Here is a 576,716-nt window from a genome sequence, read left to right as displayed (position 1 = left end):
GTGTTTAATTTTTGACAGTTTGATTAATATGTGTCTTGGTGTATTTCTCCTTGGATTTATTCTGTATGGGACTCTCTGTGCCTCCTGGACTTGATTAACTATTTCCTTTCCCATATTGGGGAAGTTTTCAACTATAATCTCTTCAAATATTTTCTCAGTCCCTTTCTTTTTCTCTTCTTCTTCTGGAACCCCTATAATTCGAATGTTGGTGCGTTTAATGTTGTCCCAGAGGTCTCTGAGACTGTCCTCAGTTCTTTTCATTCTTTTTTCTTTATTTTGCTCTGTATCAGTTATTTCCACTATTTTATCTTCCACCTCACTTATCCGTTCTTCTGCCTCAGTTATTCTGCTATTGATCCCATCTAGAGTATTTTTCATTTCATTTATTGTGTTTTTAATCAATGCTTGATTCATCTTTAGTTCTTCTATGTCCTTGTTAACTGTTTCTTGCATTTTGTCTATTCTATTTCCAAGATTTTGGATCATCTTTACCATCATTATTCTGAATTCTTTTTCAGGTAGACTGCCTATTACCTCTTCATTTGTTAGGTCTGGTAGGTTTTTATCTTGCTCCTTCACCTGCTGTGTGTTTTTCTGTCTTCTCATTTTGCTTATGTTACTGTGTTTGGGGTCTCCTTTTTGCAGGCTGCCGATTCGTAGTTCCCGTTGTTTTTCGTGTCTGACCCCAGTGGCTAAGGTTGTTTCAGTAGGTTGTGTAGGCTTCCTGGTGGGGGGGACTAATGCCTGTGTTCTGGTGGTTGAGGCTCGATCTTGTCTTTCTGGTGGACAGGTCCACATCTGGTGGTGTGTTTTGGGGTGCCTATGGCCTTATTATGTTTTTAGGTAGCTTCTCTGCTAATGGGTGGGGTTGTGTTCCTGCCTTGCTAGTTGCTTGGCATAGGGTGACCAGCACTGTAGCTTGCTGGTCGTTGACTGAAGCTGGGTGCTGGTGTTGGGATGGAGATCTCTGGGAGATTTTCGCTGCTTGCTATTATGTGGAGCTGGGAGGTCTCTTGTGGACCCGTGTCCTGAAGTTGGCTCTCCCACTTCAGAGGCACAGCACTGATTTCTTGCTGCAGCACCAAGAGCCTTTCATCCACCCGGCTCAGAATAACAGGGAGAAAAAGCAGAAAGAAAGAATTAGTAGAAGAAAGAAAGAGAGAGGGAAAGAAAGGAAGAAGGGAAGAAAGGAAGGAAGGAAGGAAGAAAGAAAGAAAGGAGGGAGGGAGTGAGGAAGGATGGAAAAAAAGAAGGAAAGAAAGGAGGGAGGGAGGGAGCAATGAAAGCAAAAGGAAGAGTGAATGGAAGAAGGGAGGGAGGGAGGGAGGAAGGAAAGAAAGAAAGAAAGACAGGAGGGAGGGAGGGAGGAAGGAAAGAAAAAGAAAGTGGAAAGAAGAAGGGTGGGAGGGAGGGAGGAAAGAAAAGAAAGAAGGAAAGGAAGAGCGGAGGGAGGGAGGGAGGGAGGGAAGGTAGGAAAAAAAAGAAAGAGCAGGTAAAGTAAAATAGAATAAAGTATGAAATATAGTAGCGTTATTAAAATTAGAAAGTATTATTGAAAAAAAAAAATGGACCGATAGAACCCTGGGACATATGGTGGAAGCAAAGCTATACAGAGAGAATCTTACACAGAAGATTACACATACACATTCACAAAAAGAGAGCAGGGGGAAAAATCAAAAATCTTGCTCTCCAAGTCCACCTCCTCAGTTGGGGATAATTCGTTGTAAAAAGAGGAAAAGGGCAAGAAGTCTGAAATCTTGCTCTCTAAGTCCACCTCCTTACTTTGGAATAATTCGTTGTAAAAAGAGGAAAAGGGGGGAAAGTCTTAAATCTTGTCCTCAAAGTCCACTTCCTCAATTTGGGATGATTCGCTGTCCATTCATGCACTCCACAGACGCAGGGCACATCAAATGGACCGTGGAGCTTTAATCCGCTGCCTCCGAGGCTGCACAGAGAGATTTCCCTGACTCTGCTCTCACAGCTCCCGGGTCTCAGCCTTGGACCTGTCCCCGTCTCTGTGCGTAGGTCGCCGGAGGGCGTCCGTTCTTCGCTCAGACAGGACGGGTTTAAAGGAGCCGCTGATTCGGGGGCTCTGGCTCACTCAGGCAGAGGGGAGGGAGGGGCGCGCAGTGTGGGGCGGGCCTGCGGTGGCAGAGGCTGGCGTGACGTTGCAGCAGCCCGTGGCGCTCCGTGCACTTTCCCGGGAAAGCCGTCCCCGGGTCTCGGGACCCCGGCAGTGGCGGGGTGCACAGGTCCCCCGGAAGGCGGGGCGGACAGTGACCCGCGCTCGCACACAGGTCCCGTGGCTGCGGCGGCGGCGGCGGCGCGCCGCGCCCGTCTCCGAGGTCCTCGCCTTACCCGCGGCTCGCGCCTGTCTCCGGCGCTTCCCTAAGCAGCCCTCTTAATGCCCTCTCCTCGCACACCAGGAAACAAAAGTGAAACAAGTCTCTTGCCTCTTCAGCAGCTCCAGACCCTTTCCCAGGACTCCCTCCGGGCTAGCCGTGGTGCACTAACCCCTTCAGGCTCTCTTCCTGCCGCCAGCCCCAGTCCTCTCCCTGCGCTCTGACTGAAAGCCGATACCCAAGCCTCAGCTCCCAGCCCCGCCCGCCACGGCGGCCGAGCAGACAAGCCTCTCGGGCTGGTGTGTGCCTGAGGGCACCGATCCTCTGTGCCGGAATCTCTCCGCTTTGCCCTCCACACCCCTGTTGCTGTGCTCTCCTCCGCTACTCCGAAGCTTTCCCCCTCCGCCACCTGCAGTCTCCGCCCGCGAAGGGGCTTGTAGTGTGTAGAAACCTTCCTTCCTTCACGGCTCCCTCCCACTGGTGCAGGTCCCGTCCCTATCCTATTGTCTCTGTTTATTCTTTTTTTCTTTTGCCCTACCCAGGTATGTGGGGATTTTCTTGCCTTTTGGGGGGTCTGAGGTCTTCTGTCAGCGTTCAGTAGGTGTTCTGTAGGAGTTGTTCCACGTGTAGATGAATTTCTGATGTATCTGTGGGGAGGAAGATGATCTCCGCGTCTTACTCTTCCGTCATCTTCCTCCGGGCCCCAAGTTGGTAGTCTTTCAAGTTCAAACACATTCTAAGACATCTACATTTTTTACTCCTCTCCCCTACATTTTGTGTTTTTGGTGTCATAGTTTACATCTTTTGCTTTAATCCCTTAATTTTTTATTGTAGTTATAGCTGATTTTTCAATTTTTTTATCCTTTAATCTTTGGACTTGGCTTACTTAAATGGTTGATATTCAACCCTTACCATATTTGCATTTCCTATGGGATTTTCCCTTTCTTATAGACTCTTACTTCTTTTCCACCTAGAGAAGATGCTTCAGCATTTCTTTTAGGGTACATTTTGTATTGATGAACTTTTAAAATTTTGCTTGTCTGAGAAGCTCTTTCTCTCTGCTTCAATTCTAAATGATAACCTTGCTGTGTAGAGTATCCTAGGTTGCATGTTTTTCCCCTTTCATCACTTTCAATATATCATGCCAATGGACACTTAGGTTGCTTCCATGTCCTGGCTATTGTAAATAGTGCTGCAATAAACATTGTGGTACATGACTCTTTTTGAAATATGGTTTTCTCAGGGTATATGCCCAGTAGTGAGATTGCTGGGCCTTATGGTAGTTCTATTTTTGTTTTCTTAAATAACCTCCATACTGTTCTCTATAGTGGCTGTATCAATTCACATTCCCACCAACAGTTAAAGAGGGTTCCTTTCTCTCCACACCCTCTCCAGCATTTATTGTTTGTAGATTTTTTGATGATGGCCATTCTGACCAATGTGAGGTGACACCTCACTGTAGTTTTTTTTGTTTTTGTTTTTGTTTCCCAATACATGGGCCTCTCACTGTTGTGACCTCTCCCATTGCAGGGCACAGGCTCCAGACGTGCAGGCTCAGCGGCCATGGCTCACGGGCCCAGCCGCTCTGTGACATGTGGGATCTTCCCGGACCTGGGCATGAACCCGTGTCCCCTGCATCGGCAGGCGGACTCTCAACCACTGTGCCACCAGGGAAGCCCTCAATGTAGTTTTGATTTGCATTTCTCTAATGGTTAGTGATGTTGAGCAATGGATAAAGATGTGGCACATATATACAATGGAATATTGATCAGCCATAAAAAGAAATGAAGTTGAGTTATTTGTAGTGATTTGGATGGACCTAGAGCCTGTCATACAGAGTGAAGTAAGTCAGAAAGATAAAAACATACTGTATGCTAACACATATATATGGAATCTAAAAAAAAAAAAAAAAAAGGTTATGATGAACCTAAGGGCAGGACAGGAATAAAAACGCAGACATAGAGTGTGGACTCGAGGACACGGGAAGTGGGAAGGGTAAGCTGGGTCAAAGTTAGAGAATAGCATTGACATATGTACACTACCAACTGTAAAACAGATAGCTAGTGGGAAGCAGCTGCATCACATGGGGAGATCAGCTCAGTGCTTTGTGACCACCTAGAGGGGTGGGATAAGGAGAGTGGGAGGGAGACGCAAGAGGGAGGGGATATGGAGATATATGTATACATATAGCTGATTCACTTTGTTATAAAGCAGACACTAACACACCACTCTAAAGCAATTATATTCCAGTAAGGATGTTAAATATATATATATCATCATGCCACTCCCTTTTGACCTCCAAGTTTTCTCCAGATAAATCAGGTAATAGCCTTATGGAGATTTCTCTTGTATATGACTGTTTTCTCTTGCTGCCTTTAGAATTCTCTATCTTTAAATTTTGCCATTTTAATTATGATATATATTAGTGTGGGTGTGTTTGAGTTCAATTTACTTGGGACTCTCTGTTTTTCTGTTCCTGGATATCTGTTTCCTTCTTCAGGCTTTGTAAGTTTTCAGCCATAATTTCATCAAGTACATTTCCTGCTCCTTTGTCTCCCTCTCCTCCTTCTGGGACTACTATAATATGAATATTAGTATGTTTAATGTTGTCCTAGAGGTCGCTTAAACTCTTATCTTTTTAATTCTTTTTTCTTTTTTTTGCCATTTTGATTGGATGACTTCCATTATTCTATCTTCCAGATTGCTTATGCATTCTTCTGTATCTCCTAGTCTGCTATTAATTCCTTCTAGTGTATTTTTCATCTCAGTTATTGTATTCTTCTGTTCTGTTTTTAATATTTTCTACTTTCTTCTTAAAATTATCAGTGTGTTCATCTAGTCTTTCTCCTAATTCAGTTAGCATTATTATTACTAATACTTTGAATTATTTATCTGGTAAATTATGTATCTGTTTATTAGTTGTTTTTTCAGGGTTTTCATTTGAAACAAATTTCTCTTTCTTCTTATTTTTCTTAACTTTCCCTGACTCTATGAGATTAAGGTGAAAGAGTTACCTCTCCAAGTCTTGAAAGGGTGTCTTGTGTGGGTGCATTCATATGCAATCTTCATGATTTCAGTGGCTTTTGTGGGGGTACTGGATTTGAAGTGGTTATGGGTCACATTTTCCCCCAAGTTATGCTGGCAGCTACTACCTTAGTGGGATATATGGCTGTACTGGATTTGCTAGAGCCAGAATCAGAGCCAAATGTGATCTGGGGCCTCTACTGTGCTCAATGGTCAACACCACCCTATAGTGGCAGGGGCAGGGCCCAAGGTTCTGGAGTAGAAGTCCTGATTTTCAGGCCTGAGCTGGTTCTATTCCCTCTAAGTGTGTGCTCTCTCCCCAGCAATAGTACTTCCACTCTAGTGGCGAGCAATGTGAAGCACGATGGGCTGGAACATGCACCCTGTGTGGGCTGAGGTTCATACTGGAATAGTCCTATCAAGTCTGTCAAAGGCCCAGCCTGTTTTCAATCCACTTCCTCTGCCTTGTTCCCAGGAGTAAGCAAGTGTGTGTGCACACTCTTCAGGATCAGAGTCTCAGTTTCTTACAGCTCTCCATTAAGTCCCATTGGTTTCCAAATCAGTTAATGGGACTCATCTTTGCAGTGTTGGACCCCAGGTTGGGGTGCCCAATATGTGGCTCGAGCCCCTCACTCCCCAGGAAGGATTCCTGAGCCCATGGTATTCTCTTCTTCTGTCTCCCCTGCTAGGAGCATGGATCCCAAACTAACTGCTTTTCTATTTCTACCCAATTCCATGTGGATCTTTCTTTATAGCTTTGTTTATAGGAGAGGCTTAGTGCTAGTCTCCAGTTTGTTTTCAGTGAGAGTTATTCCACATGTAGATGTATTTTTTATGTATTCACATAGGAAGCTGAGCTCAGCGTCTTCCTAATCTGCCATCTTGATCTCCCCTCCTCTCAAGTTTTTCTCTTTTGATCTTCTTTAAGCCACCATTTCTTCTTTCTCTCCCTTGTGCCTGATGTCACCGCCTGACAATTACAGTAGCATATTGAAGGTCCATAATATACTTAAACACTTCTCATCCAAACAAAGTCAGGGGGAGGACTCAATCTAAGTCTTACTGAGTGTCAGGCATCCATGCTAAACACTTCACATACATTATGTTACTTATCTGACCACAAAACACAGGATATAAACTGGAAAGGGAAGAGAGGTTATTTCTTCACACCCATTCAAAGTTCAAAGGTCATAGGGACTGGTTAGAGCTTCTAACAGGGGGAAAGGCACCCCAAAGAGATGGTGTTTCAGACCTGGGGCTTGGTTTATTACCTTTTGAGGAAGAGACAATCTAGGGCTGGTCATTAATTATTAACTAAAAGAGCAGGTCCAGCTGCCTCCTCAGCTTTACCCAAGGAATCACACTCCAGTCCTTAACTGTAGGAACATCCATACTTCTGAATTTTCCTATTGACAGCTGTTTAAGAGCTGAGCCCTGGTCTCAATAAGCTTCTTCACAAGGTCTGACCCCAGCCACCGTTTTATGAAGCAGTTACCATAAATATAAAAATCATAGTACTGATACTATGATAAGAGCTTGAGGAACTGCCCAAGAAGTATCTTGTGGCTGGGTTTTACATCCTAGTGAGTAATTGGAAGCCTCAGTTTTCTTATTTGCATGACGAACTCTGTGTCTTTGGAGCCTCTCAAGGAAGACTAAAGATAGGGCATAAAGATCTTTCTGCACTGAGAAGTTAATGCTTTGTTTCTATATGTTAATGTGCACTTTTGGAAAGTGCACTTTTAGTGAAAACTCCATCTCTGATTCTTTCCTATCTTAGTTTCCCAAAACGCTATGGATGAGACTTCTTCAGATCCCCAGGTTCAGGAAGATACTTATTGGGTTTTTTTTTTTTTTTTGGTGATAGGTAGATTGTTAGAGATGATGCTGAGACCCAGTAAATTTCCTTATCAGTGACTTCTACACCATTAAGGTGTTTGGGAGAGGAGGGATTGTAGAGCACACTTGAGAATTTTAGACAAACTTATTAAGGAGAGAAAGGAAGTTATAGTGAAGTCATCCAAAAGACACAGACATTTCACTGAAGGTAATATAAAGATGGCAAATAAATACTTGAAAAGATGATCAACATTATTAGTCATAGAGAAATGCAAATTAAAACCACCGTGAGATATCATTATACACCTATCAGAATGTGCATCAAAAATCAAGTATAGAAATTGAAAATAATGATAACACCAAATGCTGGGGAGGATATAAAGAAACTGGATCACTTGTCCATTGCTGGTAGGAATGTAAAATGGTCAGCTATTCTGGAAAACAATTTGACAGTTTCTTAGACAAGAAACCATGCAATTACGATGACTCAGCAATCGAACTCCTGGGCATTTATCCTCGAGAAAACAAAACAAAACAAAACAAAAACAAAAACAACTTATGGTCACACACACACTTGTATATGAATATTCTTAGAAGCTTTACTGTAACAGCAAAAACCCAGAAACAGCTCAGATGTCCTTTAGCAGCTGAATGGTTAAATCAACTTTGGTACATCCATGCCATAGAATACAACTCAGCAATAAGAAGAAGTGAACTATTGATACACACAACAGCTTTGATGAACCTAAAGGAAATTATACTGAGTGAAAAAATGGCAATCCCCAAAGTTACAAAGTGTATGATTCCAATTTTATAACGTTCCTGAAATGACAGAATTATAGATATTAGTGATTTCCAGCAGTTAGGAAGCATAATAGGATGGTGGTGACTGTGGCTATAAAAAGGTTGCATGAAGGATACTTTCTATGAAACAGTTCTATAGCTTATTTCTGGTGGTGATTACATATGTTATAAAATTGTATAGAACTTAATCACCACACACACACACACACACACCTGAGTGCATGTAAAACTGGTGAAATCTGAAAATTGGATTGTATCAGTATCAGTATCCTGGTTATGATATTGTACTACAGTTATGCAAGATGTTACGAATGGGGAAACTGGATAAAGAGTACACAGGATCTCTCTGCATTATTTCTTACAACTGCATGTGAATCTACAATTATCACAAAATGAAGTTTTTGTTTTGTTTTGTTTTCTATAAAGAGGATAAGTCAGGCCAAGTGTTATATATATCTTTTGTCAAGATCTTAACTAGAGGGAATCAAATCAGTTATCAAAGAATTAAAATTTTAATGAATAATTTTTAAAAGAACATTTACCCTGTAATACCACTGGTTAAAAAAGGGGGAGATACATTTGATAAAGATAGTCAACCAACATATAATTTGTACAAAATCTTATAGAGGTAAATAAATTAGAAACTCTGTTTAAAAAATATATATATGAAGCTATGGTTTTATTCTGTTTTGACCACAGAGAATGTAGATGTGGTCACCACTTACTGTCCAAAGTGTTTTACCCTTTATTATAAGTACCCCTTTAAAAGCATATTTTGTTCTGAGGGCTGTAAGCTCTACCCTTCCACCCAAGACTGATTAGAAGCCAACCAATTTGAGTCAATCCCCAAGCTAGTCTCTAGAAAAGAACTAAACATCTCTGATTGTACATACCCAGTCAAGCCAGCAAGACACTGAACGATGATTTGGGTGCTTGCCATTCCCTAGCTAAGCCAGGTTCCCCATGTCTAGGATCATGTGCTGAATTGCACCAGTGTGCACTTCAGGTATTTGTGTGTGTTGGAGGTGAGGGGTAGACTGGGAAGGGCTGCTATATTTTGTTGCATCCTGGCTTTCTTGCCTACAGAACTTTTAACTAGCATATTGACAAGTTCACCTATTGCAATTAAACCCAGGACTAAAAAGGAGCAGACTGCCCTGCCCAGTACTCCAGCTAGGGGAACTACTGAATATAAAATAGGGGAAAAGATAAACAAAATATTGCTTTCTGAATCACCCAGTAGGTAGATAGAGGAAGGTATAAAAAGAAGGGGGAGTAGTTTCCTGGTTCCTGGGCAGAGAAAAATGACCTCATATGTCTTTCCTGTCTTGGATTCTTCTGATGCACCTAATAGTAATTGAGCACTATGTTTTGGCATGAGGCCCAGACTGTGACTCTGGGTTGTGCCCACACCATTGCTGAGGCAGCCCCTTTTCTCACAACTCTGGTGGTGAGTCACACAAGAAAACAAACATTTCCTCACATGAAGTACACCTGTAGTCCGGTGCTGAGACCCCAGTGAGCAGGCTCTTGCCAGCAGGATTTGATGCAAGGTGGCCACTCCATTTCTGAAGCAAGCATAGATGTTAGCTTCAATAAGTCTGACATTAGCTAATCAGTAGTTAGATATTTGATTACCATCCCGGGGGAGTTATTCACGGCTTCCCTTTCCCCTCCATTCAAAAATCCTGATGGTTTAAGAAGAACCCAGATGGTTCCTCTGATAGCAGGACCTCCTCTGATTAGCTAAAGTTTCCAACTTCGTTTCACAATCCCATCCTTCAAATCTGGAAGAATTATATTCTAAATCAGCAGAATTGTCCATTTTGGGGGCAAGCCTCTTAGAGGTGTGGAATGTAAAGACTGTTATTAACCATGGGATGGTAAAAGGTAGACCTTGAAGAAATTAAAATATTCGTGGATAGATCTAGGATGTTACATTATTAAACACTTCTGTTTTATCCACAACCAAAAAGTCAGCCAAGAAAATGTTATCTCTGTTGTTTCTGGAAAAGCCATGTCTTGTGCCGAGAAATTCTAAAGATGCGTGTTAGGGACATTACCTTGAATAAGAAATGAAAATATATAAGCTCAACAGAGCCAAAGAAGAAGATAAAAAAAGTATTCCCTCTGTTGAACACTCTTTAGTCTTGTGTGGGGACTGCTAGTGAAGGCTGAAGCTGCAAGAGGAAAGGGAAGTTGAGGTATATCCATTATTACTGTTGTTCCTGAACAAAGGGGATGTGGGGGTTGTCTCACTTCCTCCGTATCTGCTTTCAACATAGTAGAAGTGCGTTAGAAGAATACAGAGGCTTTACTTGTTATAGAAACCAGTTAGCTCCTTTGGGCCTTTCTGATCACAAAGATCTCAGAGGGCCAATAAGTTGCTCAATTCCAAGGGGTACCATTTACATTGAAGTCTAGGTGAATGGTACTCCCTGGACTTGCACAGAGCACAGGCTGTGCAACCCTATATACATCAACTGTAACTCTGTTAAGAGAAATGAGGAGCTCTTTTTTATTTTTTTGAGTAATATTCTTACCATTAGATATAACAGTATTTATCCATTCACCTGGTTATGGCTATTTGGGTTAATTCCATGTTTTGACTGTTGATAATAAACTTGTGCAAGCATTTGTGTACAAAAAAAAAAAAACAGAAGGGAAGGGGGGAGATAGGGGTGATCATGGGCTGTTGATTACTGTTTTCACAACAGCCAGACAAGACAGAAATGATGCCAAGAGCAACAGTTCAGCTTCTAGGTAGGTATTATTAAACACTTCCTGACTGTGAGACACAAGGAGATGTGATCCAGAAATGTTTCAGAGTAGTTTCTGTAGGAGAGCTAAGGAAAGGATCCATTGCAGGAAACAAAAAACAAAACAAAACAAAAAATAGCAATTCATACATTACTATTTGAAAACTACTGTCACTGTTGTGCACACACAAAAAAATGTCTCCTGCCATATCAATAAACAAAGGATGTTGCAGCCATCAAGCCATCAGCTGTCCCTGACTGTGCACCTTGAGGGGATTCAGAATGGAGAAAAAAAGGATACTGGCCCTAGATAGTTAAGGTGCATATCAAAGGAATGATTTAAATGAGCCAGACTCTTGCACCTTCCCATACATAAAAAATTGCTAAACTCATTAACTTGAGATTTCTTGTTTTTCTTAAATTAACAGTAATATTTTAATGTTCCGACTACTTGGTTTTTGTTGCAAATACTCTTATATATTCTGGCTCCTCCCTTAACTCTTTGAAGTAGTCCCTCAGAGCTATCTGAAAGGTGCCTCCCAGGCTTAAGTTATTAGCAAGTCTGCCGAAGAAAACACAATTCTCAACTTTTAGGATGTGCATTTTTTTTTTAGTTGACTGTTTTGATGACCAAAAAAGGGATCCAGAGCAGACTTTTCTCCTTTGCCTAAACTCTACAAGGATATGGAGCCTAGTATCAGCAGAGGCCTCTTGGGCCTGTCCGCCTCTTTGCAGAGTCTGGATGAATTTCAGTGAGTCTCTACTGGTTCTTGGATCTCCCATTATTGGCTGATGATCGTAAGTTTTATTTGGTGGTGTTAAACCCTCTGGAGGAGAAAGTTATCCTTGAAATTTGGTTTCAAGAATTGGTACGTGGATTATATTCAGCTGAAAGACACTGGGAATATTTTGTTCAGTTTAGACACTGAGTTGGTTATCCTCAATTGAAAGACTGAGAAGACTTTGCTCAATTGAAAGACACTGAGTGAGGTTGAACTGGGTAATTAGGTAGAAGACTGGCTTGTTGTTTTACCTTGAATTGGCTACTTTAAAAGAATGTCAAAAATAAAAGTGAAGATATCTCATGAAAGAGTTCAACTCCAAAAAAGGGACATCTCCTCTCAGCCAGCAATGACTTTCTCAGGCAACTGAGAAACTTATGGAAGTAGTGGAGGCTAGTTCTCATACCATGCAGCCATCCCTATAGGGAAACACATTCATTTTAATTATGCTGACACAGTGTCCTTAGAATGGGGAACAAAACTTTCAAAATGAAAGAAAAAGGAATGACACATTTCCAGCCTCCAACTAATACCCCAGACAGGTTTATATATGTACAAAACTTATACTTAAAATACGTATTTAACTGTAAATTAAAGGCAATCTCACCTTGAAAATAACTAAGACAGGGCTCTTTTATTACATGCACAGTTAAGTTAGATAAAGCCAACCTGACAAAACATTTTTTAAGGATTCTGACCTTAAAGAAACAAAAGCCCTTTTAGGGGGAACTTGTATTTCTCTTTCTGTGTCTTTGAGATGTAAATGTTTTACATGATCTTCTTCTGTGTTTGTGTGTGTGTGTGTGTGTGTGTGTGTGTCTGTGTGTCTGTGTGTGTTGAGAATGTGGTCTCTGCCATCTGGAAGGTACACATATGGTGTACATTTGGCAGCCAATCAAATAGACAGGGATACTGAGCAGTCTTTTTTCTGACTGTGCCATCTCTCAGGGTCTTTTTGCCATCTTAACCTTTGCTGCGTCAGCTTGTACAATGAAGGCCTTTACATTTTTAGACCATTTTTAGGAATAAACTTTCTGGGTCTTGTTTAGGTAGCATCTTTGCACTCTCTTTCTTGTAGGGATGTCTCTTGCATCTTACTGGTTTGAGTCACTATTACAATATATCTCCTTAATGGGCAGGTGATAAATCCTTTAAATTGGAAAAACTTCTAAATTGATAAAATTTTAAAGAGCACTCATTATAAACAGCTGTTTTATTGGTACCTATATAAACAAAAAGGTAATATATATATATATATATGTATATAATAGTTAACCTAAGAACTCCTTTAATTTAAAGCAAACAAAAACAAGCAAACCAACGCAATACAGTTTGGGAAGCCTTATTTCTGGTCTCTGCTTCCACTCAATGGGTCCTAGAGATGGTAATAAAAACATTAGAATAATTAGTGTTAATTAGGTTGATTAATAGGGAAATAAGAAAAAAAACTGAAGATGAGAGAGAACAAGATGGCAGAGGTGTTGAAGGACATGAAGTTCATCTCTCCCAACAAATACATCAAGAATATATCTACAAATGGGACTCTTCTCATAGAGCAGAAGACCTCAGACACCTAAAAGGACATGAAAGATCCCTGCATAAGTGGGTATGATGAAAGAAAGAAGAAGGGAAAAAAGAAGAGGAGAGGAAGCAGGACAGGACTGGTGCCCAGGGGTAGGGGGAGCCAAAGGAGAAAAGAGGTTCCCACATCTAGGGAAGCCCCCTCACCAATGGGGAGATCAGTTGGGACAGAAGGGGAGCTTCAGGGGCGATTGAAGGAGATTGCAGCAACTGGTCTGTGGCAGGCAGGATAAAGTGTGACTTACATAGATGGTCCATACCACAGCCAGGTGCACCCAAGCCTGTGACTTGTGTCTGCAGGTGAGGATGGGGGCTGGGGGCTGGAACGTGGAATTTGGAGAGAAAACCCTGGGAGAGGACTACTGTTGGCTGCAAGGAGAAGGCCTGAGGGGACAGGAGTGAGGACGTCCTCAACTGGGAATGGTTATGGAGGAAACGTGGAATGCAGGAGAAGAAAAAGCCATTGTTAAGTGATGTGCAAGGGGTGGAGCCACCGTTGCAGCTTCTTTCCACATGTACCAGCTCCGACCCCCCCAGGCACTGGGAGGGTTCCCCACCAGGGCCGGCTCTCTCATGCCCACAGCTGCTGGTCTCCCTGCACACCTCATCACTGCTGGGTCTGGCTCTCATGTCCACAGCCCAGCACTGAGAAGGGCTGTGCCAGGGCTGAAGCTCCTGGGCCCACAGCTGCTGGCTCACCCATTCACCCATCGCCACCAGGGCTCCCACAATCCCAGCCACCATGCTGCCTCTGCATGCCCTCCTTGCTGGGGAAGATTCATGTGCTCCAAGGCAGCCTAAGGAGTAGGCAACTGTGGGTGGCCTACATACAGAGGTGGGGCTGAAACTACAGCTGAGCCTCAGGGGGCCGTGAAACTAAGGAAGAAGAGCTGAAATCTCTCCTCGCAGCTGCACAAACTGCATACTGACATCCCCACAACCAGCTTTGTAAACTCAGTGCCTAAAGAACATCAGAATGGACAATGACTGCTCCTGCAGCCAAGACGGGCATAGCTTTAGCAGTGGTAGACTTTTGTGGGCATATGAACATGGGGCTTGGGCCAGGCTAATCTGACCTGCCCCAGTAGCACCCACAGCAGGTCCAGATCCATGATTACTGCAATCCTGGGACCTGACTTCAGTGGATCTACACTTGTGGCCTGGTGAAAAAAATGACTCAGAGACACCAGGGCTAAATGCCAGCATACCCAAAGTTAAGGTGGGGCTGAAAGCAGTGCCAACAACAGTGTAATCTGAGAGCTCACACAAAGGGTGAAAGGTGACACAACAGAGCACACACACAGGTGAACAGCTCCAGAGGAGGAATACTCAGTCACTTCCTTCCCAGTGGGAATGCTGCAATTCTGACTACCTTGCTCCATGGATCAGAAACACAGTGAAGAAACAAATCTGGGAGCCTCTACTCCAACAACTAGGGAAAAGACCACACCCCTGACCAGTCAGTGACAACCACAGAGCAAAGAGGCAGACCCAGTCAATATCCAGGGCCAGCTCTTGTCACCACACACAGTCAAACACCCTATCAAAGGGATAATGGCACAAGCCTCTGGACCAACCTCACCCAACAGGGGGCAGACAACAGAAGCAAGAGGAACTATGATCTTGCAGGCTATGGAAAGGAGGTGACAAACACAGAAAGTTAGACAAAATGAGACAACAAAGAAATATTTTGCAGATGAAGGAACAAGATAAAAACCTACAAGAACAGCTAAATAAAGAGGAGATAAGCAATCCACCTGAAAAGTATTTTAGAATAATGATAGTAAAGATGATTCAAGATCTTGGAAAAAGAATGGAGGCACAGATTGAGAAGATACAAGAAATGTTTAACAAAGACCTAGAAGAACTAAAGAACAAACAAACAGAGATTAACAATACAATAACTGAAATTTAAAAATACACTAAAATGAATCAATAACAGAATAACTGAGGCAGAAGAATGAATAAGCAAGCTGGAAGATAGAATGGTGGAAATCACTACTGTGGAGCAGAAGAAAGAAAAAAGCATGAAGAGAAATGAGGACAGTCTCAGAGATGTCTGAGACAACATTAAACACAACAACATTCGAATTATAAGGGTCCAAGAAAAAGTAGAAAAATGGAAAGGGCCTGAGAAAACATTTGAAGACCTTACAGTCAAAAACTTCCCCAACATGGGAAAGGAAATAGTTACCCAAGTCCAGGAAGCACAGAGAGTCCCATACAGGATAAACCCAAGGAGGAACATGTTGAACACCTATTAATCAAACAAACAAACAAACAAAAATACAAAGAAAAAATATTAAAAGCAACAAGAGAAAAGCAACAAATAACATACAAGGGAATTCCCATAAAGTTATTGGCTGATTTTTTCAGCAGAAACTCTGTGGGCCAGAAGGGAGGGCCATGATATGTTTAAAGTGATGAAAGGGAAAAACCTACACCAAAGAATACTCTACCAAGCAAGGCTCTCATTCAGATTTGATGGAGAAATCAAAAGCATTACAGACAAACAAAAGCTAAGAGAAATCAGCACCACCAAACCAGCTCTACAAATGGCAAAGAAACTTCTCTAGGCTGGAAAGAGACCAGCAACTAAAAATAACCTTGTACATATATAGACTGCTAAATCACAACCTCATAGGAACAGCAAACCCCCAAACTACAATACATACACACACACAAAAGAAAAAGCATCCCAAACACAACACTGAAGTTGGTCATCAAACCAAAAGAGAAGAGAACAAAAGAGGAAGGGAAGAAAAAAAGACTTACAAAAACAAACCCAAATCAACTAAGAAAATGGCAATAGGAACTTACATATTGATAATTACCTTAAATGTAAATGGATTAAATGCTCCAACCAAAAGACATAGACTGGATGAATAGACACAAAAGCAATATCCATATATATGTTGTCTACAAGACACCAACTTCAGACCTAGGGACATATACAGAATGAAAGTGAGGGGATGGAAAAAGATATTTCATGCAAATGGAAATCTAAAGAAAGCTGGAGTAGCAATACTCACATCAGACAAAAGAGACTTTAACAAAAAAAGACTGTTAAAAAGACAAGGAAGGACATGACATAATGATCAAGGGATCAATCCAAGAAGAAGACATAACAGTTGGAAATATTTATGCACCCAACATAGGAGCACATCAATACACAAGGCAAATACTAACAGCCAGAAAAGGGGAGATCAACAGTAACACAAAAATAGTGGGGGACATTAAAACCCTATTTATCCCAATGGACAGATCATCCAGACAGAAAATTCCTAAGGAAGCACAAGTCTTAAATAACACATTAGACTAGAAAGACTTAAGTGAGATTTATAGGACATTCCATCTGAAAGCAGCAGAATACACTTTCTTCTCAAGTGCACATGGAACATTCTCCAGGATAGATCATATCTTGGGTAACAAACCAAGCCTTGGTAAATTTAAGAAAATTGAAATCATATCAAGCATCTTTTTCAACCACAATGCTGAGATTAGAAATGGATTACTGGGGAAAAAACTGTAAAAAACACAAACAGATTGAGGAAAACAATATGTTACTAAATAACCAAGGGATCACTGAAGAAATCAAAGACACAATCAAAAAATACCCAAGACAAAAGAAAATGAAAACATGATGATCCAAAACCTATGCGGCACAGAAAAACAGTTCTATGAGGGAAGTTTATAGCAATACAATCTTACCTCAAGAAAAATGAAAAATTTCAAATAAAAACCCTAACATTGGGCCTCCCTGGTGGCGCAGTGGTTAAGAGTCCGCCTGCCGATGCAGGGGATACAGGTTCGTGCCCTGGTCTGGGAGGATCCCATATGCCGCGGAGCGGCTGGGCCCGTGAGCCATGGCCGCTGGGCCTGCGCATCCGGAGCCTGTGCTCCGCAACGGGAGAGGCCACAACAGTGAGAGGCCCGCATACAGCAAAAAGAAAAAAAAAAAAAAAAAAAAACCCTAACATTTTACCTAAAGCAACTAGAGAAAGGAGAACAAACAAAATCTAAAGTTAGTAGAAGAAAAGAAGTCATAAACATCAGAGCAGAAATGAATGAATAACAGACAAAGAAAACAATAGCAAAGATCAGTGAAACTAAAAGTTGTTTCTTTGAGAAGATAAACAAACTTTTAATCAGTCTAATCAAGAAAAAAATGGGAGAGGACTCAAATTAATAAAATTAGAAATAAAAAAAGGAGAAATTACAATGGACAGCACAGAAATACAAAGGATCATAAGAGAAAACTACAAGCAACTATATGCCAATAAAGAGGACAACCTAGAGAAAATTGACAAATTCTTAGAAAGGTATAACGTTCCAAGACTGAACCAGGAAGAAATATAAAATATGAACAGAGCAATCACAAGTAATGGAGTTGAGCTGTGATTAAAAATCTTCCAACTAACAAAACCCCAGGATCAGATGGCTTCACAGGCGAATTCTATGAAATATTTAGAGAAGAGCTAACACCTATCCTCAAACTCATCCAAAATATAGCAGAGGGAGGAACACTCCCAAGCTCATTTTATGAAGCCACCATCACCCTGATACCAAAATTAGACAAAGATATCAAAACAAAAGAAAATTACAATCCAATACAACTGATGAACATAGAAACAAAAATCGTCAACAAAACACTTGCAAACTAAATCCAACAACACATTAAAAGGATCATACACCATGAGCAAGTGAGATTTATCCCAGGGATGAAAGGATTTTTCAGCATATGTAGATCAATCAATGTGATACACCATATTAAACAACTGAAGAATAAAAAACATATGATTGGAGAGAGGGGGAATATGGTAGAAGAGTAAGAAGCAGAGATCACCTTCCTCCACACAGATATAACAGAAATACATCTACACGTGGAACAACACTTACAGAACACCTACTGAACGCTGGCAGAAGACCTCAGACCTCCCCAAAGGCAAGACACTCCCCATGTACCTGGGTAGGGCAAAAGAAAAAAGAATAAACACAGACAAAAGAATAGTGATGGGGCCTGCACCAGTGGGAGGGAGCCATGAAGGAGGAAAGATTTCCACACACTAGAAGCGCCTTCACAGGCAGAGATTGCAGATGGCAGAGGGGGAAATCTTCAGGGTCACAGAGGAGAGTGCAACAACAGGGGTGCAGAGGGCAAAGTGGAGAGATTTCCGCACAGAGGATTGGTGCCGACCAGCACTCACCAGTCCGAGAGGCTTATCTGCTCACACACCAGGGCAGGCGGGGCTGGGAGCTGAGGCTCGGGCTTCAGTCAGAGCGCAGGGAGATGACTGGAGCTGGCGGCGTGAACACAGCCTGAAGGGATTAGTGCACCATGGCTAGCCAGGAGGGAGGCCGGGGAAATGTCTGAACCTGCCGAAGAGGCAAGAGACTTTCTCTTCCCTCTTTGAATCCTGGTGCACAAGGAGAGGGGATTAAGAGTGCTGCTTAAATGAGCTGCAGAGACGGGCATGAGATGCAGCTAACAGCACGGACCACAGAGACGGGCATGAGACGTTAAGGCTGCTGCTGCCACCACCAAGAAGCCTGTGTGCGAGCACAGGTCACTCTCCACACAGCTGCATAGCACAGCATGATCAGCTTGGTGCTTTGTGACCACCTCAAGGGGTGGGATAGGGAGGGTGGGAGGGAGGGAGACGCAAGAGGGAAGAGATATGGGAACATATGTATATGTATAACTGATTCACTTTGTTATATAGAAGAAACTAACACACCATTGTAAAACAATTATACTCCAATAAATTTGTAAAAAAAATACATATGATCATCTCAATAGATTCAGAAAAAGCTTTTGAGAAAATTCAACAGCAAATTATGTTAAAAGCTCTCCAAAAGTGGGCATAGAGGGAGCCTACCTCAATTTAATAAAGGTGATATATTACAAACCTACAACTAACATCATTCTAAACAGTGAAAATCTGAAAGCATTTCCTCTAAGATCAGGAAAAAGAGAAGGGTGTCCACTCTTGCCACTATTACTTAACATAGTTTTGGAAGTCATAGCCACAGCAATCAGAGAAGAAAAAGAAATAAAAAGAATCAAAATTGGAAAAGAAGTAAAACTATCACTGTTTGCAGATGACATGATACTATACATAGAAAATCCTAAAGATGCTATCAGAAAACTACTAGAGCTCATCAACAAATCTGGTAAACTTGCAGGATACCAAATTAATACACATAAATTTCTGGCACTCCTGTACAGTAACAATGAAATTTCAGAAAGAGAAATTAAGGAAACAATCCCATTTACCATCACATAAAAAAAATAAAATACCTGGGAATAAACCTACCTACAAGGCAAAAGACATGTATGCAGAAAACTATAAGACACTGATGAAAGAAATTAACGATGACACAAACAAATGTAAAGATATATCATGTTCCTGGATTGGAAGAATCAATAATGTCAGAATGGCTATACTGCCCAATGTAATCTACAGATTCATTTCAATCCCTATCAAATTACCAATAGTATTTTACACAGAATTACAAAAACAAAATTCCAATTTGTATGTATACACAAAAGACCCCGAATAGCCAAGGCAATCTTGAGAAAGAAAAATGGAGCTGGAGGATCAGGCTCCCTGAGTTCAGATGATACTGCAAAGCTAAAAGTCATCTGAACAGTATGGTACTGGCACAAAAACAGAAATATAGATCAGTGGAACAGGATAGAAGGTCCAGAGATAACCGCATGCACATATGGTCACCTCATCTATGACAAAGAAGGAAATAATATATACAATGGAGAAAAGACAGTCTCTTCAATAAGTGTTAGTAGAAAACTGGATAGCTACATGTAAAATAATGAAATTAGAACATTCTCTAACACCATACCCGAAAAAAAAGTCAAAATGAATTACGGACCTAAATGTAAGACTGGACACTATAAAACTCTTGGAGGAAAACAGAACCCTCTCTGACATAAATTGCAGCAAGATCTTTTTTGATCCACCTCTAAGAGTAATAAAAATAAAAACAAAAATAAACAAATGAGACTTAATTAAACTTAAAACTTTTGCACAGCAAAGGAAAGCACCAACAAAATGAAAATAAAGCCCACAGAATGGGAGAAAATATTTTCCAATGAGGTGACTGACAAGGGATTAATCTTCAAAATATACAAACAGCACATGAAGCTCAATATCAAAAAAACAAACAGCCCAGTCAAAAAATGGCCAGAATATCTAAAAAGACATTTCTCCAAAGAAGTCATACAGATGGCCAAGAGGCACATGAAAACATGTTCAACATCACTAATTATTAGAAAAATCAAATCAAAACTACCATGTGGTATTACCTCACACCAGTTAGAATGGCCATCATCATGAAATCTACAAACAATAAATGCTGGAGAGGGTGTGGAGAAAAGGGAACCCTCCTACATTGTTGGATGGAATGTAAGTTGGTACAGCCACTATGGGGGACAGTATGGAGATTACTTAAAAAACTAAAAATCAACCTAACATATGATCCAGTAGTCTCACTTCTGGGCATATTTCCAGAGAAAACTGTAATTCGAAAGGATAAATTCACCCCAATATTCATTTCAGTACTATTTACAGCAGCCAGCACATGGAAGCAACCTAAATGTCCTTCAATGGAGGAATGAATAAATAAGATCTGGTACATATATACCATGGAATATTACTCGGCCATAAAAAAAGAAAGAATGCCATTTGCAGCCACATGGATTGACCTAGAGATTCTCATACTGAGTGAAGTAAGTCAGACAGAGAAAGACAAATATCATATGATATTGCTTATATGTGGAATCTAAAAAAAATGATACAAATGAACTTATTTACAAAACAGAAAGCAACCTTATGGTTACCAAGGGGGAAAGGTGGGGAGGGGGTAAATAAATTGAGAGATTGGGATTAACATATACACACTATTGTATATAAAATATAACCAATAAGAACCTATTGTATAGCACAGTGAACCTATTCAGTGCTCTGTAATGACCTCTGTGGGAATGGATTCTAGAAGAGAGTGGATATATATATATGTATGGCCGATTCACCTTGCTGTACAGCAGAAAATAACACAACATTGTAAATCAAGTATACTCCACTAAAAAAAATAATTAAAAAAATGAATGGGAAACCATCCCAATAAACACATTTTGGATTAAAAAGATACTAGATGGGAATCCTTTCACAATGTATGCATATATCAAATCATCATGATGTACAATTTTAATATGTTACAGTTTTGTCAATTATACCTCAATAAAGCTGAATGAATGAATACAGAAAGAAAGAAGAAAGAAAGAAAGAAAGAAAGAAGGAAGAAAGAAGAAAAGAAAAAACTGAACAGAAAATCTAGTGTTTTTTTTTTCCCCTGCAAGGTAGAAATTTTAAAGAGACTCATCCCAAATGAATAATGAAATCTTTAGATGATTGTTTAAAAATGGGATAAATTAAACAGACATTAATGAGATTAAATCAAAGGTTTGATACAACACTACCTAAGTTTGGATGGGCCAAAGGGACCTTGTATTGATCTCCAATATTAAAGGGCCCCAAACAAGTCTGTTCTATTTACCCCAGTTTAAAAAACATATATTAAAAAGGCTGGAAGAAAACTACACTGAGATACCTGACCAACTTGGGGCAACAGTTATGTCAATTCATCAAGTTAAAAGATTGACAAAAAGGCCTGAGTCCCTTGGCCCAAGCCCTCACTGGGGACTCCAGAGCCTTTTTAAATTTTATTTAATTTATTAATTTATTTATTTACTTTTGGCTGTGTTGGGTCTTCATTTCTGTGCAAGGGCTTTCTCTAGTTGTGGCAAGCGGGGGCCACTCTTCATCACGGTGCGTGGGTCTCTCACTATCGCGGCCTCTCTTGTTGCAGAACACAGGCTCCGGACGCGCAGGCTCAGTAGTTGTGGTTCACGGGCCTAGTTGCTCCGTGGCATGTGGGATCTCCCCAGACCAGGGCTCGAACCCGTGTCCCCTGTATTAGCAGGCAGATTCTCAACCACTGTGCCACCAGGGAAGCCCTCCAGAGCCTTTTATACAAAATAGATAAAAAATGGTTGGGAGATAAAAAGTAAGAAATCTTCTAGGACCCCTTGTAAGATTAAGAATTGTTGATTGGGTTTTAATGGAAACTGAAGTTAAAGGTATAAAGGATGACAGAATTGAGATGAAAGTTTATAAAAATTGTTATATTTAGGGCTTCCCTGGTGGCGCAGTGGTTGAGAGTCTGCCTGCTGATGCAGGAGACACGGGTTCATGCCCCGGTCCGGGAGGATCCCACATGCCATGGAGCAGCTCAGCCCGTGACCCATGGCCACTGGGCCTGAGTGTCTGGATCCTGTGCTCCACAATGGGAGAGGCCATGGCAATGAGAGGCCCGCATACTGCAAAAAAAAAAAAAAAAAATGTTATATTTAAATGGGCTTTATATATTTAAGATAGTTATATCTCTTTCACTTAATTATACTGTGTGAGAGACATGTTTCACAGGGGAATGCTTCCCCTGCTTGGTATGATAAGATAGGGCATATAGACCTTCCCCTCAGGAAATATTAATAAAACATTCTAAAGGAAATCAACAGGATTACCTGAGCCCATACAATATAAAGTAAAAAGTGGGAACAATATTCAGGTACTAATAAAAACAACAGAGATTTTGTTCTGGGTCTAACCTTGCTCTCAGAAAGAGGGCCTTGGTTTAATGCCTTATGCAGCCTTTGTAGATATGATAAATTAAACACTAAAGTTTTAGAACATAGAGCTGTTCACTTTCAGTTCAGTTAGAAATCTTCTCACTGACATAAAAAAACAAATTAAAGAAAATATAGTTGGGCAAATCAACCTTTTAATATCATTTAGGTGACAGACTTGTTCTTTGGAGAATTAAAGGCCACTGCCTTTGTCTTGCAAATCTCAACAAATCAGAAATGTAAATACAGCCCACAGTGATCTGAGCCTGAGCCTAATTAGTTCAATCAGGTAAAACTTGAATTAAGAAAGAAAAAGGTGGGAGGGGAAGACCTTCTAAACTCAAACTGCTGGAAGGCTCCCTCACCCCAAATCTAATTTACAACCTCCTTAAATGTTTATCAACGACAAATTCAAATCTTAAAGTCTTTTCCACAAGTAGTAAAGTCTTAGTCATCTGAGCAAAATTTTAACTTCTTCCATTTGTTATTTATAAACTAGTAAGTTTGTATTGTAATACCTGATTCAAAACTAAGTTTTTAAAGTGAAGCTATGAGATCTCTAGATTTGTCTATTCATATGTCTCTGTACATATTATACACATGAAATGTCTCTACCTCCAGGAAACATTATCAAAATTAAACTTATGAAAGAGCTCTGTTTAACTGACTCAAAAGTAAGCGTTTATGTTACAAGGAAGAACAACATCTGACTACATGTTGGATCTGTTTCTTTTACTTTGACCTTTGCTTCCTGTTGCTTTTGTTAACTAAAAGGATACTGTCTATACATAATGGCCTGCCTTGGGGAACCCTGCCCCTCTGCCTGAATGTTAAACCAAAGAGCCTTTGTTCAGGGAAACATCCTGACTCTGTCCACCTGTGAATGGCTGCAAGAAATAAGAAATTAACACATTCCCCTCCCCGAGGCTGACCATTCCAGGAGATACTTGCAAGACTTATGGCCTTTTTACTTTATTTCCTCACCTTCTCCCCCTCTCTGTTCCATAAAAGAATCTGGCATTCCAGACCCCAAGAAAATGATCTTTTTGAGACACTAGATTGCCATCTTCTCAGTCTGCCAGCTTTCTGAATACTGCCACTATTCCTTGTCTCAACACCTCGTCTCCCAATTTATTGGCCTGTTGTGCAGCAAGCAGAGTGAGTTTGGAGGCAGTAACACTTATGATTGCATATTTCAAAATGTGAAAGAAACTGGTCAGAATAAATTTCAGATTTATGTGATCTAGGAACTATTCAATATTAAATTAATATCTTATATTAAAGCTAGCTTAAGCTTGTTGGTTTAGTCAATATAGACATGTCTTATTTTCTTGTAGGTTTATTGAAGGTCAATAAGTTCATGTTATTTTTGTTACAGAGTTTGTCAGCAAGAAGAAAAATTAACTTGGTATGTTAATATGTTCATAAATTATAAAATAAAGGTAAATGACATAAGAGTTTTCAGGTGAACTCTTTAGGAATAATTATTTTCGGCGTATTGTCAACTTAAGAAATATTCAGGGCCTCCCTGGTGGCGCAAGTGGTTGAGAGTCCGCCTGCCGATGCAGGGGATACGGGTTCGTGCCCCGGTCTGGGAGGATCCCATATGCCGCGGAGCGGCTGGGCCCGTGAGCCATGGCCGCTGAGCCTGCGCGTCCGGAGCCTGCGCGTCCGGAGCCTGTGCTCCGCAACGGGGGAGGCCACAACAGTGAGAGGCCCGCATACCGCAAAAAAAAAAAAAAAAAAAAAAAAAAAAGAAATATTCACAACCTAAAAGTTGAGTTATGTTTTATTCGGTGAGAACTTTTAGGACTTCAGGCCTGGGAGACAGCATCTCAAGTAACCCTGAGAGAACTATTCTGAGGTGAGGGGGAGCTAGGATATATAGGAGTTTGCGACAAAGGTAATTGGGAACATCAAAAGATTATTGTTAATTAAGGAAAACCAGGGACTTCCCTGGTGTTGCAGTGGTTAAGAATCCACCTGCCAATGCAGGGGACATGAGTTTGAACCCTGGTCCAGGAAGATCCCACATGCCACAGAGCAACTAAGCCCATGTGCCACAACTACTGAACCTGCGCTATAGAGCCCACAACTGCAACTACTGAGCCCACATGCCACAACTCCTGAAGCCCACACACCACAGTGAAGAGTGGCCCTCGCTCGCCACAACTAGAGAAAGCCTGTGCACAGCACCAAAAACCAAATGTAGCCATAAATAAATAAATAAATAAATAAATAAATAAATAAAGTTATATATTACAAAAAAGAAAACCAGATATCCCAATTAAGGAATTTAGCACTTTTCTATTGTATGGGAAGATGCAAGAGTTTGGGGTCACTGAAATCATTCTTTTAATATGTATCAATACTCAGCTATCCAGGCCAGTATCCTGTACTTTCACATCCCGAGTTTCCTTGAAGCTCACCATAGGGAGTGGTTGCAGTCTGATGGCTGCTAAATGGCAGGTATTCTTTCCTTCCCAAGTTTCCTTAGGGCTCACCAGCTGACTGTCTGGCGGTGGCTGCAATCGCTTATGACTGTGACATATTTTGTTTATTGATATGGCAGGCAATATTCCATTTTTCAGTATGTTTATCTAAAATAGTTTCTCCAGATTTTTGGTAGCTTGAATTTTGCTAAATTAAGTTAAATGATGAGAATCCACTGAACACCCAATTCATTTCAAATAAGATAAAATATTGAAACTTTAATTGCTAAACAGGTCTAAGTTTAACTACTTTTGTCTTCTTACAAGAGGAAAACTAAAGATATTTGGGGTTTATTAGACACATCTTGTCACACATTAAAGAAAGAAATTATACTGTGAAACGATGTATGTTTCTAAAGTTTATGTAATATTCCTAAATTTGACAACAAGGACATGCTGGTATGACAAACAGTTCACAATTACTTGCTTCTTGGTTTTCAATAGAGATTAAGCTTCTTAAGTGTTAAAATTGTAATATATGTAATTAATTAGGTAATTGAATTTTGTTATTAAAAGTAAGCTAGTGCAGGACTGCAGTTTAGTTCTTTCTCTGTAAGGAGAAGAAAGTTTCCTTGGAATATTACTTTTGTTGACAGATTGTGTGAGTTTCTTTGCCTTTAAGTGATCTGTATTTGTTTTCCAATATTTTTTGTCACTTTGGTTAAGTGAGTAAGTATTGTTTCACAGTGACCTATGATCCTATTTGACCAAGTGTTTTAAAACCTTTTTTGATATTTTTGACAAACTCCCCAAGTATCAAATTCTAACTGAAGTTATTTTGATTTCCAGCTAACTCTGGGATGCTTCAAAGGAAACCTGAGTCATATCAGAAAGAAATGTTAAACTAATTAGGCTTACTTGATATGTTAAATTATTTGAGAAGCATTGTCAAGTGATTGGAGGTAAACCTTCTTAGGTTATATTGTATGGGTAAACATCATTAATATAGATGTTCCAAAAGTTATATGCAATTCCTAAAAATCTGATATGTCCTGGTATAATGCTATTAGGCATAATCCTAGTTATTAGCTTAAAATGTTATATGTCACAGAAATATCCAAGTTTCTTGTCAATTGCATTGTAATCAGATCTTTAACCACACCATTTTGTCTTGTTGTTTATAGACAATCATTGCTTACTCTGACACTTTTATAAAATGAGTCACTTCGAGAGGATTCATAAAAAGGACTTTTTGATAAATATAAGTTTCTGATAACATTTAGATCATTCCACTGAACTGGGTAAGAAATTACAAAACTCTAATGGAAAACCTGATGACTTCATCAAGATCAACAGGAATTATTTTTATGGTAGTGAATGAGCTGATAAATTTAATTTATAATTTTATGAATTTTTCTGAAATATACTGGCTTTTAATCTTTGTTTTCCAGAAAAACCTTTCCTCTTGCACTATGACCTACAACAAGTTGATGAAGTAGACCATTGTAAAAAGGATGAAACATTTGCCTTTTTCTCTCTACCTGATCCCTCCAGAATTTGGCTTCTCCAGTGGCTCCCCTGTGAACTTGATGGTTTATTGTGACCAGATTACACTACTTATACTAATCATTGTTTTAATTTGTTCTATTTATTTTCAAATTATTTATGCCTTGTGCCTACCTCTGCTGCACTATGACTTTATTAATGTTACTAGCTCTATTACTTATATCCTGCCTGTTTTATAAGATTGTTGTCTCTTGCATTACCCAATGTGTACCCAGGCCTCTGACAAAATGATGGCTAAAAGTTTTGAGGCAGATGATCATATATATAACTCTACATAGAATAATTGTAATAGTGTCACTCTAGATATGGGAAGAAGCAACATGGGAAAACATTTCCTAGATCATAATGAACTAGTAAGACAGAGTATTTTAGATTATCAACAGTGGCTGATACAAAAAAAAATCAGCACATTGAGTGGCCTATCATCAGAATCTTTGCCTTATCTAAGAATGAGCCTTCCCAGCACCATGGGACAAAATTGGTCATGAAATTCCACCCAACAGTGGTGGAGTTTATGACCAAGAGGAGGTACTGTGAATGAGGAATGCCGCCTGCCATATCAGTAAGCAAAGGATGTTGCAACCATCAAGTTATCAGTCACTGCAGCTGCCTCTGGCTGTGCACCCTGAGGAGATTCAGGATGGAAAAAAGCAGGATACTGGCCTAGATACAGTTAAGGTACATATCAATGAATGATTTAAATGACCCCAGACTCTTTAATCTTCCCTGACACAGAAAAATGTTAGTTCATAACTTGAGATGTCTAAAGTTTCTTTAATTAACAGTAAAAAATTTAATGTCTCTCTACCTGGGTTTTGTTGCAAAAAACTCCTATATATCTGATAGGGATAAAGTAGAATAATTACATATTTAGTTTAAAATCCCACTAGGGGATTAAAAACAGAAAGGGAATTTTAAGGGAGTTTGGGAGACTGTTGTAAGCTACTGACCACTCAAGAAAAGAATCCAGTAACCTAGCAACAATCTACTCTACCTTGAAGTAAGACCAGATGCATTCAAGTGCCAGGCACACTCGCCACAAGTCCTGATAGTTAAAACACAAGACAATTGATATGGGGTCTGAATCTTTTTTATATAAAGTCGGGGAGTTAATGGTTCTTGAAGAATAGTATATCTGCATGTAACCAAGACAGAAAAGGGGTGAAACTAGGTGAAAAGGGACAGAAACTAAGTGAAAGGGGACATTATACTAAAACTTGAGATGAATTACCATATATTAGTATATGTTACCACCCTTTTACTAATATATATATATATATGATTAAAATAGTGCCTTGACAGTTCCAGTTAGACCATATAGGGGCTAAAGAGGGACAAATGATGTAAGCCTTGATGTCTACCCCACGTTTTCTTTGATTATAAAAACGTAGCTCCCTTTGTTCTCTGGGCTGTGCTCCCTTGCCTGCCCGCTTGTATCTCTCACAAATGTCCTATGCTAATAAAGTCATTCTTTCCATATCACTTTGCCTCACACTGAATTCTTTCTGTAACGAGACAAAAGAATCTGAGTTTCAGTAAGTACTGGCACCAGGTGTGCAGTTTTAATTAAAAGACAGTGGATTAACATCCTAGGGCCAGTGTTGAGCTGCCTGTGATAATCCGAAGTGCTACTTAAAAATTACATTTCACAGGCAAAACAATAGAAACATTAATATCAGTGACTGGGACCTTCAAGATGGTGGAGGAGTAAGACGTGGAGATCACCTTCCTCCCCACAAATATATCAAAAATATATCTACATGTTGAACAACTCTTATAGAACACCTACTGAACACTGGCAGAAGACCTCAGACTTCCTAAAAGGCAAGAAAATCCCCACATACCTGGGTAGGGCAAAAGGAAAAACAGAGACAAAAGAATAAGGATGGTACCTGCACTTCTGGGAGGGAGCTGTGAAGGAGGAAAAGTTTCCACACACTTGGAAGTCCCTTCACTGGCAGAAACAGGGGTGGGCAGGGGGACAGCTATGGAGCCATGGAGGAGAATGAAGCAACAGGGGTGCAGAGAGCAAGGAAGAGAGATTCCCGCACAGAGGATCGCTGCCAATCCTCTCTCTTCGCTGCCAAGACAGTGAGGACTCACTGGCCTGAAAGGCTTGTCTGCTTACACACTGGGGTGGGTAGGGTCTGGGAGCTGAGGCTCAGACTTTGGAGTTCAGATCCCAGGGAGAGGACTGGGGTTGGTTGCGTGAACACAACCTGAAGTGGGCTAGTGTGCCACAGCTAGCTGGGAGGGAGTCCAGGAAAACCTCGGAACCTGCCTAAGATGCAAGAGACTATTGTTAAGGGGTGTGTGAGGAGAGGGGATTCCTTCCCTGTCTGCTCACAGAAGGAATAGCACCGCCTAAATGAGCTCTGGAGGAGGGCACGAGACCTGGCTATCAGCTCAGACACCACAGATGGGCATAAAACACTAATGCTACTGCTGCAGCCACCAAGAATCTTGTGTGCAAGCACAGGTCACTTTCCACACACCTCTCCTCAGGACCCTGTGCAGCCCGCAACTGCCAGAGTTCTGTGATGTAGGGACAACTTCCCTGGGAGAAACCAGGGCATGCCTCAGGCTGTTGCAATTTCATGCTGGCCTCTGCCATGGCAGGCTTGCCCCACATTCCAATTATAACTACCGTACCCCTCCCTCCCCCTGACATGAGTGAGTCAGAGCCCTCTAATCAGCTGCTGCTTTAACCCCATCCTGTCTGGGCAGGAACAGATGCCTGAGGGTGACCTACAGTCAGAGGTGGGGCGAGAACCAAAGCTGAACCCCAGGAGCTGTGCGAACAAAGAAGAGAAAGGGAAATTTCTCCATATAGCCTCAGGAGCAGGGGATTAAATACCCATCGTCATCTTGATGTACCATGCATTTGTGGAATACCTGAATAGACAATGAATCAACCCAGAATGGAGGTGGTGGACTTTGGGAGGAACTGTAGACTTGGGGTTTACTGTATGTGACTGACTTGTTTCTGATTTTTATGTTTATCTTAGTATAGTTTTTAGTGCTTGTTATCACTGGTGGATTTATTTATTGGTTTGGTTGCTCTCTTCTTTATATCATTATTATTATTACTTTTTAATTTTTTTTATTTTAATAAATTTATCTTATTTATTTATTTATATTCTTTCTTTTTCTCTCCCTTTTCTTCTGAGCCATGTGGCTGACATTGTCCTGGTGCTCCAGCCTGGTGACAGGCGTGAGCCTCTGAGGTGGGAGAGCCGAGTCCAGGACATTAGACCACCAGAGACCTTCTGGCCCCACATAATATCAATTGGTGAGAGATCTCCTAGAAATCTGCGGCTCAACGTTAAGGCCCAGCTCCACCCAATGGCCAGTAAGCTCCAGTGCTGGACGCCTCATGCCAAACAATTAACAAGACAGGAACACAACCCCACTCATTAGCAGACAGGCTGCCTAAAACCATACTAAGTTCACAGACCACCCAAAAAACAGCATCATAAGCAGACCTGCCCACCAGAAAGACAAGAACCAGCCCCACCCAAAGGAACACAGGCACCAGTCCCCTCCATCAAAAAGCCTAAGCAAGCCACTGAACCAACTGTACCCACTGGGGGCAGGCACAAAAACAACGGGAATTATGAACCTGCAGCTTGCAAAAAGGAGACACCAAACACAGTAAGTTAAGCAAAACGAGAAGACAAAGAAATATACAGCAGATGAAGAACCAAAGGAAAAAGGCACTAGACCAAACAAATGAAGAGAAAATACACAGTCTACCTGAAAAAGAATTCAAAATAATGATAGTAAAGATGATACAAAATCTTGGAAAAAGAATGGAGAAAATACAAGAAAGTTTTAACAAGGGCCTGGAAGAAATGAAGAACAAAAAAACAATGATGCAAAACACAATAAATGAAATTAAAAATTCTCTAGAAGGAATCAATAGCAGAATAACTGAGGCAGAAAAACAGATAAGTAACCTGGAAGATAAAATACTGGAAATAACTATTGCAGAGCAGAATAAATGAAAAAGAATTGAGGACAGTCTCAGAGACCTCTGGGACATTAAATGCACCAACATTCAAATTTTAGCAGTCTCAGAAGAAGAAGAGAAAAAGAAAGGGACTGAAAAAATATTGAAGATATTATAGTGGAAAACTTCCCTAACATGGGAAAGGAAATAGTCAATCAAGTCCAGGAAGTGCAGAGAGTCCCACAGAGGATAAATCCAAGGAGAAACATGCCAAGACACATAATAATCAAACTATCAAAAATTAAATACAAAGGAAAAATATTAAAAGCAGCAAGGGAAAAGCAACAAATAACATGCAAGGGAATCCCCATAAGGTTAACAGCTAATCTTTCAGAAGAAACTCTGCAAGCCAGAAGGGAGTGGCATGATAAGTTTAAAGTGATGAAAGGGGAAAACCTACAACCAAGATTACTCTACCCAGCAAGGATCTCTTTCAGATTAGATGGAGAAAATAATACCTTTACAGACAAGCAAAAGTTAAGAGAATTCAGCACCACCAAACCACCTTTACAACAAATGATAAAGGAACTTCTCTAGGCAGGAAAAACAAGAAAAGGAAAAGGCCTTTGTGTCCACCTAGAGGGGTGGGACAAGGAGGGTGGGATGGAGATGCAAGACAGAGGGGATATGGGGATATACATATGTATATAGCTGATTCACTTTGTTATACAGCAGAAACTAACACAACACTGTAAAGCAGTTATAGTACAATAAAGATGTTAAAAAAAAAGAAACCCAAAACAATTAAGAAAATGGTAATTGGCAAAACATATTCATAGTTACCTTAAATGTAAATGGATTAAATGCTCCAACCAAAAGACATGGATTTGCTGAATGCATACAAAAACAAGACCCATAAATATGCTGTCAACAAGAGACCCACTTCAGACATAGGGACACATAAAGAATGAAAATGAGGGGAAAGGAAAAAGATATTACATGCAAATGGAAATCAAAAAGAAGCTGGAGTAACAATTCTTATATCAGAAAAATATAGAATTTAAAATAAAGACTACTACAAGAGACAAAGAAGGACACTACATACATACTCTTAGTCTGCCATCTTGCTGACATCATTCTCTACAGGTGATATTGTTCTCAAAGTACTTTCAAAATACTTAATGTTTTCAATGTACTGATCTCCTTGCCCCCTCAAAACAACCTTGTGAGGGAGGCAGGGCAAAATTACTATCCCCAGGTTACAGTTGAAGAAACTGATCCCAGAGCAGAAATGAAGGCCCCTCATGTTCAAGGCAAGCTTGTAGTAGGATCCCTTAACTATACCTCAGTGTCCTTTCCTGTCAAATGCACTGCTGCCCTGAATGCCAAGGGCTTTAGAGAATTTCTACTACATATGCCAGTCTGCAGACATATTTTTAGGAGGTTAATTTATTTTTAAAGAATTAAATTAGCATCCAATAGTTATAAATTAGAAGATTTTATATTAAAAGTTCCAGATCTTTACCATTTCATACATTTTTACATGACCATAATCAGCTAAGGATCAGTTACACTTTTTAGTTAGAATATACACTCTTCAGTTCACTAAAATTTCCACTACTCCCTGCTGCATTGCATTAAGCAACTTCCATTTATTTCTCAGTGTTCATGTTTTAGAGGTCGTTTGAGTTTTCATCCCTAGACTAGTCTGTTCCCCATATTTTTCCAAGTGAAGAAATGAAAGGATAGGGAAGGAATGTAACTTGCCCAGAGTCATGGAAATAATTTATGGCACTGAAATGTTGAGGGCCTAGGCCTCTGTTCCCAAGGCTAGTGCTCTTTTCTGCCCTGGGTGGCCTCACCTATAAACAGCTGCCATCTTGTAGGTGTGCTTTGTCAAGCTAGGCATCAACTTTAGTCCTCCAAGCAGTGAAGGTTACAGTGCCTAGAGGCTTATCAGGTCACACCTGTGTGAAGGTAAGTATATGCGGCCCAGGTTGTGGCATGTTTCCTCATTCCACAGTCTGGTTGGGGGGGGGGAGAGAGAAAGAGAGAGGAAAGAAAGAATGGTGCTGCTCCAGAGATATCAAAGAGAAGGAGGTTCTGGCTGTTGGTGGTTAGGGAAACTGGATTCAATAGAGAGTCAACACCTTGAAGGGTTTGCCATGGGAATATGGACCTGGCCTCAGTTTTGTGGGGTCAGAAATGAAATTTTACTGTCCCTAGCAGGGATGTTCAGGCTCAGGATCAAAATTCCTCATTAATCAAATTCTTTAGAGCTTGATGGAAGAAAGAGCAGCTGTCAACTCATTAATTTTCCCTGAGGGAAAGAGCCAATCACCCATAAACACCATTCATTTAAGGGCCTTCTTTCCGGGTATGCCAGTCTACTTTGGAGGCTGAATGCTTACTTGGGAAGTTTCTTGGTCATGAGAAAATTAAGACAAAGGAGATTCAACATTCTAGAAAGATATCTCCCTTGATTATTTTGACTGTTTGTGATCTCCACAGCTCAAGTTTTCCTGTGAATATCAGAGTCATACTCACACCTTCTTAAAAATTGTAAGACTACACTTCTTCCTTTTTCCCAGCCTATATGTCCCCCCCTACACATTCTGCTATGACAACACAACAATTACCTCAAACAAGTTATAACAAATTTTAGTGGAATCATCAAAAGGAGGTACATAGAGATCCCCTGCTCCTGTCCCTTCATTTTAGAGAAATGAAATTTCCACAGAAGGAGAACTTGTTTAAGGTCACGTGGCAAATTAAGAGCAGAAGTGACACCCAAACTCTAGGGCTCTCTAGGGCACTTCCCTCTTCAGCAGTGGGTGAGTGATGCCTTTTTAGGATCAGCTTATTTACCTGACTGAGTTGAGAATTATAGGGGCCCTATCTGCAGCCATTTGCACATACCCTCTTTGATTTTGGGCTGGGTCACTTCTGTAGGCAGCTTGCTTTATCTAGTATAGCTTGATTTTTACTAGCTTTTGTCTCATATATTTTTCCCCGCTTTCATCCCCATATCTTGAGATAGTACCATCTTTGGGTGTTGTGGGTCCCAACACACTGCCCATGGTGAGTCATGGTCCTTGTTCCTGCTGGAGGAACTTCCTTCATAGCTGGAAAAGGCTATGGAGTGGGGCTGCAATCCTCCTGAGAACATCTCACATCTCAGTTTCCTCTCCTAAAAATGAGGACAAGATTCATAATCCACTTCCGAAGACAGAAGCCTTCAGCACCCATGAATGCACATACATTGAAGAAGTTTCCTCTCTCCACTGAGACCTGACCTGCCAGTGAAAGATTCCTAAGTACCCATACATCTTCTCTCATTGGCATTTCCTGGGCCACCATTCCTGCTTGGAATTAGGAATCCAGCCTGCATATTGGCTTTGACCCTAGCAACTCTTTTGGCTTCATTTTCTTGCCCTTGTTTATATCCAGAGTACAAACGCCAGGTAAAGTCCATCACCATCCATTATTAGCATCATTGATAGGGGAGGCCGTGTGCATATTCACACACATACATAAATATACAAATACACTCATACATGCATGTATTCATGGGGCCTGGTGCCAGTTGTGTTTCACATCAGGGAAGTTTGGAAGAATGAGACAAACAGTGAACTTCAGCCCTGCCAGAAATGGAATAAAAAGGGTACTGGAGTGAGCTAACTGTATAAAATAATCTCAGATATAGCTTGTTTTGTGGCCTAATCTCTGGTCTATCCAGGAGAATATACTGTGTGCACTTGAGAAGATTGTGTATTCTGTTATTGGATGGAGTGTCCTGCATATATCTGTTAAGTCTACTTGATTCATTGTGTTGCTCAAGTCCACCATTTCTTTACTTAGCTTCTGTCTGGTTGTTCTATCCATTATTGAAAGTTGGGTATTGAAGTTTACAAATATTATTGTAGAACTATTTATCTCTCTCTTCAATTAAATCAAGGTTTGCTTCCTATATTTGAAGGTTGGTTATTAGGTTTGTAAATGTTTATAATTGTTGTAGCTTTTGCTGTGCTAAGCCATTTATTAACATATAATGTCCTTCTTTGTCTTGTAATATTTTTGCATTTACACTCTATTTTGTCTCATGTTAGGATAGACCTCCAGCTTGCTGTTGATTATTGTTTGTACAGAATACCTTTTTTATCCTTTCATTTTAAACTTGTGACTTTGGATCTAAAATGAGTCTCTTGTAGGCAGCATACAGTAGTATCATTTTTTAAATCTATTCTGCCAATCTCTGCCTTTTAATTAATTTATTTACTTTGGCCTCACTGTGTGGCATGTGGGATCTTAGTTGCTTAAGCCCAGTCCCTTTGGAGTGGAAGCATGGAGTCTTAACAACTGTACCACCAGAGAAGTCCCCCAGTTTCTACCTTTTGAACAAAATGTTTAATCCATTTATATTTAAAATAATGATAAGAAGGCTTATTTCTGCCACTTTTCTATTTGTTCTCTATATATCTTGTACAATTTTTCTCCCTCATTTCCTCCATTAATGCCTTCTTTTGCATTTAATTTTCATATTGAACCATTTTGATACTCTTCTCATTTTATTTTGTGCATGTTCTGTAGATATATTTTGTGGCTACCATGAGGATGATATTAACATTCTAAAGTAATAAAAATCTAATTTAAATATATACCTACTTAACTTCAGTGGTATACAGAAACTCTGCTTTTCTACAGCTCCAACCACATTTTTCTGTTATTGCTCTCAAGATTACATCTTAATACATTTCATACCCAATAACATAGGTAAATAATTACTTTATGCATCTGCCTTTCAAATAATGTAGAAAATTAAAAAGTGTAGTTTACAACAAAATTACAGTAACATTAGATTTTATAAGTGTCCATGTGCTTACCTTTTCCAGGGATCTTTATTTATTCATATACCTTCAAGCCATTCTCTTGTGTTTTTTTCATTTCAGTCTGATAAACTCCGTTTGCATTCCTTTCAGGACAGATCTTGTGGTAATGAACCTTCTTAGCTTTTGTTTATTTGAGAGTGTATTAATTTCTCCCTGATTTTTTGATGGGTGATTTTGCTGGATATGGTATTCTCAGTTGATAGTTTTTTTTGCTTTCAGCACTTTGAACATATCAACCCATTGCATTCAGGCCTCCAAGATTCTTGATGAGAAATCAGTTGATAAAGTTACTTAGGATCCCTTAAATGTGATGCGTTGCTTCTCCCTTTCTGCTTCCAAGATTCTCGTTTTGTCTTGGCTTTTGACAGTTTGATTATAATGTATCTCAGTGTGGGTATCAGTTCATTCTACTTGGAGGTTGTTAAGACTCTTGAGTTTATAGAGTCATGTATTTCATCAAATTTGGGAAGTTTTTGGGCTTCCCTGGTGGCGCAGTGTTTGAGAGTCTGCCTGCCAATGCAGGGGACGTGGGTTCGGGCCCTGGTCTGGGAGGATCCCACATGCTGTGGAGCGGCTAGGCCCATGAGCCATGGCCACTGAGCCTGCGTGTCTGGGGTCTGTGCTTCACAGTGGGAGAGGCCACAGCAGTGAGAGACCCACATACTGCAAAAAAAAAAAAATTGGGAAGTTTTTAGCCATTATTTCTTTAAATATTCTTTTTAACCACTTCCTTTTCTCTTTCTGGAGCTACCACAATGCATATGTTGGTCTGCTTGATGGTATCTCATCTTAGTCTTAGTCTCTGTCCACTTTTCTTCCATCTTTTTTCTCTCTTTTCAAACTTGATAATTTCAATTGTCCTGTCTTCAGGTTTGATTCTTCTGCCTGATTAAACCTGCTTTGAAACCTATAATTGATTTTTCATCTTAGCTATTGTATTGTTCAGGTCCAGCATTTCTTTTCAGTTTCTCTCTGTATTTTCTCTTTATTGATATTCTCACTTTGTTAATGCACGGTTTTCCTGTTTTTGTCCATGTCTTCCTTTAGCTCTCTGAGCATCTTTAACACAATTGTTTTAAAGTCTTTATTTAGAAATTTCATAATCTGAGCTTCCTTACAGGACATTTCTATTGATTTATTTTATTCATTTAAATCAGCCATACTTTCATGTTTCTTTATATGCCTTTGTGGGTTTTTGTTGTTGTTGTTGAAAACAAAATCTGAACCTTGGTGTGCTAAATCTGAAAATCAGATTTCACCACTTGGTTAAAGTTTGTTATTTTGGTAATTGTTGTAGGGTGTCTTTGTGCCAGGTATCAGCCTGAGGTGAAAGTGTAAGGTCTCCTCGGGTCTTTTCTGAGCCTGTGTCTTTCTCTGGTCATATGTGGTAGCTTTCTAAATTATCTGATATATGCAGTTACTTTTGAATGAATTAATCCTTAAATTCTTGTCTCCCAAAATTAGAAAAAGGGAAAAAGAAGAAAAAAATTACAGGAGCTGTTCCTATAAATCTCCTGAAAGCCATTTCAACTTGAAGGAGAAGAAACAATGGATGTTGGGGATGAAACAGTGACAGCCTGACTCTTTACCTGAACCTCTGTGATCAGAAGCAATAATCAGTGGTCAAAACATAGATTCCCAATATTTGGAGGATAATGTCCTTATTGCCAACTCTGGCTCTCACAAGCCTTTTCCAGAATGCAGGCATTGCTGTTCATTATGGGGGAGTCTCCCTAATGGTTGAAATTGACCTAAATTAATCATAATTTACCAGTCTGATTTCCCCTGGAAACTTCAGTTGTTTGAACAGAATCCATAGTTCCAAAATAGATACTCTAGCAGTTTCTGAAAATACAATTCTTGTCTAGTGTACAGAGACAGATCCCTATTGCTTTCTACTCTGCCATCTTCTCTCTCACCTTCACTTTATTGCTTTCTATGAATGAATTATATTTCATTGTGTGGATATAACACATTTTGTTTTCCTGTTCGTGAGTTGATAGACATTTGTGCTATCTTGACTTTTTTGTCTACCTATGAATAATGCTGCTATGAACATGTGTGTACAAGTTTTGGTATGGACATAAGTTTTCATTTCTCTTGGGTATATACCTAGGAGTGAAACTGTAGAGTCAAACGGTAACTTTATTTTTAACTTTTTGTGAAACTGCCAGGCTGTTTTCCATATTGGGTGTACCATTTTATATCTCCATCAGTGATATATAAATGTTCCTCCACATCCTCAACAGTTGTTGCTAATTTTTATTATAGACATTATAAAAGGTGTGAAGTGGCATCTCATTGTGGTTTTAATTTGCATTTTCCTAATTCAAATTGACTAACGATGTTGAGCATATTTTCATGTGACTATTAGACATTTGTATATCTTTGGATAAGTGTCTATTGGCATCTTTGTACATTTAAAAATTGTGTTATTTGTCTTTTACTTTGAGTTGTAATATATTCAGTTCTTTATACATTTTTGGATACTAGACACTTAACAGGTATATGATGTGTAAAAAATTTATGTTTATTGTCTTTTTCACTTTACTGTTAGTATCTTTTGAAGTGCAAAGTTTTTAATTTTGATGAACTCCATTTTTCTTTTATTGCTTATGTTTTTGGCATCATATCTAAAAAGCCACTACCAAACTCAAGGTCATAAAAATGTGTATCTATATTTTCTTCTAAGTGTTTTATTGTTTAAGCTCTTACATTTAGGACTTTGATCCATTTTGAGTTAATTTATGTATAATGTCTGAGATAGGAGTCCAAATTAATTATTTCTCATGTGGCTATCTAATTGTTCTAAAGAAATTTGTTGAAGAGACTATTATTTCCCTCATAGCATGGTCTTGGCATCATTGTTAAAAGTAAGTTGGCCACAAATATATGTCTTATTAATTTATAGAAACCAAAATATTTCATCTGTCAGTTCATCTATATCCTTTATAATAAATAGTAAGCATTTAAAAATTTTATTTAATTCTATGGGCCTTTATGCTATTAATGTTAATAATATAACAGCAGTAGCCACAATGATAGCAGTAATCATAGCAGTAACCATATATTGGGTATAATCATTTAGCTTATTACAAATTCACCAAACTGCCCTGTCAGTCAATCTTTATTTATCTATGTAGACCAAGAAGCAATCAGAAAAGCCATATCTAACCTCTCAGCTATTTCCATTGCTTGGCCAGATAATCATTTATCTCCTTTTCCCCAATTCATAAGGCTAGTTTCATTGCATAAAAGCAATGTAGTTGATTCACCTGAAATGTTTGCATTCCAGGCAAGCCTATTATATTTGTCCTGATTACCACTTCCTTTTCTAAGTTTCCACACATCATTATTTGCATAGTCTGTCCCAGAATCTTGCCTAATGTAAAAATTAAACTGTTTGGTCCCTGGTTTTCAGTATCTGCTCATTTCATTTTGGAAAAATGAAGCATTTTTCTTTCTTATCCTTCATAATTTCTCCGACTCTCCAGGATCATTGGTTAATGCTTGTACTTGAAATGGAACCCAACATGGCAACAAGAATTTTGAAAACATCAGTGAGGTACTCATGACATGCTCGATATACTTTGCCTGGGAACAGAAAAATCTTCTTATTTTAGGATGCCCCTTTTTCTCTGGGTTACCCTGAGTAAAATTTTTAGTTCATGACACATTTAGAGGCCCCAGAGAATGGAACTGCTACTCATCTGAGCCACCTGATTCTCTAAGGAAAGTCTAAAGACTCACAAAAGAGATAACTCACTGGGCAACCTTGGGTAAATTATTTCCACTTCTCTAGACTTTGATTTCCCTGTCTTAAAAATGACGGGATAGTCTAAGGAAATTGTGAAGGTCTTTTTCAGCTCTGAGACTAGATTTGCCTATATAATTACCTACAGGACTCCAGAATAGCTTGAGGTTAGAGAGATACTTATAAAAGAGGTAAAGAAAAGGTACCAATTCCTTTCCCCAGAAAAAAAATATCTTGGCTTTTCCCTCACACCTTCTCCACTACCAATGTATTCTTGACCCCAAAATTAACATACACAAACAAGGCTTAGAGGAAGGCAGGCTGACAGGAACGTGCAAGGCTCTAACCTCTCGGCTATTTCCATTGCTTGGCTCCCAGGGGCCTAGAATAGGAAGTCTCAGGAGAAAAGGCAGACAGGGCTGTACCGTGAAGCAACATAGTCTCCACCTCTTCAAGGAGAAGAGATGACATTCCCCACTGGCAAGATGGAGGTTGGGGGCAGCGGTGCATTAGAGAGCACAATTGCTCTATGTAATATTAAAACAAATCTAGGAAAAGCAATTATAAAGCAACAGCCATTGGTTCCAGAGTGGTCAAGTACTAACAAGAAAGTGGCCTGGAGTCAGTCTGATGACCCACAATAACAGCACTTCCGAAGGGAGTGGAACAGAAATCCCGAGTCAGAAGTCTGTCCTGTGGAGAAGATTCAGTCTCCCAGCAGCTAGGTGGTTGGGGACTAAGGCCTCTTGGGAAATAACAGAGGACAGGATAAATAGGGAGTTTGTGGAGGTTAGTAAAGAAGAAAGTATTTGGGAACAAACAGTGTGACAAGTAGACAATAGTAGGAAGGGAAAGAAAACTCATTTTGATTATATGCCATGTATCTGTTTCTATACTAGGCATTTTGTGGGTGTTGTTTCCTCTGTTACTCACAACATATCCAGAAGTAATTATTAGACCCGTGTTACTAATATAGAAGCTAAGGCACAAGCTGTGCAATTATTTGACCAAGGTCACACAAATATTAATAGTGAAGCTAGGATTCTAAGCCAAGTATACCTTCCTCCAAAAAAGCTCCTTTCACTACATCAACCTGCTCCTTATCTTTTTAAAACCATAGTCACTTGCTTCCACTCTGATTCTCATCTCTCCTTAGCTGATTGATTCATTTTTTTTATTTCATCCATCTATTTAGCAAGCATTTCTTGAGCTCTTATTACATAGTGGGTATGTTTCAGGCACTGGGAACATGAATAGGACTTTCATCTAGTCCTGACCCATGAGGAGCTCCTAGCTACTGGAGGATTCCAAAGGTAAGTAACTTTAATATGATATAGTCTGTGCTACAATAAGAGTATTTAAGAGAAAGTGTGTAGGTATGGGCTCCTCCAGAAAAGTTGATGAGTGTGCAGAGCCTTCTGGGATCGAAGGAAGTCTACCAGTTGAGAAAGGGGCAAGAGCACACAAAACATTACGGCAATATGAAAGAATGTGGTGCATTCAAGGGCAATGCCATTGTTTGATAGGCTTAGAGCCTAGAGTGCAAGAGGATGGGGAAGTAGGGGATGAGACTGGAGAAATAAACCATGGTCTGATTATGGGAGGTTCAAATACAATTCTTTTATTTAGTCAATAAATATTCATTGAATACTTACCATGTGCTAGGTGAAACTGAGCGAGACCCTGTGGGGCCTTCCCAGATGCAAGTCTCCCTTAGTCCCCTGCTTAACTTTAGCATCCTAGGTCTTCTCTGAATTCCAAATAGCAAATTTGATTAGTTAATAATTACAGAAGTGAAAAAATGCAGAAACTAAGGAAAGCAGTTAAGCTATCCTGATGCATATCCTTGAGTAATTTTGTAGAAACTATGACCCCCCACTTGGTGGAAGAAATTGACTGCATACTGATCACAAACACATAGACCACAGACTGGTTGGAGCCAGAAAATTGATGATTGAGATTCCCCAAATTCCCAAAATATCACCCTGTTACCTCACCACCAACCAATCAGAAGGATGTCCACAAACATCATGCACCTGTGACCCTCACCCCTAATGTTGCCTTTAAAAACCTCTACATGTAAGCCAGTGCAGAGTTCAGATCTTTTGAGCATTATCTGCTCATTCTGCTTGCTTGGTACCTTGCAAATAAATGCTGTACTTTCCTTCACCTCAACCCAGATTGGCTTTGTTGTATGTCAGTCGAGTGAACCCGAGTTCAGTTTGTTAAAAATTTTGGTGACCATGAAAGGCATCACTCTCCTGGGTAAGCATCTTGCCCATGGCACATCAGCATCTGGCTGGTGGAGGCTTGGAGACTCTTAGATTCTGTACTGAGCACCTTTGTCTCAGGGGAAGCCCTGAGCACCTGCTTCAAATCAGGTGTCATAGGCTTACAATCCTTTAGAGTTTCTGTTAAAGGAAACAAGGCACTGGCTGTTTGAGACATCTCTGGTAAATAGCAGAACTCACATATGACAACACCAGGCTATTATTCTCTGTCATTTGACTCCACTTGTTGGGACTTTCCCTTTTGGACTATGGAACTGAGACCCAGAGAGACCACTTAGTATTTATTTACTTGTTTGCTAGATAATTGACAATACCATCGGTGAAAAACAAAAATGAGATGCACAGCTCTGTCCCATCTTGTAGCCCCTTAAGATGTTTTTTTTTTTTTATTGAATTGGAAAATATTTTGTTTTGCAACTACAGGAAAGAAAAGATATTTTATTTGTAACACCACATGGACACAATATTCTTTAGACTCTGGAAAAAAATGCTCAAGATGGGACTCATTTGACATTCCAAAACTGGATTTGCCAGCTTAATAATGCATCTTTTCAGAATTCTAAGGAAACAAGTCCTTCTAGGACCTTGCTTTTTCCTTCGTGTGCCTTTAAGATGTAAATGTTCTACATGGGTTTTCAGGAACTTTTATCATGTCCATGAAATGCAAACACAATAAACATTGCCTGAGACTACAGCCTTGGTTCTATTAGTAGAACCTAAAATTGAAAAAAAAAAAAAAAGGAAAAGAGGGGCTTTTTAAAACTTGAGTAACCTTAACTTATTACAACTTCTATTTACAAAATAATGAGTTTATATTTTAATATCTGATTCATGATTATGTTTTAAAATAAAACTATGAGGTATCTGGTTCTGTCTTTATATCTGTGTGTACATTATAAATATGATATATCTTTACCTCCAGAGGATTATACCAAAATCAATTTATCAATGCTCTATTTAACTGGCTTAAAGAAAATTAAGAGCTTATATAAATCCTCAAAAATACAAAAGAAATGAATGTGGGAAATATTTAAGATTAAATTAATATTTTATATTAAAGTGAAAGTTTGTTGATTTAATTAATACAGACATGTTTTGGAGTCATTAATTTTGAATATAATATTTTTATTGTACCTAAGTTTACTATAAATCAAATAAGATATTATTTATGTTGCAATATTTGTCAACAATAAAAAATTAAATTTGTATGGTAATATTTTCATAATTAATGAAATAGAGGTACATAAGAGTTTTTAGAGTAACTCTTTAGGAATAATTATGTTTTATGTATGTCTATCTAAAATAGTTTTTCAAGATTTCTGGTAACTTGAAACATTAGGGTTTTCCTAATTAAGTTAAATAATGAAAATTTGTAAAAGGTCTAGATGATTTTTAAATAAGATAAAATACTGGAACATTGATTGCTAGACAAGTCTAAGTTTACTTAATTTTGTCTTCTTATGAGAAGGAACTAAAGATATTTGGGTTTATTGGACACATGTCCCACATTGAGAAAATAAATCCTGCTATGAGAAAATATATATTTATAGAGGTTATACAATATGTTTATAAGTTTTCCAATCAAAACATGCTGGTATGACAAATAGTTCACAATTTCTTGCTTCTTGGTTTTTGCTAGAGATTAGGGTTTTATGGGTCAAAATTTTAATATATATGTAATTAACGCTGCTAGAACTTACAAGGGAAACTTTTCAGTATGTAAAGAAAGTAGTATGCCATATCTCTTGAATTCTGAAAGCATGTGGATTTAAAATTTTATTTCCTTTTTTCTTGAAATTTAAAGCAGAACTGAAATGATGCTTTACATTATTTACTTTAACAATTAAAATTACTTCTTTGGTAATTCAATAACTTTGAAATTTTTTGCAGACTGATAATAAGAAAAAAGAAGTCAAATTATTTTTTGATTAAAAAACAGTAGGATAGGGCTTCCCTGGTGGCACAGTGGTTGAGAGTCCGCCTGACGATGCAGGGGACACGGGTTCGTGCCCCGGTCCGGGAGGATCCCACATGCCGTGGAGCGGCTGGGCCCGTGAGCCATGGTCGCTGAGCCTGTGCGTCCGGAGCCTGTGCTCCGCAACAGGAGAGGCCACAACAGTGAGAGGCCCGCGTACCACACAAAAACAAACAAACAAACAAAAAAAAAAAACAGTAGGATATATGTTGTGGTAAGAGAAGGTATGAAGAATGGATAGATTTTTGTTAAGGGAAAATAAAATAATTTCGTCCTAAAGCTGGTAGTTTCTGGATGGGAAAGAAAATAAGGGACAGACTAATATGGATAGAGAATTTATAGAAGGAAAAGGAACCCTGAGAAAATAGTTTTGTACATGGTCAAGACTGGCTAAGATTAGATTGAATTTAACAAAGTAAGTGATTTTTTTTATTTAAAGTAAGTTGGTACAAGACTGGAGTTTGGTTTCATCTCTCTGTTAAGAGAATAAAGTTTTCCTGGACTACTGAGCTGCTTTAGATAACAGACTCTAAGTTTCTTTACATTTTAAGTAATCTGTTGTAACTTTCCATATTGCCTTTGAAATCATTTATTGTCACTTTGGTTAACTGAATAAGTATATTTTCACGGTCACCTATGATCTTATTTGACCAAGCATTTTAAAACATTTTTGATAAAATTCCTGAAATCAAATTATAAATGAAATTGTTTTGAACTCTAGCTAACTTTAGGACATTTCAGAGGGCCCCTGATGTATCTCAAAGAGAGAAATTAAAATAAAGCTTATTTAGTATATTAAATTACATGGGAAACCTTGCAAAATGAATGGTGATAACCCTTCTTAGGTTACTTTGTATGGGTAAATGTTATTAATATAAAAATTAGGGAAATTATATGGAGTTGCTAAATTTTAAAAATGTCCTGGTATACTATCAGTCACAATTCTAGTTATTATCTTAAATTATTATATGTCACAAAAATAACCAAGTTTCTTTGTCAAGTACATTGTAATCAGATCTTTAACCATGGCTTTTTAAGTATTTTGTCATTTGTGGACAGTTATTGTTTTACTCTGTTGTTTTTGCAAAAAAAGTTGCATCTTCAAGAAAATTCACAGAAAAGACTTTTTGACAAGTACAGGTTTCTGAAAACTTTCAGATCACACCACTGAACTGGGTAAGAAATTAAAGAATTATAATTTAAAAAATGATGGCTTCATAAACACTTAACAGAAGATCAAGAATTAGTTGTTACACAGGACTGAGTGAACTGATAAATATGGTTATAACTTTTATGGGCTTTGTCTAAAACAATATTGGCTTTTAATCTGTGTTTTCCAGATATAAGGAAATATTTTTCCTTAAGCAAAATATGACATATAGCAATTTGGTAAGTTATACATTTTACATAAAATACATATTTATCCTTCCTCTCTACCCAATCTTTCCAGAATTTGGAAACCCTCAGAGAGCATTCTTATTTTTATGGCAATATAGTTATTTGCATGGATTCAGTAAGAATCTGTTCTCAACAGGGCACAGTTGGGAATATTTGTTATATTACCATGGTTTTGACTGAAATGTCATATTTGGAATATACATAAAATCAAATATGACCAGAAAGCTTCAAAGAACTAAGTTGGACTTTATGGAGTCATAAAGCCCCTTGGAAAAACAACCTGGTACCTTGCTTACAGGGTTTCCAGAAGTATTTCCAGGTGAATAAGAAAGGCAACTTTCTGGCAAGTGTGGGAATCTCAAGATATTTGGGGGACCTAAAGAAGAGAGGAGTTTGCCCAAATCTGTAGATGTTGCAGGCAAAATCTGATGGCAAATCCTTGATGTAACTTTCCTGGCCTTGAGAGGATTTTTAAAAGTTTAATTTGAGATTCCTTATGAAAAATTCCAACACAGCCAATTTAAAAGAGCTTATATGATCAATTGCACTTATGTAAATAATCAGGACAAGTTAATTGAAACCAGACTTATTTTGCAAACAAATCAGTCTTATTTGGCTAGATTTAGTAGAAATGAGGATAATCTAGAGAGAAAAAATGTTTCAGTAATATACCTTTATGGATATTGAGGTTTTGTATATACCTTTGTGAATATTGAGGCAATGTATTTATTCCCTGTATCCAACATGACTTCTTGTTGCTATGTTACATTTTTGTAAAGTTTAATCTTTTTTGTGTGTGTGTGGTATGCGGGTCTCTCACTGTTGTGGCCTCTCCCGTTGCATAGCACAGGCTCCAGACATGCAGGCTCAGTGGCCATGGCTGATGGGCCAAGCCACTCCACAACATGTGAGATCTTCCTGCACCGGGGCACGAACCCGTGTTCCCTGCATCGGCAGATGGACTCTCAACCACTGTGCCACAAGGGAAGCCCTGTAAAGTTTAATTATTAAAAAGATATTCTAAACTTGTTTCTGAAGCTGATCACGATAATCTTTGTGTGAAGATCAGATACCCCATGACCTGCAACTAGGGGATTATGCACAGTGTAAAATACATAAATATAAAGGTCTCTCATTCTAACCTAGATGAAAGGACCCTTATCAGATATTCTTAAGTATCTCACACACTGTAACACTGCAGGGAATTGGCTCCTGAATTCATATTTCTGACTTTAAGAAAGCCTATACACTGGACTGGTCTATAGAAAGGACTTCTGATCTCAAATGACACCCATACCAAGATGAGAAGAAGACAACAGCAATAGTAGGTGGCTGACCCAAGAATTTGGACCAGGCCTATAAGACTCATCCTACTAATTCAATTTAACTACCCTATCAAAATTGAAAATTATTCTTTTATTTCTAGCTATACGTTTGTCCCAGTGCTCAGGAGGGAAAACAAATTCTTTAGTAAAGTTTTCAAAGTGCATAACTACTCATGACATATATCACTGCTTGTTTCAAGTCTACTGCTAAAAGCACACATATAATGTTTGTGTGACAGTTTTGTATAACTGATAAATATATAGCCTATAAAATGTTTCCTAATTAGCATACCTCTGTGCTTGTTCATTATGACTTAGTTTTCCCCTAACATTGATAACTAGACAAAAGTATGTAAACAAAAAGAGGTCTTTCTACCTTCTCTATTGATTAGATCTTTTGTCCCATGGAACTGGGATGGATTTTTCCCAGGAAGTCTGTATCAATTAGATTTTTTTGTCCCACGGACCTGTCCCAGGAAGTTTGCATTTGGGGCAAAATGAGTGAGAGGAGAGAGTTTTAGTGTTTCAGGCTTGGGCCGCATTTGAGTAACAAGGGGCTTTAAGGATATGATCTCAGGCAAGTCAAATCTCAATTAAGTTCATAGTTAGTTGATCTCTCAGGTGATGCAAAGCAGGTTATGAGGTGAAGGCTTGATGAATAGTCCCCAGTCTCTGGTTCACCATTATCCTTATAGATCTGGTGTTTAAACATTTTTGAAACAAAACACAATTAGTTTGAATAACAACCAAATAGATAGGGCTAAGATTACAATTAGTAACACAAATTTCAGTCTTGATTTTAAAAGGGACCTTACTCAAGAAGACAACCAACTATAGGTCTGTCCAGTTCCAGGGGATTTCTCAGAATTTTTTTTAAAAAATAGCAATATTAGCCTTTAATATTTCTAATTGTTGGACCACCTTTTATGATTTATATATATATAAACAGCACTTTCCTCCAAGGAGAGCAAAAGTTCCTCCTTGTTGGGTGGTTATAGACAAAGAAAAAATAAATTTGTTAGAAATTGACAAGACCAAGATACTTAGGTTTTGGGTACACAACTAGTGAAAAATCTCAACAGAGTTTGGATTTAGGGTAGTAAATTAAAGAAGTAACAAAGTTTGTTTATATAAGCTTATTGACCTGAATTTCCTAATCTCTAGCAATAAGGAAGTCCTTCTACTTTCAGATGCAGGGAATGCACCTTTCACATAGATTTATTTCCTGCTTTTGGGGAGACAGAAAGTAGGGTCAGAGTGTTACCTTGTGTTGGTTGCTTCTTAATTAACTTTAATTTAAAATAATCAATATGCCATTGAGTAATATTTTGGGGCAGGCTACCCTGGCTCCCAACAGTTCCTGCCTCCAAAACGTCTCTGGAAATTTCACATATTAAAAGCTGAGCTGGTGACTGTAATTGTGAGAAAACAGGTTAGTACAGTTTTCCTTTCCTTTGAACCAGTTTTTTATTTCTGAGAACAGGTCAGGTTAGTTAAACAGTTATATTTTATTTAAGGAGGTGGTAATGCAGGTGGGCTCCCAAAGCTAGGCCTATAGTTCAAGCAATCAGGTATTTAACAAGAGACACTTCTATGGAAACAAAAGAAAAACAAAGGTTAATGATTGGAGCAAATTATAAACTATTCCTACCAAGAGTGTAGGAGGGTTCCTTTTTCTCCACACTCTCCAGCATTTATTATTTATAGAATTTTGATGATGGCCATTCTGACCAGTGTGAGGTGATACCTCATTGTAGTTTACAAATAGAAGTCCAGAGCCAGATGGCTTCACAGGCGAATTCTATCAAACATTTAGAGAAGAGTTAACACATATCCTTCTGAAATTATTCCCAAAAATTGCAGAGGAAAGAGTACTTCCAAACTCATTCTATAAAGTCACCAACACCCTGATACCAAAACCAGACAAAGATACCACAAAAAAAAAAAAGAAAATGACAGGCTAATATCACTGATGAACAGAGACGCAAAAACCCTCAAAAAAATACTGGCAAACCAACTTCAACAATACATTAAAGGATCGCAGGGACTTCCCTCGTGGTCCAGTGGTAAAGAATCTGCCTTAAAATGCATGGGACGTGGGTTTGATCCCTGGTCAGGGAACTAAGATCCCACATGCTTCGGGGAAACTAAGCCTGTGTGTCACAACTACTGACCTTGCACGCCTCAACTGGAGCCTATGTGCCAAAAACTACAGAGCTCACACGCTATGGAACCCATGCACCACAACTAGAGAGAGAAAAACCCACATGACACAACTAGAAAGAAGCCAGCACACCACAACTAGAGCCTACAATGAAGAGCCCACATGTCACAAGGAAAGATCCTGCATGTCTCAATGAAGATCCTTCATGCTACAACTAAGACCCAAAGTAGCCAAAAATAAATAAATAAAAATTAATTAATTAATTAAAAATAGATCATACACCATAATCGAGTGTGATTTATCCTAGGGTGGCAAGGATTTTTCAATATCTGCAAGTCAATCAGTGTGATACACCACACTAACAAAGTGAAGAATAAAAACCATTATGATCATCTCAATAGATGCAGAAAAAGCTTCTGATAAAATTCAACATCCATTTATGATAAAAACTCTCCAGAATGTGGGCATAGAGGGAACCTACTTCAACATGATAAAGGCCATATATGAAAAACCCACAATTAACATCATACTCAATGGTGAAAGCTGAAAGCATTTCCTCTAAGATCAGGAACAAGACAAGTATTCCCACTCTCACCACTTTTATTTAACATAGTTTTGGAAGTCCTAGTTACAGCAATCAGAGAAAAAAAAAAAGAAATAAAATGAATCCCAACTGGAAAAGAAGAAAGAAAACTGTCACTGTTTGCAGATGACATGATACTATACAGAGAAAATCCTAAAGATGCTACCAGAAAACTACTAGATCTCATCAATGAATCTGGTAAATTTGCAAGATACAAAATTAATACACAGAAATCTGTTGCATTTCTATACACTAACAACAAAAGGTCAAAAAGAAAAATTAAGGAAGAAATGCCAGTTACCACTGCATCAAAAAGAATAAAATACCTAGGAATAAACCTACCTCAGGAGGCAAAATATCTTTACTGTGAAAACTATAAGACACTGATGAAAGAAACTGAAGATGAAACAAACAGATGGAAAGATATACCATGTTATTGGGTTGGAAGAATCAATATTGTCAAAATGACTATATTACTCAAGACAATCTACGAATTCAATGCAATTCTTATCAAATTACCAATGGCATTTTTCACAGAACTAGAACAATTTTTTAAAAAATTTGTATGGAAACACAAAAGACCCTGAATAGCCAAAACAATCTTGAGAAAGAAAAATGGAGCTGGAGGAATCAGGCTCCCTGATTTCAGACTACTGAGTAATCAAAACAGTAGCTACTGGCACAAAAACAGAAATATATATCAATACCACAGGATAGAAGGCCCAGAAATAAACCCACACACCTATAGTCAATTAATCTATAACAAAGGAGACAAAAATATACAATGGAGAAAAGACAGCCTCTTCAATAAGTGGTGCTGGGAAAACTAGACAACTACATGTAAAAGAATGAAATTAGAACACTCCTTAATACCATATACAAAAACAAATTCAAAATGGATTAAAGACCTAAATGTAAGACCAGATACTATAAAACTCCTAGAGGAAAGCATAGGCAGAACACTCTCTGACATAAAACCATCAATATCTTTTTGGATCCATCTCCTAAAGTACTGGAAACAAAAACAAAAATAAACAAATGGGACCTAATTAAACTTAAAAGCTCTTGCACAGTAAAGGAAACCATAAACAAAACAAAAAGACAACCTACAGAATGGGAGGCAATATTTGCCAACGTTGCAACTGACAAGGGATTAATATCCAAAATATAAAATTAGCTCATACAGCTCAATATAAAGAAAACAATCCAATAAGAAATGAGCAGAAGATTTATAATTAGACATTTCTCCAAAGAAGACATAAGGATGGCCAAAAGGCACATGAAAAGATGCTCAACAATGCTAATTATTAGGAGAGCAGATTCGTATTGAATTTATGAAAACAACTATATTATAAGAAAATAAGAATACTCACTGAGAGTTTATGAATTCTGGAGGTATCAAGCAGGGAGGAAAATATAAACTTAAATTTTCTTGCAAAGGTATAATTTACCAAATTGTTGTAAGTGTTTTAAAAATTTCCTTGTATCTGGAGAACAAAGGATTAAAAACTGGTAATATTTTAGACAAAATGACATAAAAATTATAATATTTTTCAGTTCATTTGATCCTATGTAATTAATTCTTGTACTTGAGTCCAGTTTTTCCATTAGTTCTGTAGATCTTGCCAGATGATTGAGGGTGATAGTGACAGGGATAATTTCAAGAAGTTTGCAAAGTTTTTGTTAAAACTCATATGATTTGGGGCTTCCATGGTGGCACAGTGGTTGAGAGTCCTCCTGCCAATGCAGGGGACACGGGTTCATGCTCCGGTCCATGAAGATCCCACATGCCACGGAGCGGCTAGGCCCATGAGCCATGGCCGCTGAGCCTGCGTGCCCGGAGCCTGTGCTCCACAGCAGGAGAGGCCACAACAGTGAGAGGCCCACGTACCACAAAAGAAAAAAAAAAAAAAGAACTCATATGGTTTGCCCAGTTAAGTGGGTGCCTTGGTCATTGGAGATTGTAGAAGGTATACCCCAAGTGGAAAACACATTTTCTAACAGTTTCTTTGCCATTGTGAGGGCATCAGTCTCACAGTAAGGGAAGGCTATAACCCACCTAGAAAACTTCCATTCAATAACAAAAACATTTTTATAAACCATACAAAGTTTCAGTTGACTGTAATCAAGTTGCAGATGTTCAAAAGGTCTAGAGGGAAGAAATCTGAGGCCTTTGGGGACAAAAATATTTTACCCCAATCTCATGGGCCTGACAGGTCAGACATTGCTTGTAGAATATTTTCACAATTTTATAGAAATCTCCCTGCCAATGACTATTTACAACTTGAATCATCTTAGCTGCACTATGGTGGGTGAAGGAATGCAAAATAAAAGTTTAAAATGGGATTGTCAGGAAGCCTGGAGGAGCAAAGTGGCTGTCTTCAGTTTCCCATAGCCCCAACTATTTGTTCAATTTACAGCTATTGTTTACCCATCTTAATTTTTTCTGATTTAGAAGCAGAATTTTGCTATGTTACAAGGATATCAGGATGGCAAAACCAGGCAATGAGGGTTTATTTATTTATTTATTTTGCAGAAGCAGAATGGACTTCATCCCCATGTGCCATACATAATCTTTTATTTATTTATTTATTTGTTTTTGGCTGTGTTGGGTCTTCACTGCTGCACAGGAGCTTTCTCTAGTTGCGAAAGGTGGGAGATACTCTTTGTTGTGGTCGTAGGCTTCTCACTGCAGTGGCTTCTCTTGTTGCAGAGCACGGGCTTTAGGCACACAGGCTTCACTAGTTGTGGCACATGGTCTCAGTAGTTGTGGCTCACGAGCTCTAGAGTGCAGGCTCAGTAGTTGTAACTCACAGGCTTAGTTGCTCTACAGCATGTGTGATCTTCCTGGAACAGGGATCAAACCCATGTCCCCTGCATTGGCAAGTGGATTCTTAACCACTGCGTCACCAGAGAAGTCCCTACCATATATAATCTTTACAGATTCTTTCCTTGTTGCTGCCTTTGCATGAAAGTCAGGACATTTCTCTGTTACTTGGGTTCAGTTCCTTTAGTGTGAGGCTGAATTTTGATGACAGACATCATTTTATGTCAGAACGTATAAGATTTCTGGAATTTCATACAATTTCTGGAACACATAAAACACATAACTATACAGAAATAGTGTAAAGAAGGCTTAATCTTACTTCTTATCTGATAATGGTTTCCATGTAGTTTAACATATCAAGTGTGCATAGTTAGTTTAATATCCCTTTTTATAAGAAGAAAGAACAAATCTCAAAGTAAGTTCTAAGTCAATAATCTTCATTTAGAATTTGATTTTAGGGAAATTTGTCAAAAATATCAAAAAGTTTTAAAAACACTAAGTCAAAGCGGTCACTGTGAAACAATGCTTAATTACTCATTTAACCAAAATAACAATTAAAACCTTCAAATATAGATGGTTAGATAGTTTTAAACAAAACTTAGCTGCTTTAATATTGAAAGGACTAGGTCCCTAAGTCATCAAAGACCTGATAAAGACAATATAGAACATAAGTGATTCTTTTGACGAGACATAAAATCTCTTTTTTTTTTGCAGGTTATGTAAAGGTAGAGAAAAACTTTTCATAATCTCTTATTACTGACAGCAGACCAATAGAAAAATATTTTGTCCTTTTAAAAGAGACCAAACCAAACTGTAATTTTTCAACAGTTTATTTTTTATATTAAAACACAATTAATTAAATTAATGTCAATGTTATCTAGTCCTGACCACACATAAAATTCCTTTCTGAAGATTCCTTTTTCACAAACTTTTTAAAACTTTCTGTGCCCATTTTAGTTTGTCCCTTGTTTTTGTCCCATTTAAAAATGAACAGCTTGAAAGCATTACTGATAAAATCTGGAACAAGACAAGGATGCCCACTCTCACTACTTCTACTCCACATAGTATTAGAAGTCTCAGCCACAGCAATCAGACAAGAAAAAGAAATAAATGATATCCAAATTGGAAGGAAAGTGGTAAAATTGTCATTATATACAGATGACATGATACTATATATATAGAAAACCATAAAGACTTCAGACAAAAACTACTAGAATTGGTAAACAAATTCAGCAAGGTAGCAAGATACAAGATTAGCATACAGAAATCTGCTTCATTTCTTTACACTAACAATGAAATATAAGAAAGGGAAAGTAAAAAAAAATCCATTTTAAAATTTCATCAAAAAATACCAGAAATAAGCCAAGGCAGTGAGATAATTGTATGTTAAGAACAATAAAACATTGATAAACTAAACTGAAGAAGATTCTAAGAAATAGAAAGATATCACAGTCTCTTAGATTGGAAGAATTAATCTTGCTAAAATGGCCATACTCCACAAAGCAATCTACAGATTTAATGCAATCCTTATCAAAATACCCATGACATTTTTCACAGAACTAAAACAAATTATCCTAAAATTCACAAGGAACCACAAAAGACTCAGAATTGTGAAAGCAAACCTGAGGGGAAAAACAACAACAACAACAACAACAACAAAAAAGCGGGAAGCATAACCCTCTCAGACTTCAGACAATACTACAAAGCTACAGTGATCAAAACAAAGTGGTATTGGCACAAAAACAGATATATGAACAAATAGAACAGAATAGAGGGCCCAGAAATAAACCCACACACCTATGGTCAATTAATCTTCAACAAATGAAGAAAGAATATACAATGGAGAATAAACAATCTCTTCAACAAGTGGTCCTGAGAAAATTGGACAGCCACATGTAAAACAATGAGATTAGAACATTCCCTCACACCATATAAAAAGTAAATGCAAAATGAATTAAAGACTTAAATGTAAGACCAGAAACCATAAAAGTCCTAGAAGAGAACATAGGCAAAACATTCTCTAACATAAATTGTAATAATATTTTCTTAGGTCAGTCTCCCAAGGCAAAAGAAATAAAAGCAAAAATAAACAAATGGGACCTAATCAAACTTAAAAGCTTTTGCACAGAAAAGGAAAAGCATCAACAAAATGAAAACACAACCCTCAGAAGTGGAGAAAATATTTGCAAATCATGTGACTGACAAAGGATTAATTTCCAAAATATACAAACAGATCATATAGCTCAATATCAAAGAACAAACAACCCAATTGAAAAAATGGACAGAAGACCTAAATAGACCTTTCATCAAAGAAGACATACAGATGGCCAACAGGCACATGAAAATATGCTCAACATCACTAATTATTAGAGAAATGCAAATCAAAAGTAAAATGAGGTACCCCCTCAAAACAGTCAGAATGGCCACTGTCAAAGTGTCTACAAATAATAAATGCTGGAGAGAGTGTGGAGAAAAAGGAACCTCCCTGTACTGTTGGCGGGTATGTAAATTAGTACAGCCATTGTGGATAACAGTATCGTGGTTCCTTAAAAAACTAAGTTGCCAAGATAGCCTCATCCACCAGAGGGCAGAGAGCAGAAGCAAGAAGAATTACAATCCTGCAGCCTGTGGAACAAACACCACACTCACAGAAAGATAGACAATATGAAAAGGCAGAGGGTTATGTACCAGATGAAGGAACAAGATAAAACCCTAAGAAAACAACTAAATGAAGTGGAGATAGGCAACCTTTCAGAAAAAGAATTCAGAATAATGATGGTGAAGATGATCAAGGACCATGGAAAAAGAATGGAGGCAAAGATTGAGAAGATGAAAGAAATGTTTAACAAAGAACTAGAAGAATTAAAGAACAAACAAACAGAGATGAACAATACAATAACTGAAATGAAAACTACACCAGAAGAATCAATCACAGAATAACTGAGGCAGAACGGATAAGTGACCTCGAAGGCAGAATGGTGGAATTCACTGCTGCAGAACAGAATAAAGAAAAAAGGATGAAAAGAAATGAAGACAACCCAAGAGACCTCTGGGACAACATTAAACAAAACAACATCCACATTATATGGGTCCCAGAAGGAGAAGAGAGAGAGAAAAGACCCAAGAAAACATTTGAAGAGATTATAGTCGAAAAGTTCCCTAAAATGGGAAAGAAAATAGCCACCCAAGTCCAGGAAGCACAGAGTGTCCCATACAGGATAAACCCAAGGAGAAACACACCGAGAAACATAGCAATCAAATGGGCCAAAATTAAAGAAAAAGACATATTATTGAAAGCAGCAAGGGAAAAATGAAAAATAATACACAAGGGAACTCCCATAAGTTAACAGCTGATTTCTCAGTAGAAAATCTTCAAGCCAGAAGGGAGTGGCATGATATACTTAAAGTGATGAAACGGAAGACCCTACAACCAAAATTACTGTACCCGGCAATGATCTCATTCAGATTCAATGGAGAAATCAAAAGCTTTACAGACAAGCAAAAGCTAAGATAATTCAGCACCACCAAAACAGCTATATCACAAATGCTAAAGGAACTTCTCTAACTGGGAAACACAGGAGAAGAAAGGGACTGAATAAAACAAAACCCCAAAATTAAGAAAATGGTAATAGGAATATACATATCGATAATTACCTTAAACATTAATGGATTAAAGGCTCCAACCAAAAGACAAAGTCTTGCTGAATGGATACAAAAACAAGACCCATATATATGCTATCTACAAGAGACCCACTTCAGACCTAGGGACACATTCAGACTGAAAGTGAGGGGAAGGAAAAACATATTCCATGCAAATGGAAATCAAAAGAAAGCTGGAGTAGCAATACTCATAATAGATAAAATACACTTTAAAATAAAGAATGTTGGGCTTCCCTGGTGGCTCAGTGGTTGAGAGTCCGCCTGCTGATGCAGGGGACACGGGTTCGTGCCCCGGTCTGGGAAGATCCCACATGCCACGGAGCAGCTAGGCCCGTGAGCCGTGGCCGCTGAGCCTGCACATCCGGAGCCTGTGCTCCATAACGGGAGAGGCCACAGCAGTGAGAGGCCCGCGTACCACAAAAAAATGAATGAATGAATGAATAAATGAATAAATAAATAAATAAATAAATAAATAAATAATGTTACAAGAGACAAGGAAAGACAATACATAATGATCAGGGGATCAATCCAAGAAGAAGATATAACAATAATAAATATATATGCACCCAACATAGGAGCACCTCAATACATAAAGAAACTGCTAACAGCTATAAAAGAGGAAACTGACAGTAACACAATAATAGTGGTGTACTATAACAACTCACTTACACCAATGGACAGATCATCCAAAATGAAAATAAACAAGGAAACAGAAGCTTTAAAAGACACAATAGACTAGATAGATTTCATTGATATTTATAGGATATTACATCCAAAAATAGCAGATTACACTTTCTTCTCAAGTGCACACAGAACATTCTCCATAATAGATCACATCTTGGGTCACAAATCAAGCCTCAGTAAATATAAGAAAATTGAAATCATATCAAGTATCTTTTCTAACCACAACACTCTGAGATGAGAAATGAATTACAGGGGAAAATATGTGAAAAACACAAACACATGGAGGCTAAGCAATACGTAACTGAACAACCAAGAGATAACTGAAGAAATCAAAGAGGAAGTCAAAAAATACCTAAAGACAAGTGACAAGGAAAACACGACATCCCAAAACCTATGGGATGCAGCAAAGCTGTTCTAAGAGGGAAGTTTATAGCTATACAAGCCTACCTCAAGAAACAAACAAACAAACAAAAACTCAAACAATATAACCTTACACCTAAAGGAATTAGAGAAAGAAGAGCAAACAAAACCCAAAGTTAACAGAAGGAAAGAAATTATGAAGATCAGAGCAGAAATAAATGAAACAGAAACAAAGAAAACAATAGCAAAGATCAACAAAACTAAAAACTGGTTCTTTGAGAAGATAAACAAAATAGATAAGCCATTAGCCAGACTCATCAAGAAAAAGAGGGAGAGGACTCAAATCAATAAAATTAGAAATGAAAAACGAGAAGTTACAACAGGCACCAGAGACATACAAAGTATCCTGAGAGACTACTACAAGCAACTCTATGCCAATAAAATGAATAACCTGGAAGAAATGGACAAATTCTTAGACAGGTATAACCTTCCAAGACTGAACCAGAAGAAACAGAAAATATGAACAGACCAATCACAAATAATGAAATTGAAACTGTGATTAAAAATCTTGCAACAAACAAAATCCAGGACCAAATGGCTTCACAGGTGAATTCTATCAAACATTTCGAGAAGAGCTAACATCCATCCTTCTCAAACTCTTCCAAAAATTTCAGAAGAAGGAACACTTCCAAACTCATTCTATGAGGCCACCATCACCTGCTACCAAAACCAGACAATGATACTACAAAAAAAGAAAATTACAGACCAATATCACTGATGAATATAGATGCTAAAATCCTCAATAAAATACTACCAAACAGAAACCAACAACACATTAAAAGGATCATACACCATGATCAAGTGGGATTTATCCCAGAGATGCAAGGATTCTTCAATATACACAAATCAATCAATGTGATACACCATATTAACAAATTGAAGAATAAAAAACATATGATCATCTCAATAGATGCAGAAAAAGCTTTTGACAAAATTCAACACCAATTTATGAAAAAAAACTCTCCAGAAAGTGGGCATAGAGGGAAACTACCTCAACATAATAGAGGCCATACAGGACAAGCCTACAGCAAACATCATTCTCAATGGTGAAAAACTGAAAGCCTTTCCTCTAAGATCAGGAACAAGACAAGGTTGTCCACTCTCGCCACTATTATTCAACATAGTTTTGGAAGTCCTAGCCACAGCAATCAGAAAAGAAAAAGAAATAAAATGAATACAAATTGGAAAAAAAGAACTAAAACTGTCACTGTTTGCAGTTGACATGATACTACACATAGAGAATCCTAAAGATGTCACCAGAAAACTACTAGATCTAATCAATGAATTTGGTAAATTAGCAGGATATAAAATTAATGCACAGAAATCTCTTGCATTCCTATACACTAATGATGAAAAAAACTGAAAATTAAATTAAGGAAACACTCACATTTACCATTGCAACTAAAAGAATAAAATACCTAGGAATAAACCTACCTAGGGAGACAAAAGACCTGTATGCAGAAAACTATAAGACACTTATGAAAGAAATTAAAAATGATACCAACAGATGGAGAGGTATACCATGTTCTTGGATTGGAAGAATCAATATTGTGAAAATGACTCTACTATCCAAAGCAATCTACAGATTCAATGCAATCCCTATGAAATTACTAATGGTATTTTTTACAGAACTAGAAAAAATAATCTTAAAATTTGTATGGAGACACAAAAGATCCCGAATAACCAAAGCATTCTTTAGGGAAAAAATATGGAGCTGGAGGAATCAGGCTTCCTGACTTCAGACAATACTATAAAGCTACAATAATCAAGACAATATGGTACTGGCACAAAAACAGAAACATAGATCAATGGAACAAGATAGAAAGCCCAGAGATAAACCCACGCACCTATGGTCAACTAATCTATGACAAAGGAGGCAAGCATTTACAATGGAGAAAAGACAGTCTCTTCAGTAAGTGCTGCTGTGAAAACTGCACAGCTACATGTAAAATAATGAAATTAGAACATTTCCTAAAACCATACACAAAAATAAACTCAAAATCGATTAGAGACCTAAATGTAAGACCGGACACTGTAAAACTCTTAGAGGAAAACAGAGGAGGAACACTCTTTGACATAAATCACAGCAAGATCTTTTTTAATCCACCTCCAAGAGTAATGGAAATAAAAACAAAAATAAACAAATATGACCTAATGAACCTTGAAAGCTTTTGCACAGCAAAGGAAACCATAAACAAGACGAAAAGACAACCCTCAGAATGGGAGAAAATATTTACAAATGAATCAACATACAAAGGATTAATCTCCAAAATACATAAACAGCTCATGCAGCTCAATATTAAAAAAACAAACAACCCAATTCAAAAATTGGCAGAAGCCCTAAATAGACATTTCTCCAAAGAAGACAGACAGATGGCCAAAAGCACATAAAAAGCTGCTCAATATCACTAATTATTAGAGAAATGCAAATCAAAACTACAATGAGGTACCACCTCACACCAGTTAGAATGGGCATCATCAGAAAATCTACAAACAACAAATACTGGAGAGGGTGTGGAGAAAAGGGAACCCTCTTGCACTGTTGGTGGGAATGTAAATTGATACAGCCACTATGGAGAACAGTATGGAGGTTCCTTAAAAAAACGAAAAATAGAATTATCATATGATCCAGCAATCCCACTACTGGGCATATACCCTGAGAAAACCATAATTCAAAAACACACATGCACCCCAATGTTCATTGCAGCACTATTTACAATAGTCAGGTCATGGAAGCAACCTAAATGCCCATTGACAGACGAATGGATAAAGAAGTTGTGGTACATATATACAATGGAATATTAGTCAGCAGTAAAAAGGAACAAAATTGGGTCATTTGTTGAGATGTGGATGAATCTAGAGACTGTCATACAGAGTGAAGTAAGTTAGAAAGAGAAAAGGAAATATCATATATTAATGCATATATGTGGAATGTAGAAAAATGGTACAGATGTACTGGTTTACAGGGCAGAAATTGAGACACAGATGTAGAGGACAAACGTATGGACACCAAGGGGGGAAAGCAGTGGGGTGGTGGGTGTAGTGGTGTGCTGAATTGGGCGATTGGGATTGACATGTATGCACTGATGTGTATAAAATGGATGACTAATAAGAACCTGCTGTATAAAAAATCAATAAAATAAAATTAAAAAAGAACTATGCTGCCATATGATCCAGCAATCCCACTCCTGGGCATATATGTGGAGAAAACTCTAATTCCCAATGACACATGCACCCCAATGTTCATAGCAGCTCTATTAATAGTAGCTATGACATAGAAGCAAACTAAATGTCCATAAACAGATGAGTGGATAAAGAAGATGTGGTATATATGTATAGGATGGAATGTGAGCCATCCAAAGAATGAAATGATGCCATTTGCAGTAACATGGATGGATCTAGAGATTATCATACAAAATGAAGTAAGTTAAAGACAAATATCATATGATATCACACACATGTGAAATCTAAAAAAGAAAGATACAAAAAACTTACTTACAAAACAGAAGTAGACTTACATACATAGAAAACAAACGTATGGTTACCAAAGGGGCAAGTGGAAGGGGAGGGATATATTAGGAGTTTGGGATTAGGAGATACAAACTATTATATATAAGATAAACAGTGTCCTACTGTATAGCACAGGGAACTATATTCAATATCATGTAATAAACCATAATGGAAAAGACTACAAAAGTATCTGAGAAAGAATATATTGAATACATGTGAATGTATATATGAATATATAACTACATATAAAAATATAATTATATATATATAACTGAATCACTTTGCTGTACATTAGGAAGTAACACAACATTGTAAATCAACTATACTTCAATTTTAAAAAATAACCATCTTTAGGATAAAATCACTTTCTTTTTTCTTAACAAAAATCATCTGTGTAGCTTATACCTTTTCTTACCCTAATATATATCATATTTCTATTATTATACCTGGTACCTTTGACCAAATATATTAATTAGAAGTCTTAATCCTTTGAAATTTTAATTTTAAATGAAAATACAGAAATATTAATATTTTCTGTCTTAGCCAACATAAATATATTTTAGAAACATGTCCACTTCATAGTACAATCTTTCAATAAAGCACAAAACATATTTACTAGTATACCCAAACATACTTAGTCTCTGTAATAAGAGGTCAAAAGTAGGTAAACTTAGACAAGTTTAGCAATTAATGTTTCAGTATTTTACATTGTTTGGAAATGATCTAGGCATTCAATTAATTCTCATCATAATTTAACTTAGCACAACTCTAAGCGTGCAAATTACCAAAGAGATTTAGGGAACTATTTAAGTAGACATATAATAAAACAGTTATTGTTACAATGTTTACCTAAAATCCTTATCTCATTTACATCTTTTTAATTCACTTGTTCTTAACAATCATACTTACTCATGAAATTTTGATAAGACAGTAAAGTAGTTAATAATTATTTTAAGTTTTTTTTAAAAAAGTAAATTTAGCAACAGAGGCAACATTAGCCCATTTGTCTAGTAAACCCAGGTAGAACAAGAGTTGTTTATCTCCATTATTTTTAATGCTAACTCTGAAGACATACCTGTATTAATTAAACCAACAAGCTTAAAATTAGCTTTTAAACTAACCTAGACCGTATGAACTTGAAAAATATTTGGGTTAGTTTTTGCTATATTTTTGAAAGTTTTTACATAAGTGTTTGTTTGCTTAAGTCAATTAAATAGAACTCTTTTACAATTTAATTTTGTCAGCATTATCTGGAGGTAGGAAGATACTATATTTATAACATACACATATAGGCATATAGACAGACAACCAGAGATCTCAGTTTTCATTTAAAAAAATTAGTCATGAATCAGATACAATACAAAACTCGCTAGTTTATAAATGATGGTTGGAATAAATTAGATTATTCTCTCAGGAGACTAAAGTATTTATTATTTGTAGAGAAGACTTTAAAAATCTTTCTTTGGCTTCCCTGGTGGTGCAGTGGTTGAGAGTCTGCCTGCCGATGCAGGGGACACGGGTTTGTGCCCCGGTCTGGGAAGATCCCACATGCCGCGGAGCGGCTGGGCCCATGAGCCATGGCCGCTGAGCCTGCGCGTCTGGGGCCTGTGCTCCACAACAGGAGAGGCCACAGCAATGAGAGGCCCGCATACCGCAAAAAAAAAAAAAAAAAAAAAATCTTTCTTTGCCCTTGACAAGCCATCTAAGGAGGCAAAAGGGTCCTTTTAGCAGTTTGTGTTCAAAAGGCTGTTTTTATTGTTTGTTTGTTTGTTTTTAAGTTTCAGGTGTTACTGATTCAGCCAAGGCTGCAGTGTCAGACAATGGGGACTGTGTTTACTTTTCAAAGACATGAAAAGATTTATAACTTTAAGGAACAGAGAAAGAAAATATAAGTTTTCTCCTAGGAGTTTTTGAGTACATTTGTCTATTATCATGTCATGGGGTAATTTTTATTAACTTTTTCTTCAGTACAGAACAATTTTGCTCTAATATCCTGGTCTTTTATAATACCTACAATCACTTTGAGAGGAATAGATGAGACCTTGGGACTGGTAAAATAGATAGTCCTAGATTTGTTTTTAAAGTTGTACTTCTGGTTTCGTAGAGATTTGCAAGAGAAAGACAGTTGTTTCTATTACCCCTTGAATATTGGTTTCCAGGTGATTTATTTTCTGATTATTTGTAGGAAGGCACAGGGAATTGATGAAATGGAACAGTTTTTTCCCCTTGTCAAGTGGACTTAGTTTTTAAAGGGGCTGCTAGAACAGGGTGGTCAAGAGGGACTTCAGGCTCAGGGATGTCAATTGGTGGAGGAGGAGTATGGAAGGAGTCATTTGGACAAAAAAAAGGGGGTTTGGGAAAGAAGCAGGTAGAGGGCTGGAGGAAAAGATGCAGAATTGGGGTAGGAGGCAGGAGAAGGGTGACAATGTTCAGCTGATTTTTCAAGTTTAGAGACAGTGTAAGTGAACTTTTCATTTACAGCTTGGAGGGAGACAATTTTCTCAGTGTTATGTTTAGAAGGCTCTAGGTACCAATTACACTATACTTCCCATTATTTGTCTAGTTCTGATACGTTTCTCTAGTCATGCACGATGATAAACTCATTTGGGAAGTTTACAATTTCCCCATTTTGCCCAATATAACTTTAAATCATCCCAAGCTACATGAACCCATTTATATAGGTAGCTATAGAATGAAGGTACATAGGTGTTAAACATAAAACCAGCAGGGGTTCCTGGGGGGATACACCTTTCTTTGAATCTCTGCTATAAGAACGTGCCATTATTCTGAGTATTCACCAAAAGTAAAAAGAAAACCTGAAACCCAAATTTCTCACCAAGTGGCAGAGACAGAAAAACCTGAAACCTGAATCTCAAGTTGTAAAAAAACTTTGAACCTGAATCTTTAGATAGAAAAGACCTTGAACCTGAGTATCGAGGTGGAAAAAATATGAAAGAAATCCCCAAATAAAGATCTGAACCTTGACCAAATGGGAGGTTCACATCCAGAAGCACTCAACTTCCAGTCCCCATGTGACCGAATTGAACAAAATGGATCCGTGTAGGTACTGTACACTAAGTCAGAAGAAGTATGGGACTTCTGAAAGGGTCACTCTGGATTCTGCACACTATGCCAGTTATGTCAACCAAAATTTCAGAAACAGAGACATCATTGAAATAAAGAGGCATTTATTGGAGGCTTATTAGGACTACAGCCCAGGAGACACAGTTTCAAGGAGCACTTGGCTTGTGTTCCACCAGACGACAAAATGGAGGAAGCTAACAAAGGCAAAAACTGCAAGGCCACAGTTAGTTACATAAATTATTTGTCAAGAATTATAATTGGAGCTGGCAAGAAGTAAGGGTGCAATAATTTGTTGGAGTCTGAAATGGTTGCATATTTAAAAGAGGGACCTTGAGATTATAAGTTTGGAGCTGGTGGGTGTTCTAAATAAGACTGGTGGTGTCCTTGGGTTTAATACGATTCAGAGAAAAATTGTAGGTCTCAGTGGTGCAGAGACATATCTGAGACCAGATCCTTAATGACCACCTGACTCAATTGTTGTATTCCTGAACTATGATTACTCCATTATAATTTCAATTTGTCATCAGTATCTAATATAAATTTTTGCTTTGTGGTTACCATGAGGTTTATATATAGCTATATATATATATAATATAATATATATATAGTTTAATATTTTATATGTGTATGTACGTGTATACACACACACACACACAATGAAGGGGGGAGTTCACTCTAGCATTTTGTGGTTTTCCAGCTATCATTATGTCATTTATTTCTAACTTAATTTCATTGTAGTCTGAGAGCATATTTTGCATGAATGTTATTCTTTTAAAATTGTTATGGGATGCTTTATCACCCAAAATGTGGTCTGTCTTGCTCAATGTTCTGTGTGACATGAGAAGAATGTGTATTCTGAATGTGTATTTGTGTAAAATATTCAATAGATGTGTATTCAATAGATGTGTAAATATTCAATAGATGTGACATATCCAGTTGATTGATGGTGCTTTTCTTTTCAACAATGCCCTTACCAATTTTCTGCCAGTTGAATTTGTCAGTTAGTAATAGAGGGGTGTGGAAGTCTTCAACTATAATAGTGGATTAAGCTATTTTCCCCTGCATTTCTATTATTATTTGCATCACCTATTTTGTCACTTTGTTGTTAGGCACATACACATTAAGGATTGTTATGTCTTCTTGGAGAATTGACCCCCTATCAATGTGTAATGCCCCTCTTTACCTTATAATTTTCCTTGCTCTGAACTTGACTTTGTCTGAAATTAATACAGCTACTCTAGCTTTATTTTGATTAGTGTTAGCATATTACGTTTCTCCATCTCTTTACTTTTAATCTCTATCTTTATTGTAAAATGCATTTCTTGTGGACCACATGTAGTGTAGTCTCATTTTTTTTTCATGTTTAAAAAGATAATTTCTGCACTTTAATTGGTATATTTAGAATAATGATGTTTTAAGTGATTGTTTATATATCTGGATTAATATTTACCATATTTGTTAATGGTTTCTATTTGTTCATCATGTTCTTTTTTTTCTTTTTTGTCTTCTACTCTTTTGTTCTTCTCTGGTTTTAATTGAGCATTTTGTAAGGTTCTATTTTTTTTCCTCTCTTAGTATACCTTTCATACTTCTTTTTAAACTTTTTTAAAGTGGTTGTCATTGAGTTTTGCAGTATACATTTACAACTAATCCAAATCGCCTGTCAGATAATACTATACTACTTCTCATGTAGTACATGCAAATAACTTATAACAGAGTATTCTGAATTCCACCCTCCAATGTCTTATAATATTGTTGTTCATTTCACTTGTCCATAAGCTATAATTAGTGAACAAGTTGCTGCTGTTATTATTTTCAACAAACTGTTAACTATTAAGTCAATTAATAATAAGAAAAATAAAAGATCCTAATTTGCTTTCATTTATTCATTTTATAATGCTTTTCCTTTTTTCATATAGATCTGAGTTTCTGATCTATATTCTTCTTTCTAAAAAAAAGTTTTTAAAACATTACTTACAAGGCAGCTGTATTGGTGACAAAATGTCTCAATTTTTGTCTGTCTGAGAAAGTATTTCTCCTTCACTTTTGAAGGATAATTTCACTAGATACAAAATTCTGGGTTGGTGTGTTTTTTCCTTTCCACACCTTAAATATTTCACTCTACTATGTTCTTGCATGCATGGTTTTTGAAAAGAAATCTAAGCTAATTCTTATCTTTACTCTTTGATAAATAGATCCTGCCCCTCCTCCATGCTGGATCCATTCAAATTTTTCTCTTTGTCCTTGATTTTCTGAAGTTTGAATATATCTCAGTGTAGATTTTTAAACATTTACCTTGTTTGGTATTCTCTGAGATTCCTTGATTTGTGATTTGGAGTCTATCATTAATTTTGTGAAATTCTCAGTCCTTATTGCTTTAAATATTTCTTTGTTTCTTTCTATGTTTTCCTTTTCCTTTTGGTATTCTCAGTATGTGTATGTTACACCTTTTGCAAATGTCTCACAAATTTTAGTAATTCTGCTCTGTTTTTTCTTTCTTTTTTCTCTTTCCATTTCAGTTTTGGAAGTTTCAGTTGATGTTTCTTCAAGCTCACTGACATTTTCTTGACCATTTACAAACTATCAGCGAGTCCATCCAAAGCTTTCTTTATTTCTGTTGTATAATGTTTGATTTCTAGCATTTCCTTTTCAATCTTTTTGATAGTCTTTATCTCACTCTCATTCACACATCTATTTTTTGCCTGTTTTCTACTTTTCCAGTAAAGCCCTTAGTTTTTAAATCATGGATGTTATAATAATGGTCTGATAATTCCAATATCCTTGTTGTACCTGAGTCTGACTCTATCTCTTAATTTTTTTTTTTTTTTTTTTTTTTTTGTGGTACGCAGGCCTCTCACTGTTGTGGCCTCTCCCGTTGCAGAGCACAGGCTCCGGACGCACAGGCTCAGCAGCCATGGCTCATGGGCCCAGCCACTCTGTGGCATGTGGGATCTTCCCAGACTGGGGCACGAACCTGTGTCCCCTACATCGGCAGGCAGACTCTCAACCACTGCGCCACCAGGGAAGCCCCTTAAAATGTGTTTTTTCACTTTTGGATGCCTTGTAATATTTTTGTTGAAAGCCAAACATGATGTATTGACTAAGAGGAATTAAGGTAAATAGGGCTTCAGTATGAGATTCCGTGTTTACCTGAATAAGAGTTAGTCTGTTGTTTACTGTTTGCTATAGTTGTAAATGTCAGAGGTTAAACTGCCTCTGGTGCCCCTGTTATTGTCCCCCTGATGTCTTGGGATTTCCTGGAGGTTCTTTTCTTAAACACGTTCTGAAACATGCAGTACATTTATTACATTACCCTGTTGCTAAACAGAAACCCTGTTGATATGCTGGGAAGATGGGAGAGGAGGAGCATTCTCTGATTAGGTCTCAGACTTTTAGTGAGCCTCTGCCCCTGGGATGTAACCTCTACAAGTGCTTCTGTTTTTGTTCCCCTGTCAGGTGAGATAGGGAGGCTAGGCAGGGCTGGAGCTGGTTATTTCTCCTTAACTGACCCCAGTCAGTTAAGATATGGTGAAATAGTTTATCTTGAGGGCAGGCCTTATTAAGAAGAATAGAATGCTCTGACTTTATTTTAAAATGTCTATTTTCCCTTTCCCTTGCTAGAAGTGGGAGGGGGATTCTCACAGATCTTCCCTGTGGCAACACAGCATGGCTTCTAGAGGTAAAATTCACAAAAGTATGTGTGCCCCACCCCATGTCCAAACTGAGCCTCCAGAATTCAACTCTTTGAGGGAAATGTTTTCTATTCCTGTACTGGTTTCATTGAAGGATTTTGCTCCTGGTCTTCTACTCCAGTTCTGTGATTCTCTGCATCTGCCCTTCTTTCTGTCCAAATTGGGGGGCAGTGGTTTGCCCTATGACTGCAATTCCATTTTTTTTAACATTATGCCAAATATATACTTTTTTCTTTTTTAAAAAAATGAAGTATGTTTGATTTACAATATTATGTGACTTTCAGGCATACAGCATAGTGACTCAGTATTTTTGCAGATTATACTTCATTATAGGTTATTACAAGATAAAGAGTATAATTCACTGTGCTATATAATATATCCTTGTTGCTAATCTATTGTATGTATAGTAGCTTGTATCTGTTAATCCCATACACCTAATTTGTCCCTTCCTCCTTCCCTCCCCCCTTTGGTATACACAAATTTGTTTTCCATATCTGTGAGTCTGTTTCTGTTTTGCATATACATTCATTTGTATTATTTTTTTGATTCCATAAGTGATACCATACAATAGTTGTCTTTCTCTGTCTGACTTATTTGACAAAGAATAGTATTCTCTAGGTCGATCCACATTGCTGCAAATGGCAGTATTTCATTATTTCTTAGGACTGAGCTAATAGTCCATTGTGTATATATACAGCACATCTTATTTATCCAATCTTCTGTTGATGAGAATGTGCCTGGCTTCCATTTCTTTCCTTCCTTTTTTTAACGTATTTATTGGAGTATTAACTGCTTTAAAATGGTGTGTTAGTTTCTGCTTTATAACAAAGTCAATCAGCTATACATATACATATATCCTCACATCTCATCCCTCTTGTGTCACCCTCTCGCCCGCCCTATCCCACCCTTCTAGGTGGTTACAAAGCACTGAGCTGATCTCCCTGTGCTATGCGGCTGCTGCCCACTAGCTATCTATTTTACATTTGGTAGTGTATATATGTCCATAGTACTCTCTCACTTCATCCCAGCCTACACTTCCCCCTCCCCATGTCCTCAAGATCATTCTCTATGTCTGTGTATTTATTGTTGTCCTGCACCTAGGTTCTTCAGAAAATAATTTTTTTTTTTAGATTCCGTACATAAGTGTTAGCATACGGTATTTGTTTTTCTCTTTCTGACTTATTTCACTCTGTATGACAGACTCTAGATCCATCGACCTCATCACAAACAACTCAGTTTCATTTCCTCTCATGGTTGAGTAATGTTCCATTGCATATATGTGCCACATCTTCCTTATCCATTCACCTGATGATGGACACTTAGGTTGCTTCCATGTCCCAGCCATTGTAAATAGAGCTGCAATGAACATTGTGGTACATGATTCTTATTGAATTATGGTTTTCTCAGGGTATATGCCCAGTAGTGGGATTACTGGGTCGTATGATAGTTCTATTTGTAGTTTTCTAAGGAATCTCCATAGTGTTCTCCACAGTGGCTGTATCAATTTACATTCTCAACAACAGTGAAAGAGGGTACTGCTTTCTCCACCCTCTCTCCAGCATTTATTGTTTGTAGATTTTTTAATGATGGCCATTCTGAATAGTGTGAGGTGATACCTCATTGTGGTTTTGATTTGCATTTCGCTAATGATTAGTGATGTTGATCATCTTTTCATGTGATTGTTGGCAATCTGTATATCTTCATTAGAGAAATGTCTACTTAGGTATTCTGCCCATTTTTGGATTGGGTTGTTTGTTTTTGTGATATTGAGCTGCATGAGCTGCTTGTAAATTTTAGAGATTAATTTTGTCAGTTGCTTCATTTGCAAATATTTTCTCCCATTCTGAGGGTTGTCTTTTCATCTTGTTTATGTTTTCCTTCACTGTGCAAAAACTATTAAGTTTCATTAGGTCCCATTGTTTATTTTTGTTTTTATTTCCATTTCTCTAACAGGTGGGTCAAAAAGGATTTTACTGTGATTTATGTCAAAGAGTGTTCTACCTATGTTTTCCTCTAAGACTTTTATAATGTCTGGCCTTATGTTTAGGTCTTTAAACCATTCTGAGTGTATTATTGTTTATGGTGTTAGGGAGTGTTCTAATTTCATTCTTTTAAATGTAGCTGTCCAGTTTTCCCAGCACCACTTATTGAAGAGGCTGTCTTTTCTCCACTGTATATTCTTGCTTCCTTTATCAAAAATAAGGGGACCATAAGCGTGTGGGTTTATCTCTTAGTTTCTATCCTGTTCCATTGATCTATATTTCTGTTTTTGTACAAGTACCTTACAGTCTTGATTATTGTAGCTTTGTACTATAGTCTGAAGTCTGGGAGCCTGATTCCCCCAGCTCCATTTTCCTTTCTCAAGATTGCTTTGGCTATTTGGGGTCTTGTGCATTTCAATACAAATTGTGAAATTTTTTGTTCTAGTTCTGTGAAAAATGCCAGTGGTAGTTTGATAGGGATTGCATTGAATCTGTAGATTGCTTTGGGTAGTATAGTCATTTTCACAATGTTGATTCTTCCAGTCCAAGAACATGGTATAACTCTGCATCTGTTGGTATCATCTTTAATTTCTTTCATCAGTGTCTTCTAGTTTTCTGCATCCAGGTCTTTTGACTTTTTAGGTAGGTTTATTCCTAGCTATTGTATTCTTTATGTTGCAGTGGTAAATGGGAGTGTTTCCTTAATTTCTCTTTCAGATTTTTCATCATTAGTGTGTAGGATTGCAAGAGTTTTCTGTGCATTAATTTTGTATTCTGCTACTTTACCAAATTCATTGATTAGCTCTACTAGTTTTCTGGTAGCATCTTTAGGATTCTCTATGTATACTATCATATCACCTGAAAACAGTGACAGCTTTACTTCTTCCTTTCCGATTTGGATCCCTTCAATTTCTTTTTCTTCTCTGATTGTTGTGGCTAAAACTTCCAAAATGCTGTTGAATAATAGTGGTAAGACTGGACAACCGTGTCTTTTTCCTGATCTTAGAGGAAATAGTTTTGGTTTTTCACCATTGAGAATGATGTTTTCTATGGGTTTCTCATATATGGCCTTTCTTATGTTGAGAAAACTTCCCTCTATCCCTACTTTCTGGAGGGTTTTTATCATAATGGGTATTGAATTTTGTCAAAAGTTTTTTCTGACGACCAGCAAGCTACAGAGCAGGACACCCTATGCCAAACAACGAGCAAGACAGGAACACAACGCCACCCATTAGCAGAGAGGTGGCCTAAAATCATAAACAGTCTGCAGACACCCCAAAACACACCACCAGACGTGGACCTGCCCACCAGAAAGACAAGATCCAGCCTCATCCACCAGAACACAGGCACAAGTCCCCTCCACCAGGAAGCCTACACAACCCACTAAACCAACCTTAGCCACTGGGGACAGACACCAAAAACAACGGGAACTACGAACCTGCAGCCTGCAAAAAGGAGACCCCAAACACAGTAACATAAGCAAAATGAGAAGACAGAAAAACACACAGCAGGAGAAGGAGCAAGATAAAAACCCACCAGACCTAACAAATGAAGAGGTAATAGGCAGTCTACCTGAAAAAGAATTCAGAATAATGATGGTAAAGCTGATCCAAGATTCTATTTCCAAGATCCATAATCTTGGAAATAGAATAGACAAAATGGAAGAAACAGTCAACAAGGACCTAGAAGAACTAAAGATGAATCAAGCATCGATTAAAAACACAATAAATGAAATAAAAAATACTCTAGATGGGATCAATAGCAGAATAACTGAGGCAGAAGAATGGATAAGTGAGGTGGAAGATAAAAGAGTGGAAATAACTGATGAAGAGCAAAATAAAGAAAAAAGAATGAGAAGAACAGAGGACAGTCTCAGAGACTTCTGGGACAACATTAAACGCACCAACATTCGAATTATAGGGGTTGCAGAAGAAGAAGAGAAAAAGAAAAGGACTGAGAAAATATTTGAAGAGATTATAGTTGAAAACTTCCCTAATATGGGAAAGGAAAGAGTTAATCAAGTCCAGGAGGCACAGAGAGTCCCATACAGAATAAATCCAAGGAGAAATACGCCAAGACACATATTAATCAAACTGTCAAAAATTAAACACAAAGAAATCCTATTAAAAGCAGCAAGGGAAAAACAACAAATAACACACAAGGGAATCCCCATCAGGATAACAGCTGATCTCTCAGCAGAAACTCTACAAGCCAGAAGGGAGTGGCAGGACATAATTAGAGTGATGAAGGAGAAAAACCTGCAACCAAGATTACTCTACCCAGCAAGGATCTCATTCAGATTTGATGGAGAAATTAAAAGGTTTACAGACAAGCAAAAGCTGAGAGAGTTCAGCACCACCAAACCAGCCTTACAACAAATGCTAAAGGAACTTCTCTAGGCAAGAAACACAACAAAAGGAAAAGACCGACAATAACGAACCCAAAACAATTAAGAAAATGGGAATAGGAACATACATATCGATAATTACCTTAAATGTAAATGGACTAAATGCTCCCACCAAAAGACACAGATTGGCTGAATGGATACAAAAACAAGACCCATATATGTGCTGTCTACAAGAGACCCACTTCAGACCTAGAGACACATACAGACTGAAAGTAAGGGGATGGAAAAAGATATTCCATGCAAATGGAAATGAAAAGAAAGCTGGAGTAGCTATTCTCATATCAGACAAAGTAGACTTTAAAATAAAGACTACTAGAAGAGACAAAGAAGGACAGTACATAATGATCAAGGGATCGATCCAAGAAGAAGATATAACAATTGTAAATATTTATGCACCCAACATAGGAGCACCTCAATACATAAGGCAAATACTAAAAGCCATAAAAGGAGAAATCGACAGTAACACAATCATAGTAGGGGATTTTAAAACCCCACTTTCACCAATGGACAGATCATCCAAAATGAAAATAAATAAGGAAACACAAGCTTTAAATGATACATTAAACAAGATGGACTTAATTGATATTTATAGGACATTGCATCCAAAAACAACAGAATACACATTTTTCTCAAGTGCTCATGGAACATTCTCCAGGATAGACCATATCTTCGGTCACAAATCAAGCCTTGGTAAATTTAAGAAAATTGAAATTGTATCAAGTATCTTTTCTGACCACAATGCTATGAGACTAGATATCAATTACAGGAAAAGATCTGTAAAAAATACAAACACATGGAGGCTAAACAATACACTACTTAATAACGAAGTGATCACTGAAGAAATCAAAGAGCAAATTAATAAATACCTAGAAACAAATGACAATGGAGACACGACGACCCAAAACCTATGGCACGCAGAAAAAGCAGTTCTAAGAGGGAAGTTTATAGCAATACAATCCCACCTTAAGAAACAGGAAACATCTCGAATAAACAACCTGACCTTGCACCTAAAGCAATTAGAGAAAGAAGAACAAAAGCATCCCAGGGCTTCCCTGGTGGCGCAGTGGTTAAGAGTCCGCCTGCCGATGCAGGGGACACGGGTTCGTGCCCCGATCCCGGAAGATCCCACATGCCGCGGAGCGGCTGGGCCCGCGAGCCATGGCCGCGGAGCCTGTGTGTCCGGAGCCTGTGCTCCGCAACGGGAGAGGCCACAGCAGTGAGAGGCCCGCGTACAGAAAAAAAAAAAAAAAAAAAAAAAAAAAAAAAAAAAAAGCATCCCAAAGCTAGCAGAAGGAAAGAAATCATAAAAATCAGATCAGAAATAAATGAAAAAGAAATGAAGGAAACGATAGCAAAGATCAATAAAACTAAAAGCTGGTTCTTTGAGAAGATAAACAAAATTGATAAGCCATTAGCCATACTCATCAAGAGAAAAAGGGAGAAGACTCAAATCAATAGAATTAGAAATGAAAAAGGAGAAGTAACAACTGACACTGCAGAAATACAAAAGATCATGAGAGATTACTATAAGCAACTCTATGCCAATAAAATGGACAACCTGGAAGAAATGGACAAATTCTTAGAAATGCACAACCTGCCAAGACTGAATCAGGAAGAAATAGAAAATATGAACAGACCAATCACAAGCACTGAAATTGAAACTGTGATAAAAAATCTTCCAACAAACAAAAGCCCGGGACCAGATGGCTTCACAGGCGAATTCTATCAAGCATTTAGAGAAGAGCTAACACCTATCCTTCTCAAACTCTTCCAAAATATAGCAGAGGGAGGAACACTCCCAAACTCATTTTACGAGGCCACCATCACCTTGATACCAAAACCAGACAAGGATGTCACAAAGAAAGAAAACTACAGGCCAATATCACTGATGAACATAGATTCAAAAATCCTCAACAAAATGTTAGCAAACAGAATCCAACAGCACATTAAAAGGATCATACAACATGATCAAGTGGGGTTTATTCCAGGAATGCAAGGATTCTTCAATATATGCAAATCAATCAACGTGATACACCATATTAACAAATTGAAGGAGAAAAACCATATGATCATCTCAATAGATGCAGAGAAAGCTTTTGACAAAATTCAACACCCATTTATGATAAAAACCCTGCAGAAAGTAGGCATAGAGGGAACTTTCCTCAACATAATAAAGGCCATATATGACAAACCCACAGCCAGCATCGTCCTCAATGGTGAAAAACTGAAACCATTTCCACTAAGATCAGGAACAAGACAAGGTTGCCCTCTCTCACCACTCTTATTCAACATAGTTTTGGAAGTTTTAGCCACAGCAATCAGAGAAGAATAGGAAATAAAAGGAATCCAAATCGGAAAAGAAGAAGTAAAGCTGTCACTGTTTGCAGATGACATGACACTATACATAGAGAATCCTAAAGATGCTACCAGAAAACTACTAGAGCTAATCAATGAATTGGGGAAAGTAGCAGGGTACAAAATTAATGCACAGACACTTCCTGCATACCTATACAGTAATGATGAAAAATCTGAAAGTGAAATCAAGGAAACACTCCCATTTACCATTGCAACAAAAAGAATAAAATATCTAGGAATAAACCTACCTAAGGAGACAAAAGACCTGTATGCAGAAAATTATAAGACACTGATGAAAGAAATTAAAGATGATACAAATAGATGGAGAGATGTACCATGTTCTTGGATTGGAAGAATGAACACTGTGAAAATGACTCTACTACCCAAAGCAATCTACAGATTCAATGCAATCTCTATCAAACTACCACTGGCATTTTTCACAGAACTAGAACAAAAAATTTCACAATTTGTATGGAAACACAAAAGACCCCAAATAGCCAAAGCAATCTTGAGAACGAAAAATGGAGCTGGGGGAATCAGGCTCCCTGACTTCAGACTCTACTACAAAGCTACAGTAATCATGACAGTATGGTACTGGCACAAAAACAGAAAGATAGATCAATGGAACAGGATAGAAAGCCCAGAGATAAACCCACGGACATATGGTCACCTTATCTGTGATAAAGGAGGCAGCAATGTACAGTGGAGAAAAGACAGTCTCTGCAATAAGTGGTGCTGGGAAAACTGGATAGGGACATGTAAATATATGAGATTAGATCACACTAACACCATACACAAAAATAAGCTCAAAATGTATTAAAGACCTAAATGTAAGGCCAGACACTATCAAACTCTTAGAGGAAAACATAGGCAGAACACTCTATGACATAAATCACAGCAAGATCCTTTTGGACCCACCTCCTAGAGAAATGGAAATAAGGACAAAAATAAACACATGGGACCTAATGAAACTTAAAAGCTTTTGCACAGCAAAGGAAACCATAAACAAGACCAAAAGACAACCCTCAGAATGGGAGAAAATATTTGCAAATGAAGCAACTGACAAAGGATTAATCTCCAAAATTTATAAGCAGCTCATGCAGCTCAATAACAAAAAAACAAACAACCCAATCCAAAAATGGGCAGAAGACCTAAATAGACATTTCTCCCCAGAAGATATACGGAGTGCCAACAAACACATGAAAGGATGCTCAACATCTTTACTCATTAGAGAAATGCAAATCAAAACTACAGTGAGATATCATCTCACACCAGTCAGAATGGCCATCATCAAGATATCTAGAAACAATAAATGCTGGAGAGGGTGTGGAAAAAAGGGAACACTCTTGCACTGCTGGTGGGAATGTGAATTGGTACAGCCACTATGGAGAACAGTATGGAGGTTCATTAAGAAACTACAAATAGAACTACCATATGACCCAGCAATCCCACTACTGGGCATATACCCTGAGAAAACCATAATTCAAAAAGAGACATGTACCAAAATATTCATAGCAGCCTTATTTACAATAGGCCGGAGATGGAAACAACCTAAGTGTCCATCATCGGATGAATGGATAAAGAAGATGTGGCACATATATACAATGGAATATTACTCAGCCATAAAAAGAAATGAAATTGAGCTATTTGTAATGAGGTGGATGGACCTAGAGTCTGTCATACAGAGTGAAGTAAGTCAGAAAGAGAAAGACAAATACTGTATGCTGACACATATATATGGAATTTAAGAAAAAAATGTCATGAAGAACATAGGGGTAAGACAGGAATAAAGACACAGACCTACTAGAAAATGGACTTGAGGATATGGGGAGGGGGAAGGGTAAGCTGTGACAAAGTGAAAGAGTGGCATGGACATATATACACTACCAAACGTAAGGTAGATAGCTAGTGGGAAGCAGCCGCATAGTACAGGGAGATCAGCTTGGTGCTTTGTGACCGCCTGGAGGGGTGGGATAGGGAGGGTGGGAGGGAGACGCAAAAGGGAGGGGATATGGGAACATATGTAAAAAAATAATAATAATAAAATAAAATAAAATAAAATAAAAAGTTTTTTCTGCATCTATTGATATGATAAAGTTTTTATCCTTCAATTTTTTATTATGGTTTATCACACTGATTGACTTGTGTATATTGAAGAATCCTTGCATTTCTGAAAAAAAACCCGCTTGATCATGGTGTATGATCTTTTTTTTTTTTTTTCGGTGTATGATCCTTTTAATGTGCTATTGGATTCTGTTTGCTAGTATTTTGTTGATGATTTTTGCATCTATGTTCATCAGTGATATTGGCCTGTAGTTTTCTTTGTTTTTGACATCTTTGTCTGGTGTTGGTATCAGGGTGATGGTAGACTCATAGAATGAGTTAGGGAGTGTTCCTCCCCCTGCTATATTTTGGAAGAGTTTGAGAAGGATAGGTAATAGCTCTTCTCTAAATGTTTAATAGAATTCATATGTGTAGCCATCTGGTTTTGGGCTTTTGTTGGTTGGAAGATTTTTAATCACAGTCTCAATTTCAGTGCTTGTGATTGGTCTGTTTATATTTTCTATTTCTTCCTCCTTCTGTCTCAGAAGGTTGTGCTTTTCTAAGAATTTGTCCATTTCTTCCAGGTTGTCTATTTCATTGACTTATAGTTGTTTGTCGTAACCTCTGATTATCCTTTGTATTTCTGCAGTGTCAGGTGTTACTTCTCCTTCTATATTTCTAATTCTATTGATTTGTGCCTTCTCCCTTTTTTTTTCTTTTCAGTCTGGCTAATGGTTTATCAATTGTGTTTATCTTCTCAAAGTAACAGCTTTTAATTTTATTGATCTTTGATATTGTTTGCTTCCTTTCTTTTTCAGTTATTTCTGATCTGAATTTTATGATTTATTTCCTTCTGATAACTTTGGAGGTTTTTTGTTCTCCTTTCTCTAACTGCTTTAGTTGTAAGGTTAGGTGGTTTATTTGAGATGTGTCTTGTTTCTTGAGGTATGATTTTATTACTATAAACTTCCCTCTTAGAACAGCTTTTGCTGCATCCCATAGGATTTGGGTCATCTTGTATTCATTGGCATTTTTTTCTAGGTAATTTTTGATATCCTCTTTGATTTCTTCAGTGACCTCTTGGTTTTATAGTAGTGTATTTGTGTTTTTTACACATTTTTCAGATAACTGATATCTAGTCTCATAGTGTTGTGGTTGGAAAATATACTTGATACGATTTCAATTTTCTTAAATTTACCAAGACTTGATTTGTGACCCAATATGATCTATCTTGGAGAATGTTCCATGTGCACTTGAGAAGCGAGTGTATGCTGTTGTTTTTGGATGGAATGTCCTATAAATATCAAGTAAGTCCATCTTGTTTAATGTATCATTTAAAGCTTGTGTTTCCTTACTTGTTTTCATTTTGGATGATCTGTCCATTGGTAACAGCTAAGTGATAATGTCCCCAGTATTACTGTGTTACTGTCGATTTCCCCTTTTATGGCTGTTAGCATTTGCCTTATGTATTGAGGTGCTCCATGTTCGGTGCATAAATATTTACAATTGTTATAACTTCTTTTTTAATTGATCCCTTGATCATTATTAGGGTCCTTCTTTGTCCCTTGTAATAGTCTTTATTTTAAAACATATTTTGTCTGATATGAGAATTGCTACTCCAGCTTTCTTTTGATTTCCATTTGCATGGAATATCTTTTTCATCCCTTCACTTTCAGTCTGTGTGGGTCCCTAGGTTTTGACATGAGGCTCTTGCAGACAGCATATATATTGGTCTTGTTTTGTATCCATTCAGCCAGTCTATGTCATTTGGTTGGAGCATTTAATGTATTTACATTTATGGTAGTTATCAATATGTCAATTTCTATTACCATTTTCTTAATTGTTTTGGGTTTGTTATTGAAGGTATTTTCCTTCTCTTGTGTGTCCTGCCTAGAGAAGTTCCTTTAGCATTTGTTGTAAACTGGTTTGGTGGTGCTGAATTCTCTTAGGTTTTGCTCATCTGTAAAGGCTTTAATTTCTCTGTCAAATCTGAATGAGATTCTTTCTGGATAGAGTAATCTTGGTTTTAGATTTTTCCCTTTCTTCACTTTAAATATGTCCTGCCGCTGCCTTCTGGCTTGCACAGTTTCTGCTGAAAGATCAGCTGTTAACCTTACGGGGATTCCCTTGTATGTCATTTGTTCTTTTGTTATTCCTGCTTTTAATATTTCTTCTTTGTATTTTATTTTTGATAGTTTGATTAATATGTTTCTTGGTGTGTTTCTTCTGGATTTATTCTGTATGGGAATCTCTGTGCTTTCTGGACTTGATTGACTATTTCCTTTCCATTATTACAGAAGTTTTCAACTATAATCTCTTCAAATATTTTCTCAGTCCCTTTCTTTTTCTCTTCTTCTTCTGGAACCCATATAATTTGAATGTTGATGGGTTTAATATTGTCCCAGAAATCTCGGAGACTGTCCTCAATTATTTTCATTATTTTTTCTTTATTTTGCTCTGTGGTAGTTATTTGCACTATTTTATCTCCAGGTCCCTTATCTGTTCTTCTTCTTTTCTTAATTTTATTTTTAATTTTTTATTAGTTTCTGCTTTATAACAAAGTGAATCAGTCATACATATACATCTGTTCCCACATCCCTTCCCTCATGCATCTCCCTCCCTCACACCCTCCCCCTCCCACTCCTCCAGGCGGTCACAAAGCACCGAGCTGAGCTCGCTGTGCTCTGCGGCTGCTTCCCACTATCTATCTACCTTACGTTTGGTAGTGTATATATGTCCATGCCTCTCTTTCGCTTTGTCACAGCTTACCCTTCCTCCTCCCCATATCCTGAAGTCCATTCTCAAGTAGGTCTGTGTATTTATTCCTGTTTTACCCCTAAGTTCTTCATGACATTTTTTTTAATTCCATATATATGTGTTAGCATATGGTATTTGTCTTTCTCTTTCTGACTTACTTCACTCTGTATGACAGACTCTAGGTCTATCCACCTCATTACAAATAGCTCAGTTTTGTTTCTTTTTATGGCGGAGTAATATTCCATTGTATATATGTGCCACATCTTCTTTATCCATTCATCTGATGATGGACACTTAGGTTGTTTCCATCTCTGGGCTGTTGTGAATAGAGCTGCAATGAACATTTTGGTACATGTCTCTTTTTGAATTGTGGTTTTCTCAGGGTATATGCCTAGTAGTGGGATTGCTGGGTCATATGGTAGTTCTATTTGTAGTTTTTTAAGGAACCTCCATACTGTTCTCCATAGTGGCTGTACCAATTCACATTCCCACCAGCAGTGCAAGAGAGTTCCCTTTTCTCTACACCCTCTCCAGCATTTATTGTTTCTAGATTTCTTGATGATGGCCATTCTGACTGGTGTGAGATGATATCTCATTGTAGTTTTGATTTGCATTTCTCTAATGATTAATGACGTTGAGCATTCTTTCATGTGTTTGTTGGCAGTCTGTATATCTTCTTTGGAGAAATGCCTATTTAAGTCTTCTGCCCATTTTTGGATCGGGTTTTCTGTTTTTTTGCTATTGAGCTGCATGAGCTGTTTATAAATTTTGGAGATTAATCCTTTGTCAGTTGCTTCATTTGCAAATATTTTCTCCCATTCTGAGGGTTGTCTTTTGGTCTTGTTTATGGTTTCCTTTGCTGTTCAAGAGCTTTGAAGTTTCATTAAGTCCCATTTGTTTATCTTTGTTTTTATTTCCATTTCTCTAAGAGGTGGGTCCAAAAGGATCTTGCTGTGATTTATGTCATAGAGTGTTCTGCCTATGTTTTCCTCTAAGAGTTTGATAGTGTCTGGCCTTACATTTAGGTCTTTAATCCATTTTGAGTTTATTTTTGTGTATGGTGTTAGGGAATGACCTAATCTCATACTTTTATATGTCCCTGTCCAGTTTTCCCAGCACCACTTATTGAAGAGGATGTCCTATCTCCACTGTACATTCCTGCCTCCCTAATGAAAGATAAGGTGACCTAATGTGCGTGGGTTTATCTCTGGGCTTTCTATCCGGTTCCATTGATCTATCTTTCTGTTTTTGTGTGAGTACCACACTGTCTTGATTACTGTAGCTTTGTAGTATAGTCTGAAGTCAGGGAGCCTGATTCCTCCAGTTCTGTTTTTCATTCTCAAGATTGCTTTGGCTATTGGGGGTCTTTTGTTTTTCCAAACAAATTTTGAAATTTTTTGTTCAAGTTCTGTTAAAAATGCCAGTGGTAGTTTGATAGGGATTGCATTGAATCTGTAGATTGCTTTGGGTAGTAGAGTCATTTTCACAATATTGATTCTTGGAATCCAGGAGCGTGGTATATCTCTCCATCTATTTGTATCATCTTTAATTTCTTTCATTAGTGTCTTATAATTTTCTGCATACAGGTCTTTTGTCTCCTTAGATAGATTTATTCCTAGATATTTCATTATTTTTGTTGCAATGGTAAATGGGAGTGTTTTCTTGATTTCATTTTCAGATTTTTCATCATTAGTGTACAGGAATGCCAGAGACTTCTGTGCATTAATTTTGTATCCTGCTACTTTACCAAATTCATTGATTAGCTCTAGTAGTTTTCTGGTAGCATCTTTAGGATTCTCTATGTATAGTATCATTTCATCTGCAAACAGTGACAGCTTTACTTCTTCCTTTCCAATTTGGATTCCTTTTATTTCCTTTTCTTCTCTCTTTGCTGCGGCTAAAACTTCCAAAACTAAGTTGAATAAGAGTGGTGAGATTGGGCAGCCTTGTCTTGTTCCTGATCTTAGTGGAAATGGTTTCAGTTTTTCACCATTGAGGACAATGCTGGCTGTGGGTTTGTCATATATGGCCTTTATTATGTTGAGGAAAGTTCCCTCTATGCCTACTTTCTGCAGGGTTTTTATCATAAATGGGTGTTGAATTTTGTCGAAAGCTTTCTCTGCATCTATTGAGATGATCATATGGTTTTTCTCCTTCAATTGGTTAATATAGTGTATCACATTGATTGATTTGTGTATGTTGAATAATCCTTGCATTCCTGGGATAAACCCCACTTGATCATGTTGTATGATCCTTTTAATGTGCTGTTGGATTCTGTTTGCTAACATTTTGTTGAGGATTTTTGCATCTATGTTCATCAGTGATATTGGCCTGTAGTTTTCTTTCTTTGTGACATCCTTGTCTGGTTTTGGTATCAAGGTGATGGTGGCCTCGTAGAATGAGTTTGGGAGTGTTCCTCCCTCTGCTATATTTTAGAAGAGTTTGGGAAGGATAGGTGTTAGCCCTTCTCTAAAAGTTTGATAGAATTTGCCTGTGAAGCCATCTGGTCCTGGGTTTTTGTTGGTTGGAAGATTTTTTATCACAGTTTCAATTTCTGTGCTTGTGATTGGTCTATTATTATTTTCTATTTCTTCCTGATTCAGTCTTGGCAGGTTGTGCATTTCTAAGAATTTGTCCATTTCTTCCAGGTTGTCCATTTTTTTGGAATAGAGTTTCTTGTAGTAATCTCTCATGATCTTTTGTATTTCTGCAGTGTCAGTGGTTACTTCTCCTTTTTCATTTCTAATTCTATTGATTTGAGTCTTCTCCCTTTTTTTCTTGATGAGTCTGGCTAATGGTTTGTCAATTTTGTTTATCTTCTCAAAAAACCAGCTTTTAGTTTTATTGATCTTTGCTATTGTTTCCTTCATTTCTTTTTCATTTATGTCTGATCTGATCTTTATGATTTCTTTCCTTATGCTAACTTTGGGGGTTCCTTTTTCTTCTTTCTCTTATTGCTTTAGGTGCAGGGTCAGGTTGTTTATTCGAGATGATTCCTGTTTCTTAAGGTGGGACTGTATTGCTATAAACTTCCCCCTTAGTACTGCTTTTGCTGCGTCCCATAGGTTTTGGGTCGTCGTGTCTCCATTGTCATTTGTTTCTAGTTATTTTTTAATTTCCTCTTTGATTTCTTCAGTGATCACTTCGTTATTGAGTAGCGTATTGTTTAGCATCCATGTGTTTGTATTTCTTATGTATCTTTTCCTGTAATTGATGTCTAGTCTCATAGCATTGTGGTCCGAAAAGATACTTGATACAATTTCACTTTTCTTAAATTTACGAAGGCTTGATTTGTGACCCAAGATATGATCTATCCTGGAGAATGTTCCATGAGCACTTGAGAAAAATGTGTATTCTGTTGTTTTTGGATGGAATGTCCTATAAATATCAATTAAGTCCATCTTGTTTAATGTATCATTTAAAGCTTGTGTTTCCTTATTTATTTTCATTTTGGATGATCTGTCCATTGGTGAAATTGGGGTGTTAACGTCCCCTACTATAAGTGTGTTACTGTTGATTTCCCCTTTTATGGCTGTTAGTATTTGCCTTATGTATTGAGGTGCTCCTATGTTGGGTGCATAAATATTTACAATTGTTGTATCTTCTTCTTGGATCGATCCCTTGATCATTATGTACTGTCCTTCTTTGTCTCTTCTAGTAGTCTTTATTTTAAAGTCTACTTTGTCTGATATGAGAATAGCTACTCCAGCTTTCTTTTCATTTCCATTTGCATGGAATATCTTTTTCCATCCCCTTACTTTCAGTCTGTATGTGTCTCTAGGTTTGAAGTGGGTCTCTTGTAGACAGCACATATATATGGGTCTTGTTGTTGTATCCATTCAGCCAATCTGTGTCTTTTGGTGGGAGCATTTAGTCCATTTACATTTAAGGTAATTATCGATATGTATGTTCCTTTTCCCATTTCCTTAATTGCTTTGGGTTCGTTATTGTAGGTATATTCCTTCTGTTGTGTTTCTTGCCTAGAGAAGTTCCTTTAGCATTTGTTGTAAAGCTGGTTTGGTGGTGCTGAACTCTCTCAGCTTTTGCTTGTCTGTAAAGCTTTTAATTTCTCCATCAAATCTGAATGAGATCCTTGCTGGGTAGAGTAATCTTGTTTGCAGGTTTTTCTCCTTCATCATTTTAATTATGTCCTGCCACTCCCTTCTGGCTTGTAGAGGTTCTGCTGAGAGATCAGCTGTTAACCTGATGGGGATTCCCTTGTGTGTTATTTGTTGTTTTTCCCTTGCTGCTTTTAATAGGATTTCTTTGTGTTTAATTTTTGACAGTTTGATTAATATGTGTCTTGGCGTATTTCTCCTTGGATTTATTCTGTATGGGACTCTCTGTGCCTCCTGGACTTGATTAACTATTTCCTTTCCCATATTAGGGAAGTTTTCAACTATAATCTCTTCAAATATTTTCTCAGTCCCTTTCTTTTTTTCTTCTTCTTCTGGAACCCCTATAATTCGAATGTTGGTGCGTTTAATGTTGTCCCAGAGGTCTCTGAGCCTGTCCTCTGTTCTTCTCATTCTTTTTTCTTTATTTTGCTCTTCATCAGTTATTTCCACTATTTTATCTTCCACCTCACTTATCCGGTCTTCTGCCTCAGTTATTCTGCTTTTGATCCCATTTAGAGTATTTTTAATTTCATTTATTGTGTTTTGAATTGATGCTTGATTCATCTTTAGTTCTTCTAGGTCCTTGTTGACTGTTTCTTCCATTTTGTCTATTCTATTTCCAAGATTTTGGATCTTGGAAATAGAATCTTGGATCATCTTTACTATCATTATTCTGAATTCTTTTTCAGGTAGACTGCCTATTACCTCTTCATTTGTTAGATCTGGTAGGTTTTTATCTTGCTCCTTCACCTTCTGTATGTTTTTCTGTCTTCACATTTTGCTTATGTTACTGTGTTTGGGGTCTCCTTTTTGCAGGCTGCAGATTCATAGTTCCCATTGTTTTTGGTGTCTGTCCCCAGTGGGTAAGGGTGTTTCAGTAGGTTGTGTAGGCTTCCTAGTGGGGGGGACTTGTGCCTGTGTTCTGGTGGTTGAGGCTCATACTTGTCTTTCTGGTGGACAGGTCCACGTCTGCTGGTGTGTTTTGGGGTGCCTGTTCCCTTAATATGTGTTTAGGCAACCTCTCTGCTAATGGGTGGCATTGTGTTCCTGTCTTGCTAGTTGCTTGGCATAGGGTGACCAGCACTGTAGCTTGCTAGTCGTTGACTGAAGCTGGGTGCTGGTGTTGAGATGGAGATCTCTGGGAGGTTTTTGCTGCTTGATATTATGTGGAGCTGGGAGGTCTCTTGTGGACCCATGTCCTGAGGTTGGCTCTCCCACTTCAGAGGCACAGCACTGACTCCTGGCTGCAGCACCAAGAGCCTTTCATCTACCCAGCTCAGAATAAAAGTGAGAAAAAGTAGAAAGAAAGTTTTAGTAGAAGAAAGAAAGAGAGAAAGAAAGGAAGAAGGAAAGAAATGAAGGAAGGAAGGAAGGAAGAAAGGAGGGAGGGAGGGAGGAAGGACGGAAAGAAAAGAAAGAAAGGAGAGAGGGAGGGAGGGAGGAAGGAAAGAAAAAAAAGAGTGAAAGGAAGAAGGGAGGGAGGGAGGGAGGGAGGAAGGAAAGAGAGAAATAAAGAAAGGAGGGGCAGAGGGAGGGAGGGAGGAAGGGAAGGTAGGAAAAAAGAAAGAGCAGGTAAAGTAGAATAGAATAAAGTATAAAATATAGTAGCATTATTAAAATTAAAAAGTAATTATTGAAAAAAAACGGACAGATAGAGCCCTGGGACATATGGTGGAAGCAAAGCTATACACAGAACATCTCACACAGAAGCATACACATACACATTCACAAAGAGAGAGCAGGGGGGAAAATAGAAACTATTGCTCTCAAAGTCCACCTCCTCAATTTGGGATAATTCGTTGTAAAAAGAGGAAAAGGGGGAAAAGTCTGAAATCTTGCTCTCAAAGTCCACCTCCTTAATTTGGGATAATTCATTGTAAAAAGAGGAAAAGGGGAAAAAGTGTTAAATCTTGTCCTCAAAGTCCACCTCCTCAGTTTGGGATGATTCGCTGTCCATTCATGCACTCCACAGATGCATGGCACATCGAGTGGACCGTGGAGCTTTAATCCTCTGCCTCCGAGGCTGCACAGAGAGATTTCCCTGTCTCTTCTCTGCTCTCACAGCTCCCGGGTCTCAGCCTTGGACCTGGCCCCGCCTCTGCACGTAGGTCGCCGGAGGGCGTCCGTTCTTCGCTCAGCCAGGACGGGTTTAAAGGAGCCGCTGATTCGGGGGCTCTGGCTCACTCAGGCCGAGGGGAGGAAGGGGCGCGCAGTGCGGGGCGGGCCTGTGGCAGCAGAAGCCGGTGTGATGTTGCACCAGCCCAAGGCTCTCTGTGCGCTTTCCCGGGGAAGCCGTCCCTGGGTCCCGGGACCCTGGCAGTGGCGGGCTTGTTTACTTTTGATATTAACCCCTTTTGTCAGTTGCATCATTTGCAAATATTTTCTCCCATTCTGTAGGTTGTCTTTTCATTTTGTCAGTGGTTTCCTTTGCCATGGAAAAGCTTTTAAATTTAATTAGATCCCTTTTGCTTAATTTTGTTTTTATTTCTTTTGCCTTAGGAGACTGATCAAAAAAAATATTGCTCCATTTCATTTCAAAGAATATTCATTCAATGTTCTCTTCTAGGAGTTTGATAGTTTCAGGTCTTACATTTAAGGCTTTAATACATTTTGAGTTTATTTTTGTATATGGAATGTTCTAATCTCATTGTTTTACGTGTGGCAGCCCAGTTTCCCCAGGACCACTTATTGAGAGACTGTCTTTTCTCTGTTGTATATTATTTCTTTCTTTGCTGTAGGTTAATTGACCATAGGTGCATGGGTTTATTTCCGGACTCTCTATTTTGTTCCATTGAGCTAGGTGTCTGTTTTATGCCAATACCAATCTCTTTTCATTACTGTAGCTGTGTAGTATAGTCTTAAGTCTGGGGTGGGGTTACCTCCAGCTTTGTTCTTTTATCTCAAGATTGCTTTGGCAATTTGGTGTCTTTTGTGGTTCCATGTGAACTTGTTCTAGTTCTGTGAAGAATGTCATGGGTATTTTGATAGGGACTGCTTTAAATCTGTAGATTGCTTTGGGGATTATGACCATTTTAACAATATTAATTCTTCCAATCCAGGAGCACTAAGTATTTTTCCATTTCTTTGTGTCATCTTCAGCTTTCTTCCTCAATATTTTACAATTTTCATAGTATAAATCTTTCACCTCCTTGTTTAGGTTTATTCCTAGTTATCCTATTGTGCTTTATCTGATTTTTAACTGGATTTTTTAACTTTCTCTTTATGATATTTCATTATTATTGTATAGAAATGAAACAGATTTCTGTATGTTAATCCTGTATCCTGCAACCTTGCTGAATTCATTTATTATTTCTAATATTTTGAGGGTGGAAGCTTTTGAGTTCTCTCTATAAAATATCATGTCATCTGCAAATAGTGACAGTTTTGTCTCTTCTATTCCAGTTTGGATAATTTTTATTTGGTGTTCTTGTCTGATTACTCTGTCTAGGACTTCCAAATGATGTTAAATAGGGTTGGTGAGAGTGGGAATGCTTAACTTTTCCTGAATTATCAGAAAGGCTTTCAGCTGTTCACCATTGCTTGTGATGTTGGCTATGGTTTTGTCATAAATTGTCTTTATTATGTTGAGATATGTTCCTTCTAGATCCACTTTGATGAGAGTTTTCATCATGGCGTATGTTAAATTTTGTCAAATGTTTTTTCTGTGTCTATTCTGATGATCATGTGATTTTTATCTTTTCTTTTTTTTTAATGTGGTGTATCACATTGCTCCATTTGAGAATGTTGAACCATTGTAGTGACCCTGTGGTAAATTGAACTTGATCATGGTATATGATCCTTTTTATGTATTGTTGGGTTAAGTTTCCTAATGTTTTGTTGAGAATTCTACATGTATATTCATCAAAGATATTGGTCTGTAATTTTTTAAGTGTCTTTGTTTGGTTTTTGTATCAGGGTAATGGTGGCATTGTAGAATGAATTTGGGAGTGTTCTCTCCTATTCAATTTTACTCAGTGGTTTGAGAAGGGTAGATATTTATACTTCTTTATTGGACTTTTGTGTGCTGGGAGGATTTTTTTATTACAAATTCAATTTTACTTCAGTCTGTTCAAATTCTCTGTTTCTTCTTGACTCAGTCTTGGCAGGCTGTATGGTTCTAGAAATTTGTCCACTTCTTCTAGGTTGTCCAATTTGTTGGCATATAAAAGTTAACTGTATTCTCATGATTTTTTTTAATCTCTGTGGTATCAGTTTTTATTTCTCCTCTTTCATTTTTTATTTCCTTTATATGGGTCCTCTCTCTGTTCATCTTGGTCAACCTGGCTAAATGTTTATCAATTTTGTTTATCTTTTCATAAAAAAGAGCTCTTCGTTTCATTGATCTATTGTTTTTCTATCTTTGTCTTATTTATTTCCTCTCTGATCTTTATTATTTCTTTCCTTCTGCTTACTTTTGGGCTTTCTTCTTCTTTCTCTGCTCTTTTAGGTGGTAGGTAAAGTTGTTTATTTTAGATTTTTTCTTGTTTTATGAGGAAGGCCTATATGACTACGAACTTTCCTTATAACTTTTTGCTGCATCCCATAAATTTTGTAAAGTTATGTTTTTATTTTCATTTGTCTCAAGGTATTTTCTGATTTCCTCTTTGATTTCTTCATTGACCCATTGGTTTTTTAGGAGCATGTTGTTTAGTCTCCATGCGTTTGTTATTTTCCCATATTTCTTTGTGTAGTTGATTTCTAGTTTCATTATATTGTGGTCAGAGTAAATACATGATATAATTTCTATCCTCTTAAATTTGCTGAGGCTTGTTTTTTAGTGTAGTATGTGGCATCTTGGGGAGAATGTTCCATGTTCACATGAAAAGAGTTTATATGCTGCAGTTTTTGAATGTAATAACCTATAAATACCAACTTATTCCAACTGGTCTATTGTGTCATTTAAGGCCACTCTTGCCTTATGGACTTTTTGTCTGGGTGATCTGTTCATTGATGTCAGTAGGGTGTTAAAGTCTTCTACTATTATCATATTATTTTCAATTTCTCCCTGTATGTCTGTTAGTGTTTGCTTTATACATTTAGGTGCTCCTGTATTGGGTGCATATATTTTAATGAGTGGAATATCCTCTTCTTGTATTGATCTCTTCATCATTATATAATGCCCTCCTTTGTCTTTTGTTATGGCCTTTGTTTTAAAATCTAGTTTGTCTGATAGAGTATTATTACCCTCTCTTTCTTGTTTCCATTTGTATGAAATATCTTTTTCCATTCCCTCATTTTCAGTCTGTGTGTTTTTATCCCTGAAGTCTGTCTCTTGCAGACAGCATATTGAAGGGTCTTGGGTTTTTTTATTGTTTGTTTTTCATTTTTGTTTGTGTGTGTGTGCGTGTGTTTATCCAGTCAGGCACCCTTTGTCTTTTGATCAAAGCATTTAGTCCACTCACATTTTAAGTACTTATTGATAGTTTTGTACTTATTGCCATTTTATTACTTGTTTTCCAGGTTTTGTTTGTTTGTCTTATTTGTAGTTCTCTGTTCATTTCTTCTACTTTCTGTTATGGTTCAATGATTTTCTTCTTCAGTATGTTTCAGTTCCTTTCTTTGTGTTTGTGTGTGTGTAGTTATTGTAGGTTTTTGATTTGTGGTTACAATGTGGTTCATATATGTTGACCCATAATTATGTCTACTTGATTTATACTGATAGTCATTTAAATTCAAACACATTCAAAACATCTATATTGTTTATTACCTTCCCCCACATTTTGTGTGTTTGATGTCTTATTTTACATCTTCATGCTTATCCCTTTACTATTTACTGTAATTATATTTGCTTAAAAATGTTTTTGACTCTTAATCCATGTACTGGCTTATTTAAGTAATCTTCAATACTTATTATGTATTTGCCTTTCCTATTGGGATTTTCCCTTTCCTATATATCTTACTACTTTTCCATTTAGAGAAGACACATCAACATTTCTCTTAGGGTATGTTTAGTACTGCTGAATTCATTCAGTTTTTGCTTGTCTGAGAAGTTCTTTGTCTCTCCTTCTGTTCTAAATGATAATCTTGCTGGGTAGAGTATCCTAGGTTTCAGGTTTTCTTCCTTTCAGTACTTTGAATATATCATGCCACTCCCTTCTGGCTTACAAAGCTCTGTAGAGAAATCAGCTCATAGCCCTCAGGGTTTCCCTTGTAACTGATTATTTGTTTTCTCTTGTTGCCTTTAGAATTCTCTTTTATCTTTAACTTTTGCCATTTTAATTATATGTCTTTTTTGTGGATCTGCTTGAGTTCATCTTGTTTAAGAAACTCTGTGCTTCCTGTACCAGGATATCAGTTTCCTTATTTAGGTTTGAGAAGCTGTGAGCAGTACTTTCTTCAAATACATTTATTGATACTCTTCTCTCGCTTCTTCTGGAAACCCTATAATGCAAATTTTGATATGTTTGATGTTATTCCAGTGATATTATATGGTGTGCTCATTTTTTAAAAAAAAATGTCTTTCTGTCTGCTGTTCTGATGGGGTCATTTCCATTTATCTATCTTCCAGATCACTTATTCATTCTGTGTCATTTAGTCTGCTGTTCATTGCTTTTAGAAGGCTTTTAATCTCAGATATTGAGTTAACTATTTTTGATTGGGTCTTCTTTGTATTTTCTAGTTTCTTGTTAAAGTGATCTCTGTTTAGTTCAACGCTCTTCCCTAATTCAGTTAGCATTTTTATTACCAGTGTTTTTTTTTTTTTTTTTTTTGCGGTATGCGGGCCTCTCACTGTTGTGGCCTCTCCCGTTGCAGAGCACAGGCTCCGGACGCGCAGGCTCAGCAGCCATGGCTCACGGGCCCAGCCGCTCCGTGGCATATGGGATCCTCCCAGACCGGGGCACGAACCCGTATCCCCTGCATCGGCAGGCGGACTCTCAACCACTTGCGCCACCAGGGAGGCCCTATTACCAGTGTTTTTAATTCTTTTTCTCATAGATTGCTTATTTCTCTTTCATTATTTATTTTTTTCAGGCATTTTTCTCTTGCTTTTTCAATTGAGAGTAGTTCCTCTGCTTTTTCATTTTACCTAACTTTCTCTGTCTCTATGAATTTGGGTGAAACAATTACCTATTATGGTCTTGAAAGGGTGTTCTTATGTGAGAGCATCCCTATGTAGACTGTGTGTGCCCAATGCCTTTAGTGGGAGGGCTAGGTTTGATGTGGACACCAGTCACATTTTTCCTCAGGATTTGCTGGCCACTGTCACCTTGGTAGGGATTGTGGCTGGTGATGGAGGAGATAGAGCCTATGCAAGCTGTGAGATGGGGACCTCCTTTCTCCTCAGTGGCCATAACAGGTGTGAGGTCTTCCTAGTTGCTGGAGTGGAAGCCCAGAGGGTTGAGCTCAAGCTGGCTCTGTTCCCTTTGTGTGTGTTTGCTCTTCTCCACACACTGGGGCCTTTGCCTTAGAGGAAGGGAGTGCTAAAGTGGGGCTCATGTACTTAGAGAGGTCCAATGCACTGCCTGTGTAGGTGTCTACAGCTCCACTCAGACAGAGTCCATGTTCACATCTTTTCCCATTCATGGTTGCCCCAGATCTAGTGCTATTCTGTGGCATGGAGTGAGTGGGGCTGGAGCATTCATCCAGCTTGGGCTCAGGCATGTAATGAGGCAGTCCAAGAATTCCATCTGCTTCACTTCTGTCAGAAGTCTGGGCTGCTTCTGGGGTGCTGTTTGAGTGAGTGCCAACAATGTCTGCCACTGCCCACTTGGGCAATGCTTTGGGCCCTTGGGTCACTTCTATGTCCCTAGATTGAGTCTTTTCCCAGGTCCTGGTTGCCCTAGATCTAGTGCCAAGCTGTGGCATGGAGAAAGTGAGGCCAACATGTTTGCTCAGCTCAGACTGGCGAGCTCAGCAAGGCAGCAGCCATTAGGGAAGACCTCTCTCAACCCTGCCTGGGGGCAAACGAACACCTGTGCAGTCCTCATGAGTCTATGCTTCTCTTGTCTTTCTATCTGTCCCAGAATTTCTCCAAGCAGCCAGTGGGCCTTGTCTCCTATGTGTAGAACCCCAGGACTGGGATGCCAGTCTGTGGCTCAACCCACTCACTCCCCAGGGCAAGTGTTTATCCATGGGATCTCCCTTTTCTTCTTAGTACCCTCCTAGAAGCACAGGTCCTAACTTGATGCTTTTCTTCCCATCCTACCTGATTACATGTCTATATCTTTCTTATAGGCTTCGTTGTATAAGAGTCCTTCTGCCAGTTTCTAGTTAGTTTTCTGTAAGAATATTTTCACGTGTGTATGTATTTTTGATATGTTCATGAAGGGAGAATCCACATCCTCTTACTTCACCTTCTTTATTGTGACCTAAATTCTTTTTTTAAACTAATTTTTATTAGAATATAGTTGTTTTACAATGTTGTCCTAGTTTCTACTGTACAGCAAAGTGAATCAGCTATACGTATACATATATCCACTCTTTTTTGGATTTCCATCGCATTTAGGTCACCACAGACCACTGAATAGAGTTCCCTGTGTTATACAGTAGGTTCTCATTAGTTATCTATTTTATACATAGTAGTGTATATATGTCAATCCCAATCTCCAAGTTCATCCCACCCCCTTCCCCCCACACTGTATCCATATGTCCATTCTCTACATCTATGTCTCTATGCTTTCTTTGCAAATAAGTTAATCTGTATCATTTTTCTAGATTCCACATATAAGCAATATTATATGATATTTTCTCTTTCTGATTTACTTCACTCTGTATGGCAGTCTTTGGGTCCATCCATGTCTCTGCAAATGGCACAATTTCATTCCTTTTTATGGCTGAGTAATATTCCATTGTATATATGTACCACATCTTTATCCATTCTCCTGTTGATAGACATTTACATTGCTTCCATGACCTGGCTATTATAAATAGTGCTGCAATGAACATTGGGGTGCATGTATCTTTTTGAATTATGTTTTTCTCTGGGCATATGCCCAGGAGTGGGATTGCTGAGTTGTATGGTAGTTCTATTTTTAGTTTTTTAAGGATCTTTCATACTGTTCTCCATAGTGGCTATATCAATTTACATTCTCACCAACAGTGTAAGAAGGTTCCCTTTTCTCCACATCCTGTCCAGCATTTATTGTTTGTAGATTTTTTGAAGATGGCCACTCTGACCAGTGTGAAGTGATACTTTATGGTAGTTTTGATTTGTGACCTAAATTCTTAATGAATCTAAAAAGAATTGTTGGTTTTCCATTTGTTCAGCTTTGTTCTTATTGTGAGAATGAGAGCAACAATTTCCAAGCTCCTTACATGCCAGACTGGAACACAGAATTCCATTCATTCTTTTTAAATTAATTCAGTGGCATTCATTGAGTACTTACTACATGCCAAACATTGCTCTAGGATCTGGGAATACAACAGTGAGTAAGATAGACAAATGTTCTTCTCCTGTGGAGTGTACATTCTCATTGAAAAAGACAGGCAGTAAAGAAATAGACATTCAAAGTCTACCTATGTGATTACATTTAATTTTTTGTTTAAATCTACTTTTTACTTACAGACATTTATTTTTAAAGGAAATTATAACACTATTATAAGTGCAGAACCAGTAATATGTCACTATTAGAAGGTAAGTATAAAATGAATTTGTTACTTTTAAAGAAATTGTCATGGGAATTACCTTCTATAAGCATGCCTGATGTCATCTCTGGAATCCATGCTACACTTTTTTAGGGCATTGATTTAGTTGAATCCATCACTTTTCTCTATAGGAAAATTGATTCAGAAGTCAAAAATAGTTTGAGCACATCCCCATAGTCAGATCTCATATTTCCAAGGGCCAAATATATTCTCCAAAATTCCTTTATCAAAGGGAAGGAACTCACTGGAAAACTGCATATGATCACACAGTTTGTGCATGAAACAACTCTGCTACTCCCTAGAGTTGTACCATGCACAAACTGGACTACAATGTGAGTGGCACTCCTTGAATAGTGAATAAACTGTGTAACCATACACAAGGCCCTCAGCACTCAATACCAAGGAAATAGAGCACAATGTTTAGAACTGCAGGATCTAGAGATAGCTGTTATCAGCTGACTTCAGAAAAGTGACTTTTCTCTCTAAATATCATAATTATAATATCTTCTTCATGATGTTGGGGTAGAAATTAAATGAGATTACTGATGTCACTCAGCAGTGTGCCTGGCAACTGACAAGCACTCAATACACATGAACCATCATTATTATTACAGCTCCAACACCAAAGAATTTCAGATAGGTACTTGATTTTCCATTGCCTCCAATATCTCTACATGCTTTTCAAATTACTGCTCTGTCCTTCATCAGTCTCTACAAATGCTTGGTCATAAGTCTCAACAGTTATTTATATACCTAAATACAAAATGCAATTTTTTTTTTTTTTTTTTTTTTTTGCAGTGCGCAGGCCTCTCACTGTTGTGGTCTCTCCCGTTGCAGAGCACAGGCTTCGGACGTGCAGGCTCAGCAGCCATGGCTCACGGGCCCAGCCACTCCACAGCATGCGGGATCCTCACGGACCGTGGCACGAACCCATGTCCCCTGCATTGGCAGGTGGACTCTCAACCACTGCGCCACCAGGGAAGCCCCCAAAATGCAATTTTAAAGAAAGCAAAACTAAAAACCATTTGCAACAAATAAGACAAAAAGTTCAAAAACCTTAAAATATGAATAATTCACAGGAATGAATGAGACTCCCAGTGCATAAAGAGTAAAAGATGTGAACAGACAAATCACTAAAGAAATACAAATGGATAATACACACATTGAAAAATACTCAAAGTCATATGTAATCAAAGAAATGCAAATTAAACAAGTCAGTATTTTTCTCCTATCAAATTAGCAAAGACCTTTTAGAATATGCATACTAATTGTCAGAGAGAGTGTAGAGTAACTGAGACTGCTGGTGGAAATAAAAATTGTTGTACCCAATCTGGAAAGAATTCCAGCTACATATATCATGAGCCTTCAAACAACAAGTTCCTGAGCCCAGGAATCCCACTTCTGGGAATTGAGCCTAAAGACATTACTTGAAATACAGAAACATTTTATGCACATAGATTTTCGCCACAGCTTTATTTAAAATAATAAAAATTCAGTAGCAACCTCAACTTACATTAATTTTAGAAAACATTCATAAGTTAAAATGCTTATTCTAAAATATATAGCATATTGACAAATAATTCTCAAGTGACTTGAGAGGGGAAATGGTTATGTGGTTGTGTTCAATGAATAAAGCAAGAACCAAAATTATGTACACAGCATGATATAAACTCTGTAAATATATACAATGCAAAAAACTCTGGAGGAAAATAAAATATTCATTAACAATGTCTCTAGGGGTGGAATGGAATCATGAAAGATTTAAAACTTTCCTTGCTAACTTTCTATATTTTCCAGAATTTCTACAATGAACATTTATTTGGTAAGTTTATTTTTTTAAATTTTTATTGGAATATATTTGATTTACAATGTTGTGCTAGTTTCAGATGTACAACAAAGTGAGTCAGTTATACATGTATATATATATATATATATATATATATATATATATATATATAGCCACTCTTTTTCAGATTCTTTTCCCATATAGCTTATTATAGAATATTGAGTAGAGTTCCCTGTGTTATACAGTAGGTCCTTGCTAGTTATGTATTTTATATATAATAGTGTGTATATGTTAATCTCGATCTCCTAATTTATCACTTCCCCCCACATTTCCCCTTTGGTATATTTGGTAAGTTTATAATCAGAAAAGATTTCATTTTTTAAAAAACCTTCTGAGCATACGTCCTTGTCCTCTAGTGGTTATATCTGAGTATTACAGACCTGTGTGCCAGGGCTATTCCAATCCCATTTCTAGTCAGGTGTCCAGCATCATGTCTTCTTCTGCAAGTCACTTCCTGTGCAATGCCATGTCCTAAACAACAGAAACACTTAAATGCCCCACCTGCCTGCTGATGTCTGAAAAGTAACTTCTCAAGACTGTGGACCACATTTAGTGTACCAGTTATGCTCAAATACAGTATTTCAACTCTCATAATACTCCTGAAGAACATGAATTACTAAATTTTTATTATACAAATAAGGCTTTTGTTAAAATCCAGAGAGGTAAAGGAACTTGCTTAAAGCACACAGTTTATAAGCGGCAGGGTCAGAATTTGAGACAGGCTTGACAGGTTCTAAAGTCTGACATTTTTTCTTTCCACATTAAAAATTGAGCTGAGAAAGCAAATCTTCTAGGACAGTGAACTTAGACATGAGTGTGTCCCTATCAAAAGAAGGGTCATGGTGCTGGGCTCTCCTGAGAGGGGTGTGGCTATGACAACATTTCCCCAAATGTGACATACTCCTCTAAAAGGAGGGCTCCCTGTTCAAGTAAGTTTAAGAAATGCTGTAACTTTATCTTTCTTTTCGGAGATTCACAATGTACATTAGCAGAGTAGAGGCTCCTAAAAATGTTTAATTTTCTTTATCATGAAATATGATCATAGGACACCTCACCCTCCCCTCAGGAAAAAAAATCTATTAATATTCAGCAGGATATCCATTTGAAGGGAACATACAGATCAAGGGTTAATTTGTAGGCATCTTTTGAAGAGATAAGACAGAGAATAGAACAAATTATCCAGAAAAGGGAAAAAGAGGCCAGAGTGCAGTTTCTTGAAACATCAGTAGCTTGCCAAGGCCTTTCCCTAGCATACACTCTTGCATGGTCTGTAACAAACCCTATCAAAGTCAGCCCATCCTGGACCCTCAAGATACGCTGACTGCCAAGATAAGTGTAGTCTCCCTTCCTGCCTGAGGCAACTTCTCCTCTACCTAATTGCATACAGCTTACCCACAGAGCCTGAGTTGGCCACATGAGCCTCCTCTGTTTATCTCCTGGATCCCAATAGAAGGAAGACTAAGTCAGAAGCAGGAAGAGGACAAAATAATAAACATAAAGTGAGATCCAGAGCACAGAGTTAGAGGGACGAAGTTTACAAAATTGCAAGTGAATCCACTAGAAGGGAGAATTGTAACAAATAACAGAGGATTTACTCTATGACAGGCATTGTTCCAAGTGCTTTAACCATTAATTTATGTAATCCTTACAACAACCCTGTTATGTAGGTACTATTATTATCACTACTATTATCCCCTTTGTGCAGATGGGGAAACTGTGGCCCACAGATTTAAAAATTTGCCAAAGGCCACAGGCTATAGCACTGAGATTTGAAGCTAAGCAGCTTGGCTCCGAAGTCCATATTTTAACTACTTGGATTACACAATTCCCTTACCTAAACTTTCTCATCTCAGAAAATAATACAAACATCAGTCTTGTTGCAGAAAAATCCTAAACTTAGGAGTCATTCTTGATTTATCTCTTTTCTCTCAGCTCTCCTCCCACTGCTAAGCCAACAACAAATCCTGGTAATACTATCTCCAGAACACATCCCAATTACAACACTGTGTCTCCTTTCCACTGACCACACCCTAGTCTGAGACACCAATCATATGTCACATGGATTACTACAATAGCCTCATCACTGGGCTCCCATTCTGCTACAAGCAGTCATGCTACAACCAGAAGGATCACGTTTAAAAATCTGCATCAGATTATGTCATGCCTTTACTTAAAACTTCCTATCACATTTAGAATAAGTCCAAACTCCTTTTTGTGTTTTACAAAGCTACATGTGGTCTAGCCCCTGTTTCCTATTTTACTTCATTTTATACTCGCTTCCTACACACTTAACTATATACCAGCCTCATCAAGCTTTCTTTTGTCTCTCAAACACTTGAAGATAGTTCTTACCTCTGGGCCTTTGTTTTTCTGTTTTCACTACCTGGAATATTCTTCCCCTACTCTGCTTGACTGGCTTTTCTCATCCTTCAGATCTCAGCTGAAATGTTACCTCTTCATAGAAGCCCTCCCTGATCACTCTACTGACGGTACATTCCGTGCCCAGTCACTCCGTAGCACATTATCATATTTTGCTTTCTTCATGGTTCTCATTGTCATTTAAAATAATCATTTCTTCGTTTACTGGTTCTCACCACTAGAATGTTAGCCGCATGAATTCAGGGATTTAGCTATGTTAATTCATCACTATACCTCCAGCACCCAGAATAGTTCATGGCACATACCTTTCCTTTAGGTCACAAGTGAGGAGCTGGAGCTCCAGAAAGTGAAGGATATGTGACCAGGTGAGTGGCAAAGGTGAGACTGCAGAGGTGGGGACCCTCAGGGGAGTCTTCCATGACAGCCAAGTTCCAGCAGTCAGGCCTGGGGCAAGCATGGAGGCCTCAACTGGATCAGGCAGGGATCCTTCTATACACTATCCCAGCAAGATCTTGATCCTCTCAGACTCTTTCTCATTTGATGTTCAGGGAGAAAAACCAAAAGAAGATGAACTGAGGTCCTATAAGTTTGCCAGCACTGGCCTCAGGCCACTCCTAAGGACAGTGATTATACAGGAGGCTCCAAAATTGAACACAGTTTGGCTTACATATTTCCCTATCTGCTCTGTGCTTCAACTTCTCATCTGCAAAATGGAGCTGGTATCTCATCCTATTCATCTCATAAGGTAGTTGTGAGGATTAAACAGGATAGTACAGGATATACATAAAGCACTTAGCACAAGTCCTGGCATGTAGTAACCTCTCAATAAGTGCTTATTATTATTACTGTTATTGTTACTATTATCCACCCGTTCTCCTGCTTAAAACTTCCCTCAGCTTCAAGTTTCTCAAAAGTAAATTTTAAAAATATTTTGATATTAAAAAAATACTCATCCAAGGATCTTTGTAATCTGGCTGTTTTATACCTCTGCAGCCCCATCTCTTTTCATTCTCCTGCCTATACTTTGATCACATATTCTAGCCACTCTGCCTAACTCTAGCCTCCAAACACAGTGTATGCCTTCCCACCTCTAGGGCTTGGCACATGTTGTCTTTCCACTAATACCCTTCCTGTCTGCCTCCATATTCATTTTTCTTCCTGTCAAAATACTAGTAATTTTTAAGGATTTCTCTCAAAACAGACTAAACAGACCTTATCCATAGGGGTGAACACAGATATTCTTTGCATTAGCCTCAATAGACCCAGCTCCTAGAAGTCCTCCAGCCTGGGACAGAGAGTGACAGAGGGATTGCCATCCTCAGACCTTGCAGCTTGCTTAAGCTGCTACTTGGGGCACTACTCTTCCCTAAGCTCTTTCTTTCTCTGCTGGGTTTGATGCCACCCTGGAGAGTAAAGATGAGTAAAGGTAGCAAAACTGAAGCTCAGATCAGTATATAAGAAATGGTCCCTGGTGGGAAGTAGCAATATGCCCTTCATGAATGTCCGGTTATACTACAAGCCATTATGGAGTTAAGGGGAAAAAAATGCCAGAGCTCCAGCATCCATCTGCATGTCCCTCTTTCCCAGGCTTTGTGTTCCCGTACTACCATGATTCCTAGATCCTCTGCTCTAATGGAAGATTATCAGGTACTGTGACAGATGCGAGGAACTACCTCCTGTCACACAATCCCCTTCTCTTTAAGTCCTTTGTGGTTTACTAGACTCATAAGGGTAGAGAAGAGAGTTGACTGTTCTGTTCTTGGGCTGTCAGGGTCTGAGGTAGACCAAAGCATAGTGACAAAACGAGAGAGAGAGAGAGAGAGAGAGAGAGAGAGAATAAGAGAGACAGACTAAACAAGGTAGATGATGAATGGAGGCAGAGCATCTTCCTGAACCTTCCCTTTCTGGACCTTCAATACAATTATTATGCTAGGATAGCCTCCTCTCACTAGCTGGATCACCTTGACTAATTTCTCTGTGCCTTAATTTTCATATATGTAAAATGGCAATAATCATATCTACCTCAAAGAATAGAATCCTTACTAATATTAAGCGAGTAGTCACTGAATTAATATATATATGAAGAATTTACAATGCCCAGCACATAGCAAATGCTCAATTAATGTTAGTTATTCTTATTGTTGCTGTTATTTTTCTCAGTAACTTACTTCTCCCAGGGAATGCAAGGCACAGAATGTGAGAGCAGCGTGATCTCTTAGATACCATCTAGACTTACCCTCTCAGGTTTCAGATGGGGAAACTGAGTCCCAGAGTTTCCCCATCTGAAACTCTGAGAAGGGATGCACCCAAATTCATTCAGCTAGTAGTGGGCAAACCAGGAATGAAACCCAGGCCTTGTGACTCCCACTGTTGTTTTCATCCCACAGAGACCATGGTTACTAGTTCCTTGGTGGGAATAGAAGAAAATGGCCGTCTTCATGTTTTCTCAACTGGCATACTCAGCATTCTAGGCCTGATTCTTTTCTATGGAAAGAAGGCCTAACTTCCAGCTGAAAAATTTGCAGGCCTCAGTGAACAAGGAAATGAACAAAACGACTTGGGTGGAGTGACATGAATCCAGTCTGGTGTGGAGTGGGGGGTGGATGAGGGAGATTGACCTTTAAGAGCTGAGGCAGACAAGACGTCAAGAGTTCTGCCAGGTCTGGGGAGGAAGGAGGCTCTAAGCACTCAAGTCTGGGAAGCACTGGGTAGAAGGAACCTCCAGGGTATCTCAGGGTGTCCCAAGATGAAAGGCCTGCTGAGAGGCTCAGGGGAGTGCCTCTGGGCTTTAGTTCCCACCACAGAATGTCAGTTCACCTTCCTGAGAAGGCTAGGAAAGCATTGCCTGGCAGGGCTCTGACTCACTTCCCCCAAACAACAATGTGTCTTCATAGAGGGCCAGATGGCACTTCACTCCCTCCACAACCCCATACCCTCCCAGGAGTTCCAAGAGACACAGGGACCTAGAAAAACTGAAAAGACTTCACAGTCTGCCACTGACCCCTTCCACTGCTCTTTTCCAGACTACTCACCCAATCCTTGTATACAGGGCTGGGGCCCTAAATCCTCAGACCCTTCCCTCTCTCTCTTAGAAAGCACTGGCCTAAGTAACCTGGCACATCCAACTGAGAGTATTGGCTGTTTCTTTTTCCATGACAGGGATCACTTTGAATAAGGAACCTTAAGTGACTGAAAAGCCTCAAATTTCTGGCAGTTTGAGAAGTGGGTAAAGGAGAGGTTATAGAACAAATTGGATTCCTGTAGCAACTTTTGCTGTGTGATCTTCAGAGAATCACTTAAGCTTTCTGTGCCTTATTTATAAAATGGGAACCGTACTACCTACCTCATAGTGATTAAGGGAGACTATGTAGAAAGTGCCTAATACAGTACCAGGCAAATGGTAGTTGATTAAACAAGAGATAGTATGACGATGCAGTTAAGAGAAAGGACTCTGGTGCCAGACCACCTAGGTTAGAATCCTGACTCTGCCATTCACTAGATGCATGCCCTTGAGCAAGCCATTGCCTATTCCCCCACAAAAAAAGGCTTCACCTTTTCTGTGTCTCAATTTACTCCTGTACAAAATGGGAGTGATAACAATAGACATACCTCACAGGCTTGTTCTCAGAACTGAATGAATTAGTGTTTGTAACATGTTTAGAAAAGTCCCTGACATGTAGTAAACTATTAAATATTAACTGCTATTGAAATAGAGACACAGACATAGAGAACAAACATATGGATACCAAGGGGGAAAGGGAGGGGGTTGGGATGAATTGGGAGATTGGGATCGACATATATACACTACTATGTATAAAATCGATAACTAATGAGAACCTACTGTATAGCACAGGGAACTCTGCTCAATGTTCTGTGCTGACCTAAATGGGAAGGAAATCCAAAAAAGAGGGGATGTATGTATACATATAGCTGATTCACTTTGCTGTACAGTAGAAACTAACACAACATTGTAAAGCAATTACATTCCAATAAAAATTAATTTAAAAATATTGGCTTGTATTATTACTATTGTTACTGTTGTTTTTGTTATTCTCTGCTGAAAAGTGGTCAGAGCTGCAGAAAGTCAGAGCAGGTTCTAACCTCTTACGATTCAAAGTGTGATCCATGGACCAGCAGATGAGCATCACTTAGGAGCCTAGGAGAAATGCAAAATCTCAGGCCCTTCCACAGATCTGCTGAAAACAAATTTGCATTTTCATAAGATTCCCCAGGGATTCCCATACAAATAACAGTTTGAGAAGCACTGAACTCTAGATAACAGACAAAAAGCTTCACAGGGGAAAGGTAAACAATGAGAATGTTAGGAAAGAAAACAAACAGAAGGGCTAGTCAGTCTGAGGTAAGAGCTGGGGAATGAGGATGGAATGAGGTCAAAGCAAGCCCTCTGATAGAATGAGCCAGGCAAATCTGAGTGATTTTTGGCCCAAATATCTCAGGTGATGCCCTAATGAAAAATTTTAAAAGGCACGTATTGTTTGGGAGGATGCAGCCCTACAAGGGCAAGACTTGGTAAGTGGAGCTCAGGCTCTGTTTCAGCACCTTTTTTCCCACTTGGCCTGGAGCCCTAGTTCAGTGTCCCAATTTGCACAACTATGCATTATGGACCTGGATAAAAAAGCAGAAGGACAGATACCAGGAAGTCACAAATGTTCATGAACCCAAGTGGCTATGTGGCTACAATATATATGTGGTAGCCACCATCCAAGACAGCCCCTGATAACTCTTGACAAATGGTATTTACACCCTTATGTAGTCCCCATCCTACATAGGGCAGATGTATTTGACAAATAGAATATTGTGGAGAGTGTGACTTCTGAGACTAGTTCATAAAGAAAACATTGCAGTTTCCACCATGGCTATCTCCTGGATCACTTGCTGTGAAAATCCATGTGCCATGCCATGAGGGCACTCAAGAGGCCTTCATGGTGAAGAACTGAGACCTCTAACCAAAAACTAACATTAATATGCTATTCATGTGAGAGAACCATTTTGGAAGCAGATCCTCCAGCTCTACTCAAGCTTCAGATGACTCCAGCCCTGGCCAATATCTTGTCTGTAACCTTATGACAGCATCTGAAACAGAAGCACCCAGATAAATCACTCCTGACCCACCGAAATTGTGTGAGATAACAAATGTTTACCTCACTTTTGAGATATTTTGTAACACAGGAAAATATAAACAATACAGCAGGTTTTCAAAAAGCCAAAGTCACCAGGGAAAACATAAAGGGGCAAGGTATAAAACAACCACAACAGTGATAGATACTTCCATTCAAAGGCCAAATCCTCAGCCTGGGTGAGTCCTCAGAGGACATGAACTCCAAGCACCTTGAGCTACAGATGGGGAAACTGAGGCCAAGAGGCACACAGCCAGCTCGTGGCCAAGTATACCTATGACCCCATTACAATGGGGATACATCTTAGCCTACAAAGGTGGCAAGAGGAGGTATTCAAAATAAAAGTCCCTTGAATCATTCTGCTACAGTGTCTGGTGAAAAGGCAAACACTAGAGGAGGAATGCATGTCCTTTCTTTTCTCTCTTCTCTTTCTCTCTCCTCTCTCTCTCTCTCTCTTTCTCTCTCTCTGCCTTTAATACCTCAACATTAATGAGATTATGATTCTCCCACAAGGCCCTCATCTGATTGTCTAAGGGATTATTCCCTTTTCTGTCAAAGTTCCTTTCCATTGCCTAGAAAAAATGTCAGGTCCAGAGACAAAAGTAAAACTCTGGGTTATGTTCCATAAGCTCAAAGCTGAAGTACACATATAAAAGATTTCTATTCTTTAAGATGAAAACTGGAAATTTTATGAATACATGGAAATTAAACAACACTTTCCTGAAAAACTGATGGATCAAACAAGAAATTAATGGGGAAGATTAGCTCAAGGTGATGGAGTAGAAAGATGAGCTCGGAGAGAGGGGGAAGGTCGTGGAAGAGTAAGACGTGGAGATCACCTTCCTCACCACAGATACACTAGAAATGCATCTACATGTGGAACAACTCCTACAGAACATCTACTGAATGCTGACAGAAGACTTCAGACCTCCCAAAAGGCAAGAAACTCCCCACGTACCTGGGTAGGGCAAAAGAAAAAAGAATAAAAAGAGACAAAAGAATAGGGATGGGACCTGCACCAGTGGGAGGGAGCTGTGAAGGAGGAAAGGTTTCCACACACTAGGAAGCCAATTCGGGAGCGGAGACTGGGGGGGGGGGGGCGGAGGGGGAAAGCTTCAGGGTAGCGGAGAAGAGCACAGCAACAAGGGTGTGGAGGGCAAAGCGGAGAGATTCCGGCCCAGAGGATCGGTGCCGACGCACTCACCAGCCCGAGAGGCTTGTCTGTTCACCCGCCGGGGCGGGTGGGGTTGGGAGCTGAGGCTTGGGCTTTGGTCGGAGCGCAGGGAGAGGACTGGGGTTGGCGGCATGAACACAGCCTGCAGGGGGTTAGTGAACCACGGCTAGCCGGGAGGGAGTCCGGGAAAAAGTCTGGAGCTGCTGAAGAGGGAAGAAACTTTTTCTTCCCTCTTTGTATCCCAGTGAGCGAAGAGAGGGGATTAAGAGCGCTGCTTAAAGGAGCTCCAGAGATGGGTGCGAGCCACGGCTAACAACATGGACCCCAGAGATGGGCATGAGATGCTAAGGCTGCTGCTGCCACCACCAAGAAGCCTGTGTGCAAGCACAGGTCACTCTCCACACCTCCCCTTCTGGGGAGCCTGTGCAGCCCGCCACTGCCAGGGTCCCAGGATTCAGGGACAACTTCCCAGGGAGAACACACGGCATGTCTCAGGCTGGTGCAACATCACGCTGGCCTCTGCCGCTGCAGGCTCGCCCCACACTCTGTACCCCTCCTTCCCCCCAGCCTGAGTGAGCCGGAGCCCCCGAATCAGTGGCTCCTTTAACTCCGTCCTGTCTGAGTGAAGAACAGACGCCCTCCGGCGACCTACATGCAGAGTCGGGGCCAAATCCAAAGCTCAACCCCGGGAGCTGTGCAAACAAAGAAGAAAAAGGGAAATCTCTCCCAGCAGCCTCAGGAGCAGTGAATTAAATCTCCACAATCAACTTGATGTACCCTGCATCTGTGGAATACCTGAATAGGCAACGAATCATCCCAAATTGAGGAGGTGGACTTTGAGAACGAGATTTACTATTTTTCTCCCTTTCCTCTTTTTGGGAGTGTGTATGTGTATGCTTCAGTGTGAGATTTTGTCTGTATAGCTTTCCTTTCGCCATTTGTCCTAGGGTTCTATCTGTCCTTTTTTTGTCTTTTTTTTTTTTTTACTTTATAAAAAATTTTTTTTCTTAATAATTATTATTTTTATTTTAATAACTTTATTTTACTTTATTTTATTTTATTTTATCCTCTTTCTTTCTTTCTACTTTATCTCCCTTTTATTCTGAGCCATGTGGATGAAAGGCTCTTGGTGCTGCAGCCAGGAGTCAGTGCTGGGCCTCTGAGGGTGAGAGCCATCTTCAGGACACTGGTCCACAAGAGACTTCCCATCTCAACATGCTATCAAACGGCGAAAATCTCCCAGAAATCTCCATCTCAACACCAACACTCAGCTTCACCCAACGACCAGCAAGCTACAGTGCTGGACACCCTATGCCAAACAACTAGCAAGACAGGAATACAACTCCACCCATTAGCAGAGAGGCTGCCTAAAATCATATTAAGGCCAAAGAAACCCCAAAACACACCACCAGACATGGACCTGCCCTCCAGAAAGACAAGATCCAGCCTCATGCACCAGAACACAGGCAGTAGTCCCCTCCACCAGGAAGCCTACATGACCAACTGAAACAACTTTAGCCACTGGGGACAGACACCAAAAACAATGGGAACTATGAAACTGCAGCCTGCAAAAAGGAGACCCCAGACACAGTAAGATAAGCAAAATGAGAAGACAGAAAAACACACAGCAGATGAAGGAGTGAGATAAAAACCCACGAGACCTAACAAATGAAGTGGAAATAGGCAGTCTACCTGAAAAAGAATTCAGAGTAATGATAGTAAAGATGATCCAAAACCTTGAAAATAGGATAGAGAAAATGCAAGAAACATTTAACAAGGACCTAGAAGAACTAAAGATGAAACAGACAATGATGAAAAATGAGATAAATGAAATTAAAAGTACTCTAGAAGGGATCAATAGCAGAATAACTGAGCAGAAGAATGAATAAGTGACCTGGAAGATAAAATAGTGGAAATAACTACTTCAGAGCAGAATAAAGAAAAATGAATGAAAAGAACTGAGGACATTCTCAGGGAACTCTGGGACAACATTAAATGCACCAACAGTCGAATTATAGGGGTTCCAGAAGAAGAAGAGAAAAAGAAAAGGACTGGGAAAATATTAGAGGAGATTATAGTTGAAAACTTTCCTAATATGGAAAAGGAAATAGTTAATCAAGTCCAGGAAGCACAGAGTCCCATACAGGATAAATCCAAGGAGAAACACGCCAAGACACATATTAATCAAACTGTCAAAAATTAAATATAAAGAAAATATATTAAAAGCAGCAAGGGACAAACAACAAATAACACACAAGGGCATCCCCATAAGGTTAGCAGCTGATCTTTCAGCAGAAGTATTGCAAACCAGAAGGGACGGCAGGACATATTTTAAGTGATGAAGGAGAAAAACCTATAAACAAGATTACTCTGCCCAGCAAGGATCTCTTTCAGATTTGATGGAGAAATTAAAACTTTACAGACAAACTAAAGCTGAGAGAGTTCAGCACCATCAAACCAGCTTTACAACAAAGGCTAAAGGATCTTCTCTAGGAAAGAAACACAAGAGAAGGAAAAGACTTATAATAACAAACCCAAAACAATTAAGAAAATGGGAATAGGAATATACATATTGATAATTACCTTAAATATAAATGGATTAAATGCTCCCAACAAAAGACAAACTGGCTGAATGGATACAAAAACAAGACCCATATATATGCTGTCTACAAGAGACCATTTCAGACCTGAGAACACATACAGACTGAAAGTGAGGAGATGGAAAATGATATTTCATGCAAATGGAAATCAAAAAAAAAAAAGCTGGAGTAGCAATTCTCATATCAGACAAAATAGACTTTAAAATAAAGACTGTTACAAGAGACAAAGAAGGACACTACATAATGATCAAGGGATCAATCCAAGAAGAAGACATAACAATTGGAAATATATATGCACCTGCTATAGGAGAACTTCAATATTTAAGGGAAATGTTAACAGTTATAAAAGGGGAAATCGATAGTAGTACAATCATAGTAGGCGACTTTAACACCCCACTTTCACCAATGGATAGATCATCCAAAATGAAAATAAATAAGGAAACACAAGCTTTAAATGTTACCTTAAACAAGATGGACTTAATTGATATTTATAGGACATTCCATCCAAAACCAACAGAATACACTATCTTCTCAAGTGCTCATGGAACATTCTCTAGGATAGATCATATCTTGGGTCACAAATCAAGCCTTGGTAAATTTAAGAAAATTGAAATCATATCAAGTATCTTTTAAAAACACAACACTATGAGCTTAGAAATCAAAAACAAGAAAAAAAATTGTAAAAAACACAAACACATGGAGGATAAAAAATATGCTACTAAGCAACCAAAGGATCACTGAAGAAATCAAAAAGGAAATAAAAAATCCTAAGGACAAATGAAAACAGAAGTACAATATTCCAAAATCTATGGAATGCAGCAAAAGAAGTTCTAAGAGGGAAGTTTAGAGCAATAAAATTTTACCTCAGGAAACAAGAAAAATCACAAACAACCTAACCATACAACAAAAGCAACTAGAGAAAGAAGAAGAAATAAAACCCAAAGTTAGCAGAAGGAAATAAATCATAAACATCAGAGTAAAAATAAATGAAATAGAAATGAAGAAAACAGTAGCAAAGATCAATGAAACTACAAGCTGGTTCTTTGAGAATAAACAAAATAGATAAACCTTCAGCCACACTCATCAAAAAAAAAAAAAGAGAGAGGACTCAAATCAATAAAGTTAAAAATGAAAAAGAAGTAACTATTGACACTGCAGAAATACAAAGGATCATAAGAGATGACAGCCAGCAACTATATGTCAATAAAATGGACAACCTGGAAGAAATGAACAATTCTTAGAAAGGTACAACCTTTCAATACTGAACCAGGAAGAAATAGAAAAGATGAACAGACCAGTCACAAGTAATGAAATTGAAACTGTGATTGAAAATCTTCCAAAAATTAAAAGCCAGGACCAGATGACTTCACAGAAAAATTCTATCAATCATTTAGAGAAGAGTTAGCACCTATCCTTCTCAAATTCTTCCAAAAAATTGAAAAGGGAGGGGCACTCCCAAGATCATTCTACGAGTCCACCATCACCCTGATACCAAAAGCAGACAAAGATATCACACAAAGAAAGAAAATTACAGGCCAATATGAATGATGAACATAGACGCAAAAATCCTCAGCAAAATATTGGCAAATCCAACAATACATTAAAATGATCATATACCATTTTCAAGTGGGATTTATCCCAGGGATGCAAGGATTCTTCAATAGCTGCAAATCAATCATTGTGGTACATCAAATCAACAAATTGAAGTATTAAAACCATATGATCATCTCAATAGATGCAGAGAAATCTTTTGAGAAAACTCAACATCCATTTATGATAAAAGCTCTCCAGAAAGTGGGCACAGAAGAAACCTACCTCAACAGAATAAAGGTCACGTATGACAAACCTCCAGCTGACATCATACTGAATGGTGAAAAGCTGAAAGCATTTTCTCTAAGTTCAGGAACAAGATAAGGATGTTCACTCTCATCACTGTTATTCAACATGTTTTTGGAAGTCCTAGCCATGGCAATCAGAGAAGAAAAAGAAATAAAGGGAATCCAATTTGAAAAAGAAGTAAAACTGTCACTCTTTGCAGATGACATAATACTCTGCATAGAAAACTCTAAACATGTTATCAGAAAAATACTAGAGCTCAGCAATGAATTCAGTAGTGTTGCAGGATACAAAATTAATACACAGAAACCTGTTGCATATCTATACACTGAAAATGAAAGATGAGAAACAGAAATTAGAGAAACAATCCCACCATCATATCAAAAAGAATGAAATACCTAGGAATATACCTACCTAAGGAGACAAAAGACCTGTACTCTGAAAAGTATAAGATGTCGATGAAAGAAATCAAAGACAGCACAAACAGATGGAAAGATATACCGTGTTCTTGGACTGGAAGAATCAATATTGTCAAAATGACTATTCTACCCAAGGCAATCTATAGATTCAATGCAATCCCTATCAAATTACCAGAGACATTTTTCACATAACTAGAAAAAAAATCCTAAAATTTGTATGGAGACACAAAAGGCCCTGAATAGCCAAAGCAATCTTGAGAAAGAAAAAGGGAGCTGGGGTTATCAGGCTCCCTGACTTCAGCTATACTATAAAGCAAAAGTATGTTACTGGCAAAAACCAGAATTATAGATCAATGGAACCAGATAGAAAGCCCCAAAATAAACCAACACACTTATGGCTAATTAATCTACAACAGTGGAGACAAGACTACAAAATGGAGGAAAGACAGTCTCTTCAATAAATGGTGCTGGGAAACCTGGACAGCTACCTGTAAAAGATGAAATTAGAACATTCTTTAATAGCATACACAAAACTCAAAATAGATTAAAGACCTAAATGTAAGACCGCATACTATAAAACTCTTAGAGGAAAACAGGCAGAACACATGCATCAAAGTCGTAAATTAAGCAGGATCTTTTTTGATCTATGTCCCAGAGTAATGGAAATAGAAACAAAAATAAACAAATGGGACCTAATTAAATTCAAAGACTTTCGCACAACAAAGGAAACCATAAACAAAATGAAAAGACAACCCACAGAATGGGAGAAAATATTTACAAATGATGTGACCGAAAAGGGATTAGTCTCCAAAATTTACAAATAGCTCATACAGCTCAATATCAATAAACAAGCAATGCAGTCAAAAAATGGGCAGAAGACCTGAACAGACATTTCTCCAAAGAAGACATACAGATAGCCAACAGGCACATGAAAAGATGCTCAATATTGCTAATTATTAGAGAAATGCAAATCAAAACTACAATGAGATATCAACTCACACCAGTCAGAATGGCCATCATCAAAAAATCTGCAAATAATAAATGCTGGAGAGGGTGTGAGGAAAAGGGAACCCTCCTCCACTGTTGGTGGGAATGTAAATTGGTATAGCCACTATAGAAAACATTATGGAAGTTTCTTTAAAAACTAAAAATAGAGCTACCAGGTGATCCAGTATTCCCATTCCTGGGCTTATGCCAGGAGAAGACCATAATTTGAAAAGGTACATGCACCCAAATGTTCATTGCAGCACTATTTACAATAGCCAAGGCATGGAATCAACCTAAATGTCCATAGATGGATGAACTGATAAAGATGTGGTACATATATACAGTGGAATATAACTCAACCCTTAAAAAGCATGTGATAGGGACTTTCCTGGCAGTACAGTGGTTGGGACTCCATGCTTCCAATGCAAGGGGCATGGGTTCAATCCCTGGTCAGGGTACTATGATCCCACATGTCAAGTGGAATGGTGAAAAAAAATGAAAAATAAAATTAAAAGCCCTGCAATACTTGAGGGTATATTTTTTAAAATGCATGAGATAATGCCATTTGCAGTGACATGGATGGACCTGGAAGTTGTCATACTAAGTGAAGGAAGTCAGACAAAGACAAATATATAATATCACTTATATGTGGAATCTAAAAAAATGATACAAAAAATTTATTTACAAAACAGAAAGAGACTCACTGAATTAGAGAACGAACTTATGGTTACCAGGAGGGAAAGGTGGCGGGGGAGGGATAGATTGGGAGTTTGGAATTGACATATACTCACTGCTGTATTTAAAATAAAATGCCTTCCCTTTAAAAAAAGAAATTAAATGGGAAATTAATGAGCATCTTGAGACAAATGAACATGGAAACATAATGTACCAAAACTTATGGGATACAGTTAAAGCAATTCTAAGAAGGAACTTCACAGCAATAAATGCCTACATTAAGAAGCAAGAAATACCCCCAAATAACAATCCAACTCTATGCATTAAGAAATTAGAAAAATAAAAAACTGAGCCCAAAATTTGCATAAGAAATGAAATAATAAAGACTAGAGCATAAATAAATGAAATACAGAAGAGGAAAACAATAGAAAATATTAACCAAATTAAAAGTTGGTTCTTTGAATAGATTTAAAAAAAACTGACAAACCTTTAGCAATCAACTAACGAAGGAAAAGAGAAAGAGGCCAAAAATCAACAAAAATATAGGTGAAAAAGGAGACATTACTACAGATACCATAGGAATACAAAGAATCATAAGAGGCTGCTATGAACAACTATACATCAACAAACTGGACAACCTAGAAGAAATGGCAAAATACTTAGCAACATACAATCTACCAAGACTGAATCAAGAAGAAATAAAAAGTTCGAATAGACCAAATACTAGTAAGAAGTTTGAATAATTAATCAAAAATCTCCCAATGAAGAAAATCCCAAGATGAGATGTGTTTTCTGGTGAATTTTACAAAACATTTAAAGAATAATTAATGCCAATTCTTCTCAATCACTTGTATAAAATAGAAGGAAACAGTCTCATTTTACAGATTAGGTATAAAAGAAACATACCTCAATATAATAAAGGCCACACATAATAAGCCCAAAGCTAATATACTCAATGGTGAAAGGTTGAAAGCTTTTCCTCCAAGATCAGACCAAGATAAGGTTGCCACTCTCAACTGAAAATCCTTGTCAGAGTAATTGGGCAAGAAAAAGAAAGTAGGCATCAGAATTGGAAAGAAAGATGTAAAATTGTCTCTATTTGCAGATGACATGATTTTATATATAGAAAAGTCTAAAGACTAACAAATTCAGAAAAGTTACAGGATACAAAATCAATGTACAAAAATCAGTAGTGACTAAAACCAAATTATCTTAAAAAGAAATAAAGAAAATGATCCCATTTAAATAGCATCAAGGGACTTCTCTGGTGGTCCAGTGGTTAAGAGTCCACCTTCCAATGCAGGGGACGTGGGTTCTATCCCTGTTCGGTGAACTAAGATCCCACATGCTGCAGGACAACTAAGCTTGCATGCTCTAGAGCCCATGCACCACAACAAAGATCCCATGTGTCTCAACTAAGACCTGACACGGCCAAAGAAATTAAGGGGAAATTGGGACTTCCCTGGTGGTCCAGTGGTAAAGAATCCACCTTACAATGCAGGGGATGCACGTTCAACCCCTGGTCAGGGAACTAAGATCCCACACACCGCAAGTCAACTAAGCCTGCATGCCACAACTACTGAGCTCATGCGCCTCAACTAGAGAGCCTGTGTACTGCAAACTACAGAGCCCACACACCCTGAAGCCTGAGCACCAAAACTAGAGAAGAGAAAACCCACACGCCACAACTAGAGAGAAGCCCATGTGCCACAACAAAGAGCCTGTGTGCACAATGAAAGATCCCGCATGCTTCAATGAAGATCCTGTGTGCTGCAACTAAGACCCAACACAGCCAAAAATAAATAAAATAAGTAAATGATAAATAAATTTAAAAAATAAAATAAATAACATCAAAATGATAAAATATTTAGGAATAAACTTAACCAAGAACATGAAAGATCTTCACTCTGAAAACTACAAGACATTGATGAAAAAAATCAAAGAAAACACAAATAAATGAAAGGTATCCTGTGTTCATGGATTAGAAGAATTAACATTACTAAAATTTCCACACCATCCAAATATCTGTCAATCTCAAAAATAAAATAGCCAGTTATTTTATCAGTAAAATAGGTTTATTTGGGAATAGCAGAGAATAGCAATTCAGGTCAGGCAAGCTATGGTGAATTACAGGTAAGTCTGAAGAGATAAAGGATCAGCTTTTTTTTAGGTTTTAGGAGGAAATTGGGGGCGGTTATTTTGTACAAAATTTATTGGAGAAGAACAAGAGCTCAAGGTTGTGGCAGTTTCTTATTGTCAGCAAGCAGTGTTTAGTGCACTGTTGCTGGGGCAGGGAGGGATCATCCATCCTTCTCTTAAAAGCAGGAGATGAAATTCCCATGTGAAATATGTTCTCCCTTGTACCAGAAGAAAAGTAACAATCTTGCCATCATGGATAAGAAGTTGAGATAGAGAATTTTATACAAAGAATTCTATACAAACAGACCTTGTTAAAATAATTCTTATCTTCCTTCTTCCTGCTGGTTATGCAGGCCGTAACAAGTGGTAAGCGCAAAAGATCTCTCCCTTCAGGGCTTCTTGCCTTTATTTTAAGTGAGGTTTTCATTTATTTATTTCACATTTTACCCCTTTTGATTAATATCTTTCCTTGAAAACACTGTGGATCGAGTCAGGTTGTCCATATGTAGTGCTTTTGTACCTCAGTGCCAGTGAGGATCTTTCCTAGTTGTCATGTCCCATGTCAGAGGGAAAGTGCATGGTTATTAGAAATGAATTAGACCACATTTGAGTAATAAAGAATGACAGGAGAGAGAATTTTCAGACATTTTTCATCCAAAGTCTATATTCTATCAAAGTCACATAAGTGTTGAAGATCATCTCAAAGTGCGTCACCCTATTGGACACATCATTTCTACAAAGGTTTGACAGGCCACAGGGACAGGGCTTAAAAATAATTATGCAGGTACTTCCCTGGTGGCACAGTGGTTAAGAATCTGCCTGCCAATGCAGAGGACACAGGTTTGAGCCCTGGTCCAGAAGATCCCACATGCCGTGGAGAAACTAAGCCCCTGTGCCACAACTACTGAGCCTGTGCTCTAGAGCCCAAATGCCACAACTACTGAGCCTGCATGCTGCAATTACTGAAGCCCACGTGCCTAGAGCCCATGATCTGCAACAAGAGAAGCTACGGCAATGAGAAGCCCTTGCACTGCAACAAAGAGTAGCCCCCACTTGTCACAACTAGAGAAAGCCCATGTGCAGCAATGAAGACCACATGCAGCCAAAAATAAATATAATTAATTAATTTAAAAAATAATAATAATTACACAAAGCAGAGTTAAAAGTGATATGAGAAGTCCAGGTTTTATGATGGTTCTAAACTAGGAGCCCAAACCTGAAGGGAGCTAGCTAAATAGATCAACAGACCTTAGATTTTCAGAGAAAATTTGTTGTAAACAGCGTGCTTGGGCCCTGGTCTTGTGTAATTGAATTTCTACCTCTCCAGAGGTATTTATCCATATGCAACAGGTGGTATTTTCTATCACACAAACACCTCCTTGCTCAGCAAGTAGATAATCAAGGGCTACGTGATTGTCTAAAACTACTTTAGCCAATGAGCCAAGTGATGGCTTTGGGCTGTGACTGCTTTGGCTGTGTCACTGGCTATCTCTCCTAATGCTAGGGAGAGATTTCTGATCATGTGTTCATTTGCACTTATTCTGTCCCAAAGGAGAAAGGCTCTTTCTGTGGAGGCAAACTCAGAGTAATATATGCCCCTGAATAGTTCCCATTTAAGGTGGCCATGGGGACTTAATGGGGTGGACTATGAGAGTCTTCAAAACTCTTAGCTGATGTCAAGGGAACACTGGGTGAAATTAATAGTAGCACTTGGGACAAGTGAAAAAATTAATTACAGAATGGACTAAAGGGTCACCATTATTGTGAACAAATCAAAGTTTCTGGTAAACCCAATAGTTAGAAGACATTACCCCTTTTGTAATATCAATAGAGTGAGAAATATAGACAAGAAAGAGAGGGAAGAGATAAGGTAAGAAGTAACAGTGAGGAAAAGGTATACAGGCTTAGTAATGTTATCTTGGGAAGGCTATCTCCTTTAGCTGTCATCTGCTCCAATTCCTGATCAATTGGTTTGGAGGTCTCCAGAGCTTGTATAGGACCAGATGTCAGCTGGAGCCATCTTTAGCTACAAGATGTGTACCTAGGGTCAAGTCTCTGAAGTTTGGCTGCCATCAGTGTAGTGAGAAGGACCTAGTATAATCCCTTCCAAGGAGATTTAATGGAAGTCTTTGTTCTTATTGATTCCAAATCAGAAATGTGGAGAAAATTGGAAACATTTAGTTTGGAGATTTGTAGCCAGATATTTGAAGAAACTAAAAGACTTTAGGATTCAGTCAAGTATATGTGTATAATAAAACTTCGTAATGCTGTGAAAACCCTGAAAGCAAGGTACGAGGCTGTTGTTCCAAGGGGCTATATTGGCTCCATAAAGTCAATGTTAGTTCCTTAAAGCTGTCTGGGCATATCCCAATCTATCCATATCTTTCTCAAATATAACATTCCAGTCAAAGTCTTGGTAACATAACCAATGTTTCCAATAGTGTCCTGTTACAAGAAGAACCAATTTTATTGAACTCATGCAAACAACGATATTGCCATGAAAATAAGAATACTCACTGAGAGTTTCCAAATTCTGAAGGTATTAGGCAGAGAAAAAAAGTAAATGCTTCATCTTTACAAAGTGACAAAGTGTCCAAAGCTTACATTTTATCAAATTGCTGTAAGTCATGGATAGCTTAAGGAAAAATGTTCTCTTAAATCTGGAAAATTTAGATATTTTTAAAAATCAGCAATGTTTTACATAAAAATTCATTAAAATCTGAATCAATAATTCTAGTCAGATAATTTAGTCCCATGCAATTAATTCTTATTGATATTGATCTTTTGTTAGAAAAAATAAAGCCACCAATTTCTCTATTAGTGTTCTGTAAATTCTTACCTAGGTCAGTGGTATGATCTGAAAAATGATCTGAAACCTGTATTCTACACAAGCTCTGGGTCCTGCTCTGGCTCCAGCTGCAGCTGCAGCTTAGCCCAAAGAAGCTCCACACAGCCTCTGTTTCAGGAAATTCAGCCCCTCTTCACACTGGGCAATATCAGCCTGTAGGGAGCAGACCACTTAGGATAGGAAGCCCATTTCTCATATCTGCATCCAGTGCCTCAAACACAGTGCATCACAAGACTGTGGAGGGATAAATGGCAGAGTAAGAGGACCTTGAGTTCACTCCCTTTCATGAGCACACAAAAATCCAAACTAAATTCTGAACAACCATCAATAAAAAGACTGGAACCTATCAAAAAAGATATTATACATCCAAAGACATAAAGAAGAGAACCAGCAAGACAGAAGGAGAGGTGCACTTGCAATATAATCAAAACCCACACATACCAGGTGGGCAACTCACAAATTGGTGAACAATTATATTGCAGAAGTTCTCCCACAGGAGTGAGAGTTCTGAGCCCCACATCAGGCTCCCCATCCTGGGGGTCTGGAATTGGGAGGAGGATCCCCCAGAGCATGTGACTTTGAAGGCCAGAGGAGGTTGAGAGCAGGAGCTCTACAGAACTGAAGGAAACAGAGAATCCACTCTTGGAGGGTGCACACAAAATCTTTTGCACACCAGGACCCAGGGCAAAAGCAGCGACTTCATAAGAGCCTGGGCCAGACCTACCTGCGGGTCTTGCAGGGTCTACTGGGGAGGCAGGGGAGAGCTGTGGATCACTGTGGGGACAAGGAAACTGAAGGCAGAGGTACTAGGGAATATTCATCAGCAGTTCCCCTGGAGATCACCATTTTGGCACTAAGACCTGGCCCCACCCAAAAGCCTATAGGTTCCAGCACTGGGATTCCAGAGGCCAAAGAACCAATCAGGCAGGAACACAGCCCACCCATCAGCAGACAGGCTGCCTAAAGACTTCATAAGCCCACAGATGATTCTAGACATGTCTCTTGACACAACCCTGCCCACTAGAGGGCCAAAGCCTAACTCCACACACCAGTGAGCAGGCACCAGCCCCTCCTGCCAGGAAGCCTGCACAAACCTCTAGACCAGCCTCACCCACCAGAAGAAGACAGAAGAAACAAGAAAGCTATTATCCAGAAGCCTGTGGAAGCAAGTCCACAAATGCAGATTAGAACCTATTCTGTGACCAGCTGGTCCCTGGCCTGTGGGTGATGAGAGGGGAGTGTACTACTGGGATACATAGGACATCCCTTACAGAGGGCCACTCCTCTAGGGTCAAGAAACATAACAAACCTTCCACACATAAAAATACAAAAAGAAATTGAGACAAAATGAGATGGCAGAGGAATATGTTCCATATAAAGGAACAAGATAAAACCACAGAAGAATAACTAAGTAACATGGAGATAGGCAATATACCCAAGAAAGAGTTCAGAGTAATGATCGTAAAGATGATCCAAGAACTCAGGAAAAGAATGGATGCACAGAGTGATAAGTTACAATAAGTATTTCACAAAGAGTTAGAAAACATAAAGAACAACCAAAGTTGAATAATACAATAACTGAAATGAAAAACAAACTAGAAGAAATCAATAGCAGAATAAATGAGGCAGAAGAATGGATAAGTGAGCTGGAAGACAGAGAGGTGGAAATCACTGCTATGGAACAGAAGAAAGAATGAAAAGAAATGAGGACAGTTTAAGAGACCTCTGGGACAACATCAAACTTATCAACATTCACATTATATAGGTCCCAGAAGGATAAGAGAGAGAGAAAGGGCCTGGGAAGATAATTTGAAGAGATAATAGCTGAAAACTTCCCTAACATGGGAAAGAAAACAGTCACCCAAGTCCAGAAAGAGCAGAGAGTCCCACACAGGATAAACTAAAGGAGGAACCCACCAAGACACATAGTAATCAAATTGATAAAAATTGAAGATAAAGAGAAAATATTAAAAGCAGCAATAGAAAAGCCACAAATCACATACAAGGGAATCCCCAAAAGGCTATCAGCTGATTTATCAGCAGAAACTCTGGCAGAAAATCTGCAGAGCAGAAGAGAGTGGCATGATATATTTAAAGTGATGAAAGGCAAAAAATTTACAACCAAGAATACTCTACCCAGTAAGGCTCTCATTCAGATTTGATGGAGAAATCAAATGTTTTACAGGTAAGCAAAAGCTAAGAGAATTCAACACCACCAAACCAGCTTGACAACAAATGCTAAAGGAACATCTCTAGGTGGAAAAAAAATAGGACTCAACTAGAAACAAGAAAATTATAAACTGAGTAAGCTCACTGATAAAGGCAAATATACAGTAAAAGTAGGAAATCATTCAAGCAAAAATATGATATCAAAAACAGTGATCATGAGAGGAGGAGAGTACAAATGCAGGATATTTCAAATGCATTTGAAATTAAGAGATCAGCAACTTAAAACAATCATATATATATATATATATATATATATATATATATATATATATATAGAGAGAGAGAGAGAGAGAGAGAGAGAGACTGCTATATCAAAACCTCATAATAACCACCAGTTAAAAATCTATAATAGATACACACCCAAAAAAAGAAAAAGGAATCCAAACACAACACTAAAGATCATCATCAGATCACAAGATAAGAAGACAAAAAGGAAAGGTAGAAAAAAAGACTTACAAAAACAAATCCAAGACAACACAATGGAAATAAGAACATAAATATCAGGTAAAAGCTCAAAAGACATAGACTGGCTGAATGGATACAAAAATAAGACCCATATATATTCTGTCTAAAAGAGACACACTTCAGGTCTACAGGCATATACAGACTGAAAATGAGGTGATGGAAAAAGGTATTCCATGCAAATGGAAATCAAAAGAAGCTGGAGTAGCAATACTCATATCAGACAAAATGGATTTTAAAATTAAAACTGTTACAAGAGACAAAGAAGGACACAACATAATGGTCAAGGGATCAATCCAAGAAGATATAACAGGTGGAAATATATACACACCCTACATAGGAGCACCTCAATGTATAAGGCAAATGTCAACACATATAAAAGGAGAAACTGACAGTAACACAAGAATAGTAGGGGACTTTAACACCCCACTTAAATCAACAGATAGATCATCCAGACAGAAAATCAACAAGATAGCACAGGCCTTAAATGACACATTAGACTTGATGGACTTAATTGATATTTAAGAACATTCCATCCAAAAGCAGCAGAATACACACTCTTCTAAAATGCACTTGGAACATTCTCGAGGATAGATCACATGCTAGACCACAAAGCAAGCCTTGGTAAATTTAAGAAAATTGAAATCATATCAAGCATCATTTCTGAACACAATAAAATGAGATTAGAAACCAACTACAAGAAAAAAAACTGAAAAACACACAAACACATGTAAGCTAAAAAATATGTTACTAAAAAAACAAAGGGTCATTGAAGAAATCAGAGAGGAAATCAAAAAACAACTAGAGACAAATGAAAATGAAACAAAACAATCAAAAACCTATGGAACACAGCAAAAGTAGTTCTAAGAGGAAAGTTATTAGCGATACAAGCTTACATCAGGACATGAGAAAAATCATATATAAACAACCTAACCATACCTAAAGAAACTAGGGAAAGAAACAAAACCCAAAGTTAGTAGAAGAAAAGAAATCATTAAGATCAGAGCAGAAATAAATGAATATGAGATGAAGAAAACAATAGAGAAGATTAATGAAACTAAAAGCTAGTTCTTGGGAAAAATAAACAAAACTGATAAACCGTTAGCCAGACTCTGAAAAAAGGGAGAGGCACAAAATCAATAAAATTAGAAATGAAAAAGGAGAAGTTACAACCAACACAACATAAGTACAAAGGATCATAAGAGACTACTACAAGCAACTATATGCCAATAAAATGGACAACCTGGAAGACCTGGACACATTCTAAGAAAGGTACAATCTCAGGGGGGAGGAGGAAGATGGTGGAAGAGTAAGATGCGAAGATCACCTTCCTCACCACAGATACATCAGAAATACAGCTACACATGGAACTGCTCCTATAGAACACCCACTGAATGCTGGCAGAAGACCTCACCTCCCAAAAGGCAAGAAACTCCCCACGTACATGGGTAGGGCAAAAGAAAAAACAGAGACAAAAGAATAGAGATGGGACCTGCACCAGTGGGAGGGAGCCATGAAGGAGGAAAGGTTACCACACACTAGGAAGCCCCTTCACGGGTGGAGACTGTGGGTGGTGGAGGGGGGAAGCTTCACAGCCACGGAGGAGAGCACAGCAACAGTGGTGAGGAGGGCAAAGTAGAGAGATTCCCACACAGAGGATTGGTGTCGACCAGAACTCACCATCCCGAGTGGATTGTCAGCTCACCTGCCAGGGTGGGCGGGTCTGGGAGCTGAGGATCGGGCTTTGGTCGGAGTGCAGGGAGAGGACTAGTGGTGTGAACACAGCCTGAAAGGGTTAGTGCACCATGGCTAGCCGGGAGGGAGGCTGGGAAAAAGTCTGGACCTGCTGAAGATGGAAGTGAAATTTTTTCCTCTCTGTTTCCTGGTGCTCGAGGAGAGGGGATTAAAAGTGCCGCTTAAAGGAGCTCTAGAGACGGGCCCAAGCCACAGCTAACAGCGTGGACCCCAGAGACGGGCATGAGACAGTAAGGCTGCTTCTGCACCACCAAGAAGCCTGTGTGTGAGCTCAAGTCACTATCCACACTTCCCCTCCCAGAAGCCTGTGCAGCCCGCCACTGCCAGGGTCCCATGGCCAGGGACAACTTCCCCGGGAGAATGCACTGTGCGCCTCAGGCTGGTGCAACGTCACAATGGCCTCTGCTGCCGCAGGCTTGCCCTGCACACTGTACCCCAACCTAACCCCGGCCTGAGTGAGCCAGAGCCCCCGAATCAACGGCTCCTTTAACCCCGTCTTGTCTGAGTGAAGAAGAGACGCCCTCTGGTGAGCTACACGCAGAGGCGGGGTCAAATCCAAAGCTGAACCCCAGGAGCTGTGTGAACAAAGAAGAGAAAGGGAAATGTCTCCCAGCAGACTCAGCAGCAGTGGATTAAATCTCCACAATCAAATTAATGTACCCTGCATCTGTGGAACAATTGAACATACAATGAATCATCCCAAATTGAGGAGGAGGACTTTGAGAGCAAGATATATTATTTTTCCCCTTTTCCTCTTTTTGTGAGTGTGTATGTGTATGCTTCTGTGTGAGATTTTGTCTGTATAGCTTTGCACCATTTGTCCTAGGGTTCTGTCTGTCCTTTTTTTTTTTTTACTTAAAAATTTTTTTCTTAATTATTATATTTATTTTTTATTTTAATAACTATTTTTATCTTACTTTATTTTATTTTATCCTCTTTCCTTCTTTCTACATTTTCTACCTTTTATTCTGAACCGTGTGGATGAAAGACTCTTGGTGCTGCAGCTAGGAATCAGTGCTGTGCCTCTGAGGTGGGAGAGCCAAATTCAGGACACTAGTCCACAAGAGACCTCCCAGCTCCAGGTAATATAAATGGAGAAAATCTCCCAGAGACCTCCATCTCAATGCCGAGACCCAGCTTCACTCAAGGAACAGAAAGCTACAGTGCTGGACACACTATGCCAAACAACTAGCAAAACAGGAACACAACCTCATCCATTAGCAGAAAGGCTGCCTAAAATAACAATAAGGCCACAGACACCCCAAAACACACCACCAGACGTGGACCTGCCCACCAGAAAGACAAGATCCAGCCGCATCCACAAGAGCACAGGTACTAGTCCCCTCCACCAGGAAGCTTACACAACCCACTGAACCAACGTTAGCCACTGAGGACAGACACCAAAAACAATGAGAACTATGAACCTGCAGGCTGCGAAAAGGAGACCCCAAACACAGTAAGATAAGCAAAATGAGAAGACAGAAAAATACACAGCAGATGAAGGAGCAATGTAAAAACCTACCAGACATAACAAATGAAGAGGAAATAGCCAGTTTACCTGAAACAGAATTCAGAATAATGATAGCAAACATGATCCAAAATCTTGGAAACAGAATAGAGAAAATGCAAGAAACATTTAACAAGGACGTAGAAGAACTAAAGAGGAAACAAACAATGATGAACAACACAACAAATGAAATTAAAAATACTGTAAAAGGGATCAATAGCAGAATAACTGAGGCAGAAGAATGGATAAGTGACCTGGAAGATAAAATAATGGAAATAATGACTGCAGAGCAGAATAAAGAAAAAAGAATGCAAAGAACTGAGAACAGTCTCAGAGACCTCTTGGACAACATTAAACACACCAACATTCGAATTATAGGGGTCCCATTAAAAGGAAGAGAAAAAGAAAGGGACTAAGAACATATTTGAAGAGATTATAGTTGAAAATTTCCCAAATATGGGAAAGGAAATAGTTAATCAAGTCCAGGAAGCAGAGAGTCCCATACAGGATAAATCCAAGGAGAAACACGTCAAGATGCATATTAATCAAACTATTAAAATTAAATACAAAGAAAATATATTAAAAGCAGCAAGGGAAAAACAAAAATAACACACAAGGGAATAACCATGAGGTTAACAGCTGATCTTTTAGCAGAAACTCTGGAAGCCAGAAGGGACTGGCAGGACATATTTAAAGTTATAAAGGAGAAAAGCATACAACCAAGATTACACTAACCAGCAAGGATCTCATTCAGATTTGATGGAGAAACAAAAACTTTTACACACAAGCAAAAGCAGAGAGAGTTCAGCACCACCAAACCAGCTTTAAAACAGATGCTAAAGGAATTTCTCTAGGCAAGAAACACAAGAGAAGGAAAAGACCTTCAAAAACAAACCCAAAACAATTAAGGAAATGGGAATAGCAACATACATACTGATAAATACGTTAAAAGTAAATGGATTAAAAGCTCCCACCAAAAGACACAGACTGGCTGAATGGATACAAAAACAAGACCCATATATATGCTGTCTACAAGAGACCCACTTCAGACCTAGGGACACATACAGACTAATTGAGGGAATGGAAAAAGATATTCCATGCAAATGGAAATCAAAAGAAAGCTGGAATAGCAATTTTCATATCAGAAAAAATAGACTTTAAAATAAAGACTACGACGTGAGACAAAGAAGGACACTACATAATGATCAAGTGATCAATCCACGAAGAAGATATAACAATTGTACATATTTATGCACCCAAAATAGGAGCACCTCAATACATAAGGCAAATAGTTAGAGCCACAAAACGGGAAATTGACAGTAACACATTCATAGTAGGTGTCTAATTCTTAATGCCCCACTTTCACCAATGGACAGATCATCCAAAATGAAAATAAATAAGGAAACACAAGCTTTAAATGATACATTAAACACGATGCACTTAATTGATATTTATTGGACATTCCATCCAAAAACAACAGAATACACATTTTTCTCAAGTGCTTATGGAACATTCTCCAGGATAGATCATATCTTGGGTCAAAAATCAAGCCTTGGTAAATGTAAGAAAATTGAAATTCTATCAAGTATCTTTTCTGACCACAATGATATGAGACTAGATATCAATTACAGGAAAAGATCTGTAAAATACACAAACACATGGAGGCTAAACAATACACTACTTAGCAACGAAGTGATAACTGAAGAAATCAAAGAAGAAATTTAAAAAAATACCTAGAAACAAATGACAATGGAGACACGACAACCCAAAACCTATGGGATTCAGCAAATGCTGTTCTAAGAGGGAAGTTTATAGCAATACAATCCTACCTTAAGAAACAGGAAACATCTCGAATAAACAACCTAAACTTTCAGCTAAAGCAATTAGAGAAAGAAGAACAAAAATCCCCAAAGTTAAGAGAAGGAAAGAAATAATAAAGATCAGATCAGAAATAAATGAAAAAGAAATGAAGGAAACAATAGCAAAGATCAATAAAACTAAAGCTGGTTCTTTGAGAAGATAAAAAAATTGATACACCATTAGCCAGACTCATCAAAAAAATGAGAGAAGACCCAAATCAATAGAATTAGAAATGAAAAAGGAGAAGTAACAATGGACAGTGCAGAAATGCAAAAGATCATGAGAGATTACTACAAGCAATTCTATGCCAATAAAATGGACAAACTGGAAAAATAGCCAAATTCTTAGAAATGCACAACCTGCCAAGACTGAATCAGGAAGAAATACAAAATATGAACAGACAAATCACAAGCACTGAAATTGAAACTGTGATTAAAGATCTTACAACAAACAAAGGCCCAGGACCAGATGGCTTCACAGGCGAATTCTATCAAACAGTTACAGAAGAGCTAACACCTATCATTCTCAAACTCTTCCAAAATATAGCAGAGGGAGGAACACCTCCAAACTCATTCTACGAGGCCACCATCACCCTGATACCAAAACCAGACAAAGATGTCAAAAAGAAAGAAAACTACAGGCCAATATCACTGATGAACATAGATGCAAAAATCCTCAAAAAAATCCTAGCAAAGAGAATCCAAGAGCACATTAAAAGGATCATACACCATGATCAGGTGGGATTTATTCCAGGAATGCAAGGATTCTTCAATGAACACCAATCAATCAATGTGATACACCATATTAACAAATTGAAAGAGAAAAACAATATGATCATCTCAATAGATGCAGAGAAAGCTTTTGACAAAATTCAACACCGATTTATGATAAAAACCCTGCAGAAAGTAGGCATAGAGGGAACTTTCCTCAACATAATAAAGGCCATAAAGGACAAACCCACAGCCAACATCATCCTCAATGGTGAAAAACTGAAACCATTTCCACTAAGATCTGGAACAAAACAAGGCTACCCACTCTCACCACTCTTATTCAACAAAGTTTTGGAAGTTTTAGCCACAGCTATCAGAGAAGAAAAGGAAATAAAGGAATCCAAATCAGAAAAGAAGTAAAGCTGTCACTGTTTGCAGATGACATGATACTATATATAGAGAATCCTAAAGATGCTACCAGAAAACTACTAGAGCTAATCAATGAATTTGGTAAAGTTGCAGGATACAAAATTAATACACAGAAATCTCTGGCATACCTATACAGTAATGATGAAAAATCTGGAAGTGAAATTAAGAAAACACTCTAATTTACCATTGCAACAAAAATAATGAAATATCTAGGAATAAACCTACTCAATGGGACAAAAGACCTGTATGCAGAAAATTAATAAGACACTGATGAAAAAATTAAAGATGATGCAAATGGATGGAGAGATATACCATATTCTTGGATTGGAAGAATCAACACTGTGAAAATGACTCTACTACCCAAAACAATCTACAGATTCAATGCAATCCCTATCAATTTACCACTGACATTTTTCACAGAACTAGAACAAAAAAATTCACAATTTGTATGCTAATACAAAAGACCCCAAATAGTCAAAGCAATCTTGAGAACAAAAAATAGAGCTGGAAGAATCAGGCTCCATGACTTCAGACTATACTACAAAGCTACAGTAGTCAAGACAGTAAGGTACTGGCCCCAAAACAGAAATATAGTTCAATGGAACAGGATAGAAAGCCCAGAGATTAACCCACACACATATGGTCACCTTATATTTCATAAAGGATGCAGGAATGTATATTGGAGAAAGGACAGCCTCTTCAATAATTGGTGCTGGGAAAACTGGACAGGTACATGTAAAAATATGACATTAGCACACTCCCTAACACCATACACAAAAATAAGCTCAAAATGGATTGAAGATCTAAATGTAAGGCCAGAAAGTATCAAACTCTTAAAGGAAAACATAGGCAGAACACTCTATGACATAAATCACAGCAAGATCCTTTTTGACACACCTCCTAGAGAAATGGAAATAAAAACAAAAATTAAAAAATGGAACCTAATGAAACTTAAAAGCTTTTGCACAGCAAAGGAAACCATAAACAAGACCAAAAGACAACCCTCAGAATGGGAGAAAATATTTTCAAATGAAGCAACTGACAAAGGATTAATCTCCAAAATTTATAAGCAGCTCATGCAGCTCAATAACAAAAAAACAAAAATCCTAATACAAAAATGGGCAGAAGACCTAAATAGACATTTCTCCAAAGAATATATACACAGATTGCCAACAAACACATGAAAGAATGCTCAATCATTAGAGAAATGCAAATCAAAACTACAATGAGATATCATCTCACACCAGTCAGAATGGTCATCATCAAGAAATCTAGAAACAATAAATGCTGGAGAGGGTGTGGAGAAAAGGGAACACTCTTGCACTGCTGGTGGGAATGTGAATTGGTACAGCCACTATGGAGAACAGTATGGAGGTTCCTTAAAAAACTAAAAATAGAACTACCATATGACCCAGCAATCCCACTACTAGGCATATACTCTGAGAAAACGATAATTCAAAAAGAGACATGTACCAAAATGTTCATTGCAGCTCTATTCACAATAGCCCGGAGATGGAAACAACCTAAGTGTCCATCATCGGATGAATGGATAAAGAAGATGTGGCACATACATACAATGGAATATTACTCAGCCATAAAAAGAAATGAAATTGAGCTATTTGTAATGAGGTGGATAGACCTAGAGTCTGTCATACAGAGTGAAGTAAGTCAGAAAGAGAAAGACAAATACCGTATGCTAACACATATATATGGAATTTTTTAAAAAAATGTCATGAAGAACCTAGGGGTAAAACGGGAATAAAGACACAGACCTACTTGAGAATGGACTTGAGGATATGGGGAGGGGGAAGGATAAGCTGTGACAAAGCGAAAGAGAGGCATGGACATATATACACTACCAAACGTAGGGTAGATAGATAGTGGGAAGCAGCCGCAGAGCACAGGGAGATCAGCTCGGTGCTTTGTGACCGCCTGGAGGGGTGGGATGGGGAGGGTGGGAGGGAGGGAGATGCATGAGGGAGGGGATGTGGGAACAGATGTATATGTATGACTGATTCACTTTGTTATAAAGCAGAAACTAATAAAAATATTTATTAGAAAAAAACACATGAAACAATGCTCAACATTATTAATCATTAGAGAAATGCAAATCAAAACTACAATGAGATATCATCTCTTACCCGTCAGAATGGCCATCATCAAAAAATCTAGAAACAATAAATGCTGGAGAGGGTGTGGAGAAAAGGGAACACTCTTGCATTGCTGGTGGGAATGTATGTTGATACAGCCACTATGGAGAACAGTATGTTGTTTCCTTAAAAAACTACAAATAGAACTACCATATGACCCAACAATCCCACTACTGAGCATATACCCTGAGAAAACCATAATTCAGAAGTAGTCATGTACCAAAATGCTCATTGCAGCTCTATTTACAGTAGCCAGGAGATGGAAGCAACCTAAGTGCCCATCATCGGATGAATGGATAAAAAGATGTGGCACATATATACAATGGAATATTACTCGCTGTAAAAAGAAATGAAATTGAGTTATTTGTAGTGAGGTGCATGGACCTAGAGTGTGTCATACAGAGTGAAGTAAGTCATAAAGAGAAAGACAAATACCATATGGTAATACATATATATGGAATCTAAGAAAAAATATGTCATAAAGAACCTAGGGGTAAGACGGGAATAAAGACACAGACCTACTAGAGAATGGACTTGAGGATATGGGGAGGGGGAAGAGTAAGCTGTGACAAAGTGAGAGAGTGGCATGGACATACATACACTAGTAAATGTAAAATAGATGGCTAGTGGGAAGCAGCCGCATAGCACAGGGAGATCAGCTCGGTGCTCTGTGACCACCTAGAGGGGTGGGATATGGAGGGTGGGAGGGAGGGAGACAGAATAGGGAAGATATATGGGAACATATGTTTATGTATAACTGATTCACTTTCTTATAAAGCAGAAACTAACACACCATTGGAAAGCAATTATACTCCAATAAAGGTGTTAAAAGGGCTTCCCTGGTGGCGCAGTGGTTGAGAGTACGCCTGCCGATGCAGGGAATGAGGGTTCGTGCCCCAGTCCGGGAAGATCCCACATGCGGTGGAGCGGCTGGACCCGTGAGCCATGGCCGCTGAGCCTGCGTGTCCGGAGCCTGTGCTCCACAGTGGGAGAGGCCACAACATTGAGAGGCCCGTGTACCGGAAAAAAAAAAAAAAAAAAAAAAAAGGTACAATCTCCCAAGGCTGAACCTGGAAGAAACATAAAACATAAACTGACCAATTACAAGTACTGAAATTGAATCTGTGATTTTAAAACTCGCAATGAATAAAAAGTCCTGGACCAGGTGGCTTCACAGTTGAATTCTATCAAACATTTAGAGAATTGTTAACACCTCTCATTCTGAAACTATTCCAAAATATTGCAGAGGAAGGAACACTTCTGAACTCATTTTATAAGGCCAACATCACCGTGATACCAAAACCAAAGATACCACACAAAAAAATAAAATTGCAGGCAACTATTACTGATTAACATAGACTGAAAAATCTTCAACTAAATTCTAGCAAACTGAATGCAACAATACATCAAAAAGAATAAATTACCTAGGAATAAACTTAGTTAATGAGACAAAATAACTGCACTACAAAAACTATAAGACGCTGATGAAAGAGAAATTGAAGATGACACAAACAAATGTAAAGATATATGATGTTCTTGAATTAGAAGTGTTAATATTGTCAAAATGCCTATACTACCCTAGGTAATCTACAGATTTAATGCAATCTCCATCAGATACCAATGGCATTCTTCACAGATCTAGATGAATGGATAAAGAAGATGTGCTATATTTATACAATGGAATATTGCTCAGCTATAAAAAAAAATGAAATAATGCTATTTGCAGCAACATGGATGGACCTAGAGGTTATCATACTAAGTGATGTAAGCGAGACAAAGACAAATATCATTTCATATCTCATATATGTGGAATCTTAAAAAATATGATGTCAATGAACTTATATATAAAACAGAAATAGATCCACAGAGAGCAAAGTAACTTATGGTTTCCAAAGTGGAAGGTTGGGGATAAATTAGGAGGTTGGGATTAACATATACACTTTACTATATATAAAATCAATAACCATCAAGGACCTACTGTATAGCACAAGGAACTATACTCAATATTTTTAAATAACCTATAAGGGAAAAGAATCTGAAAAAAAAGAAATATATATGTATGTATAAATGAATCCCTTTGCTGTATACCTAAAACTAACAAAACATTGTAAATCAACTATACTTCAATTAAAAAAAAAAACTGTATTCTAGAATACTTGTCACAGTCTTTCCCATGTATCTTTCTGAAGATGTTGCATTTTTGCCAGACACTTTTTAAAAATTAATTTTTTATTGAAGTATAATTGACTTACAGTAGTATATGTTTCAGGTGTATATATAGTGATTTGAATTGCTATAAATTATAATCCATGCAAACTTAAAATATAATATTGTCTCTATTCCCTGTGCTCTACATTACATCCCTGTGACTTATTTATTTTGTAACTGCTATACCTCTTAATTGAGTTTGTACCTCTTAATCATTTTTACCTATTTCCCCCCTCCCGCACCCCATCCTCTCCTAACCTCTTGTTTGTTCTCTGTATCTGTAACTCTGTTTCTGTTTTGTTGTTTGTTCATTTGTTTTGTTTTTTTAGATTCCACATATAAGTGAAAGCATACAGTATTTGTCTATCTCTGTCTGACTTATTTATCTAAGTATAATAACCTCCAGATCCATACATGTTGTCAAATATGGCAAGATTATATTATTTTATTATAGCTGAGTAATATACCATTGTGTCAAAGGGCATACTTCTTTATTCATTAATCTGTCAATGGGCACTTAGGTTGTTTCCATATCTTAGTTGGCTATATTTTAAAAAGCTAGTATAAACATTGAGATGCATATATCTTTTCAAATTAGTGTTTTCAATTTCTTTGGATAAATACCTAGAAGTGGAATAGCTTGGTCATATGGTAGTTCTATTTTTGATTTTGTGAGGAATCTCCACACAGTTTCCCATAGTGACTGTACCAATTTATATTCCCACCAACAGTGCACAAGGGTTCCCTTTGCTCCACGTCCTCACAAAACTTATTTGTTGTCTTTTTGATGTTAGCCATTATGGTAGGTGTGAGGTGATATCTCATTGTGGCTCTGATTTTCATTACCCTGTTGACTAGAGGTGTTGAGCATATTTTCTTGTGTCTGTTGGCCATCTGTATGTCATCTTTGGGAAAAATACCTATTCAGGTCCTCTGCCCATTTTTTAATTGGATTGTTTGGTTTTTTTGATATTAAGTTGTATGAGTTATTTATGTATTTGGATATTACCCTTATCAGGCAAATTGTTTGCAAATATCTTCTCCCATTTAGTAAGTTGCCTTTTCACTTTATTCATCATTTTCTTCACTGTGAAAAAGCATTTTAGTTTAAGTCCCATTTGTTTATTTTTGCTTTCATTTCCCTTGTTTGAGGAGGCAGAGTCAAAAAAATATTGCTAAGATTGATGTCAAAGGGCATACTGCCTGTGTTTTCTTTAGGGGGTTTCATGGTTTGGGGTCTTACATTTAAGTCTTTAACCCAATTTGAGTTTATTTTTGTATATGGAGTGTTAAAATATTCTAGTTTTATTTTTTTACATGTATCTGCCTAGCTTTCCCAATACTACATACTGAAGAAATTCTCTTTTCCCCAATGTATTTCCTTAACTCCTTTGTAGGAGACTGACCATATAAGGCTGGTTTTATTTCTGAGCTCTCTATTATTCTCCATTAATCTTTAGGTCTGTTTTTGTGGAAATACCATATTTTTTATTACTATAGCTTTATGGCATTGTTTGAAGTCAGAGAGTATAAGACCATTTTGACTATTCATGGTCTTTTCTGGTTCTATACAAATTTTAGGATTATTTGTTCTAGTTCTATGGAAAATGCCTGAGCATTATGATAGGGATTACATTAAATCTGTAGATTGCTTTGAATGATATGTACATTTTAGTAATACTAATTCTTCCAATTCATGAACACAAAATATCTTTCCACTTATTTGTATCATTTTCAGTTTTTTTCAACAACGTCTCATAGTTTTCAGAGTATAGGTCTTTCACTTCCTTGGTTAAATTTATTCCTAGGTATTTTATGGTTTTGAGTAATTGTAAATGGAATTGTTTTCTTGCTTTCTCTTTCTGATAGTTCATTAGTAGTGTTAATATATAGAATATGTTCTATATTAATATATATAGATGCAACACATTTCTCTATATTAATCTATCCTGTAATAATTCTAAATTCATTTATTAGTTCTAATAGTTATTTGGTGGAGTCTTTAGGGTTTTCAACATATAATATCCTGTCATCTGTAAATTGTGACAGTTTTACTTCTTCCCTTCCAATTTGGATGATTTTTATTTCTTTTTCTTGTCTGAATGCTGTGGCAAGGGCTTCCTGTACTATATTAAATAGAAGCGGTGAGAGTGAGAATACTTGTATTGTTCCTGATCTTAGAGGAAAAGCTTTCAGCATTTCACATTGATTATTATGTTAGCTGTGCATTTCTCATAGATGACCTTTATTATGAGGTATGATGTTTCCTCTATACCAACTTTGTTGAGAGTTTTTATCATGAATGGATGTTGAATTTTGCAAATGCTTTCTCTGCATCTATTTAGATGATCATGTGATTTTTATTCTTTGTTTTGTTTATGTGGTGTATCACACTGATTTATTTGTGGATATTGAGTCATCCTTGCATCCTGGAATAAATCACACTTGATCATGATGTATGATCCTTTTAATGTACTGTTGAATTCACTTAGGTAATATTTTGTTGAGGATTTTTGCATCTTTTTTCATCAGGGATATTGGCTTGTAATTTTCTTTTTTGTAGTTTCTTTGGTATCAGGGTAATGCTGGTCTCATAGAATGAGTTTGGAAGTATTCCATCCTCCTCAATTTTTTGGAATAGTTTGAGAAGGATAGGCATTAACTCTTCTTTAATTCATATGGCAGAATTCCCCTGTGAAGCCATCTTGTCCCTGATTTTTATTTGTTGGTAGTATTTTGACTATTGATTTAATTGCATTACTAGTAATAGGTCTGTTCAGATTTACTATTTCTTCCTGATTCAGGGTTGGAAGATTGTATGTTTCTAGGAATTTATTCATTTCTTCTAGGTTGTCCAATCTGTTGGCATATAACCTTTATAGTATTCCCTTATGATTCTTTGTATTGCTGTGATATCAGTTGTAACTTCTCTTTCATTTCTAATTTTATTTACTTAGGCCAACACTCTTTGTTTCTTGATGAGTCTAGCTAAAGGATTATTAGCTTTGTTTAACTATTCAGTGAACCAGCTCTTTGTTTCATTGATCTTTTCTATTTTTTGTCTCTATTTTATTGATTTCAGCTCTCACCTTTATTATTCCCTTCCTTCTGCTGATTTTGTGCTTTGCTTTTCTTCTTTTTTCTACTTATTTTAGGTTAAAAAAATAGGTTGTTTATTAGAGATTTTTCTTCTTTCTTGTGGTAGACCTATATCACTAAAACTTTATCTCTTAGAAATGCTTTTGCTGTGTTCCATAGATTTTTGAAAGTTTTATTTCTATTTTCATTTGTCTCAGGGTACTTTTTGATTTCTGTATTGATTTCTTCATTGACCCCTTGGATTTTTGGTAGTCATTGTTGTTTAGTCTCAATATATCTGTGATTTTTCCAGTTTTTTTCCTATAATTGATTTCTAGTTTCATACTCTTTTTGCCAGAAAAGATGCTTGATATGATTTCAATCTTCTTAAATTTATTGAGACTTGCTTTGTAGCCTAGTATGTTATCTATCCTGGAGAACAGTACATGTGCACTTTAAAAGAATGTGTATTCTGTTGTTTTTGGAAGGAATGTTCTGTAGATATCTATTAAGTCTATTTGGTCTAAAGTATCACTTGAGATGACTGTTTTCTTTTTTAATTTATTTTTATTGGAGTATAGTTGCTTTACAATGTTGTGTTAGTTTCCACTGTATAGAAATGTGAAGCAGCTATACATATACATATATCTCCTATTTTTTGGATTTCCTTCTCATTTAGGTCACCACAGAGAACTGAATAGTGTTCCCTGTGCTATACAGTAGGTTCTCATTAGTTATCTATTTTATACATAGTAGTGTATATATGTCAACCCCAATTTCCCAGCTCATCCCACCCACCCTTCCCCCCTTGGTATCCATATCTGTGTTGAGACCACTGTTTTCTTATTAATTTTCTGTCTGATCTATCCACTGATGTACATGGGGTATTCAAGTCCCCTACTGTTATTATACTACTTTCAAATTCTCCTTTTATGTGTGTTAGTATTTATTTTATATGTTTAGATGTTCCTACATTAGATGCATATATGTTTATGTATGTTATATCCTCTTTTTATATTGACCCCTTTATCATTACATAATGCCCTTCTTTGCCATTTGTTATAGCCTTTGTTTTAAAGTTTATTTTGTCTGATGAGTATTGCTACCTCAGTTTTCTTTTCATTTCTGCTTGCATGGAATATATTTTTTTATCCTTTCTACTTTCATTCTCTGTGTGTCTTTAATGTTGAAGTGAGTTTCTTGTAGGCAGCATATAAATGAGTCTTGTTTTTTATCCATTCAGCCCCTCTTTTGAACAGAGTACTTACTCCACTTATTTTAAAGTGATTATTGATAGGTATGATTTTATTGCCATTCTGTTACTTGTTTTCTGGTTGTTTTTGTTGCTTGTTCTTTTCTTCTTTTAGTTTCTTCCTTTTTGGTTTGATACTTTTCTTTAGTGTTCTGTTTGGGTTCCTTTCTGTTTGTTTTCTGTGTCTCTTTTGTAGGTTTTTGGTTCATGATTACCATGAGATAGATAGATGATAGATAGATAGATAGATAGATAGATGTTTTAAACTGATAGTCATGTAAGTTCCAAAACATTCTGAAAGCTCTACATTTTATTCCCTCCCAACATTTCATGTTTTTGATGTCATATTTTACATCTTTACATGAGTTCCTTAACTGTAATAACTGTTAGTAGTTATAGCTGATTTTACAATTTTTGTTTTTCATCCTTTGTAATAAATTTTTAAGTGTTTGTTCCACTTCCTTTACTATATTTTCCTTTAGGAATGAGATTTTTTCCTTTATATATTTTCTTATTTCTTGTTATGGCCTTTTATTTTTTGCTTAAAGAAGATCCTTTGACATTTCTTGTAAGACTGGTTCAGTGGTGATGAACTCTTGGTTTCTGCTTGTCTGAGATACTCTTTATCTCTCCTTCCATTCTGAATGATTGCCTTGTTGGGCATAGGATCCTTGGTTGTAGGTTTTTCTTTCCTTCAGAACTTTAAATATATCACACAACTCCCTTCTGGTCTGCAAAGTTTCTGCTGAACAATCAGCTGATTTTGTGATGGAAGTTTCCTTGTTTGTGATTCTTTTTCTCTTGCTGCTTTTAAAATTCCCACTTTTGCTTTTTGCCATTTTAATTATGCTATGTTTTTGTGTGGATCTCTTTGAGTTCATTTTCTTTGAGACTCTCTATGCTTCCTGTACCTGGATATTTGTTTCCTTCCTTAGGTTAGGGAAGTTTGGGACCATTATTTTATCAAATACATTTGCTACTCCCCTTTTCCTCTTCTTCTAGGACCACTATAATGCTAATGTTAGTACTCTATGTTTTCCCAGAGTTCCCTTAAACTATCCTCATTAAAAAATATATTTTTGTTTTTCTTATTTGGTGATTTCTACTATTCTGTCTCCAGGTCACTTATTCATTCTTCTATATCATCCAATCTGTTTTGATTCCTTCTAGTGTATTTTTCAGTACAGTTGTTATATTCTTTAACTTTGATTTTATATTTTCTGATATTATATTTTCTAATTATTTGTTGAAGTTCTCACTGTGTTCTTCTATTTTATTCCCTGAGTTCAGTGAGCATATTTATGACAATTACTTTGAACTCTTTATCAGGTAAAATAGTTATATCTTTTTCATTAGAGTTTTTCCCTGAGATTTTATATTCTTTATTTTGGGGAACATATACCTCTATTTTCTCATTTTGTTTGACTTTCTGTTAGTGTCTATGAAATTAGGTGAAACAGTGATTTATCCTGTTCTTGAAGGCATGTTCTTGTGTGGGAGCATCACTTTGCAGTCTGCTTGTGCCCAGTGGCTTTGGTGAGAGAGGTTGATCTGAAGCGAGTGTGGGCCAAGGCTTCTTCTGGGGTGCGCTGGTAGTTGCTGCCTTCATGGAGGGGTGGTGCTGGAGCTGGATGGGATAAAGCTGGAGTCTCATGTGAGGTGGGGCTTTGCCAAGGGCACCCTGGAATCTTCTGCCTCAGCAGGGGTTGTGAGTGGATTTTAAAAGGTTAAAGCCAGAGTCTGATTCAAGGTACAGTTTCTCCTGGGGTTAGCTGGTGGCCACCTGGTTTGCTGGTGGCCATCCAGAGCCCAGTACAGGCTGGTGGGCATGATGAGGTAGTTTTGGCAGACCACTTTAAGCACCAGGAACTTTTCAATCTGAGCTTCTGTGCTGGGACTGGGAATAAGTAAGTTTGTTCATGCACCCTTTAACTGCAGAGTCTTTGTTTCCTAGAGTACTCCAGTTCTCCCAGTCATCAGCCCTACTGGTTTTCAAAACCAGTTATGAGGTTTTATCTTCCTGGTGCAGGACCTCAGGGCTGAGGTGCCCAATGTCAGGCTCAAATTCCTCACTCCATAGGGGGGATCCCTGAATTTGTGATATCCCCTTCCTCTTCTTGTTTGACCACAAGGGATATGGGTTGTGACTGGATCACTTATCTTCCCCTCCTACCTGTCTTGATACGTTTTCTTCTTTATATCCTTAATTGTAGAAGAGCCATCTGCTAGTCTTCAGGTCATTATCAGAGAGAGTTTTTCTATATGTTTTTCCCAGAGCTGTAATTTTGGTGTGTTTGTGGGAGAAGGTGAGCTCAGCATCTTCCTACTGCACCATCTGATCCCACCTCCAAGCTTTTCATAGGAACACTTTTATAAATGCATCAGAGTAAAACAATAGCTATAAATGACAAAAGACTTAAAAATTTCCACACTTAAAGATCTGCTTAAAGTTACAATTGCCAAAAAAAATTGTTTATTTCTGTGACACATAACATTTCAAGATAATAACTAGAATTACAAGTGATAACATGCCAAGACATATCAGATCTCTAGGAATTTTATATAATTTCTGGAATACTCATGTTAATAACATATTTCTACATAAACATAATCCCATCAACAACTAGCATCACTTATTTGACAATGATTTCCCCATAATTTAACATATCAAATAAGCCTAATTAGTATAATATATTTTTTTATAAGTAGAGAGAACAAATCTTTTGAGATGTTCCCTGGGACCTCTCAAAAATCCCAACGTTTGTTTGAGGTCAAAAAGACTACATTTAGAGTTTGATTTGGGGAGGGGAGTTTGTAAAAAATATCTAAAGATTTCAAAACCCTTGGTTAAATAAGATCATAGGTCACTGTGAAAAAATACATAGTTATCTAGTGAACCAAGGTAACAAGCACTTCACAGGCAAATACAGGTTACATAGTTCTGAGTAAAACTTACCTCTTTTAAAAATGAGAGGATTAGGTTTTCTTAACTAATCAAAGACACTGTGTAGATAGTGTGAAACAAAAGCTTTGCTTTCAAGCAGATTACCTAAAAGGGTTAGGAAAAAAACTTTCATAATCGCTTATCAGGAGCTGACCAATAGTCCAACCAAACTTTGTCCTTTTAGCAGAGGAAAAAATAAGTTCCAGTTTTACATAAGTAGACTACTGATATTGAAGCTTAATTTTAAAACCCTTATAATATACTCATTCAAACTTGATCACACATAAAATTACTTTTCTGATATATCTTTTCCACAAACCTTCTACAACTTCCTATATCCATTTAGACATTGTACAATCTTTTCCCTTTCTTACCCTGGAAGAATCATTTTACTTTAGGACCAAAAAAAATGCATCTTAGCAAAAATGCATCTTTATTTCATACCTTCTTTTACCAAAAACATATTCCACTTTTTATAGTGTAATTTTTTTTATTTTTGAATTTTATTTTATTTATTTTTTATATAGCAGGTTCTTATAAGTTATCTATTTTATACATATTAGTGTATATATGTCAATCCCAATCTCCCAATTCATCCCACCACCATCACCACCCCTGCCACTATCCCCCCTTGGTGTCCATACGTTTGTTCTCTACATCTGTGTCTCTAGTTCTGCCCTGCAAACCAGTTCATCTGTACCATTTTTCTAGGTTCCACATATATGTGCCAATATATGATATTTGTTTTACTCTTTCTGACTTACTTCACTCTGTATGACAGTCTCTAGATCCATCCATGTCTAGTGTCATTTTCTTTCCATCATTATTTTATTAGTTTTATAAAAAACAAACAACAAAAAGCAAAACAACAACTTTGTTCTTTTACAAATCTGTTTTCTATTTTTTATATATTTATGTACTTATTTTGGCTGTGCTGGGTTTTAGTTGTGGCATAGGCTTCTTAGTTGTGGCATGTGAACTCTTAGTTGTGGCATGTAGGCTCTAGTCCCTGACCAGGGATTGAACCCAGGTCCCCTGCATGGGGAGCACAGAGTCCTACCCACAGGACTACCAGGGAAGTCCCTGTTTTCTACTTTTTAAGACTCCTTTTTTGCTGACAATTTCAACTTTATTAATTAAAATGTTATTTTTTTTCAATTTCAAAAACATACAAAGCTTGTCTAGAAAAGAAATTATGCAAGGTATTTGTTACAGAATAATTACAGATTTACTCTTAGAGGATAGCATAAGTGCCTATGCACCACACTACCCACATTATTGCTGGAGAGGGTTGCTGTAAATTGAGTAGGCAGAATAAAAATGTAAAATATGAGAAAACAACTTCTAAACTGATGTCAGAGCTATCAATATCTGGGAAGCCACCTTCAGGGTTCCCAGCCTTGCAAGTAGTTATAAGAAATGGGGGAGGGGGCTCTTTTAAGCAGAAATTGCTGCTTGGTTACAAATCTGAAAAGACAATGGCAAAGATGTTTGAGCTTATCAAATAGTGATTACAGCCTGCCCTTAAGGAATTATCTCTGTGTATGTACCGGACAAAAAAGGGTCTATTTTTTTTGTCTTTTCAGCTGGCTGCACAACCCTTTTGTAGGTTAACTCATTGTGGCATAAGAGCAGTGGCTTTCAAACATGTTTGCTCATTCCACAGCAGGAGAAAGCTCTCATGGTAGCCTCATCATCCCCCACACCCCAAACGGGCACCTGCTGCCCTGATTGTATCCTCTCAACACCAATACAGAGCTCATGCAGAGTTAATTCATGATTATCACTCCAAATGTTCTAACACTATTCCCTGGCTTACCCTGCACTTCAGCTCTTCCAAACCTTCTTTCAACCATCTGTAATCTTTGCCTTCCAGTGAATATTAGGAAGCAAGCAATTGTGAACTATCATATTCTGCAGTAGACTAGCACACTTATAAACACATTTAAAATTTTTAGAAGTATACTTTTCCCCACAATAAGTTTTAATAGACCCAAATATTTTTGTCTCTGTAAAAATTAAAAAGCTATAAGTAGATAAACCTATGTTTAGTATTTAATGTTCATCTTATCTGGAAAGGATTTAGATATTTAATGAATATCCATTATTTAGTTTAACTTAGCATAAACTTTTATCTTATTTTCATTTATTTAAAACTTTTTTAACAGTTATGTTTTGATTAGACATTAAACAGCTAGCCATCACCTTAAGTTGTTTTTTTTGTTGTTGTTGGCAAATTCTGTAACAGAAATTACATGAGCTCATTTGATCAGAAAACCCTGGTAGAAAAAGTTGTACCTTTGCATTTCATTCAATATTGATAATGCTGAAAACACACTTGTTTTCATTAAACCAACAAATTTAAACTAGCTCTTATTTATTAAAACTTATCTCAGATCATGTGAACTCAAAGAACATTTGGGTTAGTTTTTATATATCTAAGTGTATACTTTATATATATATATATATATATATATATATATATATATATATATATATATATATATATATACTTAATTTTTCTTTAAGTTAGTTAAATAGAGCTCTTTACAAATTAATTTTGGCAATACCACCAGAAGGTATAAAAAATATCGTATACTTATAACACACACCTATAGACAGACATAATATACAGACACAGAGATCTTACAAGGTTTGCTTTTTAAAAATTTAGCCATGTCTCAGGCAGAAAATGCAAAGGAGTAGTTAGATCCAAGCTGTGTTTCTGACAGACAGAGTAAATTAAGGTTACTTGCTCAGATGGCCAAAGATTTTACTAATTTTTTTATTTGCATGCTGTAAGTAATTTTGTTTTTAGAAGTTTCTGCATACTAATCAAAGAATGCATTCCATTGTCTGAGAGATTTGAGATTTTCTCTTTTAAGGGCACTCTTTAAGATGGACTTATTTAAAACAAAGTTTCCCCAGAATGGCCATTATAATTCCAAATTATTCAAAAGTTCACCCATTTTTCCAGAAAGGCACAAGACCATGGTCCAAGGACCAGGTGGAACTTATCTTGCCTTTGAATTCCCTAAAACATCTTAATTATGAGGGGGCCCTGTTTTCCAACAGCTGTTCTAAAACACCAGGAATCACGTTTTCCTCTTTTGAACAGAATAGTTGACTTACCAGGAATCTTCATAAAAACAGATGCCGAATAAAGCCAGAGAGCTCAAAACAGGAAAAGAGCACAGCTATGATCCAGGAGAGACTTATCTTCAAACTCCAGGGTTGATGAGAAAGCAGTGGGCTCAGTGGACTCTGTGAGTACCAGTACCTATTTGCTCACCAGCCACAGAGTCGTCTGGGTTCTTCTTTGGACCCCACTTCTGGTCACCAGTTAATGCCAAACTCAAAAATTAAACAGCCTGTTATTTTACCAGAAAAAAATGGTTTATTCAGGAATAGCAGACAATTGCAATTCGAGACAGGCAAGCTATGGTGAATCATAGCCAAGTCTGAAGAGACAAAGGGAACATCAGCTTTTATTAGGCTTTAGGAGGAAACAGGGGAGGGTGGTTCTGAATAAAAATTAATTGAAAAAGAACAAGAGTTCAAGGTTGTGGCAGTTTCTTATTGGTTGCAAGTGGTGGTTAGCTCATTGTTGCTGGGGCAGGGAGGGATCTTCGTTCCTTTTTTAAAAGAGCGGGAGATGAAATCCCCATGTGAAATATGTCCTCACTTTTATCAGAAGAAAAGTAACATTCTTATCATCAGGAATAAGAAATCGAGACTGAGAGAATTGTATACAAAGAATTCTATACAAACAGACCTTTTAAAAATAATTCTTATCTTCCTTCTTCCTGCTGGTTTTGCAGGCTGCAACAAGTGATATGTGCATGAGAACTTTCCCTTCAGGGCTTCCAATTCCTTTTTATCTTTTTAAATATTTATTTATTTATTTGGCTGTCTCAGGTCTTATTTGCGGCAAGCAGGATCTTCACTGAGGCATGCAGGGTCTTTCGTTGCAGTGCACAGACTCTTTGTTGTGGCTCATAGGCTTCTCTCTAGTTGTGATACGCGGACGCCAAGGCATGTGGACTCTGTGGTTTGTGGCACACAGACTCTCTATTTGAGGCATGCAAGCTAAGTAGTTGTGGCGCACAGGCTTAGTTGCCCTGTAGCATGTGGGATCCTATTTCCCCAACCAGAGATCAAACCCACGTTCCCTGCATTGGAAGGTGGATTCTTTACCACCGGACCACCATGGGAGTCCCTTCTAATTCCATTTTAAAAGACGTTTTTTGTTATTTATTTTTACAGACTCAATACAGTCCCTATCAAGATTCCAATCGCATTTTTTACAGAATTTTTTTTTAATTCTAAAAATTGTATGGAACCACAAAAGACCCCAAATATCCAAAACAATCCTGAGAAATAAAAACAAAATCAGAGGCATCACTCTTGCTGATTTCAAACTATACTATAAAGCTGTAGTATGCTACTGACATAAAAACAGACAAATAGATCAATGAAACAAAACCAAGAGCCTAGAAGTAAACCCAAGCATATATGGCCAATGAATAGTTGACAAGGGAGCCAAGAATACACAATGGAGAGAAGACAGTCTCTTCCACAAATGGTGTGGGAAGAATCAGATGTAAAAGAATGAAACTCAGCCCCTATTTTTTTAAGAGTGAAATTTATTATTATTATTATTATTGGCTACACCATACGGCTTGTGGGATCCCTGACCACAGATTGAACCCGAGCCCTCTGCAGTGAAAGTGCAGAATCTTAACCATTGAACCACCAGGGAATTCCCTCAGCTCCTATTTTACACCACTCAAAAAATTAACTCGAAATATATTAAAGCCTTAGATGTAAGACCTGAAACCATGGAACTCCTGGAAGAAAACAGGAAAAAAATGTCCTTGACATAGGTCTTGGATATGACACCTAAAGCACAAGCTACAAAATAAAAAAATAAACAAGTGGGACTACATCAAACTAAAAAGCTTCTGCACGGAAAAAGAAACAATCAACAAAGTGAAAAGACAACCTACAGAGTGGGAAATATATTTGCAAACCCTATATCTGATAAGGGGTTAATATCCCAAATATATATAGACATCTCTCCAAAAAAAGATATACAAAAGGCCAAGAGGTACATGAAAAGATGTTCAAGATAATCACTAGTCATTAAGGAAATGCAAATCAAAATCCCAATGAGGGCTTCCCTGGTGGCGCAGTGGTTGAGTCCGCCTGCCGATGCAGGGGACACGGGTTTGTGCCCTGGTCCGGGAAGATCCCACGTGCCGTGGAGCGGCTAGCCCTGTGAGCCATGGCCACTGAGCCTGCGCGTCCGGAGCCTGTGCTCCGCAACAGGAGAGGCCACAACAGTGAGAGGCCCGCGTACCACACACACACACACAAAATGTACACTGTGAATTTTCAAGGTCAAAGAACCCCCTGTTTTTCTTTAACTATTAACACCTAGTAATATTACCCCAGCCCAGATGTCCAAAACAAGTTGCCCTTTGAGGAATATTTATGCTATTACTTTTTCCCTTGGAAGCTGTATTTTAATGAGGAGAACCTTAAGCTAGAAGGATGTTGCTTTAATGGAGGAATTTCAGGCATTGGTCAGTTGGAATGTATAGATTGGACATCTGAAATCACACCATGAGTGGTGCCAACACAGGTGCTATACCCCACCCTAACTTAGCACTCTCTCTTCCATCCTTACATTAGATGCTCAAGTGAATCAGGGTCAGTCTGTGGATGTGAATGTTGATGTGCTCAGCTTCATGAGTAAATTGCCTTGGAATCAGAGCCTCTCTGCTATTACATAAATATGTTATATGTGATTGCCAAATAAAGAGATGAGTTTTCTTTTTCTTCAACTTACATATCCCAGCAAGGTTGTTTTGCAAAGTTCTCTCTCTGAGAAGCTGTCCACCTTTTCCTATGAATCTGCTGTGGTTCAGAAGGTGGGAAGCAGACAAACCTTCATTCAAATCTCACTCTGTCACTTACTATCTGAATGATATTGGATAAGCTACTAAGTTTCTCTGAAATTTAGCTTCCTCATCAGTGGAATAGAACTAATAAAGCCCAGCTAGCAGGTTGTTTGGAGTTATCTTCTCTGTTGCCTCAATACTCTTGCCTATAAAATAGTATTTACCTCATAGCAATGTTATGAAACTATAATGAGATAATCCACATAAGAAGGTACATTTACTATGCCTGGCACATAGTAAATGCGAGATAAGTGTAAGCTCATCATCATCATCATTCATGGAATCCTACCATCATAGCTTTCTAGGTCAACCAATCCCATTGTACAGAGAAGGAAACTGAGGCCTAGGAAGGGAAAGAGATTGATCCAAGACCACACAGAAGGTGACAGAATCTAAATAGAATGTATTGTAGGTAGAACTGAAGACTGAAATCTGACAATGCCAAGTAACATAAAACAAGGGTCTCTGTCACAATTCAAAGCTTAACACATACAAGTTTGCTGGCAAGATATGGCTTTCTGCAACACACTGGAAGATTTGAGAAATGCTAACTTGACTGCATTTCAATGACACTTTTCCTTTCTCAGTTGTTAATTATTAATCAAAGAAGACATTGCTTCCCAAACCAAGCAACCTTTATCCCTGGGAACAAAAAGCCGAAGAGAACATTAATGAGCAAAATTGATACATTGTTCTGCTTAAGATCGGAGACATTTTAAAATGTTTTCAATTGAGCACTGGTGGGCCTAGCAGAAATCCTCACATACTTGTCACAGGTTATCTAGGTTCAGAGCTGGGACATTCCTCCATTCCCTCACCTAGAGGTTGCCCACAGCTACTGCCAAAATGACCACAATCTTGTCATAGCCCAAAAGAACTCCAATGTTGGGTGCTGAAAGGTCCTTAGAGATGATTTAATCCAACTTCTCTCATTTTTCAGATGAGATTTGAGGGCCAGAGAAGAGAAAGAACAGGCCCAAGGTCACACAGGGAAGAGTTGGGATTTGGACCCACGTCTTCCCAAAAGGGGGACTGGATTCCCCTAAATCAATAGATATATGGAGCAAAGGGAAGAAAATAACTATAACTATGAGACATTCCAGAATATACTGTTGACAGAAACAACACACCAGTAGAAGTGCCAAAGACAGCAAAGCCAAAATGTAGCCCAGACCCGTGGTGTGAAGATTTAAAAATAATATATGCTCTAGGTGGTGGTCAGTGTTGGGGGTCAATTGAGATTTATATACAAAAATAGCACTATACAGGAACACAACTTTTGTACATAGTTGGGAAAAAAAGAATACATTTTTTGGGTGCTTAACTATGTAATTATGTGCTGAGATTTTTCACATGTCACTTCGTTTGACCCATGCATCAACCCTGGGATATATCTCTCATCACTATTTTTATTGAGCCTCAGAGAGGTTAAATGACTTTTCCAAGTTCATAGCTTGGTAGTAGAGGACCTCACACTGCCCCACTTCAAATCCCAGACCCTATCCACTATAGTATGCACCATATTAAACCCATCTGTGTGGAAACCAAGGAAAACACTAAACTTCCTTGGGTAAAACATAATTTAAGCTGGTAACTTTAGAAAGTAGTTAAGTCTTCCATGCTTTGGTTTTCGCAACTGTAAAAAGTGGAGCTTGCTATGAACTGAATGTTTGTGTCCCCCCAAAATTCATATGTTGGAACCTTAATCACACTGTGATGGTATTTGGAGATGGGGATTTGGGGAGGTAATTAGATCATAAAGGTGGAGGCCTCATGATGGGATCAGTGCCCTCATAAGAAAAGTGAGAGAACTTGCTTCCCCTCTCTGCTTTCTACCATGTGAGGACACAGCAAGAAGATGGTCGTTTGCAAACCAGGAATAGGACCATCATCAGGAATTAAATAGGTTCCTGATCTTGAACCTCCAGCCTCCAGAACTGGGAGAAATAAATGTTTAATTAAGCCACCCAGTCTATGATACTTTTGTTATTGAAGCCCGAACTGACTAAGACAGAACAAATATTAATACCTATGTCCTGAGATTGCCATGGGGATTAAAAGTGTTAATATGGGGCTTCCCTGGTGGTGCAGTGGTTGAGAGTCTGCCTGCCGATGCAGGGGACATGGGTTCGTGCCCTGGTCCGGGAAGATCCCACATGCCGCAGAGAGGCTGGGCCCGTGAGCCATGGCCACTGAGCCTGCGCGTCTGGAGCCTGTGCTCCGCAATGGGAGAGGCCACAACAGTGAGAGGCCCGCGTACAGGAAAAAAAAAAGTGTTAATATATATTAAGTACTTGGAACAGCACCAGGTACATAGAAATATTATGTAAGTCTGTTATAATATTATTATTACAGTTTTGTCAATAAACAGAGACTAAGTACCTAGACCTTGGCATCAGGCAACTAGGGTAACCCTTTGACCTTGTCAGGCTTTAATTTCCTCACCTGTAAAATACGGGAATCGTAAAATTTACTGAAATCAGGAGACACAAGCTGAAATGATTTCAGGGGTTTAACAGCACTAATACTTCTATAGCACTTACTATTTGCCAGGCACTGTTTTAAGCCCATCATGAGTATTACCACATTTAATACTTGCAACAGCTCTATGAGGTAGAGCTCATAGTAATACCATGCTACTTTATTAACTTCATTTTTACCGAATCAGGAATTAAAGCCCGAAGTAAAGTACTTAGCACAAAATCACAAATAGAAGAGTCAAACTTGCACCCAAGCAGTCTGGCTTCAGAGGCCACATTTTTCATCTTTCCATTCTATTTCTCAGGCTTTGAGAAAATGTATGAACCCTGGTATAAGACACCAAGGAGTGGTGAGGACTGTGTCAAAAACTGGACCATGTGTGCCCTACTTAAAAGCTTTCAGGTTCAAACATTTAAAGAAAATACTGGGTTAGCCAAACAAAACACATTCACAGGCCTAATTTCACCCAAGAGGCTACCAATGTACAAAGCCCACAATGGGTTATTTTCCAGTCCTGACATTCTGTTAATTCCATAAGAATCTAAATCATACACTATTAACTCTTGCCTGCCTTCTCCTCTTTGAAGATGGAGTAATGTCAGATGGCCTTTTCAGAGATTTGGTATTTTAACCATTTCCTCCCCGGTCCCTCCCTAGTATATGAAACTTCAACTGTTCATTAGAGAGGGCAGAAAATAGGAGTGCAGTGTTTCGATTACTGGAAAGAAAGACAGAAATCATTTGTTCATACCCAGAAAGATTTTACCTCCTTTTTCAGTTGCAGTTCTGCTGGACTGGAAAAAGAAAACAAAAGGAATGACTGTGCAGTTTTTCTAGAAGTGCTAAGAGAATATCAATAAATCCACTGGTGTGCCTGCTATATCTTGGGTTTGGGAAAATCAGGGATATCTGCCCCATGGAGGTCCCACATCTTTTGTTCTGGGAGAGGTGAAAGGAAAGCATGGATTAAATAAACCAGAAGTAAAAATTAGTTTGGCTGATAAAGCGAAGCTGGCTTTAATGACCTCAGTTACAAGACCTCAAAAGCAGTATCAGGCTGGGATTCCAGCCCTAGAGAAGCTAAAGTGACTAGACCTCTACAAGGAAAGTGAAAGTCACAAGGATAAACTCAGAACTTCAGACGCTTTCACAGACTGGGGACAAATTCACCAAGTGTTAGGGGGTTATAAAACCAGACAGTGAATGACCCCATAATTATAGAGTAAGGTAAACCCACTGTGTAGGCAGAATTCTAGGATAGCCCCCAAGATTTCCCACCCCCATCATGTACATGCTCTGCATAACTCCTGAGGACTGTGAATTTGATTAGATTATCTGGTGAGACTGAGAAGGACTTGAAGTGTTATTGCTAGCTTAAAGATGGAAGAGGCCAAGTAGAAAGGAATGTGGGTGGCCTCTAGGAGCTGAAAGCAGTCCATGACTGACACTCAGCTAAGAAATGGGGCCCTTAGTCCTATAACTTCAAGGCACTAAATTCTGTCAACAACAAGAATAAGCTGGAGTAGATTTTTTCCCCCGAGCCTCCAGATGAGAAGTCACCATAACTGTCACTTTGATTTCAGCTTTGGGGTATTCTGTGCAGAGAACCCAGATGCACTGTGCCCAGACTTCTAACTTAAATAACTTTGAACTAATAAATGATTGTGGTTTGAAGCTTCTAAGTTTGTGGTAATTTGTTATACAACAATAGAAAACTAATACAGATTTTGATACCTGGAAGTTGGGTGCTGCTGTAAATACCAAAAAATATGGGAACAATTTTGGAATCAGGCAATGGGTGAAGGCTGGAAGAATTTTAAGGAGTATGATAGAGGAAGCCTTGATTGCCATGAATAAACTGTTATTAGAAATATGGACACTAAAAATATTGCCAGTAAAGGGGCTTAAGACACACGAAGTTCCAGTTATAAAATAAAATAAATACGTCATCGATATGTAATATACAGAATAGAAAATATAGTCAATAACATTGCAATGCTGATAGATAGTAGCTAGACTTATTGTGGTGATCATTTCATATGTATATAAATGTTGGATAACTATGCTGGATACCTGAAACTAATAGAATATTGTAGTCAATCAATTATACTTCAATTTAAAAAAGCAGTTTTCTTAGTCTGGTGGCAGAAGAGGAAGTTAAGAGATACAAAGAAATAGAAGAGTTCAGCATGCCCTGGTTAGTCTGAAGGTAGATGAGGCCACATGGAAGGACCTAAGAGCTTGGACCTAGGACTTTGCTTCTAGGAACAAGGAACTGAATCTTGCCAACAAGATTTAGCTTGGAAATGGATTTTTCTCCAGAACCTCCAGTTACAATTGCAGCACAGACCACATTTAGATGTTAGCTTTGTGATACCCTGAGCAGAAAACCCAGTCATGTTATGCCAGACTTCTGACTTATAGAACTGAGAAATGTGAAATGGGTGTTGTTTTAAGTCTCTGAGTTTGTGGTAATTTATTATGCAGCAATATAAAATTAATACACCAACAAACCAATAAGATCTTGGCTTGTCCTAGTGTTGAAGTTAATATGATCAAATACAGTAGGCCTCATGGAGGTCCTGGGAGCCTCACAAGCTATCTCCAAGGAAAGAAAATGTGAAAGGCCTTAAGGAATTGCCTCCACACCTCTCAGTGATTTGCATTTACATGGGAAGTGGTCTGTGGAATTAGAAGGAGAAAATTGACCTCACCCTGACCATATGCTCTATAGACAAGACAGGGGAGAAAAAATACACTTATTGAGTGTCTACTATGTGCCAGGAAGAGGATGATAAAGGCCCCAGGGGTAAATAAGAAGCCCTCTTGTGCCGTCTGAATATTTGCTGACAGGAGGCTGGAGCTTTGCTTGAGACTGCCTGGAGACTCTCAGTTTTGATTGCCTTTGTACATCTCAATTCCTCAGCCTTGCATTCCAGCTCCTTTATAAAACAGTCCCACATTACCTTTCATCTCTATCTCCCAACAAGGATTTCTTCTTCAGTTAATCTGGTTACTTCCAGATTTTGCTATTCCTGTCTCCACACATTTAGCCATTCTGTTTTCCCCTCCTGGGATGCCCTCCCAGTTGTCTTCTATTCATTCAAACCTGGCCACTGTTCCAGGCTCAGCTCAATCCTCCTGTCCTTAGGAAGTCTCTTCCACCTCTTCTGGCCCTCACTGAACTTTTCTACTGGTAGAAGGAGTAGAAACATGAGATGTTCAACTGCACTTTTATTTGGCTGCTTACAGGACAGAAAAGCATCAGAAGAGTAAACCTAGGACTACAGCCACTGCTCAGGGAATTTAACACAGTGGAATCCAACAGGCTTAGAAGCAGTTTCATTAAGAAACAAGTCAGACCCCAAATAGCCAAAGCAATTTTGAGAAAGAACAAAGCAGGAGGCATCACGCTCACTGATTTCAAAAAACATTACAGATTTATAGTAATAAAAATAATATGGTATGGGCAAAAAAAAAAAAAAACAAACAGAGACATAGTTCAATGGAACAGAATAGAGCCCAGAAATAAACCCATGCATATAAGGTCAATTAATCTGCAACAAAATACCCAAGAATATACAATGGAGAAAGGACAGTCTCTTCAATAAATGATGTTGGGAAAACTGGAAAGCCACATGCAAATGAATGAAACTGGACCACTATCTTACATCATACACAAAAATTAATTCAAAATGAATTAAAAACTTGAATGTAAGACCTGAAACTGCAAAACCCCTAGAAGAAAACATAGGCGGTAAGCTCTTTGACATTGGTCTTGGTGATAATATTTTTTGGATTTAACACCAAAATAAAGCCAACAAAAGCAAAAATAAATAAGTGGGACTACATCAAACTAAAATGCTTCTGCACAGTAAATGAAACCATCAACAAAATGAAAAGGCAACCTACCAAATGGGAGAAAATATTTGCAAACCATATATCTGATAAGAGGTTAATATCCAAAATATATAAAGAACTGTTATAACTTAATAGCAAAAAACAAATAAACAAAAAATCCAATTAAAAACTGGCCAGAGGATTTGAACAAATATTTTTCTAAAGAACACCTACAGATGGCCAACAGGCACATGAAAAGATGTTAATATCACTAATCATCAGGTAAATGCAAATCAAATCTACAATGAGTTATCATGTCACACCTGTTAGAATGGCTATTGTCAAAAAGACAAGAAATAACAAGAGCTGGTGAAGATGTAGAGAAAGGGAATCCTTGTACATTGTTGGTAGAAGTGTAAATTGGTGCAGCCACTGTGGAAAACAATATGGAAGCTCCTCAAAAAACTAAAAATAAAACTACTTTATGATCCAGCAATTCCACTCCTGGGTATATATCCAAAGAAAACCAAAAAATATATTGTATTTGAAAAGATATACACACCCCAGTGTTCATAGCAGCATTATTTGCAATAGCTGAGATATGGAAGTAATCTAAGCGTCCAACAACAGATGAATGGATAAAGAAGATGTAAAATTTTGCCATGTGCAACAACATGGATGGAATTGGAGGACATTATGTTTAGTGAAATAAGTCAGACAGAGAAAGGCAATACTATATGAAATCACTTATATGTGGAATCTAAAAAATAAAACAAACTAGTTAATATAACAAAAAAAGCTACAGACTCACAGATAGAGAGAACAAACTAGTGGTTACCAGAGGGGAGAGGAAAAGGGAGGAGGGGAAAGATAGGGGTAGGGGATTAATAGGTACAAACTGCTATGTAAAAAATAAACTACAAGGATATATCGTACAGCACAGGGAATATAGCCAATATTTTATAATAACTTTATTTTTAATTAATTTTATTGGAGTATAGTTGATTTACAATGTTGTGTTAGTTTCTGCTGTACAGAAAAAGGAATCAGTTGTACATATACATATATCCACCCTTTTTTAGTTTTTTCCCATACAGATCATTACAGAGTAGGTCATAAGTAGAGTTCCCTGTGCTATACAGTAGGTCCTTATTAGTTATCTATTTTATATATAGTAGTGTGTATATGTCAATCCGAATCTCCCAATTTATCCCTCCCCCCCTTTCCCCTTGGTAACCATAAGTTTGTTTGCTACATCTGTGACTCAATTTCTGTTTTGTAAATAAGCTCATTTGTACCATTTTTTTAGACTCCACATATAAATGATATATGATATTTGTCTTTCTCTGTCTGACTTACTTCACTCAGTATCACAATCTCCAAGTCCATCCATGTTGCTGCAGATGGCATTATTTTGCTCTTTTTTATGGCTGAGTAATATTCCATTGTATGTCTGTACCACATCTTCTTTATCCATTCATCTGTTCATGGACATTTAGGTTGCTTCCATGTCTTGGCTATTGTAAATAGTGCTGCAGTGAACATCGGGATGCATGTATAATAACTTTAAATAGAGTATAATCTGTAAAAAATTTGAATTCCTATTTTGTACACCTGAAACTAATAAATATAATATTGTAAATCAACTATACCTCAATAAAAAAATAACAAAAAGAAAGAAAAGAAAAATAAATAATAAAATATGGAGAAACCTCAATATTCAACAGTAAAAAAAAACTGAGTATTGCAATAGAATAAAGGAAAGACAAGAAGAGACATTTCACTGAAGATGATATAGAGGTGGCAAATAAACACATGAGATGTTCAACTGCACTAGCCTTTAGGGAGATGCTGAATAAAACCAAAATGAGATTTCATCATGTCTTTCAGCATAGCTAAACTAAAAAAAAAGAACAAAAAAGACAGTAATGACAATAACAAAATTTGAGGATATGGAAAAACTAGATTACTCATATGTTGCTGATGGGAATGTAAAGTGGTACAGCCACTCAGGACAGCACTTTGAAAATTTCTTAAAAAACTAAATATACAACAAAACTACCACAGGCCCATATAGCATAATCCTGGGCATTTATCCCAGGGATATGAAAACTTAAGTTAACCACAAACCTGTATACGAATGTTCATGACAGCTTTCTTTGTAAGAAACAGTACAAAACTAGAAATAACCCAGACGTTTTTCAACATGGGAATGGTTAAACAAACAGTAGTATAGTCATACCATGAATACTGCACAGCAATAAAAAAGAACACTATTGATATATGCAATAATCTAGATGAACTTCAGATAATTATGTTGAGTAAAAAAGTCCAATCTCAAAACTTACATCATATGATTAAATTTATGTAGCATTTTTTAAATGACAAAACAATAAATATTGAGGATAGAAAAAAAAGAAAAGATATATGCAACCCCGTGTTCACTGCAATATTATTTACAATAGCGAAGACATGGAAACAGTCTAAGTGTCCATTGATGGATGAATGGATAAAGAAAATGTGAGATATATATATATAATGGAATATTATTCAGCCATAAAAAGGAAATATTGCCATCTGTGACAACATAGATGGATCTTGAAGGCATTATGCTAAGTGAAATTAGTCAGACAGAGAAAGACAAATACTGTATGATCTCACTTATATATGGAATGTTTTAAAAATCCTAAAAAAACAAAAAACTGAAATCATATATAGAGAAAACAGATTGGAGGTTGCTAGAGGTGGGGTGTGAGGAGTGAAGAAAATGAGTAAGGAGGTCAGAGGTACAAATTTCCATTTATAAAATAAGTCCTAGAGATGTAATTTACAGAATGTTGACTATAGTTGAAAATACTGTATTGCATATTTGAAAGTTGCTAAGAGAGTAGTTCTTAAAAAGCTTTTTTACAAGAAACAACTTGTAACTATTTGTGGTGGTGGATGCTAACTAGATATATTGTGGTAAGCATTTCCCATTACATAACAAATATCCTATCATTATGTTGTACACCTGAAACTAATATGTTATATGTCAATTATATTTCAATAAAAAGAAGAATTTGTTGAATTTAGTGACTAATCAGATGTGGGATGGAAGACAAGGAAAAAGAGAAGAGACTAAAGAGGATCTTGGGCACAGGAATCAGACTGCCTCAGTCTAATTTCTGACTCTGCAATTTATTAGCTATGCAAACATAGGCAAGTCACTGTGACTCAAATTCCCTCATCTGTAAAATGAGGGTGATAATATTACTTATCTCAGAGGATTTCTGTGAGGATTAAGTAAGACACTACACATAGAGAGAAGTACCCAGAGCATAGGAGGCACTCATATGTGTGAGCTATTATTTCTCCTTCTAATGAGAAATGCATTGCTTCCCCTTTCTGTACTTCTCACTCTGCCCACTTCTCAGACAACTGGCTGCCGTGAAAAGCTCACCTGCCTAGGATTGGTGGGGCCTGATTCAGTAATTATCTGTTTGGGCTTACCTGTAAAATAAAGAAGTATTAGGTGATCTACAAGGTCCTGTAAAGCTCCATATTTTTAGACTCCTGAGATTCTGTATCTACTGCTTTGAAGCTGGGGAGACATTAGTTAAAATACCAGGGGAAAGATATGCCAGCTTGGAAAAACTATCAATTTGCTATAAACCCATACCCTGGCTGGGGCTGCATTGGTGAAATGTGGTCTCTAGAGGGCACTCAAAACACAAAGTACACCATTAAAAGTTCAAAGAAAGAGGTGTGAGAGTAAGAATAAACAGAGGGAAACATATGTATATTGTATAACTGATTCACTTTGTTATACAGCAGAAACTAACACACCATTGTAAAGCAACTATACTCCAATAAAGATGTTAAGAAAAAAAAGAATAAAGAGAGAGAGCAGCTGTTTTCAAAGAGAAGGTCTAAATTTGGGACTTCTGGTCTGGATAGGCTGGAGCTCTCTCAGAGTACAGTTGGGGGTGGTGAGAGTCCTCATTTATCAGACTGTGTCATACAGCTTAGCTGTGATCATACTCCCAAAGTAAACATGAGCTAGTACTGAGGTTCTGACATGTTATTTTCCCATATCTTCCCTGCTGGGTCTCAGTGTCATGTGGTAGTGTTTCAGGGACCCTGGGAAGGGGTGATCTAAGGGGGAGGTAGAGACAAGACTTTCACTCCCTAATAAGATTTGGATGTGGGGGCGTGGAGGGGAATGTGAATAGCCTAAGAAGAAGAACATACAGATATTCGGAAGATCACTTGATCCTGAACTGGACTAAGTGACCATGGGAAGAAAAGAAAAGAAAGAAATCCAAGCTAATGAAGCCAAAGTGAGCCCATGTTACAAAGAGGTCTTAAACTTTCTTCAGTGAGCTGCATAGTGAGAGTTTGCAAGAATCTGGTTTCTGGATAGGATGCCCCAGCTTCCTTCCCTACTCTAAGACACAGCAGACCCCTTTCCTGCTACACACACCTCTGGAATTCAGAGGAGTCAATTACTGATAAAAAGCTTTCTGCATTCTGCTTGTTTCCAATTCTTGTAAAACAAAAAGCTTATCATCTCTGGGTTTGAGTAGGTGCTCACCCACCCACTTCGGCTGGTACTCTTCCACCCCCACTATCTTTCCTCCCCCCACACAAACACCAAATAAGGGCTCTGAAAAACACAAGGGAAAGAAGCTGTCTTCTGGAGATCCCTCTCCAGGACTGGTGTCCTGCTTTTTTTTTTTTAACATCTTTATTGGAGTATAATTGCTTTACAATGGTGTGTTAGTTTCTGCTTTATAACAAAGTGAATCAGTTACACATATACATATGTTCCCATATCTCTTCCCTCTTGCGTCTCCCTCCCTCCCACTCTCCCCATCCCACCCCTCTAGGTGGTCACAAAGCACCGAGCTGATCTCCCTGTGCCATGTGGCTGCTTCCCACTAGCTATCTATTTCAGGTTTGGTAGTGTATATGTGTCCATGCCACTCTCTCAGTTTGTCACAGCTTACACTTCCCCCTCCCCATATCCTCAAGTCCATTCTCTAGTAGGTCTGTGTTGTTTTATTTTTTCTCAGACCTGATTCCAGCTGAACATAAATCTCCTCAAGAAAGAAGATGGTTGAAGAAATCAAGATGGCAGAGGAGTAGGAAGCAGAGTTCACCTTCTTCCTCAGAAACATTGAAAATACATCTACAAGTGGAACGATTCACAGGGAACAGCTACTGAGCACAGACAGAAGACTCAGACATCCAAAAAGACAAGAAAACCTCTACATAACTGGGTAGGACAAAAGGAAAAAGAAAAAGAAGGAATCAGAACTCATAACGCAGCTTGTGCCCCAGGGAGGGAGATGCAAAGGAGGAAAGGTCCCTGCACCTTGTGAAGTCTCCTCACCAGCGGCAGGGAGATCAACCTGGATGGAGGGGGAGCTTCAGAGCCTAAGAGAAGAGAGCAGTAACCGTTTTGTGAAAGGCAAAATGGAGAGTAACCCGCACAGGAGTGTGGCACCACTACCCTGCGCTCCCCAACTAGAGACAGTCCTCTGTTGGAGTGAGGGGAGGTCAGGTACTGAAGCTCAGGCTCTGGAGGTCAGCCACAGGGAGAGGACCAGGGTTAGGTGTGGAAACAGCCTGAAGAGGCTGGGCTGTGGCAACGGAGGGTGTACTAGGAAGAAGCCTGGACCTGCCAGAGATGTAAGGCACCATTATTGGGAAGTGCATGAGGAGAGGCCAGGACTACCTTAAGAGTTTCTTTCCACGTGAGCACTCCCAGGAAACAAGACATAGCTACACTGCCTACAGGAGCTCGGGGGTGGGCGCAAGTCACTGCTGCCAACTTAGGCTCCAAAGGTAGGTATTGGCTGCCTCTTCCAAACCTGCAGGGAGATGCCAGGCCCTACCTCCAATGACCCTGAAGGGCATGGACAGCTCGTGCCACTAGGAATGCTGCCAGCGGGCCCCAGGACCTGCCCGCACTGTCCTGGGAAGTTGTGGATAGCTTCTATGACTACAAAATCCAACAGTGGGTGCCGGGACCTGCCCTGCTGTCCTGGAAGTGTGGATAGCTCTCACTACTAGGAAATCCATCAGTGGGTGCCAGGACCTGTCCTATTGTTCTGGGAGAGTGAGGATAGCTCTTGCTACTAGGAAACCTGTCAGTGGGGGCTGAGGCCCACCCCGCTGTCCCAGGAGGTCACGGATAGCTTCCTCCCACTAGGAAGTCACTCTGAGGTGTGGCTGAAACCACAGATGAGACCCAGGGGCTGTGTGACTAAGGAAGAAGAGCTGAAAATCTCTCCTCACACTAGACAAACTGCAGTTACTCCTCCACTGACAGCTTCCTAAATCCAGCACCTGTGAAACATCTGAAAGAACACCAAGGGCTCTTGCAGCTGGGACAGGTTGGGCTTTAGCAGTTGTGAACTTTGTGGGCATGTACATGTGAGGCTTGGGCCAGGCAAGAGTCTGAGCCTCATCCATAGCTCCCACAGCAAATCCAGGTGCACAAGTACTGCAGTCCTGGGACCTGAACTCAGTGGATCTGCACTGGTGGCCTGGTGAAAACAACTCCTGAGAGACACCAGGGCCAATTGCTGGCATACCCACAGTTAAGGTGGAACTGAGAGCAGTGCCAACAACTGTACTTTTGAGAGCCTGCACAATGGGCAAAACGGTACAACAAAGCACATTCACAGGTGAACAGCTACAGAGGACGAATACTTAGTAAGTTCCTTCCCAGTGGGAGTGCTCCAATCTCACCTATCTTGCACACACAGATCAGAAACACAGCTAAGAAACAGATCTGGGGGCCTCTACTCCAACAATTAGGGTGAAGACTCTGCCCCTGACAAGACAGTAACAACCACAGAGCAAAAGGGAGCCCCTGCTTGATATCCAGGGCAGGCTAGGGTCACCACAACACCAGTCAAACCCCCTATCAAGGGCATAAGAGCCAGCATACAGTAAGGGAAGAGGTGGCAGTCATCCATACCAAAAACAGCTTTAGCACCAAAAACAAAACAAAACAAAACAAAACAAATTAAACCTATGTAGGTCACACAGGGATATTCCCACATAAAAATAGCCCTCCAAGACAGTCTGTGGGGCTGTCATAGGGAGGAAGAACCCACAGAGCATTTGGCCTTGAAAGCCAGGGGCTTGAGTGCAAGAGCTCCACAGGGCTGGGGGAAACAGAAACTCCACTCTTGGAGGGCACACACAAGGTCTCATGTGCACTGGGACCCAGCACAAAGCAGTAGCTCCATAGGAACCTGGACTAGACCTACGTAGGGGTCTTAGAGGGCCTGCTGAGGAGGTCTGGGTCGCCTGTGGCTTGCTGTGGGAACAAGGGGACTGTTAGCAAAGTATCCAGTGTATATTAATTGGTGTGAGCTCTCCCAGAGGTCCCCACTTCGGCACCAAATCCCAGACACACCAACCAGACTACAGGCGCCAGTACTAGAATACCTCAGGCCAAACAACCAGCAAGACAGGATAGACCCACTCAGCAGCAGAAAGGCTGCCTAAAGTTGTACTAAGCTCACAGCCACCCCAAAACACACCCCCTGACATGAACCTGCCCACCAGAGGGACACAAACCAGCTCCACGCTCCAGAGGGCAAACACCAGTCCCTCCCAACAGTAAGCCTGCACAAGCCCCTGGACCAACTTCACCCACCATGGGGCAGACACCAGAAGCAAGAGGAACTACAATTCTGCAGCCTGCAGAAAGGAGACCCCAAACACAGTAAGTTAGACAAAATGAGATGACAGAGAAATACATTGTAGATGAAGGAGCTAGATAAAAACCTGTTGGAACAACAAAATTAAGAAGACATAGACAGGTCCCACCCTGTGCACCCAGAATGGAGCCAGTGTTTCCACAGACCTTTAACTCCTGGCTTAGGGTCTCTTCCCTCTGCCATCATTGAATTATCCCGGAGCCCAAGGGGAGGGCTGCCTCACTGAGGCTGCTGGCTCTGGAGGGGGTCACAGCAGCTGAAGTCATGACAGTCCTGGGGACCGCGGGCCTTATCAGTCATCCTGGGGTAAGCCAGTTGCCATGACAAGGACACTCTAACAGCCCTAAGAAGAGAACCATGTGGCAAAGAACTGAGGCCTCCTACCTACATCCACATGACCGTGTGGATGACAGATGTTTGGTTCTCCAGCCAGGTGTCAGGGCTGTGCCTCTGAGGTGGGAGAGCCAAGTTCAGGACACTGGTCCACAAGAGACCTCCAAGATCCATGTAATATCAAATAGTGAAAATCTCCCAGAGATCTCCTTCTCAATAGCAAGAGCCAGCTCCACTCAACGACCAGCGAGCTATAGTGCTGGACACCCTATGCCAAACAATTAGTAAGACAGGAGCACAACCCCATCCATTAGCAGACAGGCTATCTAAAATCATAAAAAGGACACAGACACCACAAAACACACCACTGGACATGGACATGCCCACCAGAAAGACAAGATCCAACTTTATCCACCAGAACACAGGCACTAGTCCCCTCCACAGGAAGCCTACACAACCCACTGAAACAACTTAAGCCACTGGGGAGAGACACCAAAAAGAAAGGAAACTATGAAACTGCAGCCTGTGAAAAGGAGACGCCAAACACAGTAAGTTAAGCAAAATGAGAAAACAGAGAAACACACAACAGATGAAACTGCAAGGCAAAAACCCACCAGACCTAACAAATGAAGAAGAAATAAGCAGTCTACCTGAAAAAGAATTCAGAATACTGATAGTAAAGATGATACAAAATCTTGGAAATAGAATGGAGAAAATACAAGAAATGTATAACAAGGACCTAGAAGAACTAAAGAGCAAACAAACAGTGATGAACAACATGATAAATGAAATTAAAAAATCTCTAGAAGGAATAAATGGCAGAATAACTGATGGAGAAGGATGAATAAGTGACGTGGAAGACAAAATAGTGGAAATAACTACTGCAGAGCAGAATAAAGAAAAAAGACTGAAAAGAAATGAGGACAGTCTCAGAGACGTCTGGGACAACATTAAATGCACCAACATTCGAATTATAGGGGTCCCAGAAGAAGAAGAGAAAAAGAAAGGGACTGAGAAAATATTTGAAGAGATTATAGTTAAAAACGTCCTTAACATGGGAAAGGAAACAGTTCATCAAGCCCAGGAACCACAGAGAGTCCCATACAGAATAAATCCAAGGAGAAACATGCCAAGACACACATTAATCAACCTATCAAAAATTAAGTACAAAGAAAACATGTTAAAAGCAGCAAGGGAAAAACAACAAATAACACACAAGGGAAACCCCATAAGGTTAACAGCTGATCTTTCAGCAGACATGCTGCAAGCCAGAAGGAAGTAGCAGGACATATTTAAAGTGATGAAGGAAAAAAAACTACAACAAAGATTACTCTACCCAGCAAGGATCTCATTCAGATTTGATGGAGAAATTAAAACCTTTACAGACAAGCAAAAATGAAGAGAATTCAACACCACCAAGCCAGCTTTACAACAAATGCTAAAGGAAATTCTCTAGGCAGGAAACACAAGACATGTAAAAGAACTACAATAACAACCCAAAACGATTAAGAAAATGGTAATAGGAACATACATATTGATAATTACCTTAAATGTAAATGGATTAAATGCTCTAACCAAAACACATAGACTGGATGAATGGATACAAAAACAAGACCCGTATATATGTTGTCTACAATAAACCCACATCAGACCTAGGGACACATAAGACTGAAAGTGAGGGGATGGAAAAAGATACTCCATGCAAATGGAAATCTAAAGAAAGCTGGAGTAGCAATTCTCATATCAGACAAAATAGACTTTAAAACAAAGACTATTACAAGAGACAAAGAAAGACACTACATAATGATGAAGGGATCAATCCAAGAAGAAGGTATAACAATTGTAAATATTTATGCACCCAACATAGGAGCTCCAAAATACATAAGACAAATGCTAACAGCCATAAAAGGGGAAATTGACAGTAACACAATCACAGTAGGGGACTTTAACACCACACTTTCACCAATGGAAAAAAACACCCTATATGAAAATAAATAAGAAAACACAAACGTTAAATGATGCATTAAAACTGATGAGCTTAATTGATATTTATAGTACATTCCATCTAAAACAACAGAATACACATTCTTCTCAAGTGCTCATGGAACATTCTCCAGGATACATCATATCTTGGGTCACAAATCAAGCCTTAGTAAATTTAAGAAAATTGAAATCATATAAACTATGTTTTCCTACCACAGTGCTATGAGACTAGATATTAATTACAGTAAAAAATCTATAAAAAAATACAAATACATGGAGGCTAAAGAAAAAACTACTTAATAACCAAGAGATCACAGAAGAAATCCAAGAGGAAGTAAAAAAAAATACCTAGAAACAAATGACAATGAAAACACGATGACCCAAAACCTATGGGATGCAGCAAAAGCAGTTCTTAGAGGGAAGTTTATAGCAATACAATCCTACCTTAAGAAACAAAAAACATCTCAAATAAACAACCTAACCTTACACATAAAGCAATTAGAGAAATAAGAAAAAAACACCCCAAAGTTAGCAGAAGGAAAGAAATCATAAAGTTCAGATCAGAAATAAAAGAAAAAGAAATGAAGGAAACAATAGCAAAGATCAGTACAACTAAGAGCTGGTTCTTTGAGAAGATAAACAGAATTCATAAACCATTAGCCAGACTTATCAAGAAAAAAAGGGAGAAGACTCAAATCAATAGAATTAGAAATGAAAAAGAAGTAACAAGTGACACTGCAGAAGTACAAAGGATCATGAGAGATTTCTACAAGCAAATATATGCCAATAAAATGGACAACCTGGAAGAAATGAACAAATTCTTAGAAATGCCCGACCTTCCGAGACTGAACCAGGAAGAAACAGAAAATATGAACAGACCAATCAAATGCACTGAAATGGAAACTGTGATTAAAAATCTTCCGACCAAAAAAAGCCCAGGACCAGATGGCTTCACAGGCGACTTCAGGCACACATTTAGAGAAAAGCTAACACCTATCCTTCTCAAACTCTTCCAAAATATAGTAGAAGGAGGAACACTCCCAAACCCATTCTACGAGGCCACCATCACCTTCATACCAAAACCAGACAAGGATGTCATAAAGAAAGAACACCACAGGCTAATATCACTGATGAACATAGATGCAAAAATCCTCAACAAAATACTAGCAAACAGAATCCACCAGCACATTAAAAGGATCATACACCATGATCAAGTGGGGTTTATCCCAGGAATGCAAGGATTATTCAACATACACAAATCAATCAATGTGATACACCATATTAACAAATCAAAGGAGAAAAACCATATGATCACCTCAATAGATGCAGAGAAAGCTTTTGACAAAATTCAACACCCATTTATGATAAAAACTCTCCAGACAGCAGGCATAGAGGGAACTTTTCTCAACATAATAAAGGCCATATATAACAAACTCACAGCCAACATCATCATCAATGGTGAAAAACTGAAACCATTTCCACTAAGGTCAGGTACATGACAAGGTTGCCCACTCTCACCACTATTATGCAAGATAATTTTGGAAGTTTTAGCCACAGCAATCAGAGAAGAAAAAGAAATAAAAAGAATCCAAATCGGAAAAGAAGAAGTAAAGCTGTCACTCTTTGCAGACGACAAGAAACTATACATAGAGAATCCTAAAGATGCTACCAGAAAACTACTAGAGCTAATCAATGAATTTGGTAAAGTAGCAGGATACAAAATTAACACACAGACACCTCCTGCATACCTATACAGTAATGATGAAAAATCTGAAAGTGAAATTAAGAAAACACTCTAATTTACCATTGCAACAAAAATAATGAAATATCTAGGAATAAACCTACTCAAGGGGACAAAAGACCTGTATGCAGAAAATTAATAAGACACTGATGAAAGAAATTAAAGATGATACAAATAAGTGGAGAGATATGCCATGTTCTTCGATTGGAAAAATCAACATTGTGAAAATGACTCTACTACCCAAAGCAATCTACAGATTCAATGCAATCCCTATCAAACTACCAATGGCCTTTCTCATAAAACTAGAACAAAAAATTTCACAATTTGTATGGAAACACAAAAGACCCCGAATAGCCAAAACAATCTGAAGAACGATAAACGGAGCTAGAGGAATCAGTCTCCCTGACTTCAGACTATACTACAAAGCTACAGTCATCAAGACAGTATGGTACTGGCACAACAACAGAAATATAGGTCAGTGGAAAAGGATAGAAAGCTAGAGATAAACCCATGCACATATGGTCACCTTATCTTTGATAAAGGAGGCAAGAATATACAGCATAGAAAAGAGAACCTCTTCAATAAGTGGTGCTGGGAAAACTGGACAACTACATGTAAAAGAATGAAATTAGAACACTCCCTAACACCATACACAATAATAAACTCAAAATGGATTAAAGACCTAAATATAAGGCCAGACACTATCAAACTCCTAGAGGAAAACATAGGCAGAACACTCTATGACATAAATCACAGCAAGATCCTTTTGGACCCACCTCCTAGAGAAATGGAAATAAAAACAAATGGGACCTAATGAAACCAAAAAGCTCTTGCACAGCAAAGGAAACCATAAACCAGATGAAAAGACAAACCTCAGAATGGGAGAAAATATTTGCAAATGAAGCAACTGACAAAGGGTTAATCTTCAAAATTTACAAGCAGCTCATGCAGCTCAATATCAAAAAAACAAACAACCCAATCCAAAAATTGGTAGAAGACCAAAATAGACATTTCTCCAAAGAAGATATACAGTTTGCCAACAAACACATGAAAGAATGCTCAACATCATTAATCATTAGAGAAATGCAAATGAAAACTACAATGAGATATCATCTCACACCATGGCCATGGTGAGAATGGCCATCATCAAAAAGTCTACAAACAATAAATGCTGGAAAGGGTATGGAGAAAAAGGGAACCCTCTTGCACTGTTGGTGGGAATGTTAATTTATAAAGCCACTATGGGGAACAATATGGAGGTTCCTTAAGAAACTAAAATTAGAAGTATCATATGACCCAGTAATCACACTCCTAGGCATATAGTTGGAGAAAACCATAATTCGAAAAAATACATGCACCCCAATGTTTATTGCAGCACTATTTACAGTAGCCAGGAGATGGAAGCAACCTAAATGTCCATCAACAGAGGAAGGGATAAAGAAGATATGGTACATATATACAATGGAGTATTACTCAGTCATAAAAAAGCAGACAATAATGTCATTTGCAGCAACATGAATGGACCTAGAGATTGTCATACTGAGTGAAGTAAGTCAGACGGAGCAAGAAAATATCATATGTTATCAGTTTTACATGGAACCCAAAAAAGTGTACAGATGGACTTATTTACAAAACAGGAGTCACAGATGTAGAAAACAAACTTATGTTTACCAGCGGATAAGGTGGGGGAGGGATAAATTGGGAGATTGGAATTGACATATACACACTACTATGTACAAAATCGATAACTAATAAGAACCTACTGTATAGCACAGGGAACTCTACTCAATAGTCTGTAATGGCCTATATGGGAAAACAATCTTCAAAAAGATTGGATATATGTAAATGTATAACTGATTCACTGTGCTGTACTACTGAAACTAACACAAATTTGTAAATTAACTATACTCCAATAAAAATTAAAAAGAAAAAGACAGAAGATGGCTATCTCTATGGGCTTGTTTCCATGTTGAAACTTATCTATGCTGAGTTTCAGCAGATATATGCTGATATTAAACCTTTTTTAGAATGCCAAAGACTGTTAGCTGAGCTTTTCCTGAGAGCCATTCGAAGAAAGGTAAGGAAGAGAACATGAGAAGGGTTTAGAAACCTTTAGAGAGGTACTATCACAGAGGGACCCAACATACTGGGGGGCAACACTTACTTCTAACAGTCTTATACTGCCTGAAGGCTGTGATTTGATTCCCCAGCAGGCAGAAATAGACCCCTCTGTGAGTTTATCTCCCCACACCATTCCTGGTTCTGACTAGAACCCTCCCCAGGCACAGCAGTCCATTGAAATACAATATGCTGAATCTTACTGTGAGAATCTAGGATTTTTTTTTGCAAGGTGACTTGTGGGCCTGAGCATCAGACAACTCTCTGTCACCTAAGCTCAACCACTTCTGCTTGGGTGACCCCAAGCAACTTACCTAATTTCTCTATGACCTACTTTCCTCATCTGTAAACTAAGGTGATCATACTCTGATTCTTGTTGTATATTGACTAATAATGTACCCAACTAGAGTGTTCAGTTTATGTGTGTACTCAGAAATGTGAATGTTTCTTTCCTCAGGGATCACTGCTTATAGAATAGCTCCTGAGAAACATTCTGTAATCTTTCTTGGCCAACTCTTCTACATCTGCAAAATTGGGATGGGGTGAGGGAGAGACTGTCACTTAGAGGAGATGTGGGACTAAGCGGGATGAAGTAGCGGATTGCCAGGGGCATTTATTACATCTCAAGAGCAAATACAGGAAAAACCTGTAGTTGGAGAAACCAAACACCTGATGATTTTACCAGCTGGTTTGGAAGCCAGTTTTTGTTTCATCCCAGTTGGCTCCTCAGTTTGTTTTTGTCCAGAAAGTTAGGTTTGGAAGAACACTGGAACACTGAACCCAGCCCGTTTTCCCTAAGAGGGAGAGGGAAATAAACTGTTCACTCTGAGTGACTTAACTATTCCTTACGTAAATCACAGACTGGGCACATTAGGCAGGAGGCCCTTATCACTTGCTACCCCTGCCAAGGTAAGGTATAGAAGGGGACTCCAGTGCTAGTACTGAGCTCATGTCCATTTGAGGTTAGGTACTCAGTGCCATGGGAAAGAAGAAATAGAGGAAGGCGGACAAACACAGAGTCTCCCTTATGTTGTCCAAACTGACCACTGTAGCTTCATTTTGACCCTCCACTGACCCATGTGCACATGTGTATACCTATACATACACACAGTAGGATGCAGGGAGCTAGGAGGGAAGGAGACAAGGATTTTACATCCAGGAGAGATTTCTTGATGATATTTTGTCAGAGAGAATGGGGTAGGGGATCCAGAGATTTTTCAGACTGAAAATGCTTTCACTTCACTTGTCTGAAATCCCCAGGCCTTGGTCAGCTGAGGCTTCCGCTTCCAATAGTCAAGGTTATAGTCACCTGAAGGGCAGCTTCTCCTTACCAGGCTGAGAGCAATAGGGGAGAGGAGGCACATTCCCTTATCCAACTGCCTGAAAAGCTTAAAGTGCTGTATAAATGTCAGGAACAACAGTTTTTACTGCACTGATTGGGTTCTGCTTGTTGGAAATAGGGTCAGTTCTGAATATGATTCTGTTCCAAGTCAAATAAGTACCGTAGTTAACATTTGTTGTTGTTTTTTCCTTCTGACTTTAAGAAGTTCTTTGGAGAAAATGGTGTTTCCTACAAGTTAGCTGGAAGTATTTTTAACATCTCCCAGATTAAATTGGAAATACTAGAATTTTGTCACTGAAAGACCCCTTTGAAATCCTTTAGAAAAGCATCCTCATGTTATAGATAGAGAAACTGAGGCACAGAGAAGGAACACATAAGGTTAGAAAATGAATCAAGTCTAAGGTCAGTGAATAAGGCCCAGGTCTGACATCAAAGGCTCCTTTTAAAGAAATTAGGGTCATTCCCAGGTCCAGTCCCTTCCCCCAGAACCATGAAAGGAGAAGAGAGAATGGTTGGAAGGACCAACACTTACCTATTTACCACTCCTGCACAATTCAGAAATAAATCTTCCAGCTCCAGGGAGTCTGATGTAAGAGGCCCTGAATTAGAGTCAGATAGTAGTGAGATAAAAATTAAAGCAATGTTAACAGTAGTTCAAATGATAACAGATAATACTGACTTCATATCTCAAGCTTTTACCCTGTACTAAATGCTTCACATACTCTCTCTCATTTCATCCTCACATTCATCCTACAGAGTGGGTCAGGATATCCCCATTTTATGATGAAAGAACTGAGGTTTAAAAAGGTTGAGTAACTTGTCTAAGGGCACATAGCTAAGGAGTGGATGTGCTGGCTTTGGAAGCCAAGTCTGGCTAAACCCAAGGTCCAGGAGCTTAATTATTATAGTCTTCTGCATAAGGGCTCAAATGTCACCTCCATTTGAGAGTCACCTGGTCTTTCCATGGAAGACCTCTTTCTCCCTCTACTGAATTCCTGTGTCATAGATTCCTGTCTTATTTCCTCCACAGACTATGAGGTTTTTGAGATTAAAGGTTGTGCCTGTGTGTGCATGTTTGTGTGTGTGTGTGTTTGTATGTGATCAGCACCTAACACAGTGCCCGGCACATAGAAAGTACTTGTACTTGATAAATGTTTCTTGACTGACCAACTGACTGAAAGATGTTGCTGAAGATACTCAGGTTCACAGAGCATCTGTGAGAAAATGACATGTGTGGTTCACATCCCTCTCTTCCTACAAGCTTGGAGTACAAAAGCCATCTTTAGGCTCTACCTGAGGGTGTATCCTTGACATCAAGCCACTAGTGGCTAGAGACTTTCATATACCCCCTTTCCTCCTCCAGCTCCAAGGAAACCCCCATCCTATCCTCACCTTCTCCTGGGGAAAAAGGAACCATCACAGAGTGGCTATATGGCTGACAGAAGCAGGAGGGCTGACCTTATTCTAAACAGGAGGCTTTGGGTCACAAAACGCTCCCAGACCTCAGTGGCAGGTGCTGGTGACAGGCTGATCATCCCATTTGTCATGTCAGCCAAGTCACTGTGAGTCAGAACTGAAAATCTCCATAGAGAAATGAGAGACTGGACCCTACATTTTACGAACAGGGAAACTGAGACCCAGAGAGGGGAAAGGATTGTCCAAGTGCCACATGATTTTTAAATGGCCAAGCCAAGGCTGGACAACTAGGTATCTTTTCACTCAGTATGGGACTGTTTCTGCCCTACCATTCTGCCTCTTTAATCAAAAGGCTTCCATCAGTTGCCATCTTAATGAAAAGCTTTTATTATAGGGCTCCTTAATGTAGATTTGAAAAATGGTACAATAGTTCCATTTTCTAGGTCTAGACAGTGAACTCCCTCATGGAAAATTATCTTTGATAAAGAGGGAATTTTCCTATGAGGAGGAGGGAGGAGGAGAGGGTTCTAAATAAATCTTTCTCTTGCTCTTTTCAAGAGTCTTTCTTTTTCTTTTTTTTTTTTTTTAACAGTACGCGGGCCTCTCACTGTTGTGGCCTCTCCTGTTGCGGAGCACAGGCTCCAGATATGCAGGCTCAGCGGCCATGGCTCACAGGCCCAGCCTCTCCGCGGCATGTGGGATCTTCCCGGACCGGGACAGGAACCCGTGTCCCCTGCACTGGCAGGTGGACTCTCAACCACTGCGCCACCAGAGAAGCACAAGTGTCTTTCTTTGTCTTTGTTTTTGGCAGTTTAATTGTGGTTAGATGTGGATATTTTTGAATTTATCCTGCATGAAGTTCATTGAGCATCTTGGAAGTATAGATTGCTGTTTTTTAATCAAAATTGGGATGATCCTAACTAATATTTCTTCAAGTACTCTTTCTTTCCCTTTCTCTCTCTTATTGCCTTCTGGGACTCCCATTGTGTATATATACCCTTGATGGAGTCCCACGGGCCTCTTTATTCTTTCTCATTCTTTTTTTCTTCCTGTTCCTCAGACTGGATAATGCCAATTGATCTATCCTTCAAATTTATTTATTCTTTCTTCTATTAGTTTAAATCTTCCATTGAGCACCTGTAATGAATTTTTTATTTCAGTTAACTTTTCAATTCCAGAAGTTTTATTCAGTTCTTGTTAAGACTTTCTCTTTATTAAGTCTATATTTAGTGAGACATTTTTCTAATACTTTTCTTTAGTTCTTTAGAAATGTTTTCTTTACATGTGCCATAATTTTTGGTGAAAAAAAATAACCTTTTAACTAATATAATGTGGCATCTCACGAAACCAGTTGCTCTCTTCCACAGGGTTTGTTTTTGTTGCTCTTATTTTTGTTGCTGTTTTTTTGCTTAGTGGCTCTCCTCATCTAACTCTGTAAAGTCTGTATTCTTTAACATATGTGGCCATTGAAGTCCCTGCTTGGATAACTTAATGATCAACTAATAAATTGATTAAAATGTCCTTAAATGCCTGGAACCAGTACATTTTCCAACTGTTGCCAAGGAGCTCAGTGTATATGTTGGAGCAAGCCTTCAAAATTCAGTCAGGCAGTTTTCAACTCTGCCTTAGCTTTCATGTTCATAGTGAAGTGCCACAAAGTCAGCCAGAAGTGAGAGATTAAGGCCTTTTCGTGTCTTTCCATTCAAATAAGGAAAAGAGCATAAATAAATGAAATAGAGAATATAAAAAAATAAAGAAAATCTGCAAAAAAAAACCTTTGTTCTTTGAAAAGGTAAAAAACTGGCAAACTCTTACCTCGTGATGAAGAAAAAAAAGAGAGAGAAAACTCAGAGTACTAAAATCAGGGATAAAAGAGGGGGCATTAATACAAATTTTACAGAAATAAGAATTATAAGGGAATACTATTAACAATTGTATGCCAATAAATTAGTTATCCTAGATGAAATGGACAAATTCCCATGAAAACACAAATTATTGAAAATTATTCAATAAAAAATAGAAAACTTGAATAGACATATTACATATAAAGAGATTTATTTAGTAGTCTAAAATCTTACTAAGAGAAGCCAAGGATAAGATGATTTCCTTATTGAATTCTACTACAGTTTTAAAGAGGAATTAACATAAATACTTCCTAAACTCTTCCAAAAAAATAGAAGAGAAAGGACCACTTTCCAACTCATTTTATGAGGCCAGTATTACTCTGATATAAAAATTAGATGAAGACATCATAAGAATATGGGACTGCAGACTAATGTCCCTTATGAATATGATGTAAAAATCCTCAACAAAATACTAGCAAACAAAATATAGCAGCTTATAAAAAGGATCACACATCATGACAGAAGTGGAATTTATTACAGAAATGAGAGGTTGGTTCAACAGATGAAAATCAGTCAGTGCAAATCACCACATAATAAAGAAAAAAACTATCAAATGGTCATCTCAATAGATACAAAGAAAGCATCTGACAAAATCCAAGACCCTTTCATAATAAAACATATTCAACAAATTAAGAATAGAAAGGGAATCCCTCAATCTGATAAAGCATATCTACAAAAAACCCACAGCTAACATCATACTCAATGGTGAAATAGTGATATCTTTCCCCTTAAGATCTGGAACAAGGCGATGATGTTCATTCTGACCACTTCTATTCAACGTTGTAGTTGAGATTCTAGTCAGAGCAATTAAACAAGGAAAAATAAAAGTTTTGCATATTAGAAAGGAAATAATAAAAGTATTTCTATTGTAGATGACATCATCTTAATAAATATACCCCCAAAAAGTAAACATTAGAGTTGATAAATTAATTCAGCAATGTTGGAAGATACAAGATTAATATACAAAAATCAATTGAATACACTAGCAATGAACAATCTGAAAACTAAAAAATAATTCAATTTATAATTAAATCAAAAAGAATAAAATATGTGGGTAAAGATTCAACAAAAGAAGTGAGAGATTTGTACACTGACACTGCAAAAGATTGTTGAAAGAACTTAATACCTAAATAAATGGAAAGCAACCCCATGTTCCTGGACTGAAAGACTTAATGTTAAGATTGCAATACTCTCCAAACTGATCTACAGATTGAATGCAGTCTACTAAAATTCCAACTTTTTTGCATAAATTAACAAGTAGATCCAAAAATTCATATTGAAATTCAAGGGACCCAGAAAACTCAAAATAATATTGAAAGAGAAGAACAAATTTGGAAGACTCATACTCCTAATTTCAAATCTTACTACAAACCTATATTAATCAAGATTGTGTGGCACTAGCATAAAGATACACACATAGATCAATAAAATAGAATTGAGAGTCCATAAACACACCCTTACACTATTTGTCAATTGATTTTTGACAAAGATGCCAAGATATTTCAATGGGAGAAAGATTAATCTTTTCAACAAATGGTTCTGGGACAACTGGATATCCACATGCAAAAGAGGGAATTTGGATGCTTACCTCCTGCCATATACAAAAATTAACTCAAAATGGAACAGAGACCTACATGTAAGAGCTAAAACTAATTTAAAATTATAAAATTTATAGAGAAAAACTGTTATGGGTTAAATTGCATTTCCCCCAAAAAATATGTTGTATTTCTAAACCTCAGCATGTGACCATATTTGAAGATAAGGTATTTACAGAGATAGTAAAGTTAAAATGAGGCCATTAGGGTGTGCCCTAACCCAACATGACTGGTTTCCTTATAGAAAGGGGAAATTTGGACACAGAGACATATACACACACAGAGATGATGCCACATGAAGATGACAACTGAGATCAAAGGATGCCTTTACGAGCTGAGGAACTCCAACAATTGCCAGCAAACCACCAGAAGCTAGGCAAGGGTCATGGAACAGAATTTTTCTCATAGATTTCAGAATGAACCAATCCTACTGACACCTTGATCATGGACTTCTAGCTTCCAGAACTGTGGGACAATACATTTCTGCTGTTTAAGCCACCCAGTTTGTGGTGCTTTTTTACAACATCCCAAGTATACTAATGCATAAACATAGGAGTAAACTTTCATGACGTTAAGTCAAGCAATGTTTTCTTACATCTGAAAGCAAAAGAATGAGTGACAAAAGAAAAAAACAGAAAAATTGGACATCAAAATTTTAAATTTTTGTGAATCAAAGGACTCTATCAAGAAAGTTAAAAATAACCTGCAGATGGAGAAAATATTTGGAAATCATATATCTGATAAGAGCATAGTATTTAGAATATATGAATAAATTACAGCACAACCAGAAAAAAATGGCAAATAACCTAATTAAAAATGGGCAGAGGATTTAAATAGATGTTACTCCAAAGAAGACATACAGTGGTAAATAAGCACAAGAAAAATGCTCAGCATCATTCTTTATTAGGAAAACACAATTCAAAAAAGTGCAATGCAATGTCACTTCACACCTACAGTTATGACAGTAACAACAACAAAACAGTTTCTCCCTTTATGTAACTTATCTTTTCATCCTCTTGCTAGTCTTTTGCAAATCAAAAGTTTTTAGAGAGGAAATAAGATTGTGGAGTAGAAGGACGTGCCCTCAATCCCTCTTGCGAGAACACAAGAATCACAACTAGCTGCTGGACAATCATTGACAGGAAGACACTGGAACTCACCAAAAAATATACCCCACATTGAAAGACAAAGGAGAAGCCACAATGAGATGGTAGGAGGGGTGCAATCACAGTAAAATCAAATCCCATAACTGGAGGGTGGGTGACTCACAGACTGGAGAACACTTATACCACAGAAGTTCACCCACTGGAGTGTAGGTACTGAGCCCCACGTCAGGCTTCCCAACCTGGGGGTACGGCAACAGGAGGAGGAATTCCTAGAAAATCAGACTTTGAAGCCTAGTGGGAATTGATTGCAGGACTTCATCAGCACAGGGGGAAATAGAGACTCCACTCTTGGAGGGCACACAAAAACTAGTGTGTGCATCAGGACTCAGGGGAAGGAGCAGTGACCCCAGGGGAGACTGAACCAGACTTACCTGCTAGTGTTGGAGGGTCTCGTGCAGAGGCTGGGGGGCGGGTGCTGTGGCTCACCGTGGGGACAAGGAGACTGGCAGCAGAAGTTCTCAGAAGTACTCCTTGGCATGAGCCCTCGCAGAGTCTGTCATTAGCCACACCAAAGAGCCCAGGTAGGCTCCAGTGTTGGGTTGCCTCAGGCCAAACAACCAACAGGGATGGAACCAGCCCCACCCATCAAAAGTCAAGTGGTTTAAAGTTTTACTGAGCCCTGCCCACCAGAGCAACAGTCAGCTCTACCCACCACCAGCCCTTCCCATCAACCCTCTTAGATAGCCTCATCCACCAGAGGGCAGACAGCAGAAGCAAGAAGAACTACAATCCTACAGCCTGTGGAACAAAAACCCTATTCACAGAAAGATAGACAAGATGAAAAGGCAGAGGGCTATATACCAGATGAAGGAACAAAATAAAACCCCAGAAAAACAATTAAATGAAGTGGAGATAGGCAACCTTCCAGAAAAAAGAATTCAGAATAATAATAGTGAAGATGATCCAGGACCTCCAAAAAGAGTGGAGACAAAGATCGAGAAGATGCAAGAAATGTTTAACGAACACTTAGAAGAATTAAAGAACAAAGAGAGATGAACAATACAATAACTGAAATGAAAACTACACTAGAAGGAATCAATAGCAGAAAAACTGAGGCAGAAGAACGGATACGTGACCTGGAAGACAGGATGGTGGAATTCACTGCTGTGGAACAGAATAAAGAAAAAAGAATGAAAAGAAATGAAGGCAGCCTAAGAGACCTCTGGGACAACATTAAACCAAAAACATTTGCATGATAGGGGTCCCAGAAAGAGAAGAGAGAGAGAAAGGACCAGAGAAAATATTTGAAGAGATTATAGTCGAAAAGTTCCCTAAAATGGGAAAGGAAATAGCCACCCAAGTCCAGGAGGCACAGCAAGTCCCATATAGGATAAACCCAAGGAGAAACACTCAGAGACACATAGTAATCAAATTGGCAAAAATTAAAGACAAAGAAAAATTATTGAAAGCAGCAAGGGAAAAATGAAAAATAATATACAAGGGAACTCCCATAAGGTTAACAGTTGATTTCTCAGCAAAAACTCTACAGAAGAGAAGGCAGTGGCATGATGTACTTAAAGTGATGAAAGGGAAGAACGTACAACCAAGATTACTCTACCCAGCAAGGATCTCATTCAGATACAATGGAGAAACCAAAAGCTTTACAGACAAGCAAAAGCTAAGAGAATTCAGCACCACCAAACCAGCTCTACAACAAATGCTAAAGGAACTTCTCTAAGTGGGAAACACAAGAGAAGAAAAGGACCTACAAAAACAATCCCAAAACAACTAAAAAATGGTCATAGGAACATACATATCGATAATTATCTTAAATGTAAAAGGACAAAATGCTCCAACCAAAAGACATAGACTGGCTGAATGGATACAAAAACAAGACCCATATATATGCTGTCTAAAAGAGACCGACTTCAGACCTAGGAACACATACAGACTGAAAGTGAGAGGATGGAAAAAGATATTCCATGCAAATGGAAATCAAAAGAAAGCAAGAGTAGCTATACTCATTTCAGATAAAATAGACTTTAAAATAAAGAATGTTATAACAGACAAAGAAGGACACTATATTATGTTCAAGGGATCAATCTAAGAAGAAGATATAACAATTATAAATATATATGCATCCAACATAGGAGCACCTCAATACATAAGGCAACTGCTAACAGCTATAAAAGAGGAAGTCGACAGTAACACAATAATAGTGGGGGAATTTAACACCTCACTTACACCAATGGACAGATCATCCAAAATGAAAACAAATAAGGAAACAGAAGCTTTAAATGACACAACAAACCAGATAGATTTAATTGATATTTATAGGACATTCCATCCAAAAACAGCAGATTACACTTTCTTCTCAAGTGCGCTCGGAACATTCCCCAGGATAGATCACATCTTGGGTCACAAATCAAGCCTCAGTAAATTTAAGAAAATTGAAATCATATCAAGCATCTTTTCTGACCACAATGCTATGAGATTAGAAATGAATTACAGGGAAAAAAATGTAAAAACACAAACACATGGAGGCTAAATAATACGTTACTAAATAACCAAGAGAACACTGAAGAAATCAAAGAGGAAATCAAAAAATACCTAGAGACAAATGACAATGAAAACACGATGATCCAAACCATATGAGATGGAGCAAAAGCAGTTCTAAGAGGGAAGTTTATAGCTATAAAAGCCTACCTCAACAAACAAGAAAAATCTCAAGTAAACAATCTAACCTTACACCTAAAGGAACTAGAGAATGAAGAACAAACAAAACCCAAAGTTAGCAGAAGGAAAGAAATCATAAAGACCAGAGCAGAAATAAATGAAATAGAAACAAAGAAAACAGTAGCAAAGATCAATAAAACTAAAAGCTGGTTCTTTGAGAAGATAAACAAAATAGATAAACCATTAGAGAGACTCATCAAAAAAAAGATGGAGAGGACTCAAATCAATAAAAGTAGAAATGAAAAAGAAGTTACAACAGACAGAGCAGAAATACAAAGCATCCTAAGAGTCTACTACAAGCAACCCTATGCCAATAAAATGGACAAACTGGAAGAAATTGACAAATTCTTAGAAAGGTATAACCTTCCAAGACTGAACCAGAAGAAATAGAAATATAAACAGACCAATCAAAAGCACTGAAACTGAAACTGTGATTAAAACACTTTTCAACAGACAAAAGTCCAGGACCAGATGGCTTCACAGGTGAATTCTATGAAACATTTAGAGAAGAGCTAACACCCATCCTTCTCAAACTCTTCCAAAAAATTGCAGAGGAAGGAAAACTCCCAAACTCATTTTATGAGGCCACCATCACCCTGAAACCAAAACCAGACAAAGATACTACATAAAAAGAAAATTACAAACCAACATCACTGATGAATATAGATGCAAATATCCTCAAGAAAATACTTGCAAACAGAATCCAACAACACATTAAAAGGATAATACACCATGATCAAGTGGGATTTATCCCAGGGATGCAAGGATTCTTCAATATATGCAACTCAATCAATGTGATACACCATATTAACAAATTGAAGAATAAAAACCATATGATCATCTCAATAGATGCAGAGAAAGCTTTTGACAAAATTCAACACTGATTTATGATAAAAAAAACTCTCCAGAAAGTGGGCATAGAGAAAAGCTACCTCAACATAATAAAGGCCATATACGACAAACCCACAGCAAACATCATTCTCAATGGTGAAAAACTGAAAGCATTTCCCCTAAGATCAGGAACAAGACAAGGATGTCCACTCTTACCACTATTATTCAACATAGTTATGGAAGTCTTAGCCACGGCAATCAGAGAAGAAAAAGAAATAAAAGGAATACAAATTGGAAAAGAAGAAGTAAAACTGTCACTGTTTGCAGATGAAATGATACTATACCTAGAAAATCCTAAAAATGCCACCAGAAAATTACTAGAGCTAATCAAGGAATTTGGTAAAGTTGCAGGATACAAAATTAATGCACAGAAATCTCTGGCATTCCTATACACTAATGATGAAAAATCTGAAAGAGAAATTATGGAAACACTCCCATTTACCATTGCAACAAAAAGAATAAAATACCTAGGAATAAACCTACTAAGGAGACAAAAGACGTGTATGCAGAAAACTATAAGACACTGATGAAAGGAATTAAAGATGATACCAACAGATGGAGTGATATACCATGTACTTGGATTGAAAAAAAATCAATATTGTGAAAATGACTCTACTACCCAAAACAATCTACAGATTCAATGCAATTCCTATCAAATTACCAATGGCATTTTTTATGGAACTCGAGCAAAATATCTTAAAATTTGTATGGAGACACAAAAGACCCCTAATAGCCAAAGCAGTCTTGAAGGGAAAACCCGGAGCTGGAGGAATCAGTCTCCCTGACTTCAGACTACACTACAAAGCTACAGTAATCAAAACAATATGGTACTGGCACAAAAACAGAAACATAGATCAATGGAACAAGATAGAAAGCTCAGAGATATAGCCACACACCTATGGTTAACTAATCTATGAAAAACGAGGCAAGGATATACAATGGAGAAAAGAAAGCCTCTTCAATAAGTGTTGCTGGAAAAACTGGACAGCTACATGTAAAAGAATGAAATTAGAACACTCGCTAACACCATACACTAAAATAAACTCAAAATGGATTAGAGACCTAAATGTAAGACTGGCCACTATAAAACACTTAGAGGAAAACATAGGAGGAACACTCTTTGACATAAATCACAGGAAGATCTTTTTTGATCCACTTCCTAGAGTAATAGAAATAAAACAAAAATAAACAAATGGGACCTAATGAAACTCAAAGCTTTTGCACAGCAAAGGAAACCATAAACAAGATGAAAAGGCAAACCTCAGAATGGGAGAAAATATTTGCAAATGAATAAACAGACAAAGGATTAATCTCCAAAATATATAAATAGCTCATGCAGCTCAATATTAAAGAAACAAACAACCCAATCCAAAAATGGGCAGAAGACCTAAATAGACATTTCTCCAAAGAAGACATACAGATGGCCAAGAAGCTCATGGAAAGCTGCTCAACATCACTAATTATTAGTGAAATGCAAATCAAAACTACAATGAGGTATCACCTCACACCAGTTAGAATGGGTATCATTAGAAAATCTACCAACAACAGATGCTGGAGAGGGTGTGGAGAAAAGGAAACCCTCTTGCACTGTTGGTGGGAATGTAAATTGATACAGCCACTATGGAGAACAGTATGGAAGTTCCTTAAAAAACTATATATAGAATTATCATTTGATCCAGCAATCCCACTACTGGGCATATACCCAGAGAAAACCATAATTCAAAAACACACACTCACCCCAATATCCATTGCAGCACTATTTACAATAGCCAGGTCATGGAAGCAACCTAAATGCCCATCAACAGACGAATGGATAAAGAAGTTGTGGTACATATATACAATGAAATATTACTCAGCCATAAAAAGGAACAAAATTGAGTCATTTGTTGAGATGTGGATGGATCTAGAGACTGTCATACAGAGTGAAGTAAGTCAGAAAGAGAAAAACAAATATCGTATATTAATGTATGTATGTGGAACCTAGAAAAACGGTACAGATGAATCAGTTTGCAGGGTAGAAGTTGAGACACAGATGTAGAGAACAAACATATGGACACCAAGGGGGGAAAACCACGGTGGGGTGGGGATGGTGGTGTGCAGAATTGGGCAATTGGGATCGACATGTATACACTGATGTGTATAAAATTGATGACTAATAAGGACCTACAGTATAAAAAAACAAACACACCATAAAAAGCTAATACTAAACTTTCTTTGGGTTATTTGTATGGAAATATGTTAATATAAATGTTTCAGACATTACACGAAATTTCTAAAAATCTTATATGCTCTGGTATAATGTTATAAGTCATAATTCTAGTTATTACTTTAAAATGTATATCTCAGAAATAACTAAATTTCCTTGTCAATTTCATTATTATGAACTTTCATCAAATCTTTAACTGTGGTCATTTTTAAGTATTTTTTCATTTACAGACAGTCTGGGTGTACTCTGATACTTTTGCAAAAATGTTCCTATAAAACGGTTTCATCTTCCAGGAATTCATGGAAAAGACTCTGACAAGTACAGGTTTCTAGTAACTGACTATACTGCTGAAGTGAATGAATAAGCATTTTCAGAACTTTAATGGAAAACTGATTAATTCATAAAAGTGCTAACAAAAGACCAAGATGAAAAAAAATTAATTACATGGGACTGAGTGAACTGATGAGGATGATTATAATTTTTTTTTTTTTTTTTTTTTTTTTTTTTGCGATACACGGGCCTCTCACTGCTGTGGCCTCCCCCTTTGTGGAGCACAGGCTCTGAATGCGCAGGCTCAGCGGCCATGGCTCACGGGCCCAGCCGCTCCGCAGCATGTGGGATCTTCCCAGACCGGGGCACGAACCCGTGTCCCCTGCATCGGCAGGCGGACTCTCAACCACTGCGCCACCAGGGAAGCCCAGATGATTATAATTTTTGTGACTTTCTGTTTGAATAAAAAATAAAAAATTCCACAAGGACTCAGAGGCCAGAAATATACAAATCAATTTTCACTGCAAAGTAAAGGAGCTGTTACAGTGGAGGATTACTGGACTGAAAGTCAATATTATGACATAGTATGAGTGTGTTTCGTGTTTGGTAATTGCAATCATTGTTGCTTTTGTTGTGGTCATCCATTTACAATGCTTGGGTCACTTTATTTGTCTCTTGTAAAAATAAAAATAAAAAATAAAGTTTTTTAATTTTCCAAGGATCCAATTTAATAGTTTTTCCTTTTATATATCACACTTTTGTTATCAAGTCTAAGAACTCATTGCCTAGCTCTAGATCTCTCCAAATTTTCTTCCATTTTTTAAGTGTTATAGTTTTACATTTCACTTTTAAGTACCTGATCTGCTTTGAGTTGTAAATGATATTTGGTCTTTAATTTTTGCTTTACACATGTTCATTGTTATTATATAGGGTTGCAGTTAACTTTTGTGTATTGATCTTATATTCTCAACCTTGCTGAACTTTCTAGACTTGCTTTTCCAAGGATGCTTTTATTTATTTCCCTTTATTCATAGGACACTGAATTCACAGGTCATTCTTCTTTTATTTCAGCATTTGAAAAATATTCTGCCATTTCCCTTTGTCCTTTTTTTTTTTTTTTTTTTTTTTTTTTTTTTTGCGGTACATGGTCCTCTCACTGCTGTGGCCTCTCCCGCTGCAGAACATAGGCTCTGGACGTGCACGCTCAGTGGCCACGGCTCACGGACCTAGCCGCTCCATGGCATGTGGGATCCTCCTGGACTGGGGCATGAACCCGCATCCCCTGCATCAGCAGGCAGACTCTCAACCACTGTGCCACCAGGGAAGCCCCGCCCTTCATGGTTTTTGATGAGAAATCTGCTGCCATTTAAATTCTTGTTCCCCTGGGGGATAGATCAAAATGGCAGCATAGGAGGATGTGGTATTTACCTCCCTCCATGCACACATCAAAATTACACCTACATGTGGAACAATTCTCACTAAAAACTAACTGGAAATTGGCAGAAAGACTTCTGTACAACCAAGGTTGTAAGATAGATCCACATGTAATTGGGTAGTAAGGGAACGAAAGTGACCAGGTCAGGACCTGTGCACCTAGGAAGAGACTCAGAGGAAAAGAGAATACATGGGTGGAGATCTACCCTGGGGAGTAAGTGGTTTGAGCCATAGATTGGGTGCCCCAGTCTTGGGGTCTTACACAGGGGAGATGAGCCTGCTTGGCTGGTTGTAGAGCTGGGACTTAAAAGAAGGCTGAGGGAAGCATGGACTCTGCTCTTGAGGATCATGTGAACCCTGGTTTTCCCTACAGGCAGGGCAGAAAGGGTAGATTGAAACCACATGGCTGGCTGACTCCTTCCTGATGACCATCTAGCCCTGTGCCCTAGCCTGAGCCAAGCAAATGCTCCAGCCCCACTTACTCCATGTCACAGTGTAGCACTGGATCTAGGGCTTCCACAACTTAAGAGAAAACTCGACCGTGGGACAGATAGGTGACTTGGTCCCAGGGAAGACCCTGGGCAGGGCAGCAACAGCCATTGTTGGCACTTATTCAAGCACTGCCTCAGAAGCAGCCCAGAACTGTGTCTGCAGCCACTCCACCACAGCTCACATGCTAATTTACACCAAGAGTCCACAGAGGACTGCCTGCCCTGTCCAACAAGAGGGTGGGGGCTGCAGAGGCTGTAAGGAGTTGCCAGCTATGGGGGACAAAGGGGACTTGGACCAGAATATGTGTCTGAGCAAAGCAAAGGAAACAGTTGCTGGTGCTGGCACAGGCAACACATCAGAGACAGCTCAGAACTCTCTCTGTGATCAACATGAGCTGAGAGCTTACATAAGCTTTCCTTGTCTCAGCACTCTCCCTCTCTGGGGCAAGGGTCCCAGTGCTGGAGAGGGGAAAGCATACACTTAAAGGAAACTGAGCCATCCCAGGCCCGACCCTCAGGGCTGCTCCATCAACTTGGGATCAGACCTCAGCCCAATCAGGTGGTGATAGCCATTTAGCAGAGGAGAAATCCTATCTAACACCTGGCTCCAGCTGTAGCCCTTCCATCTCCAGCCCCACCCCTTATGAAGGTGATAGCTCCCAGCACATCCTGAGGAAAGATGTGACTTGTATCCATGTCAATTTCAGCTCTCCTACCAAAAGCACTAGGCACATACAGTCTGTATAGAGATGCTCCCACATCAGAATACACCTTCAAGATCACAATAGGTAACAGTTTCACCTAAATTCATTGAGTCAAAGGAAGTTAAGCAAAAGGAAAAGGCAAAGGAACTCATCACAATTGAAAGAGTGAGAGAAAAACCCTGAAAAATAATGAAACAGAAATAAACAATTTACCAGATAAAGAATTCAAAACATTGGTAATAAGAATGTTAATTGGATTAGGGAAAATAATATATGAATACAGTGAGAATTTTGACAATGAACTGGAAAATATTTTTTAAAACCCAATCATAAAGGAAGAATTCAATAACTGAAATGAAAAGCACACTAGAAGGAATGAATAGCAGACTAAGTATTACAGAAGAACACATAAGTGATCTGGAAAATAGAATAATGGAAATCAACTGTCGGAACAGAAAAAAACAAATTTTTAAAAATGGGAACAGTTTAAGAGATCTCTGTGATAACAATAAGCATATTAACATTCACATTATAGGGTCACAGAAGGAGCAGGGAGAGGGAAGGAGATCGAAAAAATATGTGATGAAATTATGGCTGAAAAGTTCCCAAATCTTAAGAAGGAAACAGATATCCAGGTACAAAAGCACAGAGGGTCCCAAACAAGCTGAACTCAAAAAGACCTACACTAAGACATATCATAATTAAAATGGCAAAAGTTAAAGATGAAGAAATAATTCTAAAGGCAGCAAGAGAAAACAGAGTCATATACAAGGGAACTCCCATAAGGCTGACTTTTCTGCATGTAATTTGTAGATCACAAGGTAGTGGAATGATATATTCAGAGGGATGAAAGGGAAAAGCCTGCAACCTAGGTTACAGTACCCAGCAAGATTATCATTTAGAATTGAAGGAGAGAAAAAGATCTTCTCAGGCAAGCAAAATTTTAAAAGTTCATCAATACTAAGCCTGCATTAAAATAAATGCTGAAGGGTCTTCTCTGAGTGGAGGAGAAGTAAGAATCTATACAAAAGGGGAAAACCATGTAAAATGAACTACAACTATGATAAAGAGTTAAAGGATTAACATGAAGATTTAAAATATGACATCAAAAACACAAAATATGAGGAAGGGAGAAAAAACATATATATTTTAGAATGTGTTTGAACTTAAGTAACTACCAGTTTAAAAGAAGAAGATATAGGTCAACATATATGAAACCCATGGTAAACAGAAACCTACAATAGGTACAAAAAAACTAAAAATAAAGGAACACAAACATAAAACTAAAGAAAAGCAGCAAACCATAAGGAAAGAGACAAAAAGAAGTAATGGTCAGAGCAGAACTAAAAAGACAACCTGAAAACAAATATTAAATTGTCAATATGTACATACCTATGAATAATTACTTTAAATGTCAATGGAATAAATGCTCCAATCAAAAGACATAGGGTGACTGGATAAAAAAGCAAGACCCATCTATATACTGCCTACAAGAGACTCACCTCAGACCTAAAGACACACACAGACTGAAAGTGAGGGGATTGGAAAATACGTTTCATGCAAACAGAAAGGACATGAAAGCAGAGGTAGCAATACTCGTATCAGACAAAATAGACTTTAGAACAAAGGCTAAACCAAAATATGAATAAGAGCATTGTATAATGATGAAGGGATCAATACAAGAAGAGAATATTATACTCTTAAGATATATGAACCGAATACAGGAGCACCTAAATATATAAAGCTAATACTAACAGATATAAAGGGAGAAATATACAATAATACAATAATAGTAGGTGACTTTAACACCCAACTGACATCAATGGACAGATCATCCAGGCAAAAAATCAATAAGGCAACAGTGGTATTAAATGGCACAATAGATCAGTTGGAATTAATAGATACCTACAGGACATTCCAATCAAAAACAGTGGAACATACATTCTTTTCAAGTGCACATAGAACATTCTCCAGGGTATGTCACATGTTAGGTCACAAAACAAGGCTTAACAAATTTAAGAGGATAGAAAATATATCAAGCATTTTCTCTGATCACAATGTTATGAAACTAGAACTCAATTACAGTAAGAAAAATGGGAAAAGAGCAAACACATGGAGATGAGACAACATGCTACTAAAAACCAAAGGGGTAAATGAGGAAATCAAAGAGGGAATCAGAAAATACCTCAAGTCAAATGAAAATGGAATCACAGCTCTCCAAAATATATGGGATCTAGCAAAAACAGTTCTAAAATGGAATTTTATAGTGATACAGACTTCCTTCAAGAAACAAGAAAAATCTCAAATAAACAACCTAAACTACCACCTTAAACAGAAAAACAAGAAAAAAAGTCTGAAATTGGAAAAAGGAAGAAAATAATAAAGGTCAGAAAGAAAATAAATGACATAGAAACCAAAAAAAAAAAATCAATGAAACCAAGAGCTATTTTTTTTAAAGATAAACAAAATTGATAAACCTTTAGCCAGACTAACCAAGAAGAAAAAAGAGGGGACACAAAAGAACAAAATAAGAAATGAAAAAGGGAAAATAGCAACCAATACCACAGAGATACAAAAAATCATAAGAGAATACTATGAACTATATCACAACAAATTGGACAACATAGAAGAAATGGACAAATTTCTAGGAGCATACAACCTGCCAAGAATGAATCAAGAAGAAACAGATAATTTGAAAAAAACAATCAGTAGAAGTGAAATTGAATTTGTAATTAAAAAAAAAAAAACTCCCAGAAAGCAAAAGTCCAGGAGTGAATGGCTTCACAGGGGAATACTACCAAGCATAGAATGAAGAAATAATACCTATCCTTCTAAAACTATTCCAAAAAATTGAAGAGGATGCACCAATCCTAAATTCATTCTACAAGATCACCATTATCCTGATACCAATACCAGACAAAGACCCTACAAAAAAAAGAAAATTTCAGGACAATATCTTTGATGAATATACATGCAAAAATCCTCAACAAAATATTAATGAAATGAATCCAACAGTATATAAAGTGGTCATACACCATGATCAAGGAGGATTTATTCCAGGGACTCAAGGATGGTTCAATATTCACAAATCAGTCAATGTAATATACCACAGTAACAAAAGGAAGGATAAAAATCATATGATCACCTCAATAGATTTAGAAAAAGGATTTGACACAATTCAATATCTATTCATGATAAAAACTCTCATCAAAGTTAATATAGAGGGAACATATCTTGACATTAGCAAGACCGTTTATGACAAATCCACAGTTAACATCATACTCATTGGTGAAAACCTGAAAGCCTTTCCTCTAAATTGAGGGAAAAGACAAGGATGCCCATTCTCACCACTTCTATTTAATGTAGTATCGGAAGTCCTAGCCATAGCATTCAGACAAGAAAAAGAAATAGATGGCATCCAAATTGGGAGGGAAGAAGTAAAACTGTCACTACTGTCATCTACATGATACTTTATATAGAAAACCCTAAAGTCTCCACTAAATAACTATTAGAACCAATAAGTGAATTCAGTAACATTGCAGGATACAAGATAAATATACAGAAATTTGTTACTTTTCTATACACTAATAAGAAACTATCAGAATGAGAAAGTTAAAAAAAGAATCCTATTTAAAAATCACATCAAAAAGAATAACATACCTAGGAATAAACCTAACCAAGAAGTTGAAAGACTTACACTCTGAAAACTATAAAACACTGAGGAAGGAAATTAAAGATGATACAAAGAAATGTAAAGATATCTGGTGCTCTTGTATTGGACGAATTAATATTGTTAAAATGGCCAAACTTCCCAAACCAATCTACAGATTTTATGTAATTCCTGTCAAAACACTCATGACATTTTTCACAGAATTAGAATAAATAATCCTAAAATGTATATGGGACAACAAAAGACCCCAAATTGCCAAAGCAATCTTGAAAAAAAAAAAAGTACAAAGCCGGAAGTATCACCCTCTCTGAATTACAAAGCTACAGTGATCAAAATAGTGCAGTACTGGCACAAAAACAGACACATAGAACAATGGGACAGAATAGAGATCCCAGAAGTAAACCCACACACCTATGGCCAATTAATCTATAACAAAGGTGGGAAGAATATACAACAGGGAAGAACAGTCTCTTCAATAAGTGGTGCCAGGAAAACTGGACAACTACATGTAAAAGAATGAAATTAGATCATTTCCTCATACTATACAAAAGTAAACTCAAATGGATTAAAGGCTGAAATATAAGACCTGAAACCTTAAAACTCCTGGAAGAGAACATAGGCAGAACATTCTTTGATATAAATCATAGCAATATTTTTTTTTGGATCTGTCTCCTCAGGCAAAAGAAATAAAAGCAAAATTAAACAAATGGGAGGGCTTCCCTGGTGGCACAGTGGTTAAGAATCCACCTGCCAATGCAGGGGACAAGGATTTGATCCCTGGCCGAGGAAGATCCCACATGCCATGGAGCAAGTAAGCCCGTGCACCACAACTACTGAGCCTGCACTCTAGAGCCCGCAAACCACAACTACTGAGCCCGTGTGCCTAGAGCCCGTGCTCCATAACAAGAGAAGCCATGACAATGAGAAGCCCGCTCACTGCAACAAAGAGTCACCCCCACTCGCCGCAACTAGAGAAATACTGTGCACAGCAACAAAGACCCAACACAGCCAAAAATAAATAAATAAATAAATAAATAAATAAATAAACAAATGGGACCTAATTAAACTTAAAGGCTTTTGCATAGCAAAGGAAACCATCAACAAAATGGAAAGACAAACTATGAAATGGGAGAAAATATTTGTAATTGATATCACTGCCAAGGGGTTAATATCTAAAATATATAAACAGCTCATACTACTGAATATCAAAAAAAAAATCCAATCAAGAAATGGGCAGAAGACTTGAATAGACATTTTTCCAAAGAAGATACACAGATGACTAACAGGCACATGAAAAGATGTTCAACATTGTTAATAATCAGAGAAATTCTAATTAAAACCACAATGAGATATCACCTCACACCTGTCAGAATGGCTATCATCAAAAAGTCTACAAATAACAAATTTTGGCGAGGTTGTGGAGAAAAGGAAACACTTGTACACTGCTGGTGGGAATGTAAATTGGTGCAGCCACTGTGGAAAACAGTACAGAGGTTCCTTTAACAACTATAAATAGAACTACCATATGATTCAACAATTCCACTCTTGGTTATACACCTGGAAAAAATGAAAACTATAATTTGAAAAGACACATGCACCCCAATGTTCATAGCAGCACTATCTACAATAACCAATATGTGGAAGCATCCCAAGTACCCATCAACAGAAGAATGGATTAAGAAGATGTGTTCTGTGTGTACAATGGAATACTCAGCCATACAAAAGAATGTAATTCTGCCATTTGCAACAACGTGCATGGACGTAGAGAATATTATGCTTAGTGATTTAAGTCAGAGATATCACTTATATGTGGAATCTAATAAATAGTTTGTTTTATTTAACAAACTAATATATATAGTAAAATGGAAACAGATTCATTGATATAAGAAACAAACTAATGGTTCCCAGTGGGGAGAGGGAAGGGCGGAGGGACATGATAGCGGTACAGGATTATGAGATACAAACTACTATGTATAAAATAGATAAGCAACCACGAATATATTGTGTAGCACAGGGACTTATCGCCAGTATTTTGTAACATCTTTTAATGGAGTATAATCTAAAAATACTAAAGCACTATGCTGTACACCTGAAACTAATATAATATTATAATCCAACTATATTTCAATACAAAAATAATTATTTCTGAACCATTGAACATTTTTATTTATCTAATAAAACCAGAAAAAAATAAATTGAATAAAATTGTGACTTTCTTTAAGAATTATTAACATAAAATCAAATTCTTGTTCCCCTATAAGTAATATATTGTTTCTCTCTGGATCCTTTCAAGGTTTTTTCTTTTCTTTAGTTTTCAAGTTTTAATTACGATTGTTTGTATTGGTCCTATTTGGGGTTCACTCAGTTCCTTGAATATGTAAGTTTATATCTTTCACCAAAATTTGGAAGTTTTCATCCATCATTTTCTCATATACTCTTTCACCTCCATTCTCTTTTCTCTCCTTCTGTGACTCAAATGATACAAATGTTATATCTTCTGTTTTTGTCCCAGTGGTATTGTGGTTTTGTTCATTGTTTTCAACCTATCTTCCCTCTATTGTTCAGATTGCATAAATTCGACTAATCTGTCCTCAAGTTCACTGATTCTATCCTCTGTTATATCCTTCAATTTGAGTCTATCCAGCATTTAAAAAAATTCAGTTACTGGGGTTTTTTTTTAGTTTTAAAAATTTCATTTGGTTCTTTTTGATAACTTCGAATTCATTGCTGAGATTTTCTAATTTTTCATTTGCTTCAGGAGAATTTGTTATTGGCTGCTGAGGCATTTTTATGATGGCTGCTTTAAAATCCTTAACAGATTATTCCCAACATCTGATTTATCTCAGTGTTGACATCTGTTGATTGTCATTTCTCAACAGAAATGTCATATTAGCTAAAGTTTGATTTTCCTTGCTCTTGTATGATGGGTGATTTTTTATTTTATCATGGATATTTTGCATAGTATGTTAGGAGACTCTGCGTCCGATATAAATGTTTTATGTTAGCAGGCAGTCACCTTGTTTAGGTTTAACATGCAGGTCCTGGACTACTTTTGTGGGCTGTGGCTTCAATGGTAATATAGTTTTCTTTTTGGTCTTTATGGTACTATTTTAGTCTTCTTGGTCTATCTGGTGCTGATGGAATTCCCATTTGTTTCTGATGTTGCTGCCTGAGGGGTGGAGAGAATCCCCCAGGCCAGGCTACCTGGTGAACCTAGGTTAGGGGGAAAATAGTCACTGTCCTGCAAGGAGGATGAGCATATCCCAAGCTGGGCCACTTGCTTTGCTAGGATAACTCTTGCTGGCACCACGTAGCTACCTGATGTCTCTTAATAGTAGAGAGGAATCTGAGGCCTGGCAGAGAAAGAGAATGATTCCTTTTACTGCTTATTATTAGCAGGATTCCCAGTCAATCCTCTTTGCTGGTGCTGTTGGAATCACATGATGTTGTCAGAGGGACATCTGTTCCTTCTGGGAGAGGGTTAAACTTTCCTTGGCTGCTTTCTATTGTTAGGTTTGGGGTCAGGAAATGCCAGGTCCATGTCACCATTTTTTCATGGGTTGGAGGAAGCATGATGTCCTGCTGTTGTGCTATTTTCCTCCAATTCTATGATCCCTAGCCAGCTCACCTCTTCTTTCCACTTATCAAGTTCTCCTTTGGTTGTGTCTTATGTTATTTCCAGAATTTATAATTGTACTTTAGGGGAAGTACACCTGGACAAGAAGACCCTGTAAAACATTTTTTAAGAATCATTATTACCTGTCATAAAGATGAGTAATGTATTACCTCTGCCCTTAAGGAACAATAGGCTAGTCAGAGAGATGAGACAAGAATATAAATATAACAGCAGAATTTGCTATGTTTCAGTTTACAGTTAACAAACGTTAAGTTAATAAATGTTTAACATTTTATAACAACCTCTGAGGGAGGTACTAATATGTTGCCATTTTAAATATGCACAAGAAAAGTTAAGCGACTTGCTCAATGTGACACAGCTAGTAGGTATCAAAGTCAGGACTGGGGCCTAAGCAGTCTGGCTTAAAAGCTACTACTCTTACCACTATACTAAGTTGGTTAACAACACATAAAGGCAAATGAATAGGGTTCAGAACAGCAAATGAACCTCCTATGATGTGGAAAACAGGAGGAGGTGGCATTTAGGAAGTGTAATGAAGGATAAGTAGGATTTCAGCGGGTGAAGGCGTTGGAAGTCTAGTTAGAGGGAAGAGCATGTATAAAGGTCCTGTGGTGGTAACAGTGGGGGCCTATTGAGGAATCAGCTAAAGCATCTAGTATATAGAGTGGTGAGAGTTAGGACTACAAAAATGTTTGGAGTTGTAAGATAGAAGGTTTTGAATGCCAGGTTGAGGAAGTCAGTATTAATTTCACAGGCAATAGTGACTTCACAAGAGGCACGGCCTGAACAGTTGGGTGATTTCTAAAGAACATTCTGGTGGCAGCAGCTGAGAGTACATGCAGGGAGCTCAGTAAAGACTAGGGGTGAAGGCCTGACCTAGGACCATGGCAGCTGAGATGGAGAGGAGGTGATGGATTCAAGAAATATTTAAGGGGTAGAGTCAACAGAATTTAGTGAACGATTAGGTATGGCAACTGAGCAAAAAAAAGGAGTCAATGATGACTATTTTTAGGAGTCTGGCTGGCTGGTAATGCCATTAAGTGAAATGTTGAATTCTTTTGGCTTCAGGAAATGGAAAAAAACAGTATAGCATCCCCTGTATATCTGTCTTTTGAGATGTGGACATTATTATTCTGTTGACAGGCAAATTTCTTTTCTCAAGGCAAACTTCCTTTCACCTTTCCTCATAGATCCTATTTCCAACTGTTATAATAACTTTCCTTTGCTCTCCTCTGGACATACTCTAATTTCTTGCACTGTTAGGATGCAAGACACAGGCAGACTGGTGAGGGTGGGGGTGAAGAGAAAGAGTGAGGGAGAGAGTAAGTGTGTGTTTGGGACAATGAGGCTACGGAATAAGGATATGACCTGAATTTTAACCTTAACTTAGAGGAGGCAATGAGGTAAAAGGCCTGTGGTTATCTTACCCAATCACTACTGTGGTTTTCATGTCAGAACCTTGTCCATTTTGACAAGGAATCAGAGGAAAATAAAATGGTAATGGAGCCTTCAGGGTTAAGACAAGGAACTAGGAGTCCCGGGGCCTAACTCCAGCTCAGCCTCAGGTCATCTGAGGGGACTTGAGAAATCCTTTTCCATTCCAGGTACTCCCCTCTGCTAAAGATGAAATTCTATTAGGTTGAACTACATGAACTTGCCAGTACTCACCTAGTTTTGACTGGCACAAACAGCAATATCACATGGTTCAACTCAGTACTTTCCTCTATTGTAATCATATGCCTGCTTACCTTACCACTTTCCCACAGCATGTATGCATGTGCAGTAACAGACATACACACACAGAAATACACACAACCGCTAAATTGGCACCTCCTTTATGATTGAAACAGTTCTAGATCCCTGAAAAAAAAAGTTCCATATTTGTAGTGTTTGCCGATTTCCATGGTGGAAATTACTCTCACCGTTGCCAATTTCATCTACCAATGTGATGTCATTGAATGTGGAGTTGGAAAGAGATGTGTACAATCGGTTCTTGAGAGCTGGTACAAGCTGGCTGTAACACACCACTGCTTATCTCTACATCCATTTATAACACTTAGCACAGGATCTCAGACTTAGTATGAGGGCAGTAATTGTCAATTAGAAGATGCAGCCTCCTCCAGAAGAATCCAAGCTGCACAAATAATGCCAGTAATAATGACAACCATTTGGCACTTTGCTTTACAGTTTTCCAAATAACTTGTATATCCATTTCAGGAGGAAGACAGAGGGAGACAGGACAGGAATTCATATTCTTACTTTATGGATGAGGAAGTTGGGGATAAACTGAGATTGAGGAGCTGGGATAATCAAGAAAGTGAATTCCTTTAGTTACAACAATTTTTCAAAATAAAAAAAAAGAAAACATACCCCCCCACACATACACATCAAAAATAAGACTTTAAAGTCACTGTATCCAATGACTGGTTGTTACAATGTAGGATGTGATTACTGTCTTTTCATAGGGCCCTGGCTTTGTGAGAAAGGTGAGCTCATAGAGGGCAGACAACCAGTGCCAAAGCATTTGAGTACTACTATCACCTTGCATTTCTGTAGCCTTTTACTTACAATTTTTTAAAAAGTACTTTCACATTTAGTGTCTACTGCATTTTCCAGTAGGAAAATGAAGGTGGTCTCTGCTGAAGTACAGGATTGGTGGGAGGGAGGCTGAGTAGGCATTAATGGCCCCATTTAGCAGGTGAGAAAACATGCTCAAGGCTGATGACAGACCTATTCAGAATCTCCAGAACTTGCCTGTTACACACTCTGGCTGCTCCCAGCACGGGGCTGCCTCAAGCCATTTTTTCAGCTTCCAGATGAGTAGAGTCCTTCTTCAGACTGGCCTACCACTAAGCCCAGCCCCAGAAGTGGCATTATAAATACCCTACAAGTACTTGGCTTTAAGGCCTGAAAGAAGCCCTCAAGGTAGGGACCCTGAGGAAAGCATTTTGGTTAGTCCTCTGTTTGCACCCTGTATGTAGACACAGCTCACATGCTTACACAGTTGTTGGGAACTCATAGAAGCCCAGCCTTGACACCAAGCACCAGCCACTGTTATCTCCTTCACACTCACCTGTTTGGTCCTCCTGTTCCTCACTTTCTTCCTCCCTTTGTACCTGGGCTTCTCATGCCTACTTTAAGCTCCTTACTTAGATGATGGTTTTAATCCTGATTATACAGTTCAGACCTTAGCATGCTCTTCCAGGTACAGCCCACTACAGCTTTCCTGGCTTCAGGCACCTCCAATTTCTGATAAAAGACATCAAACTTGGCATGCATTCTCCTTGAAGTCTCCAATCCTACCTTCCCTTGGGGTAGGACATGGGACCTTGATCCTAGATACTGACAGCCCTGGCTTTTCTGGGAGCCCCAAGTCCAGCCATCAACAGGCACTCCCAGAACTCAATGGGAGAAACATGATGGGCCCACTCTTACTTCCCCAGCAGCTTAGGCCTTCACAGAGGGTGACCAGGTTGACTAGATTCTCTCCCACTACAGGTCCACACCTACCAAGTATCCAAAGTGAGGCTGTCTATGTGCCAAGGATACAAGCCACAATGACAACTGAGACTGACCATCATCTGGGTAGGGCTCACATGGGCCAGGCACTGTATAGAGAAGCTTTATACACATCATCACTAATCCTCACAAGATACAGATTATTTCTTCCATTTTACAGATGAAGATGTTGAGGCTTAGAGAAGGTCTCACTTATCCAAGCTCACATAGCTGGTAGGTTGTGGAGCCAAGAAGAGTATCCAGGTCTGTTTCTCTCCAAAACTCATACCACTTAGCCTCTTGTAGGTGTCCAGGAGTAATGAAAAAGGACCCAGGTGAATTTGTCTAAAGAGTCTTGTTCTGGGACCCAAACTTGAAGAGGGCCACTAATATTGGAGTGTGGCCAGGAGGGATTGAGAAGGCTGTGGAAGGGGCTTAGACCAAGGACATATGAGGAAAGGTTGGAAGGACCTAGAGCTGTTTAGCCTGGAAAAGAGACAACTCCAGGTAACATGGATCAGGTCATGTCATTCTCTGCTCCCATCTAACTAAGGACAAGAGTCAAAGTCTTTACAATGGTCTTCCCACCTCCCCTACTCCAACATTATCTCTGTGACCTCATCTCCTATTACTGCCCCCTTTACTCACTCCACTTCAGGCACACTGGACTCCTGGCTGCTCCTGGTATTTATTATCTGTTCTCACCTCAAGGTTTTAGTTCGTCTCTCAAATGTCCCCTGCTCAGTGAGTCCTCTCTTGACCACTCTATTTTATTTATTTATTTATTTATTTTTAATTTTTTTAACATCTTTATTGGAGTATAATTGTTTCACGATGGTGTGTTAGTTTCTGCTTTATAACAAAGTGAACCAGCCATACATATACATACGTTCCCATATCTCCTCCCTCCTGTGTCTCTCTCCCTCCCACCCACCCTATCCCACCCCCTCAGGTGGTCACAAAGCACCGAGCTGATCTCCCCACGCCACGCAGCAGCCTCCCACCAGCTATCCACCTCACGCCCAGTAGTGTATATATGTCCATGCCACTCTCCCACCCTGTCACAGCTTACCCCTCCCCCCCATATCCTCAAGTCCATTCTCTAGTAAGTCTGTGTCTTTATTCCCGTCTTACCCCTAGGTTCTTCATGACCTTTTTTTTTTCTTAGATTCCATATATATGTGTTAGCATGTGGTATTTGTTTTTCTCTTTCTGACTTATTTCACTCTGTATGACAGACTCTAGGTCCATCCACCTCACTACAAATAACTCAATTTCGTTTCTTTTTATGGCTGAGTAATATTCCATTGTATATATGTGCCACATCTTCTTTATCCATTCATGCGATGATGGACACTTAGGTTGCTTCCATCTCCTGGCTACTGAAAATAGAGCTGCAATGAACATTTTGGTACATGACTCTTTTTGAATTATGGTTTTCTCAGGGTATACGCCCAGTAGTGGGAATGGGAGAAAATATTTGCAAATGAAGCAACTGACAAAGGATTAATCTCCAAAATTTACAAGCAGCACATGCAGCTCAATAACAAAAAACAAACAACCCAATCCAAAAATGGGTAGAAGACCTAAATAGACATTTCTCCAAAGAAGATATACAGTTTGCCAACAAACACATGAAAGAATGCTCAACATCATTAATCATTAGAGAAATGCAAATCAAAACTACAATGAGATATCATTTCATTGGTCAGAATGGCTATCATCAAAAAATCTAGAAACAGTAAATGTTGGAGAGGGTGTGGAGAAAAGGGAATGCTCTTGCACTGCTGGTGGGAATGTAAATTGATACAGCCACTATGGAGAACAGTATGGAGGTTCCTTAAAAAACTACAAATAGAACTACCATACGACCACTCTATTTTAAATTGCAACCTCCTATCTTTCCTTTATTTTTCTCCATTGTACCTATCACCATCTGACATACTATAACTTTTGTTTATTCATTTTGTTTTATTCTCTGCCCACCTGTGGAAATAAGTAAGCCCCAAAAGGGCAGGGATTTTTTTTTTTTTATCTTGCTTATTCACTGTCGCACCCTCAGAACCTAGAACAGAACCTGGCATATAATAGGTACTCAATATTTGTTGAAACAAAGAACACCATCTCTGCCTTCCGATCTGGAAGGACTGTTACAGGGCAAAGAGAGTAGTTAGCAAACAGGATCTGTGTGGCTCCCAGGGACTAAGCTAGGCCTATTCCAGCTCAATATAAGTAGGGACATCTTAGGTATTAAAACTGCCCCAGGATTCTATGTTAGGGGATATGAGCAGGAAGGAGACAGATGTTGTAGGAGAAATTTAAGCATCACAAGGGAAAGGATAAGGAAAGGACCACAGCTTGAGATTCTGTGTTCTCCAACCCCTCACTTACGGATGTAGAAACTGAGGCTCTGAGAAATCAAGTTTCCATCAGTTGCAGGCCAACTAAAGGGACTAAAATCTTGGTGTTCTAAATTCTAGGACAGTGAAATATTTTTTTTTTCTTCAATAAGGCAGTATTTTGTGGCAGGGTAATTTCTGGAAATATTCATGTTTGTTTGTGTCTGTTGTCCCTCTATGTCCCCACTCCCCATTCTCCTGCTCCATGGAGGTAACCAGGCCTTTGAAAGACCTCTTGCAAGATGGATTTCACAGTATAGAAAGCCAAAGCAGGCTGAAGTCACCAAATCTATCATTCTTTTATAAAAGTATGACAGTCCCATTGAAGATATATAGTCATAAAGGAGAAGGAAAAGCCCAGAGAGAAAAATAATAATAAAAGAAGAGATCCCTACCACTTCCAGCCCCACCTGGAAAGGGAGAGCTCCTGAGTCTGGAGCAGTAGAGAAACACAAGCACTGCTTAGGGTAGTGTCTCAAAGATGGGGAGGAGATGGCTCTAAGGTACCCAGAGGGAGGGAGGACCTAGGACCTCAGGGCTCTCAGCTTCCCTTCCCTCACTGCTGACATGGAAAATGAGGGTATCAGTGATGACTGGAATAGATTAGAGATTAGTTGCCCTTGCCTTAATTTCTGGGTAATCGAAATACCCCTTGGATTCCAGTGCCACCCTTGAGTGGGTCCCCAGTCATGACAAACATGGAATTTTCTTTTTCCCTGCTAGGATGGGAGGTTTGGAGTCAGAATTCAGTTACTTTAAATAAAACAAACAAGGACTATTTCTTGCCCACAAGAAATTGTGGGAAACCTCATGAGGTTCTTGATGGGCTGGGAGAACCACATAGAAAATATGCTCAGGCATCCAGAAGGAGGAAGTGGAAAAGCAGGAGAGAAACTGAAGGGGCAGAGGAGAGCAGCCTTCAAGGGCCCATCAGACAGCAATTATTATTCCAGAGAATGAGACTTTCCCACTGTGGCTATTAAGTGATTTGCGATTAAGTAACTCTTCATGAGGCAATGCTCCAATTGATGGTGAAGGTCTGAGTGGCCAGAGGCCAGTTCTCCAGGCTCACGTCTATTGACTCACTCTGCTATTCATCATTTTTCCCAGGCTGCTTATTAGCAGGTTTAGGTGGGAGGAGGGTTGGGCCCACCTGGCTGGGAACAATTCCCAGAGATCCAAGGCTGCTGGTGGGTGTGGGGGAAAGGGGTTGCTCCCTGGGCTCACAAGGGCCTCTGACCTGGGCTTGGAGCTGGGAAGCTAGGCTGGGCTCAGTGGGATAAGGAAGCAGCCAGAGGTCCCTTTTAGCTTTAGGATGCTCTGACTTTGGGCCTGCTGCTGGGAACATTGCTGGGATTCACCCCTAGCACTCATAATGTACATTGTAACAGCAGCTTCTCTACAACAGAAATAGCAGGAGATTTGAAGTCTAGTGATCTGGTTGTGTGAGCTTTGGCAAGGGTCTTAACCTTTCTGAGGCCCTGTTTTCTTATCTGAAAATGCAGATAACAACAATGCTGACCTCATACAGTTAAGGTAAGGATTACACAAGATAATGTAAAGTGTCTATGGCTTAACACACATCAATGATATTATTATGTTTGGAAAATTATTATTATTAATCTTTCTCTTCCACCACATCTTCCATCCCAGCCTGCCCATCCTCTTTCCCACCCTGATTTGCAGTCAATGTTCTAGATCACCATGAGCAAGTTATTTCACTTCTCTATGCCTCCATTTCCTTACCTGTAAACTGGGTACAAAATAATCTATTCTGCCCAACTGCTTCAGGGGTCTTTTAGAAGAAAATGGAGATAGAAGGAATTTGCAGACTAGAAAGTGTTACCACAGGTCACTTGTTCCTATTGGCTAGGTTTGGCTCCCGAAAGTCATGCAGGCCATTCAAAGTCTAGGAATTATCCAGAAGAGGAACTCAGTCAGTAGGTCCCAGAGCCCGGTCAGGGTGGGGGCAGTGGGGAGCTAGCAGCTTGCCGACAGCATCCTCCAAAAGTCTTGCACAACGTTCTCTTCTCTGCAGGGTTTCCATCTGCTCTAAACAGAAACTGGGAACAGAGGCAGCCCATTTGCTAGGCACAACCCCAGCCCTCAAGCAGACCAGAGAATAGCACTAAAGCTGACCAAGCCAGTTTTCTTGATGATCTAAGGAAGGTCTTAGGAGGTTCCCTCCACCAATGGCCCTCTCTAGTATTGCAAAGGACTCCCCAGGAGGTCACAGTGAAGGTAGCTATCAGTCACAGCAGAACAGGAAGAGGTGCAATACATCAGTCATGTCAGGTACCACAAAAAGAACTCCCCCCAAGGCCAACTGAGTTAGAATCAGTGTGGGGAGTGCTGGACTTAGGTAGTTGACAAAGTTCCATTGGTCACTCTGAGGTAGCCCAATCTTCTGTCTTGCATACGGAAACTAGTCTAGTCAAATCTATGCCCATGCCACCCGCATATTATTGTTGGGGAAACTGAGACTCAGAAGGAGAAAGGATTTGCCCAAGTCCTCATAGATTAATGAGGGGCAAAGATTAGGGCAGAAGCCCAAGCCTCCCTGACTCCATGACTCCCGTGAATTTCCAATGGATGTAATAAGGCCTTCCCAGAAAGTCTTGCTCCAAAAGCTCCCTGAGCAGCTACAACACTCTTCTTCCTTTCATGAGCAGCCCAGGGCGGAGAATTCCATGTCTATACATTATCAACTTCCCTCCCAGGATGTTCTCTTTTCTCTCTTGGTAATTTGCTTCTATTTTGGCTTTGCTTGATTCACGAGGTCCTGGGGGCCACAAGCTTCTTATCTAGTCTGAAAAGGGGCCCCAGGGAGCCTAGCAGCACTATCCACAGCACGTTCAAGCGGCTGCTATTTCAGGCCTTCTGGCTTGTACATGGCAATTGGGCAGAACTCAAGGAAGCCCACCAACAGGTGCCAGATGCCCTTGCTTACCAGGGGCCAGTGGTAAGAGTTTGGATTAGAGAAACCTGAGCCATTAGCACAATCACCTTCTCCTGTTTGATGGCACAGGTAGGCCTTTATGTGGGTAATAGAAAAGGGAAAGTGATTACTGCCTAGGCTTGGACAGGCCTGGGTATCAGGATATGACACAGGTGACTGAGTTGTTGCTGTGACATCTGTTGCTGGTGCCAACAGATGAGATGCCTTGCAATAAGGGGCAGAAGCCACATGCTCCCCAATCATCCCCACAGCTGAATAGGTGGGGCAGTCAGCTGCCTGGCCAGCATCTCTGCCCATAGGCCTGGATGCTATTCCTTTCAGGTTGGCCTGAGAGTCCCACCACTAGATGCATCCTTTTGCTGAAGCCATCAGTAGGAGGTCCACATCTCTGCCTCCTGGCTGGTGGGGAAGCCAGCACACTTACATGAACTGAGGCTAATTTCAGAAGTGCTAGCCAGCCCCCAGGCAGGTCTCAGGGCATGGATGGTGTGATGGGGAGCAACACATCATCAGACTGAGATGCAGGGTATGCCTTGGATGAACTGAAGTTTCCTTTTTCAGTTTCAGCTCTGGCTTCTGTTCCCCGTACTTGTTGACTCCCACACACACCCTTGCTTTTCTCCATTTCCCTTCAAGGGCAAACCCAACAACCATGGGTCACAGGCATGTTGCTGTGGAACAAACCACAAGAATGCACTTTAGTGACTGGGGGTCCCTCTTGAACCCAGTTTATTAGCATTCAGCAAAAGAAATGTTTGTTACAAACAGGCAGTGCATCAAGATATCCAGATGTCAATGAGAACTAGGATTGGAGAGGTCACAATCCAGGCAATTCCATGATGTCTCAGGGATAGGGAAGGGGAAGCTAGGGCACATCCAGGGGCCATACTCCCCTTTTTGCACTGGAAGAGAAAGAACTCTTACACCTGGGGTGAGGATTTACTGCAGTTTCTAATTTCTTCCCTTTGTCCCCCAGCCGTTTTATTTAACATGTCCTAAATATACATTCCTGGTTTCTTCCCCCCCCAACCCCGTATACATCAGGGAAAATAAGCACCAATAGTAACAAGAATAATAATCAAAGCCCTGCTTCTCAGTAGGCCCAACCCTCACACATATACACACCATGTGGATTTTCTTCTTTGGAGTGACTATAGGATGGAAAAGTAGGGATCAGGCCAGAAAGCCATCACCCTAACAGTCACTGTTCCGCAAAGTCCCATCCATGTGTGAGCTGGAGCAGGGCAGGGGAGTGGGAATGGCGGCAGAGGAAGAGATTCCCCCAAAGCAGCAAGAGGGCTCAAGGACTTCCCCAACGTCTCTTCTGGGCGAATGTCACAATCAACTGAGCTCCTGGAAAGTCCCATGTAAGGGTTTCCTCAATGAGATGGCCAATTCCTGATGGTTCAAGCATCACTCCCATCTGTCTCCCCCAGCTTCTTGGGGAGAGGGGGAATAGTTGAAACCCCCTGCCCTCCTCACTGGGTGGAGAATGTCCCCAAAATGCTCCTTTGGAGAAACTCAACATGACAAACAGCAAAACATGGGCACTCTTGTTTCAAAACTAGAGCACAAAACATAAAGAGGAAAGAGAGACAGAGACAGAAGGTCTATACACGGGTAAGGGCAAGGTCTGAAAGAAAAAAATAAACCATAAACAACACACTGTCTACCAGGTCCCACACGCCTGAGTCACCTGGCATTTGTCTTAGTACCTGGGCATCTTCTGCTGTCCCTATCATGGAGGGAGGGAATGGACAATACGATACATCAGGGATGGGGAGAGGGGAAAGAGCGAGAGTCCTGGGCAATTGAGATGCCAGCCCTCTGCACAAGCAGCAGCAATTATTGTGTCATCTTCGTTTTGTCTAAAACTGTAAACAGCACCGCTTAAAAATAAAATATATCAGAAAAGAACAATTGATAAACATTGTTTTCCATGAATATAAAATGCAAACAATACAAAAATAGATAATTGATTTTGATATATATATATTAAAAACAACTTGGATGCAACATACACATGGGTAAACTTGAAGTCTCCCTGCTAAACCCCCTAAGCCTCCCTCTAGCTATTGGGCCCGGGGGCCGAGGGCAGGTGGGGTGGTGGCACTGGCAAGGGTGGGAAAGCCACTGGCAGCAGGATGAGGGGAATGCACCTGGGTGTGGGAAGCTACTTCCCTCCTTGGTACAGTACTGAGGGAAAAAGACTGGTTTTGACCAAAGCCTTTGGCCCAGGAGGCTCATGGACTGGTGCCCAAGCTGAATCCAGATGATTGGGGCAGGCCCTAACTGAGCCCCAAGGCAGGACTTCCTTGAAGGCGTTAAAGCACTGAGAAACTGACAGCCCTGGGAGAGACCTTCTAGGTGGCCTTCTCTATCCAGTCACTGGTCCCCTGAAGACCAGTCTCATTTGAGAATTCTCAGGATCAGAGCTATCTGACACTACATAAGCCTGTTTACTGGGTAGCAAGATAAGAGCAGTCACATTCTCTCAAGTCATATCTTCCCTTGAAGTCATATCCAAAAGCATTATCTCATGACCTTGCAGTGCAGAAATGGTGTTCATTTGTGGACTTTCCATCTACACATTTAGTAGTCCGGGACATATTTGGTGTTAGCTAAGCAAACACTGGCATATGCTTGGGGAGAGGCCTGGAGCTTGGTTGGCTCTCCCAGTGTCACCCTGTTCTGTCATCATGAGTCCCCAGCCAGTCTTCCTTCCTCTTCTAGGCTGCAGCTGGGATTCAGCCATGAACTGCTTGGATCTGGAGTGAGACTCAAAGAAGCCTGCTTCTGCAGCCATGCACCCTGACTGCCTTACTTTTGCTGGTGAGGATCCTGTCTCTGGGCTGGCCGGGACAGTGAAAGGACTTGCAGGCAACAATGTTCAAACCATGAGCTGACTCAGTCCGTAAACTTACTGTGATATGCGACCTTCCAAAGCCCAGCAAAGTATGTCAGGGCTATGACTGCCCCCTGCAGAGGTGGCACCTCTTGCTGCCCTCTTGTTACAGAGGGCAGCTCTCAGCCCTTGGCCAAAGGCTGACAACCTACTTTTTCTCTTCTCAGATAGACTCAGCAGGCTCTGGAGGTTGGTGATGGCTCTACTACCTGCTGTGGCTGGCACAGTCCACATATAAACAGCAGCTTAGGCTGCCATGAAGGACAAGCAGACAGAAGAGGCAAGTGGTGGGTTTTCCCCTGTTGTAAAGGCATTTGGTGAGTGTTTCCTGCCTGCCAAATAGCCAGGCCAATTTCAGCCCCACCCTCCCAGGGCAGCTTTGGTGAGAGGCCAGAATTTGGGCACTTCTCTCCTGGAATGCTGTGCTAGGGGTGAGGAGGGCCTTCCTCACCCTCTTTGATTCTCCAGCTCCATGACTAATGCATTTCTTCACAATGCAGACAAAGTCAGCCTGGAGAGCTGGTCTGGGTCCCTTGAGTGTTGGTGTCAGTGCCATGCAAATTCATGTGGTGCTTCCAGGGGTACAGCTTCTACCATCCAGGTTTGCTCTTTGTGGTGAGGGGCACTGGGCCAACCCCACTCTGAGAAATGGTGACAAAGACCAGCACAGACACATCCCTTGTCCAGGTGGCAGTTTGCCCACAGTCATCTTGACTTGGGGGGCCAACAGCATCTGTTCCTAAGCTAAGTTGCCATATCTTGGGAATAGCAAGAGCCCTGTTTACCACTTCTCTTAACAGGCATGGAGATGGGTGGGGGGATAGGGACAGGGTCAGGGGAGCAAGGATCATAATTTGGGTCAACATATCCAGGTAAAAATGTTCCATATACCATTTCCAATAAAGAAATTTAAAAGGACCCCTCTCATGTTGGTGATTAATGAGGTAGAGCCTAGCAAGATTAGCCTGTTGCAATGTTTTCCTGACAGCAACTCTTCCTCACAAATATTTCCAAGCTAGTTTAACATGAAAACTGTGTGAATGCAGAAGGGAGGGTGCCATTCATTCCATAAAGGGCTGCAATTACCACACAAATCGGAGTCCTTCAGCTTGGCAGAGTGAGGGCAGGTCACAGTCTTTTCTCTCAAGAAGCATGGTCCTTTGATGATGCTAAGAACTTGGCTAGTTGGAAAATGAAAGGTCTTTAGAGAGCCTGGAACAGCAGCCTAAATATCCTTGGTGTCCTGTCTCTTGGGAATGCTAGCATGGAGCCTCTTTACTGCATCCAGTGAAGGGGTGGGCAAGGCTTAAGGAAGCTTTTGTCTTTGGGAGGGAAGAAATTTTCCCAAAAGAAGCTGAGTTGCCATGAGTTCCGCAGTGTATGAAATCCTCTCTCCTGATGGCTGGACAAATGAACCTCCTTTTTCTATCTTCTTGCAACCTGCAAAAACCCCAGCCCCTACAGCCAAGCCTAATTTAGGCCACTTCTCTTCCTGTATATCAATTAAAAGAATGTGTTCCTTGTAATGAAATAAAAATTTCCTTTGGAGGAAAAAGGAACCAAAATTCAAAAGCATCTGCAATTCAGGCAGTCACAAGCTTGAAGAAACGAAAAAGGAAAAAATCCTATCATTCCAGAGCTCAAGACTTATGGCAGTGTCTACAATAGAATGCTATTTTGTCTTCTGCTTGCAACTAGATGAATTTGATCACTCCATTAAGGGAATTAACGTTTTTGTCTTCAACCCAAGCTGTAGCAGGCCAGGTTAAAAGGCCTTCATCTGGTTATGATGCCAAAGTCCACAGCAATAGGCAGTGAGACACATGCTACTTGATCCTCTCTGAGGACAGCTAGCTGGGGCTAATAGATTATATCATCTGATGTAATGGTGGCAGCTATGCCAAGACCAAAGGAAGTGGGGGTGGGGGGATCTGTACCGTAATTTCACATTGCTAACAGCAAACAAGCTCCCTGTCCCCAAGTGGGAGGCAGTGTAGATGCGGCTGCTCATCAGTGGTTCATCATTCACTGGGTGGAGAAGTGGCAGAGGGTGCTAAGGGTTCAGTCTGTGTCAAGGATGCATGCTATATATATATAATCACTACCTTGGCAACTGGAATAGGCACAAAATTACAGCATCCCAAACCCTGCATGGGTCACAAGAAAAAAACCCAAAAGAAAAAACTGGAGCACAGCAGCAGCAGCAGCAGCAGCAGCAGCAGCAGCAATCTCCCAGGGCAGATGTACTTGAGCTGAATGTGGCCACAGATGGCAGACAAGGGAAGTGGGGGAAAAAAAGGTGAAAACTCATAGGAGCTTTCCTTGGCCAAAAGGATTTTCAAGTTAAACAGCAACCCCCACCCCCCACCCCTCTGCCCAACCCTGATCCCCATTCACATGCTCAGGCCCCATGCCCCCCACTCCAGAACTGATGATGACTACTCAGCTAGGTTTCCATTCATGGCAGTGGAGGAGTAGCTGGTGGGGAGAGAGGCACCTTGCTCGGCCCTCTCCTTTGACAGGTCAAGGCTGGAAGCCCCATAGTGAATGGGCTGAGGCTCTGGGGGCTCAGGCCGGACCCTGGGCAGCTGAGGGATGCCATGGGTAATGCCTACAGGCTTGGCCTGGGGCAGAGGGCTGGGGCTGAAGCCTCCAGAAATGGAGGAGCAACTGAGTTCATCAACAGGCAGCAGCACATCTCGAGGCCTGGCCCTCGGACTCTGGGAGGCCTTTGGCTGGAGGTTATAACAAGGGCCCATGGGCAGGGGTAGGTGCGAAGGTCGAGCTAGCTGAGACTTGGATTCCCCAGGTGCCCTTGGCTCTGGCCCTGATACTGACAGCAACATGGACATGGCGACAGGAGATATGCAACAGACTGCCTGTCCATATAGAGACTGGCCGGAAGGCCCATCCAACTGGCTAGGACTTATTCCTGCAGGGCCTGGCCCCACTGCGAGAGGACAGGGAGCCCAGGCAGGCCAGTCATAGGTCCCTGGCGGTTCAGTATAGAGGGACAGGGGACTGTCTCGGCCCCATTCTTCCTCCTCTTCTTCATCTGAATCTTCTTGCTGAGCCTGAAGCTCATCAGACTCCATGTAGCCCTGGCCCAGGTGAGAACTGGAGAGCTCCAGCTCCAGGGTCTCAGCAGTGTCGAGGGAGCGGCTCCTCCTGTTGAGGGCCATGGCAGCAGGTGGAGGACGAGGGTGCATGCCAGGCAGTCCCAAGTATCGAGGGAGACTGCTCACACCCCAGGGTAGGCCTTGGTAGAATCGGCTGTGGTAGTTGTTGAAGGCGCGCTTCTGGTAGTAGCCCAGTTCAAAAGCTTCCAAGGAGGCTGCAAGGTCTTCATCATTGTGGAACTCAGGATTTTCTTCACACTTGCCTTCCCCATCCCGTTCCACATCAGCGATGTCAAAGGTCACCATGGGGGGCAGCTCAGGGAGGTTTTGAGTGAAGGATGAGTCAGAGTCAGAGCTGCAGGACATGCTGGAGAAGAGGTTCCCATTGCTGGTGAACTCCACAAGGGCCTGAGAGAAACTCACAGTGGCATTCCCTTCCTTCTCAACCTCCTCTTCCTCTGGCTCCTCAGGGGGTGAATAAGTAGGGTAAGCCCTCCTGGGAGATCCTCCAAAATTTGCTTCTTGCATGTCTGGCTCAAACATAGCATCACTCTGGAAGAGCTGCATCAGGCAGGTACTTTGATCTTTCTTGGAGCAGGTTCCCTCGAAACGCTTCTCCAAAGGACGGAAGTCCCTCCAGTCTGGCTCACTGCTTGCAGTGGCAGGGAAAGCTGAGGTGGTTCCTCTGTGGGAAGTCTGAGAGGCCCCTGACGCCCCTTCCACCAGGCCCATCACTGACGGCCCTAAAGGCCTCATCTGATACTCCATGATGGGCTTCTCCTGCCGGACTTGGACCTCTCGGACTTGAGCCTCTCGACCACGGACCTCTCGGCCACAGGCCTCCCTGGCATAGGCCTCTCGAGCTCGGGCCTCTCTGACATAAGCTTCCCGGGTGTGGGCCTCTCGAGCATGGGCCTCCCTGGTGTGAGCTTCTTGGGTGTAGGCCTCCCTGGTGTGAGCCTCTCGGGCACATGCCTCGCGGGCCTCTCGCTGCTCCCGCCGAAGCTCCCAATACAGCAACTGTTTCTGGATGGTCACTAGCCGTTCTTCCTCTGTCTCCATTGCCCCAGGTGGCCGAGAGGAAGAAAAGGGCTCAAGGTTCAAGAAGGGGTCAAACATCTCAGAGCTGTGACCATGGAGGTCATAAAGGCAGTCATCCCCAGGTGGGGAGTTCTCAAGACTATCATCTGGCTCATAGAACTCATAGAGGGCATCACCACTATAGCTGTCTCGGGGCAAGCAATCCCTGCGGACAAGCCCCAGGGCCTCACCTGAATCGTCCTCAAGTCCAGGTGTGGTGGAGTCATAATAACCCTCATCACTATTGGGGGCAGACTCTTGCTGATCGCTCTGAGGAGTCAAAAGGTCCCCAGGGGCTAGGCCAGGATAAGACCTAACTGGGTCAAGGAGCATGTAACCGAGGTGGCCTGGGGATGTGGTGGGATGGTAGCCTGGATTTAGAATGGGCCTTGGGTACACCTGGGAACTTGCCCACAGATATTCTAAGTCATCGTCTTCTTCCTCCTTGACTTCCTCTTCTTCCTCCTCTAATTCCACCTCCTCTTCCTCTTCTTCCTCGTCATCATCATCCGGCAAGGCCATCTCCTCGCCCCCTCCTTGGTAGGTCACCAGGCAGGAACTTCGTTTGGTCCCATCTCGATTGGCCCTCTGGCCTCCAGAGGCCATGCTGTCTGTCATACTGTCCATGTCCTGTTCTGCTATTATGTCACCACAACCTGTCAGTGAGTCAAAACTTTTCAGGGATGTGACATCCCCAAAGAGGAGGCTCAGCTGGTCCCCCACAGGGCCATTGGGTGGATTTACCTCTCCTGCCACAACCTTCTCCCCTGTTTCTGGGCTATGGGGCTCCTCTGGGCCACTGGCTTCAGGGGCAGGTTTGGGCTGCAGGAGTGCTGAGGCACAGGCCTCCATGGTTTTTTCTGGATCTTTGCAGGCTGTCTGCTCAGTGGCTGCTGGAGAAGTCTCTGGTACTGAAGAAACTTTTGGCCCAGGGACATCTTGGGATTTTGCATTTTCCTTTCTTGGGGCTTGGAGGGTCTCAGTGTGGGATAGAAGGGCTGAGCTCACGTGCTCATGAGGCCTGCCTCTGGCCCCCTCAGGCTCCTTGGCTCTTGGATCACTTTGCTCAGCCCCAGAGACCTTGCTCTTCCGGTGACGGCGGATACTGCTGAAAAAACCTTTCAGGCCTTTTTTTGGCTTGGGCACAAAGGGAGCCTTCTCAGCCCTAGCTTTCTCTGTGGCTCCAGCCACAGACGTCTTGCATCTGGAGTCTGTCTCCAAAGATCCATGGACACTCTGAGAGCCGGGAAGTCTGCAGGATGACTCAGGCAAAGGTAAGGAGAGGCCATTTCCTTCACTGACAATGTCTTCAGGGCCATGGACTGCTTCAATCAGGCCATCGTGGGTCTTGCTCTTGCTAAGACCCTTCTTAGAGCTGCCTTTCCCAGAACCTTTGCTTCGTCCCCCTCCAAAGAAACTAGGCAGGGTACAGATGCTCTTCTTGCCACCAAAGAGTTTCATGGCAGTTTTCTTCAGCCTACCTGGGCCAGATGAGGGTTGCTCTGATGCTGGCCCTTCTGTCATCTCAGCTGCCTTGTTCTTGGCTCCTTTCTCGGCCCATTGGTCCTGGGTATCCACAGAGACTGCTGTTCCCTTGGCCTGAGCAGCTTCGTCCTTTTGGGACTCCATGTTGTTGGGGACAACTCAGGTATGTTCAGCTGAAAAATGCAGCCTTCTGGCTTCTGGGCACTGTTATAACATCATCAGTCAGGAAGCATCACAGTTGGGGCTGAAGATGAGAGAAACAAAGACAGAGAGACAGTACTGGTGAGCAAGCAACCAGGCTGGGTTTGTTTTCACAGGTGTCTGTGGTTTCAGGCTTGAGTGGAACCAGAAAGTAAGAGAAAATGTAGGGAAAACCTTAATGCACTCCATATGCTTGACTTGCTGGGCCAGCCTCCTCTGGGCCCCAAGGCAGCAAAACCCTACACTGAGCAACAGGCAGCTATCACCCCTACCCCACTTGCTGGGTCCACTCACTTCAGGTCACCTTAAACTCAGGGGAGCACTGGGCAGGGGGAACTGCAGATATGAAAAAGGCCCATGGTGCTATTTGTCATGAGAGGGATTATCAAAGGGGGTGGAGTAGAGAGGCAGGAAAGGCAGAAGGGAAGTCAATTCTTATGACACAGAATTTTTGAAAAGCATCTGGCAAAATAGCCCACTAAGTATTCACTGGGTTCTGCAACATCCAGGCCTCAATTTCACATTAGCCCGGGCTCTCACTGACATTTTGCCTTGAGCTGGGTAGAAAAGTAGACCTGAAGTTTCACCTTCCCCAGGCTCCCTAAATTGCCTGTAGGACCATGCTCATACCTTCAAAAGCTCAGAGTAGAAGCCTTGCAGACCCACATTCCAGAGCTGCAATCCAGGAGCAGCTAAGATGGCATGGTAGCCTTGGGGCAAGGCACTCTCCGGGATTCAGTATCCTCTGTCCAAGACACCTAGAAATACCTCCCTGTCATAGTGGTTATGTGAGGGGTAGGTCTAGGTCAGACTCTCTAGTGACTGTCCTGCTGGGAACAGATTTTAATGTGGCCCTCAGCAACTGAAACCTCCAAGTTCCACTTTAGAACCAGGAGGCAGACTATTTCTTCTTTGCTCCTTTCGTTACTTTGGCCCCCATCTAGCTCCCTATCTAGAAAAGGAACTCCTTGAAGGCACAACTCCACATGATTCATGTCCCTTGTCTGGGAGTTAGGCTCTCAACAGCTATTTAAATAAATAAACCTGGTGCAACAGGGAACTCTACTCGGTGCTCTGTGGTGACCTAAATGGGAAGGAAATCCAAAAAAGAGGGGATATATGTATACGTATAGCTGATTCACTTTGCTATACAACAGAAACTAACAAAACATTAGTTTCTATATGCTAACATATAGTAAAGCAACTATACTCCAATAATTTTTTAAAAATAAATAAATAAATAAACAAACCTGGCGCAAGACACACCCTTCTGGTCTAAGCTCCCAATCCTCTAAATATCCAAATGTCACAGAGATGGAATAAAAAGAAGAGCTAGCCAGCACCTACCCCAACATATCCCCCTCCCCAACCCCACTGTCTGATGTTTTCATTCCAGTGACTACAACTGATTGACAGCTGGATCAGCGACCAGCCTGCTAAAACCCAATGACCCTTCCCTGGAAAGTCCCTCACCACTGTCCCCTCTCTGTAGGGTAGCCACCAGCAGATAAGGAGCTTGGGTAGGGAAGGGAGGCAGAACAGCTGCTGGGAGCCAGAGAGAGAGAAGGAGAGGCAAGCAACACTGTTGTCCTAAGAGCAGCTAGCCAGCACATCAGCCCTGTGATTGGTTGCCACTGTAATAACACTCACACATTCACCTGCAGTGAAACTAAGGATCAGCATTGGAGGTGGAGAGAGCCTGGCAGCTACACTCTGGCCTCTGACCTCTGACCTCATTAGAGGAACCTTGCTGGAGTCCCTGATCTTGTCTAGCAAATATTAACTTTGTGCCTTGTGCCCTGTTTGGCCTGACACTTGAATCATCAACTTGATCCAGGCTTCCATCAGGGGCTCTGCAGAACTGAACATTAAACTAGGAGCAAGGTAATGGCTGGTTATCCAGAAAAGAAGAGAAAAAAAAACCCTCATCTGATCCCTTCTCCGCAGAGATCTGTATTGCCATTTGCTCACGTTAGGTTTTTGTTTTTTTGATTCTGTGTGACATACTTTAACATGGCATTGTTCCAGCTCACCCCTGTAACTGATAGGCCCACAATAGACAGTGCTACCCCTCAAATACACAATCACACACACATACACTCAGAGTTCTCTGCACCAGGGTCTCATGGGAATAAGGGCCCTATCATCTATCTGAATCGCTCATTTTCCAGAGCACAGATGTTTTAACCTCAGCCCTGAAATTACTGACAGTGTTGTCATTATGGTGCTGGGCATTGAGGAGATGGGGTGGCAATAAATGGAGTTATTTGTGAAATTCTACTCCCCTCCGTGGAATCCATGAAATGAACCTCTCCAGAACATTTGGTTAAATGATAGCTATTAAGCTCAGTGCTGCCAGAAGGGGAAACCCCAGTCCTTGCTTTTGGGGATCCCCTAGGCTAACAGGTAGAAAAACCTATATATAATAGTCTGAAGGCACAATATTATGCAGGCCTTGGAGAAGAGTCCCCATTATTGCTTAAGCAGAGTGTTGAAGTGTCATTCTTCAGACCTTGTGATCATATCCCAGGATAAACTTGAAAGGCAGAAAGATAGCTCCTGGGCTCAGAAAAGCTGCCTTGATAAGGAGGCATTCAATTTGGGCCTTGCTAGACAGGAGTGAGTAAAAACAGCAATTATTTAGGGGAAAGGATGGGCAAGACTAGTCATCAAGGAAGACCAAGGGCTAAGTGAAAAACCTTATGGGCTTACCCATCCTTGTGAATCAAAGGCTTAATTGTCCTGCTGGTTTTGGAGCTGGAATTCCTGTGAACAGAAGAATTAGGCAGACTGAATCTCAAAGAGGGCTGCTTTCCAGAACCTTGATGCTTTGGCTTGAGGGTAGTCCCTTTGGGCTTTCTCTTGCCCTTGCTTCTGTGCTCTGTTAGAGTAGAGGCCAGCCCACTGCTCTCTACATTGTCCCCTTCCCTGTCACAGGGATCTGCAGTATGTTGTGGAAGGAGCCATGGGTCACAGGGCTGTGTTGCATACCATGCCAAGGGACCCTGAACAGGCCAAGGCACTCCTCTGAGCCTTGGGTGCTTGTGAAATGGAGATCAAAATAGCTCCTCTATCTACCCCCTCTATCTCCCCAGTCCACTGCAGTAATGTGAGGTTAGATGGGATAATGGACACCAAAAGCACTTTGTAAACTGTAAAGTGCAAAACAAATGAGAAAGGTTGGCATTACCATTATTTCAGGTCAGATCCCAGTTTCTTAGGAAGTAGTAGACCATGTGTAAAAGGCCACTCATTCGAGAAAGCCATTCACTACAGGAAGTCCAAGGGACTAGCTGCCTTGGCTCATGCTGAGGAAGAGCCAGGTGTGAGGGGATTTTAAAGACATGTTCCTGGATTTATACAAAGTCCTCTGTGTACGTGGTGGGAGTGGGTGAACTAGGCAAGGTTGTGGCCCTGAGAATGAAATTCTCTTCCCCCAGCTTCAGGCTTTCCTCCTAACTAGGCCCAGGGTTATCTTTGCTGGCAAGGACCAGCCTTGAAACTATGCTGTCTCCTACCTCCCTGCCTTGTCCCTCCCAGAGCCATGTACCCCACTCATAGTGTCTCTTCCCTGCATCCCCCTTCAAGACAGTAGGACAGGAGGTGGCAGGAATCACCCATAGCTAGTAGCCCCCTAGCCCGGCCCCACCTAGCCACTTCTGGCCCAGGCCCCTTCTCCATACACCTTACTACCTCACCAGGTCTCAATGCTGTCCTTCCCCAGTGGGCTATGCTGCCTTTATTCGGGACCACAGAGTACACTGGTCAGGAGAGTGAGGTGGGGCTGAAGGCAAAGGAGACAGCAAAGGGACAGATTCTTCAGCTTCCCCAGGCTGAGGCTAGCTCCCTTCATGGTTCCTGCCAAGAAAGTGGTCCTGCTAAATGCAGAGCCCCTCCACCCTTAGGTTTCTCAGCCTGTATGGCTGTCTAAGTTTCCGGTGGACTGGTGGGTGAGGGAACCCTGTAAGGCTACTCTGTGGTCCATGGCAGGGGCCACTTGCTACAGCTGTTGCTAGCATGGCCAGAATTGAGCTGTGGGCATCCCTGCTCCCGAGGCCAGCCTCAGGCCATTCTCGGACCAGTGAAAGGCTAGGTCAGAGCTAGGGCAGAGCTTCTTCCTTCTCCCCTCCTCTCAAAATACAGGCAGGAGACAAGTCACAAACCTGCCCCAGGAATCCTTCTCGATAAGGAGGAAACAGCTCCACCAAGTCTTAAACATTCTGCTCCCAGCCCTATTTCCTGGGGCCAGCTCAGCCAACTTAGAGAAGGCTGAGTTCAGGGAAGAAGTGTGTGGATTTACGCAGTAGCTGCAGAGGCATGGCCTCAACCAGTCATAGTTTCCCAGACCTCCTCCAAGAAGTTTTCCTGGGAGCAAGCCCACTCTGGGCCCATCCTGCCCTCATGTATGTGGAGGAGGGTGGTCTAAGGAAGGAGTAGTAAGGACAGGAAGCCCAGCCCCCCACTCCCTGAGAGTCAGCCAGTTCTGCACTGTAATCAGCTCTGCCTACCTGGGGGAAATCCAGCAAGTTCTTTCAGTTTCCCCCACTGGAAAATGATGCTATTAAGAGTGCCTACCTCTTAAAGCTATTTTATGGAACAAAACCGATGTATATAAAGTATCAAATAAAATGCATTATATAACAGAGGCTCAAAAACATGGCGACTAGTTTTATATGTATTTTATTCAAACTATAGTTGGACAGTTTCTAGCAGCAAAACTACCTCAGTCAGGGTTGACTAAAGTGCTCCCCAGTGCTCTAAGGGTATGTCACCAAACCTCCTTGGGCCTCAGTTTACCCAAATGGTAAATGAGGGTGACTGTGCAGTTATCTCACAGGAGGCTTCAGTTGTTCTTTTAGCCAACCTTTGACATTCAGGAACTCAAAATGTTGCCTCAAATCAGCTACTGGCTAACAGCTCTGGATTATCTGGGAATTTCAAGTAGCCAGGTTCTCTAGCCCAAGCCAGAAAGGTCAACGATTCAAATTCAGCTAAAGTACCAGCATAAAAGGAAATGCAAATCAACGGATGTCCTTTATCCACTCATGGTACTCACCAGTTTACAAAGTGTTCCCCACTTCCTCACTCCCCATTTCTCCTTCCCAGCCATCCATTAATCAGGCCTGGTAGGGGATGGTAACTCCTTGTCACAGAAAAGGAAACTGCCTAGGCTTGGGAAAAGACTTGCCTAAGGTCACACAGTGGGATGATGACAGAGCCACACCAGTTTCCAGGCCTCTTTGAGTCCCAATTCTATGCCATTCTGCTGCACCATTCTGGCCCATAATCAAAGGAAGAAGACTGAGAGTAAGGACTTTGCAGGTTCTCCTCACACCTGCAAGAGCCATCATCTCCCCCTCCCATCACACTCCTGTCCCAACCCAGCTGAGCCTTCTCTGAAGCATTTCCAGTCCTCACTGGCTGCCACTATTTTGGCCCCACCTAGCACATTCCAGAAAGCCTGCTGACTTCAGAATCCAAGAGCTGCCAACCCAGCCTGTGGCTGTTCTCCTCATCAGCAACCCCACCATCACTACTCCCAAACCGTGGAATATGTTCCTCTATTCTTCTTTTCCTTGGGAGATAAGTTTGAGGGGCCAAAAAAAAAAAGGTCCAAACAGAAATCTGCCAGTGGGGACAAAGATAAAGGTAAAGACAAAACGGGAACAAAGAATTTGAGCTATTATTTAAGGAAAATGATCTATGAGATTTGGAATTCGAATCAACCATTTCTAAAACCCACAGCCAAAGTCTACTCTCAAAACCATTTTTTTCAGGACCTGAAGGAAGGGCTGTCTAGCTTGGTATTCTTTGGTGGAGCTGTAAAGGCTGCTGGCAGAGCCCCACCCAAGATACCCCTGAAACCACTCCTCCCCTAATTTGCAGGCTTCCTGAGGAGCACCTCTTCTCAAGGGGGCATCCCACCAACTCTAGATGCAGCACAGACCCCAAACTGGGCCCTCTAGCCCCTGCTCCTATTCCCCCACCACTAGTCCATCAAATGAGTGAACGTACTCAGCCTTGGGCAATTCATTCTGGCAGGGCTCAGTCTGTCTTTTCCTTTCTCTCAATGCACCCTCCTTCATCTTATACAGTAGTCACCATATCTAGCACAGAGCAGGAGCTCAAACAACGTTGGTTCAACTGAATTCTAATTTAGCTGGAGTCTGTCAGCCCAGAACTAAAATGCCAGCTTCGTCCCTTTCAGGCTGTGGGATATGAGAAAGTGGCCTAACCTTTTTGAAACTCAAATGCCTTATCTATACGATGAAGAAAAGGCTACCTACCATCTAGAATCGCAGTAAGGATTAGAGATGATAAATGTAAAAGACAGATTATTTGCTAGGTACCAAGCAGATGTTCAGTCACGTGCCCTTGCAGCTACCTTCACTCCAGCTCGTCAGATTCCCCCCCACCCCTCCCGGTCCTATGAGGATGATAAAAGTGTCTTAGCAGAGTTCCCTCTGGTTCCTCCCTGCCATGACACTGAAATCCCACCCCGTGCCTCCCCACTTCCATCTCGTCCATCCTGCACACCCTTGCCAGGTTCATTTTCTTACAATCCTGATTTCAGCACATCACTCCTCTACTTACCAAATCTTCCGCAATGCCTACAGGATCAAGGCCAAATCCCTTTGCCTGACTTTCAAGACTTGCTCTCTGCATGCCCTTTGCAGGTTTCCTAGGCTCACTTCTCTGCCCCTTAGCTTCAGCCTCAAATACACAGGGGCTTCTCCAGTCTGGGAGGTGTGGTCACCCAGACTCTGCCTCTCCCTAGAAACAGGCCTTCCTGGGGAATCTTCTGGATGCTCCGTCTTTCTCCTCAGGCTGCGGAGGCTGCCTACCCCACTTGCCTGGAACAGTGGGGGCTCTGGGAGGGGACTCTCAGGCTCCCAACCCCCTTAAAGAGGAATGTATCCAAGGAAGGTGTCATGCCTGCATCATAAGGCTTCCACTGTGTCAGTACTAACCCAGCAAGGGTGAGATCAAAGACAGGCACTACCTCCTTCCATCCCTGTTCAGATGAAGAACAAGAGAGGAGCTAACCCCAGGGAAACAGATGTGACAAGGCAGCCGAGGAAAGCCTGCAGAGGAGCAGCTGGGTGGAGTGAACAGTGGAGACTCCTGACTTTCCTATGTATCCACTCCTCTGTATGCACCATACCCTATGTGAGAGACCACGTAAGGAAACTGAGGTTTGGGGGTGGGGGGGAATCAGGATCAGTGTGCTTAGAGAAAGAAGCCTAGAATTGGGGGCCAGGAGCTTTGTGCTCTCAGGTAACCTTGGGCAAATAAATCCTTTCCCTGTTCTGGGCCTCTGTTTTCCCATGTAGAAATGGGAGATTGGACCGGGGATCTGCTTCCCCCAGGATGCATGAGAAGCTGGGGAAAGGGCGGTCCTGTGCCCAGTTTTCTAGTGGCTGCTGAGTCAGGAGGCATGTTGAGGGAATGGGATGTTGGGGATCCTAGGCTTCACTGGGAGGCCTGGATGCAGAACAGAGGTGTACTGTGGCCCAGCCTCACTCCTCATGCCTCTCACTTCTACCCCCTGCAAGCCCACCCAGCATTTTACTCTTTCTGAGTGCACAAGGCCTAGCCTATGAATATTTCATACATATACAGAGAGGAGGGGGACCACAACTGTCTGGGCCTAGCCCTCTCTCTCCGGAAAGAGCTGCAGCCCCCAGAAGAGAGGGCTGAGGAGTACTGACTAGAGAAGAGGGGTTAGTATCTGCTTCGAAACCCAGCAGGGGGAAAAAAAAACCTGTAGGAGATGAAAGCAATGAACGCTCTGCAGCAAGAAATGTAGATCAAAGGGTCGCAAAGCTCCCCCACCCCCACCCCCTGCAGCACCACTATGGCTGCCTCTGACTCCACCAAGCTCCCTCGGGCCATTTCCTCCATTGTTCATATTATCCCCTAATCCCAAAAGGGGAGGTGCAGGGGAGCAATGCACCCTCACTCGGCTGGCACCCGCACCTCTGCAGTGGTTCTGGTTTCCCTGCCTGCCTTGCTAGCGATATACTTAGGCATGCACAGGTTTGAAAAATAAGACCAAGGAGAGGTGAAAAGACTCTGTGATTATTTAATTCAGAGAATAGAAGTTGGAGGTGGAAGAGATGGTTTAATGCCCATGAAATCTCCAATGAATTGTTAAGCAGAAGAGCAATGGTGGCCAGCTGCTCTCAACCCCACCCCCCAACACACACACACACACACACACACACACACACACACGCAGTTGGTTTAAGCATAGCATGAGAGGCTCAGGTTAGATCTGAGAAAGAACTTCCTGGCAATGAGATGGGTAACCCAGGAATGAATGACACAGGAAGGCTATGAAATGCCTCCTCTGAGGGCTTTACTTTTTTTTTTTTTTTTTTTTGTGGTACGCGGGCCTCTCACTGTTGTGGCCTCTCCCGTTGCGGAGCACAGGCTCCGGACGCGCAGGCTCAGCGGCCACGGCTCACGGGCCCAGCCACTCCGCGGCATGTGGGATCTTCCCGGACCGGGGCACGAACCCGTGTCCCCTGCATCGGCAGGCAGACTCTCAACCACTGCGCCACCAGGGAAGCCCCTGAGGGCTTTACTTTTATCACCTAGTCTATCTGCCTGGTCAGGATTTGAGGCAGGGGCACTGATGAAATAACACTGGGCATGCCCTCTTGTAGCCCATCTGTAAATGAGGGGGCTGGAAGCCCTTCTCCCTCTTTGATTCCACAAGCAAGCCAGACTTGTTGCTATTTCCCTCATTCCCTTTGTCCCCTGGTTCAGAGATTGTAAATGTAACAGTTCTTGAGGACTTTTTAACACCTCCACTATACTAGGAGAGAATCACTGGACTGCCAACTTCTTTCAATTACCTCCCTTCCTGAAACTTTCAGCCCCTGACAGGCTGTAGACCAAGACGAAAACACAAGAGACATGCCAGGAGAGGAGGTCCTAGCAAGCTAACTTAGTATCCCTTCACTCTTGATGAATGGGTGTGGTAAGATGAGGGGTTAGTTAATGCAATTTGTGCTAATTTGTGTTGAATGGAGGCTGCTGGAGACAGTGGGATACAGTGGAGTCACTGCACAGGAGGCAGCAGCCTCTCCCTAAATGCTGTGTGACGTTAAGCAAGTCCCTGTTGCTTTCCAATGCCTCAGGATTCCCATCTGTAAACATAGGTGTCCAAACTGGTGTTCCGTGAAGGCCTGTCCAGCTGGGAGAAAAAGGATCAGCAGAGGCCTGAGGGCCGCTTAGCCTCCACCACGTTGGTATGTAGGCTCCAGGCTCCCTCCTTTCCCCCAACCCCCTGCAAGGCCAAAGAGAGGCTGACAAGATACAGTTTCCCTCTAGAGATAGCCTGCCCCCCAGTTCTTTCAGATCCAAAGGTGGCCTCTTACCTGCCCAATTTATGGTGCTCTTCCTATCCCTTTCTAAGACCCCATTCTAAAACCCTTTCTAAAATCCCATTTTATTGTGTCATGTTTGCACACAAAAAATATCAAAACCTCCCAATTCCCCATTCTTTGATGGCCCCTTCCTCCATTCCCCCAAGATCAGATCCTCATTCCACAACCTGGCATTTGGGAACCCCACCACCACTGGACCCCAACCTCCTTTCTACCTTACAGTATCAACCAGAAAAGACTGGCACTGCACTCAGCCTGCTTGCAAGCCACCCCCTCCTACTCCTAATTTTGCTTATACCACTATCCTTTGCCTAACCAAACCCCTCTAATTTCTGGAGGCTTCCCAGGACAATTCCCCTGTATATACAGATCTCTCGTCTCTCTCCATGGTAGTTTGCCTCTAGACTCATGAATCAGCAACCAAAGGTAGTGTAGTCTGGGGACTGGGCAGTCCAGGTCCTGAGCTTATTGAAGGGAGACATCATGATTTATTTACTTTTAATTTTAGATGTAACCCACCCCCCTTCTCAATTTTCATTAAGTATACTCAATAAATAGCTAAGCCTTCAGTATCATTTTTCTAATCATTTTCATATGAACCAGGACAAGTGCCAGTGGAGAGGTTAAGGTCTTCTCCAAAGCTTTACAGACGGCAAGTCCTTCCGGAGCATTCATTAACTGCTATGCATTGCTAGGCTTTGAGGGGATTGTGGCTGAGATCCAGGTTTTCTTTACCCCCCTGAGAGGTTCCGAAAGAACCCAAACATCCATGATATCAAGGAGACAAAGTAGAGGCAGGGAAACTCAATTATAATTTGTCTCCTATTATAATTTAAGCCCCAAAATGCCCAAGGGATGCAGGCAGCCTGGAGGAGTTCTGAGTTCTGAGAAAGAAGAGGTCATCATGGACTGCAAGAGACGGTCAGGAAAGGCACTGAGAAGATAGGCCCAGAGCTGAGAGGGAAGAGAATTTGGACAGTGCAGGGTGAGTGGGTTTGGGTGTGGGGAGGGAGTTATATAGGGCAGATATGTTAGGTGGCTGTTGGTTTGAGGCAGTGCAGAGGACATGTCTAGCTCTGGGCCGGGGATGCCCAGCTGAAAGTAGGGGGACTGTATTGGAGCTTGGTCAAAGTGAGAGGAGGTGACTGTAGTGTAGTATCTGCAGTCCTGGCTAGTGTCACAAAGGTCCCCAGCTAGCCTTCCCTTAAGTGAGGGATTTATTGGGTCTCACTGTCTCCTCTCAAAGGTGCCTAGGCTTTGCCTGGGCCCTGCAGCCCACAGAGTTCTCCACCCTCAGAGGTGGGTCAAATGTCCAAGAAGAGCCTTTCAAGCCCCTACGTAGCTCCCTCCCTCTTGTTCCTCAGAAAGGCCTAGAGTCTATTGCCAGAGGCACACAGCGGTGGATGGGGCCGAATGAGCAGAGCTGCACTCGGGGAGGGGGCTCTGCTGGAATCCCCAAGGGGTGGGGTGCAGAGTCCAACAGCGCAGCACCCTCCACCCAGCCCAGATGAATGCAGCAGGCAGGCAAAGCTGCAGAAGGAGATGTTAGTGTGTGAGGGGCAAAGGCTCACCTTGACCCCGCGGCCCGTGCCAAGACAAGTCTGGCCAAACCGAGGCTGGCTCTGCGGAGCCAGTCCAGCTGCCGCCTGGGCTGTGGTGCGCCTGGAGGGCACAACCCCTCACTACCGGAAAGCCTAGGCAAAGTCCAGAGGTCACCAGTGTCAAAGGTGTCTGCAGCAGACAATGACAGCGGCCTGGCAGCCTGGGTATTTTAAGTAACTGCGAAGTTGGAGGGTTTGGCTGCCTCTCTAGCTCTCTCACACACACCCAAACGGTTCGTCCCCTACTACAATAATTGCTCCCTCGGCCTCTGGCACAGAACACCCTCCCCCCCCCCCCACATACACACACACCCCACCATGCTTATCGCTATTTTTAAACCGTTGGCTGGAGAGGAAAACGCGGCCAGTGCCCTCCAAGGGGAGAGGAGGCGAGGCGGGGGGTGGGGGTAGGTGGGGGACACAAAGCGGCCTTGCAGCTCTGACCCAAGGACTAGCTTGAGCTGCTGCCCCAACGCAAGGTACAGCGAGAGCCGGGTTGCCAGCCCGCCTGTCCGCGGATGGGGGGGGGGGGGCGCCAGATGCGCCCGGAGGCCCAGGAGCAGGGGGCGCGGCTGTTGGGGCCTCAAGGCCGAGGTTCCAAAGGGAAGTGAGCAGACCACAGGCCCAACTGAGCTCCCCCAGGGAGGAGGCAGACAATGTAGATACCCCAATCCACGCCAAAGTAAGTACCCGTCGGGCCCAGCCTAGCGCGCTGGCTTCGTCCCTAGAGGACAGGGAGAGGCAGGAGATGCGCAGGGGAGGGGAGGGGCGGGGCGGCAGACGAGCCGCTGGGGTGAGCAATACCCGCGTAACACAGCTGTTCCAGCTAATGTGCTACAACAAAGCTGTAAAGATCCTGGCCTACAAATGCACCGCTGGGAGTGCTGGTTGGCTGCTCCCCTCCCGAGACCGCAGGGCAGCACGTGCGGGCCCCATCCCCGCCTCCCCCGAGAGCCCCAAGGCATGGCCCAGGATAGCCCGCCGGCCTGCCCACCTCTTTTCCGCCTCTAGCCGCGGTCGCTCGCGCCCAGGGGACACTGCTCTGGCCCTCACCGGACAGTCCTCAAAGCGGGTTCCAAAGGGGAGCGCAGAGCGGTCCGGATGCCGACCGGCCCAGCCCTTAGAGCTCCTCTCCAGGCGGCCAGAGCGGAGCACGCGAGACTGCATCGGACGGCGGGCAGGCGGAGGCTCCGGGCCGCGCGTAATGCTTACCCGGCCCGGTCCCGTTTCCAGCCCGCTTATTGTCTTTTGCGCCTCCCTGGCCGGGGCTGGAACCTTGGCTGCCACGGCTGAGAGCGTCGCCACTGCCGCCCCTGCCGCCGCCGTGGCTCCAGTCACCTCCTGCACCGGCTCCCCTACCCCAAGCTCTGGGCAGCTCCCCCATACCCTTCCCCCCGGACTCCACAGCCACAGGGTGGGGCATCGGCGCCCTGATTGGCAGGCTTATGGCCCAATCGCCACGGTGAGAAGGCGTTTCCCGACTCGCCCACTGTTTTCCTTGGTGCGTTTCTCTTTAAATGCAAATAAGCGCGGGCGTGGTGTTGGCAGGGGACGTAGAGGCTGCAGAACCCCTCGCTGGGACTCCCCACTTCCCCCGCCCCCCACGCCGGGCTGGTCGCTGCTTGGCGACACCGCAAGCTCGAGGGGCCGGTCCCGCCCGGATGGGGCTCGCTGGAGCCTTGGAGCTCGGTTTCGATTTTGCATGCGTTCCCATTTCCGTGGCCGCGGTGCAATCGCGCTGCGGCGTCCTGGCCGCCACCCGGCAGTTTATTCCAGAGCGAGAGGCAGGCGGGGAGAGGCGGGGGCGGAGAGGTTGGGGACTACAAAGCCCCTTGGCAACTTGCCGGGTCCATCCTTAGGCACAGAAACAGGGCCCCGGGGCACGCGCCCCTGGGCCGCGCCGAGGGACTCACCTGCCAGGAAAGCGAATTGCAGCACCCGCGTCCCAGCTTCCTCCGCCTCTTCGGCACGCTGGAGCCTTAAGAGACCATAGAGTCCAGCTTCCACCAGTTACTGAAGGGCCTGCTGCTGCCCAGAGAAGAGAAAGTGCTTCCACAAGGTCACCTACCCTGCCAGCGACTGGGGCAGATTTGGAGTTCAGAACTCAGGCTCTCAGTCCAGGGCTGCTTTCACTTTTCTCTGTAAAGACCTGTTTTCGTGATTGACCCTCACCCAAATTTCCCAACTTTTACGGAACTTGGGGGGATCCCCAAAGTCTCTAGTGGACTCCTCAACCTTTTAATGGTGAACTAGGCTTTGTGCAGTTTCCTGTCCCTGAAAAATATGGATATTTAGAGAAAAATCTTGTCTGGGCCCAGACTGGAGGTCAAAGTTGAAGGTGGAGTGAGGAGGCCTGTACTAGCCTTGCCGCTGATGTGTCTGAGATGTGGCAGGGGGCCAGCCTGAACTTCGGTGGTCTCTAACTAGCCTGAGGGCATTAAGTGGCATTGGTGGCTGCCAGGGCCAGGTGAGCAGAGGAAACAAAGAATCCAGTTCTACCACTAGCTCAAGAATATCCAGAACGCCCAGCCCTAAAACTCTGTGAAAGTCTAAAAAGCAGGGGGGGTGGGGTGGAGGTGGTAAAGTTGAGGAGAGGGGAGGGGTTAGAGAACAATGCCTGCCATTTTTGCACTGCAGGAGGAGTGTTCTCTGCTGCTGTACTGGGTCCTGTTTGCCTTGAAAAGATCCAGCTGCTAAACTAGTAAGAGGAGGACTGCTGCTCCTGCATGTGTGGGGCACAGGAAGTGACATGGCTGCTAGAGCTGGGATCTGGCTCCAACTCTGCCTCAGAGTTGCTGTATGACCTTGGCCAGTCCGTTTTCTTCTCTGGGCCAGTCCATTACCCCATCTCCACAAGGAGGGAGTAAGATTGTTCGAGCGCATTGATGTCTTCCAACTCTGACAGTTCAACTCAATTCTTTTTATAATATTACGTGACTTTCCATGACATTCTATACATGGCCAACAAAAATCAGTATTTGAACATCAGACCTCCTCTCCTAGTCCTAGGTCCAAATAAATGTCAGGGAGGAGGGGGCTGTGGCTAACTCATTGTGCAACTTTGTTGGGCAAGTGCCTTCTTCTCCCTAGCCTCAGTTTCCCCATCAGGATGGCTGGACTATAATGTTTCCCTGGTGCTGTGCTTTCCTGCTTTGCAAAGTCCTGATTCTCATTTATTGGACCTGATTTGGAGGTGTCTTTTTTTTTTCCCAGCACCTCCTTCATAGGCTTTCTCACTGCCTCGTGCCTCTGGTTGCCTGCCATCTGTTCCCTTTTCACCCGGAACCTTGATTCACTGGAGTAGACCAAAGATTACTATTTGGAGAAGACAGTTTCCAAATCTGGAGCCCAGGGAAGCACAGGGCCAGGACAGTCTCAGCTGTGGGAAAAGGGAGAAGAGACGTACAAAGTAGTCAAGTGGTGGGCTTGAAATAACCCTGAGGTGAGGGGGCACTGTTGCACGGCGGCTCCTGTCGCAGGATCTAGTCCTCCATATCCTCTACCCAGCTACCAAACATTCTGCCACACCAGTCAGATTTGGGACTGATAGATATTTGACATTGGGCTGGGCCAAAAATAAATAGGGATTGATGAAAATGAAAGTAGTCTTTGACATGCTAAAGAGGTCTCAGCTGGGTGCCCTTCTTGGTCCTGATATTTCTAAGTCTCAGAGATTGTGTATGTACACATTAAGGTAGAAAGGATGTTGGGGGTGGTGGCACAGCTCCTTGTTTGTATGGCCCACTCCTCCCCAGGGACAATGTAAGGCAAGACCAAGTATGCGCATAAACTTGTACCTCAAACTGCCTTCTTGAAGAGGGTGCCCTCCAGGCCCCCATTACACATGCTGAGTGATGCATGATCAACTTGTTTGGTCACTACAGGGGCTGGTGCTGGGGAGCAAGAATATTTTCTTGTCTTAAGATTCTTCACCTCCAAAGTGAAGATAATCACTCTGCTGCTCAATACCTTGTTTCTGTGGTGAAAAGCCCATGAGAACAGATGTGCAGGCTGTGTGGAGGCAACTCTATAAACTCAGGTAGACAGAACTCAGGTAGACAGACTGATTCACATGACTACACTGCTCATTTCTTTCTTCACCAAATGTTCCACGGGCACCTTCTCTATGCCAGGCCTGGTGATAGGCATTGGGAGGAGTGGGTACAGTGGTAACATTCTGGGAGAAAGGGGACTCTGGCGATGGAGTTCTGAGAGGAGCTGAAAGCTAGACTAGAGGTCTGGCCAAGGTCATCTGGAGCATTGCAGATGAAGAGGTTCCTTCCCTCCAGGGTAGAGAAGGGCATCAGAGAAAAGTTCCATGGAGGATGGCCTTGAGGATTACGTCAAGTCAGAAAAGTAGGGAAAGGATTCCTGCCCAATACAAAGCCCATCAGTCTGAGAGAGTATGGTGGGTTAAGCAAAAGCTAGGATTCTGGACATCTGGGGCTGAGTATTTGTATAGAGAGAGAGGAAGAGCTGGAAACTGGGCTGGAAAGATAGGTCTGGAACGAAAGTGTAAAAGACCATGGCTGTCTGGTTAAATTGAGGCTCAGCTAGCTAAGTTTTTCCTTCCCATGGAAGCAAGGTAAATAGTGTAGTGGCTCTGCTACCAGACTGCCTGGGCTGGGATGCTGGCCATACCACTTTGGAGCAGTGTGAACTGGCAGGTTAATTCCCCTCTCTGAGTTTCAGTTTTCTCTTCTGAAAAAAAGTAATAATAAGAGTGCCCATGTCACAGAGTTGTGGTAAGAATTAAATGAGTATAACACAGAAGTACTCAGCACAGAGCCTGATACATACAAAACTCTCAATAAATGTTAGCTGCTGATACTGTATTAGTATTGTTGGTCTACTTCTGATTCAGTGTACAGCTCTTCAAAGTTATAGAACTAATTTTGAAACCATTTTTTCATATAAACACAAAAGAGCCTGTGACTCTTTATACAGAGCTTTTTTAAAAACTTGCTTATTTTATTGAAATATACTTGATATACAATGTTGTGTTAGTTTCAGGTGTTCAGCAAAGTGATTCAGTTATACAACATATATATCTTTTTTTTTCCAGATTCTTTTCCCTTATACATTATTGCAAAATGCTGACTCTAGGCCCCTGTGCTATACTGTAGGTCCTTGATGGTTATCTATTTTATACATAGTAGTTAATCCCAAACTCCTAATTTATCCCTCCCCCCAACTTTCTCCTTAGGTAACTATAAGTTTGTTTTCTATGTCTGTAGATCTGTTTCGGTTTTGCATATAAGTTCATCTGTATCTTTATTTTTTTTAAGGTTCCACATATAAGCGATATCATATGATATTAGTCTTTCTCTGTCTGGCTTATTTCACTTAGTATGATAATCTCTAGGTCCATCCGTATTGTTGCAAATGGCATTACTTCATTCTTTTATATGGCTGAGTAATATTCTATTGTATAAATATACCACATCTTCTTTATCCATTCATCTGTTGATGGACATTTAGGTTGCTTCCATGCCTTGGCTATTGTAAATAGTGCTGCAATGAACATTGGACTGCATGTATCTTTTCAAATTATGGTTTTCTCTGGATGTATGCCAGGAGTGGGATTGCTGTATCACATGGTAGTTCTTTATTTAATTTTTTTAAGGAACCTCCATACTCTTCTCCATAATGGTTGCACCAATTCACATTACCATCACCAGTGTAGGAGAGTTCCCTTTTCTCCACACCCTCTCCAGCATTTATTGTTTGTAGACTTTTTGATGATGGCCATTCTGACGGGTGTGAGGTGATACTTCACTGTAGTCATTTCTCTAATAATTAGTGATGTTGAGCATATTTTCATGTGCCTTTTGGCCATCTGTGTGTCTTCCTTGGAGAAATGTCTATTTAGATCTTCTGCCCATCTTTTGATTGGGTTGTTTGTTTTTTTGATATAGAGCTACATGAGCTGTTTGTATATTTTGGAGGTTAAACCCTTGTTGGTCAAATGATTTTCAAATATTTTCTCCTATTCTGTAAGTTGTCTTTTGGTTTTGTTTATGATTTCCTTTGTTGTGCAAAAACTTTTAGGTTTAATTAGGTCCCATTTGCTTATTTTTGTTTTTATTTCCATTACTCTAGGAGACAAATCCAAAAAGATATTGCCATGATTTATGTCAAAGAATATTCTGCCTATATTTTCCTCTAAGAGTTTTACAGCATACAGTCTTACATTTAGGTCTTTAATTCATTATGAGTTTATTTTTGTGTATGGTGTTAGAGAATGCTCTAATTTCATTCTCTTACATGTAACTGTACAGTTTTCCCAGCACCACTTATTGAAGAGACTGTCTTTTCTCCATTGTACATTCTTGCCTCCTTTGTCATAGATTAATTGACCTTAGGCACATGGGTTATTTCTGGGATTTCTATCCTGTGACATTGATCTATATTTCTGTTTTTTTGTGCCAATACCACACTGTATTGATTACTGTAGCTTTGTAGTATAGTCTGAAGTCAGGGAGCCTGATTCCTCCAGCTCCCTTTTTCTTTCTCAAGAATGCTTTGTTATTTGGGGTCTTTTATGTTTCCATACGAAGTTAAAAATTATTTTATGCTAGTTCTGTGAAAAATCCCGTTGGTAATTTGATAGGGATTGCTTTGAATCTGTAGATTGCATTGGGTAGTATAGTCATTTTAACAATATTGATTCTTCCAATATAAGAACATGGTATCTCTTTCCATCTGTTTGAGTCATCTTCGATTTCTTTCATCAGCATCTTATAGTTTTTGTAGTGCAGTTCTCGTGCCTCCCTAGGTAGGTTTATTCCTAGGTATTTTATTCTTTTTGATGCAATGGTAAATGGGATTGTTTCCTTAATTTCTCTTTCTGATCTTTCATTGTGAGTGTATAGAAATGCATCAGATTTCTGTGTATTAATTTTGTATCCTGAAACTTTACGAAATTCATTGATGAGCTCTAGTAGTTTTCTGGTAGCCTCTTTAGGATTTTCTATGTATAGTGTAATGTCATCTGCAGACAGTGACAGTTTTACTTCATCTTTTCCAATTTGGATTCCTTTTATTTCTTTTTCTTCTCTAATTGCCGTGGCTAAGACTTCCAGAACTATGTTGAATAAAAGTGATGATAGTGGAAATCCTTGTCTTGTTCCTGATCTTAGAGGAAATGCTTTCAATTTTTCACAGTTGAGTGTGGTGTTAGCTGTGGGTTTGTTATATATGACCTTCATTATGTTTAGATACATTCCCTCTGTGCCCACTTTTTGGAGAGTTTTTATCATAAATGGATGTTTAATTTCATCAAAAGCTTTTCCTGCATCTTTTGACATGATCATATGGTTTTCATTCTTCAATTTGTTAGTGTAGTGTATCACACTGATTGATTTGTGGATATTGAAATTTCCTTGCATCTCTGGTATAAATCCCACTTGATCATGGTATATGATCCTTTTAATGGATTGTTGCATTTGGTTTGCTAGTATTTTGTGGCACTTTGTGCATCTGTGTTCATCAGTGATATTGGCCTGTAATTTTTTTTTATTGTGGTATCTTTGTCTGGGTTTGGTGTCAGGGTGATGGTGGCTTCATAGAATGAGTTTGGAAGTGTTCCTTCCCCTACAATTTTTTGGAACAGTTTCAGAAGGATAGGTGTTAACTCTTCTCTAGATGTTTGGTAGAATTTCCTGTGAAGTCGTCTGGTCCTGGTGTTTTGTTTATTGGGAGTTTTAAAATCATAGATTCAATTCAGCACTTGTAATCATTCTGTTCATATTTTCTGTTTCTTCCTGGTTCAGTCTTAGAAGATTGTACCTTTCTAAGAATTTGTCCATTTCTTCTAGGTTGTCCAATTTATTGGCATATAACTGCCTGTAATAGTTTTTTATGGTCCTTTGCATAACTGTGGTGTTGTTTGTAACTTCTCCTTTTTCATTTCTAATTTTATTGATTTGAGCCCTATCCATTTTTTTCTTGATGAGTCTGGCTAATGGTTTATCAATTTTGTCTATCTTCTCAAAGAAACAGCTTTTAGTTTCATTGATCTTTGCTATTGTTTTCTTCATCTCTATTTCATTTATTTTTGCTCTGATATTTATGATTTTCCATCTACTAACTTTGGGTTTTGTTTGTTCTTCTTTCTCTAGTTGCTTTAAGTGTAAGGTTATGTTGTGTATTTGAGATTTTTTTGTTTCTTGATGTAAGCTCGTATCACTATAAACTTCCCTCTTAGAACTGCTTTTGCTGTGTCCTGTAGGTTTTGGATCATTGTGCTTTTGTTTTCATTTGTCTCTAGGTATTTTTTTTATTATTCTTTGATATCTTCAGTGATCCATTGGTTATTTAGTAGCATATTGTTTAGCCTCCACATGTTTTGTGTCTTTTGCAGTTTTTCTCATGTAGTTGATTTCTAATCTCATAGTGTTGTGGTTGGGAAAGTTGCTGGATATGATTTCAATTTTCTTAAATTTACTGAGCCTTGCTTTGTGGGTCAGCATGTGATCTATCCTGGAGAATCCATGTGTACTTTATTACAAGGTGTATTCTGCTGCTTTTGTATGGAATGCTCTATAAATATCAATTAAGTCAATATGGTCTAATGTGTCATTTAAGGCCTGTGTTTCCTTATTGATTTTCTGTCTGAAATATCTGTCCATTGATGTAGGTGGGGTGTTAAAGTCCCCCAATATTATTGTGTTACTGTTGATTTCACCTTTTATGGCTGTTAGAATTTGCCTTATATATGGTGTGCTCCTATGTTTGGTGCATATATATTTACAATTGTTATATCTTCTTTTTAGGTTGATTCCTTGATCATTATGTACTGTCCTTCCTTGTCTCTTTTAACAGTCTTTATTTTTTATTTTATTTTATTATTTTTTTTTTGCGGTACGTGGGCCTCTTACTGTTGTGGCCTCTCCCGTTGCAGAGCACAGGCTCCAGACGTGCAGGCTCAGTGGCCATGGCTCACGGGCCCAGCCACTCCGCAGCATGTGGTATCTTCCCAGACCGGGGCATGAACCCAGTCCCCTGCATCAGCAGGCGGACTCTCAACCACTGCGCCACCAGGGAAGCCCACAGATTTATTTTAAAGTCTATTTTGTCTGATATGAGTACCACTAATCCAGCTTTCTTTTGATTTCTATTTGCATGTAATACCTTTTTCCATCCCCTCATTTTCAGTCTGTGTGTGTCTCTAGATCTGAAGTGGGTCTCTTGTAGTCAGCATATATATGGGTCTTGTTTTTGTATCCATTCAGCCAGTCTATGTCATTTGTTAGAGCATTAATCCATTTACATTTAAGGTAATTATCAATATGTATGTTCTTACTGCCATTGTGTCCATTGTTTCGGATTTTTTTGTAAGTCTTTTTTCTTCCTTTCTTCTTTCATTCTCCTCTCTTATGATTTGTTGACTATCTTTAGTGTTGCGTTTGCATTCCTTTTTCTTTTTTGTGTGTATATCCATTGTAGATTTTTGGTTGCTGTTACCCTATGGTTTTGTTATAGCAGTCTATATATATTCATGATTGTTTTAAGTTGCTGATCTCTTAATTTCAAATACATTTCAAATATCCTGCATTTGTACTCTCCTCCTCTCACAATTGCTGGTTTAGATATATTTGTCTGTGGATGATTTCCTACTTTTACTGTATGTTTGCCTTTACCATTGAGCTTTCTCATTTTGTAATTTTCTTATTTCTAATTTTGGCCTTTTCTTTTCCTTCTAGAGAAGTTAATTTAGCATTTCTTGTCAAGCTGAATTCTTTAGCTTTTGCTAGTCAGCAAAGCTTTTGATTTCTCTGTCAAATCTGAACAAGAGCCTTGTTGCATAGAGTATTCTTGGTTTTAGGTTTTCCCCTTTCATCACTTTAAATACATTGTGCCACTCCCTTCTGGCCTGCAGTGCTTCTGCTGAAAAATCAGGTGATAACCTCATAGGGATTCCCTTGTATGTTATTTGTAACTGTTCCCTTGTTTCTGTTAATATTTTCTCTTTATCTTTAATTTTTGTCCATTTGATTAGTCTGTGTCTTGGTGGGTTCCTCCTTGGGTTGATCCTATATGGGACTCTCTGTGCTTTCTGCACTTGTTTGACTGTTTCCTTTCCCATGTTAGGGAAGTTTTCAGCTATCATCTCTTCAGATATCTTCTCAGGCCCTTTCTCTCTCTTCTTCTGGGACGCCTATAATGTGAATGTTGGTGCATTTGACATTGTCCCAGAGGTCTCTTAAAGTGTCCTCATTTCTTTCCATTCTTTCTTCTATTTCATAGCAGTGATTTCCACCACTCTGTCTTCCAGCTCACTTATCCATTCTTTTGCCTCATTTATTCTGCTATTGATTTCTTCTAGTTTGTTTTTCATTTCAGTTATTATATTCTTCAACTTTGTTTGGTTGTTCTTTATATTTTCTAACTCTTTGTGAAAATTTTATTGTAACTTATCACTCTGTGCATCCATTCCTTTCCTGAATTCTTGGATCATCTTTATGATAGTTACTCTGAACTCTTTCTTGGGCATATTGCATAACTCCATGTTAGTTACTCTTCTGGGGTTTTATCTCATCCTCTGCCATATCATTTTGTCTCGATTTCTTTTTGTATTTTTATGTGTGGAAGGTTAGTTATGTTTCTCGACCCTAGAGAATTGGCCCTTTGTAGAGTATGTCCTATATATCCCAACAGTACACTCCCCTCTTGTCACCCATGGGCCAGGAACCAACTGGTCCCAGAGTAGGTTCTAATCTGTATTTGTGGATTCAGTTCTGCAGTGTCCTGGATAGTAGCTTTCTTGCTTCTTGTGTTTGCCTCTGGTGGGTGAGGCTGGTCTAGATGTTTGTGCAGGCTTCTTGGCAGGATTGGCTAGTGCCTGCCCACTGGTGTGTGGAGTTGGGCCTTGGCCCTCTAGTGGGCAAGGCTGTGTCAAGGGGCACATGTAGAGTCAGCTGTGGGCTTGGGAAGCCTTTAGTCAGCCTGCCTGCTGATGGGTGTGGCTGTGTTCCCACCCTATTGGTTTTTTGGCCTCTGGCATCCCAGTGCTGGAACCAACAGGCTGTTGGGCGGGGCCAGGTTTTAGTGCCAAATGGCAACCTCCAGGAAAACTCACACTGATGAATATCCCCTGGTACCCCTTCCTCCAGTTTTTTTGTCCCCACAGTGAACCATAGCTCACCCCTGCCTCCCGAGGAGACCCTCCAAGACCCACAGGTAGGTCTGGCCCAGGCTCCTATGAATTCGCTGCTTTTGCTCTGGGTCCTCGTGTGCATGAGACCTTGTGTGCACCCTCCAAGAATGGATTCTCTGTCTCCCCCAGTTCTGTGGAGCTCCCGCACTCAAACTCCCTGGCCTTCAAAGCCAGATGCTCTGGGGGCTCTGACATAGTTACTGACATAGTTTGTGCCTCATTTCCTTCAAATGTCACCTTATTAGTGAAACCTTCCCTGGATACTTGAATATAAAATAGCAATCTCCATTCCTAACCCCTTTACTCCCCAACCCCTTAATTGACCTCTTTTTCTTACCCATAGCATTTACCACTTCCTGGTATATTATTTTTATTGTTATTTATTTGTTTTTATTGTCACTTTTTAACTCTCTATTTCCCAACATTATAATGAAAGCTCCATGAGGGCTGACACTGAACAAAATACATAAGTAAAGTATATAGTATGTCAGATGGCAATAAATGTTATGAAGAAAAATAGAGCAGGAGGGGCTTCCCTGGTGGCGCAGTGGTTGAGAGTCTGCCTGCCGATGCAGGGGACACGGGTTCGTGCCCCGATCCCGGAAGATCCCACATGCCGCGGAGCGGCTGGGCCCGCGAGCCATGGCCACGGAGCCTGTGCTCCGCAACGGGAGAGGCCACAGCAGTGAGAGGCCCGCATACAGAAAAAAAAAAAAAAAAAAAAGAAAAATAGAGCAGGAAAGGGGTAGAAGGAGTATTGGTGTGAGGGTGCTGCTTTAAACAGGGCAGTTGGGGTAGGCCTCACCGAAAAGGTGAAAGTCAAGCAAAGATCTGAGGGAACTGAGGGAGCAAACTATGAGACTATCTGGAGGAGAAGCATCCCAGGCAGAAAGAACAACAAGTACAAAGATCCTGAGGTGGGAACATGCTGGAATATTAGAGGAACAACAAGGTAGGCAGTATAGCTAGAGTAGAGTGACTGTGGAGAAAAGTGGTGGGAGAGGGGGTCAGAGAGAACATGGGAGGCAGATGGCATATGACTTTTTGCATTATTGTAAAGACTTTAAACTTTGCAGATTTTGAGCTGAGGAATTGGCATGGTCTTAGTGAAATGTCTAGGGAGCTGTAGCAGCAAGGAAGGAGGAAGCAGTGAGATCAGGACAGAGGCCCCTACAGTGATCCAGGTGAGAGGAGGGTAGAGGCACTAGAGGTGGTGAGAAGCAGTTGAGTTCTAGATGTATTTGGAAGATAGAACTGGCCAGACTTGGTGATGAAGGGTGTGAGAGAAAGAGAAGAGTAAGGAATAGGAGCTTTCAGGGCTTCCCTGGTGGCGCAGTGGTTGAGGGTCCGCCTGCCGATTCAGGGGACACGGGTTCGTGCCCCAGTCCGGGAAGATCCCACATGCCACGGAGTGGCTAGGCCCGTGAGCCATGGCTGCTGGGCCTGCACGTCCGGAGCCTGTGCTCCGCAACGAGATAGGCCAAAACAGTGAGAGGCCCGCGTACCAAAAAAAAAAAAAAAAAAAAAAAAAAAGGAATAGGAGCTTTCAAAACTCTGAGAGGGAGGGATTGGCAAGTGAGACCAGAGCCAGGAGAGCTGACTCGCCCAGAAGCCAGGGGAGACACAGGGGTTTTATAAAAGGTGATATTACCAAGAGTGTATGTGTCAGATGCTGCCCAGAGGCACAGCAAGATAAAAGTAGAAAAGGTGCCATTGGATATGGATCTGAGTAGTCACTGGTGATGTGGGCAAGGCCAGTTTGGAACAGACATGAGGGTGTATTCCAGACTGCAGTGGAGTGTCAAGAATTTGGTCTGCAAGGAAAGGGAGAATGTATGCAGCTTCCTTGCTCTAGAAGTTTGACTGCAAAGAGATAGTAGGTAGAGGGGGCTCTTGGATTCAGGTTTGTTTTTACAAGATGGAAAGATATGAGCTTGTTTATATGCTGAGGGGGAAAACCAATCAAGGTGAAGATATAGGAAACAGGATAATTGATGGGTGGGAGGCCCTGGATGTGGTTGGGGATGGGAACCAGAGCCCCTACGGATGAGTGGGCCTTGGCTGGGAGGAAAGACTAAGACAAGAGGGAAGGATGTGTGGATGCCATAGAATGTGTTGTTATGGAAAGTTGATGATATCACATCTAATGATCTCTACCTGCTCTGGAGAGTGGAAGGCAAATTCCCCAAAGTGAGAGGAAAAGCAGTAACTGGGGAGGTTCAAGGAAACTTGCTATTATTGGACAAAGTTTGAAATAGTTACTGTAGAGAATGGGAAAGTCAATAAAGGCCCTTTTGTTATTATTATTATTTCTTCTATAGTGTTCATCAGTCCAGGCTTAGGAGAGGACAATGGCTTGATCCAAAGTTTGTGTGTTACTGGGTGAGAGACTGAAGTGATTTAATGAACACAGGGTCAAAGATAGACAGGGAAGGAAGTGAAGACAGGGGAGGGAAACAAATGAAGAGAAGGTAGGAGATAACATGGTCCCTAAAACACAGAGCCTGACACAGAGTAGATCTCAATAAATATTTGTTGTGTGAAAGAATGGGAGATTCTGTGGGGTCAAACCATAAGGTTCCAGGAATGTCACTTCTGGAAACAGGCAATTCTAACTAGAAAGGAGGACCAGCATTTCCAAGTGAAGCCAAGGGAGCAGGTGGTAAAATGGAGGGTAGATGATGTTGTGAGAGTCAAGGAGGTGAAGGAACTGCAGGTGAAAGTATTGGATGAGTCACTTGAGCAGAACTTGCCATCAGCCCGGGCTCCACTTTTCTACTAGGAGGAGGCAACCTGTACTGGGAGGAGACTGGCAAAGTAGGAGCTAGCAAGTAGACTAGTTTCTGGAAGCCAATGTCGACTGTGACTGTAACTCAGAAGGTACCAGGATGAAACAGATGGTTGTTCGTCTTGCATCTTCATCAAGAAGATGGCTTGAACATGGAAGAGCAGGGTTTCCCTGAGGCTAGGAGAGCAATGAAACCCCTTTAGAGTTTGGAAATAACCAACAAAAATAGAGCAGGGAGAGGGAGAGCTCTGCTCCTCCCATATGTCCAGACCCTCACTCTGGACTTGTCCCAAGCCCTTTAGCCTATCCTCAGTGCCTGGGGCTGCCACTGTCCCTTGCTTGCTGCATTACTTCTGAGCGCCCATTCTATCATGGGGATAAGGGCTGGGGCCTCTGACAACTAAGGGGCTGCCACCATTCTCAGTAAGAGAGAGGCCTGTATATACACTGCCCAGGCCTATGAAATGAAGTCAGGGCTTGCCCCCCTCTTCCCCAGTGCTCCCACTCACATATGAAGCAGAACATGGTATCCTGTGAAAGCCCTGTCTTAGACAAGAAACCTCATGGGTTCTAGTTCTTGTTCTACCATTGCCTCACTGTGTGACCTTGGACAACTTTCTTCCCTTCTCTGGGCCTTAGTTTCCACATCTGTACAAAAACTGTTCTGCCTACCTCAGAGTTGTAATGGAAGTAAATGAAATAATGGATGTGTAAATGTTCTGTAAGCAGTCAAATGCCCTGGGCCCACAAGAGAGTGGTTAAATTAATGCTGCCGGAATAAACCTAAGCATATGTGGTCAATTAATTAATGACAAAGAGCCAAGATATACAATGAGGACAGGACAGTCTCTTCAATAAATGGTGTTGGGAAAACTGGAGAGTCACATGCAAAACAATGAAACTGGACTTCTATTTTACACCATACACAAAAATTAACTCAAAATGGATTAAAGACTTGAACATAAGACCTGAAGCCATAAAACTCCTAAAAGAAAACATAGGTGGTAAGCTCCTTGACATCAGTCTTGGCAGTGATTTTTTGGATTTGACACCAAAAGCAAAGGCAACAAAAGCAAAAATAAACAAGTGGGATTACATCAAACTAAAAAGCTTCTGCACAGCAAAGGAAACTATCAACAAAATGAAAAAGCAACCTACCAAGTGGGAAAAGATACTTGCAAACAATATATCTTATAAGGGGTTAATATAAAATATCAAAAGAACTCATACAACTCAACATCAAAAAAACAAACAACCTGATTAAAAAATAGGCAGAGGACCTGAATAGACATTTTTTCAAAGAAGATACAGATGTGCAACAGGGACATGGAAAGGTGTTCAATATCACTAATCATCAGGGAAATGCAAATTAAAACCAAAATGAGATATGACCTCACCCCTGTTAAAATGACTGTTATCAAAAAGATAAGAAATATCAAATGCTGGCAAGGATGTGGAACAAATGGAACCCTTGTGAACAGCTCATGGGAATGTAAATTGATGCAGTCACTATGTATAAAAGTATGGAGGTGCCTCAAAATTAAAAATAGAACTACCATATGATCAAGCAATCCCGCTTATGTGTACTTATCCAAAGAAAACAAAGACACTAGATATGTGCACCCCCATGTTCACTGCAGCATTATTTACAATAGCCAAAACATGGAAGCAACCCAAGTGTTCAAGAATGGATGAATGGGTAAAGAAAATGTGATGTGTGTGCGCACACACAGACACTGGAATATTATTTTGCCATAGAAAATAATGAAATCTTGTCATTTGCAACAATATGGATTGACCTGGAGGGCATTTTCCTAAGTGAATAATTCAGAGGAAGACAAATACTATATGATTTCACTTATATGTAGAATCTAAAATTAAAAAAAGAAGCGAGCTTATACACACAGAGAACAGATTGGTGGTTGCCAGAGGCAGGGGTTGGGGGTGGACAAAATGGGTGAAGGGTGTCAAAAGGGACAAACTTTCAGTTATGAAATAAATAAGTCATGGGGCTGTAATGTACAATATGGTGAATATAGTTAATAATACTGTATTGCCTATCTGAAAGTTGCTAAGAGAATAGATCTTAAAAGTTCTCATCACAAGAAAAAATTGTAACTGTGTGGTGACAGATGTTAACTAGATTTGTTGTGGTGATTATTTCACAATATACACAAACATTGAATTCTTACGTTGTACACTTGGAACTAATATAATGTTGTATGTCAGTTATATTTCAGTAAAAAATGTAATTATGCCAGATTTGCCCTGGGAAATCAGGGAACATGTTCTCTATACAGTCAGTAAGTCATTCCTATGACTATGCATGCCCCATTCTATGGACTGAAGTCTTCAAGTTCGAAAGACCAGGATATTCAGGGCCCTCTCCAGTCTAGTCCCCAGCCTAGCTCTTGTTGAAACACATTGAACTCGAACCAGACTAAATTGGTTACCCAAACTGCCCTGCTTTTTCCCACTTCTATGTCTTTGCTCACTGAGTTCCCTCCACTAATACCTTTTCTTTCCTTTCTACTAATTAAAACACTTTACACCCTTCAAGGCCAAGATCAAACACTACCTCTTCCGTTATCCTTTCCCTCAAGTTAGCAGCTGAAGGAGAGCTCTGTGGTTTCGGCAGTACAGTGGACCATTTGCACTTTGGATCTTGTCTTTGTGGGCCACCTTTCCGAATAAAGTGAAAGAATTTTCCCATTGCAGGAAAGAATGCAGACTGGTCTGTGGCATGTGCAGAGCAGAGCCAGCCCTAGGCTAATGGCAATTCCATCAAGGGAGGGAGGGAAGGAGAGGGGGAGAGAAGAAAGAAGGAAGAAAGGGAAGTTAGGAGGAGACAGGGAGAGTGGGAGAGAAGGGTTAAGATTCAGCTTTCTTGGAAGCTGCATTCCCACTTGTTCAGTTTATAGTCAAGATCTAACTGGGAAAACAAATTACCTGGAAACTGGTGGTTGTAATGGAGGGTGGGGGGAGGCTAGGATATTATCTGGGGGCAATGCCAACAAGAGACTAAAGGCCAAGGGTGACATTTCATTCCAGGAACCTCCTCCTCACACCTCCTAGGGAAATTTGCCTCAGAAGATTCATCATCAGAATTTGAGATGATCCATTTTCACTCCAGACCTGTTGTCTGGATGGGGAAGAAACCAAGGCAGCAGGCCTTAAAGTTGTTTCTGCCCACAGCAGCACAGGCAACTGGAAGAACAACAGCTCAGAGAGGTCTGGAGAGCTGAGCTGCTAATAACATGGGCACTTAACTTTGAAAGTTTCTCAGTCTGCTCATCTGGGAAATGGGGCAAAGAGTTGCAGCTCTTCCTCTCTGCCTAGAATTTGGTATACTCCTACATCCTCATCAAATGCAATTATTTTGATATGCCCAGAGTATCTACGTGCTTTCAAGGGTCAACCAGAGAATCGGTGTTTCAGATGGCACAAGGGAGGCCACCCTGGCCAGGCCCCATTTGAAGGGTGTAATTTCCTGGGGTCCTAAAGTAGATGGAGCTGTTGAGCTTGATTCCTAATCTCCTAAGCCCTGACTAAGGGGATGGGGAGCAGAGTGAGGAGTGCAATCCCAGATAACTCACGCTTCAGGAACCCAGATTGAAAGAAAGGTAGAAGAGACCTGCAGCTCACTGCCCTAAAGTCTGTGTTTACAGTCCAGTCCTTCAGTTCTCTTGCCCCTTGGAGATAAACAGTTGCACTGCTCTCCAAAATGCTTTATGCATTTGAAAGTCTGGAAGCTGAGTGGGGCTGGACCATGGGGATAGATGTCCAGTATTCTTGCCTTCCTTCCTAAAGCCTCTTAGGCACTAGGAGCTAGAGAGAGTGGGAGAGGTAAGAATGGGGAGAGGCAAGTCAGTTCAAGATCCCATTCCCTGCCTCTCTTCCTGCATGATGGGAGATAATTATGTAGGGACATGGGGGGTGGGTCTGTCAAGGCAGCTCCCAGAAAAAGCTCCAAACATCTAAAGTACTCCCCATATACAGATTATCTGGGCTCGCATCCTGTACCCCTTCACCTTGTGTCTTTTTCACTGCTCATACACATCCTCACCCATAGTGGTGCAGGAGAAATAAAAGAAGGTACTGTGGAAAGATGAAGATTTAGCAAAATTGAAGGTGCCTGGATCTGGATTCGGGTGGTTATCTGTGCTGGTCCAGGCCCTGGTGGCCTGGACCAGTTAGGACGACTAACCACTGCAGGCTGTGTTTCCCAGGCTCTCATATTTGTTGACTTCTAGTTTCCCTCAGTGAGACAGACGTTGAAAGCAGATTGAAGGACAAGAATGAGGGAAAGGAGAGGGTATTTATTCCTTTTCTCTTGTTTGGATACCCATGATAAGCCTGTGATTCTACTTTCTATCAGGTGACCCCTGTCTCTAGAGTCTGGACATACCTCCTCCCTCACCCCTCCAACCTAAGGGTGATGTTGGCCTCCTGCTGTCACTAAACTCTGGGTTAACTTCCTGTCCTTCTTAGATTCTCTGCCTATCACCTATGTAAGCAATTTCTTCTCTGTGTTAAATTCATTGTGACAAATATTTGGTAGTTTGTTTTCCTAGTTAGATCTTGACTATAAAATAGACTAGTGTAATTGCAGCCTATGATTCAAGGTGAGTGAATGGGAGACTCCTTGGTCACTTGACTCAAATAGGGTATTGGGCAACAGCCCCTGAAAAGGGTGAAGCCCCTTTACTTCACCACAACCCGGTGTCAGTAGATTGGCTGTGGACCCAAGTTTGGTTGGCTAACAATTAGCAGCCAGAGATTCAATGGAGATACAGGGCTGAGCAAGATGATGCTACCCTTATACCTACCTGAATTCTTCAGGACCTTGCTTCTAGGACATTACAGCTCCAAATTCTCTCAAGGATCTTGGTGGGGATGTATAGGCCATTGGGTTAGTTTTCTCTTTCAGTGGCTAGGCTCCTATGCCTGTTGAATGCCAGATCACTCTACTCCTTCCCCATGGCCAACCAGACCCTTTCCCCCAGTGAACTCCCCCACCCCACACACACACCCACACAACAGCCCCCAGGATTTATTTTGTTGAGGATTTTATTGTGGAGGATAATACAGGAGAGCAGCTTCAGGCAAGTGGGTAGAGCTGTAGTATCCTCAAGCTACCTGGGTCCCCAGGTGGTTTTTTGGAGGCATTGTGTGTTCCTGGGCAGGCTGCAAGGTTACAGTTGGTGTTTAAGATAGCTAATCAACACAGGGGGAATATCCAGCTGGTCGATGGCTTGTGGCTGGCTGGCATGGCGCAGGGCTCTGCGGATAACTAAACGAGCCTGTGATAGTAGTGACCGTGGAGTGGCTACGGGAAGGAAAAAACAGGTCATGAGAAGCAATTCTCAGTGTAGTTCTCCCGCCCAAGCTTACATCCATCCTGCCCTGGCTACTGCAGCCCTAATTGCTCTCTCCCTTCTAAGAAATGTCCCCTCCCTGCCCTCAATGCATGGTACCAATGGGGACACACTGAGGCCTAGAGAGGGCATGTTCAAGGCCACAAAACAGTCATGGGCAATGCCAGAAGAAGAAACTGGGCTAGTGCTATCCCCTACCTCGTCTTAGTGATCCCTTCCCTAAAAAGGAATCTGTAACCTCTTCTCCACTGGGGCCCCAGGAGAGGGAAGAAGATGGTGTTTTCTCCAACTCATCCCAGAAGGATTAGCTTGGGGGGTGATTTGGGGCCCTCGGCCCTCCAAGCCAGGAGGCCTATTAGAGCTGGGCTGCCTGACACTCACCTCGGGCCTGTAGCAGCAATGCAGTGCCTTTATCATATTGTGAGTTCAGGTCCAGGGAGAGAGATGGAAGGTAGATGTTAGCACCAAAATCAATTAACAGCCGGATGTACTCTGGCTCACAATTATGGTGCAGGCAGATTTCGAGGAGGGTGCGGGGCTGTGGGACTCGAGTCAGCAGGTTCTGGTCAGTACAGTTGTAGTCAGGGTCTGCCCCATGGAGCAAAAGCAGGCGGAAACAATCAAGGTGACCATAGACTGCAGCCAAATAGAGGGGTCCAGAACATGAAGCTATGTTCGATGCCCAGACTGGTAGTTTTGCCTTGACGTTGGCCTCTGCACCATGACCCAGGAGCTCCTTCAGGATGGCAACAGCACCGTCACGGGCAGCTGTGAGCACAGGAGAGCAGTTGTTGTAGATGCTACCACCAGGACAAGCACCAGCTTCCAAAAGCACACGCACACAGTCCAGATGGCCATGACTGACGGCGGTAAAAAGTGGTGTCTGTGCCTTGACGTCCAAGCTGTCAACATCAGCACCATGTGCCAGGAGGACCTGCAAGCAGCTAAGGTGGCCATAAGAAGCAGCCAAGCGCAAGGGTGTCCCAGGGACGCCCCAGCCACTTCTACTGTTGATGAATCGTTTATAACGCTCCTGGCGCAAAAGCTGGTCCAAGGTATAAGAGTCGTTGTTGTACACTGCTTGATTGAGAGCCTGCTTCTCCCCCGTGTCGGTGTCCTCCTCCTCTTTATCGGGCTGCAGGAGGGAGAAGATTTTGGTGATGTCCATGAGGTTCACCTTGGCTGATTGGAGCAGAACTATTCTCATTATGAGCAGGAGGATATGCCAGATCTGTGGATGATAGAAACAGGAGAGACTGAGGGCTCCCATCAAAAGCCTGGATGCTTGCCCCCCATCTTTCACCATCAGGCTCTTCACTCATGGGTCCCTTGCTTCTAACTCCTACTCCATCTTATTTCAGACCCCAGAGATGGCTGCCAAAATAGATCAGGCCATTTCACAGCCTGGTGCCTTTGCATATGCTCTTCTGCCTTCCCTTTAAACTCCTACTTCTGGGAAACCTTCCCTAATCTCCTCCTCCTCTGCTCAGGGATTCCAAAGGATTACAACTAGTCTTTAGCTATGAACTTTCACATCACATTTCCACTTATCTGTGGTTCATCAGTGTGTAAACTCCAGGGTGAGGACTCCTGTCTCCATCTTATTATTCCTCCACTCCCCGTAGAGCCTACATCATGGCTGGGGTGTTGGTAGATACATCTTCCTGGGTTCAGAATGTGTGGACTAACGAGGTGGTTCTGGTCTGGTAGTTGATAAGCCAACAGAATGGTGTTTTGTGGTGTCAAGCTGTAATCCCTGAGCATTCTGACATCCGTCTCATGGGGCAGGCCCTCAATTCTACCTCTCAACCTTTTAGATGAGATTCAGCCTCTTCACAGCCCCACATATGTGACCTCCCCTCAGACTCAGGCCCCTCAGACTTCAGGCAACAGGGTTGCTCAGGAAATGGATGTTGAATGGCATTCACTGATTAAATAAAGAGGTGACATTACAAGTAAAAGTAAAAGGTGAATTCAAGTAAAACATAGTCAAAGAGATAGTAGGAAATAGTTGAAGTTTCCAGGACAAGTCCTCCTCTCTGTCGACAACTAGTTTTTCCACCAGGACCATTTCAATCCAGGAGTCCCTTTGATTGCCAGCATCTTTTTGGGAACTATGGCTTCCCAATCTCTCTGAGTCAAGCCTTTTCCCGTCCTCTCTGTTCCACCCAGCCTGGAGCCTTGCCTCAACCCTCAAGTCTTCTCTCCTCATTATCCCCAGGCCCTACAAAATCACCCATGGCCCAGTGACTGACTCAACCTAAACCCTTGGCATTTCTAGTCCTGTTCCTAGTGCTCCAAAATCAAAGTCACCCCCCTCAGTTGGTAATGTCATCAGGGTAAGCTGGTAGGGTTTTCAGAGGTTGAGTCTCCCTCTTCTCCCGTACCCTGCAGCCCTGGGCTCACACCTCCTTTTATTCACTGTCCACCTCCACCCCTCTTTGTTAGCCTGGGACCTCAAATACACACCCATAGAATAAACTGTGAGGTGGGTGGGTGGGGTCTCCCTCAACTTTAGCCCCCCTGCCACAAGTCAGCATCAACTCCATATATGGTCTTTTATTTATTCACTTTTCGGGTGTAATTATAAGAAGATAATTTTAGAAATGAGGCAGACCTAAGTTTGCAACTCAGCACCCCCATTTCCTATCTGAGTAAGCTTTGGGAAAGTCTCTTCCCTTCTTTGGGATTCAGTTTCCTCATTTATAAGATAGAAATGATAGTCCCTGCCTCATGGGGTTGTTAAGAGAAAGAAAGCTACCATGTACTAGATCTTCAAAGGTGAGCTTCCTCTGTGCCTTCAACCTCTCCACTGGCTCCTCCCCCTCAATCATCTTTGGAAACAAAACACTTCTATGGTCCTTTGTCCTACTCTAGCTACTTTTCTTCTCTTCTCTCTCTTTTTCACCAAACATCTCCAAAGAGGTGTCTGCCATCCATTTCCTCACCTCCAATTCCACCCTCTGCAGTCTGTCTCCATCCACCCTCAATCACACACTGAGATATTTCTTTAAAAGTCATCCTTGTGGTTAAATCTACTGGCTGTTTCTCAGCTCTTTCCTTTCTGACTTTTCTGGGACATCTGTCTCCACTGACCACTTCCTCCTATGTAGTCTTCCCTTGGCTTCCTGGCCAGCACACTCTTCTGATTTTTGTCCCCTGAAATAGTTTTGTTCCCCTTGTTCTCTCCTTTTTCTAGAGCTGTAGCTCTCACCTTTATCAGGATGATTTCAAGCCTACCGCTCCAAGTCCCCCAGCTCTCTCTTCAGCAAAAGGTATGTATTCACTGAGTTCTTTCAAGTACTTCAAAGTCAGCAGTATCACACCACCACTACTACTATCACCATCACCAAACTAGATCCACATCTCAGTTCCTCATCATCCAACTGGTCAACCAAACCAAACACCCAAGACTAATGTCAGGCCTCTTATCTCATTGTTCCACTTGCATCTAATTGGTCTTCAAATCTAGGATTTTACTTCCTAGAGGCCTCTATAGCCAACCCAATTGCTAGTGCTTTATCCAGACCCCCATCATCTTTTGCATCAACTGTTGTAGTAGTCTCCTAGCTAGTTTATCTTTTCAATAATTTCTCCACATTTTAGCTAAAGTGATCATTTAAAAGTACAAATCCTCTCTGTGTCAATCTTCTATTTTAAATTCTTTAATCACTCCCCTTTCTTTCAGAGTATATCCCAGATGCCTTGCCAGGCTCACAGGTCCTTCATGAGAAAACCTTGGCCAATATCTCCAGCCTCATTTCCTACCACTCCTCTACTTATACCCCAAGATCCATTGATAAGGGAAGAGAAATGATGGCTGTTGATATATATCATGCTTCCTTCTGTCACATGTAACTCCTTCTAATGGGTTAGTTCCTTGAGTCTTTGCTCTTAATAGTACTATAGCAGTCATCACACTATATCGTAACTCCTTCTACATAGGTCTGTTTTGACCCCAGTGCAGATTGGGAAGCCATATATGGAAGTGGTAAAACACGGCCTAGGATTCTGCTTCAATCTCAGCTCTACCAATTAGTAGTTGTGTGATCTAGGGCAGATCACTTAATCTCTCTGTGCCTATTTCTTCATCTGTAAAGATAGTATGATAGTAGTATCTGCCTCAGAGGGTTATTGTTAGGATTAAATGAGTTAATATCAATACATGTTAAATGTTTAGAATACCACCTGTATGTAGTACTCAGTAACTATTTTCACTATGATTTTTATTATTACTTAGGTCTCTAATTTCTATGGCTGTTGCTCCCTCCTGAGGTTAAAGCTCTATAACTTCAGAGATGGAATGCACATAATAAATTATTTACTTTAATTTCCTCAATTTAGAGATGGGAAAACCAAGGCTTAGAGGAGAGCAGAGACTTTTTCCTAAGGTCACATGGCTGTTATTGACAGTTGTCTCATTAGCAAGAACTCAGAACACATCTATAATCGTGTGCTTTTCAGAGCTATTTCCCGTAGTGGAATAGGTAATATTATTCCCATTTTGTGGATGAGGAAACTGAAGTCCAATAGGGTAAGGGATTTTCCAGGTGCCTTATATCAGGGCAATAGCAGGGCCAGAAATAGAATCCAGGTTTCCTTATTCCCCATCCTGTTCTTTCTACTGCCACCTGGAAAATAAACACATGCCTCTCTCCCTTGCCTCAAGCAGTCATATTGTAGCTCTCAGGATCCTCATGTTTGAGGGTCATACTGGATTCCAGGATCTCAATCATAGAAGGTTGCTTTACAAATCATTTCTTCTGACAGCCAGTAGGGATTCTCTCCTTACTATTTTATTTGGGAGAGTGGTGTTCAGAAAAATGAAGAGGAAAGGGAGTGTGAAGGGAAATGCTGAAGCTCTCACCAAGGTCATACTATGAGCCCACATCAGGGCCCATATAATGAGCCTCCAGAGGGAGAACAAGGCATGACCCCAGCTACCTTGGACACTTGAGTGAATTGTGCCTCATCTCATTAGATAGGATAAAAAACCAAACTCATCTTTTGTCTAATCTCACCGTACTCTGGTTTATTAATCAAAGAGTTTCTATGGGTGACAATTCTGTGCAAGGATCCTCGTCCTGATCCCCAAAATGCAGGGGTTTTAAACCCTTTTTCGGTGGCATTGGCCCCTGTGACAATCTGGCTAAGTCTCTGGTCCCCTCAGAATGATTTTTAATACATAAAATATATAGAATTAAAGGAAACCAATTATATTGAAATACAGCTATCAAAATATTTTTAAAACTGCATGATATAGTAATAGAAGTTCTTTACTAACACGTTAAATAACAAGGTCTACTAATAAGTTCTAAGTGATTATGAGCATAAATGACATTTCCAGATTTCTGCCACAACTGTAATATGATAGGGAATATCTATGATTTCTTCTGGTGACCAAGTTACAGGAACTAGTAATACTGTTGCCATTTGCTGCCTGCATTCATCCTTGAAGTAAATGGTAAACTTCAGTTAGAGATTAGGGGGATATAAAGGTGATTGTTTGCCCCATCTGTATTTTTGGACACTTTGAATTCTATCTTAGGCCCTCTTGGGTTGGGGGGGGTGTCTGTGAATCTAGGTTAAGAACTCCTATGGGAGAGTGGCTGGTTTCAGTGGGCCCTAGAATAGTATGCCAGGCATTAGTAGACTATTTTTAGTACTCATCTTCCCCCCCACACACACACACACTGAGGAGCTCTGCCTTTCTGCCCTGAGCCCACCCTGCTGCATCCACACACAGAATCACAAACACTACACAGGGACACAAAGACAAAACTTCACCTTCCCTGTATTGCATAACCGCAGCAATTTCCCTCAAGACGTAGGCCCCTTTGTACCCCAGAGCCTAGGCAGACACAGTTTCCTGGGACAGATGCAGCAGGAAACCATCCTTCCCTCTGCGGGAAGGTTTCCCCACTAACCTCCCAAGCACCCCCAGAAACCAGATCCAGTGGAATCGGACTACCAAGGTGGTGATCACAGGTCGTCTGGATGGCAGCGCTCAGGGTTCACTCGTCCCTGACAGCATCATCGCGTCCTAGGCTCCAGGTACTCACCGGGCTGCCCCTACCCCTCTGCGAAGCACTGGGCCCTGGTGGCCCCTCCAAGGGGAGCCCCCTACTGCCCCGGGGGCTGGTGCAGGCAGGGCCCTCAGTTTCCACTGTTAACAACACAGCCTAAAGGGCTGGCTGAACAGGTCCAGAGGGCTAATTTTAGGTTACCCTCCACCCTCCCTCCCAGGGCCGTATTATCTTACTAATGCCATACTGGGAGAGATCCCAGTGAGAGGAGGGCCATCCTCGGGGAAGTCCTGGAAGGACTGATAGGCAGGTGTCTGGCTGAGCCAGGACTCAGGCTCCTAGTGTGTCCTAGGGTACCCCTCCCCACCATTCATATGGGCTACAAGGCCAGACTCCTGTGCTGTGAGTGTTCTCATCCTTTCACCAAGGGGCCTGAGAAGGCCTGGTCTCCCTTAGCACACCTTCCTCTGGCCCAGGCCTCTTCTTTTTCTCTCCCTAACTTAGCCACTCTGGATTTCCTTTTTCCTTTTTTGAAGGACCAGCAACACATTGCTCTCTCCTTCCCCCACCCCAATGCCCCCACTCCCAAGAGTGAGGAGGATGGTGGGAAGCAAAGACCTCCATACTGGTACATATATCAACAAGGTTTTCTAACATTTAGAAGGCCTGATCATTTATAAATGCCTCCCCAGTCCACCAACCTACCATGCTTAGCTTGAAGAAAATACCCACAGCCTCTCCACTCTTCTCACACCTAAGGCATCAAACCAGATTCATGTGTCCAGCACTAGGAACTTTATCAAAAGCTCAGGTCTTAAATGTATTGTTTTAGCTCCCTGGTTGCCATGAAATGAAGGAAGTGGTAGGGAGCTACCTTTAGAAATAGTCACATTATCTACTTTAGATGTCACCCAAAAGAAAGTGGAAGCCAGTGCTTTCTTCCCTCTGGGAGGAAATGCCAGCCTAGCATTTGGTATACAAACTGCATCACAAACCATCTGATCATGTCTGAGAAACACTTTATGGAGAAACTATCAAGAAGCCACTATGTGTAAGGTTCTAAATGCAGGAAGAACACAAAGAAATGTAAAATATAGTATCCCTGAAAGAGTTTAGAGTTTATTAGGAAAAACAGACATGAAAACAATTGTATTTCTCATAATGCAAAAATGCCAGAACTAAAAGCTGCCTGTGGTTATCTTGTGTCCTTGTCAATCTCCCAGATTAGTCTGAGAGGTTACTGCAGTGTTCTATGTCCCTACATCCACCAAAACCAATATTAACTTGAATTTTCCTGCAAAGATATTCCAGTCTATATAGAACATTGATCCCAAGACCTCAGAGTCCCTTTCTTTCCCTTCCAGTCACCAAGGAAGAGAAGGTTCCAGTCAGGAAAAAAGAAAAGCCAGTGAGGGAATGAGATATGTGTTGGGATAAAGCACTGGCAGCCCTGTTTCACATGATTACTTTGGTGTTAGAATCTGCACATTGAAAGGAAATTTCCACATTTCTGAGAGATGTTCAATGACTTCTGCTTAAATGCTTCCAATAATAGGACACTCTCTACAGCCAGAAGTAACACATCTCATTATTGGACAGCTCAGTTAGTCCTTTCTGCTGAGCCTATATCTGCATCTATAAAGCATCCCTGAGGTCAACTGCTGATCCGATCTTCATTTACCCTTAGGACCTCAGAGAACACAGTTACTTTCTTTGCCCCAAAACAGCCCTCTAGGGATCTGAACCCAGGTATCTTATCCTTCATGTCACCTTATCTCAGTGAAAACAGCTCAGCTCCTTCAACTATTTATTTCAAGCTGGCATCTGTCCAGTCACTTCCCAAGTATTGTCTACCACACTCATGAAGTGGTCATGAAGACTGCTTACACATTAACAGCACCAGGGAATTCACAGGAAGTCAGATGGCTTCTTAGGAAAGTGTCAAGTGTGTCTCAGTGTGATCAATGACTCACTGTCAGAAACATCAAAAAGCATATCTCCTTCACCTCAGTTTGAGCCAGTGGCCTGTAGCTGTTTATTATGAGGTTTCATGCAAACCTGATTAGCAGCCAATAAACAAGCTATTATGATGCAGTATTATTCTTTTTTTTTTTTTTTTTTTTTTGCTGTACGCGGGCCTCTCACTGTTGTGGCCTCCCCCATTGCGGAGCACAGGCTCCGGACGCACAGGCCCAGTGGCCATGGCTCACGGGCCCAGCCGCTCCGCGGCATGTGGGATCTTCCCAGACCGGGGCACGAACCCGTATCCCCTGCATCGGCAGGCGGACTCTCAACCACTGCGCCACCAGGGAAGCCCTAGTAGGATTTTTTAATAGAAAAATTTGGAGATAATTGTATATTAACATACAGTTGTAAAAATAATACAGATATTGGGGAATATTTTCAACTAACAAAATTAAAATTAACATCACCCACTTTCCACATCCATTTTCCCTACACCATACACATCTCTCTCTCTCTCTCTCTCTCTCTCTCTTTCTCTCTCTATCTCTCTCTCTCTGTCATCTGGTTAGAAATACACTTTCTGGTGTTTCTAGCAGCTGTGAAAACTCAGAAAAAAATATACATGTATTTACTCAGAGAGCACTAAGAAATGGCAAATCACTCAATTTCAAAGCTTTCAAAAATCAATTGTGCAAAAGAACTCTTTAAGTATCCACTTAAATGACATATAATTCTACAAGAAAAATAAATATTGATGGTATTTTTAAAAGGTTCACTTAAATTTCTGTTTTATCCCCACAAAGGAAGTCATCCTCTTTGCTTTTTAATTTTTTGTCAGTTAGAACATGGTGGGAACGTGTACACTATTGAGGAGGCTGAGAGAAGCTATGACATTGATTCTGTGAAATAATATACTCCAGGGGCTGTTGAATAAAGCTTATTGCTTTTGAAAACCAAAAAATAAAAATAAAAATACAGAGATCCCCTGTAGACTTTACTATTTCCTCCAGTAGTAGAATTTTGCAAGACAATGCAGTGCCACAAGTAAGATATTGACATTGATACAATCCACCTATCTTATTCAGATTTCCCAAAGTTTACCTGTAGTCATGTGTGTGTGTGTGTGTGTGTGTGTGTGTGTGCTTCTGTACAATTTTATCACATAGTAGGCTCTTGCATATACCACCACAGACAATATACAGAATAGTTCTATCACAATAAGGATACCTCAGATTTCCTTTTTATAGCCATATCCACTCCTTTCCCACTCTCCCTCCTTGGTCCCTAACCCTTGGCAACATCTAATCTCTTTTCCATTTCTATAATTTTGGCATTTCAAAATTATATAAATGAAACCATACATTTCTTTAAAAATATTTTCCATGTCTCTATTTGACTTTAAAAAAATATTTATTTTTCGTTGATGCACGCAGGCTTTCTCTAGTTGCAGTGAGCTGGGGCTGCCCTTCATTGTGGTGTGCGGGCTTCTCATTGTGGTGGCATCTCTCATTGCAGAGCACAGGCTCTAGGCGCAAGCTTCAGTAGTTGTGGCGCATGAGCTTGGTAGCTGTGGCTCATGGGCTCTAGAGAACAGGATCAGTAGTTGAGGTGCATAGGCTTAGCTGCTCTGCAGCATGTGGGCTCTTCCAGGACCAGGGATCGAACGTGTGTCCCCTGCATTGGCAGGTGGATTCTTAACCACTGTGCCACTAGGGAAGTCCCGAAACCATACCTTTTGAAAGTAGCTTTTTTTCATCCAGCATGCCCTTGGGACTCATCCAAGTTGTTGCCTGTATCAAGTTTTTGTTTTGGTGGTATGTATGTACCATGACTTTTTTAACCATTGACCCAGTGAAGGACATCTGGATTGTATGTAGTATTTGGCTATTAAGAATAAGGCTTCTATGAACATCTGTGCACAGGTCTTTATCACTCTAGTAATATCATAGGCCTTATTGAGTAAAGTGATTACCCTAACCCTAACCCTAAAGTGATTACTCCCATTTTACTCTTCTGTGTCAGATTCCTTTAGCTATACTAGGGCCTGTGGCTTTTAATATACTTTTTAGAATAAGCTTGCCTATGTCTAAAAAAAAAAAAAAACTTGATGAGATTTTGGTAGAAACTGTGTTCAGTCTATATAACAATTTCAGGAGAATTGACTGCTTTACTGTGTTGAACCCATGAACATGGTATTTTTTTAAATTGTTATTGGAGTATAGTCGATTTACAATGTTGTATTAGTTTTTGCTGTACAGCAAAGTGAATCAGTTATACATATACATATATCCACTCTTTTTAAGATTCTTTTCCCATATAGGCCATTACAGAGTCTTGAGTAGAGTTCCCTGTGCTATACAGTAGGTTATTATTAGTTATCTATTTTATATATAGTAGTGTATATATGCCAATCCCAATCTCCCAATTTATCCCTCATCTCCCCCCACTTTCCTCCCTGGTAACCAAAAGTTTGTTTTCTACATCTGTAACTCTATTTCTATTTTGTAGGTAAGTTCACTTGTACCCTTTTTTTAGATTCCACATATAAGTGATATCATATGATATTTGTTTTTCTCTGAACATGGTATGCTTTTACATTTATTTAAGTCCTTAATTTCTTTCATCACATTTTGTAGTTTTCAGCATATGTATCATGTACATATTTTGTTAAGTGTATACCTATGTATTTGAATTTCTTTGGATAAATTATAAATTACATTGGGTTTTGATTTCAGTTTCCATGTGTTCATGTAGAAATTTGATTTTTTGTGTGTGTGTATATTGATTTTATATCTTGCCACAGTGCTGACTTCACTAGTTCCAGTGTTTTTGTTTTTGTATATTCCTTGGGAATTTCTATGTAGTCAATCATGTCATCTGCAAATAGGGACAGCTTTATTTCTTCTTTTCCAATCTGAATGCCTATTTCCTTTCCTTGCCTTTTGCAGTGGCTAGAACTTCCAGAAATATATTGAATAAGAGTGGTGAGAGTGGATGTCTTTGCTTTTTTCCAGTCTTGAGGGGAAGCATTTAGTCTTTCATCATTAGGTATGATGTTAATTGTAGTTTTTTTTTATAGGTGCCCATTGTTTTATAGACAAAAATCTAGGTTCACGAAATTCCCCTCTATTCATATTTCACTGAGAGTCTATATCAGGAATGGATGTTGGATTTTGTTAAATGCTTTTACTGCATCAATAGATGTGGTCGTGTAAGTCTTCTTCTTTAACCTGTTCCTATGGTGGATTATGCTCATTGATTTTGAAATGTTGAATCAGCCGTTCATCCTTGGTACAAATTCCACGTGGTAATGGTGTATAATTTTTTTAATGCATTGTGGGATTAGGTTCGCTAATGTTTTGGCAAGAAATTTTATGTTTAAGTTGATGAGAAATATTGGTGTGTAGATTTCTTTTTTTTTTCTTCTCTCTTTGATTTTGGTATCAGGGTAATACTGACCTCCCAAAATGAGTTTAGAAGTCTACTCTTTTCTTCTGTTTCTGGAAGAGATTGTGTAAATCCATAAGATTGGTGTTAATTCTTTAAATGTTTGGTAGAATTCTCCAGTGAAACCATCTGGGCCTTGAGATTATGGGGGGAGGGGAGTTTTTACATAAAGAATTGCAGTTATTTAATGGGTATAGAACTATTCATATCAGATATTTCATCTTTATTAAAGTTTTAGTAGTTTGTGGGTTTTGAAGGTCAATTTCCTCTAAATTGTCATATTTATAAGTGTGAAGCTGTTCATAGCATTCCCTTTTACAATTAATCAATTATTTTATTGTGGATATATATTTATCATTTTACTCACATTAAAAACATTATTTTTTTGTTTTATGTTCTGTTTTATGTATTGTTTTATGTTCACAGCAAAATTGAGAGGAGGAACATAGATTTCCCATATGCCCCATCCTTATGCACAAATAGCCTTCCCCTTTATCAACATCCCCCACCAGAGTGGGCTATTAACAATTCATGAACCTACATTGACACATTGTAATCACCCTAAGTCCATAGTTTGCATTAGGGTTCATGCTGCTTGGTGTTGTACATTCTATGGGTTTGGAAAAATGTATAATGATATGTATCCATCATACAGAATATTTTCATTGCCTAATAATTACTCTGTGCTCCACCTATTCATCCCATCCTCATCCAAGCTCAGGCAACGCTGACCTTTTTATTGTCTCCAAGGCTTTGCCTTTTCAAGAATGTCTTATAGTTAGAGTCATACAATATGTAGCCTTTTCAGATTGGCTTCTTGCACTTAGTAATACACATTTAAGTTTGTGTTGACCTAAAACAAATAGACTACCAAATATTTCTCCAGAAAAAATGGCTTTCTTCAAGATCAGCAGAGAATCGTAATTTGGGGTCTGTTATCATGGTGAGACATATGCAAGTCCCCCCACAGCAAGGAAAGAGGCACACTTTTAAAAAAATCTTTATTGGAGTATAATTGCTTTACAATGTTGTATTTGTTTCTGCTGTATAACAAAGTGAATCAGATATATGTATACATATATCCCCATATCACCTCCCTCTTGCGTCTCCCTCCCACCCTCCCTATCCCACCCCTCTAGGTGGTCACAAAGCACCGAGCTGATCTCCCTGTGCTATGTAGCTGCTTCCCACTAGCTATCTATTTTACATTTGGTAGTGTATATATGTCAATGGTACTCTCTCACTTCGTTTCAGCTTATCCATCCCCATCCCTGTGTCCTCAAGACCATTTTCTACGTCTGCATATTTATTCCTGCCCTGCCCCTAGGTTCATCAGAACAATGTTTTTTTTAGACTCCATATATATGTGTTAGCACACGGTATTTGTTTTTCTCTTTCTGACTTACCTCACTATGTATGACAGACCCTAGGTCCATCCACCTCACTACAAACAACTCAATTTCATATCTTTTTATGGCTGAGTAATATTCCATTGTATATATGTGCCACATCTTCTTTATCCATTCATCTGTCGATGGACAACTAGGTTGCATCCATGTCCTGGCTATTGTAAATAGTGCTGCAATGAACATTGTGGTATATGTCTCATTTTGAATTATGGTTTTCTCAGGGTATATGCCCAGTAGTGGGATTGCTGGGTCTTATGGTAGTTCTATTTTTAGTTTTCTAAGGAACCTCCATACTATTCTCCATAGTGGCTGTATCAATTTACATTCCCACCAACAGTGCACTAGGGTTCCCTTTTCTCCACACCCTCTCCAGCATTTATTGTTTCTAGATTTTTGATGAAGGCCATTCTGACTCTGTGAGGTGATACCTCATTTTAGTTTCGATTGGCATTTCTCTAATGATTAGTGATACTGAGCATTCTTTCATGTGTTTGTTGGCAATCTGTATATCTTCTTTGGAGAAATGTCTATTTCTAGGTCTTCTGCCCATTTTTGCATTGGGATGTTTCCTTTTTTGATATTGAGCTGAATGAGCTGCTTGTAAGTTTTGGAGATTAATCCTTTGTCAGTTGCTTCATTTGCAAATATTTTCTCCCATTCTGAGAGTTATCTTTTGGTCTTGTTTATGGTTTCCTTTGCTGTGCAAAAGCTTTTAATTTTCATTAAGTCCCATTTGTTTATTTTTGTTTTATTACCATTTCTCTAGGAGGTGGGTCACAAAGGATCTTGCTGTGATTTATGTCATAGAGTGTTATGCCTATGATTTCCTCTAAAAGGAGTTTTATAGTGTCTGGCCTTACATTTAGGTCTTTAATACATATTGAGTTTATTTTTGTATATGGTGTTAGGGACTGTACTAATTTCATACTTTTACATGTAGCTGTCCAGTTTTCCCAGCACCAGTTATTGAAGAGGCTGTCTATTCTCCATTGCATATTCTTGCCTTCTTTATCAAAATTAAGGTGACTATATGTGCATGGGTTTATCTCTGGGCTTTCTATCCTTTTCCATTGATCTATATTTCTGTTTTTGTGCCAGTACCATACTGTCTTGATTGCTATAGTTTTTTAGTATAGTCTGAAGTCAGGGAGCCTGATTCATCCAGCTCCGTTTTTCTTTCTCAAGATTGCTTTGGGGCTTCCCTGGTGGTGCAGTGGTTGAGAGTACCCCTGCCGATGCGGGCACATGGGTTCGTGCCCCAGTCCAGGAAGGTCCCACATGTTGTGGAGCGGCTGGGCCCATGAGCCATGGCTGCTGAGCCTGCACGTCTGGAGCCTGTGCTCTGCAACAGGAGAGGCCACATTAATAGGGATTGCATTGTAACTGTAGATTACTCTGGTTAGTATAGTCATTTTCACAATGCTGATTAATCCAATCCAAGAACATGGTATATCTCTCCATCTCTTTGTATCATCTCTAACTTCTTTCATCAGTGTCTTATAGTTTTCTATATACAGGTCTTTTTTCTCCTAGGGTAGGTTTATTCCAAGGTATTTTATTCTTTTTGTTGCAGAGGTAAATGGGAGTGTTTCCTTAATTTTTCTCTCAGATTTTTCATTAGTTTATAGGAATGCAAGAGATTTCTGTGCATTCTTTTTTTTTTTTTTTTATGGTACACGGGCCTCTCACTGTTGTGGCCTCTCCCGCTGTGGAGCACAGGCTCCAGACACACAGGCTCAGCAGCCATGGCTCATGGGCCCAGCTGCTCTGTGGCATGTGGGATCTTCCTGGACCGGGGCACGAACCTGTGTCTCCTATATCGGCAGGCAGACTCTCAACCACTGCACCACCAGGGAAGCCCCCTGTGCATTAATTTTGTATTGTGTTACTTTACCAAATTCATTGATCAGCTCCAGTAGTTTTCTGGTAGCGTATTTATGATTCTCTATGTATAGTATCATGACATCTGCAAACAGTGACAGCTTTACTTCTTCTTTTCCAATTTGGATTCCTTTTTTTTCCCTGATTGCTGTGGCTAAAACTTCCAAAACTATGTTGAATAATAGTGGTGAGTGTGGGCAACCTTGTCTTGTCCCTCATCTTAGTGGAAAGGGTTTCAGTTTTTCACCTTTGAGAATGATGTTGGCTGTGGGCTTGTTATATATGGCCCTTATTATGTTGAGGTAAATTCCCTCTGTGCCTACTTTCTGGAGGGTTTTTATCATAAATGGGTGTTGAATTTTGTCAAAAGCTTTTTCTGTATCTGTTGAGATGATCATATGGTTTTTCTCCTTCAATTTGTTAGTATGCTGTATCACATGGATTGATTTGTGTATATTGAAGAATCCTTGCATTCCTGGGATAAACCCCACTTGATCATGCTGTATGATCCTTCTAATATGCTGCTGGATTCTGTTTGTTAGTATTTTGTTGAGGTTTTTGCATCTATGTTCATCAATGATATTGGCCTGTATTTTTCTTTCTTTGTGACATCTTTGTCTGGTTTTGGTATCAGGGTGATGGTGACCTTGTAGCATGAGATTGGGAGTGTTCCTGCCTCTTCTATATTATGGAAGAATTTGAGAAGGATAGGTGTTAGCTTTTCTCTAAATGTTTGAACGAATTCGCCTGTGAACCCATCTGGTCCTGGGCTTTTGTTTGTTGAAAAGTGTTTTAATCACAGTTTCAGTTTCAGTGCTTGTGATTGGTCTGTTTATATTTCTATTTCTTCTTGGTTCAGTCTCAGAAGGTTGTGCTTTTCTAAAAATTTGTCTATTTCTTCCAGTTTTTCCATTTTATTGGCATATAGTTGCTTGTAGTAATCCCCCATGTTTCTTTGTATTTATGCATGGTTAGTTGTTACTTCTCCTTTTTCATTTCTAATTCTGTTGATCTGAGTCTTCTCCCTTTTTTTCTTGATGATCCTGGCTAGTGGTTTATCAATTTTGTTTATCTTCTCAAAAACAAGCTTTTAGTTTTATTGTTCTTTGCTATTGTTTCATTCATTTCTTTTTCATTTATTTCTGATCTGATCTTTATGATTTCTTTCCTTCTGCTAACTTTGGGTTTTGCTTGTTCTTCTTTCTTTGATTGCTTTATGTGTAAGGTTAGGTTGTTTATTTGAGATGTTTCTTGTCTCTTGAGGTAGGATTGTGTTGTTATAAACTTTCCTTTTAGAGGTGCTTTTTACTGCATCCCATAGGTTTTGTGTCATCGTGTTTTCATTGCCATTTGTTTCTAGCTAGTTTTTGATTTCTTCTTGGATATCTTCAGTGATCTCTTGGTTATTTCATAGTGTATTGTTTAGCCTCCATGTGTTTGTATTTTTTACAGGTTTTTTTCCTTTCATTGAAATCTAGCCTCAGAGCATTGTGTTCGGAAAAGATATTTGATAGGATTTCAATTTTCTTAAATTTACCAAGGCTTGATTTGTGACCCAAGATATGATCTATCCTGGAGAATGTTCCACTAGCACTTGAGAAAAATGTGTATTCTGTTGTTTTTGGATGGAATGTCCTATAAATATCAATTAAGTACATCTTGTTTAATGTGCTATTTAAAGCTTGTGATTCCTTATTTATTTTCATTCTGGGTGATCTGTGTATTGGGAAAAGTGGGGCATTAAAGTCCCGTACTATGATTGTGTTACTGTCAATTTCCCTTTTTATGGCTGTTAGCATTTGCCTTATGTATTGAGGTGCTTCTATGTTGGGTGCATAAATATTTACTATTGATATATCTTCTTCTTGGATTGATCCCTTAATCATTATGTAGTGTCCTACTTTGTTTCTTGTAGCAGTTTTTATTTTAAAGTCTATTTTATCTGATATGAGAATTGCTACTGCAGCTTTCTTTTGATTACCATTTGCATGGAATATCTTTTTCCGTCCCCTCACTTTCAGCCTGTATGTCCTTAGGTCTGATGTGGGTCTCTTATGGACAGCATATATATGCGTCTTGTTTTTGTGTCCATTCAGCCAGTCTACATCTTTTGGTTGGAGCATTTAATCCATTTACCTTTAAGGTAATTATTGATATTTATGTTCCTATTACCATTTTCTTAATTGGTTTGGGTTTGTTTTTTTAGATCTTTTCCTTCTCTTGTGTTTCCTGCCTGGATAAGTTCTGTTTTATCATTTATTGTAAAGCTGGTTCGGTGGTGCTAAATTCTCTTAACTTTTGATGGTCTGTAAAGGTTTTAATTTCTCTGTTAAATCTGAATGAGATCCTTGCTGAGTAGAGTTATCTTGTTTGTAGGTTTTTCCCTTTCATCACTTTAAATATGTCCTGACACTCCCTTCTGGTTTGCACAGTTTCTGCTGAAAGTTCAGCTATTAACCTTAAGGTGATCCCCCTGTATGTTATTTGTTGTTTTCCCTTGCTGCTTTTTTATATTTTTTCTTTGTATTTAATTTTTGATAGTTTGATTAATATGTGTCTTGGCATTTTTCTCCTTGGATTTATCCTGTATGGGACTCTCTCTGCTTCCCGGACTTGATTAACTATCTCCTTTCCCATATTAGGGACATCTTCACCTGTAATCTCTCCAAATATTTTCTGTCCCTTTTTTTCCTTCTTCTTTTGGGACCCATATAATTCGAACGTTGGTGCATTTAATGTTGTCCCAAAGGTCTCTGAGACTGTCCTCAATGCTTTTCATTCTTTTTTCTTTATTCTGCTCTGTGGTAATTATTTCCACTATTTTATCTTCCAGGTCACTTATCTGTTCTTTTGCCTCAGTTATTCTGCTATTGATTCCTTTTAGATTATTTTTAATTTCATTTACTGTGTTGTTCATCATTGTTTGTTTGCTCTTCAGTTCTTCTATGTCCTTGTTGAACATTTCTTGTACTTTCTCCATTCTATTTCCAACATTTTGGATCATCTTTACTATCATTACTCTGAATTATTTTTCAGGTAGACTGCCTATTTCCTCTTCATTTGTTTTGTTTGGTGGGTTTTTACCTTGCTCCTTCATCTCCTGCGTATTTCTGTGTCTTCTCATTTTGCTTAACTTATTGTGTTTGGTGTCTCCTTTTTGCAGGTTACAGGTTCATAGTTCCTGTTCTTTTTGGTTTCTGACCTCAGTGGTTAATGTTGGTTCCATGGGTTGTGCAGGCTTCCTGGTGGAGGGGACTGGTGCCTCTGTTCTGGTGGGCGGTGCTGGATCTTGTCTTTTTGGTTGGTAGGACTACATCTGGTGGTGTGTTTTAGTGTGTCTGTGAACTTATTATGATTTTAGGCAGCCTCTCTGCTGATGGGTGGGGTTGTGTTCCTGTCTTGCTAGTTGTTTGTCATGGGGCGTCCAGCACTGGAACTTGCTGGTGATTGGGTGGAGCTGGCTCTTATTGTTGAGACAGATATCTCTGGGAGAGCTCTTGCTGATTGATATTATGTGGGGCCTGAAGGTCTCTGGTGGTCCAATGTCCTGAATTTGGCTCTCCCAACTCAAAGATTCAGGCCTGACACAAGGGTGGAGCGCCAAGACCCTGTCAGCCACATGACAGATGAGTGGCTTATTATCGAGGATATTAAACCACACAACAAACAGCCAGATGAAGAGATTCATAGGCTGAGGTTGAGAACAAAGAAACTTCAGTCCTCTTGGAGTTTGGAGCCCAGCACAGTGGCACATGGAGGCATTCTGCTTCACCAACCTGGAAGCTCTCTGAAACCCCTCCTTTTGGCTTTTAATGGTGGCTTCACTACACAGCCATGGTTTATTAAATCCTTAGTCATTGGTGATTAATTCAACCTCCAGAAACTTTCTCTTCCTTCTTGGTAATCAGGGTGTTGGCCTGAAAGTTCCAACCGTCTAATCAAGTTGGTTTCAGAACACTTTCTTTTTTTCCTTGCAGCACGTGGGCCTCTCACCATCATGGCCTCTCCCACCGTGGAGCATAGGCTCTGGACACGCAGGCCCAGTGGCCACGGCCCACAGGCCCAGCCGCTCCACGTCATGTGGGATCCTCCCAGACCAGGGCACGAACCCGCATCCCCTGCATTGGCAGGTGGACTCCCAACGACTGTGCCACCAGGGAAGCCCCAGAACACTTTTATAGAGGGGAAAAGGAAGTTGGGAAGGCTTTAGTAAACAGAATTCATCACTTTTCATTGGCAGAGTCCTTGCCAGGAAAAAAGTCCTCTTCTTCCTTTTGGGCTCTGATATCCTCACAGGGCATGAGAGCTTCCCCTTCTTGTCTCCCAACTATTTAATTGAGCGTTCTCTTGCTTTGCTTTTACAGTTCTTCCATGTCTTTTTACACTTAATATCTCATTTATTTTCAGTGGTGGATTATTTTCCATTGTCTGGATGTTCCACAGTTTATTTATGAATTCACCTACTGAAAGATATTTTGGTGGCTTTCAAGTTTTGGTAATTATAATGCTGCTAGAAACATCTGTATGGGAGTTTTTGTGTGGATATAAGTTTTCATTTCCTTTGGGTAAATCCCAAGGAGTGCAGTTTCTGGAATGTATCGTAAAATTATGTTTAGCTTTGTAAGAAACAGCCAAACTGTCTTCCAAAGTGGCTGTACCATTTTGCATTCCCACCAGCAATGAACAAGGGCTCCTATTATTCCAGATCCTTCTCAGCATTTGGTATTCTCAGTGTTCAGGATTTTGGCAATTCTAATAGGTGTGTAGTAGTATCTCATTTTTTTTATTTTGCATTTCCCTGATGAATATGATGTAAGCATCTTTTCATATGCATATTTGCTCTCTGTATATCTTTTTTGGTGAGGTGTCTGTTATGACATTTGTCCCATTATTTAATTGGGTTGTTTGTTTCCTTATTGTTAAGTTTTAAGAGTTCTTTGTGTAATTTGTATAGAAGTCCTTCATCAGATGTGTCTTTTGTGAATATTTTCTCCCAGTCTTTGGCTTCTCATTCTCTTAAAAGTGTCTTTTGCTGATCAGACTTAAAAAAAATTTAACTAAGTCTTGCTTATCAATAATTTCTTTCATGGATCATGCCTTTGGTGTTGTACCTAAAAAGTCATTGCCATACCCAAGGTCATCTAGGTTTTCTTCTAGGTTATCTTCTAGGAGTTTTATAGTTTTCCATTTTACACGTTGGTCTGTGATCCATATTTAGTTAATTTTTGTGTAAGTGTAAAGTCTGTGTCTAGACTCATTTTTTTTTTGCATGTGGATGTCCAGTTGTTCCAGCACCATTTGTTGAAAAGACAATCTTTGCTCCATAGTATTGCCTTTGCTACTTTGTCAAAGATCAGTTGACTATATTTATGTGGGTCTATTTCTGAGCTTTCCATTTATCTATTTGTTTATTCTTTGCCAATAACATACTGTCTTGGTTACTGTAGATTTATAGTAAGTCTTGAAGTTGAGTAGTGTCTGCTCTCCATTGTTCTTCTCCTTCAATATTGTGTTGCTTATTATGGGTCTTTTGCCCCTCTATATGAAATTTATAATGACTTTATAATCAGTTTGTTGATATTCACAAAATAACTTCCTGAGATTTTGATTGAGATTGCATTGAATCTATAGATCGAGTTGGAAAGAACTGACATCTTGACAATATTATGTCTTCTATCCATTAACAAGAACTATCTCTCCATTTATTTCATTCTTGATTGATTTCATTCATCAAAGTTTTGTAGTTTTCCTCATGTAGATCTTGTACATATTTTGTTAAGTCTATCCTTATGTATTTCATTTTTGGGGTGCTAATGTAAATGGTATTGTGTTTTAGATTTCAAAATTCTTCTTATTCATTGCTGGTATATAGGCAAATGATTGGCTTTTGTATATTAATCTTGTGTCCTGCAAGCTTGCTATAATTGCTTATTAGTTCCAGGAGTTGTTCTGTCCATTCTTTTGGATTTTCTACATGCAATAATGTCCTCTAGTACAAAGACAGTTTTATATCTCCCTTCCAAATTTTATACCTTTTATCTTCTTTTCTTGTCTTATTACATTAGCTAGGACTTCCAGTATGATGTAGAAAAGGAGTGGTGAGAAGAGATATACTTGCCTTCTTGCCAATCTTCGTGGGAATGCTTTGAAGTTCTTACCATTACGTATGATCTTAGCTGCAGATTTTTCACAGATATTGTTTATCAATTTGAGGACGTTCCTCTGTACTCCTATTTTAATGAGTTTTTGCCATAAATGAGTGTTTGACATTGCAAAGCCTTTTTCTGCATCTATTGATATGATGATGTGATTTTTCTTTTTCAGTATGTTGCTATGATGTATTACATTAATTGATTTTCAAATGTTGAACCAACCTTGTCGTCATTCCACTTGTTCATGTTGTATTATTCTTTTTATACATTGATTTTATTTGCTAATATTTTGTTGAGGGGTTTTGCATCTATGTTCATTATAGATATTGGTCTGTACTTTTCTTATGAAGTTTTTGCCTGGCCTTGGTATTAGGATAGTGCTGGCCTCATAGAGTAAGGTAAGAAGTATTCCCTCTGCTTCAATTTCTGGAAGAAATTATAAGTAATTGGTATAATTATTTTCCCTTAAGTGTTTGGTAGAATCCACCAGTGAACCCATCTGAGATTGGTGATTTCTGTTTTGGAAGGTTATTAATTTTTTTAGAAATTATAATTGACATAAAATATTATATGAGTTTCAGGTATACAACATAGTGATTCATCAACATGATAGGTCTGTTACCATCTGTTGCCAGACAGGGTTATTACAATATTATTAACTATATTCCCTATACTGTACTTTACATCCCCATGACATTTCTTTTATAGCTGGAAGTTTGTACCCCTTAATCCCCTTCATCTATCCACCCATCACCCAACAACCCTTCCCTCTGGCAACCACCAATTTATTCTTCATACCTATGAGTCTGTTTCTGTTTTAGTTTGTTTGTTTGTTCATTTGTTTTGTTTTATAGATTCCAAAACATATAAGTGAAATCATACAATATTCATCTTTCTCTGACTTATTTCACTCCACCCATATTGTCATAAATTGCAATATTTCATTCTTTTTTATGGATGAGTAATATTCCATTATTTATATATCCCATCTCTTCTTTACCTATTTGTCTATTGATGGACATTTAAGTGGCTTCCATATCTTAGCTATTGTAAATAGTACTGCAATTAATATAGGGGTACATATATCTATTTGAATTAGTGTATTTTTATTTCTTTGGATAAGTACTCAGAAATAGAATTGTGGATTAGATAGTAGTTCTATTTTTAGTTTTTTGAGGAATCTCCATACTGTTTTTCATAGTGGCCATACCAAGTTACATTCCCACCAAGTGTATAAGGGTTCCCTTTTCTCCCCATGCTCTCCAACACTTGTTTCTTGTCTTTTTGATAATAGCCATTCTGACAGGTGTGAGGTGGTATTTCATTGTGGTTTCAATTTGCATTCCCCTGATGAGTAGTGATACTGAGTATATTTCCATGTGCCTGTTGGCCATCTGTATGTCTTCCTTGGAAAAAAAGATCTATTCAGCACCACTGCTTATTTTTTAATAGTGTTGTTGGTGTTTCAATATGGAATTTTTTATATATCTTGGATAGCAACCCCTTATTGGATATATTGTTTGCAAATATCTTCTCCAATTCAGTAGGTTGCCTTTTTGTTTTGTTGACAGTTTTCCTCACTGTGCAAAAGCGTTTTAGTTTGTACTGTCATTTGTTTACTTTTTCTTTTGTTGCTATTGCCTGAGAAGACATGTCCCAAAAAATATTGCTAAAACCAATGTCAGAGAGCATACTGCCTATGTTTTCTTGTAGGAGTTTTATGGTTTCAGGTTTTACATTTAAGTCTTTAATCCATTTTAAGTTTATTTCTGTATGTGGTGTAATGAAGTGGTCCTGTTTCATTCTTTTGCATGTAGCTGTCTAGTTTTTTCAACACCATTTATTGAAGAGACTGTCTTTTCCCCATTGCCTCCTTTGTTGTAGATTAATTGAGCATGTAAGTGTGGGTTTATTTCGGGGCTCTCTATTCTGTTTCATTATTATTTCTTGATTAAATTTTTAAATAGATATAGGCCTATTCAGATTGTCTATTTCTTCTTGTGTGAATTTTTGTTGATTTTGTCTTTCAAGGAATTGGTCTGTTTCATCTGGGTTATCAAACTTCTGGGCATACAATTATTCATAATATTCTCTTACTATCCTTTTATTGTCCAATTAATAATTTGTGTCTTCTCTCTTCTTTGCATAATTAACTTGGCTAGAGGCTTAGCAATTTTAGTAATCTTTGTAGAGCACCAGCTTTTGGTTTTGTTGATTTTCTTTATTGAATTTCTGTCTTATTTGATTTTTTGGTTTTCCTCAATGTCTGCTCTAATTATATTTTTTTTCCTTCTCCTCTCTTTGGTTTAATTTGCTCATTTTCCCTAGTTTCCTAATGTGGAATCATTTATTTTAGATCTTTCTTGTTTTCTATTCAGTGTTATAAGTTTCAATGCATTACTTTCACTGCATCCCATGAATTTTGATAAGTTGTATTTTAATTTTCACCTAGTTAGAAACATTAAAAAAATTCTCTTGAGGCTTCTTCCTTGACCCATGTGTTATTTAGAAGTGTGTTGTTCAATTTCCTAGCATACTGGGCTTTTCCAGCTATACTTTGATTATCAATTTCTACTGTAATTCTATTGTGGTCTGAGAATATACTTTGTTTAATTTCTATTCTTTTATTTATTTTTCCAGGTTTATTGTAATATAATTGACATACAACATTATGTAAGTTAAAGTATACAATGTGATGATTTGATACACATATATATTGTAGAATATCTACCAAAATAAGGTTAGTTAAAACATCTTTCACCTCACATAATTATCATTTGTTGTTATGGTGAGAACATTAAAACTCTATTCTCATAGAAACTTTCAAGTATAGAATATAGTATTGTTAACTGTATTTAACATGCTGTACCTTAAATCCCCTGAACTTATTCATCTTGTAATTGAAAGTTTGCACACGTTGACCAATGTCTCCCAATTTCTCCCATCCCTCAAGCCCTGACAACCACCATTCTACTGTTTCTATGAGTTTGATGTTTTTAGATTTCACATTTAAATGAGATCATTCAGTATTTGTCTTTGTTTGTCTGAGTTATTTCATTTAGCAAAATGCCTTCAACGTCCATCCATGTTGTCACAATTGGCAGGATTTCTTTCTTTGAAATGGCTGCATAATATTATATATCTGTATCTATATTTAAAATGTTTTCTTTATCCATTTATCTGTCAGTGGACACTTAGGTTGTCTCCATGTCTTGGCTGTTGTGAATAATGCTGCTATGAACATGGCAGTGCAGATATATCTTTGAGACAATGATTAAATTTCCTTTGGATACACACTCAAAAGTGAAATTACTGGATCATATCGTAGTTCTACTTTTAATCTTTTGAGTAACCATACCATTTTTCATAGTGGCTCTACTAATTTACATTCCCACTAGCTGTGCACCAGGATTCCCTTTCTCCACATCTTTGCCAGCATTTATTACCTCTTGTCTTTTTGGTAATAGTCCTTTTGAAACATGTGAAATGATATCTCATTGTGGTTTTCATTTGTATTTCCCTGATGATTAGTGACATTGAGCACATTTTCATGTACTTATTGCCATTTGTATATCTTCCTTAGAGTCATGTCTCTTCAAGTCCTTTGCCCATTATTTATTTATTTATTTATTTATTTTTTGTGGTAAGCGGACCTCTCACTGTTGTGGCCTCTCCCGTTGTGGAGCACAGGCTCCGGACGCACAGGCTCAGCGGCCATGACTCATGGGTCTAGCCGCTCTGCAGAATGTGGGATCTTCCCAGACCAGGGCATGAACCCGTGTCCCCTGCATTGGCAGGTGGACTTTCAACCACTGCGCCGCCAGGGAAGCCCTGCTCATTTTTAATCAGGTTCATTTTTTGTTGTTGTTGTTGAGTGGTAGGGTTTCTTTATATATTTTAAGTACTAATCCCTTACCAGATACAAGCTGTACAAATATTTTCTTTCATTCTATGTTTTACCTTTCCATTCTCTCAGTAATGTGTTGTGATAGACAAAAGTTTTTAATTTTGGTGAAATCCAATTTATATATCTTTCCTTTTATTGTCTCTGCTTTTGATGACATGTACAAGAAATAACTGCTAAATCAAATATCATGAAACGTTTCCCCTATATTTTCCAATTCAATTCTTTGGTATGTAGATATCATTTCACCAGTACCACCTGTTGAAAAGACCATCCTTTCTCTATTGAGTGATCTTAGCACTGTTATTGAGAATCACTTGATCATATATATGAGAGTCTAATTCTTGACACTCTACTCCATTAGTGTATTTGCCTATCTTTATACAAGTACCACATTGTTTTGATTACTGTAGCTTTCTATAATTTATGAAATCAGGAAGTGTGAGGTCTCCAGCTTTGTTTTTCTTTTTCAAGATGTTTTTGTCTCTATGGGGATACTTAAATTTCCATACGAATTTTTGGATGGAATTTTCTCTTTCTGACAAAAACATGTCTCTGGAATTTTTATAGGGATTGTACTGAATCTGTAGATTGCTTTGGGTAGTATTGACATTTAACAAAATTTATTCTTCCAATCCATGAATATGAATGTCTTTCCATTTGTGTCTTATTTCTTTCAGCATCCTTTTGTAGTTTCAGTGTACATTTCTTTTACCTCCTTTGTTAAATTTACTCCTAGGTATTTTATTATTATACATGCTTTTGTAAATGGAATTGATTTCTTAATTTCCTTTTCGAATCATTCATTGTTAGCATATAGAAATCCAAATGATTTTTTGCATGTTGATTTTGCATCCTGCAATCTTGCTGGGTTCACTTATCAGTTCTAACACTATATTGTATATTTCATTTATTTTTTATCTTTATGTCTTCAAACATAGATAACATTATTTTGCCTCTTCCTTTCCAATTTGGATCATATATATATATATATATATATATATATATATATATATATTTTTTTTTTTTTTTTTTTTTTTTCTGGCCAATAGCTCTTCCTAAAACTTCCAGTACAATGCTGAGTAGAAATGGTGTAAGCAGGCACTGTTGTCTTGTTTCTGACTTTAGAGAAAAAGTTTTCACCATTGAGTACGATGTTCACTTTGGATTTTTCATATATGGCCTTTATTGTGTTGAGATAGTTTCCTTCTAGTCCCAGTTTATTGATATATTTTTTAAATCATGAAATAGTGTTGAATTATTTTCAAATGTTTTTTCTTCATGAATTGAAATGATCATGTGATTTTTTCCCCCTTTCATCTTATTAATGTAATAGGAAAGAACATATCTCATTCCATATTAGATCCATTCTTTTTACTTTAACCTTACTTTAAGCTTTGTACTCTGTCACCTGTGCTTAGGCTGTCTCTGCATCTTTTGTAAGAGAATGTTGCCTATATCTTGAAATATACAAAATAGCTTGACCATAACCTGACCTGAACAGAGAATAGCATTTGTCTTGTTGGAGGTTTACAGGAACATTGTGACCTGACTATGACCTGACCTATATGGACAGCTGCAAGAACAAAGGATCTGACACCAAGAAGTTTGCAACAACTAACTACACTCCTCCCTCACCTTGCCTTTAAAAGGGATTTGCTGAAAGCCTTCCGGAGTTTGAGCTTTTTAAGGCATGAGCTATCTAACTCCTTGCATGGCCCTGCAATAAACCTTTCTCTGCTTCAAACTCTGAGGTTTCGGTATTGTTTGGCCTCACTGTGCATTGGACACACAGACTTGCATTTGGTAACGTTAATGTGGCATATTACACTGATTGATTTTAGTATGTTGAACCATTTTTGTATTCCAGGAATGTATCCCACTTGGCTATAGTGTATGTGCTTTCAATGTGCTGTTGAATTGTTTGCTAGTATTTTGTTGAGGACATTTACTTCAATATTCAAAAAAGAATATTGGCCTGTACTTTTCTTATAGTGTCTTTGTCTGGCTTTTGTATCAGGGTAATGCTGGCCTCATAGACTAATGTAGTAGGTGTTCACTGCTCTTCAAGTTTTCATAATAGTTTAAGAAGGATTGAATTAATTCCTCTTCAAGTATTAGAATCCACCAGGATTGCCATCTTGTACTGGGTTTTCTTTGTTGGGAGGTTTTTGATTATTGATTCAATATCCTTAGTAGTTATGGGTCTATTCAAATTTCTCTTTCTTCATGATTCATTCTTGGTAGGTTGTGTGTTTCTAGGACCTTGTTTATTTCATCTAAGTTATCCAAGTTTTTGGTATCCTCTATTATAATCAATTTCTATAAAATTCTATAATTAGAATATAGAAATGTATGGAAAATTTATAAAATTCATAGTAATTCTATTAAATTATATATTTTAGATATAAAAATACATAGAAAATTCTATAAAATTGGTAGTAATTCTATAAAATTAGTAGTAATGTCCACTCTTTTGTTTCTAATTTCTGATATTTGAGTCTTCTCTCTCTTTTTCCTTAGTAAATCTAACTAAAGTTGCATGAATTTTGTTGATCTTTCCAATGAGCCAACTCTTGTTTTTGATTTCCCTTATTGTTTTTGTATTTTCTATTTTACTTATTGAAGCTCCAGTCTTTATTATTTTCTTATTTCTGGCAGCTTTGGGCTGCTATATCTTTCTGATGAATTGATACTTTTGTTATTATATAATGTCCTTCTTTGCCTTTTGTAATAGTTTTTACTTTAAGTCTATTTTGTCTAGTATTAGTATAGCCACCCCTCCTCTTTTTTGGTTACTATTTGTGTGGAATATCCTTTTCCAACCTTTTTCAATCTATTCATGCCCTTGGATCTAAGTTGGGTCCCTTGTTGATAGCATACAGTTAGATTCTGTTTTTTTTTATTTTGAAATCCATTTTGTCAACATATGTCTTTTTATCGGGGAGTTTAATTCATTTACATTTAAAGTAATTACTGTTGGTGAAAAGCTTACTATTGTAATTTTGTTATTTGTTTACTGTGTTATACCTTTATTGAACCTCATTTTCTCCATTATTGCCTTCCTTTGTGCTCAGTTGACTTTTTTTGTAGTGATACATTTTGATTCCCTTCTCAACGCCTTTTGTATATCTTTTTTAGATATTTTCATTATGGTTACCATGGGGATTACATAAAACATCTTAAAGTTATAATAATCAATTTTAAATTGATACCAGCTTAACTTCAATTGCATCCAGAAACTACCCTTTACAGTTCTGCCTCCCTTTCTTTATGTTAGTGATGTCACAAGTTACATCTTTATACAATGTACACCCATTGACACAGATTTCCAATTATTTTTTAGGCATTTGTCTTTTGCTTCAACTTGAAGGACTCAAGTTTTTTGAGTAGGGCAGGTCTTGTGATAACAAATGGCTGCTTATAAATGTAATAACTCCCCTAAGAGTTAACACCCCAGCTTCTCAAGGCCTTTGCTTTTATACTGTGTTCCTCTACCAGTATTTTCTTGCCTCCATTTTCTGTGGCTCTGTAGTCCTTCTGCAACTTTCATGAGCTGTGCTCACTTTCACGTGTTTTTTCCTAGCCTGAGATCTGAGGTCCATTTTAAACAACACAGAGACTGATCCTTCCAGCAGCCCCCAGGAAGGTTACAGCATTGCAGATTAGTTCCACTCTGCTTTCTCTGGTTTGACAAAGTAACTGGGGACGGGGCCACTGCTTCCCTCCATCCACACCATGCCAGGGAGGGAGTGGGTCGAGGATGAATTAAAAAATCACAAAATGTTCTAGCTTTTTGAATGGGGCTTTTTCTTGATTGGACATTTGCTTGGATACGATAGATATTTGTCTGATATCCAGAAGTCTTATAAAGTCATTTTATTTAGTCTCTAGTCATTTAAAAAAATGTTTCTATGGGGGAATAAGGATTTGGATCTTCCTATTCTACCATCTTGCTTTAAGCTTTTATCTCCTTCACATTTGAAGAATAATTTTACTGGCACAGAATTTTAGATTGGTGGTTTTCTTCTTTTAATGCTTTAAATATTTTATTCTACTCTCTCTGTGCTTGCATGGTTTTGAAGATTAGTTTGATATAACACTTATCCTTGATTTGTTATAGGTATAGCATTTTCCCCACTGTGGCTCCTTTCAAGATTTTCTCTTTGTCTTTTATCTTCTGCATTTTAAATATGATTTACATATGTGCAGATTTTTTCGGTATTTATTCTTCTTGGTATTCTATGAACTTCCTGGATCTGTGGTTTGGTATCTATCATTAACTTTCAGAAATCCTTAGTCACTATTGCTTCAAATAGTGCTTGTTTTCCTCCCTCCCTCCTTCTTTCTTTCTTTTTCTTTCTTTCTTTCCTTTCTTTCTTTTTTTCTTCCTTCCTTCCTTCCTTCCTTCTTTCTTCTCCTTACACCCATGTTATACCTTATGTAATTGTTTCACAGTTCTTGGTTATTCTGTTATTTAATTTCCATTTTAAAAATCTCTTCGGTTTTCAGTTTTGGAGGACTCCATTGATGTTTCTTCAAGTCCCTGATTCTTTCCTTGGCTGTGTCCAATCTATTGATGAGCTGATCAAAGGCATTCTTCATTTCTATTACATTGTGCTTCACTTCTAGTATTTCTTTTTCATTCTTCCTTAGTGTTCCCATCACTCAGCTAAAATTACCCATCTGTTCTTTCATGGTGTTCATGTTTCCCTTCTGTTGAAGAACTTCATTTAACCAGTATTTAAGAGTAGGTCTGCAAGCAAGAAATTCTTTTAGTTTGCCATCATCTGAGGATGTCTTTTTCCTATGCATTCTTGAAGGATAGTTCCAATGAGTACAGAGTTTGCAGTTAATAGTTTTTTTTTTTTCCAGCAGTTGAAAAATATCCAACTCTTCTCTGGCTTCCACAGTTTCATATGAAAAAATCACTCTCACTTGAATTGGTAGCTCCCTATAAAAACCTATCGATAATGTGTCATTTCACTCTGGCTGTTCTCAATAGTTTTTTTTCTCAATATTTTTTGCTTTTAGTTTTTAGAAGTTTAATTATGATGTGTCCTGGCATGGATTTCTTTGGGTTTATTCTGTTTGGGGTTTGCTCAGCTGAAATCTGTAAGTTTGCACTTTTCACCAAATTTGGGAAGTTTTCAGCCATTATTGCTTCACATACTGTTTCAGCCCCATTCTCTTTCTACTTTCCGACTCCAATTCCAAAGATACGAATGTTGGCTTAAAAAAATGTTACACAGAGGCTTCCCTGGTGGCACAGTGGTTGGGAATCCACCTGCCAATGCAGGGGACATGGGTTCAAGCCCTGGTCCAGGAGGATTCCACATGCCATGGAGCAGCTGGGCCCGTGCACCACAACTACTGAAGCCCACACGCCTGGAGCCCATGCTCCATGGCAGAAGAGGCCACCACAATGAGAAGACCACGCACCTCAATGAAGAGTAGCCCCCCTTCACCACAGCTAGAGAAAGCCCACGCTCAGCAATGAAGACCCAACACAGCCAAAAATAAATAAAACAAACAAACAAAAAATGTTACACAGGTCCCTGAGGCTCTATTTATTTATTTGTTTATTTTAAAAGTCAATTTTCTATGTTTTTCAGATTGGGTAAATGCTATTAACCTGTCCTTAAGTTCACAGATTTTATCCTGTTATCTTCATTCTACTAGGATACCATCCAGTGAAGTGTTTTTCTTTGTTTTTTAATATGAAGTGAGAGAGTAGCATTGACATGTACACTACCAAATGTAAAATAGATAGTGGGAAGCAGCTGCATAGTACAGGGAGATCAGCTCAGTGCTTTGTGACCACCTAGAGGGGTGGGATAGAGAAGGTGGAGGGATGCTCAAGAGGGAGGGATATGGGGATTTATGTATACATATAGCTGATTCACTTTGTTATACAGCAGAAACTAACAGAACATTGTAAAGCAATTATACTCCAATAAAGATGTTAAAAAATTTATTGTATTTTTCTGTTGTATAATTTCTGTTTGGTTCTTTTTTTTAAATAACTTCTATTTCTTTGCTGTGACTTTCTATTTTTCATTTGTTTTAAAATAATTTACTTGCCTTTTTATTAGTATTTTATGATGAGTTGTAAAATCCTTTTCAGATAATCTGATTCATCTCAGTGTTGATGTCAGCTGTTTGTCTTTCTTATTCAAATTGTGATTTTTCCTGGCTGGAAAATGACTTTCTATTGTATCCTGAACATTTTAGTTTAGTATGTTAGGAGACTCTGGGTCCTATTTAAATCTTTTTGAGTAGGCAGTCACCTTAATTTTAGCATGTGGATTCTGGCCTACTTCTGTCAGCTGTGGTTCCAATGGAAGTTTAGGTTTTAGAACCTTTGTGGTGCTATTTTCCTGCCTGATTTATCTGGTGTCACCAGGGCTCCCACTGGTTTCTGCTTGTGCTACCTCAGAGGGTGGAAGGGCTTTCACCAGGCCTGCTGCCCAGTGTCTCTCACTGGGGGATGGAAATCTCAGGTCTGCAAGAACAAAGAGGCTTCCCTGGCTGGTCCTTTACTTTTACAGGGTCCTCCCTGCCTGTGGAAATGGAGAGAGCTTCCTGGGATGAGCACTTGTTGTGGCAGGGCATCTCTTATTGATGCCTCCTGGCTACTGCAGTGTCTCTGGGTGATAAAGGGCAGAGATGAGAGCCCTTCACTTAGTTTATTATTATTAGTGGGGAATATGGTCTTGATCAATCTTCTTTGCTGGTGCTGCCAGGCTCACCTCCTGTTAGAGGGAATCCTGTTCAATCTGGGGGAGAAATGAGCCTCCCTGGGCTGCCTTCTGTTGTTAAGTTGGAGGTCAGGAAATACCCGAGAGGCCTAGAGAAATGAGGGAGACTTTCAAATGTGCTGTGACTCACATATACCCAAGTGACATTTTCCACTTAAAGAACTGACATTGTCAGTTCTCAATTATTTGGTTCCCTGCTTCTGTGTGATAGCTTCTATGTTTGATGGGAAACCTGAAACTTCTAGGTTCGGTTTGACGGGATTTACCAATTTATATATGAAAAGCACCTCCAAAATTATAAAGTGCTTTTGCAGCTACAACTTCACTTGCTTTCCACAATCACAGTGTGAGACCATCAAGATTGAGATTATTGCTATTTTGCTAATAAGAAAACATAGTAAGTTGGGAGACTGAGACTCATCCAGAAGTGATTTCTCATTCAGAGCCATCTATTGATACTTTTCCCCCTGTGAAACCAGACCTTTACTGGGTGACAGGAGGCTGTGGAAATAGTTGATTTAAGGGGACCCAGCTTGCCATGTCCTCGGCTGCAACTAACACAGTAGGTTACCATGGAAGTAAAGAGTGGATAAATTCCAAGTTCAAGCTTATGTTCCATATAAAGTACCCTAAGAATTTAGAAATCAAATTACCCTTAGAGAATCTGTTGGTAAAAAGTCTTCCCAGATAGATGAAATTATCCATCTGAACAGGTCACCTCAGGGAAGAGGGTATCATATCAGAAAGGAGGTTGCTGAATTCCAATAGAGGGAAATGGGGTGTAGTCCACAAAGGCAAGATTGAAATTTGATGTAGAAAGCTGTAGCCTGACCAAACAATAGGGAGTTGGTTGAATAAACTATAGCTCATATAGTGAGATACAATGTGATCATTAAAAGTGAGATCAAGTTATATATATAGAGAGGTAGAAAGGTGTTCGAAATATATAAGCAAGAAACATATAGGAGTGTATAGTACGATCTGATTTTTATTCTATATGCATGCATGTAGATTTATCTCTGCATAGAGGAATTATGAAGTCTTTTTTTTTGGTTCTCTATATTTTAAAAACATTCTATAATGAACAAATGTTTCTCACTTATAAAAGAGCCGTAGCCTAATCCACTTGTTATGAACTGAATGTTTGTGTCCCACAAAAATTCATATATTGAAATTCTCCCTCCCCCCAATATGATAATAGGAGATTGAGCCTTTGGAGGTGATTTGGATTAGATGAGATGATGAAAGTTGAACCCTCATGAATGGGATCAGTGACACTTTAAGAGTCATGAGAGAGCATGCTTCTCTCTCTGCTCTCCACCATGTGAGGATACAGTGAAAGATAGCTGTCTAGAAAGCAGGCTCTCATCAGACACCACATCTGCCAGGTCTTGGGCTTCCCAGCCTCCAGACCATGAGAAATAAATGTTTGCTTTGTATAAGCCACCCAGTGTCTGGTACTTTGTTATAGTAGCCTAAATGGACTGACAGAAATAGTATTGTAAGCTTATTGTATTGTAACTTGATTGTCTAAAGACAATGTGTCAAGAGTAAGAAGGGTGTTGAATAGATTGAAGAAAAAGGAAGCCTAAGAGCAAGAATTTGTTAGTTTAATTAGTAGCAACAGGGCTGAAATTAGAAGGAGCCTGACTAATGTATTTTGATTGATTTTTAAAAATTTGCCAGGCACTTAACCAGGTAGTACTTCACGATAGCTCAGTTAATCTGCATAACCACTCTGTGTGGAAGGTATGATTATTACCCCCATTTTCCAGATGTGGCCTCGGAGGCTCACAGAGGGGAATTAGCTTGCCCAAGGCCATACAGCTAATAAATGGCAAAGCCAGGACTAGAACCCAGATCTCCTTGTGTTCTACCCACTGGAGGCCCTGGGCATGTAGTTTCCAGGGAGGGAGGCTCTGCTTTGGGGCAAGGAGAGATCACTGGCCTCTTTTGTGGCCTGGAGGAAATAACCCCTGAGTTCATGAGGCTCCATGTGTGAATATTCTTGTTGGATGGGAGGTGGAGAAAAGAGAAGGGGCCCTGGAGGGGGTGAAGAGCCAGATCCCTGGATAGATCTATCCCCCAATGTGAATGAACAAACTGGTGTTCAGTCAGTATGCTTTTGTGAGTTAAGTGGGTGTCAGTCTTGTCCTCCCAGCTCATCAATGCTAGATAGACTCTGCACTCCACAGTGCTGTCCAGAACCAGGCATCCTGATACCTGTTTTGTCTTATTTTAACATCAACTTTTAACCTACCTGCAGATTCTGTCTTTATAAGGTGGTTCATCCATTAAGGCTAGGTCAGGGTACCTTTTTTTGAAGGTACGCCACCTTTCCTTTAATTTGTAGCTATTACACAGTAAACTCACACACATAAATGATTGAAGATTTTAAATTCTAGACCAAAAAACTGTATCAACCAACATCTTCAAATCAGAACACAAGTGCAGAAGGGAGCCAGTGAGCAATTTAGCACTGGGCTAAACAAATGACAGTGAACATTCTGACGGGGTCACACACCCATACCCCACTGGTATGACAGGTTCAAGATAACACACAACAGGAAGTTTCAAGTCAATCATATACACTGTTGTACCTTGGAAAGTTCAGACTTGAGCTGCTGTGACAATCATTCTGTAAACCTGGGGCTAATGAAAAGTCAGGTTCTCAAAGAACCTACACAGCCTGGGTTCTGATTTATACATCAGTTGCATGACGTTCATGCAGGTATATGGCTAACATTATCACACTACAGGTAACAATGGTCATATATATGAATACTACTTCTAAAGCTGCCTGATCAATACACCCCAGCAAAAAGGACAATTACTTCACCATCACTTTGGTTTATATCTCTGGCTTAACGAGTCCTAAAGTTCCCATGGCACTTAGCTGGACAATACCAAAGTTAGAGGTCTAGCACTAAAACAGTTTTTTATTCTTGGATAAATTCTCTTCATCTGAATGCCCAAATGATCTGTCCAACCAGATGCTACTGAAGTTACAGTAAACACACACACATACACAAATACTCTTACTATGAGTTATATTCCAAAAAGACTGAATTTATTACCTGTTCCTAAGCCTGAGGCACTGTTAACTAGAATACAGGACATGGTATGTTTCAAAACTAGTATACATGCTCTGCATTCCTATTGGCAATCACAAAATACAGAAATAACCCTGTCTGCAAATGTGAGGTGGTGGCATGGAAATACTTTATATGAACTGGTGTGGCCAACTGCATGTGAGGTAGGATCAGAGACATGAGTCTTTTGACAGTGATCACCTAGTGACTTTGGTGTACATAGTCTCTTCTGACTGGTGGCAGGGGGTCCAATGATGTTTCACCCACAAAGAGGCAAAGAAGGAACTCAGGACCCAACAGCCTTAGAGACATATATTAATAGGAGAGAATACCACCTACCATCCTTGACACTTTTAAAAGAAAACCCAGGACCATATACCCTAGAAAATTGTTGACATAGAAAATACACAACTCAGAGCATTCTAAAGGAAATAATTTCTACCAGTGTAAAAGATAGCCTTAAAAGAAAATATGTCAGCCATAATACTACCTGGAAAAGAGGACCTTTTTTGGACCTTATTGGAGCACATTCAATCTTAATTAATTGGTATGCTGGTCATCCTGGACTAGCATATATTCCTTCAGCTTAATTGGCCAGGTGTATTTCAATATTACCTTCTCTTTCCTCCTCCCTTCCCCCCACCTTCTCCACAACTGGGATTCTATAAGGGCTAGTGTAGAGCTCTCTAAAGAGTCAGAGTACAAGGCCATGAAAGTGGTTGAAAAGCAACAAAGCTTTGGAAGAGAAAGAGGCTTTTAGGTCACCCCCAAAGCTTTAGAAAATGCCAGGGAAGAGGGCACCAGGCTTAACACAGAAGCTGTTGGTTTCACACAGGCCAACTTCTGAATATGTTTTTGTTTAGCCCCAGCAAGACACATAGGCCTAAATTAGCTTTCAAAGCGCACTTGCCTTTTGTGAAGACAAGTCACAAATCGCAGAGCATGTAACACACTTTTACTTGCACTGACATCTAAAGGAGACATGGGCTGCTGTGACTGGTGATGAAACCAATACTTCCTATTTAAGGGGAAGGCACAGACTTTCAAGTCTCACAGCCAGGGAATCAGAGAAGACATGTTCTGTATGGCTTGAAAATCACTTTTTTTTTTTTTTTTTTGCATTGGAAAAGCTTCTGTTGCTGCCATCAAATGTTTGAAAATGGAACTGCCTCTAAAAGGGAAACAAAGAGTCCTTTACAACCCCAAAGCTTTTCCCTTGTCCTTTGTTTGTTTGGCGTCATCTAATAGCCAAGCCATTTCTTCACATTATGTTAAAAAAAATAACCGAATAGGAAAAAAATTTAAGGCTTAATCCATGTCTACTTTTTATTTATAAATGTCTATATAAAAAGTCAGGTCTAGATTTGGCACTTAGAAGAAAGTAATCAGATTTCGTTACAATCACATCTGCCTGTATCATACATAGAATTCTGGGAGGGAGAGGCCTGAGGGTGGGGGAGAGATTTGGTACAACAGATATCATTAAATCATATACTTTGGAAATTGAGAGAGAAAGTGAGGACAATCTTCCTAGGAAGAAACCAATCTGAAGTATAGTATACCCCTTTTGAGACAAGTATTTTTCTTACAGGAAATTTACATTTCCCTACACAACTGTTTTTATAAAATGCCACTTTATAAAATGCTCTCAGAAAAATTTCCCAGTGGTATATCAAAGCTTAACAGCATCAAGAAAAGGTGTTATGTGTTTAATAAAAGTGACTATGTAACAAAGATCAGACATAGTTATTAAACTTCTCTGTCTGCTAAATTCAGGCCAAGCTTAAATATTTACCGATCTGGTTTGAAAGCAACTCATAAAAAAGACTTGGATTCCTTCTGGTTGGAAGTGTTTAAGGAAAGATCTTGCATTCAGTGAAGTGTGAAGTGTTTCTTAGACAAAATATGTCCATGCATGTTGACAGGCATGACAACTGACTTGGTAGTAATTGAACAGTTTCTAGGGTGACTTTCCAAAAGATACCTGTGCCTAATACATGTACCATAAGCTTTACGTTCTTGCCCAGTTAGTGCCAAATAAAGTTTCATGCTTTCTTTCATACGGCAAACCCCATCCTTGAATTTCTTCTTTAAAAAGCTGCTACTTAGGTTTGCTATTTAGGATTGTTTTAGTTATTACCATGAGGAATCTGTTATTCTATAAACTAATACTTAACGCATTTTTAAGAAAGGTGTTCATGTAGAATCTGAGCATGGCCACACTCCCAGGCACAGAGCCTCCCTCATGCTTGGAAAAGATAAAGAGTGACCCCAGGTCCATGTAAGCTGTGTAGGAAACAGGCAGATGTCAGGTTCATGGATGAGACAGTGGCAGGTGGTTAAATGCCTTCCTATTTAAGTGGGGCAGTCACATGAGAATGGAATTTTCTGCTCAGGGAACTGGAAGGGTAGGGCAGTGGCGGAGGGCGTCACATTTCTTTCACAGCATAGGTGCTTTATGAGGGTATGAAATGAAAGCCATTAATAGATGATCTTTACTAGTACACCCAGTAACTTTCCTTCAGGAGCCTACCCTCTATTGCTAGGCTCCCGACTACAGATAGCTACTGGGTTTTTACCAGTGCATAAATATTTGGATTCTACTGAACTTTTTTCCTCCTTCAGATTTACAAATCCAACTGTAAAACAGGGAGGTGTTATGTGTTGAGAGTAAATAGGGGATTTTTACAAGGTTTTCCTTAGTTCCATGTAGGTCATATACAGGCAACATAGGACATGCTGGGGAATAAAAATAATAAAAGACCAAACAAATTGACTGGAAATAGCAGTGTTGCTCTTCACCACTTCTCAGTCTAGAACTATATTGAAAAGAACTTGTCACTAATGATTAATTTTGTTTTGGATCTAAGAAATAAGGTTTGGTACTATGTACCGCCCTTGTACAGGTCTTGTAGAAATAAATCTGAGACCCTTAAACTAACTTTTTATAGGATTTGCAAAGGTCATTTGCCTTTTTTATTTCTCTGAAAAGACCTTAACACACTATTGGAAATATCATACTAGTTAATGAACTATAAAATTCAGATTGAGATATGGGAGAAAGCCCTGGGTATAAAGCAAGATCCAGAATAAACTCATTTGTAGCAGATGATTGGTATTGTCATCCTCTTTGATAACTTCCTTCACAAAGCCAGGGTTTAGATGGAGCTTCCAGATCAAAATGACTTGTACAAATCCCATTTTTTTCCAGAAGTAAGAAGTCAAATGACAACTGGCAACATCTGATGATTTATGTTATATAAGCCAAAGACCAAAGAGTGGAAAGAGGGGATGAGAAGATACAATAGGAAATCACATTGATGTTTTAAAATTATAGGAACAAGGCAGCTATCAAGGAGAGATAAGTAGAAAAATGGCCCCTATTTACATATAAAAATGACTTAGAGTTCTTCCTTTAAATAGGAATATTTTTTTGTGTCCATAGTTTAGCTAGGGGTAAGAAATCAAGGAACTATCCTGGGTCTTCTCTGCTATTTCTAACACTTCGATTAAAAGGTCCCTCTTCCTTATAGAGAAAAGTAACTAATGAGGTGATCCTTCAGAGATGTCTGTATTTACAAATGTATATGGTAGTAACAGAGGTGGCTCTTTCACTAAGACATCTATTTATTTTTTAGCTTAAACCAGACACATGGTATACAGAATAGACATCTTAGGTGAAGACATGGATTCTATTGGCAATGGGAGTTCTGAAAATGTTGACAATACGTAGTGCACGACCCAAACTAGCCAAGACTCACCCTACCCCAGCACGTGGAAGTGGGTAAACTATGACTGAATTTCCAATAGGAAAGTGTACAGCGTGTATCAACCCCAAATGGGGGAAAGTTTGGTGTTTAAACAACACATCCCCTTCTCCCTGGAGTATTTGGGCATGCTTTAAGTGTAGACTTTTTTCAAAAGTGTACATTAGCACAAGATGTTAAGACTACCAGATTTTAAAAGTAGTGCCAATTATGTCTAAAAATCCACAAACTTGATGTGATGTCTAGGGAAGTAAAACCACTGGACTTCATAAAAAGACCTAAGAAGAGGGAGTTCCCTGGCGGTCCAGTGGTTAAGATTCCATGCTTCCACTGTAGGGGGAATGGGTTCGATCCCTGGTCAGGGAACTAAGATCCCATATGCCACGTGGTATGGCCAAAAAAAAAAAAAGACCTAAGAACAGTCCTGTTTTAGGAAAACTTAGATGGGCACATATGCCATGTGCAAGCCAGGGTCTAAAGCACTGAGATTTTCAGTTTACTCCTGAACTGATGTTGAGAATGCTATTGATCAATATTATTAATTCAGACCTCACTATTTTCGAATTGATCATTGTAGAATGTAGTGGATTTAAGTTTATCAATGGGCTATCTATGAAAAAGGGATTTGGCTGAGTATTATAAGACCTAACCAGGGTGTGAGTTGGGGAAAACAAGTGTTGTAACTTAAGAAAACTATTTCCTTATATGTTCTAAACCACCAAGCACCCATGGATCATTTTGTTTTATTTCTCAGGCAAATGTTGGGGTCTCTATTGGCAATAATGTTAGCTTACATTGTATGACTAAATATAATGGCAAGTAACATTTTCTTTTAAGCTATTCTGCAATTCAGTTACCTGTTGCACACCATCTCTCCACCCCCTCAACAGGGTCTTAATTCTCCACTGTGACAATATTGCAACTTGTTCTAATGCTATAATAGTAAGGGTGGAAATGTAAGGGAGGCTGACCTTTAAGGAAAATGGAATAATGGAAGCAGCCTAATATCTCAGCTGAAAAGCAATATTTTTAAAGCTAAATCCCATTCTAGAATAATAACATATTCTTTCTCTTGCCTATATTCTGGGCTGCTTGACATGCATATACTGGTTGCTTAACTAGTAAAGGCCCTAAATCCCCTTCCAGACTCTTAAGTGGGAGGAGGGGTGCCCTGGCTCTGCCCATTTAATCCAATTAGAAAAGCAGCACAGCCTTTTTTGAGACAAGGATCATTGTGGGTGTTGCAGGTGCACCTAATATGGAAGCAGATGAATAGCTCACTGTTGCTTAGAGAAACCTGCCTCCTTGGTGATGGCCTTAGAGAGTCCTGTGTCTTCAGAGATGCCTGTGGTCCCAGAGAAGCTCATGGCCCCAGAGATGCTGATGTCTTCATAGAAGCCCATAGCCTTAGAGGTGCCCGTGTTGCCAGAGATGCCTGAGAGCCCAGAGATGCCTGTGTCTCCAGAGAAGCCGACATCCCCAGAAATGTTTATGGCCCTAAGGTTGCCCACGGTCCCATAATAGTCAGGGTGGAGGTCTGCACACTGGCTTTTTACTTGATCCATCTGAACTCGAAGGCCTCCTCTAGAAAGAGTGCCATTCTCCATCAAGGTATTCAGGTCTCCATCAATACCCATAAAGCCGAGAGGACTGGTTAAAGGAGTTCCCAGGTGTTGAGATAATAAACGCCCTAATTGAGAGCAGGTACAGACTTCTTCTGGTGGCTCATCATGGGCTTTCACTTTCTGTCATGGGAGCAAGGAATGGTTGAAAAGAATTAGAAACCGGAGTAAAACTAGGCAAATATCACATTGACCTACAGAGATCTTTCCTGCTGTCACTTATATGGTAGCAAATGACCTTTTGCCCCTCCTCACCCTCAAACATCTTTTCTTCATCACTTGACATAGTGCTTTAAAAGCCCTACCACTAAAGACCCTCAAGGGTCTTGTATATATAAAAGTTCCCTTTTCTGATAAATGCAATTTTATTACTGGGAGCATGGAGGGCAAGGGAAAGGATCACTAACATTTATTGAATACCTCCATGTGCCAGGCAATTTAAATATAGTATTTCCTTTTATATTTAAGAGTCTTCTTAGTTAGGAATTAGCTGTATTTTACAGATGAGGAAACTGAGGCTCAGAGAATTTAAGTCACCCCAAATTCACACATTTAGGAAGTGGCAGAGCTGGGATCTGACCCTGCCTCTTCTTAATGCCAAAGTCTATGATCTGTCTACTACTTCATGCTATCTCCAATGGATATTTTCACCTTCAGGGATAACACAATGATTCACTGATACTTTACAACAGTGATTCTTAACTTTTTGTGGGTCATAGACCCCTTTGAAAATCTGAAGAAAACGATGGACCTTCTTCTCAGAAAACTGCATGCATTCACATATGAGTTCATGAGATGGCACACAAACAATTTTTAGGTATAATTTCAGGGGTTTCACAGATCTCCTGAAGGGAATCTGTGGACATCTATGGGTTCATGGACTCCAGTTAAGAGCTCCTGCCTTAGGGTATAAGCATACCACTCTTATTTTCCTGGAAATCACAAAATCACACACACACACACACACACAGTGATAACCCTTGGAGAGAGAAACTGAATGGGTAGGTGGCTGGGAGAGTTTTTTCAACGTTCCATTTTGTACATTTTTGTATTCTGCATAGTCTTAATTTTTTTTTTTTTTTTTTTTTTTTTTTTTTGCAGTACGCGGGCCTCTCACTGCTGTGGCCTCTCCCGTTGTGGAGCACAGGCTCCGGACGCGCAGGCTCAGCGGCCGTGGCTCACGGGCCCAGCCGCTCCACGGCATGTGGGATCTTCCTGGACCAGGGCACGAACCCGTATCCCCTGCATCGGCAGGCGGATTCTCAACCACTGCACCACCAGGGAAGCCCTGCATATTCTAACTTTATACTTGTACTGCCTTTTTTTTCTTTTAAACGTCAACAGGGTTATCTGTTGGGCTGCTTTTGTTTCTCTTCTCTGTATTAAAAAAGGAATGTTAATAATAGTTATTATTTTATTTTATTTTTTTGCGGTATGTAAGCCTCTCACTGTTGTGGCCTCTCCCGTTGCAGAGCACAGGCTCCGGATGCACAGGCTCAGTGGCCATGGCTCACGGGCCCAGCCGCTCCACAGCATGTGGGATCTTCCCAGACCGGGGCACGAACCCATGTCCCCTGCATTGGCAGGCAGACTCTCAACTACTGCACCACCAGGGAAGCCCAAAAGTTATTATTTTAAAAGGAAGCCTTACTTACTTTTAAACTTTAGAATCAGAAAGTGATCTGATTCTATCTAGAATGAATGTGATTCTCTCGGGAATTAGGCAGGAATAAGTGAAAGGGCTGTGTTTAGACTAGGAGACCTGCTCTGGAGGCCTTGTGGAGAAGGCTGCTAATAGGTAAAAAAAGAGGCAGGAGACATTAGGAAAATGTTTCCTACTTCTCAGTTCTGCCTAGGGCTTGACCTTCCTGGGGCTGCTTGTTTCCTTTGTTTCCTATGATTTTGAGTTATGCTTCAGTTTTTTTCCTTCCCCTTCCCCGTCTTCATTTTTTTTTTAATGGAACCAAGTAACTAACTGACTGTTACCTGCCAAGAGGACATTCAAAAGTTTAGGATCTGATGTAATCACAATACATTTATTTTCACAATAAAAGGATATTTGTTTACTTACAGTGAGCAGAAAAGCTATGCCTTATCTGGTCGAAAGGAGGTTCACACCCAGTACCTAAACAGCACACCCTTTCCAAGAATTCTTTTCTAAAAAATATGCCTCCCCTCTACTTCAAACACACCCTTAGGGACCTCTGGATTCCAGAAGCAGCTCAGCATTTTCCATTTTTTGAAAGGAAATCCCCGTTGACTTGTTTAACCTCTAATTAAAAACAAGTGTGTGACTTTGGTTTTGCTGGTACAATGAGCAGAGTTTATAATCTACATGGGAAGGAAATCAGATTTTTCATAAGGTTTTCCTAGTTGGAAATATAACAATTTCATTGTTCTCATTAGTACACCCAAGAAGTTATACTTATTGATGGATAACAAATATTTGTATTACTTCCCTGTCATTCCCTCTTGTTCCTCCTAATAATTCCATCCAGATCCAAAAAGGGAACCAATCCACTTGTTTAGCTGAGTGTTATATTTACCACTTAATATGGGATGTAAAACAAGAGTTGTGCCTTAGAGCTTTATAGACACAGGATGCTTGGAAAGCAGAGAGTATAACAAGCCAGCCAGGCAGCTTCTCACAAGTACCAATTCAACTCTCAGTGGATTGGGCCTATTCAGAAGGGGCAAGAGGTTCTCATTTTGAGATTTAACTCTTCACCTTTTCTAGTTTGTGCACATCTGCCTCCAGCACTGATTTCTGCTTCTTAATTTCCAAGAGGCTCTCTATCATACTCTGCTTGGGCTGCAGCCCTTTGTCAAAGCGGTTATACATCCCACACCAGAACCTTGAATAAACAAAAAGAAAAAAAAGTGGGTTAGCTTAGCTGGAGAAATAGATTATTTATGTTTTCCTCATGTCAAGGAAATATTAGCCTGGTAGGTAGGCATATCTCAAAAGTAAGGTAACTTTGATGACATTAAAAAGACTGGACATGCTCATAATTTAAGAGTAAAGTTCCTAGCGGAAAGATCTCTGCTGAAGACAGGCTTCCTAAAGTCGTACTGAGCTCACAGCCACCTCTAAACACACCCCTTGACACGGCCCTGCCCCCATAGGGACAAGATCCAACTTCACCCACCAGTGGGCAGGCACAAGCCCCAGGACCAACCTTAACCACCAGGGGACAGACACCAGAAGCAAAAGGAGCTACGATCCTGCAGGCTGCAGAAAGGAGACCACAAACACAGAAAATTAGACAAAATGAGATGGCAGAGAAATGTGATCAAGAAGAAGGCACAAGATAAAAACCCAGAACAACTAAGTGAAATGGAGATAGGCAATATCCTTAAAAAAATAATTCAGAGTAATGATAGTAAAGATCTCAGAAAAAGAATGGAGGTACAGACAGAGAAGATATAAGAAGTGTTTAACAAAGAGCGAGAAGATTCAAAGAACAACAAACAGATGAACAATACAATAACTGAAATAAAAAATACACCAGAAGGAAATCAATAGCAGAATAAATGAGGCAGAAGAACGAATAAGTGAGCTGGAAGACAGAGCGGTGGAAATCACTACCACAGAACAAAGAATGAAGAGAAATGAGGACAGTCTCAGAGACCTTTGGGAAAACATTAAATGCGCCAATATCTGCATTATAGGTTTCCCAGAAGGAGAGGAGAGAGAGAAAGGGTCTGAGAAAATATTTGAAGAGATAATAGCTGAAAACTTCCCTAACATGAGAAAGGAAATGCTCACTCAAGTCCAGGAAGTGCAGAGTCCCATACAAGATAAACCCAAGGAGGAAAACACCAAGACACATATTAATCAAACTGACAAAAACTAAAGACAAAGAGAAAACATTAAAAGTAACAAGGGAAAAGCAACAAATAACATACAAGGGAATCAAAATAAGTTTATCAGCTGATTTTTTCAGCAGAAACTCTGCAGGCCAGAATCCAGTGGCATGATATATTTAAAGTGATAAAAGGGAAGAACCTACAACCAAGAATACTCTAGCCAGCAATGCTCTTATTCAGACTTGACAGAGAAATCAAAAACTTTACAGACAAACAAAAGTTAAGAGAATTCAGCACCACCAAAAAAGCTTTACAACAAATGCTAAAGGAACTTCTGTAGGAGGAAATGAAAAGGCCACAACTAGAAACAAAATTACGAAAGGGAAGGCTCACCAGTAAAGGCAAACACGAATTTGGTAAAGCTGCAGGATACAAAATTAATACACAGAAATCTCTTGCATTCCTATACACTAACAATGAAAGATCAGAAAGAGAAATTAAGGAAACAATCCCATTTACCATCACAACAAAAATAATAAAATACCTAGAATAAAGCTTCCTAAGGAGGGAAAAGACCTATACTCTGAAAACTATAAGACACTGATGAAAGAAATTAAAGATGATGCAGACAGATGAACAGATATACCATGTTCCTGGACTGGAAGAATCAAACTTTTGAAAATGACTATACTACCCAAGGCAATCTATTGATTCAATGCAATCCCTACCAAATTACCAATGGCATTTTTCACAGAACTAGAATAAAACATTTTAAATTTGTATGGAAACACAAAAGACCCCAAGTAACCAAATGAATCTTGAGAAAGAAAAAGGGAGCTGGAGGAATCAGGCTCCCTGACTTCAGACTATACTAAAAAGCTACAGTCATCAAAACAGTATGGTACTGGCACAAAAACAGAAATATAGATCAATGGAACAGATAGAAAGCCCAGAAATAAACTCATGCTCCTATGGTCAATTAATTTATGACAAATGAGGCAAGGATATACAATGGAGAAAACACAGTCTCTTCAATAAGTGGTGCTGGGAAAACTGGACAGCTACATGTAAAAAAATGAAATTAGAACATTCTCTAACACCATAAACAAAAATAAACTCAAAATGGATCAAAGACCTAAATGTAAGGCCAGACACTATAAAAGTCTTAGAACAAAAAAGGCAGAACACGCTCTGACGTGAGATTAGCTCAAGTTGGTGGAGTATAAGGATGTGAGCTCACACCTTTTTATGAGAACACCAAAATCACAACTAACTGCTAAACAAACATTGACAAAAAAATGCTAGAACTGACCAAAAAAGATACACTATATCCAAAGACAAAGAAGAAGCCACAATGAGATGGTATGAGGGGCACAATTGTGATAAAATAAAATCCCATTCCCACCAGGTGGGTGACCCACAAACTGGGAAACAATGAAACCACAGAAGTTCTCCCACAGGAGTGAAATTTCTGAGCCCCACATCAGGCTTCCCAGCCTGGTAGTTCAGCACTGGGAGGAGGAGCCCCCAGATGATCTGGCTTTGAAGGCCAGCGGGGTTTGGTCTTGGGAATTCCACAGGACTGGGGGAAACATAAACTCCACTCTTGGAGGGTGCACACAAGGTCTCCTGTGCACCAGGACAGAGAGGAAAAAAGCAATGACCCCATAAAAGACTGGGCCAGGCCTACCTGCTAGTATTGGAGCATCTCCTGCAGAGGCAGGGGGCAGCTGTGGCTCACTGTGGAGACAAAGACACTGGCAGCAGCAGTTCTGGGGAGTACTCACTGGCATGAGCCCTCCCAAAGGCTGACATTAGTCCTACCCAACAGCCTGTAGGCTCCAGTCCTGGGACACCTCAGGCCAAACAACCAACAGGACGGGAACACAACCCCACCCATCAGCAGACAAGCATCTTAAAGTTTTCCTGAGCACGGTCCTGCCCAGCAGAGGAACAAGACCCAGCTCCACCCACCACTGGGCAGGAACCAGTCCCTCCTATTAGGAAATCACAGCAATATCTTTTTTGACCCACCTCCTAGAGTAATGAAAAAGAAACAAAAATAACAAATGGGACCTAATTAAACTTAAAAGCTTTTGCAAAGCAAAGGAAACCATAAACAAAACAAAAAGACAATGCACAGGTTGGGAGAAATTATTTGTGAACAAAGTGACTGACAAGGAGTTAATCTCCAAAATATACAAACAGCTCATGCAGCTCTATGTCACAAAAACAAACAACACAATAAAAAAATGGGCAGAATATCAAAATAGACATTGCTCCAAAGAAGTCATACAGATGGCGCAAAAGCACATGAAAAGATGCTCAACATCACTAATTATGAGAGAAATGCAAATCAAAACTACAGTGAGGTATCACCTCACACTGGTCAGAATGGCCATCATCAAAAAATCTACAAACAAATGCTGGAGAGGGTGAGGAGAAAAGGGAACGCTCTTACACTGTTGGTGGAATGTAAATTAGTACAACCATTATGGAGAACAGTATGGAGGTTCCTTAAAAAACTAAATATAGAAGTACCATATGATCCAGCAATCCCACTCCTGGGCATATATCCAGAGAAAACCATAATTCAGAAAGATACATGCACCCTAATTGTATTTGCAGTGCTATTTACAATAGCCAAGTCATGGAAGCAACCTAAATGTCCATTGATAGAGGAATGGATAAAGAAGATGTGGTGCATATATACAATGGAATATTACTCAACCTTAAAAAAGAACAAAATAATGCCATTTGCAACAACATGGATGGACCTAGAGATTATCATATTAAGTGAAGTAAGTCACGGAGAGAAGGACAAATATCATATGATATCACTCATATGTGGAATCTAATTTAAAAAATGATACAAATGAACTTATTTACAAAACAGTTTCACAGATTTCAAAAACAAACCGATGGTTACCAAAGGGAATACATGGGGATGGGGAGGGATAAATTAGGATCCTAGGATTATCATACACATACAGCTATATATAAAATAGATAACCAACAATGACCTACTGTACAGCACAGGGAACTCTACTTAATATTCTATAATAACCTATATGGGAAATGAATCTGCAAAAGAATGAATATATATATATATATGTATAACTGAATCACTATGCTGTACACCTGAAACTAATACAACATTGTAAATCACCTATACTCCAATAAAACAAAAATAAAAACAAAGGACCTGAATCATTTTTTCAAATAAGAGATACAAATGGACAATAAGCACATGAAACTATCATCACTACTCCTCAGGGAAATGCAAACTAAAACCATAACATAGCATCTCATACCCAATAGAATGGCTACTATTTGAAAAAAACAAAAAAAAAAAAACAAAACAAAAACAAGTGTTGGCAAGAATGTGGAGAAATTGGAACTCTTGTGCACCACTGTGGGACTGTAAAGTGGTACAGCTTCTATGGAAAACGCTATGGTCATTCCTCAAAAAAATTAAAAATAGATTAACCATATGATCCATTAATTGCACTTCTCAGTATATATCCAAAAGAATTTGAAAATAGGGCCTCAAAAATACTTTTACACCAACGTTCATAGCAGCATTATTTACAAGAACCAAAAGGTGGAAGTTATCCAAGTGTCTATAGATAGATGAATGGATAAACAAAATGTGATATGCAGTCAATGAAATATTACTCAGCTTTAAAAGAGAATGAAAATTCTGACAGAAGGTTCATATGGATGAACCTTGAGGACATCATACTAAGTGAAATAAGCCAGAGATGAAAGGACAGATAATATATGGTTCCACTCATATGAGGTATCTAGAGTATTTAAATACATAGAGACAGAAAGTAGAATGATAGTTGGCAGGGCATAGGGTGAGGCAGAAATAGAAAACTGTTTAATGGATACAGAGATTTCAGTTTTGTAAATGGAAAATTTCTGGAGATTGAACAATGCAGATATACTTAATATTACTGAACTGTACACTTAAAAATGGTTAAGATGGTAAATTTTGTGCTATGTGTATTTTACCACAATTAAAAAAAGAAATAATAAAGAGTGATCCCCAAAATGCTTTACCCAGGTTCTTCAAAGGATAACTAGTATAATATCACAACTAGGATGATACTGATATAGTCAAGATAACAATTCCCTCACCATAAGGAGTACTTCTATTGTACTTTTATAGCCACACACACGTCCGTATCCTCTATCCTCCACCCTGTCCTTAACCCCTGGTAACCATTAATCTTAACAATTAATTTTGTCTTTTTAAGAAATTTATATAAATGGAAGCATAAAGTATGTAACATTTTGAGATTAGCTTTTAAAATTCATCACAATTCTCTGCAAGGTGTTGCATGTATCAATAGTTCATTCCTCTTTATTGCTGAGTAACAATCTCTGGCATTGATGTACCAGAGTTTTTTTTTTTTTTTTTTTTTTTTACCTATGAACAATTTACTTGTTGAAGGAAATTTGGGTTGTTTTCAGTTTTTGGCTATTATGAATAAAATTGCTATGAACATTAGTGTACAGGTTTTTGTGTGAACCAAGTTTTCATTTTTCTGGGATACATGTCCTGGATTGCAATTAGTGCAATTGTTAGATCATATGGTAGTTGCATGTTTAGTTTTTTAGGAAAGTGAAAAACTGTTTTCCATAGTGATTATACTATTATACATTACTGTTATATAAATGAGCTAAAGATGGCCTCTGAATATTGGCTCTATATTGTTTACTTCTTCATAGAAGGCTGGGACCTGTTAGCTGAAAATCCCATCAGTGCCAAACTCAAAATTTTACCCATCCAATTGTTTTAAACATAGCCCAAATAAGCAGTTTTTAGCCATTTAAAGCCTACTTGCTTTGCATACCCTGAGAAACTGCACTCAGTATCCGCAAGCCATAGATAAGATGAATTTCAGTGCAATAACTGAACAGGTGCTCTGAACCACTAGACATGTGTTGAGTTCTGCCAGAGGGTGCTTCTCACCAGGGCACTGCCTAAAGATGAGGTAGAAACTTAAACTTCTGGGGGAGATGAAATGGAAGGCAGGAGACTATGAAAGAGGACTAGTGCCCACTAGAGGGCAAGGCAGCACAATACCATCATGATAGTGATGAGGATATATTACCCTCTGCTTTCCTGGTAACTAGTTGCAGAAGTTAGATATAGAAATGGTACAAGGGGAGGGCCAAAAAGGAGGGGCTGGTTCTCACTTGAATAAAGAGATATATCCTGTCTTTTTTCCTGAGGCCCAGTCTCTCCTTAAAGACCTAACCCTGGAATCAAGTAAAAAAGGGGCTGCCTGGCTATATAGAATAGATCTGGTGAGGAACAAGCTTCACCTTATGAGGGCTGAAGTTAAGCAATTGGTTGCCAGAATTGGTGGCTCAAAATGGAAAAAAATAGCGTCCCTACTAATTAGTGTGAAAGGTGGGAATGACCAACAGAGGAGGCTTTGGACCTCAGTCTATATATACCTTTTGATATAGATTTTTATGCCTTGGAGGGCTAACCATCCTATGTTAGGCCTCATAAAGGTCTAGGAAGACTGGCAATGGAAAAAGTTAACTGAAGCCAACTGTCTCCTCCATCAGCTGGGATGTTGGAGTGGACTTGCTAGGTAATAGAGGATGCAGTATGGCATGAAGTATGATGACTCTGCAAGTCCAGAGGTGACTTAATTAGCTCCTGAGTCTACCCAGTTGTTTGACAGGAGGGCTCCTGTTAAGTATAAGTTCTTTTTATGAGCCATGACAGCTAACGCTAAAACAATTGAAGAGGTCACAGCTGCCCTACATTTAAAAGAAACTCATGAAAGACAAACTCAGAGTTGTGTCGCTTGTTAATTCTACAAACAATACCCTATTTGGCCTAAATTGAAATTGCTATCAACAGTGATGCCTCTTTCCTCTAGGCTAAACAAACCAATTAAAACCAGGCCCGTGCTTAAGTGTGAACTATGAGATGAACAAGAGAGGTTATACTGGATCCAAATAAACAAAGGGAATACATATTGGATGATCTCTGGTAAACTGGTGGAGTAATTACAATATTTACTAGGGTTAGATTACAATCCTCAAAATGCATCACCTTCAAAGACAGCTACCATTGCAAAGACTACTACTGATCTCCTCCTGTGGCAGGCACCATCCCCCATATAGGGATCTGGCAGTAACAGAAGGGGTGGTTGTAGAACCTGGCCTCTTCTAGTAGACAATCACACTTTCAACATATTAAATATAGTTTTTATTTTTTTGATATTGAGCTGCATGAGTTGTTTGTAAACTTTGGAGATTAATCCCTTGTAGGTTGCATCGTTTGCAAATATTTTCGCCCATTCTGTGGGTTGTCTTTTTGTTTTGTTTATGGTTTCCTATGCTGTGCAAAAGCTTTTGAGTTTAATTAGGTCCAATTTGTTTATTTTTGTTTTAATTTTCATTACTCTAGAAGACTGATCAAAAAAGATATTGCTGCGATTTATGTCAGAGAGTGTTCTGCGTAAGTTTTCTTCTAAGAGTTTTATTGTGTCTGGCCTTACATTTAGGTCTTTAATCCATTTTGAGTTTATTTTTGTTTATGGTGTTAGAGAATGTTCTAATTTCATTCTTTTACATGTAGCTGTCCAGTTTTCCCAGCACCAGTTATTGAAGAGACTGTCTTCACCACTGTATAATCTTGCCTCTTTTTATCGAAGATTAATTGACCAAAGGTGCATGCGTTTATCTCTGGACTGTCTATCCTGTTCCATTAATCTATATTTCTGTTTTTGTGCCAGTACCATACAGTCTTGATTACTGTAGATTTTTGGTTTAGTCTGAAGTCAGGGAGCCTGATTCCTCCAGCTCCGTTTTTCTTTCTCAAGATTGCTTTGGTTATTCAGGGTCTTTTGTGTCTCCATACAAATTTTAAAGTTTTTTATTCTAGTTCTGTGAGAAATGCCATTGGTAATTTGATAGGGATTGCAGTGAATCAGTAGATTGCCTTGAGTAGTATAGTTATTTTGACAATATTGATTCTTTGAATCCAAGAACATGGTATATCTTTCCATCTGTTTGTGCCATCTTTGATTTCTTTCATCAGCATCTTATAGTTTTCAGAGTACAGGTCTTTTGCCTCCTTAGGTAGGTTTATCCCAGGTATTTTATTCTTTTTGATGCAATGGTTAATGGGATTGTTTCCTTAATTTCTCTTTCTGATCTTTGGTTGTTAGTGTATACAAATGCAACAGAATTCTGTGTATTAATTTTGTAACCTACAACTTTACTGAATTCACTGATGAGCTCTAGTAGTTTTCTGGTAGCATCTTTAGGATTGTCTATGTATAGTATCACGTCACCTGCAAACAGTGACAGTTTTACTTCTCCATTTCTAATTTGGATTCCTTTTATTTCTTTTTCTTCTCTGATTGCTGTGGCTAGGACTACCAAAACAATGTTGAGTAAAAGTGGGGAGGGTGGACATCCTCGTCTTGTTCCTGATCTTAGAGGAAATGCTTTCAAGTTTTCACCATTGAGTATGATGTTAGCTGTGGATTTGTCCTATATGGCTTTTATTATGTTGAAGTAGGTTCCCTCCATGCCCACTTTTCAGAGAGTGTTCATCATAAATTGGTGTTGTATTTTGTCAAAAGCTTTTTCTGCATTTATTGAGAGGATCATATGGTTTTTACTTTTCAATTTGTTAATGTGGTGTATCACACTGATTAATTTGTGCATACTGAAAAATCCTTGCATCCCTGGGATAAATTCCACTTGATCATGGTGTATGATTCTTTTAATGTATTGTTGGATTTGGTTTGCTAGTATTTTGTTGAGGATTTTTGCACCCATGTTCATCAGTGATATTGGCCTGTAATTTTCTTTTCTTGGTATCCTTATCTAGTTTTGGTATCAGGGTGATGGTAGCCTCATAGAATGAGTTTGAAAAAACCAAACAACCCAATCAAAAAAGGGGCAGAAGACCTAAATAGACATTTCTCCAAAGAAGACATACAGATGGCCAAGAGGTACATGAAAAGATGCGCAACACCACTAAGTATTAGAGAAATGCAAATGTAAACTACAATGAGGTATCACCTCACACCAGTCAGAACGGCCATCATCAAAAAGTCTACAAGCAATAAAGCTGGAGAGGGTGTGGAGAAAAGGGAACCCTCCTGTACTGTTGGTGGGAATGTAAATTAGTACAGCCAGTATGGAGAACAGTATGGAGATTCCTTAAAAAACTAAACATAGAGCTACCATATGATCCAGCAATCCCACTCCTCAGCATATATCTGGAGAAAACCGCAGTTCGAAAAGATACATGCATCCCAATGTTCACGGCAGCCCTGTTTACAATAGCCAAAACATGGAAGCAACCTAAATGTCCATCTACAAATAAAGAAGATGTGGTACAGGTAGACAATGGAATATTACTCAGCCATTAAAAAGCATGAAATAATGCCACTTGCAGCAGCATGGATGGGCCTGGAAATTATCATACTAAGTGAAGTCAGACAGAGAAAGACAAATATCATATGATATTACTTATATGTGGAATCTAAAACAAAAACCAAAAACCAAATGAACTTATTTACAAAACAGAAACAGACTTACAGACATAGAGAACAAACTTTTGGTTACCAGGAATGAAGGGTCGGGGGCAGTGATAGATTGGGAGTTTTGGATTGACATATATACACTACTATATTTAAAATAGATAACCAACAAGGACCTACTGTATAGCATAGGGAACTCTGCTCAATATTCTGTAATAACCTAAATGGGAAGATAATTTGAAAAAAGAAGAGATGTGTATATGTATAATTGAATCACTTTGCTATACACCTGAAACTAATACAAATTATAAATCAACTATAGTCAATATAAAATGAAAAAAAATAAATAATTATAGTTTGGGTTTCAAGATCTAAACAGCACTGGCTTGCTTTATTGGCCACGATTTTCCAAATCTCCCTTATCCAAGAAATCACTCATGTTTTAAAGGGACCCCTCGACTCCCCACCCCACCCAAGAGGTGATCAGCTTGGGAGGAAGAATAATTAAAGTAGTAATTATCCACTTTATTAAAATTGGCCCAGTTCTACAAAAAGAAGTTTCTGCCCTGGTTGTAACTGTCACCCCCTATACCAAGACTATCCATTTTCCTATTATGGGAATGGAGCTCTTCAGTCAGCAAGTATTTCATGGAACAAGTTTTTAAGTGGTGGGCATTGCATGGTAGAAACCAGTTAATCATCCATTACTGGTGTAGGTGGTAAATACGACACAGTATCAGCTAAGACAAGGCACTGAAGGATTACGGCCTGACTTAAAGATCCCAGTAGGAAGCCTCACCTTAAAAGGGTGCTATCAGGTGATCCATCCAGAACACCAAGGTATGCTGACTAGGAATATCCTTGTTGAAGTGAATCTGTGAGATCTGGAAGAGGAGACTGCTTACTCAAATATGCAGATCAGGTAAACATGACACCACCAAAGGAAATTAATAAAGTTCCAATAACTGACCCTAAAGAAATAGAGATCTATGAAATGTCTGGAAAAGTATTCAGAATAATGCTCTAAAAGTTTAGTGAACAACAAGAACACACAAACAACTAAATAAAACTAGGAAAACAATCCATGAACACAATGAGAAATGCAATAAAGAAATAGAAACAAAAAATTATATTCTAGAGCTGAAGAATACAATGACTGAACTGAAGAATTCAACAGAGCTTCAGTAGCAGACTCAGTTAAGAATAAGAAAGAATCAATGAACACAAGATAAATCATATGAACTTATCCAGGCAGAGGAGCAAAAAGGAAAAAAGAATTAAAAAGTGTGAAGAAAGCCCATTGGATTTATGGGAGAAACCAAAAGAAACAAAAAATGCATTATGGGAATCCAGGAAGAAGAAAAAGATAAAGGAACAGAAAATATATTTAAAGCAATAAAGGCTGAAACTTACCAAATATATTGAGAGAAATGGACGTCCAGATTCATGAGCCCCAAAAGGCCCCCAAAAGGTTGAACCCTTTTGACACCAAAAGCAAAGGCAACAAAAGCAAAATTAAGCAAGTGGGACTATATCAAACCAAACACGTTTCTGCACAGCCAAAAAAACCATCAACACAATAAAAGGCAACCTACCAGTTGAAAGAAAATATTTTCAAATCAAATATTTGATATGGGGTTAATAGCCAAAATATATAAAGAACTCATGCAACTCAGCAGCGACAAAAAAACAAACAACCCATTTAAAAAATGGGCAGAGGCTTTGAATAGGCATTTTTTGGAAGAAGATATACAGGTGGGCAACAGGCACATGAAAAGATGTTCAACATCACTAATCACCAGGGAAATGCAAATCAAATCCACAATGAGATATCACCTCACACGTTAGAATCACTGTTATCAAAAAGACGAGAAGTAACAAGTGTTGGCAAGGATGTGGAGAAAAAGGAACACTTGTGCATTGTTGGTGGGTTAGTTGGACCACTATGGAAAACAGTATGGAGGTTGCTCAAAAAATTAAAAATAGAATTCCCAGATCCAACAACTCCACTTTTGGGTATATACCTGAAAGAAATAAACTCACTATTTCAAAGACATATCTGCACCCCTATGTTCACTGCAGAATTATTTACAATAGCCAAGACATGGAAATAATCCAAGTGTCCATTGATAGATAAATAGATAAAGAAACTGTGATATATATATATATATATATATATATATATATATATATATATATATATAAATATATATATATAATGGAATATTATTCAGTCATAAAAAAGAGAAAATCCTGTCATTTGTGACAATATGGGTGAACTTTGAGGGTATTATGCTAAGTGAAATAAGTCAGTGGAAGACAAATACTGTATGCTCTTACTTGTATGTGAAATCTTAGAAAATAAAACTTAAACCTAATACTAATACACTATTAAATGTCAATCAAATCTCAATTAAAAAAAATAAATGGGCAAACAATTTGAGTAGACATTTCTCCAAAGAAGATACACAAATGGGTAATAATTACATGAAAAGAGGCTTAGTACTAACCATTAGGTAAATGCAAATCAAAAAAACGAGATACAATTTCACACTCATTTGGATGGCTATTATAAAACAAACACACAAAGTAAAATGAGAAAATAACAAGTGTTGGCAAGGATATTGAGAAATTGTGCCCATTATGCAATGCTGGTAGGAATGTAAAATGGTGCAGTTACTATAAAAAACAGTATGGAAGTTCCACAAAAAATTAAAAATAAAATTACCATATGATCCAGCAATTTCATTTCTGGGTATATGCCCAACAGAATTAAAAGCAAAAACTCTAACTGATATTGTGCAACCCTGTGGATAGCAGCATTATTCACAATAGCCAAAAAGTGGAAGCAACACATCCATCAACAGATAAACTAACAAACAAAATTTCATGTAAACATACAATGTAATATTATTGAGCCTTCAAAAGGTAGGAAATTACTTTTTTTCAGGTTTAGATGATGTAAAATGTTATATAAGTTTCAGGTATACAATATAGTGATTCACAATTTTTAAAGATTATATTCAATTTCAGTTACCATAAAATAGTGGCTATATTCCATGTGTTGTACAATATATCCTTGTAGCTTATTTATTTTATACATAGTAGTTTATACCTATTAATCACATACCCCTATCTTGCCCCTTCCTCTTTCCCTCTCCCCACTGGAAACCACTAATTTGTTCTCTATATCTGTTAGTTTGTTTCTTTTTGATATATTCACGTTTGTTTTATTTTTTAGATTCCACATAGAAGTGATAACATACACTATTTGTATTTCTCTGTCTGACTCCTTTCACTAAGCATAAAGCCAACCAGGCCCATCCATATAGTTGCAAAGGGCAAAATTTCATTCTTTCTTATGGGTGAGTAGTATTCCATTGAGTGTGTGTATATATATGTGTATATATGGATATATGTATATATATACATATATATCACATTTTATATTTTAAAAAATTATTGGAGTATAGTTGATTTACAATGTTGTGTTAATTTCAGGTGTATAGCAAAGTGAATCAGTTATACGTATATATGTATATATATACACATGTATATATATATATATATATATATACATGTGTATATATATATATACATTCTTTTTCAGATTCTTTTCCCATATAGGTTATTAAACAATATTGAGTAGAGATCCCTGTGCTATATAGTAGGTCCTTGTTGGTTATCTATTTTATATAGTGTGCATATGTAAATCACAATCTCCTAATTTATCTCTTCACCCCATGTTTCTCCTTTAGTAACCATAAATTTGATTTTGAGATCCGTGAGTCTGTTTCTCTTTTATAAATAAGTTCATTTGTATCAGTTTTAAATTAGATTCCAGATAGAAGTGGTATCATTTGACATTGGTCTTTCTATGTCTGACTTACTTCACTTAGTATAATAATCTATAGGTCCATTCATGTTGCTGTAAATGGCATTATTTCATTCTTTTTTAGGGCTGAGTAGTATTCCATTGCATATATGTACCAATCTAGGTTTCATAAAATTTTATTGGAGTATAGTTGATTCACAATGTTGTGTTGGTTTCAGGTGTACAGTAAAGTGAATCAGTTATATGCATACATATATCCACTTTTTTTAGATTATTTTACCATATAGGTCATTACAGAATATTGGGTAGAGTTCCCTGTGCTATACACTAGGTCCTTATTAGTTATCTGTTTTATATATAGTAGTATGTATATGTCAATCTCAATCTCCCAATTTATCCCTCCCCACCTTCCCCCCCTGGTAACCATAAGTTTGTTTTCTACATCTGTGACTCTATTTCTGTTTTGTAAATAAGTTCATTTGTATCATTTTTTTTAGTTTCCACATATAAGTGATATCATATGGTATTTGTCTTTCTCTGTCTGACTTCCTTCTTGCAGTATGACAATCTCTAGGTCCATCCATGCTGCTGCAAATGGCATTATTTCATTCTTTTTTATGGCTGAGTAATATTCCATTGTATATATGTACGGCATCTTCTTTATCCACTCATCTGTCAATAGACATTTAGGTTGCTTCCAAGTCTTGGCTATTACAAATAGTGCAGCAATGAACATTGGGATGCATGTATCTTTTCAAATTATCTGGTTTTCTCCAGATACATGCCCAGGAGTGGGATTGGTAGATCATATAGTAGTTCTATATTTAGTTTTTTAAGGAACCTCCATAATGTTCTCCAAAATGGTAGAACCAATTTACATTCCCACCAACAGTGTAGGAAGGTTCCCTTCACTCCACACCCTTTCCAGAATTTATAGTTTGTAAATTTTTTGATGATGGCAATTCTGACTGGTGTGAGCTGATATCTCACTGTAGTTCTGATTTGCATTTCTCTGATAATTAGTGATGTTGAGCATTTTTTGATGTGCTTTTTGGCCATATGTCTCTCTTCTTTGAAGAAATGTGTATTTAGATCTTCCACCCAACTTTTGATTTTTTTTTTTTTTTAGGTGCATGAGCTCTTTGTATATTTTGGAGATTAATCTCTTGTCAGTCACTTCATTTGCAAATATTTTCTTCCATTCTGTGGGTTGTCTTTTCATTTTGTTTATGGCTTTCTTTGCCATATAAAAGCTTTTACGTTTAATAAGGTCACATTTGTTTATCTTTGTTTTGATTTTCATTACTCTAAGAGATGGATCAAAAAGACATTGCTGCAATTTATGTTACAGAGTATTCTGCCTATGTTTTCATCTAAGAGTTTTATAGTATCCGGCCTTAAACCTAAGTCTTTAATCCATTTTGAGTTTATTTTTGTTTATGGTGTTAGAGAATGTTCTAATTTCATTCTTTTACATGTAGTTGTCCAGTTTTCCCAGCACCACTTATTGAAGAGACTGTCTTCACCACTATATAATCTTACCTCTTTTTATTGAAGATTAACTGACCATAGGTGCGTGGGTTTATCTCTGGACTTTCTATCCTATTCCATTAATCTATATTCCTGTTTTTGTGCCAGTGCCATACAGCCTTGATTACTGTAGCTTTTTGGTATAGTCTGAAGTCAGGGAGCCTGATTCCTCCAGCTCCGTTTTTCTTTCTCAAGGTTGCTTTGGTTATTCAGGTCTTTTGTGTCTCCATACAAATTTTAAAATTTTTTATTCTAGTTCTGTGAAAAATGCCATTAGCAATTTGATAGGGATTGCAATGAATCTGTGGATTGCCTTGGGTAGTATAGTCATTTTGAAAATATTGATTCCTCCAATCGAAGAGCATGTTATATATTTCCATTTGCTTGTGTCATCTTTGATTTCTTTTGTCAGCATCTTATAGTTGTCAGAGTACAGTTCTTTTGCCTCCTTAGGTAGGTTTATCCCTAGGTATTTTATTCTTTTTGATGTGATGATAAATGGGATTGCTTCCTTAATTTCCCTCTCTGATATTTTGTTAGTGTATGGGAATGCAACAGATTTCTGTGTATTAATTTTGTATCCTGCAAATTTGCCTAATTCATTGATGAGCTCTAGTAGTTTTCTGGTAGCATCTTTAGGATTTTCTATGTATAATATCATGTCATCTGCAGTGACTGTTCTAGATACTCTTTTTCAATTTGGATTCCTTTTATTTCTTTTGCTTCTCTGAATGCTGTGTCTAGGGCTTCCAAAACTATGTTGAATAAAACTGGCAAGTGTGGACATCCTTGTCTTGTTCCTGATATTACAGGAAATGCTTTCAGTTTTTCACCTTTAAGTCTGATGTTAGCTGTGGGTTTGTCCTATATGGTCTTTATTAGGCTGAGGTAGGCTCACTCTATGCCCAGTTTCTGGAGAGTTTTTATCATAAACAGGTGTTGAATTTTCTCAAAAGATTTTTATGCATCTGTTGAGATCATCGTGTGGTTTTTATTCTTCAGTTTGTTAATATGGTGAATCACACTGACTGCCAATATTGAAGAATCATTGCATCACAGGGATGCATGGTATATGATCCTTTTAATGCATTGTTGGATTCGATTTGCTAGTATTTTGTGGAGGATTTTTGCGTCTGTGTTCCTCAGTGATATTGGCCTGTAATTTTCTTTTTTGTGGTATTTTTGTCTGGTTTTGGTATCAGGATGATGGTGGCCTTGTAGAATGAGCTTGGGAGTGTTCCTTCCTCTGCAATTTTTGGAAGAGTTTCAGAAGGATAGTTGTTAACTCTTCTCCAAATGTTTGATAGAATTTGCCTGTGAAGCCACCTGGTCCTGGACGTTTGTTTGTTGGAGTTTTAAAATCACAGTTTCAATTTCAGTACTTGTGATTGTTCTCTTATGTTTTCTATTTCTTCCTTGTTCAGTCTGGGAAGGTTGTACATTTCTAAGAATTTGTCCATTTCTTCTAGGTTGTCCTTTTTATTGGCATACAGTTGCATATAGTAGTCTCTTATGATCCTTTGTATTTGGGTGGTATCAGCTGTAATGTCTCCTTTTTCATTTCTAATTTTGTTGATTTGAGCCCTCTGCTTTTTGTTCCTGATGATTCTGACTAAAGGTTTATCAATTTTGCTTATCTTTACAAAGAATCAACTTTTACTTTCATCAATCTTTTCTATTGTTTTCTTTGTCTCTATTTTATTTATTTCTGCTCTGATCTTTATGACTTACTTCCTTTTAAGAACCTTGTGGTTTTTGTTCTTGTTTCACTAGTTGCTTTAGGTGTAAGCTTAGGTTGTTTAAGATTCGTCTTGTTTCCTGAGGTAACATTTTACTGCTATGTACTTTTCTCTTAGAACTGCTTTCACTGAGTCCCATAGGCTTTGGATCATCGTGTTTTTGTTCAAATCTGTGTCTAGGTATTTTTTGATTTCCTGTTTAATTTCTTCAGTGATCCATTGGTTGTTTAGTAGTATATTGTTTAGCCGCCATATGTTTTTGTTTTTTAGAGTCTTTTCCCCCTGTAATTGATTTCTAATCTCAGTGTTGTGGTCGGAAAAGGTGCTTGATACAATTTCAGTTTTCTTAAATTTACTGGGGCTTGAGTTATGCCTCAAGATCCTCAGAAATGTTCCATGTGCACTCATGTGTTCCATGAGAAGAAAGTGTATTCTGCTTTCAGATGGAATGTTCTATAAATATCAATTAAGTCCATCTGGTCTAATGTGTCATTTAAGGCCTGTTTCCTTAGTGCTTTCCTGTCTGGATGATCTGTCCATTGGTGTAAGTGGGGTGTTAAAGTCCCCCACTATTATTTTATTGTCAATTTTTCCTTTTATGGTTGTTAGCATTAGCCTCATATATTGAGTTGCCCCTATGTTTGGTACATATATATTTACAACTGTTATATCTTCTTCTTGGAGTTATCCCTTGATCATTATTTAGTGTCCTTCCTTGTCTCTTGTAACAGTCTTTATTTTAAAGTCCATTTTATCTGATATGAATATATTGCTTCTCCAGCTTTCTTTTGATTTCCATTTGCATGTACACCGGTTTCCATCCCCTCACTTTCAGTCCATATTTGTCCCTAGATCTGAAGTGGGTCTCTTGTAGACAGCAAATATATGGGTCTTATTTTTGTATCCATTCAGCCAGTCTATGTCTTTTAGTTGAAGCACTTAATCCATTTACTTTTAAGGCAATTATCAATATGCATGTTCTTTTTTTTTTTTTTTTTTTTTTTTTTTTTTTTTTTTTTTTTTTTTTGCGGTATGCGGGCCTCTCACTGCTGTGGCCTCCCCCGCTGCGGAGCACAGGCTCCGGACGCGCAGGCTCCGGACGCGCAGGCTCAGCGGCCATGGCTCACGGGCCCAGCCGCTCCGCGGCACATGGGATCCTCCCAGACCGGGGCACGAACCCGTATCCCCTGCATCGGCAGGCGGACTCCCAACCACTTGCGCCACCAGGGAGGCCCAATATGCATGTTCTTATTGCCATTTTCTTAATTGTTTTGAAATTTATTTTTTAGATCTTTTTTCTTCCCTTCATCTTTGGTTCTCTTCTCTTGTAATTTAAGGACTATATTTAGTGTTGTGTTTGGATTCTTTTTTTATGTTTTGTGTGTGTATCTATTTTAGTTTTTGGGTTTTCAGTTCCTATGAGGTTTTGATATAGCATTATATACATATACAAGTTAGTTTTAAGTTGCTGGTCTCTTAATTTCAGATGCATTTCCCATTTCCAGCATTTCTACTCTCCTCTTCTCATTGTTGCTGGTTTTGATGTCATATTTGTGTATGGATGATTGCTTACTTCTACTGTATGTTTGCCTTTACCATTGAACTTTCTTATTTGTGATTTTCTTTTTCTTTTATTTTTTTTACTATTTTTGAAATTTAAGTATAGTTGATTTAAATGTGTCATTCTCTGCTGAACAGCAAAGTGACTCAGTTTTATACATATAAACATTCTTTTTTAAAAATATTCCTTTCCATTATGGTTTATTCTAGGAGGTTGGATTTAATTTCCTGTGTGATACAGTAGGACCTTTTTGTTTATCCATTCTAAATGTAATAGTTTGCATCTACCACCCCAAATTCCCAGTCCATCTCTCTCCCTCCTTCCCGCCCCTTGGCAACCACACAGTCTGATCTCTATGTCTGTGAATCTGTTTCTGATTTGTAGATAGGTTAATTTGTGCCATGTTTTAGATTGATATATATGTGATATCATATGGTATTTGTCTTTCTGACTTACTTCACTTAGTATGATAATCTCTAGTCACATCCATGTTGCTGCAAATGGCATTATTTTGTTCTTCTTTATGGCTGAATAGTATTCCATTGTATATATGTACCACATGTTCTTTATCCATTCATCTGTCAATGGACATTTAGGTTGTTTTCACGTTTTGTCTATTGTGAATAGCGCTGCTATGAACATAGTGGCACATGTATCTTTTGGAATTATAGTTTTGTCCAGGTACATGCCCAGGAGTGGGATTGCTGGATCATATGGTAATACTATTTTGAGTTTTCTTAGGAACCTCCATACTGTTTTCCATAGTGGCTGCACCAACTTACATTTCCACCAACAATGTAGGAGGGTTCCCTATCTCCACACCCTCTCCAGCATTTGTTATTTGTAGACTTTTTGATGAAGATAGAATAATGGAAGTTACCCAGTCAAAATAGCAGACAAAAAGCCAAATGAATAATAAAATGAAAGCAATATAAGAGACCTGTGGGATAATATAAAGCATCCCAATCTATGTATAATAGGGTTTCCAGGAGGAGAAGAAAGAGAAAAGGGGATAGAAAATGTATTTGAAGAAATTATGGTACAAAACTTCCCAAACGTAAAGAAGGAAACAGATATCCAGATACAAGAAGTACAGAGGGTTCCAAACAAGATGAACCCAACAGACATATGCCATGACATAGTATAATAAAAGTGGCAAAAATTAAAGATAAAGAGAGGATTATAAATGTGGCAAGTGAAAAACAAAGAGTTAATTACAAGGGAACCCCTGCTAAGGCTGTCAGCTGATTTCTCTACAGAAACACTGCAGGGTAGAATGAAGTGGCAAAATACATTCCAAGTCTTGAAAGGGAAAAATCTGCAACCTAGAGTACTCTACCCAACAAGATTATCATTTAGAATAGGAGGAGAAATAAGGAATTTCTCAGACAAGCAAAAACTAAAAGAATACAACAATACTAAACCTATCCTAAAAGAAATATTGAAAGATCTTCTCTAAATAGAAAAGAAGCAAAAATATATAGAAAGAAGGAAATAATAATTTGAAAGTAAATAAAATTAGCCAGTACACAGATCAAATAGAGAAAAAAAACTATTTGTGAAAGTGATCATAAACACAAGCAACAGCAAAAGGATGAATGTAAAAAAGGAAATCAAAATCATAAAATGTGGGAAAGGAGAGTACAAAAATGCAGGCTTTTTTAGAATGTGTTTGAACCTCTATGACTATCAGTGTAAAGCAAGAAGATATAGGAAGGGGTTAACATACATGAAAAACCGGGCAACCAAACATAAAAAAAAAAAAACCATACAATATATTCATAAAAGCCAAAAAGGAGAGAATTTGAGGATAAAATAAAGGGAAATCATCAAAACACAAAAATAAAGACAAAAAGAGAAAGAAAGGAACAAAGAAGAAACAAAGAATCAACAGGAAAACATGGTGTAAAATGGCAGTAAATACATATATATATCAATAATTACTTTAAATGTCAATGGACTAAATGCTCTAATCAAAAGACACAAAGTAGTAGACTGGATGAAAAAAAAAATCAAGAGCCAACAATATCCTGCCTACAAGAGACCCACCTTAGGGCAGAGGACACACACAGGTTGAAATTGAGGGGATGAAAAAAGATATTTCATGCAAACTGAAATGAAAAGAAAGCAGGAGTTGCCATACTCATATGAGATAAAATAGACTTTAAAGCAAATGCTATAAAGAAAGATAAAAAAGGACACTATATAACGATAAAAGGATCAATACAAGAAGAGGATTTTAAAATCATCAACGTATATGCACCTAACATAGAAGCACCCAAAATATAAAACAAATACTAACAGACATAAAGGGAAAAATTGATTGCAATACAATAATAGTCGCAGTTTTTAACACCCTACTCACATCACTGGACAGATCTTCTAGAGAGAAAAATCAATAAGGCAACAGAGATCCTAAATGATACAACAGAAAAGTCAGACTTAATTGATATTTTCAGGACATTACATCCAAAAAAAAAAAACACATTCTTTTCAAGTGCACATGGAACATTCTCTAGGACTGACCACATACTAGGGCACAGAAATAATCTCAACACATTTAAGAGTACAGAAATTATTTCAAGCATTTTCTCTGACCACAACAGCATGAAACTAGAAATCAACCACAGGAAAAGAAATGAGAAAAAAAAAAAAAAAAAAAACGGCTACATGGAGACTAAAAAACATGCTACTAGGGCTTCCCTGGTGGCGCAGTGGTTGAGAGTCCGCCTGCCGATGCAGGGGATATGGGTTCGTGCCCCAGTCCAGGAGGATCCCACATGCCGCAGAGCGGCTGGGCCCATGAGCCAGGGCCGCTGGGCCTGCACGTCCAGAGGCTGTGCTCTGCAACGGGAGAGGCCACAACAGTGAGAGACCCACGTACCACACACACACACACACACACACACAAAAATAAAACAAAACAAAAAAAACATGCTACTAAAAAAAACAATGGTTCAAAAATGGAATCAAAAAGGAAATTTAAAAATACCTTGAGACAAATGACAATGAAAACACCACCATACAAAATCTATGGGATGCAGCAAAAGCAGTTCTTAGGGAGAAGCTGATAGTAATACAGGCCTTCCTCAAAAAACAAGAAAAATCTCAAACACCTAATCTACCACCTAAAAGAATTAGAATAAGAAGAACAAACAAAACCTAAAGTCAGCAGGAAGGAAATAATAAAGATTAGGGAGGAAATAAATAAAATAGAGATAAAAACAATAGAAAAAAATCAATAAAACCAAGAGCTGATTCTTTGAAAAGGTAAACAAAACTTACAAACCTCTGGCTAGGCTCACCAAGAAGAGAGAGAACTCAAATAAACAAAATAAGAAACGAGAAAGGAGAAATACCAAATGATACCCTAGGAAAAAAAACCATAAGGGAATACTATGAACAATTACATGCCAATGGATTTGACAACCTAGAAGAAATGGAGAACTTTCTAGAAACATACAGCCCACCAAAATTGAATCAAGAAGAAATAGATAATTTGAACAGACAGATCACTAGATGTGAAATAGAATCTGTAACAATTAAAAAAAACAATTCCCTACGAACAAAAGTCCAGGACCAGATGGCTTCACATGCAAATTCTACCAAACATACAAAGAAGAACTTATACTGATTCTTCTCAAATTGTTCTAAAACACTGAAGAGGAGGGATCACTCACAAAGACATTCTCTGAAGCTACCATCACCCTGATACCAAATCCAGACAATGATACCACCAAAAAAAGAAAATTACAGCAAAAATTCTCAGCAAAATATTAGCAAACCGAATCGAACAACACATAAAGACAATCATAACCCATGACCAAGTGGGATTCATCCCAAGCTCACAAGGATGGTTCAACACAGGCAAATCAATTAATGTAATACACTACATTAACAAAAGTCAAAATCCCATTTCTGATTTTCTTGTTTCTAGTTGTGGCCTTTTTTTTTTTTTTTTTGTCTCCCTTCTAGAGAAGTTCCTTTAGCATTACTTGTAAAGCTGGTTTGGTGGTGCTGAATTCTCTTAGCTTTTGCTTATCTGTAAAGCTTTTGATTTCTCTATCAAATCTGAATGAGAGTCTTGCTGGGTACAATATTGATTGGAGGTTTTTCCCTTTCATCACTGGAAATATATCATGCCACTCCCTTCTGGCCTGCAGTGTTTCTACTGAAAAATCAGCTGATAACCTTATTTTGATTCCCTTGTATGTTATTTGTTGTTTTTAAACATTTTTTCTTTCTATTTAATTTTTGTCAGTTGGATTAATATGTGTCTTGGCATGATCCTCCTTGGGTTTATCTTACATGGGACTCTCTATGCTTCCTGGACTTGAGTGCTTCCTTTCTCATGTTAGGGAAAATTTCAGCTATAATCTCTTCAATTATTTTCTCAGGACCTTTCTCTTTCTCTTCTCCTTCTGGGACCCCTATGATGCAAATGTTGGGGCATTTAATGTTGTTCCAGAGGTCTCATTTCTTTTAATTTTTTTCTTTATTCTGTTCTGTGGCAGTGATTTCCACCCCCGTCTTCTAGCTCACTTATTCATCCATCTGCCTCAGTTATTCTGCAATTGATTCCTTCTAGTGTATTTTTATTTCAATTATTGTATTGTTTATCTCTGTTCTTTAAATCTTCTAGCTCTTTGTTAAATATTTCTTGTATCTTCTTGGTCTGTGCCTCCATTACTTTTCTGAGATTTTGCATCATCTTTATTATCATTACTCTGAATTCTTTTTCAGGTAGATTGCCTATCTCCTTTTCATTTAGTTGTTCTTGTCTGAAACCTATTTCTCTCTCATCTCATTTTGTCCAACTTTCTGTGTTTGTTGTCTGCTTTCCACAGCCTGTAGGGTTGTAGTTCCCCTTGCTTCTGTTGCCTGCCCCCTGGTAGGTGAGGTTGGTCCAGCGGCTTGTGCAGGCTTCCTTGTGTGGGGCGGCTGGTGCCTGCCCACTGTGGGGTGGTGTTGGGTTTTGTCCCTCTGGTCAGCAGGGCCATGTCAAGGAGTGTGTTTAGAGGTGGCTGTGATCTCAGTACGACTTTAGGCAGCCTCTTTGCTAATGGGTGGGTCTGTGTTCCTATCCTTCTGGTTGTTTGGCTTGGAGCATTCCAGCACTGGAGCTTGCAGGCTGTTGGATGGGGCCAAGTGCTGCTGCCGAAATAGGGACCTCCAGGAGAGCTCACATGGATCAGTATTCCCTGGGGCCTCTGCCACCAGCGTCCTTGTCTCCACAGTGAACTACAGCCAACCCCTACCTCCCCAGGAAACCCTCTAAGACTCATAGGTAGGTCTAGCCCAGGTTCCTATGGAGGTACTGCTCTGTGCTGGGTCACAGTGCACCTGAGACCTTGTGTGCACCCTCCAAGAGTGGAGTCTCTGTTTTCCCCAGCCCTGTGGAGCTCCTGCACTCATGTCCCACTGGCCTTCAAAGCCAAATGCTCAGCAGGTTCTTCCTGTTGATGTCAGACCCTCAGACTGTCTTAGAGGGCTATTTTTATGTGGGAACACCCCTTTGTAGCCTGCGTGGGATAAATATTTTTTGGTATGAGGGCTGTTTTAAGTATGGATGTCTGCCACCTCTTTCAGTGTATGCTGGCCATTATCTCCTTGATAGGAGGTGTGATTGCTGCTATGGTGACCAGAGCCTGCACTGTATATTGAGTGGGGCCTCTCTGTTGCCCTGTGTTTGTCACTGCCCTTTCAGGGGCAGGGTCTGCTCCTTAGTTGTTGGAGTAGAAGCCTCAGATCTAGTTTTGAGCTGTGTTTCTGATCTGTGGTATGAGGTAGGTGGGATTGGAGCACTCCCATTGGGAAAGAAGGCACGGAGTATTACTCCTCTGGAGCTGTTCACCTGTTGAGTGTGCTCTCTTGTGACACCTTTCACTTGCTGTGTGGGCTCACAAAAGTACACTGTTGTTGGAACTGCTCTCAACACCACCTTAACTGTGGGTATGCTGGCAATTGGCCCTGGTGTCTCTCAGACATTGTTTTCATCAGGCCACCAGTGCAGATCCACTGAAGTCAGGTCCCAGGACTGCAGTAGTTATGCACCTGGACCCATTGTGGGAACTATGGAGGCAGCTCAGACACTGGCCTGGCTCACCCGCACATGTATGTGCCCACAAAGAGCATAGCTGCTAAAGACAGACCCGTCTCAGCTGCAGGAGCACTTGTCTGTTCAAATGTTCTTCAGGCATTGAATTTACAAAGCCGGCAATGGAGGTGTAAATCTGTGGTTTGCACAGCTGCACAGAGAGATTTCAGCTCTTTTTCCTTAGCTGTACAGGCCTAGGGCTCAGCTGTGGTTTCAGCCCTACCTCTGTGAGTGGGCCACACACTGGCATCTGCTCCCAAGGCAGCCCTGGGGTACACAAGCCTGCCCATGTGGGAGTGGGCCAGGGCCACACTCAAGGATCACGAGCCCACTCAGGTGGTAGTGGGTCAGAGCAGTGATTGGGTTGTGCAAGCCTGCTCAGGCAGAGGCCAGAGTAGTGATCAGGGCAACCATGCTTGTTCAGGTGGGAGGGGGCTGGAGTGGCAACTGAGGTGCATGAGGCCACTCAGGTGGGAGGGGGCCGGGGTAGCAGTCGGGGTGCATGTGCCTGCCCAGGCGGGAGGGAGCCGAGGCAGCGACTTGGGCACGGGAGCTCGCTCAGGAAGGAGGGGGCCAGGGTGGTGATCTGGGTGTACAAGCCTGCTCAGGTGGGAGGGGGCTGAGACAGCAGTTGGGGCGTGTGGGCCACCCAGGCAGGAGCACTTTCTAGTGCCTGTGGAGGCACGGGTTGGCGTGTAGGGAAAGAGGCTGCAATGGCGGCCCCACTCTTTGTGTGCCACTCAACAGTGGCACTTTGCTTCTATGGCAGCCTGGGCTTATTGCATGAACATTCCTGGTTGTGGAGCTCCACACTCCTGTCTCTTCAAGCTGTCTCCATGCAGCCAACAGCAGTCCTCTCCGCAGATCTGCTTTCCCAACCTCATATTCCAGCACTCAGCCCCCCTCCACACCAGCAGACATATGTCTCAGGCAGGGGCACACAGGACTGTGGCACTGACCATCTGTGTAGGCCTCACTCTGTCCTGCCTGCTACAGACCAGTTGCCACGCTCTCCTCTAAGCCCCTGAAGTTCCCCTTCTGTTCCTGATGATCACTCTGCTGGTGAGGGGGCTTCCCTGGGTGTGGAAACCTCTCCTCTCCTTCAGCTCCCCCAGAGGCACAGGTCCCATTCCGCTTCCTCTTTTCTTTTTTTCTTTCTTTCATCCTACTCAGTTATGCAAGGATCTTTCTTGTCCTTTTAGGTGTCCGAGGTCCTCTGTTAGTGTTCAGCAGTTGCTCTGTGAGAATTGTTCCATTTGTAGATGTATTTTTGATGTATTTGTGGAGAGAGGTGAGCTCCATGTCTTCCTACTCCACCATCTTGACTGATACCACATATTCTTTATCCATTCATATGTTGATGGATGCTTAGGTTGTTTCCATAGCTTAGCAATTGTAAATAATGCTGCTATGAATATTGGGGTTCATGTATCTTTTCGAATTAGTGTTTTTCATTTTTCGGGGGATATATACCCACGAGTGGAACTGCTGGGTCATATGGTAGTTCTATTTATAGGTTTTTGAGAAACCTCCATACTGTTTTCCACAGTGGCTGCAAAAATGTACATTCCCACCAACAGTGAACTAGGGTTCCCTTTTCTCCACATCCTTGCCAACATTTGTTGTTTGTGGCAGGCTCAGCAGCCACGGCTCACGGGCCCAGCCGCTCCGCGGCATGTGGGATCTTCCTGGACCGGGACACGAACCCGTGTCCCCTGCATCAGCAGGCAGACTCTCAACCACTGTGCCACCAGGGAAGCCCTGGCCTTTTTGATAAAAGCCACTCTGACAGGTGTGAGATGATATCTCATTGAGATTTTAATTTGCATATCTGATGAGTAATGATGTTGAGCATATTTTCATATGCCTGTTGACCATTTGTACATCTCCTTTGGAAAAATGTCTATTCAGGTTTTCTGCCCATTTTTAATTTGGTTGTTTATTTATTGATTGATTGATGTTGAGTTGTATGAGTTGCTTATATATTTTTGATATTAACTCCTTATCAGTCAAAATATTTGCAAATATTTTCTCCCATTCAGTAGGTTGTCTTTTTCTTTTGTGGGTGGCTTCATGTGCTGTGAAAAAGTTTTTAAATTTAGTTAGGTCCCATTTGTTTATTTTCGTTTTTATTTCCTTTGCTCTAGGAGACAGATCCAAAAGAAATGTTGCTAAGATGTATGTCAAAGAGTGTTCTGCCTCGGTTTTCTTCTAGGAGTTTTATGGTTTGCAGTCTTACATTTAGGTCTTTAATCCATTTTGAGTTTACTTTTGTATATGATATTAGGGAGTGTTCTCACTTAATTTTTTTACATGTAGCCGTCCAGTATTCCCAGCACCACTTACTGAAGAGGCTGTCTTTTCTCCATTTGTATATTCTTGCTTTCGTTCTCATTAATTGCCCATAAGTGTGTAAGTTTATTACTGGGAACTCTATTCTTTTCCATTGATCTATGTGTCTGTGTTTGTGCCAGTGCCACACTGTTTTGATTACTGTAGCATTGTAGTATAGTCTGAAGTTAGGGAGCATGATTCCTCCAGCTCTGTTCTTCTTTCTCATGATTGTTTTGGTTATTCGATGTCTTTTGTCTTCTTATAAAAAAATTTAAATTACTTGTTCTAGTTATGTGAATAATGCCCTTGGTATTTTCACAGGGATTTAACTGAATCTGTAGATTGCCTTGGGTAGTATAGTCATTTTAACAACAATAATTCTTCCAGTCCATGAAGACAGTATATTTTCCATCTGTTTGTGTTGTTTTCAGTATAGGAGTATAAAGAGTATAGGTCTTTTACCTCCTTAGGTAGGTTTATTCCTAGGTATTTTATTCTTCCTGATGCTATTGCAATGGGATTGTTTCCTTAATTTCTCTTTCTGATAGTTCATTAAAAAGGCAGGAAATTCTGACCCATGTTACAAGATGGATGAACAATGAAGACATTTAAGCTGAGTAAAAAAAAGCCAGCCACCATAATAAAACAAATACTGTAAGATTCTACTTATATAAGGCACCTAGAGTAGTCAAATTCATAGAGACAGAAAGTAGAGTGGTGGTTGCCAGAGAAAGAGGGAAGGGGAGAATGAGTAGTTACTGTTTAATAAGTATAGTATTTTAGTTTCACAAGATAATAAAAAAGTTCTGGGATAGACGGTGGTGATGGTTGCACAAAAATATGAATGTATTTAATGTTTCTGAACTGTACACTAAAAATTGTCAAAATGATAAATTTTATGTTAAGTACAATTATCACCATTTAAAAAAATAGTAAAAAATAGAAAACCCTATAGGGTCTCAGAGAATAAATCTGAGGATTCAAATTTGAGAAAAAGTTCTTAAAGGTGAACCTCCAAATCATTCCTTTCTTTTCCTCTCCCTGCCCCATCCTTCCCATTTCCATGGGATTGTTGGACATTCTTAGTGCAATTAACTCCACGTTTTATATAACTCAAGGCCATAATCAAGGACAGAGCAGAGATTCTTTCAGTGTGATAATGAAATTCTACATGGAAAGATGGCCTTTTAAATCCTGCAGTTGTGCTGTAGCAATATGGTAATAGAATTAGTCTGAAGGGGTTTAAAAGAAATTTTACCTGCTGTGACTAGAAATGAGTTGTATAAAATTATTTTAGGGAATAAATAAGCAAACAAAAACCAAACTCATAGATTTACTTCTTCTTTTCTGATTTGGAACACTTTTATTTCTTTTTCTTATGTGATTGCTACAGCTAGGACTTCCAAAACTATGTTGAATAAAAGTGGCAAGAGTGGACATACTTGTCTTGTTCCTGATCATAGAGGAAATGGTTTCAATTTTTCACCATTGAGTATGATGTTAGCTGTGGATTTGTCCTATATGGCCTTTATTAAGTTGAGGTAGGTCCCCTCTATGCCCACTTTCTGGAGAGTTTTTACCATAAGTTGGTGTGTTGGATTTTGTGGAAAGTTGTTTCTGCATCTATTGAGATGATCATATGGTGTTTATTCTTCAATTTGTTGATGTGGTGTATCAAACTGATTGATTTGCAGATATTGAAAAATCCTTGCATCCCTGGGAAAAATCCCACTCAATTATGGTGTATGAACCTTTTAATGTATTGTTGGATTGGATTTACTAGTATTTTGTTGAGAATCTTTCCATCTACGTTCATCAGTGATACTGGCCTGTAATTTTCTTTTTTTGCTGGTATCTTTGGCTTCAGTATCAGGGTGATGGTGGCCTGATAGAATGAGTTTGGAAGTGTTCCTCTGCCCTTTTTTTGGAATAGTTTCAGAAGGATAGGTATTAACTCTTTTTTTTTTTTTTTTAAGACTGGGACCTTGGGGGAGCATGAAAGGTGGAATGGAGATGGCACACAGCAGACCCTTGGTGTTTATTGAATTAAATTGGGGGGAAAAGTACCCAGCGTGGTTTGTCTCACTGAGTTTTTTTTTCCATTTTTTTATTAGTTTCTGCTTTATAACAAAGTGAATCAGTCATACATATATATCTGTTCCCACATCCCCTCCCTCATGCATCTCCCTCCCTCCCACCCTCCCCATCCCTCCCCTCCAGGCAGTCACAAAGCACCGAGCTGATCTCCCTGTGCTCTGCGGCTGCTTCCCACTATCTATCTACCCTACGTTTGGTAGTGTATATATGTCCATGCCTCTCTTTCGCTTTGTCACAGCTTACCCTTCCCCCTCCCCATATCCTCAAGTCCATTCTCAAGTAGGTCTGTGTCTTTATTCCCATTTTACCCCTAGGTTCTTCATGACATTTTTTTTCTTATATTCCATATATATGTGTTAGCATACGGTATTTGTCTTTCTCTTTCTGACTTACTTCACTCTGTATGACAGACTCTAGGTCTATCCACCTCATTACAAATAGCTCAGTTTCGTTTCTTTTTATGGCTGAGTAATATTCCATTGTACATATGTGCCACATCTTCTTTATCCATTCATCCGATGATGGACACTTAGGTTGTTTCCAGCTCCGGGCTATTGTGAATAGAGCTGCAATGAACATTTTGGTACATGTCTCTTTTTGAATTATGGTTTTCTCAGGGTATATGCCTAGTAGTGGGATTGCTGGATCATATGGTAGTTCTATTTTTAGTTTTTTAAGGAACCTCCATACTGTTCTCCATAGTGGCTGTACCAATTCACATTCCCACCAGCAGTGCAAGAGTGTTCCCTTTTCTCCACACCCTCTCCAGCATTTATTGTTTCTAGATTTCTTGATGATGGCCATTCTGACTGGTGTGAGATGATATCTCATTGTAGTTTTGATTTGCATTTCTCTAATGATTAATGATGTTGAGCATTCTTTCATGTGTTTGTTGGCAGTCTGTATATCTTCTTTGGAGAAATGCCTATTTAAGTCTTCTGCCCATTTTTGGATTGGGTTGTTTGTTTTTTTGCTATTGAGCTGCATGAGCTGTTTATAAATTTTGGAGATTAATCCTTTGTCAGTTGCTTCATTTGCAAATATTTTCTCCCATTCTGAGGGTTGTCTTTTGGTCTTGTTTATGGTTTCCTTTGCTGTGCAAAAGCTTTGAAGTTTCATTAGGTCCCATGTGTTTATCTTTGTTTTTATTTCCATTTATCTAGGAGGTGGGTCCAAAAGGATCTTGCTGTGATTTATGTCATAGAGTGTTCTACCTATGTTTTCCTCTAAGAGTTTGATAGTTTCTGGCCTTACATTTAAGTCTTTAATCCATTTTGAGCTTATTTTTGTGTATGGTGTTAGGGAATGATCTAATCTCATACTTTTACATGTCCCTGTCCAGTTTTCCCAGCACCACTTATTGAAGAGGCTGTCCTTTCTCCACTGTACAGTCCTGCCTCCTTTATCAAAGATAAGTTGGCCATATGTGCGTGGGTTTATCTCTGGGCTTTCTATCCTGATCCACTGATCTATCTTTCTGTTTTTATGCCAGTACCACACTGTCTTAATTACTGTAGCTTTGTAGTATAATCTGAAGTCAGGGAGCCTGATTCCTCCAGCTCCTTTTTTCGTTCTCAAGATTGCTTTGGCTATTCGGGGTCTTTTGTTTTTCCAAACAAATTTTGAAATTTTTTGTTCTAGTTCTGTGAAAAATGCCAGTGGTAGTTTGATAGGGATTGCATTGAATCTGTAGATTGCTTTGGGTAGTAGAGTCATTTTCACAATATTGATTCTTCCAATCCAGGAGCATGGTATATCTCTCCATCTGTTTCTATCATCTTTAATTTCTTTCATCAGTGTCTTATAATTTTCTGCATACAGGTCTTTTGTCTCCTTAGGTAGGTTTATTCCTAGATATTTTATTCTTTTTGTTGCAATGGTAAATGGGAGTGTTTTCTTGATTTCATTTTCAGATTTTTCATCATTAGTGTACAGGAATGCCAGAGATTTCTGTACATTAATTTTGTAACGTGCTACTTTACCAAATTCATTGATTAGCTCTAGTAGTTTTTCGGTAGCATCTTTAGGATTCTCTATGTATAGTATCATGTCATCTGCAAACAATGACAGCTTTACTTCTTCTTTTCCCATTTGGATTCCTTTTATTTCCTTTTCTTCTCTGATTGCTGTGGCTAAAACTTCCAAAACTAGGTTGAATAAGAGTGGTGAGAGTGGGCAGCCTTGTCTTGTTCCTGATCTTAGTGGAAATGGTTTCAGTTTCTCACCATTGAGGACAATGTTGGCTGTGGGTTTGTCATATATGGCCTTCATTATGTTGAGGAAAGGGTATTAACTCTTTTCAAAATGTTTGGTAGAATTCACCTGTGAAGCCATCTGGTCCTGGACTTTTGTTTGTTTGGATTTTTAAAATCACAGATTCAATTTCAGTGCTTGTAATTGGTCTGTTCAGATTTTCTGTTTCTTCCTGGTGCAGTCTTTGGAGATTGTACCTTTCTGAGAATTTGTCCATTTCTTCTAGATTGTCTGTTTTATTGGAATACAGTTGCCTGTAGTAGTCTCTTATGGTCCTTTGTATTTTTGTGGTGTCAGTTGTAACTTTTCCTTTTTCATTTCTAATTTTATTGATATGGGCCCTCTGCCTTTTTTCCTTGATGTGTCTGGCTGAAGGTTTATCAATTTTGTTTATGTTTTCAAAGAACCAGCTTTTAGTTTCATTGATCTTTTCTATTGTTTTCTTTGTCTCTATTTCATTTATTTCTGCTCTGACCTTTATGAGTTTTACAAAATTATTTTAGGGAAAAAATAAGCAAACAAAAAACAAACTCACAGAAACAGAACAGGAATGGTGTTGTGGGGAATGGGTGAAAGTAGTCAAAGGGTACAAACGTCCAGTTATAAGATTAATAAGTTTGGGGAGTGTAATGTGCAGCATAGTTATTATAGTTAAGATTACTGTATTGCATATTTGAAAATTGCTAAGCCAGTTGATTTTAAATGTTCTCACCACACACAAAAAAGTGTAACTATGTTAGGTGATGGATGTGTTAAGGAAAGTTATAATTTTTAAATATATACATGTTTAAAACCACTATGTCATATACCTTAAACTTACACAATGTTATATGTAAACTGTATCTCAATAAAGCTGGAAAAAAAACTTAAAACCACATCATATGCTCTTACTGCCACCTAGAATTCAGAACTGTGGTAAGTCATACAAATTTACCTTCAAAGAGACTCAAAGAATATAGGCAGTAGAGGGAGTTTTGTGGGCATGTAGGGGAAGAAAATGGCTTCTCCTATCACAAGCTTCATTTTGTCCAACCCTGCACAATATTTCCTGAATTTGGGTTTGTCCCAAAATCCAGTATATTTTACACAGCTGAGTAACTTCCAGTACTTGCCCCCACAAACCCTACTTGCTGCACCTTCTCAATGCTACAAATGAGGTTTCCCACTTATCTCCCTGGTACTGACCACCCTGGCATCATTAAGTTTGGGAGCAATAGGAGAAGCATAAGTGTGGAACATCACACAATAATTAAACAGAGATAGCCATTTCTAAGAAATTATCCACATGAATTTAACAAATGGAACAAAGGACTGGAACTCCTGGCCAAATCTTCTGCAGCTATGGTGATAGATAACTGCATAGCCCTACACTCTTTATTACCTGCGTGAAGGAAGGGTCAGCAAACGTGTTAATACATTTTGATGCATGCAGGTAGAGAAAACTGACCAAGTTTTACAGACAGCTAGGGACATGCATTAAAGGAGCATAATACTATGCTAACAAAGATTGAACAAATGAAAGAATATTCCTTTTCTGATATATTCTCCTGGCTTTCCCCCAGTAAATGGGCAAACTGGCTGTGAAAGTGCTTTGGAATTTTAGTTTGTTCCCTTAAAAGATTTTTTTAAGATTCTTTATTGTTGGCACTAAACTTAGGCATTATGAATTCACATACAACTTAAAATTGTAAAACTATATACAGCCAATGTTCAGTAATGGTTAGAACGACCAGAAGAATATCAATAAGGAAACAGAGAACTTGAACAACCCTGTAAACCAACTAGACCTAATAGACGTATACAGAAAATTCCACCTCAAACCAGCAGGATATACATTTTTCTCAAGTGCACATGGGACATTCTCCAGGATAGACTACAAGACAAGTCTTAACAAACATAAAAAGATTAAAGTAATACAAATTATCTTTTTCAATGACAGTGGGAAGAAACTAGAAATAAGTTAAAAAAGAAAAATGAGAAATTAACAAATATGAGAAAATTAAACAACACACTTTTAAACAACCAACGGGTCAAAGAAAAAACACAAATGAAATTAGAAAACACCTTGAGATAAATTAAAACAAAAATACAACATACCAAACATTAGAGATGCTTCAAAAGCAGTGCTAGGAAGGAAATTTAGAGCTGTAAATGCATACTTTAAAAAAATGAATATCTCAAATTAAGAACCTAATTTTATACCTAAGGATGTAGAAAAATATTAGAAAACTAAACCCAAAGCTAGCAGAAGGAAGGTAATAATAAAGAAGACTGAAGATAAATGAAGTAAAGAACAGAAAAAAATAGAGAATATCAATAAAGCCAAAAGTTGGTTCTTTGAAAAGATTAACAAAATTGACAAATTTTAGCTAGATTGATGTCTATGAAAAAAGACTCAAACTATTAAAATAATAAATGAAAATGATGACAATGCTACCAATTTTATAGAAATAAAACAAGATTATTAGAGATTCTTATTAATAATTGTATACCAATAAATTCAATCACTTATATGAAATGGACAGATTCCTGGAAACACAATCTACCAAAACTGACCTATGAAGCAACAGAAAACCTGAATAGATGTATAACTACTAAGAAGAGGGAATAGTAATCAAACTCCTCATAGCAAAACAGGCTATGAAAATGGCTTCACTAGTAATATATATATAAAACATTTAAAAGGAATTAAAAGCACTCCTTTTCAAACTTCTCCAAAAGACATAAGAGGAGAAAACACTTCTTAACTCATTCAACTAGGCCAGCAATACCCTGATAACAAAGTTAGACAAAGACACTACAAGGGAAAAAAAAAAAACACCAACAACAGTAACTATGGACCAATATCTCTTATGAACATTGATGCAATGATTCTCTCAAGAAAATACAAGCAAATCAATTTCTTCAGCCTACATGATGAATATATCCCTAGTGGATATATTCCAAGAAAGAAAGGATGATCCAACATACAAAAATCAATCAGCATAATATACCACATTAATAGAACTAAGTAAAAAAAAACATATGATCATCTCAACTGATGCATAAGAAAGGATTTAATGAAATTCAAAACACTTTCATGGAAAAAAGAAACAATTAATACAATAGGGAAAAAAATTCCTCAATATGACAAAGGCCATATATGAAAAACCTACAGCTACCAATGTACTCAATGGCAAAAAACTAAAAGCTTTCCTCTAAGATCAGGAACAAGACAAGTATGTCCACTCTCACCACTTCTATTCAACACAGTAGTGCAAGACCTAGTCAGAACAATTAGGCAAGTAAAAGAAATAAAAGGCACCTAAATTGGAAAGAAAGGAGTAAAATCATCTCTATTTAAAGATAATACAATCTTACATGTAGAAAACTCTGAAGATTACACATGCAGGCACATACGAACAACAGACACATCACAGTCAAAGCTGATAAACAAATTCAGCAAAGTTCCAGGATATGAAATCAACATGAGAAAATCAGTTTCATTTACATTTCTATATAATAGCAATGAAAAATCTGAACAGGATAATTAAGAAAACAATTACATCTACAATGGCATCAAAAAGAATAAAATACTTATGAATGAATTTACCCAAGGAGGTCAGAGACTTGTACACTGAAAGTTAAAAATCATTCGTTAAAGTAATTAAAGAAAATACAAATGGAAATACATTTGATTGGAAGACAATATAAGATGTCAATACTACCCAAAATGACCTACAGATTCAATGCAATCCCTATCAAAATCCTGATGGCAATTTGTTGCAGAAGTAGAAAAGTCAATCCTACAATTCATATGAAATCTGAAGGGATCCCAAATAGCTAAAACAATTTTGAAATACAAGAACAAAGTTAGATGACTCACGCCTGATTTCAAAAGTTAGTACAAATCTACAATAATCAAAACAGTGTTGTACTGTCACAAGGACTCATATACAGACCAACTGAACAGAAGAAAGTCCAGAAATAAACACCTGTATATATGACCAATAGACTTTTTACTGAAGTATAGTTGATGTACAACATTATATGTTACAGGTGTACAATATAGTGATTCACAATTTTTTTAAAGGAAGTTTTGGGGAAGTACTCACTGGGAGGTACTGACATATCTGGAACCCTAGAGTCAGGGGAAACTACACATTTATTTATTTATTCATTCATTCATTCATTTATTTATTTATTGTGTGGTACACGGGCCTCTCACTGTTGTGGCCTCTCCCGTTGCAGAGCACAGGCTCTGGACGCGCAGGCTCAGCAGCTATGTCTCATGGGCCCAGCTGCTCCATGGCATGTGGGATCTTTCCGGACTGGGGAACGAACCCATGTCCCCTGCATCGGCAGGCAGACTCCCAACCACTGCGCCACCAGGGAAGCTTCACAATTTTTAAAACTATGCTATATTTATAGTTATTATAAAACGTTGGCTATATTCCCTGTGGTGTCCAATGGTCAACAGAGTTTTTACAAGGGTTCTAAGACCATTCAATGTGGAAATAATGGTCTTTTCAACAAATAGTACTGGGAAAACTGGATATCCACATGCAAAAGAATAAAGTTGACCATACACAAAAATGAACTCGAAATGTATTAAAAACCTAAATATAAGAGCTAGACTATAAAATTCTTAGGAGAGAAATAAAGAAAATCTTCACAACATTGGATTTGACAATGATTTCTTGGATAAGACGCCAAAAGCACAGACAAAAAAAGAAACAAATAGGTGAAATGGACTTGATCAAAATTAAGAACTTTTGTGCATGAAAGGGCAATATCAAGAGAGTGAAAAGACAAAATAGAGAACGGAAGAAAGTATTTGCAAATCATATATATGGTAAGGGATTAATATCCAGAATATATAAGGAACTGCTAAAGCTCAACAACAACAAAAAAACAATCCTATTAAATAATGGACAAAGGATGTAAGTGCCTCTCCAAGGAAGGTATACAGATGGCTAGTGAGCACAATTAAAGGTGCTTACCATCACTGATTGTGAGGGAAATGCAAATCAAAACAATAATGAGATACCACTTCACACACGCTAGGATTGCTGCTATCAAAAAAAACTGGAAAAAAGAAGAGTCAACAAAGATATGGAGAAATTGGAATACTTGTGCATTGCTGGTGAGAACAGAAAACTGATGTCACTGTTGAAAACAATTTAGCAACCCTTCCAAAATTTAATCATAGAATTACCATGTAATCCAGTAATTCCACATCTAGGTATATACTCAAAATAACTGAAAGCAAGGACTCAAAAAGGATATTTTTAAGCCAATGTTAATAGGAGCATTATTCACAAAAGCCAAATATGGAAACAACAATATGGCTATCGACAGGTGAATGATTAAACAAAATGTTGTACAGACATACAAAGGAATATTATTCACCCTTAAAAAGCAATAACGTTCTGGGAGAGTGGACAAGATGGGGGAGTAGGAAGACCATAAGCTCACTTCCTCCCAAGGGTACAATAAGATTACAACTACTTACAGAGTAACTATCAATGAGAATGACCTGAAGACTAGAAGAAAATATCTTTTACAAATAAAGGTATAAAAACGGAACCACAATGACACAGGCAGAGGAGTCAAGATACAGTATACTCAAAACTCATACACCCAGGTGGGCAACACATAAATGGGAGGATAATCGCAACTACAGAGGTTCTCCCCAATGAGCGAGGGTTCCAAGGTCCACATTGGGCTCCCCAGCCTGGGGGTCTTGCACTGGAAGATAAATCCTACAATATCTGGCTTTGAAGGCCAGTGGGGCTTACTTTCAGGAAAGACAAAGAGTTGTGGAAAAAAGATTTCACACATAAAGGCTGCACACAAAATCTCACACACACCAAAACCCAAGGCAGAAGCAGTAATTTGAAAGCAGTCTAGATTAGACCTACTTGCTGATATTGGAGAACCTTCTGGAGAGGCAGGAGGCAACTGGAACTCACCCTGGAGAGACAGATGTTGGTGGCAGCCATTTTGGGGAGCTCCTTCTACCACAGGGACACTGATACTGTCAAGCAGTATTTTGGAATCCCCCCCTCTAGCTGATTAGAGACAGGACTCCACCACACTGACCAGCTGGTCCTCACCAGCCCTGGGATGCCCCAGGCAAAGCAGCTGCTGTAGGATTCCCTGAGCACCAAGTCTCCCCTGGATCCTGCCCCACCCACCAGAAGGCCCAGGACTCGGCCTCAAATACTAGTGGGCTGGCACTAGCCCCAGGAACCCTGAGGCCTGCAGCCAGGAAGAAATTCAGCCCCACACTTCAACAGGCAGACACCAGTTCCAGAACCCTTGGGTCCTGTAGCCAAAGATACCAGGACACAGCTCTGCTCACCAGTGGGCTAGTGCTATCCTCAAGATCCTCTGGGCCCTGGCCTTGCCCACCAATGGGCAGAAACCAGCTCAAGGAAACCTGGGCTCTGAAGGCAGAGACTCTAGCACATGATGGCACCCACCAGTGGCCAGACACCAGCCCCAGGACCACCTGGGACCCAACCTGGTCGACCAACGAGCTGAAACCAGCTCTGGGACACTTTGACCTTGCAGCCAGAGACTCCAGGAACTGCTTCTGTATACCAGTGGGCTGCATTAGCCCCAAGACATGACCTCATCCACCAGAGGACCAACATCAGCTCTGGGATATCTTGGAACCCACAGCCAGCCAAGTCAGAGAACAGCCCCACCCATCAGCAGGCTGACACTAGCTCCAGGACCCACAGCATCACATGCAGCCATCCTTGGACAAATTCCACCCACCAACGGGCCAGCAGTAGGACTGGGACCCTCCAGGGCATTGCACCCAACTGCCTCATGACCTGGCTTCACTCACCAGCAGACTAGCAACAGGACTGGGACTCCCCAGGACATGCAGCCAGCCAAGCCAGGACCTGCCCACACCCACCAGCAGCTAGCAGCCTTTGCACTAGGCAGGGCCTGGCAACCAACTGGACTGGGGGCCATCCAGTCAGGGCTACAAACACATCCACAGTAGTAAAACTGCTACAACAGAAGGACCAATGCAGGCCACATATAAGGTAACCTTAGAACATATAGCACTAATGACCAGAGGAGAGTATGCTGATGCAACCCATAGCATGTATCCTACATAAGGCCACTTCTCCAAGAAATGTAACATGCCAAATATATAGAAATAAAAACAGCAAATTACACAAAATGAGGCAACAGAAGAATATGTTCCAAACAAAAGAACAAGATAAAATACCAGAAGAACTAAATGAAGTGCAGGTAAACAACTGTCCCGATAAAGAGCTCAAGGTAATGATCATAAAGATGCTCAAAGAACTGGGGAGAAGAATAAATGAACACAGTGAGAAGTCATAAGTTTCTAACAAACGGTAAGAAAATAATTTTTTAAAAAGCAGAGCTAGAAAATACAATCACTGAAATAAAAAAAAAATAGACTGAGAGGAACCAACAGTAGATTCAATGATATAGTGGAAAGGATCAATGAACTAGAAGAAAGAGTAGTGTAAATCACTCAAGCTAAACAGCAACAAAAAATAATTTTTAAAAAAATGAGGGGCATCCCTGGTGGCACAGTGTTTGAGAGTCCGCCTGCCGATGCAGGGGATACGGGTTCGTGCCCCGGACCGGGAAGATCCCACATGCCGTGGAGCGGCTGGGCCCGTGAGCCATGGCCGCTGAGCCTGCGCGTCTGGAGCCTGTGCTCCGCAACGGGAGAGGCCACAGTAGTGAGAGGCCCACATACCGCAAAAAAAAAAAAAAAAAAAAAAAAAAAAAAAATGAGGACAGGACTTCCCTGGTGGTCCAGTGGTTTAGACTCCATGCTTCCACTGCAGGGGTCATGGGTTTGATCCCTGGTTGGGGAAGTTCCGCATGCCGCATGGTGTGGCAAAAAAAAAAAAAAAAAAAAAAAAGGACAGTCTAAGAGACCTCTGGGATAACATCAAGCATATAAACATCCTCATTATAGGGGTCCCAAAAGGAGAAGAGAGAGAGAAATTTGCAGAGAGTATGTTTGAAGACATAACAGCTAAAATTTCCCTAACCTGGGAAAGGAAACAGACATCCAAATCCAGGAAGCACAGAGAGTCCAAAACAAGACCAAACCAAAGAGAACCAAACAAAGACACATTGTAATTAAAATGGCAAAAATTAAAGAGAATGTTAAAAGCAGCAAGGGAAAAGCAACTAGGTATATACAAGAAAAATCCCATAAGGCTATTACTTGACTTTTCAGCAGAAAGTCTTCAGGCCAGAAGGCAGCGGCATAATATATTTAAAGTAAATATAGGAAAAAAAAACTGTAACCAAGAATACTCTACCTGGCAAGGCTATCATAAAGATTTGAAGGAGAGATCAAGAGTTTTCCACAGAAACAAAAGCTAAAATAGTTCAGCACCGTAAAACTGGCTTCAGAAGAAATGTTAAAAGGACTTCTCTAAGTGGAAAAAAAAGTCACAATTGGAAATATGAGAGAAAAATCTCTTTGGTAAAGTAAAATATGCAGTAAAGGTAAGTAGATCAACCATTTATAAAGCTAGTAGGAAGGTTAAAAGACAAAAGTAGTAAAATCATCTGTTCCACAATAAGTATTTAAGGGATACACTGAAGAAAAAGCTGTAAAACATGATTCCTAAAACATCGAATGTTGGGGGGGTAGTAAAAATGCAGGGTTATAAAATGTGTTTGATCTTAAGAGATCATCAACTTAAAATATCATACATGTGTGACCCAGCAATCCCACTCCTAGGCATATATCCAGAGAAAACCATAATTTGAAAGGATGCATGAACCCCAATGGACTATTTACAATAGCCAGGACATGGAAGCAACCTAAATGTCCATTGACAGAGGAATGAATAAAGAAGATGTGGTACATATATACAATGGAATATTACTCAGCCATAAAGAGAAATGAAATAGTGGATGGACATAGAGATTGTCATACAGTGTGATGTAAGTCAGAAAGAGAAAAACAAATATCGTATAATATCACTTATATGTGGAATCTAGAAAAATGGTACGGATGAACTTATTTGCAAAGCAAAAATGGAGTCACAGATGTAGAGAAAAAACTTATGGTTACCAAGTGGGGAAGGGGGGGTGGGACGAAGTGGGAGATTGGGATTGACATATATACACTACTATGTATAGAATAGATAACTAATGAGAACCTACTGTATAGCACAGGGAACTCTACTGAATGATCTGTGGTGACCTAAATGGGAATGAAATCTAAAAAAGAGTGGATATATGTATATGTATAATTGATTCACTTTGCTGTAGAGCAGAAACTAACACAACATTGTAAAACAACAGTACTCCAATAAAAATATACATATGTGTATATGTAGATTGCTATATATAAACCTCATAGTAATGACAAACCAGAAACCTATAAGAGATACATATGCAAAAAAAAAAAAACAGAAAGGAATCCAAAAATAACACTAAAGATAGTCATTAAATCAAAAGGGAAGAGAGAAAAAGGAAAAGAAAGACCAAAAAAGTCCTAAAAAATGTGAGTGGACTAAATGCTCCAATCAAAAGATACAGAGCGACTGAATGGATAGAAAATCTTTACCCATCTATATGCTGCATACAGTAGAATCACTTCAGATCTAAAGAAACGCATAGACTAAAAGTGAGGCAATGGAAAAAGTTATTCCAGGCAAATGGAACTCAAAAGAAAGCTGCGGTAGCAATACATTTATCAGAGAAAATAGACTTTTAAATAAAGACTATAACAAGAGATAAAGAAGGACATTACATAATGATATTGAGATCAATCTAAGAAGAAACTATAACAATGGTAAATATATATGAACCAAAAATAGGAACACCTAAATATATAAAGCAAATATTAAGAGACATAAAGGGAGAAATTGATAGTAACACAATAATAGTAGGGAACTTTAAACCCTACTTACATCAATGCACAGATCATCCACATGGAAAATTAATAAGGAGTCACTGGCCTTAAGCAACACATTAGACATATGAATATATATATAATATATATATTATATATATATATTATATATATAACATTTCATCCAAAAGCAGCATAACAAACATTATTTTTAAGTGCACATGGAACATTCTCTAGAAAAGAGCACATGATAGAACACAAAACAAGACTCAGTAAATTTTAGAAGATTGAAAGCACATTAATCATCTTTTTCGAACATAATGCTGAGTCTAGAAATCAATGATAACAAAAAATGCAGAAAAACAAACACATGGAGTTTAAACACTATGCTACTAAAGAACCAATGGGACACTGAAGAAATCAAAGCGTAAATTAAAGAAATACCTAGAGACAAGTGAAAGTAAAAACACAGTAATTCAAAAATTATGGCACATAGCAAAAGCAATTCTAAGAGGAAAATGTATAATGATACAAGCCTACCTCAGGAAACAAGATAAATCTCAAATAATCAGCCTAATCTTATACCTGAAGGAAATAGAAAAACAAGAACAAACAAAACCAAAGTTAGTAGAAGGAAAGAAATAATAAAAGTCAGAGTAGAAATAAATGAAATAGAGCCTGAAAAACAATAAAAAGATTAATGAAACTAAGAGCTGGTCATTTGAAAAGATTCAAGAAAATGATAAAACTTTAGCCAGACTCATCAAGAAAAAAAGACAGAGGGCCCAAATAAATAAGTTCAGAAATGAAAGAGGAAAGTTACAACAGATACCACAGAAATAAAAACTATCATAAGAGATTACAATGAACAATTATTTGCCAATAAAATGGAGACCTAGAAGAAATAAATTCCTAGAAATGGACAGTCACCCAAGACTGAACCAGGAAGAAATAGAAAATATGAAAAGACCAATTACCAGTAATGAAGTTGAACCAGAAAAAACCCAGAAAAACAAAAAAAACAATGAAACAAACAAACAAAAAACAACTCCGAACAAATGAAAGTCCAGGGCCAGAAGTCTTCACAGGTGCATTCTGTCAAACATTTAAGAGTTAACACTTAACTTCTTCAACTATTCCAAAAAAATCACAGACAAAGGAATGCATCCAAACTCAACTCTATAAGACCAACATCACCCTGGTACCAAAACCGGACAAAGACACCACAAAGAAAGAAAATTACAGGCCAATATCACTGATGGACATAGATGCAAAAATCCTCAACAAAATACTAGCAAGCAGAAGCCAACAGCACATTAAAAGTATCATACACCATGATCAACTGGGGTTTATCCCAGGAATGCAAGGATTCTTCAATATATGCAAATCAATCAATGTGATACACCATATTAACAAACTGAAGGAAAAAAAACATATGATCTTCTCAATAGATGCAGAGAAAGCTTTCAACAAAATTCAACACCGAGGTGTGATGAAAACCCTCCACAAGGTAGGAACAGAGGGAACATTCCTCAACATAACAAAGGCCATATATGACAAACCCACAGCCAACATCAACCTCAATGGTGAAAAACTGAAATCTTTGCAACTAAGATCAGGAAAAAGACAAGGTTGCCCACTCTCACCACTATTAATCAACATAGTTTTGGAAGTTTTAGCCACAGCAATCAGAGAAGAAAAAGAAACAAAAGGAATCCAAATCGAAAAGGAAGTAGTAAAGCTGTCACTGTTTGCAGATGACATGATACTATACATAGAGAATCCTAAGGATGTTACCAGAAAACTACTGGAGCTAATCAATGAATTTGGTAAAGTAGCATGGTATAAAATTAATACACAGAAGTCTCTAGCATACCTATACACTAACGATGAAAAATCTGAAAGTGAAATTAAGGAAACACTCCCATTTACCATTGCAACAAAAAGAATAAAGTACCTAGGAATAAACCTACCTAAGGAGACAAAAGACCTGTATGCAGAAAATTATAAGACACTGATGAAAGAAATGAAAGATGACATAAATAGATGGAGAGATATACCATGTTCTTGGATTGGAAGAATCAACATTGTGAAAATGACTATACTACCCAAAGCAAATTACAGTTTCAATGCAATCCCTATCAAATTACCACTGGCATTTTTCACAGAACTAGAACAAAAAATTGCACAGTTTGTATGGGATCACAAAAGACCCCGAATAGACAAAGCAATCTTGAGAAAGAAAAACAGAGCTTGTGGAATCAGGCTCCCTGACTTCAGACTATACCAGCTACAGTAATCAAGGCAGTATGGTACTGGCACAAAAACAGAAATATAGATCAATAGAACAGGATAGAAAGCCCAGTGATAAAGCCACCCACATATGGTCACCTTATCTTTGATAAAGGAGGCAAGAATATACAGTGGAGAAAAGACAGCCTCTTCAATAAGTGGCGCTGGGATAACTGGACAGATACATGTAAAAGTAGGATATTAGAACACTCCCTAACACCATACACAAAAATAAACTCAAAATGGGTTAAAGACCTAAATGTAAGGTCATACACTGTCAAACACGTAGAGGAAAACATAGGCAGAACACTCTATGACATAAATCACAGCAAGACCCACCTCCTAGATAAATGGAAATAAAAACAAAAATAAACAAATGGGACCTAATGAAACTTCAAAGCTTTTGCACAGTAAAGGAAACCATAAATAAGACCAAAAGACAACCCTCAGAAAGGGAGAAAATATTTGCAAATGAAGCAACTGACAAATGATTAATCACCAAAATTTACAAGCAGCTTATGCAGCTCAATATCAATAAAACAAACAACCCAATCCAAAAATGGGCAGAAGACCTAAATAGACATTTCTCCAAGGAAGATTTACAGATTGCCAATAAACACATGGAAGAATGCTCAACATCATTAATCATTAGAGAAATGCAAATCAAAACTACAATAAGATATCATCTCACACTGGTCAGAATGACCATCATCAAAAAATCTACAAACAATAAATTCTGGAGAGGGTGTGGAGAAAGGGAACCCTCTTGCAGTGTTGGTGGGAATGTAAATTGATACAGCCACTATGAAGAACAGTGTGGAGGTTCCTTAACAAACTACAAATAGAACTACCATACGACCCAGCAATCCCACTACTGGGCATATACCCTGAGAAAACCGTAATTCAAAAAGAGTCATGTACCAAAATGTTCATTGCAGCTCTATTTACAATATCCAGGCCATGGAAGCAATCTAAGTGTCCTTCAACAGATGAAAGGATAAAGAAAATGTGGCACATATATAAAATGGAATATTGCTCAGCCATAAAAGGAAATGAAATTGAGTTATTTGTAGTGAGGTGGATGGACATAGAGTCTGTCATACAGAGTGAAGTAAGTCAGAAAGTGAAAAACAAATACCATATTCTAACACATATATAATGAATCTAAAAAAAATGGTCATGAAGAAACTACGGGCAAGATGGGAATAAAGACAAAGGCCTACTACAGAATGGGCTTCAGGATATGGGGAGGGGGAAATGTAAGCCGTGACAAAGTGAGAGAGTGGCACGGTCATATATGCACTACCAAACGTAAAATAGATGGCTAGTGGGAAGCAGCTGCATAGCCCAGGGCGATCAGCTCGGTGCTTTTTGACAACCTAGAGGGGTGGGAAAGGGAGGGTGGGAGGGAGGGAGATGCAAGAGGGAAGAGATATGGGAACGTATGTATATTTGTAACTGATTCACTTTGTTATAAAACAGAAACTAGCACATCATTGTAAAGCAATTATACTCCAATAAAGATGTTTAAAAAAAAGTGAGTCTCTTGAAGACAGCATGTAGTCAGATGTTTTTATCCCTTTTGCCAACTTTTGCATTGTAATTAGACAGTTTAGTCCATTCATATTTAAAATAATTACTGGTAGGAGGATTTCTGCTACTTTGCTGTTCTTTTTTTGTATCTTACACCTTTTTTTGTTCCTTAATTTCTTCATTACTATTTTGTTTTGTCTTAAATTGAATTTTATGTGTATCATTTTGATTATTCCTCTCCTTTCCTTTTCTGTATATATTTTAGTTATTCTCTTATTGTTAACGTTGGCAGTTACAATAACAATCTAGTTTTAATTCATGCCAACTTTGCTTCAATATTGTACAAAATATCTGCTTATATAGAGCTCCATTACCCTCTTTATGTTATTGTCACAAATTACATTCTGTACATTTTATACCCATTAGAAAAGACATAGTTATTTAAGGGAAAATAAATCAGTATTATGAACCAAGAACACAATAATATTGGCTTTTATATTTATCTAATTAGTTGCCTTTACTGGTATTCTTTATTTTTTGTTTGGATTAGAATTACTGTATAATGTCTTTTAATTGCAGCCTGAAGTTTACTTTACAGCTTTTCTTATAGTTCGAGACTACTAATGATGAGCTCCTTCAGCTCTACTTTATCAGGAAATATCTTAATTTCTCCTTCATTTTAGAAAGATCTGCCAGATACATAATTCTTGGTTGACAGGTATTTTTCTTTTAGCACTTTAAATACACTATCCTACTGCCTTCTGTCCTCCATGGTTTATAATGAGAAATCAGATGTTAATATTATTGAGGCTGGATCCCTTGTATGTGGTGAGTAGCTTCTGTTTTGTTGCTTACCTGATACTCTCTCACTGTGGATCCCTTTGAATTCATCCTGCTTATTGTTTATTGAGTTTTTTAGATGCACAGATTCATATCTTTCATCAAGTTTAGGATTTTTTTTTTTTGGCCATTATGTCTTTGAATATTTTTCCTATCCCTTTCTTTATCTTCTTTCCTTCTGGGACTGTCATTGTGTGTTTGTTGGTATGTGCATGGTCTCCCACAGGTCCCTTATGCTCCCCACTTTTCATTATTGGTTTTCTTTCTGCCCCTTAGAGTGGGCAATTTCAGTGAACCTATCTTTGAGTTAAGTAATGCTTCTGACTGATCAAATCTGTTGTTGAGTACCTCCAGTGAATTTTTCATTTCACTTATTGTAATTTTTATCTCCAGAATTTCTATCTAGTTCTTTTATTAAATAATTTCTCTCTTTATTAATACTCATTATTTCATGAGATTGCATTTACTCCTTTTCTTTTAGTTCTTTTAGCATATTTAAGACGATTGATTTAAAGTCTTTTCCTGGTAAGACCAATGTCTGTGCTTCCTCATGGACAGTTTATATTAGTCTCTTTTTTTCCTGTGAATGGGCCATACTTTCTTGCTTTCTTCCATGCCTCATTTTTGGTTGAAAACTACACAGTTGAATAATATAATGTGATGATTCCAGAAATCAGCTTCTCCCCCCTCTTTAGAGTTTGTTGTTGCTACTTGTTGTGGGTTGTAGCTTTCTGATTAGTGGCTTTTGAAAGCTATTTTTGTCAAGACTGTATTCATTGTCATCAGTCATGACTGAATTCTCTTTCCATTAGCTTAGTTGTCAACTAGTGATTTGCAGAGATTTCTTTAAATGCCAAAAATAAAAATAGTCTCCTGTCTGTGCACATTGACTCTGTATTGGTGTATACCTTCAATGCTTAACCATATCATTTATAACTCTTCCTTAACCATCACTTCCTGCTTGGTCAGAACCTAGAAGTCAGCAACAGATGAAAGCTTAGGGTCTTGTCAGGTATTTTCTGAACATGTGTCCAGCCCTGGTCATTTACGTGGCTGTCTACTTTCCCTTGTATATAAAGGAGCTTTTCAGTGCCCTTATTTTCCCATGTATCTCCTTGCCAAGACTCTTCCTAGACTTTTCAGCCTGTCTGCTGTTTGTCCCATATATTATCCCTTCCCTCAGGTGGCTGTGGATGGTATATGTGCCTTTAAATTTTTGACAATTCCAGGAAGTCCACTCTAGCCCTGAAAAAGTTCTGAAGTGGACACAAAAAGCCCCTGAACTCATCCAGGAGGAGCTACCAGGGAGGTCAAAATATACAACCACAATAATTTAATAACAAGGTCTGTGTTGTCCCCTCTGGTACCAGAAAGCCACACTGTTAATGTGAACTGCCTTTCCCAAAGTTTCTGGTAAGCTGGATAGTGAGACTGGAAGGCATATAAGTCAAAATGTTACAATACTCTTTTACCAAAATTTAGCAGGTTTTTCTTTGATTAAGCCTTCCCCGGATTGTTGTAAGCTTTTGCTTAGATTTTGAAGTTTAAAATAAGTTGATTATTGCCTGCTTAATCATTGCTTTAGTGAGGGGACAGAGTTTTGGAAATTCCTACTTCACCCTCATCTTGGTTGCTTCCACGTTTTAGCATCTACGAATTTGGCTGCTATAAACATTTGTGCACAGGTTTTTGTGTGGACATAAATTTTCAACCCCTTTGGGTAAATATCAAGGCCCACAGTTTCTGGAATATATGATAAGAATATGCTTAATTTAGTAAGAAACAATCAAACTATCTTTCAAAGTGTCTATACGCTTTTGCATTCCCACCAGCAATGGAAAAGAGTTCCTGTTGTTCCAGAGCCTTCTCAGCATTAGGTTCTGATATTTTGGCTATTCTCATAGGTATGTAGTGGTACCTCTTTGTTTTATTTTGCATTTCCATGATGACATATGATGTAAGCATCTTTTCATATGCTTATTTGTCATCTGTATACCTTCTTTGGTGCGGTATTTGTTATGATCTTTGGCCCATTTTCTAATCAGGTTGTTTGTTTCCTTATTGTTGAGTTTTAAGATTTCTTTATGTAATTTGTATATCAGTGCTTAATCATATTTGTCTTTTATAAATATTTTCTCACAGGTTTTGGCTTCTCATTCTCTTAAGTGTCTTTAGTAGAGCACACATTTTTCTTCTTAATTTTAATGAAGTCCAGCTTATCAATGATTTTTTTCATGGATTGTGCCTCTAGTGTTTTATCTAAAAAGTCACTGCCAGACCTTCAAGATAGTGGAAGAGTAAGAGGTGGAGATGACCTTCCTCCCCACAAATACGTCAGAAAAACGTCTACATGTGGAACAACTCCCACAGAACACCTACTGAACACTGGCAGAAGACCTCATACTTCCCAAAAGGAACGAAACTTCCCACGTTCCTGGGTTGGGCAAAAGAAAAAAAGAAAAAAAAAACAGAGACAAAAGAATAGGGATGGGGGCTTCCTTGGTGGCGCAGTGGTTGAGAGTCCGCCTGCCGATGCAGGGGACACGGGTTCGTGCCCTGGTCTGGGAAGATCCCACACGCCGTGGAGTGGCTGGGCCCGTGAGCCATGGCCGTTGAGCCTGTGCATCCAGAGCCTGTGCTCTGCAACGGGAGAGGCCACAACAGTGAGAGGCCCACATACCGCAAAAAAAAAAAAAAAAAAAAAAAAAAAAAAGAATAGGGATGGGACCTGCAACACTGGGAGGGAGCTATGAAGGAGGAAAAGTTTCCACACACTAGGAAGCCCCCTCAGTGGCGGAGACGGGGTGGCGTGGGGGAAGCTTCAGAGACACGGAGGAGAGTGCAGCGATAGGGAGGGGTGCAGAGGGTAAAGTGGAGAGATTCCCGCATAGAGGATCGGTGCCAACCAGCACTCACCAGCTCAAGAGGCTTGTATGCTCAACCGCTGCCCAGGATAGATGGGGGCTGGGAGCTGAGGCTCGGCCTTTGGAGGTCACATCCCAGGTAGAGGGCTGGGGTTGGCTGCGTGAACATAGCCTGAAGGGGGCTAATGCACTACAGATAGCCAGGAGGGAGTCTGGGAAAAGGTGTGGACCTGCCTAAGAGGCAAGAGACCATTGTTTCAGGGTTCGCCAGGAGAGGGGATCCACAGCACCACCTAAATGAGTCCCAGAGTCGAGCGCAAGCCGAGGCTATCAGCACAGACACCAGAGACGGGCATGAAATGCTAAGGCTGCTGCTGCAGCCACCAAGAAGCCTGTGCGCAAGCACAGGTCACTATTCACACCTCCACTGCCGGGAGCTTGTGCAGCCCACGAATGCCAGGGTCCCGTGATCCAGGGACAACTTCCCCAGGAGAACACATGGTGCAACTCAGGCTGTTACAATGTCACACTGGCCTCTGCCACCACAGGTTCACCTCGCATTCCATACAGCTCCCTCCCCACAGCTTGAGTGAGCCAGAGCCCACTAATCAGCTGCGACTTTAACACCGTCCTGTCTGAGCAAAGAACAGATGCCCTCAGGCGACCTACATGCAGAGGCAGGGACAAATCCAAAGCTGAAACCCAGCAGCTCTGCGAACAAAGAAGAGAAAGGGAAATTTCTCCCAGCAGCCTCAGGGGCAGCAGATTATATCACCACAATCAACTAGATGTACCTTGCATCTGTGGAAAACCTGAATAGACAATGAAACATTCCTAAATAAAGGCAGTGGACTTTGGGAGCAAATATATATACACATTTTTCAATTATCTCTTTATCTGAGTGTGTTTCTATATGTTTCTTTGTGTGATTTTGACTGTATAGCTTTGCTTTTACCACTTGTCCTAAGGTTCTGTATGTCTGGGTTTTTTTTTTTTGTATAGTTTTTAGTGCTTGTTACCATTGTTAGATTTGTTTTTTGGTTTGATAGCTCTCTTCTTTCTTTGTTTTTTTTAAAATTACTTTTAAATTTTTTATTTATAATAATAATTTTAAAATCTTATTTTAATAACATAATTTTATTTTTTTCTTTCATTCTTTCTTTTTTCTTTCTCACTTTTCTTCTGAGCCGTATGGCTGACAGGGTCTTGATGCTCTGGCTGGGTGTAAGGGCTGTTCCTCTGAGGTGGGAGAGCCGAGATCAGGACATTGGTTGACCAGAGACCTCCTGGCTCTATGTCATATCAAACCGTAAAAGCTCTCCCAGAGATCTCCATCTCAACACTAAGCCCCAGCTCCACTCAACTAAGAGCAAGCTACAGTGCTGGAGAGCCTATGCCAAACAACTAGCAACAGAGAAAAAAAACCCACCCATTAGCGGAGAGGCTGCTAAAAATCATCATGTCACAGACACCCCAAAACACACCACAGGACGCCATCCTGTCCATCAGAAAGACAAGATCCAGCCTCATCCACCAGAACACAGGCACTACTCCCTTCCATCAGGAAGCATACACAACACACTGAACCAACCTTAGCCACTGAGGGAAGACACCAAAAACAATGGAAACTATGAACCTACAGCCTTCAAAAAGGAGAACCCAAACACAGTAAGTGAAGCAAAATGAGAAGACAGAGAAACACACAGCAGATGAAGGAGAAAGGCAAACACCCATGAGACCAAAAAAATGAAGAGGAAATACGCAGTCTACCTGATAAATAATTCAGAGTAATGATAGTAAAGATGATACAAAATCTTGGAAACAGAATGGAGAAAATAAAAGAAACATTTAATAATGACCTAGAAGAACTAAAGAGCAAACAATGATAAACAACACGATAAATGATATTAAAAATTCTCTAGAAGGAAACATTACCAGAATAACTGAGGCAGAAGAAAGGATAAGTGACCTTGCAGATAAAATAGTAGAAATAACTACTGCAGAGCAGAATAAAGAAAAAAAAAAGAAAAGAATGGGAGACAGTCTCAGAGACCTCAGGGACAATAGCAGATGCAAAAATATTCGAATTATTTAGGTTCCAGAAGAAGAAGAGAAAAAGACAGGGACTGAGAAAATATTTGAAGAGATTATAGTTGCAAACTTGCCTAATATTGGAAAGGAAATAGTTAATCAAGTACAGGAAGTGCATAGAGTCCCATACAGGATAAATCCAAGGAGAAACACGCCAGGACACATATTAATCAAACTATCAAAAATGAAATACAAAGAAAAAATATTAAAAGCAGCAAGGGAAAAACAACAAATAACACACAAGGGAATCCCCATCAGGTTAACAACTGATCGTTGTGCAGAAACTCTGCAAGCCAGAAGGGAGTGGCAGGACATATTTAAAGCGATGAAAGGGAAAAACCTACAACCAAGATTACTCTACCCTGCAAGGATCTCATTCAGATTCAATGGGAACTTAAAACCTTTACACAGAAGCAAAAGCTGAGAGAATTCAACACCACCAAACAGCTTTATAACAAATGCTAAAGGAACTTCTCTAGGCAGGAAACACAAGAGAAGGAAAAGACCTAGAATAACAAACCAAAAACAATTAAGAAAATGGTAATAGGAACATACATATCAATAATTACCTAAAATGTATATGGATTAAATGCACCAAACAAAAGACATAGACTGGCTGAATGGATACAGAAACAAGACCGGTATATATGCTGCCTACAAGAGACCCACTTCAGACCTAGGTACACATACAGACTGAAAGTGAGCAGATGGAAAAGGATATTCCATGCAAATGGAAATCAAAAGAAAGCTGGAGTAGCAATTCTCATATCAGACAAAATAAGACTTTAAAGTAAAGACTATTACAAGAGACAAAGAAGGACACTACATAATGATCAAGGAATCAATCCAAGAAGAAGATATAACAAGTGTAAACATTTATGAACCCAACACAGGAGTACCTCAATACATAAGGCAAATGCTAACAGCCACAAAAGGGGAAATTGACAGAAACATAATAATAGTAGGGGAGGTTAACAGCCCACTTTCACCAATGGACAGCTCATACAAAATGAAAATAAATAAGGAAACACAAGCTTTAAATGATACTTTAAACAAGATGCAATTAATTGATATTTATAGGACACTGCATCAAAAACAACAGAATACACTTTCTTCTCACGTGCTCATGGAACACTTTCCAGGATAGATCATATCTTGGGTCACAAATCAAGCCTTGGTAAATTTAAGAAAACTGAAATCATATCAAGTACCTTTTCTGACCACAATGCTATGAGATTAGGAATCAATTACAGATAAAAATCTGTAAAAAAATAGACACATGGAGGCTAAACAATATACTAATTAACAACCAGGAGATCACTGAAGAAATCAAAGAGCAAATCAAAAAATACTGAGAAAGAAATGACAATGAAAACACGACGACCCAAACCCTATGGGATGCAGCAAAAGCAGTTCTAAGAGGGAAGTTTATAGCAATACAATCCTACCTCAAGAAACAAGAAATAACTCAAATAAACAACAACCTAACCTAACAACTAAAGCAATTAGAGAAAGAAGAACAAAAGAAACCTCAAAGTTAGCAGAAGGAAGAAATCATAAAGACCACATGAGAAATAAATGAAAAAGAAAGGAAGCAAACAACAGCAAAGATCAATGAAACTAGAAGTTGGTTCTTTGTGAAGATTAAAAAAAAGGATAACCATTAGCCAGACTCATCAAGAAAAAAGGGAGAAGACTCAAATCAATAGAATTAGAAATGAAAAAGGAGAAGTAACAACTGACACTGCAGAAATATAAAGGTTCAGTAGAGATTGCTACAAGCATCCGTATGCAAATGAAATGGATAACCTGGAAGAAATGGACAAATTTTGAGGAAAATACAACCTCCTGAGACTGAACCAGGAAGAAATAGAACATATAAACAGACCAATCACAAGCACTAAAGTTGAGACTGTGATTAAAAATCTTTTAACAAACAAAAGCCTAGGATCAGACAGATTCACAGGCGAATTCTTTCAAACATTTAGAGAAGAGCTAACACCTGTCATTCTCAAACTCTTGCAAAATATAGCAGAGGGAGGAGCACTTCAAAACTCATTCTACGAGGCCACCAGCACCCTGATACCAAAACCAGAGAAAGATGTCACAAAGAAAGAAAACTACAGGCCAATATCACTTAACATAGATGCAAAGATCCTCAACAAAATACTAGCAAACAGAATGCAACAGCACATTAGAAGGATCATACACCGTGATCAAGTGGGGTTTATCCCAGGAATGCAAGGATTCTTCAATATATGCAAATCAATCAATGTGATACACCACATTAACAAACTGAAGGCTTAAAAACATATGATCATCTCAATAGATGTAGAAAAAGTTTTGACAAAATTCAACACCCATTTATGCTTAAAAACCCTCCAGAAAGTAGGCAAAGGGGAAACTTACCTCAACATAATAAAGGCCATATATGACAAACCCAGAGCCAACTTCATTCTCAGTGGTGAAAAACTGAAACAATTTTAACTAAGATCAGGAACAAGACAAGACTGTCCACTCTCACCACTATTATTCAACATAGTTTTTGAAGTTTTAGCCTGAGGAATCAGACTAGAAAAAGAAATAAAAGGAATCCAAATAGGAAAAGAAGAAGTAAAGCTGTCACTGTTTGCAGATGACATGATACTGTACACAGAATCCAAAAGATGCTAACACAAAACTACTAGAGCTAATCAATGAATTTGGTAAAGTAGCAGGATACAAAATTAATGCACAGAAATCTCTTGCATTCCTATACACTAATGATGAAAACTCTTAAAGAGATATTAATGAAACACTCCCATGTACCACTGCAACGAAATCAATAGACTACCTAGGAATAAACCTACCCAAGGAGACAAAAGACTTACATGCAGAAAACTATAAGACACTGATGAAAGAAATTAAGGATGATACAAACAGATGGAGAGATATACCATGTTTTTGGATTGGAAGAATCAACCTTGTGAAAATGACAATACTACCCAATGCAATCTACAGATTCAATGCAATCCCTATGTAACTACCAATTGCATTTTTCGCAGAATGAGAACAAAATTTTCACAATTTGTATGGAAACACAAAGACCCCGAATAGCCAAAGCAATCTTGAGAACGAAAAACGGAGCTGGAGGAATCAGGCTCCCAGACTTCAGACTATACTACAAAGCTACAGTAATCAAGACAGTATGGTACTGACACCAAAACAGAAATATAGATGCATGAAATAGGATAGAGAGCCCAGAGATAAACCCACACACATATGGTCACCTTATTTTTGATAAAGGAGGCAAGAATATACAATGGAGAAAAGACAGCCTCTTCAATAGGTGGTGCTGGGAGAACTGGACAGCTATATGGAAAAGAATGAAATTAGAACACTCCCTAACACCATACACAAAAATAAACTCAAAATGGATTAAAGACCAAAATGTAAGGCAAGACACTATAAAACTCTTAGAGGAAAACATAGGTAGTACATTCTATGACATCAATCACAGCAAGATGATTTTTGACCCACCTCCTAGGGAAATGGAAATAAAAACAAAAATAAACAAATGGGACCTAATGAAACTTAAAAGCTTTTGCACAGCAAAGGAAACCTTAAACAAGATGAAAAGCCAACCCTCAGAATGGGAGAAAATATTTGCAAATTAAGCAAGTGACGGTGGATTTATCTCCAAATTTTACAAGCAGCTCATGCAGCTCAATATCAAAAAGGCAAACAACCCAGTCCAAAAATGGGCAGAAGACCTAAATGGACATTTCTCCAAAGAAGATATACAGATTGCCATGAAGCACTTGAAAGGATGCTCAACGTCACTAATCATTAGAGAAATGCAAATCAAAACTAAAATGATGTATTACCTCACACCATTCAGAATGGCATCATCAAAAAATCTAGAAACAATAAATGCTGGAGAGGGTGTGGAGTAAATGGCACCCTCTTGCACTGTTGGTGGGAATGTAAATGGATACAGCCACTATGGAGAACAGTATGGAGGTTCCTTACAAAACTAAAACTAGAAATACCATACAACCCAGCAATCCCAATACTGGGCATATACCCTGAGAAAACCATAATTCAAAAAGTGTCATGTACCACAGTGTTCATTTCAGCTCTATTTACAATAGGCAGGATGTGGAAACAACCTAAGTGTCCATCGACAGATAAATGGATAAAGAAGATGTGGCACATATATACAATGGAATATTACTCAGCTATAAAAAGAAATGAAATTGAGTTATTTGTAGAGGTGGATGGACCTAGAGTCTGTCATAAAGAGTGAATTAATTCCGAAAGAGTAAAACAAATACCGTATGCTAACACATTTATATATGGAATGTAAAAAAAGAAAAAAAAAGGTCTGAAGAGCCTAGGGGCAGGACAGGAATAAAGACACAGACGTAGATAATGGACTTGAGAATACGACGGGGGAAGGGCCAGCTGGGATGAAGTGAGAGAGTGGCATGGACATATATACTTACAAATGTGAAACAGACAGCTATTGGGAAGCAGCTGCATAGTACAGGGAGATCAGCTCGGTGCTCTGTGACCACCTACAGGGGTGGGATAGGGAGGGTGGGAGGGAGATGCAAGATGGAGGAGATATGGGTATATATGTATATGTATAGCTGCTTCACTTTTTTATAAAGCAGAAAGTAACACACCGTTGTAAAGCAATTATACTCCAATACAAATGTTTAAAAATTAAAAAAATAAAAATTAAAGTACCAAACAAAATTCATTGCCATACCCAAGGTTATCTAGGTTTTAAGTTATCCTCTAGGAGTTTTATAGGTTTTCATTTTACATGTAGATATCTGTGATCAAGTTTTAGGTAATTTTTTGAAGGTGATAAAGTCTGTGTCTAGATTTCTTTTTTTTTTTAAGTTTGGATGTGGATGTCCAGTTTTTCCAGCATTTGTTGAAAAGTTTATCTTTGCTCCACTGTATTGTCTTTGCTATTTCGTCAAATATCACTTGACTAAATTTGTCTGGGTCTATTTCTGGGCTCTCTATTCTGTTCCATTGATCTATTTGTATATTATTTTGCCAGTAGCACACTGTCTTGGTTACTGTAGGTTTATAGTATGTCTTGAAGTTCAGTAGTGTCAGCCCTCCATTGTTCTTATCATTCAACATTGTGTTGGTTAGTATGGGTCTTTTGCCTCTCTATATAAATTTCATAATCATTTTCTTGATATTTATAAAATAATTTGCTGGGATTTTGACTGGGTTTGCACTGAATCTATAGATCAAGTTGGGAAGAACTAAATATTTAGTCTTCCAATCCATGAAGAAGGGCTATCTCTCTATTTATTTAATCTTCTTTGAGTTCCTTCATCAGAATTTTGTTGATTTCCTCATGTATATCTTGTACATGTTTTATTAAATTTATACCTATGTATGTGATTTTTTCAAGTGCTAATATAAAGAGGTATTATTTTAAAATATATTTTATATTTGAATTATAATTAAACTATAATTTCATTTATAATTAAATTAAATTTAATTGGGTATTAAATTCAAATTCTACTTGTTCATTATTGGTATATAAGGAATTGATTGACCTCTGCATATTAACCTTGTATCCTGCAACCTTGATATAATTGCTTATTACTCCCAGGAAATTTTCTGTCCAGTCTTCCATGTTTTCTACATATAATGATGTCATCTGTAAACAAAGACAGTTTTATGTCTTCCTTCCCAATCTTTATACCTTTCATTTCCTTTTCTTGTCTATTACATTAGCTAGGACTTCCAGTATGACGTTGAAAAGGAGTGGTGACAGGGGACATCCCTGCTTTGTTCCTAATCTTAGGCTTTGAGTTGCTCACCATTAGTTATGACGTTACCTCTAGGATTTCTGAAGATATTATTTATCAAGTTGAGGAAGTTCCCTTCTATTCCTAGTTTACTGAGAGAATGTTGGATATTGTCAAATGCTTTCTGCAACTGTTGACATTATGACTTTTCTTTTTAGCATGTTTCTGTGATGGATTACATTAATTGATTTTCAAATGTTGTACCACCCTTGCATACCTGGAATAAATTCCCTGTCATAATGGTGTATAGTTCTTTTCTTTTCACTTTTATTTATTCAGTTTATTGTTTGAGCACCCACCTGCCCTCAGGGACAGGAATTCCCCTTATTTCCCAAAGCCTCCTCCAACCACCCTACTTGGGCAGGAACACTAGGGACTCAGTTCAAAGAAGACTGGTCCTGCTGCAAGAAGCCAGGAAGAGAGAGAAAACCAGGAAGCACACCAGTCCATTAACACCGTGGCTTGGGTCTCTGCCACATGAGGTTACAGGTGGTCCTGCACATTCTGATGGCAGGAAATTTGTTCATGGTTGCTATGATACTCCTATTAACTCAGCTCTTTTCTTTGAATCACCCCTGCAGCATACCCAAGCTCTGAGGATGCTTATCTTTTAGATCACACTCCCATACTCAACCCTTTCTGCCTAATGCTTAGCACAGTGCCAGGTGGGCCACATTAGAGAAGAACCCAGCCCCAGCCCCCTGAGGTGCTGGAATAAATCTTCCCCATGGAGCGTGGTTCACTCCTCATGCATGGGACCACCTCAGCACATCCCAACAAGGGATCTCCTCATTGCACATAAAGCGAAAAGGCAAATGTTGATAAGCAACACACATTTTACATACCTACACGTATGCTTACACACAAACTTTCACTGGCAAGGATTGCCTGTTTGCCTTAAATTTTCACCACTTAGGGAGTCTTTTATATCCTTCTCTACAATGAAGCAGTATCCTCCAAGGGACTGTTCTTGGCTTTACAGTAGAAATGGCACCTCATTCCAATACTAATTTTTCATAAAGAAAAAGTCTGCTCCAAGACTATGGCTATTGAGTGAGCCCAGGTAATCATTATTCAGGGCTTGAATGCTCATGGGGGAGAGTTAATCAGCCATTTGCATCTTCCCCAGCATCTGGTAGTTTTACCCAGCATTGATATTTTATTTTTATTTGTAACACATGTAACTGCAAAGGATTAATATCCAAAATATATAAAGGGTGACAATGGTCAAGAAAGAGTGTAGTAGAAAAATGGTCATTTCACACAAAGGATTAATATCCAAAATATATAAATGATGCTGATAATTCTTTTATATAAATTTTTGGATTTGATTTGATACTATTTTGTTGAGGACTTTCACATCTACCTTCATGAAACGAATTGGTTTATACTTCTTTTTCAAACCGTTTTAATGATTCTGGTTCCTTTGCCTTTCTATATACATTTCAGAACATTGATAATATCTCCAAAAATCTTTCTGGAATTTTGATAGGAAATGTATTATATCCATATAACAATTTGAGGAGAACGGACATCTTTACTATATTAAGTTTTCCAATCCATGACTATCTTATGTCTTCCCATTTATTTAGTCTTTTATTTCTTTCAGCAGTGTTTTATAGTTTTCAGCACACAAGACCTATATATATAATTTGTTAGATTGCCACTTAAGTATTTCTTTTTCTTTATTAGATTGGTTAGATGGAATGTTTCCTGGTCACATTTTTTTTATTGTGGTAAAAAAGACATAACATTAAAATTACCATCTCAAACATTTTTAAGTGTAAAGTTCAGTAGTGTTAAGTGAACTTTAAGTGTAAAGTTCAGTAGTGTATCATTACATTATTGTGCAACAGATCTCTAGAACTCTATTTTGCAACACTGAAACTGTACACTTACTAAACATAAATTCCATCATCACCTGCACCCAGACCTTGGCAACCACCCATCCACTTCCTGTTTTTCTGATTTTGACTACTTTAGATACTTCATAGGAGTGGAATAATACACCAGTTGGCCTTTTATGACTGACTGATTTCACTTAGTATAATATCCTCAAGGTTCTTCCATGTTGTAGCATGTGACAGAATGCCCTTCTTTTTAAAGGCTGCATAATATTCCATTTTGTTGTATATACCATATATCCTTTATCCATTTCTGTGTCAATGGACATTTGGGTCACTTCTAACTCTTGGCTATTGTGAATAATGCTGTGATTAATGTGGGTATGCAAAAGTTCTTAGAGATATTGAATTATTTTGGATATAAATCTAGAAGTAGGATTGCTGTACCATATGGTAATTCTATATTTAATTTTTTAAGGACTGCCAAATTATTTTCAACAGTGAGTACATCATTTTACATTCCCACCAGCAATGCACAAGGGTTCCAACTTCTCTAAATCCCTGCTGATTGATCTTTTTTTACCATTTTTTTGATAGTAACAATCCTAATGGGTGTGAAGTAGTATCTCACTGTGGTCTGATTTGCATTTCCCTTATGATCAGTGATGTTGAAAGCTTATTGTCCTTCTTGTGCTTATTGGCCATCTGTATACCTTCTTTGGAGAAGTTTTTATTTAAATCCTTTGCCCATTTTTGAGTAGGATTATTTGTTTTTTTGTTGTCGAGCTTTTAGAAGTTCATTATATACTCTGGATATTAATCTCATACTATATATGACTTGCAAATATTTTCCCATTTTCTAGTTTGACTTTTCACTCTCTTGATAGTACCATTTTTGAGGGGGGGGGCACACCATGCGGGATCTTAGTTCCCTGACCAGGGATCGAACCCATGTCCTCTGCAGTGGAAGCATGGACTCTTAACCACTGGACCGCCAGGGAAGTACTGATAGTACCCTTTCATGCACAAAAGTTTTTAATTGTGATCAAGTCCATTTTACGTAGTTTTTCCTTTTGGTCCACTCTTGGTGTCATATCCAATAAACCACTGCCAAATCTAATGTTATGAAGATTTTCTCTATGTTTACAAATTTTATAGTCTAGATCCTACATTTAGGTTTTTAATCAATTTTTAGTTAATTTTTGTATTTGGTATAAGGTAAGGGTCCAACTTCATTCTTTTGCTGTGGATATCCAGTTTTCCCAGTACCATTTGTTGAAAAAACTGTCCTTTCCCCCATTGAATGGTCTTGCAACTCTCATTGAAAATCTATTGACTATATATGTGTGGGATTATTTTTAGGCTCGCTATACTATTCCATTGGTCTATATGTCTGTTCATATGCTAGTACACTATTTTGATTACTGTTGAGTTGTAGTAAGATTTGAAAACAGAAAGTGTGAGTCCTTCAACTTTGTTCTTGTAATTTAAGATTGTTTTCTGGCTAATCAGGATCTCAAGCATTACATTTAGGGAAATGATTATAAACAGTATACACATTTTTATTTGTGTCCCTTTTTTCGTACATGCAAACACCATTGATTTTTGTACATTCACCTTGTATCCTGTAATCATGAGCTCACCTATTAGTTCTAAAAGGAATTTTACAAAAATTTTATTAGATTCCTTGGGCTTTTGAGCTTATCCATTCAGTATTTTTTTTAAATTCCTATTATTTTATTTTTCAGTTGTATAAATTCTAATTGGTTCTATATGTTTTCAATTTGTTTTCTTAGAGTTTTTTCATTTGTAAATGTTTGTTGAAGAATTTTAATGATGGCTATCTAAAATCTTTGTCAGACAATTCTAACATCACTGTTATCGTTCTGTTGATGTCTACTGAATGCATTTTTAATTTAAGTTGATACTTATTCTTGGTATGATTAGTAATTTTCAACTGAAATTTAAGAAATTTTGGTAATATTGTTATGAGACTCTGGTGCTTATCTAAACCTTCTATTTTAGCAAGCTGACTATGGCACTGTTCTGGCAGAGGAAATGTGGGTGCTTCTTATTAGTGCCAGGAGGAAACAGAGTTTAAGGTTCCCCACATGGCTTCCACTGACACTCAAGTTGGGGAGGGCCACCACAGTACTGCTGCATGGGAATGGGGATTCAAGCACCTCACTAGTGTTATGCTGAAAGTACCCCAGCTGGAGTGGGCAGACGTACTTCATTACTTCTCCCCATGTCAATTCTAATGATGCCACAGGGTTTGGCCTCATTAATGCTGGATGGTAGTTAAATTCATGACTTTCCACTAGGCCTCCTTCAATACCATCAAACTGCGGAGAGGTGGAATTCCAGGTTCCCCACATGATCTCTATTGACACTACCAGGAGGAGAGTATCTGGTGGGGATAAAAATCCCAGCTCCTCACTTGACCTTCTCTGACACCACTCTGGGGAGAGGATATAGGGGCACTTGGGTGCTTTGCTACAGCTTGATGAGGGTAGAAATCTATGCTCTTTACTTGGCCTTTGCTACGTACGTAGGGCCACAGTCTGTTTTTTTTAGTGTTTGACTGGAGGAGAACAGTTATTATCTCAAAGTTTTATTTTGGTAGGCTGCCCTTTTTTTGGTCCTTTGGCTAAAGAGAGCAGGCTTCACATATGTCTTTTTTTTCTGTCTCCTTGATGTTTATTGGTTGCGAACTTCTTCAGCTTCAAGTCTAGGATATATAAATCAAAAAAAAAAAAAAAAAACGAAACCAAAAAACCAAAAACCATGGAATTCACCATTGTGTTTTCCTTTAGTACTGTGGACCATACTCGGTCTGCCATCTTCTTTCCACGTTTTGTAGTAGCTTAATGTTTGTTTTATAATATCCTTGGGTTTTAGTCTTAGTGGGAGAAGTAGGGAAAAACATTTCTCCTACATCTTTCCGTTAACAGGTATTTTGTTGCTTTTTGGTAACAAAAACAATACCTATCGTTGGTGATATCAGTGAAAAGGATGAAGTAGGGATCTCCAAAACTCTGTCCCCTCACTAAAGCAATGATTAAGCAGGCAATAATCAACTTATTTTAAACTTGAAAACCTAACCAAAAGCTTACAACAATCAGGGGAAGGCTTAATCGAAGAAAAAACTGCTAAATTTTGGTAAGAGAGTATTATAACGTTTTGACTTACATGACTTCCAGTCTCAACCTCCAGCTTACCAGAAACTTTGGGAATGGCAGTTCACATTAGAAGTGTGGCTTTCTGGTACCAGAGGGGACAACACAGACCTTGTTATTAAATTATTGTGGTTTTATATTTTGACCTCCCTGGTAGCTCCTCCTGGATGAGTTCAGGGGCTTTTTGTGTCCACTTCAGAACTTTTTCAGGGCTAGAGTGGACTTCCTGGAATTGTCAAAAAATTTAAAGGCACATATACCATCCACAGCCACCTGAGGGAAGGAATAATATATGGGGCAAACAGCAGACAGACTGAAAAGCCTAGGAGGAGTCTTGGCAAGGAGATACATGGGAAAATAAAGGCACTGAAAAACTCCTGTATATACAAGGGAAAGTAGACAGCCAGGTAAATGACCAGGGCTGGACACATGTTCAGAAAATATCTGACAAGACCCTAAGCTTTCATCTGTTGCTGACTTCTAGGTTCTGACCAAGCAGGAAGTGATGGTTAAGGAAGAGTTATAAATGATATGGTTAAGCATTGAAGGTATACACCAATACAGAGTCAATGTGCACAGACAGGAGACTATTTTTATTTTTGGCATTTAAAGAAATCTCTGCAAATCACTAGTTGACAACTAAGCTAATGGAAAGAGAATTCAGTCATGACTGATGACAATGAATACAGTCTTGACAAAAATAGCTTTCAAAAGCTACTAATCAGAAAACTACAACCCACAACAAGTAGCAACAACAAACTCTAAAGGGGGGGGATCTGATTTCTGGAATTATCACATTATATTATTCAACTGTCTAGTTTTCAACAAAAAATGAGGCATGGAAGAAAGCAAGAAAGTATGGCCCATTCACAGGAAAAAAGAGACTAATATAAACTGTCCATGAGGAAGCCCAGACATTGGTCTTACCAGGAAAAGACTTTAAATCAATCGTCTTAAATATGCTAAAAGAACTAAAAGAAAAGGAGTAAATGCAATCTCATGAAATAATGAGTATTAATAAAGAGAGAAATTATTTAATAAAAGAACTAGATAGAAATTCTGGAGATAAAAAGTACAATAAGTGAAATGAAAAATTCACTGGAGGTACTTAACAACAGATTTGAGCAGTCAGAAGCATTACTTAACTCAAAGATAGGTTCACTGAAATTGCCCACTCTAAGGGGCAGAAAGAAAACCAATGACGAAAAGTGGGGAGCATAAGGGACCTGTGGGAGACCATGAGCATACCAACAAACACACAATGACAGTCCCAGAAGGAAAGAAGATAAAGAAAGGGATAGGAAAAATATTCAAAGACATAATGGCCAAAAAAAAAAAATCCTAAACTTGATGAAAGATATGAATCTGTGCATCTAAAAAGCTCAATAAACAATAAGCAGGATGAATTCAAAGGGATCCACAGTGAGAGAGTATCAGGTAAGCAACAAAACAGAAGCTACTCACCACATACAAGGGATCCAGCCTCAATAATATTAACATCTGATTTCTCATTATAAACCATGGAGGACAGAAGGCAGTAGGATAGTGTATTTAAAGTGCTAAAAGAAAAATACCTGTCAACCAAGAATTATGTATCTGGCAGATCTTTCTAAAATGAAGGAGAAATTAAGATATTTCCTGATAAAGTAGAGCTGAAGGAGCTCATCATTAGTAGTCTCGAACTATAAGAAAAGCTGTAAAGTAAACTTCAGGCTGCAATTAAAAGACATTATACAGTAATTCTAATCCAAACAAAAAATAAAGAATACCAGTAAAGGCAACTAATTAGATAAAAATAAAAGCCAAAATTAATGTGTTCTTGGTTCATAATACTGTTTTTCCCCTTAAATAACTATGTCTTTGTTAATGGGTATAAAATGTACAAAACATTATTTGAGACAATAACATAAAGAGGGGAATTGAACTCTATATAAGCAGAGGTTTTGTACACTATTGAAGCAAAGCTGGCATGAATTAAAACTAGATTGTTATGAATTTAAGACGTGAATTGTAACTGCCAACATTAACAATAAGAGAATAACTAAAATATATACAAAAAAGGAAACGAGCAAAATCAAAATGATACACATAAAATTCAATTTAAGACAAAACAAAATAGTAATGTAGAAATTAAGGAACAGAAAACACTGTAAGATACAAAGAAAAGAACAGCAAAGTAGCCGAAGTCCTCCTACCAGTAATTATTTTAAATATAAGTGGACTAAACTGTCTAATTACAATGCAAAAGTTGGCAAAAGGGATAAAAACATCTGACTACATGCTGTCTTCAAGAGACTCACTTTTTTAAACAACTTTATTGGAGTATAATTGTTTTACCATTGTTTGTTAGTTTCTGTTTTATAACAAAGTGAATCAGTTACACATATATATATGCTCCAATATCTATTCCCTCTTTCATCTCCCTCCCTCCCACCCTCCCTATCCCACTCCTCTAGGTGGTCAAAAAGCACTGAGCTGATCTCCCTGTGCTATGCAGCTGCTTCCCACTAGCTATCTATTTTACGTTTGGTACTGTATAAATGTCCATGCCACTCTCTCATTTTGTCACAGCTTACACTTCCCCCTCCCCATATTCTCAAGCCCCTTCTCTAGTAGGCCTATGTCTTTATTCCGTCTTGCCCATAGGTTCTTCATGACAATTTTTTTTTAGATTCTATATATATGTGTTAGAATATGGTATTTGTTTTTCTCTTTCTTAATTACTTCACTCTGTATGACAGACTCTAGGTCCATGCAGCTCACTACAAATAACTCAATTTCAATTCCTTTTACGGCTGAGTAATATTCCATTGTATATATGTGCCACATCTTCTTTATCCATTCATCTGTAGATGGAAACTTAGGTTGCTTCCATGGCCTGGCTATTGTAAATAGAGCTGCAATGAACATTTTGGTACATGTCTCTTTTTAAATTATGGTTTTCTCCGGGTATATGCCTCATAGTGGGATTGCTGGGTCGTATGGTATTTCTATATTTAGGTTTTTAGGAAACTCCATACTGTTCTCCATAGTGGCTGCATCAATTTACATTCCCACCAACATTGCAAGAGGGTTCCCTTTTCTCCACACCCTCTCCAGCATTTATTGTTTGTAGATTTTATGATGATGGCCATTCTGACCGCTGTGAGATGATATCTCATTGTAGTTTTCATTTCCATTTCTCTAATGATTAATGATGTTGAGCATTCTTTCATGTGTTTGTTGGCAATCTGTATATCTGCTTTGGAGAAATGTCTATTTAGGTGTTTTGCCCATTTTTGGATTGGGTTGTTTTTCTGATATTGAGCTGCATGAGCTGCTTGTAAATTTTGGAGATTAATCCTTTGTCAGTTGCTTCGTTTGCAAATATTTTCTCGCATTCTTACGGTTGTCTTTTGGTCTTGTTTATGGTTTCCTTTGCTGTGCAAAAGCTTTGAAGTTTCATTAGGTTCCATTTGTTTATTTTTGTTTTTATTTCCATTTCTCTAGGAGGTGGGTCTTGCTGTGATTTATGTCATAGAGTGTTCTGCCTATGTTTTCCTCTAAGAGTTTCACAGTGTCTGGCCTTAAATTCAGGTCTTTAATCCATTTTGAGCTTACTTTTGTGTATGGTATTAGGGAGTGTTCTAATTTCATACTTTTACATGTACCTGTCCAGTTATCCCAGTGCCACTTATTGAAGAGGCTGTCTTTTCTCCACTGTATATTCTTGTCTCCTTTATGAAAGATAAAGTGACCATATGTGGGTGGCTATACCACTGGGCTTTGTTTCCTGTTCCATTGATATATATTTTTGTTTTTGTGCCAGTACCATACTGCCTTGATTACTGTAGCTTTATAGTATAGTCTGAAGTCAGGGAGGCTGATTCCACAAGCTGTTTTTCTTTCTCAAGATTGCTTTGTCTATATGGGTCTTTTGTGATCCCATACAAATTGTGTAATTTTTTGTTGTAGTTCTGTTAAAAATGCCAGTGGTATTTTGATAGGGATTGCATTGAAACTGTAGTTTGCTTTGGGTAGTACAGTCATTTTCACATTGTTGATTCTTCCAATCCAAGAACACGGTATATCTCTCCATCTACTTGTATCATCTTTAATTTCTTTCACCAGTGTCTTATAATTTTCTGTATACATGTCTTTTGTCTCCATATGTAGGTTTATTCCTAGGTATTTTATTCTTTTGTTGCAATGGTACATGGGAGTGTTTCCTTAATTTCACTTTCAGATTTTTCATCATTAGTGTATAGGAATGCTAGAGACTTCTGTGCATTAATTTTGTACCATGCTACTTTACCAAATTAATTGATTAGCTCTAGTAGTATTCTGGTAGCATCCTTAGGATTCTCTATGTATAGTATCATGTCATCTGCAAACAGTGACAGCTTTACTACTTCCTTTTCGATTTGATTCCCTTAACTTCCTATTATTCTCTGAGTGCTGTTGCTAAAACTTCCAAAATTATGTTGAATAATAGTGTTGTGAGTGGACAACCTTTTCTTGTTCCTGATCTTAGTGGAAATGGTTTCAGTTCTTCACCATTGAGGACGATGTTGGCTGTGGGTTTGTCATATAGGGCCTTTATTATGTTCAGGAAAGTTCCCTCTATGCCTACTTTCTGGAGGGTTTTAATCATAAATCGGTGTTGAATTTTGTCAAAAGCTTTCTCTGCGTCTATTGAGAAGATCATATGGTTTTTGTTCTTCAATTTGTTAGTATGGTGTATCACATTGTTTGATTTGCGTATATTGAAGAATCCTTGCATTCCTGGGATAAATCCCACTTGATCATGGTGTATGATCCTTTTAGTGTGCTGCTGGATTCTGTTTGCTAGTATTTTGTTGAGGATTTTTGCATCTATGTTCATCAGTGATATTGGTCTGTAGATTTCTTTCTTTGTGACATCTTTGATTTTGGAATCAGGGTGATGGTGGCCTCGTAGAATGAGTTTGGGAGTGTTCCTCCCTCTGCTATATTTTGGAAGAGTTTGAGAAGGACAGATATTAGCTCTTCCCTAAATGTTTGCTAGAAGTCGCCTGTGAAGCTACGTTGTCCTGAGCTTTTGTTTTTTGGAAGATTTTTAATCACTGTTTCAATTTCAGTGCTTGTGATTGGTCTATTCATATTTTCTATTTCTTCCTGGTTCAGTCTTGGCAGGTTGTACATGTCTAAAAATTTGTCCATTTCTTCCAGGTTGTCCATTTTATTGGCATAGAGTTGCTTGTAGTAATCTCTCATGATCCTTTGTATTTCTGCAGTGTCAGTTGTTATTCTCCTTTTTCCTTTCTAATTCTATTGACTTGAGTCTTCTCCCTTTTTTTCTTCATGAGTCTGGCTAATGGTTTATCAATTTTGTTTATCTTCTCAAAGAACCAGATTTTAGTTTTATTGATCTTTGCTATCGTTTCCTTCATTTCTTTTTCATTTATTTCTGATCTGATCTTTATGATATCTTTTCTTCTGCTAACTGGGGTTTATTTGTTCTTATTTCCCTAAGTGCTTTAGGTGTAAGGTTAAGTTGTTTATTTGAGATGTTTCTTGTTTCTTAAGGTAGGGCTATATTGCTATAAACTTCACTCTAAGAACTGCTTTTGCTGCATCCCAAATGTTTTGGGTCATCGTGTTTTCATTTTCGTTTGTTTCCAGGTATTTTTTGGTTTCCTCTTTGATTTCTTCAGTGATCTCTTGGTTATTAAGTAGTGTGCTGTTTATTCTCCATGTGTTTGTGTTCCTTACAGATTTTCTTCCTGTAATTGATATGTAGTCTCATAGCGTTGTGGTCGGAAAGATACTTGATAGGATTTAAATTTTCTTAAATTTACCAAGGCTTGATTTGTGACCCAAGATATGATCTATCCTGGAGAATGTTCCATGAGCACTTGAGAAGAATGTGTATTCTATTGTTTTTGGATGGAATGTCCTATAAATAGCAATTAAGTCCATCTTGTTCAATGTATCATTCAAAACTTGTGTTTCCTTATTTATTTTCATTTTGGATGATCTGTCCATTGGTGAAAGTGGGGTGTCAAAGTCCCCTACTATGAATGTGTTACTGTCAATTTCCCCTTTTATGGCTGTTAGCATTTGCCTTATGTATTTTGGTGCTCCTATGTTGGGTGCATAAATATTTACAATTGTTATATCTTCTTGTTGGATCGATCCGTTGATCATTATGTAGTGTCCTTCTTTGTCTCTTGTAACAGTCTTTATTTTAAAGTCTATTTTGTCTGATATGAGAACTGCTACTGCAGCTTTCTTTCGATTTCCATTTGCATGGAATATCTTTTTCCATCTCCTCACTTTCAGTCTGTATGTGTACCTAGGTCTGAAGTGTGTCTGTTGTAGACAGAGTATATACTGGTCTTGTTTTTTGTATCCATTCAGCCAGTCTATGTCTTTTGGTTGGAGCATTTAATACTTTTACATTTAAGGTAATTACCAATATGTATGTTCCTATTACCATTTTCTTAATTGTTTTGCATTTGTTATTGTAGGTCTTTTCCTTCTTTCGTGTTTCCTGCCTAGAAAAATTCCTTTACCATTTGTTGTAAAGCTGGTTTGGTGGTGGTGAATTCTCTTAGCTTTTGCTTGTCTGTAAAGGTTTTAATTTCTCCATCAAAGCTGAATGAGATCCTTCCTGGGTAGAGTAATCTTGGTTGTAAGTTTTTCTCCTTCATCACTTTAAATATGTCCTGCCACTCCCTTCTGGCTTTCAGAGTTTCTGCTGAAAGTTCAGCTGTTACACTTATGGGGATTCCCTTGTGTGTTAATTGTTGTTTTTCCTTTGCTGCTCTTAATATTTTTTCTTTGTGTTTAGTTTTTGATAGTTTGATTAATATGTGTCTTGGCGTGTTTTTCCTTGGATTTATTCTGTTTGGGATTCTCTGTGCTTCCTGGACTTGATTAATTATTTCCTTTCCCATATTAGGCAAGTTTTCAGCTATAGTATCTTCAAATATTTTCTCAGTCCCTTTCTTTTCCTCTTCTACTTGTGAGACCCCTATAATTTGAATGTTTGTGCATTTAATGTTGTCTCAGAGTTCTCTGAGACTTTCCCCCATTCTTTTCATTGTTTTTTCTTTATTCTGCTCTGCAGTAGTTATTTCCACTATTTTATCTTCCAGGTCACATATCCGTTCTTCTGCTTCAGTTATTCTGCTACTGATTCCTTCTAGAGAATTTTTAATTTCATTTATTTTGTTGTTCATCACTGTTTATTTGCTGTTTAGTTCTTCTAGGTCCTTGTTGAACACTTCTTGTATTTTCTCTATTCTATTTCAAAGATTTTGGATCATCTTTACTATCATTATTCTGAATTCTTTTTCAGGTAGACTGCCTATTACCTCTTCATTTGTTAGGTCTGGTGGGTTTTTCCCTTGCTCATTCATCTGCTGTGTGTTTTTCTTCTCATTTTACTTAACTTACTGTGTATGGGGTCTCCTTTTCACAGGCGGAAGGTTCGTAGCTCACATTCTTCTTGGTGTCTGTCCCCAGTGGCTAAGTTTGGTTCAGTGGGTTGTGTAGGCTTCCTGGTGGAGGGGAGTAGTGCCTGTATTCTGGTGGATGTGGCTGGATATTTTCTTTTTGGTGGGAAGGTCCCCGTCTGGTGGTGTGTTTTGGGGTGTCTGTGGCCTCATTATGATTTTAGGCACCCTCTCTGCTCATGGATGGGTTTGTGTTCTTGTCTTGCTAGTTATTTGGCATAGGGTGTCTAGCAGTGTAGCTTGCTTGTCATTGAGTGAAGCTGGGTCTTGGCATTGAGATGGAGATCTCTGGGAGATTTTCACCATTTGATATTATGTGGAGCTGGGAGGTCTCTTCTGGACCAGTGTCCTGAACTTGGCTCTCCCACCTAAGGGGCACAGCTCTGATGCCTGGCTGGAGCACCAATAGCCTTTCATCCACATGGCTCAGAATAAAAGGTAGGAAAAAAAAGAAAGGAAGAGGATAATATAAAATAAAATAAAATAAAGTAAAATAAAATAAAATTATTAAAATAAAAATTTAAAAATATTAATATTTTTAAAAATTAAAAAAAAACAAAAATGTACAGGCAGAAACCTAGGACAAGTGGTAAAAGCAAAGCTATAAAGACAAAATCACACACAGAAACATACACATACATACTCACAAAAAGAGAAGGGAAAAAACATATGCATCATTGCTCCCAAAGTCTACCTCCTCGATTAAGGATGATTCATTCTCTATTCAGGTATTCTACAGATGCAGGGTACATCAAGTTGATTGTGGAGAGTTAATCCTGTGCGACTCTGGTTGCTGGGAGAAATTTCCATTTCTCTTCTTTGTTCGCATAGTTCCCAGGGTTCAGCTTTGGATTTGGACCCGCCTCTGCATGTAGGTCACCTGAGGGCGTTTGTTCTTTGCTCAGACAGGATGGGGGTAAAGGAGGAGCTGATTCGGGGGCTCTGGCTCACTCAGGCCAGTGGGAGGGAGGGGTACAGAATGTGGGGCGAGCCTGTGGCAGCAGAGGCCGGCGTGACACTGCAACAGCCTGAGGCACGCTGTGGGTTCTACCGGGGACGTTGTCCCAGGATCACGGGACCCTGGCAGTGGCGGGCTGCACAGGCTCCTGGGAGGGTAAGTGTGGATAGTGACCTGTGCTTGCACACAGGCTTCTTGGTGGTTGCAGCAGCAGCCTTAGTGTCCCATGCGAGTCTCTGCAGTCTGCACTGATAGCCGCAGCTCACGCCTGTCTCTGGGCCTCCTTTAAGTGGAGCTGTTAGTGTCCTCTCCCTGCCCAGCAGGAAACAAAGAGGCAAGAAAACGTCTCTTGCCTCTTGGGCAGCTCCAGAATTTTTCCCGGACTCCCTCCTGGCTAGCTGTGGTGCACTTGCCTCTTCAGGCTCTGTTCATGCAGCCAAACCCAATCCTCTCTGTGGGATTCGACTGAAGCCCGAGCCTCAGCCCCCGGCCCCCACCCGTCCCAGCGGGTGAGCAGACAAGCCTTTCGGGCTGGTGAGTGCTGGTCGGCACTGATCCTCTCTACTGGAATCTCGCCACTTTGCCCTCTGCAACCCTGTTGCTGCACTCTCTTCCATGTCTCCGGAGCTCCCCTCCTCCGCCACCCACAGTCTCCGCCCACGAAGGGGCTTCCTAGTGTGTGGAAACCTTTCCTCCTTCACAGCTCCCTCCCACTGGTGCAGGTCCCGTCCCTATTCCTTTGTCTCTCTTTTTTCTTTTACCCTACCCATGCCTTTTGGGAAGGCTGAGGTCTTCTGGCAGTGTTCAGTTGGTGTTCTGTAGGAGCTGTTCCACATGTAGATGTATTTCTCATGTATTTGTGGATAAGAAGGTGATCTCTGCATCTTACTCTTCTGCCACCTTGAAGCTCCTCCCCCAAGATACTCACTTTTGATTCAAAGTGAAAAACTTGACTGAACAGAAAAAGATATTCCATGCAAAGAGTAATAAAAGAGAGCTGGTGCAGCTGTACTAGTAAAGACAAAATAGGCATTAAGTCAAAAATTGTTACAAGAGACAATGAAGGACATTATGTATTCATAAAAAGAATAAATTCATCAAGAATATATAAATTATAATCACATAAGCACCTAACAATAAAGCCCAAAGTATATGTAGCAAAAATTGATGGAATTGAAGGGAGAAATAGACAATTTCACAGCTGGAGTCAGAGACTTCACTATCCCACTTTCTATAATGGATAGAACAATGAGACAGAAGATAAATAAGAAAACAGAAGACCTGAAAAACATCATATACCAAGTAACACTAACAGACATACAGAACATTATGTCTAAAACAGTAGAATCAACACTCTTCTCAGATGATTCATATCATTCACAAAATAGATATACTCCAGGACAGAAGACATGTTAGCCATAAAACAAGTCATTAAAATTTAAAAAGACTGAAATAATACAAAGTATGTTCTCTGATCAGAACTGAATAAAGTTAGAAATCAATTACAGTTATAGAAGGACAACCAGAGAATTCACAAATAAGTGGGGATTAAACAACACACTCTTAAACTATCAGTGGATTAAGGAAGGAATATAAAACATATTTTGGGATTGCTGATGTCAGCATTGTGGTGATGTGAGACAATCTCTTTGTCTATCCCCTTCAATCTACAACCAGTAAAACATGCATAACTCAACAAAGGTTCCTTTGTTCAACACACCAGGACACTGAACAGTTCCATATATCTGTTCATCTAAAGGTGTGTGGACTAGAACAAATACAGGAGGTGAAACCAGAGGAACAGTGGAGGAGGTGCCTGTGATCACAGTGCTCCATCTGCAGTGGCTAAGGCTAAGAAGCCTCAGAGAACCTGGTAGCAGCAGGGGAGGTGATGCACATGACACTGGCTTCCCAGATTCAGTGTTGTCTGTGGCCACAGCAAACCAGGTGTCAGCAGCAGTGGGGCCTGCAATCCCACCACTCCAGCCATGGAGGCACCTGTGATACTAGTCCCCCACTCTCAGTGGCAGAGCCCAAGAACACAACAACCAGACATGGCAGAGGTGCCTGTAACCCCAGGTCCATGACCCCAACCTGCTCTCTTGAAGAAGTGGTGCTTGTGACTGAGATGAACCCAGATGTTTTGGAGGCACCTGTCATCTTGGCAGCCCAGGCAGCAATGCTGAAGACAGCAGTGACACTGGCAGCAATAATGTACAGTAAATCCAGAGGCACAAGGGCCTGGAAAGAAAGTGCTGGGTGACATCTCTGGCAGAGATGTTGGATGGTTGAAAGTGCCCATTCTGAAATATACAAGAGGCAGCTCAGAATCAAGTTATAAAAACTTTACTAGACATCATGGGTATGCTCTATCCTTGGGCCAAATGGAATTTGTTGACCATTCTGAATGTTGTTTCCCTGAAGCCTATAACAGATTCCAAACAAGATGGCAGAGTAGAAGGACTTGAGTTCACCTCCTATCATGAAAACACCAAAATCACAACTAACTGCTGAACAACTATTGACAAAAGAGGATGGAACCTACTGAAAAAGATATTTTACATACAAAGACAAAGAAGAAGTCACAATGAGACGGTACAAGGGGAACTTTTGTGATATAATCAAATCCATAACTGCCAAGGGGGCGATCCACGAACAGAAAATAATTATATTGCAGAGGTTCTCCCACAGGAGTGAGACTTCTGAGACCCACAACAGGATCCCCAGCCTGAGGGTCTAGCATTGGGAAGAGGAACCCCCAGAGCATTTGGCTTTGAAGGCCAGTGGGCTTGAGTGCAGGAGCTCCACAGGACTGGGGGAAACAGAGACTCCCCTCTTGGACGGCACACACAAGGTTTCATGTGCACTGGGGCTGAGGACAAAGCAGTGACTCCATAGAAGACTGGGCTAGACTTACCAGCGGGTCTTGGAGGGTCTCCTGGGAATATGGGGGTTGGCTGTAGCTCACTGTGAGGGCAAGGACACTGGTGGCAGAGGGCCCAGGGAATACTGAGTGGAGTGAGCTCTACCAGAGGTCACCATTTAGGCACCAAGACCTAGCCTGACCTAAGAACCAGCAGGCTCCAGTTCTGGAATGCCTCACACCAAACAACCAGCAGGGTGAGAACACAGGCCCACCCATCAGTAGACAGGCCATCTAAAGTAATACTAAGATCACAGCCACCTCTAAACACACCTTTTGACACGGCCCTGCCCAACAGAAGGACAAGACCCAGCTCTACCCAACAGTGGGCAGACAAAAGTCCCTCTCACCAGGAAGCCTGCACAAGCCCCTAGACCAAACTCACCCACCAGGGGACAGGCAACAGAAGCAAGAGGAACTATGAACCTGCAGGTTGCAGAAAGGAGACCATAAACACAGAAATTTAGACAAAATGAGATGGCAGAGAAATATGGTCCAGAAGAAGGAAGAAGATAAAAACCCAGAATAACTAAATGAAGTGGAGACAGGCAATCTACCTGAAAAATAATTCAGAGTAATAATAGTAAAGATGATTCAAGATCTCGGGAAAAGAAAGGAGGCACAGATTGAGAAGATACAAGAAATGTTTAACAAACCGCTAGAAGATTTAAAGAACAAACAAACAGATGAAAAATACAATAACTGAAATGAAAAATAGACTAGAAGGAATCAGCAGCAGAATAACTGAGGCAGAAGAACAAATAAATGAGCTGGAAGACAGAGTGATGGAAATCAATGCCACGAAACAGAATTAAGAAAAAAGAATGAGAAGAAATGAGGACAGTCTCGGAGACAGCTGGGACAATATTAAACACACCAACATTCGCATCATAGGGGTCCCAGAAGGAGAAGAGAGAGAGAAAGGGCCTGAGAAAATATTTAAACAGAGTATAGCTGAAAACTTTCCTAACAGGGGAAAGGAAACACTCACTCAAGTCCAGGAAGCACAGAGTCCCATACAGGATAAACCCAAAGGAAGAGCTCACCGATACACATATTAATCAAACTGACAAACACTAAAGACAAAGAGAAAATATTAAAAGCAACAAGGGGAAAGCAACAAATAACATACAAGGGAATCCCCATAAGGTTATCAGCAGATTTTTCAGCAGAAATTCTGCAAGCCAGAAGAGAGTATAATGAAGTACCTAAAGTGATGAAAGGGAAAAACCTACAACCAAGAATACTCTATCCAGCAAGGCTCTCATTCAGATTTGATGGAGAAATCAGAAGCTTCACAGACAAGCAAAAGCTAAGAGAATTTACCACTACCAAACCAGCTTCACAACTAATGCTAAAGGAACTTCTCTAGGTGTAAAATAAAAGGCCATAACAAGAAACAAGAAAATTACGAATAAGAAAGCTCACCAGTAAAGGCAAACATACAATAAAGGTAGGACATCATCCATACTCAAATATGATATCTAAACCAGGAATCATGAGAAGAGAAGAGTATAAATGCAGGATATTGAAAATGCATCTGAAATTTAGAGACCAGCAACATAAAACAATCTTGTAGATATATGATATGCTCTATCAAAACTTCATGTGGAATGCAAATAAAAATCTACAATGGATACACACACACACAGAAAAAGCAATCCAAACACAACACTAAAAATAATAATCAAAACACAAGAGAAAAGAACGAAAGAGGATGAAAATAAAAAGACCTACTAAAAATCCAAAATAATTAACAAAATGGCAATAAGTACATACAGATTGATAATTACCTTAAATGTAAATGGAGTAAAGGCTCCAACTGAAAATCATAGACTGGCTGAATGGATACAAAAACAAGACCCATATATATGCTGTCTACAAGAGACCAACTTCAGATCTAGGGAAACAAACAGACTTAAAGTGAGGGGATGGGAAAAGGTATTTCATGCAAATGGAAATCAAAAGAAAGCTGGAGTAGCAAATTTCATATCAGACAAAATAGACTTTAAAATAAAGACTTACAGGAGATGAAGAAGGACACTACATAATGATCAAGGGATCAATCCAAGAAGAAGATATAACAATTGTAGATATATATGCTCCTAACATAGTAACACTTCAATATATAAGGGGAATGCTAAGAGCCATAAAAGGAGAAATCAACAGTAACACAATAATAGTGGGGGAATTTAACACCTCAGTTACATCAATGGATAGATCATACAGACAGGAAATCAATAAGGGAAAACAAGCCTTAAATGACACATTAGACCAGATGGCCTTAATTGATATTTATAGAGCACTGCATCCAAAAGCAACAGAATACACATTCTTCTCAAGTGCCCATTGTACATTCTCCAGGATAGATCACATGCTGGGCCACAAAGCACACCTTGGTACCTTTAAGAAAATTGAAATCATATCAAGCATCTTTTCTGACTACAACGCTATGGGCTTACAAGTCAATTAGAAGAAAATAAAGTGTAAAAAACACAAACACGTGATGGCTAAACAATATGTTAGTAAACACCCAATGCATAAGTGAAGAAATCAAAGAGGAAATCAAAAAATACCTAGAGACAAATGACAATGAAAAAACGGTGATCCAAAAACCTATGGAACACAGCAAAAGCAGCTCCAAGGGGGAAGTTTATAGCAATAACAATGTTAGCTCAGGAAACAAGAAAAATCTCAAATAAACAACCTAACCTTACACCTCGAGCAACTAGAGAAGGAAGAACAAAGAAAATCCAAAGTTAGTAGAAGCAAAGAAATCATAAACATCAGAGTATAAATAAATGAATTGCAGATGAAGAAAACAGTAGAAAAGAACACTGAAACTAAAGTCAATTCTTTGAAAAAATAAACAAAATTAATAAACCTTTAGTCAGACTCATCAAGAAAAAAAGTAGGGGCCTCAAATCAATAAAATTAGAAATGAAAAAGAAGATACAATTGACATCACAGAAATAAAAAGGATCAAAAGAGACTACTACAAGCAACTATATGTCAAAAAAAGGACAACCTGCAAGAAATGGACAAATTCTTAGAAAGGTACAACCTTCCAAGACTGAACCAGGAAGAAATAGAAAACATGAAAGGACCAATCACAAGTACTGTAACTGAAAGTACTATTAAAAAAATTTCAACAAACGAAAGTCCAGGACCAGATGGCTTCAAAGGTGAACTCTAACAAACATTTAGAGAAGAGTTAACACCCATCCCTCTGAAACTCTTTTAAAAAATTGCAGACAGGGCTTCCCTGGTGGTGCAGTGGTTGAGAGTCTGCCTGCCGATGCACAGGACACAGGTTCATGCCCCAGTCCGGGAAGATCCCACATGCCATGGAGTGGCTAGGCCCGTGAGCCATGGCTGCTGAGCCTGCGTGTCCAGAGCCTGTGCTCTGCAACAAGAGAGGTCACAACAGTGAGAGGCCTGTGTACCAAAAAAAAATTAAAAAATTGCAGACAAAGGAACACTTCCAATCTCATTCTATGAGTCCATCATCATCCTGACACTAAAACCAGACAAAGATACCACAAGAAAAGAAAATTACAGGCAAATATTACTGATGAACATCAACATAAAAATCCTTAACAAAATGGTTGGAAACCGAATCCAACAATACACTAAAAGGATCATACACCATGATCAAGGGGGATTTATTCCAGGGATGCAAGGATTCTTCAGTATCCACAGGTCAATCAGTGTGATGCACCACATCCAAAAATTGAAGAATAAAAACCATATGATCATATCAATACATACAGAAAAAGCTTTGGACAAAATTTAACACCCATTTATGATAAAAACTCTCGAGAAAGAGGGCATAGAGGGAACATACCTCAATTTAATAAAGGCCATGTACGACAAACCCATAGCAAACATTATTCTCAATGGTAAAAAACTGAAAGCATTTCCTCTAAGATCAGGAACAAAGCAAGGATGTGCACTCTCGTCACTTTTATTCAAAATTAGTTTTGGAAGTCCTAGCCATGGCAATCAGAGAAGAAAAAGAAATAAAAGGAATTCAAATTGGAAAGAAGAAGTATAACTGTCACTGCTTGTAGATGACATGATACTATACATAGAAAATCCTAAAGCTGCTACCAGAAAACAAGTAGAGCTCATCAATGATTTCAGTAAAGTTGCAGGATACAAAATTAACACACAGAAATCACTTGCATTCCTACACACTAGCAATGAAAGAGAAATTAAGGAAACAATACCATTTACCATCCAATCCAAAAGAATAAAATACCTAGGAATAAACTGACCTAAGGAGGTAAAAGACCTTTACTCAGAAAACTATAAGACACTGATGAAAGAAACTGAAGATGATTCAAATGAAAAAATATACCATGTTCTTGGATTGAAAGAATCAATACTGTCAAAATGACTATACTACCCAAAACAGTCTACACATTAATTAACCTTAAAAGCTTTTGCACAGCAAAGGAAACCATAAACAAAATGAAAAGTCAACCCACAGAATGGGAGAAAATATTTGCAAATGAAGCAACCAACAAGGGATTAATCTCCAAAATATACAAACAGCTAATGCAGCTCAGTATCAATAAAAACTAACAACCCTATAAAAAATGGGCAGAAGATCTAAATAGACAACTGTACAATGAAGACATACCAATAGCCAAAAAGCACATGAAAAGTTGCTCAACACTGCTAATTATTGCAGAAATGCAAATCAATACTACAATGAGGTATCACCTCACACTGCTCAGAATGGCCATAATCAAAAAGACTACAAAAAATAAATGCTGGAGAGGGTGTGGAGAAAAGGGGAACCCTCCTACACTGTTGGTGGGAATGTATATTGGTGCAGCCACTATGGAGAATGGTATGGAGGTTCTTAAAAAACTAAAATTAGAGCTACCATATGATCCAGCATCCTTCTCGGCATATATTCAGAGAAAACCATAATTCGAAAAGATACATGCATGACAATGTTCACTGCAGCACTATTTACAATAGGCAAGATGTGAAAGCAACCTAAATGTCCATTGACAGATGAGTGGATAAAGAAGATGTACAAATATTCAATGGAATATTACTTAGCCATAAAAAGAATGAAATAATGCCATTTGCATCAACAAGGGTGGACCTAGAGATTATCATACTAAGTGAAGTAAGTCAGAGAAAGACAAATATCATGATATCACTTATTTGTGTAATCTAAAAAATGATACAAATGAACTTATTTATAAAACACAAACAGACTCACAGACTTAGTAAACAAACTTATGGTTACCAAAGGGAAAATGTGTGGGGGAGGGATAAATTAGGAGGCTGGGATTAACATATACACACTACTATACATAAAAGATAATGAAGAAGGTCCTACTGTATAGCACAGGGATCTGTACTCAACACTCTGTAATAATGTATATGGGAAAATAATCTGAAAAGAATAGATATACGAATATGTATAACTAAATCACATTGCTGTATATCTGAAACTAACACAATATTTTAAATCAACTATATTCCAATATAAAATAAAACATTAAAAAAAGTAAAAGCTTTACCTGAAGAAGAAAGGCCTTTCTGACTTCACATACACTGGTAGATAAACGACTCATCAAGCACCATGAAAAACCACAGTAATATTGTTACACAAAAAGAAAATGACAATTCACCAGAAATCAAACTTAGAGTCATGGAATAGGTTAAGACTGGCAGAGAAAGCAGAGTAGAAAGACCCTGAGCTGATCTCCTCTTACAGGCACATCAAAATCACAACTATTTGCAAAAAAAATTGATGAAAAAACCTAGAACTTACCAGAAAAGACTTTCTACAACTAAAGAAATAAAGATGGAATGAAGACAATATGGGCAGGAATGACTGTTCTCAATATAGTCAAGTCTCAATATAGTCAAATACCCCTGGGTTGGCGACCCACAAACAGGAGAATCATTACAATTGTAGAGGTTTTCCTAAATTAGTGCGACGTCTGAGCACAATGTTGGGCTCTCAAGCCCTTGGGTCCTGCACTAGTAAGACAAGGGCCCAAGAGCATTTGACTTTGAAGGCCAGTGGGACTTACTGTCAGAGGGCTGTGAAACAGAGACTTCACTTTTAAAGGGTGCACACAAAAATCTCACACACTCTGGGACACAGGAAGAAGCAGTAGTCTGATAGGAGCTTGGACCAGACCTATTTTCTGATCTTGCAGAGTCTGCCAGACACGCGTGAGAAAACTGCAGCTCACCCTGGGGAAATAGGCACTGGAAGCAGCCATTATAGGGATTTTGTTATACCATGTGGACACTGGTGCTGGCAAGTGCCAATGTCGAATTCTCCCTGTATCCAATTAGCCCCAGGGTCCAACCCCACCCCAGACCAATGGACTATAGATGGCAGTACTGGGACGCCTCAAGTCAAGCAACTAACCAGGTAGGAACACAGCCCCACCCACCAGCAGACAAGCAATCTTAAGACCCCTCGAGTCCACAACTGCCTCTGGACATGGCCATTCCCACCAGAGGGCCCAGGACCCAGCTCCACTCACCAGTTGGCAGGAACTAGCCCCAGAATACCAAAATCTTCCAGAATTCCATGGAGGGACTTGTCCTCCAGGGAGCCTACCATAGCATCTGGACCAGCTGCACCCATCAGGGGGCAGACACTACAAACAAGAAAACCACAGTCCTGCAATTTGTGCACCTGATCTGCTCACCAAAAGGCCAGCCCCATTCTGGGACAAGCTGGGCCCTGGCAATGCCACACTAGCAAGCCTGCTCTAGCCTTGGGCTCAGCCTAACCCACCAGCGGGCAGACAGAAGCCATAAGAAAACAGCAGCCACATATCCAGTGGACCCAGCCTACCCACTAGAAGGCCAGATTCTGCACTGGAACCAGCTGGGCCCTGGCCCCAACTACAAGCATGTCAACAGAAGTTTAAGAGAGCCCAGACTGTACAATGAACTGTGCATGGAAAAGGCCCCAAGCATCAGCAATCCAATACCAGCTCTTGGACCCCCAGGCCTTGTAGCCAGACTCTAGGACATGGCACTGCCTGCAAGTAGGCCAGCACTAGACCCAGGACCTGGCTTCACCCATCAGCAAACAGGAAAAAGACCTGTGGTCTCCTAACCTTGACTCTTCCCACCAGTGACCCAGCACTTGCACCAGAGCCCCCCAGGGTTCCACAAAGACACCCTGTGTCCCAGTCCCACCAATCAGCAGCCAGCAGCCTCCGTGTAAGGCAAGACATGGCAACCAAGCAGACTGGGGGCCAACCAAATTTACCAGACTGCCCACATAATCAGCATAACACAAAAGAAAGATCCACAAAGCCTACATAGCAGGAGCCCCTAGAGCATATATCTTAGGTTATGAGAGAGGAATTTGCTGCTGGGATACATTAGGACGTCTTCTACAAAAAGCCACTTCTCTATGGCTGGGAACATAATCAACCTACAAGATACATAAAAATAAAAACAGCAACTTAGGAAAAATGATGTGACAGAGACACATGTTCCAAACAAAGGAACAAAATAAAATACCAGAAGAACTAAGTGAAGTGGAAACAGGCAATCTACCTGACAGAGTTCAAGATAGTGATCAAAAATATGATCAAAGTACTCAGGAAAAAAATGGAGGCATAGAGAAGTTAAAAGTTTCAACAAAGAGAATGAAAATATAAAGAACAACCAGGGATGAAAAATTCAATAACTGAAAGAAAAATAGAAAAGAAGGAATCAATAGTGGACTAAATGATACAGAGGAACACATCAGCAAGCTGGATGACAGAGCAGTGGAAATTACTGATGCTGAACAGAGAAAGAAAGAAAAGAATGAAATGAAATAAGGACAGTTTTAGAGACCTCTGGGACTATATCAAACACACAATATTCACATTCTAGGGGTCCCAGATGGAGAAGAGAGAGAGAAAGGGGCTGAGGACATATTTGAAGACATAATAGCTGAAAATTTCCCTAACCTGAGAAAGGAAAGAAACATCCAAGTCCAGGAAGCACCGAGCCCCATATAAGATTAACCCAAAGATGAACATACCAAGATACATTGTAATTAAAATGTCAAAAATTAAAGATAAAGAGAGAATATTAGGAGAAGCAAGGAAAAAGTAACAAATAGCATACAAGGGAACACCCAAAAGGCTCGCAATTGACTTTTCAGCAGAAACTCTGCAGGCCTGAAGGGAATAGCACCATAAATTTAAAGTAATGAAGGGTAAAAAACCTATGACCAAGAATTCTGTATCTGGGAAGGTTCTCATTCAGATTTGATGGAGAGATCAAAAGCTTTACAGACAAGCAAAAGCTAAAGGAGTTCAGCTTTACATTAAATGGTAAAGAAACTTCTCTAAGAGAAAAAGAAAAGGTTACAACTAGAAACATGAAAATTATGAAAGAAAAGCTCATCGAAAAGACAAACACACAGTAAAGGTAGGAAATCAACCACACACAAAACTAGTAGGAAGGTTAAAAGATAAAAGTAGTAAAATCGTCTACATCCACAATAAGCAGTTAAGGAATATATGAAAAAAATTAGAGGTAAAATATGATATCAAAAACAGTAATCATGAGGAGAGAATACAAATGCAGGGTTGTAAAAATGCATTTGAAATGAAGATATCAGCAACTTAAAACAATCACGTATATAGATCAATTGCTATATGGTAACCACAAACTATAAAAAATACACACACACAAAAGAAAAAGGAATCCAAACATAACACTGAAAACAGCTATCAAATCACAAGAGAAGAGAATAAAAGAAGAAAGTAAGACAAAAAACCCTACAAAGACAATGCCAAAACAATTAACAGAATGGCAATAGAAACATGCATATCAATAATTACTTTAAATGTAAATAGACTTAAAGCTCAAATTAAAAGACATAGACTGGCTGAATGGACACAAAAACAATACCTGTATATACAGGAGACTCACTTCAGATCTAAATACAAAACATAGACTGAAACTGATGGGATAGAAAAAGGTATTCCGTGCAAATGGATATCAAAAGAACGCTGGGGTATCAATACATACATCAGACAAAGAGACTTAAAAATAAAGGCTGTTATAAGAGACAAAGAAGTACATTACATAATGATCAAGAGATGGATCAAAGAAGTTATAACAATTGTAAATATATACGTACCTAACACAGGAGCACCTAGATACATAAAGCAAATATTAACAGACATACAGGGAGAAATTAACAGTAACACAATAATAGCAGGGGACTTTAATACCCCACTAACATCAGAGGACAGATCATTCAGACAGAAAATCAATTAGGAAACACTGGCCTTAAATGACATATTAGACCAAATGGACTTGATATATATATATATATATATTATATAAAACAGTCCATGCAAAAGCAGCACAATACACATTTTTTCAAGGTCACATGGAACATTCTCAGGGGTAGATCACATACTAGGCTGCAAAACAAGCATCAGTAAATTGACGAAATTTAAAACTTATCAAGCATCTTTTCCAACCACTAAGCTGTGAGACTAGCAATCAACTACCAAAAAATCCCTGCAAAACAACAAACACGTGAGGCTAAACATATGGTACTAAACAACCAATGGGTCACTGAAGAAATCAAAGAGGAAATCAAAAAATAGCAGGAGACAAATAAAAGCAAAACACAATGATCCATAATCAATGAGACACAGCAAAAGCAGTTCTAAGAGGGATGTTTGTAGCAAGACAAGCTTACCTCAGGAAACAAGAAAAGCCTCAAATAAATAATCTAACCTCACAACTAAAGGAGCTACAAAAAGAGAACAAACAAAACCCAAAGTTGACGGAAAGAAATCATAAATGTCGGGGCAGAAATAAGAGAAATAGAGACTAAAAAATAAAGATCAATGAAAATAAGAGATGGTTCTTGGAAAAGATAAACAAAACTCATAAACCATTAGCCAGACTCATCAAGAAAAAAAAAAGAGGGCCCAAATAAGTAAAATCAGAAATGAGAAAGAAGAATTTACAACTGACACCAGAGAAATACAAAGGATCATAAGAGATTACCATGAACAATTACATGCTGATAAAATGGACAACTTACAAGAAAAGGACAAATTCCTAGAAATGTACAATCTCCTAAGAGTGAACCTGAAAGAAATAGAAAATATGAATGGACCAATTACCAGTAATGAAATTGAATCAGTAACACAAATACTCTCAACAAAAAACCCCTCAAGAACCATACGGCTTAACAGGTGAATTCTATCAAACATTTAGAGAAGAGTTAACATATCTCCATAAATTATTCCAAAAAATTGCAGAGGAAGGAACACTTCTGACATCAATCTATAAGGCCAGCATCACCCTGATACAAAAACCAGACAAAGACAACACTAAAAAAATTACAGGACAGTATCACTGATGAACACAGATGCAAGAATCCTCAAAAAGATATTAGCAAACCACATCCAACAACATATTAAAAGGATCACACACCATTATAAAGTGGGATGCATCTCAAGGATGTAAAGATTTTTCAATATCTGCAAATCAATGTGATATATCACATTAACAAATTTAAAAATAAAAACCATATGATTAGTTCAATAAATGCAGAAAAAGCTTTTGACAAGATTCAACTTCCATTTATGAAAAAAAATCTCATCAAACTTGGTATAGAGGGAATATAACTCAACATATGGATTGGAAGAATTAATTTATTGAAATGAGCATACAACACAAAGCAATATACAGAATCAATGCAATTCTTGTTAAAAAGGAACTTTTAAGAGAACTAGAACAAGTAATTTTAAAACTTCTATGGAAAAAATGAAAGACCTCAAATAGACAAAACATTCTTGAGAAAGAAAAACAGAGCTGGAGGAATCATGTTCCTTGACTCCAGATTATACTATAATGCAAATCAAAACAGTATGGCACTGGCACAAAGACAGAAAGGTAGATCAATAGAACAGAATAGAGAGTCCAGTAATAAACCCACACAACTATGGTCAATCAATCTATGACAAAGGAGGCAGGAAATTACAATGGAGAAAAGACAGTCTCTTCAATAAGTGGTGCTAGGAAAACTGGACAGCTACATGTAAAAGAATGAAATTAGAACACTCTCTAACATCATATACAAAAAGAAACTCTAAATGGATTAAAGACCTAAATGTAAATCTACAAACCATAAAACTCCTAGAAGAAAACATAGGCAGAACACTCTTTGAAATAAAGCATAGAAGTATTTTTTTGGAACAGTCTCCTGAAACAAAGGAAATAAAAGTAAAATAAACAAATGGGACCTAATAAAACTTAAAAGCTTTTTGCATAGCAAAGGAATCCATTGACAAAACAAAAAGACAACTTACTGAATGAGAGAAAATATTTGCAAATTATATGACTGATAATGAGTTAATATCCAAAATACATAAACAGTTCATACAACTCAACATTAAAAAACAAACAACCCGATTGAAAAATGGGCAGAAGAACTGAATAGACATTATTCCAAAGAGGAGATGCAGGTGGCCAACAGGGACATGAAAAGATGCCAAACTTCATTAATCATCAGAGAAATGCAAACCAAAACGCCAATGAGATAGCACCTCACACCTGTCAGAATGGTCAAAAGATGTCAGAATCCAAAAAGAACAAAAATAAGGATGTGGAGATAAAGGAACTCTTGTACACTGTTGGTGGGAATGTAAATTGTTATAGCCACTCTGGAAAACAGTATGGAGGTTTCTCAAAAATCTAAAAATAGAACTATTATACCATATAACCCAGCAATTCCACTGCTGGGTGTATATGTGAAGAAAATGAAAACACTAATTCAAAAAGCTGATTGTACTCCAATGTTCATGGCAGCATTACTTACAATTGCCAAGATATGGAAGCAACCTAAGTGTCCATCAACAAACTAACAAATAAAGATGTGGTATATACATATACAATGGAATAGTACTCAGCCATAAAAAAGAATGAAATGTTGAACTAGCTGCTGGACAATCACTAATAGGAAGACACTGGAACTCACCAAAAATGATACCCCACATCCAAAGACAAAGGAGAAGCCACAATGAGACGGTAGGAGGGGAGCAATCACAGTAAAATCAAATCCCATAACTGCTGGATGGGTGACTCACAGACTGGAGAACACTTATACCACAGAAATACACCCACAGGAGTGAAGGTTCTGAGCCCCACGTCAGGCTTCCCAACCTGGGAGTCTGGCGACGGGAGGAGGAATTCCTAGAGAATCATAATTTAAAGCCTAGTGGGAATTGATTGCAGGACTTTAACAGGACAGGGGGAAACAGGGACTCCACTCTTGGAGGGCACACACAAAGTAGTGTGCACATTGGGAGCCAGGGGAAGGAGCAGTGACCCCATGGGAGATGGAACCAGACCTACCTGCTAGTGTGGGAGGGTCTCCTACAGAGGTGGGGGGATGGGGGGCTGTGGTTCACCGGAGACACAAGGACACTGGCAGCAGAAGTCCTGGGAAGTACACCTTGGTGTGAACCCTCCCAGAGTTTGGCATTAGCCCCACCAAAGATCCCGGGTAGGCTCCAGTGTTGGGTTGCATCAGGCCAAACAACCAACAGGGAGGGAACCCAGCCCCACACATCAACAGTCAAGCAGATTAAAGTTTAACTCAGCTCTGCCCACCAGAGCAACAGTCAGCTCTACCCAACACCAGGCCCTCCCATCAAGAAACATACATAAGCCTCTTAGATAGCCTCATCCAAAAGAGGGAAGACAGCAGAAGGAAGAAGAACTACAATCCTGCAGCCTGTGGAACAAAACAACACATTCACAGAAAGATAGACAAGATGAAAAGGCAGAGGGCTATGTACCAGATGAAGGAACAAGATAAACCCCAAGAAAAACAACTAAATGAAGTGGAGATAGGCAACCTTCCAGAAAAATAATTCAGAATAATGATAGTGAAGATGATCCAGGACCGTGGAAAAAGAATGGAGGCAAAGATCGAGAAGATCCAAGAAATGTTTAACAAAGAACTAGAAGAATTAAAGAAAAAACAAACAGAGGTGAACAATACAATAACTGAAATGAAAACTACACTAGAAGGAATCAATAGCAGAATAACTGAGGGAGAAGAATGGATAAGTGACCTGGAAGACAGAATAGTGGAATTCAATGCTGCAGAACAGAATAAAGAAAGTAGAATGAAAAGAAATTAAGACAGCAAAACAGACCTCTGGGACAACATTAAACACAACAACATTCGCATTATAGGGGTCCCAGAAGGAGAAGAGAGAGAGAAAGGACCTGAGAAAATATATGAAGATATTATAGTTGAAAAGTACCCTAACATGGGAAAGGAAATAGCCACCCAAGTCCAGGAAGCACAGTGAGTCCCATACAGGAAAAACCCAAGAAGAAACACACCGAGACACATAGTAATCAAATTCGCAAAAATTAAAGACAAAGAAAAATTATTGAAAGAAGCAGGGGAAAAACGAAAAATAACATACAAGGAAACTCCCATAAGGTTAACAGCTGACTTCTCAGCAGAAACTCTACAAGCCAGAAGGGAGTGGCACGATATACTTAAACGTGATGAAAGGGAAGAATCTACAACCAAGATTACTCTACCCGGCAAGGATCTCATTCAGATTCAGCAAGGATCTCATTCAGATTTGATGGAGAAATCAAAAGCTTTACAGACAAGCAAAAGCTAAGATAATTCAGCACCACCAAACCAGCTGTACAACAAATGCTAAAGGAACTTCTTTAAGAGAAGAAAAGGATCTACAAAAACAAACCCAAAACAATTAAGAAAATGGTCATAGTAACATACATATCGATAATTATCTTAAATGAGACTGGATTAAATGCTCCAACCAAAAGACACAGGCTTGCTGAATGGATACAAAAACAAGACCCCTATATATGCTGTCTACAAGAGAGCCACTTCAGACTTAGGGACACAGACAACCTGAAAGTGAGGGGATGGAAAAAGATATCCCATGCAAATGGAAATCAAAAGAAAGCTGGAGAAGCTATACACCAATATCAGATAAAATAGACTTTAAAATAAAGAATGTTACAAGAGAAAAGGAAGGACACTATATAATGATCAAAGGATCAATCCAAGAAGATATAACAATTATAAATATATACGCACCCAACATAGGAGCACCTCAATACATAAGGCAATGGCTAACAGCTACAAAAGAGGAAATCGACAGTAACACAGTAATAGTAAGGGACTTTAACACCTCACTTACACCAATGTACAGATCATCCAAAATGAAAATAAATAAGGAAACACAAGCTTAAAATGACACAATAGACAAGATAGATTCAATTGATATTTATAGGACATTCCATCCAGAAACAGCAGATTACACATTCTTCTCACATGCACACGGAACATTCTCTAGGATAGATCACATCTTGGGTCACAAATCAAGCCTTAGTAAAGATAAGAAAATTGAAATCATATCAAGCATCTTTTCTGACCACAACGCTATGAGATTAGAAATGAATTACAGGGGAAAAAAAAGTAAAAAACACAAACACAGGGAGGCTAAACAATACTTTAATAAATAACCAAGAGATCAATGAAGAAATCAAAGAGGAAATCAAAAAAATGCCTAGAGACAAATGACAATGAAAACACGATGAAACAAAAACTATGGGATGCAGCAAAAGCAGTTCTAAGATGGAAGTTTATAGCTATACAAGCCTACCTCAAGAAACAAGAAAAATCTCAAGTAAACAATCTAACCTTACACCTAAAGGAACTAGAGAAGGAAGAACAAACAAAACCCAAAGTTAGCAGAAGGAAAGAAATCATAAAGATCAGAGCAGAAATAAATGAAATAGAAACAAAGAAAACAATAGCAAAGATCAATAAAACTAAAAGCTGGTTCTTTGAGAAGATAAATCAAATTGATAAACCATTAGCCAGACTTATCAAGAAAAAAAGGGAGAAGGCTCAAATCAATAGAATTAGAAAGGAAAAAGGAGAATAACAACTGACACTGCAGAAATACAAAGGATCATGAGAGCTTACTACAACCAACCATACACCAATAAAATGGACAACCTCAGAGAAATGGACAAATTCTAAGAAATTCACAACCTTCCTAAACTGAACCAGGAAGAAAGAGAAAATATGAACAGACCAATCACAAGCACTGAAATTGAAACTGTGTTTAAAAATCTTCCAACTAACAATAGCCCAGGGCCACATGGCTTTGCAGGCGAATTCTATCAAACATTTAGAGAAGAGCTAACACACATCCTTCTCAAACTCTTCCAAAAAATTGCAGAGGAAAGAACACTCCCAGACACATTCTATGAGACCACCATCACCCTGATACCAAAACCAGACAAAGATACTACAAAAAAAGAAAATTACAGACCAATATCTCTGATGAATATAGATGCAAAAATCCTCAACAAAATACTACCAAACAGAATCCAACAACACATTGAAAGGATCATACACCATGATCAAGTGGGATTTATCCCAGGGATGCAAGGATTCCTCAATATACACAAATCAATCAATGTGATATACCATATTAACAAATTGAAGAAAAACCATATGATCATCTCAATAGATGCAAAAAAAGCTTTTGACAAAATTCAACAACAATTTATGATAAAAACTCTGCAGGATGTGGGCATAGAGGGAACCTACCTCGACATAATAAAGGCCATATTCGACAAACCCACAGCAAACATCATTCTCAATGGTGAAAAATAAAGCATTTCTTCTACGATCAGGAACGAGACAAGGATGTCCACTCTCACCACTATTATTCAACATAGTTTTGGAAGTCCCAGCAACAGCAATCAGAGAAGGAAAAGAAATAAAAGGAATACAAGTTGGAAAAGAACAAGTAAAACTGTCACTGTTTGCAGATAACATGATACTATACATAGAGAATCCTAAAGATGCCACCAGAAAACTACTAGAGCTAAGCAACGCATTTGGTAAAGCTGCAGGATACAACATTAATGCACAGAAATCTCTGGCATTCTTATACACTAATGATGAAAACTCTTAAAGAGAACTTATGGAAACACTCCCATTTACCACTACAAAAAAATAATAAAATACCTAGGAATAAACCTACCTAGGGAGACAAAAGACCTGTATGCAGAAAACTATAAGACACTGCGGAAAGAAATTAAAGATGATACCAACAGATGGAGAGATATATCATGTTCTTGGATTGGAAGAATCAATATTGTGAAAATGACTCTACTATGGAAAGCAATCTACAGATTCAATGCAATCCCTATCAAATTACAAATTTCATTTTTTACGGAACTAGAACAAATCATCTTAAAATTTGTATGGAGACACAGAAGACCCCAAATATCCAAAGCAGTCTTGAGAGAAAAAAAACGGAGCTGGAGGAATCAGACTCCCTGACTTCAGACTATACTATAAAGCTACAGTAATCAAGACAATATGGTACTGGCACAAAAACAGAAACATAGATCAATGGAACAAGACAGAAAGCCCAGAGATAAACCCACGCACCTATGGTCAAATAATTTATGACAAAGGAGGCAAAGATATACAATGGAGAAAATACAGTCTCTTGAATAAGTGGTGCTGGGAAAACTGGACAGCTACATGAAAAAGAATGAAATTAGAACACTTCCTAATGCCATAAACAAAACTAAAGCCAAAATGGATTCGAGATCTAAACGTAAGACCAGACACTATAAAACTCTTAGAGGAAAATATAGTAAGAACACACTTTGACATAAACCACAGCAAGATCTTTTTTGATCCACCTCCTAGAGTAATGGAAATTAAAACAAAAATAAACTAATGGGACCTAATGAAACTTCAAAGCTTTTACACAGCAAAGGAAACCATAAACTAGACGAAAAGATAACCCTTAGAATGAGAGAAAATATTTGCAAATGAAGCAACGGACAAAGGATTAATCTCCAAAATATATAAACAGCTCATGCAGCTCAATATTAAAGAAACAAACATGGGCCTCCCTGGTGGCGCAAGTGGTTGAGAGTCCGCCTGCCGATGCAGGGGATACGGGTTCGTGCCCCGGTCTGGGAGGATCCCATATGCCGCGGAGCGGCTGGGCCCGTGAGCCATGGCCGCTGAGCCTGCGCGTCTGGAGCCTGCGCGTCCGGAGCCTGTGCTCCGCAACGGGGGAGGCCACAACAGTGAGAGGCCCGCATACCGCAAAAAAAAAAAAAAAAAAAAAAAAAAAGAAACAAACAACGCTTCCGGGTAAGATGGCGGAAGAGTAAGACGCGGAGATCACCTTCCTCCCCACAGATACACCAGAAATACAGCTACACGTGGAACAACTCCTACAGAACATCTACTGAACGCTGGCAGAAGACCCCAAACCTCCCAAAAGGCAAGAAACTCCCCACATACCTGGGTAGGGCAAAGCAGAGAGATTCCCGCACAGAGGAGCGGTGCCGAGCGGCACTCACCAGCCCGAGAGGCTTGTCTGCTCCCCCGCCGGGGCGGGCGGCGCTGGAGCTGAGGCTCGGGCTTCGGTCAGAGCGCAGGGAGAGGACTGGGGCTGGCGGCGAGAACTCAGCCTGAAGGGGGCTGATGTGCCACAGCTAGCCGGGAGGGAGTCCGGGAAAACTCTGGAGCTGCCGAAGAGGCAGGAGACTTTTTCTTCCCTCTTGGTTTCCTGGTGCACGAGGAGAGGGGATTAAGAGCGCCGCGTAAAGGAGCTCCAGAGACGGGCACGAGTCGCGGCTGAAAGCGCAGAGCCCAGAGACGGGCGTGGGACACTGGGGCTGCTGCTGCCACCGCCAAGAAGCCTGTGTGCGAGCGCAGGTCACTGTCCACACCGCCCTTCCGGGAGCCTGTGCAGCCTGCCACTGCCGGGGTCCCGGGATCCAGGGGCGGCTTCCCTGGGAGAACGCACGGCGCGCCTCGGGCTGGTGCAACGTCACGCCGACCTCTGCCGCTGCAGGCTCGCCCCGCACTCCGTGCCCCTCCCTCCCGCCCGGCCTGAGTGAGCCAGAGTCCCCGAAGATGCTGCTCCTTTAACCCTGTCCTGTCTGAGCGAAGAACAGACGCCCTCCGGCGACCTACACGCAGAGGCGGGGCCAAATCCAAAGCTGAGACCCAGGAGCTGTGAGAACAAAGAAGAGAAAGGGAAACCTCTCCCAGCAGCCTCAGAAGCAGCAGATTAAAGCTCCACAATCAACTTCATGTACCCTGCATCTGTGGAATACATGAATAGACAACAAATCATCCCAAATTGAGTAGCCAGGAGTCAGTGCTGTGTCTCTGAGGTGGGAGAGCGAACTTCAGGACACTGGTCCACAAGAGACCTCCCAGCTCCACATAATATCAAACGGCGAAAATCTTCCAGAGATCTCCATCTCAACACCAGCACCCAGCTTCACTCAACGACGAGCAAGCTACAGTGCTGGACACCCTTTGCCAAACAACTAGCAAGACAGGAACACAACGCCACCCATTAGCAGAGAGGCTGCCTCAAATCATAAAAAGTCCGCAAACACCCCAAAACACACCACCAGACGTGGACCTGCCCACCAGAAAGACAAGATCCAGCCTCATCCACCAGAACACAGGCAGTAGTCCCCTCCACCAAGAAGCCTACACAACCCACTAAACCAACCTTAGCCACTGGGGACAGACACCAAAAACAACGGGAACTACGAACCTGCAGCCTGCAAAAAGGAGACCCCAAACACAGTAACATAAGCAAAATGAGAAGACAGAAAAACACACAGCAGGAGAAGGAGCAAGATAAAAACCCACCAGACCTAACAAATGAAGAGGTAATAGGCAGTCTATCTGAAAAAGAATTCAGAATAATGATGGTAAAGATGATCCAAAATCTTGGAAATACAATAGACAAAATGCAAGAAACAGTTAACAAGAACCTAGAAGAACTAAAGACGAATCAAGCATCGATTAAAAACACAATAAATGAAATAAAAAATACTCTAGATGGGATCAATAGCAGAATAACTGAGGCAGAAGAACGGATAAGTGAGGTGGAAGATAAAATAGTGGAAATAACTGCTGCACAGCAAAATAAAGAAAAAAGAATGAAAAGAACAGAGGACAGTCTCAGAGACCTCTGGGACAACATTAAACGCACCAACATTCGAATTATAGGGGTTCCAGAAGAAGAAGAGAAAAAGAAAGGGACTGAGAAAATATTTGAAGAGATTATAGTTGAAAACTTCCCCAATATGGGAAAGGAAATAGTTAATCAAGTCCAGGAGGCACAGAGAGTCCCATACAGAATAAATCCAAGGAGAAATACACCAAGACACATATTAATCAAACTGTCAAAAATTAAACACAAAGAAATCATATTAAAAGCAGCAAGGCAAAAACAACAAATAACACACAAGGGAATCCCCATCAGGATAACAGCTGATCTCTCAGCAGAAACTCTACAAGCCAGAAGGGAGTGGCAGGACATAATTAAAGTGATGAAGGAGAAAAACCTGCAACCAAGATTACTCTACCCAGCAAGGATCTCATTCAGATTTGATGGAGAAATTAAAACCTTTACAGACAAGCAAAAGCTGAGAGAGTTCAGCACCACCAAACCAGCTTTACAACAAATGCTAAAGGAACTTCTCTAGGCAAGAAACACAACAGAAGGAAAAGAACTACAATAACGAACCCAAAACAATTAAGAAAATGGGAATAGGAACATACGTATCAATAATTACCTTAAATGTAAATGGACTAAATGCTCCCACCAAAAGACACAGACTGGCTGAATGGATACAAAAACAAGACCCATATATATGTGCTGTCTACAAGAGACCCACTTCAGACCTAGAGACACATACAGACTGAAAGTAAGGGGATGGAAAAAGATATTCCATGCAAATGGAAACCAAAAGAAAGCTGGAGTAGCAATTCTCATATCAGACAAAATAGACTTTAAAATAAAGACTACTAGAAGAGACAAAGAAGGACACTACATAATGATCAAGGGATCAATCCAAGAAGAAGATATAACAATTGTAAATATTTATGCACCAAACATAGGAGCACCTCAATACATAAGGGAAATATTAACAGCCATAAAAGGAGAAATCGACAGTAACACAATCATAGTAGGGGACTTTAACACCCCACTTTCACCAATGGACAGGTCATCCAAAATGAAAATAAATAAGGAAACACAAGCTTTAAATGATACATTAAACAAGATGGACTTAATTGATATTTATAGGACCTTCCATCCAAAAACAACAGAATACACATTTTTCTCAAGTGCTCATGGAACATTCTCCAGGATAGATCATATCTTGGGTCACAAATCAAGCCTTGGTAAATTTAAGAAAATTGAAATTGTATCAAGTATCTTTTCTGACCACAATGCTATGAGACTAGATATCAATTACAGGAAAAGAGCTGTAAAACATACAAACACATGGAGGCTAAACAATACACTACTTAATAACGAAGTGATCACTGAAGAAATCAAAGAGGAAATTAAAAAATACCTAGAAACAAATGACAATGGAGACACGACGACCCAAAACCTATGGGATGCAGCAAAAGCAGTTCTAAGAGGGAAGTTTATGGCAATACAATCCCACCTTAAGAAACAGGAAATATCTCGAATAAACAACCTAACCTTGCAGCTAAAGCAATTAGAGAAAGAAGAACAAAAACATCCCAAAGTTAGCAGAAGGAAAGAAATCATAAAAATCAGATCAGAAATAAATGAAAAAGAAATGAAGGAAACGATAGCAAAGATCAATAAAACTAAAAGCTGGTTCTTTGAGAAGATAAACAAAATTGATAAACCATTAGCCAGACTCATCAAGAAAGAAAGGGAGAAGACTCAAATCAATAGAATTAGAAATGAAAAAGGAGAAGTAACAACTGACACTGCAGAAATACAAAAGATCATGAGAGATTACTATAAGCAACTCTATGCCAATAAAATGGACAACCTGGAAGAAATGGACAAATTCTTAGAAATGCACAACCTGCCAAGACTGAATCAGGAAGAAATAGAAAATATGAACAGACCAATCAAAAGCACTGAAATTGAAACTGTGATTAAAAATCTTCCAACAAACAAAAGCCCAGGACCAGATGGCTTCACAGGCGAATTCTATCAAGCATTTAGAGAAGAGCTAACACCTATCCTTCTCAAACTCTTCCAAAATATAGCAGAGGGAGGAACACTCCCAAACTCATTCTACGAGGCCACCATCACCTTGATACCAAAACCAGACAAGGATGTCACAAAGAAAGAAAACTACAGGCCAATATCACTGATGAACATAGATGCAAAAATCCTCAACAAAATACTAGCAAACAGAATCCAACAGCACATTAAAAGGATCATACACCATGATCAAGTGGGGTTTATTCCAGGAATGCAAGGATTCTTCAATATACGCAAATCAATCAATGTGATACACCATATTAACAAACTGAAGGAGAAAAACCATATGATCATCTCAATAGATGCAGAGAAAGCTTTTGACAAAATTCAACACCCATTTATGATAAAAACCCTGCAGAAAGTAGGCATAGAGGGAACTTTCCTCAACATAATAAAGGCCATATATGACAAACCCACAGCCAGCATCGTCCTCAATGGTGAAAAACTGAAACCATTTCCACTAAGATCAGGAACAAGACAAGGTTGCCCACTCTCACCACTCTTATTCAACATAGTTTTGGAAGTTTTAGCCACAGCAATCAGAGAAGAAAAGGAAATAAAAGGAATCCAAATGGGAAAAGAAGAAGTAAAGCTGTCACTGTTTGCAGATGACATGATACTATACATAGAGAATCCTAAAGATGCTACCAGAAAACTACTAGAGCTAATCAATGAATTTGGTAAAGTTGCAGGATACAAAATTAATGCACAGAAATCTCTGGCATTCCTATATACTAATGATGAAAAATCTGAACGTGAAATCAAGGAAATACTCCCATTTACCATTGCAACAAAAAGAATAAAATATCTAGGAATAAACCTACCTAAGGAGACAAAAGACCTGTATGCAGAAAATTATAAGACACTGATGAAAGAAATTAAAGATGATACAAATAGATGGAGAGATGTACCATGTTCTTGGATTGGAAGAATCAACATTGTGAAAATGACTCTACTACCCAAAGCAATCTACAGATTCAATGCAATTCCTATCAAACTACCAATGGCATTTTTCACAGAACTAGAACAAAAAATTTCACAATTTGTATGGAAACACAAAAGACCCCGAATAGCCAAAGCTATCTTGAGAACAAAAAACGGAGCTAGAGGAATCAGGCTCCCTGACTTCAGACTATACTACAAAGCTACAGTAATCAAGACAGTATGGTACTGGCACAAAAACAGAAAGATAGATCAATGGAACAGGATAGAAAACCCAGAGATAAACCCACGGACATATGGTCACCTTATCTTTGATAAAGGAGGCAGGAATGTACAGTGGAGAAAGGACAGTCTCTTCAATAATTGGTGCTGGGAAAACTGGACAGGGACATGTAAAAGTATGAGATTAGATCACTCCCTAACACCATACACAAAAATTAGCTCAAAATGGATTAAAGACCTAAATGTAAGGCCACACACTATCAAACTCCTAGAGGAAAACATAGGCAGAACACTCTATGACATAAATCACAGCAAGATCCTTTTTGACCCACCTCCTAGAGAAATGGAAATAAAGACAAAAATAAACACATGGGACCTAATGAAACTTCAAAGCTTTTGCACAGCAAAGGAAACCATAAACAAGACGAAAAGACAACCCTCAGAATGGGAGAAAATATTTGCAAATGAAGCAACTGACAAAGGATTAATCTCCAAAATTTATAAGCAACTCATGCAGCTCAATAGCAAAAAAAGAAACAACCCAATCCAAAAATGGGCAGAAGACCTAAATAGACATTTCTCCACAGAAGATATACAGACAGCCAACAAACACGTGAAAGGATGCTCAACATCTTTACTCATTAGAGAAATGCAAATCAAAACTACAATGAGATATCATCTCACACCAGTCAGATTGGCCATCATCAAAAAATCTAGAAACAATAAATGCTGGAGAGGGTGTGGAAAAAAGGGAACACTCTTGCACTGCTGGTGGGAATGTGAATTGGTACAGCCACTATGGAGAACGGTATGGAGGTTCCTTAAAAAACTACAAATAGAACTACCATATGACCCAGCAATCCCACTACTGGGCATATACCCTGAGAAAACCATAATTCAAAAAGAGACATGTACCAAAATGTTCATAGCAGCCCTATTTACAATAGCCCGGAGATGGAAACAACCTAAGTGTCCATCATCGGATGAATGGGTAAAGAAGATGTGGCACATATATACAATGGAATATTATTCAGCCATAAAAAGAAATGAAATTGAGCTATTTGTAATGAGGTGGATGGACCTAGAGTGTGTCATACAGAGTGAAGTAAGTCAGAAAGAGAAAGACAAATACTGTATGCTGACACATATATATGGAATTTAAGAAAAAAATGTCATCAAGAACATAGGGGTAAGACAGGAATAAAGACACAGACCTACTAGAGCATGGACTTGAGGATATGGGGAGGGGGAAGGGTAAGCTGTGACAAAGTGAAAGAGCGGCATGGACATATATACACTACCAAACGTAAGGTAGATAGCTAGTGGGAAGCAGCCGCATAGCACAGGGAGATCAGCTCGGTTCTCTGTGACCGCCTGGAGGGGTGGGATAGGGAGGGTGGGAGGGAGATGCAAAAGGGAGGGGATATGGGAACATATGTATATGTATAACTGATTAAATTTGTAAAATAAAAAAAAAATTAAAAAAAAAAAAAGAAACAAACAACCCAATCCAAAAATGGGCCGACGACCTAAATAAACATTTTTCCAAAGAAGACATAGAGGTGATCAAGACGGACATGAAAAGCTGCTCAACATCACTAATTATTAGAGAAATGCAAATCAAAACAACAATGAGATATCACCTCACACCAGTTAGAATGGGCATCATCAGAAAATCTACAAACAAGAAATGCTGGAGAGGGTGTGGAGAAAAGGAACCCTCTTGCACTGTTGGTGGGAATGTAAATTGATACAGCCACTATGGAGAACCGTACGGAGGTTCCTTAAAAAACTAAAAATAGAACTCCCATATGATCCAGCAATCCCACCACTGGGCATATACCCAGAGAAAAGCATAATTCAAAAAGACACATGCACCCCAATGTTCCTTGCAGCACCATTTACAATAATAGTCAGGTCACGGAAACAACCTAAATGCCCATCGACAGACAAATGGATAAAGAAGTTGTGGTACATATATACAATGGAATATTACTCAGCCATAAAAAGGAATGAAATTGAGTCATTTGTTGTGACGTGGATGGACCTAGAGACTGTCATACAGAGTGAAGTAAGTCAGAAAGAGAAAAACAAATATCGTATATTAACCCATGTATGTGGAACCTAGAAAAATGGTACAGATGAACCGGTTTGCAGGGCAGAAGTTGAGACACAGATGTAGAGCACAAACGTATGGACATCAAGGGGGGGAACCACGGTGGGGTGGGGTGGGGATGGTGGTGTGCTGAATTGGACGATTGGGATTGACATGTATACACTGATGTGTATAAAATTGATGACTAATAAGAAGCTGCAGTATAAAAGAACAAACAAACAAACAAACAAAACAACTAATACTAAACTTTCTTTGGGTTATTTGAATGGAAATATGTTAATATAAATGTTTCAGACAATACATGAAATTTCTAAACATCTTATATGTTCTGGTATAATGTTATAAGTCATAATTCTAGTTATTACTTTAAAATGTATATCTCAGAAATAACTAAATTTCCTTATCAATTGCATTATGATGAACTTTCATCAAATCTATAACTGTGGTCATTTTTGAGTCATTTTTCATTTACAGACACTTCTGGGTGTACTCTGATGTTTTTGAAAAAATGTTCCTATAAAAGGGTTTCATCTTCAAGGAATTCATGGAAAAGACTCCGACAAGTACAGGTTTCTGGTAACTGACTATACTGCTGAACTGGATGTATAAGCATTTTCAGAACTCTAATGGAAAATGGATAAATTTATAAAAGTGCTAACAAAATATCAAGATGAAAAAAAAATTAATTACATGGGACTGAGTGAACTGATGAGGATGATTATAATTTTTGTGACTTTCTATTTGAATAAAAAAAATAACCCACAAGGACTCAGAGGCAAAAAATATACAAATCAATTTTCACTTCAAAGTAAAGGAGCTGTTCCAGTGGAAGATTACTGGACTGAATGTCAATATTATGACATAGTATGAGTGTGTTACGTGTTTGGTAAGTGCAATCATTGTTGCTTTTGTTGTGGTCATCCATTTACAATGCTTGGTGACAGTTTATTTCTCTCTTGTAAAAATAAAATACTGTGTGTGTGTGTGTGTGTGTGTGTGTGAAAAAAAAAGAATGAAATGTTGCCATCTGCAATTTCATGGATGGATTTGGAGGATATTAGGCTATGTGAAATAAGTTATACAGAGAAAGACAAATACTTTATGCTATCACTTACATGAGGAATCTAAAAAATAAAACAGACTAGTGAACATAACCAAAAGAAACTGACTCACAGTTATAGAGAAGACACTAGTGGTTACGGGTGGAGAGAGGGAAGATGGGTGTGGCAAATTAGGGGTAGGGAACAAAGAGGTATCAACTACTATGTATAAAATATGTAAGCTACAAGAATATATTATACAGCATATGGCCATTATTTTATAACAACTATAAATGGAATATAACCTTAAACAATTGTATCACCATGTTGTATACCTGAAACTTATATAATATTGTGCATCAACTATACCTCAGTGAAAAAAATGTCACGGAATACTGTGATCTGATTGAAAATTCAAAATATCTCTCATGAAGAAACTCAATACACTATAAGAAAACTCAGAAAGGCAGTTCAATGAGCTCAGGAATAAAATTAAGTAACAGAAGGAATAATTTACCAAACAGATTAAAACTCCAAAAAAGAACCAAACCATAATTCTAGAACTAAAGACCACAATAAACGAGATGAAGAATGCAGCAGAAACCATTGGAAAACAGAGTTGACCATATGGAAGAGAAAATTATTGAGCTTGAAGATAGGAATCTAGAAATGACACAAGTAGAAGAGGAAAGACAAATGAGATATTAAACAATGAAGAAATTGCATGAGAGATATCCACCTCTTTTAGGCAGGTCATCATTAGGGTAATGTGTATCCCAGAAGGATAAGAGAAGGAAAGGGAGTATAGAGTTCATATGAAGAAGTAAGAGCTGAGAACTATCCAAACCTGGGTAAGGAACTAGATATATATGTCCATGAAGCCAAGAGAACACCTAATTACCTTGGGAAGAAAAGACCTTCTCCAATAAATATTATATTAAAACTGTCAAAAGTTAATGACAAAGAAAAAAATTCAAAGGCACCCAAGGAAAAATAGATGGTAATCTACAAAGGAACCTACATTAGGCTATCAGCAGATTTCTTAGCAGAAACTCTATGGGCCAGGAGGGAACAGGATGCCATTCTAAAAATACTGAAAGATTAAAAACTGTAACCCAAGAATACTCTCTCCAGTAAAGTTATCATTCACTTATGAAAGAGAAATGAAGGTTTTTCCCAGAGAACAAAAGCTGTGGAATTTCATCAGCACTAGACTTGCCTTACAAGAAATGTTAAAAGCTCTTCTACCATAAAGAAAAAGGCAAAGGTATGGAAAATGCTGAATAAGGTGGTAAATAGAATCAGAAAATTACAACTGTATATTAGAATAGATTGTTTAAAACTTAATTATAACATAAAAGTTAAATGGAAAAAGAAGCAAAACTGACTATAGCTACTTCAACTTAGTAACAAACTCACAACTTAAAAAGGGATAATTTGAGGCATCAAAAATATAAAAAGGGAAGAGGAAAAGGATGGAACCTGTATACAATAATGAAGATAAGATGTTATCAGAAGAAAAAAACTACTTTATTTAAGAGACACTTTGTGTAAACCTTATAGTAACCACAAAACACAAATCTAGAGCAGAGCACGAAACATGAAAGAGGTAACTGAGAAAAACATCATAGAAAACCACCAAACTAAAATAGCAGAGAGAAGCACAAAGGAAAAGAAACAATAGAGATATATATCAACCATAAACAAAAGTGTATATGGCATTACTAAGTCCTTGATAGCAATAATCACCCTAAATGAAAATCGGTTGAATTTAGCAATCAAAAGACACAGAGTGGCTGGACAAATTAAAAAACAAGACCCAACTACATGCTGCTTCCAGGAGACCCACCTCAGCTCTAAAGACAAACATAGGCTCAAAATGAAGGAAATGACAGCCAAAAAAAAAAAAAAGCAGGTTTAGCCATACCATATCAGACAAACAGACTATGCCAAAAAAAAGTTACAAGAGACAAAGATGGACATTATAAAATGATAAAGGGTACAATTCATCATGAAGATATAAAAATTATTAATATATATGTACCATATTAAGGAGCACCAAAATATATAAAGGAATTATTAACAAAATTAAAGGGGTACATTGAAAGCAACATAATAATTGTAGCATACATTAACACCCCACTTACATCAATGGACAGATCATCCAGGCAGAAAGTCTTCAAGGAAACAACGGCCTTGAAGGAAACATTAGACCAGGTAGATCTGATAGATTTGTATTGAACATTCCTTAAAAATACAGCATAATACACATTCTTCTCAAGTGCACATGGAACATTCTCAATGATAGATCATATGCTAGGACACAAAAAAGTCTCAATAAATTTCAGAAGCTTGAAATCATATCAAGCCTCTTTTCTGATTACAGTGGCATATATAATTAGAAATCAACTACAAAAAATAAGCTGGAAAAAAATCACAAATACGTGGAGACTGAAAAACATGCTACTAAACAACTCTTGGGTCAATGAATAAGTTAAAGGCAAAATCAAAAAATACCTGAAGACAATGAAAATGAAAATATGACATACCAGTAGAAGGAAGGAAATAATAAAGATCAGAGTGGAAATAAGAGAAATAGAGATTAAACAGACAATAGAAAAGATAAATGAAACTAGGAGCTGGTTCTTTGAAAAGATAAACAAAATTGACCAACATTTAGCTTAACTCATAAAGAAAAAAAAAGAGAAGGCTCAGCTAACTAAAATCAGAAATAAAAGAAAAGAAATTACAATGGATACCACAGAAATACAAATGATTATAAGAGAATACTATGAACAGCTATATGGCATTATAAGAGAATACTATGAACAGCTATATGGCAATAAATTAGACAACCTAAAAAATGGACCTTCCAAGACTGAATCATGAAGAAATGGAAAATCTGAATAGACCGATCACTGGTAAAGAGACTTAAGCAGTAATCAAAAACCTCCCCCCAAGAAAAAAAAAATCGAGAACAAGATGCCTTCACAGGTAAATTCTACCAAATATTTAAAATTGATTTAATGCCTGTCTCAAACTCTTCCAAAATACTGAAGATGAGGGAACGCTTGCTAACTCATTTTATGAGCTCAATACTACCTGATACCAAAACCAGACAAGGGCAATGCAAAAAAAGAATTGTATGGGTCAGTATTTCTAATGCACATAGATGCAAAAATTGTCAACAAAATATTAACAATGCATATACAGCAATACATTAAAAGGATGCAACATGATCAAGTGGGATTTATTCCAGGCATGCAAGGATGGTTCAACATTCACAAATCAGTCAATGTGATATACCACATCAACAAAATGAAGGGTAAAAATCATATGATCATCTCAATAGATGCAGAAAAAGCATTTGACAAGATTCAACACCGGTTTATGATAAAAGCTCTCAATAAAATGGGTATAAAATAAATGTACCTCAACATAATAAAAGCCATACATAACAAGCCCATAGCTAACAACATACTCAACAATGAAAAACTGAAAGCTATACCTCTAAGATCAGGAAAAAGACAAGGATGCCCACTCTTGCCAGTCTTATTCAAAATAAGAAGTCCTAGCCAGAGCAATTACAAAAGAAAAATAAATAAAAGGCATCAAAATTGGAAAAGAAAAAGTAAAATAATTATTTGTGGATGACATAATTTTATATATAGAAAAACCCTAATAACTCTGCCAAAAAACTATTAGAAATAGTAAATGAATAAAGTTGCAGGGTACAAAATCCATATGCAAAATCTGTTGAGTTTCTACACACTAACAACAAACTAGCAGAAAGAGAAATTAAAAAGAAAATAATCCCACTTACAGTCACAACAAAAAGAATACCTAGGAATAAATTTAACCAAGGAGGTGAATGACCAGTACACTAAAGTCTGTAAGATACTGTTGAAAGAAACTGAACAAGACACAAAGAAATGGAAAGATATTCCGTGGTTGTGCCTTAGAAGAATTAACATTATTAAAATGTCCATATTACCTAAAGCAATCTACTGATTCAATGCAATCCTTATCAAAACCCCAAGGACATTTTTCACAGAAATAGAACAAAACATCCGAAAATTTATGTGGATCCTTAAAAAACCCTGAATAGCAAAATAGATCCTGAGGAAAAAGAACAAAGTGGAGGTATCATCCTCCCTGATTTCAAAGTATACCACAAAGTTGCAGTATCAAAACAGCATAGCATTGGCAGAAAAAAAGACACACAGACCAATGAAACAGAAATGACAGCAAAGAAATAAACTCATGCATATATGGACAATTAATTTATGACAAAAGAGCAAAGAATGTACAATGGAGAAATGTAGTCTCTTCAATAAATGGTGTTAGGAAAACTGGACAATCCACATACAAAGAAAAATGAAAATAGACCACTATCTCATACCAGACACAAAAATCAAATCAAAATGGATTAAATCCTTGAATATAAGACCTGAAACCATAAAACCCCTAGAAGAAAACATAAGCAGTACACTCTTTGACACTGGTCTTAGCAATATCTTTCTGGATATTTTCCTCAGGCAAGAAAGACAAAAGCAAAAAACAAACAAATGGGACTACATCAAACTTAAAAGCTTCTGTACAGTAAAGGAAACCATCAGCAAAATGAAAGGACAACCTACCAAATGGGAAAAGTTATTTGCAAATTATATATCTGATATGGGGTTAATATACAAAATATATAAAGAACTCATACAACTCAACAACAAAATAAACAATATGATTAAAAAATGGGCAGAGGATCTGAAGAGACATTTTTCCAAAGAAGACATACAGATGGCCAACAGGCACATGAAAATATGTTCAACATCACTAATTATTAGTGAAATGCAAATCAAAACCACAACATATCACCTCATGCCCATCAGAATGGCTAGTATCAAAAAGGCAAGAAACAACAGGTGTTGGAAAGGAGGTGGAGAAAAGGGAGTCCTTGTGCACTGCTGATTGGAATGTAACTTGATGCAGCCACTATGGAAAGAAAGAACAGAAATATCATACTATCCAGCTATTCCACTTCTGGGTATTCATCTGAAGAATGCAAAAATAATAATTTGAAAAGACACACACAACCCCTATATTTGTTGCAGCTTTTACAATAGCACACAACCCCTATATTTGTTGCAGCTTTATTTACAATAGCCTAGGTATGTATGGAAATAACTCAAGTACTCACTGATGGATGAATGGATAAAGAAGATGTCATATATGTGTATACACACACAAACACATACACACACACACAAAACTAAACAATGGAATAGTACTCAGCCATAAAAAAGCCAAAATCTTGCCATTAGTGACAACATGGATGGATATTAAGGGTTTTATGTTAAGTGAAATAAGTCAGATGGAGAAAGACAAATACTGTATGATTTCACTCATATGTGGAATAAAAAGAAAAATGAACAAACAAAACAAAACAAGACAAACACATAGATACAGAGAACAGGGTAGTGGGAGAAGGGAAGCACAGATACAGGCCCATTGCAATAGGCTCCAATATAGCTCATCACAGCACTGGTCAGAACCCTAAATTGTTGATGAAACGGGTCAGGGGAAAAGGGCAGGGCTGTCTCATGAAAGAAGTAGGTAGAGGGGTTGGTCTGGGAAGTCAAGCTCTTCCTGCTGAGAGAGAGAGGAGCAGATGACCCCCACAAGAGGGTCAGGCACAAGAAGAAACAACTAAGGCTAATCTGGCATCACCTACTAACGAATTAAACACACACATTCCCTTCAACCCACATATTCCCTTCCTTCAAATCTATTCCATAGAACTTTAAGGAATAGAGTGATTTAACTGACTGCTTCCTGGAACCTGCATGGGAAAAGGGATGTCCAGGGGGTCTCACCTGGGTGAAGATGACACCAAGGGAGATGAGAGAAGCTGTGCCTTGAATGCTCCAATTCACCATTTCTTACTATTTTTTAACATCTTTATTGGAGTATAATTGCTTTACAATGGTGTGTTAGTTTCTGCTTCATAACAAAGTGAATCAGTTATACATATACACATGTTCCCATACCTCTTCCCTCCTGTCTCCCTCCCTCCCACCCTCCCTATCCCACCCCTCTAGGCAGTCACAAACCACCTAGCTGATCTCCCTGTGCTACATGGCTGCTTCCCACTAGCTATCCACTTTACGCTTGGTAGTGGATATATGTCCATGCCACTCTCTCACCTCGTCACAGCCTCCCCCTCCCTCTCCCCATATCCTCAAGTCCATGCTCTAGTAGGTCTGTGTCTTTATTCCCATCTTACCCCTAGGTTCTTCATGACCTTTTTTTCTTTCCTTAGTTTCCATATATATGTGTTAGCATACGGTATTTGTTTTTCTCTTTCTGACTTACTTAGCTCTGTATGACAGACTCTAGGTCCATCCACCTCACCTTAATTTTAACTGTAACTTTCAATTCCATTTCTGTATACATTTTAGAACTGTCTTTAAATGCATTAAAGGGACATATCATCCAAGCTTTTTAAGCAAATTATTTTTTGTTTATCTGAAATCCAAATTTAAAAATACTTTGGGATGGGTATAAACAAAAACACAATATACCAAAACTTATGGGATACAGAGAAAGAACTGCTAAGAAAGAAATTTATAGCTGTAAATGCATTCATTAAAAAAGAAGAAAGATCTCAAGTAAATCACTTTATACCTTATGAAACTAAAAAAGAAGAGCAAATTAAACCCAAAGTCAGCATAAGAAAAGAAATAATAAGGATTAGAACAGAGATAAAAGAAATAAAGATTATTAAAAAATAGAGAAAATCAACAAAACTAAAATTGGGTCTTTGAAAAGATCAATAAATTCAACAAAACTTTAAGCTCAACTGATTAAAAACAATGAGAGTGCTCACCTTAGCAGCACATATAATATAACTGGAATGAGACAGGGATTAGCATGGCACGTGTGAAAGAATAACATGCAAATTTGTGAATTGTTCCATATTTTTGCTATGAGTGTAGAGCTTTAATATTCTCACCATAACAACAGCAACAGCAAAATGGTAATCGTATGAGGTAGAGGATGTGCTAACTGATCTTACTGTGGTAAGCATTTCACAATATTTACATGTATCAGATCACCACATTGTACACCTTAAACTTACACCATGTTATATGTCAATTATATCTCAATAAAGCAGGAAAAAATGTCCCCAAAACCCCTAAACATTATAGAAATGTATAATTTAATATGTATTATCCAGTTTACGTACAGGATGCTTTGGATATTAAAGTATTTTGGCCTCAAAAAAAAGTCTCAAATTACTAAAATCATAAATTAAATTAGGGATGTTACTACTGAACTTACAGAAATAAAGAAAAATATGAGACGATATCCTGAACAATTGCATGCCAACAAATTAGACAGATGAAATGGACAAATTTCTAGAAACACACAAACTACCAAAAATGACTCAAGAAGGAATAAAATATTTGAGCAGGCCTAAAACAAGTAAAGACACTGATTCAGTAATCAAAAACTTCCCAACAAAGAAAAATCCAGGACCAGATGGCTTCACTGGTGAATTCTACTAAACATTTAAAGAATTAACAACAATCCTTCTCAAACTATTCCAAATATTGAAGAGAATGGAACACTCCCAGCTCATTCTATGTGGTCACCGTTCCCCTGATACCAAAGCAGACCAGGACATCACAAAAAAACAAAACTGTAGATTAATATGTTTTATGAATATAGATGCAAAAATCCTCAACAATATAGTAGCCAACTGAATGCAGCAGCACATTAAGAGGATTATACACCATGGCCAAGTGGGATTTACCTTAGGAAAGCATGGGTGGTTCAACATCTGAAAATCAATCAATGTTATACACCATGTTAATAAAATTAAGGAGAGGGAGTTCCGTGGTGGCCTAGTGGTTAGGATTCTGGGCTTTCACTACTGTTGCCTGGATTCAATCCCTGGTCAGGGAACTGAGATCCTGCAAGCTGTGTGGCATGGCCAAACAAAAAAGAAACAAATAAATAAATAAAAAATAAATAAAATTGAGGAGAAAATAACACAGAGTCATCTGCATCTCAACATGATTCAGAAAAAACATCTGATATAATCTAACACCCTTTCATCACAAAAGCACTGAACAAACTAGGAACAGACAGGAATGTCCTAAACTTGATAAAGGTCATTTGTAAAACAAAACAAAACAAAACTATAACGTATTCAATGGAGAAAGACCAAAAGGTTTCCCCCTAAGATCAGGAACAGTACAAGGTTGCCTGCTTTCACTACTTCTATTCAACACTGTAAGTTCTAAACAGGGCATTAGGCAAGAAAATAAAAGGCATCCAAATTGGAAAGGAATAAGTAAAACAATCTCTATTCAGAAATGACATGATCTTACATATATAAAATCCTAATGAATATACAAAATAAACGGTTAGACTTAATAAATGCATTCAGTTCTGTCTTGTACTCATTGAGTTGTGGTCAGTGAGCATGGCACCCTATACTTTACACTTTTGGGGGAAAGTAGAGCAAACAATACCAGCACATTCTCTTTCTCTGTTTTTCCTTCTCTTTGTTGGGAAAAAGGATGGGAAAGAAGAGGAATATACAAGGAAAGACTCAAAGGAATGAAACAACCTACATCTTGACTGGTTGTATTACTACAAATCAACTATTGTTTCTTGTTTATTTCCCTCAGCAAGTAACAACAACCAAAGGGAGTGTGGTCTTGTTTTCAAAGGCAACAAGGAATGGGTGATCTGGGGAGAGAGTGTCCTACTCCATAGCCAGCTTATGGAGATGATGTCAGCTATAAAAGGAGAGATAAAGCAGCTGAGACCCTGGGCTTGCTGTAAATAAGGATGGGACAGCTTAGGAACTTACTGAATGTTGTAGGGCACAGTACTAGGATTGAGTACCCCATACACAGTGAAGCCTTTATAGAGAGGGTTCCTGAAGTCTGGTTTCCTCTGAACCAAGGAAGGCCACACGGAATGGGTTTTCTCATAGATTCTGTCAGAAAAAAAAAAAAAAAAAAGCCAAAGAATTAAAAGCAGCAAGCAAGTAAAATCAACAGTCCTGTTGAACTTGATAATCATCCAAATTTTATTAACAATTAACCTAATTCAAGACAGAAGGATAGGATATGATAGGAGGAAAGTGAAAATAAGTGGTAATGAACACTGATAGAGTAACAAATTATCTGGGCTTCAACTTACCCATTTTTAAATGACTTAGAGGTTAGAAAGAGTTCCACATTGAAGAGCAACAGATGCTGAGTATAGTCTCTGCCATGGAGTAGCTATGTAATCTGAGGAATGTCCCTAGCTCTTTCTGGGACTATTTTCTCATTTGTAAAATATGACCTTTAAGGTCTCTTCCAAATCTCAGATTCTATGAACTAATGACCTTTCCAGTTTTAAAAAATCTAGAATTGCTTTAAAAAATCTGGTAAGCTAACAGAAAGACTAGAGGGTGAATTTCTGGCTTTCCTATATTTTATTTTATTTCAAGCCAGCTTCTCCTCCTCTCAGAAGGTGTAAGACAGTGAAAGACAATTAGAAGTTTATATTAGCAAATATTTGTGAGTTATCTAGGTGAGCAGCACAGACTGTGATATTTATATTGCAAGACTGATTCTTCTTATACTTTAGTTGAGTCCTTGGGGAGCCACTTAGTTAACACTGTAAAAAACATGTGATCCATTGTCCCAGTGAGAGCTGCTGCATAACCATGCATGGGTAGTTCATTTACTCACACAGTGTCAAAGAAAGCTCAAGGAGGACAACAAAGAGAAGCAGTATGGGTTGTAGGGCCTAAACATTGTAGTCTTGTAACTTTTAGAATCCTCAGACCATTTCAATGAGGTCAAAGGACTTGTATATCCATCTTTCTCATTTGTTTTTGGTTGAAAAAGGAAAAAAATCTTGCAGAGGTAAGGTAACTAGTATTTGTTGAGTATGTACTATGTGTGAAACACTGTTCCAGACTCTACCTAAAATACCTCATTAAATTTTCATAATAAAACCCTGTGAGATATTTTATCCCCAAAATAATAATGAGAAAATGAGACAAAAAATAATTTTAAAAAAGTCACATAGCAAGTAGGTGACAGACGCCAAAATTTGAACCCCAGTCTCTCTGATTCTAGAGTCCATGCCTTTTCTTTTATGGATGAATGATATTTCTGTTTATTTTATGCAATCACTATTTTAACATGTTAAATTTTTCAACTTTCGTACTTTTACATGGAGATTCAGATTTGTGTGGGGAATGGGTCTAGGATATATTAGCCTCATTTTAAGAGGGCGGAAAAAAGAATATGGAAAAGATCTTAGATTTTAATGCTAGAAAAACAGGTCAGAGACAAAATGAATGTGTCTGAAAGCATCTGTGAAGAGGGTAAGAAAGGTCTAGTTGCAAAATGAAATAGAAATGTGCGTAGAAGCTACCAAGTAAGCACAAATGTTAAAGCAGCAAGATCCATCTCTGTGTTGACAAGAAAACAGAGTTAGAGATGTCATCCGATTCATCCAGGATACATCATAGAGGGGCCTGAGAACTTGAGCTAACTGCCACTCAACCAACAGCTATGAAACAAGAGTGGGTTGTGTGACAGCTACTTCCCTATTTCTTTTTCTCTGACTCTAAAACAAGGAGAATACTATTCACAGAAACACTATCTTGTCAACTTCAAAAATTATTTACGTTTTATATATTGTGAGGATGTTAGAGTTTTAAGTCTGGTGCAAATTCAACTGCCTATAGGAGCTGGGAAGACAACATTAGAAGTGCGCTGAGAATAAACTATAGAGAGTGGTGAGAACTGTGGCAAACAAGAGTGAGTTTGCTTCATTCAAGTGGAGCAGCTGTTATTCAGCTTTAGCTGATCACTGCCATTAGAAAATGCAGGTCCAGTACTGCCAGAGCTCCTGATTTTGCAGAATATCTTGGCACAACAGCTTTTTGATTTAGGAAAAAATCCTAAAATAACTGGATTTTTATGTGAAATATCGTGATATTTAAATGTTGACAACTCATTCACAGTTTAAAAAATACTCCACAGACTAAACAAAATATACCTGTTAAGCTAGATTTGGCCTATGAGCTGCCATTTGGTGATCTCTGACACAAATGATAAAGGACTGTAGCTATTGACTACTCACACCTGCACAGTAATTCATTCCTTACAAAGTCCTTGCACATCCATTGTTTTACTGGTTCCTCGGGATTGCTCTGAAAAGTAGGTATTATCCCTATTTCACAGATAAAGAATCTGAGGTTTTGAGGAATCTCCATGCAAACACTGAGCGATTTATGCTTCAAAAGAAATTTTTATAGTTGTCATCTCCTCCCCTTTCGTGAACTGCTGTCCCAAATTCAGGGTGGTGGGTAAATTTCTTTTACACTGATCCCATCTCCCTAGTCAGTGTTTTTTCATAAACTGAATTCACCTCAGATCTTCTCGATCCTTCTGGCAGTTTCCAAGGAAGTTCCCAAACTGGCAGGAGAAAACATGGTCATGAATTTCCAGCAAGAAATTTTCATTAAACTCAAAGGCACAAGGAAATTGTTCCATTAACTGCCAGATACAGTCTAGGAACTGTGTGAAGATAGGGGATACTTCTTTAGAGTCCCCATCCAGGTGGCCACACCTGAGAGATGCAAATAAGGGTAAAGAAAGACAATGATTAACATCAGGGATTACACTGTTTGGAATAGGCTATATCAAGGTCACCTTTTGTCTCTGTTGGCATTGGTAAGGAAATGCCTAATGCCAAAATGCTACCCAGAATCTCAAAGTTCATTAATCCCAATGGACCTCTTAGCCACCAGCATCCTCCACTATTATCCAGATTGTAAGCCCTTGGTCATCTATTCTATTTCCTTTTACATCCTCTACAATAGAACTTTCTGCAATGATCAAAATGTTCCATATTTGTGCTGTCCAATATGGTAGTCACTAACTATTAAGCACTTGAAATGCAGCTAGTGTGACTAAGGAACTGAATTTTCAATTGTATTTAATTTTAAGTAATTTAAACAGCTACCTTTAGCTTCATGTGAGCAAGGACCATATCTATCTTGTTTACTGGACAGTGCCTGGTATGAAAAGGGTATTTAGTAAGTTTATTAAATGAAAGAAAAAAACTCATCCCAGAATTGTTTAATGTTTCCTCTCCCATGATGTCCTCTTTCCCAACTCTACCATCCATTAGAAACACTATTCCACTAGAAAAAAAATATGGCATCCTTAGCTTTTACATTGAATGTTCTACCTTTTGATTTAATTGAAATCCATCTCACCAAGGATACTACTTCTTCTTGGGGCCCAAATCAAATGGAGAATGCTCATCATTCCACTCTCCATGTATAATAATCCTAAAACAGAGCAGAAGTGGGATCGGCTTTCTCCTTTCTACTACTCCTTTCACTCTCTTAAAAACACTTCCACTATGGGTCATGCTGTTGTTCACTTTCCTCAACGTTGCGTTCCACAATCTTTGGGTCACTTCTCCACATTTTCTGAAGAATCTGACTCCAGTCATAAGTACTTATCTTTGGAGTCGATGCAGATGACCTACACTTGGCTTAGCAGGTTCCTTAACTAACTCGAATCTAATTATCTTCACCGATCTTTACCTCTACTTCACATCAGCCTCTCGTATCCATGGCTGTTTCTTGATGTTAGTTAAAGGTCCTTCCTCCACTTTGAAACCTTAATCTCAATATCCTACTCTGATCACCATATATTATATTTCCAAAGGCTGTTCATCTTATCTCCTCCAGCCCCATCTCTGGACCTCTCACCTTTCCAGATTCCTACTAGCCTCCCTTTCTTCCTTACCCAGACTATATTCTGCCCCATCAACTATTCTCTCCCCATTGTCTTCAATTTTCTGGTCATTTTTTTTTGTCATTATTCTCCTTCAAAATCCAACCATTGATGAGCCTAAGAAGCTATGTTCTCTACTCCCAAATCTTGACTGATAAATGCTGCTTGAGAAAATTATAAAACCATGCAAATTGATACCATAAGTCTCCATACTCAGCTGGAACTTAAGTGCTCCCAAATAACCTTTATGAATATCCTTAACACAGTTTTCCCATTAACCCTTACAGCTCTTGCAAATTTTAAGCTATCTTCTTAAACCCTAACCCATTTCACATTGATGTCTACAGTGGTAGTGAAAAAGATCAAGGCTATCAAGTAAAAATATACAACTTCTGCCTTGGACACTCAAAAACTTAGTTCCTTCTCCTCATGTCCTTCCATGGAGTCTCCATGTGGAGAAAAGGGAACCGTCCTAAACTGCTGGTGGGTATGTAAATTGGTGCAGCCACTGTGGAAAACATTATGGAGATTTCTCAAAAACTAAAAATAGAATCAACCTCATCTCCCTAATGTTCTAAAATGCCATCAGTTCTAGGAAGCTTTCTTTGCCCAGAATAGGTAAGGTTCCCTTGTATATGTTTACCTTTGACTTAGCACTTATCATACTATACTATCATCATTGATTTTATTTTCTATAAAAGAAAGGACAGAGACCATATCTGATCTAATACAGTCTCCTTAAAACCTGGCATATTGCCTGGCCCAATGTTTGTTGACAACGGAAGAATGAATGGATGGACCCAAATAGCTAGAGAGCGACAATCAAATGAAATTAAATGGATACACACCAATGCAGGAGAATAAGACCTGAATAGTAACCTCCTTGAGGGTAAAACTCAGATTTTATGTGCCTTTGGCACCAGCTCAGTGTCTGATATAGTATACAGCATATTGTTAGGTGTTCAGTAAACATTTGTTATTGTTCTCATAACACACATAAAGTCTCAGTGAGGCTGTTTGGCTTATAGCAGCATCAGGTCACTAAATAAATGTAAGTCCTTGCATCCACCTCTTACCAAAGAACAGAAATCCGCACATGCCTTTTCTTCTTATACAAGGTTAAAAGGTACATTGTGGGCTTCCCTGGAGGCGCAGTGGTTGAGAGTCCGCCTGCCAATGCAGGGGATACGGGTTCGTGCCCCGGTCCAGGAAGATCCCACATGCCGCAGAGCGGCTAGGCCCGTGAGCCATGGCTGCTGAGCCTGCACGTCCGGAGCCTGTGCTCCGCAACGGGAGAAGCCACAACAGTGAGAGGCCCGCGTACCGCAAAAAAAAAAAAAAGGTACATTGTCTTAGATATTATTCCCTCTGCCTGAATGCCCACTGTTCTCTCTAGCAAACTCCTATTCATTCCCTAAAATTCACTTTTAAATACTGCCTATTCCTGGAAGGCTATCCTGTCTTCTTCAGAAACAGTTAAGCACTTTTTCCTCTGTAGCCCATGGTGTCTGTTCTTCCCTGAAATATTTAACAATTTGATATAATCATTTGTTCACTTTGAAGGCAGATATGATATTCTAGTCACCCTTGTAGCCCTAGTCCCTTAGCATAGTGTCTGGAATATGTGTTTCTTGATGAAAAGAGATTTATGCCATGCTCAACCTACTCTTCCTTCTTTCACAAGAACATATTGGGGTTTTTGATAAATGTCACCCTAATAAATTCTCCTTAGCCTCTATCTTTAAAGTAATATTTTTACCTTTGGGAGAACTTGTGGCCCATGGATATCCATTCCTTCTCTATCAGGATCTTCATTTTTACACAAAAAGAAAACTTTGCATTAGGAAAACCATAAAATTAATTAACCATACCTATAAAATATCAAAACACTTTGCTGAAGTGGACTTTGTACAAATTTGCATTGAACTGATCATAAAGTTAATTTCCCAAAAGATAAATAAGTAACTTGGATTTCATTTAAAAGCCTATACAGGCTGCATTCAAATTTCAAAGCTCTCAGGAGAAATTATTCTGGATTTGTATCCATTGTCACATTTCTTTTGGCTTTTACATAATGTGTGACAAGCCATTTGAGCCATAACTAAATGCAATCTTGATAAACATATTACACTCAACTATGATAAAACAGGAATCCAAAGGCAGTACTTGAGTTTATACCAAGAACAAATCTTGATATAAACACATTTTCAACCATTAAAAAAAATAAAGCATTTCCAAAAGAAAAATGAGGATAAACTCCTACTGTGAGTTCTGTTTCATAGAAAGACAAACTAAGAAACCTTGGATTCAGCACCAGAAAAAAATCATGAATCTGACATCCAGAGAGCTGATGCTGAAGATGATGAGCCCATCAGTCTGCTTACTTAACAGTCATCCATTCAACTTTGCAAACTTTTGGAGTCTTTCCTACCCCTTACATCAGCCTATTACATCCAATTTATCTTCTGATGGGTAAGAAACTATGTTGAGTGTGCAATGGAAAGAATATAGACTGTAAATGCCTAGTTTAGTAGAAAGAAGCTAAATTGAAAAACACAGCTGTTTTTTGTAGACCTCTTTCTTGTAGAAAACAAGTTGGCTGAGAGTTATTTTTGATCTATTCACAATCTCCGACTTGTGCAAAGTAAAATCCAATCACTTGTTCTCTTACCATGAGTCCGTTGAATGTCCTATAAAATGGATCTAGGAGGATGCTGGCCACAGAGCAGACCTGTGCTGTGCGGTCCCACCCATCAGAACAATGGACTACGACATTGGTCTTTTCTACCTTCACTGCCTGTGAAGACAAGAGGCAAAAAGTAGCATAGACAATTTTTCATAGCATGCGGCTTAATAAATAGGGTTACCACCCCTACAGCAGAGAACTTGGTCTTACTGGGCTACATTAATTTCTTCTCAAAATATTAACATCCTGTATGGGAATGACAAAGAAAATAAAGGAGTGTAACAGAAGGTGAGCTTACCTAATAAGGAAAAGAAAATCAAAATCAACACACGATACAGGGTAAAAAGAAAAACAAAAGGAGGTCTACATTCATAAAACTTCTGAAAAAGACATGGATCAATTCTCAATTCTCAGAGAGAGAAGTGGGCAAGAGGAAGAATTCATGCTCAAAAACAGGACAGTTCTGCATTCCAGTCCCAGACCTGACAATAATTTCCTCTGGAAGCTTTAGCCATTTAGCCTTACTAATATAAATCCTTCCAACTTAAGATGGAGAGGTTTACCTGTCTTAGGTAAGTTTCTGTACAATCAGAACTATGTAAAAATATGGGCAGTTACTCAACCTGTGCAATTTTGGCAATGGTAGATATTGAGCATTCACTTATTCATTCTAACACTTAATTATGTATACCTCTGTGCCAGGTATGTGCTAAGTATTAGAGATACAAACATGAGACTCAGTTTCTGACTTCAATGAGCAAACTAGTCAGGGTGACCAAAGGTAAATAAATAAATACAATGCAGTGGAAAAACTGCTGCTATAGGGTAATGTGTAGTAACTATATCCTTTTGTAGGAGCCAGGGAAGCTTGAGCCTTGAAGAAAATGTAGGATTTTCTCAGGTGAGGAAGGAGAAGGAAATTTATTCACTCATTCATTCATCTACTCACCTAGCCAATAATTACTGAGTGACTATACAAGATGCACTATTGTGTGCACTAGGTACACAAAAAAAAGACAAACATTTAAATGAATGAATACAAACCAATGATAACCAAAACAATAAAAGTTAATACCAGGTACAACAAAGGCACACAATAACTAAAGAAGAGGAGACAACTAAAGTGGGTCTTGTCAGATGAGTAGGCATTTGTCAGATGGACCAGGAGGAGAGGACATTCCAGGCAAGGGGTATAATATAACAACATGTACAAAGGCAAGGATGTGAGGCATAGGTGAGGAATTCTTAACTAGCTTGGTGGTTGAGGCTAGGCTGGGAGTGAGGGAGTGAGGAGAGACAGGTCTGGCCAGGAGGGCAAGGGTCAGACTGACAAGTGTGCATTTTATCTGGTGGCAACAGGGAGTCACTGGAGTGTTAAAAGCAGAGGAGTGCCAAGATCAGATGTACTCACTGTGGTGACAGTAGGAGAATAGAGGACATAAATTTGGATTTAGGAAGACCAGTCAAAGAGTTACTAAAATTGTGAAATGCAACAAGGACCTGAATTAATGCAGTAGCAGTGGGGCTGAAAGGAGAAGAGGGATGTTAAGAATGAAGATTTAGCAGGACATAGTAAGAGAATGGATGTGGAATGAAGGAGAAGGAAAAGTCAAAGATGACTCTTAAATGTGTCACTTAGTAACTAGGTGGATTACAGTACCATTAGCCTGAACAGTGAAGACAGAAGAAGAAACAAGCTTTAGTTGGTGTTGGGAGTAGATAAGATTTCATTTGGGGCCATGGAGATTCTGAGGTAGTTGAGGGACATCTAATGGAGCATCCAGCGGACAACTGCATATGTGGGTCTGGAGTTCAGGAGAAGGAGGAATCTGAGTCAGAGTATAGATTTGACCACTATATGAATACAGATGGTAGTGGAAACTGTGTATGGCTGGTGCTGTCCAGGCAGTGACCAAAGTGAGAAAAGGAAAGACCTTAGAAAGTAGTAAAGTTTAAAGGGAAAGTAGAAGAAGTGGAGGGGGGTGCTATTACAGGAGTCAGCTTGTGAAAAAGAAGCCTGAAAGGTAGAAAGAGAACCAGGGAGTAGCAGTGGGATTAAGGCCAGAACTATAAAAATGGTTCAAAGAGAAAGGGGATAACAATGTCAAATGCAGCAGAGTGGTCAAAATAGAATAAAGATTAAAGAGTGACCCTGAGATTGACAAGTTAGGGGCCATTAGTGACCTCAGCAAGAACAGTAGTAATGGTATGTAAACTGGATCACAGTGAACTGAAGAGTGAAGGGAGGTGAGGAAGTGCGAATAGGGAAGGCCAATTACTTTCAAGAAATCTCTAAGCAAGAGGAAAGAGAACAGTAACTAGAAGAGAATAAGAAAAGTTATTTTTCTTAGGAATAAGAAAGTATTGAGTGTATTTCTGAGGGATGAAGCCAGTGAAAGGAAAAGTTTGAAAATGTAGGGGAAAGAGGTTCCTTGAAGAAGGAGGGGATGGGATTAAGAATACAGGTAAAGGGATCAGTTTTACACAGAAGATGAGGCACCATTTCCTCTGAGATAGCAAGAAAGGAGCAAAAAAAATTTGGTAAGAATAGTAGTGGGAAGATGAGAGATTACCTCTATTTTTCTATAAAGGAGGAGACATGCCTGAATATGTGCTTACCGAGAGAGGAGTAACAGTGGTGTAGCCAGCTTGAAAGTAAAATACAAATTAGGAATATCTGCTTGGTGGAACAGGGCTGGGAACCAATCAGGGACACATAAAATGACTGTTAAGTGGTCCTAAGACTATAGGACTACAGTCAATATTATAGACCATAGATCTGTAATTATACCAAGTAACATGGCTATGGGATTTATTTCTTTGTGGCAATGTTTAGTTGTCAGGGCATAAGAGCAGAGAAAGTAGAGAATGAATGGGATTAACAGGGCAGGTAGAGTGGAAGGATAAAGAGGCAAGGTGGAATAGATGAGGTGCGACACCACTAGGTTTTGGCTTGATATGGAAGAAGGTAGGAAAAGATGGGAAAAGTGGAGTTAAAAGTGTAGAGATCTCCATGGGACAGAAGAACCAGGTTAGCTGGAGTAAGAGTGTAAGAACTGGAGTAAAAAGCTCAAAGAACTATCAGTGCAGAGTGTTTTATAGGTTGTACATGGACATTCAAATCTCCTGGGATTGAGAGGAAGAATCAGGATGGAGAGGAAACCACCTACCTAAAGTGGTTTCCAAAGTCCTTAATGGAGATAGAAGAGTCACTAGGAGAGGTACAGAGAGGTATAGCTAACTGCAATAGACCTAAAAGGAGGAAGGAGTTTTGTAAGGAGCAAGGGGAGTATTGAACCTGTCATGGACCATGCAGTTCATGGGGTGTGGGAAAATGAGTAACCTTTGTAGTAGAAGGTACAAAAGAAATGATACTCCTAGAAGGATAGTTAGGTTGCAAGTAAGACAAGAGTTAGAGAGATCTGGAAAAAAGTTTCTCAACCTTTTAAACTCCTCAGTTAACCACATACCTCAGATAGTATCAGAGGCCTAATAGTAGCAACTATACTCTTTCCTTAAGACTCCAAATGGAGTGAAAAGTCACTGGTGGACAGGAAAAGATGCTCAATTTCACTAATGATTAAAGAAACGCAAATTAAAACATGACATAAAATGCAATGCATAACCTATTCAAATTGGCAAAGATTAAAAAGATTGATGAGGGCTTCCCTGGTGGCGCAGTTGTTGAGAGTCCGCCTGCCGATGCAGGGGACGTGGGTTCGTGCCCCGGTCCGGGAAGATCCCACATGCCGCGGAGCGGCTGGGCCCGTGAGCCATGGCCGATGAGCCTGCGCGTCTGGAGCCTGTGCTCCGCAACGGGAGAGGCCACAGCAGTGAGATGCCCGCATACCGCAAAAAAAAAAAAAAAAAAAAAAAAAAAGATTGATGATAACCATTGGTGGCTAGATGGAGAAAGAGGCATTGTTGGTGGGAATGGAAACTGGTGCATCCTATTTGAAGGGCAATTTGGCCACATCTAGTAAAGTCTGAAATATTCATACTCTTCAACTGAAAATCCACTTTTAGGAATGCCCACACATATAAAGATATATGTTCAAGGATATTTGATGCAACAATGTCTGCATTTGTGAAAAATGTGAATAACTGAATTGCCCATGAACAGGGACCATGATAAATTCACTTAATGGAATATTATACAGTCACTGAAAAGAATGAGGTCACACTGACTGAACTGACCTGGAAAATGTTCACCATACATTAAGTATAAAAAGTTAGTTGCAGAAAAATATGCATAATATAATCTCATTTTTACAAATTAGTAATAATATATGTAATTATATATATGTTGAAAAATTCTAGACCTGTACTGTCCAATATGGTGGTCACTAGCCACAAGTGGCTATTTAAATTTAAATTGATCAAAACTAAATAAAATTAAAAATTCAGTTCCTCACTCTCACTAGCCACATTTCAAATGCACAACTGCCACATGTGGCTAGTGGCTATTGTATTAGTACAGATCCAGAACATTTCCATCATCACAGAAAGTTCAAATAGTACTGATCTAGCAGCATACATTAAACTATCAATAGTGTGTGTCGTGGGGCAAACTACAGGGAATATTTACATTTTATGTTATATATTTCTGAAACGTTTACTTCTTAGATAACGTACATGTATAACTTTTGTAATGAGAAAAAAATAAATAAAATAAAGATAATGAGAGACAAAACGAGAGAGGGAGGGATACTATAGCGTTTTGAGAGCAAAAAGAATCTCACTAATTACCAGGGTCTTATGGGCAATGGGGAACCATTGGAAGATTTTGAGTTTAAATTGACATTATCATATGTGCTCAAGAAAGATGGCTTTAGAAGCAATCTGGTGGCCATACTGGGGGGAGCAACTACTAGAGACAAGTAAACCAGTCAGGAAGTTATAGTACTTAAGGCAGAGGTGGGGAAGAACGGATATTTGAGAAACGCTTTTGAGGAGAACTGACAGGATGAGGCAATTGCCAGATGGAGGGGAAGAGAGAGAATTCAAGGCTGACTGAGTTTTCAAGCTTGGGATACTGGATAGGTACTGATGGAGATGGGAAGCACAGGATAATCATACAATCACAAGCCTATCTTTTTCATCCACTCATTTTAATTCAACCAATATTTCTGAGGTTGTATGGTCTATCAAATCTATCCCTCTTCTCCATTATCTCTCTCTTTGGTCTAATAAAGTATGTTTCAGAAAGGAAATAGAAATGTATGGGTATAGGGCATGCGAAAAAGGAACAGTATAAAGAATGGCTAGAACAGTGGGCTTGAAATGACCAAGGGGGTCACATAGTAAGCACTAATAATAAATTACAGTGAAAAATGTAGGCAACAGGACTAGGAAATTGGAAAACAATAGGGCTGGATATTTAAGACAGTTAATTACACACACTCTTTAAAAACCTTTTAAGCCAGAAGCTATAAATCTCATTATCTTCAACTGAAAAAATGACAGCAGAGAGGTGAAGAGTGATTCTCTCCTTTTCTTTACTTCTACCAAATAATAGGGGTGTGGTGAAAAGAGCAAGTTTTCATGTAGGAATGTATAAACAAAACTTCAAAATGAGAAAATGTACACTCCAAATTTCTTCTTCTGTTTTTTTTTTAAACATCACCTAACAAATGATACAGAAGCCAGGGTTCTGAAGGTCAGAAAATAAGTCAGTCAGCATAAATGAGTGATGAAGCCTACTTAGACTGCATTCAGAGGCAGACTTGGACAAAGAAGTCAGAAAAGTCTGCTTTATACTCAGAGCTCTGAAAACCCATAGAAACACAAGCTCTGCATTTATTTTACATCCAGACTTACTTCCACTTGATACCTTAGAATCAACACAAAAATACATCAAAGTATTTGAGCTGGAAAGACTATGAGAATATTTGAGCTGGAAGGACCATGAGAGATTATCTAAGAGTTTTTAACTTGAGATCTGGGGTCTGTGTACCCCCTGAAATTAAGGTCTATTTTCTGTATGTATAGCCATATGTATATTTTTCTAGGGGCAGAGGGTCAATCATATTCTCAAAGAGTTCAGTGGGTCCCCCAAAACTTATACCATTAGATTCTAGTAGAACCACCTTGTTTTACAGACAGAGAAACTGAGGCCCAGAGAAGGGAAGAAATTTTCCAAGGGCACACAGTAAATTAGTGGCTGACCTGAATCTAGAAACCAGGTTTTTTTTTCCAATATTCTTTCCACCACGAATACACTGCTACCTCAAGAGATCCCATAATTAAGTCAGTGCAAGTTCTTGAAAGTCCTGATTATTACCTTTGCAATGAAAATTCCAGCATCCATAATAGCTTTAATGTGTCTCAACCACCCTGAGCTCTCCAGGCCGCTAAGAAATTCACTCATTGTTGGAGTTTTCAATTCACAAACTAAGGTAGAAAAGGAAGCAGAGATTGAAATTCACAATTACCTCAGTTTATTCACCAAGAAAGGGGACAAAGTGGATCCCCATTTTGTAAATGAGGAAGCTGAGGCACAGAAAGGTTAAATGATTAGTTGGAAACCGCACAGTGAATCAGGGACAGGACTAGGGCTAGAGCCTACCACATCTCCTAGTTCGGGTCTCTGCTTTCTTGACTTGTAGAACCCACCCCAAGCCCACAGAGATCTCTGAAGAACAGAGCCAGAAGACTGAGTCAGCATCCACAGGAAAATACTCACACCTCCTCTGATTAGAAAACACATTTGATCCCCATCTTAACTCCTCCTACTGAGCCTAACTTTGTAGACCCTTAACATCTGTCTCTGCTTCCACATCCCCACCTACTCCCTTGCAGCCCTGTACTGTCTCAACAGGTTGAAAAAAACATCAGTTAATTTTCATGCATTTTGCACTGGTTATCCAGCAGAGGGCAATCTTTTGCCTCAAAAAATCTGCAAAAAGTCCTCTTACACTCCTACTATAGAATATTCTGGGACAAAAAAGAAAGGAGGAAGACGCCCAATGAAGAGGAACATTAATATCCTAAAAGGGCTGCAGACTGAGAAGACAGGATCTGATAAGGGTTGTGTAAGGGAGAGGTCCTGGCAGACAGCATAAGTGAACAATTGAAGCAAAGAGAGGAAGAACAGGGAGTTCACTTAACAAGGGCAGGTTTTCCCTATGTTTGCCTGAGATGACATACCACATCATGGAACCCTGGGTAGTGGCTTTGGGAGAAATGTTCTAGACTCAAGAGTCCTGTAAAGCCCTGATCTCACCTTGCCCCCATTCTGATCCCAATTACATTGCGGTGATGACAGATGACCCAAATTGTCTGATAGCAGCTTTATTCCTTTGAAGTCTAAATTTGCCCCCTTCATAAGCACAGTGATAAAACTGGACTGACTCCTTACAGCAGATTAAATGAGGAAGATGAAATAAATCCCAGTTCATTTATATTTATGTTGACCTACCCACCCCTATACAGCAGTCTCTGTAATTCTATAGAGAGAAATTATTTCCATAGCCACTAAACCCAGATGAACTCCACAGAGTTATGAAAACTAAACATTGTAGTTCCTCTGTCAGACCAACACTGCTATAATTCAGTACTATCTATGCAAACTGGATTTATACTATAGTCAAAAATCTTATCACCTGTTGATTCTGCTCACCTGGTTGCTTTTATGTTTCACCACAAAATCAGGCATACTTTTTGCTTACATAATTATGCAAGCTATATAGCCTCTGGCCTAGCCCAGGTGAAATCCCTGTACCTTCCAAGAGTTTCTGCAGGCTGCTCCGCATCACATGGATGTTCTCAATGCCCATGAACCTGAAGCGAATGTTGGCATAGTTGTCTTCATTTTCATAACCCTTCCCAGCTGCTCGGTTGGCCATGGCATTTAACTGCAATATAGAGGACATAGAACAGATCGGGCAGATGATAAAAGAACATGGTTCATCAATCTCAATGCTTCATTCTAAACAGTTTTAAATCTTACCCATTTAAAAATAAGTTAGATCACATAGCGCACATTCTGGAATGAAGAGAATCTCACTGACATTTAGATCAGGTATCTTAAGTAACAGTAGTATAGGGAAAGAGAAGGAGATTTAGTGTTTTTATTTTATTACTAAAACCCTGCTTAAGAGATTGATAGAAGGATATGGCAGCTATGAGGATATCTGATCTGAAGAACTAAAATAATAATTTTGAGCTTCCTATCACAAACAAATGGGCTTTATACTGAGAAACATGTGAAACTTCAAAAATCCTTATTACTGAGAAACTCTAGAAAGAAGTCTAAGAACTTCAGGGCCAATTAATTATAAATAGCTACTCTAGAAAAATGTCTAAAACATGACTGCATAAGATAAATGACTTTCATTCACTGATAAAATTGAAATGGAGATACCAAGAGCTGTTTTTACACTATATTCAGCTTGTGGTAATCAGAATACTTCTAGGTCATATGAAGAATGCTGGGTGGGGTAGTGAGTACATGAGACTTGCAGTGAGGAGATACTAATCCAAAATCTAGAAAGGGGCTTCCCTGGTGGCACAGTGGGTTGAGAATCTGCCTTCCAATGCAGGGGACATGGGTTCGATCCCTGGTCTGGGAAGATCCCACATGCCATGGAGCAACTAAGCCCGTGAGCCGCAATAAGAGAAGCCACCGCAATGAGAAGCCCGCGCACCGCAACAAAGAGTAGCTCCCACTCGCTGCAACTAGAGAAAGCCCGTGCGCAGCGATGAAGACACAACACAGCGAAAAATACATAAATTTATATATAAAAAAACTAGAAAGCAGCCAAGATATCTTATATGATTATAACCATCTTAGTAATTAAATGATTTTCTGTTTTCCAGGCCTATTTTCTAATCTCCCATTATTGTGCATTTCAGAAGGTAGGGGGAGAATGTATATGGATAGGGTGTAGTTTTTGTATTAATAAAAAAGAATGCCATTAAAAACCTCAAAAGCACAAACTATTCACATTAACACATGCAGGGAAGAAAATCTACATGTCAACATATTTTATTTAGAATGCAGGGTATTTGTTAAAGGGAGAAACATGATGGTAATTTTGATCTCTTATCACACAAAGAATGTCACTGAGCTTTCATTAAATTTATGACAAATCAATGGGACACCTGAGGAGGTGTAAGCAACAGCCACCTACTAACAAAAAAGTTTGTTATGACTGATGGATGCTTCAGCAAATTAAACAATAATTACAGCAGTCCCTACCCAGGTCTGGGCAGCAGTAGAAAGGTCAGCTACTACAGATAGCTAGCTACATCATACCAGTATACACTCTTTGGGAACAGGACTTGCATATCTGAGAAACTGCTACGTATTAGCAGCCTAATGTTCAAGTAGGAAAGAACATATAATATTTACTAAGCCCCTAGTATGTATGTGCCAGACACTGTGCTAGATCCTTCACTTATATTATCTCATTTAATCCTCATGACAGCTCCTAAAGATAGGTACTATTATTATTTCCATAAGGAAACAAGTTCAGAGACGTGAACCAATTTCAACCAGGATCATATGGATAAAAGCTGAAGGCAGGATCTGACTCCAGATTTGACTGACTCCTAAGAATGTAACTTTGTCACTACAATACAGTTTCTACTAAAAGTATATATCTAGCTATCCAGAAGAGGAGTGTTGCTAGACATTTCTAGGCTCTCTGAGAGAGGAAAAAGGGACCTATTAAAAAGGACTTTTTGGTCTTTCATTTGGACAAAGGGCATCAATCCTTTAGTTTTTCAAAAGCTTAGTACTTCTCTTTACCATTTTAAGACTAATACCGATTGAAGACACAGACTTGATTAAACTCTTTCTAACCCCAGAATGTCAAACACAGTTATAGTTGAAGCAAGACAGCAAAGTTCTGAGAAACTGAAGGATGGTACCTGAGGAGAAAGGAAAATTATTTTATCTATTAAGCCCAGTCAGTTCTAGGTAGCCCTGCAGAACAGTCAGTGAGAGATCCCCAAAATGGGCAGACATCTGTCTAAAACCACTATCTGGTTTCAAGCATAACCAATTGCTTAACTCTGAAGTCACAACCACCTGGCTTAGGCTTAGAATATAAATCACTGACTTAGCAATCCCTAGTGAGCAATGAAACCTCCTAATCATCCACAGTCAACATATCAAAGTATAAGCAAAATTATTTCTTTCTGGGGCTGTTTGTGAAAAGAACAGCCTTTAAGAAAAGGAAATCTGTCCTTTACTTGCCTTGTGGGGCACAATTAATTACTCTAAAATCCCTTATTAAAGCTAGACAAAATGTTGAGGATCAAGAAATTAATGCAGAGAGTTTAGGTTGATCTGAGGACCCTCCGCTCTGTGACATTCACAGGCAGTGGCAAGACTAAGTTGTTCAAAGTACCTTCTCATAGTCTTGCTTGACAGTGACAGCTATGATAAAAGGAGTTCCAAATGGCTTACTCAAATGATTTTACACAGTTATGACATAATAAGCCCATATACACAAACCTAACTTTCCCATTAACACTGCAAAGCTCAACATATGGGGAAGGGGATTATAACATGAGTAAAGTAGGGGTATTAGAGAGGTCATTGATACATAGATACCTTTGGTCTTGTGTCTACAACATACATAAACTGGCTCCCTGGGTTCGCCTGGTTAATAGCCTCTAGCAGGAGCTCATCATCTATGCAACGAGTATAAAATCCAGACAGAGGCTGGCTACAGCGGCAAATGGCAGCCTGTAAGGAAAAAATATAACAGTTGAGTGGTCAAATGTACAGGTGGTCAAAAATCCTCCTTGATCCCATGTTCAGTGAGTAGAAGAAGAGGATGAGACAACTCAGGATAGTGAAGTAAAAAGAAATGTAGCTCTGAAGCCCAGGCATTCCACTGACATTGGGCTCAACCTCCTGCGTCCGTCCCCACTCCAGCATGTGGGCTGTATTACCACAAACTGTTGCTCTGATAGTCTTTTTTTTCTTCTACATGGTTATGATTCCCAACCCAGTCTCGGCAAATCCAGACTACAAGAAAATCACACCCTGAGTGTTTCCTTAATAAAATTCTATCTATTTTCAACATGTATTAGGCTAGTATTTACCTGAAACTTTCTTTCTTTTTATAGTCCCAGTAATATAATCCATATAAACCAGAGGTTACAGTGACAGCAGAATTCAAAGACCTAGAGTCTCTTAAGAGAACAGGGTTCACTCATTTCAGGAGTTAATGCCAAATCAGAGGGCTGGTTTGTTTCAAGCCATTTCAATAGGAAAACAACATAGCTATTTAGCAGATACATCTGGTAATAATTAGCGAACTGTATTACACTTTGGTGTGTTTTTTATGGAGTCTGCTTACTTCGATAGTTTGACACAAAGACACCCACTTGTATTACTGTACTTTTTAGCACTTGAGAGTTGCCTACCTGAGAACTTGACTGTTTGTCTAATTCCAGGTCTCAGAGAGACCACAAGAGGCAAGAACTATTATCCCTTCCTATGGAAGGGGACTCAAATAGAGGAGTCAAGTGAAATATTCCCCTACTACCTTAAATTGTATGAAAATAGTGAGAAAGAATCAAGGACATCTGTGTTCTAGTGGGAGGCCACAGTGCCCAAATATCCTTTCATACAGCTGTTCTCTTTTATTCAACAACTTGCCATCAAGCAGAAGCCCACAAAGAAAAGAAATAAATGAATGCACTACAAATGCCACTTAACATCTGCACAACACTTTAAAATTTACAAAGTATACATATATTTTCCTCTCATATTACACACTTAAAAACTCTCAGAAGTACTAAAGTTCAGAGAAGTAACTTGCTTGAGGTCACATAGCTAGTAAGTGGCAATGGTGTGACTTAAACCCAGTTCTTCTAGCACCAAGTTAAGTTCTCATGAGATAAGTTTGCTCAACTCACATTGTTCTCTTTGTAGAGGTAGGAAAGCACAGGCACACGTTCTTTACTTCTGAACTTCGAACTTCCAACCAACGTTCCCAATGTAACAGATTTAGGAACCACTATTTCAGGAGGGTAGGTACTGCATATCTAAAACAAAATAAACTCAATTTTTTTTACATATTTTTACCTGCTAGCAACAGGTTAGAATAGTAATCACTCAAGAATTAGCTGTCTGTTATTTATCATCTAGAATCATCCATTCCTCAGAAATAAGAACAAACTTATCCTTGATGAGAGGACATTCAAGATGGTGGAGGAGTAAGATGTGGAGATCACCATCCTCCCTAAAAATACATGAAAAATACATCTACATGTGGAACAACTCCTACAGAACATCTACTGAACGCTGGCAGAAGATCTCAGACTTCCCAAAAGGCAAGAAACTCCCCACTTACCAGGGTAGGGCAAAAGAAAAAAGAAAAAAACAGAGACAAAAGAAAAGGGATGGGACGTGCACCTCTGGGAGGGAGCTGTGAAGGAAGAAAGTTTCCACACACTGGGAAGCCCCTTCACTGGCAGAGACGAGGGTGGGGGGGGAAGCTTTGGAGCCACAGAGGAGAATGCAGCAATAGGGGTGCAGAGGGCAAAGTGGAGAGATTCTCGCACAGAGGATCAGTGCCGACCAGCACTCACCAGCCTGAGAGGTTTGTCTGCTCATGTATTGGGGCAGGCAGGGACTGGGAGGTGAGGCTTGGGCTTCGGAGTTCAGATCCCAGGGACAGGACAGGGGTTGACTGTGTGAACACAGCCTGAAGGGGGCTAGTGCAACACAGCTAACTGGCGGGGAGTCTGGGAGAGAGTATGGACTTGCCTAACAGGCAAGAGACCATTGTTTCAGGGTGCACAAGGAGAGGGGATTCGGAGCATCGCATAAATGAGCTCCAGAGACGGGCACGACTGCGGCTATCAGCGTGGACAACAGAGACAGGCATGAAAGGCTAAGGCTGCTGCTGCAGCCACCAAGAATCCTGTGTGAAAGCACAGGTCACTATCCACACCTCTCCTCCCAGAAGCCTGGGCAGCACGCCACTGCCAGGGTCCCGTGTTCTAGGGACAACTTCCTCGGGAGAACACATGGCACGCCTCAGGCTGTTGCAATGTCACCTTGGCGTCTGCCACTGCAGGCTCACCCCACATTCAGTACCCCTCCATCCCCATGGACTGAGTGACCCAAGGCAAGTTAATCAACCGTTCCCTGAACACCCTCCTGTCTGGGCGAAGACCAGACGCCAGAGGGGGACCTACATGCAGAGGAGGGGCCAAATCCAAAGCTGAACCCCAGGAGATGTGCGAACAAGGAAGAGAAAGGGAAATTTCTCTGGGCAGCTTCAGGAGCAGCGGATTAAATAGCAACAATCAACTTGATGTACCCTGCATATCTGGAATACCTGAATAGACAATGAATCAACCCAAAATTGAGGTACTGGACTTTGGGAGCAACTGTAGACTTGGGGTTTTTGCTGTATGTAACTGACTAGTTTCTGATTTTATGTTTATCTTAGTATAGTTTTCAGCACTTGTTATAATTGGTGGCTTTGTTTACTGGTTTCGTTGCTCTCTTCTTTTCTTCTTTAATTACATTTTAAATTTTATTTATTTTTTTTTTATTTTTTATTTTAATAACTTATTATTTTACTTTATTTACATTTTCTTTCTTTTTTTTTCTCCCTTTTCTTCTGAGACGTGTGGCTGACTGTGTCTTGGTGCTCTGGCCGGGTGTCAGGCCTGAGTCTCCAAAGTGGGAGAGCTGAGTTCAGGACATTGGACCACCAGAGACCTCCCGGCCCCACAGAGTATCAATTGGCGAGAGCTCTCCCAGAGATTTCCAACTCAACGCTAAGACCCAGCTCCATTCAACAACCAGCAAGGTCCAGTGATGGACACCCCATGACAAACAACAGCAAGACAGGAACACAACATGATCCATTAGCAGAGAGGCTGCATAAAATCATAATAAGGTCACAGACACCCCAAAACACACCACCAGACGTGGTCCTGCCCACCAGAAAGACAAGATCCAACCTCATCCATCAGAACACAGGCACCAGTACACTCCACCAGGAAGCATAAACAACGCACTGAACCAACCTTACCCACTGGGGGAAGACACCAAAAGTAACAGGAACCACGAACCTGCAGGCTGCAAAAAGGAGACCCCAAACACAGTAAGTTAAACAAAATGAGAAGACAGACAAATATGCAGCAGATGAACGAGAAAGGTAAAAACCTACTAGACTAAACAGATGAAGAGGAAATAGGCAGTCTACCTGAAAAAGTATTCAGAGTAATGATACTAAAAATGATCCAAAATCTTCGAAATAGAATGAAGAAAATAAAAGAAACATTTAACCTAGAAGAACTAAAGAGCAAACAATGAAGAACCACACAATAAATGAAATTAAAAATTCTATACAAGGAATCAACAGCAAATTAACTGAAGCAGAAGAACAGATAACTGACCTGCACGATGAAATAGTGGAAATAACTACCGCAGAGAAGAATAAAGAAAAAAGAATGAAAAGAATTCATGACAGTCTCAGAGACTTCTGGGACAACATTAAACACACCAACATTTGAATTATAGGGGTTCCAGAAGAAGAAGAGAAAAAGAAACAGACTGACAAAATATTTGAAGTGATTATTGTTGAAAATTTCCTTAATATGGGAATGGAAATAATCAAGTCCAGGAAGCACAGAGTCCCATACAGGATAAATCCAAGGAGAAACACACCAAGACACATATTAATCAAACTATCAAAAATTAAATACAAAGAACAAATATTAAAAGGAGGAAGGGAAAAACAACAAATAACATAAAAGGGAATCCCTATAAGGTTAACCGCTGATATTTAGCAGAAACTCTGTAAGCAAGAAGGGAGTGGCAGGGCACATTTAAAGTGATAAAATGGAAAAACCTACAACCAAGGTTACTCTTAATGAGCAATGATCTCATTCAGATTAAACAGAGAAATTAAAATATTTACACACAAGCAAATGCAAAGAGAATTCAGCACCACCCAACCAGCTTCACAACAAATGCTAAAGGAACTTCTCTACACAGGAGAGACAAGGGAAGGAAAAGACCTACAATAACAAATCCAAAGGAATTAAGAAAATGGTAATAGGAGCATACACATTGATCATTACTTTAAATGTAAATGGATTCAATACTCCAAACAAGTACACAGATTGGCTGAAAGGATACAAAAACAGGATCCATATATATACTGTCTAGAAGAGACCCACCTCAGATCTAGGGATACATACAGACTGAAAGTGAGGGGATGGAAAAAGATATTCCATGCAAATGGAAATAAAGGAAAGCTAGAGTAGCAATTCTCATATCAAACAAAATAGACTTTAAAATAAACACTATCACAACAGACAAGAAGGACACCATATAATGATCAAGGAATCAATCCAAGAAGAAGATATAACAATCGTAAATATTTATGCCGCCAATGTAGGAGTACATCGATACATAGGTAAGATGCTAACAGACAACAAAGGGGAAATCGATAGTTACACAATAGTAACAGGGGACTTTAACAATCCAGTTTACCCAATGCACACATCGTCCAAAATGAAAATAAATAAGAAAACACAAGCTTGAAATGACACATTAAAATAGATGGACTTAATTGAAACTTATAGGACATTGCATACAAAAACAACAGAATACAATTTCTTTTCAAGTGCTCATGGAACATTCTCCAGGATAGATCATATCATGGGTCACAAATCAAGCCTTGGTAAATTTAAGGAAATTGAAATTGTATCAAGTACCTTTCCTGACCACAACACTATGGAACTAGATATCAATTACAGGAAAAAAAAATAAAAAACACAAACACATGGAGGATAAACAGTATGCTACTAAATAACAAAGAGATCACTAAAGAAATCAAAGAGGAAATAAAAAAATACCTAGAAACAAATGACAATGAAAACACAATGAACCAAAACCTTTGGGATGCAGTAAAAGCAGTTCCAAGAGGGAAGATTATAGCAATAGAATCCTACCTCAAGAAACAAGAAACAACTCAAATGAACAGCCTAACCTTACACCTAAAGCAATTAGAAAAAGAAGAACCAAAAAAACCCAAAGTTACTAGAAGAAAAGAAACCATAAAAATCAGATCAGAAATAAATGAAAAAGAAATGAAGGAAACAATAGCAAAGATCAATAAAACTAAAAGCTGGTTCTTTGAGAAGATAAACAAAATTGATAACCATTAGCCAGACTCATCAAGAAAAAAAGAGAGAAGACTCAAATCAACAGAATTACAAATGAAGAAGGAGAAGTAACAACTGACACTGCAGAAATACAAAGGATCAGGAGAGATTACTACAAGAAACTCTATGTCAATAAAATGGACAACCTGGAAGAAATGGACAAATTCTTAGAAAAGCACAACCTTATGAGACTGAACCAGGAAGAAATAGAAAATATAAATAGGCCAGTCACAAGCACTGAAATTGAATCTGTGATTAAGAATCTTCCAACAAACAAAAGCCGAGAACCAGATAGCTTCACAGGCGAATTCTAGCAAACATTCAGAGAAGAACTAGCACCTATCCTTCTCAAACTCTTCCAAAATATAGTAGAGGGAGGAATACTCCCAAACTCATTCTACGACGCCACCATCACCCTGATAACAAAACCAGACAAAGATGTCACAAAGAAAGAAAACTACAGGCCAATATCACTTATGAACATAGATGCAAAGATCCTCAACAAAATACTAGCAAACAGAATCCAACGGCACATTAAAAGGATCATACACCATGATCAAGTGGAGCCTATCCCAGGAATGCAAGGATTCTTCAATATATGCAAATCAATCAATGCAATACACCATATTAACAAACTGAAGGATAAGAACCATATGATAATCTCAATAGATGGAGAAAAAGCTTTTGACAAAATTCAACACCCATTTATATAAAAACCCTCCAGAAAGTAGGCATACACGGAACGTATCTCAACATAATAAAGGCCATACATGAAAATCCCACAGCAAACATTGTTCTCAATGGTGAAAAAATGAAACCATTTCCTCTAAGATGAGGAAGAAGACAAGGTTGTTCACTCTCAACACTATTATTCAACACAGTTTTGGAAGTTTTAGTGACAGAAACGAGAGAAGAAAAGAAATAAAAGGAATCCAAATCAGAAAAGAAGTAAAACTTTCACTGTTAGCAGATGACATGACACTATATATAGAGAATCCTAAAGATGCTACAAAAAACTACTAGAGCTAATCAATGAATTTGGTAAAGTAGCAGGATACAAAATTAATGCACACAAATCTCTTGCATTCCTATACACTAATGATGAAAAAGAAGAAAGAGAAATTAAGGAAACACTCCCATTTATCATTGCAACAAAACAAATAAAATACCTGAGAATAAAGCTACCTAAGGAGACAAAAGACCTATATGCAGAAAACTATAAGACAGTGATAAAAGAAACTAAAGATGATACAAATAGATGGAGAGATATACCATGGTCTTGAATTAGAAGAATCAACATTGTGAAAATGACTATAATACACAAAGCAATCTACAGATTCAATGCAATCTCTATCAAACTACCAGTGGCATTTTTCACAAAACAAAAACAAAAAATTGCACAATTTGCATGGAAACACTAAAGACCCCAAATAGCCAAAGCATTCTTGAGAAAGAAAGACAGAGCTGGAGGATTCAGGCTCCCTGACTTCAGACTATACTACAAAGCTAGAGTAATCAAGACACTATGGTACTGTGACAAAAACAGAAATATAGGTCAAAGGAACAGGATACAAAGTGCAGAGATAAACCCACCTACATATAGTCACCTTAATGTTGATAAAGGAGGCAAGAATATAAAATGGAGAAAAGACAGCCTCTTCAATAAGTGGTGCTGGGAAAACTGGACAGGTACATGTAAAAGAATGAAATTAGAACACTGCCTAACATCATACACAAAAATAAACTCGAAATGGATTAAAGCCCTAAATGTAAGACCAGACACTATAAAACTCTTAGAGGAAAACATAGGCATAACACTCTATGACATAAATCACAGCAAGATCCTTTTTGACCCACCTCCTACAGAAATGGAAATAAAAATAAAAATAATGGGACCTAATGAAACGTAAAAGCTTTTGCACATCAAAGGAAACCATAAAGAAGACGAAAAGACAACCCTCAGAATGGGAGAAAATATTTGCAAACGAAGAAAATGACAAAGGATTAATCTCCAAAGTTTACAAGCAGCTCATACAACTGAATATCAATAAAACAAAGAACCCAATCCAAAAATGGGCAGAAGACCTAAATAGACATTTCTCCAAGGAAGATGTACAGATTGCCAACAAACACATGAAAGAATGCTCAACATCACTAATCATTAGAGAAATGCAAATCAAAACTACAATGAGGTATCACCTCAAACCAATCAGAATGGAAATCATCAAAAAATCTACAAACAATAAATGCTGGAGAGGGTGTGGAGAAAAGGGAACCCTCTTGCACTGCTAGTGAGAATGTAAATTGACAGAGCCACTATGGAGAAAAATATGGAGGTTCCTTAAAAAACTAAAAATAGAACTACCATATGACCCAGCAATCCCACTACTGGGCATATACCCTGAGAAAACCATAATTCTGAAAGAGTCATGTACCACAATGTTCATTGCAGCTCTATTTACAATAGCCAGGACACGGAAGCAACCTAAATGTCCATCAACAGATGAATGGATAAAGAAGATGTGGCACATATATACAATAGAATATTGCTCAGCCATAAAAAGAAATGAAATTGAGTTATTTGTAGTGAGGTAGATGGACCTAGAGTCTGTCATACAGAGTGAAGTATGTTAGAAAGGGAAAAACAAATATGCTAACACATATTTATGGAATTTGAAAGACAAAAAAAGGGTTCTGAAGAACCTAAGGGTAGGATAGGAATAAACACACAGACATAGAGAATGGACGTGAGGACACGGGGAGGGGGGAGGGTAAGCTGGGACGAAGTGAGAGTGGCATGGACATATATACACTACAAAATATAGCCAGTGGGAAGCACACACATAGCAGAGGGAGACCAGCTTGGTGCTTTGTGACCACCTAGAAGGGTTGGATAGGGAGGGTGGGAGGGAGACGCAAGAGGGAGGGGATATAGGGATATATGTATACATATAGCTGATTCACTCTGTTACTCAGCAGAAAGTAACACAATGTTGTAAAGCATTTATACTCCAATAAAGATGTTAAAAAATATCCTTGATGTAAAAAGCTCTTCCAAATATGCTATTATTTTCTAGAAAGGAAGATACTGAGATATATAAGAACAAAATATACCTATACAATAACTAACTTTATAGGTAGAAATGAATGCATAATCTACCCTGAAATTCCTACACTTGCCTAACCGAGAAAACAATGTATATTATAAGCAAGTAAATTAAAACAAATAGACTCAAATGCAAGCCAGACAGGTAAAGAAGGGGGAAACATGATTTACCCTTTCTTAAAATGCCTACTAGGCTCGTAATATGCACATCTTGAGGACCTTTAAAATCCTAGTCTTGGGGTAAAAGTGTCAACATTTTAGGTAGGACTTACTCTATAAGACTGATAAACTATCTCTAATTTATCAGCTTTTAGTGGCTTCCAAAATTTATCGTTCCAAAGAGACAGTGACAAAATATCATAACAGCACAGACCTGATATTGGCATATTAATTCTAATCACTCCTCTAAGAATGGATCAAACAAATTAAAAAATGAATACGCAAAAGAAGTTCAAGGTGGAATAGATCAGGAATGGCTCTACATAAATCGTTAAAGCCAGTGTCTCAGAATGCAGAACATTTAAAAGAGAAAATGTTCTCTACCCATCCCCTTACCTAGATGTAGGCTTTGGATAAGCTGATAATAAAAAGAGAAATAAATGTAGTTTCCCATTCAACTCAGAAGGCTACACATGTGAAAGGTGCCAAAGAAGTTATTTCAGACCTCATTTGGGGGACTATTAGACACATAATTGAACTGGAAAGAATCCACCTCATCTCTTCTCATTCCTGTTAATTATGACTCTAACCAGCAAACTCACCCTGCTGAGTGAAAGCTCATCAATCCAATATCTAGTGGATATTCAAAATGTAATTACTGGGGAAGGACCTTCAAGATGACAGAGGAGTATGACATGTAGGAGTATGACATGGAGATCACCTTCTTCCCAACAAGTGCATCAAAAATGGACTTGAGGATATGGGGAGGGGGAAGGGTAAGCTGTGACAAAGTGAAAGAGCGGCATGGACATATATACACTACCAAACGTAAGGTAGATAGCTAGTGGGAAGCAGCCGCATAGCACAGGGAGATCAGCTCGGTTCTTTGTGACCGCCTGGAGGGGTGGGATAGGGAGGGTGGGAGGGAGATGCAAAAGGGAGGGGATATGGGAACATATGTATATGTATAACTGATTAAATTTGTAAAATAAAAAAAAATAAAAAATAAAAAAAAATACATCTACATGTGGAAGAACTCCTACGGTACACCTACTGAAGGCTGGGAAAAGACCTCAGACTTCCCAAAAGGCAAGAAACTCCCCATGCACCTGGTTATGTGGCTGACAGGATCTTGGTGCTCCAGCCAGGTGCCAGGCTTGAGTCTCTGAGGTAGGAGAGCTGATCCAGGACACTGGATCACCAGAGACATCCCGGGCCCACGTAATATCAATCGGTGAGAGCTCTCCCAGAGACCTCCATCTCAATGCTAAAACCCAAATGCACTCAACGAGCAGCAAGCTCCAATGCTGGACACCCCATGCCAAACAACTAACAAGACAGGAACACAACCCCACCCATTAGCAGAGAGGCTTCCTAAAATCATAAATAAGGTCACAGACACCCCAAAGCACACAACCAGATGCTGTTCTGCCCACCGGAAAGACAAGATCCAGCCTCATGCATCAGAACACAGGCATCAGTCCCCTCTACCAGGAAGCCTACAAAAACCACTGAACCAACATTACCCAATGGGGGCAGACACCAAAAACAAAAGGAACTACAAACTTGCAGCCTGCTAAAAGAGGACGCCAAAAACAGTTAGTTCATCAAAATTAGAAGAAAGAGAAATACATAGTAGATGAAGGAGCAAGGCAAAGACCCACCAGACCAAACAAATGAAGACAAAATAGGCAGTTTACCTGAAAATGTATTCAGAGTAATGATAGTAAATATGATCCAAAACCTTGGAAATAGAATGGAGAAAATACAAGAAACGTTTAACATAGAATAACTAAAGAGCAAACAATGATGAACAACATAATAAATGAAATAAAAAATTCTCTAGAAGGAATCAGTAGGAGAACAACTAAGGCAGAAGAATGGATAAGTGACCTGGAAGATAAAAACGTGGAAATAACTACTACAGAGCAGAATAAAGAAAAAAGAATGAAGAGAATTGATGACAGTCTCAGAGACTTCTGGGAAAACATTAAACACACCAACATTCAAGTTATAGGGTTTCCAGAAGAAAAAGAGAAAAAGAAAGAGACTGAGAAAATATTTGAAGAGAGTTTAGTTGAAAACTTCCCTAACATGGGAAAGGAAATAGTCAATCAAGTGTAGGAAATGCAGAGTCCTATACAGGATAAATGCAAGGAGAAACATGCCAAGACACATATTAATCAAACAATCAAGAATGAAATACAGGGGAGCTGGGAGAAGATGGCGGAAGAATAAGACGCGGAGCTCACCTTCCTCACCACAGATACACCAGAAATTCAACTACACGTGAAACAACTCCTACAGAACACTTACTGAATGCTGGCAGAACACCTCAGACCCCCCAAAAGGTGGATAAAAGGCTCTTTGTGCTGCAGCCAGGACTCAGTGCTGTGCCTCTGAGGTGGGAGAGCCAACTTCAGGGCAGTGGTCCACAACAGACCGCCCAGCTCCACATAATATCAAACGGCGAAAATCTCCCAGAGATCTCCATCTCAACAACAGCACCCAGCTTCACTGAACGACAAGCAAGCTACAGTGCTGGACACCCTATGCCAAGCAACTAGAAAGACAAGAACACAACCCAATCAATTAGCAGAGAGGCTGCCTAAAAACATAATAATGTCACAGACACCACAAAACACACCACCAGATGTGGACCCGTCCACCAGAAAGACAAGATCAAGCCTCATAGACCAGAACACAGGCACCAGTCCCCTCCAACAGGAAGCCTAAACAACCCACTGAAACAACCTTAGCTACTGGGGACAGACAGCAAAAACAACGGGAACTATGAACCTGCAGCCTGCAAAAAGGAGACCCCAAACACAGTAAGATAAGCAAAATGAGAAGACAGAAAAACACACAGCAGGTGAAGGAGCAAGATAAAAACCCACCAGACCTAACAAATGAAGAGTAAATAGGCAGTCTACCTGAAAAAGAATTCAGAATAATGAGGGTAAAGATGATCCAAAATCTTGGAATTAGAATAGACAAAATGCAAGAAACAGTTAACAAGGGCCTAGAAGAACTAAAGATGAATCAAACAATGATTAGAAACACAATAAATGAAATTAAAAATACTCTAATTGGGATCAATAGCAGAATAACTGAAGCAGAAGAACAGAGAAGTGACGTGGAAGATAAAATAGTAGAAATAATGAGTGCAGAGCAGAATAAAGAAAAAAGAATGAAAAGAACTGAAGACAGTCACAGAGACCTCTGGGACAACATTAAAAGCACCAACATTCAAATTATAGGGATTCCAGGAGAAGAAGAGAAAAAGAAAGGGACTGAGAAAATATTTGAAGAGATTATAGTTGAAAACTTCCCTAATATGGGAAAGGAAATAGTTAATCAAGTCCAGGAGGCACAGAGAGTCCCATACAGAATAAATACAAGGAGAAATACGCCAACACACATATTAATCAAACTGTCAAAAATTAAACACAAAGAAAACATATTAAAAGCAGCAAGGGAAAAACAACAAATAACACAAAAAGGAATCCCCATGAGGTTAACAGCTGATCTCTCAGCAGAAACTCTACAAGCCAGAAGGGAGTGGCAGGACATACTTATAGTGATGAAGGAGAAAAACCTGCAAACAAGATTACTCTACCAAGCAAGGATCTCATTCAGATTTGATGGAGAAATTAAAACCTTTACAGACAAGCAAAAGCTGAGAGAGTTCAGCACCACCAAACCAGCTTTACAACAAATGCTAAAGGGACTTCTCTAGGCAAGAAACACAACAGAAGGAAAATACCTACAATAACGAACCCAAAACAGTTAAGAAAATGAGAATAGGAACATACATATCGATAATTACCTTAAATGTAAATGGACTAAATGCTCCCACCAAAAGACACAGATTGCCTGAATGGATACAAAAACAAGACCCATATATATGCCGTCTACAAGAGACCCACTTCAGACCTAGAGACACATACAGATTGAAAGTAAGGGGATGGGAAAAGATATTCCATGCAAACGGAAATCAAAAGAAAGCTGGAGTAGCAATTCTCATATCAGACAAAATAGACTTTAAAATAAAGACTATTAGAAGAGACAAAGAAGGACACTACATAATGATCAAGGGATTGATCCAAGAAAATATAACAATTGTAAATATTTATGCACCCAACATAGGAGCACCTCAATACATAAGGCAAATACTAACAGCCATAAAAGGGGAAATCGACAGTAACACACTCATAGTAGGGGACTTCATCACCCCACTTTCACCAATGGACAGATCATCCAAAATGAAAATAAATAAGGAAACACAAGCTTTAAATGATACATTAAACAAGATGGACTTAATTGATATTTATAGGACATTCCATCAAAAACCAAAAGAATACACATTTTTCTCAGGTGCTCATGGAACATTCTCCAGGATAGATCATATCTTGGGTCACAAATCAAGCCCTGGGAAGTTTAAGAAAATTGAAATTGTACCAAGGATCTTTTGTGACCACAATACTATGAGATTAGATATCAATTACAGGAAAATATCTGTAAAAAATACAAACACATGGAGGCTGAACAATACACTACTTAATACCGAAGTGATCACTGAAGAAATCAAACAGGAAATCAAAAAATACCTAGAAACAAATGACAATGGAGAGATGACGACCCAAAACCTATGGGATGCAGCAAAAGCAGTTCTAAAGGGGAAGTTTATAGCAATACAATCACACCTTAAGAAAAAGGAAACATCTCGAGTAAACAACCTGACCCTGCACCTAAAGCAATTACAGAAAGAAAAACAAAAAACCACCAAAGTTAGCAGAAGGAAAGAAATCATAAAGATCAGATCAGAAATAAATGAAAAAGAAATGAAGGAAATGATAGCAAAGATCAATAAAACTAAAAGCTGGTTCTTTGAGGAGATAAACAAAACTGATAAATCATTAGCCAGATTCATCAAGAAAAAAGGGAGAAGACTCAAATCAATAGAATTGGAAATGAAAAAGGAGAAGAAACAACTGACACTGCAGAAATACAAAAGATCATGAGAGATTACTACAAGCAACTCTATGCCAATGAAATGGACAACCTGGAAGAAATGGACAAATTCTTAGAAATGCACAACCTGCCAAGACTGAATCAGAAAGAAACAGAAACTTGGAATAGACCAATCATAAGCACTGAAATTGAAACTGTGATTAAAAATCTTCCAACAAACAAAAGCCCACAACCTGATGGCTTCACAGGCGAATTCTATCAAACATTTACAGAAGAGCTAACACCTACCCTTCTCAAACTCTTCCAAAATATAGCAGAGGGAGGAATACTCCCAAACTCATACTACGAGGACACAATCACCTTGATACCAAAGCCGGACAAGGATGTCACAAAGAAAGAAAACTACAGGCCAATATCACTGATGAACATAGATGCAAAAATCCTCAACAAAATACTAGCAACAGAATCCAACAGCACATTAAAAGGATCATACACCAAGATGAACAGGGCTTTATTCCTGGAATGCAAGGATTCTTCAATATATGCAAATCAATCAACCTGATACACCATATTAACAAATTGAAGGAGAAAAAATATATGATCATCTCAATAGACGCAGAGAAAGCCTTTGACAAAATTCAACACCCATTTATGATAAAAACCCTGCAGAAAGTAGGCATAGAGGGAACTATCGGCAACATAATAAAGGCCATATATGACAAACCCACAGCCAACATCGTCCTCAATGGTGAAAATTGAAACCATTTCTGCTAAGATCAGGGACAAGACAAGGCTGCCCACTCTCACCACTCTTATTCAACATAGTTTTGGAAGTTTTAGCCACAGCAATCAGAGAAGAAATGGAAATCAAAGGAATCAAATTGGAAAAGAAGAAGTAAAGCTGTCACTGTTTGCAGATGACATGATACTATACATAGGGAATCCTAAAGATGCTACCAGAAAACTACTAGAGCTAATCAATGAATTTGGTAAGGTAGCAGGATACAAAATTAATGCACAGAAATCTCTGGCATTCCTGTACACTAATGATGAAAAATCTGAAAGTGAAATCAAGTAAACACTCCCATTTACCACTGCAACAAAAAGAATAAAATAATTACGAATAAACCTAACTAAGGACACAAAAGACCTGTATGCAGAAAATTATAAGACACTGATGAAAGAAATTAAAGATGATACAAATAGATGGAGAGATATACCATGCTCCTGGATTGGAAGAATCAATATTGTGAAAATGACTCTACTACACAAAGCAATCTACGGATTCAATGCAATCCCTATCAAACTACCACTGGCATTTTTCCCACAGCAAGAACAAAAAATTTCAAAATTTGTTTGGAAAAACTAAAGACCCCGAATAGCCAAAGCAATCTTCAGAACAAAAAATGTAGCAGGAGGAATCAGGCTCCCTGACTTCAGACTATACTACAAAGTTACAGTAATCAAGACAGTGGGGTACTCACACAAAAACAGAAAGATAGATCAATGGAACCGGATAGAAAGCCCAGAGATAAACCCACGCACATTAGGTCACCTTATCTTTCATTAAGGAGGCAGGAATGTACAGTGGAGAAAGGACAGCCTCTTCAATAAGTGGTGCTGGGAAAACTGGACAGGGACATGTAAAAGTATGAGATTAGATCACTCCCTAACACCATACACAAAAATAGGCTCAAAATGGATTAAAGACCTAAATGTAAGGCCAGCAACTATCAAATTCTTAGAGGAAATCATAGGCAGAACACTCTATGACATAAATCACAGCAAGATCCTTTTGGACCCACCTCCTAGAGAAATGGAAATAAAAACAAAAATAAACAAATGGGACCTAAAAAACTTCAAAGCTTTTGCACAAAATATAAAATAATAATAATAAAAAATAAAAAAACAAAGCTTTTGCACAGCAAAGGAAACCATAAACAAGACCAAAAGACAACCCTCAAAATGGGAGAAAATATTTGCAAATGAAGCAACTGACAAAGGATTAATCTCCAAAATATATAAGCAGCACATGCAGCTCAATAGCAAAAAAACAAACAACCCAATCCAAAAATGGGCAGAAGACCTAAATAGACATTTCTCCAAAGAAGATATACAGAATGCCAACAAACACATGAAAGAATGCTCAACATCATTAATCATTAGAGAAATGCAAATCAAAACTACAATGAGATATCATCTCACACCAGTCAGAATGGCCATCATCAAGAAATCTAGAAACAATAAATGCTGGAGAGGGTGTGGAGAAAAGGGAACACTCTTGCACTGCTGGTGGGAATGTGAATTGGTACAGCCACTATGGAGAACACTATGGAGGTTCCTTAAAAAACTAAAAATAGAACTACCATATGACCCAGTAATCCCACTACTAGGCATATACCCTGAGAAAACCATAATTCAAAAAGAGACATGTACCAAAATGTTCATTGCAGCTCTATTCACAATAGCCCAGAGATGGAAACAACCTAAGTGTCCATCATTGGATGAATGGATAAAGAAGATGTGGCACATATATACCATGGAATATTACTCAGCCATAAAAAGAAACGAAACTGAGATATTTGTAATGAGGTGGATAGACCTAGAGTCTGTCATACAGAGTGAAGTAAGTCAGAAAGAGAAAGGCAAATACCGTATGCTAACACATATATATGGAATTTAAGAAAAAAAATGTCATGAAGAACCTAGGGGTAAAACAGGAATAAACACACAGACTTACTTGAGAATGGACTTGAGGATATGTGGAGGGGGAAGTGTAAGCTGTGACAAAGCAAAAGAGAGGCATGGACATATATACAGTACCAAACATAAGGTAGATAGATAGTGGGAAGCAGCCGCATAGCGCAGGAAGATCAGCTCGGTGCTTTGTGACCGCCTGGAGGGGTGGGATAGGTAGGGTGGGAGGGAGGGAGATGTAAGAGGGAAGGGATGTGAGAACAGATGTATATGTATGACTGATTCACTTTGTTATAAAGCAGAAACTAATAAAAAAAGTGGAAAGAGCCCATGGGATGTAACTTTAAAAAAAAAAAAGAAGAAGATGTGGCACATATATACAATGGAATATTACTCAGCCATAAAAAGAAACGAAACTGAGATATTTGTAATGAGGTGGATAGACCTAGAGTCTGTCATACAGAGTGAAGTAAGTCAGAAAGAGAAAGACAAATACCATATGCTAACACATATATACGGAATTAAAGAAAAAAAATGTCATGAAGAACCTAGGGGTAAAACAGGAATAAGGACACAGAACTACATGAAAATGGACTTGAGGATATGGGGAGGGGAAGGGTAAGCTGTGACAAAGCGAGAGAGAGGCATGGACATATATACAGTACCACACGTAAGGTAGATAGATAGTGGGAAGCAGCCACATAGCACAGGGAGATCAGCTTGGTGCTTTGTGACCGCCTGGAGGGGTGGGATAGGGAGGCTGGGAGGGAGGGAGACGCAAGAGGGAAGGGATATGGGAACAGATGTATATGTGTAACTGATTCACTTTGTTATAAAGCAGAAACTAATAAAAAAAATGTAAAAAAAAAAGAATGAAATACAAACAATAAATGTGAAAAGCAGTAAGGGAAAAGCAGCAAATAACATACAAGGGAATCCGCATAACGTTAACAGAGGATCTTTCAGCGGAGACTCTGCAAGCCAGAAGGAAGTGGCAGGATATATTTAAAGGGATGAAAGGGAAAAACCTACAAGCAAGACTACCCTACCCAGCAAGCATCTCATTCACATTCGATGGAGAAATTAAAACCTTTACACACAAGCAAAAGCTAAGAGAATTCAGCACCACCAAACCAACTTCACAGCAAACGCTAAAGGAACTTCTCTACACAGAAAAGAGAAGAGAAGGAAAACACCTACAATAACAAATCCAAAGCAATTAAGAAATGGTAAGAGGAACATATATATCCATCAATACATTTAAAAAAATGGATTAAATGTTCCAACCAAAAGACACAGATTGGCTAAATGGATACAAAAACAGGACGAGTATATACCCTGTCAACAAGAGACCCACTTCAGACCTAGGGGCACATACAGACTGAAAGTGAGAGGATGGAAAAAAATATTTCATGCAAATGGAAATCAAAAGAAAGCTGGAATAGAAATTCTCATATCATACAAAATAGACTTTAAAATAAACACTATTACAACAAAGAAGGACACTACATCATGATCAAAAAATCAATACTAGAAAAAGATATAACAATAGTAAATATTTATGCAGCCAACATAGGAGTACGTCAACATATAAGGGAAATGCTTACAGCCTTAAAAGGGGAAATTGATAGTTATACAGTAATAATAGGGGACTTTAACACCCCACTCTCACCAATGGAGACATCATCCAAAATGAAAATAAATAAGGAAACACAAGCTTTAAATGGCACATTAAACAAGATGGACTTAATTCATATTTATAGGACAGTCCATCCAAAAACAAGAGAATACACTTTCTCCTCAAGTGCTCAATGAATATTCTCCAGGATAAATCCTATCTTAAGTCACAATTCAAGCCTTGGTAAATTTAAGAAAACTGAAATCGTATCAACTATCTTTTCTGACCAGAACTATGATATCTCTAGCTATGAGACTAGATATAAATTACAGGAAAAAAAACAGTAAAAAACACAAACACCTGGAGGATAAACAATGTGCTACTAAATAATCAAGAGGTCACTGAAGATATCAAAGGGGAGATCGAAAAATACCTAGAAACTAATGACAATGAAAACACGATGATCCAAAACCTATGGGATGCAGCAAAAGCTGTTCTAAGAGGGAAGTTTATAGCTATACAATGCTACTTCAAGAAACAAGAAAAATCTCAAATAAACAACCTAACATTCCACCTAAAGCTATTAGGGAAAGAAAAACAAAAGAAACCCAAAGTTAGCAGAAGGAAAGAAACCATAAAAAACAGATCAGAATAACTGAAAAAGAAATGAATAATATTACAGCAAAGATCAATAAAACTAAAAGATGTTTCTTTGAGAAGATAAACAAAACTGATAAACCATTAGCCAGACTCACCAAGAAAAAGAGTGAAAAGACTCAAATCAACAGAATTACAGGGCTTCCCTGGTGGCGCAGTGGTTGAGAGTCCGCCTGCCGATGCAGGGGACACGGGTTCGTGCCCCGATCCCGGAAGATCCCACATGCCGCGGAGTGGCTGGGCCCGCGAGCCATGGCCGCGGAGCCTGTGTGTCCGGAGCCTGTGCTCCGCAACGGGAGAGGCCACAGCAGTGAGAGGCCCGCGTACAGCAAAAAAAAAAAAAAAAAAAACAAACAAAAAAACCTGAAAAACAGAATTACAAATGAAAAAAAAGTAACAACTGACACTGCAGAATTACAAAGGATCATGAGAAATTACTACAAGCAACTATATGCCAATGAAATGGACAACCTGGAAGAAATGGACAAATTCTTAGAAAAGCACAACCTTCCGATACTGAACCAGGAAGAAACAGAAAATATAAACAGATGAATCAGAAGCACTGAAAATGAGACTGTGATTAAAAATCTTCCAACAAACAAAAGCCCACAACCTGATGGCTTCAGAGGCAAATTATATCAAGCATTTAGAGAAGAGATAACACCTATCCTTCTCAAACTCTTCCAAAATATAGCAGAGGAAGGAACACTCCCAATCTCACTCTATGAGGCCACCATCACCCTGATACCAAAACAAGAAAAAGATGTCACAAAGAAAGAAAATTACAGGCCAATATCACAGATGAACATAGATGCAAAAATCCTCAACAAAATACTAGCAAACAGAATCCAACATCACATTAAAAGGATCATACACCATGATCAAGTGGGGTTTATACCAGGAATGCAAGGATTCTTCAGTATATGCAAATAAATCAATGTGATATACCATATAAACAAACTGAAGGCTAAAAACCGTATGATCATTTCAATAGATGCAGAAAAAGCTTTTGCAAAATTCAACACCCATTTATGATAAAAGGCCTCCAGAAAGTAGACATAAAGGGAACTTACCTCAACATAATAAAGGCCATATATGACAAACCCACAGACAACATTGTTCTCAGTGGTGAAACTGAAAACATTTCCACTAAGATCAGGAACAAGACAAGTTTGCCCACTCTCACCACTATTATTCAATGTAGTTTTGGAAGGTTTAGCCACAGCAATTTAGAGGAGAAAAAGAAGTAAAAGGAATTCAAATTGGAAATGAATTCAAACTGTCACTGTTTGCAGATGACATGATACTATACATAGAGAATCCTAAAGATGCCACCAGAAAACTACTAGAGCTAATCAATGGATTTGGTAAAGTAGCAGGATACAAAATTAATGCACAGAAATCTCTTGCACTCCTATACAATAATGATGAGCAATCTGAAGAGAAACTAAGGAAACAATCCCCTTTAGCACTGCAACAACAATAATAAAATACCTAAGAATAAACCTATCCAAGGAGACAAAAGACCTATATGCAGAAAACTATAAGATACTGATGAAAGAACTAAAAGATGATACAGATGGAGAGATATACCATGTTCTTGGATTGGAAGAATCAACATTGTGAAAATGATTATACTACTTAAAGCCATCTACATATTCAATGCAATCCCCATCAAACTACCAATGGCATTTTTCACAGAAGTAGAACAAAAAAATTCACAATTTGTATGGAAACACAGAAGACCCTGAACAGCCAAAGCAATCTTGGGAAAGAAAAACGGAGCTGAAGGAATCTGGCTCCTTGGCTTCAGGCTATACTACAAAGCTACGGTAATCAAGACAGTATGGTACTGGCAGAAGAACAGAAATAGAGATCAATGGAATAGGATAGAAAGTCCAGAGACAAACCCACCCACATTTGGTCACCTTATCTTTGATAAAGGAGGCATGAATATACAAAGGAGAAAAGACAGTCTCTTCAATATGTTGTGCTCAGAAAACTGGACAGCTACATGTAAAAGAATGAAATTAGATCACTCCATGACACCATATACAAGAATAAACTCAACATACATTAAATACCTAAATGTAAGTCCAGACACTATAAAACTCTTACAGTAAAACATAGGTAGAATACTCTATGACATAAGTAACAGCAACATCCTTTTTGATCCACCTCCTAAAGAAATGGAATTAGAAACAAAAATAAACAAATGGGACCTAATGAAACATAAAAGCTTTTACACAGCAAAGGAAACCATAAACAAGACGAAAAGACAACCCTCAGAATGGGAGAAAATATTTGCAAATGGAGCAACTGACAAAGGATTAATCTCCAAAATTTACAAGCAGCTCATGCAGCTCAATATCAAACAAACAAACAACCCAATCCAAAAATAGGCAGAAGACCTAATTAGACATTTTCTAAAGAAGATATACAGATTGCCAACAAACACATGAAAGAATGCTCAACATCACTGATCGTTAGAGCAATGCAACTCAAAACTGTAATGAGGTATCCCTTCACACCAGTCAGAATGGCCATCATCAAAAAATCTACAAACAATAAGTGCTGGAGAGGGTGTGGAGAAAAGGGAACCCTCTTGCACTGTTGGTGGGAATGCAAATTGATACAGCCACTATGGTGAACAGTATGGAGGTTCCTTAAAAAACTAAAAATAGAACTACCATACGATGCAGCACTACTGAGCATATACCCTGAGAAACCCTTAATTCAAAAAGAGTCTTGTACCACAATGTTCATTGCAGTTCTATTTACAATAGCCCAGACATGGTAGCAACCTAAGTGTCCATCGACTGATGAATGGATACAGAAGATGTGGCACATATATACAGTGGAATATTACTCAGCCATAAAAAGAAATGAAATTCATTTTTTTTTGTAGTGAGGTGGATGGACCTAGAGTCTGTCATACAGAGTGAAGTAAGTCAGAAAGAGAGAAACAAATACCATATGCTAACACATATTTATGGAATCTAAAGAAAAAAAAAAGGTTCTGAAGAACCTAGGGGCAGGACAGGAATAAAGACACAGACGTAGAGAATGGACTTGAGGACACCGGGAGGGTGAAGGTTAAGCTGGGATGAAGTGAGAGAGTGGCATGGACTTACATATACTTCCAAATGTAAAATGGATTACATTTGATTACACTGATTACACATAGCATACATGTGCTATGTGGGAAGCAGCTGCATAGCACAGGGAGATCAGCTCATGCTTTGTGACCACCTAGAGGGGTGGTATAGGGAGAATGGAATGGAGATGCAAGAGGGAAGAGATATGGGAATATATGTATACGTATAGCTGATTAACTTTGTTATAAAGCAGAAACACACCATTGTAAAGCAATTATACTCCAATAAAGATATTAAAAAGAAAACAAAACTGAAATATCAGAAAGTCATTAAATTTGCTGTCTTTTTATGATAGTAAAAAGCTGGAAATGAAGATCCAACAATTCAGAAATACCACTTAAACACCCTATGCAGAAAAGTTATCATAGCAGGCCTGACTACTGTCCTTGGAAAGGCCAACTTGCAAGGTTGCCCCTTGGCTGATGCCTGTGAGCTTGAATTTTGGAAAGGTTCCCTCCATTCCCTAACTGATAAGAGTGACTCACTGTGCCTAAACTGTACAAACAATGTGGCTTATGCTAAATACTTGCTTTCCTTGTGAGCATCTAGAACTTTGGTATACACCAAGCAGAGTGCTTATGTGACCAGCCCCCACTAAAAAAACTGGCACTGATTCTCCAATGAGCTTCTCTAATAAACAACGCTTTTCACATGTTCTCACAAGTTGTTGCTAGAGGAGTTAAAGCATGTCCTATGTGACTCCCCTGGGAGAGGGCTCTCAAGCTTGTGCCTGGTTTTCTCCAGACTTCACCCCTTTTCCCTTTGCTGATTTTGTTTTCTATCCTTTCACTGTAATAAATCACAGTCACAAGTATGACTATATGCCAGGTCCTGCGAGTCCTCCTACTGAATCAATGCGCTTGAGGGATGGTCTTGGGGACCCCCAACACATTCCAAAACTTCTATATTTGTCTCAAAGCTCTTTCTTGAGACCTAGACTCAAACGCTTGATATCAAATACCTGATGTATTTTTAATCACCTTGTATTCAAGTCTAAAACTGAAGACACTGTCTGTCTTTCTTCTTCTGCTCCTTATCTTGCTAACATATCCATAACCACTTGGGTCACCTAAGCCGGAAACCAGGAAACCTGGGATGCATACTAAACTTCTCCCTCTTTCTCCCAACCACATTAATGTGTCACCAGGTTCTTTTAATTCTACCACCTAAATATCTCTTAAAACCATCTCCTCCTCTCCATCCACAGTCATTGCCTTAGCTCATGTTCTCATCACTTCTCAAATCACTCTCCTGCATTCTTAGCTCCAGCAAACCAATTCTCCATACCAAAACCAAAGTCATCTTTCTAAAATAAAAATATACTTACAGTCCTTTCCAGCTTAAAATAAATACTCTTGTGGTTGCTCTCTTCAGGATAATGTTCAAATTCCTCAATCTAGCCACGAAGCCTTTCATGATCTGAGTTTACTTACTGACCTCTTTCCTTCTCTCCCTGCGTAAGTTAGGATAGAATGCCTTCTCCAGGCTATTACCCAAAGCATAAGGCTGTTTCTGGCTTCCCAGTCTGAATTCCATATTCTTCATCTATGCTCCCATAGCACCCTATGCTTTAGACTATGAGAACTCTGACTCGGTGTTTTGAGTGCACTAGTTATTTAATAAAAGTTTGTTGAATTGTTGAATGTTGAATTAAAAGGAGAGATCATGAATTGTTTTTTCCCTTTTTAAAAAAATGTGTTTGCTGGTATTCTTCTGTTTTAATTAAATGAACCAAAAGAAAGCAACAATGAAAAAATTACCTCATAGTTTCTGTTGGCGTCTGTTATGGTCCAGTACCTGTTAGGAAGTCCCATACGTCCAAAGTCTGATATTGGGTCAATCAGCTTCCATCCATTTTTCCTCATCTCTTTTGAGGATTTGGGATTGTAAGAAAAAGCGTACAGATCTTCATGTAATTCTAGAGAAGAAAGATAGGCATGAAAACAAAGTAATAATGAGTGAAACTTAATACTAAATAGTGCAAAAAAGCCTAGATTTTCTTTTCTCTAAGGGAATGTTTGTCAACAGCCCCTGAAAAGGACAATAGTTTGTGTACAAGGTTGCCTTTATTTGTATACAAGGCATAAGAACTGAAATATTGATTCAGTCTTCTTTTAAAAATATTTAAATTTATATGATACCAATACAAAGCAGGAACATTCTGCCTGGTTTCCTGTGAATTGTTGGATAATGGACTGAACTCAAGCTTCCAGGTTTCACATGCTAAGCAAGTGGTCCTTACCATAAATTTCTAACTGAACTTCAATGTCCCAATTGCACTGTTTGTTGTAACATACTGCAAAACATTAACAGTGTTCTTGCATTCTACTCATCAGGTCAATACCTGCTTCTGGCTGATAAATGGCCATTTCTTCTCTTCTTCCGATAACCCCACTTCCTCCCTTCACAAAGTTCAACATGTAATCAATAACTCATTTGACCAACTTATGTGGCATTAACTTTTCCAGAGATGGATGGAGTCTTCCAGAGCCTTTTACAAAGTGTCGGGCCAGCTAACAGATAGCCTCTGTCAACAGAGCACCAGCAAATTCTGAGAAATTGTTCTAGGAAAAGGGTAGAAGAAAATGGGGAGGGAAATGTAATTTTAATCCACAGACTAGGACATTAGTCCACAGACTAAAATCAGAGGAAGCTGATGGGTTAGCAACCTGGAGTTGGGGCTGGAAGATGAGAGGGTGAGGCTGGAGGAAGCAGGGATAACTGCATTAAGGACTCTGATAAACTTCCCTAGTTTGCTAGTTGGAACTAAAAGTAGGGGTAGGAACAATAGGCCAAACATAAAGCTTGCAGGACAACAGTAAACAAATTTTGCTCCAAAGCAGTATTACTTCCTGAAGTGTTGAAAAATTTACAAGTTGATACTTAAGAGGAAAGAGGGAAAGTGAAGGAAATAGCAGCTGTTAAACATCTACTATATACCAAGTACAGAGTAAAAATGCATACATGCATTTAAACCTCAAAACAACCACCACAGGGAGCTTATACTATCATTATTTTTACAGGTGAGGAACCTGAGTTCAAAGGTTATGTATTTTGTCCAAATACCATGGAGCTGTAAGAGGCAAAGCCCAGATTCAAACTCTGCTCTATTTAACTCCATAACCAATGATCTTTCCATTATGCCATTCTGGGAGAAAAAATACAATGGTTTTAGATAAAAATACTATCATAACTACCTGGCTGAGAAAGCTTTAACAGTGAAATGTAAACCTCATGGCACACAACGTCAGATTCTAAAACAAAGTGGGCTACTCGGAAGTTCTTACAGCGGAGGATCAGGGGACAACCCAGGCTAGTGATGGACAACTTCTCCACAGTGGCAATATGATGCAGTGCAATCTACAAAACAGAAGAGAACCAAAATAATTCACAGACATGCACTAGATCTATCACTCTCAGTGTGCCTGACTCTCAGTAATGGTAACAGCATGGCCAGAGATGTGATCACATCTACAGCCTACAACCATCCTTTGTAAGGTACAACTGGGTTTTTTTTAAACAGAAGTAAATAGTGGTAAAGCAATGAAAAGCAAATTACGATATTATAAAACTTCCCTCTCCTTAGGGATATAAGGTTAAGAGATTTACAGGGCAATTGTGGCGAACTGGCTCAGAACAAATGGCTTCTAGCATGCTGTGGTGGAGTTTAAAAATCATAGTAGAATGATTGTCAGAGAGAAAAATAGAACTTCCTTTTGTTCTACCAAATCACTAATTAAAATGATTAATAATTTGTATGGTGCTTTACTGCTCATGAGGTAGTCCATGATCATTAACTATTTAATCCCTGTAACAACACTTATGACGTATAATCATCCCATTTCAGGAATGAAGAAACCAAAGCTCTGAGAAGTGAACTTTTCATCAGAGGCCACACAGCCAAAAAGTGGCACAAACAGGATTTGAACCATGGCAGTCTAACTTTGTTTAGGGTTATTTGTCTAGAAATTCTAAACTCTAGTCCTGGAATTAGGATTTAACTAGAAATATTACAGGGAAAATTTCTCTTCCACATTTTAGACTCTAGTGACAGTAAAGCAAAGAATGAAATGGGGGAAATTTTTACCTAAGTGACTAAGGGAATGAGTGGAGACTGTAAGACTAAGGACTAAAGGAACTATACATAAGCACTGTACTGCAGTTAATAAAGTTGTTTCCCATGGGAGTACAGATTAATAATTCAGATTTTTTTAAAAATGAAGGATTATTAAATTTTGAGTCTCATCATTCCTGCTCATGCTGATGCCAGCAAAAAAGAAATGCAAGGAAAGGGAACCGGCACAAGAAACGGTATACAAATAATACAAGTCTCTCTTTATAATTTCAAAAAGCTATGGAATCATGGTTTTACATTTTAGTCTCTGATGTTCTCCTCCTATCTGTGTCTCTGATGTTTCCTACAACTAGAGCCTGAATGTACTCTTTTCATTCTCTGGACTCCCTGTCCTGTGCCTAGAATGGCCTTCCGATCATCACTCTTTTCTTTTCCTCCATCTCACACAGTCTATGCCCCAGCCTCCATTTATTTGGAAAAGAAATCTCTTCCTGGAAATCTTTCAATCATATCCATCATCTAAGAATGGGGTAGATGTAGGGACTATTCACATATTCTGAGAAGGAATTTTCCATCTTAATTTCTGTCTTAACTATTCTGTCAAACTCAATTCCTGTATGGCAGTTTTGAAGGGCCATAAAAACTACTGATAATGTAACAGGAATTAATGTATCAAATTTCAAGAAAATCAAAGTCCTGTTGATCAATATGGGAGACCTGTGTTTGGGTAGTAAAACAGTGATCATCGAGATCAGGTGCCAGGCAAAAACTGGTGAATTGGAAAGAGGCAGAAAGTGAAGCAGACTAAGGATGGAAAGAGCTTCATTAATAGTACTAATTGGGTAAATATGCCTCCTTTGACATATAGAAATAATTAACATAAGTTCTCCCTTCCCGATCTAGTCCATTAGGTTTGAAATTATACCCAGTAGAAACAAATCTGGAGACATGTGCTGTCTGCAAATGCAGGTAGAAAGGGGAAAGGCTCATGGCACAGTACTAAAGAACTGGTTCCCAAACTGTTAGAAATGGAAGAGTCCTTACTAATTATATAATCTAACAACCTCATTTTACATATGAGGAAACTGAAGCCCAGAGAGCAAGAGTCACTTACCCAAGGTCAAATAGCCAGTTAGTGCACAACTGAGTCTAGCTAGAACCAACTCTCCTGATTCCTCTTTTCTCATTCCCTTCATCATACCAAAGTGAAAAGATACAATGTCATATGAGGAAAGCTCATGGTGTTTTTAAAAAGGAAGTATTAAAATGCTTCTTTCAAATGTATATTGTTTAATTCATTTTATACTTATATAATCATATCTATCATGTGCCAGACACCATTTTAAGCATTTACAACATTAACTTTTTTATTCCATAACCAGGTATTATTTCCTCTATTTTAGAGATGAGGGAAGTGAGCCTCAGATAAGTTAAATAACTTGCCCAAGGTTACAAAGGTAGTAAATGTTGAAGCTGGGATTTCACCTTGAGCAGACTGGCTCTAGAGTCTGTGATCTTAATCACTATGCTATGGCATATACCAGAAGCATGTTTTACTTGTTAGAGAGGGCTAAGCATAAGTCTGGCTAATGATTAAGATTAAATGGTCCTACTTTAGGATGAGGTAGGCATAAAGTAACATAAGCAGTGCTAAACTAATTAGACAACATTGTTTAAAGGTATAACAAAACACACACACACACACACACACACACACACCACCCTGTCTTAGGTCAGAGTGTTGGTCTAAATTATTGGTACCCAAAATGTAGTCCATGAGCCACCAGCATCACCTGAGAGCGCTTTAGAAATTTAAAATCTGAGGCCTGAGATTCTGCATTTTTAACAAGCTCCCAGGCGATACAGATGTTCTTGGTTTTTGGACCACATTTCATGGGTAGCAAGGCTTTAAATTACTTCGGGATGCTTACCAAGTAAGCTCAGAAAATGAGCAGACACTACTTTACCTAAAAATATTGAGGAAAAGTCCCATGTAGCTTAGGATGACTATAGTCAACAACTTGAGGGACGAGAAATCATATGATTCAATCTCTGAAAAGACCCCCCCCAGAATAGATTCTTTGAAGAAAAGGTTTTACAGCAATTTAACTGTTAACTGAAATTTAACCATGTTAGAAAGCATGTATACACAACTCCTCCAGACCCTTTGATATTTCTTCTCATGAACATACCCATGTCTCTTTTCGGGCTGCACCAGAAGCCTCCACATAGATCAGATGGGTTGCAGTAAGATATAGACTCCCATTAGCTGGTTTCTTACCTACATAACGATCCAGTAATTTCACATTTTCTACCTGTTATATGAGGGGGGAGAAAAATACTGATTAAGTTATCAACTCACCACCTGTGATTAAAGTGGTGTAATTCAAACCAAGATAAATGCTGTTAATTTGATATAAAACTTCTTTGAGGCTTTCTAGGTCCTGTCAAAGTGGCAAACTGGTATGATCTGTGTTTCCTTTTCCTAAATCAGCCCCGAAGAAACTATAAAAGTGAGAGGGAAACGTGGATTCTAAGAAGGATTAAAATTCTAGATGATGTTACTATGATGGGGTAGATGTATGTGGAAGATAAATAGGACATAAGAGCCTGCTGAGGTACTAATCTTGTTAGAGGGAAGTGGCAGTTATTGTATGTGGAAAAATCAATAGGTGTAAACAACATGAGATTAGATCTTAAGTTAAAGGGCAAGAAAATAGAGTATATAATTTTCTAAAAAGCAGGAGAAAACTTGATGTATCCAGTGGAAAGTAGGAATGAAAAAAAAGAAGCAAACAAAAAAACCCAAAAAAGAGTACCATAAATGGAAAGCATATAATTAAATGCCAGAAATAAGTCCCAATATAAGAGAAATAACAAATGTACACAAATTAAACTTACCAGTTAAAAGACAGACTTACAGACTGAATTAAAACAAATACTCAACAATATTCAGTCCAGAAGATTATGTCTAAAATAAAGAGATGTAAATAAGTTGAAAATAAAAAGATAGAAAAGATATACTAGTCAAATATGAACAAAGCTTGAGTAGATTTAATATCTGACAAAATAGAATCAAGAGACAAAGAACAACAGGACAAGAAGATATATTGATCATAAATATATATGCATCTTACAAGCCAGTTTCAAAATACAGCTTGCTTGATGTACTTGCTTGTAGCAGAACTGCAGAGAGAAAAGAAACACTTGGATACTTTAACACTTTAGTTAGGAATTGATATATCAAGCATACAAATAAAAAACAAAAATGAATAGAGATACAGTATACTTGCACATTACAACTACAAAGTTCAAGCTATTAGATATACAGAGAACTCTATATCCAACAAATGAAGAACATAAAGTCATTCAAGACAACTAATAGAACATTTCTAAAAAGACATCATGATAATGGCTGTAAAGGAAGCCTCAATAAATTCTAAAGGTTCAATATCACACAGTCTACATTCTCCAACCATGACACAATGACATTAGAAATTAATAACAAAATAATAGGCAAAGTTAGCATATGTTTGGAAGCAAAATAGCATATTATTAAATTAACCTTGGGTTAAAAGGAAATCATAAATAAAATTAATAAATATTTAGAAGTGAATAATAATAAAAACACAACATGAAAAGTTGTGGGGCACAGCTAAAGCAGAACTAAGAAGGAAATGTATACATTTAAGTACACTTATCATTAAAGAAGAAACGTTGATAAACAAGCATTCAATTCAATGAAGAAAGCAAAAGAACAGAGAAACAAGCACGACAAAGGACAGAAATTAAGAAGCAGAGAATTGCCCCCCCACATACACACACACACCAAAAAAAAAAACAACAGAAAAGATGAACAAAACTAGACTTTAATTATTTTAAAAGGTTAATAGATCTTTTTAAATTAATTTTTATTGGAATATGGTTGCTCTACAATGTTGTGTTAGCCTCCACTACACAACAAAATGAATCAGCCATACTCATAGAGATATCCCCTCCCTTTTGGACTTCCCTCCCATTTAGGTAGAGTTCCCTGTGCTATAGAGTATGTTCCCAACAGTTGTCTATTTTATACATAGTATCAATAATGTATATGTGTCAATCCCAGTCTCCCAATTCCTCCCACCACACCCCTTTCCCCCTTGGGATCCATACATTTGTTCTCTATGTCTGTGTCTCTATTTCTGCTTTGCAAATAAGATGATCTATACCATTTTTCTAGATTCCACATATATGCATTATTATATGATATTTGCTTTTCTCTTTCTGACTTACCTCACTCTGTATTACACTCTGTAGGTCCATCCACGTCTCTACAAATGATCCAATTTCATTCCTAAAGGTTAATAGATCTTTGACAAGACTGATCAGGAAAAAAAGGGAAAAGAGGCAAATACACAAGCTACAGAATGAAAAAGGGAAGACAATGTAACAAATTTCTTTAAATGAGAGTCTTATGAACAATATGCTAATAAATTGAAAAACCTATATGAAGTGAAAAAATTCCAAGGAAAATACCTCAGTATGACTTATTAGTGAATTCTACCAAACTTCCAAGAAACAGACTACCTTATCCAATTGATTCCAGTTATTAGAAAAAGAATGACAGTCTATTTTATGTATGAGGCTAGCATAATCTTGATTCTAAAACCAAATAGACAACTCTAAGAAATGAAAATGTATACCCATTTCACTTAAGAAATGTAGATGCAAAAATCCAAATAAAAATTATTTAGTGAATCAACAGTATATTTTTAAAAATACATTTGATCAAGTAAATTTAACTCAAGAAAGCAAAGACAGTTCAACATTGAAAAACTTCAATGGAAAACATCACATTAACAGATTAAAAGAGAAAAATCAAATGCTTTATCTCAATTAATAGAGAAAAATACTTTTGAGTTCACTTCTATTTATGATAGCTCTTAGTGAATTAAGAACTGAAGTAAACATCCTGAACTTGGTAAAGATTATATATCAAGAGCCTACAAAGAATGTCATGTGTAATGGAGAAACTAAATGTATTAATTTAAAATCACAAAAAAGACAAACTGGACCCATCTATCACTGCTACTCTTTTAGATATCCTAGCCAGTACAATAAGAAAAAAGAGGGGGAAAATTAAGACATGAAAGGATTGGAACTGAAGTGCTATATCTGGCACAATTTACTGGGAAGATAATTTTCCCAATAAAAAGATAATAGAAGATCTTCTACCAAGATAAAAACAAAAGAATCAACAAACTATTAGAACTTAAATCAGAGGAATTCAGCAAGGTTGCAAGATAAAATATCAACCTACAAAAATCAAGTGTTTCTCTAAACCAGCAATAACCATTAAGAAAATACCATTCACAGTGGCAACAAACACCATGTTGAATACAGGAATTAGCTTAAGCAAGCATATATGAGACTTTTACAGAGAAAACTTTAAAACTCTAATAAGAAAACTGAAGACAACTTAAAGAAATGAAGAGACATCCATGCTCTTGGATGGGACAACTTAATTTTGTAAAGTTGGCAATTATCCCCCAAATTAATCTATAAATTTAATGCAACTACAATTAAATTTCAGAGTGGATTTTCCACAAATGAATTCTAAATTTAAGTAGAAGACTATACCCCATAAGTAGCTAAATAAATCTTAAAAGAGAACAGTGAAGAAGGGAAGATTTGCTCTGCTAGATATTAAGACATACCCAGTCATGGGGTAAAAAAAAAAAAAGCCTGAAGTACTAGTGCAACAATAGACAAACAGACCACTGATAAAGGACCACAGCTCAAAGACAGACCAGTGTATGAATGGTTGCTTCACATAGGATAAATGTGGCACTATAAATTATGAACAAAAGATAAGAGTACGTACTAAATGTGTTGGGGAAACTGTATGAATACATGGAGAAAAACAAAACTATACCCCTGTAACACCATATACAAAAGTGGAATCTAGATATATCTATATGTAAGAAGTAAAACTATAAAATTACTAGAAAAAATGCAAAACACCTTGGATCTAGAGATAGGAAAAGACTTCAAAACTTAATAACAGGGCTTCCCTGGTGGTGCAGTGGTTGAGAGTCCGCCTGCCAGTGCAGGGGACATAGGTTCATGCCCCGGTCTGGGAAGATCCCACATGCCACGGAGCTGCTGGGCCCGTGAGCCATGGCTGCTTAGACTGGGCATATGGAGCCTGTGCTCCACAATGGGAGAGGCCACAACAGTGAGAGGTCCGCGTACCGCAAAAAAAAAAAAAATAACAAAAACACCTTAATAATAGAAAGGAAGAAAATATATAAAATAACTGAAATTAACAGGAGATTATTAAGGAAAGGAGGAACCAAGATGGCGGAGTAGAAGGACGTGTTCTCACTCCCTCTTGCAAGAACACCAGAATCACAACTAGCTGCTGGACAATCATCGACAGGAAGACACTGGAACTCACCAATAAAGATACCCCACATCCAAAGACAAAGGAGAAGCCACAACGAGATGGTAGGAGGGGCACAATCACAGTAAAATCAAATCCCATAACTGGTGGGTGGGTGACTAAGACTGGAGAACACTTATACCACAGAAGTCCACCCACTAGAGTAAAGGTTCTGAGCCCCGTCAGGCTTCCCAACCTGGAGGTCTGGTAACGGGAGGAGGAATTCCTAGAGAATCAGACTTTGAAATCCAGTGGGATTTGAGTGCAGGACTTCGACAGGACTGGGGGAAACAGAGACTCCACCCTTGGAGGGCACACAAAAAGTAGTGTGTGCATCGGGACCCAGGAGAAGGAGCAGTGACCCCAGGGGAGACAGAAACAGACCTACGTGCTAGTGTTAGAGGGTCTCCTGCAGAGGCAGGGGCTGGCTGTGGCTCACCGTGGGAACAAGGACACTGGCAGCAGAAGTTCTGGGAAGTACTCTTTGGCATGAGCCTTCCCACAGTCTGTCATTAGCTCCACCAAAGAGCCAGGGTAGGCTCCAGTGTTGGATTGCCTCAGGCCAAACGACCAAGAGGGAGGGAACACAGTCCCACCCATTAGCAGTCAACCAGATTAAAGTTTTACTGAGCCCTGCCCACCAGAGCAACAGTCAGCTCTACCCACCACCAGTACCTCCCATCAGGAAACTTGCACAAGCCTATTAGATAGCCCCATCCACCAGAGGGAAGACAGGAGAGCAAGAACTACAATCCTGCAGCCTGTGGAACAAAAACCACACTCACAGAAAGATAGAAAAGATGAAAAGACAGATAGCTATGTACCAGATGAAGGAACAAGATAAAACCCTAGGAAAAAAAAACTAAATGAAGTGAAGATAGGAAACCTTCCAGAAAAAGAATTCAGAATAATGATAGTGAAGATGATCCAAGACCTCGGAAAAAGAATGGAGGCAAAGATCGAGAAGACGCAAGAAATGTTTAACAAAGACCTAGAAGAATTAAAGAACAAACAAACAGAGATGAATAATACAATAACTAAAATGAAAACTACACTAGAAGGACTCAATAGCAGAAAAACTGAGGCAGAAGAACGGATAAATGACCTGGAAGACAGAATGGTGGAATTCACTGCTGTGGAAGAAAATAAAGAAAAAAGAATGAAAATAAATGAAGACAGCCTAAGAGACCTCTGGGACAACATTAAACACAACAACATTTGCATTATAGGGGTCCCAGAAGGAGAAGAGAGAGAGAAAGGAACAGAGAAAATATTTGAAGAGATTATACTTGAAAATTTCCCTAACATGAGAAAGGAAATAGCCACCCAAGTCCAGGAAGCACAGTGAGTCCCATACAGGATAAACCCAAGGAGAAACACACTGAGACACATACTAATCAAACTGGCAAAAAATAAAGACAAAGAAAAATTATTGAAAGCAGCAAGGGAAAAACAACAAATAACATATAAGGGAACTCCCATAAGGTTAACAGCTGATTTCTCAGCAGAAACTCTACAAGTCAGAAGGGATTGGCATGATATACTTAAAGTGATGAAAGGGAAGAACCTACGACCAAGATTACTCTACCCAGCAAGGATCTCATTCAGATTTGATGGAGAAATCAAAAGGTTTATTACAGACAAACAAAAGCTAAGAGAATTCAGCACCACCAAACCAGTTCTGCAACAAATGCTACAGGAACGTCTCTAAGTGGGAAACACTAGAGAAGAAAAGAACCTACAAAAACGAATCCAAAACGATTTAAAAAATGGTCATAGGAACATACATATCGATAATTACCTTAAATGTGAATGGATTAAATGCTCCAACCAAAAGACACAGGCTTGCTGAATGGATACAAAAACAAGACCCATCAATATGCTGTCTAAATTAGACCCACTTCATATCTAGGGACACTTACAGACTGAAAGTGAGGGAGTGGAAAAAGATATTCCATGCAAATTGAAACCAAAAGAAAGCTGGAGTAGCAATACTCATATCAGATAAAATAGATTTTAAAATAAAGAATGTTACAAGAGACAAGGAAGGACACTACATAATGATCAAGGGATGAATCCAAGAAGAAGATATAACAATTATAAATATATATGCACACAACATAGGGGCACCTAAATACATTGGCAACTCCTAAAAGCTATAAAAGAGGAAATCAACAATAACACAATAATAGTGGGGGACTATAACACCTCGCTTACACCACTGGGCAGATCATCCAAAATGAAAATAAATAAGGGGCTGGGGCGGATGATGGTGGAAGAGTAAGACGTGAAGATCAACTTCCTCCCCACAGATACACCAGAAATTCATCTACACATGGAACAACTCCTACAGAGCACCTACTGAACGCTGGCAGACTTCAGACTTCCCAAAAGGCAAGAAAGTCCCCACGTACCTGGGTAGGGCAAAAGAAAAAAGAATAAACAGAGCCAAGAGGATAGGGACGGGACCAGCACCAGTGGGAGAGAGCCATGAAGGAGGAAAGGTTTCCACACACTAGAAGCCCCTTCGTGGGGGGAGACTGTGGGTGGCGGAGGGAGAAAGCTTTGGAGTAGCGGAGGAGAGCGCAGCAACAGGGGTGCGGAGAGCAAAGCGGAGAGATTCCCGCACAGAGTATCGGTGCTGACCGGCACTCACCAGCCCAAGAGGCTTGTCTGCTCAGCCGCCGGGGCAGGCGGGGCTGGGAGCTGAGGCTCGGGTTTCAGGTTTGGGTCAGAGCGCAGGGAGAGGACTGGGGTTGGCGGCGTGAACACAGCCTGAAGGGGTTAGTGCACCACGGCTAGCCGGGAGGGAGTCCGGGAAGAAGTCTGGAGCTGCCGAAGAGGCAGGAGACTTTTTCTTCCCTCTTTGTTTCCTGGTGCGCGAGGAGAGGGGATTAAGAGTGCTGCTTAAAGGAGCTCCAGAGATGGGTGCGAGCCGCAGCTAACGGCGCGGACCCCAGAGACGGGCGTGGGACGCTGGGGCTGCTTCTGCCGCCACCAAGAAGCCTGGGTGCGAGCACAGGTCACTGTCCACGCCCCCCCTTCCGGGAGGCTGTGCAGCCCGCCACTGCCAGGGTCCCGGGATCCAGAGACGGCTTCCCCGGGAGAGCTCAAGGCGCACCTCGGGCTGGTACAATGTCACGCTGGCCTCTTCTGCCGCAGGATCGCCGAGCACTCCATACCCCTCCCTCCCCGTGGCCTGAGTGAGCCAGAGCCCCCGAAGCAGCTGCTCCTTTAAACCCGTCCTGTCTGAGTGAAGAAAAGACGACCTCCGGCGACCAACACGCAGAGGCGGGGCCAAATCCAAAGCTGAGACCCGGGAGCTGTGAGAATAAAGGAGAAAGGGAAATCTCTCCCAGCAGCCACAGAAGCAGCGGATTAAAGCTCCACTATCAACTTGATGTACCCTGCATCTGTGGAATACATGAATAGACAACGAATCATCTCAAGTTGAGGAGGTGGACATTGAGAACAATATTTATGATATTTTCCCCTTTTCCTCTTTTTACAACAAATTATCCCAAATTGAGGAGGTGGACTTTGAGAGCAAGATTTATGGTTTTTTCCCCTTTTTCTCTTTTTGTGAATGTGCATGTATATGCTTCTGTGTGAGATTTTGTCTGTAGAGCTTTGCTTCCACCATTTGTCCCAGGGTTCTATCCGTACGTTTTATTTTTCTTTAATTTTTTTAATAATTATTATTTTATTTTAATAACGCTATTTTATCATACTTTATTCTATTTACTTCATCTTCTCTCTTTCTCTTTTTCCTACCTTCCCTCCTTCCTCCTTCCCTCCCTTCTATTTCTTTCTTTCTTTTTCTTTCTTGTTTCTTTCTTTCTACTTCTACTAATTCTTTCTTTCTACATTTTCTCCCATTTATTCTGAGCTGGGTGGATGAAAGGCTCTTGGTGCTACAGCCAGGAGTCAGTACTTTGCCTCTGAGGTGGGAGAGCCAACTTCAGGACACTGGTCCACAAGAGACCTCCCAGCTCCACATAATATCAAGCGGTGAAAATCTCCCAGAGATCTCCATCTCAACACCAGCACACAGCTTCACTCAACGACCAGCAGGCTACAGTGCTGGTCACCTTATGCCAAGCAACTAGCAAGACAGGAAAACAAACTCACCCATTAGCTGAGAGGCTGCCCAAAAACATAATAAGGCCACAGGCACCCCCAAAACACACCACCAGACTTGGACCTGTCCACCAGAAAGACAAGATCGAGCCTCATCCACCAGAACACAGGCACCAGTCCCCTCCAACAGGAAGCCTACACAACCCACTGAAACAACCTTAGCCACCGGGGACAGACACCAAAAACAATGGGAACTACGAATCTGCAGCCTGCAAAAAAGAGACCCCAAACACAGTAAGATAAGCAAAATGAGAAGACAGAAAAACACACAGCAGGTGAAAAAGCAAGATAAAAACCCACCAGACCTAACAAATGAAGAGGAAACAGGCAGTCTACCTGAAAAAGAATTCAGAATAATGATAGTAAAGATGATCCAAAATCTTGGAAATAGAATAGACAAAGTGAAAGAAACAGTTAACAAGGACCTAGAAGAACGAAAGATGAATCAAGCAACGATTAGAAACACAGTAAATGAAATTAAAAATACTCTAGATGGGATCAATAGCAGAATAACTGAGGCAGAAGAATGGATAAGTGACGTGGAAGATAAAATAGTGGAAATAACTGCTGCAGAGCAGAATAAAGAGAAAAGAACTGAGGACAGTCTGAGAGACCTCTGTGACAACATTAAACACACCAACATTCGAATTATAGGGGTTCCAGAAGAAGAGAAAAAGAAAGGGACTGAGAAAATATTTGAAGAGATTTTAGTGGAAAACGTCCCTAATATGGGAAAGGAAATAGCTAATCAAATCCAGGAGGCACAGAGAGTCCCATACAGAATAAATCCAAGGAGAAATACACCAAGACACATATTAATCAAACTGTCAAAAATTAAACACAAAGAAAACATATTAAAAGCAGCAAGGGAAAAACAACAAATAACACACAAGGGAATCCCCATCAGGTTAACAGCTGAACTCTCAGAAGAAACTCTACAAGCCAGAAGGAAGTGGCAGGACATATTTAAAGTGATGAAGGAGAAAAACCTGCAAACAAGATTACTCTACCCAGCAAGGATCTCATTCAGATTTGATGGAGAAATTAAAACCTTTACAGACAAGCAAAAGCTGAGAGAGTTCAGCACTACAAAACCAGCTTTACAACAAATGCTAAAGGAACTTCTCTAGGCAAGAAACACAACAGAAGGAATACACCTACAATAACAAACCCAAAACAATTAAGAAAATGGGAATAGGAACATATATAACGATAATTACCTTAAATGTAAATGGACTAAATGCTCCCACCAAAAGACACAAATTGCCTGAATGGATACAAAAACAAGACCCATATATATGCTGTCTACAAGAGACCCACTTCAGACCTAGAGACACATACAGATTGAAAGTAAGGGGATGGAAAAAGATATTACATGCAAACGGAAATCAAAAGAAAGCTTGAGTAGCAATTCTCATATCAGACAAAATGGATTTCAAAATAAAGACTATTAGAAGAGACAAAGAAGGACACTACATAATGATCAAGGGATCGATCCAAGAAGAAGATATAACCATTGTAAATATTTATGCACCGAACATAGGAGCACCTCAATACATAAGGCAAATACTAACAGCCATAAAAGGGGACAGTAACACACTCACAGTAGGGGACTTCAACACCCCACTTTCACCAATGGACAGATCATCCAAAATGAAAATAAATAAGGAAACACAAGCTTTAAATGATACATTAAACAAGATGGACTTAATTGATATTTATAGGACATTCCAACCCAAAAGAACAGAATACACATTTTTCTCAGGTGCTCATGGAACATTCTCCAGGATAGATCATATCTTGGGTCACAAATCAAGCCTTGGTAAATTTAAGAAAATTGAAATTGTACCAAGGATCTTTTCCGACCACAATGCTATGAGACTAGATATCAAATACAGGAAAAGATCTGTAAAAAATACAAACACATGGTGGCTAAACAATACACTATTTAATAACGAAGTGATCACTGAAGAAATAAAAGAAGAAATAAAGGGAAGTTTATAGCAATACAATCCCACCTTAAGAAACAGGAAACATCTCGAGTAAACAACCTGACCCTGCACTTAAAGCAATTAGAGAACGAACAACAAAAAAACCCCAAAGTTAGCAGAAGGAAAGAAATCATAAAGATCAGATCAGAAAGAAATGAAAAAGAAATGAAGGAAACGATAGCAAAGATCAATAAAACTAAAAGCTGGTTCTTTGAGAAGATAAACAAAATTGACAAACCATTAGCCAGACTCATCACGAAGAAAAGGGAGAAGACTCAAATCAATAGAATTAGAAATGAAAAAGGAGAAGTAACAACTGACACTGCAGAAATACAAAAGACCATGAGAGATTAGTACAAGCAACTCTATGCCAATAAAATGCACAACCTGGAAGAAATGGACAAATTCTTAGAAACGCACAACCTTCTGAGACTGACTCAGGAAGAAATAGAAACCATAAACAGATGAATCACAAGCACTGAAATTGAAACTGTGATCAAAAATCTTCCAACAAACAAAAGCCCAGGACCAGATGGCTTCAGAGGTGAATTCTATCAAACATTTAGAGAAGAGCTAGCACCTATCCTTCTCAAACTCTTCCAAAATATAGCAGAGGGAGGAACACTCCCAAACCCATTCTATGAGGCCACCATCACCTTGATACCAAAACCAGACATTGATGTCACAATGGAAGAAAACTACAGGCCAATAACACTGATGAACATAGATGCAAAAATCCTCAACAAAATACTAGCAAACAGAATCCAACAGCATATTAAAAGGATCATACACCATGATCAAGTGGGGCTTATTCCAGGAATGCAAGGATACTTCAATATACGGAAATCAATCAATGGGATATATACCATATTAACAAATTGAAGGAGAAAAACCATATGATCATCTCAATAGATGCAGAAAAAGCTTTTGACAAAATTCAACACCCATTTATGATAAAAACCCTGCAGAAAGTAGGCATAGAGGGAACTTTCCTCAACATAATAAAGGCCATATATGACAAACCCACAGCCAACATCGTCCTCAATGGTGAAAAACATAAGACGTGCTTCTCCCAGATGCCTTCACAGCAGGGTCATCTTGACTGAGAGGTGTGCGTGTGCACCTATGAGGAGGGTCCTGAGACTGATTAGCCAGGAGGGACAAAGCAAGATGATTTGCCAGAAGGGGAAAAAAGACCCAGAAAACTGCCCCCTTATAAAGGATTTAAACTTCCCAAAGGTGCGACTCTCTCTCTGAGTTCGCCCATGCATCTTTCCGTATGTACATTGTTTTTCCAATAAACTTTTTACTTTTCTCTTTACCTTCTGCGTCCTCGCCTGAATTCATTCCTGACAAGGCAGGCAAGAACTAGGGAGCCAGGCCCTAGCCACTGGCCTCTGTGGCCTAGCAGTTAGGACTCCCAGCCCGGGAACTAAGATCTTGTTTCCAGCTACTGCTCGCTGATGCTTGCTGCAAGCTGTCACTTACTGATGCATGCATCCAAAATCAGGAAGGCATTTATTTGCAGCACAGAGTCACCCATGCTAGAGGTACAGATATAGAAGGTGGCTAAAGGGTGACTGGAGAAAAAGAAGGAAGGGAAAGATAGCAAGAAGTGCCCAATTAGAGAAGGGAAGGAGGGTGGAAGGACAAGGCCAGAGAAGTAGAGTTTAGCAAAAAGCCAAACTCAGAAGGCCCAGTATAAGATAAATAAAAAAGAACTATTAGAACCTAGGAGATATTTTAAGGCCCAAAACCCAAATGGAGAAGGAAGGTGCTTTGGTCTGAATGCTTGTGTCCACCCTCCAAATTCATATGTTGAAATCCTAATGCCCAAATGTGATGGTATTCAGAGGTGGGGCCTTTGGGAGGTAATTAGGTCATGAGGGCGGAGTTCTCATAAATAGGATTAGTGAGATTAGTACCCTTATAAAAGAGGCTCCAGAGAGATTCCTTGCCTGCTTTTGCCATGTAAGAACAGGGTGAGAAGTTATCGGCAGTTTGCAACTCAGAAGAGGGACTTTACCAGAACCCAAACATGCTAGCACCCTAATGTTAGACTTCTAGCCTCTAGAACTGTGAGAAATAAATTTCTGTTGTTTATAAGCCACGAATCTGTGGTATGTTATTATAACAGCCCAAATGGACTAAGAAGAGAAAAAAGAAAAAAGAAAAAAGAATCCACAGCACCCTTCAGGCAGAGAACAAGTAGAAGAAGGTTAGGAATGAGGTACAGGGTAAAAATGCTTATAGGAAATGCTGCAAAGTAATGCTGCAAAAGAAACATGAGTGCATACCATTTCCTTTCCTGATGAGGAAGCTGTAGGTAGGCATTTGCTAATCTGAATGCAGGAGGCAATGTAAAATTGATGAGAATAGTTTGGTAAAAGCATGTGATTGCTTCAGCTAACTGAAAGTTAAAAGGAAGTAGTCTTGCTGTTGCTAGAAGGAACTATGTTGTGATTAGGTTAACAAAAGACATCAGTGCCAGTTGGAATAAGGGCCCACTCTCTCATACTCAGGAAAAGAAGTCACACTTCAGGAAAATAATGGCAAGGGGTGAGGAGTAGAAATTGAAACTATAAAGCATCTTTAGTGCTCTCCTGGGCAGCCTTGAATGGTAGGAAATGCGCAACAAAGGGGAAAATCGGCCACTCAAAAGGAGTTGCTGCTAAGGCCCAGGGCACTATCTACCAAAAGGCTACAATGTCCGTGTATGAAGGTTACCAAGTGCCTGAGAGAGAGGGAAATTGTTAATATTGAAACTGTTAATATGGACTTCCTGGAGGGCTCCACACTGCAGGGAACCTGTGTGTATTAGCAGGTAGGAACTATTAGGAAACCTGCGGTTACTCAGACCCACTCCTTTCTCTATTCATAGGCACCAGAGATCCCTCTGGTTCTAAGACAGTGTGTAAGAGGGTGTCTCTGCCTGGTGTGCTTTTCTCCCACAGAAATCTGGGTCCCATAGTATGTATATAGGGGGAAGAGAGAAAGAAAAATAGAGATGCGGGGAAGAGACTTAAAAGACCTGAGGGTAGGGCTTCCCTGGTGGCGCAGTGGTTGAGAGTCGGCCTGACGATGCAGGGGACACGGGTTCGTGCCCTGGTCCAGGAAGATCCCACATGCCACGGAGTGCCTAGGCCCGTAAGCCATGGCCGCTGAGCCTGTGCTCCGCAACAGGAGAGGCCACAACAGTGAGAGGCCCGCGTACCGCAAAAAAAAAAAAAAAAAAAAAAAAAAGACCTGAGGGTATGGTGAGGGGAGAGAAAGGATAGAGGGGGGAGAAAAAGGAAAAAGGAGAGAGAAAGAGAGAAGGGAGGAGAGGAAGAGTAAAGAGAGAGAGATGGAGAGAGAAAGAAAAGAGGTGAGATGATGACCACCACTAAGTACTATAGACTCTAATTCCAAGTAAGGCCACCCAACTGCTTTGTTAGTTTTGCACACCTGGACTGTAAACAGAACATGCTGACATTTACAAGACCTTTGCTCTTAGAGAAAATGTAGACCATAAACCATGTTTGTTTGTTTGTTTGTTTGTTTTTCATTACCCTTCCAGGAAGGGAGGAAGGGAGGAAATCAGGTGCACTTCAGAGGTCTGTGAATTCATTTACTATCCTTATTTGTCACAATTACTGGTAACAACTTGGAAACACTGCAAAAATAATTAAATAAAAGACAGAACATCTGGTTCCAGGAGGATTAACAGCGTGGTGATATCTAACAGCTCGTGTTCCACATAAGCCCTGCTCCATGTGGCATCATCTCTGACAACAAAGAGTATTCATCATGAAAACAATTGCTGCGGCTTTTGCGAGGAAGATGGCGGAAGAGTAAGACGCGGAGATCACCTTCCTCCCCACAGATACATCAGAAATTCATCTACACGTGGAACAACTCCTACAGAACACCTACTGAACGCTGACAGAAGACCTCAGACCCCCTAAAAGGCAAGAAACTCCCCACATACCTGGGTAGGGCAAAAGAAAAAAAGAATAAACAGAGACAATAGGATAGGGATGGGACCTGCACCAGTGGGAGGGAGCCGTGAAGGAGGGAAGGTTTCTACACACTACAAGCCCCTTCGCGGGCGGAGACTGCAGGTGGCGGAGGGGGAAGCTTCGGAGTAGCGGAGGAGAGCACAGCAACAGGGGTGTGGAGGGCAAAGCGGAGAGATTCCAGCACAGAGGATCGGTGCCCTCAGGCACACACCAGCCCGAGAGGCTTGTCTGCTCGGCCACCGTGGCGGGCGGGGCTGGGAGCTGAGGCACGGGTATCCGACTGAAACCGGAGCGCAGGGAGAGGACGGGGGCTGGCGGCAGGAAGAGAGCCTGAAGGGGTTAGTGCACCACGGCTAGCCCTGAGGGAGTCCGGGGAAAGGGTCTGGAGTTGTTGAAGAGGCAAGAGTCTTTTTTCACTTTCACTTTTGTTTCCTGGTGTGCGAGGAGAGGGCATTAAAAGGGCTGCTTAGGGAAGCGCCGGAGACAGGCGCGAGCCGCGGGTAAGGCGTGGACCTCGGAGACGGGCGTGGGCTGCCGCGGCCGCCGCCGCCCACCACCCAACGCTGCCCGCCGCCGCCGCGGCCCGCCGCCGCCGCCACCGCCTCCGCCTGCCGCCGCCGCCGCGGCCCGCTGCCGCCGCCGCCAGAGCCGCGGGGCCTGTGTGCGAGCGCGGGTCACTGTCCGCCCCGCCTTCCGGGAGACCTGTGCACCCCGCCACTGCCGGGGTCCCGAGACCCGGGGACGGCTTTCCCGGGAAAGCGCACGGAGCGCCACGGGCTGCTGCAACGTCACGCCGGCCTCTGCCGCCGCAGGCCCGCCCCACACTGCGCGCCCCTCCCTCCCCTCTGCATGAGTGAGCCAGAGCCCCCGAATCAGCGGCTCCTTTAAACCCGTCCTGTCTGAGCGAAGAACGGACGCCCTCCGGCGACCTACGCACAGAGGCGGGGCCAGGTCCAAGGCTGAGACCCGGGAGCTGTGAGAGCAGAGTCAAGGAAATCTCTCTGTGCAGCCTCGGAGGCAGCGGATTAAAGCTCCACGGTCCATTTGATGTGCCCTGCGTCTGTGGAGTGCATGAATGGACAGCGAATCATCCCAAATTGAGGAAGTGGACTTTGAGGACAAGATTTAAGACTTTCCCCCCTTTTCCTCTTTTTACAACGAATTATTCCAAAGTAAGGAGGTGGACTTAGAGAGCAAGATTTCAGACTTCTTGCCCTTTTCCTCTTTTTACAACGAATTATCCCAAATTGAGGAGGTGGGCTTGGAGAGCAAGATTTTTGATTTTTCCCCCTGCTCTCTTTTTGTGAATGTGTATGTGTAATCTTCTGTGTAAGATTCTCTCTGTATAGCTTTGCTTCCACCATATGTCCCAGGGTTCTATCGGTCCGTTTTTTTTTCCAATAATTACTTTCTAATTTTAATAACGCTACTATATTTCATACTTTATTCTATTTTACTTTACCTGCTCTTTCTTTTTTTCCTACCTTCCCTTCCTCCCTCCCTCCCTCCGCTCTTCCTTTCCTTCTTTCTTTTTTCCTCCCTCCCTCCCACGCTTCTTCTTTCCACTTTCTTTTTCTTTCCTTCCTCCCTCCCTCCCTCCTGTCTTTCTTTCCTTCCTCCCTCCCTCCCTCCCTTCTTCCATTCACTCTTCCTTTTGCTTTCATTGCTCCCTCCCTCCCTCCTTTCTTTCCTTCTTTCTTTCCATCCTTCCTCACTCCCTCCCTCCTTTCTTTCTTTCTTCCTTCCTTCCTTCCTTTCTTCCCTTCTTCCTTTCTTTCCCTCTCTCTTTCTTTCTTCTACTAATTCTTTCTTTCTGCTTTTTCTCCCTGTTATTCTGAGCTGCGTGGATGAAAGGCTCTTGGTGCTGCAGCCAGGAGCCAGTGCTGTGCCTCTGAAGTGGGAAAGCCAACTTCAGGACACGGGTCCACAAGAGACCTCCCAGCTCCACATAGTACCAAGCAGCGAAAATCTCCCAGAGATCTCCATCCCAACACCAGCACCCAGCTTCAGTCAACGACCAGCAAGCTACAGTGCTGGTCACCCTATGCCAAGCAACTAGCAAGGCAGGAACACAACCCCACCCATTAGCAGAGAAGCTACCTAAAAACATAATAAGGCCATAGGCACCCCAAAACACACCACCAGACGTGGACCTGTCCACCAGAAAGACAAGATCGAGCCTCAACCACCAGAACACAGGCATTAGTCCCCCCCACCAGGAAGCCTACACAACCTACTGAAACAACCTTAGCCACTGGGGTCAGACACGAAAAACAACGGGAACTACGAATCTGCAGCCTGCAAAAAGGAGACCCCAAACACAGTAACATAAGCAAAATGAGAAGACAGAAAAACACACAGCAGGTGAAGGAGCAAGATAAAAACCTACCAGACCTAACAAATGAAGAGGTAATAGGCAGTCTACCTGAAAAAGAATTCAGAATAATGATGGTAAAGATGATCCAAAATCTTGGAAATAGAATAGACAAAATGCAAGAAACAGTTAACAAGGACCTAGAAGAACTAAAGGTGAATCAAGCATCGATTAAAAACACAATACATGAAATAAAAAATACTCTAGATGGGATCAATAGCAGAATAACTGAGGCAGAAGAACGGATAAGTGAGGTGGAAGATAAAATAGTGGAAATAACTGATACAGAGCAAAATAAAGAAAAAAGAATGAAAAGAACAGAGGACAGTCTCAGAGACCTCTGGGACAACATTAAACGCACCAACATTCGAATTATAGGGGTTCCACAAGAAGAAGAGAAAAAGAAAGGGACTGAGAAAATATTTGAAGAGATTATAGTTGAAAACTTCCCCAATATGGGAAAGGAAATAGTTAATCAAGTCCAGGAGGCACAGAGAGTCCCATACAGAATAAATCCAAGGAGAAATACACTAAGACACATATTAATCAAACTGTCAAAAATTAAACACAAAGAAATCATATTAAAAGCAGCAAGGGAAAAACAACAAATAACACACAAGGGAATCCCCATCAGGTTAACAGCTGATCTCTCAGCAGAAACTCTACAAGCCAGAAGGGAGTGGCAGGACATAATTAAAGTGATGAAGGAGAGAAACCTGCAGCCAAGATTACTCTACCCAGCAAGGATCTCATCCAGATTTGATGGAGAAATTAAAACCTTTACAGACAAGCAAAAGCTGAGAGAGTTCAGCACCACCAAACCAGCTTTACAACAAATGCTAAAGGAACTTCTCTAGGCAAGAAACACAACAGAAGGAATATACCTACAATAACGAACCCAAAGCAATTAAGGAAATGGGAATAGGAACATACATATCAATAATTACCTTAAATGTAAATGGACTAAATGCTCCCACCAAAAGACACAGAGTGGCTGAATGGATACAAAAACAAGACCCATATATATGCTGTCTACAAGAGACCCACTTCAGACCTAAAGACACATACAGATTGAAAGTAAGGGGATGGAAAAACATATTCCATGCAAATGGAAATCAAAAGAAAGCTGGAGTAGCAATTCTTATATCAGACAAAATAGACTTTAAAATAAAGACTATTAGAAGAGACAAAGAAGGACACTACATAATGATCAAGGGATCGATCCAAGAAGAAGATATAACAATTGTAAATATTTATGCACCCAACATAGGAGCACCTCAATACATAAGGCAAATACTAACAGCCATAAAAGGGGAAATCGACAGTAACACAATCATAGTAGGGGACTTTAACACCCCACTTTCACCAATGGACAGATCGTCCAAAATGAAAATAAATAAGGAAACACAAGCTTTAAAGGATACATTAAACAAGATGGACTTAGTTGATATTTATAGGACATTTCATCCAAAAACGACAGAATACACATTTTTCTCAAGTGCTCATGGAACATTCTCCAGGATAGATCATATCTTGGGTCACAAATCAAGCCTTGGTAAATTTAAGAAAATTGAAATTGTATCAAGTATCTTTTCCGACCACAATGCTATGAGACTAGACATCAATTACAGGAAAAGATCTGTAAAAAATACAAACACATGGAGGCTATACAATACACTACTCAATAACGAAATGATCACTGAAGAAATCAAAGAGGAAATTAAAAAAATACCTAGAAACAAATGACAATGGAGACACGACAACCCAAAACCTATGGGATGCAGCAAAAGCAGTTCTAAGGGGGAAGTTTATAGCAATACAATCCCACCTTAAGAAACAGGAAACATTTCGAGTAAACAACCTGACCCTGCACCTAAAGCAATTAGAGAAAAGAACAAAAAACCCCCAAAGCTAGCAGAAGGAAAGAAATCATAAAGATCAGATCAGAAATAAATGAAAAAGAAATGAAGGAAACGATAGCAAAGATCAACCAAACTAAAAGCTGGTTCTTTGAGAAGATAAACAAAATTGACAAACCATTAGCCAGACTCATCAAGAAAAGAAGGGAGAAGACTCAAATCAATAGAATTAGAAATGAAAAAGGAGAAGTAACAACTGACACTGCAGAAATACAAAAGATCATGAGAGATTACTACAAGCAACTCTATGCCAATAAAATGGACAACCTGGAAGAAATGGACAAATTCTTAGAAATGCACAACCTGCCAAGACTGACTCAGGAAGAAATAGAAAATATGAATAGACCAATCACAAGCACTGAAATTGAAACTGTGATTAAAAATCTTCCATCAAACAAAAGCCCAGGACCAGATGGCTTCACAGGCGAATTCTATCAAACATTTAGAGAAGAGCTAACACCCATCCTTCTCAAACTCTTCCAAACAATTTCAGAGGAAGGAACACTCCCAAACTCATTCTACGAGGCCACCATCACCTTGATACCAAAACCAGGCAAGGATGTCACAAAGAAAGAAAACTACAGGCCAATATCACTGATGAACATAGATGCAAAAATCCTCAACAAAATACTAGCAAACAGAATCCAACAGCACATTAAAAGGATCATACACCATGATCAAGTGGGGTTAATTCCAGGAATGCAAGGATTCTTCAATATACGCAAATCAATCAATGTGATACACCATATTAACAAGTTGAAGGAGAAAAACCATATGATCATCTCAATAGATGCAGAGAAAGCTTTCGACAAAATTCAACACCCATTTATGATAAAAACCCTGCAGAAAGTAGGCATAGAGGGATCTTTCCTCAACATAATAAAGGCCATATACGACAAACCCACAGCCAACATTGTCCTCAATGGTGAGAAACTGAAACCATTTCCACTAAGATCAGGAACAAGACAGGGCTGCCCACTCTCACCACTCTTATTCAACCTAGTTTTGGAAGTTTTAGCCACAGCAATCAGAGAAGAAAAGGAAATAAAAGGAATCCAAATGGGAAAAGAAGAAGTAAAGCTGTCATTGTTTGCAGATGACATGATACTATACATAGAGAATCCTAAAGATGCTACCGAAAAACTACTAGAGCTAATCAATGAATTTGGTAAAGTAGCAGGTTACAAAATTAATGTACAGAAATCTCTGGCATTCCTGTACACTAATGATGAAAAATCTGAAAATGAAATCAAGAAAACACTCCCATTTACCATTGCAACAAAAAGAATAAAATATCTAGGAATAAACCTACCTAAGGAGACAAAAGACCTGTATGCAGAAAATTATAAGACACTGATGAAAGACATTAAAGATGATAGAAACAGATGGAGAGATATACCATGCTCCTGGATTGGAAGAATCAATATTGTGAAAATGACTCTACTACCCAAAGCAATCTACAGATTCAATGCAATCCCTATCAAACTACCACTGGCATTTTTCACAGAACTAGAACAAAAAATTTCAAAATTTGTTTGGAAAAACAAAAGACCCCGAATAGCCAAAGCAATCTTGAGAACGAAAAAAGGAGCTGGAGGAATCAGGCTCCCTGACTTCAGACTATACTACAAAGCTACAGTAATTAAGACAGTGTGGTACTGGCATAAAAACAGAAAGATAGATCAGTGGATCAGGATAGAAAGCCCAGAGATAAACCCACGCACATATGGCCAACTTATCTTTGATAAAGGAGGCAGGAATGTACAGTGGAGAAAGGACAGCCTCTTCAATAAGTGGTGCTGGGAAAACTGGACAGGGACATGTAAAAGTATGAGATTAGATCATTCCCTAACACCATACACAAAAATAAGCTCAAAATGGATTAAAGACTTAAATGTAAGGCCAGAAACTATCAAACTCTTAGAGGAAAACATAGGTAGAACACTCTATGACATAAATCACAGCAAGATCCTTTTGGACCCACCTCCTAGAGAAATGGAAATAAAAACAAAGATAAACACATGGGACCTAATGAAACTTCAAAGCTTTTGCACAGCAAAGGAAACCATAAACAAGACCAAAAGACAACCCTCAGAATGGGAGAAAATATTTGCAAATGAAGCAACTGACAAAGGATTAATCTCCAAAATTTATAAACAGCTCATGCAGCTCAATAGCAAAAAAACAAACAACCCAATCCAAAAATGGGCAGAAGACCTAAATAGACATTTCTCCAAAGAAGATATACAGACTGCCAACAAACACATGAAAGAATGCTCAACATCATTAATCATTAGAGAAATGCAAATCAAAACTACAATGAGATATCATCTCACACCAGTCAGAATGGCCATCATCAAGAAATCTAGAAACAATAAATGCTGGAGAGGGTGTGGAGAAAAGGGAACACTCTTGCACTGCTGGTGGGAATGTGAATTGGTACAGCCACTATGGAGAACACTATGGAGGTTCCTTAAAAAACTAAAAATAGAACTACCATATGATCCAGCAATCCCACTACTAGGCATATACCCTGAGAAAACCATAATTCAAAAAGAGACATGTACCAAAATGTTCATTGCAGCTCTATTCACAATAGCCCGGAGATGGAAACAACCTAAGTGTCCATCATCGGATGAATGGATAAAGAAGATGTGGCACATATATACAATGGAATATTACTCAGCCATAAAAAGAAACGAAACTGAGCTATTTGTAATGAGGTGGATAGACCTAGAGTCTGTCATACAGAGTGAAGTAAGTCAGAAAGAGAAAGACAAATACCGTATGCTAACACATATATATGGAATATAAGAAAAAAAATGTCATGAAGAACCTAGGGGTAAAACGGGAATAAAGACACAGACCTACTTGAGAATGGACTTGAGGATGTAGGGAGGGGGAAGGGTAAGCTGTGACAAAGCGAAAGAGAGGCATGGACATATATACACTACCAAACGTAGGGTAGATAGATAGTGGGAAGCAGCCGCAGAGCACAGGGAGATCAGCTTGGTGCTTTGTGACCGCCTGGAGGGGAGGGATGGGGAGGGTGGGAGGGAGGGAGATGCATGAGGGAGGGGATGTGGGAACAGATGTATATGTATGACTGATTCACTTTGTTATAAAGCAGAAACTAATAAAAAAAATAGATTAAAAAAAAAAACAATTGCTGCACCCTGCACATATTAAAAAAGCTTTCTCCTGTTTTCCTAACAAGCATCTGTGATTTAAGTCTCTTCTTTTAAGTAATAAGTGAGAAAATATGTAACAGGGCAGGAAGGAGGAAAGGAAAAGGTAGAGGGCAAATGACGTCTTTTGTGTTAGGATGTACAAGGTCATTTGAAGCAAGTGTTAAAAATGCAACCCAGACCAGCCTTGAATTTATGCCTCATCACACCGTAATTTGCAGCACCCCTCCAATTAAAGAAAACTTGAGACTCAGAAAGGAATGCTGCATTTTACAGTCCACATACCTATCATTATTAAGTGCTAGAAGCACTTAAGAGAATGAATCTTCCAGATTAACACCAGCATTTCTCAAAGCACGTTCTATAAACCCTAGTTCCACAGAATGTTAATAGATGTGTGTGCATGCATATGCACACACATGCACGCACACACATACACACAGAGTTCTGTGGTCAGGTTAGGGAAACACTGCATTATAAGCAGGTTTCTTACAGGGTTTCTCAGAGACTTTAACAGGTTAAAATTCACTATCAATCTCCACAGTGTTTGTGGTGTCAACATATTTTACCTTAGAATCTTTTTTTTTCTTTTTTAAACAACTTATCTTGTGGGACTAGTGGTCATCAGGCACAAAGTTTAGGAAGTGCTGGTATAATCCAATCTGCTCATTTTATTGAAGCAGTACAGTGTAGGGGTTATGAGCACAGACTTGAGTCACACACTGCTTCATTTTCTGACTCTGAGCAAGTTGCTTAAGCTTTCTCGGTTTTAATTTCTTTTTCTTTGAAATGAGGATAATGATAGTTATTGTTGTGAGTCTTAAATTAGTATATAAATATGCAATATTTATGTAAAGCACTTACAATAGTTCCTGACACTTAGTAATTGCTCAATAAAGGTTAAATATTATTATTTTATCCACAAGGAAAATAAAACCTAAGGTCATGCAGCATGTCAGTATCAGCCCAGGCCTCCTGACTCCCTGTCCAGTATGCATTTCTCAATCAAGGAAAATGTCTTTGGAGATTATCGAAAACTCTTTCTAAAGCACTTAAATATTGCACCACAAAACCACAAAATGATGTTTAAAAGACAACCCTAACTAAAATAAATCCCAATGGTTTCTAGGAGTAATATATTCATTGGGGTTTCCCAAGTACAAAGTTATGTCAAAGGAGGAAGTTCTGGTGGTGAGGAAAACAATTCCAATCCCTATAAAATAGTGGCCACAGTATCAGACCACTGCTACCAGGGCTTCCTTGGTAGGCTTTCTCTCTTAACTGTACTGCCAAGAGCCTTGGTACTCAGGATGCTCAGGAAAATACTCCTCTTTGAGACGGGCTGATCTTTGAGACCCTTGAGGACTAATACATATACTAAAGCCTCTACCATTGGTGTTTGGCTCTGATGGAAAAAGAAGGGAATACATAGTCATGGAACACTTAATTTGTGTCAGTCCCTTATCATACCATATCTTAATCTTCATCATACTCCCAAGTTGTAGATATTACCTCCATTTTACAAAGGAGTAAACTGAGACCCAGATCTTTTGAGCGATTTGCCCAAGAGCTCATAGTTAAGAAATAATACATCTGGAATTCAAACCTGGCTCTGTCCATGTTTTTTCCCCACTACATGATACTACTTCCTTGACTGAAAGGATCAAAGCGAAGCCAACTGGATTTAGGTTTTTGAGAACTGAAAGAGGAGTATAACCCTTGTCTCTAGAAGTCACATTTCCTTGATAAGGAAAAACACTTTACCCAGATTCATCTTGATTTAGAACTTGCCTCTTCCTAAATGAATTTGAGGTGGTTTATAATAAAACATAAATCTACAATCATGCTATCAGAACAGAAAATCAAAGCCATGAAAAAGGAGGAGGAAGCAATAATGCTAAATACAAGGGCTAATGTAGTTAATATGATGGAACACTAAATTTAGTTCTCAGTTTCCTGGAAGTCAAGCCAAAAATTATCTGCTTTTAGGAAAGTTTCATATTTTTTTACATATTTATTGGAGTATAATTGCTTTACAATGGTGTGTTAGTTTCTGCTTTGTAACAAAGTGAATCAGTTATACATATACATCTGTTCCCATATCCCTTCCCTCTTGCGTCTCCCTCCCACCCACCCTCCCTATCCCACCCCTCCAGGCGGTCACAAAGCACCAAGCTGATCTTCCTGTGCTATGCGGCTGCTTCCCACTATCTATCTGCCTTACGTTTGGTAGTGTATATATGTCCATGCCTCTCTCTCGCTTTGTCACAGCTTACCCTTCCCCCTCCACATATCCTCAAGTCCATTCTCAAGTGGGTCTGTGCCTTTATTCCCGTTTTACCCCTAGGTTCTTCATGACATTGTTTTTTTCTTAAATTCCATATATATGTGTTAGCATACGGTATTTGTCTTTCTCTTTCTGACTTACTTCACTCTGTATGACAGACTCTAGGTCTATTCACCTCATTACAAATAGCTCAATTTCGCTTCTTTTTATGGCTGAGTAATATTCCATTGTATATATGTGCCACATCTTCTTTATCCATTCATCCGATGATGGACACTTAGGTTGTTTCCATCTCCGGGCTATTGTGAATAGAGCTGCAATGAACATTTTGGTACATGTCTCTTTCTGAATTATGGTTTTCTCAGGGTATGTGCCTAGTAGTGGGATTGCTGGGTCATATGGTAGTTCTATTTGTAGTTTTTTTTAAGGAACCTCCATACATTTCTCCAAAGAAGTTATATAAATGGCCAATAAGGGGGAATTCCCTGGTGGTCCAGTGGTTAGGATTCCATGCTTCCACTGCAGGGGGTATGGGTTTGATCTTTGGTTGGGCAACTAAGATCCCACATAGCTGCAAGGCACAGCCAAAACAAAAAACAAAAATTAAAAAAGTTGTCGGACGGGCCTCCCTGGTGGAGCAAGTGGTTAAGAGTCCGCCTGCCGATGCAGGGGATACGGGCTCGTGCCCCGGTCTGGGAGGATCCCATATGCCGCGGAGCGGCTGGGCCCGTGAGCCATGGCCGCTGGGCCTGCGCATCCGGAGCCTGTGCTCCGCAACGGGAGAGGCCACAACAGTGAGAGGCCCACATACCGCAAAAAGAAAAAAAAAAAAAAAAAAAAAAAGTTGTCGGACTTCCCTGGTGGTCCAGTGGTTAAGAATCCACCTCCCAATGCAGGGGATGTGGGTTCAATCCCTGGTAAGGGAACTAAGATCCCACATGCTGCAGGGCAACTAAGCCCATGTGCTGCAACTACTGAGCCCTTGTGCCACCACTAGAGAGAAGCCTGTGCCACAACGAAGATCCCACGTGCCACAACAAAGACCCCACACACCCAAAAATAAAAAAATTTAAAAATTAAAAAGTTGTCTATAAATGGCCAATAACCACATGAAAAGATGCTCAACATCACTAATCATTAGGGAAATGGAAATCAAAACTATAATGAGATACCTCCCCACATCCATTAGGATGGGTACTATCAAAAAAAAAGAAAAGAATAGAAAAAAAAACACATCTTAGTGGAGATGTGGAGAAACTGGAACCCTTGTACATTGCTGGTGGGAAAGTAAAATGGTACAGCCACTATGGCAGTTCCTCAAAATATTAAAAATACAATTACCATATGATCTAGCATTCCACTTCTGGGTATATGCCCAGAAGAAGTGGAATCAGGGACTCAAATAGACATTTGTACACCCATGTTCATACCAGTATTATTCACAATAGTACAATCATGGAAGCAACCTAAGTGCCCATCGATGGATGACTGAATGCTACAATGTAGTATAAACATACAGTGGAATATTATTTAGCCTTAAAAAGGAAGGAAATTCTGACATATGCTACAACATGGATAAACCTTGAGGACATTATGGTGATTGAAATGAGCCAGTCACAAAAAGACAAATAGTGCACATTTCTGCTTATATGAAGTAGATACTTAGAGTAGTCAAAATCTAGAGAGAGAAAGTAGAATTGTGGTTGCCAGGGGCTGGGAGGAGGGGTTATTGTTTAATTGGTATAGGGTTTCAGTTTTACAAGATTAAAAGTTATGAAGATGAATGGTTGTGATGGTTGCACAACATTATGAATGTACTTAATACCACAGAAGTGTACAATTAAAAATGACTAAGATGGAAAATTTTAAGTTATGACATTTTACCTCAATAATTTTTTAATTAACTGATAATAAATGTAATGATTTATTTCTGGACTCTCAAAAAAGAAAAAAAAAGCACTGAAATTGAGACTGTGATTAAAAATCCTGCAACAAACAAAAGCCCACGACCAGATGTCTTCACAGTCTAAATATATCAAACATTTAGAGAAGAGCTAACACCTATCCTTCTCAAACCATTCCAAAATATAGCAGAGGGAGCAACACTCCCAAACTCATTATACGAGGCCACCATCACCCAGATACGAAAACCAGAAAAAGATGTCACAAAAAAGAAAACTACAGGCCAATATCACTGAAGAACACAGATGCAAAAATCCTCAACAAAATACTAGCAAACAGAATCCAACAGCACATTAAAAGGATAATACACCATGATCAAGTGGAGGTTATCCCAGGAATGCAAAGATTCTTCAATATATACAAATCAAACAATGTGATAAATCATATTAATGAATTGAAAGAGAAAAATGATAGAATCATCTCAATAAATGCAGAAAAAGCATTCAACAAAATTCAACACCAATATATGATAAAAACCCTCCAGAAAGTAGGCACAGAGGGAACTTAACTCAACATAATAAAGACCATATATGACACACCCACAGCCAACATTATTCTCAATGGTGAAAAATTGAAACCATTTCCACTAAGGTCAGGAACAAGACAAGGTTGCCCACTCTCACTGATATTATTTAACATCATTTTGGAAGTTGTAACCACAGTAATCAAAGAAGAAAAAGAAATAAAAGGAATCCAAATTGGAAAAGAAGAGGTAAAGCTGTCACTGTTTGCAGATGACATGATAACATACAAAGGGAATCCTAAAGGTGCTACAAGAAAACTACTAGAGCTAATCAATGAATTTGGTAAAGTAGCAGGATACAAAATTAATAAACAGAAATCTCTTGCATTCCTACACACTAATGATGAAAAATCTGAAAGAGAAATTCAGGAAACACTTCCATTTACCACTGCAACAAAAAGAATAAAATACCTAGGAATAAACCTACCTAAGGAGACAAAAGACCTATATGCAGAAAACTATAAGACACTGATGAAAGAAATTAAAGATGATACAAACAGATGGAGAGATATATCATGTTCTTGGATTGGAAGAATCAACATTGTGAAAATGACTCTACTACCCAAAGCAATCTACAGATTCAAAGCAATCACTATCAAACTACCAATGTCATTTTTCTGAGAACTAGAAATGATTTCACAATTTGTATTGAAACAAAAAAGATCCCAAATAACCAAAGCAGTCTTGAGAAAGAAGAACGGAGCTGGAGGAATCAGGCTCCCAGACTTCAGACTATACTACAAAGCTACAGTGATCAAGACAGTATGGTACTGCCACAAAGACAGAAATATAGATGAATTGAACAGGATAGAAAGCGCAAAGATAGAAGACGGCATAAGAGTAAGATGCGGAGATCACCTTCCTCCCCACAGATACATCAGAAATACATCTACACGTGGAACAACTCCTACAGAACACCCACTGAACGCTGGCAGAAGACCTCAGACCTCCCAAAAGGCAAGAAACTCCCCACGTACCTGGGTAGGTCAAAAGAAAAAAAGAATAAACAGAGATAAAAGAATAGGGATGGGACCTGCACCAGTGGGAGGGAGCTGTGAAGGAGTAAAGGTTTCCACACACTAGAAGCCCCTTCATCGGCAGAGACTGTGGGTGGCGGGGGGGAAACTTCGGAGCTGTGGAGGAGAGCACAGCAACAAGGGTGCAGAGGGCAAAGCGGAGAGATTCCCACACAGAGGATCGGTGCCGACCACCACCACTCACCAGCCCGAGAGGCTTGTCTGCTCACCTGCCAGGGTGGGGGCGCGGGCTGCGAGCTGAGGCTTGGGCTTCTGTCAGATCGCAGGAAGAGGACTGGTGGCGTGAACATAGCCTGAAGGAGTCAGTGCATCACTGCTAGCCAGGAGGGAGTCTGGGAAAAAGTCTGGAACAGCCTAAGAAGAAAGAGAGTTTTTCTTCCCTCTTTGTTTCCTAGTGCACGAGGAGAGGGGATTAAGAGTGCTGCTTAAAGGAGCTCCAAGACTGGCATGAGCCATGGCTGTCAGCGCAGAGCCCAGAGACAGGCATGAGATGCAAAGGCAACTTCTGCCACCACCAAGAATCCTGTGTGTGAGCACAGGTCACTATCCACACATCCCCTACCAGGAGGCTGTGCAGCCCACCACTGCCAGGGTCCCGTGATCCAGGGACAACTTCCACAGGAGAACGCAAGGCACACCACAAGCTAGTGCAACGTCATGCCGGCCTCTGCTGCCGCAGGCTCAACCCCCACTCCGTGCCCCTCCCGCCCCCCCGCTTGAGTGAGCCAGAGCCCCCGAAACAGTGGCTACATTAACCCCGTCCTGTCTGAGTGAAGAACAGACGACCTCCGGCGACCGACATGCAGAGGCATGGCCAAATCCAAAGCTGAACCACAGGAGCTGTGCAAACAAAGAACAGAATGGGAAATTTCTCCCAGGGGCCTCAGGAGCAGCGGAATAAATCTCCACAATCAACGTGATGTACCCTGCATCGGTGGAATACATGAATACACAACGAATCATCCCAAACTGATGAAGTGGACTTTGAGAGCAAGATATATTATTTTTTCTCCTTTTCCTCTTTTTCTAAGTGTGTAGGTGTATGCTTCTGTGTGACATTTTGTCTGTATAGCTTTGCTTTCACCATTTGTCCTAGGGTTCTGTCTGTCCATTATTTTTGTTTGTTTGCTTGTTTCTTTTTTTTTTAACTTTAAAAAAAAGTTTGTCTTTATGATTATTTTTTATTTTAATAACTTTATTTGACATTATCTTTATTTTTTCTTTTCCTTCCTTCCTTCCTTCTTTCTCTTCTTTCTTCTTTCTTTCTTTCTTCCTTTCTATATTTTCTCCATTTTATTATACGCCATGTGGATGAAAGGCTCTTGGTGTTGCAGCCATGAGTCAGTGCTGTGCCTCTGAGGTGGGAGAGCCAATTTCAGGACACTGGTCCACAAGAGACCTCCCAGCTCCACATAATTCAAATGGCAAAAACCTCCCAGAGATCTCCATCTCAACACCATCACCCAGCTTCACTCAACGACCAGCAAGCTACAGTGCTGGACACCCTATGGCAAACAACTAGCAAGACAGGAACACAACCCCACCCATTAGCAGACAGGCTACCTAAAATCATAATAAGTTCACAGACACCCCAAAACACACCACCAGGCGTGGACCTGCCAACCAGAAAGACAACATCCAGCCTCATCCACCAGAACACAGGCACTAGTCCCCTCAACCAGGAAGCCTACACAACCCACTGAACCAACTTTAGCCACTGCTAACAGACAAACAAACAAACAAAAAAAACAATGGGAACTACGAACCTTCAGCCTGCAAAAAGTAGACCCCAAACACAGTAAGATAAGCAAAATGAGAAGATAAAAAAACACACAGCAGATGAAGTAGCAAGATAAAAACCCACCAGACATAACAAATGAAGAGGAAATAGGCAGTCTACCTGAAAAAGAATTCAGAATATGGATAGTAAAAGGTGATCCAAAATCTTGCAAATAGAATAGAGAAAATACAAGAAACATTTAACAAGGACCTAGAAAAACTAAAGATGAAACAAGCAACAATGAACAACACAATAAATGAAATTAAAAATACTCTAGAAGGGATCAATAGCAGAATAACTGAGGTGGAAGAACGGATAAGTGACCTGGAAGATAAAATAGTGGAAATAACTACTGCAGAGCAGAATAAAGAAAAAAGAATGAAAAGAACTGAGGACAGTCTCAGAGACCTCTAGGACAACATTAAACGTACCAATATTCAAATTATAGTGGTCCCAGAAGAAGAAGAGAAAAAGAAAGGGACTGAGAAAATACTTGAAGAGATTATAGTTGAAAACTTCCCTAATATGGGAAAGGAAATACTTAATCACGTCCAGGAAGCACAGAGAGTCCCATACAGGATAAATCCAAGGAGAAACATGCCAAGACACATAATAATCAAACTGTCAAAAATTAAATACAAAGAAAACATATTAAAGCAGCAAAGGAAAAACAACAAATAACACACAAGGGAATCCCCATAAGGTTAACAGCTGATCTTTCAGCAGAAACTCTGCAAGCCAGAAGGGAGTGGCAGAACATACTTAAAGCGATGAAGGAAAAAAACCTACAACCAAGATTACTCTACCCAGCAAGGATCCCATTCAGATTTGATGGAGAAATTAAATTCTTTACAGACAAGGAAAAGCTGAGAGTTCAGCACCACAAAACCAGCTTTACAACAAATGCTAAAGGAACTTCTCTAGGCAAGAAACACAAGAGGAGGAAAAGACCTACAATAAAAAACCAAAAACAATTAAGAAAATGGGAATAGGAACATACATATCGATAATTACCTTAAATGTAAATGGACTGAATGCTCCCACCAAAACACACACACAGGCTGAATGGATACCAAAAAAAAAGACCCATATATATGCTGTCTACAACAGACCCACTTCAGACCTAGGGACACATACACACTGAAAGTGAAGGGATGGAAAAAGACATTCCATGGAAATGGAAACCAAAAGAAAGCTGGAGTAGCAATTCTCATATCAGACAAAATAGACTTTAAAATAAAAACAAGACACAAAGAAGGACACTACATAATGATCAAGGGATCGATCCTAGAAGAAGATATAGCAATTGTAACTAATTATGCACCCAACATAGGAGCACCTCAGTACATACGGCAAATACTAACAGCCATAAAAGGGGAAATCAACAGAAACACATTCATAGTAGGGGACTTTAACACCCCACTTTCACCAATGGACAGGTCATCCAAAATGAAAATAAATAAGGAAACACAAGCTTTAAATGATACATTAAACAAGATGGACTTAATTGATATTTAAAGGACATTCCATCCAAAAACAACAGAATACACATTTTTCTCAAGTGCTCGTGGAACATTCTCCAGGATAGATCATATTTTTGGTCACAAATCAAGCCTTGGTAAATTTAAGAAAATTGAAATTGTATCAAGTATCTTTTCCGAACACAATGCTATGAGACTCAATATTAATTACAGGAAAAGATCTGTAAAAAATACAGCCACATGGAGGCTAAACAATACACTACTTAATAACGAAGTGATCACTGAAGAAATCAAAGAGGAAATCAAAAAATACATACAAACAAATGACAATGGAGACACGACGACCCAAAACCTATGGGTGCAGCAAAAGTAGTTCTAAGAGGGAAGTTCATAGCAATAAAATCCTACCTTAAGAAACAGGAAACATCTCAAATAAACAACCTAACCTTGCTCCTAACACAATTTGACAAAGAAGAACAAAAATACCCCAAAGTTAGAAGAAGGAAATCAAAAAGATTAGATCAGAAGTAAATGAAAAATAAATGAAGGAAACGATAGCAACCATCAATAAAACAAAAAGCTGGTTCGCTGAGAAGATAAACAAAATTGATAAACCGTTAGCCACACTCATCAGGAAAAAAAAGGGAGAAGATTCACATCAATAGAATTAGAAATGAAAAAGGAGAAGTAACAACTGACACTGCAGAAATACAAAAGATCATGAAATATTACTACAAGCAACTGTGCCAATAAAATGGACAATCTGGAATAAATAGACAAATTCTCAGAAATGCACAACCTGCCAAGACTGAACCAGGAAGAAATAGAAAATATGAACAGAACAATCACAAGCACTGAAAATGAGACTGATTAAAAATCTTCCAGCAAACAAAAGTCCACAACCTGATGGCTTCACAGGCATATTCTATCAAACAATTAGAGAGGAGCTAACACCTGTCCTTCTCAAACTCTTCCTAAATATAGCAGAGGGAGGAACATTCCCAAACTCATTCTACAAGGCCACCATCACCTTGATACCAAAACCAGACAAGGATGTCACAAAGAAAACTACTGGCCAATATCACTGATAAACATATATGCAAAAATCCTCAACAAAATACTAGCAAACAGAATCCACCAGCACATTAAAAGGATCATACACCATGATCAAGTGGGGTTTATTCCAGGAATGCAAGGATTCTTCAATATACAAAAATCAATCAACGTGATACACCACATTGACAAATTGAAGGAGAAAAACCATATGATCATCGCAATACATGCAGAGAAAGCTTTCGACAAAATTCAACACCCATTTATAATAAAAACTCTGAAGAAAATAGGCATAGAGGCAACTTTCCTCAACATAATAAAGGCAATATATGACAAACCCACAGCCAACATCATCCTCAATGCTGAAAAACTGAAAACATTTCCACTAAGAACAGGAAAAAGACAAGGTTGCCCACTCTCACCACTCTTATTGAACATAGTTTTGGAAGTTGTAGCCACAGCAATCAGAGAAGAAAAAGAAATAAAAGGAATGCAAATGGGAAAAGAAGAAGTAAAGCTGTCACTGTTTGCAGATGACATGATACTATACATAGAGAATAACAAAGATGCTACCAGTAAAGTACTACAGCTAATCAATGAATTTGGTAAAGTACCAGGATACAAAATTAATGCACAGAAATCTCTGACATTCCTGTATACTAATGATGAAAAATCTGAAAGTGAAATTAAGAAAACACTCCCATTTACCACTGGAACAAAAATAATAAAATATCTAGGAATAAACCTACCTAAGGAGACAAAAGACCTGTATGCAAAAAATTATAAGACACTGACAAAAGAAATTAAAGATGATACAAATAGATGGAACGATATACCATGTTCCTTGATTGGAAGAATCAATACTGTGAAAATGACTCTAACTACCCATAGCAATCTACAGATTAAATGCAATCCCTATCAAACTACCACTGGCATTTTTCACAGAACTACAACAAAAAAATTCACAATTTGTATGGAAACACAAAAGACCCCGAATAGCCCAAGCAATCTTGAGAATGAAAAATGGAGCTGGAGGAATCAGGCTCCCTGACTTCAGACTATACTACAAAGCTACAATAATGAAGACAGTATGGTACCGGCACAAAAACAGAAAGATCGATCAATGGAACAGGATAGAGAGCCCAGAGATAAACCCATACACATATGGTCACCTTATTTTTGATAAAGGAGTCAAGCATATACTGTGGAGAAAAGACAGCCTCTTCAATAAGTTGTGCAGTGAAAACTGGACAAGTACATGTAAAAGTATGAGATTAGAACACTCCCTAACACCATACACAAAAATAAACTCAAAATGGATTAAAGATCTAAATGTAAGGCCGGAAACTATCAAACTCTTAGAGGAAAACATAGGCAGAACACTCTATGACATAAATCACAGCAAGATCCTTTTGGACCCACCTCCTAGAGAAATGGAAATAAAAACAAAAATAAACAAATAGGACCTAATGAAACTTCAAAGCTTTTGCACAGCAAAGGAAACCATAAACAAGACCAAAAGACAACCCTCAGAATGGGAGGAAATGTATGCAAATGAAGCAACTGACAAAGGATTAATCTCCAAAATTTACAAGCAGCTCATGCAGCTCAATTACAAACAACCCAATCCAAAAATGGGCAGAAGACCTAAATAGACATTTCTCCAAAGAAGATATACAGTTTGCCAACAAACACATGAAAGAAGGCTCATCATCATTGATCATTAGAGAAATGCAAATCAAAACTAAAATGAGATATCAACTCACACCGGTCAGAATGGCCATGATCAAAAAATCTAGAAACAATAAATGCTGGAGAGGGTCTGGAGAAAAGTGAACCCTCCTGCACTGCTGGTGGGAATGTAAATTGATACAGTCCCTATGGAAAACAGTATGGAGTTTCCTTCAAAGACTACAAATAGAACTACCATACGACCCAGCAATCCCACTACTGGGCATATACCCTGAGAAAACCATAATTCAAAAAGAGTCATGTCCAAAAATGTTCATTGCAGCTCTATTTACAATAGCCAGGAGATGGAAGCAATCTAAATGTCCATCATCGTATGAATGGATAAAGAAGATGTGGCACATATATACAATGGAATATTTCTCAGCCATAAAAAGAAATGAAATTGAGTTATTTGTAGTGAGGTGGATGGACCTACAGTCTGTCATACAGAGTGAAGTAAGTCAGAAAGAGAAAAACAAATACCATATGCTAACACATATATATGGAATCTAAGGGAAAATAAAAAGGTCATGAAAAACCTAGGTGTAAGATGGGAATAAAGACACAGACCTACTAGAGAATGGACTTGAGGATATGGGCAGGGGGAAGGGTAAGCTGTGACAAAGTGAGAGAGTGGCATGGACATATATACACTACCAAACGTATAATAGGTAGCTAGTGGGAAGCAGCCGTATGGCACAGTGAGATCAGCTCAGTGCTTTGTGACCTCCTAGAGCAGTGCGATAGGGACATGGGAGGGAGGGAGATGCAAGAGGGAAGAGATATGGGAACATATGAATATGTATAACTGATTCACTTTGTTATAAAGCAGAAACTAACACACTTTTGTAAAGCAAATATACTCCAATAAAGATGTTAAAAATAAAGAAGATGTGGTACATATACACAATGGAATATTACTCGGCCATAAAAAGTAACATATGGGGTCATTTGTAGAGACATGGATGGACCTAGAGACTTTCATACAGAATGAAGTAAGTCAGTAAGAGAAAAACAAATATATGTGGAATCTAGAAAAATGCTACAGAAGAACTTGTCTACAAGGCAGAAACAGACACACATAGAGAACAAATATATGGACACTAACGCAAAAGTGCGGGTGGGATGAACTGGGACATTGGTATAGGTATATATACACTAATATGTATAAAATAGGTAACTAATGAGAACCTGCTGTATAGCATAGGGAACTCTACTTAATGTTCTGTGATGACCTAAACGTGAAGGAAATCCAAAAACAGAGGGGATATATGTATATGTATAGGTGATTCCCTTCACTGTACAGCAGAAACACAGCAATGTACACCAACTCTACTCCAAACATTTTTTAAAAATGGGCAGAAGACATTTCTCCAAAGAAGACAGACAAATGGCCAACAAACACATGAAAAGATGCACAACATCACTAATTATTAGAGAAATGCACATCAAAACTACAGTGAGGTATCACCTCACACTGGTTAGAATGGCCATCATCAAAAAAATTACAAACAATAAATGCTGGAGAGGGTGTGGAGAAAGGGAACCCTACACTGTTGGTGGAAATGTAAATTTGTACAGACACTATGGAGAACAGTATGGAGGTTCCTTATAAAACTAAAAATAGCAGTACCATATGACTCAACAATCCCACTCCTGGGCATATACCTGGAGAAAACCATAATTCAAAAAGATACACGCACCCAAATGTTCATTGCAGCACTATTTACAATAGCCAGGACATGGAAACAACCTAAATGCCCATCAACAGAGGAATGGATAAAGAAGATGTGGTGCATCTATACAATGGAATATTACTCAGCCATAAAAGTGAACGAAATTGCGTCATTTGTAGAGACATGGATGGTCCTAGGTACTGTCATACAGAGTGAAGTAAGTCAGAAAGAGAAAAACTAATATCGTATATTAACGCAGATATTTGGAGTCTAGAAAAACGGTATAGATTAACTTATTTGCAAAGCAGAAATAGAGACACAGACGTAGAGAATAAACATATGGATACCAAGGGGGGAATGGGGAGTGGGATGGACTGGGAGATTGGGATTGACATATATACACTACTAATGTATAAAATAGATAACTAATGAGAACAGACTGTATAGCACAGGGAACTCTACTCAGGGCTATGTGGTTACCTAAATGGGAAGGAAATCCAAGGAAGAGGAGATATATGTATACATATGGCTGAATCACTTTGCTGTACAGCCGAAACTAACACAACATTGTAAAGCAACTATTCTCCAATAAAAGAAAAAAGGATATTATTAGAGATGGGCAATTGCATGCTACAGCTAAGTAACAGAGGTGGTTTTCTGAAGGATGCACATTTGATCAACTTACTGGGCTTTGGCATAAGCCAATGGCCACCCTCCTCTTTCTGAAGCCACTCAAGAAACCATACTAAAATTAATACATTAAGTGACTCATTGGGGGAACTGATAAAATGATAGCATGGGGAAAACAATACTTTTGGAAACCTTCTCCCAAAGTAGTAGCTGAAATATGTCAGAGGTGTCTGATCTGTCCTAAGTATAACCTAGAAAAACCTATTTATACTTCTCAGAACCACTTTCCTTTGCCTCCTGGTCCCTTTGCTCTTTGTCAACTGGGTGTTATCTACCTGTCTCCCTCTCAAGGATACAAATATGTTCTGATGATGATGTGCATGTATTCCCATTTGGTGGAAGCCTTTCCTTGCAGACATGCAACTCCCCTTACAGTGGCCAAAATATTGTTGGAAAGGATTATTCTTTTTTTTAAACATCTTTATTGGAGTATAATTGCTTTACAATGGTGTGTTAGTTTCTGATTTATAACGAAGTGAATCAGTTATACATATACATATGTTCCCATATCTCTTCCCTCTTGTGTCTCCCACCCTCCCACCCTCCCTATCCCACCCCTCTAGGTGGTCACAAAGCACCGAGCTGATCTCCCTGTGCTATGCGGCTGCTTCCCACTAGCTATCTATTTTACGTTTGGTAGTGTATATATGTCCATGACAAATACCATATGCTAACACATATATATGGAATCTAAGAAAAAAAATGTCATGAAGAACCTAGGGGTAAGATGGGAATAAAGACACAGACCTACTAGAGAATGGACTTGAGGATATGGGGAGGGGAAAGGGTAAGCCGTGACAAAGTGAAAGGATTATTCTTAGTTGGGGAATTGCTCTGCAATTACATAGTGATAATGGTGTCCATTTCACTGGACAAATTCTAAATGCTGTTTGTGAAATCTGTCCTATACTACCACATTTCCACTGTGACTATCATCCTCATTCTTCTGGTCTAATGGAAAGAACAAATGACATAATCGAGACCTAACTAGCAAAAATCTCTGAGGCCTTCAGCCTTCCGTGGCCTAAATTGCTACCCATAGTTCTGGTAAACTTAATAGCTATACCCTTTCAAAAACACAAACTGTAACCATTTGAAAAAATTATTGAAAAACCCATGATTCTTGACTCAGGACTATATAAGCCCCTTCTAGTCAAGGGAGATCTTTTACATTATTGTCAAAGTCTCATTAAGGCTCTAAAAAAAATGAGCACCTGGTTGAAAACTTTTTCCACAGTGAGCTCCTGGGAGATGGAGATACAGAACACCACAATTTAAAACCAGTGGACTATGTTTATTGGAAAAAACATATTTTAAAGGACTCCTTACAACCCAGATAGAAGGGACCCTATTAGGTACTTTTAACCAACGCCCTGTGCTGCTAAACTTAAAGGCATTGATTCTTGGATTCATGTTTCCAATTTTTAAAAAAGGCTTCCCCACCTGTGTGGGCCTCTGAAACAGTTGGAGACCTAAAGCTGAAAGTGATCCAGAAGTGACTCAGATGGCACCTAATGTAGATGGCTCTCCCAAGACTTTGGACAAGGCTGGTACTCTCCATGATCCTCATTGATGAAATCCCTCAAGTTACCCTCGTTTTAATGGCCGTCATCATAGAGTTGTTACATCTCCTTCATTATGTAATAACTGATGAGGCATCAAATTGCCTTTCCTTCTTACAGACATACTTTCAAGGATTAAAAATTTTCATCAATAGGTTATGGCTAGGAATTAAAGTTTAGAGGAAATGACCCTGGCCCTTTGGTCCTTCGATTTTGACTATGAAGGACTGGAGAATTGAACTTTTGGGACTCCTCCTTGAAGTTACAGTTTTATTAATGTGCTTTACCCTATTACATACAGTGGGCATCCTCCATGAGTGGTAATTCTATCTTGCATTAACTCTGCTGGGAATAAGCCTCTGGCTCCAAGTCTTGCCCATTCGATTAATCTATTCCACTTGGGATTCTTTCACCAACCAAGATGAGGAGTTACCCTTAGTCTTCTTTATATTAAAATAGCTGACTTTTCTTGGGATAGCTCTTTTACTAGAGTTATGTTATTATCTCTCTTATTATCCACCCAGGCTCCTTATGACTGGGAAAATAATGCCTTATTCTGCATTTCCCAAAGTCTAGCCACTGGAGGAAATCTAAAAGACTATTGGATATGCCATCAGCACCCTAGATAATTCACTGAATACCCAGGATCCCCTTGCCTTGGCTATCTCCAATCTTACTCGTATCCCTCTACCATATCCTCTTCAGAATTCATCTATTCTCCAAGCATACCATGTTCATCTACTCAAATCCACAGTTCCCTTTCCTTGTTTGCCTTGTTTGGAACCAGATAAAACCCAGAATATTCCCTTAGGAACATGTGTTCCAACGAGTCCCTTTGGTTACCTGGAAACATCAGATCCAGCTTCCAAACACCCAACTTTACTTCACTGTGCAAAAACGAAACATATTCTCATGATAACCCTCATGTATTCCTACAAGGAAGGCTTCTAGGCTGCTCAAATATAACCAACCCGTGGTTGAATTTCACCTTTGACACTTCCTTTCTCTATGTTCCATCTATGTCTTTATTTGTGGTTGGAAGAGTACCACCTGTGGGATGTCCTGCCCCAACACCCTAACCCTACATTCTCAATGTGCTCTAGGACTTTTCATAGGTCCTTTGACTGTGTTAAATTCTTCAGAAATTACCAAATGGTACACACACTCTACTTTCTGCCTATGCCAAGAAACCCCTTCTGAGGGATTTCAAAGGTTCCTAAGAATTATTCAAACCATGTGGGGAGTTGGAGCCATTGATAAAATTATTCAAAATCTCTCTGCTACCATAGCAGACACAGCTAATGCCACAGCTAGAGCATTAAGTTCCCAAAAAGACTCCCTGAATTTGCTTGCTCATGTTATGTTAGATAAAAGATTTGCCTTGGATTACCTTCTTGCAGAACTTGGAGGTATCTGTGTCATCTTAAATAACACCTGTTGTACTTGGATAAATGCCTCTGGTATAGTAGAAACTCAAATTAAGATCTTAACAAAAGAAGGCCAATTGACTTCATTCTGATAGTCTTAATACTCCCCTAATGTTTGATTTGTTTAGTTGGTTACCCTCAAACATTGGATCTTGGTTCAAAACTGTTCTTCAAACTGGGTTAATACTCTTAATAATTGTTGTCAGCTTCTTTATATTGATAAAGTGCTTGCTTAAATTGATTACTTCTATACTTAGCCATTCTACTGCTCAGTTGATGTTCACACAAGTTGATATACTCGAGGCAGCACAACATCACGGTGCCTCCAATGAATTTTACAATCCATCCATTGATTCATTCACACAACCACCCTCTAAGGGACATGATGGACCTGGAGCAGGTAACCAAGCTATTCTGGCTATGTGGGAATAAGAATTGTTCCAATGATGTTTTCTTCAGGAAAAAGCATGGGCAAAAGGGGGAAATGTGAAAAGAACTATGTCAGGAATGACTAAGACATGACCTGAGGACCTCCACGTTTGCTGCCCATGCTGGACTTTTGCTGAACACTCTAAATTAAAACTGCTAAAGAGTTGCTGAGTTGCTAAAAGAATAATATTGAGAACTGGACTTTATCTGGCCTAAGAAAACATAACTTTCCCTAGTAATGAATAAGATGCATTCCATAACTCAATCTTACGTACAGAATAATTTTACCCTCCAATCCAAATTGTTGGTAAACAACTTGTATAAGCCTGCATTGACGTCCCTATTTTCCTCTAAAAACCCTGGCCATTTCCTCTAGTGGGACACTATTCTGGTTTCTTCCAGACTTTCTGTGATCCCTGAATTGCAATTCTAAGATCCCAAATAAATTTGTCCAGTCATAAGCTACTAGTTGAGGGGACCAGCATTCTAACTAGAGTCTTCCGGCTTCAAAATCCGTGCTCTTTCGATTACAACATACAGGGCTTTTACGTGCGTGTCAGTTAGCCTGGGCCACATCTATTATGATGGATAGAAAAAAATTAAGCAGAGACTAGTTGTAACTCTTCTCTGATCCTCGGCCTGATAGTAGAAATAAAACTGACAGGAGGGATGTGAAATTCGAATAGAAAGAGGCTGGAGTTGGGGAGGGAAAGAGTAGGCTCTGGAAAGAAAATAAGTAGACGAGGCTCTAACTGGGGGGTCAGCTATACACAGACACCAGCTGGCCTGGCAGTGTCACCTCTCGCGTTTTCCTTCCCGGCTGAGCAAGGCCAGGTCCACTCTGCTACACCTCCTTCCTTTCTCATAGCCCACCTTGGGGCTGGACAGATGCTTTTGCCCCCAAAACCCACATATGCATGCGGGTGAGCTGGGGTGGGGGTGATGGTGGTGGTCTGGGCAACTGCTGGGGCAGGTCAGGGGAGGAGTCAAGAAGAGAGTAGGGAAACGCTGGATAAAGGAAGTAACTCTCCGGGAGGCAATGCCAAGTGCGGTGCTCAAGAAAGGCTGTTACAACTGCAGCGAGTGTATATAAAAGGCTGGAGTAAAGGCGTGTGTGAGGTAAAGACTAGAGAGCCGGGAGGAGCTGGGGTCGGAGGGACAGGTCAGGGAGGGATCCGGCAGGCAAGCACCGGCGTGGCGTCGGCGTCACGTGAGAGGACGGTTGGCACAGGACCACCGCTCCTTCGCGCCGCAGCCACCAGCAGGCGGATCCCAAGGAGAAGAAAATTCAGATTGGATGAAAGGGGGTGTGAACCGAGGAATATCACTCGGGTCCCGCGCGGAAGAGGGCGTCAAAGAGCACCCTGAGAAGGCTTGAGGGGGCGTGCCTGGGCTCACGGCTGAGCACCGAGAGGGAGCCCACGGCTCCCAGCCTCGCCGAACTCTTCTCCTTACCTTGGGCACCGTGATATGGTCCATGACCGCGGTTCCCGCCACCCGAATGCCTCACCGCTACTCGGGCTGCTGCCGCCACCACCGTTCTACTTGCCTCCTTGCCCAACCCGGGTTCCAGCTCCCGCCCTCCCCGTACTGGATCAAGCTCTCGTCACCTGATCCTCGCGGAGGCTCCTATCACGACACTTCGCCTATGGCCGCTCCCGCCATCTTGCTTCCTGGCAAATGCCCTTTTCTTTGGGGGAGCCTGTCAAAATGCTGTTTCTTTGGCAGGGGAAACGGCTAAATATACATTCTAGCTCTCTAAGAACACTTAGTTTAAATAAAATCCAGTGATTGTGAGCTTTTTCATATTTTTTAAGTGCAAATCTACTAGGAATGTAGACAGGAGGCAAAACAGTGACATATTAGGCTCACAAATATTTCTAGGACTGCTTCCATTTTCTTAAGATTAAAAAACAACGACAGATTGTTCTAGCTCAGACTCCAGGTTGGCCGGGGAGTTCTTAAGTCCCAGACTCGAGTGCTGACACCCTTCTCACATCCCATGATGCTGTAAGGATTCTGAGCACCAGTATCATTCCACTACTATTTAATGTTAACAGCGATGCACCAGGCAGAGATAATACAGACTGCCTTGTGGTGATGACTGGTTTTCTGAAGAGTTTCCTGTGAGACCTTGAGCAAGTCACTGTAGAATATTTTTGAAATGGTTTATAAGCATATCCTCCTTTCACTCCCCTTATCCAGGGGAGCCTACTACCATCAATCTAGTTAAAGCCTGGACTATTACAGTAGCCTCATAACTTTTGTCATCACAGATGTGGGGAAAGGACCAAGGACCCACTGGACCACCTCTCAGATGAGATGAAGTTACTCAGTAGTGTTCTCTGAATCAGACTTGTGATGGCCAAAACAACAGTCTGGGAGTTGGAAAACCTGGGGTATTTTTTTGTTTTTTTTAACATCTTTATTGGAGTATAATTGCTTTACAATGTCGTGTTAGTTTCTGCTGTATAACAAAGTGAATCAGCTATATGTATACATATATACTCATATCCCCTCCCTCTTGCATCTCCCTCCCACCTTCCCTATCCCACCCCTTTAGGTGGTCACAAAGCACCGAGCTGATCTCCCTGTGCGATGCAGCTGCTTCCCACTAGCTATCTATTTTACATTTGGTAGTGTATATATGTCAATGGAGAACTTGGGTTTTACTCTCAGGTCTGCCACTAACTTTCTGTGTGACCTTGAGCAAATCATGTCACCTCTCTGGGCCTTAAATTGACCAAGGTTACAATGATGGTATTGGCCACAATTTGTAGGGTCATTTCTACCTCACTATTGTAATGTTATGGTTTGAAATATCACCTTCCCTACAAAGTGATTTTTTCTTCTTTTAGTATCCATAACATTTGCTAGTTAAACTACTTATTCATCATATTTTGCTTTTTTCCCTAGCCTAAAAGCCCTTCCCTCAATCCATGACCCGAGTATCCCTTCACTTCCACGTCTTCAGAACATACTCACTGCATGCTAAACACTCCTCTCAATTGGCTCTTTTACAATCATCCTGAACTCCAGTTGCTGCATCCAATAGCTCTTCGCAGTGTTCAATCTCCATTTGTTTTGCAGCTTTTTACACTGTTGATTCATTTTCCTTTTTGACATTCTCTCTTCCCTTGGCCTTTATTATAAAGCAGATTCATTGCCGGCATCCCTCAGTATTCCTTTTTTGCCTTCCTCCCAACTCCTCTTTGCCCTTATTTATCCATTTCCCTGGCTTCTGTCCTCATTCTTCTACTCTCTCTGTTTTCCTTCCCTTGGTAATCTTGATCTCATTCTCAAGTTATATCCTTATCCGCTGGTAGGGTACTCCCAAATTTACATCTCAAGTCCTGTGACCTTTCTCCTGTGCTCAAGTTTGGAACTTCCAACTCTCCCCTGACAGTTCCACTTTGGTGTTCCAGCTAGCACATTAAAGGCATCACGACTGAAAACAAACTCATCTTTTACAACTTCCTCCTGCCTCTTGCCCTCTCCCACTTCTGCCACCAGCTCTTTCTCAAGTTTTCTTTATCCCTAGTAATGCCACCATCATATACTCAGTTACTTAGACTTTAACCTCATGTCCATGCTGTTTGGGATAGTTAAAAGGAGTATGGACTTCAGGTTAGAATTTCGACTCTGCTATTTGCTAATGGTATATGATCCTGGACAAGTTACACAACATCTCTGAGTCTCAGTTTTCTCATCTGTAAACCAAGTCTAGTAAGGTGCTTGTGAGGATTCAAAGAAGTAACATATATCAGGTACCAGGAACATCATAAGGGCACAATGAATATTGGTGGTTACCTTCCCTTCCTCAACTCAGTTATTAAATATTTCTGTTCTCCTCTCTCTCAGATGATTACCCTGCTTCCTTGTTCACTGGTAAAATAGAAGGCATCAAAAAGGAACTTCCACATCCTCCCACAACCAAATCTAATTGCTGCTCTGCATGTGAACCCATATAATCTTCCTTCAATGAATCAACTGTTCCTGAACCTTCCTAAGGCAACTCCTCCACTTGTCCACTCAATTTCATACTCCCTCGACTACTAAATTGTCCCTTCTTTCCTTTATCATAAAACATCCCCACTTTACCAGATCATTTCCATCAGCACAAGAACGTGTTTATAATAACATGCTTCTTTCCAATTTTAAAAAACCCTTTCTTGACCCACATTCCTCTCCCCCACCTACCATTCCCTACTCCATTTCTCTATTGCACCTTATAGCAAAATTCCTCCAAAGATTTGTCTAAATTATCTACCTCCACTTTTTTTTCTCTCCTCTCATTCTCTCTTGAAAACACTCTATTCAGGTTTTACCCCCACCACTCCAACAAACTGTCCTTGTCAGTGTTACCAGTAATCTCCATATTGCAAAATCCAATGGGTAATCCTCAGACTTCTTTTATTTCAGCAGTATTTGATCACTCCCTTCCCCTTGACACGTTTTTTTCTACTTGGTTTCAGAGACACTCCTCTCTCTCCTACTTCTCTGACATCTCTTTCCCAATCTCCTTTGCTATTTCTCCCTTATCTTACCTTCTTTATATGTTGGAATGCTGTCAGGGCTCAGACCTTGGTCCTCTTCTCTATTTACACTTATTCCCTGGGTGCTGTCATCCAGTCTCATGCCCTTAAATACCATATTTGCAAAAAACTTCCAAAATTTTATCTCTATTCCTGATCCATCCTGTTAACTCTTAAACTTATATAATATCCAACAGCATACTGACATGTCTACTTGGATGTCTTAGAGGCACCTCAAACTTACCATATCCAAAGCAGAATTTTTGATTTCTACCTATCTCCTCAAATCTGCTCTTTTTATAGTATATCTCATATCAGAAATTGGCAACTCCAGTTATTTAGTACAAAAGCCTTGGAGACGTTCTCTTTCTTTCATACCCCATACTCAATTCATCATCAAATTCTATTAGCTCTTCTTTCAAAATATTCCAAATCTAACCACTTCTCACCCCTGTATTCTGACCCCAACCTCTATTTATCTAGCCTGGATTATTGTTATAGTCTAGTTTCCATGTTTTGGCCCTGGTTCCCCTAGCATCTATTCTCTACATAGCATCTTCTAGACTCTAGAATCTATAGAGACATCTCTCCTTTGCTTAAAACCTACCAGTGGCTCCCCATCTCAGAGTAAAAGCCAAATCCTTACATGGCCTATGAAGCCCTACATATGATCTAAGCCTAGTGCCTCTCTGACTATACCTTCTGTCATACTTTTCTTTCTCTGTTTATGTCATATTGATCTTCTTGTTCTTTCTCAAATATACCAGACATGCTTCTGCCTCAGGAGCACTTGCTGTTCCCTCTGCTTAGAATGCTCTCCCCCTAGAAATCCACATGTTCACTCCCTCATCTCTGTCAGGTCTCTGATCAAATGTCACAATATCAGATAATCCTTACTCGAGCACCTCATATTAAATAAAACCACCACCACTTCTTCCCCAGCATTCTCTATCTTCTTAACCTTTTTTCTTTATAGTTATCAATACCACCTGATACACTATAAATGTCTTTGTCAGTTATTTGTCTCCCCCTCTAGGATGTCAGCTTCATGAAGGCAGGGAGTTTCTGTCCACTGCTAGATCTCCAAAGTCTAGAACAGACCTGGAACACAGTAGGTACTCAATAAATATTTGTTGAATAAATGGATATTCTAAGCTATCCCAGATATTCTCCACCATTAACTTTAATTATTCCTCCTAACATTCCCTCCTTAAGGCAAGTTAGTGTCATTTCAGAGGAAATTAAGATACAGATGATGACTTGTCAAAGGTTTCAGAAGAGTCACATGTCAGATTGGACCCCCACAGGAGTAGAGAAAGCCTGGGACTAAGAGGAAAAATATGGAAGAAGAAAGTATTAGGCTTGTAAAATATTTTCTGTGAAAGGGATACTATCATCTATTATTTATTTGTTTTCTGCCATTATGATATCAACTCCATGAGGTTTTTCTCTGTGCACTGCTGTACCCCAGTGCCTGGAAAACTACTTGGCACATAGCTAATGCTTGATAAATACTTGCTGAATGACTAAATGAAAATTAATTAGTCACAGCAGAGGGCAGTTGGGGCATAACTTCACACAAGTCATCAAGACCTCCTCCACCTTGCTGCTGGGGAGAAGCCATCAGAAACAGACTCTATTTTTAGCTTCTTTCAGTTTCAGTTTATCAGTCATCTTGGGCCAACTACCAACAAACTTCTTTTGAAGACCAACTTGCCAGAAAGCACTTTTTTCATCTTTCAGATACACCTTACTTGAATCATGCAGTGCATAGGGGATATCAGTGAAGAAGTCTGGCAAGACTACATCACCCTCTTCCTACAGACTGGAATGCGCTGTGATGCAGTGATAATCACCAATTCCCCACCCTGGTTGTTAGCTTCTTATCCTAAAGGAAACTTGTTCCAATTGACCCAGGAAGAAATTCAGATCTTGCTGGTGAGAGAGGAGAGAGAGAAGTTGTTTCTTCAGGGAATCACCCTTGCAGGGACCAAATGCTTGTTGATCCGGGGCAACCTGTACACTGAGGGCAACAACACCATGGATCTCCACACCAAAGGCCAGAGTCGGGGAAGCCAGGCAGTGACAGTAGTTCAGATCGAGTCTGTATACCTTGTGTTGATGGGACACAAAGGAACAAGAAGAGGGTTTCTCAACCTCAAGGCTTTCAAGATGGCGGGTTACATCAGAGAGGCCATTCATCAACACCTGGCCCATTTCTAACTAAATAAAAAGGCACTGGTGTTTGACCTGGAATTTGAATTCAGTGTTATCTGATTCACCTTCTAGATTAACATAGTATTGAGGAAAATAAAAGGAGATCCCAGATTAGGTTTGGAGATGTGTGTGTGTGTGTGTGTGTGTGTGTGTGTGTGTGTGTGTTAGGAGAGGGGCAGATTGGGGAGTGAGTATTCAAGCACTTGTTCTTTTGCACAGTTTTTACACCTAGAACACAAACCCTCCCTTCTCAACACTTGGAGGGAAAAGTAGTGGACTGGGACGTAGAAAATCTTGGTTGTACTCCCAACTTTTTCCTGACTTACTATATTTTTCTCTGGACCTCAGTTTCCTTATCTGTACAATGAGGAGTGAACTATGTCTCTAAGGGCCCTTCAAGCTCTAGAAATCTATGATTTTGTAATAATCACATACATCCTTCAAAATCCAGCACAAGTACTACCTCCTTGAGGAAGCTTTCTCTGCCTGCCTCTACCTTAGGGCTGACCATAATTTGAATTACTAAAGCACTAACTCTCTGGGTAATTTGTTTGGACTTAATCATACTTTGTCCAACATTTCCTGTATGATTGTCCTGTGATCTTGTTTAACTTTTCATGTACACATTAGTTTTGTTTCCCAACTTTATTATAATCTCCTAAAGGGCAGGTTGTTTGTCTTCTACTTCTCTATTTCCTTCCTGGGATAACCCAGCATGGGGCTTTGCTAGGGGAGTTGACTACACACATAAAATCACTTATCAGGGAAAGAGAGATTTTCCAAAGTGAGGATTCTGCTGGGTGTGGATGATCCAGGGCGCTTGTGCCTAGATTTTATTCTTCCAATTTGTAGCTCACCTTTGGACCATTTATCTGTTCATTGTTGTCACCATCAGGGGAAACATGGGTGGGCAGAAGCTAAGAAAGAAGGTAAAAAGTTCTAACTATTCCATCTAGCTTGTTGCTAGCTACTGTGGACAAGCTGGAGTGAAAGAAGACAGGAATGACAAAGATGAGGTTGAGTAGTAAAGCATAGTGCTTATCTGACCCTACTGGCACAAGTCCCCAGGAGCAGTGATTATGGAGAACCCTCTTCTCTGTCAGTTACAGGGAACCACTTCAAACCACCCCCCCATACACACTCTCACAAGCCTTTAAAGGTCAAGGTTTAAACATGGAGGTTGTAAAAAATCTGTGTGCTATTCACTACAAGTACAATGACTGTCATATATGTAACTTAAATATTTTAATAGCCACATTAAAAATGAAAAATGATACAGGTGAATTTAATTTTAAGAATGTATTTTATTTAACCCATTACATCCAAAATATTATTATTTAAACACATAATCAATAAAAATATTATTGATTAGATATTTTACATGTTTGCATACCAAGGCTTCAAAATCTGGTGTGCATTTTACATTTGCAACACATCTATATGCAGACAAGTCTCATTTCAAATGCTCAATAGTCACAAGTATCTAGTGGCTACCGTATTTGGCAATGTGGGTCAAGGCCAACGCCATCCAATGTTTGAAACCCCTCTACAACATCCTTGCTAGCACATCCATCCAACACTCTTCATGCCAGGCATTGGCTAGGTAATTAATTAAAAAATGTCAAAATAATTGAGAAAAGAAGTTTCTTAGATAAAATTTGAGTGGGGACAAGACAAATGAAAAATAAGTTGCAATACAATGAGGTAGATGGCATGAAAAAGTTTGTTTATGCAAATATGTATTGAGCTCCCACTGTGTCGGGTACTGCTCTAGATACAGCAGTAAAGAAAATACACAAAAACCCTATGTTCATAGAGCTTACATTCTTATGTAAGAAACAGAATATGTGTCAGGAGATAATAAGTGTCATGAAGACAAACAAAGCAGTATAAAGGGAGATAGAGAATGATGAGAGGGACTATTTTAAATAGGAGGTCAGGGGTAGCGTCTTTGGAGAAACAATATCTGTACAGAGGCCTAATGAAGTGAGGAAGTGAGTCATGACAAGAACCAGGCGAAGTGTTTCAGGTAGAGACAAGAGCCATTCAAAGGCCCTGAGACAGGAGTGTGCCTGATCTTTTGAGGAACTATCAGGAGACCAATGTGGTTGCAGCCTCCCAGGACAATGCCCCTTTCCCTTCCCACCTGTAGCATCCTCAGGCATGGTGGTGAGGCAGCAGATACTGCCTTCTGTGGTGGAAGAGCAAAGCAGAGCAAATGGTCTCATTGCTCTCCTTCTGGGTCCTCTTTTTCTAATGAAATTGCTTTAACTTTTATTTTGGCAACCATATTATACTGCTAACTGACATTGAGCTCCTAGTTAACTAAACCCCCTAAGGCTTTTTCACACTGGCTGCTGTTAAGAAAAGAGCTTGAAATAGTGGTAGAGCAATAAGCCAGGGAAAAAATTAAATGTGGAAGTGGCTTCAGTAGAGCCTTCATCTTAGATAGAGCCTCAATGTGGCATATACATATCTCTGAAGGGAAAGAGAGAGAGGTGAGATGGAGGAGAAAGAAGAAAAATTCTTAAGTTAACTGAGACTTCTACATTATTCTTTGCAGCCTAGATCTCCCAGGCAAAAAGACATGTTCAGGAATTAGGGCGACTGAGGAAAATGGCCTTGCCAGTTAGAAAGGCCCAGGCAGATCTTTCATTAGAGGACAAGCTAAAGTACTCCGATTCCCCATTGAACAAGAGACTTAATTGGGTGTATGGCTGACTGAGGCCCAAGGTGGTAAGCTGGAAGGGGAAGGGAGCCTAGGTGGTCGTCACATAGCAGAGATCCTGCCCTTTCCAGCCAGAGAGAAGCACTTCACTGTGGTACCAGGCCATGCCTAGCTTGTTGCCATGGTGAGCCTTTCCCTGGAAACTGAACATGTCTTGCATAAGTAAGGTACAACTGAATGTAGAGAAAAATTCGTTTCGGCTCTTCTATTCCCAGAAGGGATCAGGATAGGCTATGTGAGGGCTCAGGGTCAGTACAGAGAAGCTTGAGACTTGCTGTGAGGATTCATCTCCTCTCTCCATCCACCCTGTGTGCCCTTGTTGCTTTAGGTACTCACAGTGGAATTCTGAAGCTAGCCTTAACCTTCCTCTGCCACCTTGGTGCCCACTTTTCCTTTCTTGTACTTTGCAGTCCAGCCACACTGAACAGGTCATTGTTGTCAGGACATGCTTCACAATTTCTTCCATGGTATTTTCAGAATTCACTGCTACTTGCTCTCCTCTCTTCTCTAACAATCTCAAGCACATTATCCTACTTACTTGCCTAGGCCCAGCCACCAGGTCCATTCCTATAATGATATTCCTTATTCCCCAAGTTTGGAGGTGTTTCCTCATGACTTGGAATCTCCCACCTTGTGCTTTGCACCTCTCTCATAACACTTAACTCTTTTAACTTTCAGTTCTTACTATGCATGTACATATCTTCTCTCCCTTATTAGCCTACAAGTTCCCCTAGAGATGACTATTTTGTTGTAATCCCCATTAGCAGACTTTTGTGCTGGAAGTTCTCAATGCTGGATGATTAAATAAATGACAGACATAATGAATGGATAAAGGTTGATTTTCCAACCAAACCACTTCCTTGGTTTCCTGCATTTTAAATTAATGGAGAATGAAGGGAGGTTGTTGAGTCCTCTTTTTCTTTCCTCTCCCCCACTCCCCAGCACCTGTCATAACTCCCTTGCCTCTGGGCAGCAGGGTGTCTCACTCTGGGAAATCTTTACCTCTGGCTTTGAGGCTTTATGTGATTATTATGTTCCTTGCATAGGGTGAGGTCCATGCTAACTGAATGGTATACACAATTAATGGTGTAGGAGTTAAGTGGAAATACTCTGATGAGTGCTGTCCTTGCTCATTATTGTATGGAATGTGCATTCTCTCTGCTAATCAGGAGTTCTACATGCAGTATGTTCATTTATTCATATGTTTATTTATTTTCTTGTTGGATTTTTTTACACAGGCATTTACAATAGGGTGAAAATACTTGAATTCTAAGAATACTTGGAATTCTAAGAATTCCCAGCCCTGAGCTATCATTTATTAGGTATATAACCTTGGGCTAATCACTCTATGGGGCTCCGGTTTTTCACCTAGAAAATGGAGATGTTGATACTGGCATGGTTAGCATGGAGATCAAATTTAATAATGGGCATAAAGTGCTTTGGAAAATATAAAGTGCTTTAAATATCAGGTCAGGTATGGGGATATGTGTGTGGGGGTTAAGTTAGAGATATCTGTCTTCAGGCAGGTACTTGGAAGTGGGGAGAGAAGGCTGAGCACCCATGCAATTGACAACAGAGTCTAGAAACTTTGGGTTTGAAGTTCTAGTTACAACAGAGGCTTTAACTGATTTTGGGGTGACCAAGAGTGAGGTGGGGTGAGAATAAAGTGTTGCCTCCTGTGGAAAAGGTAGAGGTAGTTCTTAGGAACAGCAGTAACCAGCTGTTCCTACGAAAAATCCAAACAAATTTTTGGCCAACCCAATATCATGTCATCTGCAAATAGTGACAACTTTACTTCTTCCCTTCTAATTTTGATGCCTTTTATTTCTTTTCCTTGTCTGATTGCTGTGGCTAGGACTTCCAGTATTGTGTTAAATAAAAGTGACAAGAGTGGACATCCTTGTCTTGTTCTTGATTTTAGAGGAAAAGCTTTTAGCTTTTCATCATTGACTATGATGTGAGCTGTGGGTTTGCCCTAAATGGCCTTTTTTGTGTTGAGATATGTTCCCTCTATACCAAATTTGATGAGAGTTTTTATCATAAATTGATGTTGAATTTGATCAAATGCTTTTTCTGCATCTATTGAGATGATTATGTGATTTTATTCTTTGTTTTGTTAATGTGGTGTGTCACAGTAATTGGTAAACAGGTAGTGAACAATCCTTGCATCCCTGGAATAAATCCCACTTGTTCATAGGGTACAACCCTTTTAATATATCATTAAATTCGGTTTGCTAATATTTTATTGAGGATATTTACAGCTATATTCATCAGAGGTATTGGCCTGTAATTTTCCTTGTTTGTAGTGTCTGTGTCTGATTTTGGTTTAAGGTTATGGTGGCCTTTTAGAATGAATTTGGGAGTATTCCCTCCTATTCAATGTTTTGGAATATTTTGAGAAGTATAAGTATTAACTCTTCTTTATATGTTTGGTAGAATTCCACTGTGAAGCAGTCTACTCCTGGACATTTGTTTCCTGGGAATTTTTTGATAACTGATTCAATTTAGACACTTGTGATCAGTCTGTTCTTGTTATCTATTTCTTCCCGATTCAGTTTTGGAAGATTGTATGTCTAGGAACTTATCCATTTTTTCTAGGTTGTCTAGTTTGTTGGCATATAACTGTTCATAGTATTGTCAGGATTGTTTGTACCTCTGTGATATTGGTTGTAACTTCTTCTTTTTCATTTCTTATTTTGTTTATTTGGATTCTCTCTATTTTTTTCTTAATGAACCTGGCTCAAGGCTTATCAATTTTGTTTATCTTTTCAAAAAATTATCTCTTGTTCTTCTTTTTCTAATTTCTTTAGATGATAGGTTAGACTGTTTATTTGAGATTTTTCTTGTCTCTTGATGTAAGCCTATCTCACTATAAACTTCCCTCTTAGAAATGCTTTTGCTGCATCCCACAGATTTTGGAAAGCTGTGCTTTTATTTGCATTTGTCTCAAGGTATTTTCTGATTTCCTCTTTGATTTCTTCATTGACCCATTGTTTTTCTTTAAGTAATTCTTTCTTGAAATATATGACTAATATTTCATATAAAATGTCATTTATTTTTTATTTATTTTATTTTATTTTAATTTATTAGTTATTATTATTATTATTAATTTTTTTTGCAGTATGTGGGCTTCTCACTGTTGTGGCCTCTCCCATTGTGGAGCACAGGCTCCAGACATGCAGGCTCAGCGGCCATGGCTCACGGGCCCAGCCGCTCCACGGCATGTGGGATCCTCCCAGACCGAGGCACGAACCCGTGTCCCCTGCATCGGCAGGCGGACTCTCAACCACTGCACCACCAGGGAAGCCCCGACCCATTGCTTTTTTAGTATCATGTTATTTACTCTCCACATTTATATTTTTGCCATTTTTATTCTTGTATATATATTTATTAAATCCAACTAGTCTGGAATAGCACATTTCTATTGGATATGAGTACAATGGAAGAGAGTCAGAGATAAAAGTGATTACCTCCACATCTATATGATTTCATTATTCCTCCTCTGCAGAAATGGCATCACCATTTCCCCAGCTGATTAAGGCAGACATTTGGCAGTCATCTTTAATATCTCCTTCTCCTATAAACCCACTCTTATGTGAAGCCAGTCACCAAGTTCTATTATTCTTTCTAAATACCTCTCAAGTCTGTTCATTTTCTATCCATTGTCACTGGTACCACACTAACCCAAGCCACTTTTGTCTCTTATCTATAACTCAGCCTTGTAGCTAGTTTTCCTTACTCTAGGCTACCCACATCCCTAATTAATCTACACAGAGCATCTAGAATGATGCTTTTAAATGCAAAGCTGATGACACTTTCTTGCTTAAAACACTTCTGTGGCTTCCAGTTTTCATTACGATTAAAACAGAAAACCCCATCATAGACTGAAAAGCTTTTCAAGGTCATGTCCTGCTTACCTCTTCAACTTCATTTTGTACTATATTCTTTCCTTCTATGCTACAGCCATGATGAAATGGATCAGAGTCCTTCTCACCTTAGGGACATTTACACATATGTTTCCCTCTGCCTAGACCCCTACTTCTCTCCCTCCTTCACTTCTGTTCCCATGTCTCCCAGTAATGTTTCTGTATCCTTCAGATCTCATCTGAAACGTTGCTTTCTCTAGGAATCCCTTAAAGAAAATGTGTATTAGGTTAGATCCACCTAGTATGTTCTTCTCAGCACCCCATACTTATCCTTCAGACATTCAGAGAACTTTTTCATTGTCTGTCTTTCCTATCCAGCTGTTGGCATCAGAAGAATTAAACTTAGTTTGCCTTGTTCACTGCTTCACTCCGCCTATATCACATAATTGATGATCAATAAATATTTGTTGAATTAATCAATGAATTATTATCTTACAGGACCATTAAATTCATTATTTACAAAACTGAACTTATTATCTCTGCTTCCACCACCGTACCTGCTCTCTCTTCTAGTACTCCATATATTAATTTACAGCCTCACTGGCTTATTTAGGTTTTCTTGAAAACAGAGCCTGACACAAGTATTTAGGAATAGTAATTTATTTAGGAGGTGTTTCCAGTAAGCATGAAGGAGGCAGCAGAGAGAGACATTGAATGAGGAAATCTAATGTAAAGATGTATTCTTGAGGTCATTAATGTAGACAACAGAAGCTTGTTTCCACCAAGGTCTCTGAGAAGCATGCAGAATGTCTCCCAGAATTATCTACCTGAAAGCCTTTCAGGGGCTGGAAGATATATCTAATTCCATTTCCCTTTCTCTGCTGACTGAGGGTTGCTAGTGTGGGCATTAATTTTTCCTGAACTTCTGGGTTACTTTTGAGAAAGCTCCACAGCATCAGAAAGACAACTGGGGCATAATGCAAAAAGGTGTTCAGTATGCTCTTGAGGTAGGAAACTCACAGCTAGAGGTGAGTCAGACCTGTCCACTATAACTGTAGCTGAAAATCAGAGGTGGCCCAAAGGGATGTAATATGGGTGCCAAAGTTTTTGTTCAACCACTGTATTACATTCTATTGTTGTGTAACAAATTACCACAAACTTGGCAGTTTGAAACAAAATCCTTTTGTTAGCTTACAATTTTGAATGTCAGAAGTCTGGGCAGGTTTAGCTGGGTTCTCTGCTTAGGGTCTCACAAGGCTGAAATCAAGATGTTGTCCTGACTGAGCTCTTATCTGGAGGTTCTGAGGAAGAGTTCAGTTCCAAGTTCATTCAGATTTTTATCAGGATTCAATTCTTTATGGTTGTAGGACTGAGGTCCATTTTTCATTGCTCTTTGTCACCTGAGTGTCACACTTAGCTCCTAGTGGCCACTTTTAGGTATTTACTTCCACATGGCCTCCACCATTTAAGAAATGAAGAATCACTCTCAATTCAAATTCCATTCACTTCAAATCTCTCTGACTTCCTTTTTTCCCCTCCTGCTAGAGAAAATCTGTGCTTTTAAAGGGCTCGTGTGATTAGACAGGCCCCATCTAGAAAATCTTCCCTCCTAAAAGTCAAAAGATCAGTAAACTTAAATACATCTGCAAAATTCCTTCTGCCATAAAATGTAACATAATCATGAGAGTAACACTGGTGGGGGGTGGGGCAAAGATCCCAGATACCACCCTAGAATTCTGCCTACTTTTTAACCACCATCTACTTAATTGCCTTCTTCCTCTCTCTCTGTCCCCAGTCACTGCATCATGCCAATTTTATCTTGTTTCCAACATATCCTATATCTATCCTCTCCTCTCCATCCTACTGCCTGGTGTCAGGTCTTCATCTTCTCCCACCTACACAACTGAAACGATCACCTGTGTGGTTTATCCATTTCCAATCTCATCCCTTCTCTAATCCATCTTTCACAATGCAGTCAAACTTGTCTTTCTAAAGTGTAAACCAAATCATGTCACTCTGCTTTTAAACATTCCAGATTTCCCCACTGTTTAAAAGGTAAAGCTCAAATCCTTTACATTTTATTTATCAATATCTTTATATTCTACTTTCCCCAGAAATGAGTGGCAGCAACTTATAAAAATATCTCATAATGTTATACTAAATAAAGTCATAACACATAAAATAATGGAATGTAAACAGAAAATGAAGACCAAGGAAAAGAAAAATATAAAATGAAGATTGTAGGCCTAGTTGAGTTTTCCTTTTGGCTCTGAGCTCCCTGATAGCCAAGACAAAAATGAGATATGATCAATTATATTAATCTCATTATCAGAATGAGGAAGTAAATCTTTGATTAGCTCTGGGTGATAAATTGAAAGGTGTCTTGCCCTAACATCTTTGTAGTAAAAATGGCAATGGATTTCAAATGACTATTTGTAACAGCTGGGCAGGACACAGCAGGTTCTTCACAATTTTTCTTTAGGCTTCCCAGACCCACTCCTGCAATTTCCCAAGAAAGCACTTCTGCCTTAGTCCTCAGAGCTACGTTCTGCCATGCAAACATAGCCTATGGGCTCATGCATCAATTCCTTTGCTTGGATTAGTCCCTCTGCCCTTTTATTTAGGATCTAGGTAAAATGACATTTTCTCTGTGAAGCATTCTTGTTACCTACTCCAGAGTTCCTCCTTTTACATGAGAGGTTGAAAACTCAAATGAATTCAGGGGTCAGGCAAATATAATGGAGAACTTTCAGCCATGGAGAACTTACTGCATTAACTCTTTACATCCTCACAAACTCCTTAAGAGTTGGCATTATCACCCTCCTCATAAACAGATGGGGAAACTGAAGGACAGCTAGTAAGTGGCAGATCTAGGTTACACAAACAGGAGGTTTGATCTCAGAGCTCTAGCCTTCTTAAACATTGCACATACTGTCTCTCAGTATAAGGCAACAGATAGTGTTTTGGACTTGAGAGTTCATACCCCATGTAAAACTCGTGTTAATATTTTTTAAAAACATCATGCTGGCAAAACAATAATGACTTCAGGCCATAAGAAGAGCTATCACCAGTTTGCAACCCTTGCTCTATCCTCTTTACCATATTCTGCCTTAAGTAACCCACACCAGGATAAATAGTAAGGCCAGATTTGACTTTGATGAGTATCCCCTCTACATAGCTCACTACTTCCCATCTAGCTTTCAGCCAGTCAGGGGACTCAGCAACCATAACTTAACCCCACTTGCTACTTCCAAGGGGCCATGAGAGGTGTAGAGTTTAAGCTCTGTCTTTCTCTCTCCTCGAGAGAGTTGCTGGCACTGAGTCTGTGGCAGGAAGATCTAATGTCTAATGGGGTTCCACCCATCATGCAGATCTGCTGTTCAATTTCCTGTGACTAAACAAGCTCCAGTACTAAATGCTGGTAACAAAAATAGCCACATTTCTGCTTGCGGTCTGGGTTTTTCTTCCCCCTCGTCCTCACTACTTCCTTCAGTACAACACCCCATAACTTTGCAAGACTCAATCCTATCTTTCCTCTGCCTTTTCCACAAAATGCCCTCTACAAAACATGGTTCCATTCCACTTTTGACCTGATCCCAATAAAAAGAAAGCTATTGAGCACCTTCCTTCAAGTATTGAAACCTATTTGAGGAGGAAGCATTCTGCTCTTTTCACAGATCAAAAGATGACCCAGAATTTGAGTGATTAAATAAAGAACAAGCCAAACAACCTCTCAATTTTAGAAATCTTCTCTGAGTCTCTGGTTCAGTTTAGAAAACAGAGGACTCTGGATTTCCTGCCTCAAGCAGCACTCAGATTCTTCTTTAGTGTTGAATTGTAATTGTGCTTAATTGAGTCAGAGCCCTTGATTCAACCTGGGACAGAGACACTAAGTGGCTATGGAGTAGGGTAGATACCTGAAGACCAAGGACCAAAAGGAAGGGCTAAACTTAGAAGGGTCATGAAGTAAGCTCTGTGCGTGAGGTAAACCCTGGAGTCAAAACTGGCCATGGGCCCAGAATTCATTCAAGAAACCCTGCTTCTATTCCATCAGTCTCCCATACTCACCTTTCCTGATTTATTTTTTATCTCAATTTAGGTCAACAGGGCCTGTGTGATTTGGCTCCCCACTACTTCTCTGACCTTGTCTCTTAACACTCTCCCTCCCTCGTTCACTCTGCTTCAGCTACACTGGCCTCCTTCCATGTTCCTACTTCAGGACCTTTGCACATGCTGCTTATATAATGTAAAGAACTCTTTCTCTAGATATCCCCATGTCTAACTCCCTTATTTATCTTAAGATTTCTACTGAAATGTCACCTTTTCTCTGAGGCCTTCCCTGCCTCTCCTAACATAGCTCCTCCCCTTGTAACTCTCTCCCTCTTACCATGTTTTACTTTTAAAATACCACTTATTACTGTCTAACATAGGATATATTTATTTGTTTATTTATTATCTATATTGCATAATAGAATATAAGTACCATGAGAACATAGATGTTTGACTGTTATGATTATTGTTATATCCCCCATAAAACTAGCACAGTGCCTGGCACATAGGAGTTTCTCAATAAATACTTGTTGAAAGAGTATATGAACAAACATTTTCAAGGGCCTAATATGCTGCAGATCTTGTGTTAAGCTATACTGAGAGGAGAGAGGAAGTTGGAGATAGAGTTTCTGTCCTGGGGTGGGAGGAGGAGGCTTACAAACTAGACAGGGAGTCAAATCCACCCACTAGTAACTCTCCTGAAGTAGAATGTGGTAGCTACTATGAGTGTCTATAATCTTCAATGCAATGTCAGGAGTGAGAGAACTTAATTCAGAATAGGGTAGTTTCTGAAATCTTTGGAAGAAGGTGGGATATGACCTGTGGTTATGGAGATGTACAGAACTGTCAAAGGTGAGAAGAAGCAAAGGGAAGGGAATTTCAGATAGAGGGGACAGCTTAAGTAAAGGCACAGAGAAGAAAAAGTGGCAGAAATGTTTGGACAGACAACAGAAGGTTGTATAGGGTGGCTGGCTGGAAAGTAAGCTGCATCAGAGTGAGTGGGAGAGGCAGACTCTGTTCAGGGCAGGAGGCTTCTGGCTCTCTAGGCCAACTATGAAAACTGAGAAGCACCTGACAGAAATGAATAGTGTGTATTTATGAAAGCAAGCAGCAAAAATACTGGGTTAAATTTATCTCAAAAAGAAACACCAACCTTCACTGTGGAATTAATGCTTGGCACCATCAGAAAAATCCCTACAGGGGTACTAGTGGATAGTGAAAAATATAGAGGATATTTATCAGGCTTTTATATTTTTCTGAACCTGCCTGCAATCTTGATTTTAGATGTCCCAAAAGGTTTCTCACTCAGTTCTCACAGCTGGGACAAATTGTTGCCATCAAAGACATCTGTTCTTTGTTAAATGGCCCAACACCCAGGTAATCTGGAAGAATTGCATGCTATGTATAAAAAATCATTTGCACATTGCTTTAAAAAAATCTTCAAAGCCCACATTGCTGCTTCTCAGTACTCTTACAATGTCAGCTATCTAGTGCACTCTGCCCCAATCCTCATCCTCATCATTGTCATTGCCATCATTATCATCATCACTATCACCGTCATCATATTATTGCTTTAGGGTGAGGAGGGGGGGACAGGAATATTTCAGTCGTTACTTTAAGAGACCATTCATTTTCATGGATCTCTCCTCTCACTCACAGTATGGGCATCTTTATTTTTGAGTGTTTTTCATTTTTACCTTTCCAGCATCCCTTTTCTTCCTTTTGATAGCTGTCTCCCCAGTTTCCCTTTCCTCAATGGTTCAGGTAGATTGGCACACCTCCTCTTCCTGACTCATTGTTCCCCTGACCACAGTGAGTGGTTCAGGACCAGAAAGTTACCAACGCTGGGCCAATCCTGGGACTTTTGCTGAAACGACTGGTAATATTATATTTTATTTCCACTGGAATTACTAGATATAAGGATGAGGATAATAACAGAAATCCCTTGTTGATTATTTACAATTATTCTAAATCCTTTACATGGATTAACTCATTTCATCATCACAGTAACTCTATGAAGTAGGTAGTATTATAAACCCCATTTTACACAGGGTACATAACATCAAGTAACTGTCAAAGTCACACAGTAAGTGGCAGAACAGGGAGTCTTCTGGCAGTGGAACTTCAGAGCTTGTGCTCTTGACCATTGGGCTATATTGTAGATGAATATATTATATAAGTCTAAAGTAGTTGGGGGTGAAGCTGGAGTGACTGAGAATGAAACAACTATGAAGAGAGAGAAGTCAGGTCCTAAAGATGTCATTGAGCTCCTGAATCCAGATACCCTTGATCTTCTGAGGTCTCTGAATCAATAAATCCCCTTTTTTGCTTACACCAGTTTGAATTGTGTTTCTGACACTTGCAAACCTAATCTTCCTCCCATTTTGTCTTACTCAGAGCCTCAGATTTCCGTGAATTGGAAGGGGAGGAGGAAGAGTCTTGGAACACTTCAGGCCCTGACTGGCTCCATTATCTGCTCCTCTTGGAGCCACATGACCTCTGCCTATAGGTCCAAGATGACCTTAGTCTTTGGAACTATCACTGACCTAAGAAAAGGGAATTTAAATCATGGCTGAGGAGATTCCCCATCAAGTGCCATTGGCTGGAAGCCTTGCTTGGACATTGAATCACAGTACTACTCACTAAGCTTTTGCCTTGCTATCAAAACCTTGTCCCCACCTTAAAGTCTGGTTTCGGTAGTTCAGTTCCTTCCTGCATTCCTCATTTTTTCACTGCCTCAGCAATCTGCCTGATGTCATCATCCTTCAGGAAAAAGCGTCCAGGCTTTTCCTTGCCTTTTCATTTCCCAGCCACCAGAATCCATCTTGAAACCTCAAGTTGATGGCTGAGGTTCTGCTATTTGCTAAGTAAGAGGTTTCTCAAATGCCAAATGCCCACCTGATTTTCTTGTATCATATATATCTGACTTACACATGGTACTTGCTGCCAGTCTGCTTTGGTCTGGTTTTGGCATATAGGACATGCTCAATAAAAGGTTGAGCATGCCCTATAAGGTTGTAGTAGGCATTTATTGTTTACCTTCATAACATCCACTCCCCAGCATCTCTCTTCCCCTAAATCCCTGGTTTCCTTTTATGGATCCATACGATGAGGTTTCAGAGAGGCTGATTCTACCCTTAACTCCAGGAGTTGATCAATCAACACATTCTACCCTTTATCTGCAAAGATTAGTTCAAGGGTGATTATGTGATCAAAGCTGGTCAAATCAAAATGAATCTCACACATATAATGGGAAAACTGGAACAAAGATGCTTTCTTTTTTCTTTTAGATGTGAAAATTGAAGAATGTATCCCTTGAAGGTGTTGGCAACCATCTTGGGGAACTAGCCTTAGTCCGAAGCCAAAATCATGGAAGGCAGGGTGAAGAGAGGGAAAGAAATCAGACCTTCTTGACATTGTTGAGTTACCAGAAAAAGCCTCACCTGAAGCTAGCCCTATCTCTGGACTTCTCGCTTGTGTGAAATAATTTTATTTTTCCATCAATTAAAGCAGGATTTCCTTTCAAATTTAACCATAAGAATCTCAAATGATATAACTGTTTCTGTGGCCCCAATTATTTCTGGTCGGATGCTAACTGGGCCATATACAGTAGCATGGAGAGATACAAAACTAACATATGCTTTAGGAAAGGCAGAGATAAGATGGAGCAGTATATGGTAAACGGTGTGAGGGCAAGTACTTTGGGAAAGAGGAAGGCTGATTTTTAAGGTCTAGAGTTGCACTATCCAATACTATAGCCACTAGCCATATGTAACTATTCAAATTTAAATTAATTAAAATGTGTTGAAATTAAAAACTCAACTTCTCCCTCAAGCTAGCTACATTTCTAGTGATCCATAGACATATGAGTGACTACTCTATTGAATAGGGCAGATTAAAGAACACTTTCATTCATCAAAAAAGTTTTATTTGGAAAGTGTTGCTCTAGAGCAAGAAGCAAGAGCAATCATTTTCAACGATGGCTGCACATTGGAAACACTGGGGAGCTTAAAATACATACACTGATGCTCATGCCCAAGTCTAACTCCAGTGAATCAGGGTTTCAAACGGTGGGGCTCACATATCAGTTTTTCTAATAATCTCCCCAGGTATTTCTAATGTATATCCAGGTCTGGGAAACATTGCTGAGTCTTGCATTTAAAATGAGGTCAGAGAGGACTGACATCAGCATTTTGGCAGCATAAGATGTCCCTCATTTTTGTCTCCTCTTTAACAACTAAATTTTGGCATCCATATATAAACAAAAGTGCCTTTGTAGGAGTTGTGGTGTCCTGAACCATATGTCAAGGGATCCAGGAGGAGTCTTGCCCAGCTCTGCATCTGATAATAGGTAGAAAGACCTTGATATGAGCTGAGGAATTAGCAGGAGCCTGTGAACTGGTTTCAGCCTCTCTCAGCCATGATCTGGGAGCACCTGGAAAACATAGACTTGGGTAGACACCCATGGATGAGAAAGCTTTGGTAGAAATCCAGGTTTCCAGAGTAGAAGTTTTCAGCATTCTGCTGGAGCAAACAAAACAAAACACCAAAAAAAAGCCAAAAAAAAGTTTAGATGTATTGTAATGGGTAAGAGGAACTTTTCCAGCATCATCCCTCCCCTCAAGGCTACACAGCTTAGTGCTAGAAAAGGTCGGTGATCTCTTGCACAGGGTAAAAGGAGAGTAGTTAGTGAGTTCTCTAGCTGTGTGGGACAATGTTAAAGAAACCCAGTTCTCTCCTACAGAAACTGGAGTATTAAAGCAGGCCCTCCATGACAGGGAGGAGGGAGGAGATTGGGAAAGCGGCAGTTAAGAATATCAGAGGGCATTAAATGGACACAGTTCCTGTTGACTGCTTTATAGACTCCAAAAGAAATCCTGTCCATCCATGAGCCACTGGAAAAACTTCATCTGAAGATCCTCTCAACTGGCCCGTGGGTACTCCCAATGCCCCAGTGCCAAATCCATACCTCCACTCTGTGGTTGGCTCATTGTGTGCACTCCTGAGGGTGGCAGTGAGAGCAAGCTTGGGTAGACAGGAAGGAGGCACAGAAAGCAGGCTAGAAGCAGTCAGCAGGGAGAAAGCACAATCTTGAGCTACAGTGACACTTTCAGGAAAACAAAAGAAAGGTTTCCAGCAGCCACTCTAGTGCATTGTAAGATCAAGAGGAGATATACTAACTTAAGAATTCTTCCACAAGAGCAAGAAGCGTAGATCAGTGCATTCATACAAGGCCAAAGAAAGCCTCAGACTATAAAACAGGAACAATGGAAAGTATCCCACATCTGAAGGCAGCTAGTAAACATAGGAGGAGGTGACTGCTACTTAAAATGCAAAAAATGCAATGAAAAACTCCAAGGAGCCTGAAGAATTGAGGAAACATGACATCACCAAAATGTCACAATAATCCTCTAGTAACTAAATACAATGACATGGTGGTCTGTGATTTACCTTATAAAGAATTCAAAATAGCTGTTTAAATAAAATTCAACTGCATACAAGAAAACACAGAAAAACAATTCAACAAAATAAGGAAAACAATACACAAACAAAGTTTAAAATGTAACAAGCAGATAGAAATCATAAAAAGAACCAAATAGAAATTCTGGAGCTGAAGAATTCAATTAATAAATTCAATTCAGTAGAGAACATCAACAGCAAAATAGATCAGGCAGAATAAAGAATAAGTGATTTAGAGAATAGGAACTTTGGAATAACAGAATTAGAGGAGATCAAAGAAAACAGAGTGAAAGAGAGCAAAGAAAACTTATGTGATCCATAGGATTCAAGCAGAAGAAAAAATATTAGAAAAATCAGAATTCCAGAAGGAGAAGAAAGGGATAAGAAAGCAGAAAATTTATTTACAGAAATACTCATTGGGGAATGATAGTATGTTCAATAAATGGTCCTGGGAAAACTGGGTAACCACAAGCAGAAGAATGAAAATTGACCCCAATCTTTCACCACTCACAAAAATTAAAGTGAAATGTATTACTTTTTGTTTGTTTGTTGGCTGTACACGGGCCTCTCACTGCTGTGGCCTCTCCCGTTGTGGAGCACAGGCTTCAGACGCGCAGGCTAAGCGGCCATGGCTCACGGGCCTAGGCGCTCTGTGGCATGTGGCATCTTCCTGGACCAGGGCACAAACCCGTGTCCCCTGCATCAGCAGGCGAACTCTCAACCACTGCGCCACCAGGGAAGCCTTGTATTACATTTTTAAATGTAAGACCTGAAATGGTAAAATCCCTAGGAAAAACATAGGGGGAAAGCTCCCTGACAAAAGTCTTAGAAATGATATTTTTGGATATGACAATAAAAGCACAAGCAATAAATACAAGCACAATAGCAAAAAAAAAAAATAAGTAGCATTATATCAAACTAAAAAGCTTCTGCACAGCAAAAGAAAGGTTCCGTTTTCTCCACACCTGCTCCAGCATTTATTGTTTGTAGATTTGATCATGGCCATTCTAACAGGTGTTAGGTGATACCACATTGTAGATTTGATTTACATTTTTCTAATAATTAGTGATGTTGAACATCTTTTCATTTGCCTTTTAACAATCTGTATGTCTTCTCTGAAGAATTGTACATTTATATCTTCCACACATTTCTTGATATTGAGCTTCAAGAGCTGTTTGTATATTTTGGAGATTAATCCCTTGTCAGTTGCTTTGTGGGCAAATATTTTCTCCCATTCTGTGGGTTGTCTTTTCATTTTGTTGATGGTTTCCTTGGCTGTGCAAGAGCTTTTGAGTTTAATTAGGTTCCAATTGTTTATTTTTGGTTTTATTTCCATTAATCTAGGAGACAGGTAGAAAAAATATTGATGGGATTTATGTCAGACAGCGTTCTGCCTATGATTTCCTCTAAAAGTTTTATAGTATCCAGACTTATATTTAGGTCTTTAACCCATTTTGAGATTTTTTGTGTGTATGGTGTTAGGGTATTTTCTATTTTCATTCTTTTACATGGAGCTGTCCAGTTTTCATGGCACCACTTATTGATGAGACTGTCTTTTCTCCATTGTATATTCTTACATTCTATGTCATGGATTAGGTGACCATAAATGTGTGGGTTTATCTCTGGACTTTCTACCCTATTCCACTGATCAATGTTTGTTTTTATGACAACACCGTATTGATCTGATGACTATAGCTTGGTAGTATGGTCTGAAGTAAGGGAGCCTGATTCCTCCAGCTCCATTGTTCTTTCTCAAGATTGCTTCATCTATTCATGGTCTCTTGTGTTTCCATACAAATTGTAAAACTATTTGTCCTAATTCTATGAAAAAAGCCATTGATAATTTGATAGGGATTGCATTGAATCTGTACACTGCTTTGGGTAGTGTAGTCATTTTCCCAATAATTCATTCCTCCAATGAAAGGACATGGTATACCTCCCCATCTCTTTATGTCATCTTTTATTTTTTCCATCAGTCTCTTTTTTTAATGTCTTTATTGGAATAAAATTGCTTTACAGTGTTGTATTAGTTTCTGCTGTATAACAAAGTGAATCAGCTATATGTATACATATATACTCATCTGCCCTCCCTCTTGCAACTCCCTCCCACCCTCCCTATCCCACCCCTCTAGGTGGACACAAAGCACTGAGCTGATCTCCGTGTGTGATGCAGCTACTTCCCACCAGCTATCTATTTTACATGTGTTAGTGTATATAGGTCAATGCTACTCTTTCACTTCGTCCCAGCTTAAAATCCCCCTGCCAACGTGTCCTCAAGTCCACTCCCTATGTCTGAGTCTTTTTTTTTTTGGTTCCATATATGTGTGTTAGCATATGGTATTTGCTTTTCCCTTTCTGACTTACTACACTCTGTATGACAGTCTCTAGGTCCATCCACCTCACTACAAATAACTCAATTTTCTTTTTATGGCTGAGTAATATTCCATCGTATATATGTGACACATTTTCTTTAACCATTCATCTGTTGATGGACACTTATGTTGCTTCCATGCCCTGGCTATTGTAAACTGTGCTGCAATGAACATTGTGGTACACGACAGTTTTTGAATTACCGTTTTCTCAGGCTATATGCCCAGTAGTGGGATTGCTCGGTCATATGGTAGTTCTATTTTTAGTTTTATATGGAACTGCCATACTTTTCTCCATAGTGGCTGTATCAATTTATATTTCCACCAACAGTGCAACAGGGTTCCCTTTTCTCCACACACTCTCCAGCATTTGTTGTTTGTAGATTTTTTGATGGTGGCCATTCTGACCAGTGTGAGGTGATACCTCACTGTACTTTTCTTTTTTTTAACATCTTTATTGGAGTGTAATTGCGTTACAATATAGATTTCTGCTAAAAAAACAAAGTGAATCAGCTATATATATATATATATATATATATATATATATATATATATATATATATATATATATATATATATATCTCCCCCAACTCCCTCCCTGTTGCATCTGCCTCCCACCCTCCCTATCACAACCAACTAGGTGATCAAAATCACCGAGCTGATGTCCCTGTGCAATGAGGCTGTTTCCCACTAGATATCTATTTTATATTTGGTAGTGTATATATGTCCATGCCATTCTCTCACTTCTTCCCAGCTTAAACTTCCCCATCCCTGTGTACTCAAGTCCATTCTCTACAGCTGTGTCTTTATTCCTGTCATGTCCCTAGGTTCTTCAGAGCATTTTTTATTACATATATATGTGTTAGTCTACGGTATTTCTTTTTCTCTTTCTGACTTACTACACTCTGTAGGACAGACTATATGTCCATCCACCTCACTACAAATAACTCAATTTCATTTCTTTTTAGGGCTGAGAAATATTTCACTGTATATATGTGCCACATCATCTTTATCCATTCATCTGTCGAAGGATACTTAGGTTGCTTCCATGCCCTGGCTATTGTAAATAGTGCTGCAATGAATATTGTGGTACATCACTCTTTCTGAATTATGGTTTTCTCAGGGTATACGCCTAGTAGTGGGATTGCTGGGTGATATTGTAGTTCTATTTTTAGTTTTTTTTAGGAACCTCCATACTGTTCTCCATAGTGGCTGTATCAATTTACATGTCCACCAACAATGTAAGAAGGTTCCATTTTCTCCATACCCTCTCTAGCATTTACTGTTTGTAGACATTTTGATGATGGCCATTCTAAAAGGTGTGAGGTGATACCTCATTGAAGTTTTGATTTGCACTTCTCTAGTAGATGTTGAGCATCTTTTCATGTGTTTGTTGACAATCTGTATATCTTCTTCGGAGAAATGTCTATTTAGGTCTTCTGCCCATTTTTGGATTCGGTTGTTTGTTTTTTTGCTATTGAGCTGCATGTGTTGTTTGTATATTTCGGAGATAAATCAGTTGTCAGTTGCTCTGTTTACAAATATTTTCTCCCATTCTGAGGTTTGTCTTTTCATCTTGTTTATGGTTTCCTTTGGAGGGCAAAAGCTTTTGTTTCACTAGGTCCCATTTGTTTATTTTTGTTTTTATTTCCATTTCTCTAGGAGGTGGGTCAGAAAGGATCTTGCTGTGATTTATGTCATGGAATGTTCTGCCTATGTTTTCCTCTAAGAGTTTTATAGTGACTGGCCTTACATTTAGGTCTTTAACCCATATGAGTTTATTTTTGTGTATGGTGTTAAGGAGTGTTCTAACTTCATTCTTTTACACGGACCCGTCCAGTTTTACCAGCAACATTTATTGAAGAGGCTGTCTTTTCTCAATTATATATTTTTCCTCCTTTATCAAATATAAGGTGACCATATGTGCATGGATTTTTCTCTGGGTTTTCTATCCTGTTCCAGTGATCTATATTTCTGTTTTGGTTCTAGTACCATACTGCTTTGATTACTGTAGCTTTGTAGTATAATCTGAAGTCTGGGAACCTGATTACTCCGGCTCTGTTCTTCTGCCTCAAGATTTCTTTTGCTATACGGGGTCTTTTGTGTTTCCATACAAATTGTGAAATTTTTGTTCTAGTTCTGTGAAAAATGTCATTGGTAATTTGACAGGGATTGCATTGAATCTGTAGATTGCTTTGGGTAGTATAGTCATTTTCACAATGTTGATTCTTCCAATCCAAGAACACGGCATATCTCTTCATCTTTAATTTCTTTCATCAGTGTCATATAGGTTTCTTCATATAGGTCTTTTGTCACCTTTCATGGATTTATTACATGGTATTTTTGTTGTTGTTCTTGCAATGGTAAATGGGAGTGTTTTCTTTCTTTTTTTTTTAATAGATCTTTACTGGAGTATAATTGCTTCACAATACTGTGGGGAGTGTTTTCTTAATTCCCCTTTCAGATTCTTCATCATTAGTGTTAGGAATGCAAGAGATTTCTATGAATTAATTTTGTATCCTGCTACTTTACCAAATTCATTAGTAGTTTTCTGGTAGCATCTTTAGGACTCTCTCAGTATAGTATCATGTCATCTGCAAACAGTGACACTTTTGCTTCTTCTTTTCCGATTTGGATTACTTTTATTTCTTTTTCTTCTCGGATTGCTCAGGCTAAAACTTCAAAAACTATGTTGAATAATAGTGATTAGAGTGGGCAACATTGCTTTGTTCATGATCTTAGTGGAAATGGTTTCCTTTTTTCACCATTGAGAACAATGTTAGCTGTCGGTTTGTCACATATGGCCTTTATTATGTTGAGGTAAGTTCCCCTATGCCTACTTTCTGGATTTTTTTTATCATAAATGCATTTTGAATTTTATCACAAGGTTTTTCTGCCCCTATTGTGATGATTATATATTTTTTATCATTCATTATTTTTTTATAACTGTATTGGAGTATAATTGCTTCACAATGGTGTATTAGTTTCTGCTTTACAACAAAGTGAATCAGTTATACATATACAAATGTTCCCATATCTCTTCCCTCTTGTGTCTCCCTCCCTCTCACACTCCCTATCCCACCCCTCTAGGTGGTCACAAAGCACCGAGATGATCTCCCTGGGCTATGCAGCTGATTTCCACTAGCTATCTACCTTATGTTTGGTAGTGTATATATGAAAGAATGCTCAACATCATTAATCATTTGAGAAATGCAAATCAAAACTACAATGGGATATCATCTCACACCAATCAGAATGGCCATCATCAAAAAATCTAGAAACAATAAGTGCTGGAGAAGGTGTGGAGAAAAGGGAACACTCTTGCACTGCTGGTGGGAACGTAAATTGGTACAGCCACTATGGAGAACAGTATGGAAGTTCCTTTAAAAAAACTACAAATAGAACTACCATATGACCCAGAAATCCCACTACTGGGCATATACCCTGAGAAAACCATAATTCAAAAAGAGTCATGGACCAAAATTTCATTGCAGCTCAATTTACAATAGCCCAGAGACGGAAACAACCTAAGTGTCCATCATCAGATGAATGGATAAAGAAGATGTGGCACATATATACAATGGAATGTTACTCAGCCATAAAAAGAAACGAAATTGGGCTATTTGTAATGAGGTGGATAGACCTAGAGTCTGTCATACAGAGTGAAGTAAGTCAGAAAGAGAAAGACAAATATCGTATGCTAACACATATATATGGAATTTAAGGAAAAAAATGTCATGAAGAACCTAGGGGTAAAACAGGAATAAAGACACAGACCTACTTGAGAATGGACTTGAGGATATGGGGAGGAGAGGAGAAAGGGTAAGCTGTGACAAAGCGAGAAATGGGCATGGACATATATACATGATCATATGGCTTTTATTCTTCAATTTGTTGATGTTGTGTATCACATTTATTGATTTGTGGATATTGAAGATTCCTTGCATCCCTGGGATAAATCCCCCTTGATTATGGTGTATGATCCTTTAAATGTGCTGTTGGGTTCTATTTGCTAATATTTTGTTTAGTATTTTTGCATCTATGTTCATCAGTGATAGTGGCCTGTAGTGTGTGTGTGTGTGTGTGTGTGTGTGCATGTGACATCTTTGTCTGGTTTTGGTATCAATGTGGTGGTGGCCTTGTAGAATGAGTTTGGGAGTGTTCCTCCCTCTGCTATATTTTGGAAGCATTTGAGAAGGAAAGGTGTTAGCTCTTCTCTAAATATTTGATAGAAGTCGCTTGTGAAGCCATCTGGCTCTGGGCTTTTGCTTTTTGGAAGATATAATCACAGTTTCAATTTCAGTGCTTATGATCGGTCTTTTTTTTTACATCTTTATTGGAGTATAATCAGTTTACAATGGTGTGCTAGTTTCTGCTTTACAACAAAGTGAATCAGTTATACATATACAAATGTTCCCATATCTCTTCCCTCTTGTGTCTCCCTCCCTCTCACCCTCCCTATTCCACCCCTCTAGGTGGTCACAAAGCACTGAAGACCTGTAAAAGCCATTTTTTCTTTGATTATTACTCTAACAATGATGACAGAGTCTTTTTTTTAACATCTTTATTGGAGTACAATTGCGCAACAATGGTGTGTTAGTTTCTGCTTTACAACAAAGTGAATCAGTTATACACATACACATGCCCCCACATCTCCTCCATCCTGCGTCTCCCTCCGTCCCACCCTCCCCATCCCAACCCTCCAGGCAGCCCCAAAGCACCGAGCCGAACTCCCCGTGCTATGTGGCTGCCTCCCACTAGCTATCTACCTTACATTTGGTAGTGTATATATGTCCATGCCACTCTCTCACTTTGTCACAGCTTACCCTTCCCCCTCCCCATATCCTCAAGTCCATTCTCTAGTAGGTCTGTTCTTTATTCCCGTCTCCCCCCCTTTTTTTCTTAGATTCCATATATATTTGTTAGCATATAGTATTTGTCTTTCTCTTTCTGACTTACTTCACTCTGTATGACAGACTCTAGTTCCATCCACCTCATTACAAATAGCTCAATTTCGTTTATTTTTAGGGCAGAGTAATATCCCATTGTATATATGTGCCACATCTTCTTTATCCATTCATCCGATGATGGACACTTAGGTTGTTTCCATCTCCTGGCTATTGTAAATAGAGTTGCAATGAACATTTTGGTCCATGACTCTTTTTGAATTATGGTTTTCTCAGGGTATATGCCGAGTAGTGGGATTGCTGGGTCATATGGTAGTTCTATTTGTAGTTTTTAAAGGAACCTCCATAATGTTCTCCATAGTGGCTGTATCAATTCACATTCCCACCAGTAGTGCAAGAGTGTTCCCTTTTCTCAACACCGTCTCCAGCATTTATTGTTTCTAGATTTTTTGATGATGGCCATTCTGACAGGTGTGAGATGATATCTCATTGTAGTTTTTATTTGCATTTCTCTAATGATTAATGATGCTCAGCATTATTTCATGTGTTTGTTTGCAGTTTGTATATCTTCTTTGGAGAAATGTCTATTTAGGTCTTCTGCCCAGTTTTGGATTGGTTTGTTATTTATAGGACATTCTATCCAAAACTAACAGAATACACATTTTTCTCAAGTGCTCATGGAACATTCTCCAGGATAGATCATATCTTGGGTCACAAATAAAGCCTTGGTAAATTTAAGAAATTTGAAATTGTATCAAGTATATTTTCCAACCACAACTCTATGAGACTAGATATCAATTACAGGAAAAGATCTGTAAAAAATACAAACACATGGAGGCTAAACAATACACTTCTTAATAACGAAGTGATCACTGAAGAAATCAAAGAGGAAATAAAAAAATACCTAGAAACAAATGCAATGGAGACACGATGACCCAAAACCTATGGGATGCAGCAAAAGCAGTTCTAAGAGGGAAGTTTATAGCAATAAAATCCTACCTTAAGAAATAAGAAGCATCTCGATTAAACTACCTATCCTTGCACCTAAAGAAATTAGAGAAAGAAGATCGGTCAGTTTATATTTTCTATTTCTTCCTGGTTCAGTCTCGGAAGATTGTGCATTTCTAAGAATTTGTCCAGTTCTTCCAGATTGTCCATTGTATTGACATATAGTTGCTTGTAATAATCTCTCATGATCCTTTGTATTTCTGCAGTGTCAGTTGTCACTTCTCCTTTTTCGTCTGTAATTCTGTTGATTTGAGTCTTCTCCCGTTTTTTCTTGATGTGTCTGACTAATGGTTTATCAATTATTTTATCTTCTCAAAGAACCCGCTGATAATTTTATTGGTCTTTGTTATTGTTTTCTTCATTTCTTTTTCATTTATTTCTTATCTGATCTTTATGATTTCTTTCCTTTTGCTAACTTTGGGAATTTTTTGTTCTTCTTTCTGTAATTACTTTAGGTGTAAGGTTAGGTTGTTTTTTTGAGCTGTTTCTTGTTTTTTGAGATAGCATTGTATTGCTATAAACTTCCCTCTTAGAACTGCTTTTACTGCATCCCATAGGTTTTGGGTCATCATGTTTTCATTGTCATTTGTTTCTAGGTATTTTTTAAATTTCTTCTTTAATTTCTTCAATGATCTCTTGGCTATTTAGTAGTGTATTTTTTAGCCTCCATGTGTTTATATGTTTTACACATGTTTTCCTGTAATTGATATGTACTCTCATATTGTTGTGGTTGGAAAAGTTTCTTGATATGACTTCAGTTTTCTTAATTTTACCAAGGCTTGTTTTATGACCCTAGATATGATCTATACTGGAGAATGTTCCATGAGCACTTGAGAAGAAAGTGTATTCTGTTGATTTTGGATGGAATGTCCTTTAAATATCAGTGAAGTCCATCTTGTTTAATGTATCACTTAAAGCTTGTGTTTCCTTATTTACTTTCATTTTGGATGATGTGTCCATTGGTGAAAGTGGGGTGTTAAAGTCCCCTACTATTATTGTGCTACTGTCAATTTCCCCTTTTATGGCTATTTGCATCTGCCTTTCGTATTTTTGTACTCCTATGTTGGGTGCATAAATGTTTACCATTTTTATGTCTTCTTCTTCGATTGATCCCTTGATCATTATGTCATGTCCTTCTTTGCCTCTTGTAATAATCTTTATGTTTATAGTATATTTTGTCTGATATGAGAATTGCTATCCAGCTTTCTTTTGATTTCCATTAGCATGGAATATCTTTTTCCATCCCCTCACTCTCAGTCTGTATGTTTCCCTATGTCTGAATTTGGTGTCTTGTAGACAGCATATGTATGGGTCTTTTTTTGTATCTATTCAGCCAGCCTGTGTGCTTTGTTTGAGCATTTAATAAATTTACATTTAAGGTAGTTATCAATATGTATGTTCTAATTACCATTTTATTAATTGCTTTGGGTTTGTTATTATAGGTCTTTTCCTTCTGTTGTGTTCCCTGCCTAAAGAAGTTCCTTTAACATTTGTTGTAAAGCTGGTTTGGTAATGCTGAATTCTTCTAGCTTTTGCTTGACTGTAAATTTATTAATTTCTCCATCAAATCTGAATGAGATCCTTGTTGTGTAGAATAATCTTCATTGTAGGTTTTTCCCTTTCAACACTTTAAATATGTCTTGCCACTCTCTTCTGGCTTGCAGTTTCTGCTTAAACAGCTGTTAACCTTATGGGGATTCCCTTGTATGTTATTTTTCCCTTGCTGCTTTTAATATTTTTTCTTTATATTTAATTTTTATAGTTTGACTAATATGTGTCTTGCTGTTTTTCTCCTTGGATTTATCCTGTATGGGGCTCTCTGCACTTCCTGGACTTGGCTGACTGTTTCCTTTCCCATATTAGGGAAGTTTTCAAGTATTATCTTTTCAAATATTTTCTCAGTCCCTTTCTATTTTACTTCTTTTTCTGGGACCCCTGTAGTTTGTATGTTGTTGTGTTTAATGTTTTCCCAGAAGTCTCTGAGACAGTCCTCTGTTATTTTCATTCTTTTTTCTTTATTGTGCTCTGTGGTAGTTATTTCTACTGTTTTATCTTCCAGGTCACTTATCCATTCTTCTGTCTCAGTTATTATGGTGTTAATTCATTCTAGCGAATGTTTAATTTCATTTACCATGTTTTTCATCATTGTTTGCTCTAGTTCTTCTAGGTCCTTGTTAAAAGTTTCTTGTATTTTCTCCATCCCATTTCCAAGATTTTGTATCACCTTTACTATCATTACTCTGAATTCTTTTTCAGGTATACTTTTTATTTCCTCTTCTTTTCTTTGGTCTGATGGGTTTTTACTTTGCTCCTTCTTCTGCATATTTCTCTGTCTTCTCATTTTGCTTAACTTATTGTGTTTGTGGTCTCCTTTTTGCAGGCTGCAGATTTGTAGTTCCCATTGTTTTCAGTGTCTGCTCCCAGTGGGTGAGGTTGGTTCAGTGGGTTGTGTAGGCTTCCTGGTAGAGAGAACTGGTTCCTATGTTCTTGTGGATGAGACTGGATCTTGTCTTTCTGGTGGGCAGGATGGCATACAGTGGTGTGATTTGGGGGTGTCTGTGAACTTACTATGATTTTAAGCAACCTCTCTACTAATGGGTTGGGTTGTGATCCTTTGTTGCTAGTTGTTTGTCATAGGTTGTCCACACTGTAGTTTGCTGGTGCTTGAGTATATCTGGGTCTTAACATTGAGATGGAGATCTCTGGGTGCGCTTTCACCATTTGATATTACATTCAGCCAGGAGTTCTCTGGTGCACCATTGTCCTGAACTTGGCTCTCCCACCTCAGAGCCTCAGGCCTTACACCTGGCTGGAGCACCAAGACCCTGTCAACCATACAGCTCAGAAGAAAATGGTGGAAAGAAAGAAAGAAAGAAAGAAAGAAAGAAAGAAAGAAAGAAAGAAAGGAAATAAAAGTTATTAAAATTAAAATATTAAAACATTTATTTATAATTTAAAAAATGCAAAAGTAATAAAAAAGAAGAAAGAATAGAGCAACCAAACCAAGAAGCAAATCCACCAATGATAACAAGTGCTAAAAACTATAGTAAAAAAAAAGAAAAAGAAAAAACAGACAGACAGAACCCTAGGAAAAATGGTAAAAGAAAAGCTGTACAGACAAAATCACACAAAGAAGCCTACACTTAAACAGTCAGAAAAAGAGAAAGAGGAAAATATATATATATTAAAATAAAAGGAAGAGAGCAACCAAATCAATAAAGAAATCTACCAATGATAATAAGATCTAAATACTAAACTAAGATAAACATAAAACCAGAAACAAATTAGATGCAGAAAGCAAACCCCATGTCTACATTTGCTCCCAAAGTCCATCACCTCAATTTTGTGATGATTCATTGTCTATTCAAGTATTCCAGAGATGCAGGATACATCAAGTTGATTATGGAGATTTAATCCGCTGCTCCTGAGGCTGCTGGGATAAATTTTCCTTTCTCTTCTCTGTTTGCACAGCTCCTGGTTTTCAGCTTTGGATTTGGCCCCACATCTGCATGTTGGTCACCTGAGGACATCTGTTCCCCGCCCAGACAGGACTGGGTTAAAATAGCAGCTGATTAGGGAGTTCTGGCTCACCCAGGCTGTGGGAAGGGAGGACTATGGAATGTTGGGCCAGCCTGCTGTGACAGAGGCCAGCATGACTTTGCAACAGCCTGATGCTCTCTGTGTGTTCTCCTGGGGAAATTGTCCCTGGATCACAGGAGCCTGGCTGTGGCAGGGTGCACAGTCTCCTGGGAGGGGAGGTGTGGTTAGTGGCCTGTTCTTGCCCACAGGATTCTTGGTGGCTGCAACAGCAGCATTAGCATTTCATGCTCGTTTCTGCTGTCCACACTGATAGCCACTGCTTGCATCAGTCTCTGGAGCTCGTTTAGGCAGTGCTCTGAATCTCCTCTCCTCACGCACCCTGAAATGATGGTCTCTTGCCTCTTAGGCAGTTCCAGACTTTTTCCCAACTCCCTTCTGGCTAGCTCTGGTGCACTCACCCCCTTCAGGCTGTGTTCACGCAGCCAACCCCAGAGCTCTCCCTAGGATCTGACCTCTGAAGTTGAAGCCTTAGCTCCCAACCCCCACCCATCCAGGAGGGTGAGCAGACAAGCCTCTCAGGCTGATGAGTGTTGGTCAGCACCGATCATCTGTGCAAGAATCTCTCTGCTTTTCCCTCTGCACCCTTTTTGCTGCACTCTCCTTTGTGGTTCCAAATCTTCCCCAGTGCCACCCCCTGTCTCCACCAATGAATGGGCTTCCTAGTGTTTGGAAACTTGTCCTCCTTCAAAGCTCCCTCCCAGAGGTGCAGGTCCCATTTCTTTTCTTTCTTATCTGTTTTTCCTTTTTTATTTTGCTTTACCCAGGTACGTGGGGAGGTTTTTTTTGCCTTTTTGGAAGTCTGAGGTCTTCTGCCAGAATTCAGTAGGTGTTCTGTAGGAGATATTCCACATGTAGATGTATTTTTGATGTATTTGTGGGGATGAAGGTGATCTCCACCCTTACTCCTCTGCCATCTTGAAGGTCCCCCCACCCTGAGTTGATTCCTATAGAATGCTTTTTGTTGATGTTTTCCTAATACTTGTAACCAACCTATAGTTGCAATTGTCAGATGTAGTGCAGTTCCAAAAAAATGTTGGTGATAGTTTTGTTTATTTTATCAAATAAGATGCAAGTGAAACAAATGAAATTGTGGTAGAACTTCACCTGTTTTTCAGTAATATGAGTGATGTTTTTCTTGAATTGGATACTTTTTAATATTGGAAGAATATTTCCTCAATTATTTTGTGTGTTATTCACAATGTAATAGATACAGACACAGCCGAGTTTCAAGTTTAATGTGAAGTGTTAACATTTTCTCTATCACTTCCTTAGGTCTAGACCAGGAGTTATCAAACTATTATCCATGGACCAAATCTAGCCTGCTGCCTATTTTCATAAATAAAATTTTATTGTAATACAGCTACATGCATTCTTTTATTTATTGTGTATGGCTGCTTTGACAGTAGACTGTAACAACAGAGTAACACAGTAGCAACAGAGACTGCATGGTCCACAGAGCCTAAAATATTAGCTATCTGACTCTTTACATATAAAAATGGTGATAACAAGATATACACAGTAAAAATAACAATAAATTCATAGTGACCTACGATTTCTGTTGTTGAAATACTCTTATCAAGGATAATTTCAAACTACAATATGAGATCACTGAATGTGGAGTTGGGAAGAGATGTGCAATATCTATCATACATTTATAATATATTTAGATAACCTCAACAGCACAGATAACAGTTAATGTAGTAAAAGATGTAGGATGTGATGAGCTTTGAGTATTTATAAACATTGTTTTTAATATAATTTTAAAAATTTTGAGTTTGTATATTTTGTTTTTTTCATTTTTTATTGAAGTATAGTTGATGTACAACATTACATAAGTTACAGGTGTACAACATAGTGATTAACAATTTTTGAAGGTTATTTCCATCCATAGTTACCAGAAAATACTGGCTATTCCCTGTGTTGTACAGTACAGTATTTTAGCTTATTTATTTTATACATAATAATTTGGACCTTTTAATCCCTTATGCCTATATTTTCCCACCCCTCCTTAACCTTGCCCAACTGATAACCTCTAATTTGTTCTCTATATCTGTGATTCTGATTCTTTTCTGTTATATTCATTACTTCATTGTATTTTTTAGATTCCACATATAAGTGATACCACACAATATTTGTCTTTCTCTGTCTGACTTATGTCACTTAGGAAGAGACTTTCCAAGTCCATGCAGGTTGTTGCAAATGGCAGAATTTCATTGTATATATGGACACCACATATTCTTTGTCCATTTATCTGTTGATGGACACTTGTGTTGCTTCCATATCTTGGAAATTGTAAATAATGCTGCTATGAATATTGGGCTGCATATATCTTTGCAAATTAGAGTTTTGGGGGTTTTTTTCACATATATACACAGGAGTAGACTTGTTGGGTTATATGGTAGTTCTATTTCAGTTTTTTTGAGTAACTTCCATAATGCTTTTCACAGTGGCTTTGTCAATTTACATTCCCACCCACAGGGTACGAGGGTTCCCTTTCCTCCTCATCATCACTAACATTTGTTACTTGTGTTCTTTTTGATGATAGACATTCTGACAGGTGTGAGGTGATATCTCATTGTGGTTTTGGATTTCATTTCTCTGACAATTAGCAAAGTTGAGCATCTTTTCATGTGCCTGTTCATCTATAGGTCCGCTTTGGAAAAATGTCTTTTCAGGTCCTGTCCATTTTTAATTTGGGCTTTTTTTATGTTGAGTGTATAAGCTGTTTAAATATTTTGGATATTAACCCCTTATCAGTCATATCATTTGCAAGTATGTTCTCCCATTCAGTAGGCTGTCTTTTTGTTTTGTCAATGGTTTCCTTGTTGTGCAAAAGCTTTTAAGTTTAATTCAGTCACATTTGTTTATTTTGCTTTTCTTTCCTTTGCTTTAGGAGACAGATCCAAAAAAAAAACCAGGGCTATGATATATGTCAAAGAATGTTCTGACTATGTTTTCCTCTAATAGATTTCTGGTTTGCAGTCTTATATTTAGGGCTTTAATCCAATTGGGGTTTATATTTGTATATGGGATTAGAGAATATTCTAAACTCATTGTTTTACATGTAGCTGTTCAGTTTTCCCAACAACACTTATGGAAGAGACTGCCTTTTCCCCATTGTATATTTTTGCCTCCTTTGTCATGGATTAACTTACCATAATTATGTGTGTTTATTTCTGGACTCTCTATTCTGTTCCATTGATCTATGTGTCTGTTTTTGTGCTGGTACCATATAGTTTTGATTACTGTAGCTTTGTAGTATAGTCTGAAGTCAGGGAGATTGATTCCTCTAGCTTTGTTCTTTTTTCCCAAGATTGTTTTACCTATTCAGGGTCTTTTGATTTTCCATACAATTTTAACATTTTTTGTTCTCATTCTGTGAAAAATGTCATTGGTATTTTGACAAGGATTACATTGAATCTGTAGTTTGTCTTGGGTAGTATAGTCATTTTGACAATATTGATTCTTCCAATCCATGAAGACAATACATCTTTCCCTCTGTTTGTGTTGTATTCATTTTCTTTCATCAGAGTCTTATAGTTTTCCGACTACAGGTCTTTTACTGCTTTAGGTCGGTTTATTCCCAGGTGTTTTATTCTTTTTGATATAATGGCAGATGGGATTGATTCCTTACTTTCTCTTTCTGATAGTTTGTTGTTAGTGTATAGAAATGCAATAGATTTCTGTATATTAATTTTGTATACTGAAATTTTTAGTGAATTCATAAATAAGCTCTAGTAGTTTTCTAGTGGTGTTTTTAGGATTTTCTATGTATAATATCATACCATCTACAAACAGAGACAGTTTTTCTTCTTTCCTTCCAATTTGTTTTCTTTTATTTCTTTTTCTGATCTAATTGCTGTGGCTAGGACTTCCAATACTATTTTGAATAAAAGTAATGAGACCTGGCATCCTTGTCTTTTCCCTGATCTTAGAGGAAGTGCATTCAGATTTTAACTGTTGAGTATGATGTTAACTCTGGGTTTGTCATATATGGCCTTTATTATGTTGAAGCATGTTTTCTCTATGTCCACTTTCCAGATAGTTTTTATCATAAATGGATGCTGAATTTTGTCAAAAGCTTTTTCTGCACCGATTGAGATGATCACATGGTTTTTATTCTTAAATTTTTTTAATATGGTGTGTCACATTGATTGATTTGTGGATATAGAAAAATCCTTGCATGCCTGAGATAAATTCCACGTGGTCATGGTGTATGATCCTTTTAATGTATTGTTGGATTTGGTTTGAAAAAACTTTGTTGATGATTTTTGCATCTATATTCATCAGTGATATTGGCCTGTAGTTTCTTTTTTTGTGTGTGATATCTGTGTCTGGGGTTTGTATCAGGGTGATGCTGGTCTCATAGAATGAGTTTAGAAGAGTCTTCCTCTGCAATTTTTCAAATAGCTTGAGAAGAATAGGTGTTAGCTCTTCTCTAAATGTTTGGTAGAAATCACCTGTGAAGCCATATGATCCTGGAATTTTGTTTGTTTGGAGCTTTTTATTTACTAATTAAATTTCTTTCCTGGTATTTGGTCTGTTCATATTTGCTATTTATTACTATTTCAGTCTTGGTAGATTGTACATTTCTAAAATTTTGTCCATTTCTTATATGTTGTTCATGTTATTGGCATATGGCTGCAGGCCCCAGGGATACCAGAGCTCTTGTCAGATCACTTGTGGGGGAGGGAGTGGTTCCTTACACAGCTAGGTACCAGGTCCCAAGTTTGAAGCTTCTGTTGGTCTGTTAGTGGGCAGGATCTGGCCCAGCTGGTCTCAAGGCAGGCTGCAGGAAGTGTATTTCTTGCATCTGGGGTCTGCCCCCTGGTGGGTGAGGCTATTCTAGAGGGTAGTGCAAGCTTCCTGGAGGGCAGGGCTTGTGCCTGCCCACTTTTGGGTGGAGCTGGGTCCTGGCCCTCTGGTGGGCAGGGCCATGTCTAGAGGCAGCTGTGGGCTCAAGAAATCTTTGTGCATCCTATCTGCTGAGGGGTCCCCACCTAGTTAGTTGTTTGTCCTGAGGCATCCTAGCAGTGGTGCCTAAAGGCTGTTATGCGGGGCCAGGTTTTGGCACTCATGAGCTAGAGGGAGGGATCCAGAATATCACCCACCATCAGCAGTTTCCCCACAGTAGAAGCAGCTCCCAAGAATGGTTGCCACCAGTGTCTATGTCTCCAGGATGAGCTTCAGCTACCCCCTACCTCTCTGGGACCCTCTCCAAGACCATCAGGTAGGTCTGGCCCACACTCCTATCAACTTACTGCTTTTGTCCTGGGTCCCAGAGCATGTGAGATTTTGTGTGTGCCTTTAAGAGTGAAGTCTCTATCTCCCCCAGTCTTTTGGGACTCCCAAAATTAAACCCTGTTGGCCTTCAACACCAAATGCTCTGGGGTTTCATCATCCTGGTGCAACACCCCCAGGCTGGGGAGACTGAAGTGGGACTCAGAACTTTCACTCCTGTGGGAGAACATCTGTGATATAATTATTCTTCAGTTTGTGGGTCACCCACCCAGAGTTATGGGACTTGATTATATCATGAGTTTGTTCCTCCTACCTGTCTTGATGTGGTTCCTTCTTTATGTCTTCAGTTGTAGATCTTTTCTGGTAGGTTTTGGTCTTTTTCATTGATGGTTGTTCCACAAATAGTTGTGATTTTTGTGTGCTTGTGAAAGTAGGTGAGTTCAGGGTCTTTCTACTCTGTCATCTTCTTCAGTGACACTAGGATTATCATTTTATAACACTAGTCTGATTCTGTCTCCCTCTTACTCAATATCTGTTAATTCCTCAGAGTAGCCTATAGGCATGCAGACTTTTAGCATGGCATATGAGACATTTATAATTTGGCTCCTAACTGCCATTCTTCCATTTAAGATCTGGCAATACTGAAAATTTATATTTTTTGAATACACCATGCTATTTCATACTTCTCTGTCTAGAATTCTTTTTCTTGTCTGTCTAGCAAACTTCAGCTAACAGTGCCACAGAGGGGAAAGGAAAGGGTGTAATAGCCCAATAGAGCTAGATTTAGCTTTATTGATATGAGCACATTACTCTACACATTTCTGAACCTTAATTTACTTACCTATGAAGTTGGGATAACACCACAGATTGTTACAGGTTTCTTATCTAGGTAAGGGGCCAAGTTCATTAATACATTTTCTGATAACATTACAAACATTTAATAAAGGATTGCTATTATTACTAGACTCTAAATAAAAATAGAGTGAATGAATAAATGAATAAACATAGGTTTGTAAATCCAGGTAAGATGGAAATGAGGGTTAGAGTCTGGTTAGATCTGGCATAACGTTTTAATCTCTTTCTAACTAGGGAAGTTTCTTTTGTCTTTTTTTTTAAAGAAGAACAGATAAGTGTCTAAGTCTCTGAGGGCTATGGGAAGGAGATGGTAAACCAGCTGTGTTTTCTTGGCAGTAAAGTTCAGGGTGAGGCAGGAGAGCTTGGAATGCAGAAAGCAGGGCTGGCAAACTTAATGGCAAGGAAGTTGCATGACCTCATAAAAATGCAGATAGTTTTATACAGTATTTCTGCCTGGAGAATAGATTCGTTAGCTACAGATTTAAGGTGAAAGAGACATCAAATTAAGTCAAATTCTGGACTCCTAGTGGATTCTCATATGTAAAACGTGAAACGTTAACTCATTTCACTTTCCAAGATAGCCTGGGCTCTTAAAGGGTGTGTGTGTGTGTGTGTGTGTGTGTGTGTGTGTGTGTGTGTGTGTGTGTCTAATGGGAAGGAGGGAAGTGGAAGGGGAAGAGGGAGAGGGAGAGAGAGAGAGATAGAGATTCTCTTTTTCTTTTATGGAAGATGTTGATCTCATTAAAATTCCGAGGCTCCTCTTCAGTCTTTTCTTTTTTCGTTGCTCAGGAGGGCTCATTGCATCACCAGAACAAGACTGGAAATATTTCAGCTTTGGAATCATCACCAGCTTTACTATACACCCACCACTTTCATGATGCCTACAATGTGACAGACACAGATTCTGGGCAAAGTGCTGGGTATACAAACGTGATCTCTCCACTTCAGTTTTCTTATTTTAAAAATGGTGCAATAATTTTACTTACTTTATAGGATGTTTGGGAGTCTTAAATGATTTAATATGTTTAAAACGCTTAGAACAGTACCTGTACATAGCAAATGTTATGCAAGTGTTAACTACCTTTATTACTTGAAAAGACATGGCTCTTGCTCAAAAATCTAATGCTATTGGACCTTAGACAAGTCTCTCTGAATCTCAGCTTCCTCAAATGTAATATTACATATTTTACAGAGTTTATATTTTAAAAGACAACAAATGTGATATGCTTAACATAGTACCTGGCAAAAAGCAGGGATTCAATACATGTTTCCTCTTTCTTTCTGTCCCTAGAACCAGGAAAAGTCTAACATCAAATCTGAAACATTTGGTGTTTAGAGGGATCTTGCTTTACCATTAACTGCAGTGTTTTAGAATCTTGAGGTTGGCTAATGTCCTTCTAAGCCCATACTCATCCTTCCCACTGCCCAAACAAGTTCATTCAGTTTGTGATCCTTCAAAGACTATAAGCTCCTTTGAGGGAAAGGACCACAGAACTCATTTATATATTGCCCACAACACAGCATATAACTAAACACATAGTAGGGACTCCATAAACATTTTTGAAACAAAACAAAACAATTGATAGTCATTCTAATGCCACTGTTGTGAGGGGCTATTGAGAAAATCTTTCAGTCCTTGTCTTCTGGGAATTATGCAGAGCAGTTGAAAATATTGGCAATATTCTGCATTCTCATAACATGCTTTTTTTCTTTTTTCTTTCTCCTTCGTCGCTTTTTGGGCCAAATTCCCATGATTCTTCACTTAGCAATTTTTCCCTTCTAAATAAGAAGTAAAAACGCAAGAAAGTTTGTGCCTGTTTCTTTTAGTATCATCTCCCTCTTCACAGAAACAGCACTGATGGAAAAGAACCAACCCCAGACCAGAAATTCAGACAACAAGCAGGAGAACTTAATTTCAAAGTGGTAGTATATTCTGGAGTTTAATGTTCACCTCAGCAAACAGCTCAAGTGAATGTGTAGAGTCGTGGAGAATATTTGTTTTCCTCACTTTCTTTCCCCATTCATTTATTTGACGTTTATTTGCTCTGAATTAATATGTTCATATACCTGGAAATCTACTAAAATAGGTATTGTTACAAGCCATATGACATTAAATAGGGAGTATTTTTTGTAGACTGTCCAGAATAAAATTTAAACCCCTTCACCACATATCTTCACTACACATCTCTACATGCTCTCAGACGTTCTGAATCAAAAGATATCCTGGTAGATCCATCTCCATGCCCTGGATTCTCTATGAGTTGTGGTGGTCATTGGTGAAGCTCAAGTTTCATACTTGTGCACCAGGCCCTACAGGATCTATATTGACTCATTCATTCCTGGTCTTAATCTCTCTGAAGCCATAAAGTTCACTATTCTGTTTTCCAGACAGGTAGTTCCCTAAGGCAAGGTTTTAGTTAAATATACATTATGTAGGGTAAATGACATTAGCAAGATAGCAGCATAGGAATTTCTAGCACATTTTCACTCACATAAACTTTATTTTGAAAAACTAACCATGCATGAAAATACCTTAAAAGTGCTAAGGATTTCAGGTGAAGTGTTACACCATCTGGGTGGGGGAGAGAAATAATAAAAGATGCAATGAAGAGGGTAGGAAAGGCAGTTTCACATTATCCCCTTTGCCTCTCCCAGAAGTTTGGGCAGCTCAGATGGAGAAAGACACCCTCCTGTGGGAGAAGGAGAATTAAGTGTGCACCTGACTTCACTGTGGACCCCAGCACCAGGCCCACAGAAGAACCAGGTAAGCTCCCACAGCCTCAGGCTCCAGGCAGGCTACCCTGGACCCAGGCTCACAACCCTCTAGAACTCCAGCTACTAAAGATCCAGGCTCCCAGGCTGCTTCAGCTTACAGCCAACTCTCATGGCCCCAGATTACTGACTCATCACAGTACCAGGCCATCCCCCAAAGACCTAAACTGCAGGCCAGCTCCTGCAGACCAAGATTCCTGGCCTTCCCTAGAAGTGGGCTGGTCTCCAAAGCCTCAAAATCCAGATAGACTCCAGAGACCCAGGTTTCCAGCATGCCCTGACACTGAACCAGCTCCCACAGACCCAACCTGTAGGCCTCAGACTATAGGCCTATTCTACAACCCCAGGATCCAGGGTCATCTCAGTGCCAGACCAGCCTCCAGACCAGCTTCCATGGACTCAGGCTCCTGGTCTGCTCCAGCAGACCCAGCCTCTTTGCATTATCCTATGGAACCTGACACCAGGCCAGGCCTTGTGGACCCGAGCTCCAGGCTTGTGCACCTGCTGACCTAGGCACCAGACCTGCCTGCATAAAGACTCCAGAAGCAAGCTCATTCATGGACACCAACAGACAACCCATCCAGTATCACTGACAGACTGTTGAAGGGCTTTCCCTGACAAAACCAGCCTGTAAAGTAAAGAAGAGTAGACTACTTCTACAAACGCACAGGCATTAATGCAACACCTAAGGATCATGAATAATCAAGGAAACATGACACCAGAAAGGAAGCTAATAAAACTCTACTGAGTAGTCCTAAATATATGGACATCTATTAACTATCTGACAAATAATTCAGAATAATACGCTTAAAGAAATTCAGTGAACATGGATAGAAAACTAAACAAAATTAGGAAAACAATGCATGAACAAAATGAGAACTTCAACAAAGAAATTGAAACAACTTAAAAAAACCCAGAAATCCTAGAGTTGAAGAATACAATGACTGATATGAAGAATTCAATAGAGAGTATAGAGGGTTTCAACAACAGCCTTTACCAAGCAGAATAAAGAATGAGTGAACTATAAGAATGGTCATTTGGAATTATCTATTCAGAGGAACAACCACAAAAAGAATAAGAAGCAGTGAAGAAAGCCTATTTGAATTATGGAATATGGTTAAAGGAAACAATCTATGCATTATTGCAGTCTTATAAGGAGAAGAGAGAGACAAAGAAGCAGAAATCTTATTTTTTTAAAAATTATGGCTGAGAGCTTCCCAAATCTGGGGAGAGATTTGGACATCCAAATTTATGAAGCTCATAGCATCCCAAAATTTCAACCAAAATTGATCTTCTCTAAGATACATTATAATAAAACTGTCTAAAATTAAAAAAACAGAATTTTAAAAGCAGAAAGAGAAAAAAATCCTCATAAATCAGAGAACCCCTATGAGGACATTAGTGAATTTCTCAGCAGAAACATTGCAGAGCAGGAGAGACTGGAATGATATATTCAAAATGCTGAAAGAAAAAAAAACTGCCAACCAGGAATACATTACCCAGAAAAGTTGTTCTTCAGAAATGATAGAGAAATAAAGACTTTTCCAGACAAACAAAAGCTGTGGGGGTTTATCACTACTAGACATGTCTTGCAAAAAATACTAAAAGGAGGCTTCCCTTTCCTCCACTGTTAGTGGGAATGTAAATTTGCGCATCCACTATGGAGAACAGTATGGAGGTTCCTTAAAAACTAAAAATAGAACTACCATATGATTCAGCAATCCCACTCTTGAGCATATATACAGAGAAAACCATAATTAGAAAAGATACATGTACCCCAATGTTCATTGCAGCACTATTTACAATAGCCAGGACATGGAAGCAACCTAAATGTCCACCAATGAAGGAATGGATAAAGAACATGTGGTACTTATATACAATGGAATATTACTCAGCCATTAAATAAAATTAAATAATGCCTTTTGCAACAACATGGATGGACCTAGAGATTGTCATACTGAGTGAAGTAAGTCAGAGAAAGACACATATCATATGATTTTGCTTATATGTGGAATCTTAAAAAACATGGTACGAATGAATTTATTTACAAAACAGAAATAGAGTCACAGGTATAGAAAGCAAACTTATGGTTACCAAGGGAGAAATTGCGGGGAGGGATAAATTGCGAGATTGGGATTGATATATACACACTACTATATATAAAATAGATAACTAATAAGAACCTACTGTAATGCACAAAGAACTCTACTCAATACTCTGTAATGATATATTGGGGAATAGAATCTAATAAAGAGTGGGTATATGTATATGTATAACTGATTAAGTTTGCTCTACAACAGAAACTAACACAACATTGTAAATCAACTATACTCTAATAAAAATTAATTTAAAAATTTAAAAAAATAAATAAAATTTAAAAAAATACTAAAGGGAGTTCTTCAAGTTGAAACAAAAGGAAGCAACAGAAAACAAATGAAAGTATAAAACTTGATGCAGTTAAGAATATAGTCAAATTCATAATACTCTAATATTGTAATGGTGGTGTGTACATAACTTTTAACTCTGGTATAAAAGGTAAAGACAAAAGTATTAAAAATAGCTATAATTACAATAATGTTTTAAAAGATACACCATATACAAAAGATGAAATATATAACATCAATAACATAAAATGTAGGGGGAGGAGAAATTAAAATGTATATTTTTGTGTTTGCAGTTGACTTAAGTTGTTATTAGCTTAAAATATACTGTTATATGTATAAGATATTTTATGTAAAATGAATGGTAACCAGAATTATAAACCCTGTAGTAAAAAGGAAAGAGATAAAAAGAAAGTAATTAAAGCATACCACTACAAATAAATCATCAAATCACAAAGGAAGGCAGCAAGAGCGGAAGAAAGGAACTACAAAGCAGTCAGAAAACAACTGAATGGCAATAGTAAATCTTTACCTATGAATAATTAAAGGTAAATGAATCAAATTCTTCAATCAAAATACAGAGTGGCTGAATGGATTAAACACACACACACACACACACACAAAAATCAGGATTGAACAACATGCTGCTACAATAGACTCGCTTTATTTTTTTTAACATTACTGTTATAATTTTATTGTTGTCCTTAAGGTAGCAGAATGCAAACACTTGACATTGAGGTCACTAGTTGAAATGAGGCCCCTGCACTTACTTCTGGTCTTGTTTGTAGCAATAGCTTATAAAAAATCAGAAATGAGGTGCTTAGTTACCTCTAAGGGCAATATTTTAAATATTACTTCTGCTTACCAGTCTTTTTGCAGGTAACCAGGAAAGATAATCTGGATAGATTTAAGGAATAGAGGAAGATTATAAGACTAAAAGAAATAGAAATATCCTTTAGGCCTTTAGGCATCTGTAAAAGACTTTCAGAAATATATGTCTCTGATAAGGTTAGTGATTTCTCTTTTAGTATGTTCCTATGGCCACTAAACATGTTAAGTGGATTTTTTAAACTGAAGTATAATTTACCTGCAAGATTGTGTTAGTTCCAGGTGCATAACAGTGATTTGATATTTCTGTACATTACAAAATGATCGTCACTATAACTCTAGTCACCATCTGTCAACCACTCAAAGTTATTACAATATTATTGCTTGTATTCCCCATGCTGTACATTTCTTCCTCATGACATTTATTTTGTAACTGGAAGCTTGTACCTCTTAATCTCCCTCATCCCACACCCTCCTCCCCTCTGGAAACGATCTGTTTGTTCTCTGTATCTATGAGTTTCTCTTTTGTGATGTTTTCCCATTTGTTTTGTTTTCTGGATTACATATATAAGTAAAATCATATGGTATCTGTCTTCTTCTGTCTGACTTATCTCACTTACCATAATATCCTTTGTCTATCCATGTTGTTTAATAAGATTTCATTCTTTTTACGACTGATTAATATTCCACTATATATATGAATTATAATAATATTCAATTATATAGATAGATATAGATCATATCTTCTTTATCTATTCATCTATTGATGGACACTTCCATTGCTTCCATATCTTAGATAGTATAAACACTGCTGCAATGAATAGAGGGTGCATGTAGCTTTTCAAATTAGTGTTTTTCTTTTATTTGAAAAAATAGCCAGAAGTGGAATTGCTGGATCATATGGTAGCTCTATTTTTAAATTATACAGAACCTTCATACTGCTTTCCACAATGGCTGTAGAAATTTATATTCCCATCATCAGTGCATGAGGGTTCTTTTTTCCCCATATCCTCACCAACATTTGTTATTTGTTGTCTTTTTTATAATAGCCATCCTGATAACAGCCAGATGTGAGGTGATATCTTGTAAATACCTCTGTTCAGATCTTCTTGACTTCATAGTTGTCCATTTTCATATCTGACTGTTCCATAAAAGCAGAAGCTGCATATTATTTCACTTAGTTGTTGCACAATATAACACAAAGCCTGGCCCAGAGTAAAGTACCCATAAATGTTTGCATGAATAAAGAAATGCATAGGTGAATTAATAAATGAAGACATACATGCACACAGTTGGTGCAACATGATGTCATATATATATATATATATATATATATATATATATATATATATAATAAACATATAATTGATTTACAATATTGTGCTAGTTTCAGGTGTACAGCAAAGTGATTCAGTTATATATATGTATATATTTTTTCAGATTATTTTCCATTATAAGTTATTACGAGATATTGGGTATAGTTCCCTGTGCTATACAGTAAATCCTGTTGCTTATCTATTTTATATTTATATAGTAGTGTGTATCTGTTAATCCCATGCTCCAAATTTATTCCCCTTTCCTTTCCACTTTGATAAATATAAGTTTGTTTTCTACGTCTGTGAGTCTGTTTCTGTTTTATTAATAAATTCAGTGGTATTAATTTTTAGATTCCACATATAAGTGATATCATAAAATATATGTCTTTTTCTGTCTGACTTCCTTCACTTAGTATGGTATTCTGTAGGTCCATGTTGCTGAAAATGGCAATATTTCATTCTTCTTTATGGCTGAGTAATATGTTATCACATATATGTACCACATCTTTGTCCATTCTTCTGTCGATGGATACTTAGATTGCTTCTATGTCCTGGCAATTGTAAATACTGCTGCTATGAGTATTGGGGTGCATGCATCTTTTCGAATTAGAGTTTTCTCAGAATATATGCCCAGGAGTCAGATTGTTGGATCATATAGTAGCTCTATTTTTCACTTTTAAAGGAACCTCCATACTGTTTTCCATAGTGGCTGCACCAATTTACAGTCCCACCAACAGTGTAGTAGAGTTCCCTTTTCTACACATCCTCTTCAGCGTTTATTATTGTAGAAATTTGATGATAGTCATTTTGACCAGTGTGAGGTGTTACTGCATTGTGGTTTTGATTTTTAATAATAAATGAAGTTGTGTGGCTTTTCATGTGCTTGTTGGGCATCTGTATATCTTCTTTAGAGAAATGACTATTTAGGTCTTCTGCCCATTTTTATGTGTTTTAATTAAAATTGTGTATATTTAAGATGTACAATATGATGATTTGATATACATATTCATAGTGAAGTGATTGTTGCAGTCAAGCTAATGAACAAATCTATTCACATAGTTACCTTTCTGTGTGTGAGATAAGTGTACTTGAAATCTACTCACTAACACACTTCCAGTGTTCAATACAGTATTATTAAATTTAGGCATCATGCCTCTATATTAGGTCTCTCAACTTATTCATTCTATGTAATGGCAACTTTGCATCCTTCGATCAGAAATTCTCCATTCCTTGCTCCCACGCCCACCCCCACCACATCAGCCTCTGGTCTCTGCTTCTCTGGGTTTCACTCTTTAAAATTATATTCCATCTATAAGTGAGATCACACAGTATTTTCCTTCTCCATTTGGCTTATTTCATTTAGCATAATGGCCTCCAGGTTCCTCCATGTTGTCCCACACGGCAGGATTTCCTTCTTCCTCTTGACTGAAAATATTCATATATATATTATATATATGTGTATTATATATATACATAACACTTATACATATATATATATATGCATATGTATAAGTGTTCCCTTTTCTCCACACCCTATCCATCATAAATTATTTGTAGACTTTTTGATGATGGCCATTCTGACTGGTGTGAGGTGATACTTCATTTTAGTTTTGATTTGCATTTCTCTGATAATTAGTGATGTTAAACATCTTTTTATGTATTTTTTGGCCATCTCTAAATCTTCTTTGAAGAAATTTTTATTTAGACCATCTGCCCAGTTTCTCATTGGGTCATTTGCTTGCTTTTGATATTGAGCTGTATGAGCTGTTTGTATATTTGGAAATTAATCCCTTGGTGGTTGCATAATTTGCAAATATTTTCTCCCAGTCCAGAGGTTGCTGTTTTGCTTATGCTTTCCTTTTCTACGAAAAGCTTTTAAGTTTAGTTAGGTCCCATCTGTTTATTTTTATTTTCATTACTCTAGGAGCTGGATCCAAAAATATATTGCTGCGATTTATGTCAAAGAGTGTTCACCCTATGTTTTCCTCTAAGACTTTTATAGTGTCTGGCCCTACATTTAGATCTTTAATCCATTTTGAGTTTTCTTTGTGTGTGTGTGTTTGTGTGTGTATGGTGTTAGGGAGTGTTCTCGTTTCATTCATTTACATGTAGCTATCCAGTTTTCCCAGCACCACTTATTGAAGAGACTCTCTTTTCTCTGTTGTATATCCTTGCTGCCTTCATCATAGATTAATTGACCATAAGTGAACGGGTTTATTTCTGGGATTTCAATCCTGTCCCATTGATCTATATTTCTGTTTTTGCACCAATACCATACAGTTTTGATTACTGTAGCTTTTTATTTATTTTATTTTTTTTATTAGTTTCTGCTTTATAACAAAGTGAATCAGTCATACATATACATCTGTTCCCACTTCCCTTCTCTCATGCATCTCCCTCCCTCCCACCCTCCCCATCCCACCCCTCCAGGCTGTCACAAAGAACCGAGCTAATCTCCCTGTGCTCTGCGGCTGCTTCCCACTATCTATCTACCTTGCGTTTGGTAGTGTATATATGTCCATGCCTCTCTTTCGCTTTGTCACAGCTTACCCTTCCGCCTCACCATATCCTCAAGTCCATTCTCAAGAAGGTCTCTGTCTTTATTCCCGTTTTACCCCTAGGTTCTTCATGACATTTTTTTTTTAATTCCATATATATGTGTTAGCATACGGTATTTGTCTTTCTCTTTCTGACTTACTTCACTCTGTATGACAGACTCTAGGTCTATCCACCTCATTACAAATAGCTCAGTTTCGTTTCTTTTTATGGCTGAGTAATATTACATGGTATATATGTGCCACATCTTCTTTATCCATTCATCCAATGATGGACACTTAGGTTGTTTCCAGCTCCAGGCTATTGTGAATAGAGCTGCAATGAACATTTTGGTACATGTCTTTTTTGAATTATGGTTTTCTCAGGGTATATGCCTAGTAGTGGGATTGCTGGGTCATATGGTAGTTCTGTTTTCAGTTTTTTAAGGAACCTCCATACTGTTCTCCATAGTGGCTGTACCAATTCACATTCCCACCAGCAGTGCAAGAGTGTTCCCTTTTCTCCACACCCTCTCCAGCATTGATTGTTTCTAGATTTCTTGATGATGGCCATTCTGACTGGTGTGAGATGATATCTCATTGTAGTTTTGATTTGCATTTCTCTAATGATTAATGATGTTGAGCATTCTTTCATGTGTTTGTTAACAGTCTGTATATCTTCTTTGGAGAAATGCCTATTTAAGTCTTCTGCCCATTTTTGGATTGGGTTGTTTGTTTTTTTGCTATTGAGCTGCATGAGCTGTTTATAACTTTTGGAGATTAATCCTTTGTCAGTTGCTTCATTTGCAAATATTTTCTCCCATTCTGAGGGTTGTCTTTTGGTCTTGTTTATGGTTTCCTTTGCTGTGCAAAAGCTTGGAAGTTTCATTAGGTCCCATTTGTTTATCTTTGTTTTTATTTCCATTTCTCTAGGAGGTGGGTCCAAAAGGATCTTGCTGTGATTTATGTCATAGAGTGCTCTGCCTATGTTTTCCTCTAAGAGTTTGATAGTTTCTGGCCATACCTTTAGGTGTTTAATCCATTTTGAGCTTATTTTTGTGTATGGTGTTAGGGAATGATCTAATCTCATACTTTTACATGTCCCTGTCCAGTTTTCCCAGCACCACTTATTGAAGAGGCTGTCCTTTCTCCACTGTACATTCTTGCCTCCTTTATCAAAGATAAGTTGACCATATGTGCGTGGGTTTATCTCTGGGCTTTCTATCCTGTTCCATTGATCTATCTTTCTGTTCTTGTGCCAGTACCACACTGTCTTGATTACTGTATCTTTGTAGTATAGTCTGAAGTCAGGGAGCCTGATTCCTCCAGCTCCGTTTTTCGTTCTCAAGATTGCTTTGGCTCTTCTGGGTCTTTTGTTTTTGCAAACAAATTGTGAAATTTTCTGTTCTAGTTCTGTGAAAAATGACAGTGGTAGTTTGATAGGGATTGCATTGAATCTGTAGATTGCTTTGGGTAGTAGAGTCATTTTCACAATATTGATTCTTCCAATCCAGGAGCATGGTATATCTCTCCATCTATTTGTATCATCTTTAATTTCTTTCATCAGTGTCTTATAATTTTCTGCATCCAGGTCTTTTGTCTCCTTAGGTAGGTTTATTCCTGGATATTTTATTCTTTTTCTTGCAATGGTAAATGGGAGTGTTTTCTTGATTTCATTTTCAGATTTTTCATCATTAGTGTACAGGAATGCCAGAGATTTCTGTGCATTAATTTTGTATCCTGCTACTTTACCAAATTCATTGATTAGCTCTAGTAGTTTTCTGGTAGCATCTTTAGGATTCTCTATGTATAGTATCATGTCATCTGCAAACAGTGACAGCTTTACTTCTTCTTTTCCAATTTAGATTATTTTTATTTCCTTTTCTTCTCTGATTGCTGTGGCTAAAACTTCCAAAACTAGGTTGAATAAGAGTGGTGAGAGTGGGCAGCCTTGTCTTGTTCCTGATCTTAGTGGAAATGGTTTCAGTTTTTCACCATTGAGGACGATATTGGCTGTGGGTTTGTCATATTTGGCCTTTATTATGTTGAGGAAAGTTCCCCCTATGCCTACTTTCTGAGGGTTTTTATCATAAATGGGTGTTGAATTTTATCGAAAGCTTTCTCTGCATCTATTGAGATGATCATAAGGTTCTTCTCTTTCAACTTGTTAATATGGTGTATCACATTGATTGATTTGCGTATATTCAAGAATCCTTGCATTCCGGGAATAAAGCCCTGTTCATCTTGGTGTCTGATCCTTTTAATGTGCTGTTGGATTCTGTTTGCTAGTATTTTGTTGAGGATTTTTGCATCTATGTTCATCAGTGATATTGGCCTCTAGTTTTCTTTCTTTGTGACATCCTTGCCTGGTTTTGGTATCAAGGTGATGGTGGCCTCGTAGAATGAGTTTGGGAGTGCTCCTTCCTCTGAAATTATTTGGAAGAATTTGAGAAGGATGGGTGTTAGCTCTTCTCTAAATGTTTGATAGAATTCGCCTGTGAAGCCATCTGGTCCTGGGCTTTTGTTTGTTGGAAGATTTTTAATCACAGTTTCAATTTCAGTGCTTGTGATTGGTCTATTCATATTTTCTATTTCTTCCTGATTCAGTCTGGGCAGGTTTTGCATTTTTAAGAATCTGTCCATTTCTTCCAGGTTGTCCATTTCATTGGCATAGAGTTGCTTGTAGTAATCTCTCATGATCTTTGGTATTTCTGCAGTGTCAGTTGTTACTTCTCCTTTTTCATTTCTAATTCTATTGATTTGAGTCTTCTCCCTTCTTTTCTTGAAGAGTCTGGCTAATGGTTTGTCAATTTTGTTTATCTTCTCAAAGAACCAGCTTTTACTTTTATTGATCTTTGCTATTGTTTCCTTCATTTCTTTTTCATTTATTTCTGATCTGATCTTTATGATTTCCTTCCTTCTGCTAGCTTTGGGGGTTTTCTCTTCTTCTTTCTCTAATTGCTTTAGGTGAAGGGTCAGGTTGTTTACTCGAGGTGTTTCATGTTTCTTAAGGTGGGATTGTATTGCTATAAACTTGCCCTTTAGAACTGCTTTTGCTGCATCCAATAGGTTTTGGGTCGTCGTGTCTCCATTGTCATTTGTTTCTAGGTATTTTTAAATTTCCTCTTTGATTTCTTCAGTGATCACTTCGTTATTGAGTAGTGTATTGTTTAGCCTCCATGTGTTTATATTTTTTACAGATGTTTTCCTGTAATTGATGTCTAGTCTCATAGCATTGTGGTCAGAAAAGATACTTGATACAATTTCAATTTTCTTAAATTTACCAAGGCTTGATTTGTGACCCAAGATATGATCTATCCTGGAGAATGTTCCATGAGCATTTGAGAAAAGTGTGTATTCTGTTGTTTTCGGATGGAATGTCCTATAAATATCAATTAAGTCCATCTTGTTTAATGTACCATTTAAAGCATGTGTTTCCTTATTTATTTTCATTTTGGATGATCTGTCCATTGGTGAAAGTGGGGTGTTAAAGTCCCCTACTATGAATGTGGTACTGTCGATTTCCCCTTTTATGGCTGTTAGTGTTTGCCTTATGTATTGAGGTGCTCCTATGAAGGGTGCATAAATATTTACAATTGTTATATCTTCTTCTTGAATTGATCCCTTTATCATTATGTAGTGTCCTTCTTTGTCTCTTTTAATAGTCTTTATTTTAAAGTCTATTTTGTCTGATATAAGAATTGCTACTCCAGCTTTCTTTTGATTTCCATTTGCATGGAATATCTTTTTCCATCTCATTACTTTCAATCTGTATGTGTCTCTAGGTCTGAAGTTGGTCTCTTGTAGACAGCAAATATATGGGTCTTGTTTTTGTATCCATTCAGCCAATCTGTGTCTTTTGGTGGGAGCATTTAGTCCATTTACATTTAAGGTAATTATTGATTTGTATGTTCCTATTCCCATTTCCTTAATTGCTTTGGGTTCGTTATTGTAGGTCTTTTCCTTCTGTTGTGTTTCTTGCCTAGAGAAGTTCCTTCAGCATTTGTTGTAAAGCTGGTTTGGTGGTGCTGAACTCTCTCAGCTTTTGCTTGTCTGTAAAGGTTTTAATTTCTCCATCAAATCTGAATGAGATCCTTGCTGGGTAGAGTAATCTTGGTTGCAGGTTTCTCTCCTTCATCACTTTAATTATGTCCTGCCACTCCCTTCTGGCTTGTAGAGTTTCTACTGAGAGATCAGCTGTTAACCTGATGGGGATTCCCTTGTGTGTTATTTGTTGTTTTTCCCTTGCTGCTTTTAATATGTTTTCTTTGTGTTTAATTTTTGACAGTTTGATTAATATGTGTGTTGGTGTATTTCTCCTTGGATTTATTCTGTATGGGACTCTCTGTGCCTCCTGGACTTGATTAACTATATCCTTTCCCATATTAGGGAAGTTTTCAACTATAATCTCTTCAAATATTTTCTCAGTTCCTTTCTTTTTCTCTTCTTCTTCTGGAACCCCTATAATTCGAATGTTGGTGCATTTAATGTTGTCCCAGAGGTCTCTGAGACTGTTCTCTGTTCTTTTCATTCTTTTTTCTTTATTTTGCTCTGCATCAGTTATTTCCACTATTTTATCTTCCACCTCACTTATCCGTTCTTCTGCCTCAGTTATTCTGCTATTGATCCCATCTAGAGTATTTTTCATTTCATGTATTGTGTTTTTAACTGATGCTTGATTCACCTTTAGTTCTTCCAGGTCCTTGTTAACTGTTCCTTGCATTTTGTCTATTCTATTTCCAAGATTTTGGATCTTGGAAATAGAATCTTGGATCATCTTTACTATCATTATTCTGAATTCTTTTTCAGGTAGACTGCCTATTACCTCTTCATTTGTTAGGTCTGGTAGGTTTTTATCTTGCTCCTTCACCTGCTGTGTGTTTTTCTGTCTTCTCATTTTGCTTATGTTACTGTGTTTGTGGTCTCCTTTTTGCAGGCTGCAGATTCGTAGTTCCTGTTGTTTTTGGTGTCTGTCCCCAGTGGCTAAGGTTGTTTCAGTAGGTTGTGTAGGCTTCCTGGTGGGGGAGACTAGAGCCTGTGTTCTGGTGGTTGAGGCTCGATCTTGTCTTTCTGGTGGACAGGTCCACATCTGGTGGTGTGTTTTGGGGTGCCTGTGGCCTTATTATGTTTTTAGGCAGCCTCTCTGTTAATGGGTGGGGTTGTGTTCCTGCCTTGCTAGTTGCTTGGCATAGGGTGACCAGCACTGTAGTTTGCTGGTTGTTGACTGAAGCTGGGTGCTGGTGTTGAGATGGAGATCTCTGGGAGATTTTTGCTGCTTGATATTATGTGGAGCTGGGAGGTCTCTTGTGGACCCGTGTCCTGTAGTTTGCTCTCCCCCTTCAGAGGCACAGCACTGACTCTTGGCTGCAGCACCAAGTGCCTTTCATCTGCCCGGCTCAGAATAAAAGAGAGCAAAAGTATAAAGAAAGAATTAGTAGAAGAAAGAAAGAGAGAGAGAAAGAAAGGAAGAAGGAAAGAAAGAAAGGAAGTATGGAAGGAAGAAAGAAAGAAAGGAGGGAGGGAGGGAGGAATGAAAGAAAAATGAAGAGTGAATGGAAGAAGGGAGGGAGGGAGGGAAGAAGGAAAGAAAGAAAAAAGAAAGACAGGAGGGAGGAAGGAAAGAGAAAGTGAAAGGAAGAAGGGTGGGAGGGAGGGAGGAAGGAAAGAAAGACAGGAGGGAGGAAGGAAAGAAAGAGAGAAAGTAGGAAAGGAGGGGCATAGGGAGGGAGGGAGGAAGGGAAGGTAGGAAAAAAAGAAAGAGCAGGTAAAGTAAAATAGAATAATTTATGAAATATAGTAGCATTATTAAAATTAAAATGTAATTATTGAAAAAAAAACAGACAGATAGAACCCTGGGACATATGGTGGAAGCAAAGCTATACAGAGAGAATCTTACACAGAAGAATACACATACACATTCACAAAAAGAGATCAGCGGGAAAAATCAAAAATCTTGCTCTCCAAGTCCACCTCCTCAATTTGGGATAATTCGTTGTAAAAATAGGAAAAGGGGGGAAAGTCTTAAATCTTGTCCTCGAAGTCCACTTCCTCAATTTGGGATGATTCACTGTCCATTCATGCACTCCACAGATGCAGGGCACATCAAGTGGACCGTGGAGCTTTAATCCGCTGCCTCCGAGGCTGCACAGAGAGATTTCCCTGTCTCTTCTCTGCTCTCAGAGCACCCGGGTCTCAGCCATGGACCTGGCCCCGCCTCTGCGCGTAGGTCGCCGGAGGGCGTCCATTCTTCGCTCAGACAGGATGGGTTTAAAGGAGTCGCTGATTCGGGGGCTCTGGCTCACTCAGGCAGAGGGGAGGGAGGGGTGCGCAGTGTGAGGCAGGCCTGCAGTGGCAGAGGCCGGCGTGACATTGCACCAGACTGAGGCGCTCCGTGCGCTTTCCCAGGAAAGCCGTCCCCAGGTCCCGGGACCCCCGCAGTGGCGGGGTGCACAGGCCCCCCGGAAGGCGGGGTGGACAGTGACCCACGCTCGCACACAGGCCCCGCGGCGGCGGCAGCAACAGCCCCAGCGTCCCACGCCCGTCTCCAGGGTCCACGCCTTTAGCCGCGGCTCGCGCCCGTCTCTGGCGCTTCCCCAAGCAGCCCTCTTAATGCCCTCTCCTTGCGCACCAGGAAACAAAAGGGAAGAAGAAGTCTCTTGCCTCTTTGGCAGCTCCAGACCCTTTCCCCGGACTCCCTCCAGGCTAGCCGTGGTGCACTAACCCCTTCAGGCTCTCTTCCTGCCTCCAGCCCCAGTCCTCTCCCTGCGCTCCGGTTTCAGTTGGATACCTGAGCCTCAGCTCCCAGCCCCGCCCACCCCGGTGCCGAGCAGACAAGCTTCTCGGGCTGGTGTGTGCCTGAGGGCACCGGTCCTCTGTGCCGGAATCTCTCCGCTTTGTCCTCCACACCCCTGTTGCTGTGCTCTCCTCCGCTACTCCGAAGCTTTCCCCCTCCGCCACCTGCAGTCTCCGCCCATGAAGGGGCTTGTAGTGTGTGGAAACCTTTCCTCCTTCACGGCTCCCTCCCACTGGTGCAGGTCCCGTCCCTATCCTTTTGTCTCTGTTTATTCTTTTTTCTTTTGTCCTACCCAGGTATGTGGGGAGTTTCTTGCCTTTTGGGGGGTCTGAGGTCTTCTGTCAGCGTTCAGTAGGTGTTCTGTAGGAGTTGTTCCACGTGTAGATGAATTTCTGATGTATCTGTGGGGAGGAAGGTGATCTCTGCGTCTTACTCTTCCGCCATCTTCCTCCGGGGCTACTGTAGCTTTTTAGTATAGTCTGAAGTCAGGGATCATGATTCCTCCAGCTCCATTTTTCTTTTTCAGGATTGCTTTGGCTATTCTTGGTCTTCTATGGCTCCATACAGATTAAATTTTTTTGATCTGGTTCTGTGAATAATGCCATTGGTAATTTGATAAAGATTGCATTGAATCTGTAGGTTGCCTTGGGTAGTATAACCATTTTGACAATATTGATTCTTCCAATCCTAGAACATGATATATCTTTCCGTCTATTTGTGTCATCTTTGATTTCTTTCATCAGTGGCTTATAGATTTCAGAGTACAGGTCTTTTTTCTTCTAAGGTAGGTTTATTCCTAGGTATTTTATTCTTTTTGGTGCAATGAGAAATGGGATTGTTTCCTTAATTTCTCTTTCTGATCTTTTGTTGTTGTATATAGAAATGCAACAGATTTCTTTGTATTAATTTTGTATCCTGCAAATTTACCAAATTTATTGATGAGCTCTAGTAGTTTTCTGGTAGCAGCTTTAGGATTTTCTATGTATAGTTTCATGTTATCTGCAAACAGTGACAGTTTTCCTTCTTCTTTTCCAGTTTGGATTCCTTTTATTTCTTTTACTTCTCTGATTGTTGTGGCTAGGACTTCCAATACTATGATGAATAATAGTGGTGAGAGTGGGTATCCTTGTCTTTTTCCTGATCTTAGAGGAAATGCTTTCAGCTTTTCACCATTGAATATGATGTTAGCTGTAGGTTTGTCATATATGACCTTTATTATGTTGAGGTATGTTTCCTTTATGCCCATTTTCTGGAGCGTTTTTATCATAAATTGGTGTTGGATTTTGTTAAAAGGCTTTTCTGCATCTATTGAGATGATCATATGGATTTTATTCTTCAGTTTGTTGATCTGATGTAGCACACTGATTAATTTGTGGATATTGAAGAATCCTTACGTCATTGGGATAATTCCCACTTGATGATAGTGTTTGATCCTTTTAATGTATTGTTGGATTCAATGTGTTAGTGTTTTGTTGAGTGTATTTGCATCTATGTTTATCAGTGATATTGGCCTGTAATTTTCACTTTTTTTGCAGTATATTTGTCTGGTTTTGGTATCAGGGTGATGGTGGCCTCATAGAATACGCTTGGGTGTGTTCCTACCTCTGCAAGTTTTTGGAAGAGTTTCAGAATATAGACATTAACTCTTCTGTAAATGTTTGATAGAACTCACCTGTAAAGCCATATGGTCTTGGAGTTTTGTTTATTGAAAGTTTTAAAACACCGTTTCAATTTCAGTACTTGTGATTGGCCTATTCATATTTTCTATTTGTTCCTGGTTCAGACCTTGAAGGTTGTACCTTTCTAATAATTGGTCCATTTTTTCTACGTTGTCCATTTTATTGGCTTATAGTTGTTTGTAGTAGTCTCTTATGATCCTTTGTATTTCTGTGGTGTCACCTATAAGTAATTTTTTATTTTACTCTGGATAACAATCAAGTTATCACGGACAGTAACACCTCCAAAATAACCAAAGAACAGTACTTCAGTCTCTCCCCCATTTATTTCCATTCTTGGGGATTATATTTTTTTGTTTGTTTAATGAATGTATGCACATATTTAACTTCCTCTGTCTTTCACTTCTGACAGCTCAGGGTAATTCCTCCATAGATAATTTATTACACAAACTTTTCTGTAACACTTGATCCCTTCTTTATTCCAATCCTCTCTCAGTGACCTTTGGGGATGGTCTCAATCTCTTTCTTGATTGCCATCTCTCCCTTTTTTCTATCTATGAGCCCCAAATTATCCCCAATGAAGGCTGGGAAGCAAGGGTAGCTCTAGTGATGCAAATTGTGAATTTTTAACTGATATTTATAATTTTTTAAAACACAGTATCATAAAGCAACAGCCTTTTGAATGTGCCCCAAAATCTCTGCAAAACTCTCCATCTGATTCTGCAACTTCCTGCATTTAAACCTACTATGTTTGCAAGTACTAGTATTGAAGATGGTACATTTTTCTTAACTTCAACTTCAAACTGTCTTATTTTTCTGTTTTAATTACTAGAATTACAACAACATTATTTTGACTACTTTTTATTGCAATTTATCTTTTTTTAGCTGCATATCAAAATCTAATAGACTTTTGTGGGCTACTAGGTATAGTCACAATTTACAGCATTGCCTTTATGGGAAACATCATACTAAGTTCCAACACTAAACTTACAAATAACCTTTTGGTATTCAATGAGTCTGTAAGTTGAGAAATGATTATATATTTAGCTCTGACCTCTCATTTGCACTCCAGTGTCATATTTCCAACTGCCTTTGTGACATTTTTTTCTATATCTTGTTATCACAACAGATTCAACCTCTCAAAAATTGAATTAGTCACATTCCTTACTCTTTCCTTCACTTCACTTCTCTATACTTCAAGCTTTAAGTCCCAACTTCTCAATAAGGCATTTTAGAAACTCTTTTGATTTACCCATGACAATGCAAAACTTTTCTTTCTCTGAACTTATATGACACCATTATCTCTGGGTCACACATGCATTGGGGGGCAAGCAAAGCTTGGTAACAAATGCAGTGACCTTTTCTCTGAGTCTCCATTAGGAAAAAAAGCAAATATACAGTTACTCAATTAGGTTATCAACTAGATGAGATGCATAAAAATGTAATACTGGCATATGCCCTCAAGGAGTATAGTCTGGGGGAGGGGAAAGAGATAACAGAAAAACAAGTATTTTGTAGTAAGTGTTGTAGAAAAATGTAAGTGCAAAGTCCTCTGTGATTACAGAAAAAATGGTGCATTCCGCTTACTGAGGTGGGGTGAGAAAATGTTTCACAGAGGAGGTGAAAACTGTGATAAACTGTGAAGGATGAATAAGTCTTTGTAGGTTCGAGAAGAGAGGAAAATCATTTCAGATGACGGGAATAACATCTGTAAAAGTGAAGAGAAACAGAAGAGGATGACATATTCACTGACTGGCAAGAATTTTGGTATGAATTGCTTGGGATGGAAGGTAGGGCCGGGAAGAAGCAAGAATTGAAACAAAGAAAGTAAGCTGGGGTCGCTCAAGATAAGTATTGTAAGCCATGTTAGGGAGATTATAATTCACTATAAAGGCCATTGGGAACACAAAGGAATATTGTATATTAAGGAGTAATATCTTATTTGTGCTTGAAAATAATCAGTGGTACTATGAAGGAGAGATAAAAGCACACTGCTTGTGCATTCATTCACCAAATATCCATTATACACCTACAGTGAGTCAGACATCATGTTAGGCACTGGGTATATAATATTAAGCAAAATTAGGCTTTATCTGTGCCTTTGTGGCATTTTACCACTTTAATGGGAGAGATAGGCAGGAATCAAATAACCACTATTTTAGTAGCCCTGGAAAAATGTGATGGAGTTCTGAACCAAAGCAGCAATGATGTAAATGGAAGAGAATGGAGGGATTCCAGAGAGTTAGAAAGTGTAAGTGTAAGGGTTTGGTGACTATATGAAGGATAAGAGAAGTGGAAGAGAATCAATTTGTGGTTTCTACTTGGGGCAACAAGATGGATAATGGCATTATTAAAAGAAATAAGAAATTAATTTGAAGAGCAATTTTGCAAAGGAAGAGATACTGAACTATGGGAGATTGCTAGTCTAGAAAATAAATTAAGTTACTCCTTGTAGATCAATACTCCACAAAGTGATTTTCCTGACTTTCTTGCCTATTGCTTTATCCCACGAACTAATAAAAATGCTCACCATTTTCCCCAAATGTCATGATTTTACATTCCTCTCTTCTTTTGTACACGTTGCCCTCTTTACATAACATTCTAGTTGTGGAAACAAGACTAACCTATAGGGACTTCCCTGATCGTGCAGTGGTTATGAATCTGCCTGCCAGTGCAGGAGACATTGGTTCAAGCCCTGGTCTGGGAAGATCCCACAAGCCACAGAGCAACAAAGCCCATGTACCACAACAACTGAGCCTGCACACTAGAGCCCACAGGCCACAACCACTGACCCTACGTGCCACAACTACTGAAGCCTGTGCACATAGAGCTCATGCTCAGCAACAAAGAGAAGCCACCAAAATGAGAACCCCGCACACCAAAACGAAGAGTTGCCCCCGCTTGCCACAACTAGAGGAAGCCCATGCATAGCAACAAAGACCCAAAGCAGCCAAAAATAAATAAATAAATAAATCTATAAAAATAAATAAATAAATGTACTGACATTTTTTTCTTTTAAAACTCTATTTAATGGCATTGCAAAAATTATCTTACATGACAGTAATGACTCAAACACATGACTCAAACATATTTTTAAGATGAAAATACTACAGTCATCAGTTAATTTGTCTTTATGACAAAGAGGGAAATTACAATATTTTGACTAATAAAAACATGCAAATATTTGTACTTTCAGAAATCCAGGACACCAATCTGAATATTATTTTCCAGGTAATCACTTTAAATACTCAGAAAAAAATTCCGAAAATACTGATGTTATGTCCATAGAATGTGACCATAATTTTTTTTCTTTTTTTAATTAGTTTCTGCTTTATAACAAAGTGAAGCAGTTATACATATACATCTGTTCCCAAATCCCTTCCCTCTTGCGTCTCCCTCCCTTCCACCCTCCCTATCCCACCCCTCCAGGAGGTCACAAAGCACCGAGCTGATCTCCCTGTGCTATGTGGCTGCTTCCCACTAGCTATACACCTTATATTTGGTAGTGTATATATGTCCATCCCTCTCTGTCTCTTTGTCACAGCTTACCCTTCCCCCTCCCTATATCCTCAAGTCCATTCTCAAGTAAGTCTGTGTCTTTATTCCTGTTTTACCACTAGGTTCTTCATAACATTTTTTTTTCTTAAATTCCATATAAATGCGTTAACATACGGTATTTGTCTTTCTCTTTCTGACTTACTTCACTCTGAATGACAGACTCTAAGTCCATCCACCTCATTACAAATAGCTCAATTTCGTTTCTTTTATGGCTGAGTAATATTCCATTGTATATATGTGCCACATCTTCTTTATCCATTCATCCAATAATGGACACTTAGGTTGTTTCCATCTCCGGGCTATTGTAAATAGAGCTGCAATGAACATTTTGGTACATGTCTCTTTTTGAATTATGGTTTTCTCAGGGTATATGCCCAGTAGTGGGATTGCTGCATCATATGGTAGTTCTATTTGCAGTTTTTTAAGGAACCTCCATAGTGTTTTCCATAGTGGCTGTACCAATTCACATTCCCACCAGCAGTGCAAGAGTGTTCCCTTTTCTCAACACCGTCTCCAGTATTTATTGTTTCTAGATTTTTTGATGATGGCCATTCTGACCGGTGTGAGATGATATCTCATTGTAGTTTTGATTTGCATTTCTCTAATGATTAATGATGTTGTGCATTCTTTCATGTGTTTGTTGGCAGTCTGTATATCTTATTTGAAGAAATGTCTATTTAGGTCTTCTGCCCATTTTTGGGTTGGGTTGTTTGTTATTTTGCTATTGAGCTGCATGAGCTGCTTATAAATTTTGGAGATTAATCCTTTGTCATTTGCTTCATTTGCAAATATTTTCTCCCATTCTGAGGGTTGTCTTTTGGTCTTGTTTATGGTTTCCTTTGCTGCGCAAAAGCTTTGAAGTTTCATTAGGTCCCATTTGTTTATTTTTATTTTTATTTCCATTTCCCTAGGAGGTGGGTCCAAAAGGATCTTGCTGTGATTTATGTCATAGAGTGTTCTGCCTATGTTTTCCTCTAAGAGTTTTATTGTGTCTGCCCTTATCTTTAGGTCTTTAATCCATTTTGAGTTTATTTTTGTGTATGGTGTTAGGGAGTGGTCTAATTTCATTCTTTTACATGTAGCTCTCCAGTTTTCCAAGCACGACTTATTGAAGAGGCTGTCTTTTCTCCATTGTATATTCTTGATTTCTTTATAAAAGATAAGGTGACCATATATGCGTGGGTTTATCTGTGGGCTTTTGATCCTATTCCATTGATCAATATTACTGTTTTTGTGCCAGCATCATGCTGTCTTGATTATTGTAGCTTTGTAGTATATTCTGAAGTCAGGGAGACTGAATCCTCCAGCTCTGTTTTTCTTTCTCAAGATTGCTTTGGCTATACAGGGTCTTTTGTGCTTCCATACAAATTGTGAAATTATTTGTTCTTGTAATGTGAAAACTGCCCTTGGTAGTTTGATAGGGATTGCATTGAATCTGTAGATTGCTTTGGGTAGTAGAGTCATTTTAAAAATGTTGATTCTTCCAATCCAGGAACACGGTATATCTCTCCATCTGTTTGTATAATCTTTAATTTATTTCATCAGTGTCTTATAGTTTTCTGCATACAGGTCTTTTGTCTCCTTAGGTAGGTTTATTCCTAGGTATTTTATTCTTTTTGTTTCAGTAGTAAATGAGAGTGTTTCCTTAATTTCAGTTTCAGATTTTTCATAATTAGTGTATAGGAATGCAAGAGATTTCTGTGCATTAATTTTGTATCCTGCTACTTTACCAAATTAATTGATTAGCTCTACTAGTTATCTGGTAGCACCTTTATGATTCTTTAAGTATTGCATCATGTCATCTGCAAACAGTGACAATTTTGCTTCTTCTTTTCCAATTTGGATTCATTGTATTTCTTTTTCTTCTCTGATTGTGGTCTCTACAACTTCCAAAACTATGTTGAATAATAGTGGTGAGAGTGGGCAACCTTGTCTTCTTCCTGTTCCATGGAAATAGTTTCAGTTTTTCACCATTGAGAACAACGTTGGTTGTGGGTTTGTTATTTATGGCCTTTATTATGTTGAGGTAAGTTCTCTCTATGCCTAATTTCTAGAGGGTTTTTAATAATAAATGGGTGTTGAAATACGTTGAAAGCTTTTTTTGCATCTATTGAGATTATCATATGGGTTTTACCTTGCAATTTGTTAATATGGTCCATCACAATGATTTATTTGCGTATATAGAAGAATCCTTGAATTCCTGGGGAAAACTCCACTTCTTCATGGTGTATGACCCTTTCAGTGCGCTGTTGGATTCTGTTTGCTAGTATTTTGTTGATGATGTTTGCATCTGTATTTGTAAGTGATATTGGCCTGTAGTTTCCTTTTTTTGCTTCATCTTTGTCTGGTTTTGTTTTCAGTGTTATGGTGGCCTCATAGAAGGAGTCTTGGAGTGTTCCTCCCTCTGTTATATTTTGGAAGAGTTTGAGAAGGATAGGTCTTAGCTCTTCTCTAAATGTTTGATAGAATTCACCTGTGAAGCCATCTGGCCCTGGGCTTTTGTTTGTTGAAATATTTTTAATCACAGTTTCAATTTCATTGCTTGTGATTGATTTGTTTATATTTTCTATTTCTTCTGGGTTCAGTTTCAAAAGGTTGTGCTTTTCTAAGAATTTGTCCATTTCTTCCAGGTTTCCATTTTATTGGCATATATTTGCTTGTAGTAAGCTCTCATGATCCTCTGTTTTTCTGAAGTTTCATTTGTTATTTCTCCTATTTTAATTTCTTATTCTGTTGATTTGAGTCTTTTCCCCTTTTTTCTTGATTAGTCTGGCTAATGGCTTATCAATTTTGTTTATCTCCTCAAAGAACCAGCTTAGTTTTAATGAGCTTTGCTCTCATTTCCTTCCTTTATTTTTCATTTGTTTCTGGCCTGATCTTTATGAATTCTTTCCTTCTGCTAACTTTGGTGTTTTTTGTCCCTCTTTCTCTAATTGCTTTAGGTGTAAGTTTAGGTTGTTTTTTTTGAGATGTTCTTGTTTCTTGAGGATGTACTATATTGCTATAAATTTCCCCCTTAAACAGCTTTTGCTGCATCCCATAGGTTTGGATTGTCGTGTTTGCATTGTCATTTGTTTTTAGGTATTTTTTGATATCCTCTTTAATGTCTTCAGTGATCTGTTGGATATTTAGTAGTGTATTGTTTAGCTTCCATGTGATTGTATTTTTTACAGTTTTTTTTCCTGTAATTGATAACTAGTCTCACAGTGCTGTGGTCAGAAAAGTTACTTCATATGATTGCAATTTATTAAATTTACCAAGGCTTTATTTGGGACCAACTTATGGTCTACCCTGGAAAATGTTCCATGAACACTTGAGAAGAAAGTGAATTCTGTTGTTTTTGGATGGAATAAATATCAGTTAAGTCCTTTCTGTTTAATGTGTCATTTTTTTGTTTTTCCTTATTTATTTTCATTTTGGATGATCTGTCCATTGGGGAAAGTGTGGTGTTAAAGCCCCCTACTATTATTGTGCTACTTGTCGATTTCTCCTTTTATGTCTGTTAGCATTTGCCTTATGTATTGAGGTGCTGCTATGTTGGGGGCATAAATATTTATAATTGTTGTACCTTCTTTTTGGATTGATCCCTTGATCATTATGTAGTGTTCTTCTATGTCTCTTGTAATAGTCTTTATTTTAATGTCTCTTTCGTCTGATATGAGATTTGCTACTCCAGCTTTCTTTTGATTTCCATTTGCATGGAATATCTATTTCCATCCCCTCACTTTCAGTCTGTATGTGTCCCTAGGTCTGAAGTGGGTCTCTTCCAGACAGCATATATACAGGTCTTGTTTTTTTATCCATTCAGCCAGGGTATGTCTTTTGGTTGGAGCATTTAATCCATTTACATTTAAGGTAAATATCGATATGTTTATTCCGATTACCATTTTCTTAACTGTTTATGGTTTGTTTTTATAGGTCTTTTCCTTCTCTTGTTTTTCCTGCCTAGAGAAGCTCCTTTAGCATTTGTTTTAAAGCTGGTTTGGTGGTGCTGAATTCTCTTAGCTTTTGCTTGTCTATAATGGTTTTAATTTTCTCCATCCAATCTGAATGAGATCCTTGCTGGGTAGAGTAACTTTGTTGTAGGATTTTCCCTTTCATCAGTTTAAAGATGTCCTGCTACTCCCTCTTGGCTTGCAGAGTTTCAGCTGAAAGATTAGCTGTTAACATTATGGGGATTCCCTTTTATGTTATTTGTTCCTTTCCCCTTGCTGCTTTTAATATTTTCTCTTTGTATTTTATTTTTGATGTTTTGATTAATATGTGTCTTGGTGTGTTTCTCCTTGGAGTTATCCTTTATGTGACTCTCTGTGCTTCCTGGACTTGATTGTCTATTTCCTTTTCCATATTAGGGACGTTTTCAACTATAGTCTCTTCAAATATGTTCTCAGTCCCTTTCTTTTTCTCTTCTTCTGGGACCCTTATAATTCGAATGTTGGTGCATTTAATGTTACCCCAGAGCTCTGAGACTCTCCTCAATTCCTTTGATTCTTTTTTTTTTCGTTTGTTTTCTGTGGTAGTTATTTCCACTATTTTATCTTCCAGGTCACTTATCCATTATTCTGCATCAGTTATTCTGGTATTGTTTCCTTGTAGAGAATTTTTAATTTCATTTATTTTGTTGTTCATCATTGTTTGTTTCTGCTCTAGTTCTCCTATGTCCTTGTTAAACGTTTCTTGTATTTCCTCCATTCTGTTTCCAAGATTTAGGATCATCTTTACTATCATTACTCTTAATTCTTTTTCAGGTAGGTTGCCTGCTTTTTTCTTCATTTGTTTGGTCTACTTTGTTTTTACATTGCTCTTTCATCTGCTCTGTATTTCTCCCTCTTTTCATTTTGCTTAACTTACTATGTTTGGGGTCTCCTTTTCACAGGCTGCAGGTTTGTAACTCCTGATGTTTCTGGTGTCTGCCCCCAGTGGGTAAAGTTGGTTTAGTGGGCTGTGTAGGCTTCCCAGTGGAGGATCCTTGTGCATATGTTCTGGTGGATTAGGCTGGAATTTGTCTTTCTTTTGGGCACGACCACATTCCGTCTTATGTTTTGGGGTTTCTTTGAACCTATTATGACTTCAGGCAGCCTCTCTGCTAATGGGTGGGTTGTGTTCCTGTCTTGCTAGTTGTTTGGCATGGGGTGTCCAGCACTGGAGCTTGCTGCTTATTGAGTGGAGCTGGACCTTAGCGGTGAGACAGAGGTCTCTGGGAGAGCTCTCACTGATTGATATTACCTGGGACTGGGGTTGGGGTGTCTTTGGTGGTCAAATGTCCTGAACTCGGCTCTCCCACCTCAGAGACTCAGGCCTGACACCCGGCCAGAGCACCAAGACCCTGTCAGCCACACTGCTCAGAAGAAAAGGGAGAAGAAAAAGAAAGAAAGAAAAATAATAATAATAAAATAAAATAAAGTTATTAAAAAATTAAAAATCATTAAAATTAAAAAGTAATGAAAGGGGCTTCCCTGGTGGCGCAGTGGTTGAGAGTCCACCTGCCAATGCAGGGGACATGGGTTCGTGCCCCGATCCGGGAAGATCCCACATGCCATGGAGCGGCTGGGCCCGTGAGCCATGGCCGCTGAGCCTGCGCGTCCAGAGCCTGTGCTCCACTACGGGAGAGACCACAACAGTGAGAGGCCCGCATACTGCAAAAAAAAAAAAAATGTAATAAAAAAAGAGAGCAACCAAGCTAAAAAACAAAACCACCAATGATCACAAGCGCTATAAACTATACTAAAACAAACATATAAATCAGAAACCAGTCAGTCGCATACAGCTAACTCCAAGTCTACAGTTGCTACCAAAAACCATCACCTAAGTTTTGGGTTGATTTGTTGTATATTCAGGTATTCCACAGATGTAGGGTACATCACATTGATTGTGGGAATTTAATCTGCTGCTCCTGAGGCTGCAGGGAGAAATTTCCCTTTTTTTTCTTTGTTCGCACAGCTCCTGGGGTTCAGCATTGGATTTGGGCCTGCCTCTGCATGTAGTTCGCCCTCTGGCATCTGCTTGTCACCTAGACAGGAGGGGGTTAAAGGAGCTGCTTATTAGATGGCTCTGGCTCACTCAGGACTTGAGGAGGGAGGGTTTCAGAATGCAAGTCAAGCCTGCAGCTTCATAGGCCAGAGTGACGTTTCAACAGCCTGAGGCCTGCCATGTGTTCTCCTGAGGAAATTGTCCCTGGACCATGGGCCCCTGGCAGTGATGGACTGCACAGGTTCCCTGGAGGGGAGGTGTGGATAGTGACCTGTGCTTGCACATAGGTTTCTTGATTGCTGCAGCAGCAACCTTAGCCTTCATGCCCGTCTCTGTTGTCCATGCAGATAGCCGTGGCTCACGCCCATCTCTGAAACTCGTTTAGGCAGTGCTCTGAATCTGCTCTCCTCTTGCACCCCAGAACAACGGTCTCTTGACTCATCGGCAGTTCCAGAATTTTTCCTGGACTCCCTCCCAGCTAATTGTGGTGTGCTAGCCCCTTTCAGGCTGTATTCATGCAGCCAACCCCAGTCCTCTTCCTGGGATCTGACCTCCGAAGCCAGAGCCTCAGCTCCCAGCCCACACCCGCCCTAGCGGGTGAGCACACAAACCACTCAGCCTGAAGAGTACTTGTCAGCACCAATCCTCTGTGCGGGAATCTCTCCACTTTGCCCTCTGCACCCCTGTTGCTGCACTCTCTTCCATGGCTCTGAAGCTTCCCCCCTTCCACCAGTGTAGGGGCTTTCTCATGTGTGGAAACTTTTCCTCCTTCACAACTTCCTCTCAGGGGTGCGTGTCCTGTCCCTCTTATTTTGCCTCTGTTTTTTTCTTTTTTCTTTTGCCCTATCCAGTTACATGCAGATTTTCTTGCCTTTTGGGAAGTCTGACGTCTTCTGCCAGTATTCAGTAGGTGTTTTGTAGGAGCTGTTCCTCAAGTAGATGTATTTTTGATGTATTTGTGGGGAGGAAGGGGATCTTCACGTCACACTCTTTTGCCATCTTGAAGCTTTCCTCTGATCTCTTTTTGATAGGATGCCTTATCATCTTTTTTCTTCCACCTACCTATTAAGAATCTCTTTCACAAGTGACTGCTAGTTGATTTGTACTGACTTTTTTTTTTTTTTTGCAGTATGCGGGCCTCTCACTGTTGTGGCCTCTCCCGTTGTGGAGCACAGGCTTTGGACGCACAGGTTCAGCGGCCATGGCTCACGGGCCCAGCTGCTCCGCGGAATGTGGGATCTTCCCAGACCGAGGCATGAACCCGTGTCCCCTGCATCAGCAGGCGGACTCTCAACAACTGTGCTACCAGGGAAGCCCCTGTACTGACTTTTAAGAAAACCCTTTCATACACAGAAATTTCCAATTTAGAAACTGTCAAGTTCAGGTCACCAAATGGTTGGATTCTAGGTTCCAAAGGAAGAAAGAGAGAAATGAAAATAGATATCAAGCTAGCACCAATGATCATGCAAAGAAAAAAAAAAGACTAACCTATAAGAAGGCAAAATAGAGCTCATCCCTAGGCAGTTTGTGCTTGGCAAAGACAACAGTGTAGTGCTATTGGTTATGGAGCTCTAAGGAGAGGTAACTATAAGCAAGGGTTTCTTAACTGTGACTCTATTGACATTTTTTGGTTGTAATACTTTGTTGGGAGCTGTCCTGTGCATTGTAGCTGTTTAACAACACCCTTAGCCCCTACACACTAGATACTCTCTTCCCTGTGGTATGTGAAAACCAAGTGTCTCTAACACTGCCAAATGTTTCCTGGGCAGGGGGTGAAATCACCATTTGAGAACCAGTGCTATAACTTGTGGTGGTCATATGAAGCTTCACAGAGAGATGAAGTTGGAGTTTGGCTTTAAGTCATTTGCATATATAGGAGAGAGGTGAGAAAAGAAATTAAAAAATGTGCATGATGTGTTTAGAGAGCAGTAGACAGTGAAGAAAAAAGCAAAGGGAGAATGTTGAAGAGTAATGAGAGATATGGTTAGGAAAGTGGATATGATTGTAGAATGTTTTAAATGATAACATCCTAATAAGGAGTTGGATATTCATCTGTATTCAGTATGAAATCCACTTAACATTTTTCAGCAGAGGTTGGTTTGTGTAAAGATTAACTTGGAAGCACTGTGCTAACCTGGAAGCACTGTGCTGTATATATTCTATTTGGGAAACTCAAAGGTACGGAGACCTTTAGAGAGAAAGGTACACTCAGCTTCCTGTCTATGATGCAGGAGCAAGGGAATGGAATGTTACTCATCTGGGCTGGGATAATTAGGAGGGAAAGGACAGCTATCTTACTCATTATAAAGGAAGGATACATTCTTTCTATTTTTATTCTGCTAGCAACTACTCATACTCATCTTTCCTTTTCAGTACCACCAGCTAGTCCACTGGTACATTACAAGGTGGACAAACTATACAGATCAAGACTAGAAACAACTGGGTTTCCAAAGAGCTGAAGACAGAGGAGATAAAGAGAATTCCTAGCAGATATTAATTACTTCTGAAAGAAACTGGGAGTCAATCTTATTTCCCAGGGGAAGGGGTAGTTCTTTCAAGCATTTAGAAGAAAAGTCTTCTGGAGAATTTGCAATTCAAATTCTTGCTCTTCTTAAAGAATGAGCAGTGTGAAATTACTAATGAGGTAATCAATGACTAATCCAATTGTGTTAGAAAAAGGACAAAGGCAAGGTTGTTGTTTTAAGTTTTCATTTTTTTCTATGATAATCAAACTATAAACTAAGGACCAGTTGGCACTGTTGATTCATCCAAAGTGAGAGTTTGCATAATATAAAACAAGAGAACTCATGAGAGGATGTTAGAGAAATAAGAGACAGCAACAAGTGGACTATAGTGCCTGCTTGTGTAATCAATATGCCTATTTGTGTGACTTTTGTCCAAGTGGAAATGTATTAACCACACTCTTTAATGTAAAATATTTTTGCTTTGATATACGGGAAGGCCCAGGAGAGAAATCTCTGGGGCTACAGATAATAAATCAATAAACAACTCTTCATTAATGTATTTGATATACTCAGCACAGTGTGAAGCACTGAAGAGAATATGATAAAACATAATAGGTTGCTCACGTCCTTAAGCATGGAGAAAAAATAAATACACTTGAAATATTTAAAGAGCAATTAAGAGCTAAAGTGCACTGTAATGACTATAAATTACATAGGATCTTACAGAAGTAGCAGCTGTAGCATTATGAAGTAACTTCCTAAACATGGTGGGATTTAAACTCCATCTTAAAAATGGCTAACCTTGGGAATTCTCTGGTGTCATAGTGGTTAAGAATCTGCTGCTAATGCAGGGGACATGGGTTTGATCCCTGGTCCAGGAAGGTCCCACATGCTGCAGAGCAACTAATCCCGTGTGCCACAACTACTGAGCCTGCATTCTAGAGCCTGTGAGCCACAACTACTGAAGCCTGCATGGCTTAGAGCCCATGCTCTGCAACAAGAGAAGCCACCGCAATGAGAAGCCTGTGCACTGCAATGAAGAGTAGCCCCCACTAGCCACAACTAGAGAAATCTTGTACACAGCAACGAAGACCCAACTCAGCCCAAAATAAATAAAATTTATAAAAATTGACTAAGACTTGAAGCAGAAGATGACAAGAGGGAAACAGTCTAAATCAAAGACTCAGGAAGCAGAATCAACACAATAAGGATGAAAAAAATAGTAGTCCAAAAATGGGTGATGATACTAAACCGGTGAGGGAAGCCAAATTGTGAAGGGTGAAACTATAGAAGTCACCCTCGTATAGAAGAAAAGCTACTATCTCAGAAGTCCTGGATTAGGGTCTCAGTTATACCTCATCTAGTTATGTGATTCAAACTAATAAACTTACTTCTATGGGCCTCAAACTATTTATATATAAGATGAGGAGATAAGACTGTTACAATTTCAGCTGGCCTAAAATTCACAGGAATCTTTGTATTACCTCCATTTCTCTAGGAGGTGGGTCAAAAAGGATCTTGCTGTGATTTATGTCATAGAGTGTTCTGCCTATGTTTTCCTATAAGAGTTTTATAGTGTGTGGCCTTACGTTTAGGTCTTTAATCCATTTTGAGTTTATTTTGTATATGATGTCAGGGAGTGTTCTAATTTCATTCTTTTACATGTAGCTGTCCAGTTTTCCCAGCACCACTATTGATGAGGCGGTCTTTTCTTCATTGTATATTCTTGCATCCTTTATCAAAGATAAGGTGACCATATGTGCGTCTGTTTATCTCTGGGCTTTCTATCCTGTTCCATTGATTTATATTTCTGTTTTTGTGCCAGTCCCACACTGTCTTGATTACTGTAGCTTTGTAGTACAGTCTGAAATCCATACGACTGAATCCTCCAGTTCCGATTGTCTTTCTCAAGATTGCTTAGGCTATTCGGGATCTTTTATGTTTCCATATAAATTGTGAAATTTTTTGTTCTACTTCTGTGAAAAATTCCATTGCTAGTTTGACAGATATTGCATTGAATCTGTAGGTTGCTTTGGGTAATATAGTCATTTTCACAATGTTGATTCTTCCAATCCAAGGACATGGTATATCTGTCCAGCTGTTTGTATCATCTTTAATTTCCTTCATCATTGTCTTATAGTTTTCTGCATACAGTTTTTTTGTCTCCTTACATAGACTTATTCCTAGGTATTTTATTCTTTTTGTTACAGTGGCAAATGGAAGTATTTCCTTAACTTCTGTTTCAGATTTTTCATCATTAGTGTATAGGAATGCCAGAGATTTCTGTGCATTAACTTTGTATCCTGCTACTTTAACAAATTCGTTGATTAGCTCTGTAGTTTTCTGGTAGCATCTTAGCATTCTCTATGTATAATATCATGTCATCTGCAAACAGTGATAGCTTTACATCTTCTTTTCCGATTTGGATTCTTTCATTTTTTTGCCTCTCTGATTTCTGTGGCAAAAACTTCCAAAACTATTTTGAATAGTAGTGGTGAGAGTGGACAACCTTGTTTTGTTCCTGATCTTAGTGGAAATGGTTTCAATTTTTCACCATTGAGAAAGATGTTGGATGGGGGTTTGTCATATGTGGCCTTTTTATGTTGAGGTTAGTTCTCTCTATGCCTACTTTCTGGAGAATTTTTATCATAAATGTGTTTTGAATTTCTTGAAAGGCTTTTTCTTTATCTATTGAGATGATCATATGGTTTTTCTCTTTCAATTTGTTAATATGGTGTATTACATTGATTGATTTGCATATATTGAAGAATTCTTGCATTCCTGGATAAACCCCACTTGATCATGGTGTATGATCCTCTTAACGTGCTGTTGGATTCTGTTTGCTAGTATTTTGTTGAGAACTTTTGCATCTATGTTCATCAGTGATATTGGCCTCTAGTGTTGTTTCTTTGTTACCGCATTGTCTGGTTTTGGTATCAGGGTGATGGTGGTCTCGTTGAATGAGTATGGGGGTGTTTTTCATTTGCTTTATTTTGGAAGAATTTGAGAAGGATAGGTATTCGCTCTTCTCTAAATGTTTGATAGAATTTGCTTGTTAAGCCATCTGGTCCTGGTCTTTTGTTTGTTTGAAGATTTTTTATCACAGTTTCAATTTCAGTGCTTGTGATTGGTCTGTTTATATTTTCTACTTCCTCCTGGTTCAGTCTCAGAAGGTTGTGCTTTTCTAAGAATTTTTCCATTCTTCGAGTTTGTTCCTTTTTATTGGCATATAGTTGTTTGTAGTAATTTCTCATGATCCTTTGTATTTCTGCAGTGTCAGTTTTTGTTTCTCCTTTTTCATTCTAATTCTGTTGATTTGAGTCTTCTCCCTTTTTTGATGAGTCTGGCTAATGGTTTATCAATTTTGTTTATCTTCTCAAAGAACAAGCTTTTAGTTTTATTGATCTTTGCTATCATTTCCTTCATTTATTTTTCATTTATTTCTGATGTGATCTTTATGATTTCTTTCCTTCTGCTAATTTTGGGGGTTTTTTCTTCTTTCTCTAGCTGCTTTAGGTGTTTGACAGTTTGTTTATTTTAGATGTATCTTGTTTTCATTGTCATTTGTTTCTAGGTATTTTTTTATATCCTCTTTGATTTCTTCAGTGAGCTCTTGCTTATTTAGAAGTTTATTGTTTAGCCTCCACGTGTTTGTTTCTTTTTTTACAGTTTTTTTCCTGTAATTGATATCTAGTGCCATAGTGTTGTGTTTGGAAAAGTTACTTGATGTAATTTCTATTTTCTTATATTTACCAAGGCTTGATTTGTGACCCAAGATATGATCTATCCTAGAGAGTGTTCCATGAGAACTTTAGATGAAAGTGAATTCTGTTGGTTTTGTATGGAATGTCATATAAATATCAATTTAGTACATCTGGTCTAATGTGTCACTTAAAGCTTGTGTTTCCTTATTTATTTTCATGTTGGATGATCTGTCCATTGTTGTAATTGGATTATTAAATTCGCCTACTATTATTGTCTTACTGTCATTTTCCCCTTTAATGGCTGTTAGCATTTGCCTTATGTATTGATGTGCTCCTATGTTGGGTGCATAAATATTTACAATTTTTTTTATCTTCTTCTTAGATTTATCCCTTGATCATTATGTAGTGCCATTCTTTGTGTCTTCTTATAGTCTTTATTTTAAAATCTATTTTGTCTGATATGAAAATTGCTACTGCAGCTTTCTTTTGATGTCCATTAACATGGAATATCTTTTTCCATCCCCTCACTTTCAGTCTGCATGTGTCCTTAGGTCTGAAATTGGTCTCTTGTAGACATTATATATACAGGTCTTGTTTTGTATCCATTCAGCCAGTCTGTGTGCTTTGTTTAGAGCATTTAATCCATTTACATTTAAGGTAATTATTGATATGTATATTACTATTACCATTTTCTTAATTATTTTGGGTTTGATATTGTAGGTCTTTTCTTTCGCTTGTGTTTTTTGCCTAGAGAAGTTCCTTTAGCATTTCTTGTAAAGCTGGTTTGGTGGTGCTGAATTCTTTTAGCTCTTGCTTTTGTCTGTAAAGGTTTTAATTTCTCCATCATATCTGAATGAGATCCTTGCTGGGTAGAGTAGTCTTGGTTGTAGGTTTTCCTCTTTCATCACTTTAAATATGTCTTGCCAGTCCCTTCCGCCTTGCAGAGTTTTTGCTGAAAGATCAGCTGTTAACCTTATGGGGATTCCCTTGTATGTTATTTGTTGTTTTTCCCTTGCTGCTTTTAATATTTGTTTTTTTTGTATTTAATTTTTGATAGTTTGATTAATATGTGTCTTGGTATGTTTCTTCTTGGCTTTATTCTGTTGGGACTCTCTGTGCTTCCTGGACTTGATTGCCTATATCCTTTCCCATATTAGGAAAATTTTCAACTATAATGTCTTCAAATATTTTCTCAGTCCCTTTCTTTTTCTGTTCTTCTTCTCAGACCTGTAATTCAAATGTTGGTGCATTTAATATTGTCCCAGAAGTCTCTGAGACTGTCCTCAATTCTTTTCATTCTTCTTCTTCTTTTTTTTTTTTTTTTTTTTACAGTACGTGGGCCTCTCACTGTTTTGGCCTCTCCCGTTGTGGAGCACAGGCTCCGGATGCGCAGTCTCAGCAGCCATGGCTCACAGGCCCAGCCGCTCCATGACATGTGGGATCTTCCCAGACCGGGGCATGAACCCGTGTCCCCTGCATTGGCAGGCAGACTCTCAACCACTGCACCACCAGGGAAGCCCCATTCTTTTTTCTTTATTCTGCTCTGTTGTAGTTTTTTCCACGATTTTATCTTCCAGGTCACTTATCCATTCTTCTGCCTCAGTTATTTTGCTATTGATTCCTTCTAGAGAATTTTAAATTTCACTTATTGTGTTGTTCATCATTGTTTGTTTGCTCTTTAGTTCCTCTATTTCCTTATTAAACATTTCATTTGTTTTCTCCATTCTATTTCCAAGATTGTTTATCATCTTTACTGTCATTAATCTGAATTCTTTTTCAGGTAGACTGCCTATTTCCTCTTCACTTGTTTGGTCTGTTGGGTTTTTACCTTTCATCTGCTGTGTATTTCTCTGTCTTCTCATTTTGCCTAACTTCTGCATTTGGGGTCTCCTTTTCACAGGCTGTAGGTTCATATTTCCCATTGTTTTTGGCATCTGCCACCAGTGTGTAAGGTTGGCTCAGTGGGTTGCATATGCTTCCTGGTAGAAGGGACTGGTGCCTGTGTTCTGGTGGATGATGCTGGATCCTGTCTTTCTGGTGGGTAAGTCTGAGTCAGGTGCTGTGTTTTGGGGTGTCTGTGGACTTAGTATGATTTTAATTAGCATCTCTTCTAATGGGTGTGGTTGTGTTCCTGTCTTGCTAGTTGTTTGGCATGGGGTGTCCAACACTGCAGCTTGCTGGTCATTGAGTTCAGCTGGGTCTTATCATTGAGATGGAGATCTCTAGGTAATCTTTCACTCTTTATTATTAATTGTGGCCCAGGAGGTCTCTGATGGTCCAATGTCCTGAACTCAGATCTCCCTCCTAAGATGTTCAGCCCTGACACCCTGCTGGAGCACCAAGACCCTGTCAGCCACACAGCTCAGAAGAAAAGGGAGAAAAAAAGAAAGAAATAATAATAATAAAGTAAAATAAAATAAATTCATTAAAATATAAAATAAATTAAATATTATTCAAAGTAAATTAATAAAAAAGTAATAAAAAATAAATAAAGAAGAGAATAAACATACCAATAAGCAAGTATGGCAGTGATAACAAGCACTTGAAACTCTACTAAAATACAAGGAAACAAGCAAAAATGGAGAGAAAGAACCTTAGGGCAAATGATAAAAGCAAAGGTATACAGAGAAAATCACAATAAGAAGCAGACACATACACACTCACAAAAATAGAAAAAGGATATATATTTTTTTTTAAAAAAGAAAAAAAGGAAGAGAGCAACCAAATCAATAAACAAATCTATCAATGATAATAAGCTTTAAATACTAAAATAAGATAAACATAAAACCAGAAACAAATTAAATGTAGAAAGCAAACTCCAAATCTACAGATGCTCCCAAAGTCCACTGCCTCAATTTTGGGACGATTCATTGTCTATTCCAGTATTTCACAGATGCAGGGTACATCAAGTTGATATTGGAAGTTTAATCTGCCCCTGCTGAGTCTGCTGGGAGAAATTTCCTGTTCTCTTCTTTCTTCACACAGCTGCTGTGGTTCAGCTTTAGATTTGGCCCCACCTCTGCTTGTAGGCCACCTGAGGGCGTCTGTTCTTCACTCAGACTGGAGGGGGTTAAATTAGCAGTTGATTAGGTGGCTCTGGCTCTCTCAGGCCTGGCTGGGGAGGGGTATGGAATGCGGGGAAACCCTGCAGCATCAGAGGCAAGCGTAATGTTTCAGCAGCCTGAGGCGCTCAGTTTGTTCTCCCGGGGATGTTGTCCCTGGATCACATGACCCTGGCAGTGGAGGGCTGCACAGGATCCCGGGCGGGGAGATGTGGATATTGACCTGTGCTTGCACACAGGCTTCTTGGTGGCTGCAGCAGCAACATTAGAGTTTCATGGCTGTCTCAGGTGTCCACACTTATAGCCGTGGCTTGTGCCCATCTCTGAAGCTAGTTTAGGCAGTTCTCTGTATCCCGTCTCCTCGCACACCCCAAAACAATGGTCTCTCGCCTCTAAGTCAGTTCCAGACCTTTTCCCACACTCCCTTCCTGCTAGCTGTGGCACACTAGCCCCCTTCAGGCTGTGTTCGCACAGCCAACCCCAGTCTTCTCTGGGGTCTGATCTCCAAAGCCTGAGAATCAGCTCCCAGCCCCCACCTGCCCCAGCAGGTGAGCAGACAATTGTCTCAGGCTGGTAAGTGCTGGTCGGCATTGATCCTCTGTGTGGGAATCTCTCTGCTTTGCCCGCTGCACCTCTGTTGCTGCACTCTCCTCTTTGGCTCTGAAGCTTCCCCACACCCACACCCCCAGCTCTGCCAGTAAAGGGGCTTGCTCATGTGTGGAAACTTTTCCGCCTTCACAGCTACCTCCCAGAGGTGCAGGTGCCGTCCCTATTCTTTTGTGTCTGTTTTTTTTTTCTTTTTTCTTTTGTCCTACGAAGGTATGTGTGGAGTTTCTTGCCTTTTGGAAAATCTGAGGTCTTCTGCCAGCGTTCAATAGGTGCTCTGTAGGAGTTGTTCCACTTGTAGGTGTATTTTTGATGTATTTGTGGGGATAAAGGTGATCTTCATGTCTTACTCCTCCGTCATCTTGAAGGTCCTCTCTGCTTCCAGTTTTCTTGAGATATAATTGACATAGAGCACTGTATAATTTTCATATGTACAGCATAATGATTTGACTTACATACATCACCACAATGAATGCCACAATAAGTTTAGTCCTAACTAAACATCCATCATCTCATATAGATTCGAAATAAAAGAAAAATTGTTTTCCTTGTGACAAGAAATCTTTGAATTTACTCTCTTAACAACTTTTTTAATTTTTAAAGGAAGCCTTTCTAATTGCCTCAAAGTAGAGTTAGTGTTTTGCTCCTCTGTAGGTTCTGTAGCACTCAGTGTTATAATACTTGACACACTTAATAGACATTCATTCTGTCTCTTTCACGTTATTCCCAGGTAGGGACATATTCATCTTTGAAGTTTATTCATCATATTCACTTTTAGTAAAAAACAAAGATTTTTAGAGCAGTTTTTGGTTCACAGCAAAATTAAAAGAAAAATACTCCCTGTATACTCCCTGTCCCCTTACATGCATAGCCTCTCACATTGTTAATATCCTCCACCAGACTAGTACATTTATTATAATTGATTAATATACTTGGACACATCATAATTATCCAAAGTCCATAGTTTACCTTAAGATTCACTCTTGATGTTGCACATACTATGGGTTTAGACAAATGTATCAATCATTATCGTATCATATAGAGTATTTCCACTGCCCTAAAAGGATCCTCTGCTCCATTTATTCATCTCTTCTCCCTCGCCTCAACCACTGTCAACCACTCATCTTTTTACTCTCTCCATAGTTTTGTCTTTTCCAGAACATCATATAAGTGAATTCATACAGCCTGTATGTAGTCTTTTCAGGTCGGCTTATTTCACTTAGAAATATATATTGAAGAGTCCTCCATGTCTTTTCATTGCTTGATAGCTCATTACTTTTCTTTTTTTTCTGAAAGAAGAATATTTTTTTATTAGTTTCTGCTTTTTTTTATTAGTTTCTGCTTTATAACAAACTGAATCAGTCATACATATATATCTGTTCCCACATCCCTTCCCTCATGCATTTCCCTCCCTCCAACCCTCCCCATCCCACCACTACAGGCGGTCACAAAGCACCGAGCTGATCTCCCTGTGCTCTGCGGCTGCTTCCCACTACCTATCTACCTTACGTTTGGTAGTGTATATATGTCCATGCCGCTCTCTCACTTTGTCACAGCTTACCCTTCCCCATCCCTATATCCTCAAGTCATTCTCAAGTAAGTCTGTGTCTTTATTCTCGTTTTACCCCTAAGTTCTTCATGATATTTTTTAAAATTCCATATATATGTGTTAGCATACGGTATTTGTCTTTCTCTTTCTGACTTACTTCACTCTGTATGACAGACTCTAGGTCTATCCACCTCATTACAAATAGCTCAGTTTCGTTTCTTTTTATGGCTGAGTAATATTCCATTGTATATATGTGCCACATCTTCTTTATCCATTCATCCGATGATGGACACTTAGGTTGTTTCCAGCTCTGGGCTATTGTGAATAGAGCTGCAATGAACATTTTGGTACATGTCTCTTTTTGAATTATGGTTTTCTCAGGGTATATGCCTAGTAGTGGGATGGCTGGGTCATATGGTAGTTCTATTTTTAGTTTTTTAAGGAACCTCCATACCGTTCTCCATAGTGGCTGTACCAATTCACATTCCCACCAGCAGTGCAAGAGTGTTCCCTTTTCTCCACACCCTCTCCAGCATTTATTGTTTCTAGATTTCTTGATGATGGCCATTCTGACTGGTGTGAGATGATATCTCATTGTAGTTTTGATTTGCATTTCTCTAATGATTAATGATGTTGAGCATTCTTTCATGTGTTTGTTGGCAGTCTGTATATCTTCTTTGGAGAAATGCCTATTTAAGTCTTCTGCCCATTTGTGGATTGGGTTGTTTGTTATTTTGCTATTGAGCTGCATGAGCTGCTTATAAATGTTGGAGATTAATCCTTTGTCAGTTGCTTCATTTGCAAATATTTTCTCCCATTCTGAGGGTTGTCTTTTGGTCTTGTTTATGGTTTCCTTTGCTGTGCAAAAACTTGGAAGTTTCATTAGGTCCCATTTGTTTATCTTTGTTTTTATTTCCATTTCTCTAGGAGGTGGGTCCAAAAGGATCTTGCTGTGATTTATGTCATAGAGTGTTCTGCCTATGTTTTCCTCTAAGAGTTTGAGAGTTTCTGGCCTTACATTTAGGTCTTTAATCCATTTTGAGCTTATTTTTGTGTATGGTGTTAGGGAATGATCTAATCTCATACTTTTACATGTCCCTGTCCAGTTTTCCCAGCACCACTTATTGAAGAGGCTGTCCTTTCACCACTGTACATTCCTGCCTCCTTTATCAAAGATAAGGTGACCATATGTCCGTGGGTTTATCTCTGGGCTTTCTATCCTGTTCCATTGATATATCTTTCTGTTTTTGTGTCAGTACCACACTGTCTTGATTACTGTAGCTTTGTAGTATATTCTGAAGTCAGGGAGCCTGATTCCTCCAGCTCCGTTTTTTGTTCTCAAGATTGCTTTGGCTATTCGGGGTCTTTTGTTTTTCCAAGCAAATTTTGAAATTTTTTGTTCTAGTTCTGTGAAAAATGCCAGTGGTAGTTTGATAGGGATTGCATTGAATCTGTAGATTGCTTTGGGTAGTAGAGTCATTTAGACAATATTGATTCTTCCAATCAAGGAACATGGTATATCATTCCATCTATTTGTATCATCTTTAATTTCTTTCATCAGTGTCTTATAATTTTCTGCATACAGTTCCTTTGTCTCCTTAGGTAGGTTTATTCCTAGATATTTTATTCTTTTTCTTGCCATAGTAAATCGGAGTGTTTTCTTGATTTCAATTTCAGATTTTTCATCATTAGTGTACAGGAATGCCAGAGATTTCTGTGCATTAATTTTGTATCCTGCTACTTTACCAAATTCATTGATTAGCTCTAGTAGTTTTCTGGTAGCATCTTTAGGATTCTCTATGTATAGTATCATGTCATCTGCAAACAGTGACAGCTTTACTTCTTCTTTTCCAGTTTGGATTCCTTTTATTTCCTTTTCTTCTCTGATTGCTGTGGCTAAAACTTCCAAAACTAGGTTGAATAAGAGTGGGGAGAGTGGGCAGCCTTGTCTTCTTCCTGATCTTAGTGGAAATGGTTTCAGTTTTTCACCATTGAGGACAATGTTGGCTGTGGGTTTGTCATATACGGCCTTTATTATGTTGAGGAAATTTCCCTCTATGCCTACTTTCTGCAGGGTTTGTATCATAAAGGGGTGTTGAATTTTGTCAAAAGCTTTCTCTGCATCTCTCGAGATAATCATATGGTTTTTCTCCTTCAACTTGTTAATATGGTGTATCACATTGATTGATTTGCGTATATTGAAGAATCCTTGAATTCCTGGAATAAACCCCACTTGATCATGGTGTATGATCCTTTTAATGTGCTGGTGGATTCTGTTTGCTAGTATTTTGTTGAGGATTTTTGCATCTATGTTCATCAGTGATATTGGCCTCTAGTTTTCTTTCTTTGTGACATCCTTGCCTGGTTTTGGTATCAAGGTGATGGTGGCCTCGTAGAATGAGTTTGGGAGTGTTGCTTCCTCTGAAATTGTTTGGAACAGTTTGAGAAGGATGGGTGTTAGCTCTTCTGTAAATGGTTGATAGAATTCGCCTGTGAAGCCATTTGGTCCTGGGCTTTTGTTTGTTGGAAGATTTTTTAACATAGTTTCAATTTCAGTGCTTGTGATTGGTCTATTCATATTTTCTATTTCTTCCTGATTCAGTCTTGGCAGGTTGTGCGTTTCTAAGAATTTGTCCATTTCTTCCAGGTTGTCCATTTCATTGGCATAGAGTTGCTTGTAGTAATCTCTCATGATCTTTTGTATTTCTGCAGTGTCAGTTGTTACTTCTCCTTTTTCATTTCTAATTCTATTGATTTGAGTCTTCTCCCTTCTTTTCTTGATGAGTCTGGCTAATGGTTTGTCAATTTTGTTTATCTTCTCAAATAACCAGCTTTTACTTTTATTGATCTTTGCTATCGTTTCCTTCATTTCTTTTTCATTTATTTCTGATCTGATCTTTATGATTTCTTTCCTTCTGCTAACCTTGGGGGATTTTTGTTCTTCTTTCTCTAAATACTTTAGGTGCAGGGTCAGGTTGTTTACTCGGGATGTTTCCTGTTTCTTAAGGTGGGATTGTTTTGCTATAAACGTCCCCCTTAGAACTGCTTTTGCTGCATCCCATAGGTTTTGGGTCATCGTGTCTCCATTGTCATTTGTTTCTAGGTTTTTTTTTATTTCTTCTTTGATTTCTCCAGTGATCACTTCGTTATTGAGTAGTGTATTGTTTAGCCTCCATGTGTTTGTAGTTTTTACAGATCTTTTCCTGTAATTGATGTCTAGTCTCATAGCATTGTGGTCGGAAAAGATACTTGATACAATTTCAATTTTCTTAAATTTACCAAGGCTTGATTTGTGACCCAAGATATGATCTATCCTGGAGAATGTTCCATGAGCACTTGAGAAAAATGTGTATTCTGTTGTTTTTGGATGGAATGTCCTATAAATATCAATTAAGTCCATCTTGTTTAATGTATCATTTAAAGCTTGTGTTTCCTTATTTATTTTCATTTTGGATGATCTGTCCATTGGTGAAAGTGGGGTGTTAAAGTCCCCTCCTATGAGTGTGTTACTGTCGATTTCCCCTTTTCTGGCTGTTAGTGTTTGCCTTATGTATTGAGGTGCTCCTATGTTGGGTGCATAAATATTTACAATTGTTATATCTTCTTCTTGGATCAATCCCTTTATCATTATGTAGTGTCCTTCTTTGTCTCTCCTAATAGTCTTTATTTTAAAGTCTATTTTGTCTGATATAAGAATTGCTACTCCAGCTTTCTTTTGATTTCCATTTGCATGGAATATCTTTTTCCATCCCCTCACTTTCAATTTGTATGTGTCTCTAGGTCTGAAGTGGGTCTCTTGTAGACAGCATATATATAGGTCTTGTTTTTGTATCCATTCGGCCTGTCTATGTCTTTTGGTGGGAGCATTTAGTCCATTTACATTTAAGGTAATTATTGATATGTATGTTCCTATTCCCATTTCCTTAATTGCTTTGGTTTCGTTATTGTAGGTATATTCCTTCTGTTGTGTTTCTTGCCTAGAGAAGTTCCTTTAGCATTTGTTGTAAAGCTGGTTTGGTGGTGCTGAACTCTCTCAGCTTTTGCTTGTCTGTAAAGCTTTTAATTTCTCCATCAAATCTGAATGAGATCCTTGCTGGGTAGAGTAATCTTGGTTGCAGTTTTCTGTCCTTCTTCACCTTAAGTATGTCCTACCACTTCCTTCTGGCTTGTAGAGTTTCTGCTGAGAGATCAGCTGTTAACCTGATGGGGCTTCCCTTGTGTGTTATTTGTTGTTTTCCCTTGTTGCTTTTAATATGATTTCTTTCTGTTTAATTTTTGACAGTTTGATTAATATGTGTCTTGGCATATTTCTCCTTGGATTTATTCTGTATGGGACTCTCTGTGCCTCCTCGACTTGATTAACTATTTCCTTTCCCATATTAGGGAAGTTTTCAACTATAATCTCTTCAAATATTTTCTCAGTCCCTTTCTTTTTCTCTTCTTCTTCTGGAACCCCTATAATTCGAATGTTGGTGCCTTTAATGTTGTCCCAGAGGACTCTGAGACTGTCCTCTGTTCTTTTCATTCTTTTTTCTTTATTTTGCTCTGTATCAGTTATTTCCATTATTTTATCTTCCTGGTCACTTATCCGTTCTTCTGGCTCAGTCATTCTGCTATTGATCCCATGTAGAGTATTTTTCATTTCATTTATTGTGTTTTTAATCGATGCTTGATTCATCTTTAATTCTTCTAGGTCCTTGTTAACTGTTTCTTGCATTTTGTCTATTCTATTTCCAAGATTTTGGATCTTGGAAATAGAATCTGGGATCATCTTTACTGTCATTATCCTGAATTCTTTTGCAGGTAGGCCGCCTATTACCTCTTCATTTGTTAGGTCTGGTAGATTTTTATCTTGCTCCTTCTCCTGCTGTGTGTTTTTCTGACTTCTCATTTTGCTTATCTTACTGTGTTTGGGGTCTCCTTTTTGCAGGCTGCAGATTCGTAGTTCCCGTTGTTTTTGGTGTCTGTCCCCAGTGGCTAAGGTTGTTTCAGTAGGTTGTGTAGGCTTCCTGGTGGGGGGGGACTAGTGCCTGTATTCTGGTGGTTTTGGCTCGATCTTGTCTTTCTGGTGGACAGGTCCACGTCTGGTGGTGTGTTTTGGGGTGCCTGTGGCCTTATTATGTTTTTAGGCAGCCTCTCTGCTAATGGGTGGGGTTTTGTTCCTGCCTTGCTAGTTGCTTGGCATAGGGCGAACAGCACTGTAGCTTGCTGGTCATTGACTGAACCTGGGTGCTGGTGTTGAGATGGAGATCTCTGGGAGATTTTCGCCGCTTGATATTATGTGGAGCTGGGAGGTCTCTTGTGGACCCGTGTCCTGAAGTTGGCTCTCCCACTTCAGAGGCACAGCACTGACTCCTGGCTGCAGCATCAAGAGCCTTTCATCTACCCGGCTCAGAATAAAAGGGAGAAAAAGTAGAAAGAAAGAATTAGTAGAAGAAAGAAAGAGAGAGAGAAAGAAAGGAAGAAGGAAAGGAAGGAAGGAAGGAAGAAAGAAAGAAAGAAAGAAAGGAGGGAGGGAGGGAGAAAGGACGGAAAGAAAGAAAGGACGGAGGGAGGGAGGAAGGAAAGTATAAGAAAGTGAAAGGAAGAAGGGAGGCAGGGAGGGAGGAAGGAAAGAAAGAGAGAAAGAAGGAAAGGATGGGCGGAGGGAGGGAGGGAGGAAGGGAAGGTAGGAAAAAAAGAAAGAGCAGGTAAAGTAAAATAGAATAAAGTATGAAATATAGTAGCGTTATTAAAATTAAAAAGTAATTATTGAAAAAAAACGGACCGATAGAACCCTGGGACATATGGTGGAAGCAAAGCTATACAGAGAGAATCTTACACAGAAGAATACACATACACATTCACAAAAAGAGAGCAGGCGGAAAAATCAAAAATCTTGCTCTCCAAGTCCACCTCCTCAATTTGGGATACTTCATTGTAAAAAGAGGAAAAGGTCAAGAAGTCTGAAATCTTGCTCTCTAAGTCCACCTCCTTAATTTGGGATAGTTTGTTGTAAAAAGAGGAAAAGGGGGGAAAATCTTAAATCTTGTCCTCAAAGTCCACTTCCTCAATTTAGGATGATTCGCTGTCCATTCATGCACTCCACAGACGCAGGGCACATCAAGTGGACCGTGGAGCTTTAATCCGCTGCCTCCGAGGCTGCACAGAGAGATTTTCCTGTCTCTTCTCTGCTCTCACAGCGCCCGGGTCTCAGCCTTGGAACTGGCCTCGCCTCTGCGCGTAGGTCGCTGGAGGGCGTCTGTTCTTCGCTCAGACAGGACTGGTTTAAAGGAGCCGCTGATTCGGGTGCTCTGGCTCACTCAGGCCGAGGGGAGGGAGGGGCACGCAGTGTGGGGTGGGCCTGCAGCGGCAGAGGCCGGTGTGACATTGCAGCAGCCTGAGGTGCTCCGTGCGCTTTCCCGGGAAAGCCATCCCCAGGTCCCGGGACCCCGGCAGTGGCGGGGTGCACAGGCCCCCCGGAAGGCGGGGTGGACAGTGACCCGCGCTAGCACCCAGGACCCGCAGCGGCAGCAGCAGCAGCCCCAGCATCCCACGCCCCTCTCCTGTGTCCGTGCCTTTAGCCGCGTCTCACTCCTGTCTCCGGCGCTTCCCCAAGCAGCCCTCTTCATGCCCTCTCCTCGCACACCAGGAAACAAAAGGGAAGAAAAAGTCTCTTGCCTCTTCGGCAGCTCCAGACTTTTTCCCAGGACTCCCTCCAGGTTAGCCGTGGTGCACTAACCCCTTCAGGCTCTCTTCCTGCCGCCAGCCCCAATCCTCTCCCTGTGCTCCGACTGAAACCCGATATCCGAGCCTAGCTCCCAGCCCCGCCCACCCCGGTGCCGAGCAGACAAGCCTCTCGGGCTGGTGTGTGCCTGAGGGTACCGGTCCTCTGTGCCAGAATCTCTCCGCTTTGCCCTCCACACCCCTGTTGCTGTGGTCTCCTCCGCTACTCCAAAGCTTTCCCCCTCCGCCACCTGCAGTCTCCGCCCACGAAGGGGCTTGTAGTGTGTGGAAACCTTTCCTCCTTCACGGCTCCCTCCCACTGGTGCAGATCCCGTCCCTATCCTTTTGTCTCTGTTTATTTTTTTTTCTTTTGTCCTACCCAGGTATGTGGGGAGTTTCTTGCCTTTTGGGGGGTCTGAGGTCTTCTGTCAGCGTTCAGTATGTGTTCTGTAGGAGTTGTTCCACGTGTAGATGAATTTCTGATGTATCTGTGGGGAGGAAGGTGATCTCCGCGTCTTACTCTTCCGCCATCTTCCTCCGGTTGTCGAGTATGACCTAGCTCATTTCTTTTTAGTGCTGAATAATATTCCATTGTCTGGATGTACCACAGCTTATTTATCCATTCACTTACTGAAGGACATTTTGGTTACTTCCAAGTTTTGGCAATTATGAATAAAAATGCTATAAACATCTATATGCAGGTTTTTGTGTCAACATAAGTTTTCAACTGTTTGGGTAAATATCAAAGAGTAGGGTTGCTGAGTCTTATGGTAAAAGTATGCTTGGTAAAAAACCCACCAGACTGTCTTCCATAGTGGCTCCCCTATTTTTCATTCACACCATTAATGAACAAGAGTTTCTGTTCCTCCATATCCTCGCCAGCATTTGTTGTTTTCGGTGTTCCAGATTTTGGCCATTCTAATAAGTGTAGTAGTATTTAATTGTTGTCTTAATTTGAATTTCCTTGATAACATATGTTGTGTAGCATATTTTCATATGCTTAACTTATCTGTACGTCTTCTTTGGTGAGGTGTCTGTTACAGTCTTTGACCCATTTTTAAAGCAAGTTGTTTGTTTACTTATTTTGAATTTTAAAATTTCTTTGTGTGTTTTGGATAATAGTTATTTATCAGATGTATCCTTTGCAAAATATTTTCTCCAGTCTATGGCTTGTCTTTTCATTCTCTTGACAGCATTTTTTCTCAGCATAGAAGTTTTTAATTTTAATTAATTCCAGATTATCAACTATTTCTTTTATGGACTGTGCCTTTGGTATTATATCTAAAAAAATCACCGCTATTACTCAAGGCCATCTAGGTTTTCTTGTAAGAGTTTTATGGTCTTGCATTTTACATTGAAGTCTTTGATGCATTTTGAGTTAATATTTGTGAAGGGCATAATGTCTGAGTCTAAATTTAGTTTTTTACATGTAGATGTCTAGTTCCAGTACCACTTGCTGAAATGACTATATTTTCTCTCTTGTGTCACTTTTGCTCCTTTGTCAAGGATAAGGTGACTATATTTATGGGTGTCTATTTCTGAGGTCTCTATTCTGTTCCATTGATTACATTGTCTATTCTTTCACCAATATCACACTGTGTTGACTACTGTAACTTTATAATAAGTCTTGAAGTCAGGTAGTGTCAGTCTTCTGATGTTGTTTTTCTCCTTAAAAAATTGCATTGGCTATTCTTGGTCTTTTTCCTCTCCATATAATCTTTAGAATAGCTTTGTCAATATCTACAAAATAATTTGCTGGGATCTTGATTGGGATTGTGTGTAATCTGTAGATCTGGCTGGGAAGAGTTGACATCTTGACATGTTGAGAATCGCTATACATTAACTTAGAATATGTCTCCACTTATTTAGTTCTTTGATTTCATTCATCAGAGATTTTTTTCCTCATATAGATAATGTACATATTTTGCTAGATTTATACCTAATTACTTCAGTTGTGGTGTCGCTAATGTAAGTGGTATTGAGTTTAATTTCAAATTTTTTCATTGCTGGTAAGTGATTGACATTTGTACATTAACCTTGTATATCCTGCAAATTAGCTATAATTTATTAGTGCTAGGAGCTTTTGGTTGACTCTTCTGAATTTTCTGCAAAGATGATCATGCCATCTGTGAACAAACACAGTTCTATAAACTCTTTCCCAATCTTTATACCTTTTATTGGTCTTTCTTGTTTTTATCACATTAGCTAGTACTTCTAGTAAAATAATGAAAAGGAGTGGTGAGAGGGTATATCCTTGCAGTGTTCTAATCTTAGTGGAAAGACTTCCTGTTTCTCACCATTAACATGATGTTAGCTAGTAGGATTTTTGTAGATACTCTTTATCAAGTTGAGAAAGTTCTCCTCTATTCCATATTTACTAATAGTTTTAACTCATAAATAGGTATTGATTTTTTTCAATTTTTTTTCTGAATTCATTGATATATTCATATGATCATACAATTTTTCTTTTTCAGTCTGTTGATGTCTTAGATATTATTAATTGAGTTTCAAATATTGAAACAAGCTTTCATGACTGGTATAAATCCCACTTAGTGATGGTGTAATAATTATGTTTATATATTGTTGGGTTTCATTGATAATATCTTATTCAGAATTTTGCATATATTTTCATGACATATATTGGTTTGTAGCTGCATTCACTTTTTTTAAACATCTTTACTGGAGTATAATTGCTTTACAGTGGTGTGTTAGTTTCTGCTGTATAACAAAGTGAATCAGCTATACATACACATATATCCCCACATATATGTCTGCCCTCTTGCGTCTCCCTCCCACCCTCCCTATCCCACCCCTCTAGATGGACACAAAAAACAGAGGTGATCTCCCTGTGCTATGTGGCTGCTTCCCACTAGCTGTCTATTTTACATTTGGTAGTGTATATATGTCCATGCCACTCTCTCAGTTTGTCCCAGCTTAACCTTCCCCATCTCCATGTCCTCAAGTCCATTCACTACACCTGAGTCTTTATTCCTGTCCTCCCACTAGGTTCTTAAGAACAGGTTTTTTTTTTTTTTAGATTCCATATATATTTGTTAGCATATGGTTTTTGTTTTTCTCTTTCTGACTTACTTCACTCTGTATGACAGTCACTAGGTCCATCAATCTCACTACAAATAACTCAATTTCATTTCCTTTTAAGGCTGAGTAATATTCCATTGTATATATGTGCCACATCTTCTTTATCCATTCCTCTGTCGATGGACACTTACGTGCTTCTATGTCCTGGCTATTGTAAATAGAGTTTCAATTAATATTGTGGTACATGACTCTTTTTGAATTATGGTTTTCTCAGGATGTATGTCCAGTAGTGGGATTGCTGAGTTGTAGGGTAGTTCTATTTGTATTTTTTGAAGGAACCTCCACACTGTTCTCCACAGTGGCTGTATCAATTTACATTCCCACCAACAGTGTAAGAGGGTTCCCTTTTCTCCATACCCTCTCCAGCATTTATGGTTTGTAGATTTTTTGATGATGCCCATTCTAACCTGTGTGAGATGATACTACTCTGTAGTTTGATTTGCATTTTTTTAGTGATTAGTGATGTTGAGCATCCTTTCATGTGTTTGTTGGCAATCTGTATATCTTCTATGAAGAAATGTGTATTTAGGTCTTTAATTATCAGGATTTAGCATTGTATTGACACAAAGAATTGTTGAACATACACTGAATCAATAATTGCATAAAATACATTAAAAAGTCCACGTAATATCAAATAGCGAAAATCTCCCAGAGATCTCAACACCAACACCCAGCTTCACTCAACGACCAGCAAACTAAAGTGCTAGACATCCTATGTCAAACAACCAGCAAGACAGGAACACAGTCCCATCCATTAGCAGAGAGGCTTCCTAAAATCAAAATAAGGCCACAGACACCACAAAACAAACCACAAAAGGTGGCCTTGCTCACCAGAAAGACAAGATGCAGACACATCCACCAGAACGCAGGCATTGTCCCCTCTACCAGGAAGCCTACACAACACACTGAACCAACTTTAGCCACTGGGGACAGACAACAACAAAAACAAAAAACAGAACTATGAGCCTGCAGCCTGCAAAAAGGAGACCCCAAACACAGTAAGATAAGCAAAATGAGAAGACAGAAAAACACACAGCAGAGGAAGGAGCAAAGTAAAAACCCACAAAACCTAACAAATGAAGAGGAAATAGGCAGTCTACCTGAAAAAGAATTCAGAATAATGATAGTAAAGATGATCGAAAATCTTGGAAACAGAATAGAGAAAATGCAAGAAACATTTAACAAGGACCAAGAAGAACTAAAGAGGAAAGAATCAATGATGAACAACACAATAAATGAACTTAAAAATACTCTAGAAGGGATCTATTGTAGAATAACTGAGGCAGAAGAATGGATAAGTGACCTGGAAGTTAAATAGTGGACATAACTACTGCAGAGCAGGATAAAGAAAAAAGAATGAAAAAAACTGAGGAAAGCCTCACAGACATCTGTGGCAACATTAAACACACCAATATTCAAATTATAGGTGTCCCAGAAGAAGAGAAAAAGAAAGGGACTGAGAAAATATTTGAAGAGATTATAGTTGAAAACTTCCCTAATATGGGAAAGGAAATAGTTAATCAAGTCCAGGAAGCACAGAGAGTCCCATACAGGATAAATCCAAGGAGAAACATGCCAAGACACACATTAATCAAACTGTCAAATATTAAATACAAAGAAAATATATTAAAAGCAGCAAAGGAAAAACAACAAATAACACACAAGGGAATCCCCATCAGGTTAACAGCTGATCTCTCAGCAGAAACTCTGCAATCCAGAAGGGAGTGGCAGGACATACTTACAGCGATGAAGGAGAAACACCTACAACCAAGATTACTCTAACCAGCAATGATCTCATTCAGATTTGATGGAGAAATTAAAACCTTTTCAGACAAGCAAAAGCTGAGAGAGTTTGGCACCACCAAACCAGCTTTACAACAAATGCTAAAGGAACTTCTCTAGGCAAGCAACACAAAAGAAGGAAAAGACCTACAATAACAAACCCAAAACAATTAAGAAAATGGGAAGAGGAACATATATATCGATAATTACCTTAAATGTAAATGGTTAAACTGCTCCCACCAAAAGACACAGACTGGCTGAATGGGTACAAAAGCAAGACCCCCTATATAGGCTGTCTACAAGAGACCCACTTCAAACCTAGGGACACATACAGACTGAAAGTGAGGGGATGGAAAAAGATATTCCATGCAAATGGAAAGAAAAAGAAACCTGGAGTAGCAATTCTCTTATCAGATAAAATAGACTTTAAAATAAAGACTATTACAAGAGACAAAGAAGAACACTACATAATGATCAAGGGATCGATCTAAGAAGAAGATATAACAATTGTAAATATTTATGCACCCAACATAGGAGAACCTCAATACATAAGGCAAATACTAACAGCCATAAAAGGGGAAATCAACAGTAACACATTAAGAGTAGTGGACGTTCACACCTCACTTTCACAAATGGACAGATCATCCGAAATGAAAATAAATAAGGAAACACAAGCTTTAAATGATACATTAAACAAGATGGACTTAATTGGTATTTATAGGATATTATATCCAAAAACAACAGAATACACATTTTTCTAAAGTGCTCATGGAACATTCTCCAGGATAGGTCATACCTTGGGTCACAAACCAAGCCTTGGTAAATTTAAGAAAATTGAAATTGTATCAAGTATCTTTTCCGAGCACAATGCCATGAGGCTACATATCAATTACAGGAAAAGATCTGTAAAAAATACAAACACATGGAAGTTAAACAATACACAACTTAATAATGAAGTGATCACTGAAGAAATCAATGAGGGAATGAAAAAATCCCTTGAAACAAATGACAATGGAAACATGACTAACCAAAACTTATGGGATGCAGAAAAAGCAGTTCTAAAGGGAAGTTTATAGCAATACAATCCTACCTTAAAAAACAGGAAATATATCAAATAGAAAACGTAACCTTGCACCTAAAGCAATTAGAGAAAGAAGAACAAAAAAAACCCAAAGTTAGCTGAAGGAAAATAACCATAAAGATCAGATCAGAAATAAATGAAAAAGAAATGAAGGAAACGATAGCAAAGATCAGTAAAACTAAAAGCTGGTTCTTTGAGAAGATAAAGAAAATTGATAAACCATTAGCCAGACTCATCAAGATAAAAAGGGAGAAGACTCAAATCAAAAAAATTAGAAATTAAAAAGGAGAAGAAACAACTGACACTGCAGAAATACAAAAGATTGTGAGAGATTACTACAAGCAACTCTATGCCAATAAAATGGACCACCTGGAAGAAATGGACAAATTCTTAGAAATGCACAATCTGCCAAGAAAGATCTAGGAAGAAACAGAAAATATGAACAGACCAATCACAACACTGAAATGGAGACTGAGATTAAAAATCTTCCAACACAAAAAAACCCATTACCAGATGGCTTCACAGGAAAACTCTATCAAACATTTAGAGAATATTTAACACCTATCCTTCTAAAACTCTTCCAAAATATAGCAGAGGGAGGAACACACACAAACTCATTCTACAAGGCCACCATCACGCTGATACCAAAACCAGACAAAGATGTCACAAACAAAGAAAACAACAGGGCAATACCACTGTTGAACATAGATGCAAAAATTCTCAATGAAATACTAGCAAACAGGATCCAACAGCACATTAAAAGGATCATACACATTGATAAAGTGGGGTTTATTCCAGGAATGCAATGATTCTTCAATCTACACAAAACAATCAACGTGATACACCATATAAACAAAGTGAAAGAGAAAAACCATATGATCGTCTCAATAGATGCAGAGAAATCTTTCGACAAAGTTCAACACCCATTTATGATAAATACCCTGCAAAACTTAGGCAGAGAGGGAACTTCCCTCAACATAATAAAGGCCATATATGACAAACCCACAGCCAACATCGTCCTCAATGGTGAAAAACTGAAACCATTTCCAGTAAGATCAGGAATAAGACAAGGCTGCCCACTCTCACCACTCTTATTCAACATAGTTTTGGAGGTTTTAGCCACAGCAAACAGGGAAGAAAAAGAAATAAAAGGAATCCAAATTGGGAAAGAAAAATAAAGCTGTCACTTTTGCAGATGACATGATAGTATACATAGAGAATCACAAAGATGCTACTAGAAAACTACTAGAGCTAATCAATGAATTTGGTAAAGTAGCAGAATACAAAATTAATGCACAAAAATCTCTGGCATTCCTATACACTAATGATGAAAAATCTGAAAATGAGAATAAGAAAACACTCCCATTTACCATTGCAACAAAAATAATAAAATATGTAGGAATAAACCTCCTTAAGGAGACAAAAGATCTGTATGCAGAAAATTATAAGACATTGATGAAATAAATTAAAGATGACACAAATAGATGGAGAGATATAGCCTGTTCTTGGATTGGAAGAATCAACATGGTGAAAATGACTCTACTACCCAAAACAATCTACAGATTCAATGCAATCCTTATCAAACCATGACTCCATTTTTCACAGAACTGGAACAAAAAAATTCACAATTTGTATGGAAACACAATAGACTGCAAATAGCCAAAGCAATCTTGAGAACGAAAAACAGAGCTGGAGGAATCAGGCTTCCTGAATTCAGACTATACTACAAAGCTACAGTCATCAAGACAGTACTGTAGTGGCACAAAAATAGAAACATAGATCAATGTAACAGAATAGAAAGGCCAGAGATAAACCCACACACATATGGTCACCTTATCTTTGAAAAAGGAAGCAAGAATATACAGTGGAGAAAATACAGCCTCTTCAATAAATGGTGCTGAGAAAATTGAACAGGTACATGTAAAAGTATGAGATGAAAACACTCCCTAACACCGTACACAAAAATAAGCTGAAAATGGACTAAAGACCTAAATATAAGGCCAGAAACTATCAAACCTTTAGAGGACATCATACGCAGAACACTCTATGACATAAATCACAGCAAGATCCTTTTGGACCCACCTCCTAGAGGAATGGAAATAAAAACAAAAATAAACAAATGGGACCTAATGAAACTTAAAAGCTTTTGCACAGAAAAGGAAACCATAAACAAGAGCAAAAGACAACCCTCAGAATGGGAGAAAATACTTGCAAATGAAGCAACTGACAAAGGATTAATCTCCAAATTTTTCAAGCAGCTCATGCAGATCAATAACAGAAAAACAAACAACCCAATCCAAAAATGGGCAGAAGACCTACATCGACATTTCTCCAAAGAAGATATACACATTGCCAACAAACACATGAAAGAATGCTCAACATCATTAATCATTAGAGAAATGCAAATCAAAACTACAATGAGATATCATCTCACACCGGTCAGAATGGCCATCATCAAAAAATCTAGAAACAATAGATGCTGGAGAGGGTGTGGAGAAAAGGGAACACTCTTGTACTGCTGATGGGATTGTAAATTGATACAGCCACTATGGAAAGCAGTATGGAGGTTCCTTAAGAAACTACAAAAGAATTACCATACTGCCCAGCAATCTCACTACTGGGCATATAACCTGAGAAAACCATAATTCAAAAAGAGTAATGTACCAAAATATTCATTGCAGCTCTATTTACAATAGCCAGGACATGGAAACTACCTAAGTGTCCATCATAGGTTGAATGGATAAAGAAGATGTGACACATATATACAATGGATTATTACTCAGCCATATAAGAAACGAAACTGAGTTATTTGTAGTGAAGTGGATGGACCTAGAGTGTGTCATACAGAGTGAAGTAAGTCAGAAAGCGAAAAACAAATACCATATGCTAACACATATGTATGGAATCTAAGGAGAAAAAAAGAGGTCATGAAGAACCTAAGTGTAGGACGGGAATAAAGATACAGACCTACTAGAGAATGGACTTGAGGATATGGGGAGGGGGAAGGGTAAGCTGTGACAAAGTGAGAAATTGGCATGGACATATATACACTACGAAACCTAAAGTAGATAGCTAGTGGGAAGCAGCCGCATGGCACAGGGAGAACAGCTCGGTGATTTGTGACCACCTAGAGGGGTGGGATAGGAATGGTGGGAGGGAGGGAGACACAAGAGGGAAGAGATATGGGAACATATGTGTATGTATAACTGATTCACTTTGTTATAAAGCAGAAACTAACACACCATTGGAAAGCAATTATACTCCAATAAAGATGTTTAAAAAATCAAAAAACATAAAAAAGTAAATATATTGAAGGTGATAAAGTGCTGCGGAAAAAAATAAAGCAATAAAGAAGTTATTAAGTGCCAGGGTGGGTCTGGGGGAATACACAACAGTGTTAATAGCATTGTTGTCAATAACAATAAAATGTCAGACCATACCTAACTCTACGTGAGTAGGGTAATATAGAAGTAGTGGTATATTCAATCAGTGGGGTACTATACAGCAATTAAAAATGAATGAGCTATATATGCTTTAATCAACAGAGCCAAAACGCTGAATGAAAAAGAAATGAGTGGTAGAATAATGATTATAGTATAATATTATTTTTGTATTTCTAACAAAAAAATCTGTATACTGTTTTTGTCTATATAACTATTTCTAAAATATAAAAACATAGAGTGAAAGGAAACCCACGAAATTTAGGATAATGGCCACTTCTAGGGAGTGAGTTATTCAAGAATGAGAATGGAGATGGGAAGAAAAAGGACTTTGTCAATAATGTCCATTTTTAACTTACAAACAAAGATACAGGCTCTGAAGTCAAGCTTAGGTTCAAATTCTGTTTTGCACTTTCTTTCTATGTGATCTTACACAATTTGATAGCATTTCTTCCTTATCTATAAAATGAAGATATGGATAATACCAATATCTTAATCTCACTGAGAGAACTGAATGAACCATTGACTGTAAAGTACCTTGAATGGCAACATGTATGCACCTAAATTATTTGACTTATTATAGTCAGCTGAGCAAATTCATGAGACTCCGATTCCACTCTAAAAGAAGAATGATGACATGAGGTTATTATGAGGATTAAATGACATAAAAGGTGTAAAATTGATTTCTGAACTGTCAACATGTTGTATCAATATTAATTATCATTATTACATAATTGACATAGTTTCTTTCTCAAGTATAGTCCTGATTTGATCTTCAAAGTCCAAAGCAGACAGATCTGATATAACTATCAAGACAAAGCCAATGACAAATCTCTTAATCAAGTGTTTCAGTTCTCTGGAGGTAGATGTAATAGCAAATCTAAAAACAGATTGGTTTTCATTCATGCAACCTTGAAGATGGCCACTTATTTACTAACCCAGTGAAACAATAACTCATCCTAGGAGTAGAAAAATGCTTATGTCATTCATTTTACCACCAGTAAAAAGGAGGATGTAGTCGTACAACCTCTTGAGGAACTGGTTAAACTTCTGTACTTTTGGGAAAGGGAAATGGTCCTTCTCAATATGACTTCATATGGGAAATGTCTCCTTAAATTCTGTTAACTAAAATAAGAGAACGAAGAGTTCTTGTAATTTGATATTCTGGTTATGTACTCTTCTTGCTATCAATAAACACTGTGACTAATTGACTGATTACCACAGGTAGGGGAGGTTACTAACCATAGGAGAACTGAATACTTCCACTCTCCTCCACTTCATTTATGATCTCATAAAATCTTAAGCTTTAATTATATCCTGCTGATATCCAGAACAGAGAGTACAAAAATCACAGTCAACATGTAACTGTATAATGGTATCTTTACAAGCTAAAACGGAACAGAAAAAAACAAAATAAAACAACAGTTTCCTAGCACAAAGGGGCACTACTTACAGAAGCAGTGGAACGCCTCCTGAGAATCTCAGTGACACTTCGTTTCATTTACTTCCTCAAACTGCTTTCTGGAATAAGATGCCTATGAGCATGAATGAGTGAATAAAGTTACTTCATGTCTCTGGTTCACCTCTTCCCTGCCTTTGTAAATGAGGATATGATCTTACCTGCTCAGGTCACAGGATTAGCAGAGGCTGGCTACTCACACTGAGGCTGGAACCCTGTAGAAAGGAGGATATAAGTTCAGAACATACTATCCATAGAAGAGTCGGGAGCAAAGATGGTGGGTAGAATAGAGTTTTGGAACAGAAAAAGTGTGTTATGTCAAGGCAATGTTAGAGAGAAAAATGTGGGATGCCAGTGAAGTGATGAAAGAAGATGTTAAAAATGTTGCTTTGAGATAATGGGAGCAACCTTCAGGAGACATTACTAAGTAAAGTTAAGGAACCTGGGTTCAAGTCCTAACTGGCATTTTGTAACTCTGTAATATTGGTCAAATCTCTTATTTTTTCTGAGTTTTAGTTTCCTCATCTATAAAAATAGAGGGTTTAACCTTAACGTTCTTCATAGTCTGATATTCTGTTCTCTCAAAAATCAAAGAAGGCTGTGAAATCAAATACAAGATCATTTTTTGTCTAAATTATTTTTAATGGCCATGGTTTAAATTGATTATGATCATATACTTACTGCTTTTGAGCTACTGCCCAAGTCAATCTTACCTTTCCTGATCTGGTGAACTGACTGCACTAATTTCCCAACTGTTTTCCTTGCCTCTAGTCTCTCTATTTCCTTTCACTAAATGCAGAATGCCAAAGTAATCTTGCTTGAGCTTATCAGGACCTCCCCACCAAATAACTTTCTAATGGCTCTCCATTACCATAAATAAATAAAGACAAACTACTTTTCACTAGTATCCAAGTTCTTCACTATGATATGGCCTATCTAGCCCTTGAATAATTTACTGAGCACCTGCTATACAGAAATGAATAAAATATAGTCTCAGTCTAAGCTCACATTAGTCTGTATACACCCCCCCCAGCCCTTTAAGTGCACAAGACTATTTACTCTATAGAGAAACTATGTAGTTTTACGCTCTTTCTCTTGAATCATGTGCTTCATTATGTCTAGGCGCCCATTCTCTTCTTGACTATAAGTCAATGTACTGATAGATAATCTTTCAAGGTTTAGTTCAAATGCCACTGTCTACCTGCAATTTTTCTTTATATTCCCATAATTGCATTTGTCCTTCTATTGTGTTTATATCCTTTTTCAGATACTGGCTGTTTGTGAAACTGTTAGTCTCTTCACTGGATTCCAAGATACCTTGGGAGAATGTTGGGTCTTATTAACACCTTAATTCCCTGGGGCCTAACACAGCACCGTATTAGCTCTGGCACTTCATGTTTGTGAATGAATATGTGAGCACCTTAGGAAAAATGCCGGAAATTCTGGCTGCAAGAGTCAGGTCGCCCTTGGCAGCTAACTTTATTGGTATGGTAAAATCAGGGGGGAGGAGTGCTAGAGAGATGGAAAGTGTCATTCGAGTCACAACCTCATCTTCACCCCTTGTTCTTCCTTTTCTTTCTCCAGGCTTTTCCTCAACTGTGTCTAATGTCTCAGGCTGTCTTTTACTCCTTCATTTCAATTTCTTCCCAGTCAGGCAATTGACTCCTTCTCTCTTTCCTCCCCCAATGCAGAAGAATCTTGAGGGCCAACGTAGAGGGCAGGGAGAAGTGCAGGCAGTCCCTGCTACAGAGTGGAGAGACAGCACTGTGGTGACTGCCTAGGCAGTGAGAAAGGCATCACGAAAGGTAGAGGTGAGAGCCTAGATTATGGAGATGGGTACACATTGGCCCTGTTCCCATCATCCTAGTAGAATTGCATAAGAAAGTTCCCTTCTGCCTCATAGTATGCGGCGTTAAGAGCAGGCTGGAAGAAGGAGAGGTGTGGGTGAGGGTGAACTGATTGCTAAAACTCACAGGGACCAAGAGTCTGAGAAACCGTGGGCTCCTGCTGTGCTCTGAAAATGGCTCATCTGTCTGTGTAACTGGGAGGGGGCTCCTTTAAGTAATTGCCCCATGGCAGAAATGGAAAGTACCAACTTCTAAAATGTTGGGGCTAACTATCTTCATTTTCCTGGGAGGGAAATGAGATGAGCCCTGTGAGAAAATAAGGGATTTATCCAAAGAGGAAGTCTGTTAGAAATCAGAAGTCATTCCAAGCAAAGCCCAACTCCTCTTCCTTCAACGCATTTCCCTCCAAAACCCCCAAAGATGAACACTTATGGCTGCTATCCTTACACCCAATTACAAGCATTAACACAAATATTCACTCTTCTCTGCCTTCTTTTGTTTTTCTTTAGTTCTCACTCCTTCCTTCCTTCCTTCCTTTCTTCCTCCCTCCTTCCTTGTCCTTTCTTCCTAGACTTCTTCCCTCCCTCTGGCTCCCTCCCTCTCCTCCCCCTTACAGCAAAGTGATTCAGTTATATATATACAAGTATCTGTTCTTCTTCAAATTCTTTTCCCACTTAGGTTATTACAGAATATTGAGCAGAGTTTGCTGTGCTATACAGTAGGTCCTTGTTGTTTATCTATTTTATTTTAAATATAGTAGGGTGAACATGTCAATCCCAACCTCCAAATCTATCCCTCCTCCAGATCCTTACCCCCAGTAACCATAAGTTTGTTCTCTAAGTCTGTGAGTCCATTTCAGTTTTGTAAATAAGTTCATTTGTATCATTTTTTGATTCCACACATAAGCACTATCATACAATATCTGTCTTTCTCTGGCATACTTCATTTAGTATGATAATCTCCAGGTCCATCCATGTTGCTGCAAATGGCATTTTTTCATTCATTTTAAAGGATGAGTAATATCCCATTGTATATATGTACCATGTCTTCTTTATCCATTCATCTAACAATGAATATGTAGATGGCTTCCATGTTTTTGCTATTGTAAACAGCACTGCAATGAATATTGGGGTGTATGTTTATTTTCAAACCATGTTTTTTCTCTGTATAGATGCCCAGGAGTGGGACTGCTGGATCATATGGTAGCTCTATTTTTAGTTTTTTAAGGAACCTCCATAGTATTCTCCATAGTGGCTGTACCAGTTTGCATTCCCACCAATGGTATAGGAGGGTTCCCTTTTCTCCATATCCTCTCCAGCATTTACTGTTTGTGGACTTTTTGATGATGGCCATTCTGACTGGTGTGAGGTGACATCTCATTGTAGTTTTTTGTTTGTATTTTTTTTTGTTTGTTTTTTTCGGTATGCAGGCCTCTCACTGTTGTGGTCTCTCCCGTTGCAGAGCACAGGCTCCAGACACACAGGCTCAGCGGCCATGGCTCACGGGCCCAGCCACTCCACAGCATGTGGGATCTTTCCAGACCTGGGCACGAACCCATGTCCCCTGCATCGGCAGGCGGACTCTCAACCACTGGGCCACCAGGGAAGCCCTCATTGTAGTTTTGATTTGCATTTCTCTAACAATTAGTGATGTTGAGCATCTTTTCATGTGTTTGTTGGCAAGCTGTATATCTTCTTTGAAGAAATGTCCATTTAGGTCTTCTTCCCATTTATTGATTGGGTTGTTTGTTTGTTTGTTTGTTTTGATATTGAGACACATGAGCTGTTTTTATATTTTGGAGATTAATCCCTTGTCGGTCGCTTCATTTGCAAATATTTTCTCCCATTCTGTGGGTTGTCTTTCAATTTTGTTTATGGTTTCCTTTGCTGTGCAAAATCTTTTGAGTTTAGTTAGTTTCCATTTGTTTATTTTTGTTTTTATTTAAATTACTCTGGAAGACAGATCAAAAAAAGATATCCCTGCAGTTTATCTCAAAGAGTGTTCTGCTTATGTTTTCCTCTGAGTTTTATAGTATCCTGTCTTACATTTAGGTCCATAATCCATTTTGAGCTTATTTTTGTGTATGGTGTTATAGAATGTTCTAATTTCATTTTTTTATATGTGGCTCTCCAGTTTTCCCAGAACCATTTATTGAAGAGACTGTCTTTTCCCCATTGTATATTTGTATCTTCTTTGTCATAGATGAATGGACTGTAGGAGAGTGAATTTATCTCTGGGCTTTCTATCCTGTTCCATTTATCTTTATTTCTGTTTTTGTGCTGGTACCATACTGTTTTGACAACTGTAACTTTGTAGTATAGTCTGAAATCAGGACCTGATTCCTCCAGCTCCATCTTTCTTTCTCAAGATTGCTTTGGCTATTCAAGGTCTTTTGTGTTTCCATACAAATTGCAAATTTTTTTGTTCTAATTCTGTGAAAAATGTCATTGGTAAGTTGATAGGGATTCCACTGAAGCTGTAGATTGAGTAGTGTAGTTATTTTCACAATATTGATTTTTCCAATCCAAGAATAGGGTATATCTCTCCAAGTTTCTGTCATCTTTTATTTCTTTCATCGGTATCTTTTACCTTTCTGAGTACAGGTCTTTTGCCTCCTTAGGTATGTTTATTCCTAGGTATTTTATTCTTTTTGATGTGATGGTAAATGGATTGTTTCCTTAATTTCTCTTTCTGATCTTTCATTGTTAGTGTATAGGAATGTAAGAGATTTCTATGCAGTAATTTTGTATTCTGAAACTTTACCAAATTCATTGATGAGCTCTAGCAGTTTTCTCTTAGCATCTTTAGGTGTTTAATTTTCTATGCATAACATCATGCCATATGCAAACAATGACAGTTTTACTTCTTCTTTTCCAATTTGTATTTCTTTTATTTCCTTTACTTCTCTGATTGCCTGCCTAGGACTTCCAAAACTATGTTGAATAAAAGTGGCGAGAGCAGGTGGTGGAGTCAAGATGGCAGAATATGAGGACTTCTAGTTCTCCTCCTACTTCAAATACATCAAGAACACATCTAAAGATGGAACAGTCCTCACAGAGCACTTGGTGAACATTAGCAGAAAACCTCAGACACCTAAAAGAACAAGAAAAATCCCTTCACAACCAGGTAGGATGAAAGAAAGAAAAAAAGAAAAGAGAACATAAGATGGGACCTGCACCCATTTTGTGGGGGTGGGGGACCTGAAGGAGAGGATTGGTTCTTGCACTCAGGAAAGTCCCCTCACTGGCAGGGACACCAGCTGGGAAAGAGAGGGATCTTTGGGGCTTGGAGGAGAACACAGAAACCAGTCTGTGGCAGGCAGGACAGAGTAAGACTTACACAGATGGTCTGTGCCACAGCCTTGTACGGACCAGCCTGAGTTGTGTGTCTGCTGGAGTGGAGGGGGGCTGGGTGCTGGAACATGGGGTTTGGAGAATGGACCCAGGGAGGGAACAGCTGTTGGCTATGAAGAAACAGCCTAAAGGAACAGGAGTAAGGAACTCCACAAAGGGAATATTCGTGGAAGAAGCCCGGACCACCATAGAAGCAGGGTGCCATTGTTAAGTGGTGCCAAGGGGCAGGGCCGCCATTGTATCCACCTTCCCTATACACTGGCCTCTGCCTCTGAGGGCACTAGAAGAGGTGCCTGGCTGAGGAGCCTTGCCCACCTTGCCTACCAATGTTTCCTCTACCCCCACCAGTCCCTGGTGGGCTCACACAGACCTCTCACCAATGTCTCCTCCCTCCCTGCCAGCCCTGACAGGCTCACGTACCCCTCCCACCAATGCATCCTTTGCCCCAGCCAGCCTCTGGCGTGCTCCTGTGCCAAACCCACCAGTGCCTCCTCTGACCCTGGTGGGCTTGCCTACCACGCCTGTTACTACCTCTGTCCCTGCCCACCTGGGCAGGCACATGTGCTCTGGGGCAGCCTCAGAAGCAGAGGGAGGGACACACACAGAGGTGGGGCTGAAACCACAGCTCGGCCCTAGGGGCTGAGCAACTAAGAAAGAAGAGTTGAAATCTCTCCTTCTGGTTGCAAGAGCTGTGGTTTTACAACTCCCACTGCTGGCTTTGTAAACTCAGTGCCTGCAGAGCATCTGAACGGATGAATGCCCCTGCAGCTGAGACAGGTCTGTCTTTAGCAGTTGTGGGATTTGTGAGCATGTACATGTGGGGACTGGACCAAGCCAGAATCTGAGCTGCCTCCATAGCTCTCATAGTAAGTCCAAGTACGTGATTACTACAGTCCTTGGGCCTGACTTTGGTGGATTGGTGCAGGTGGCCTGGAGAAAACAACACATGAGAGATACCAAGGTCAATTTCCAGCATACCCACAGTTAAGGTTGGACTGAGAGCAGTTCCAACAACAGTGTAATTTGTGAGCCAAACAACAGGTAAAAAGTGACACAACAGAGTATACTCACAGGTGAGCAACTCCAGAGGAGGAAAACTCAGTGGCTTCTCTCCCAGTGGGAGATCTCAAATCCCACCTGTCTAGTGCCACAGAATAGAAACATAGCTCAGAAACAGATGTGGGGGACTCTACTCCAGCAACTAGGGAGCAGACACTGACCCTGAATGTGCAGTAACAACCACAGAGCAAAGGGGAGGCACCACCCAATATCCAGTGCAGGCTCAGGTCACCATAACATCAGTAACAACTCCTATCAAGTGTATAATGGTGAGTACACACTGAGGAAAGATGTGCCAAATATTCATACTAAAAATAGGCCTCACACCATAAATTACTAAACACTAAGACTACACAGGGATGTTCCTACATAAAAATAGCCCTCCAAGAGAGTTTGAGGTTCAAGCACGAGGAGGAAGAACCCCAAGGGCATTTGTATTTGAAGGCCAGCATAGCCTGAGTGCAGGAACACCAAGGCCTGGGAGAAAGAGAGACTCCACTCTTGGAGGGTGCACACAAGACCTCATGTGCACTGGGACCCACCATAAAGCAATACCTTCATAGGAACTGGGACTAGACTTAACTAGATGTCTGAGAGGGTCTCCTGGGGAGGTAGGGGTAGGGTGTAGCTCACTGTAGGTGCAAGGACACTGGTGGCAGAGGCCCAAGAGAATGTTGATCAGCATGAGCTGTCAAAGAGGTCTCCATTTCACCACCAAGATCCAGCTACAACCAACACTCTACAGTCTACAGAACTGGAACACGTCAGCCCAAACAACTGGAAAGACAGAAACACAGCCACACCCATCAGCATATAGGTTGCCTAAATTCATACTGAGCTCACAGCTACCTCAAAACACAACACTGGACACAGCACTATCCATCAGAGTGACAAAACCCATATCCACCCAACAGAGGGTAGGTACCAGTCCCTCCCACCAAGAAGCCTGCACAAGCCCCTGGACCAACCTCACACACAGGGGGCAGACAAAAGTTGCAAGAGGAATTATGATCCTGTAGCCTGTGGAAAGGAGGCCACAAACATAGAAACTTAGAGAAAATGAGATGACAGAGAAATACGTTGAAAGAATGAACACAGTAAAAACCCACAAGACAAATAAATGAAGAGGAGATAGGAAATCTACCAGAAAAAGAATTCAGAGTAATGATAGTAAAGATGGTCGAAGATGTCAGAAAAAGAATGGAGGCATGGATTGAGAAGATATGTGAACTGTTTAACAAGGAGCTAGAAGATTTAAAGGAAAAACAAACAGAGATGAGCAATATAATAACTGAAATGAAAATGCACTAAAAGGAACTAGTAGCAGAAATAAGTAAGGCAGAAGAACGAACAGGTGAAGCTGAAGACAGAGTAGTGGAAATCACTGTCACAGTCCAGAATAAAGGAAAAAGAATGAAAAGAAATGAGGACTGTCTCAGAGACATCTGGGACAAGATTAAATGCACCAACATTCTCTTTATAGAGGTCTCTGAAGGAAAATAGAAAGAGAAAGGGCCTGTGAAAATATTCGAAGATATTATAGCCAAAAACATCCCTAACATGAGAACGGAAACACTCACTCAAGTCCAGGAAGTGCAGACAGTCCCATACAGCATGCATCTAAGGAGGAACATAGCAAGGCACATACTAATCAAAGTGACAAAAATTAAAGACAATTTAAAAATATTAAAAATCAGCAAGGGAAAACAACAAATAACATACAAGGGAATCCCCATAAGGTTATCAGTTGATTTTTCAGCAGAAAATCTGGAAGCCAGAAGGAAGTGGCCATGATACATTTAAAGTGATGAAAGGGAAAAAAAAAAAGAAAAACCTACAGCAAATAATACTCAAACCAGCAAGAGTCTCATTCAGATTCGATGGAGAAATCAAAAGCTTTACAGACAAGAAAAAGCTACGAGAATTCAGCACCACCAAACCAGCTTTACAACAAATGCTAAAGGAACTTCTCTAGATGTGAAAGAGACCAGCAACTAAAAACACCTTGTACATAGATAGACGGCTACATCAAAACATCAAGGGAACAGCAAACCAAAAAACTACAACAGATACACACAAAAAAGAAAGGCAACCCAAACACAACACCAAAGATAGTCATCAAATCACAAGACAAAAGAACAAAAGAGGAAGGCAAGTAAAAACACCTACAAAAACAAACCCAGAACAAATAACAAAACATCAATAGGAATGTACATATCGATAATTATCTTAAATGTAAATGGACTAAATGCTCCAACCAAAGACATAGACCGGTTGAATGGCTACAAAAGGAAGACCCATATATATGCTATACACAAGAGACCCACTTTGAATCTGGGAACATATGCAGACTGAAACTGAGGGGATGGAAAAAGGTATTCCATGTGAATGGAAACAAAAAGAAAGTTGCATAAATGTCCATCATCGGATGAATGGATAAAGATGTGGCACATATATACAGTGGAATATTACTCAGCCATAAAAAGAAATGAAATTGAGATTTTGTAGTGAGGTGGATGGACCTAGAGTCTGTCATACAGAGTGAAGTAAGTCAGAAAGAGAAAAACAAATACCATATGCTAACACATATATATGGAATCTAAGAAAAAAAAAGACATGAAGAACCTAAGGGTAAGATGGGAATAAGGACAAAGACCTACTAGAGAATGGACTTGAGGAAAAGGGGGGGGAAGGGTAAGCTGTGACAAAGTGAGAGAGTGGCACGGACATATATACACTACCAAAAATAAAATAGATAGCTAGTGGGAAGCAGCCACATAGCACAGGGAGATCAGTTCAGTGCTTTGTGACCACCTAGAGGAGTGGGATAGGGAGGGTGGGAGGGAGGGAGATGCAAGAGGGAAGAGATATGGGAACATATGTATATGTATAACTGATTCACTTTGTTATAAAGCAGAAACTAACACACCATTGTAAAGCAATTATACTCCAATAAAGATGTTAAAAAAAAGAAAGCTAGAGCAGCAATACTTATATCAGACAAAGTAGACTTTAAATAAAGACTGTTACAAGAGACAAGGAAGAACACTACATAATGATCAAGGGATAATCCAAGAAGAAGATATAACAATTGTAAATATATATGCATGCAACATAGGAACACCTCAATTTATAAGGCAAATGCTACCAACCACAGAAGGAGAAATCAACAGTAACACAGTAGTGGGGGATTTACACAATACTTACACAAATGGAGAGATCATCCAGATAGAAAGTCAATAAGAAAACAAAGGCCTTAAATGGCATATTAGACCAGATGGAATTAATTGATATTTATAGAATGTCTCATCCAACAGCAGCAAAATATACTTTCTTATCAAGTGCACATGGAATATTCTCCAGCATACATTACATATTGGGCCACAAATCAAGCCTCAGTAAATTTAAGAAAATTGAATTCATATCAAGCATCTTTTCCAACCATATGCCATGAGATTAGAAATAAATTAAAGGAAAACAACTGTAAAAAGCATAAACATGTGGGGACTAAACCATATGTTACTAAACAACCAAGGGATCACCAAAGAAATCAAAGAGGAAATAAAAAATACTAAGAAACAAATGACAACAAAAGCATGACAATCCAAAACCTATGGGATGCAGCAACAGCAATTCTAAGAGGAAGTTTATAGCCATATATTGTTACCTCAGGCAGCAAGAAAAATCTCAAATACACAATGAAGCTTTACACCTAAGGCAACTAGAGAAAGAAGAAAAAACAAAACGTCAATAAAAGGAAAGAAATCATAAAGATGAAACCAGAAATACATGAAATAGAGATGAAGAAAACAATAGAAATGATCAATGAAATTAAAATCTGGTTCTTTGGAAAGATAAAAAATCAATAAAACTTTGCAGACTCATAAAGAATAAAAGGGCAAGGGCTCAAATCAATAAAATTATAAATGAAAAAGAAGTTACAACTGACACTACAGACATAAAAGGTTCATAGGAGACTACTACAAGCAACTATACAGCAATAGAAAGGACAACCTAGAAGAAACGGACAAATTCTTAGAAAGGTACAATCTCCCAAGACTGAACCCGGAAGAAATAGAAAATATAAACAGACCAAGCACGAGCACTGAAATGGAAACTCTGATTAAAAATTTTCAAACAAACAAAAGCCCAGGACCAGATGGCTTCACAGGTGAATTCTATCAAACATTTAGGGAAGAGCTAAAACCTATCCTTCCCAAACTCTTCCAAAATATAACAGAGGGAGGATCACTCCCAAACACATTCTACGAGGCCACCATCACCCTGATACCAAAATCAGACAAAGATGTCACACAAAAAGAAAGCTACAGGTCAATATCACAGATGAACATAGGTGCAAAAATCCTCAACAGAATATTAGCAAACAGAATCCAATAGCACAGTAAATGGATCATACATGATGATCAAGTGAGGTTTATCCCAGGAATGCAATGATTCTTCAATATACGCAAATCAATCAATGTGATACACCATATCAACAAATTGAAAGATAAAAACCATATGATAGTCTCAATAGATGCAGGAAAAGCTTTTGACAAAATTCAACACCGATTTATGAAAAAACTCTCCAGAAAGTAGGCATAGAGGGAACCTAAATCAACATAATAAAGGCCATATATGACAAACCCACAGCCAACATCATTCTCAATGGTGAAAAACTGAAACCATTTCCCCGAAGATCAGGAACAAGACAAGGTTGCCCACTCTCACCACTATTATTCAACATAGTTTTGGAAGTTTTAGCTATGGCAATGAGAGAAGAAGAAGAAATAAAATGAATCCAAATTGGAAAAGAAGAAGTAAAACTGTCACTGTTTGCAGATGACATGATACTATATGTAGAGAATCCTAAAGTTGCTACCAGAAAACTATTAGAGCTAATCAATGAATTTGGTAAAGTAGCAAGATACAAAATTAATGCACAGAAATCTCTTGCATTACTATACACTAATGATGAAAACTCTGAAAGAGAAATTAAGGAAACAATCCTATTTGTAACAATCAATTGCAACAAAATAATAAAATACCTAGGAATAAACCTACCTAAGGAGACAAAAGTCCTGCATACAGAAAGCTATAACACACTGATGAAAGAATTAAAAATGATACAAACACATGGAGAGATATACCATGTTCTTGGATTGGAGGAATCAACATTGTGAAAATGACTATACTACCCAAAGCAATCTACAGATTCAATGCAATCCCTAGCAAACTACCAAGGGCAGTTTTTCACAGAACTAGACCAAAAAATTTCACAATTTTTATGGAAATTCAAAAGACCCCGAATAACCAAAGCAGTCTTGAGAAAGAAAAACCCAGCTGCAGGAATTAGGCTCCCTGGCTTCAGACTATACTACAAAGCTACAGTAATCAACACAGTTATGGTACTGGCACAAAAGCAGAAATATATATCAATAAAACAGGATAGACAGCCCCGAGATAAACCCACACACATAATGTCACCTTATCTTTGATAAGGCTGATTTTATTTAACCAAACCTGTTGAATGGTCAAGAGAATGACCAAAAGGAGGGACTACTGAAAT

General features: G+C 39.1%; 3 protein-coding genes and 1 non-coding gene across 7 annotated transcripts; 2 read left to right on the top strand and 2 right to left on the bottom strand.

The window, feature by feature from the left end:
- Window positions 1-198,698: 198,698 nt before the first annotated feature.
- AMER1 (APC membrane recruitment protein 1) lies at window positions 198,699-214,503 on the bottom strand. Of its 4 annotated transcripts, none has more exons than XM_060087684.1 (2): window positions 214,143-214,503; window positions 198,699-202,192 (listed from the first exon to the last, which is right to left on the bottom strand). In XM_060087684.1, exon 2 carries the CDS (start codon window positions 202,090-202,092, stop codon window positions 198,703-198,705), a length of 3,390 nt encoding a protein of 1,129 aa, XP_059943667.1. In that variant the 5' UTR covers window positions 202,093-202,192; window positions 214,143-214,503; the 3' UTR covers window positions 198,699-198,702. The 4 variants fall into 4 exon arrangements, with proteins under 4 accessions (XP_059943667.1, XP_059943668.1, XP_059943669.1 ...); XM_060087685.1 differs by having other exon boundaries at window positions 214,202-214,503; XM_060087686.1 differs by having other exon boundaries at window positions 214,361-214,503.
- A 56,603-nt stretch (window positions 214,504-271,106) lies between these two features.
- On the bottom strand, window positions 271,107-468,804 carry MTMR8 (myotubularin related protein 8). Its single transcript, XM_060086730.1, has 14 exons — window positions 468,728-468,804; window positions 427,787-427,909; window positions 424,717-424,879; window positions 423,280-423,437; window positions 400,873-401,001; window positions 399,557-399,691; window positions 396,716-396,848; window positions 395,276-395,385; window positions 388,978-389,103; window positions 388,066-388,115; window positions 384,925-385,125; window positions 382,355-382,483; window positions 275,230-275,356; window positions 271,107-272,624 (listed from the first exon to the last, which is right to left on the bottom strand). Exons 1-14 carry the CDS (start codon window positions 468,749-468,751, stop codon window positions 272,157-272,159), a joined length of 2,076 nt encoding a protein of 691 aa, XP_059942713.1. The 5' UTR covers window positions 468,752-468,804; the 3' UTR covers window positions 271,107-272,156.
- On the top strand, window positions 380,349-380,452 carry LOC132482777 (U6 spliceosomal RNA). The gene has a single exon (XR_009530951.1). It is a non-coding gene; the product is annotated as a U6 spliceosomal RNA (small nuclear RNA).
- Window positions 468,805-473,568: 4,764 nt separating the features above from the next.
- LOC132481678 (profilin-3-like) lies at window positions 473,569-474,030 on the top strand. The gene has a single exon (XM_060086513.1). It carries the CDS (start codon window positions 473,569-473,571, stop codon window positions 474,028-474,030), a length of 462 nt encoding a protein of 153 aa, XP_059942496.1.
- The last annotated feature ends 102,686 nt before the right edge of the window (window positions 474,031-576,716 follow it).

Source organism: Mesoplodon densirostris, chromosome X (genome assembly GCF_025265405.1).
Source record: "Mesoplodon densirostris isolate mMesDen1 chromosome X, mMesDen1 primary haplotype, whole genome shotgun sequence".
Lineage (NCBI taxonomy): Eukaryota > Metazoa > Chordata > Mammalia > Artiodactyla > Ziphiidae > Mesoplodon > Mesoplodon densirostris.
This window is presented reverse-complemented; position numbering and strand designations above follow the sequence as displayed.

Excerpts from the sequence above, each read along its gene's own strand:
- LOC132481678 (XM_060086513.1), top strand. The coding sequence starts at position 473,569 with ATGCAGTGCATAGGGGATATCAGTGAAGAAGTCTGGCAAGACTACATC.
- MTMR8 (XM_060086730.1), bottom strand. The coding sequence starts at position 468,751 with ATGGACCATATCACGGTGCCCAAG. Across the intron at positions 399,692-400,872 it reads ACCTCTACAAAGAGAACAAT|GCTGCCATTTGCCGCTGTAG; the intron begins GTGAGTTGAGCA and ends TTTTCCTTACAG. Across the intron at positions 385,126-388,065 it reads GGCCACAAGTTCTCCCAAAG|GTGTGGCCACCTGGATGGGG; the intron begins GTAAAAATATTA and ends TGCATCTCTCAG.
- AMER1 (XM_060087684.1), bottom strand. The coding sequence starts at position 202,092 with ATGGAGTCCCAAAAGGACGAAGCTGCTCAGGCCAAGGGAACAGCAGTC.